This window comes from Bos taurus, chromosome 8 (genome assembly GCF_002263795.3).
Source record: "Bos taurus isolate L1 Dominette 01449 registration number 42190680 breed Hereford chromosome 8, ARS-UCD2.0, whole genome shotgun sequence".
Classification (NCBI taxonomy): domain Eukaryota; kingdom Metazoa; phylum Chordata; class Mammalia; order Artiodactyla; family Bovidae; genus Bos; species Bos taurus.
Window position 1 is genome coordinate 70,394,282 of NC_037335.1, and position 576,716 is coordinate 70,970,997.

General features: G+C 45.0%; 7 protein-coding genes, 2 long non-coding RNA genes and 2 other non-coding genes across 31 annotated transcripts; 5 read left to right on the forward strand and 6 right to left on the reverse strand.

The window, feature by feature from the left end:
• The first annotated feature begins 10,591 nt into the window (after nt 1–10,591).
• R3HCC1 (R3H domain and coiled-coil containing 1) lies at nt 10,592–18,781 on the forward strand. Of its 2 annotated transcripts, none has more exons than XM_002689780.6 (8): nt 10,592–10,729; nt 11,068–11,195; nt 11,611–11,748; nt 13,271–13,877; nt 14,719–14,891; nt 15,991–16,061; nt 17,411–17,506; nt 18,468–18,781. In XM_002689780.6, the coding sequence occupies exons 1-8, from the start codon at nt 10,607–10,609 to the stop codon at nt 18,602–18,604; spliced, it is 1,473 nt and encodes a 490-aa protein (XP_002689826.2). In that variant the 5' UTR covers nt 10,592–10,606; the 3' UTR covers nt 18,605–18,781. The 2 variants fall into 2 exon arrangements, with proteins under 2 accessions (XP_002689826.2, XP_015328082.1); XM_015472596.3 differs by having other exon boundaries at nt 11,638–11,748.
• Nucleotides 18,782–19,993: 1,212 nt separating this feature from the next.
• Nucleotides 19,994–133,139, reverse strand: LOXL2 (lysyl oxidase like 2). The gene is given in 14 exon segments (NM_001099053.1): nt 19,994–20,968; nt 21,739–21,850; nt 27,015–27,151; nt 28,290–28,405; nt 36,090–36,333; nt 43,553–43,718; nt 45,740–45,907; nt 53,737–53,888; nt 62,539–62,722; nt 67,752–67,974; nt 73,647–73,858; nt 91,700–91,875; nt 100,620–101,044; nt 132,867–133,139. Coding segments are annotated over 13 exon segments (2,325 nt in total). The 5' UTR covers nt 100,975–101,044; nt 132,867–133,139; the 3' UTR covers nt 19,994–20,888.
• Nucleotides 88,571–88,706, forward strand: LOC112447920 (small nucleolar RNA SNORA2/SNORA34 family). The gene has a single exon (XR_003036185.1). It is a non-coding gene; the product is annotated as a small nucleolar RNA SNORA2/SNORA34 family (small nucleolar RNA).
• A 20,845-nt stretch (nt 133,140–153,984) lies between the features above and the next one.
• On the reverse strand, nt 153,985–191,944 carry ENTPD4 (ectonucleoside triphosphate diphosphohydrolase 4). 4 transcript variants are annotated; one of them, NM_001434802.1, is made up of 13 exons: nt 191,752–191,944; nt 182,616–182,706; nt 181,235–181,432; nt 180,520–180,725; nt 174,347–174,497; nt 173,723–173,826; nt 167,455–167,514; nt 167,022–167,176; nt 165,249–165,415; nt 162,294–162,618; nt 160,334–160,419; nt 159,325–159,486; nt 153,985–158,188 (listed from the first exon to the last, which is right to left on the reverse strand). In NM_001434802.1, exons 2-13 carry the CDS (start codon nt 182,621–182,623, stop codon nt 157,960–157,962), a joined length of 1,851 nt encoding a protein of 616 aa, NP_001421731.1. In that variant the 5' UTR covers nt 182,624–182,706; nt 191,752–191,944; the 3' UTR covers nt 153,985–157,959.
• A 3,759-nt stretch (nt 191,945–195,703) lies between these two features.
• LOC107132707 (uncharacterized) lies at nt 195,704–277,260 on the reverse strand. Of its 14 annotated transcripts, none has more exons than XR_009495614.1 (13): nt 276,954–277,044; nt 253,306–253,490; nt 250,855–251,022; nt 238,403–238,611; nt 233,926–234,024; nt 232,905–232,967; nt 231,774–232,020; nt 230,035–230,264; nt 227,137–229,241; nt 222,603–222,667; nt 213,518–216,487; nt 209,533–212,281; nt 195,704–199,138 (listed from the first exon to the last, which is right to left on the reverse strand). It is a non-coding gene; the product is annotated as an uncharacterized lncRNA (long non-coding RNA). The 14 variants fall into 14 exon arrangements; XR_009495610.1 differs by adding an exon at nt 254,612–262,395 and having other exon boundaries at nt 195,706–199,138; nt 230,035–232,020; nt 276,954–277,041; XR_009495606.1 differs by lacking the exon at nt 276,954–277,044 and adding exons at nt 254,612–262,395; nt 272,913–276,115 and having other exon boundaries at nt 195,706–199,138; nt 230,035–232,020.
• On the forward strand, nt 276,203–317,254 carry LOC523756 (solute carrier family 25, member 37). Its single transcript, NM_001034549.1, is given in 2 exon segments — nt 276,203–276,544; nt 316,631–317,254. Coding segments are annotated over 2 exon segments (516 nt in total). The 5' UTR covers nt 276,203–276,334; the 3' UTR covers nt 316,937–317,254.
• Nucleotides 285,219–312,860, forward strand: LOC132345972 (uncharacterized). The gene is made up of 2 exons (XR_009495619.1): nt 285,219–287,384; nt 307,884–312,860. It is a non-coding gene; the product is annotated as an uncharacterized lncRNA (long non-coding RNA).
• Nucleotides 316,939–323,799, forward strand: SLC25A37 (solute carrier family 25 member 37). 3 transcript variants are annotated; one of them, XM_059888924.1, is made up of 3 exons: nt 316,939–318,292; nt 319,051–319,107; nt 320,960–323,799. In XM_059888924.1, exons 2-3 carry the CDS (start codon nt 319,065–319,067, stop codon nt 321,478–321,480), a joined length of 564 nt encoding a protein of 187 aa, XP_059744907.1. In that variant the 5' UTR covers nt 316,939–318,292; nt 319,051–319,064; the 3' UTR covers nt 321,481–323,799. The 3 variants fall into 3 exon arrangements, with proteins under 3 accessions (XP_059744907.1, XP_024851187.1, NP_001096025.1); XM_024995419.2 differs by having other exon boundaries at nt 316,939–317,338; NM_001102555.1 differs by lacking the exons at nt 316,939–318,292; nt 319,051–319,107 and having other exon boundaries at nt 320,732–323,799.
• A 67,630-nt stretch (nt 323,800–391,429) lies between these two features.
• On the reverse strand, nt 391,430–397,435 carry NKX3-1 (NK3 homeobox 1). Of its 2 annotated transcripts, none has more exons than XM_005210278.4 (2): nt 396,926–397,435; nt 391,430–394,338 (listed from the first exon to the last, which is right to left on the reverse strand). In XM_005210278.4, exons 1-2 carry the CDS (start codon nt 397,236–397,238, stop codon nt 393,932–393,934), a joined length of 720 nt encoding a protein of 239 aa, XP_005210335.1. In that variant the 5' UTR covers nt 397,239–397,435; the 3' UTR covers nt 391,430–393,931. The 2 variants fall into 2 exon arrangements, with proteins under 2 accessions (XP_005210335.1, NP_001178084.1); NM_001191155.1 differs by having other exon boundaries at nt 393,932–394,347; nt 396,923–397,238.
• Nucleotides 397,436–427,977: 30,542 nt separating this feature from the next.
• On the reverse strand, nt 427,978–434,117 carry NKX2-6 (NK2 homeobox 6). Its single transcript, XM_003586411.3, has 2 exons — nt 433,484–434,117; nt 427,978–429,938 (listed from the first exon to the last, which is right to left on the reverse strand). Exons 1-2 carry the CDS (start codon nt 433,758–433,760, stop codon nt 429,313–429,315), a joined length of 903 nt encoding a protein of 300 aa, XP_003586459.2. The 5' UTR covers nt 433,761–434,117; the 3' UTR covers nt 427,978–429,312.
• An 82,912-nt stretch (nt 434,118–517,029) lies between these two features.
• MIR2285AJ (microRNA mir-2285aj) lies at nt 517,030–517,110 on the reverse strand. Its single transcript, NR_162225.1, has one exon. It is a non-coding gene; the product is annotated as a microRNA mir-2285aj (primary transcript).
• Nucleotides 517,111–576,716: the final 59,606 nt, after the last annotated feature.

Below are 576,716 nucleotides of genomic sequence, written 5' to 3' on the forward strand. Positions count from 1 at the left end.
CAGAGTCCAGCCTAGCAGTGCAGAGCTCCCTATCTGGGTTCAAAGATGCACCACTCAGCCTTAGCTGCATCCCTGCAGTGGCCTGCCTGATGGTGGTTGTAGTGGTAGTGATGATGGTGGTGATGGAGAAAGGATGATGAGGAGAGTGAATGTAAAGGTGGAACCCTCTCAGGCTAGGCATGGTAGTCAGAACTTTAGAGGGAATCAACCTCAGAGACCAGAGTTCCAGGATGAGGCTTAGAAGGGGAGTCTCTTTTGTAAGATCACCCTGTTTGTGAGGGACAGAGAAGAAACCAGGAATCTAGTGCCATGATTCATATTCCTGTTGGGAGTCATTTGGACTAAAGGAAGCCCCAGCATCCCAAGGTCTATCCTGGTCAGTGGCACCCTGTCCACATAGGTAGGGGCTGCAGAACCAGTCTTGAAGCCTACTTGGTTAAGCCATCATTTTTTTTTTTTTTTTTTGCTTTGGCCACACTATGCAGCACACAGATCTTAGTTCCCTGATCACAGGCCAGGGATGGAACCCATGCCTCCTGCATTGGGAGCAGAGTCTTAATAACTGGACTGCCAGGGAAGTCCCAAGCTATTATTTTTAACTTGTTTGTTGGCACATAATTTAGTTGGCAGATTAACCAGCTCGTCTTCTGGGGGACTTGAGGATATGAGTCAATAGCAGGTAAATTTTGAGGTGGTGAGATAAGAGGACCATAGCACATGCAGATGCTAAGGCAGTAGGCTTGGAGTGGGTGCTGGTGGGCTTAGGGGAACTGAGAGGTGGGTGGAAGTCACATTTTGGAGACATGCTCTGCATAGGGAGTAACGCCTTAATGCCAAGTAGGGAGTAGGCTGAGGGCCCTCAGAGCCAGGCTCTGTGTGGACAGCAGGGGCCCCAGCTCAGCCAGGACCCAAGGTCACTAGGTTAACATTGTAACATCCTTCCTCTCCTTCATAGGGTGGAGGTTGAGCAAGCAGGATGGAGTAGCCTTTTCTGGTTTTTGGTCTACAGATTGTAACTGGGTGGTAGAGAGATGTCACCATCTAAGGCTGGCAGCTGGATCTGTGATTCTGTGGCCCTGGCCCCTGGTCTGTGGCTAGAGGAGATCGGGAGAAACTGTGATCTGGTTCTTTTAGAACTAGAGCACCCAGAATGCCTCACCTGTATGCGGGGAGCCCCATCTCCACCAGACCTATATCACGCTAGGTGTTTTACATGGGTTTTCTCATTATGGATTAATTCATCATTAATTAACTCAGTGAGGCCAGCACTCTTAGCCCCATTTCACAGATGAAGAAGCTAAGATGGCAATAATACTGCAGTGGGTTGCCATGCCCTCCCCAAGGGATCTTCCTGACCCAGGGATCTTCCTGATCAAACCTGTGTCTCCTGCATCTCCTGCATTGCAGGGGGATTCTTTACCACTGAGCCACCAGAGGAGCATTGGCCTAGTACAGAGTAAGCCAATTCAACATGTCTTAGCTCTCAGACTCATAAGGGCCTTGTTGCCCTTCAGACTGGTCCATCCAGGGACCCTCTGAGTTCATTGTGGAACCCTCCTCTCTTGCCAGTGGGTGACCATGTGGGACGTTCTAAGAGATGGGTAAAGCAGAGTTTGCATTTTGTTTTAGATAGTGTCTGTATCTGGATGAACCATCACATGCTTTTCTATACCTCTCTGAGTCTGTGCCCTCTGCAGTGTGCTACTGAGAGACATTAGATTAAAAATAAACATTAAGATCCTCATAGTCAAATACTGACTGATAAATAATGTAAAGACATTTTAAAGGATTAAGCAAATAAGAGTCAAATTTTCATTAGAAATTCTTCATTTCACCCAGTTCTCTTAGGAAAGAGCATCTATAGTCTATTGCAAATTCACTTCTAAGTGTTGGCTAGGCTAGATCATGTGATAGTCACTAAAAAAATATTATACATTTTTCCTGTTCTCTCTCTCTCTCTCTCTATATATATATATATATATATTTTTTTTTTTTTTTTGGCTGCACCACACAGTATATGGGCTCTTCGTTCCTGACCAGGGATCCAACCCATGTCCCCTACATTGGAAGCACTAAGTCTTAACCGCTGGAAATCAGGGAAGTCTCTTTTCCTGTCTTTTTTTTTTTTTTTTTCCTTTTTTTTATTCTTCATATCCTTGTTAGGGCAAAAGAGATGCAGTTTTTCTTTTGGTAACTTTTCAGTTCAGTTCAGTTGCTCAGTTGTGTCTGACTCTTTGCAACCCCATGGACTGCAGTATGCCAGGCTTCCTTGTCCATCACCAACTCCTGGAACTTGCTCAAACTCATGTCCATCGAGTCGGTGATGCCATCCAACCATCTCATCCTCCATCTCATCCTCTGTTGTTCCCTTCTCCTCCTACCTTCAGTCTTTCCCAGCATCAGGGTCTTTTCAGTGAGTCAGTTCATCTCATTAGGTGGCCAAAATATTGGTACCATTTACCTCTTGGAGAAGGAAATGGCAACCCAGTCCAGTATTCTTGCCTGGAGAATCCCATGGACAGAGGAGCCTGGTGGGCTACAGTGCACGGGGTCGAAAAGAGTCGGACTTGACTGAGCGACTTCACTTTCACTTTCACCTCTTGTTCTGGATTTGTATTTTATGTTGGCCCCTTCATGGATCACAGCCTTGTCATGGCAAACAGGCTTGTGTAACTCAGTGAAGCTAACAACAACTTTATGTTGGATAAAGTTTTTATATCATTCTTATTTTTTATTATTATGATTTGAAACCTGTAGATTATCTTTCTAGCCTTTCAATGGTTACCTTCAAATTTTTAGCATATAGATTTAACTATATATTTTTCTAACAAATTGTAAAATTCTTCCTTATCTCTCTTTTCACTTTCAAGAATTTAAAGATATTCTAGCTGTGCATTGAACATTATCCCCTGCCCATCATCTTATTGTTGGCTTTAGTTTGGCTTGAAAAAAATAAATGTTTTATTATGGAAAATGTCCGCCACACACAATAAGAAGAATAGTGTACACATTGCCAGTTTCAATAGTGATCAGCATTTTGCCAGTCTTGTCTCACTTATAATTCCTCACTTCTCCCCCACCCCAATGTATTTTAAAGCAAATCTGAGGCATCATACCATTTTATTCATGAATACTTTAGTATGAAGAAACATATTAATAAGCATAACTTCAGCAGCAATAAACACACTGGAAAAGAAAGAACAATCCTTCATATCGTCTAGTACCCAACATGTATTCCGATTTCTCTGACTTTATCAAACATGTCCAATAGTTATTTGCTTTATTTGAATCTGGATGTACAAAGGCCGATCTCTTGAATTTGGTTGGCATATCTTTTCTTACCTATAGTAGTTTTTCTCCTTCATGTTTTAGAGTTGGACACTATTCAGTGACTAAAAAAACAACGATTTATAATGTAATTTTCGTAATTTTCCTAAATATTTTTCTCTACATACATTTAGAACATATTGGAGCGTGCTTCAACTATCAAACATAATGTAGAAGATACAAGAGAAGAAAAGTCTATCCTGTTACTTACATGTTTGCTTACTGTTCTTTCTTCCTTCCTAGTGTTCCAAAATTCTTCCTTTCATTGTTACCTTTTTGTGCAGAGAACTTCTTTTAGCCATTCTTTCAGGCTAGGTCTCCTGGCAACAAATTCTCTTAATCTTCCTTCGTCTAAGAGTGTGTTGATATCTTCTTTATTCCTGAAGTATGTTTTCACTAGATATATGACTCTGGATTCATTGTTTTTTCTTTCAGCATTTGAAAAAATATCTTCGTTTTGTTTTCTGGTTTCTGGCAAGAAATCCACCGTCATTCAAATAATTTTCTCCCTTAGGTAAGGTAAGATTATTTTTCTGGCTGATTTTAAAAAGTCCTTTGTTTTAAGTTTTCAGATACTTAATAATGATGTGTCTTGGCTTAGATTTCTGTGGTTTTGTTCTGTTTTTTACTTTTTGAATCTGTTGGTTTATGTCTCTTTTCAAATCTGGGAAGTTTTCAGTTATCATTTCTCCAGGTACTTTTTCAGCTTTACCCTTTCTCCTATGTTTCTGGGACTCTGATGACACAAGTGTTCAATCTTCTTCCTATGGTTCCATATCCCTTGGTCTCTGTTCATTTTTGTGTTCAGTCTGTTTTCTCTCCTGTTGTTCAGGTTAGGTCTGTTGTCTTATCTTCTAGTTCACAGAGTCTTTCCTTTTCTTCTATTCTGCTACTGAGCTTTTGCTTTTGGTTACTGTAGCTTTCAATTCTAAACTTTCCTTTTGGTTCTTCTTTATATCTTCTGTGTCTTTGCTGACACTATTTTTTTTTTCCATTTTTTTCCCAAATGTGTTCATAGTTGCTTGTTGAAGTATTTCTATCATGGTTGCTCCAAAATCTCAGATAGTTTAACATTTCTGACATCTCAATGCAAATTTGAGTCTATTGACTGCCTTTTTTTCGTTGAGTTTGAGATCTTCTTAATTCTTGGTACCACAGATTATTTTTTAATTGAATCCTGGGCATCGTGGGCATTACGAGATTCTGAATTTTTTTTTAATATCTCTTAAATAATTAATCTTTGGCTATGCTACATCTTTGTTGCTGCACCTGGGCCGTATCTAGTGGCATTGAGTAGGGGCTACTACTCCTCACTGCGATTGTGTGGGCTTCTTATTGCAGTGGCTTCTCCTGTTGCAGAGCATGGGCTCTAGGTGCGAGCACCTCAGTAGTTGTGGCGTACGGGCTCAGTGGTTATGGCACATGGGCTTAGTTGCCCTGCCACATGTAGGATGTTCCCTGACCGGGGGTTAAACCCGTTTCCCCTGCCTTGGCAGACAGATTCTTAACCACTGAACCATCAGGGAAGTCCCCTGGATCTTTTTAACTTCTGTTTTACCTTTCTTTGCCAGCACTCCAGAATGGGGATGAGGGGCATTGCATTGTTACTGCCAGGTGAGGGTTAAGGTCCAGGTCTCCCATTTAGCCTCCTTTGATACTAAGATGTATGGTCCTCATCACTGCTGGGTGAAGGTGGGAGTCTGACTTCCCACAAGGCCTCCATGGATGCTTTCTTGGCTGGAATGGGTGGATGTGCTGCTGTTTCCCACGTGGCCTCCGCTGACACCATGGGGAGTGCGGTTTCCTCTTGATCTCCTGGTGGCAGTGAAAGTCCTACTGCTCACTAGGTGTCCTCCGATAGTACTCCAGTGGGGAGGGTGCCTTTTTACTGCTGGGTGGGCGTGGAAGTCATGTTCTCTGGTGGTCTCTACTGACACTGCAGGCAGGGCCCAGGGCTCCTTACTGCCTGAAGGGCATGAAAGTCCCAGCTCCCTACTTGACCTTCTTTCACATCATCTTGGTGGGAAGGTTGTGACACTTCATTACAACCTGGTCAGGGTGACAATCTGGGCTCCAACATGGCCTTAGCTGGTCTGAGTGGGAGTTGTGTTTGGCTTAGGTTGAGAAATTATTATCTCAGAGTGCTCTGCCTGGCTTGCCTGCACATTTGGCTAGAGAGAAAACATCCCCTTTCGTTAGGGTGAGTTTTGTTGTTGTTTTCGTGGGTCTGTTTTGTTCTGTGTCCATTGGTACTTCCGGGTTGCTGGCTTCTTCAAGCTCCAAGTCTAAAAATTTGAGACATAAAGAAAACCCAGATCTTTGTTGTTCCTTGGAACCAGAGACCCATAGCTGGTCTTCTTTCTTTCCTCCACCTTTTACGTTTGTTTTGTATATAATGTCTAGGGATTTTAATTGTATTTAGTGCAAGGAATTGGCAAAGTGTGTTTACTCCATTTTCCTGGAAGTCCTAATTTTCTTCTTACATACATCAAATGGATATTCCATCAGGCTATGTATGAAGCCAAACATTCGTATGTATGCTGTATCTAAACAACTCTTGTTGATCTTCAAATGTTGTGACTCCATTTCTCTCTAATATTATAATACTGCTTACTAACTTAGTCAAATGCTCTTATATCTGCCCACTTAAAATTTTAAGTTTCACCACCTAATGTATTAGGTTCTCTAATACACATGTTAAAACTATGTAAACAATACAAAGACTTTCAATAGCAAACATTAACTGGATATTCTTAAACTTCATCTTAAACATGGAGAGAACAGTTGGTTAGCTCATGCAAGCTGAGGTTAATACTGTCTCAGTTTGCTTAGAGTGAGGAGATGGGAAATTGGGACGTAGATTCCAGTGCTGCAGGTGACCCCAGTGGCAAGGGAAGGGGCGCTGGATTATAATTTAGGGTCACTATGGTAGTAGGGAACTCTAGATTCATCCCTTCAGATGGGGCTGCTTGCAACCCCATGTCACCTGCATCAATCCTTTCATCATCATTCAATCATACCTCTTGTTTCAGGTAAAGCTCTACAGTACACACCTAACATGCTTCTCTGGTTGATTGGATTCATCTAGTTTATTTAATGCCTGACTTCTGTGTCTGGTTATTGACCACAGTATCAACTCTAATGACATTCTTGCCGGGAGCCACCATGGGAGATCCCACCCATGACAAAGGTCATGCGGAGAGGACCTGACAGGCAAAGGCAGAACAGGACTCAGAGGGATTCCCTGGATATGCTCAAGCATCTACCCCGAAACTAAAATCTGTCTGTCTACTGTTTATTATATTATGCCTTTCACCAACTCTTCTGATATTTATAGGGGCCTATCCCCAACCACCTTTCTCTGAAGAAAATCAACTTAGGGCTCTAGTTACTAAGTCTCCTGGGCTTGAAAGGAGCATTTTTACTTTAACCCCTCTGTTACTATTTTAGCTTACTTGGCAGGTTTATCCACACTCTTGCAACTAACGCACATGATTGTTCACAACACCCCAAGCATAACCTTCGAGCAATAAAAAAGCTTTATTAGAATAATACTGCATTGTTGAGCCAATGTTTGCTGCCGAATTTCCTTGTCCTTTCCCAATGTGCGCCTGGGAGTGCATTAGCAAAAATAGTTGATATGCAAGAAAAACAAGCAATAGCCTTGGCATTAGCAACATAAAACCCTTGAGTTAGTAAGTTCTTTCTTTATTGTAACCCACTGCGCCTTTGCTCCATAAGAATGTAGCTCTGTTTCCTGAGGGGGACTGCAGACTGGAAAGATAGAGGGAAAGCAGGTTTTCTGGGTGACCAACCTTTATCAAGAAAGAGTTACAAAATGTTAGCAGGCCACAGGGCCAGAAGATGATGTGCACAACATAAGACCCATGTTTATGAAAAGCTATGCAGAACATGTCCTGGTTTTGATAAAGGTGAAACTGATGTAATGCTGAGCTGACTTTGTGTGACTCTGTATCTTTCACCTCTGGAAATGTGTAACTTAGGGTATAAAAGCTCCTTTTGAAAATAAAGCGACAGACCCGGCTGCATCAGAGCTTGGTCTCCCCGTGTCATTGTTTTTTTCCTTTTCTCTCCTTTTCTCTTTCTGTTCTTCTTTCAGGATGACTACTTGAAGCACAGGGGCTTTATTGGCTTTCTGTGTAAACCAAGGAAGATTTTGATAGGATAGATCTTCCCTTTTATTTATCCCTAATCGCCGATGCCATTCTCTTGAGGGAATCCCTGGATCCAACTGGGGCTGGACCCCGGTACATTCTAAAGATGGAAAATCTTAACCAGGTGATGTTCCGGAACATGGATGTGACAGGCTAGATCTGGATTAGAGCAAGTTCCAACTCTGCCTGTGGTAGCTGGTTCCTTGGCTAAACCTCAGGTTGAAAGTGAAAATGTTAGTTGCTTAGTCATGTCTGACTCTGTGACTCCATGTACCGTAGCCCACCAAGGTCCTCTCTCCATGAAATTTTCCAGGCAAGAATACTGGAGTGAGTTGCCATTCCCTTCTCCAGGGTATCTTCCTGACCCAGGGATTGAACCCAGGTCTCCTGCATTGCAGGTGGATTCTTTACCATCTGAGCCACCAGGTTATTCCTCTGAATAATCTCCAACTGAATGGGCCACTGTCAAGATTCAGTTTATGCCATTTTAATGGCAAACTTTGTGTAAATAGTAGTTATCTTCTTTTTCACAAGGTTTTGTGTCACATATTTTCAGCCTTGTTGACTCCATTTTTTGTTTCCTCTGTGATGAACATGATTGCCTCTTTCATATCTTTCTATGCCTCTGACAGTTCACACTCCTGACATTCTGTTGGTTTTTCCATCATGACATGAAAATCAGACTTTCTTTGATTTCCTTGAGAACGTGCAGTAGTTACTAACTGAAATGTCTTCTCTTTTTTTTCCAAGAGAACTTTCCACGTACTGTTATCCTCTTTTTTCTATGATGCTTTTTTAACTTTTTATTTTTGCTGTAGAAAATTTGCATACCCTGCTGCTTTTTGTTCTGTTTGTCTCTGACTGGGGACCATTCAGTGCTCATCTGGTATTTGTCCCCCAATCCTGTAGGTAGATGCACTTTGATTCCCTTCCCCATTTATTTTGGCATCTTTTGGTAACCTCCACTTGCAAGTGGAGGCCTTTGTGCTAATTCTTTTTTTTTTCTTTTCAGCTTCCAACTTATCTGAAGAGTGTGTAGTGGAAACTGCATTCACGGGCAGCTTCCTCTGAGAGCCTTGTTTGAGTCTCTCTGAATGTGTTGAAATCCTCTGTCACGGACCAGCTCTAAAGAGGTAGGGGTATAGCCTGTATCTTGGGGTTTTGGTTGGTTCCTTCACTGTGGGGGAGAGATGGCCACTTTATTGAGAAGGTTAGTCCTTTTTTTTATTTTTGGCTGTGTTGGGTTTTTGTTGCTGCGTGGGTTTTTCTGTAGTTGCGGAGAATGGTGCTTCTCTCTAGTTATAGCATCAAGACAAAAGCAAGCGCAAAGAGAACTCAAGGAGGTGAGTCATGGGCTTCTCATTCAGGAGCACGGGCTCTGGAGCACAGGCTCAGTAGCTGTGGTGCATGGGCATGGTTGCTCCATGGTATGTGGGATCTTCCAGGGTCAGGGATAGAACCCATGTCTCTGGCATTAGCAGGTGGATTCTTTACCACTGAGCCAACAGCGAACACTGAGCCTTTGCTTTCTAAGTTAGCAAGCATGTGTGCAAAGTGGGCATGCCTCCCAGCCTCACACTTCCCATCACGGAAGCCTGGTCGGATAAATGGGACCGTTGTGTGGCCCCTCAGTGTTCTCTCAGGCAGGTCTGATTCCACTTCAGTTAAGCCAGTGTGGAGTGTGGGTGGGGCTGGTGGAGTCAGAGTCCAAATGGGTGTCCCTGTTCTTCCTGCTGCATTTTTGCCCTCCACCCCCCAGGGAGTGGATGTCCCTCCAGGCCTGAGACTGGGGCAGGGGCAGGCCTTCAGAATCTCCTCTTAACAACCAGGCCCCCAAAGGATACTCATGACTCACCTCCTTGAGTTCTCTTTGCACTTGGTGTTGTATTTATTTTATATCCTTTTTATTCTTTAAAAAATTTTTTTATTTATTTTTCGTTACACTGGGTCTTCATTGCTGTGCACAGGTTTTTCTCTAGTTGTGTCAAGTGGGGCTACTGTTCGTTGCGGTCTGAGGGCAGTGGCTTGTCTTCCTGCCAAGCACAGGTTCTAGGGCACAGGTTTCAGAGTTGTGGCCCACTGGCTTAATTGCCCCAAGACATGTGAATCTTCCTGGACCAGAGATCAAAACTGTATCCCCTGCATTGGCAGGCAAATTCTTAACCCCTGGACAACCAGGGAAGTCCCGATTCTTTTTAGTCTTGAAAAACTATCTGGAAAGATAGTTTTTGTAAATATAATAATATCCCGATAGTTTTTGTAAATGTAATATATGAAAAGATATAATCCCACCATCTTTTAAAAGAAATATTCTGGGAAAAACTGCAAGAGAGCAAAATGCACCTTTGTTTTTCTTCATTGTCCTGTTCCCAGCTTCTCCCAGCCTGCCTTTTAAGGGTCAGCCTCCTTGTGACCTTTCTTGTATCCTACTGCAGGGCCCACTCAGACTGTCCCACCCCTGTACTAAAACCTGGGTTTTTAATAACTCAGGGCCCTGCTTGTTTCAGGATGATCAAAGGCTTACATTTCAGCACCTCCCAGGGAAGAGGAGGATTTCAGCCCTGGTCTCCTTGATTATAATAAGCCCATCTCATGGCTGTCTGATGACAAGAATTTCAAGCCCTATTTAAGGCGAGTGCTGGAGTTATTTTAGATGTAGCAAGTTCTGCAAATCACCATTCTAGTGGCTACCACGCCCTGTTATCCACAGGCTAGTACACCTTGTCAGTGACGCTGTGCTGTGAGTTGGACCTCTTTGCAGCTTCCATCGATAAGGGCCAAAGGGCGATGAGATTCTTGGTGTCCAGAAACTTCCTATGTATCCCTCTCTTATGTCCCTAGGGAGGGGATCAATGAACTGTAAAACCTGGTATCCCCATGACCTAGCATGTAGGAGCTACTCCAAACGATTTCCCGAATTTAATTGATCCGAGGAGACAGTGTAGGGTTTCCCAGGTGACTCAGTGGTAAAGAGTCCGCCTGCCAATGCAGGAGACTCAGAACACACGGGTTCGATCCCTGGGTGGGGAACATCCCTTCTCAAGTGACCTGTGGTCTCAGGGGCAAAATGAGTCAATAAAGAACACGCCTCTGCCGTTGGGGTGATGCCTCCCCCGGGCCGCGCGGTGGCGCTGCAGCTCCGCGAGGCCAGGGTGGTTCTGGGGCTCAGAGGCGCGCAGGCTTCTGGGGACCCTAGAGCTGCGGCGGCAACGCGCCGGGCGGCCGCGGTGAGTGCGGCGGGCGGACCTCGGGGCAGGTCGCTCCGATCGCTCGCGGTCAGCCTCGTGCTCCTCCGGGGCCTCTAGCTCGCGGGCCGGGAAGAATCGATCGCGCCCGCGGATCGGGCCCGAGGCAGCAGGGCGCGGACCTGGGGACGGCGAGAGCGACCGCATCGGGGGCCGGGTGACCCCTCCCTGCCCCACCACGGCCCTGCCGGGGACCCTGGGCACGACCCTTACCCTCCTCGGAGCCCGGCCCTTCTCTGATCGGAGGAGAGACCGTGTCCTCGGTCGTGGAAGGGGCCGGGTTCTGTGCTCTGATCGCGGCGGTGTCGCTTGCCCCGCAGGCTCTCCCACCTGTCACCCTGGCCCTTCTCTGCTTGGACGGCGTCTTCCTCTCCACAGCCGAGAATGACTTCGTGCAGCGCATCCAGGAGGAACTGGACCGCTTCCTGCTGCAGAAGGAGCTGTCAAAGTAAGCCGGAGTGAGGATGGCGCTCGCTCTGCCGCTGGGAAGAGCAGTGTTCGCCCCTAGCCTCCTTGCCCCTTTTTGTCCAATGGTGCATCTAAAGTAACTGGGCTCGCAACTGGCTCTAATCTTGGCCTTTAGGTCTAATAATCTGCTGTCAGGCCTCTCCCCGCTGCATCTTTCCTGGGTAACACCAAGCATCGCCCGAGATGGAAGAGCCCACCCCTGGAAGGAGGATGGGGCAAAGTAGTTCCCCGTCATACCCTCTATGGGCAGGTCCATTGCAGTCAGCCTGGGACCCCAGGGGGCAGAGCGAGCCTAGGTTCAAGCCACCGTTAAACCAGGAATGGACTCCGTGGGGGTCAGACCTGGGGGCTGCTCCTGGAGCTCCTGCTCTGCTCTCCTTCCCATCCCTCCCCAGGGTCCTCCTCTTTCCCCCACTCTCCAGTCGGCTCCGGTACCTGATCCACAGGACAGCAGAGAATTTTGACCTTTTGAGCAGCTTCTCTGTTGGAGAGGGCTGGAGGAGGAGGACGGTCATCTGTCACCTGGACATCAGGTATGTATCCTGCCGCCTGGGAGGCCCCTCGTTGGTTCTCCCCCGGGGGTGGTCTGGTGAGCTGGTCAGCTTCTGGGAGGGAATCAGGGCTGGGTGACCCCCTTTCTCCCCAGCCTCTGTTGCTTAGAGTCAGTGCTGCCTTCTGCTCAGTAGGGGAGTAGAGGTGCATTGTTGATGAAGTTCCTTTAGCAAAGTCAGCTTATGCACGTTGGGCCAAAAGAGAGAGGGCTGTTTAAACAGTGGGGATGTCCACCCAGCATTGCTCTCAGGGAGCTTGGGCCCTGCAGAGGCCATGGAACGTGAGAGCTCATCTAGCACTTCGCTCACCTGTCTCCATGTACATCTTGAAGGATTTTATCATAATGCCTATAATCCTAGCTTTCAAAGTTACATACTTTTCTCTTTTTTTGATCTGTTTTAAACTTTTTATTTTGTGTTGGGGTACAGCCAATTAACAATATTGTGATAGTTTCAGGTGAACAGCAAAGGGACTCAACCACACATAGACATGTATCCATTCTCCCCTAAACTCCCCTCCCATCTAGGCTAACACATAACATTGAGCAGAGTGCCGCATGCTATACAGTAGGTCCTTGTTGGTTATCCATTTAAAATATAGCAGTGTGCACATGTCCATTCCAAGCTTCCTAACTATCCCTTCCGCTCATCCCACTGTGTGTGTGTGTGTATGTGTGCTAAGTCCCTTCAGTCACGTCGGACTCTTTGTGACCCCATCTGATTATCAGCCATTCAAAAGAATGAAACAAGCCCTTTGCAGCAACACAGCTGGACTTAGAGATTGTCATCCATGTTACTGCAAATGGCATTGTTTCAGTGTTTTGAATGGCTGATAATGGGATGGGGTCGCAACGAGTGGGACGTGATCTGTCTGCAGTACAGGAGAATTGGGTTCGATCCTTGAGTCGGGAGGATCCCCTGGAGCAGGAAACGGCAACCCACTCCAGTAGTCTTGCCTGGAAAATCCCATGGACAGAGGAGCCTGGTGGGCCACAGTCCATGGGGTTGCAAAGAGTCAGTCACAGCTGAGCTACTAACACACACACATACAGACTGTCCTACAGAGTGAAGTAAGTCAGACAGAGAAGGAGAAATATCATATGATATCCCTTATATGTGGAATCTAAAAAGAAATGATACAAATGAACTTACTTACAAAACAGACTCACAGACTTAAAGTTACATACTTTTCTAATAACATAGTTTCTGAATGCTAGTTACTCACCGCACCCTGTAGCAAGTGGACTCAGCTGTCTCATAGTCGGTTTATAACACTAGAGGAAGAGTTGACCTCGATTTATAACACTAGAGGAAGAGTTGACCCTTTGTGCTTGTTCAGGGCATCCCCTCTGATGGCTCATTAAGTTATTTTCCAGGGTCACTGTGGCTTTGGTTTTTGCCTGAGACTGGCTCAAGAGCCTCAGGCCTGAATGGCAGATAACTCCAATAAACCATTCTCCTGGGGCTCAAGCACCCCTCTGATCAGTGCCTGCTCCTACTCCAGGTTACCCAGTTCAGACGGATTCTCTGGCCCCTGCCGCCCTCCTGCCTCCCACCCTAGCAAGTACCGAGGTCCTCGGAAGCCCACCGCAAGCCAGGGAGCGGCTGCTGGTCCCCCAGGGGTGAGGGCCGGCCGGTGGCATCGTGGACGCAAGCCGGACCAGGCCTTGTATGTGCCCCGGGTGCTGCGCCGGCAGGAAGAAGGAGTGCTGCCCGCTCCTGCAGAGCTCCAGGGAGATGCTCCAGCTGGCGGGCTCTCAGAAGAACCAGGAGATACTGGTGCTGGGAACCCCATTGCCGATCAGGAACTTCTCGTGTCGGTGACTCAGGCCACAGAGGACCAAAAAGGCCCTGGTCAAGGCTGTGAGAAAGAGTTGCTGCCAGACCCTTTGGCTGCTGAACCCTCAGAGTCTGAGAGCCACGCAGGGACCGGAGACAGGTCGGAGTCAGCCGCACAGCCGGAGCCCGGGCTGCAGCTGGACTTGGAGGAGGGAGATGAGACTGAGCTGGAGAGAAGCCTGGCAGCAGAGGAGGAAGTGGAAGAGGAAGAGGTGGAAGAGGAGGGACCAGGCAGCTGCCCCGAGGACGATTTCAGTGAACTGCTGCAGGAGGTGATGAGGCTCTTAAGCCCGGAAAAGGGAGGGTGGAAGTGAGGTGGGTGTAGTCAAGGGTGGATGGGGCAGAGGGTCAAGATATATGGGGGTGCGGGTGTTGAGTGATAGCAGTCCCTTAGAAGACCAGTACTCAGAGGGGAGGAGGCTCAGGATCTGGGGTCAGGGGTGTGGATTGGATCCCACCTCAACCAGGTTATTTGGCTTTTCTAAGTTTCAGTTTCTTCCTCTGAAAAAATAGCAGGTGCTAATACACACTTCCCAAGGGAACACCGTGCTTCAGAATGCACTACAGACACTGGTCATGAAAATTACTCTTCTGCCTGAAGCTTTGTCTTACAAATCTCTTGTCCTGGGAACCCTGTGTCTGCCCCTGAGCCTGGCTGCGGTGTCAGTTGGGAGGGCAGGCAGCCTGTATCGCTATTTTACAGATGAAGGACACCAGAAAGCCTTGCTCATCATCACTTCGTTAATGAGAAAAGGAAAGATCCTGGGCCTGCCTAGCTCCACCTCTTATTGACTGCAATTTGGGGCAGAATTACTTAATTCTTTGGCTTAGTTTACCCATCTGTAAAGTGGGCCTACAGACTAGAGTTTTGGGGATTCTGTGAAACACAAAGTGTGTTAGTGTCAGTCACCCAGCGGGGACTCCCTTAAAACATGTTCCTCCATCTCGTGGCCCAGTCTGCCATACTGCTATCTTTCCCAGACTCCTGTCTGGGTTCCTCACCTCTGTGTCAATGCAGAAGCCTGTGGGATTCTCAGCGTGGGGTTTTGAGAGCACTCCCTCGGAGTCTGGTGTATCCAAGCTCCCCTCACTAAAGGGTCTGATCTCTCGCAGATAACGAACAACCTGACCCAGAAGGAGATTCAGGTAGAGAAGATCCACGTGGACACATCATCCTTTGTAGATGAGCTGCCTGGAGAGAAGGATTTTGCGCACGTGGTGGAGATCTATGACTTTGAGCCGGTGCTCAAGACTGAGGACCTGCTGGCTACCTTCTCTGAGTTCCAGTGAGTGCTGGAGAGGCTTTGGGGTGGGGATGGAGGGTGGGGAGAGTGCTTTCTTTCTGGAGAGGAGCTAGGACAGGGCTTTGTGTTGGGGACGCTTGCCTGCTCCTCCTTCAGTGTCCAGAAAGAAAGGCAGAAAGTAGGTGTGGTTGCTCTGGGTGCCATGCTCCCGGGCAGTTCAGCTTGCTGGCTGTGACTGTGCGGAGGAGGATGACAGCTGAGTTTGTGGACAGCTTTTGGAGGCTCAAAACCTGGTCCTGCTGGCCCAGGCAGTGGACCTCCAGCCTGGCCCCCAGCATGCTCACATGCCAGCCATGACCCTGTGGGCCCACTGCCTCCCCCTGCTTCACGGCCAGCCGCCCAGTTGGAGAGTCAGCAGATGGAGGGCTACCTCCATAGAGGAGCTCTTTCCGGGATGAACGGGGCTTGAGTAGCTCTGGGGCAGAGTCTGCTGGAGAGGGGAGAAAAAGTGAAAAAAAGACTTCTCCCGTCTCCCCAGATTCCTTTGATCCAAATCCAGTCTTTTCTCCTTTCTTTTTTTTTCTCCATACTTGTTTTCTTTTCTCCAGTCCCCCTTCTAGGGCTGGGCCAGACCGGGGCCATTGGAGGCTTCCTCATCCACAGAGGAGCCCCAGGCCCCAAGACTGCTTTGGTCTCCCACAGGCCCCAGACTCAGGAGTGCTTTCCCAAGTGGCAGGAAGAAAGTCAGGACAGTTTCATTGACATGCTTGTAGTATCAAGTCCTGTCCTCACCATGAAGCCCTTTGTCTCCAGCCTCAAGCCCTACGCCCTTGGCCTGGGGGGACCACGTCTGTGAGGGGCCCTCTTCACCCTTGGCCTTGTGCTCTACAAGCTTGCAGTCCTGACTTCCTCAGTTCTAGGAGTCAGGGGCCCACCAGATCTCAGAGGTGGGGCATGTCTTTCTGAAGTTGTCGTATGGTCTTCAGGGCAAGTCTGCCCCCGATGGTCATCTCCTTCCTAGAGGAGATGAACTTGTCTTGGGCTTGGTGTATTTGAGGACTGGAGCGGGGAGGGTCTTCCTGCAGCAGGAGGGGTTTTCCGCATTCACTCTCCTCGTCACTCTGTCTCGTCCCTGGCACAGAGAGAAGGGGTTCAAGATCCAGTGGGTGGACGACACGCATGCACTCGGCGTCTTCCCCTGCCCAGCTTCAGGTAAGGCAGTGCGTGGTGGCCTGGCTCCTCCTCTTACTGCTGTTGGGAAGGGAGGGAGCCTCGTTTCCTGGGGTGAGGATCCCCCAGGTCAGGGTGCAGGCTGCCCTAAGCTGATGGACTGGCAGGGAAGTTCCCAGCCACCTAATCGGAAAGTCCAAGGGGGCGGAGTGGGCACTGGGCCAGGAAGCTCACACCTCTTCATCCTTGCGTCTTGAGTTCAGAGGTTTCAGATTCGGGTGGCCTCCACATCCTAAATGAAAGCATGTGAAGGTGCCATTTTTACAGATCAAAAACATTCAAATACTGGTGGGCCTTTCCTGGTAGTCGAGTGGTTAAGACTCCAGGCTTTAATGCACAGGGCATGGGTTCAATCCCTGGTCAGAGAAATAAGATCCCACATGCCATGCGGCACAGCCAGAAAAAAAAAAAAAAGCATTCAAGTACTGGCAGGTTCTTATGGTTTGAGCAGATGTGTTCTCATTCCATTTAGATTAGAGCCTCAGGAGATAGGTGAGATGACTCCATTTTACAGATGGAGAGACTGAGTTCCCCGATGTCAGTGTCCGATCAAGGTTATGAAGCCTCTAGTCAGTCGTCAAGGCCGGGGAGGCCAGCTAGTCTCCTGGCTGTCATTCCGGTGCTGCTCCTCCCTCTCAGCATTTTCCTGCACTGCCCCTGACACACCGCTGCACAGTTGGTGTATATTTATAAAGAGTCAGTCCCCGGCCCCCCTTGACTGGGCTTCGCACAACCACGGGCTCTGAACACAGAGTGGGGAGTGACCATGGCTGGTGTGGGCCCAGTCTTCAGGAGAGCCTAAACTTTTAGGGATGGGGGACAGTGTCTGGGCAGCAAGAGGCCTGGGGCCAGGTGGGGGCTTCAGCCCCAGAGAGGGAGCCACTGAAAGGTGGGGGCTGGGGGAGGCCCTCCTGGTCCATGGAAGGGATTAGCATTGGGCTTGGCATGTCCACGGCTGCCTTCTGGGCTCTGTCAAGCTGGCCAGGAGCCAGGGGCAGGCCTCGGGCTTTGGAAGGCTGGGGCCTGCCTCTCCTGATGTCAGAACCACAGGCTCACCATGTGGCTCCCGCCCCCCGCCCCACCCCCCAGGGCAGGAGGGTAGAAGTTGGGGCATGGGCCCTCCATCTGAGAGCATGGCAGCCCTGTGCAGGCCTGCGAGCTCCAGGGGAGAGCGAGCTGATGGGGCAGTCCTGTCCCTGAGGTTTGGATGGGTGGTTTGGATGGGTGTCAGAAGCGGCTGCCTGGGCTTTGGGGTGACATGTGTGTTCCTGGGTCCTGAGGAGGCCTCAGCAGGAAACGCGGATGGCTCCAGACCTGCTTTCTTTCCTTAGCTGCCGAGGCCCTGACCAGGGATTTCTCCACACTGAAGATCCGGCCCCTGACGCAGGGAGCCAGGCAGTCCAAGCTGAAGGCCCTGCAGAGGCCAAGTAAGGGAGGCGGTGGTCTGGGTGGGAGGGCGGCTCGAGTGTGGATCTACCCTCTGATTTACTTCCCTCTAAAGTTCTCTGCTTTCTGGCCCCTGGGCTGCAGTGACCCATGGGGTGGTCCTCGCCCACCCCAGGGGTCCTTTCAGGAGAGCTGTCTGCCAGCTGCCCTGTCCCAGGCTTGCCCTCCATTGACACCTCTTGGGAGTCTGGTTTGGGATGCAGAGGCAAAGATGTGTCCAGCCGGGGAAGCCATGCTTTGCTGTAAGGTATACAGAGCTTGGCCTTGGGTGTGACCCTGACACTGGCACTCCCTTAAATCGGCCTTGAGCAGGTCACTGGATGTATGTGAGTCGGTCCCTTTCTCTGAGATAAGCGTTGGAGTGAATGAGAGAGCCTGGCGGACGTGCCCCCGCAGTGGTGAGAGGCACACAGAAGGTACCACGTAAATGATGGCTCCTCCCCTTTACTGTCCTCCTTCCAGGGAGCACAAGGGGGCTTTTAGGGGCCGGTTTCCCATGGCTGCAGAGCAGTGGCTGGCTGGCAGAACTGGCCTAGAGAAGCCTGCTGAGGCCATCCACATTCTTGTGGATTACATGGTCTTTGTCCCAGACTTCTTAGGGACGATAAACATCCTGGCTGTTGATCCAAGAGCTCCAGATGTCCCTTCCTGGTCTGCTTGCCCTCTCAAAGGGCCCCTGCAAGGCAGGGAGGTGGACAGGATTAACGCCACCCCTGCCCCCGACAGAAGGAGAAACAGGGAGGGCGGGGAAAGATGGCAGGGTAAGTCAGGACCCCACGTGGGGCCAGGAGCCCTCGGTGGCCCCTCTCACCAGCATCAGGCCACAGAGGGTGCAGCCAGGCCTCAGGGGTGGGCTCTAACTGCCTCCGACGCTGCTGTGTCACCCAAGGAGAGGCCACAGCCTTGAATTCAAGTCCCCATCCCATGGGGCTTTCCTTTCAGAGCTTCTGCATCTCGCGAAGGAGAGACCACAGACAAATACAGCCGTGGCCCGGAGGCTGGTGGCCCGGGCCCTGGGGCTCCAACACAGAAAGAAGGAGCGGCCTGCAATGGAGCCTCCTGCCGTTCTGAGGCCCTGAGAGGCCCAGCCCGCCTGGATCGAGCTCCCCAACCCAGCTCGGGCCCCAACACCACAAGCCTTTACACACACCGGAGCAACCCTGAGCCATCCTTGGAGCATCGCTATGAGGCGTGGTGGGCTTTAGTTTGGTCTAGTTTCTGAAGCTGAGTAAAAAATAAAAATTGAAGAATTGTAACATGATTGTTTCAAAATGTAATGGTCCGCAGTGGAACACTAGGGGGCGCTGTTTGCCTCCCATTGGAGACCTAGGGCTGCTGATGAAGAAGCTGGTTGCTTTAGGTGACTGACCTCAAACCAGCTGGGCCTCCAAGGCATTTTTGAACAGAGCCTGCTGTTTGTGGGTGTAGGTTGCACCTGTTGTGTGACGTATGCCCAGTCTCCCCCAGAGCAACTCTGGGCTATTGGCCATGCTGAGACACCCCCTGCCTCTGCTGTGTACTGCCGTATTACCAGTGGTGTGGGTTACAGGGGTCCCTGCATAAATAAACACGAACTCGCCTCGAGGTGAAATCTGAAATGCCCTCTGAGTTCCCTCCCCTTGCAGGAATGGGTGGGAGGGCAGCTTTGTGGGGACAGGGTCCCAGTACACTGGTCTTTCTGGTTTGAGTGGAGCTGGTGACGATCCTGGCCCTCTGAGGTCATCATGGACCCCATGGCCCAGGTTTGCTGGGCCACAGCCCACTGTGACACAGAGGGAGCCCCGGGCCTGGCTGGATTGGGGTTCACTCTCACTGTGCCCTGGGGACTTGGGGTCAACCCTCACTACACCTCGGGGAAGAGCGTGGGGCCCTGATCTCCTTCATCGTCCCTCCCCCAGAGACCAGCCCAGGCGCTGCCCTTTGGGGAAATTTCCTGAGGCTGAAGGCTGGATGTCCTATCTGATCCTCACGCAACCATGGTGCCCCTAACACATTTCCCTAAAAGACAAGAGCGGAAGAAAGCCTGAGGCCCGTGTTTCTGTGGATTCTCCTGATCTCCTTAGAGTGCTGCTCTCGCCAGCAGCTGCTCCTCCTCTGTGGTGTGAACTGAAGGAGGCCCCTGTGATGGTTCAGTGGTAAAGAACTTGCCTGCAGTGCAGGAGACGCAGGTTTGATCCCTGGGTCAGGAAGATCTCCTGGAAAAGGAAATGGCAACCCACTCCAGTATTCTTGCCTGGGAAATCCCATGGACAGAGGAGCCTGGTGGGCTACAGTCCATGGCATCGTGAAAGAGTCACACACAACTTAGCGACTAAACACCAACCTGTAGCCAATGCCAGACAGGAGGTGTCTGGAACCCACGTCCCTACAAGAGAGAACCTGTAAGGGTGTGCAGCTCTCTGGCTGTGACTGGGGAAAGGAGCCCTGTGGCTTAGGGGCTGCACGCAGAGGCCCAAATGAAACACACCTGCAGGTCATAAATCTTTTATTCGTAGTTTCAAGTATGTGTAAGTGTCCGTGATGACACATGGCGATCGGTGAGCGTCCTCCTCACCCAGAACCCTGGTTCTAGCACCGTTGAATCAATTACCCACAGAATTAGAAGGACAGACAGAGGCGTCACTTACACAGGTGGGCTGCTTTTTCTTTTGAGCTGTACGTTCAAAGGCCCAGATACCCGATATGAAATGCCACTAAATTACTTTGTGTTTCAAAGTCTGTGAAAATAGAATATAATTATAGTATCTTGAAAAATAGGAGGACACAGGGGTGTAGGTGTCTGGGGGCAAGAGAAGCACCATCTCTGAGCTCACTGGATCAGAAGACAGGTGGCAGCATTACTTATATGTGTGAATAGAATAAACAGAGTAGAGGCAGGTCATTTAATTGGAAGAGAAGTCTAGATATTCAAGTTGGCTGGAAACAACCTAAGAGGAGGAGAAGTGGGATCCAGCCTGGCCTCCTTGGGCTGCTAACCCACGTTGCCAACATGTAACTTGAGAAGAAAATGGCCCCATGTTATCTGTGGTGAGCCGGGCAGGTGATGAGGCTTGGAGTGGACCACGCCTTGGACGGGACAAGCAGCTGACCACCTGTGTGCCCGTGGTCCCAGCCAGGATGGCTCTTAGTTGGCGCTGGTCCCCACCGCCCCGTGGACGAGCCCCAGCCCCGGAGGCTGTCCCAGGCTGCAGGTGTCAGGAACATGCCTTCCTCGCCTTCCTCCTGAGCTTGGCCGAGGGCTGCAGGGGGTCGAGATGGGCAGGGCCGGGCTGGATGAGGGGGAGCAGGGTGATATCCGGTCAGACTGCAGTTCTTGGGGGAGATGCCCGTGGCCTGAAGGCAGGAGATGACCATGTTGCCACTTTACCGCTTGGAGACCTGGTTATTTATGAGTCCACTGAAGTGCTCAAACTTTTTTTCCGTCTCTTCACTGAAGGAACCACCTGGGGAAACGGGCATCAGAGAGACAATGTTGGGCAAACCAGATGCACAGGTCTCCCCCCGCAGAGCTGGAGCCACCCCATCCTCCCCAGGCGGCCTGCAGGGCCACCTGTGTGTGATGCCAGCAGGGCAGTGACAGGTGCTGGCCATCTGTAGGGCCAGGCTCACGTCAGCTGCCCTGGCAGAGTCGGCTGAAGGAGTGACTTAATCTAATGCCGTTAGTTTTCGCCTCCACCGAGAGCAAGGCCATCACCTTGCCAGTGGAGGAGAAAGCCCAGCCTCCCCTTTCGGAATCCAGGTTGTATAATGCAGGGAAATGCTTCTTCACTGGTGGCCAGAAGCCACGGGGGCGGCTAGAGCTCGACAGGAAAATGACACACAGAGCCCACAAATTGCCGACGCCCACATTTTTGCTGTCTCACGCATAATGAGGTGGTGGCCTCAGCTTCGCCAGCCCTTAAATAGCTTTGGGGTCTGTGCTGGGCCGGCCCATTTCTGTCCCATTCTCTTGCCTCAGCCAAAGCTGGCCGTGAAAACTCCGTCTTCATCCAGGCCTATGTGTTCACCATATCCTTCCCGTGTGTGGAAACGTGAGACTGGCCCCCCTCCCCAAGGTCTTTACCCAACTTAGGAAGGCGCTCTGTTTCCTGGAGAAAGTGGGGCAGCTCCCGCCTGTCTCCTGGAGGTGGGTTGAGGAGTGGGAGGACCTGGCTGGCCTGAGGAGGGGCAGCCCTGGGGGCACAGTGCTCCCCAGCAGGCCCCGAGGCCTTACCTATGTGACAATTGTACATCCAGATGCGGTGGCCATCATACCGGGTCCTGCACTTCATGATGTTGTTGGTGTAGTCAGACTCCGCCACCTCGTAGTTGGGATTGATGACAACCTGGGGGAGAGTCAGTTCAGAGGGGATCCTGCCTCGGCTACCCTTCATCATAGGCCCGGCTGCGATGCTGAGACCAGGCCTGCCTCCAGAGCCGGGCTGAGCTCACGAGACAGAGCAAAGCATGGCCGGTGTTGTGTTCTCAGAGCAGAGGGGAGGGTGTAGGACTGGTCAGAGGTGAGGCCAGGGAGGCAGAGGGGAGACCTGGAGGAGACCTCCATGCACCTCACACACACACCCACATACTCCTATCAAGAGTGAGCCTTCAGAGGTGGGCAAGGGATAGTTACTGAGTTTGGGATGGACATGTATACACTTAAAATGGATAACCAACAAGGACCTATTGTACAGCACAGGGAACTCTGCTCAATGGTATGTGGCAGCCTGGCTGGGAGGGCGGTTTGCGGGTGAATGGATACATGTATATGTTTGGTTGTGTCCCTTCGCTGTTCAGCTGAAACTATCACAACACTGTTTGCTAATTGGCTATACTCCAGTACAAGGAGGGCAGGACAACCCACTCTAGTATTCTTGCCTGGAGAATCCCCGTGGTCACAGGAGCCTAGCGGGCTACAGTCCGTGGGGTCGCAAAGAGTCAGACACGACTGAGCAACTAACCACAGCACATACCCCAGTACAGAATAAAAAGCTTTTTTTTTTTTTTTAAAAAGACTGTTAATCACTCAGTCATGTCCGACTCTTTGTGACCCCATGGATTGAAGCCCACCAGGTTCCTCTGTCCATGGGATTCTCCAGGCAAAAATACTGGAGTAGGGAGCCATTTCCTTTCCAAGGGGATTTTCCCAACCCGGGCATGCCTTCAAAAAGGGGTTACCCTCTCCTGGTGCCAGAGAGGTTTGAGGTTAGTAGAGAAGCAGGAGCTGAGGCCCGGGGTGGCCATGAAACAGCTGCTAAAAGAGCCAGAAGGGAGCCAGGGAGTGGGACTTGCTGGGAGGGCATGGGGACCAGGACTGGATGCTGTGGGGAGTCAGAGGGGGGCTGCCCTGGGTGCTGCAGATGACACTGCTCCTGGCAGCACGGCATTAGACACAGCCCTTCTGTTCTCTGGGTCCGGGTTTGCTCTAGGGGGTCCCCAGGCCCTTTCTACTCACCAGGGCAGGTTTCCCCCTTGTACCCCCTGCCTCTGCATCATCCCAGGTAAGAGGGTGGCACCCAGAGGAGCAGGAGCAGGAGGGACCACTCTTTTGAGGGGGCTTCTGGGATTGGTCAGTCCTAAAGGAGATCAATCAGTCAGTCCTAAAGGAGATCAGTCAGTCAGTCCTAAAGGAGATCAAACCAGTCAGTCCTAAAGGAGATCAACCCTGAATATTCATTGGAAGGACTGATGCTGAAGTTGAAGCTCCAATACTTTGGCCACCTGACTCAAAGGGCTGACTCATTAGAAAAGATCTTGAAGGTAGGAGGAGAAGGGGATGACAGAGGATGAGATGGTTGGATGGCATCACCAAATCAATGGACATGAACTTGGGCAAACTCCAGGAGATAGTGAGGCACTGGGAGGCCTGGCATGCTACAGTTCATTGGGTCGCAAAGGGTTGGACACAACTTAGCAACTGAACAACAAAAACACCTGGGAGCAGACAGAAAAGGGATATTTAGTGGTGAGGAGCCCAGAGGAGGAACTGAAGGAATGGGAAAGTGAGGAGACAGAAGCTGGGCCTGGGGCTGTGGGCGAAAGTGCAGAGGACAGAGATGAGGCTTTCCCCGAGGGTCCTGCCACATCTGAAGGGCTGAGACCCCAAGGAGGCAAGGGGGACAGGGCCACCCATGGTCAGTATGATGGGGGAGGGACAGCCTGCTCGTTAAGGTGCATTCTATAGGCTTGGGGCCTTCAGGACCTCTTCCTCCAGGACTGAGAGTCAGACCATAAAGAGGATAGAAGGCTGAGAATTGATGCCTTTGAACTGTGGTACTGGAGAAGACTCTTGAGAGTCCCTTGGACAGCAAGGGGATAAAACCAGTCAGTCCTAAAGGAAATCAACCCTGAATATTCATTCGAAGGACTGATGCTGAAGCTGAAGCTCCAATACCTTGGCCACCAGATGCAAAGAACCAACTCACTGGAAAAGCCCCTGATGCTGGGAAAGATTGAGGACAGGAGAAAGGGATGACAGAGGATGAGATGGTTGGATGGCATCACCAACTCAATGGACATTAGTTTGAGCAAACTCTGGGAGATAGTGAAGGACAGGGAAGCCTGGTGTGCTGCAGTCCATGGGGTCAGAGAGTCGGACATGACTTAGTGACTAAACAGTAACAAGAGTCACCCTTTAGCAAGCTGGCTGGGCCTGCCAGAGCTACTACGGGAAACAGGTCAGTGGGGGCTCCAGCCCTGAGTCCTAGCCCGTGCAGACCATTCTGGGGGCTCTAGGTTATGCCCCATGGTGACCGTCTCTCTAGGTAAGGCTGGAAAATGTCCTGCTCTGGGGTGGCCTTACTTTGATGTTTTCTGCCTGACAACCTTAGTTGTGCCATGTACCAGCCCATGCATGGCTCATAGCCCAGGACAGACAAACCCCCTGCACCAAGACCCAGGCAGCCTTTGCTCACAGATAGTCACGCCCAGCATGGGTCCCTGCAGGGTGACCGGGAGGGCAGTGGGGACTATTAGGGCCCATTTGACCCACTCGGGTGCAAGGGTGAGAGCTGAAATGAATGGTTTCCACAATCCCATCAGACTCATATGTAGGGTCCTCAGTCTCTTGGGGATCTGTGGGCAGTGGCTTTAGTTCCTTAGACGAGACCTGCTGTGGTTTACAACAGCCAACATGTGGAAGCAACCTAAGAGTCCATCAACAGATGAAGGGGTAAAGATATGATGTGTATATATGTATACACACAATGGAATGCTCAGCCAGAAAAAAAAATGAAATTTTGCCATTTGCAATAACACAGATGGACTTGAGGGTATTATGCTTAGTGGAATAAGTCAGAGAAAGAAAAATACTGCATATTATCACGTATATATGCAATCTAAAAAACACAACAAACTAGTGAATGTAACAAAAAAAACGAGAGTTTGAGTGAATTCCGGGAGATGGTGATGAACAGGGAGGCCTGGCGTGCTGTGATCCATAGGGTCGCAAAGAGTCGGACACGACTGAGCGACCGAACTGAACTGAACTGAACAAAAAAGAAGCAGACTCACAGATATAGAGCGTAAGCTAGTGGTCACCAGTGGGGAGAGGCAAGACAGGCGTACAAACTTCTGTGTATGAAATAAACTGTGAGGATATACTACTGCAAGCACAGAGAATTAAGCCAATGTTTTCTAATAACTATCAATGGGGTACAATCTAGAAAACTTTTGAATTGCTATGTTGGACACCTGAAACTAATACTGTAAATCAATTATACCTCAATTTTTAAAAAACTTAAGAAAAACACACAAACAAAATAAAGTGACAGTGGCAGCTTTGTGTTGAAAAACAAAAAAGATCTGCTGTGGGTCCAGGCAATGGTGGGAATTAGGGATCTACTAACCCTGGAACCTTGCCTCTGAGCCTCTGTGCACTGGCCTCTTGGGCTGGAACGCCACCCGCTCTGCAACCCAGCTTTCCCCTGTTCCTGCAGCGTTGCCAGGGCCTGCACGTGGGTCCACATGGGAATGGAGAGGGCCAGTACTCCCAGGCCAGGACTCTTTCGAGTCTAAAGCTCCACGTCCATCCCAAGGGAAGATGACCTGGCCTTGCTGGCTGTGAAGTGCGGGTAATGATAATGCCCATCCCTGGGGATTACATGAGACCATGGGCCCACAGGGTATGGCCAGGGTCTGGCCTACCACTGATCTTCAGTGTACAAGTACGTGCGTGCTCAGTCATGTCTGTCTCTTTGTGACCTCCTGGACTGTACCCCTCCAGGCTTCCCTGTCCATGGGATTCTCCAAACAAGAATATTGGAGTGGGTTGCCATTTCCTACTCCAGGGGATCTTCCCAACCCAGGGATTGAACCCACATCTCTTGCATCTCTTGCATTGGCAGGCAGATTCTTTACCACTGGGCCATCTGGGAAGGTTTTAATGAGTCACAGTTATTAAACAGACATTATCAAAATACATGACGCTACACGTTCCCCTTGCAAAGGGATAGCAGACCTCAAACATAAACTGAAGTATGTGTACAGAGACATGGATATCCGATTCTTTAAATAAAGAGCACTCTGCTCTTTGCTTGGGCCTCTCCAAGTCTGCGGTTCTGGGCTTGTGGGTGGAAAAGTGCTTGGCTGTCTGATTACCAGTCTCTGAAACTGACCAGGGAAACCTTCAGAGCCCCTCTGTGGTCACTTCCCTGCAGGTGTTGGTTCCTCCCAGGATTTTCTATAAGGTGGGGACCGTGGCCAGGCCCTGGGCTGGCTGAATGCCCTCCTAGGAAAGCTTTCAAGACAAAATGACACATTTCTGGTCACCCAAGGATCTAGCTTGAAAGCAAGATGGGTGGGGATGTGGGAAAAATAAGGTGAAGTCTCCGCAGGCAGGAGTGCGCCTGTGTGCCTGAAGGGGAGACGCTGGGGATACAGTGACCCTGGGTTCCCCCACCAGTCTGGGCCCTGGCTGGGGCCTGCAGCTATTTGCAGGAAGGTGGGAGGCCAATGCGTCTTAGTTCCTGTCTCAGGGTGGCCCTTCCCCTGGACAGAGTACGTAGAAGCCCTGGGAAGTCGCTGCACAAACAGTCACTGGACAGGCTGTCTCTAGTACCTAACAATCTACCATTATAGGTTTATTTCTTTGCATTGAACATTGCCCCCTCTGCAGATCCTCTTCTATGAGGCAAACATTTCTGGGAGAGGCAAGTCACAGACATTTGTGAGTGAATGGCTCTTTACGGGATTGCTTTTAGCCCTGACAGCACAGGCCAAGATAGCCTGAGGGAGGGCCCTGGGAGAAGCCAGGGTGGAGGTGCAAGTACAGCTCCAGAGACACAAGAAGTGTAGGCCGCCTTAGAGTCTGCACAGATTCCTGGCCTGAGGACCAAATCTGGCCTGCAGATGCCCTTTGATTTGCAAATACCAGGTGCAGGACTCTGTGCCCTTTTAGACAGCCCGGCCTCCATGCCTGGGCACCATCAGCAGGAGGCTGCCTACCCATTTGCTCAGGCAGAGACCCCTCCTCCCATCATTGGGGGGCCTGGAGCCCCTTACGCGCCTCACCTGGAACAGGTAGTCTCCAGGAGGCACGTCGGTGATGTCGACCCACTGGCAGTCGATGTCATGACGGTACATGTCCCAGCAGCCCATGGTGATGCCCTGCTCACCAAAGTTGGCGCACTCGTAACTCTTCTGGATGTCTGCATGTGGAGACAGAGGGAAGCCCAGTCACCAGGCACCCACGGTCCCTCCACCGTGCTCCCCACGAAGGCCCCCAAGCAGCCTGCTAAGCAGAGGCGCATCTCCAGACCCCACCTTCAGCATCTCTCCCTTCTCCAGGCCCACAGCCTTGGCTGCCTCTGGACTCGGCAGCCCATCCCTGCTCTGCTCTGCTTTTGGTAGAATCCCCCCGTCAATTCCCTATCCACATCCCACTGCATCCTCCTCCATGAAGCCCTCCTGGGCCACTCTGGCCCACCCTGGCCTTTCTGAGGAATATCAGCCTGGGAATGAAGCATGCGCTATTCTGGGTAAGTTATGGTGTTTATTGTTGAGCCTGAGGTGGGGTCATCTGGTCTCCCCGAGGGCATCCGTTCTTGGATGTGGTCTTGGTCTGACCCATCTCTCTGACCCGTCCTGGGTCAGCCCCTTGTGTGGCACAGAGTGGGTGCTCAAAACCCATCTGCTGGGTGATTTCATGACATGCCAGGGGCCACATCAACCACTGACATTTAGCACCCATTTACTGAGAGCCTGCCGAGTCTGGGCGCTACTCTTAAGTCCCAGCTGCCCTGAGAAGAGTCATTTGTCTCCTCTTGAGAGAGCTCGGTCAGGCCAGGATGGCAGGGGCGCCCACAGTGGTCACCATGCAGGTATGGAAGTGACTGGGGGTGTGGGTGGGGTGCTGCCTCTGCCTGGGGCAGTCAAGAGAGTCTGGGAACCTCAAAGTGGGGCTTTGAGCTTGAACTGGAAGGTAAGAACCTGTGGGGCTTGTGTATCTGTGTTGGACACAGAGAGAAAGTGTGGCAGCCAGAGCGGGAGGGGACTGCGTGTCAGGTTCAAGGGTTTGAGCCTCACAGGGGAGACCCACCAGTGGACGCACTGGATCCACCAGTGCCTGTCAGCATGACTCTGGGGACCCAGGTGCCTTTATAGCCAGGCCTTGCCCACCCTATCCCTCCAGCCCCAGATGGTAGTCATGAGGTCTCCAGTGAGGAGTCAGCAGGGGCCAGGGTGACACAGAGTCCCGAGCCAGGCCTGGGATCCTGGCCGAATGAGCACACGCGGGAGCATCTGAGTCCCTCAGAATCTCCCTGGCCCGCCCTGTCCCCCGAATACCTCCTTCACATTCTGTGTCCTCCAAGCAGAAGCTAGCTTTGTGGCCCTCTGCCACCTTGGTGCCATTGAGGTTCAGCAGGTCGTAGTGGGTGAACACCTCCATGCTGTGGTAGTGCCTGGGGGCGAGAGGGAGGTCTGGATGTCAGTTTCTGGAAGGATTGCCACCTGCAAGCGATGGCCCAGCTGGCCATTCCCCTCCGGGGACATCTCGAGCAGAGCAGTGTGGTCCAAAGTGGTGGTGGAGGGAGAAAAGTGTGCAGTGGACAGGGCATTATGAGATGGGGGATGGGACAGAAGTGGAATCGTGGTGCTTCCATGGGCTCCGGAGGGGTCAACCCACTACCTTCCTGAGCCTCAGTTTTTTCATCTGCTAAATGGGAATAATCATGTAATGGATGGGGTGCAATGGGAATTAATCAGATAAACTGATGAACAGGGGGCTCAGCATCAATAAGCTCAATAAATTAGGATATATTTAGTAAAAGGATGTAGCACCCTCCAGAGACCTAAAGTGGCTGTCACAGCTCATTCATACCTGGGCACTTTCTGCAGATGAATGCAAGTCACTCTTCGATGTCTTTCAGTTCAGTTCAGTTCAGTAGTGTCCGACTCTTTGCGACCCCATGAATCGAAGCACGCCAGGTCTCCCTGTCCATCACCAACTCCCGGAGTTCACTCAAACTCACGTCCATTGAGTCGGTGATACCATCCAGCCATCTCATCCTCTGTCATCCCCTTCTCCTCCTGCCCCCAATCCCTCCCAGCATCAGAGTCTTTCCCAACGAGTCAGCTCTACGAATGAGGTGGCCAAAGTACTGGAGTTTCAGCTTTAGCATCATTCCTTCCAAAGAACACCCAGGGCTGATCTCCTTCAGAATGGACTGGTTGGATCTCCTTGCAGCCCAAGGGACTCTTGGGAGTCTTCTCCAACACCACAGTTCAAAAGCATCAATTCTTCAGCACTCAGCTTTCTTCACAGTCCAACTCTCACATCCATACATGACCACTGGAAAAACCATAGCCTTGACTAGACGAACTTTGTTGGCAAAGTAATGTCTCTGCTTTTGAATATGCTATCTAGGTTGGTCATAACTTTTCTTCCAAGGAGTAAGCATCTTTTAATTTCGTGGCTGCAATCACCATCTGCAGTGATTTTGGAGCCCCCCAAAATAAAGTCTGACACTGTTTCCACTGTTTCTTTAGAAAACGTTTAAAGTGGGAGTATGGTCGGGAGGGAGACAGAATGAAGAGGGGAAGAAAGGGTGGGAAGAGCAGGCGCTGATGAACAGGGAACACATGTGTCCCAAACTAGGTGATGGAGGCAGAAACTTGTGCTCCTGGCATCAAGAAAATTTTTTTTAAAAAGAGGGGGAAAAAGGGGCTTTGAGACCCCGTGGGAGGGAGAGGGTGACCAGCACATCCTCTAAAAGGGAGCAGAGAAGGAAGAGAGATAGTGCACCCCCGTGGCTCTTGCCCCGGATGAACATTTACCTAAGAGGGTCCCATCTCATCCCTCGGGAAGAATTGAGAACAGATGCAGGTTCTTGGAAAGGCCTGTGTTTGGTGCAGAGTAACATGGGAAACATGGCTTCCGAGAGGCCTTCCTGAGGGGCTTGGTGCCAGGCCCATCCTAAGCTGCTACACGTCTTATCACAAGTGGCTGCAAGTATTCGCACTCGCTCGTCTGTCATTCCAGCAACATTTGGAAAATGGGAGAAGGCACCAGGTGCCAAGGTTTGGGGAACAGAATCATGAGTTTTGTTTCCCTGTGACCTGAGTTCCCTCCGCAGGAAAGAGGGAATGATAGCATGACCCCCGTCAGGGGTTCTGTAAAGATGAACTAGGAGACGGACTTCCCTGGTTGAGTCCAGAGGCTAAGACTCCACCTTCCAATGCAGGGGGTGTAGGTTCAGTCCCTGGTCAGAAAGCTAAGATCCCACAGGCCTCGTGGCCAAAAAACCAAAACATAAAACAGAAGCAATATGGTAACAAATTCAATAAAGACTTTAAAAAAATAAATAAAAGTAAACTATTAACAGGAAAGAAAACATGGATTAGAAGTCACAGAAATGCCTAACACGGGGCTTGAGACAGAGGAACACTCAGTACCTGTCCACCCTCTCCTTACCACTGCTACTCCCCTGAGTGATGGAGTCCTGCTTTATTACTATCAACACCGCTACCATTGCTACGACTGTGTGTATTAGTCACTCAGTCGTGTCTGACTCTTTGCGACCCTATGGACTGTAGCCTGCCAGGCCTCTGTCCATGGGATTCTCCAGGCCAGAATACCGGAGAGGGTTGCCATTCCCTTCTCCAGGGGACCCATTGCTATGATTATTTCCTGGCCGACAGCAGCTTCCTCGCCGCCCCCCACCACCCCACCCCCAGCCTTAGGTGTTTGCCCTCAGGCTGTCTCGGCTGGATGGGAACAGAAGAGGACAGAGAGAAGAGGAAAATTAAAAGGACAACTTTTCAGAGAGGAAATGAGAGGCCCTTTCCCCTTCTTCCTGCATTGGGCTGGTGCTATAAATAACGTCAGAAGTTCCTAACTTGGGCTTTTCCCAGGTCACTTGGGTTCCTGGGTAAAAGGATGCTGAGCCAGGGACCCATGGGGAACAGTTACAAGGATGCATTCTGTGGCAGTTGAAGGAATGACTTTGAAAGAGTCTATTTTGGCTTCTTGAAGGAGCAAGATGGGACACAAGGTCTGACTCACTGCCTAAAACATGTCTACCTCTTTCAGAGAGGGGTTTATGTTGCTATGTTTACTGGCTGGAAAGACTGAAGAGGAATAGGTTTATGTTCCACTGTCTAAACAAAATGCAGACGGAGCCCACAGACAGACTCTTGTAAGGCTGACCTTCTCCTGCTGCCCATGCTTCCTGCAGACTTGATTTAAGAGTCTTCCCCGACTCTTCGTTTTTTCCCCTGTGGACACAGGGAGGGAAGCAGCTGGCTGGAGACTCATGATGCTAGCTAGCTATGGTCCGGGAGCCTCTGTGTTTTACTGCTGGGGCGTGTGTGGACATCACCTCCCGGGCCACCTCTTCTCCCAGCGGGCTGGTTGGAAAGCCCAGGGGCACCCACCCTTCACCACCCACACTCACACCCCAGGAGATTCAGATCGAGGCTGCTGGGAAGGAGGGAGGAAGCATCTGGTGATCCAGGGACATTTTCTCATTTCAGGCTGAGCGTCCTAATCTTCAGAGGTCTAAGAGGTATCCTGATCTATGGGATAAAGACAGGGAAACACCGGTTTGCAGAGATTCAGGAAGTCTAGGCAGGACAGAACACCGGACACTAGCTCACTGGAGGCCGTCGGAGGTCGTTGCAACTTGGCGGAGAGGAAGGGTGATCTTCCACCGTGAGACTAGAGAGCGAGGTACACTAAGGCACGGCACCAGCCGAGGTACAGGGCTCTGGGTGAACACGCGGATGACAGACAAAGACAGTCCAGAACAAGAAGTGAGGTTTGGGTATGTTCTTTGTTACCCTAGGTCATCTCGGGCCCGGATAAGACTTTCCGTCTGAGCATCAGCGCATGTTACAGAGATGCTTCACTCTTCTTCCTTTCTTATACCAGCCATGTGTCCCCCGGTGCCTCCAGGTTGGCCAGTCCTGACTGGCATTCAGGTGTGGATCAGAAGATGCTCCCATTCCCATTTCAGAGAACGTAGGGGTGTGTTCCAACCTCAGGAGGTGCTGCCACAAAAGGGCAGGAGCCCTGCTGCTCGCTCGGCCTTGCCCTTCCCCACCTGCTAGGCAGTCCTCGGGTGGAACAAAGCCCTCCCGGATGGGATGAAGGCCTCAATTTGGCTCACTGAGGCCGCACGGAATCTGCAGGGCTTTGACCCAAAACATGGGCTGCTCTGCACATGGTGGCGGGGGTGGGGGGGGTGATGAACGAAAGTCCCGCCTTTTGTAGCCAGGCCACCCGTGTGGGGGGGGTGATGAACGAAGTCCCGCCTTTTGTAGCCGGGCCACCCGTGTGGGGGGGTGATGAACGAAGTCCCGCCTTTTGTAGCTGGGCCACCCGTGATCAGAGGGTCTGGCACCTGTGTTGGATATCCGTCTCCCTGCATCTCCAGCTCCCAGTTCCCCTCCAGGGCTTTCCTGAGGTAGGGGGCAAGGCAGGATGCTGCACCCTGGGACACAGCGGGGGCTGAGAACCAGGAGCGGCAAGGCTGCTCTGTGACATCATGTGCCAGGTGAGCAGTGTGGCCCACTAGCTGGGGCACAAGAAGCAGGAAGGGGACCCCCATCAGGATCATCAGTCAAGAGCCATGGTGATGAGAGAGAATGGCTCAGAGCATTTCCCTTTAGGCTGGCTCGTGAGGAGGCTCTGAGAGGGCTCAGTCTCTGAGCGTCGCCTTGTGTGTGCCTGCTCAGTTGCTAAGTTGTGTCCAACTCTTTGTGACCCTATGAACTGTAGCCTGCTAGGCTTCTCTGTCCATGGGATGTCCAGGCAAGAACACTGGAGTGGATTGCCATTTCCTTCTCCAGGGGATCTTCCTGACCCAGGGATCAAGCCCACGTTTCCTGCATTTCCTGCACTGGCAAGCGGGTTCTTTACGGCTTTGCCACCTGGAAGCCCCTGTGGTGTTTCATCTTAGCACTTTCAAAGACTATATCTCTGTTCCTCATCATAGCATCAGCTAAATTGGGAGTGACCATTTTACAGACTCAGGCTAACTTGAGCCAGAGTTCTCAACTTTGACTTCACAGATGGGCTTTAGCATCTGTAAATCTGCTGAAACAGGGTGTAAAATCCAGAAATAATTTTTTTGAGTGGAGGATGGGTCAGTTCTCATCATGCTCCCAAAGGGACCCAACAGAGAGATTCAGGGCCAGGAGTCCTGTTGAAGGTCCTCCCACAGGTCCTGGAGAAGCTCCCCTGGAGCTCTGGAGGCCAGGCGTGGGGAGTTTCTTACACTCCCTGGGGTCTTGTGGTCAGAGGTTCTCAGCCACAGTCCAGGAGGGCAAGGCTGAAGGGACATATGCTTAGCCAGTGTGATCTTTCCCACCCATTCCTTCCAAACCGTTGATTACAACATCTGTAAACAAAGAAAGGAAATAGACCACAGGAAAAGCAGGGTTTGGGGCGGGGAGGTCAGGGTGGCTTGGAGCTCCGGCTCAGAAGAAACACTTCCATGAGGTCACCATGTGTATTCTCAGAGAAGAAACCATTTCTTGGAGAGCAAGCCTATGTCACAGGGAGAGCCCTACCGTGTGATGTCTGGGTGGAGCACCATATATGGGGCAGAGACTCAATTACCTTCTACTTATAGATCCAAAGGGCAGCGCTTCCGCCATGTATTCTCAGAAGGAAATCAGGCACCCATACGTCAGGGCTTTAATTTTACTCTCTGACTCCCTCCCTGCAGAAGACCTCCATGCTTCTATATAAAGACCCAAACTTCTTTGGCTAATTAGGACTTTCAGGACATACCAAGAGTAATTGCAGTTGACCTTTGAACAACGCAGAGGTTAGGGGCACTGACCTCCGAGCAGTTGAAACTCCAAGAACTGTTATCTCAGCCTCAGAAACAAAGGAGCTCAGAAATGACTCACCCGAGGGCAGGAAACTGAAACTGCCTGGATAGAATCCGGACACAAGCAGCCCTAATTCTTTTGATTCCATGTATTGTGATCTCTAATCGAACACAAACTTTTCCCCACACTGAGTTAATTTAAAAGCTATAAAATGAAAATATGTAGAGGTACTACGTTAATTGGAAAAGAAAAATTCATGTATAAAGGGACCCACGCATTTCAAATCTGTGTTGTTCAAGGGTCAACTACATAAAGGAATATTAGCACCCCCAAGTTCTATCACAGTCCTTTCTTTTTTTTTTTGATACAGACCATTTTTGACCAGATTATTAAATCTATTACAATAATGCTTCTGTCTTATGTTTTGGTTTTCTGGCCATGAGGCATGTAGGGTCTTAGCTCCCTGACCAGGAGCTAAGAACCTGCAACCCCCTGCATTGGAAGGTGAAGTCTTCACCACTGGGCCACCAGGGAAGTTCAAATTGTCCTTTCTTTTGAAATGGAGTGAACAACTCTATCCCTAAACAGTTTCAAATGTGACTAGGCCATAAATTATGACATGAAAAAGCAGCCCAACAGATTTGTGATGAAGACTAGGGGAAAGACAGGAAAGGGTTAGTTGCTCAGTCATGTCTGACTCTTTGCGACCCCATGGACTGTAACCCACCAGGCTCCTCTGGGCATGGGACTCTCCAGACAAGAATACTGGAGTAGGTTGCCATTCCCGTCTCCAGGCGATCTTCCCGACCCAGGAATGGAACCCAGGTCTCCTGCATCACAGGCTGATTTTTTTACTGTCTGAGCCACCAGAGGAGCCCTTCTGAAGACTGGGGGAGGTACCAGGAAGGGCACATACTGGGAGTCAGGCAGGCCCCAGTTAGGACCCCCATTCCCCAACTTCATCCTGGACAAGTCATGTGAATGCAGAGCCACAGCTTCCTGATTCAGAATAAGGAGGGTACCCTGCCTGGTACCTTTTTCTACCAACTCTAGTTCTTGTGTCCCTAACAGTGATCATCACACTTCAGAGCTGGAAGGACCTAGAGGTCAGCCAGACTGGGGCCTCTCAGACTGATGGCACACAATCCCTTGGGGACCTGTTAACATGCAGATTCTTACGCAATCTTACGTCAATCTCCCAAGGGCCCTGGATTTGACACTGACTGCAGATGCTGCCAGCCCTCGTGGGGACCTGATGCAAAACTCTTGTAGGGATGGGAATTTAAGCACAGCGACCCTGCATTCCCGCTGGGTCAAAGTCTGTGGTCCCTTGGGGAAGGGGTGGGAAGGTGGCTGCCATGTTGAATGGCAGGGGCCTCCCTCTGTTCGTTTTCAAAACTGCTCACTCTGTTCCCTCTACCCACCCAGCTCAGGTCAGAGCAGCAAAATGAGAGCCAGCAGCAACAGACAGAGGGTTCTGGATTAGGGTGGGAATCAAGCAAAGGAACAAAAGGAAGGAGGTTGGGGAGCACAGGGAGATGAATGGCAAGGCTTCTGTTGGCTCCAGCTTGGGCTGGCTCTGGGGCTGTGCTCTGCTCTCATCCAGGAATTTATATAGCACTGGGAACAAGCCACAGACTGAGGGTGGGAAGGGACAGTGGAGGTCCCAGCTGACATGGCCCAGATGGCCTGACATCATGCAGCTGGTTAGAGGCATGGCTGGGTTGAGAGACCAGGTCTCATGACTCCTGGGCCTAGAACTTGTGTCTCCACACTCACCATCTTCCTAGAGACGTTCAACATGTAGAACATACTGGTCTTTAAAATAACCCACATGCCACAAGTAGAGAGACTGCATGCCGCAACTAGAGAAGCCTGGGCACCACAACGCAGACCCAGTACAGCCAAAAATAAAGATAAAGTAGACTAGACTAGAATAAAATATATTTCTACATGAACTCAGCATCCAACACCTGCAGCACCCCAAGCTCCCTGCAGAGCACGAATGTGCTGAGAACACACCTGACACCATTGACTGAGGTCAATGGAGGGGCACTGGGTTCTCAATGAAGTTTGTTTCTGAGGTGTCAGGGGCAAGAAAGAGAGCAGGCTTGGAGAGGGTGAGGTGGGCCAGGCCTCTGGGAGGGGAGAACGCTGTCTGCAAATGTAAAGGAGCCCTCCAGCTAGGGGGAGCCCTGCCCCCAGGACCATGTGGCCGCTCAGCTGTGTCTAAGTGGCCCTGTGAGTCTGCGTCCCATCTGGGTCCCGTGGGTTGGCAGGCTGGGGCAGGGAGGGATGGCTCACCTGTGGCAGTCATGCCAGATCCAGGCATGGCGCCCGTTCTTGGGTCGGAAGTCGGACTGGCCATTGTTGTGGATCTGGGAGGAGAAGCGTAGGAGCCGCCGGTAGCCCGTGGTGGGGTTGGTCTGGGCGGCCGAGGCCGAGAGGCAGTTCTCCTCCATGGCGCACTGCAGCATGAACATGGGCCGGTCCTCTAGGTAGGTGCTTTGCTGCACGATCTCTGCGTTGAGGACCAGGTCAGGGGCGGCTGGGAGCAGGGCAGACACAGGCTTCAGACAGGCCAGAGACCCCACGCCCCTTCCCACCTAGGTTTCCTCTGATTCCCGAGCAGTGACTGGCCTGCATGCCTGCCGAGCATCTGGAACTGGCTCTTGTGGTCTCCCCTATCGGGGTCAGGGATTACTACCCCCAACTCCTTCTCCCTTCTCTGAGAGCCCTGCTGGACACCTCTGCAGATCTCACTGTGTGCATGCATGCTTAGTGGTTCAGTGGTGTGTGACTCTTTGTCATGTTTGCAAAATATTGTCAGTAGTTCAATCTGGGTAATGGGTCCATAAGGTTTCATTATATTAATATTATTCTATCTCCTTTAGAATAATCCTGGAGTAACAGGCAAATTTGGCCTTGGAGTACAGAATGAAGCAGGGCAAAGGCTAATAGAGTTCTGCCAAGGGAATGCACTGGTCATAGCAAACACCCTCTTCCAACAACATAAGAGAAGATTCTACGCATGGACAACACCAGATGGTCAACACCAAAATCAGACTGATTATATTCTTTGCAGCCAAAGATGGAGAAGTCCTATACAGTCAGCAAAAACAAGACCAGGAGCTGACTGTGGCTCAGATCATGAACTGCTTATTGCCAAATTCAGGCTTAAATTGAAGAAAGTAGGGAAAACCACTAGACCATTCAGGTATGACCTAAATCAAATCCCTAATGATTATACAGTGGAAGTGAGAAATAGATTTAAGGGACTAGATCTGATAGACCGAGTGCCTGATGAACTATGGCTGGAGGTTTGTGACATTGTAGAGGAGACAGGGAAGAAGACCATCCCCAGGAAAAAGAAATGCAAAAAAAGCAAAATGGCTGTCTGAGGAGGCCTTACAAATAGCTGTGAAAAAAGGGAAGCAAAAAGCAAAGGAGAAAAGGAAAGATATACCCATTTCAATGCAGAGTTCCAAAGAATAGCAAGGAGAGATAAGAAAGCCTTCTTCAGTGATCAATGTGAAGAAATACAATGGGAAAGACTAGAGATCTCTTCAAGAAAATTAGAGATAGCAAGGGAACATTTCATGCAAAGATGGGCTCAATAAAGGACAGAAATGGTATGGACCTAACAGAAGCAGAAGGTATTAAGAAGAGGTTGCAAGAATACACAGAAAAACTATACAAAAGACATCTTCACGACCCAGATAATCATGATGGTGTGATCATTCACCTAGAGCCAGACATCCTGGAATGTGAAGTCAAGTGGGCCTTAGAAAGCATCACTACGAACAAGCTAGTGGAGGTGATGGAATTCCAGTTGAGCTATTTTAAATCCTGAAAGATGATGTTGTAAAAGTGCTGCACTCAATATGCCAGCAAATTTTGAAAACTCAGCAGTGGCCAAAGGACTGGAAAGGTCAGTTTTCATTCCAAGAAAGGCAATGCCAAAGAATGCTCAAACTACCGCACAACTGCACTCATCTCACACGCTAGTAAAGTAATGCTCAAAATTCTCCAAGCCAAGCTTCAACAATACATGAACCATGAACTTCCAAATGTTCAAGCTGGTTTTAGAAAAGGTAGAGGAACCAGAGATCAAATTGTCAACATACACTGGATCATCAAAAAAGCAAGAGAGTTCCAGAAAAACATCTATTTCTGCTTTATTGACTATGCTAAAGCCTTTGACTGTGTGGATCACAATAAACTGTGGAAAATTCTGAAAGAGATGGGAATACCAGACCACCTGACCTGCCTCTTGAGAAATCTGTGTGCAGGTCAGGAAGCAACAGTCAGAACTGGACAGGGAACAACAGACTGGTTCCAAATAGGAAAAGGAGTACATCAAGGCTGTATATTGTCACCTTGCTTATTTAACTTATATGCAGAGTACATCATGAGAAATGCTAGGCTGGAAGAAGCACAAGCTGGAATCAAGATTGATGGGAGAAATATCAATAACCTCAGATATGCAGATGACACCACCCTTATGGCAGAAAGGAAACAAGAACTAAAGAGCCTCTTGATGAAAGTGAAACAGGAGAGTGAAAAAGTTGGGTTAAAGCTCAACATTCAGAAAACAAAGATCATGGCATCTGGTCCCATCACTTCATGGCAAATAGAAGAAAAACAGTGGAAACAGTGTCAGACTTTATTTTTTGTGTGTTCCAAAATCACTGCAGATGGTGATTGCAGCCATGAAATAAAAAGGTGCTTACTTCTTGGAAGAAAAGTTATGACCAACCTAGACAGCATATTAAAAAGCAGAGACATTACTTTGCCAACAAAGGTCCATCTAGTCAAGGCTATGGTTATTCCAGTAGTCATGTATGGATGTGAGAGTTGAACTATAAAGAAAGCTGAGCACCAAAGAATTGATACTTTTGAACTGAGGTGTTGGAAAAGACTCTTGAGAGTCCCTTGGACTGCAAGGAGATTCAACCAGTCCATCCTAAAGGAAATCAGTCCTGGATGTTCATTGGAAGGACTGATGTTGAAGCTGAAACTCCAATAGTTTGGCCACCTGATGCAAAGAGCTGACTCATTTGAAAATACCCTGATGCTGGGAAAGATTGAAGGCAAGAGAAGAAGGGGACGAGAGAGGATGAGATGGTTGTATGGCATCACCAACTCAATGGATATGAATTTGAGTAATCTCTGGGAGTTGGTGATGGACAGGGAGGCCTGGCATGCTGCAGTCCATGGGGTAGCAAAGAGTCAGACACGACTGAGAGACTGCACTGAGCTGAACTGAATCTCCTTTAGAGTGGCTTGAGATTTTCCATAATAAAAAGCAGACAATAACAATGAATCAGGGCTTCTCTGGTAGCTCAGATGGTAAAGAATCTGCCTGTAATGCAGGAGACCTGGGTTCAATCCCTGGCTTGTGAAGATCCCCTGGAGAAGGGAATGGCAACCCACTGCATTATTTTTGCCTGCAGAATGCCATGGGCAGAAGAGCCTGGTGGGCTACGGTCCATGAGATCGAAAGGAGTCGGACACAACAGTGACTAAGACTTCTAACTTCTAACAGTGAAATCATGCTACCCATAGAGAGAACACTCTTAATACTTTGGTCTGATTCTTCTGGGAATTACAAATTCCCACCATGTGTAATACTGTGTGAAGATTTGTACTACATACAATACTACTTGTATTAGTCTGTTAATGCTGCCTCTCTCAAAACATATCTTGACATATTCACTTGTTCATAGATATCCATTACAATATTTAATTGATAACCCTAACCTACACTTTATTTATTTTTAAATTAATTAATTAATATTACTTATTAACTTTTGACCGCAGTATATCTTTGTTGCTGTGTGGGACTTTATCTAGTTGCGGAGAGCGGGGTCTGTTCTCTAGTTGCGGTTCTCAGGCTGCTCTCAGTTGCAGAGAATGGGCTCTAGGCGAGAGGGCTTAGTTGTCTGGTGGCATGTGGGATCTTTCTGGAGCAGGGACTGAACCCATGTCCCCTGCATTGGCAAGTGGATTCTTAACCACTGGACCACAGTTAAAGATAAAGCAGTGATAAACATCCTGTAGTAAATCTCCGTGTGTAACTTTAATCGTTTCTTCAGAATATATTTCTGTAACTTGCTGGGGGCAGGTTGCATGCTTTCAAGGCTCTGATATATATCCGGTTCTACCAGTTTCCCCTTGCACTGTTGCTCCACATGAGAGTTTTAACCCAGTTACCTCTTTTAAAACAAGCTTGACCTATTCAATTAGCACAATGTACATAGCAGGTGTTAAAAAAAAATAATCACCAGTGGTTACAATCTATGTTTACTAAACAGTTATAGTAGAAGGATTAACTTCTTCGCCAAAGGATTAACTGTGTCTCTGTTTAAAAGTGAGATTCTACTGAACATTTCTAGTGTACCTCAATTCACAGGAATGTAGTATATGAATCATTTATGACAAGACCCAGGGACTTCCTGGGTGGTCCAGTGGCTAAGACCTTGCCTTCCGACGAAGGGGATGTGGGTTCGATCCTTGGTTGAGGAACAAAGACCCAAAGACCCCACATGCCTCGTAGCCAAAAACAAAAACAAAAGAAACATAAAAGCAATATTGTAACAAAATTAATAAAGGCTTTAAAAAAATGATCCACATCAAAAAAAAAATCTCAAAACAAGCAAACAAACCTTCAAACCTAAGACCCATCCATCTTTTATTTTCTGATGCTTGCAAATTTCTGAGGTGAGTGTCTTCTATGAGCTTTGCTTCCCTCATGTTCATCACTGCCTGGAGCAATTCTGCCCAGTCTGGGTCCCCTCCCTGGCTGTGCATGGAGCCCAGTAGGTTTTCAGGATGCACGACTGCTGGTGCTGAGTGTTGAGTGCACAGTTTAATGAGGGTGTTGTGGCCTCTTTTCATGATCTGTACACTAGTCAGTACTTAATGGACAATCCCTTTGTCTCCCTCTGCACTGGTCACTGGGGTCTCCATCAGGCTCTCTTCTTTCCGGGAGGAGGCCAGCCCTACCTCCGTCTCAGGAGTCTCAAGGTAACGTGGCCTGACTTAGCTGGTAGCCCATTCTCAACACCTGCCATGGAATGAGATCTTGACCTTCCTAATACCCAAAGCATCCCCAACTCTGTGCGACCCTATGGCCTGTAACCCACCAGGCTTCTCTGTCCATGGGATTTTCCAGGTGAGAATACTAGAGTGGGTTGCCATGCCCTCCTCCAGAGTATCTTCCCAACGCAGGGATCAAACCTGGGTCTCCTGCATTCCAGGCAGATTCTTTACCGTCTGAGCCACTAGGCAAGCAAAAGGTTGCTAGAAGAATATATTTTCTCTTTATGAATAAAATATGAAGCCAGATCAGTGTTCCTGGCCCCAGTGGCTCTTCCTCCCCCTGCAGACTCTGACTGATGCCTTCAGCCTAGGCAGAGGGGTTCTTTGAGCAATAGCCCCATGAAGGTCATTTTTGGTCTGCCGTGAGCATGTGAGGGCCCTGTTGATCTCATAATTCTTGGTCCTCATAATGAAAAACTCCCCTTTGATCTCAGTATCTAGGAGTGGACTTCTCTTGACTCAGGGTTTGTTTCTACCTCATGCATGGTGGTGGTGGTGGTTTAGTTGCTAAGTCGTGTCTGACTCTTGTGATCCTGTGGGCTGTATCCTGTCAGGCTCCTCTGTCCATGGGATTCTCCAGGCAAGAATACTGGAGTGGGTTGCCATTTCCTTCTCCAGGGGATCTTCCCGACCCAGGAATTGAACCTGGGTCTCCTGCATTGCAGGCAGATGATTTACCAACTGAGTTATGAGGGAAGCCCAGGCATACTGTTAATTATATTAAAGACCACATTTCTCTCTTTCCTTTGGCTGGTAGGAAGCTTGCTGTATAATGACAACAATAAATGTATACGACTCTATGACAGTAAATGTATGTGCTGTGCTAGCCTAAGTTGTGTGCAGTTGTGTCCAATTCTGTGTGACCCCACGGACTGCAGCCCGCCAGGCTCCTCTGTCTGTGGGATTCTCCCAGCAAGAATATTGGAGTGAATTGCCGTGCCCTCGTCCATGGGATCTTCCCAGCCCAGGGATCGAACACACGTCTTTTACATGTCCTGCACTGAAAGTCAGGTTTTTTTTTTTTTTAATCACTAGCACCACCAGGGAAGCCCAGTAAATGTATAGGTCTCTATAATATACAAACTTTTATTAATCTCTGTCAGTTCCAGTTTGAGCCACTCTCATTTGCCAATACCTACTTTTTAAAAATTATATATATATATATATATAAAATTTTAAATATTTACTTATTTGGCTGTACCAGGTCTTAGTTGCAGCATGCAGAATCTTCAGTTGCAGCATGTAGGATCTAGTTTCCTGACCAGGGATCAAACGCAGGATACTAGCATTGGGAGCATGCAGACTTAGTCACTGGACCATCAGAGAAGTCTCCCTACTTTTTTCTAAATCTGCTTTTATCTTATACTACCTTGAATTTTACTTAGGTTTATATTATCTTAGTTTCTTTTTTGATAAATGGTATATTAAAAATATAAATAAATTATTAAGCTGAGAAAAGACTCCCGATGATGGGGAGATCACATCTCTCTGCCTGGGGGTCTGGTAAGGGTGGTACTCTCACTCTTTCCTCTCAGAAAGGATGCAACAATATATAATGTCTCCCCAGAGAAGCTCACGCTGGGGTTGAGAGTCCTGCTTTACAAGGGTTACGAAATGCTGAAGGGGTCTAAAAGGGGGAGAAGTCGCTGAGTTCAAGTTTAATCTCCCTAGTTCTCCGTGATGGTAAACGACAGCGCATCAGTGTTTTTTAAGCGGTTGCACGTGTCATTGTCACATTTAATTTCCAGGCTCTAGGAAAAACAACGAAGACTGTGGATCATAGGGGTGAACTAACTTTGCCAAGATCAGCTAATAAACGGCAGGCAATGCCTGGTCTGGAGTCCTTTGGCCAGGCTCAGGGCCTCTCCCACCTCCCAGATCCACAAGGAAATCCTTTGATAAGGCAAGGAGGGTGGGATCCAGAGAAGAACACACCCACAGGGCTGTCAGCCAGTCCTTTCAGCTTGGCAGGGAACCTGCTGAGATGGCCATTCTGAATTCTGGCCAAGGTGGGGATAGAGGTGGGGGTGGGGGCTCCCTTCCATATTGTCAAGCTCTCTAGGATTCCCAGGGAGTCACTAGGAGGTTAAATCACCCTGTGTGTGTGTGTGTGACAACAAAAAATGATCTATGTCCTTTTGTTTTTTTGACCATTCCACACAGCATGTGGGATCTTAGTTTTCGGACCAGGAATTGAACCTATATCCCCTGCATTGGAAGCGCAGAGTCTTAACCATCGGATCCCCAGGGAAGTCCCAGGAAATGATCTGGGTGGCAGGGCAGAAGGAAGGAAGCGGACCCACCAAGCAGTGTGTGTTTCACTGCTAAGCCAGAAGCCAGCTCCCCGGAGACCAAGTCACTTAATTCTCCTAAGGCCACTTAAATAATCCACAGTGACCCTGCCTTTGAACCCAAGGCTTCCAGACTCCAAACTCCTCCTTCCAGCCTTCTCCACTGTTATTAGGCAAGATTCCAGGGTTGCCTATGGGGGTAGTTCCTCTTGCCCCTGACTCTTCTCACTTAACAAGAATCCATCCCTACTTTCCATTTTGCTGGGCTCATAGCAGAGACCCCAGGCAGAGCCTTGCAGGGAATAACCAGTGAGGCTCTGTGCCCCTCCTGAAGCCTGGCAGGACAGCTGTCTAGACCCCAGGAACTCTCACTTTCTGAGCAGGCGACTCCAGCCCCGTACCGCACGCCTCCCTCAGGGCAGGCCACGTCCTCCCCGTCGTGTCGGCAGTGCGCCAGGGACAGCTCCGTTCCCGAGCACTTCACACCACTCATGACCACCTTGTTGGCGTTGATGTTTCCATGCCAGTACCAGGTCTCCTGTGTGAACCAACAACAACAAATAGCCAGCACATCACCTTAAATTGTCACTTTCCCACATTCTATCAAATTTCAGTCTCACCAAAACACCCAAGGCTTTCTGATCCCATTTTTCATATGGAGACAGCCAAGACACAGTCACTTACCCAAGTCATGCAGTTTGTTGGTGGCAGCGCAAATGAGGCCCGCCCCCTGCACTTGGATTCTGCCCCTCTCCCCTTTTGGAAAGCACACCTAAGAGTGTGCTCAATGCTATGTATCAGGAACAGCAGCCATACTGCCTGCTCCCTCTTCCTGAGCCCTGGGCAGACATTACTAATCTATCACAGCACTCTCCTCTAAGCCTGACTGTGCTCTCAGAATCCTTCTCACCACCGTGCTCCAGGGAGACACCACCAACTGATCAGGATTGGCAGGAGAGAAGAAATCTAGTCACATTTGTCAATAGTTCCATCTTCATACATCTCATTGGTTCTGATTTTCTAGAGAACCTATGCACTCCTCATCCTCTAGAGAGAAAACTGGGGCCTCGGGAAGGGATAAGGCCTGCAATCAGCGTACTGAGGTCAAGAGTAGGCCCATCTCACAGCCTCCGCTGTGAGAATCAGGTGTCTTAGGAAGGCGCTGACGGGGAACAAAAATAGCCGGACGGCCACTCTGTTGCAATGAGCACTGTTCTTCTACACTCCATGGAGAACCAGCGAGTGCCTTGGCTGGTCAAAAGCAGGATCAGCAGAAACATGATGTGGCAGTGCGAAACCAGGCTTCCAGACGGCCCCGGGTACCAGAGGCCTGCCCCTTCCTTCTGGGTGGTTTGTGGAGTTGCCACAGGGCTGCCTGGCTGAGTTCTCCCATGTCGCTACTAAGAAACCCCTTCCTCAAGCAGCCACCCAGGGCACAGGGGCTGAAGTCAGGTTAGCAAAGTGAGATGGGGGTGCTCCGGACATTTTCCTGTTCTGGGAGAAGCTTAAGAAAGGTGTTTATAGAGCCTGGATATTGAGGACCTGGACTATTTGTTCCATGTTCACAGAGAGGCTGGGAAAGGTGGCAAGTCATTATGTAGCCAGCTGGTGGGGGTCCAATTGGGAAGTGACCTCCAGCCTCCCGGCTCCCACTCCTCTTGCCCCTGGCCTCTTTCTGACAATGTTCCATCCCAGGATGGGGTCCAGAGGGCAATGATTTTTTAATCCAAACCACTGCTTGTCTTTCTTCTGTTCCTTTCTGATGGGGGGTGGAGCCTAGCTGCCCTTGGCTGAGTCACTTCTGAGCTGGCGGCAGGAGTGTGCAGCGGCTGTGAAAGGGTCCTGAAGCAAGGCTTGGGGAACTGCCAGCCAACCAAGGAGAGGATGCATGGATGTGGACACAGCGAGGATGCATGGATGTGGACACAGCGAGGAAGCATGTTGTGGGAAAAGGGGCCAGCAAGGGAGTGAGCTAAGACAGGGGTCTCCACCCCCCTGGTACTGGTCTGAGACCTGTTATGAACCCGGCCACTCAGCAGGAGGTGAGTAATGGGTGAGTAAGTGAAGCTTCATCTGCCTCTCCCCATTGCTCTCTATCGCTCACATTACTGCCTGAAGCATCCATCCTGCCCCTACCCCGTCTGTGGAAAAGCTGTCCACAAAACCAGTCTCTGATGCCAGCAAGGCTGGGGACCACTGAGCTAAGGCGTCTGGGGTGTTGGGTTGGGTGGTCTCCACATGCCACCCCCCCATAGGACTGAGTGGCTTCCCCCTGCAAAAGTCAGCTCGGGACACCACAGAATGAGCCCCTGGCATGGTCAAGCCCGGTGCACAGAGCTGAGACCCGAAACCAGAGTCCAGAGAGTGCATGACCCATGCAAGGACTTGGGCCTGCAGGGGACAGAGCAGTGGAGGACAGGATGAGGTTTTTCCTCCAAGTCCATGGCTCTCTACCTCCTGGGAGTCACAGAAGACAGGGGCTGACGAGAGATGGGCAGGATAGGACTGGATGCAGGGTTCAAGGCCCTCGGCGGTGGGGTGGGGGTGGGGGCTTCTCACCTGGAAGGCATTGCTGGCAAACCCCAAGCCTAGCTGCCGGCAGACGACCATGGCCTCCACAATGCCCCAGTTCTCGCCGCATACCATGCCCCATACGAGGGACCCGTTCCTCTCCACCAGCACCTCCACTCGGCCCTCGTAGGGGTTTCGGCCCCCGTTCAGGCGCAGCTGTGGAGGGAAAGGAAGGCATGATCACTGGGAGGGGAAGGCAGGTTGATGCCCCACTATGGTACTGCCTTCAGTCTCAATTTCCCCAAGGCAGGGGGTCCTGCCTGCGACACAGAAGGCTGGCATTACTGAGAACCTGCTGTGTGCTGGGCATCGTGCCCAGCATGGTCTTCTGCATTAGGTGCCCCTCCCCTGCCCTACTGCAGCCATCCTAGGACCCTAGATGCCAATACAGCCGGGGAGACCCACTGACCCCACTATAGACCTACTGATCTCACTGTAGAATCTGCCTCCACTTCCCATGAGCCCACCAGGGGGGTGGGTCTCAAATCAGATACTTGGAAAGAGGCAATAAGGAGCCTTAAAATGGTAGAATCCCCCGATTCTTTCTGGGACCATTTTCTCCTCCCCACACCCTCTCCTGTACCCCAGTTCCAGCTCCTGATTGCATCTCCTCCCACAACACCCCCTGCTGTCCTTTCCAGAAGAACTCTTACTTGACAGTCCCACCTGGCACCTCGGAGACCCCAAATCTAACTGGTCCTCTTTTTCTCTCTACACCTAAACCTGTGCTCTACCTCCCCCTCATTCTCTGTTTCAATGAAAGGCACTACCACCTGCCCCAGGGGCAGCAAACCGCGTAGGGTGAATGCAGGGACCACAGTATGTAAATAGCGGGGCTCAGCTGTGTGCCCAGAAACCATATTTACAAATACAGGCAGAGGGATGGATTTGCACTGCAACAGATAGTTTGCTGATCCTGAATCTATTCTGTTAGACAAGCCAGAAATCTAGGAGCGAGCGTCAGCATCGCCCTCTTTCTTATCCCTGACATCAGGAGCTCCCAACCAACCCCCTCCACTCCTGCCTGTTAGGAACTGGACTGCACAGCAGGAGATGAGCAGGGGGACAGCAAGCGAAGCTTCACATCTATATTTGCTCCCCATCACTCTCCCATCACCCCCAGATGGACAGTCTGGTTGCAGGAAAACAAGTTTAGGGCTCCCACTGATTCTGCAATATGGTGAGGTGTATAATTACTTCATTATATATCACAAGGTAATAATAATGAAATAAAGTGCACAATAGAGGTAATGCTTGAATCATCCAGAAACTATCCCCCTCCCAACCCATCCTGGTTGGTGGAAAAAACTGTCTTCCATAAAACTGGTCCCTGGTGTCAAAAAGGTAGGGGACTGATGCCCTACATCCCATCAGAATCTTCCTCCATGGATTTTATCTCCCAAGTCCCTCCCACTTACGCTCCTCCCTCCAGCTCCATCCTTATCCCTCTTCCCAGGCACCTTCACCTCTCGCCTGAAACAGCCCTCCTCACCTCCCTCCCACTGCCTCTCCTCTTGCCATCACTGACCTATTCTCCATGCAGAACCCAGAGTCACTTTTACCTCCAGGCACACAGTCTTCTTTCCGTTTCCATGGCGACCTAACTCTCCTGACCAAGTTACACAGTAAGTCTCATTTCACACTGAAGTCTATTACATACAGAGGCCCCTTTGCTTTTGGCTGGTCCCACTCATCTTTCCAATTCTATACCCAGTGGCACTTCTCTCCAACGGGGGTCAGTGCCCACTTACACAGTCTCTCTCTATATCTCCTTCTTAGCATTCTTGACAATTATAATTAAGCTAATTTATAATTTTACAATTTAATGGCTGTCTCTCTGATGATATATAAGAGCCAAAGAGCAGAGCTGTATTGGTCCGGTTTACTGGAGGGTCAATAACTAAGACGGCACCTCTCAGATGTTAAGTTCATGACACAATTCCTTTTGGAATGGATGAATATAACACCAGGCTTACAGAATGAAAGCATGGACCAACACATGAGTCCAAGCCCATAAAGGGAAGCAGGATAAGGTATTTGGATTAAGGACTGGAATTTGGGGGAAGGGCTCTGAAAATGCAGTCCTTAATCCAAGTACCTTACCCTGCTTCCCTTTATGGTTCTAACAATTCATCCCTTTGAGATAAGACCTAATACTCCAGGAATCTTCAGCTGTTTGTTTGCCAGTCCTTAGCAACAGCACAACCCTTAAGTCATAGGTCTTAATTCTTATTGACTTGGGGGCTGGGAGGGTCACGAGGTCAGCCAGCAAACAGACAGGCCGAGGGCAGTCCTGACCTTAGATCTATCTACCAGGGCTGAGCCGATGCATAAGTGGCATATATGGTTCCTGTAAAGTGCTCAAACAGGGCCTGGCACTCAGTGAGTGCTGAGGAATCTCAGATATCATCACAGCAATGATCATCATTAGGGTGGGAGTCCCAGCAGGAAGCAACCTTTCCTCAGAGGACCTAGAAGAGGTCAGAGCAGGTAGGAAGAGGGCTGGCCCTCGGAAGACTGACATTTGACTTCCTGAGTGCCTCTGGGCTGGAGGAAACCCCAGTCCAGGTGCTGGACACTGGCTATGGATTGCACATCACCTGTGACTAACATATCTTTGTTGTTGTTTAGTCACTCTTGTGACCCAATGGACTGTAGCCCACCAGGCTCCTTTGTCCATGGGGTTTTCCAGGCAAGAAAAGCAGAGTGGGTTGCCGTTTCTTTCTCCAAGTGATCTTCCCAACTCAGGGACTGAACCCACATCTTCTGCATTGGCAGGTGGATTCTTTATCACTGAGCCACCAGGGAAGCTGGATCTATATAAAAACAAATAAGCAGGCAGAGCCATGGAGAAAGTCCTAGAAAGGCCTGAGCCTCAATGGGAGGCAAACCAGCCAGCTCCAACATCCACAGGAAGGCCAGCAACCCTTGGGGAGGGTGTACCTTCAATCCATCGGGATGTCTCCAAGTAACTTCAAGCCATCCCCTCTGTTCATTTGAGATCTAATGAACGCCTGTATTTCATCCTTTATGTGCTTACTGAACTCTGCCGGTAATGTTGGCACCTCCTCAGAAATGAAGTGAATTGTGTGTAATTCCCCAGATCCATTCATTCATCCAGTATTTATTTGGCTTTTATTATGTGACAGGAGCAGGCTTCCCAGGTGGCTCAGCGGTAAAGTATCCGCCTGCAATGCAGGAGACTCAGGAGATGTGGGTTTGATCCATGGGTTGGGAAGATCCCCTGGAGGAGAGAATGGCAACCCACTCCAGTATTCTTGCCTGGAGAATCCTATTGACAGAGGAGCCTGGCAGGTTACAGCTATGAGGTCGCAAAGGACAGGACTGAACTGACTTAGCAGGCATGCATGAGACAGGAGGAGTGCTGGAAAATTCACAGGCAAACTTTCAGAGCGCTTACCTTGTCCCCCGCCCTATGTAAGCCCTTTATGGACATTCGGTCCTCACAGCATCCCTAGGAGGCAGTGGTACCATGTCATCCCCATTCACAGATGAGGGGAGTCTCAGATGGAGTAAGCATCTCTTCATTACCATAATAAACCACCTCCAAACCATCCACCTAAGCCTGCTTCTTCAAGGGTGCTTTTGTCCCAAAGCAGGAATCGCTGAGTCAGAACGGAGGACCAAATTTGTGCCTTACAGTCAGGATAGAGAACTCCTCCTGCTGGGAGGTTGGGGTCCTGAACCTTGGGCCCCATGTTTTGAGGCCTTTATAGTAAGTCCCCTACATAGGAAGTAAATCCCCTTCAAGTTGCAGATTTTCAAGGATGCGAATGTGCCGTTCCTGCCAGCTGCTGTACTGTACTACTGTACTTTTCAAGGTACTGTACTACAAGAGTAAAAATGTTTTCTTTGTTTTTTATGTATTATTTGTGTGAAAAGTATCATAAACCAATTACACTACAGTACTAATAAATAGCCAATTGCGCTAGCCTGGGTAGCCAGGCTAACTTTGTTGGACTTACAAACAAACTGAACTTACAAACCCACTCTGGGAATAGAACTGGTTCATGTGTAGGGGACTTACTGTATTGTCCATTGGAGTCAGACTGGGTCCTGAGGCTTAGGATACTAAAGCTTTAATCACTAAAGTATTAGTCATTCAGTTGTGTCCGACTCTTTGTGACCTCATGAACTAATGCCTGCCAGGCTCCTCTGTCCGTGGAATTCTCCAGGCAAGAATACTGGAGTGGGTTGCCATTCCCTTCTCCATGAATCACTAAAGCTCGTGATTTTGTGCCTTGTGAAAACCATCTCCAGTTGCCTCCAAGCACCTATAGCTTTGGCAAGGAGTGGTGTGCCAACCCCTCACACACACCCCCTCCCCACCCACCTGGTCTCCTGTGTCTCCAGCCTCCTGGACTGATTATGGCCTGGAGGACACTGTCCAGGACAAACGACAGCAGGGACTGTGATGGCGACCGCAGGACTGATCTCTAGGCCACAGGCTGAGCCCTCTAATGGCTTGCATCCTGATTTAGGGAGTCTGGAGCCTTCCCTCTCTTTGGGAAGTCCAGATGCTCTTCCCTTCCCCTCCTCGTGGTTTCCGAGTTCCAGCACCAAGGCTGGTGGAGCCGCAGGTGTGCACAGAGGTACACCCTAGGGCACCAGAAGCCGTGGGCAGGGACCCCTCCTGGGGGCTAGGTTAGCACTGAAGTTCAGAATGTCCTGATGGCTTAGGTGGTAAAGAATCCACCTGCAATGCAGGAAACCTGGGTTCGATCCCTGGGTTGGGAAGATCCCCTGGAGCACTCCAGTATTCTGGCCTAGAGACTTCCATGGACAGTCCATGGGGTCATAAAGAGTCGGACAGGACTGAGAAACTTTCACTTCACTCAAAATGCCAGTGGGCAGTGCTGATGGATAATTGGGTTTATTATTATTTTTTATTTCGCTAGGGACTGTGCCCTGCCTTTTTGATTGCACTGGCAGCTAGCTCCCTCTGTGGCCCCTCTCCTAGGCACTTCTCCCCCCTAAAAAAAGACTTCATTTTGTTACCCTAAAGTTTGCAAAAATTAGGACTGGGGAGCCTGAAGAATTCCGAGTCCAAACTTTTTCCCGCTACCAGGGGGCAGTGAGGCTCCCAAGTTTGAGTCTCAAAATGAAGACTTGAGTCTTATATGAGAGTCACCTATATTGAGTCTCAATATGAAGGTTCCTGTCTCTAGGGCTCTCTTTGGGAGGATTCCTGTCCTTTGTCCCCCACTGTCTGTGCAGCCCAGGTTGCTTGGCCAGGTGTTCCTGTCCTAGGTTCTAGAGCCAACAGAAGTCTTAGAGGCTCTGGCCCAAGAACGTGTCTGCACACTGACTCTGGGGCAAGGAAAACATAAGGCCTTCAATGGGAACTGGGGCCTCTCCTTGAGACACTTCCTAAAGCTCCAAGCTGTGGCCATTCCGCCAAGGCTGAGCAGGCCTGGAGCAACCTCTGTAACAGGCAGCAGAGTTTCATTGCCCCTGGAAGAATCCAGGCACCTCAAGATGTATTGGGGGCCTTTTCTCGTTTCCTAGAGGAGACTGGGGGTTGCAAGAGAGGCTGGCCATGAAGTTCAAACTCAGCCCAATACATAGCTCTCCATTCCCAGGGCTCCCCTCCTGGGCACCCCATTCCAGAAGTGATCTGGCTCGAAGTTCCAGTATCCATGGAACCCCAAGAGATCATGGGGTCAGCCAGGAGCCTCTGACCCACACCCTCTCCACCTCATTACCCCTCAAGGATGCCAGGGGAGGTCCATCCTTCTCCAAATTTCTTAAAACAATCCAAGGCATTTCTTTTTTCCTATTCCTTTGGTTCTTCGTGGCAGTAGTATGCAGTTTGAAAAAAGGGAGTGACATGCAGGATACTGAATTTTTCCGAGCATGAATAGAGAAAACAAAACACCTACCTCCAGCCCAAAATACAGCGAGGCCGCCCTGTATTTTGATAAGGTTGCAGTTCACCAGTCCCTCATCTGTTTTTGGAGGTGGCAGGTAGGAAGCGAGGTAACAGGACCCAGATGTTAACAGGCAAGCAAGCACTGGCACTCTCCAACTCACATTCCACACGTGGGCATGGTCCTGCCATCCAGACAGGGCCAGGCCCACAGTTCAGAAGGGAACTGGAGGTCAGCAAGGCTGCCAGGGGACCCTGTGTGGACGAGCTCGCCTGGTAAACCCACCTGCCACCCCCAGAGCCTTCCCACCTTGGCATGTCTCCCCAGCAATGAAAGAAACACAGCTTGGCTGTGGCTGAATGGATGAAACCTCCCAGGTTCATGTCTGTGAGTTTTATTTATTAGTCATTCAATAAAAAGTCAATTTCTTAAAGAACTGGGGGTTGGAAGGGAAGCTAGGAATCACCTCTCTCACCTCCTTATTTTCCAAGGAGGAAACCGAAACCTGAAAGAGATTAATTAAGGAATCAGCCAGTGAATGATAGTAATGAACTGACTTGTGCACGCATGCTTAGTTGCTCAGTTGTGTCCAACTCTTTGTGACCCCATGGACTGCAGCCCACCAGGCTCCTCTGTCCACGGGATTCTCCAGGCAAGAATACTGGAGTGGGTTGCCATTTCTTCCTCCAGGGAATCTTCTTACCCAGGGATCGAATCTATGTTTCCTGCATTGGCAGGTGGATTCTTTACCACTGCAGATCTTTTACCACCAGAGAAGAAAGCCCTTCCAGGGGATAGAAATGGCCAGATTCACGCATAAAGCTTCCCACACCCCACACTTAAGCACAAGGCTCACTTTCTAGAGTCCGAAGGGCCCCTGAAAGGATGAGAGTGTTTTGTGCTAGGAGTGTGGTGCCCCCACTGGCATGCCTGGGCACACAGCCTGCCTCAGCTCCACCCACCATAAAGCCCTTGTGGAAAACCTCATTTTCTTTGGCCTAGGCCTTTCATTTGGGTTGAAAACCCCATTCCACCCAAGTCTAATCTGTCTGAAGTGAATGGTACCCCAGCGCACGGGGACTCTTGGCACGTCAGCTTTTGGAGCTCTATTATAACTTTCTTGGAATGCTGCTCAGCAATTAGAGATGGCAAGCCTTTCCCACAGCTGTGGGGCTTGGCCCACGCCCCTGCTCACTTACAAGCAAATGCTTGGCTCAAAGGAGAGGTGTCGAGTTCACATTTTTAGCCCCATGGGGCAATAAGTTGTTGTGGCTAACCAATTCAGTAGTGCCTTTGACATGATGATGCCAAGGTCAAGAAGCAGTGTCAGAGCCTGGCTGGAGAGCCATCCTGTACCCCAACATGTCTGCATTTGCTCATTTTAAAAAATAAGCCCTCAAGAAGCTCTTCCAATGTGCCAGCCTGGTGACCAAATTCATGGTTTAGCACAAAGCATTAGATAGGATTTACCAGGCCTTTTTGGAGGATGGGCTAGACCTCCCAGCAAAATCTTGTTGGTTATCCCTGTAGGGATAAGTCGGAAAGTCACCCACATGAGGGTACATGATGCAGGTTTTTAGAGACCCCGTCTCAGGAAGGGAGGGGTGTGTATCAGACATAATGCTATTAAGGTTTCCTTTCCTTTCCCTCTGGAAACCAAAGTACAGTGTTCGGCCCCAAATACTGGCTACATCGTGCTTACATCTGTGTGCTTTACAGACCAACTGTGGTTCCTCTGGGTCTTTGGAAAGGGCCGTTGCCAAGGGGACCACAGGTGTTGCAGTCCTTGAATCCTTCGCAGTAAGCAATGAGTTGCAATCACACTGTATGTCCAGCCCCAGAGTACGGCGGGGCACACAGAGGATCCCCAACATCTGAGGACAGTGGAGCTTATCCATGTGTCTTTTCATCTGGCACCTTCACCAAAGCCAGGTGACAGCCACTGAAGGTGACAGCATTAGAGCCCAACAACTTTCTGAACTCATCATCAAAGTACCTGTTGGCAAGCTTCAGCCTGAGACCATCTGGTCTACCCTTTCTATGGATTCAATGACCAAAACATAACAGTCCCCTCTGGGCATCCAGGCTCCTCACCTTTTTCTGGAAGCCCATGGCGGGGATGTTACATCTCACAGCAGCATCTTCCTCATGATTGCAGCCCTGAGACTCAGCATTGAACTTGCAGTCTATGATGGACTTCTCATTCCCCGTGCACTCGATTTCATTGAGGTGAATGGGTCCTATCCCTGGGAATAGAAAATGAACATGCACTATGAAAGCTTCCACAAGAAAGTTTCTGCAAGGGGAAAGGAAGTCCCAGACAGTAAGAACATGCCTCTCCCATCCTCAGAATGTTCCCAACTGCCTCCCACAATAGCTCAATGACTCAGGCCTCTTCTACCTGGAGAGAATGTTGTCTTGGGAGTCACTTCTCCCACAAGAACACAGGTTGTTACTAATTGATGTGGCCTTGACCAACTCACTCAGCCTCTTTGAATACTGGTTTTCTCACTGAAATAGAGGAGCTAGTCTAGAGGGCATTTAAGTTCCCTTCTCAACTTGTACACCCTGTGTATTGACGAATCCTAAAGGGGCAACTCTCACAGAGTAGTCGGACTCCCAGCAGGAAAGAGATGGCATTCTCAGATTGGATGATCTGAGTTACAGAAAGGAATTTTAAAAATAAAAATAAGAACAAAGCATGAGAAAATCACAAAATCGCAATGGATAGTCCATTGTGTGGACTAATACCACCCCCAGGCCCGCAAGAAAGAAAAGTGTCTGTCGCTCAGTCATATCTGACTCTGCAACCCCATGGACTGTAGCCCACCAGGTTCCTCTGTCCATGGAGCTCTCCAGGCAAGAATACTGGAGTGAGTAGCTGCTCCCTTCTCCAGGGATCTTCCCAAATCAGGGCTCGAACCCAGGTCTCCCGTATTGCAGGCAGATTCTTTACCATCTGAGCCACCAGGGATGAGGGCAGGATGTTAATATCTGGTCCAGGAGAACAAAAGAGCCTTGTGGGGAGGTCACCTGTTAAGAGCTATTACCCTCAGTGAAGGGACACAGTGGCCCTCAGAGAGAATAAAGACCCAGCTCCTCCCCATCTCCAATCTCCCCCAGTGTTCCCTGCGGGCCACATCCAAACCTGCCTTCCAGGGCCCTGAACCACGTGGACAAGGAGGAGCGTGGAGCCGCAGGGGCAGACAGAAGACATCCCACAGGGACCCCTAATGCACATGTGGGAAGCTTTCCCTACAGGCACCGGGATGGCAAGGGGGAATTCCCCACTGCTGGGGAGAGGGAATCCCTAGTTTGTCAGTATTCAACTCAACTCACTGCACAAAACCACCTCTCCTCTGTCTAGCCCATAAAGATGGATCCAAGTCTAGTTCTTTCTGGGAGCTCTGGGCTGCTTCGACTCCCACCTTGGGCCTTGCCCTGCTCCGTGATCTCCTCTCTATCTTGATCTTCACCATCATCCTCTGGTTTGGGTCCATCCCTCAGCACTCATCTGATCCCATAAAATCTCCCATCTTTATGATGACCCTCCCCTGACTCCACACCTCCTTCTGGCTTGTCACTTTCCTCCCCTTCAGAGTGAACTTGAAAGAGTCATCTGCTTTTGTTCTTTCTGCTTTCAGCAGGAGGACCTTTCCTAATCTGCTTCTCCACAGCATCTCCCTAACTCAGGAAGCAGCACCTCCATCCTCCTGGTTCTTGCCAGAACCCAGAGGCATCACCTCCTCCTCTTTTATCCACAGACAAGCAACCCATCATCATGTCCTATTCACTCCCCCCAAATCTCAGTGCTTTTCATTTCTGCCACTCATCTAACTCTGTCACCTCTCATTTGGACAAATGACATAGCTTCTAGTCTCCCTCCTGCTTGTTTATTCCAAAATATTCCCCACGCACAACCCAAGAGATTTTTTAATGCATGTTTAATCATGTCACTCCCCTGTCTTAATCCCTGTAATAGTATCTCACTGCAGTTCAGGGTACCATTAGTTCCCAAATGGTCCAAACAGGGACCAGCCTCCACAAAGCGTCCCAGCTATGCTTGCTCCTCCCCAGCTTGACCACATGTCTCTCCTTTGGCTATTCCTTCTGCCTAGACCCTCTTCCTCCTTCTCCTCAGCAGTGAACTCCTGCTCAACCTTCAGGGCTCAGGTCTGATGTCACTTCAATGGCACAACCTTTCTAAGCCTCATCTAAGCTGGGTCCCCTCAGGTCACCTCCACTGAGCACTCCACTTCATGCTGTATTCTGGTGGCTCTCTATTCAATGTCTGCCTGAATCTCCACTGGGCTGCAGGTCCCACAAGGCAGGCATTACATCTATGTTTCTTGGGGATTACCAACCAGAAACTAGCAAATAGGAGGTGCTGCAAACAGTATCTGAATGGACACCCTTGACTTAAGTAAGTGCCTGTTGATTGTCAGCCTCTGTACCAGTGTTGGGGACTCACAGAGGAATACAGCAGTCCCTGTCATGACAAGCTCACAGTATGTGCCTGGGGGATGTAGACACTTAGACAGACTTGTAACATAATGTGGTACATGATAAAGATGGAGGTAACTCTCTGCACTTTGGAGCCCCAAGGAGGGACCCTTGGCTCTGGATTTCTGGAGACACCTGGGATCTAGACTCTGAGGCCAGAAATTAACTTCTAGGAGCAACCCACTGTAATGGGTAAGAGCCAAGTTTCCATTTCCTTGGAAATTCATAAATGAAGAAGCTTCCAATTCCTTGGAATTTTATAAAATTTATAAAAACACATCAATCAGAACTTTCCTGATGTTTCAGTGGTTAAGAGTCTGTTCTTCCACTGCAGGAGGCATGGGTTCAATCTCTCATTGGGGAACTAAGATTCCACATGGCACATAGTGCAGCTCCCCCCTCACCCCCCAAAAAAAACCCCAACAAACACATCAGTCACTATGGCTAGAAACACCCAAGGACTTAGAGCAGAAACGCTGTGCAAAATACAGATTCCAAACAGAGACACTGAAGCAAGCAGGGCCATGGCTCATGAATTAAGATGGGCTCAGAAACAGGCAGCAACCTAGGACTTGGATGTGCAGTTAGAGCAGAGGCCTGTTAGATGATTATAAGGATGATGATGATGGCGGTGGTAATGATAATGGTGGTGATGGTGATGAAAATGGAGGCGATAGTGGTGATGATGATGGTACTGGTGGTGACAGTGATAATGGTAGTGGTGATGGTGGTGATGGTGGTGGTGATGAGGATGGTGGTGGTGATGATGGTGGTGATGGTGATGAGGATGGTAGTGGTAATGGTGGTGATGATAATGATGGTGGTGGTGATGATGGTGGTGATGGTGATGAGGATGGTGATGGTGATGATGATGGTGGTGACGGTGGTGATGGTGATGAGGATGATAATGGTGGTGATGATAATGATGGTGGTGGTGATGGCAGTGGTGATGGTGGTGGTGATGAGGATGGTGGTGGTAGTGGTGATGGTGATGATGGTGGTGATGGTGATGAGGATGGTAGTGGTAATGGTGGTGATGATAATGATGGTGGTGGTGATGATGGTGGTGATGGTGATGAGGATGGTGATGATAATGGTGGTGATGGTGATGAAAATGGAGGCGATAGTGGTGATGATGATGGTACTGGTGGTGACAGTGATGATGGTAGTGGTGATGGTGGTGGTGATGGTGGTGGTGATGAGGATGGTGGTGGTAATGGTGGTGATGACAATGATGGTGGTGGTGGTGGTGGTGGTGATGATGATGGTGGTGATGCGAATGGTGGCAGTGGTGGTAATCATGATGGTGATGGTGGTGGTGATGGTGGTGGTGATGAGGATGGTGGTGGTGGTAGTGATGGTGATGATGGTGGTAGATGGTACTAATATTTACTGAGCACTCACTATGTTTTAGATTCTGTCCTAAACACATTATTTATATTAACTCATTTCATCACCCCAACAACTCAATAGACTGGACCCCACTGGGGACCAAGGATAAGTAACAGTCCAACAGAGGAACCAGGACTCAAACCAGACAGTCTGACTCACAGCATGATTTTGCTGAGTTTCTGAAGTTCTTTCAGGAGAGTCAGGGGAGGAAATCCTTTGCTGGAAAGAGTGGCAGATTGCTCTGGAGAGGGCTGAGCCATTGAAGTGTCTATGTTCTCCATCATCTAGGGGTGCTCCCTCTGCCTCCTCCCTCCTAGAACACCTCCTGCTTTCTGCCCATCTAAGTAGAGGTCTGCCTTCAGGGAGCACTGTGAGTCCTTTCTCCTTTGTGGCTCAGCTTGAACAGCCTCATCTGCAGCATTTACTTTTTACATCTTTATTTCTTGCTTACAAAGCAGTAAGTTGCAGCTTCAGCCTTAGAGTAGATTCAGCCTGCGTCTCCTTGGGAAGTGACGGGACCTTTTTGAACTCCACTTTCCCCATCTGTAAAAGGCAATAACAATGTCTCTCTTGCAGGACTGGGCTTTTGAAGATTGAATGAGACCAATTGTGTCAAGTTACCAGGGACTCAATGAATGATAAGAATTACTGGGTTGCTCAAAAAGTTCATTTGAGTTTTTCCTGATATTATCAGGATAATTTCTTATATATCATCACCTATTTGTTAGTGTAAAATACCTTTGGTGCTATTTCTTATTTCGTCCACTTGAGCTAACTTCCTAGAGAGCAGAAACACTTACTAGAAATATCTGCGGAAGAAATGAATTCTCTGTTCCAGGCTCCAGCCAAAACAGTACTCAACAAATGTGTATGGATTGCTAAATTCTGAGACTGGACAGGAGAGAAGAGATTAACGCAAGAGCCTTAACACTTTAGACTCCAACTAACAACTGCTTGGAGCTTCCCAAGTGGCTCAGTGGTAAAGAATCCGCCTGCAATGCAGGAGACCCAGGTTCGATCCCTGGATCAGGAAGATCCCCTGGAGAAGGAAATGAAACCCACTCTAGTATTCTTGCCTGGGAAATCCCACGGACAGAGGAGCCTGGTGGGCTACAGTCCATGGGGTTGCAAAGAGTTGGACATGGCTTAGAGATTAAAAAACTGCTTAGTCTCCTTCTGGCCTAACCGATGTAAGGCCAGAAGGCTGTCTCTAGACATCTGGTGACGAGGCCTGGGAGGGCAGTACCCACTTTCCTGAAGCCTGCACATTCATGGCACACCAGGACAGAATAGAGATATGGAAGAGCCAGTATTTCTTACATTCTTCCCTATACCACCCAGTTTTGCTGTGAGTTGAGCAGGGTATGAGGTGTTACTGAAGAATACCAGCCTGGATGTCCAGCTGAGGTCGCCCAGCAGTGTCTGTGAGTTCCTAGCTCCTTTTGTTGATCTGGGTTTGATCCGCTGCATCGTGAACCCCAGCTTTGCCCTCATCCTGGGTTCTGGACTGTCCATCCTCTCATTATGCCTCCCCCACCTCCACCTTGGCCTAGCTTTTCCCTAACCTGAACCCTGTGACCACAGGCCTGGGGCAGGAGAAGGATGTGAGACAGAAGCCACGGCCAACCTCTCAGAACAATGTTATGGACTTTGGACCCACAATCAACTGCAGGTTGTCATTAGTTTTTGAAGATCACAGTAGAATAGACTAGGACAATGCAATCTGTTTTTCATGTTAGCACTGTTTCTGGAGACTTCTGTTTAGGCTTTACATGTGTGGCACATGCTGTCAGTATTTCTGATCAGAGATTTCAGGCCTGCTGAATTTCAGTCCTTTCAGAGTCTAAAAGGGACTGATCTCGAGCTGCTCCATCCAGCGCAGTGGCTGCTGCCTCACTGAGTCCCTGGAATGTGGCCAGTCCAGACTGAGATGGGCTGCAAGTGCAAAACACATCCTGCATTTCTGAGAGTCAGTACCCCACCTTTGAACTATCTCATCAAGAGCATTTATGTTGATCAAATGTTGAAATCATAATACTTTGGAAATATATATATTATTAAAGAAAATAGATTACTTAAAAGAATTTCACCTGTTCCTTTTTATTTGTTCTTTACATGGCTACTAGAAAATAACATTACATATGTGGCTTCAAAGAGTTGGACATGACCAAGCGACTAAAACTTGGCGTTTTATGTCTATTGGATAGCGTGGGTCTGGAGTGTTAGAATTTTCTTTTGGCTGCACCGCTTGGCATGCAGGATATTAGGTCCCCAGCTAGGGATTGAACCTGGGCCCCCTGCAGTGAAAACACAAAGTCTTAACCACTGGACCACTAGGGATGTCTGGGAGAGTTGGAAATTCTTGACCAAGTGGGTTGTTTAGCTGATCCTGCTTGTGCAACTGGAACTCATTCATTCATTTTTGATAAAATGAATATCCCCAGAGCACTATAGGGCTTCCCAGGCTGCACTGGTTGTAAAGAACCTGCCTGCCAAAGCGGGAGACAGAAGAGACGTGGGTTTGATTCCTGGGTGGGGAAGGTCCCCTGGAGGAGGGCATGGCAACCCACTCTAGTATTTTTACCTGGAGAATCTCATGGACAGAGGAGCCTGGTGGGCTACAGTCCATAGGGTCGCAAAGAGTTGGACACGACTGAAGCAACTTAGCACACACATACACAGCACACACAGAGTGCTATAAGCTGGGAATGGTGGGGAGGCGGGTGTGTAAACAGCGGGAATCCAGATGTGTTCAGGGGATCTCAGAAAACAAAGCACAGTGCCTGACTCTGACCTAACATCCATGCTGATGAGAATAGGAGGCTGGAGCCAGACAGAACGTAAGACACCATGAACCCAATGAAGAATCTGAGGCCCAGAAGGTTGCTCAAGGTCACCAAGCATGTAGGTGGCAGGGCCGGGACCAGGACTCAGATTGCCTAACCTGAGCCCTTGCCCTTTCACCACCATCGCTGTAGGTGTGGTCATTTGGTCCACAAGCCACAGCCTGAGCTGAGGACAGACCCTGTCTGCTCCTCTGTGACTTGACATCGAATGTGGACTTTTCCCTTCCTGTCTACCAGAGGTGATCTGTCCAGCGTGGCAGCAGGTGATAAATCATCCAATGGTTCTTTCAAGGACAGCACTGAAAATGCCAGCTGTCTCTTTCTCCAAGAGTTCCGTGGGCCCTTGGAAACGCTTGGCTGCTCTGGGCAGTGAAGTAATTAGGTCAAACAGCACACACCCATGAAAAGCGGAATGTTTATGTCATCCAGTGCTTGTCCACTCCTTGGAGTGAGTGGTCTCTGTCCTGGGGGCCTTGCCAGACCACAACAATGCACTAGCCAATGAGTACAATGGACTCTGGGGCTATTTGAGACCCAAGGGAACCACAAGGAGCTCACCACAACAGGGGAGGAGGAGGAGTGTCATGTGGGGTCACTACCAGCTGGCACTCAAAGTTCAAGTCCATCCAAGACCCTCAAACTTCAGTGGAAATACCCGGGAAGCTTGCGGGGGTTGGAGAACGGAGATAAGAGATGCTCTGAAGGTAAGCAGGATGAGACAAGGTGGGGACAAGGGAGAAACCTACACCCGAGAGTTAGAAGATGTAGGTTTCCATGCTTCTCTGCCACTAACCATGGGTGTGGCCTCAGACTTGCTCTCTGGAGCCTCAGATTTCTCATCTCTTGGACCAAATGACCTCTGAGCTCTTCTGCAGCAATACCATCTATGATTCTAAGATTCTCTCGGATCTACTGGCTATTATTTCCTTCAGGCTGTGATCAATGACCTAACCACATTCCTTTCTGCAGGGCGACGGCCCTATGTCTGACAGTGTGGAAACATCCTCTCCCCACAGGACAGGACAGCCCACCCTCGCCAGCAGCTCACTCTCCTTCCTCCCCACCCTCTCCAAACCACAGCAATCCCCCGGCTGCAGCAGCCTCCCTGGGGGTCAGTGGCGAGAAGATTCCAGATAACTGGTCTCCTCTGCTCAACACAGTTCTATGGGGGGAAGGCTGGACGCTCTCTGGGCTGCAGACTCTGGAGCGAAGATTCCATTCTCTGCAGGACAGGGGCTGACACGGAGCAATGGCCTTCACAGGGCTCGGGAGAGGAAGTTTCCTACTGTGCTGTCATGTCACGTTTACAACATTCCTCTCAACAGGGTGACAGGCTTGAAAGCCTCCTATACTTTTGCTCCTTGCTCAGAAGAAAGATTTGTTTGGGACACTTAACAAAAGCCAGGCCCCTTTTTTTCTTAGCAGCTCAAGACACTGGGAGAAGTGCAAACTGTTCCCAACCTCTGGTGGCAGGGAGAGAATGTTCATAGCGCTAACCTAAGCGGGGAAAGTAAGATTTGGAATTCTGTGCCTGGGGTGGTCCACAGCCTCATGAATTCCCAGTTCTTCTCCTGGAGAAAGAGCCTGGAAATTCCAGCTTTCTCAGTGGGGCCGTGGGGAGCACTGGGTTAGGAGCTAGGAAACCTCTGTTAGAATATCCAATGGTTGCTAATATGTTGTCTTATCTTGGTTGTTTACTTCCTTCTCGGGGCCTCAGCTTCCAAATCCATAAAATGGGGACAATGTTCTCTAACGCCCTTCCAGCTTGAACTACCTGGAGAGAGGTGTAGGACTGTCTAACAGAGCTGGGTGCTGGATATGTGGGTGTGCACTCTGTCATGTCTGACTCTTTGCGACCCCATGGACTGTAGCCCACCAGGCTCCTCTGTGCATGGAATTCTCCAGGCAAGAATACTGGAGTGGATTTCCATTTCCTATACCAGGGGATCTTCTCAACCCAGGGATAGAACCCGCTTCTCTTATGTCTCCTGCATTGGCAGGCGGGTTCTTTACCACTAGCACCACGTGGGAAGCAGGTGCTGGAGGGAAGAGGCAAAGCCAGAAGGGACTGTAAAGGACAAAGCCAGCCCAGGCTGGGCTCCCACGTGATGCCTTCTGTGAAGAGAGGCCAAGGAACACTCTTCCCACGCCTTACCTTGCCCCAGCCGGGAGCCCGTGATGGCCTCTTTGGCACTCCCGAAGCCCAGCTCTCTGCAGACCACGCTGGCAGACACCAGGTCCCACTTGTCGTCGCAGACGGTACCCCATTCTCCATTCTTGAGCACCTCCACGCGGCCCTCCCCGACGTTGGCACCACCTCTCAATCGCACCAGTGGTTGCTGAAGAGACACACCGTTTGCTGAGCACAGCCTACTCCCCTCTCTTCACGATGCCCCCTGGCTCCCCACTCCAAACCCAGGCACCAGACTGGGAGCTGACAGTGCTCCATCTGTGTGAGCGTCTGTGGAGGGGATGGAAAGCGCGCATGCTCACTCTTCAGCTCTGCTGCATGCTCCCTTTGCAATCTTTGTCCTGGACCACCGGGCAGCCCCTCAGGGACTCTCATCAACTCCTCATCCCACTCCATACCTGTTCTAGGGCATAACCACTAGTACTTCCCTCCACTCCCTCACTCCAGAACCTGAAGCTTCAGCACTATCAAAAGACGCTCCTACCCACAAAGTCTGCAGATTCCAAACGGATCCTAATTCTATCAGATGTGTAACAGAGTGCTTGTCCAGCCCTAGGGGAGATTCTGGGGCACTAAGGTGATCACACTGCAAGAATCCTGCCCTGCAGACCCATGAGAGGCAGGAGAAAGAAGACAGAGGGTGAGAGGGTGGGGCCTGACCAAGGCAGCACCAAGGCAGCCAAGACTTGGAGTTCTGCCCAGACAAGGGGATGGGGAGCCTCCCACTGGTTAAGACCAACATCTGTCCTGCAGCTGGACTTCTGCCTGGTCACTACTCCTGCTTCTGCCACCCCTGACTCTACTCCAAGCCCAGACCTGGACAGCCCTTCAGGAGATACAGCCCCACCAGACATTCAGAGAGAGTAGGTGGTTATAGTTTGTTGTTGTTCAGTCACTAAATCATCTCCCACTATTTTGTGACCCCATGGACTGCAGCATGCCGGTTTCCTCTGTCCATGGGATTTCCCAGCAAAAATACTGGAGTGGGTTGCCATTTCCTTCTCCAGGGGATCTTCCCAAATCAGGGATTGAACCCCCATCTCCTGTGTCTCCTGTATTAGCAGGTGGATTCTTTACCACCATGCCACCTGGGAAGCCCAGTTATAGTTTAATTGCCCCTAATTGCTCACCATCGGCCTTGAAGCCTTAATAGTCTTATGGGATTTATTTATAATTGCACAGGAGTAAGACCCACTCTTCCCAAGCATCTTAATCCCACTGGATCATACCTTACAAGATAGGAGATGGGTCATTTGACTCCCATCTGCCCACATAGCCTGCTTTGCATCAGTTTCTGTGTGTGTGTGTGTGTGTGTGTGTGTGCATGCACGCATGTTGGGGTGGGCAACTCAGAAGGCTGTGAGGCTCTGAACTATTGATTCTATTTGATTCAATACAGAGGGAGTATGAGGTAACTGTGCAGTGCTTCTGCGTGTGGGGATCAGACCAGAGTCATTGTTCTACTTTGGCCTCTGCAGTTCACAGCCCTGGACTCCATCCCACTCACTGATGGAGGCATCCCACTTCCATCCCACCCCTGAATGAGGCAGGCCTGGTTGGTGGTGGTGTCTTTCAAACATTAACATACACCAGTCACCTTGAGCTTCCCTCATGGCTCAGTCGGTAAAGAATCTACTTGCAATGCTGGAGACTGCAATGCATGAGATGCGATTCAATCCTTGGGTTGGGAAGATCCCCTAGAGAAGGGAATGGTAACCCCCTCCAGTATTCTTGCTTGGAGAATCCCATGGACAGAGGAGCCTTGTGGGCTACAGTCTACAGGGTTGAAAGTGTCAGACATGACTTAGCAACTAAAACCACCACCATCTCTAAGAAAACCACCACTGGTCACCTTGAAAGCCAAGACATAGAACAAGAGCTTCTGTCTCCATCTTCCAGTCAAGGTCTGCACCCCAATTTACTGACCTTGGGTAATGACCCTGGCACTAGAGGGAGAAGAAAAGAGGGACAGGGAAGGGCTGCAAAACCCCTCACTGGCTTCAGGAACCTTTATTCTAGCTTTAGCAGAACACGACAAATACAACTGCTGGATTCAGCCAGATGGCTGTAGAATCATGACCTTTCCCTTCCCCCACTTCCCTTCCCAAGCTGCCTAGCCAGATTCCAGGGTCCCCTTCCCATGGAGCGGACCATCCGTGACTCAAGCTTGTGGGAGGCAGAGTTCCAAGTAACCTCACCCCATCTAGCAGTGGCCAGGCAGAGTCAGCTGGCCCTGGAGGAAAAGAAAGAAGGGAAAATGTGATGTAAGCCTCGCTTGATCTTTTTTTTTTTTAATTGGTTTGGTATAACTTGATTCCTCCGCTTTCAACCACACAGTAAGAGGAATTCCAAAACAGTAGGACCTGGTGTTCTGGATGACACATGAGGCAAGCTCAGAGGCTCAGCCTGAGGCTGTGGAAAGGATGTGGCCATCAAATCATGTGGCTGGGGGAGCAGCGAGGGCCGTGGGGGCTGGCACTGTCCAGGTGTGCCTGTGTGGCCTGCCTGCACACGTGAGATGTGTGGTCAGGTCCGTGCAGTTTGGACGCCCCTGTGGGGCAGGGCTGAGGGTGGGGGAGGGCTGGCTGCTGGCCAGAAGTGTCTGGAAGACACCCCAAAGAGTTCCCACACCCTCTGGTCGATGCCTGGACTTGCTGCATTCACCTCATGCCTTTTATTTAAGGCTTATTCTTTTGTCCAAATACACCACCCCAGCCTTTCCAAATATAGCACCCAAAGCTGTTTATCTGGTTTCTGCATCAGTTTCCTGTTTCTACTGGATAAGTAGATAAGAGATCACTCCCCATCCACGAGCAGGTTGATAGATGTTGATGGAGAGGAGAGATTGGAGAGGGAGATGGGGTGGGGGGCTTCCCAGGTGGCACTAGTGGTAAAGAACCTGCCTGCCAATGCAGGAGACACAAGAGCTGTGGGTTGGATCCTCGGGTCAGGAAGATCCCCTGGAGGAGGGTATGGCAACCCACTCTAGTATTCCTGCCTGGAGAATCCCATGAACAGAGGAGCCTGGCAGGCTATAGTCCATAGGGTGGTACAGAGTCAGACACGACTAAAGTGACTTAGCACAAATGCACGCATGGGGGGAAAAATGGGGGAGGGGACAGCAGATGCAGAGTGGGGCTGCCTCAGCTTGGGGAGGGGCTGTTACTATCCTCCCTGCAATACCAAGTCCCAAGTTTCGTCCAGCACAGGGCGTCATTCCTTAGTAAATGATCAGCTCTCTTTCCCACACTATCTCGCTACTGTTCCCACCCACTGGCCTGGATTAGCAGTTTCCAGAACATGCATGTCACAGAGAACCTTTAGGGATATGTGCGAAAAGGAGAATGGGAAAAAGATGAGCCAACTAGTGATTTCTGAGGGAAGAGAGAATAGTGCACTTGCTCTTCTTCAGAGGAGCTTCCCGGGTAGCTCAAATGGTAGTAAAGAATCCCCCTGCAATGCGGGAGACCTGGGTTTGATCCCTGGGTTGGGAAGATCCCTGGGTTGGCATGGCAACCCACTCCAGTATTCTTGCCTGAAGAATTCCCACAGACAGAGGAGCCTGGTGGGCTACAGTCCATGGGATCACAAAGAGTCAGACAATACTGAGTGACTAACATTTTCACTTTCTTTCACTTTTCTTCTTCAGAGGAGTCATCAAGCCTGCCTTGGCTGGGACAGCTCAGCGGTCCTAAGGCATCAGTCAGCTGAGATGGGGATGATAATTCAGATGTGCATCCACATCTCTTTAATACAATTCTCCCCACATGCAGGTACTGACTCACAAACATACAGTGTGATAACAGGCACAGATAACATAGATGTGCTGATGACATGTTTCCATTTACAGGAAGTCCCCTATGTACGAACCTTCAAGTTGTGAACTGTCAAAGGTGCGAACTTGTGTTTGTACGTCCAATTACGTATAGTTCAAGTGCCCAGCATCCATTGTCACATGGCTGCATCCTCTGCAAGTGTTGCGCTTTTCTGTACTTTCCTATACAGTACTATATACAAAACAGTAGTAGCTGTTTAGTCACTCAGTCATGTCTGACTCTTTGCAACCCCATAGACTGTAGTCCACCAGGCTCCTCTGTCCATGGCATTTCCCAGGCAAGAATATTGGAGTAGGTTGCCATTTCCTTCTCCAGGGGATCTTCGTGACCCAGGGATCGAACCCTTGTCTCCTGCAATGGCAAGTGGATTCTTTATCACTGAGCCACCAGGGAAGCCCATAGAATATAGCAGTACCATATTTTTATTTCAAGCCTAGCATGTCCGGAAGCAAATGTAAAAGCAGCAATACATAACTGATTGTGTTAGTTGGGTACCTAGGCTAATTTTGCTGGACTTATGTACAAACTGGATTTCTAACTTACTCTTGGAACAAAAGTCATCCATATGTAGGGACTTACTGTACTAACTCTGAGAAAGCTTTTAAAATTTGTTATTCTTTCTGATGCAGAATAAGTAAAACCTGTTTGAAAACCATTGTAGTTGACTTCTTGTGCTTTTGAGAGATGGATCACATTTCCAACGGCTCTGAAAGTGTTAGTCCCTCAGTCGTGTTTGACTCTTTGTGACCCCATGGACTGTAACCCGCCAGGCTCCTCTGTCCATGGAATTCTCCAGGCAAGAATACTGGAGTGCGTAGCTATTCCCTTCTCCAGGGGATCTTCCAGACCTAGGGCTCTAACTCATGTCTCCTGCATTGCAGGCAAATTGTTTTCCCATCTGAGCCACCGGGGAAGCCTGCCAAGGGCTCTAGGATGCTTGATTTCTCAGGGAATCGCCCAGGAACCCCTAGTTCTCACCCCGATCCTTCGTGCTGGTCCACAGACAGCACACAGAACCTGTGACGGTCAGTAGTGAGGCATAGCCCTCTCGCGGGTGTTTGTCTGCCACAGGGGGGGCACTAATCTCAGAGTTGAGCAGCAGTGCCAGAAGGACAGTAAGGGTGCTAATGTTTGGGGGCAGGCTCCCAGCTGCTTGTCACACCCCAGCAGCAGCATCTATCAGTGAGGCTGGCCCTGACAAGTATCCTGCATCTTCCTGCCCTCTAGAAAAGTGGTCCGAGTTGCTGCCAGTTCTCTTCGCAGGGGGAGAGGGGGTTCCCTGTCTGATCTTTTAACGACCAGCCCACCCTCCAGGTACCAAATCTGCCACCCCATCCTCACCTCTGGCTTATAGGCTTTCCGGAATCTTGACGGTCCATCAGGACTGAAGACCTGGCCGGGCACACAGCTCACCACAGCCGGAAGCCCATTCTCACAGGTGACGTTCTTGACGGGGTCCAGCGACACCTGAGGGCCCAACTTGCAGCTGGAGATGTGGGCCTCCGTGCCTGTGCAGTCCATGGAGTATGGCCAGTACCGCTGCTTCTTGCGGGCGGCAAACATCCTGCGGAAGACGACACAGGGCAGGTGACCAAGACATCACGGTGCCCACCCCTCCCTTCTTTCACAGCTGGGCAACTGACCCCTGCCCGGGGCTGGTCACTAAGGTAGTGGAACCAGATAGACGTGGTCCCTGCTCCTGCAGTTCAGTCTTGCTCCAGACAGGGCTCTGCAGGGCATGTCTGCCAGCACTCACTGGTCATGCTGGGCAATGGGGAGCCAGACTTGGAAGGGCAGTCATGGCTTCCTGCTTCCAGGGAGCTCACATTCTAGCAGACAAGGGTCTAACTCAGTGTGTGTGCATGCTAAGTCGCTTCAGTCATGTCTGACTCTTTGTGACCCTATGGACCATGGCCCACCAGGCTTGTCTGTCCATAGGATTCTCCAGGAAAGAACTCTGTAGTGAGTTGCCATGCCCTCCTCCAGGGGATCTTCCCAACCCAGGGACTGAACCCAAGTCTCTTACATCTCCTGCGTTGGCAGGCAGGTTCTCTACCAACAGTGCCACCTGGGAAGCCCCTAACTCAGGGTAGTGACATATGATACTAATGCCTATACATGCAAAGTGTAAAAAGGGATCTTGGAGAGACAAATACAATGTGATATCCCTCAGCCAAAAAAGAATGAAATAATGCCATTTGCAGCAACATGATGGACCTCGAGATGATTATACTAAGTGAAGTAAGTCAGACAGGAAAAAACAAATATCATAGGACAGCACTTATGTGTGGAGTTTAAAACAAATATTACAAAATATATACAAAACAGAAACAGACTCAACAGACATAGGAAACAAACTTGTGGCTGCCAAAGTGGTGAAGCGGGGAAGCTACCCTTCCCTCTCTCTTGTCCTGGGTCTTTGAAGTCTGTGTACTCATCGGTGATTGGCAGAATCCAGTGAGACGCACTGCTGCCGAACTGCCCAGAGGAGGGGCTGCCAAGGGCAGGTTGGCCCCAGATGAACAGAAGCGGAGTCCTGTCCCTATTGGTCTAGCAGGCCTGGAAGTTTCTGCTTTGCCTCAGAGTGAATGGGATGTGAACAGAGAGGAAGGGTAAACCCGACAGACGCCACTGATATCTCTCCTTACCAAAAACTGCGACTGGTAGTAATGCTATTCTGTGCGTGCAATGACACAGAATTCTTGAAAGAAAAAGGACTGTCTTGGAAAGCTCAGGGTTTGTGCTCAACATAGCTACAGCCAGAGCACAGAACTACACAGGAGGACTGTTAATAATCCCAAGACCCAGGGCTTCCCTGGCGGCACAGTCGATGGGAGTCCACCTGCCAGTGCAGGGGACACAAGTTCGATCCCTGGTCCGGGAGGATTCTACATGTTACGGAGCACCTAAGCCCACACACCATAACTACTGAGCCTGTGCTCTAGAGCCTGGGAGCTGCAACTACAGCCCACACACCCTACAGCCTGTACTTTACAACAAGAGAAGCCACTGCAATAAGAAACTTTCACACCACAACAAAGAGTAGCCCCCACTCGCCACAACTAGAGAAAGCCTGTGCAAAGCAATGAAGACTCAGTGTAGCCAAAATAAATAAATAAATAAGAAGTAAAAAAGAATTCCAAGAGCCATTGGCCCTCTCCACTCCCTGGAAGCCCCCTGCACTTGGAAACACAGCCTCCAGTTTGATTCCCATGACACTCACACATGGGACAGAACACACTTGAGGTGGCGGGTAGGATGTTATAGCTTGTTACGACACTCCCACAGTCAGGTGAGCAAACACTCCCAGGGGATGTCAGGCGCACAGGGAGTGGTCAGGTCTCACTGGATCGGAACATCTAGCTCCCAGTTTTCAGTGACCACCAGACTCTGCCAGGAACAGATGTACTGAGCTCTCAACACAGAGTGAGGCTCCCTCAGCAGACAGAGCTGCTCTTCCTTCCCCAGAGAGCCCCTCTGTCCTCTGACGTCAGATCACAGGAATGCAATCCTCCACAGGCCTCCACCAGGGCAGCCCACCCCGCCCCCATGAGTCACTCTCACAGGCTACCCCTCCCCCACCCCGGGACCCAGACATGGGGATGCAGATAGGAGGCAGTGGGGAGGATGTATGGGCTTCCTACGGGGCTCTAGTGGTAAAGAACCTGCCTGCCAATGCAGGAGACATTAGAGACGTGGGTTCTGTCCCTGGGTTGGGAAGATCCCCTGGAGAAGAGCATGGCAACCCACTCCAGTATTCTTGCCTGGAGAATCCCATGGACAGAGGAGCCTGGTGGGCTGCAGTTCATAAGGTTGCAAGGAGTCAGACATGATTCAAGTGGCTTAGCGTGCACATGTACACATGGACAAGCCACTCTAGGCCTGATGGTGGGTGACTGGAGTTACAGGACAGCCACCGGACAAGTGGGAAGCACGCTTGAGAAAGAGGTATCTAGGCTGATGGCTGGGTAACACTGAGCTGAACTGATTCAACTGAAAATGAGAAGTCCTCCTTGCTCTCCTCCAGCCAAGGAGCAAACCAGACTTGGTAGGGATTCTGCCAGCTCTGTGAGACTGTCTACTTCAATTATGCATTCTGGAACTAGGGAAATAACCACAGTGTGGGTTCCAGGACCCACTGAGACCACTGTGATATGGACCTGAGCCAAAACTCCACTGATCAACTGATGTCCATACTGACTGTGGGCCACAAGGATGTTTGGGTCCCTGGAATCAGGGTCCTTTCAGAGCCTGTGTCCAGTGGTTCCTGAAAGTTCTGATCATTTCCTTTTCTCCAGTGTACAATGCAATGACCTTGGTAAAAGATCATAGGTCCCTTTGGGTAAACGACTAAGAGTGTACACTTCTGGCAGTGTGCCACTGTGTGCCACAGTCCTTCTTCAAGGAGACCTGGCCTCCTCTTCATTCAAGGACTTATAGGTCTGTAAACTTTCTCAAGTCTGGACATTGAGGGGCTGGACCTGTTTTTATGATTCAGATCAGATTTTTGTTGTCTTAACCTAGAGCTTTTCTGCTTTTACAGATTGAATAAGAATCAGAGAAGCTTCCTATTTCACTTTTGGGAACACTATGAGACAGCCAGCTAGATCAACTGGTCAACCCCACAAGTCTGCAAGGGCCAGTCTATTCTGATTGCTGCTTTGACTTTGCTGGCCACTCAGTAGCCACGCCCATCTTGCCTTTGGCCTTGGGTGCTGTCACCTGGTCCCTGCCACCTGGGATCTAATTACCCCCACTGCATTTAGGTTTCCTGACCTGCAGTGACTGCAGCCCCCACCCCGAGGTCTGGCTTACAGAGAAGGGCCCTCAGGGAGCACTTAAGAACGAACCAGGGAGGGGGGGATTCCTTGGAGGTCCAGTGGTTAAGAATCCTCCTTGCAATGCAGGGGACATGGTTCAATCCCTGGTCAGGGAACCTAAGACTCCACAAGCGGTGGAGCAACTGAGCCTTCAAGTACTGGAGAGCGTGTGCCACAACTAGAGAGCTTGTGCACCGTAATGAAAGATCTCGTGTGCCATAGCCAAGACCAATGCAGACAAATAAATAAATAACTATTAAGATAAATAAATAAAAGAACCAGAGAGGGAGTCAGGGCTCCCCTTACAAACTTATTCCTCTCTGTCATGGTGAAACATCTGCCTTTTGGACCCTCCCAGGATCTTAGACAAATCCATGGCAACATTCTAGTCTCCCCAAGCATCTGAACCCCTTTCTCTACATGAAACCAAGGGGATCCAGCATTTCTAATTTGGTCTCGTGGGCCTCCTTTTGGTCCCTGTTTCAGCCAACTCACCAAAGCTTTAGAGTCCTAACTCCCAGTATGCAACATGAGATGCAATCTCTGTTCAGTAATCTTGTATCAATAAATCAATACCAATAATGGGATCTTGCTTTAAGAAAAAGAAAAGGACTACACAATATTTCTGGTCTGGGAGATGGGGCCCTGTGGCTTCAGTTTGATCGATTTCCAGGTACATGTACCACTTCCCAGTCCGTGAGAGGATCATCTGGAGCCCAGCTGCCAAAACGGACCTGAGGTCAGAGATCCCGATCCCCCTTCAAAAGCCAGAAGATGACTCTGGTCCACCCGCAGTTGAGGAGGAGGTTTTCAGAAGCCCTCTGAACAAGCCACCCATGTGTTGCCTGGCCTCGGGCACCCCATCCTGCTGTGGAGCAGGACTGATGGCAGCCTTCCCACTCCCAGGACTAGTCGAAGACCTGTGCCAGGCTGGGGACTCTGGTGGGGCCAGCAGGTAGGAAGCCTGTCAGGGGAAGGGATCTACTTTTCTTGGCTTCAATTGGAAGGAAAGGCTGAGAAGGTGTCTCCAGGGAAGGAGCCAGCCAGCTGACGGGAATTCTGTAAACTATTTAGAGAATGGGACCACCCTGCCTGCTCCCATCCCACCCTGTGCAAACAGGAAGATCTGGGCCATGTCTGGGGTGGCTGGAGGCAGGAACCACCACCAGGCAGCTCAGCTGCCAGCACTCACCCTTATGGTGGACCAGAGGCTTTGACCAAAGGAACCAGGCTGAGCCCAGGAAGGAAAGAAGCCTGCACTGACCCCAGGGATCGGGAGGAAGAGTTGGAGCAGGGACCCCTGTTTCCTGGCTGGAAGCCACCTCTCTCCTTGGCTTGAAAGGGAAGAGGCAGTAAGTCTGCACTCTTGAGGAGGATGGACCCTGCTGCTGGAGACCCGGGTTTGGATCCTGAATCTGCCACTTCCTAGTTTTATCACCTCTCTCTGACTTCATTCCTTTAGCTGTAACATAAACCCCTTCCTAGAATTGTGAAGCTTAAGTGGCTAAGAGGGCTTCCTTGGTGGCTCAGATTGTAAAGAATCCACCTGCAATGCAGAAGACCCAGGTTCAATCCCTGAGTCAAGAAGATCCCCTAGAGAAAGGAACAGCTACCCACTCCAGTACTGTTGCCATTGGGTCACAAAGAGTCAGACACAACTGAGCGACTAACACTTAAGAGACTAGGAACAGAGCCACCTGGCATGTAGTCAGTGCTCAGTAAAGCAGATTATTATCCTTATTAGAAGAGATAAGAAGACCCCATGACCAGTCAATAGACCAGCCTGTCAGGGACGGAAAACCCTTCACCGGACACCCCTCCGGGCAAATTACTCTGAGTCTCCTTGTCATCTACCCTTTCCCTGCCTGGGGAGATATTAACTTTGGAAACCATAACAGCATCGCAAGATTTACTCAGGATGAGTGTAACTGAATCCACTAGATCTGTTTCTCATTTTCCTAACAGTTGCAGATTTCTCATAATAATCACTTCAAGGGGGCAGAGGACAGAGGTGGCCCCGTCCGCTGCATTCTATGTCTGCATCTCCATTGCTGCACCACAGATAGGGTTCATCAGCACTACTCTATTTCTAGATTGCATATATATGGGTGAATATTCAATACGAGGTCAATGCAGGCTTCTCTGGTGGCTCAGTGGTAAAGAATCTGCTTGCCAGGCGGGAGACACAGGTTTGATCCCTGGGTCAGGAAGATCCTCTGGAGGAGGGCATGGCAACCCACTCCAGTATTCTTGCCTGGAGAATTCCATGGACAGAGAAGCCTGGCGAGCTACAGCCTGTAGGGTCGCAAAGAGTCTACTGAGCACGCACACATGCATACCAAGCTACTGCAGAGCTGACTTAGGACAAGGTGGGGCCAGAGTCCCGCCACTCAGAGTCCCTGCCCAGACTCCTTACTTGTACACTTTGGTGTTGTAGGTCTTCTCCCCAGGGAAGCCGAACATGCCGCAGACCACACGGGAGTTCTTAGCCGTCCAGTGCTTGTCACAGATCTGCTTCCACGTCTTGCCCTCCTTTACCTCCACGTAGCCCTCTGTCACCGGGGTACGCTTGCGGAAGGCGGAGAGGATGGCTCGGATCCGGATGTCCTCTACTTGGATGTTCATGTTCTGGGAGGGGAGGGGGTGGAAAGAGATGGGTGACCTTCCTGGTCTGGCCCTGGGGAGGTGATGGCAGACTGGGCTTATCCTGAGAGTCTGCCCGCCTCTCCCCTCGGGCTCTTGGGGGGCTGTGAGTGCTCCCCAAGAGCACACAGCACATGCAGTGGGGCTGCAGGAACCAGAAAAGAAGGAGCAGGGTGGCCCAGCCAATCAGAGACTTAGGGGACCCCAGCGCTCCTCCTCTGTCCTATCAAAAACACCAGAGGGCAGCAGCCTCCTCATGCAGGGGTCTCAAAGAGCAGAGGAGAGAATCATGTTCCTTGAATGCTGTATTCTAGAGGCAAAATCATTCAGACGCTTGTATTTTACTCCAAAGCATCTGCGTGCAGGCCTGGGAGTGAGTGTGTGCCTTCCCAGCAATCTGCCTGTAAAACTGAAATTTTGGGCAGATGAGCCCCAGATACCCTGAGCTGGTGGGGCCACGTTGCATACTGCCATGTGTACTCCCCTCGTGTCAGCAGTCTTTAGGGTGAAAAGCCAGAAGAGAAAGGGGAGGGTTTGGAGAGAAGGGGGAGGGAAGGAGGTGCGTGCCTGGACCCAGGCCAGCCAAGTAGGAGGGGCAAGCCTGGGGCCCAGGAGGTAGGGATGCACACAGTCATGCAACTATGCCAAGGAAAGGAAAGGAAAGATTCTGAATATCCTGAGGCCCTTGTCTTGAAAGCCCCTGTTCACCACTCTCCTCTCCCCATTTCTGTGGCAGTGAGCGAAAAGGCAGGAGCCTGCTAGGAGGATGTGGAGAAGGCTGGGGGTTGAAGGTGGGCTCCTCTCCCATCGCCTGACACTGGGCTGCTCTGTCCCTGTCCCTAGCCCATACCTGAGCCCTCAGGGATTTGGTCAGACAGGGGCCCTCAAGAGGCCAAGCTGGATGGAGGAACAAAGGCCTACCTGGAATTTTCCAGGATGCTATCTTTTATGTTTTTCCAAGGTTCTCACAAATCTGCCCCAAACACTAAGGACGCTCCAGAATCTCTCACTTCCAGCCCGTCTTCTTTCTGCCCCTGCCCAATGGGGCCACCACCAGCTCTCACAAGGCTTGCCAACTGAGTCCCTGCCTCCCTGCTCTCCTCCATCCATCTGGCACAGGGCCAGCCCCCAGAAGACTCCTTCTAAAACCACAACTAACCTTGTCCCTTGGCTGACCACACTTATACCTCAGCCCCAAATCTATAGTCAGCTAGGATGATGCTGGGAAAGATTGAAGGTGGAGAAGAAGGGGACAATAGAGGATGAGATGGTTGGATGGTTATCATTGACTCAATGAACATGAGTTTGAACAAGATCCAGGAGACAGTGAAGGACAGGGAAGCCTGGCATGCTGCAGCCTATGGGGTCGAAAAAAGTCAGGCACGACTGAGCGACTGAACAACAACAACAATAATAGGACAATAACAAGTACCACTACTTTCTGGGCATTTTCTCACTTAATCCTGAAACAGTAGAGGTCTTTATAGATAGTGTCATCTCCATTTTCCAGATAAGAATACTGGGTGACTCCAGTGATCTCCCAGGACCACAGAGAGGCAGAGAGCACCTGAGATTTGCTGTGTGATGCTCTGAACCATGCCAGTTGGGACTGGGCAGGGGCACTGGCAGAGAGGAGCCCAACGACCTGGGTGCCCACACCCCCGTCCAGCCAGGATGCAAATGAACTGGGAGTTTGAACAGAACCATTATTTGGGTGCCTAGGGATTCAGGTCTCCTTGCCACTGGCTTCAGGGTCCAAAGCCAGGCCCCATTTCCCCAGTCCAGCGAGATGGTGGAAAGTATGTTGGCTGGGGTGGTGGTGGGGAGGGTGGCATCTAGCCCTGGTTCCTTTCCATGCAGAGCGGAAGGAAAGCCGCCAGTGGCAGGATTATGTTTGCCAGCCTGGATCCTTGGATCCATTACAGCTCCCTGTCAGGCCACAGGGCTCGCACCACCAAGACACATGGACAGAAGTGAGCAAGAACAGGCTGGAGGTCTAGACCGGCTCATGCGCCAGCCCCCTCCTCCGACTTACCACGTCGGGAGGCCAGGCTGGAATTCCAGAGTGTAAGGAATGTGTGATGCCCAGAAGGAAAGTTACCCACTGTGGTACTGGCCCTGAGAGCTGCACGGGGCAGGCAGGCTGGGCAGACTTGATCAAATTCACAGATCCTCCCCCTCCTCCCCTCCCCAGCCTCCCCCCACCACCCCCCCGCCCCTTTCCCCCATCTCGGCCCATGGAGCATCAGCTCAGCTAAGATACAGAGTGTGAACCCAGAGGGAGGAAGGCCAGGGTAGGGGATCTCAACAGACCCTTGTCTTAAGGCAGGGCAGTGTCCCCTCAGCAGAATAATGACTGGTGGGCAAGCTAGATAGGGTCCCAGATGCAGGAAATGAAGCTCAGAGGAGAGAAAGTGCTAGAACTGACGTCACTGTTCTTGTGTTCCCACTGACTCACTGCATGTGTGTGTGTGGGCACTAGTGTGTATGTCTGGAGTCACGAATACGTCTCTCTGGGTGTGTGTCTCTGCACGTGTTTGTGCGCCCACGTATGCGTCTCTCGGGGAGCTCGCTGTTCCTGTCTGTCCGTGTGCAGGCAGATGTGCACATGTCTGTGGGTTGCATGGAGTGTGTGTCTGTGCGTGCGGTAGAGGAAGATGCAGAGGGTTTCCTTGCAAAGCCCTGGGAGAGCAGTCAGGCAAGTTCCTTCTCCTCTTCTCTTTCCACAGAACTAATTCCCTCCCACCATCTTGGGCTCAAATCCACCTCAGTCAGTCATTCATTCATCCCATAAAATACAGTCTCTCCCTCCAAGGACCCTGCCAGCCTCCTCCCTATTGCCCAACCCCGGGGCCCTGGTTCTTCTCCAAATCATAACGATTACGTGGGCCCTCATTCATCAAATGCCAGCCAATTCATTACGCGTCAGGCTCTGCACTCAGAACTTTGTGTCCATCCCCTGCCTCAGTTCCCATAACAACCAGTGAGAGGCTAATGGTACACCCTGACTACAGGCGAAAAGCGAGGAAACTTGGCGAGGTTCGGCATCTTCTCCAAGTTCACACAGCCAGTAAGTAGATAAACAAGGGTGAAAACCGAGTTTTGACTCCAAGTCCGTGCCCCAGGCTCACCACAATGGGCCTCTGGGTCTTCACCCTTCTGACTTCATCCCATCCCTTGCCGGCTACTGAGAGGACACAGCTGGGCCTGGGACTCAGCCTTCTGAGGCATCCTTTGGGGGTCCGCCCAATAAAAGCCCACATTTGAAGTCCACCCTGCGCCCCGCCCAGAGAAGCTATGAGTCAGGCCGGAGCGTACGTGAGATGCGAGGGCTGCCTCCCAGCTGCCCTTGGACTCAGGCCACGGGGCAGCAGGGAAACCCTCAGCGGCATGCAGTCAGGGCTCGCTGCTGGCTAACGAGCTCACGGGGGCTGTTCAGAGAGTTCTGTGTAGGAAAACACACGTACACACACAACGGCCCTCCTGATCTCACAGCCTTGGAATCCTTTCCATAACCGCAAGCAGTAGAATTTTTTCCCCCCAGAAGTTCAACTTCAAAAGAGCAGTGAAGATTTGAAACACTAAAACCTATACACATTTTTCTTTTCTAACAGAAGTCTCTTTAGACTTGCATGTTTCACATTTAGCCCAAGAGCCCAGAGGCCGTCTATATACCTGGCCCCTTTTAAAACTTGAAAGTCTGAAGGCTAGCCCTCAGGCCAGAGACAGGAGTTCACCAAACTCTCCAAAAGGCTTCCCTCCAAGGAATTCACAGAACTTTCTGGACTTGTCCTACTCAAAACTCAGCACATCTCCAGGGAGGGTCTGAGCCCTGGGAGTGACTATCACTGGCTTCCAAAGGGGAAAATCAGGGTGCCCTGAGGCCATAACCTGCCCTGCTGTACCTAGTCGGGTGGTGGAAAGAAGGGCTGGTGAATGATCACCAGGGCTGGTCTCCCAGTCTTGTGCTTGAATGACATTTCACATTTGCAGCATCTGTGAATGACTTGCAGATTCCACAGTGTGACAGTCTGGGGCTATTGCCAAGGAGGAAAAATCACCAGTTTTGAAAGTCTAGGTGGGGATTGCATCAGGGAAAGATTCAGGGGGAGGCAAGGCAAGCAACCCTCTAAGGACGCACCTCACTGCTGAAAGTCGGCACTCAGCTCATCGCCTCCTGTGGAGGGCATGTTTCCAAGAGCCAGATCTTAGTCCAATTCTTCCCCTCCCTCCCTCTAGAAGTTGTCATTTAATTATGCAATTAATTACTTAATGTATCAGACCAAGCCTTCCCACCTGAGAAGTCATCCATGGAGTGGTGTCAGGTGGGAGGATGGAGAGGTAGTGGTCCACCATCATCCCACCAGGACAGACGACTGGTTCATTCTGCATGACTGCTGCTCACTTAGTAAGCCCCTTTCTTCTACAGCTAACAGGCGTCTTGCTCTTAAAGGCCTTTATTTATTCAGCTATTTTCTAAATTATTTATTTAATTTTTGGCTGTGCTGGTTTTCACTGCTGCATGGGCGTTTCTCTAGTTGCCATGAGTGGAGCTACTCTGTAGTTAGGGTGTCCGGGCTTCTCACTGCAGTGGCTTCTCTTGTTAAGGAGCTTGGACTCTAGAGAGTGGGGCTTCAGTAATTGCAGCAGGTGGGCTCAGTAGTTGTGGCTCCTGGGCTCTAGAGCACAGGCTCAATACTTGTGGTGAATGGGCTTAGTTGCTCTGCGGCATGTGGGATCTTCCCAGACCGGGGATCAAACCTGTGTCTCCTGCACTGGCAGGCAGATCTTTACCACTGAGCCACCAGGGAAGCCCTATTCAGCTATTGTTAAAAAATGGGCTTCCAGATAGAGATCCATTTTCCCAGGTGCCACCTTGGCAACTTCATCAGCACCTCACACCAAACGCACCCAGGATGCCCTTGGTCTTCCCTCTTTTCACTGAGTGAGGCAACGCCCTCCCAGTTTGCAGCCTGCAAGCCTCTTGCTCCCTCTCTCTTCCTTGCTCTTGTGGCTCGTTCTGCCCCAGCCATGCTTTTCCTACCCTTCCATCTCCTTCCCATTTCTATTGTCCAGGCAGGTGTGCAGTGAGAATTGTGGAAGTAAGAGAGCATCACAATTCTGTTTCTTTGGGGCAGATGAATGACTGAGCCAGTCCTCGTCAAACGTGGCTGGCATATCCATCCAGCTGAGCACTGTGCACTCATGTGTTTGGCTCAAAATCTTCCTGTGGCTCCCCGAGGTCTTATACTCCAGGTCAAGAGCCTTCCTGATCAGACCCACCTCATCCCCTCCCTGTCCTTTCTCCAGCCTTGAGCATCCCTTGTTGCCAGGCCAGCATCCCTCTTTTAATGCCAGCATCAAGCTGCTTCCTGCAATCCTTTTTTGCTTTCTCTCTACCAATGAGCATCCTCCTGACCCTTAGAAATAATCTCACTCATTCAATCATTTGAAGAACACCAGCTGAAGGATACCAGTCCCAGGAACTGTGTGAGGTTGACATTAGTCAACCAGATCAGCAAGTCTCTTGCTGTTACTCATGGCAGAGGGGGAAAGATAGTATCCTCTCTTCCATGAAGCCCCTCCTCCCTCACATACCTCATCCACACAGATCTGACTTCTTTCTTCTCTAGCATTTGCTTTCTGAGTCCCTCAGTTTATCTTTGGCTTATATTGACAATCTTGTAGTATTGATCTTTCCACAAGTTTTGCCACCTCATCAGACTGTGAGTCGCTCAAGGACAGACCTGTTTTTCATTCATTCCTGTATTCCCCATGGCAACTAGCACCAGACACAGCACATAGTGGGTCCTCACATATTTTTGTAATAAACTAATAATAATAATCATTTAAAAAAATCCAACTACAGGAATTCAGCTTAACTAAAAATGCTGAGTTCTCAAGCCAAAAGTGTAATAAAGACTTTCTTTATTTTTTGCTTAATGCAAAACAAACATCGAGGCCTGCATCTCTTCACAGCATAAGCACTTCTTGTGTGACTTACTGATGGACAAGGAGATAGCTGCACTTTTATCCATGCGATCTCTTGCCATCCGAGCTATTTAACACCCTCCCCTCTTCCCCCTAGAAATCTGAGGCTAGTAAATAGTTATTGAATGGAATTAAAAGCTGATCTGACCATCAGCACGTGTTCAGTTTATCCAAATGGGTAACATCTGTAAACAGCATGAAACATGTTGTACTGGAAGAGGCTGGCTACACTGTAATTATCCCCTTTTGATGATCAAATCTGAAATTCACAGCCTAGGAAGTTCCTGGGAACATTCTCAAGCCAGTGATTCCAATTGCGCCAGATGGATGAAAGGGAAGAGGGAAGGCAGTGTGGTGATTTCTGTTGCTCAGCTCTGTGTGATGGAGACCTGCCTGGGTGGAGGGGGTCAGGATGGGAGTGGCACCAGAGCTGAGGTCATGCCGAACCACCAGAGGAGAAAGCTGGCCGTCTGGGCCCTTCTCCTATAAATCAAGAGCTTTGCAACACTGCTGGAGAATCAAATGCTCTGTTTCATTTTCCAACCTGAAAGCAGTGGAGCAGGTAACAGAGGCTGCTTCCTTGGAGACCAGGCAAGGGCTGCTGACCGCAGGAAGCTGGCACGACACCTATGCCTGCAATTGGTCCCTCTAAGCCGCGGGAGTGCTGAGGCCACAGATCAAGTAAGTCTGTGGACCTGGCCAAACCGCCTAGCACGCTCCCAGGGTGGGTACCTGATGCCTCTTATCCTAGCAACCATCACCATGGTGGCAAAGGAATGACTTCACTGTGTGTATGTGTTAGTTGCTCAGTTGTGTCTGACTCTTTGTGACCCCATGGACTGCAGCCCACCAGGCTCCTCTGTCCATGGGATTCTCCAGGCAAGAATACTGGAGTGGGTAGCTATTCCTTCTCCAGGGGATCTTCCTAACCCAGGGATGGAAGCCTGGTCTTCTGCATTGCAGGTGGATTCTTTACCATTTGAGCCACCAGGGAAGCCCCTTTCTCCACTACTGGACAGCAAACTTCAGGATGGTGAGACTGTCCTTGAATATCAGTAGTGATTGCCAGTACCCAGCATAGAATCTGGTGCTCAATTAAAATGTACTGAATGAATGAATGAGCAGACAGCCTCCAGCTGCCTTAGCAACAGCCGCATGGAGATGGGGCGGGGGCAGTCATTGTCACTGAACCCTCTGGCGGGCTAACTCTAATGGGCCACCTGGTCCCCTTGTCACCAGCCTTTACCCTAGTCATATCAGAAGCCCCACCCTACAGAAAAGACCTTCCCAACCAGGGCAGAGAGAGGCTTTCTCCAGCCCAGCTCAAGCCTCTACTTCTTCCATAGAGAATCCCGCCCACAAATCTCTTCCCACAAACCTCTCCCTTTTGAAACAGCTGCACAATTTACCATCCCATCCACACTGTTCAAAGCTGGAGTACAGGACTTCCCTGGTGGTCCAGTGGTTAAGACTCTAGGGACACCAGTTCAATTCCTGGTCCAGGAAGACCTCACATGCCATGGGGCCACTAAGCCCCTGTGCCACGAGTGCTGAACCTGAGCTCGAGGGCCTCAATTAGTGAAGCCCAAGCCCCTAGAGCCTGTGCTCTTCACCAAGAGAAACCACCGCAATGAGAAGCCTATGCACCACAACGAGAGAACAGGCCCCTTCTTGCCGCAACTAGAAAAAGCCTGCTCAGAGCAACAAAGACTCAGAGTTGCCAAAAATTAATTAATTTTTTAAAAATTTACAGTTGGAGTACATATTACCATTCATTTATTTCATCTAAAACAAATTATAAGGCTACTTAGTCACCGATTTCATCTAATGAGTAAGTAAAACATTACCTATTTCTTTCAACTTACAAACAATTATAATGGTGTTTATGATTTTCAAAGGGTTTTGGGTACAGCACAGTGGCCAGGAGTCAGAGTTTCCAAATCTGCCAGAATGTGCCCAGTTTCGAAGAGTCTGTTCTGTTAGCTGCATAAATGCCCTTTTAGTTCTTGGATGTGGTGAAAAATAGGTCACCCTCGAACTCCTTCTCTTGTGCCCCTTGTGGTGGCTGGTGAGCCCAGACCATGTCAGGCTCTCGATAAACAGAATCATGGAATGTTAGCACCAGACAGGGTATATATAATACCTCTTCTTGCCCAAGCTCCCTGTAGGCAGGGAGAGAAAACCCAGGAGAGTGGCATGTGATGGTCCAGCTTGACAGTTGGGCAGATGCGGTGGGCTCCCACCGTGGCCCTCTCCGCACTTACTGAAGGGTCCAACACAAACTGCCCACTTGCTACCATTCCTTCTGCCGTAGAGGGAAGCCGGCCAATTACACAGCAGCCGTCTGGGGAAGTAGGGCTATATTTAGCTCGGAGGGACCACCGCCTTCTAAACTGCACAGAGATGAAAACAGACCCCCATTTCTTTCCTAAACCACCCGATACAATCTGCTGCGCCTCCTCTCTCATGGGGAGTAGGGGGTTAAATTCCTGTCTGGGAAGTGTTTGGACCTTTCTAGAGTTATTTATGGGCTTCCCTAGTGGCTCTGATGGTAAAGAATCTGCCTGCAGTGCAGGAAACCTGGGTTCGATCCCTGGGTTGAGAAGATCCCTTGGAGTAAGAAGTAGCAACCCACTCCAGTATTCCTGCCTGGAGAATCCCATGGACAGAGGAGCCTGGCAGGCTGCAGGCCATGGGGTCACACAGAGTCGAACACTGTAGTGACTGTAGTGACTTAGCACACAGAGTTAATTACCCCTTTCCTGGCTTCAGGCTTCCACCCTCAAGAGCCCCCAGATGCTGGGAAGATAAGGCTGCTGCTGAGGGGAAAGCCCTGAAGCATTTGGCAGTTAACTGTGACTAATAAAAACCTGGACTCCTGGAATTTAAAAAATGCACAACAGCCTCCATCCCTGTGGTTAAGAGCAGAAGAAAGAGGTTTTTCAGGTCTCCAGGTCCCTCCAGTAGGAGGTGAGAATGTGGAGGGGAGGGGTACCGGATGCCCCCACTGTTGGAAGTGAATATTATCCTCCCAGCTCCATCTTCCTCCTGGCCCCTCCAGTCCTCCTGGGCTGCCTGCTGTCACAAAGGAGAAATTGGGGCTCTAAGGCCACTCAGAGGATGTGTGTGTTAGTCGCTAAGTTGTGTCCGGCTCTGCAACCCCGTGAACTGTAGCCCACCAGGCACTGGAGAAGGAAATGGCAACCCACTTCAGTGTTCTTGCCTGGAGAATCCCACGGACAGGGGAGCCTGGTGGGCTGTCGTCTATGGGGTCGCACAGAGTTGGACATGACTGAAGTGACTTAGCAGTAGCAGGCTTCTCTGTCCATGGAATTTTCCAGGCAAGAATACTGGAATAAGTAGCCATTCCCTTCTTCCAGGGGATCTTCCTGACCCAGGAATCGAACCCAGATCTCTAGCATTGGAGGTAGATTCTTTACCGTCTGAGCCACCAGGAAAGCCCATAGGCCACCCTTAAATCTCACAGCTGGAGGCTTTCTAATCAGTTCTGGGAACCTACCTGCTTTGGCAAAAGAGCCTTTCAAAAATGGTAGAGGGCTCCCCTGATGGTCCAGGGGTTGGGAATTTGTCTGCCAGTGCAGGAGACACGGGTTTGATCCCTGGTGTGGGACGATCCCACATGTCACAGGGCAACCAAACTCACGCACCGTAACTACTGAAGCCCGTGCACCCTAGAGCTTGTGCTCTGCAACAGAAGCCGCCACAATGGGAAGCCCCCTGTACCACAACTAGAGAAAGCCCACAGAAAGCAACGAAGACCCAGAGCAGCCAAAAATAAAAATAAGTTTAAAAAAATGAGTAGAGAAGAAAGTGAGGTGGGGAGGCCGAAGAAAAGGAAAAGACCCGTTACGTTCCCTGACCTAACAGCACCCGGCCCCAGCCACGAGCCTCTCTATGAGCACATGACTTAGCAATGTGCAGACGGGCCAGAGCAGGGATGGCTGCTCACAAGGGCATCTGGATTTGTAATCTCCCCTTATCTAATGCTTTTTCCAACTTGTCCACAGCCACAGACAGGAAACAAAGCCTCTCAATTTAAGAGCCTCTGAACTCCTGGGAGGTTTGCTTGGAGCTCTGTTTTATAGGTTTAGAAAAGATCTATGCACTTTAAACCAACAGTATTGAACATTTATTATTTGCTCCTGCTTTCCTCTTTTGAAGAAGGGTTTGAGAATTGGCCCGAGACTCATTTTTCTCCCCCCTGTATAAAATGCTGTTTTACAGTGAGGTGTCCAGGGACCCAAGAAGGGTCAGTCCCTCTGCACATACAGTTGCAAGTCTCAGGCTCCAAAGGGGCCAGAACTCAGGGGTCCTGCCTCCCACTCTAGGGTCTAAAACTTTAGACCATAGCAAAGGGGAGGATGGAGATCCTGATCGGTTAATTTTCTGGAAGAAATGAACCCAGGCTGGTGAATCAGCAGTAAGGCAAATCTCTTATAACATTTTACAGTCTGCATGCACTTTTCCAGAAATCATCTGGTTTTCCCCCCTACAGATTGTTTAAACCCCCTTGTAAATGATGAGTGCATGCCGTGCCATTCTGAAGGAGAAACCACTGCCACTCCAGATTACAGACTGTCATAGCTGGAAGGGATCGAAATCAACCAACTCATCTTAAAGAAGGGAGTGGACTTGCTCTGTGCTCTGGCCAAACTCTCCCTGGGAGGGGTCATCCTTCTGAGGAAGAAGCACTTTTTCCCTCCTCTAGAAGGGAATTTATGAAGTGTCGGGGGCCCCTGAGGATGCCCCAGGCAGATGTAGGACTCCACGGAAGCACAGTTAGCTCATAGAGTGAAATTCCATCCTCCAGGCCCCAGGGCATAGTGACTCACGCCTCTGGCATCCCAGAGTGGGATGAACTTGGTCTAGACGGATGCCGTTTTCTTCCACTCGCTGCTTGGGGAAATTTCAATGTGCTCTGGAGAAGGCACAAGCCTGTGAGGGTCATCTCTAATGGTCTGTGATCTGTCTTCAACCTCCAGGTGTCTACGAGGGTGGATATGCTAGAACCTGGTCACACCCATTCAAAATAAGGGTGAGAAGAGATGGGAGTGTCTCTGTGATCTTCAATAGACTGATCATTTGTGCCTGGGGTCACAAGACACAGAGAAGTCATTAACTTGACTCTCTACTCTTGGCCACTTTTGAATTTATGAGCCCCACCTGGGGGACATCGAGGGGAGGTGGGGCTTTAATTTTCACTGTGATGTAGAACAGTGAGGGTGGAAAGTGTCTGCTTTCAAGGCCAAAGTCATGATGTGCCAGAGATGGAGAGAGAACATGAGAACACACAGTAGCAGACATCCCTTCTCTGCATGTGTCTGTGTGAGTGTGTGTGTGTAACAGGCATGACCCCAATTCACACAATGGTCGTGTGTGTGTGTGTGCTCAGTTGAGTCCAACTCTTTGCAACCCTATGGACTATAGCCCCCAGGCCCCTCTGTCCATTGGATTTCCCAGGCAAGAATACTGGAGTAGGTTGCCATTTCCTCCTCCAGGAGATCTTCCTGACCCAGGGATCGAACCCGCATCTCCCAGCTTTCCTGCACTGCAAGCAGGTTCTTTACCACTGAGCTGTGGGGGTAGTTTGACACACAGTGGTGATCACTGCCAGTAGTCAGCTAGTGTGCGCCCCCTGTGCGGGCTGGCTGGGTGCACTTTCAGAGATGCAGATAAACATGGGGTCTTAGAATTTGGTAATCATCTCATCCCGTGTCCTTCCCATGTAGGGATTTGGCTGCCATATTCCTTGCAGGAGCTCATCCAGTTCCTGCTTAAACTACTCTGGGGACAAGGAGCTCACCACTCACAGGGCAGCCTGTCTCCTGTGCTTCAGAGTCCTCGGGTGGTGTTGAAATGTGTAGCTCCATCACTCAGCCTTAAAGAGTTTTCATATTCAGCTGAAATCTACACCCCAACCCCTCCCCATTCATCTTAGTTTTGGGAGTTAAGCCAAAGTACAAACGCTCTTCTCCATGGTAGCACTTCAATATTTGAAGAGGACCGATATCTCTTCCATCTTATCTGTTTTCTTGACACAATGTCTTCATTTCCTCATGTGATGTGGTTTCCAGACCTGTGTCCACCTGGCTGGTCCTTACTCTGGATGACCTAGTTAAGAGATGGCCCTGGAAATTCACTCCCTTCTTGGTCCAAAAAGGGAAGAGTTTAGGAAAAATGTCCCCTTCCCCTCAACCAAGTGTATCAGTTTACACACACTTTTCTAGCAGCCATACCATTGGCTTATACTGAGCTTTTAGGCAACCAATCACTTTCAGGGATCTTTTAAATACAATCAACACTTTCAGTCTCTTTTCCTGGCTTTTGCTCTGTAGCTGTTTTTTCCATTTTTTCATCATGAACCTTGACATAGAACCTTATATTCATCCCGAACACATTCCAAGACTTCCCTGATGGTTCAGCATCTAAGACCCCATGCTCTCAATCCACCCTGCTTATTTAACTTATGTGCAGAGTACATCATGTAAAATGTCTGACTGGATGACTCACAAGCTGGAATCAAGATTGCTGGGAGAAATTTGAACAACCGCAGATAAACAGATGATACCACTCTAATAGCAGAAAGCAAATAGGAACTAAAGAGTCTCTTGATGAGGGTGATAGAGGAGAGTGAAAAGCTGGCTTAAAACTCAACATTCAAAAAGCTAAGATTATGGCATCTGGTCCCATCACTTCATGGCAAATAGGAGGGTAAAAAGTGGAAACAGTGACAAAGTTCATTTTCTTAGGCTGCAAAATCACTGCAGATGGTGATTGCAGCCATGAAATTAAAAGACACTTGCGCCTTGGAAGAAAAGCTATGACAAACCTAGACAGTGTATTAAAAAGCAGAGATATCACTTTGCTGACAAAGGTTCATCTAGTCAAAGCTATGATTTTTCCAGTAGTCATGTATGGATGTGAGAGTTGGACCATAAAGAAGGCTGAGTGCCAAAGAACTGATGCTTTCGAATTGTGGCATTGGAGAATACTCTTGAGAGTCCCTTGGTCAGCAAGGAGATCAAGCCAGTCAATCCTAAAGGAAATCAATCCTGAATATTCATTAGAAGGACTGATGCTGAAGCTGAAGCTCCAATACTTTGGCCACGTGACGTGAAGAGCCGACTCAGTGGAAAAGACCTTGATGCCAGGAAAGATTGAAGGCAAAAGGAGAAGAGGGCAGCAGAGGATGAGATGGTTAGACAGCATCACCGACTCAATAGACATGAACTTAGTTAGGCAAGCTCCGGGAGACAGTGAAGGTCAGGGAGGCCTGACATGCTGTAGTCCATAGGATCACAAACAGTCAGAAACAACTTAGCAACTGAACAACAACAACAGAACTTCCCTGGTCCACACACATCTAACAGGGTACATTTCTCTAGCCAAGAGGAATGATTCCATGACTTCAGCTACTGACACAGCTATTATATGAGGTATTTCGGAGAAACTTGTCACATCCCACAAATATCCCTTGTAGGTAGTCTGGGTGGCTCCCTACCCATCAGGCCAACCCTGCCCATAAGCATAAGCTTAGCCACGAAGTCCTGGATAGAAAAATCTTCTGGCAGCTGTCCGAGGTTCTGGTCAGACACCCTGAAATCTAGGCCCATTAATGATCTACTTTAAGCAGATACCAAAGGGAAGAGGTTACAGGGGACTGCTCATCAACTGAAAATTTTCACAGTATTCCTGGCTAGACAGGAAAGCTCCTAGTCTGGTCCCTGGTAACCAATCTGATTCGTATGACAGCAAGAGGGAGGTCTTCTAGGAAAATGCCAAGTTTAGAGGCTGTGGAAGTCATCTAGCCCTTGAAACCAGACTCCTCCCAGCTAAGCCTCTCTGGGTTACTGTAAACTCACTTAGGATTACCTGGAAGATCATTCCAGGTTACTTGTCCTGGAATGATGTTCCAACTTTCCCCAAGGCATGCATCTTGTCTTCTAGGGTTATAAGGGCTTGAGAACAAGGGTCACGTTTACTTGCCCCAATGGTATCCCAGACCATGATGTGTACACAGCAGACCCCCAACCAATAAACGTCCAGAATAGAGATAGGTGCTAAGATTTCCTATCATGGACTCTCAGCCCTTTCACAACAAGAAAGTTCTCTCTAAAATATTTTTCCCCTGGTCATTTCTCTGCCTTTTCCAGACAACGAAGGTTTTAATTTCTCTGTGACCCATCTTATTTCCCTTCTATTTTAAAAAATATTTATTTATTTGGCTGAGTCTATCTTTGATCTTCATCGCAGCATGCAGGATCCTTAGTTGTGGCACGTGAACTCTCAGTTGTGACATATGGGATGTAGTTCCCTGACCAAGGATTGAACCCGGGCCTCCTGCATTGGGAGCATAATTAGCCACTGGACCACCAGGGAAATCCTTTATTTCCCCTTTAAAGGCTAAGCATTAGAAGTGGACCCTACAGGCAATTTCATAAACACTTTTCTGTTGAACTGCCCTTCACAGAGTTCTTTTTCAGAACTTTTTTGATTCTTCCCTAGTGGCAGATGGGTCTTCTCATTTTTCCAGTCCAAAACCCACTGGCATTTTGGCCTATCCACTTTTGATTCATGCTAGCAGTGACTTTCTCATGCCTGGAAGTCAAGATCTTCACTTGACAATCCAAGTGGATTATCCCAAGGATGTAGGATGAACAAAAGCCCATTAAAGATGTCACACATTTGACCTTGAATCAAGGTTAGCAGTTTGCTGAAGTGATTGTTTCAAGCAGAAGCCTGAAGAAATCTCTATCTATGATCTGTTGGCCACTTCAGAACTTTCGTAATGGAATGGTCAACTCATTAGAAAGAAACATTTCAGTCACTGATGATAGATATGGGCTAATACTTATTTGTAGTTGATTAATATTGGGATTCCAAAATTCAGAGATCCCTGATTTAACTTGATCATTAGAATAATAATATTGCTAAATCCAATTACTACCAAAAAACCAAAAAATGCTGTGGACTCCCCCCCAAAAAATGTCACACATAAATTCATAGTCCTATTAGGCAAGGCAATACTATGAAGGAATGATTTGCTTCTGTGCATTTCTCATTGCTATTTAGCTTGATATTTTATCCTAGGATCTTCTTCACCTGCCTTCCCAGGTGGCTCAGTGGTGAAGAATCTGCCTGCCAAGTAGGAGACAGTTTCAATCCCCTGGAGAAGGAAATGGCAACTCACTCCAGTATCCATGCCTGGGAAATCCCACAGACAGAGGAGCTTCGTGGTCTACAGTCTATGGGGTCACAAAAGAGTCAGACACAACTCAGTGACTAAACAACAGTGACGAATTCATTAAGTGGATAATGTTGGTTTTCATTCCTGAGAAGAAAATTCTAGGTACCTAGCATCGTTTTTTTTTTGGATACAATGGTAAACTAGACGGAACCCCTGCCTTTGGGAGCTTCCAATCTCATTGGAAAGATGAGATGCATTATATGAGGGGGTGGCTAATTACTTCATATGAAGTTATATAAAGAGTATGAAAAGTATGAAACTGGATTGGATAAGCCCACCTTCCAAATTATAACCTTCATGATAGAGCAAGATTATCAGGAACCAAAACACTAGATACACAACATCAACTCTGTAACCATCTCTTCTGGTTATCCCAAATAAAACAGCAGCATTTGAAGACTGTCAACCAGAAGTGGTCTCAAAGCTGCCGGCTGAGAGAAGGCTGGAAATCCTTTTCCACACTGTCATGCAGGTTTGGACCAGTTCCCAGCATCTCAGTGCGCTCTCAGAGCATATGAGAAAGAGTAGGGCAGAGTGAGTCATGGGAGGAAAATGTAAAGACCACAGTCTGGGGAGAACTTCCTCTGAAGCCCAAATAGGGCAATTTCAAGAATCAACTCTCTTCTGCATTAGTCTGAGGCCGGCTGGAAACTACAGCACAGAAAAGGCTCCTTGTCCTGGATTCATGGACGATCCCGTAGTGCCTTGGGGGTAACATCCAGCACATTCCTTGAGGAAGGAGTCTTGGCTGCCTCTTCCTCCTGCCCTAAGCCCCACATAGTGGAGAGCATTAAATGCTTGTTCATTCTATTCTTTGGCTGGAGCACTTGTAAAAAAGATAAATCTGAAATTTAGCCATAAATTTAGAAGAAGGGTCACAAGCCCTTTTGCCATTCCCAAATGTTGACTTGGGCTGGCAGCATCAGAATCCTCTGAGAGAGTTAAAAAAAATTAGCTGTTCTTTTAGTGGGAGACCCTCACTCAGGAGGTCTGATGCATTTTAAAAGTGATTCTGATCCCCTGCTAGTTAGGGGACAACTGTCCTGTGACAGCCAGCCTCCAATATGACCCCCAGTGACCACTACTTTCTGGAGTCATATCTTTGGGTAATCTCCACCCACAAGGCGTACTGTTGATGTGAATGACCAATAAAATACAGCAGAAATGATGGACCATCACTTCTGAGAGGACGTTAGGAAAGACGTGGCTTCCATGTTTTGTTCCCTCTCTCTCTTTCTCTTTTGAGTCATTCACTCTAAAGAAAGACAACCACCATATCTTAAGGATGTTCAAGGAGCCTATAGGGCGATTGTATGGAGAGGACCAGAGGGCTCCAGCTGACAGCCAGAAGGAAGCTAAGGCCTGCCAACAACCACAGTAGTCAACTTGGGAGAAGAGTCCCCAGTCCTAGTTGACAACGTGACTGCAAGTTCACGAGATGTTCTGAGAAAAATCAACTGGCTGACCACTCCTGGCTTCCTGATCCTTAGAAACTACTTGAGACAATCCAAGTTTGTTGTCTGAAGCTGCAAAATATAAGGGGCAGGGAGGTAATTTGTTACACTGCAGTTGCTAGCTGATACATTTTCCTAGCCCAAAGGGCAAGCTCCTGAACATAGCTGAGTCTTCTCATGGCCTCCTTTCTACCCTCATTTCACACTATTTCCAGATTCAGGATCTACAGTCTTGAGTGGTATTGACCTGCTTATGCCCAGTTAACAGAGAACTCTATACCTCTGTGTCTTTGTCTAAGCTGTTCTCTGCTTCTGATGGCATCCCCTTCTTCAGAAATGCTTCCTCAACTGCCCTGGCACCAAATGATGAGTTTAGGTCCCACCCCTCCAAGTGACCACACACACTTCTTAGAATCATAGGTGAAAAGTGAGTTAAATGGAAGAAGGGAAACATTCACATGAAAGAGTCATCAAGGGCACATGAACTTATCAGAAAGAGAAACACCATATGATATCACCTATATGTGAAATGTAAAATATGACGCAAAGATGAATCTATCTCTGAAACAGAGAAACAGACTCACAGATTTGTGGTTGCCAAGGGAGGCAAGGGTGGGGGAGGGATGGAATGGGAGGCTGGGATTAGCAAATGCAAACTGTTACACTTGGGATGGATAAACAAAAGGCCACGCTGTGTAACAGGGAGCCCAGCTTGGCACTCTGTGATGACCTAGAGAGTGGAATGGGGGGAGGGGAGGGAATCTCAGAGGGAAGGAATATATGTACTTAATTGTAACTGATTCACATTGTTGTACGGCAGAAATCAACACAAAATTGTGAAGCAATTTAAATTAAATTGCTTTTAATTTAATTTTAAAAATAAATAAAAATTTTAAAAAGATTCTATTACATAGACAGGGAATTATATTCAACATCCTGTGACAAACTATAATGGAAAAGAGTATGAAAAAGAATATATATATGTGTGTGTGTTGTGTGTATATATATATATATATATATATAAAATAATCACTTTGCCATACAGCAGAAACTAACACAACACAGTAAGTCAACTATGCTTCAGTTGAAGAAAAAATAAAGCACATGACTTGCCTCTATGCTGTTGATCAGCGAATTGTCAAACTTGAAGCCAGGAATTCTTTTCTCACTGCACACCACACCCACATCTTCCGTGTGCTTGCAGTCGGTCACACCCCAGCCATTGGAGGAGCAGGCTGCAAGGGTCGCCTCGCTGCCGGTGCAGTAGACATTGTCCAACCAGATGGGCCCTGAAGGAAGCAGAGAAGAGAGAAGCCAAGATCCACATCAGAGTAGGTCTGAGTCTTTGGGCTCAGTCTTTGGGCGCATTTGGACACCGATTATGTACACAAAAACAGGAATTTTCCCTAATTTTGGCAGCTGTGTGGGGTCATCAATTGGTTTTCAGTGTGTTGAAATACTTCATACAGTTCAAGACCCTCCTGGATTCCCCTGGCAGAGGGATGTGATATAGGGATGTGGTGGATTGAAAATGATCGGAGTAGAAATCAGATTTAAACCCGAAGTAACATGGTATAATGGAAAGAACAGGGACTTTGGACCCTAAGCTGTTTGATACTAATTCTGGCTCAGCCACTCAGCTCTATAACCCTGGTCAAAGCTTCCTTTTCTCATTGGTAAAGTGGGGATAATAATGACATTTAAATGGCAGGACCATGTGCAGATTAGAGATAGTACATGACACATGCCTCGTTTATTGTTAGTCCAGAGTTACTAAAAAAATGGTAATGATGAATTTCCCTGGTGGTCCAGTAGTTGAGAATCTGTCTGCCAATGAAGGGACACTTGTTCAATTCCTGGTCTGGGAAGATCCCACAGGCCATGGGGCAACTAAGCCCATGCACCACAACTACTGAGCTGGCAAACCACAGCTAGAGAGTAGCCCCTACTCTCCACAACTAGAGAAAGCCCATGGGCACCAAGGAAGGCCCAGAGCAGCCAAAAATAAATATTTTTTAAAACGGTGATGATGATGATGATGATGATGATGAGGGTGATGGTATTAGTTATGCTCACAGAAGGCAACTCACAATGTGAGGTCATCTCCCTGAACCCCAAATCCTGGTGCTTTCAGGTCTCTTCCTACTTCCTGATGTTTCCCATCCACTCATTCAGAGATGGTCCAGCAAGACTAACCCACAGAGCCTCCCCTTCATGCTTCAGAAGTCAGGTGAAGGCAGGGCTGGTTTGTAGCCAGGCAATCTGTCTGGGAGTCCCTGGTGGGTCTCTGCTCACCTCCTGTGCATATTTACCTGACTTATAGCAAGTAGGGAATTCCAAGTGCAAAATGCTAGAGGGTTAACCACAATGAGACACAATCTCACACCCACTAGGATGGCTACTACCAAAACAAAAACTAAAACAGAAAATAACAAGTGTTGGCAAGGATGTGGAGAAATTGGAACCCTTGTGAACTGTTGGCAGAAATGTAACATTGCAACAGAGGAGCTCACGTTCTTTACATGTTGGTGCAGAAAGAATTCAGTGAGAGGCAAAACGATAGGTAAGAGATAGATTTAAAAATATAGGATGCTGGAACTTCTTTGGTGATCCAGTGGTTAAGACTCCACCTCCCACTGCAGGGGGCACAGGTTTGATCCCTGGGTTGGGGACTAAGATCCAGCATGCTGGACTGTGTGCCTGCCCCCTTCAAAAAAAAAAAAAAAAAACCAAAAAGCTAATATCAAATGCTTGTGAGAGATACAAGCAGGCAGGCAAGGGAGCAATGCCCCAAGAGCTGGATAGGCTACATTTTTATAGTCAAAGGAAAAATGGGGAGGGGAGAAGACCACATTCTTCCTCATTCTTGAGTAGATGTCAGGCTTCTATCATCAGCTCCTCTTCCACATCAAGTGGGGGAGATTTTTGTCTCGTTGTGGCCCAACCGGCCCAATCTGTCATGGTACTATGTTAATTAGCTAAAAGCTAGTAGCATAAGCTAAAATATGGTAAGCCATGTCAGGTTTCAGTATAATGAGGGTCTTCTACTTCAGAATGTCTTCTTTCTCCTGTATTTTTGTTTTCAGTGTGCACAGAGGAGCATGACCTAGGGATCATTAACTTATTGACCCCAATGGCAGGATGCAGGTGTTATTTTTCTGCCATTGTTTTATTGTCTTGAGGGCTGGCTCACGCTTCTATTGCACGGTTTTGTTGCTAAGCAAATCTGCTTTCTTGAGTGATCATTCACTTACAGGGGTCTTCCAAAGTTCCCTCTCTATCTATGAGCTCTTAGTGAGATTTTTAAACTATTTGATTATCTTACTTTATCCCTATCAGAATGATGCAGCCCCTATAAGAACACAGGGTGGTTCCTCGAATTAAAAATAGAATTACCATGTATCTAGCAATTCCCACTTCTGGGAATATATATATTCAAAAGAATTGATAGCAAGGTGGCAAAGAGATATCTGCACACCCATGTACATCACAGCACTTTTCACAATAGCCCAAATGTAGAAGCAACCTAAGCATCCGCTGACAAAGTGTAGTCTACACGTACACGGGAATATTACTCGGCCTTCAAAAGGAAAGGCATTCTGTCACTCGCGACAACATGGGTGAACCTTGAAGTCCTTATATTAGGTGAAATAAATCAGTCGGGAAAAGGCAAATACTGTATGATTCCATATATATAAGGTACTGAGAGTAGTCAAAATCACAGAGACAGAGTGTAGAATGGAGTTTACCACGGGCTGGGTTAGGGGAGTTGAGGAGTGGTTATTTAATGGGTATAGAGTTTTAATTCTGCAAGATGAAAAGTGGGTCCACAACACTGTGAATGTACTTAACAGTACTGCACTGTACCCTGAAAAATGGTTAAGATGGCACATTTTATATTATATGTACTTTACCACCATTAAAATTTAAAAAAAATTTTAAGTGCTAGAGTGGTTTCAAGTAGTGATTTTTATAAGCATCACTACACAAAGAAAGAAAACAGAGTCAAAACTCTCCTTTTTCTCATGACTCCAGAAGGACTCTACAGTAGAGTGGAGTCAGAAAACCTAGGTTCAAATTCTCTCTGCATCAGGACTTCCCTGGTAGTTCAAAGGTTGACTCTGCACTTCCAGTGAAGAGGGCATGGGTTCCATTCCTGGTCAGGATATAAACACCCCACATGCCATGTGGTACAGCCACAAAAACAAAACAAAAAACAAATTCTCTCTGCCTCTGGCATGGTTACCATGTGACTAGGTCAACTACTTCACCAAGCCCATTCCTCAAGTGAAAACAATGATACTAACAAACAGGTCGCCATGGAGATTCAATTAGATTATGAATGTGCCTAGTATGTGTTCACCTTCCCTTTCTCCTTCCTCCTCCCAGTAAGTCAGAAAACAAGGAATTCTGCTGCTTCCTCGCTGCAATGAAAAAGCAGATAAAAACACTCCCATTGTAAAGATGAGAAAACCAAAGAAAATCTGAGGTTCTTCAAGGTCAGCGGGAACCTCGGGTCAGCCTCTGGACTTCGAGGCCCCAGATGAAATGCGTCTGCTATGACAGATGGCAGCTCAGGGCTCAAATGAGAGAACCTCAGATGCATTGAAGGGAAACAAAAGGCTTATTGAAAACATCTGGGCTTAGGTTTTCCAACTGGTTTCTCAATTTGGCTTCGTTTCCAAGCCATCAAGCTCCACTGAAACACATGCTCCCTAATCGATTGCTGTTTCAACAACAAACCAATGTTTGTCTTGCTAAGTACTAGCAACAGAAAAGACCCTCCACGTTTGAAGCGGGGCCTCTTCTATGGAACAGTCTTCAGAAAAGCTGCTGAATGGACAGAGACAGTGAAAAGAAACAGAGCCCTTATTCCATCTGCAGACAGAGAAACCACCCTGACTAAGGGGATGGGAAATAGGACAACATTTAGCTAAAAGTACCAGCAGGAGCTGCAAAACAGATGCCCCAGGGCGTGTTTTATTTTTTGATAAGGAGCATTTGAAATTAGCACCCTGTTGGCTCAGAATGTAAAGAATCTGCCTGCAATGCAGGAGACCCAGGTTAGATTCCTGGGTCCAGAAGATCTCCTGGAGAAGAAAATGGCAACCCACTCCAGTATTCTTGCCTGGAGAATCCCATGGACAGACGAGCCTGGCGGACTACAGTCCATGGGGTTACAAAGAGTCAACGCAACTGAGTGACTTTCACTTTCATTTGAAATTAGCACCCTGGAGCATTAATGCTAACTATTACCCCAAAGAGCTGCTTTCTTAAGAAGCTTCAACTCATCCCCAGTAAGTCTACCTTCTACACAATCCCACCAGTTACCTTCTTAGATAGTGGGAATGTTCATTTCTATGTGCCCCAAGATGACATCACCATGCCAGGTAAACTAATTTGGCCTAATTTCATGACCTTTTTTTCCCCGCTGTGTGCTCAATGCCTAACAACTAAATTGTTCTGATTCCGAAGCAACCAACTTCCAGTTTGCTGCTGGAATGCACGGTGGTTTGGGAACAGTTCACTACATGCCATCTGAGAGCTGCTAGGAAAGTGCCATAGGGACACAGATGGGGGCCAAACTAAAATGCCAGTCAGGGACTTCCCTGGTGCTCCAGGGGTTAGGAATCTGCCCGCAATGCAGGGGATGTGGGTTCAATCCCTGATAGGAGAACTAAGGTCTCACACACTACAGGGCAACTGAGCCCATGGGTCACAACTGATGAGCCCACATACCAAAACTAGAGAGTCTGTGTGCCGCAACAAAAGACCTCTCATGATCCAACGAAGATTCTGTGTGTTGCAACTAAGACCCGATGCAGTCTAATTAATTAATTAATTATTTTTTTAAAATGCCAGATAATCAGAAGCAAAACTTCATTTTACTCCTTCCACTCATTTACCCTAAGAAGATGCTTCTCCTGATGAAAGGAGAAGAGATGTACCAACAAGTTAACAGATCATTTGGAGAGAAAAGATTATAAATATAATTCTATTTGAAATCCAGCATTCCCCTGGCTGTCGGGGCAATGGAGATACTTCAAGCTAGGAGCTTCGGGGCCCCACTGCAGTCATCTGCTGGCTTCATCACTCTGATCTGAAGAATGACGCAGTGAGGGGGGGATTACATTAAACCTCAGATCTGAAGACTCCCAAAGGAGAGCAAACATCTGAGGTTCGGGAGGCTGCGATTCCATCCAGAGAGTAAGAAATGGGGCAGCTGTCCCCTCAAGAACTCTCTAAAGGCCCATGAGGTCTCTAAGCTCAGAGATGCTTTGGGAGAAAAGATCTATTGACAGGCTGGGCTGGAAACCTGGAATATCCCTGGTGCTCTCCCTGGCTTCATTACTACAGCCTGAACTTGAGAAGTTCACCTACAGTGTTTCTGATTCATCCAAAGAGCTGTCTAAACGCCATCAGAGCACATCCCAGGGCACGGGTCACTATGCCAAGTACTGCTTGCCAACTATTTTCTGTTTCGTTTTGGCCACACTGCACAGCATGTGGGATCTTAGTTCCCCAACTAGAGATCAGATCTGTACCCCCTGCATTGGAAGCACAAAGTCCCAACCACTGGACTGCCATGGAAGTCCCTTGCCAACTGTTTTTAATATTTTTCAAAATCAAACTGAATCAGCATTGGTGGTATAGTGGTGAGCAAAGCTGACTTCCAAATCAAACTGAATCACGATTAATGAATATTGACTGAATGTTCACCATGCACCCAGTGTTAAAAATCCTAAACTGATGCTGATGAGATTCAAATATATTTTACATCTAAAGAGTCTCTTGGGATAAACCAACTACCACTTTACATAGACAGGATAATGCTTAAAGTCCTAGAGACAGGACAGTTAAAAATTTTTTTAGCGTCTCTTTCTCCCTTCCTCTCTTTGATACCTATTCTTTCCTAAATCTTGATGGTCTCAATATCCCCAGAGAGGACCCTTCAGTACTCTTAGTTTGTCACCTCCTCTCTCCAATGACTCTCCTCATCCTACATCATCTAGTATCCCATGGTCATAGCTTAGACTTTGAATTACAAACTATCTCACCCCTTCCCCAATCTCCATTTCAACGCCTCTAGTGTGTATCTGCGTCCATGAGCCCACCTTTCTAGCACACTCCTACTACTGCAATCTCAGCTCACAATCTGTTGATCTTACCAACTTTCCCCAGTCCTTCAGTGGCTTCCTGGAGTACCTTGTTACCTACCCAACTTGGACTCCATGGACCTTGATTTTAATCATTCCCTTGAAAATTCCCTCTACTCCTGTGAACTTTTCTCCATTCATCATCCTTGGATGGCAAAGTCTGAGCCATGCTAACTCACTTCTCTAGCTACCCCGTACCTGCTCCTGAGCAGGTGAGTGGGGGATGGGGGGAAAATCATGCCCATCTTACCTGATGACAGGTAAATTTTAAGTTTAGGTAGAGAGAAAATAAAGATGTCACTAGAAAAACCCCAAAGTCATTGAAAAATATATGTTATAAAATAATCAGGCTTAGAGAGCCTGGAATAGAAAACATAAATCTGATGTTACCTCTAGATCACTCAGCAAGCAGAAAAAAAAGAGAGATGTGAAAGGCTAGAGAAGTTATCCAGGAGTTTTTGTAAAGAAGACAGGAAATGGGTTTTAAAAGCCTAGCACAACAGTCCATCGGGTTGAAAAAGAGTCAGACATGACTTAGCAACTAAACAGCAACAACAAAAAGATGCGAATACATCTTTGCTGCTTTTACTTGAATCACGGTAAGGAATGCAGAGTCAGCTTCAGAGAACAGTTTACACTAACTGCAGTCTCTTGATCCAGTTATCCCAAAAGGACATATTTAATGACACAGAAGTGAGACATGTATGAGATGAGATTTCCTCTCTCCTAGAATTTCTAGAATAATTGAAAGCCAGGGTTAGGAGGGACTAGAACAGTGATCAATTTCAGGGACTCCCAAACCTGGCTACATGTACAAGCACATTCAAAAGTTACAGAGTCCAAGGCTCCATCTAGACCTTAACCCAGAATACGAGGGGTTAGCTCCCTGGAAGATTCTAATGCCATTAGCGTGGCTGGTGGCTCAGAAGATAAAGAATCTTCCTGCAAAGCAGGAGACCCAGGTTCGATCCCTGGGTCTGGAAGATCCCCTGGAGTAGGAAATGGCAACCCATTCCAGTATTCTTGCCTGGAGAATTCCATGGACAGAGGAGCCTGGTGGGCCACGGTCCACAGGGTCACAAAGAGTCGGATACGAGTGATCAACTTTCACTTTTAATCAATTTATCCAACAAGAGTTTGGGGACCTCTGCTTGAGTCCAGCAGCCACGCTAACACCTGGGCAGCCGCTCAGCCAAGTGGACAAGGTGCTTTTGCTTTACTAACCTCCAGCTAGGAGGGGTCCTCTAGCTGGAGTTTTTATTTATTTTTTGGCTGCACCATGTAGCATGCAGGATATTAGTTCCCTGACCAGAGATGGAACCCATGCCCCCTGCATTGGGAGCATGAAGTCCTAACCACTGCATCACCAGGGAAGTCCCTGGAGATGTGATTTTATCTTTAATATTTATTTATTTACTTGGTTGCATTGGGTCTTAGTTGAGGCACTCAGAATCTTCATTGCACTGTGTGAGATCTTTCATTGCGATGTGTGGGCTCAGTAGGTATAGGGCATCGGCTTAGTTGCTTGGTGGCGTGTAGGATCTTAGTTCCCCAACCAGGGATCGAACCTGCATCCCTTGCATTGTATGGTGGATTCTTAACCACTGGACCACTAGGGAAATCCCAAGATTTTATTTTTAAATAATGCCCTTGGTCCTTATCTACTTCCCCACTTACAACCACAGACTATGACAGTTTCAAATGTTCTTAGAGAGCCTAACTTCCTAGTTATCCAAGAGGATAAGCATCTTCCTGTAAAGCATACAGTTAATTAGGTCAGTACAGGACAGAGCCCCAGGTTCTGGGCTCCACCACCTGCCCTCCCTCAAAATGATCTCCCCCCAATTTTTTTCAGTGTATTGACTGAGCTTATCATGAGTGGAAAGAAGAAGCCAATCAAAGTGAAAAAGACACTTCCCTGGTGGTCCAGCGGCTAAGTAAGACTTCTGGCTCTCAGTGCAGGGGGACTGAGTTCAATCACTGGTCAGGGAACTAGACCCCACAAGCTACAACTAAGAGTTCGAATGCCACCATCTAAAGATCCTGCATGCCGCAACCAAGACTGGCACAGGCAAATAAATAAATATTAAGAAAAAAACCCCCACAAAATGGAAAACAGAAAGCAACTCTGTTCTTATCCTGGCCAAGCCCAGCATGCTAATACTAAAAGCCTGAACTCTACCCCTTCAGGAGAATGGTAGAGTCAGGGATGCTAGCCTATGGGCAGCCCTTGTGACAAAGAGCAACAGGCTCTTATGAAGGAATGGTTAGGAGAAAGGCACCGTGTCCCCCTGGCTGATGCAACCCCAGGCAGTGCACAAGGCTTGAGAGATGACCATAGACGGACCTTGGTCACTACCTAGGGTCACTTCCTGGTGTAGTTGGCTCAGGACCAGGCTGCCAGATTTTGTGTCCTTAAACCAGGAAAGTAAAAGTGAAAGTCACTCAGTCGTGTCCCTCTGTTTGCCACCCCATGGACTATGGTCCATCAGGCTCCTCTGTCCATGGAATTTCCCAGGTGAGAATACCAGAGTGGGTTGCCATTTCCTTCTCCAGGGGACCTTCCCGATCCAGGAATGGAATCTGGGTCTCCTGCCTGTCAGGCAGATTCTTCACCATCTGAGCCACCAGGGAAGCCCCAAACCAGGAAAGTCGTGGGCAAAGCAGGACTGGGAGGAGGGTCACTGTCTCCCTCCCGCACACCCCTGCATTCCCGCCTTCCAGCATAGACACACAGGCTGCCCAGATGGAGTATTATCAGGGATTCCTACTTGACAGTAACTGCAGCTTCGTTTAGGAGGCTACCCCCCTGGAAGCCTATTGCCGCTCTCTCCAGGGGACCCCAGAACTCAGTTCCCAAGCGCAGAGCGATTTACCTTCCCCTTTGCCGTAGGAGGAACTGGCAGTCCAGGACTTGGCCTCCACGTAGCCCAGCTCCCGGCAGACGACGTGTGCGGCGTGGATGGTGAAGTCATCATCGCACACGGTGCCCCACTGGCCGTCGTAGTACACCTCCACCCGGCCCTCGCTGTGCTTCCGCTTCTGGCCCGCCAGGCGCAGCTGGATCTTGGCCACGTCGGAGGGCACCTCAGGCCGGTGGTACTCGGGGGCAGGCTCCTGGAAGTACTCGGGGTAGTGGCGCCAGCTTTCGTACTGCGCCAGGCTTAGTGTGGGCAGGAGGGCGAGCAGGGCCAGACAGCGGCAGAGGCAGGAGCTGCCGCGCCGCTCCATCCCTGTCCTCGGGCTGGGGGACCGAACGCGGGCGGGCACTTGGCGCTCAGGACCAAAGCGCAGGAGTTTCCTGGAAGAGGGGAGAGTTTCGGGTTACAGATGTCTAGGAAACGGCCAGTGATTTCATACTCCTTCGCTTAGGATTGAAAGCTCATTCTAGATTCCAACTTCTTCTCTCCTCCCATTGCGCTTCAACCTAGACAGGTCTAGGAAGTCCTACCTCTTTGCTCTCTACCCTACCAGATGTCTGAAATGCTTTTTATCAGCGCAGCTTCTGGCAGGAAACAGAGCACACTCAGACTTCATTTGAGTTGAGTTTTTAAAAAGACTGTTTACAGGAATGGATAAAAAAAGAGGTGATATATATATATATATCATATATATATATGTGGAATATTACTCAGCCATAAAAAAGAATGAAATAATGCCATTTGTGGCAATGGATGGAGCTAGAGATTATCGTATTGAGTGAAGTAAATCTGACAGAGAAAGACAAATATTATATGATATCACTTATATGTAGAATCTAAAAAAAATGGTACAAATAAACCTATTTACAAAACAGAAATACAGTCACAGATGTAGAAAACAAATGAATGGTTACCAAGGGGGAAGGGAGAGCAGGAATAAATTAGGAGATTGGGATTGACATATACACATACATACATATAAAACAGATAACTAATAAGGACTTACTGTATAGCACAGGGAACTCTATTCAGTACTCTGTAATGATCTGTATGGGAATAGAATCTAAAAAAGTGGGCGTACGTTTATGTATAACTGAGTCACTTTGCTGTACCCCTGAAACTAACACAACATTGTAAATCAATGATACTCCAATAAAAATTGACAAAAGAGAAAAAAAGACCCTAGACAGAGATGTGGACAGAGTTCAAAGAACAAAGGACCATGTAATAACCAGGCTGGCCAGAGGGGGCAGCTGTTATCATTGCCAGTCTTGGGGGTGGTGGAAAGAGTAGCTGAACCCAGAAGGCGGCTGTTGGAGCTGTGGCTTCAGTGAAGGGTCTCAGAACCACATCACAGCAACAGGGGTAAGGGGAACAAGTTCTTGACTTCACTGTCCTCGGGCTTCTAACCTCCTTCTGATGTTCCCCAGTGGGCAAACCCAAGCTGCTGAAGACAAGCCTGTCTCTTGGCGAGTCTCTGCAGATCTGCCTCCTGGGCACAGGGAGGGTGAAGGTGGGGAAGCAGGCTGAAGGGAGGCAGAGGGTCTTCAGCCCTCTTCCCCCTTCTCACCTCTGTGCATCTTGTTCTCCGGGGCCCAGCTCAGAGCCCGCCTTCTTGGGGGCAGCACTCCTACTGACACAGCCCCCCAGGATCTTCCTTCCAAAGGGGCTTGTTACCTAGACCTTCTCCTCACCCCTGTCCCCAAATACCTTCATATGCCCAAAGAGCCTACAGACTGCTTAAGGGCAAGACTTGTATCTCCTCCTTCTTTGGCTCCTCCAGAGTAAACATAATAGGTTCATGGACGTGTCTATGGAATGAAAAGGTGATTTGCTCCCAGGAACTGAGTGGCTGGAAAAATGAAGACGTGAGAGTGTCTGTGAAGAGGGCTCGGGGAGACTCCCAGGTAAGGCAGGCTTCCTCCCTCTGGACGTTAGCTGCCCTGAATGGAAATGGCCTCTTCCAGGTGCTGAGATAACACTACGAGACATCGAGTCTCCGTCTCTACTTGTTCACGGGGTGCTGTATCCTCTGCACATATCGGAACCCTCCTCTGGCTCCAGGCGTCCAGACACCCTGATGTGCTGCCCACACACCCCCCAGATCTCAACATGTTTTATATTCTGGATCTCATGGTGGCTGAGGTCACTGAGATAGGAGGCAAAACTCCGTAAACAGTTCTAACACAGGGCCTGTCCTTAGCTGAGCTGAAGTGTAGCCCCAGAGAGCAGTCCTGAGGCACCTCTCCTGCCCTTGGGGAAGCCAAGGAGGCCCAGGCAACAATTCCGTCCCTTTTTAAGTTTCCATCCCTGCGGGCTGCTAGGGACTGAGTGCAGCCTGCTCTGTACACAGAGGGCAGACATAAAGGTCTTTGTGGTGAACAGGAGCAAGAAAGTTTGAGTGGCCTGTCATCAGGCGGCAAGGGAGGATAGGACAGCAGAGTTGAGGGGAGCACGGACTCTGGAGCCAAGCAGTTTGGGCTTTAATCATCATTCTGATGCCAACTAGCTGTGTGACATGGGGCAAAACACTTAACCTCTCTGTGCTTATCAATGTTCCTTATCTATAAAATGGGAATAATAATTGTATCTAGCTCCTAAAATTGTTATGAGGATTGACTGAATGGCACATAATATGCCTTAGAGGAGCATGTGCCAAATAAATATTTTTAATTTTTGTATTTTTAAGATTGTGGTCACCATACCCAGGTGGAGCCTACTTCTAATTCCAAAATGAGGTCCTAGAGCAGAAAATAAAGACTTAGCTCATGTACCTTGATCCTTCCATAATTCAGAGAGATAGGAAGACAGTTTTAAAGGACCACAGGTACTTTCTTTCATGGAAGAGGAAGTAGAGTTGGAAGATAGGGCTCCCAAAGGAAACCAGGACCAGCAGGTAAAAGCTACAGGGGAGCATCATACATTATTAGTTGAATAGGTTGTGTGCATGCTCAGTTGTGTCCGACTCTGCGACCCCATGGACTGTAGCTTGCCAGGTTCCTCCATCATGGAATTTCCCAGACAAGAATATTGGAACAGGTTGCCATTTCCTCCTCCAAGAAACCGTCTTGGCCCAGGGATCGAATCTGCATCTCTTGTCTCCTGCATTGCAGGTAGATTCTTTACCACGGCACCACTTGGAAAGCCATTAACCAGGTTAGGGCCAATCGTATTTCTCAGTTCATAGCACATCACCATCAAGGGAAGACCAGATAACTTCCCAAGAGTAGCCCAGGGCGGATGATCTAACTTGGAGAGAGGTAGTTCCATGTTTGTTGGGATGGCCTGGTCCTGTCATGGGTGCTAGGGTGGAGATGCCAGGGCTTGGCAGACAGTCAGGACCAAGGACTTAGGAAGGCCCTCTGGTTCACTGGAGGTCCAGCGTCCTCATCCTGTGACTCACAGACAAGGCCAGAAAGTTGTGGGGTTCCTGTAATGGCCACTTGCAGATCACAGGCTGACAGGCTAGTATGTGGCTCTGAAAGGACGCCTCATCCCATCCACACTTCATTCCCGTCCCAGCATACTGCCGTCCACGAGCTCATCTATGCCTCACTAGAACCTTGAGGCGCTGGGTGAAAGGATGGGGACTCTTATTCTGCAAGGGAGAAAATCGGGAACTAGAGAGAGAGGACTTTTCTTATTAGACTTCACCAGAGTTGCTCAGTTCGTGCAGGCAAAGCTAGAAGTTATCAACCCCAAGTACCAAAACATCAAAAATCCACGAACACATATAAAAACTGTCCAAATTCTGCCTGGGACACAGATGCCTTTCAGTCAGTCAGTCAGTTCAGTCACTCAGTCGTGTCCGACTCTTTGCGACCCCATGAATTGCAGCACGCCAGGCCTCCCTGTCCATCACCAGCTCCCAGAATTTACCCAAACTCATGTCCATTGAGTCTGTGATGCCATCCAATCATCTCATCCTCTGTCGTCCCCTTCTCCTCCTGCCCTCAATCTTTCCAGCATCAGGGTCTTTGCAAATGAGTCAGCTCTTTGCATCAGGTGGCCAAAGTATTGGAGTTTCAGCTTCAACATCAGTTCTTCCAATGAACACCCAGGACTGATCTCCTTTAGGATGGACTGGTTGTATCTCCTTGCAGTCCCAAGGGACTCTCAAGAGTCTTCTCCAACACCACAGTTCAAAAGCATTAATTCTTCTGCACTCAGCTTTCTTTATAGTCCAATTCTCACATCCATACATGACTACTGGAAAAACCATAGCCTTGACTAGATGGACCTTTATTGGCAGAGTAATGTCTCTGCTTTTTAATATGCTGTCTATGTTGGTCATAACTTTCCTTCCAAGGAGTAACTGTCTTTTAATTTCATGGCTGAAATCACCATCTGCAGTGATTTTGGACCCCAAAAAAATGAAGTCAGCCACTGTTTCCACTGTTTCCCCATCTATTTGCCATGAAGTGATGGGACCGTATGCCATGATCATACCAACATTCCTGACTTCAGTATTCCAATGATGCTGCTCTCCTCGCCCTTACTCCAGCCCTTCACATGTCACCCATCTGATCATACCAGCCTAGACTGGCTTAAGTTTTTCCACCTCAATCAATGTGCTCCATCCACTCCCACCCTTCCCTCTAAAAAGTGTATGTTACAATCCTTCCTGTTCTTCAACATCCTTCCCAGATGTTCCTAATCAGAATCAGTGTCTTCTCTGATTCCCTTTAAAATAGCATCCTGCTTGTGCTTTACCACATTGTCATGTCAGACTCTACTGGCCGCTCGAGTCCCAGGGGCAGAAGACATCTCTTGTCATTTCTACACAGTACCCTGTGTTTCTGGCTACAGCAAACTAGTTTGTAACAGATAAAGTTTCCTGCCAAGGACAACTGGAAAAGGTAGATAAAATGCAAAAACCATGTATTTGAAGTCACTGAAGAGCTATCGAGGCAGCAAGGACTCAAGAAGCCAAGAATCCAAGAGATGAAAAGCACAGCGAGGTGAACCTTGCACTTGTGTCTGCTTTTCCCCTTAAGCCACTTGCCAATTACAAGGCAGTGGCCAGCAGGCTGGGAAGTTAAGTAAAACTTCAGGCATCCTCCCAGGACTAAGGGCACAGACACTGGGGTTCAGAGCCTGCCAAGGAGGAATAGTCCTGTTTAACAGCGCCAGACTTTCAGATAGGGCTTCTTAAAGAGCTAAACTCTAGAAGTTAGGACAGGGTTATATTCTCCATGTTAGAAAGATCTAACATCCGTATAATTGGAATTTCAAGAGGGGACAAAGAACGTCTGGAAGAAATATTTGAGAAGATAATTGTCAAGAATTATACAAAGCTGATGAAAGCTATCAAAGCCCAGGAAGTATAGTTTACAAAGAAAACCATCCTGGGGCACATCAAAATCAGATCATGGAAAACCCAAGACAAAGAGAAAAGCTTACAAGCAGCTGGAGTATAAAAGTGTTACCTTCAAAGGAGCAACAATAAGATTAACAGCTGGACTCTCACCAGTAAACAAGAAAACAAAGAAGATAATCACATGATGTTTTCAGAGGGTTGAAAAAAAATAAGTCAACCTAGAATCCTGTACTGCTTGGAGAGGATAAAGGTTTTCACAGAAGTGGCAAGACTGTGTCTTCAGAGAATCCACGAGATGGAAATACTAAAGGGAGTTCTTCGGAGCACAGGACCAAGCATCCTAGATGTAGAATGAAGGAAATGGAAGGAGAGGCTATGTAGGTAAATCTGAATGAAGATCAACTGTGTAAAATAATAATGTCTCATGGGGTTTAAAATGTATGTATCATTGGGAATTCCCTGGTGGTCCAGGGAATTTCTCTGCACTTCCATTGCAGGGAGCACTGGTTCGATCCCTGGTCAGCGAGCTAAGATACTCCATACTGAGTTTTAAGCCAGCTTTTTCATTCTTTTCTTTCACCCTCATCAAGAGGTTCTTTAGTTTCTCTTAGCTTTCTGCCATTAGAGTGGTATCATCTGCCTGAGGTTGTACATACAATTAAATGTTTAAATGCATGTCTCTCAACATTCTGCTGTATTAATTCACTTAACGGAGTGAACACCATTATTATCAAGGCACAGAGAGTTTTGGCAAGTTGCCTCAGTTTGCACTGTTGGTTAAGTGGCAAGGCAGGCTCTGAACAAGGGCCAGCAGGCTGACCTGTGTCCTTCGCCTTCATCTCTGTGCTCCGTGGCCCCAGCCCAGCACTTGTCCCATCCCCTGAGCTTCCCCCCACATGAGAGCTACAGAGGCCTGCAGCTCGTCTATTCATATCTCAAAAAGAAATGGAAAAAATTTGCGGTCTGCAATTTTTTTAAAGAAATTGTAATCCTTGGATTTGCCTATCTATAAACTGGTCCACCCATATTCATGGAGTCTCCAATCTGTGGGAAGGCCAGGGTTCAACTCCTAAATCTTTCTTTGATAAGTGCTCCTGAATTTGTTGCTTCTTTTTTGGGGCCTTCTCCTACTCCTTACTCTGAGGGATTGTGAAAGATTAGACCCAGATGTTTCTCTTTTCTTTTAAAAATAGCTTTAATTTTTTTTCTTTTTTTACTTCCTTATTGCGAAAGTTATACAAGCTGGTAATAAAAATCTGGAGAAGGCAAACAAGTAAAAAGTGGAAAAGAATTTGCAGTAATACCCCACTGGAGAGAACGATTGTCAACACGGTTGTGTCCATCCCTTCCAGCCTTTTTTCTGTGCATCTGTGTGCTGTGCGTGCTCAGTTGCTGAGTTGTGGCCGACTCTGCAGCCCCATGGACTATAGCCCCCAGGCTGCTCTGTCCATGGGATTTCCCAGACAAGAATACTGGAGTGGGTTGCCATTTCCTTCTCCATCTGCAGATATATATTTCCTCTTAAAACTTCGAAGAATTTTCTACATACTGCTTTGTAAACTGCTTTTCCCGTTTACCAATCTACTGCAAACATTATGCCTCACTGACTTTTACAAGATTTACAATGCCTTTTACATTCAGTATTATGGATGTGCCATAAGATTGAATAATCTTCCCAGTAAATATTTTACTGCTATTCACATCACTGAAATCAATATCCTTGTAGCTAAAACTTCCCACAATCTTGGGATAAATCCCTAAAAGCAAAATTGCTAGGTTAAAGTGCTAGTAAAAAGGGAACTCTTCTGCAAAACAATATTAAGTGCCTCCAGAAAGACTGCTAGGGTACACTCAACCTGCAGTATGTAGGCTTCCCCACAATCTCAAAATTCTAGCCATGACCATGCTTTCAAAACCTTCTTCGTTTGATAAAGAGGGAGGAAAAAGGTATTCTGTTTTAACCAGCATTTCTTTTACTAGTGAGCCTGACCTTTTTTTCTTCAGGTTTTATTGACCACCTGTATTTCTTTTTTTTTCCTGGAAATTATCTCTACATGTCTTCTTAAAATTCCCTTTTCTGTTGTATGTCTTTCCCTTACTGCTTTGCAAAATTCATTTTTCACGTTGGTATCCATCCAACCCACAGGAGGAAAAAACTGCCAAAGTCCAAAGAAGAGCTTGGGAGGATGGAGAGCAAAATGCCGCAAGGCTACCACCACAGCCCTCCCTCTGCTCTGTGGTGGGCTCCATTCTGCCACCCCCTGCAGATGCTCCCATGTGCCATTTTCCATTCTGCATTTGAACTGGGGTTCAGCCCCTTCTTGGGGGAGTCCCCAGCTACCAGGGGCGAGGGTGGCCTGTAAGGGAATCTGTTCAGGGTGGTCCCCCTGCTTGTGGTCCCGGCTACAGTGTGAGTCCAGTGACAAGGTTGTTGGCAGGCTGACGACCCAGTTTAGAACCAGGCCCCACTGGGTGTCCCCAGGTGCGGGGATGAGAACCGGAGTCTCAGAGCAGACAAGTGGCCTGGGCCAGTAGCTCTTCGTTCTCCAGCCTCCTCGCTCTGCGCCCTGGGTCCCCTCCCCTCCTAGCACCCAGGGCCCCTGGGGCCAGGGAGTCCTCAAGTCCAAGAGGTGACAGCACGTGGTCCAGGGTGACCGGCACACGTGAGTCCATGGGGGCGTTTCGGGTGACCAGGGTCCCAAGCGGGGACCGCAGGCTGACTCTGTGGCCTTAGCTTCCGGCCCCGCTGCAGCAGTGCTGGGGGCTCCACAGCCTCTGCTGGCGAATCAGGACTGGTCAGTTGCGGTTGGCCGGGCTGTACCAGGAGCCCTGGGGGCGGACGTCCCCCCACTGCTCAAATCGCTCACGCGGAGGCAGCCCTGTTGGTGATGGGTGGGGGGCTCACTGGCCCCGGGACTTACCATGGTGCCTGGCACCTGTTGCTGCTGCTAAGTCATGTCAGTCATATCCAACTCTGTGCGACCCCATAGGTGGCAGCCCACCAGGCTCCTCCATCCCTGGGATTCTCCAGGCAGGAATACTGGAGTGGGTTGTCATTTCCTTCTCCAGTGCTTGAAAGTGAAAAGTGAAAGTGAAATCGCTCAGTCGTGCCCAACTCTTCACTACCCCATGGACTGTAGCCCACCAGGCTCCTCTGCCCATGGGATTCTCCAGGCAAGAGTACTGGAGTGGGTTGCCATTGCCTTCTCCAGCACCTGTTGGGTGCTTATTAAAAATCGATTGGACAATAACAGCATAGGATAGCTCAAAGCAGACCCATTCTCATGATGCTTTTAAAATAAGCTCTAATTCTTGATCATAGGTTAAAGGCCTATTGAAAGCGAAGTGCAGACATTCTTTGTGGTCCAGTGGTTAAGGATCCACCTTCCGATTCAGGGGAGGAGAGTGGGTTCCATCCCTGATCTGGGAACTAAGATCCCACTAAGTTGCCCTGGAGGCAACTAAGATCACCCACCTCTACTGCTGAGCCCCTGACCCACAACTAGACAGAAGGCTGGGTACCCCAGCAAAGATCCCCTGAACTGCCACTAAAACCCAACAGCAGCTGAATAAATAAATATTTTTTAAAAAAGTGAAGTAGATGGAGGGGGTTCTTGACGTTCTCATCTTCCATTGTATGGGTCCTCTTACCTCTCGGCTACCCTTCCTCCTGGCATTTGCTGGCACCATTGGTTCCCAGGGAAGAGAATGTTGGGCCTCTTGGAATCAGAACATAAGGATCTGAATCCTGACTTTACCACTTCCAGGCTCTACAGATTTGGGGGTACTTTTGGAGCCTTGATTTCCTCTTGTGATCATGGAAACAGCCTTCCTTTCAGGTGTGTGTGATGATTAAATGAGATAACATGTGGAAATCCCTAGCACAGAGCATAGCTTCATTTACATGCAGTTTCTTCCTGCCTGCCACCTCTGAACCCCTGAGCCTTGTACTCAGTAGGCACTCAAATATTAATTAAATGAATAAATATAAATTTCTATTTAATCATCATGCCTTATCAAAACTGCCTTTTCCTTCTGATCTAACTGCATAGGTAAGCAAATTGATAAATCCATTCCTTATGAATTTATTGACTTAAGACATTTACCACATTAAGGAATGAATTAGTGATTTTTCTATGAATAGGGAACTTTTATGTTTTAATAAGGAACTCCTAGTCTCTTTCTGTTTTTTTGTTTGTTTGTTTTTGTTTGTTTTTGATTTTTGGCCCCACTACGTGGCATGTGGATTTTAGTTCCCTGACCAGGGACTGAACCCACACTCACCACATTGGAAGCACAAGTCTTAACCACTGGACTGCTGGGGAAGTCCCTGTGAATGTTAATAGCTAAATTTTTCATATTGTGCAATGTTGGAAATAAGGGCAATAGGGTTTTTCATGAGTAGGTGGACCTTCCCCATGCCCTTCAAATCTGCTGACGTGGGTGCCTCTGAAATGCACTTTGTGTGGGAAAGGGGGCAGACAGACACTGGGGTAATTTATGGGAAGTGAAGATCCCCTGGGCTCATAACATCTTACCCCAGCATATAGTCAAGGCTTGTGTCTAGTTGAGAGTCATGCGTTACAAAGTTGGATAGAAGAGGCAGAGTGAGGCATGATCTCACCCCAACCCAACACAGATGATTTTCAGGGAAATGAACCATCTTGAGACACACACTGGTCTGGCCCCAAAAGGATGAGCCCATAAACCTGTGCTGGACACTGAGGCCCTAAGGGCCCATGAATGCAGGAGGCAATGAGCACTGCTGCTGCTGCTCAGAGGGGAGAACGACAGGCTGACCCTCAGGGAGCAGGGATTCCTCAAGTCCCACTTCCTCTGAGAAGCCTGATCTGGTGACTTCTGCTCTCTCTGCTCCCCTCCAACAATGCCCACAGCTGTGCTCAGAGGCTATGGGGTCTGGGCGTCTCCTCCTCCTGCAAGAGTACCAGGCAGCCCCAGCTCGCTCCACTGTCCCCTGAGGCCATTTCCAAACAGACACTGGCCACAGCAGGACAGAAGGGAGGCTTTCAGGGCAATTCAGGAGGCTCCATCTTTGTGCAGGACAGTATCTGAGATGGTGTTGAGAAGCAAATGTGCTTGACCTTTGGAGGGGGGTCTGGTCCTTTTGGACATTTGCAGACCTTTGGACTAATGGAAGTCACTTCCCCTCTTCACACCTGTTCTATCGGTCCTCAGTCAGAAGATTTGATTTCACTAAAGAAATCAAAAAGCTGCATGGAGATGTATCTGATACCACAGTTCAGAGAGCTTTTAGACAATAGAAAGGTCTATTCTCAGCTTCACCTATGAACACCTCCAAGGTCATCAACAGCCCAAGAGTCTACGCCAGTGAGGTTGCATCACCATCCATCACAGAAACTCTAGGAATAGCCTCTACCCTGAACACAAGCCAACTGGGTCAGCAAAACATTTCTGTAGCTGATTCACACGTACCAAACAAGGCTCAGGTTTCACCAACCCTCTCCAGGTATGCAGAGGAAAATTTCACAAGAGGAAGATCCACTTTGCAGAGTCTTCTGTTAAAACCTCATCTGAGTGAACTCCAGGCACTACTGCAGCAGACGGACTTAATTCTTCACACAGTTTGGCTCAGGAGAAGGTCATCATCAGGGGGTCAGGGCAAGATGCCCGGGATTCCCTGGTGGTACAGTGGATAAGAATCCACCTGCCAATGCAGGGTACACGGTCCTGGAAAATTTCACATGCCGCAGGGCAACTAAGCCCCAGCACCACAACTACTGAGCCAGCGCTCCAGAACCCACGAGCCATAACTACTGAGCCTGTGCTCCATAACAAGAGAAGCCACCTCAATGAGAAGCCTGCGTACCACAAGGAAGAGTAGCCCCCACTCACTGCTATTAGACACAGCCTTCGCAAAGCAACGAAGACACAGAACAACCAAAAATAAAAATAAATTAAAAATTTTTTAAAAGGCAAGGTGCCCAAGGACCTCAGTATTTGACTAACATGAATAAGAGCCAGCCAGAAATCGACTGTGACCGTGCCTTATCAGAAAGTAGTAAGTTATCTCTCCCTGGGCTGTTGGCTAAGCAGGTGAGGACATTCTTCCATTCAATTCAATCCATTTAAGGACACAAGTTCACATAGTTGATACTTAAAGCATTGCAGACAAGAAGTCCTGTAGCCCCCAGGGGGTGTCTGGGAGAGATGGGGAAAGAATTCCTTGACAGACCCAGGACTTTAAATCCCAGACATTCCTGATAAACATCAGCCAGAATCAGCTCACCTTCCGCAAGAGCCTAGAGCACCCCCTGCATGCAGCCACGCCTTCAGGCAGCCTGCACATTCATCCTCTGTGGAGAATGGGCTGCGCATAACACCACCTCCTATCGCCACTAAGCACACAGCCCAGTGGTGTAGAGCCACACAGGGCTGGGTTCAGATCCCTCTTCTATCACACGTTAGCTCTGAGACCTCAGGCACCCTCAGATTTCCTAAGTCTCAGAATTTCATCTATAAAATGGAAATAATATGCATGTGTGTGATCAGTCACTCAGTCGTGTCCAGTTCTATGCAACCCCATGGACTGTAGCCTACCAAGCTCTTCTGTCCATGGGATTCTCCAGGGAAGAATACTGGAGTGGGTTGCCATTTCCTACTGCAGGGGATCTTCTTGAACTAGGAATGGAACCCGCATCTCTTACATCACCTGTATTGGCAGGTGGATTATTTACCACTATGCCTCCTGGGAAGCCACAGAAACATATGTACTTAAAAGCAACTTTTTGAAGCAAAAAACAAGCAACATCTTCATTTCAGGACTCTCACAAAAGACAAAGATTATGTTTCTTAAGTTCCTGACCCATGGTAGGCGGTCCCCCAAAATCAGGTAAAATATTTTGGTTCAAACAGATGTTGCCTGATAGATTTTTTTTTTTAGCCATTTCTTTTCTTTTTTTTTTTTACATTTATTTGGCTGCATCAGGTCTTCGTTGCATCACCAGGAATCTTTGTTGTGATGCACAGACTCTCTAGTTATGGCGCACAGGCTCCAGAGTGTGTGGGTTTAGTTGCTTCAAGGCAAGTGGGAGCTTAGTTTTCCAAACAGGGATTGAACCTGGATCCCAGGTCCCCTGCATCGCAAGGTGGATTCTTAGCCACTGGACCACGAGGGAAGATCCCTTCCTGCTAGAGTTGACTCAAGTTGTTCAAGTGCTAACTACCGTTTTAGTTGATGCTAAATGCTTTTCCCTGGTCAGTAAAGAATTAATCTGCAATGAAAGAGGCTGCCTGCAATGTGGGAGACCACTTGCAATGTCGGAGACCTGGGTTTGATCCCTGGGTTGGGAAGATCCCCTAAAGAAGGAAATGGCAAGCTACTCCAGTATTCTTGCCTGGGAAATCCCATGGACAGAGGAGCCCGGCCAGCTAGTTCACGGGGTCATAAAAAGTCGGACACGACTTGGGGACTAAACCACCACCACCAAACTGTATAATGTAGGTGGTTGTATTTAATTTTGTGCTTCAGATTTCCCCAAGTGTTATTAATATTTAGGAACCCTCAAGGATGAGCTTACATAGTTTCTCCTGGATTCAGCTCTTGCAAGAAAATACTTGAAAACTAGAGACAGACATTTTTCCAAAGAATACACAATATTAGAGAAAAGCTTAGGTACCAAAACAAAAGGTGTGTTCACATGTGCTGTGTAAACTATGTAGGTGCTAAATTGTGCCAAATTCCATGGGAATGGTGGGCTCCATGGAGTCTTCAATGCCTACAAATAAGACTGTCAAACAGGCCTGAAGTCAACCAATGCTTCCTGGTCTTGCTGGGAATTGGGGCTCAGGATGTGGTCAGAAGGAGAGAAAAAAGTTTTAAGCCTGGATCTTGCTAAGATTTCTCAGTTCATTGTGAACAGCGCTCCTTCAATTGATTCACATCATTTGTTGGAGCTCCAAAACATATATCACCCCTGGAACTTTCCAGTACATTCTAGAAATGCTTATGTTTATATTTTATTGAAGCTTAGTGAATTTACAATGTTGTGTTAACTTCTGCTGTACAGAAAAGTGACTCAGTTATATATACATTCTTTTAAATGTTCTTTCCCATTATGGTTTATCCCAGATATTGAACATAGTTCCCTGTGCTATACAGTAGGACTTTCTTGTTTATCCATTCTATATGTAATAGTTTGTATCAGCTGACCTCAAACTCCCACTTCATCACTCCTCCATATCCCCCTCCTTTGGTAACCGAAAGTCTAGAAACCCTGATTTCTATGATTCCAGGCATGGCACTGTACTGATAATGGATGACTATCTGAAAGTCCTATACTTAATTTGGACCCAAAGGGGCTTCAAGAGGAAAAGGAGATGTAAAATTGGAATTTCCAGGGTCCTTTTCTTAGGCTGTTCTTTTGATAGCTGAATTTTTCCACTTAGGAAGGAACATCAAAGGCATACTCAAAAAAAAAAAAAAAAAAACCTCTGAGTCTCAAGATTTCCTAGCTGCTGCTACTGCTAAGTCGCTTCAGTAGTGTCCGACTCTGTGCGACCCCAGAGATGGCAGCCCACCAGGCTCCCCCGTCCCTGGGATTCTCTAGGCAAGAACACTGGAGTGGTTTGCCATTTCCTTCTTGGGACTACTCAAATATTTGTTTCTCTTCCCCTAAAAGCAATCCCGTCTGAATGACATCATCATCTACCTGAGAAAAGGCATTCTATATTGTAGAACTTGCTGCAGCAACAGTATTTTCTGAAAAGTTGAGTTGCTTTGGACTTCCCCAATGCAGTCTTAAATAATACAACAGACCTCAGCCTCTTACCACTGATACCCGAGTGTCAAAAGATACCCAATATAACCAACTATTTCCTAGTCTATAACAAAGACATGTGGGCCTTCCCTGGTGTACAGCAGTAAAGAATCCACCTGCCAATGAAGGAGATGTGAGTTTGATCCCTGGGTTAGCAAGATTCCATGGAGTAGGAAATGACAACCTACTCCAGTATTCTTGACTAGAGAGTCCCATGGACAGAGGAGCCTGGTGGACTACAGTCCATGGGGTCACAGATTTAGTGACTAAACAACAAAACAAAGATATGCATAGATAAGGAGGGGAAACACACTATAAAAATTCTACACTATTTGTGGGATTTCCCTGACTGTCCAGTGGTTAAGACTCCGAGGTTCCCCTGCACGGGGCGTGGGTTCCATCCCTGGTCAGGGAACTAAGATCCCACACTCTGCACAGTGTGGCCAAACAAGAAAACATCATTATACACTATTTGTGGATAGTGCATTTAGCTAAACAAGGACTGTTCTTAACAAACTGATCTTCTTAACTCCTTCTACATACCAACATGACCATCTGGGGCCAGAACCTTCTACAACAGGCCTCCCTTGGGCTCCAGCTTTGCGTGATTGGCCTCACCTTCTCTGAGAGCCATGGTAGGTAAATGACTCCTTGCTTCCAGCACTTGCTCTGCATCTTGTGTTCTGGGGCTCCCAGTAATGGGCCCACTGTCCCCATTGGGAAGCACTGCATCAGCAAGCATGGGGCTCCCCAGTCGGGAGCAGTGGCCCTTGATGCAAAGGCCACTTGCTTAGTGTCTCTGAACAACAGAGCAAGGAGCTCAGCTGGTTTTTTTCACCCAGACATAATTCTCTGCTTGATGTCTCTGCCAGACGTCGGCACTCAGATCTGGGGTCAGAGGTGGGGTGAGGGCTGTCTCCTCCATCAGACCCTCCCCCTGACACCCGCCAGGGGATTCCTGCTCTAGCAGCAGAAGTGATGAATGGTCCTCTTTCATGAGGACCAGAGCGCACCGGAGAGGCTACCCCAGCTGTGGTCTCTGGCTGCTCCTGGCCCCACACGGAACACATTCCTCTATGGAGGAGGGCTGTCTTGGGTGGACAGAGAGCGATCAGAGAATGAGGGAAGCGGGCGGGAACAAGGGGGTCCTTTTGAACCACCTCAGACAAGAATGCAGACTCTGACACCAGGCTTGGCCAGGGCTGGTCCATCTGGCCCCTGGCCAAAGAGTCCACCTCCGTCCTGTCTATTTCTGGCCACAGGGTGGGAATGTTCAGGGCCCAGTGAAATGGCCAGAAGGTAGGCATCCAGAGCTGAATTTCTGTCTGCTTTCAGAAAGAGGCCTTTGTCCGGCATAATTTGTTGTGACCGATCGGGGTGCCCCACAGTCCATCTCCGGCCCTGGGTGGAATCTCATTCTGACCAGGCTGTTTCCTGGGGGGGATGAAGGTACAATTTCAAACACTTCAAAATGAACCACTGGAGACTGTCAGATGGAATCAGAAAAGGAAAGCCAAATATATAGTGTCTGTAAGAGACACATCTTTTAATTAATTTATTTATTTTGGGCTGTGCTGGGTCTTCATGGCTAGCTTTCTTTAGTTGCAACAAGTGGGCTTTTCCTTGCAGTGGCTTCTCCTGTTGCAGAGCACAGGCTCTAGAGTACTGGTTCAGTAGTTCTGGCATACAGGCTTAGTTGCCCTGAGGTATGTGGGATCTTCCTGGACCAGGGATCGAACCCATGTCCCCTGCACTGGCAGGCGGATTCTTAACCACTGGACTACCAGGGAAGCCCTAAGAGACACATCTTATTTCCATAGATTGTAGCCCATAAAGAAGGGGCAGTTGCTGTTGTTCAGCCGCTCAGTTGTGTCTGACTCTTTGCGACCCCATGGACTGCTGCATGCCAGACTTCCCTGTCTTTTACCATCTCCTGGAGTTTGCTCAAACTTGTCCATTGAGTTGGTGGTGCCATTCAAACACTCATCCTCTGTCATCCCCTTCTCCTCCTGCCTTCAATCTGTCCAATCATCAGGGTCTTTTCTAATGAGTTGGTTCTTCCCATCAGGTGGCCAAAGTATCAGGTCTTCAGCTTCAGCATCAGTCCTTCTAATGAATATTCAGGACTGATTTCCTTTAATATTGACTGGTTTGGTCTCCTTGCAGTCCAAGGGACTCTCAAGAGTCTTCTCCAACACCACAGTTCAAAAGCATCAATTCTTTGGCACTCAGCCTTCTCTACGGTCCAACTCTCATATCCATACATGGCTACTGGAAAAAACCATAACTTTGACTAGATGGACCTTTGTTGGCAAAGTAATGTCTCTGCTTTTCAATATGCTGTCTAGGTCTGTCATAGCTTTACTTAGAAGGAGCAAGCATCTTTTAATTTCATGGCTGCAGTCACCATCTGCAGTGGTTTTTGAGCCCAAGAAAATAAAGTCTGTCACTGTTTCCATTGTTTCCCTCCCCCTACCAAGGGCAGAGGAGATCCAAAATCAGTGCTGCTGCTTGAAGGCAGAGGAAGCGGGGTGAGGTGGGGATGATCATCAAGTTCAAGTTGGCCACCCCCCATCAGCCCCTAAAAAAATGGAGATATGATTTGACTGCTGCTGCTGCTGCTACATCACTTCAGTCATGTCCGACCCTGTGCAACCCCATAGACGGCAGCCCACCAGGCTCCTCCATCCCCAGGATTCTTCAGGCAAGAATACTGGAGTGGGTTGCCATTTCCTCTTCCAATGCATGCAAGCATGCTAAGTCGTTTCAGTCATGTCTGACTCTGTGCGACCCTATGCACAGCGGCCCACCAGTCTCCTCTGTCCACAGGATTCTCTAGGCAAGAATACTGGAGTGGGTTGCCATTTGACTACAGGATAATTTTTTTTTTCCATGTGTGCTCAGTCATGTCCGACTATTTGTGACCCCATGGACTGTAGCCCGCCAGGCTCACCTGTCCATCGGATTCTCCAGGCAAGAATACTGGAGTGGGTTGCCATTTCCTTCTCCAGGGGATCTTCCCAACCCAGGGATCGAACCCACATTTCTGGTGTTTCCTGCATCGGCAGGTGGCTTCTTTACCACTAGCACCACCTGGGAAGCCCACTGTATAACATACAGTGATGCAAAAAGCACGGCGCTGGCACCTGAGAGTAATCCCAGATTCACATCTGGCTTCTGCGAATACAGAAGGGTCTCAGGGTTTTAGTGGGTTCCATAAGAAGTGTCAAGTGCCCAGGACAGTCAGTGACTGGCTCAGAGCCAGTGCTAAATGAGTGGTCACTATTACAGTTACAAAATCAGCAACAACCTGGAAAAATTCTAGGAGGTCTGTCACTTCACCCATCGACCACTCTTTCTTCTATTTCTGTTTTTGGTCATACCATGAGGCTTGGGCTTGCAGGCTGTTAGTTCCCCAACCAGGGATTGAACCCAGACCAGGGAATTCCCACCCTCTGAACACTCTTAACACAGCACTTGGATAACAGGTTTTAACCATCTCCCCACCTCCCCCCGACTTCCAACACAGACACACTCTCAGACATCCTTTCTCAGAGCTAACAGTCAAGTAGCCAAAGTGGTCTGAATTTCCGTGCCACTTTGAAGGAGGTATTAAGATCCATAAAAGGTAGGGAAGAGAGGAGAACAGATGTCAGGCCAGGATAGGGTGCAAATTTGGCAAGTAATCCAATCACTGCAAATAAGTCTTTTTTCCAGGGGAGGAAGTGTAGTGGGGGATGGGGCGACTGCATGCAAATCTCTGGAGAACTGGTCTGGGCAGACACTATGGTAGAGAGGGGCTCGGACAGCTGGGAGTAAGAGGAGCCCACTGGGGTGGACGCGTAGGTGAGTAGGGGGAGTCCTGGCATGGAGGGAGTGTACACACCAGCTTTTCTTTAAATCCTTTTTTTTTTTTTTGGCCACACCGAACAGCTTGTGGGATTTTAGTTCCCCAACCAAGGATGGAACTCAGGCCCCCAGCAGAGGAAGCACAGAGTTGTAACCACTGGACCACCAGGAAAGAAGTCCTCAGACTAGTTTTTCTAAGAGATGGACTCTCAAAATGGCTAAGGACGGACTTCTCTGGTGGTCCGGTGGTTAAGAATCTACCTGCTAATGCAGGGGATTTGAGTTCGATCCCTGCTCCGGGAAGATTCCACATGCTGCAGAGCAAGTAAGGCCATGAGCCACAACTGCTGAACCCTAGCGCCCTAGAGCTGTGCTCTGCAACAAGAGAAGCCACCGCAAGGGGAAGCCCGCACACCAAAACTAGAGCAGCCCCCACTTGCCACAACTAGAGAAGGCCCTCACACAGCAACGAAGACTCAGTGCAGTCAAAAACAAATAATTTTTTAAAAACAGCCAAGGAGCTCAGGTTTTAAGTGACATACTCCTCAAGCCCTCTCTATTTAGCCCATGCCTCGGGGGGCTTCCCAGATGGTGCTAGTGGTAAGGAACCCGCCTGACAATGCAGGAGACATAAGAGATGCAGGTTTGCTCCCTGGGTCGGGAAGATGTCCTGGAGGAGGACATGTCCACCCACTCCAGTATTCTTGCCTGGAGAAGCCCATGTACAGAGGAGCCTGGCGGGCTACAGTCCATGGGGTCGCACAGAGTCAGATACAAGTGAAGCTAAGGAGCTTCACACGCATGCCTCACACACGCATGCTTCAGGGAGTGACAGTCACAGCAGGGCTCAGCTGTGGCTTTAGACACCTTCTGTGTCTCCAGAAGCTTCCAGGTCAAGCTTCCTTCCAAGCAATGCAACCTGATCCAACAGTCACTTCATCACGCCTGAGTCCCTTAGATGAGAAGTAGACCCCAGGGCCCAGGGAAGGAAGGAACAGCTGGTATAGAGGCCAGGGCCACACAGAAATGTCTGGTGGCCTGTCTAGAAATGTCTGGTGGCTCAGCGGAGGGCGCAGGAGTGCTGTCCTCAAGTTTGTTAAGAGCCCATGATCTGGGATCCTCCTGTCCATAGAAACCCTGGCTCCCTTCCAGAAGTCCAGAGAGTAATAGCAGCAGGTACCAACTGCCACCTCACCAAAACCAGCCAGGCTCAGCTCACAGCGCCAGCTGGCACTGTGTCAAGAAACTGACATCCACAGTGTATTTACACAGAGAGCCACAAGTTCTTACTCTTACTGAGGAAGGCTGACTTTCTCAGCTACTTTTAGAACTGATCAATTTCTAATGTCGGTGCATCAAAAGACACTATCAAGGGGACTTTCCTGGTGGTCCAGTTAAGAATTTACCTGCCAGTCCCTGGTCTGGGAACTGAGATCCCATAGGCTGTGGGGCAACTAAGCCCCTGTGCCACAACTACTGAAGCCCATGCACCCTGTGCTCTGCAACAAGAGAAGCCGCTGCAATGAGAAGCCTGTGCGCTACAACTAGAGTAGCCACACTCGACGCAACTAGAAGAAACCTACACGCAGCACAGAGGAGTCTGTATGCCACAACAAAGACCCAGTGCAGCCATAAATAAATCAATGAATATTTTTTTAAAAAGACACTATCGTGATGCTTCATGAGCCAGAGCAGCAGCAATGGGGGTAGAAAAAAGGGTGTGTGTGTGTGCTGAGTCACATCTCTTTGCAACCCTATGGACCATAGCCCTCTAGTCTCCTCTGTCCGCGGGATTCTCCAGACAAGAATACTGTATTGGTTTGCTGTGCCCTCCTCCAGGGGATCTTCCCAAGCCAGGGATCAAACCCGCATCTTTTATGTCCCCTGCATTGGCAGGCAGGTTCTTTACCACTAGTGACACCGGGGAAGGCCAGAAAAAAGGGTGTACTAATCGATTATTTATTGTACTGTTTACATATCTGTTTCCCTCCTAATACTGTGAACCCCTTGGAGGGTAGATACATCCCCAGGTCCTCTGTGTCCAGCATAGAATAAATACTGAGTAAATGTGATGTGAATTGAGAAAAAGAAATATCAACAAACTGAAAAGACAATCCACAAATAGGACAAAATATTTGTAAACCATATATCTGAGAAAGATCTAGTATCCAGGATATATAAAAACTCCTAAAATTCAATAACAAAAAGACAAGCTATCTGATTTAAAAATGGACCCAGGACTTGACTAGGCATTTCCCTGAAGAGACATACAAATAACTGAAAAGCACATGGAAAGATGCTCAATATCATTAGTCATTAGGGAAATGCAAACGAAAACCACAGTGAAGTACCACTTCACACCCACTAGGATGGCTATAAATTTTTTTAAGTGGAGAAAAGTAGGTGTTGGTGAAGAGGTGGAGAAACCGGCAGCCTCATTGCTGTACAGATATAAAATGGTGCAGCCACTATGGAAAATAGATCGATAATTCCTCAGAAAGTTTAACCAAGTATTACCATATGACCCAGCAATTCCACTCCTACTTATATACCCAAGAGGATTGAAAACAGATGTTAACACAGACATTTGCACACAAATATTTAAAACAGTGCTGTTCATTATCACCAAAAGGTAGAAACAACCCAAATGTCCATCAACAGTGAATGAATAAATAAAATAGGGGTGTATCCTCACAGTGGAATATTATTATTGGGTCAGAAAAAGGAATAAAATGTGGATACATGCCATTACATGAATGAAACTTCAAAACATTGTATGAACTAAAAGAAGCTAGACAATACCATATATTATGTGGCATGGCATGTGAAGTCGCTCAGTCATGTCCGACTCTTTGTGACCGCACGGACTGCAGCCCACCAGGCTCCTCTGTCCATGGGATTCTCCAGGCAAGAATGAATCCTTTATATGAAATATCCAGAATTGGTAATAGAGAGACAGAAAATAGATTAGTGGCTATTCAGGGGTGAGTGTAAGGGGATGGGAGGAAGAGGAGATGGCTAAGATATACAGTTTTCTCTTTGTGATGGTTGCATGTATCTGTGAATATGCCAAACTCCACTGACTTGAACACTTTAAATGGGTGAACTTTATAGCATGTGAATTGCATCTCAATTAAACTTTTTAAAAAAAGAATCTACTTAACTGACATTTCAGTTTGCTGCCAAGTCACTTCAGTCGTGTCCGACTCTGTGCGACCCCATAGACGGCAGCCCACCAGGCTTCCCTGTCCCTGGGATTCTCCAGGCAAGAACACTGGAGTGGGTTGCCATTTCCTTCTCCAATGCATGAAAGTGAAAAGTGAAAGTGAAGTCGCTCAGTCGTGTCCGACTCTAGCGACCCCATGGACTGCAGCCCACCAGGCTCCTCCGTCCATGGGATTTTCCAGGCAGGAGTACTGGAATGGGTTGCCACTGACATTTCAGTTTAGTAATATCTATTTACTAATTATCTGTTACCTGGCAGGCATTGTATTAGACACTGAGATTCAAAGATGAATCTTGATGTGGGTTCTGCTTTCAAGGAGTTCACAGTATATTTAGAGAAGCAAGCACAGAAATAGAACTGAAAAGACACTGATTACAGTTGGAGATGAGGAACGGGCAAAGATTTCGACAGTTGACATCCAGGCAGGTTTTGAAGGGAAGACGGAGTTTGACAGGTTGATGGTGGGGAAGGGAGATCATTCCAGGCAGGTGTGAAATAACACAGGAGGTACTGAGAGCCGTGTGGGGTTCAGAATTGCAAGATGAAAAGTGGAAGGGTTGGGATAGCGGGTAGGGTAAGGGGGTGTAGAAGAGGTGAGCTTGGAGAAGCAAGCAGAGGACCATGAGGAAACTTGAATTTCATACCAACAAGTTGAGTTTTCCTTTTGGGGATCAGAAGCCAACAAAATGTAAGCAGGAGGGTGAGGGAGGGTAGATCTGTGATTAAAAGCAGAGTCAGCAAACAACAGCGTGTGGGCCAAATCTGTGACGTTTTTGGAAATAAAAGTCTTGGAACACAGCCATGCTCTCATTTCTTGTTGTTTATGGCTGCTTTCCCATGAAAACAGCCAAGTTGACCAGTTGCGACAAAGATCGAATGGCCCTGTTAAGTCTGAAGTATTTGGTATCTGACTCTTAGAGAAAAAGTTTACCCACCTCTGCTCTAGAAAGATCACTGTGCCTCCTACATAAAGAATGACTTGCCATGGGTTAAGAGCAAGGTAAAGGAGGCCAGTTGGGAAACTAGCAACTCTCCAGGCAAAGAATAAGCTAGGGGCTTCCCAGGTAGAGCTAGTGGTAAAGAGCCACCCCTTCCAATGCAGGAGACCTAAGAGATAAGGGTTCGATCCCTGGATGGGGAAAGTCCCCTAGAGGAGAGCATGGCAACCCACTCCAACATTCTTGCCAAGAGAATCCCATGGACAGAGGAGCCTGGCAGGCTACGGTCCATAGGGTCGCAGAGTCAGACACAACTGAAGTGACTTAGTATGCACGCACAGGGTACCATCATGATGCAACATTATGATGATGGGGTAACAGATTATATAGGGGATTGATAGTAGGGTGGGGAGGTGGGTGTAGCTTTGAGAGCCTGGAGAACATCAATTTGAGAATATTAACAGTGCCACTGGAAAGGATTAGAGACCTCATGGGGTTTACTAATGTCCAAATTTTTGTTTTTTCTTTTTAAATCATTAAAATGGTCCCTAAACCTCAAGGTTAGCAGAGTGCTCTCAGACAGTGCGTCGGAATTCAAGGCAGCTCAAAAGTTTGCCTTTTTTAATTACTCTTACAATTTGGTTACGGGCATGCTAGAGCAATTCCAGATCACCTGACAGGTAATCTTACCCTCTTTGTGAGATGCAACAAGCCCAAACCCCACACATTCTCTGGCTCTGCTCTGAGACTGCTGTTGGCACCAGGTGGGCACCAGGGAGTCAGCTGCCAGGCTTCAGAATATCATTCTTGACTGATGACTTATTTTTAAATGCACATGTCAAATATCATGTCTTACTCATATTTGTCTCTTACAGAGACTGGCAGAGTCTCTGGCAACTGGGCTGGCACTCATAAATCATTTGATTTATGATGATCCAGGGGATCATCCCGACCCAGGAATTGAAACTGGGTCTGCCACATTGCTGGAGAAGGAACTGGCAACCCACTCCAGTATTCTTGCCTGGAGAATCCCATGGACAGAGGAGCCTGGTGGGCTACAGTCCCATGGGGTCGCCAAGAGTCGGACTGAGCGGCTAACCACAGCACACTGCCACATTGCCGGCAGATTCTTAACTGTGTGAGCCACCAGAGAAGCCCCAAAAGAATACTGGAGTGTGTTGCCATTCCCTTCTTTAAGGGATCTTCCCACCCCAGGGATCGAACCCAGGTCTCTTGCATTATAGGCAGACTCTTTACTGTCTGAGCCACCAGAGAAGCCCCAGGAGTTTTCCAGGTGAATGCAAACCCGCTTGGCCCAGGGAGAGCCTGGAAGAATGATGTTTACTGGTGATGATCTAATACAGCTGTAACTGCAAAACCAAAATATGTTGTATCATCTTCTGCTGACATTTAAAGGAAGGAAGTTGCTTAAATCTCACAACTAATCTTGCTGCCTCTCAGATTATAAACTGTGTTTTCAAACATCTCTTCTTAACAGTCTCATGGTGGACAAAATGAGGTGCAGTGGAAGCAGCCACACACAGACACGAAATGTATTGATTTCTCCTACTTTATCTTTAAATCCATACACTCTGGGTAATGTCCTATTCTTCATCTAGGTGGTCATTACAAGGATATGTTCATCTTGTAAAATTCATCCAGGACAGGTATTTGTACACCTACATTCATAGCAGCATGTATGTATTAGCATGCATGCACATATCGCTTCAGTTGGGTCCAACTTTTGGCGTCTCCATGGACTGTAGCCTACCAGGCTTCTCTGTCCATAGGATTCTTCAGGCAAGAATACTGGAGTGGGTTGCCATGCCTTCCTCCAGGGGATCTTCCTGACCCAGGGATCGAACCCACATCTCTTACATCTCCTCCATTGGCAGGCGGGTTCTTTACCACTAGCACACCTGGGAAACCCCTATAGCAGCATATTCCCAATAACCAAAAGTGGAAGCCACCCAAGTGGACAAGTGAACGGATAAACCCAATGTAGCATATACACACAATGGAATTTCATTCAGTCTTAACAAGGAAGGAAATTCAGGCACATGTTACAACACAGACAAAAGTTGAAGACAATATGTTAAGTAAGGGGTCCACCATCCCAACCCCCTCACCCCTGCTCTCCCGGCCACAGAGCAGGAGATGGGTAGTGGAGGAGCAAGCAAAGCTTCATCTGTATTTACAGTCACTCCCCATTGCTCACTTTACCACTTGAGCTCCGCCTCCTGTCAGATCAGCGGCGCCATTAGATTCTCATAGAAGCCTGCATCCTACTGTGAACTGAGCATGCGAGGGATCTAGGCTAAATGCTCCTTATGAGAATCTAATGTCTGAGGATCTGAGGCGGAGCTGAAGTGGTGACACAAACGCTGCTGGGGAGTGGTTGCCACCATCTCCCATCACGCCCAGATAGGACCAGCCGGTTGCAGGAAAACTAGCTCAGGGCTCCCATTGACTCCACATTATGATGAGTTGTATAAGTATTTCATTATGTATCACAAGGTAATAATAATGAAATAAGTTGCCCAGTAGATGTAATGTGCTTAGTGTAATGTGCTTGAGTCATCCCCAAAGCATCCCTCCCCTCCACTGGACCATGGAAAAAATGCTCTTCTATGAAACTGGTTCCTTGTGCCAAAAACGTTGGGGACCACAGGTGTGTTAAGTGAAATAAGAAAGTCACAAAAAAGACAGCTAGTGTATGATTCCATTTATATGAGGTATTTAGAGTAATTAATTAATTAATCCAATGGACATGAGTTTGCACAAACTCCAAGAGACAGTGAAGGACAGAGGAGCCTGGCATGCTGCAGTCCATGAAGTCGCAAAGAGTTGGACACGACTTAGCAAACAACAACAAAGAGTAATTAAAATCATAGAGACAGAAAGTACGATGGTGCTTGCCAGGGTGATGAGAGATGGGGGAGTCGGTATTTAATGCATACAGACTTTCATTTTTGGAAGATGAAAAAAATTCTGGAACAGATGGTGGTGATGGTTGTACAACAATGTGAATGTATGCAATACCACTGAACGGTACACTTAAAAATGGTTACAATGGTGAGTTTTATGTTATGTATATTTTACCAGAATAAAAATGAAAACGAATGCTCATCCATTTGTATACTTAGGCTTGGTGCCACTTCACTTACATTCGCTATTCTTCTAGAAGAGGTACTTTTAAAAGGTACTTTACTCAAATTTATATTCGTGTTTGTTTCAGAAGAGCTTTATATTTAGAGAAACATCTTTCTCACTAGGTCATGAGTCATGCAAGCATCTGGAAAGCTGTGCTATGTTTATCCTAGGACATGCATGTCTGGGGACAGGGCTGGGGATGGGGGAAGTTCATGGATCCAAGTTCAAGAAGACAGTATAAAGAAACTGTCTGAGCAAAAGTGAGCTGTTTGCAAGTCATCAACAGAAGTTACCTTCTCATAAAGCTGCTACTGCTACTAAGTCGCTTCAGTCGTGTCTGACTCTGTGCGACCCCGTAGACGGCAGCCCACCAGGCTCCCCCATCCCTGGGATTCTCCAGGCAAGAACACTGGAGTGGGTTGCCATTTCCTTCTCCAATGGAGGAAAGTGAAAGTGAAGTTGCTCAGTCATGTCTGACTTTTAGCGACCCCATGGACTGCAGCCTACCAGGCTCCTCTGTACATGGGATTCTCCAGGCAAGAGTACTGGAGTGGGGTGCCATTGCCCTCTCCGTCTCATAAAGCACAAGGTTTATAGGAAAGCAGCAGTATTTTCTCAGAAGATGCTCTCAGCATTGTGTTGGCAATGCATCAAGGAAGACATCTGGGAACCACTGACGCGGGACAGCCCCAGGCCAGCTGCGTCTGCTTGTCTGATAGATTTCAACAGGAAAAAACTAAACAGAAAATGTATCATCACTCGTGTATTATATTATAACGTAATGGTGGTTTAGTTGCTAAGTCATGTCCGACTCTTTTCCACTCCATGGACTTCAGGAGTTCTACTCCAGAGCCCACCAGGTTCCTCTGTCCATGGCATTTCCCAGGCAAGAATACTTGAGTGGGTTGCCATTTCCTTCATCAGAGGATTTTCCCAACCTGGGGATCAAACCCAGGTCTCCTGCATTGCCGGCGTATTCTTTATTGACTGAGTCACCAGGGAAGCCATTATAATATAATATTAAAGGTATTTCAAGTGAACGGATCAAAAAGCCTTGGGCAAGGAGAACTTATTAACTGTGATCCTAATTACATCCTCACCTCTGCTGAGTTCATTCTCATTCTATACCCTTATTTGCTATACACACTTATCTGGGTATATTGTTTTTGTCAAGAAAAGCGATAAAGAGTTTTTAATACTCTGGACAGACTTTTTTTTGTTAAACAGACTTCATTCATATTATTTTTCTCACATAAATCTATGTGGTGACTACAGCTGGAGTCTGGGTCCTCTGCAAGGAACCTCTGGTATGTTAATGTATTAATATACAAAGTGCCAAGTTGCTTTAGTCATGTCCAACTCTTTGCAACCCTATGGACTCTAGCCCACCAGGCTCCTCTGTCCATGGGATACTCCAGGTCAGAATCCTGGAATGCATTGCCATTACCTTCTCCAGGGGATCTTCCTAACCCAGGGATGGAATCTGTGTCTCTTAGATCTCCAGCATTGACAAGCAGGCGCTTTATCACTAGCACCACTTGGGAAACTCTCATGTATAATAGAGGGGTATTCACAGGTGTGTTTCCTGCCTTACTTCACTCTACGTCACAGGTTCTAGGTGCATTCAGCTCACTAGGACTAACAGACTTTTTATGGGTAAAAAGTTCCTTTTTAAAGGAAATTTTCATTCCTTTTTATGAGTATGTAATATTCCATTGTGTATATGTACCACTTCTTCTTTATCCATTCATCTCAGACAGACATCGTATCCAAACTGTCACCATCATGCTTTATCACCCTGGAACAAGAACCTGTTCTGAAAGGCTGGCTCTGATGCCTAAAGATGTCTCTGATACAGGTGGCAGGGGAAGACTGGCCAGCATGCCTGGCCGGATGGTGCTCCCTGCCCATCACACGCATCTCCTGCAAAAGGACAGCTGAAGTGACTAGGATGAGGAGATCTGAAGACTCACTTCAACCGAGAGAGGGCAGAGACTTAGAAGATAAGTAGCACATTGCTGCGGATCTGTGACTCTGGGTATCCGCTTGGCTCTCCCTTTGCTGGCTCATGACTGTTAGTCCTGCTGGCTCCCTGGGTCTGGAGCAGGCAGGCTGCAGCTACTTCATCCAAGGCCCCCGGACCCCCGGGGTCCAGATGGGTCTGGGTGACACTCCTAGGCAGACTGATCATAATGCCCTTCTCCAGAGGGAGATGAACGATAGTCATTGCAAGCTGTCCTTCTAAACTCAAGCAGCCCCAGGAGAGGAAACCTGTACCTCCTAAAGCTCCCAAAACTGTTAAAGGAAGAAAGCTACAGCAACTGCTGACAAGGAATCACCTAGAAATTTTACTGTCCCTACAGAGACAGTCTGTTAGCTGACAGGGAAGAGAAATCATAGCTGCCAGAAGACAGCATGGTTAAAAGGTAATGCTCTGTCCCTTTGGAGTTCCTATGTTGAATAACGGGACTGGAGCAACCAGTTTCTCAGTCCCTAATGGGCTGTTTTGTGGAAGGTCTATTCATTCGATGTCTATTTCATGGCAAAGAATATGACAGCAGAAAATCTAGGCATCAAGAAATAAGAGATTCCATTTTCCCACACAGCCAGTCAAGGAGGGAGAATTACAACTCATGAATCTCATTAATAAGATGTAAACATGACTTTGTTGTTACCCCTTTCCAAAGCAAATAAACACAAGTAGTGAAAATGCTAAAAGCAGAAAGTTCTGGTGTCCTCTAGCCTCATCAGACAATGGCAGAATAAACAAAGTTGTCCATAAATGAAGGACTTCAGAGGGGAGCCTCTTTGTTGCCATGGAATTTAGCCATCTCCAGCTAAAGATGCCAGCAGCCAAAATACTTGGGCAATGATCAGTGAGAGGTAATTGTTCTCAATGAAATTTCTTCGTGGGCTGTTTATCTCTTCCAGGAATTGCGGCTCCAGTCATTTCACTCATCCTACTTTCAGAACTAGGAGCCTGAGAAGGGGAAGGATGATGGCTCTTAATTCAGAGGGGGCCACCCTGAGTTCTCCAGAGGTGAGTTGCTTTCCCATAAGCTGGAAAATAAGCCCAGGCTTCCTGATCTTGCCATTGATTTATCTCCAGCACCAAATGGCCAATTACTAAATATTTACACTGGGATTTCTGATACCAGGTGAATAGGAAGTGATAAGCCCAGGATGAAGCAAGAGCCAGAATAAATGAGTCAGAGAACAGCTGATATTCCATGAGGAGCACAGAGAAACAGAACCACCGCTGCCCAGGAAGGAGGACGCTGGGTCAGGTTTTGGCTCTGCCAGTTACCAACTGTGCCATCGGGACAGTTTATCTGTTGACAACCTCACTCAACTGTAAAATGAATTCAACAAAACCCACCTCGCTCTTTAGTGGGAAGTTGTGTGAATCAAATAACACAGGGGGTAGAAAAGTGGTTTGAAAGGGATAATATACACTTTGAACATAAATCATAGAAATCAACAGAACATAGATTAACTTTAAAAAGACATTTGGGTGGAAATTTGTGGAAAAATTGAACATGGACTGGGTATTAGATGATACCAAAGAATTATTCTTACTTATCTTGGTTATTTAATATTTTTAGAGGTCACACTGAAATACATAGGGATGAAAGGATTTTATGTCTGAGATTTGCTTTAAAATACTTCCACTATGGACTTCCCTGGTGGTCCAGTGGCTAAGACTCCATGCTCCCAAAGTAGGGGGCCTGGGTTCAGTCCCTGGTCAGGGAATTAGATCCTACATGCCTCAATTATGCGTTCCGGAGTGCCTGTTAAGTTGCTTCAGTCATGTCTATTTGTGACCCCATGGACTGTAGCCCGCCAGGCTCCTCTGTCCATGGGATTCTCCAGGCAAGAATACTGGAGTGGATTGCTATGACCTCCACAAGGGAACTGACCCATGTGTTTTACATCGCCTGCACTGGCAGGCAGGTTCTTTACCACTAGGGCCACTTGAGAAACCCCAATTAAGAGCTTCTACGTTGCAACTAAGACCTGGCGCAGCCAAATAAATAAAAATAAATGCTTAAAAAATACTTCTGTGAAATAGAAATTGGAAAGGGATAGACAAGTAAGTATGGCAAAATGTGGATAACTGTCGAAGCTGAGTGAGAAGTATATGGGGGCCTTTTCCCTATTATTGTCTATATTTGAATTTTTCAGAATAAAAACATGATTTTTAAATAAACAGTGTAGAATGTTCTAGGATACTAGACAGCTTCACTAATGGTCACCTCCCAAAGCACAGAAAATCTGTCTCATGTACAAGGCCGTTGTACACTGGTCACACAGCTGTCAGAGAGCAAACCTTAGGAAAAGGCCAGAAGAGGCCAGGTGAAGAGGCCAGCAGTAAAGAGGACATATGAAAACATCTCTGCAGAATTTCCCATCTGCCATGCACCAAAACGTCAGCTGACTGTAATGTCAAGGGGATGCTTCCTCTTCAGACCTACGTTTCCTATTCAACTCTGCCACTTAACGACTAAACGGCCTTGGACCAAATCACTTTTTTAATACAAAAATCAGAGACAGAAAAATGCTGGTGCGCATGTGCACACGTGCACCATGGGATTCACCAGGCAAGAGTACTGGAGTGGGCTGCCATGCCCTCCTCCAGGGGATCTTCCCAGCCGAGGGATCAAACTCACTTCTCCTGCCACTCCTGCACTGCAGGAAAACTCTTTACCGCTGAGCCACTGGGGAAGCCCAGTTTACTGTGGATTTGATGGCTAGTCCAGAGATGGATTCTAGGCACCAGAAAAGGGAACAGAACAAAAGACAGAGGGAAAGGAACAACTTAGCTAAGGAAGAGTCCAGGGAGTCCATAGTTCCTCTGGAAACTGACCAGGAAAGTGAGCATTTCGTCTCCGTCCCTGACCATTAAGTACATAAGGCACCATAAATAACTAAGGTATTCCACCAAGGGTGACAAATGGTCTTTTAGGGTCCGGGACAGACTGGCTAGCCGGGAGGTATGTGAGGCGCCTGGAGTGGGGGTTTTGGATTCAAGTCTCCACACCCACTAACCCAGTGTGTAGCCTTGAGCTTCAGCACTTTTCTCTTGCACAGAAAAGAATCCACTGGACCGATATGAAGATCTCCGCAGTTCCAAGATTTCAGTGGACCAAATTAACCTGGGGCGTGTTTCTGACTCTCATTCTTTTTTTTATTTTTTAAAATATAAATTTATTTATTCTACTTGGAGGCTAATTACTTTATAATATTGTATTGGTTTTGCCATACATCAACATGAATCCGCCTGTGGGGAACATGTGTTCCCCATCCTGAATCCCCCTCCCACTTCCTTCCCTCTGGGTCACCCCAGTGCATCAGCCCCAAGCATCCTGTATTATGCATCAAACCTGGCGATTCAATGCATTCGAATTCATATATGATTCGTTTTATATATGATATTATATCTGTTTCAATGCCATTCTCCCAAATCATTCCACCCTCTCCCTCTCCCACAGAGTCCAAAAGACTGTTCTATACATCTGTGTCTCTTTTGCTGTCTCGTATACAGGGTTATCGTTACCCTCTTTATAAATTCCATATATATGTATTGGTGTTTTTCTTTCTGGCTTACTTCACTCTGTATAATAGGCTCCAGTTTCATCCACCTCATTAGAACTGATTCAAATGTATTCTTTTTAATGGCTGAGAATACTCCATTGTGTATATGTATCACAGCTTTCTTATCCATTCATCTGTTGATGGACATCTAGGTTGCTTCTATGTCCTGGCTATTATAAACAGTGCTGCAATGAACATTGGGGTACACGTGTCTCTTTCAGTTCTGGTCTGACTCTCATTCTTATCTCTCTTCTCATCGGGACTTGAGGCTTCCTAGCCTGGAGAAGTTCAGTCCCCTCTCTGTTGGTGTTCCGCCGCCTCTCCTCACCCCACTCCAGCTGTGTTTCGGTGGTCTTTCCTGGGGCGGGTGAGAGATAGCTAGGAGGAAGGAATTCCTCCGTTTTTTCCAATCATTTCTATCCCAGCGCTGATTTACAGCGACTGCTCTTGGAGGCAGCTACTCCTGAGCGCTCCAGATGAGGGGTTGGAGGGTCGGGTCGGGAGAGGGCGGGGGCGGGGGTGGGGGAGTAGAGGGAAGGAAGGTGTTCAAAGCGCCTGCGTAAAAGTTGCGGGCATAAAACCAGAATTAGCCCCAAGGCGATCCTGTGTGTACCATCCATGGATTCGTCTGTGCTGGCGCTTTTCTGCTCCAGAGCCTCCATGTGATAACGGCGGGAGGGGTTTCCCGGTAGCCAGACACGCCAGGAATGGCTACCTGGGGCGCGGAGAGGACCTCTCTGCCCAAAGGACTCAGCGCGCACTCCAGCGCTCAGGCTAGCCTTTCTGGCAGGCTGAAGAGAAAACCAATTCCAGCTCTCAGGCTGCGCCCTAGCCCCCGACCTTCGCACACCCCCATCCCAACCCAGTGTGCTCCACATACCCAAAGCCACAGCTCAGGAGACGCCCCAGTGCGCCCCCAGTCCCCCACGCGCTCCACATCCTCAAAAGCCAGAATTCCAGGCACCAGCGCAGCCCTCAGTGTCCGTGGCCCTACGCTGCGCCCTCCTAGGCACCTAGCCCGCACCGGGTCTCGACCGGCTCTGTCCTGCCTGGTTGCAGGCGCCCCTGGCGAGCTACCGACCTAGCGGCCAGCTAGGGCTAACCGGGTTCAGGCGAGGTGGGACTGGGTGGGTCCCGTTAGCCTGCAAGTCTTCACATCTCCGAGCAACAAGCTTTCTCTCTGTGTGCCCCCCTCGTAGGTCCCGGGAGCCCCACGCACTGCTGAGAGGCGGCCCGTGGGGAGCGGATCCTGAAGACCCCACCCAGACCTCCGCTTTCCCGCGAACCGCCCTGGGGAGGAGGAGGCTCAGGCAGCGCGCTTACTTGGCAGAAGTGGTGCGCACTGCTTGGCTGGGCCAGGCTCTCCACTGGTGGCTCCTCTCTGCGCCCGTCGCCGCGGAGCCCCTTTCCCGAGCAGATGGGGGCGAGCCGGCGACTTCTCCGGTGGTTGAAGAAAGCGAACTCCCAAGTTTAGGAAGCCGTGGGCTGGGGTGGCTCCTGAACCCTTTTCCCGGTACTTTTAACCAGCGTCGGACGGCAAATCCCTCCCCGGACCCACCCCCTTCCCTGAAGGCGGCCACCGCAGCAGGCCCGGCCTCCAGCCCCTTTTGTTGTAATTCGAGAGCGACCGCTCCCGGGGCCAGAGGGGCTGTGCGGTGGAGGCTGCGCGCCAACGGGGCAGCCCTTCCTAGACTATTCTCGCCCAGGTTTCCGGAGCCTGAGAAACTAGGGAGCGGGCTTTTCCTCTGGGAGATTCCTCTACACTCCCCTCTCCCGCCCCCGCCCCCGCCCCCACGCAGAACTCCTGGAATTTAACCCTTCGGTGTCTTTATCCATCTCCAGTAGAGTCCGCGCCAATTCCCTCCGCGACTGCAGAGAGCCTAGCGCTGCCTGGTACCTAATAGATGCTCAATGAAAACTGGTGATTGAAAGAGTTCAGAAACATTCATCTGCCTCTCCTGGGGTTTTCCTGATGGGCAAAGCAGTTTCTGGAGGTGACTATGCACAGCCCCCTTTCTTCAGGCAGATCGTCTCTCTCCTCTGAGAATCCCTTCTTCTTTTGTAAATTAAAGGCTTTGGATTCAGTTATCTTTAAGGTCCTTCCCTACAGTGCAGGGCCGGGTTTAGCATTGCGATCAGGAGCCTGAACCCGACGCAGCTAAGGATGTCTATGGCGCAGGACATTCCTTGCCTCGCTCGGAGGCTCACACTGAAGACAAAGGGAGGGCGTCCTGTGGGCTGGGGGAGCCCTGAGGAGATTCCCCGGGACTTCCTATGCAAGAGCCAGGTTTGGCCGGGGCAGGAGATAGTCGATGGAAAACAAGGCACCCAGTCTGTGGGCCTTTGGCAGTGGGCAGAAACCCAAAAAAGGGATTTACATTAAAGATGGGGCTCCTCTTCTTGGTTCTTCCTCTGTTCCCTCTTCCCACTCCTCTGCCTCCCCAGTAAACTCGAAGCTTCATCTGGGATAGGTGGGGACTCCCAATCTCAGCCTCCAGCTCAGACTTGTCTCCTTATCCCTGGGTTTGTAAGCCCGTTGTTCTCTAGGACATTCCATCTGCCACAGCTAACCTGTTGTTTGGTCGCTCAGTCCTGTCCAACTCTTTGCGACCCCATGGACTGCAGCACACCAGGCTTCCCTGTCCTTCACCATCTCCTGGAGTTTGCTCAAACTCGTGTTCATTGAGTCGGTGATGTCATGCAAGCACCTCATCCTCTGTTGCCCTCTTCTCCTCTTGCCCTCAATCTTTCCCACCATCAGAGTCTTTTCCAATGAGTCAGTTCTTTGCATCAGGTGGCCAAAGTATTGGAGCTTCAGCTTTAGTATCAGTCCCATGAACATTCAGGGTTGATTTCCTTTAGGATTGACTGGTTTGATCTCCCTGCTGCCCAAGAGATTCTCAAGAATCTTCTCCAGCACCACAATTCAAAAGCATCAATTCTTCAGCTCTCAGCCTTCTTTATGGTCCAACTACCACATCCGTACATGAAAAACCACACACTGGAAAAACCGTAGCTTTGACTATATGTACGTAGCAAGCCCCAAACTTGGCACCCTGACTCACAGCCCACCCCAAGCCCTGTGAGCTCTTCTCACAGTCCTCCTCCTCACCCTGAACAATGAAGCGATCCTCAGGTCTGGTGAATGGTACAGGAAAGGGCCAGGAGGGAGGTGGGTGTATTTCTAAAAAGGCAGCATGAGGGATCCCTGGGATATTGGAAATGTTCAGAGTCCTGACTGTGGTGGTGAATACCAGAAGCTACACAGGTGATAAAATTGTGTAGAACTTACTATACACACACACACACTACATACCACATACACACAGTATGAGTAAGTGAGGAAATCTGAATATCAATGGATTCCATCAACATCTGGTTGTAATATTATTGTATAGTTTTGCAAAATGTCACCATTGGGGAAAACTGAGCAAAGTGAGTGAGGGCTTTCTCTGTATTGCTTCTTACAACTGCATGTGAATCTACAATTATCTCAAGAAAAATTTCAACTGAAACAAAAAAGCCCACAGTAACTCCAGGGCCCCCAGGTTGCAGCCTGAACCCCTTGATACAGCTGAAAGGGGCCTCTCAAGGGCATTTTCAGCCTGCCTATCTCCCAACCATGCTCTCTCCTCCCCATCAAAGGCCTTACTAGCTGTTCTGCATCCCTATTTCATGCCCCAGGGCCTTTGCACATGCCATTTCCTTGCCTATCTGCCCAGCACCACCTTGTTCTTTGAGATCTCACTCAACTATCACAATCCACACCCTACACAGTGCCTGCACACAGCAGATGCTCAATAATTGCCAGCAGGAAGAGAGCTCTCTCTTCTCCCCTCACCTTTTTCTCTGATTTCCCCCTCTTCTAACCCTACTCTTCCTGTTAAAGAATTCACCAATAAGGTATAAAATGAAACACATTTATAAACACTGTTTTGTCTGGTTGTGAAAATAATGAAAACTCCTAGTGGAACATTCAGAAAATATAAGAAAGTATAATGAAAAAAACATTCATCCTGATGTCCTATCACTTGTAGACAAACATTTAACATTTTGGACTATTTCCTTCATGATACCTCTAAAATCAAATTATTAATAGAGTTTTTGTATCTAGATTTTTTTTTTAAACTATATTATTTGGGGCACATTTTCCATGTCCTTTTAAACAGCTTTAGACTATTCTAGGCTCTAAAATGACCATGGTCCATAGTGTCATTTCTTAGTCTTAGACATCAAGGTGCTTACAACTGTTACCAATGTAAATCACACCAAGACAATCGTGAGCAGCTATTACGTGGTTCCTGATAATTGTTATGAATGAGACAGCTGACGCTCAGAGAGGCTAGGTGATTTCCTCAGAGTCACAGACAGAGGTGATAAGCGATCAGGTTGGGATCTCTAAAGGGTACCTGATCCCTCTTGCAAGTTCTAAGTGGCTCTACCCTGGAGGCTTCAGGGCATCCTCTTGGGCTTCATTCACCATCCCCCATTCTCAAGAGAAAATGAGTGTCAGCAGCTTGCACAGAGTAGTTCACTGATGCACTTCTGTTGAACTGAACCAAGGACTTGGGATGCCGCTTCAGGAAAACCGTACACCCTTGTTCTAGGTGAAACAATATGATGGCCATGTTTCTAGGATGGTCGACAATATGATGGCTGTATGTCTCTAAGGCCGTATCTGTCACCCTCCTGTCCCAGGCTCTGTGCTGCCCCAGAGGCACACCCACACAATGGATTCTGAGCGCATTTCTGCCATCAGAGGACCTGGGTTCGAAACCTGGCTCAGCTACTTACTGTCCTAGACAGGTGACTCCTTCGCTTCACTTGTCTCGTCTGTAGGAAACAAGCTCATTCAAAAACCTCCCAGAGGAATAATGGGCTGGATCCACGGAGGATGCAGCATGGTCCCTGCCCTGTGAGACGGCTCCACAAGTTGCTCTTTGACATGAGCTCCCCGCCAGGCTGCAAGACTGCAAAGAGTAGAGGGCACTGAACTGCGCAGACTCGTGGGCCCCACACAGGGCTTCCAAGGAGAAGGCAGCGCCCTCCTGCCCCGCCCCACCCCCAGGGGCCACAAGAGTCACATTCCCACAGGGCGAGTTCAAGGGCGTGGACTGCACTCTCTTTTTCCTGGCTCTTGAGTTCTGTTGCCAAAATCACCTTCCTAACGGTCTGGGCATGTCCCATCCTGGCAGCACAGCCTGAGACTCAGTGAATTCCGTCCGGTGTGCTAGCCTCTGCGGGGAGGCTGGCAGGACTCACCGTGACACACAGAAAGAGTAAAGTGGTGGGGTCAGGCTACCGGGAAAACCAAAGCTGAGTTAGGAGGAGAGAAGGTGAGAGAAGCATGGATGCTCTTTCAACCCAGCTCAGGGGAGAAGGGGCCGTGGTCTGGGAAGACCCTAACCTCCAAGGGAGCACAGGCAGAATTTCAGAGCAATCGGTGTAAAGTGGAAAATCCGCATTCCTCTGGGCTCCACAGCACTTGCATCATTCCTTCACTATGCATCACTTCCTATTTATGTTAACAGTTATCTGTACATTCCATTTATCTCTCTTGTGGGACTCCTATGAGCTCCTTACGCACAGAAACCGTGGGTCCATGTGCTGTTAAACTCTGTGGTCAGCGGCACATGTCTCTGATCAGTATTTGTTGAAGTGAAGCAGATTGAACCGAAACCACTGGAAAGCCTGTAAGGGATGATTAAAATAGAAATACTTTTAGTGGATGTTATCCGTGATCACTCATACTAGTAAGAATGGAGAAACCAGTAGATTAAATCTATGGATTTGAAACGGCTCCAACTTGCCTGTTAAGTCAAAAGGGAACCAACAACCACTCAGGCAAACATTGGTCCAGCCAGTTGCGAAAGTGATTTGAAGTGTGGGTGAAGGGGCCAGGGTATGGGTCTGGAGGGGATTATGGTTACAGGAGGCGGGTTGGTCAAATATTTCATATATTCCAGTGGTCCTATGTTGGCCAGATATCTATTAGGCCTTGAAACTGGCTTTCTCAGATTCATTATTGCAACCACTTTTATTTTTTAAAATTAAGGTATGGTTGATTTACAATATTTTATAAGTATCATGTGTATAGCATAGTGATTTACAATTTTTAGATTATACTCCACATACAGTTATTATGCTGTGCTTAGTCGCTCAGTTGTGTCCGACTCTTTGTGACTCAATGGACTGTAGCCCACATGGTTCCTCTGTCCATGGGGATTCTCCTGGCAAGAATACCGGAGTGGGTTGCTATGCCTTTCTCCAAGGAATCTTCCCAACCCAGTGATTGAACCCAGGTCTCCCACATTGCAGGTGGATTCTTTAGAATGAATATATGCATATGTATATAACATCTTTTTTATCTGTTCACCTGTTGATGGGCACTTAGGTGGCTTTCATATCTTGGCTATTGTAAATAGTGCTGCTATAAACATTAGGGTATATGGGAATCTTTTTTTTTGGCCACGCTTCATGGCTTTGGGATCTTTGTTCCTCAGCCAGGGATCAAACCTGTGCCCCTGCAATGGAAGCACAGGAGTCGTAACCCCTGGACCGCCAGGGAATTCCATACATATACTGGACTGGCCAAAAAGATCGTTCAGGTTTTTGTAACACCTTACGGGAAAATCCAAACGAACATTTTGGTCAACACAATATCTTCTCAAATTAGTGTTTTTGTTTTCTTTCGATACTCAGGAATGGAATTGCTGGGTCATATGGTAGTTCTATTTTTAGTTTTTGACAGAAACTTCATAGTGTTTTCTGAACACAGTGGCTGAACCAATTTATATTCTCATCAACAGTGTACAGGGGCTCCCTTTTCTCCACATCCTCGCCCCAACATTTGTTACTTGTGTTCTCTTTGATGATAGCCGTTCTGACATTCTCATTGTGCTTTTGATTTGCATTTTCCTAGTGAATAGGGGTGTTGAGCATCTTTTCATGTGCCTGTTGGCCATCTGTATGCATGTCTTCTTTGGGAGAATATCTCTTCAAATCTTCTGACCATTTTTTAATTGGGTTGTTTCTCTTTTTTTGATGTTGAGTTGTATGAGCTTTATATACATTTTGGATATCAATTCCTTATCAGTCTTATTATTTGAAAATATTTTCTCCCATTCAATAGGCTGTCTTTCAGTTTTGTCAATGGTTTCTTTTGCTGTGCAAAAGTTTTTAAGCTTAATCGGATCCCATTTGTTTATTTTTTGGCCTTTTCCCTTTGTTTTAGGAGACAGATCCAAAAAAAGATTGCGCTGATTTATGTCAAAGAGTGTTCCACCTATGTTTTCTTCTATGGGTTTAATGGTTTCCAGTCTTCCATTCAGATCTTTTTAAAAAGAGACATTTATTTTATTTAGTTGGCTGTGCAAGGTCTTAGGTGTAGCATGTGGGATCTAGTTCCCTGACCAGGGATCAAACCCAGGCCCCCTGCATTGACAGCCAGGGGTCTTAGCCACTGGACCACCAGGGAAGTCCTACATTCAGGTCTTTAATCCATTTTGAGTTTACTTTTGTATATGGTGTGAGAAAATATTCCAATTTCATTCTTTTACATGGAGTTGTCCAATTTTCCCAGCATCATTTATTGAAAAAACTGTATTTTATCTGTTGTATATTCTAGCTTCCTTTGTCATAGGTTCAGATCAGATCAGTCACTCAGTCGTGTCTGACTCTTTGCGACCCCGTGAATCGCAGCACGCCAGGCCTCCCTGTCCATCACCAACTCCCGGAGTTCACTCAGACTCATGTCCATCGAGTCAGTGATGCCATCCAGCCATCTCATCCTCTGTCGTCCCCTTCTCCTCTTGCCCTCAATCCCTCCCAGCATCAGAGTCTTTTCCAATGAGTCAACTCTTTGCATGAGGTGGCCAAAGTACTGGAATTTCAGCTTTAGCATCATTCCTTCCAAAGAAATCCCAGGGCTGATCTCCTTTAGAATGGTGACCATAAATGGGTGGAATTATTTCTGGGCTCTCTATTCTGTTCCATTGGTCTATGATATATCACAACTACTTTTAATGAATGTGTACACTACAGGCAAGATGTTAGGGAACAACTTCTGCTTTCTCCTAGGAGGCAGTGCCCCCTAGTGGTCTATGTCTTGCACAGCACTGAGCTCTTGGGCTCTGCTGCTAAGTCTGCTAAGTCACTTCAGTCGTGTCCGACTCTGCGCGACCCCATAGATGGCAGCCCACCAGGCTCCCCTGTCCCTGGGATTCTCCAGGCAAGAACACTGGAGTGGGTTGCCATTTCCTTCTCCTTGGGCTCTGCAGCACCTAATAAACCAAGGGGTTTTAGAGAACATCTGGGCCAATCATCTGATTTCTGACATGGAACTAGAAACCCATAGAGCTGTTGATGGGATCACTGTCTCTTGGCAGGTTAGCAGCAACTCTGAAAACGGATCCAGATTGAGGTCTTCAAAACCCTGGAGAGTCACAAATCTGCTCAGATAGCACAATTGTCACAAGTGGTTAGGGTGCCTCTGCCTTTTCCCCAGGCAGAGGATTCCCCAGGCAGAATATTCACATATTCCAGTGGTCCTGTGTTGGCTGAATATCTATCAGGCCCTTCTATCTGGCTTTCTTAGATCCAGACATCTGCAGTATTCTATCCATATACTGGTTTTATATTTTAAAAATATAATTTCATTCATACAGTCTATTTTCTAGGATGACTATTCATTCTCTGTCCCCCACTATGGGTTAATCACTCCCCACCCTCCTTCTGGAAACTGCTGATCCTCTTACTGTCTCCGTGGTTTTGCCTTCTTCAGTGTGTCATGTTGAAACACAGCAGGACACTACGGCACTTCCCCCCAACCCGTGTCCTCTGCCTGCCTTTTGTCTGTGGAAAACTTTAGTCAAAGGATAAGTGTAATCAGAGAAATGAGAAAATGCAGAAACAAAAGAAAACAGTCAAAGGAGACCAAATAATAATAATAATGTAGTCATTAAACATAGTCAAGGACCTTTAGTTCCTTCTCAAGGGCCATAAATAATATTTTGAACCATTGCCTGTGAGCTGTCTTATAGATACTGAAACCCCCACCAGGTGGAAGAAGTTAACTATATGATGACTAGACTGTAGCCATGACATAAGCTGCCACAATTCTAAGAACTGACCTCAAGGAAATGAAAAGAAACTGACCCTGGAACTGAAGATTAACTGAACCTAAAACAATCAAGATGACACTTGTCAGACCACCACATGACCAATTTCAAGATGACTGTCAGAGCTGACTCTGCTGTTTCTGCAGATAGCTCCCTCTCTCAGCCTGTAAAAATTCTTACCCCCCTGCTTGTCGGTGGCGGGCAGTCAGCTTTTGAACAGACATCTGCCCTTCCTCCCCAGCTGCCAGCATCTGAAGCAAAGCAAATTTCCACCAAACCTGCCTATTCACTGGCTTTTGAGCACCAAACAGCCCAACCCTACACCTTTCAGTAACAATACAGTTGGAATCAGATAGTATGTAACTTCTTAAGATCGGCTTCTTTCATGTAGTAATATGCATTGAATGTTTCTCCATGTCTTTTCATGACTTGACAGCTCATTCCTTTTTATTGCTGAATAATATTCCATTGTCTGGATGTATCACAGTTTATTTACCCATTCACCTATTGAAGGACATCTTGCCTGCTTCCAAGTTTTGACAGTTCTGCATAAAGCTGCCATAAACATGTGTGTGCAGGTTTTTGTGTGGACATAAGTCTTCAACTCATTTGGATAAATATCAAGGAGCACAAGTACTAAATCACGTGGTAATAGTAAGTTTAGTTTAAATGGCTTATACTTTGGATGGAATATTATGCTGCCTTCAAAAGAATTCTCACATATGCTACAGCTTAGATTAATCTTAAGGACATTATGTCACAAAAAGACAAATCTATATGATTCTACTTTTATGAGATACTTAGGGGGTTAAAATCATAAAGGAATGTAGAATGATGGTTGACAGGGGCTAGGGGGAGGGGAATCAGAAAGTCATTAATAAAGGGTATAGAGTTTCAGTTTTATAAGATGAAGGAGGTGGAGTTATGAGATGGTATAAGGGGGTTATGAAGATGGATGATGGTGATGGTTGGACAACATTGTCAATGTATTTAGTATCACTGGACTGTACATCCAGAAGATCCCCTGGAGGAGGGCATGGGAACTCACTCCAGTATTGTTGGCTGGAGAATTCCATGGACGGAGGATTCTGGAGGGCTACAGGCCATGGGGTCGCAAAGAGTCAGACACAACCGAAGCAACTTAGCACACACACACGTGCACGTCACAGTTTAAGACAGTACATTTTGTATGATGTGTATTTTACCACAGTAAAAACAATTGGAGAGAAAAGTCACATAAAACAGAGTAATTGTGGGGGGAAATGAATACATTTAGTTTTATAAGAAACTGCCAAACTGTCTTCCCAGGTGGCAGTACTACTTCACACCCCGTCAGGCAATGATGGGTGAGAGCTCCTGTTGCTTCAGTCGCACCGGTATTTGGTGGGGTCAGTGTTCCAGATTTTGGCCATTTTAATGGTACACAGTAGTGTCTCATTGTCATTTTAATTTTTATTTCTCTAGAGTGACTTATGATGTGGAGCATCTTTTCATATGGTTATTTGCCATCTGCCCATCTTTTTTGGGTTGTCCTTTGAGTCCTCTTTTCAAGTATTTCCTTCACTTTTTAATTGGGTTGTTTGTTTTCGTATTATTGAGTTTTGAGGGTTTTGTGTATTCTGGAAACAATCCTTTGTCAGATATTTATTTTGAAAAGATTTTTCTCCCAGTCTACAGCTTGTCTTTTTATTTTCTGAACAGTTTGCATAAAGCAACTAGAGTTCTATCATACCTTCTTGTCTCCGTGTGTGTGTGTGTGTGTGTATGTAAAATGGCCAGGATTTGGAAGAGGGATAGGTACAAGGAATAAATAAAATTTGATGCAGTTCTTATACTAGGCTTATAGTGTGCCTTAGGGCTTATATTGTGATTTGGGAGAGAAAACCACATAGACATTAAATAACCAGACAAAGCAGTGTGAGATTCAGGTCAAAATGCCTGGCACCAGGCAATGAGCAGAGATCAGAGGGACTGGAGAGTCCTGGGGAATGGGGGGAGCACATGGAGTCCTGGTGTGGGGTGGGAGGGTAATGAATGATGGGGGAAAGAGGGAGAGAGGAGGGTAAGGATAGACAGGGAGGGAAGAAGTGGGAGGGTGGTCCAGTCTGGGCCAGGTGGCGGTGCTGAGAGAAAGACACAGACCTGGAAAACCAGCTTAATACTTGTTCAAGGAGTTGCCCTAGGACATCTGGGAACAGGTAGGGTGGGGCTGGACACAGAGTGGACCCTGGAAATTTGGCAAAGCCATAGAGCATGGGATAGTAGGTTCCAAAGAACAACTTTGCCCACGTTATAATTTTGCTGTTCCCCTCACTCCCCACATGGCCCCTCCACCAGAAAGTCTCCCACTGAGAGAAGGTGGAGACTTTCACCCTGCACAGTCATTTAGAGGGAAAAAAAGTTAAAAAAAAAATCAGTCTAAATCTCATTCCCAGACACCTGGCTTCTGCCAGCTCTGACCACCTTGTCTCGAAGATGCAGCTAGAGCAGGGAGAGAGTGCGCCAGACAAAAATGGGAGTTTTTCTGCCTAGCGATGGGCTGGCATCTGGCAGGGCCCCGCTCTGGCCACAGCCCAGCAAAGCCCTGCGGGTTCCCGGTGCTCTGTAGCGCCTGCCCAGATTGCTCAGGGTTGGCTGAGGACACAGCCTGACTCTGGTCCATCCCAACTGCTGGCATTTATGAGGTTCCTACGTGCCCAGAGCCAGTTCAGCACTCTGGGGGAGACAGAGGAAGCAAGAATCCAGCTGTCACCAGCCTCCCACTCCCAAGAAGAAGACCCCAAGAGCTCACAAAGGCAGTTGGCTTAAATATCTGGGAGGGTGGGAGTTTCCAAGGAAGCCATGGTTCCGCAAAAAGGCCCAAACCCCAAGGGCAGGAACGCTGCTGTGGACTGAATTGCATCCCACTAAATTCGTATGCTGAAGTCCTAATCTTGGTGTTTGGAGATGGGCACCCAGAGCATTGGCCAGTTAACTCAGTCCCCTCTCTTGATTGATTCCAGTAACTTCTACATTGGAAACCATTCAAATATGTCCCATTCCAAGGACAGAAGCCCAACCATTCTTAAATGATTCAACTGCCACAGGGCTAAGGCCTCAGCCCCATCTGCGGCCAACCCACCTCCCTCCACCCACATCCACCCTTTTGAGAGAGGAGGGCAGAGGGAAATTGCACATCCTTTTCTCTGGTCATTCTGCAGAATGTGGAAGGAGGTAGGCATGGGAGCTCTAAGACTTCCTTCTCTCTCTCTCTTTTTTTTTTTTTTTTTTTTAAGATTTTTGATGTGGACCATTTAAAAGTCTTTATTGAATTTGTTACAATGTTGCTTCTGTTCTATGTTTTGGTTTTGTGGTCACGAGGTGCAGGTGGGTGGGATCTTAGCTCCCTGACCAGGTATTGAACCCACACCCTCTGCATTGGAAGGCAAAGTCTTAACCACTAGGCCACCAAGGAGGCTCCTAAAACCCCCTCCTTCTGAAACTCACCAAGCCCTTTGGGGCCAGGTGGACTACCTGCTGTTGGGGGATGGAGTTCCCACTGGAGATTCAGGCTGTCATGTGATATCTGGTAGTGCGTGTTCTTATGTGTTGATTGGTGACATGTGTCTTAAAATTTAGAAGGACCATTTTGCACAGAATCTGCACTTTGTTGGTCTTAGGTTTCTGACCCTTTTACCATTTACAAGGGCTTCCCTGGTAGCTCAGATGGTAAATCCACCTGCAATGCAGGAGACCTTGATTTGATTCCTGGGTCAGGAAGATCCCCTGGAGAAGGGATAGGCTATCCAATCCAGTATTCTTGGGCTTCCCTTGTGGCTCAGTCAGCAAAGAATCCTCCTGCAATGCGGGAGACCTGGGTCTGTTCCCTGGGTAGAGAAGATCCCCTGGAGAAGGGAATGGCTACCCAATCCAGTATTCTTGCCTGGAGAACTCCATGGGCAGAGGAACCTGGCAGGCTACAGTCCATGGGGTCACAAAGAGTTGGACATGACTGAGCAATATTCACTCACTCACTATTTAAAATTGACATTTAATTTTCCAAATCACTCTTGCTGCCTGATCACTTGTTATTAGTTCTGCTTTGTTTAAAAAAATTTGTAATGTGTATTTATCCTGTGAGTAGGTCTGGGGAGCGGGGCTTCCCAGGTGGTAAAGAACCTGCTTGCAAATGCAGGCAACATAAGAGACACCAGTTTGATCCCTGGATTGGGAAGTTTCCCTGGAAGAGGGCATGGCAATCCACTCCAGTATTCTTGCCTGGAGAATCCCATGGATAGAGGAGCCTGGTGTACTATAGTCCATGGGGTCGAAAAGAGTAGGACACGAGTGAAGGAAATTAGCGTGCACGCACCCAGGCCTGGGGTCGGGTGGGAACGGGGCACAGGGGCCTGTTTTCGCTGTGGTGACATGGGACTTGCAGGTCCCTTTATACTTCAGTGTTGGAACGGGACAACAATAAACAAACAACAAAAAGACTTTGTTCCAGTGCCATCTTCCCTGGGAGGACTTTCTTGACTGTAATATTTTCCATCCCCCCCTCCACTTCTCTGGCATTTCCTATTCACCTTCTCCACTATGCTACTTCTCCATTTAGCCTTTAAGCCTTGGAGCATACAGTGTACATTATTCATTTGTTTTCTTCTCTGCTGGAATGCAAGTGCCACAGCGGCAGGGCTTGCTTTCTTATTTTCCTTATTTTTTCCACTGCTATTTCAAGTACCTTTGTTTAATAAATACTTGTGGGATGAGTGGCTGGGTTTCTCGGAGGCCAGAAAGTCCTGAGGGGCAGGCACAAAGCTGGCCTTGCTGCCTGCATGGCTTCCCTACCCAGCCTCTCACTCACCGTCATCTCCTGACTTCTCTCCTTTCGGAAAATCAGAAGTTCATACCTCTCTCAGTGTTTGCATTTTTACAGACATGTTCACTGGTTCCCTGCAGTCAGGACAAAGCAAGTTCTGCCGGTTTGGTTGAGGAGCAGAGAGAGTACTGATGCTTTTCGGTGATTAGCTGCATTGTGTTAACTGCAGATTTTTTTTTCAGAGTGTGTGTGTGCATGTGTGTTGGGGGTTGTTTAATAAAGAATTTGTCTGGGGACTTTTCTGGGGGTCTAGACTCTCAAGAGTCTTCTCTAACACCACAGTTCAAAAGCATTAATTCTTCGTCGCTCAGCCTTCTTCACAGTCCAACTCTCACATCCATACATAACCACAGGAAAAACCATAGCCTTGACTAGACGAAACTTTGTTGGCAAAGTCATGTCTCTGCTTTTGAATATGCTATCTAGGTTGGTCATAACTTTCCTTCCAAGGAGTAAGCATCTTTTAATTTCATGGCTGCAGTCATCATCTGCAGTGATTCTGGAGCCCCAAAAATAAAGTCTGACACTGTTTCTACTGTTTCCCCATCTATTTGCCATGAAGTGATGGGACCGGATGCCATGATCTTAGTTTTCTGAATGTTGACCTTTAAGCCAACTTTTTCACTCTCCTCTTTCACTTTCATCAAGAGGCTTTTTAGTTCCTCTTCACTTTCTGCCATAAGAGTTGGACTGTGAAGAAGGCTGAGCACCAAAGAATTGATGCTTTTGAACTGTGGTGTTGGAGAAGACTCTTGAGAGTCCCTTGGACTGCAAGGAGATCCAACCAGTCCATTCTAAAGGAGATCAGCCCTGGGATTTCTTTGGAGGGAATGATGCTGAAGCTGAAACTCCAGTACTTTGGCCACCTCATGGAAAGAGTTGACTCATTGGAAAAGACTCTGATGCCGGGAGGGATTGGTGGCAGGAGGAGAAGGGGACGACAGAGGATGAGATGGCTGGATGGCATCACTGACTCAATGGATGTGAGTCTGAGTGAACTCCAGGAGTTGGTGATGGACAGGGAGGCCTGGCGTGCTGCGATTCATGGGGTCGCAAAGAGTCGGACATGACTGAGTGACTGAACTGAACTGAACTGAACAGAGTCATCAATGTTCTTTTAATTGCAAGTGGAAATTGCAGACTCACCAGTTTGAGCTCTCTTAAATGCAAAAAGAATGTTCCCTGGACCAGTGTGAAGCTTCCCTCCACACTCTCAGTGCAGGGGCCTGAGTTCGATTCCTGGTCAGGGAACTAAGATCCCACATGCCTCAACTAAGCAGGCGCACTACAACCAGTGTGCCTGCAGGCTGTGCAGCTCGCGTACTGCAACTGGAGAAGCATGCAGTCCACAGTGAAGATCCAGTGCAGCCAACATAAATTAAAAAAAACAAAACCAAAAAAACTACTCACTTAAAAAAAAAGAATTTGTCTGGTTTTCATCCCTCGGCCTGGACAGAAAGCTCCTAAACCCTTGGCATTTCCCCAGTGATAGCGGTGTCTTTGTTATTCATGGTGGGTCCCCAGAACCATGCCTGAGTTTATGCTGAGGTGACTCATGGTGGCCCCTGGATAGTTTCAGGATGGGGGCTTGCCACGTCAGAAAGACCAATTATGTGATTGAAGGGTTGGGATTTTAGGCTATGTTACATCAATCTGACTTCCCAACCTCTGGAGAAAAGGCCTAGAGATTGAATCGTTATGTAGCCAAGGACTCAGTCAATCATGCTTATATAATGCTGCTGCTGCTGCTAAGTTACTTCAGTCGTGTCCGACTCTGTGCGACCCCATAGATGGCAGCCCACCAGGCGCCCCTGTCCCTGGGATTCTCCAGGCAAGAACACTGGACTGGGTTGCCATTTCCTTCTCCAATGCATGAAAGTGAAAAGTAAAAGTGAAGTCGCTCAGTCGTCTCCGACTCTTCGCGACCCCATGGACTGCAGCCTACCAGGCTCCTCCGTCCATGGGATTTTCCAAGCAAGAGTACTGGAGTGGGGTGCCATTGCCTTCTCCAGCTTGTATAATGAAACCCCAATAAAAACTCTGGCCAGCAAGGCTTCGTGCCTGGAGGGTGATGGGTCCTGAAGACACGAAAACTGCTCACTTTGGACCCTCCCAGACTTTCCTTGTCTCATATGTTTCTTCATTGGGCTTGTCCTGATTTGTATCCTTTATAATGAAACTGCAACTGTAACTAAGGAGTTCTGTGAGTCATTCTAGAGAACCCTCGAACCTGAGGGTATCATAAGAACCCTCAAATTTGTACCCAGTTGGTCAGAAATGTAGAGGCCTGGGGACCCTGGAACCTGCAGCTAGTGTCTGAAGTGAGGGTAGTCTTGTGAGGGGGACTGTGCCCTCAGCCTGTGAAGTGTGGCCTAACAATGGGGAGGTGACCTCAGAATTGCATGGCAAGGGGAACCTCCTGTGGTCATCAGTGCGGTCTTTTAATTGCAAGTGCAAATTGCAGGCTTACGAACTTGAGCTTTCTTAGGCGCAAAAGGAAGCATACTGGCTCATTAAACAGGGGAAGCAGGGGCAGGGGGGAGATTCAAGAATAGACTGATTGGAAACCTGGATGGATCCAGGGACTCGGCTACTCAAGCAGGGAGGGTCCCCACTAAGGCTTTTCTCTAGTGGAGAGCCTGGCCCTACTGACTCCTTTGGACCCCTGGGCTCCCAACACTGAGAGAATACATTTCTGTTGATTTAAGCCACCCAAATGTGTGGTAATTTGCTATGGCAGCTATAGGAGAGATCGTGGAAAGCTGGAAAGAGCACCATGCTGGTGGTCAGTAGTGTCTGACTCTTTGCGACCCCTATGGATTATAGCCCATCAGGCTCCCCTGTCCATGGGATTCTCCAGGCAAGAAGACTTGGAATGGTTTGCCATTTACTTCTCCAGGGGAATCTTCCTGGCCCAGGGATTGAACCTGAGTCTCCTCTGTCTCTTGATAGGCAGATTCTTTACTGCTGAGCCGTCGGGAAACCCAACGGCAGCCACAGGAAACTACCTGCTATTCCAATGGGTTGATCTAAATTGAATTTTTCCCTACCTGCCACTGTTAGGTACCCATGTGTGAGAGTGAGGAGTGAGTCTGTCCTTTTCCAGGACAGACCTCAGCTCTATAGGCCTCAGGACACCAATGAGCAAGCAGTGGAAACACCCAGAGGAAGGGCCAGGGAGACACAGGGAGCCAGTTACCCACGGAGCCAGTTGGTGGCATTATCACACCTCTGAAATGAAGTCGCTCAGTCGTGTCCGACTCTTTTTGCGATCCCATGCACTGTAGCCTACCAGGCTCCTCAGTCTATGGAATTTTCTAGGCAAGAGTACTGGAGTAGGTTGCCATTTCCTTCTCCAGGGGATCTTCCCAACCCAGGGATCAATCACACCTCTGGTTTCCCACTAATGGTGGACTTAGATCTCTCTAACTTTGTACGACTCACGGGACATTTCTGGACTTACAGTGATAAAATGTACTTTTAGTTTGTGATTCCGCTGCAAAGGATACACTGCTTCTGAAGAAGGGCAGGCTGTTCAGGTCCTCAGAGAAAGAAAAAGACAAGGGTTAGAGCAGCCACTAGGTGGCGAAATCTCTTTCTGCAGCTGGACAGCAGGTGGACTGCAACCCCTGCTATGGGGTTCTCAGAGGATGCTACCCAGATAGGCAGGCTGAGGCTGCACCTAGAAACTTACATCCAAGAAAATGGTGACTCTGATGCTTGATTGGTGATTATTACATGCAGAGAGGGACTGCCCTGGTGGCTCAAATGGTAAAGATCTGCCTGTAATACAGGAGACCCAAGTTTGATCCCTGGGTGGGGGAAGATCCCTTGGAGAAGGAAATAGGAATCCATTCCAGTATTCTTGCCTGGAGAAATCCAAGGACAGAGGAGCCTGGTGGGCTATAATCCATAGGGTTTCAAAGAGTCAGACATGACTGAGTGACTAACATTTCCACTTTCACACATGCAGAAAGGGGGTGATAAGAAAGAACTCTAGAGTGACATGCAGGTTTCTGGTCTGAGTTAGCAGAAACTGCTCAGAGGAAAAAGGTATGGGGGAGGAGGTATGTTCTGTGGGACATCTAAGTAACAGTTGGCAGGAAGCAGAAATAAGGGTAATTCTCAAGTGGAAGTAAATTAAAGGATGGTATGTAGGGGTGGGATGATCTTCTCTAATATTACACCCAGCAGAGTGCAGTGTCTAGAGGAGGGGCTGGCAAATACTGTCCATGGGTGGAATTGGCCTGCCATCCACCTTCTGTAAAGATAAAAAGCTCATTTACATGTTGTCTATGACTCATTTCACACTACAAAAGCACAGTGAAGTAAGTTTTGGATAGAATTTATATGGGCTGTGAACCGAAAATATTTCCTATCTGGCCCTTTGGAGAACAATTCTGCTGACATCTGGTCTAGTTTCTCCTTTCTTGTTAGTCATTCAGCTCCCCTTTCTGTGGGTCATTCATAGCCTATTTTTCTTTTTTCCTTTTTTGGCCATGCCACGTAGCTTGGGAGATCTTAGTTCCCTGACCAGGGATTGAACCCAGGGCCACAGCAGTGAAAGCACAGAGTCCTAACCACTACACCACCAGGAAACTCTTCCCATAGCCCAATTTTCTTTGGGCTTTCCTTTTTCTCGCTGATTTCCAAAAAAACCTTTTATAATATATATTAATCCCTTTCCAGGTTTAGTCATTGCAAATACCCTCTGGGTTTGCCACCTGTTAGTTTTGACTGTGATGGCTGTTGAACAGAAATTCTTATCTTTGATAGAGCTAAGTCCATCCTTACCCTCCCCTTGCATTTGGTGCTTGGGGGTGGGGTTTAAAAGATGATTAACTTTAGAACAATTTTAAAAGGAAAAAAAAAAATCTGAAGCTATGCTTAGAATATGATCACATACAGAAATTTTCTCCAAGCTGCAATTTGTAAAACACCCATCTTAATTTACCTCTACTTATCAATACCTAATTTAGGGATTCTTTTTCCTTTTTTTCCAAGACTACATGGTAAAGAAGGAAGGAAACCACTTGAATTTATTTCTAAGTTTTTCTACATAAAGCTTTAAAATGTGGTTTTTCCAGTGGTCATGTATGGATGTGAGAGTTGGACTGTGGAGAGGGCTGAGCACTGAAGAATTGATGTTTTTGAGCGGTGGTATTGGAGAAGACTCTTGAGAGTCTTTTGGACTGCAGAGAGATCAAACCAGTCAATCCTGGGGGAAATCAATCATGAATATTCATTGGAAGGACTGATGTTGAAGCTGAAGCTCCAATACTTTGGCCACCTGATGTGAAGAGCTGATTCATTAGAATAAAACCCTGATGCTGGGAAAGATCAAACACAGGAGAAGGGGATGACAGAGGATAGTTGGATGACATCACTGACTCAATGGACATGAGTTTGAGTAAGACCCAGGAATTGGTGATAGACAGGGAGTCGTGGTGTGATGTAGTCCATGAAGTTGCAAATAGTTGGACACTTACCGAGCAACTGAGCTGAACCAAACAACTTAAACAACAGTCCTTCCAATGAATATTCGGTGTTGATTTCCTTTGGGATTGACTGGTTTGGTATTCTTGCCGTCTAGGGGACTCTCAGGTGTCTTCTCCAGCACCACGGTTCAGGGGCATCGATTCTTCAATGCTCAGCCTTCTTTATGGACCAACTCTCACATCAGTACATGACTACTGGCAAAACCACAGCTTTGACTATATGGAGTTTGTTAGCAAAGTGATATCTCTGCTTTTTAAAACGCTGTCTAGCTTTGTCACCTACGTGAAAGGTGTCTAACACACCTTTAGTTAGTACTGAACATGAAACTAACAAAAGGAAATGCATCCAGCATCTGTGCAGAAAGTAAGCCAAAGAAGAAAAATTTTCAAAACTAAAAGCCACCCACACTCAATTAGGGATGGTATGGGGAGGAAGGTGGGAGGGGTGTTCAGGATGGGGAACACGTGTACACCCGTGGTGGATTCATGTTGATGTATGGCAAAACCAATACAATATTGTAAAGTAATTAGCCTCCACTTAAAATAAATAAATTTATATTAAAAAATAAAATGTAAAACTGTACATGGCTTTAAATTTGAATAAGACTCTGTCATCCAGAAAGAAGACTGAATAAAAGATGTATAAACTATTTATATTGCAAATCCTAGGAACCTAAAGAGTTACTACTGCCTTGACAAAGAAACCAGATTTTTTTTCTTATACTACAAATATTTATGAAACAGTAGGTGCTGTGTGGGGTTTTCTTTGTTGGATTAGACATAAACAGAAATACAGAAAGTAAACACAAGACCCCCTCATGATCCACATTCAAGGGGACTTAGAGATGGAGCAGATAGACTGATAGACAGCAAGGCCACAGAAGGCTAAAGAGGATAGTGTCATTTGAACATTATGGACAATGGCCAGGAGCTTCCAAAAAATTCTGTTTTGCTGCCATGACCTAAATAACAAACTTTACAAGGCTGGGTAGAGCCCATTAAATGTGTGTCTGTCTTTTTGAATCTAAAATCTAGGTAATGAATTAAGCTTGTGCCAGGTGGAGATGGACTCTCAGGAGAAAGTGCTATGTCTGGTCCCTGCAGTTTAAGTCACGTGTTATCACAGGCACGAGGAGGATTAATGCTTCCAAAGTTGCCTCCTTCAGACTCTGATTATCATGAAAAGGGTGGAAGATGGTATCAAAATTATCCATTATAAACCCAGGAGGACAGTGAGCAAAGCCAGTCTGGGACTTTCTAGAAATAATACAGTGAAAGAGTTCGTCCCACACTGGGAATTAAGGGGGTGCTCAGTCTTCCAGTGAACCTGGCCATAGACCAACTTTTCCCTCTTCTCCTTTTCTCAAATATAATCCTTTTTCTCTTCCTTGAGTTTCTGTGTTTAAATACGAAGTCCATCTTCTGTACCCATCACCACCACTGTTCAGTGAGGGGGTTTCAGTAGTTTTCCTCAGGGTGCAAGTCTTAAGGCTGAGCCTTCTTGTCTGGCGCTCGGACACACAATGGGGCTGTTGACAGAAATGTTTAAGTGGCCGTGAAGTCTGGAGCCCGGATGCAATCCACCTGCCAGACAGGATCAAAGGTGATGGGCGCAGATAGAAGTCCAAGAAGTTCGACCTCCAGCCAGGTTCTCGTCAGCCTTAATGGATGCACTAACAGAGAGCAGGAGGGAGAGTTGAGCATGCTGAGGACAAAGGGAAACGTGACAGCTCAATCAACTCTCCTTTTGTCAACAGGCAGCAGATCACAGGCTGGGGCCAGCAGGCTCCCAGACAGGACGGGGCTGGAGAGGACCCTTGGGGTGTAGGATTTCCTCTGGGTGGGAGGCTCAGCTCCAGGCAAAGCCCCAATCTATACACACTGGGCTTTGGGAGAAAGGGCGCTCCTAAGCTCCTGTGTCTTTGATGACTTTCGGTTAGAAGATACTCTGTCTCAGACAGAGATGACATTCCCGGCTCCCAGGACAGTGAGAGCACCACAAACCCCTCTGTGCAATCCATTAGCATTTTGGGATCTCAGGGTAAAAAAAAAAAGATCCACTTTTGCATTCCAAACTCAATGGGGGATCAGAAACAGATGAAAAACCAAAACCCAAAACTGTTGCCTTGCAGGTCTGTTAACAAGGGCAGTCTGCTGGAAACAGGCACTTATTTCTCTTCCAAGAAGTGGAATAAAATGTAGACATCTCTAGAAGGCTTTGATATAATTTATTTACCCTCAGGCACAGAGGCCTGTGTTCACTGCGTTGCCTCAAGAATTATTTAAGCAGGTTTTAACGTTACCATTCCTTCCTGTGCTCACTGGCTGGTTCCTTGCCCTGCACTCACTGCCCTCCAACATTCCCACTTGGTTCTGCCTCCCCCGAACCTGCCCTGCTTTTATTTTTGTTGTTCTTAACAGCCGGTCCCCTTCCTTTCCATCTGTCTCTTAACATCTATTTTCAGGTTATGGCTCAGGTCCTTCCTCCTGCAGCCCTATTTAGATATTCTCAAACAGCTGAAAAATAGGGGTAGCTTCTAATAGTTGCTGGCAACATTAATAACGGGATTCATGCTTCTCTGGAAAAAAAGCCAATGGTTTTAAACTTAGATCTAATTGTAAAATGGTGCAATATAAGGTCAGCAATTATTTTACTACTTATAAGACAAAAATGCATAACATTTGATCATTTCTTTTCCTTTTATGTATATACATAGTTAATGTGTTTCCGTCGCTCAGTCCTGACTCTTTGCGACTCCATGGACTGTAGCCCACCATGCTCCTCTGTCCATGGGATTATCCAGGCAAGAATACCAGAGTGGGTTGCCTTTCCCTTCTCCAGGGGATCTTCCTAACCCAGGGATTGAACCCAGGTCTCCTGCATTGCAGGCAGATTCTTTACCGTCTGACCCACCAGAGATATAGTTAATGGGTCCTTTAAAATGACAATCTTATATAAACAGTAGTCTTTCAATGGCCTTTATTGTTGATGAATAGCTTAGTATTACACCGTGGTGAATGTTTCTACTCATTATATATTTGGGTTTCCAGCTGAAGGACACCGGGACCCCTCCCTCCACCACGCCTGTCAAATACAGCAAACGCATGGAGTGTGTAGTCAGACTCAGACAATTTATTTTACTGAATTGAGATTCAAGTTCAACTAAGCATTCTAACAGGTAACAAGATTCAAACATCAGAGGAAAATCTCTTTACAAATCACAAGCAAGCAAGCTCACACAGAACCTATGGGCCATCAGATGAACTTCCATTTTATTCTCAGCACCCATCCCTCTGGAGTGTCGCAGGGTGAGGCTGCCAAACACAGAAAATGATACAACAGCACAACTGCCCGAGGGCAATTATTCTTTGAATGGAAAACACCATTTAAATCAAAAACATTTAGAGATGCTCCCTTAGTTTGTATAATTCCTAACCTCGAAATAAAATCTCAGTAACAGAACACAGAATTCTCCTTGGTTGGTCACCTCATTCACTACGGAAGAGGACAATCAATAAAAACGTAAAAAAACATAACCCTGAAAGAGAAATAAATAACTAAATAATTTACTTGTAGGTAGTTCTGCTGCACTCATTGCACGTAACCACACAATATTCTAAAGCTGATTTTTTTTTAAAAAAAGCTTGGAAAACGCAGTTGCCTGTTTGAGTTTCTTGCTAAGTGGTGCATGCTTCTTAGATGGAGAAGTATCCTATGTTAAATCTGAGTTTCAGATTTAAACACCAGGTACTCTAGAGCTTTCCCACCTGCGTGCACAGGTATGATGACAGGAGAGCAAGGGGTCTCCCCAGCTTCCAGCTGGGGAGCTGCAAAAAGCCAGTGGTTTAGGGCGAGAATGTGCAAAAACCACTGGGACCAATCAGTCTGTTTGTACTTTTACTGTGATGTCATTGCAGGGACTGTAAAATATTCAAGAACATTCTCTGGAGGTTTAAAAAGGAGCAGCACAGGTAGGATGATGAACAGAAGCGTTTACTTGAGCAATCTTTCCACCCAACAGAAAGCTAACACAGAACACTGCTCTTTTCGAGGCTTTCAGCAAGTTCCCTCCCACCCATCTGATTTCTCCTGCTTTCTGTCACTAAAAGTGTTCACACTTTACTGCCTTCTTAGCCAGCCCTTAATTGACATTATTTCTTTGCTTCCAGAATTAGGCCCCTCCTGTGCCTGCTGATGTCACAACAGGGCAGAGTGAGCGCCCACCCCCCAACAGCATGTTTTAAATTTGGGTTGGGGGAGGGGGGAATATGTTATCTGGTTTATTAGAAAACCAATCTTGAAAAGTACCTAGAGAAAAAGATGAGTGAGATTCTGGCACATCCACAACTATTTTCAGATTGCAGTTGGTCATGTCTCTGGCCCTTCTTTCTGTGCTCACGCTGGTCGCAGGGACCTCTCTAAATAGAGAGAAGGCACTGGATATCCGTTCTTGAATGGACCCTCTGTGGAGGCTCAGCAGCGTCCTCTCTAAAGGGACACTGAGTAAGTGTCTGAGGCTCTATAGGTCACATGTAGTCTCTGGTGTCTATCGGTTACTTTTCCTTTAATGACCTCAAAAAAACTGAAAACACATTCTCAGCTCAAGAGTCTCCCAGATTTTCCCTGTGGGTGATGGCTTGCCAAGCCTCTGCTGGGATTTCTTTGATGGGGTACACAGCTCCGAACTATGCAAAGTACAAGACCACTGTGCCTTGGGACCCTAATCTGGGGACTCCTTTTGGAGACTGAGATAGGTCCTGGCAGACGGATGTCAAGCATGGATCTTCCATGCTGGTCTCTGCTGCACTCCCCAAACATACAGAGCTGGACCACATTAGCACCCTTTATCTAAAAAGTGGCTGTTTACCGTAGGAGGTCTTAATTTACGCCCACTTAAACCAACCTGTGCTAGCTTATCCTTGTCGTGATCTGAAAGGCAAAATCACATATTCCAGGTACTGGGAAATTTTCATCCTGCAGGTTAGGGCCTTACTACTCCACATGGCTGGTGGTAGAAAAGCTAACGTGTAAACTTACTTTTTGTTCATCACTAATGCCACCTACAGTCCGCAGGGCAACCCCTCTAAGAAGCCAAGGAGAAGCATGCCAGCTCTCTACCCCTGGGGTACTCACGACACAGCTCACGGTGTGGCTGTGCCTTGAAAAAGAACAGTGTTTACCAGGAACCAAGGAATTAAACAGGTGGAGATCAGCATTTCAGAGGCTGGATTTTTTCGAGAAATACCTGTCTCCATCCTCTCTTAAGTCTCTCTACACATGAGATGCTATGACACCATCTAGCTCCTCCAACCTTCTTGATATCTGAGAGGCAAACTTTCTACCAACAATTTTTCCATTGTTAGAATGTTCACTTCGAAGAGCAGGATCAGAGGATTTGCATTTCTTTCATAAATCTGTAATCTCTTTTTTTTTTTTTTTTAAATCTGTAATCTCTTAAGTTATCAACATATAGTATGTCAGGTTTTTAAGTAATTACTAGACAAGATGAATATCCAATTTTTTTTCTAAATTAAATAAGGGCTTAAGAACCTGAATTCTTTCTCTCATCAGTGTTTCTTTTAAAAAGCAGCTGATGACTCTCAAAATATAAATCTGTTACCAACTAGATGGATTTACCTGTTGTGGAATTAAGAAATAGTCTAGGGGCGTGCATGCATGTGTACACACACACACACACACACACACCCCATCATCTAAAAAACTATGTATGAGAATGTCCAAAGTTTCTGAACTAAATAAATAGGTAAAAAACCACCCATCTCACAGACTTTTTAGATTTTTGTTTGATGTCAAACTTGTTTTCCTCAAAATGTGAGTTGATTCTTCTTTCTCTTAGTCCTGTGGCTTTACAGTGGCCCTGCCAGGACTACCTCAACCACAACAATCAAGCCAAGTCTCTGAAATACGAGGGCAGGAGGGATACCAACTTGTAGGTGGAAGAAACCAGAGCACAATTAAATAACCACAAATGAATGAGAAATACAGACATGCCAGTTGGCAGACACCAGCTCCAGTTCTAACAACATTAAAACCAGTGAAACTATGAATTTTCCAACTCAGTCAAAAACATAGTGTTCTAAGGGTGCTGAAAGATGGGATGAAGGAAGTAATTGCCTGTGGTTGGTATCGAGGACTGATTTTTTTCTAAATGAAATGAAATGCAACAGTAGACTCTGAAGCATGTGCTTTTAAAAGTGACAGCACTGTACTCTCTCACTCTCTCCCATTGGTGTTGGGCGCGCGCACACGCACACACACACATACACATACATACACACACACACACACACACACACACACACACAGCACTCTGGTCATTTTCACATTTTTTCAGGTCTCTTCCTATCAATTTTAAAAACTGCTACCTCTTGGTGCCTATACCTACCTACTGTGGATATAAATGGTTCTGGTTTTTTAAACCTGCCAAGAAAATAAACAGTAAGAGCCCTGAACAATAAATAAAACTAAGCATCTCCCTCTTTAGGTGAGAGCTTTCAAGACAGAAACAGGGATGATCAGTCCAGTGAGAACGTGTTCTGGTTCTGTGAAAGCGTCACCCCTCAGTTCCAACTCCCCTGACAGAGGACAGCCTGCTGTTTTCCTCCAGTATCAAAGTGCATCTGTTTAAAATCGAATATGCCTTAGAGAACAACCCAAAATCTTTGTAATTTTTGTCAGACAGTCTATGCAGCAAAAATGAAGTGATGCTCCCTTTTCCTGACTCCTCCATTCAAAGCTGTACACAGAACAGCTGGACGCAATACTTCTAGGAGAGTGGAGTTTACTAACAGTGGGGTTTGGTTTTGTTTCAAGGAACAAAAAGGAAAAGGAAAAGCAAAACTACGTGAGAATGAAGAGGAGAAACCCTGAGGCAAAAATGGCTTTTCCTGTAGAGTCTTCTGGGGGCTCGGAGTCCGGTTCATAAGGTACCAGCTATCTTCTGGGACGGAAGGCCTTCCTCCAGCCAGACTGCGGCAGCTGAGCCGCTGCGCGGGGCCCGCCGGTGGATGCGCCGCAGCCGCAGCAGGTAGAGGAGGATAGCGAGCAGGACCACCAGGAAGCAGCCGGAGAACAGGTAGTGGTTGTACACAAAGGAGAAGCCCCGCCAGTGCGCATGGCTGGCCCGGAAGGTCTCCTGCTGGATGTCTCTGCCCCGGGGAACAAGAATAAACAGGACGGCTAACTAGGCAGGCAGCAGATGCAAGGTGACGGTGCCCAGGGACCGGGCAGGGGGGACCTGGTTTAGGACCAGACAGAAACTGTCACCTCTGTCTCCCAGACCCGGTTCCCTCACCTCTAAAATAAAGGATAATGCGGCCCAGCAGAGGGTGGTTCTGAGTATGAAAATGGTAACACATGAAAGTGTATTTTACCAACACTCTGGTTTGGGTAACAAAAATCAGAGAAAGTTAGAACTGTGTTTCACTAATACACAGAAGCCATGTGGAATCAAAGCACATGTTTGTGATCAGTAACACCTACTTCTCAGTTTCTGCTGTTAACCCAGCTAAATATGCTGCTGGGCAAGGCTTAATTAAATGAAGGGAAAAACAAAACCAAAAGCAGCTAATACATTTATTTGTGAACCAGGGTTCTGATGTGGGGGTCAACTGACAGCCAGGTCTGAATGTGAAAGGGGAAGAAGACATGTCTTTATTTTATGACTCTGGCTGCAATGCAGTATTTCCACTGAATGTGAATGCAGACAAAGACCACTACAGTGTCAGCAGGACATGTGAGTTCCTAGTACAACTCACAGATCTTTTCCATCACACTGGGGTGTTCTGCAGATGCCTCAAAATACTATCAACAGGTATCACTACACTGAAATTCCAGAAAATATGAATTCTGCTGCCAGGTCTTGCTATCTAAGGTTTTAATAAGGAAGAACATACACTACAAATCACAAGTTTGTCTTCTGTAATGTTTGATAAATATATTGCAATATAACAGTTTCCTCTATAGACTTTTGCATTTATATTATGCACTAAAAGCAAGATTTCAGGAAGTGGTCCAAGGCCATAAGGGTTAAGGACCCTAGAATGGACCCCTCTGTGTCGGGGCTAGGGAACAGAGAGCTGATGACAATGGGAGGGGAGGATGCACCAGTGTGGAAGACCAAGTCAGAAGCCCTCCCTCCCCACCCCTCCAACCCCGCCATGCTCCCAATCTGCCCTCAGCCAGCATTAACAACGCCCCAAAGCCCACACCCACGCTACCACGATCCCTTAGACGCAGAGAAGCACCTTCGGCTGGATTTCTGTTACCAGATGCCCAGCCTTACCTCAAGGGTAAGAAGCGGGTCCTGTAGAGGATTGCTCCGAGAGTCCACTGCACCTCCTTGTCATAAACCTGCAAGGCTGTCTTTAAATTTCTGTAGTTGACAGGAAACGAGAAGCCCCTGTGGAACACCTCAAACATCCAGGCAGATTTGAAGCACTGATACCTACAAATGGCACAGACATGAAGGGGACTGAGTCACTGGTCCAAACACACCCCTGTGGTTGATCTTGCCCTCTGTGATGGACTTCACGAGGCTGGTCCTGAGGGCCAAATCAGCATCTCCAGCTGATTCGCTTGGTTTATACTCCTTGTCCCACATCTTTCACCTGTCAAATTGATTCGCCCATGAAACCTGATCTCTATGTAATTTAATACGTGGTGCCCATGAGAGATTTTTCCCCTTCGGCTTTCCATCATTTAACTCCTTTCTGAATAAATACTGAGCAAGAGTCACCTTCTTTGAACTTCAGTTTCTTTTTTATATAATGAGAACATGGGAGGGTCCTTTTTGGCTCTGATAGTCTATGATTTTAAATATTTATCAGAGGCTTGCTTTTTGCAAAGTGCTGGGCTAAGCAAGTAATACAATATCATCATAAATAATAACATAGCCAATGTGGTTAAGCAAAGGATTTTTAAAAAGCAACAAATGTCATAAAACAAAACAGAATATGATAAATGTGCCAGAGTCATAATGAGGGCTCTGGAGACTCGGAGAGAGGGACAGAGCCTGGCTGAGTGGACAGAGGAAAAAAGCTCTGACCTCTGACCTCTGACCTCTGGGCAGCGCATCAATGGCAAAAGATGCACAGGAGAATCCCAGGTGGAAGGAAGACCAAAACGGAGTCCAAGACTGCAAGACATGTTTGGGCAAGTCTTTGCCATCCATCTGAAAGGACCCTGGGCAGATGTGGAAGAGCAGGGACCGATGAGGACGCAAAGGTAGACTGGGGCCAAGACTGGACACACAGTTTCTTCAACGTACCCTGGGCTCTCTGTCCATGACTTACTTGAGCCTGTGGAGGTCGGCGTGAGAGGCATACAGTCCTCGGTCAAAGCGTTCCCGCAGGATCGACCACTTCGTGGCACAATAATCCTGAAAGAAATTTCACCCCAAGTATATCCCTAGTAAAAGTTTATTAAACTTTTTTCATTTAAAAAAAGTATTGACCAAATTCATATTCATAATGAACATATCCTTCCAATTAGGAAACACAAGCTTAATGTATGTCCATATCCCACAAGGACATGACACACACACTCCGTGAATGCTTCACTGATGAGAGAGACAATGCTTGTTTTTCATCTTAAATTTTGGTCAAGATCATTGTTACAGAGAGTTTCACTGCCCACAAGCAACCTCTTCCAAACTGCTGAGTTTCTCCCCCCGTGACTGCATGTGACTGGCACAGATTTTGGAAAAGTGAAGTTGTACCTCAGATGATTCAGACTTAACACCTAGGTCCATGGCTACATGGTATTCTGGGAACTCAGTGTGTGTGTTCAGTTGCTCAGTCATGTCCGACTCTTTGCGAACCCAGGGACTACAGGCTCCTCTGTCCATGCATTCTCTAGGCAAGACTAGTGGAGTGGGTAATCATTTCCTACTCCAGAGGATCTCCCTGCCCCAGGGGTCAAACCTGGGTCTCCTGAGTCTCTTGCATGAGCAGGCGGATTCTTTACCATGTGAGACACTAGGAAAGCCCCTGGGCACACCAGGATGATTACAAGAGATGGGAAAGAGATGCCACCTTTTCCTGATGTCACTTGTACAGAGGTATATATTAAGAGCTAAGACTTACTGAACACTGCGTCAGCACCTTTTCTGAATGTAATGCTTAAAACAGCTCCTTGACATGGCTGCTATTCTAAACTCTGTTTAAAGGGTAAAGAAACTGAGGCTCAGAGAAGCAGTGAAACTCAAGACAGGGGACACAGAAAATATGGTGCTCAGCCTGGGGTGAGAGGGTTAGGACGCCTGTCAGGCAGAGGAAACACCACGGCTGAAGACAAGATGGAAGGGAGCGCTGACAGGAGGGAAACAAATCTCTGATACGATTAGAGCATAAAGTGCTGGGTGGGGAGACGCACGCGGGGGCGGGGGCAGCAGACACACTAAGGTATTTGAAATTCATCCTAGAAGCAAGAGGAAACGCTGAAGACTCTGAAAAGGAGACCAGGTGGCAGACTTGGGTTTCAGACAGAACACTGGGGAGCAGTGCGGAGAATGAATAATGGGAGGGAGACCAGAGCAGGAGCACCAGAGGGAGGCTCCTGCAATGGTGCAAGTGACAGAGTCCAGGACTGGGACAGTGAGGGTGGGACAGAAAGCAGGGAGAGCAGAGGCTGAAAAGTTATTTCTGACGTATAATAATATGCTTAATGATTGCTGTAACAGGGTGTACGGGAAGGGATGGATGAGTGACAGGGGGAGGGGAGGGGGACTAGATGGCTTGTGATGCCATGATCAAGGCAACACAGCAGAACAGAATGGGGAGACAGGAGGGGTTGTTTGGAGTTGTGAGAGCTAGCAGGCACTGGGCAGGAGTCACATGTGGAGCCTCTTTCTGGGAGGCAGCAGCAAACCATGAATTCAGATGAGACCAGCCAAGAACCTACAGGTCAGAGGACCAAGGGAGGCGACTGCCCAGGCTTGGAGCCTAGGGGGCTTTCAGGAAGGCAGGGAGAACAAGAGAAGAGGGGTGCTGGCAGCAAAGGGCAGGAAGCTGTGAGGAGCTGTGGGACCAGAATTACACTATTACGTGTGGGAGCCATGATGGCAGTGCAGTCCATGGAGTGGGGCAGAAATTGGCTCACAGGGGGTGTTTTGGCTTCTGCTGTGACTGTCCCCCTCACCTAACCAAGGCCCAGCCAGGGCTGCTAAGGCGCTGCACACAGCCTTCTGCCACCTCCCATGTCCTGCTCCAGTCTGGGGCTGTCACTGCCTACACCAGCTCCCTGGACAGTTACCTTGGCGGCTCTAGTAAATGCTGTGGCGTCGTAGTCTCCGCCCATCCGTAACACATCTTCCGTGCAGTAGTAGAACTCGGAGAAGCCGTAGAACTCGCTGTTCTGGAAGTGAATTGGAGGCTGGTAGACCCCATTGAGGGAGGTTTGCGTCTCGTTTGTTTTGTTCATGAAAGGCTGGATGGTCTCCCGGCACAGGTCAAAGTCCCCCGTCCCCCGCAGGTACAGCGTCTGTCCGTTTTGCTGGATTTCATCTTTGATGTCCAGGGGTAGGCAGGGGTCCAGGTACGGAGTGTCAGGAGTTAGTCCGGTCTGTTTCCCCAGGAGTCTACAGGACCAAGAGAAACTTCATCATGAGACTGACAGAAAACTGTGAAGAAGAAGGTGGCTGCAAGTCAGTGTTTCCCAAACTCTGTCCCGTGGAACACAAAAGGGTTTCAGGAAAAATCAAGCTAGAAAAACACAGACTTGAGCCCCTCCAGGAGATTCATAGCACACACCTGAGTACAGCAGACACCTAAATGGGGGCCAGTGAAACTAGCACCTGGTCAGATCACTGATGCTTTCCGTGCCCTGTGACACAGCCTGATGTCCTCCGCCGCTGAGGGTACAGTTAGTAAGCTCTTCCGTGTCTCTTGTTCACTGCAGTCCAACGCCCACTCACTGTGTTATTCCCAGCCCCATTTTGGCCGCAAATGCCTGTGATTTTAATTATATATAGATGAAATGTGACTGTAAAAAGAAGGTACTGGTCTTATGAAAGCTGGGTCAGATGCCTTAGAAAAATACGATAAAGGCAAAATGCTAGAAAACTGGTGTCAAATTAGGTATTAGCAAGATTTTTTTTTTTAAGTTTGGAAAAATTAGTAAAAATCTAGACAGAAAGTAGTATCAAACTGCTTCACAGATGTCTTTAAGGCTTTGGTATTCTTGAAAGAAAGCCAAAATGGTATCAAATGAGTGGGTGCAGTGCCTGCCAGAGAAATGACAGATGCAGCCTAAGAAAAGCTTTTAGTCCAGAGCAAAAGATTGGCAACTGAATACACAAGTTAGAACAAAATGCTTGAGGTTGATTCTATTTTTACAACTCTCTGCTCTAACTGAATTTTTTAAGTTAACCAACTATTGATCCCAACTGCAGCAGATAACAATTTTACTGTACTGTGGGCTCTGAGAAGTCCTGTAGAAATCTTCACATTGTTCACTGAAATGCTCTACACTTGCTACCTCCCAATGAAATGTCCAGATCTGTCATCCTACTGTGTGTCTTCACCGCTAAAGAAAAGCTCAAGTTATGTTAGTGTTTGACACCAGGAAATCCCATGGGCCTAAAAGGTATTGAACTATTAGGAGGGCACCTGAATTTGACATTCAGTCACTGAAATTAAGTCAAGTTTCTACCTGACACTCAACTGACATAAGATCAGGGCAACTCAAAATGGATGTGCATGTAATAAATTAAAGTCTTTGCCATTAATTTAAAATATTTGAATAATTTAAAAAGTCTATCATCATTACTAATGGCAAAGATAAATATGCATTTGAAGGCTCAATTCAGGACATATGTAAAAAGTGATGACTAATATTTATAATGATTATATAAATCTAGGATGAGCTAAATGTATGTTTCATGCTACAGGTTTTTCTTGCTCTATGTCTAAATTAAGAAGTACCACTCCACGGCCCACTATACAACCTTCTTGACATTAAAACCAATTAGTAAAAATTAGGGCTGCAGAAGAAGGTATTTCTCCAAAGTTCTAAATTAAATGTCCTTATAAAATATTTCTATTTTAAGAATATCATTAAAAATAATTTTAGCAAAGTATGCTATAATATGCCATTTTTAAAAAGAAACTGGGACTACTTACTATCTCTTACCTAACATTATTCAACCAACATGTAGAGCAGAAAAAGAAAAAGTTTTTACTGCTTTTCCTATTCACACATGTAAGTTTCTGGAAAATGAGGCGCTAAATGGCTCTGATTTGGACTTTCTTAAAGTTTAGGCCGCCACAGGTTTATTAAGATTAAATTGTAGTCAATATTTTATAATAACTATAAATGGAGTATAAACTTCAAAAACTGTGAATCACTATGGTGTACATCTGAAACTTATATAATATTGTACATCAACTACACCTCAACAACAACAAGGTCAAATTGGTCAAAGAAATACACTATCATTTAGCTCTATAAATCAGGATTTTTCCCCTCAAAATTGTTATATCAAAACAAAACAAAGCATAGTAATTAATAACTCTTTACATAACCCCAGATTTCAGAGTTTTTCTAATTCATCCAAACAGCTTTTCTGTTCTAATGGACTAATTTTAAATAAATATTTGGTACATACTTAAACACATAAAATAAATTAAATTGATAAGGTGTTTTTGATATTTTCTATACCAGAAATATTCATAAACTCATTTTAAAAAGTGTTACTGCTAAAGATGCTTAAAATGACAAACTTTGACTTCTGGATCATTTCTTTCTTATGAATAACTTTCTTCCTACAGTCGTATTTACCACATAACCGCCCAGGCTGGTTTCCACGACATTAGGCCATCTCATAACTCAACGCCACCAATGCATCCTGTGGGCCACCAGGAAATCCGAGTGGCCCAGGTACTGAGTTTCCCCAGGACTTGACAATCTGGAATAGCACCACCCAGGGCTTAAAAGTATTTAATATCCTGAGAGCAAGACCTCTAATCCAGCAGTGAAGCCCTGGGTCTGAGAGTGAGAGCCTCCTTCAGAGCCTGGTAGGCTGGGGCTGAAGGCAGGACCCTGCACCCTTGAATTTCTTCCCCAGCTCAGCAGGCTGGGCAGGCGGTAAACAGCTAGCAGTGCTGACGTTCTTCTGCTGACTGAGGGCTCCTGCTTCGCCTGGGTATGTCTTCTATGAGGACAGACCTAGATTTCCAAGTCGTGGCTGAGCAGTGGAAGGTGCTTTACCTGTTCTTCTGAACTGTGCTGGCAAATATTCTGTCTTCATACCTCTGTCGAGCGGCATTGCCACCAAACCCAAGGAACGTGGCCACATAGACACGGTACACATGCTCCGTTTGGTGAATGTCACACCCCAAGTTAAATTCAGCCAACAGGTTCTTAGCTACTTCTTCCTGCAGACGTAAGGGCCACAAACTTAAGTATTTTAAGCAAAAATAATTACTTCCTTCTAAAAAGAGGGATCCTGAAAGAGTCTCATCTAAAAGGAGCAAACATTTTGCTCCTGCATTTCCCAAGGATCCTTCTAAGCATCTTTCCTACTTCAACATGACAACCCTGACAAAAAATTTCAGGTGGGCTGCACATCTGTGATACCAAAATGACTTTTTAAAAAGAATGTTAACAATGTGATCTAGTAAATCTACTCAGGAAATCCCACACTATGAAAATAGTCTTCAACATTGAAGTCTCTATACACAACCACGTCCTTTGCAATTCTGTGACAGAAAATACTGGATGCCATTGAAATACACAATTCCAGGGAGGGGTTAGTTATTATGGTAGCAGTTTATGGAGGAACATGCTTATGCACTGTTCAATAAAGGACAAAGCTCTGGACAAACAGTAAGATTATAACAACCATATTTTTAAAAACTATGAGGAGGTAGAAAAAGAATGAAAATAAATACACCAAAACACTATCTTTTTTTTTTTTTTGGATGATGCATCCATGGGAAATTTTTATTCCTGATTTTTCAGTATTTTTTCCCAAATTTGCTTTTCTGAGTTTCTTGCTTTGAGGGGAAAACGTGACTTTTTACCAAGAGTGTAATAGTTTCTAGAGGCATGCCTGGATGGGAAGTAGGAAACACAAATTGCAATACTTGAATTTACAGAGCATTCTTCTAAGGCGCTTAATAAACATGTCAAAAACACATCAATGTTTACTGAGTTGACATGGTGTCTGGCAGGGCGTTAAATATACTATATGTGCCACCTCAATCAGTTTTGTAATAATTCTCTGTCAGAGACACTTGCGTTTACATTTACAGCTGAAGAGACCTGCTCAAAAAAGTGAAGTGACTTGCATAAGGTCCCACAATTAGAGAGGACAGGGTGACAATGTACCCAAGCTTGTCCAGCTCCACTCTTTTCTAACCACTCTCTCTGCTCGTATTAATCTACAACTGAACGGAAGAGCGAAAGACACAGAGCAATTTGGGAACCCATCTGGACCGCCTCTGCTCTACACAAGGCCGCCCAGCCTCCTGGGAAACTAGAGGTAGAGGCAGGGGAGCAGATGAACGACAGAGTGGATCACAAGGTGAGAAACCCGGACCAGTGGATACAAACCTCAGTCTTTACCAGAAAAGTGGAGAGCTGTCTGACCACACATCCTTGCCCCCCCACATAAAAGTAATTTTTCCCAATTACAACTTAAGAAATCTGACACTATTATATTAAGTTTTACGATACCTGCTGAGAAAAAAAGTGACTGGAAACAGAAATAAAAACTCAAGTGTGTGGCTGACATACACACCAAAGGAAAATCTACGTAAGTTCAGAAAACAAACCAGCTGACTTCAATGAACAAACACAAACGGCTTAGTGGAGGTTTGCCTTGGTTTCCTCCCGTCTCCTGTCGCCTGGGTTGAGAAGGCGGGACCCTCAGCAAGCACAGTAAAGATGTGTTCAGACTCAGAAAACAAAACAAAAATGGATGGAGACATGTTAAATGAAAACCAAACCAAAAGGAAGGAAATTTGTACAGATAATAACCTGCTGTGAGGAGGCAAAGCTTACAGTTTTGGGTACTTCGTATGCTATCTGGGTTGACACGCCTCCCATGTCTAGAATACCAGCTGTTCTTTTACGAAGAATGGCTTCGCTGCTTTCACTACCAGGGATGTTAACTTCCACTACTGCCTCATCATCTGGAAAGAACAAGAAACATCCATTGGAACGGAACAAATGCAGGGAAGCACAATTTTGCAAACAGTCATCCTGCTTTCATGGTGGGCTCCAGGGTATCTAGGAGACCCAACCCGCTCCTCCCCACTAAGATCAAGTTCACTCAGTGACAGCAGTGCCTCCCACGCTGCTCCCCCACACCCAGCTGTGTCACAAGACTCAGCTCCTTTTCTACGCTTTGCATGAAATAGAAAAAGACAGAGGTTCAGTTAGACACATTCACTGGGAACACAGTACTTACCATCTTCGATATGCTCAAATCGTCCAAGGACAAAATTAATGCCAATCCAAGCATAGACACCTAAAGACATTGTTAAGAAGAGTAAAGTTTAAAAACAGTTTATGTAATTCTGATCAGTGCGATCTGTGCAGACATTTATTTTATCCCGACAAGCTGTGAAAACATTATCTGAAGAAATACACTTTTACTGGTGTTTTTTATCTTTTTCCAGTGGTTTTCCAAGAACTCTCAACTTTTAATTTTGTAGTTTCATACCATTTGCATGTGTTGAAAATATAATTCCCTAGGACCTAGTGTTCCTTTGAAATTTGGAGATTGTTTTGAAATACTGGAGTTTTCACTTTGAGGCTAAATCTATCGAGTGCAAGGTTTTAAAAACAAGTGAACTCTGATTCTTCCACTTCTTTATCCCACGCTCTCACTCAGTTCCCAAGTCTGATTCTCTTTTTATAACATTTTCTACATCCGATCCTCACCTGTTTTCATTATTGCCTTTATTTAATCTGGTATAGCAGTCTAACTGACCTTCTTGTTCCTACTTTCCCATTCCAACCCACGCTATTCTCTACTGGACTGATCCATAAAACAAAGCCCAAACTCCAGAGTCCAACAATTCAAGACCTGTCCAACTTTTCAAAACTGAATAAATTTGACGTGTAACACTGTGTAAATTTAAGTGATACAGTGTGTTACTTTGATACATTTATACCTGATTGCCCTTGTAGCAATATTATCATCACATCATTACAGTACAGTATTATTGTCTCTATTCACTACACCATGCATTAACTCTCTATGGCTTATTCATCTAGTGTTACAAGTTTCTACCCTTAAACATCATTAATCTTATCTCCTACCCCCATCCCCTGGTAACCAACATTTTACTCTGGTTTCTGACTTTTTCAGATTCTACAAATAAATGGTATCACATAGTATTTGTCTTTCTCTGACTTACCTCGCTTAGTATAATGTGCAAAGTCAACCATGTCAAAAATAAAAGGATATCCTTCCTCCTTTCTCTTGGTTACATAAGATTTCACCTTTTCTATGTACCACATCTTTAATTCGTTGATGAACACCTGAGTTGTTGCTGTATCTTGGCTATTGTGAATAACACTTCAATAAACATGGGAGTACATGTATCTTGTCAGAATTCTATTTTCATTTCCTTTGGGCATATACCCAGAAATATAAATGCTGTCATATGGTACCCCTAATTTCATTGAAAGTGAAGTCGCTCAGTCATGTGCAACTCTTTGCGACCCCATGGACTGTAGCCCACCAGGCTCCTCCATCCATGGACTCTTCTAGGCAAGAGTACTGGAGTGGGTTGCCATTTCCTTCTCCAGGGGATCTACCCGACTCAGATAGTAAAGCATCTGCCCGCAATGCGGGAGACCTGGGTTTGATCCCTGGGTCAGGAAGATCTACCCGACTCAGACGGTAAAGCGTCTGCCCGCAATGTGGGAGACCTGGATTCAATCCCTGGGTTTGGAAGATCCTCTGGAGAAAGAAATGGCAACCCACTCCAGTATTCTTGCCTAGAAAACTCCATGGATGGAGGGACCTGGTGGGCTATAGTCCATGGGGTCGCAAAGAGTCGGACACGACTGAGCAACTTCACTTTCACTTTACTTTCAATGAAATTAGGGGTACCATATGACACAGCATTTATATTTCTGAGAACTTACTTTATTGAGGAACTTCCATATTATTTTCCATAGTGGTGGACCAATTTATATTTCCATCACTAGTGTATAAGGATTCCCTTTTCATCCACTTCTCATCAGAACCTGCTATCTCTTGTTTTCTTGAGGGTAGCCATTCTAGCAGGTATGAGGTGATAGGTTACTGTGGTTTTATGTTTTCCTGATGATTAGTGATACTGAGCATCTTTTCATGTGCCTGCTAGCCATTCTGACACCCTCTTTTGAAAACGTCTATTTAGTTCTTCTGCCCATTTTTAAATCAGATTTTGTTGTTATTAAAGTCATATGAGTTCTTTACATATATTTTGGATATTAACCACTTATATGAAAGATGATTTGCAAAAAGTTCCTCCTATTCTGTAGGCTATCTTTTCATTTTGTTAATTATTTCTTTTTCTGTGCAGAAGCTTTTGAGTTTGATATAGCCCATTCGTTGATTTTTGCTTTTGGTGTCTTATCCAAAAAAATCATTGCCATGATGAACTTCTTTCTTTCTTACAGGAGCTGTACAGCTTCAAGCCTTATGTTTAGGTATTTGATCCATGACATAGGGGTCCAATTTCATTGCTCTGCATGTGTTTCTCCAGGTTTTTGAGCATCATCAATTGAAGAGACAATTTTTTATCCATTAAGTTTTCTTGGCTCTCTTTTCAAGTATTACCTGACAGGATTTAATAACAGGCCCTCTATCCTGTTCCACTGGTTGCTGTGTTTATTTCTGCACCAGTACCACACTATTTTGATTACTATGGCTTTGGAGTAGAGTTTGAAACTCAGACACCTGATTGGCTTTGTTCTTTTTTCTCAGGATTACTTTGGCTATCTGGGGTCCTTTGCAGTGCCACCCACAATTTAGGATTGTTCTATCTCTGTAGATAATGTCTCTGGTATTTTCATGGGAATTGCATTCAATCTGTAGATGACTTACCAACTCTACAGAACATCTTTCCATATGGTTATGGCTTTGATTGTTTTCAGTAAAGTCTAGGCAGTTTTCATTGTACAGATCTTTCACTTCCTTGGTTAAATTTATTCCTAAGTATTTCACATTTTTCATGCTTCTGTGGGTGGGACTGTTTTCTTTTTTAGATGCTTCATCATTAGCATAAACAATGCTAATGCTCATTTTGCATCCTCTTTATTGAAATAGTTGACAAATACAACCACTAATATTTTTGACTGAGTCTTTGGAATTCTTTGTATATGAATACATCATCAGCAAACAGCATTAAATTTACTTCTTCCTTTATGGATGCTTTTCTTAGCCTTACCTAACTGCTCTAGCTGGGACTTTCAATATTATATTGAATAGGAGTAAGAAGAGTTGGGCATCCTTGTCTTATTCTTGATCTTTGAGGAAATGCTTTCATTTTATATAAAAAAATGTTATACAATGTTATTATAACATTATAATGTTATAATAACATTATAACAGCTATAATGTTAGCTGTGAGTCTGTCCTATATGGCCTTTATTATGCTGAGGTCTGTTCCTTCTATACCCAATTTATTAAGGGCCTTTTTTTTTTTTAATCATGAAAGGATATACTTTGTCAAATGCTTTTTCTGCATCTATTGAGATGAAATGATTTTCATCTTTCATTTTACTGATGTACTACATTTATTGATCTGCATATTTTCAATCATACTTGTATCCCAGGGATAAATCCTACTTGGTCATAGTGTATAATCCTTCTAAGGGGTTCTTTTTAAAAAAAAATAATTTTATTTATTTATTTATTTTTGGCTGTGCTGGATCTTCACTGCTGCACAGACTTTTCTTTAGTTGCAGTGAGTCAGGACTACTCTCTAGTTGAGGTTCGTGGGTTTCTCATTGTCGTGGCTTCTCCTGTTGGAGACCACAGGCTCTAGGGTGTGTGGGCTCTGGTAGGTGCAGCTTCCAGGCTCTAGTGCACAGGCTCAATAGTTGTGGTACACAGACATGTGGGATCTCATGACACGTGGGATCTTCCTGGAGAAGGGATGGAACCCGTGTCTCCTGCATTGGCAGGTTGATTCTTTACCACTGAGCCACCAGGAAAGCCCTACGGTGTTCCTGAATATATCTGGAAAAGCCTTTCCTTCTCCTTCATATCTGAAGGATAATTTTACTGGATAGAGTATTTTTGTCTGGCAAACTTTTCTTTCAATACTTTGAATATGTCATTCCACTCCTTGGCCTCTGTAGAGTTTTCCCAGAAAAATCTGGTGACAGCCTAAAGTAGGTTTCTTTGTAGATTACTGTCTTGTTTCCCTGGCTGCCTTTAAAACTTTTTTCATCACTCTTTTGACAGTTTTAATGTGTCTTGAAGGTCTTTTGTGTTGAATAACAAAGTGTTTCCATTAGCTCTGTGGACTGTATATCCAGCTTCTTCCTCAGGTTTTGGAAATTCTTAGCTATTATTTCTCTGAATGCTCTCTGCTCCCTTCTCTCCCTTTCTCTTCTTCTAGGATATCCATGAGTCTTATGGTGGCTTTCCTAATGAAGTCTGATAGTTAAGGGGTTCTTCACTTTTAAAAAAATCTTAGTTCTCTCTCCTCTTCCACCTGAAACATTTCTATATTCTTACCCATGAGTTCATTTACTCTCTGTTCCATCTGATGTGCTTGACTTCCAATGCTTTCTAATGCATTCATCTCATTGACTGAGTTCTTCAGCTCCACAATTTGTTTGGTTCTTTTTCAGAATTTCAACCTCTTTGGTAAATTATTTTGTTAATTTTATTCCTGAGATCATTGTATGGTCTTTCTGAGTTTTCTTGTAGCTCACTGAATTTCTTCCTAACAGCTATTTTGAATTCTTTATCAGTCAGATTGCAATACTCCACGTCTCTAAATTTAGTTGCTTGAAAACTGTTTTTTTTTTTTCTTCTTGTGATATCACATTACTTGATTTTCACAGTTTGATGAAAAGTGTCTGTCACAGCATTTGAATAGTGAATGACTTTCTTATTTAAGTTAAGCTTTGTTTACGTTCATTCTAACAATTCAACACATTGGTAATTCGAAGCCTTTCTTTGTTTTCTACAAGGTGGCGCTACAGCACAGCTTTTGGTTTCTCTTACCTTAGCGGCCTCATCACTAAGGCTGGGAGAATGAACATAAAAAAAGCCAGTGGAGAGGGAAAAAAAAATGGATGGTGACACAGCTGGGGAGATGTATGCTTCACACCTGGAGCTTTGGGCGTGTTAAAGAGAACAGGATCCTTGAGTGGGGGAGGACATCCCCAAAGGTCCGTGGGCTGTCTTCTTGCAAGAATCCCACAGCAGACAGCAAGAAACTTGTCTCTTCAGTTCTTTCTGCCTTCTTCTCCTTTCTCTGCTCACAGTAGCTGTGGTCTCTCCAGCTGTAGTACTCTCAGTCAGGTGAATTCACCATCCCAGCTCATCACCTTCACCCTCCACCACCTCTGCCAGAGAGGTCGTGCTGGCTCAGGGCCACTCCTGCTGCTGCTGCCTCTGCCTGGCTCTGCAGACTCCTCTGGGTTCCAATCCACCCACTTTCTTGGGCACAGATGAACTGATCTCTTGGGTGTCCTGGTGTGCTATGCATAGGCACTTTTTCCCAGTTATGGATGTCCGATTAGTTGCAAATCAAAGGGGAAAGAGAAAAGGAACCACGCATGCCATCATGATGCTGATATCACCAAGACCCATCTAACCTATGACATTACCATGACCTTTCAAAAGGGCCATCATTCCATCAGATTAAAGTATTTTTATCCCTCTGTCCAGGGTGCAGCTTTACTGACCTGCATTGACTTAAATCATTTTTTCTGCCTAGAATGAGCTTCCTATCCCTCTCGCAGAGCCCTAGCCTTACCAGGCTTTGGCATGCTGTGTTTATAATTATCCCTTGATGCCCAGTTCAAATGTCACTTTCTCCATGATGCTTCTAGCTAGGAAAAAAAAAAGTCCCCTTCCTTTCAATTCCCATGATAGTATTTCCTTACTTCTGTATGGCATATAAAACTGCCTATATAAGCAGCTGTTTACCTTGCTTGTCCATAAACAGTTCAATGGCAGTATGTGAATTTCACCTAATTTTTGGCAAAATGATAGATGATTTTGAAATAAATGCTTTTTGGTCTCCATCTCTAACAAGCTATTCCCCAAATAATTACACTGACTTGCCATTTCATTCTCAAGTAGAATTATTTCTTTGAAAACAGAAGATTTTCTCAGTGTATCAAAGTGAAGAATAATTTCCCTTGTCTAGCAAGTAAATCAGTAGAAGGTTCCAACAGCTCAATAATTATCATAACTTCAGAAAGCTGTATAACTTAGGCAAGGAACACAAACCTTTTCTAGCAAAATAAATCCAAAATATGTTTCCTAAATGTGAAGACAAACTTAATTATTTTTTAATGGCTTAACATTTAGATTATAAAGACTAGTCATGTTAAAAACTAATATTACCATCTAAAAATTATATTTGAAGGCTATGGTTTCCCAAATTTTAAGATGTTAAGAATAATTTAATAAAGTATATAAAGTGGAAGACTGGGAGGACTTATAGGAATAGCTTCCCAAATTTCAACCTGAAGACTAATATACTAACCTTCTTGTTTTCCTGAAATTACTTCTGCATGAGAGTCAGAAAACAGGAAGTCAAAGTGCACAGGGATGTCAGTCAGAAGGTCTTCCAGAATGGCTTTCTGCTGACTGTAACACAATCCCAAAATTTACATGTCAATATATTAAATCCTAAAATTTTTCTGTTTTAAAAAAAAAAAACAAAAACAAAAAACCCAAACCCTATAGCTCTGGTATATCCTGTGTGAAAAAAGTAAAATTTAAAACCAAAACAATTCACTGAAAAGACTGTTTAAGAAGGAATTTTCAGAAGTTGTATAAATTACATGATTCCTAGATGTAGAATTACAACTGCAAACAATCCTTAAACTAAGAAAGTAAAAAATCAGGTTTTTTTTTTAATGACAACTTTACAGTTTACTCTTCACAGTCATATAAAAATACATTAAAAGGTATTTTGTGAGTTCTGACTATAGGTCTGGTACTGTTCCAGATTTGAACAGAGAATTTTTAATGTCTTCCTTTTGATGATGATGATGATGGAAGAAGAAGACGAGGCGGCGGGAGAGGAGGGGTGAAAAGGGAGAAAACCCACCACAGCCAACACCACCACTGGCCTGGCAGGCCCTGCCCTCGTGGGGAGGATCACCTTTCGGGGAGGATTCTCATTCCAGCCGTGCAGAGAATGTAGAGAGGGGTCTCTTTGTGTTTTGCCCGTGGAACATGCTCTGCAGCAAAGTTCAAGAGTGGAGAAATGTAATCACTGACTTTCTCTGGAGAAGTCGCAAACTCTGAAATGCCTACAGAAAAAGGAGAAGTCCTTTAAATTAATATCCAACATATATTGGGTTGGCTGTAAATGACGGGGATACTCCAAGTTCGGCCCCATGCTCTCTTCTCAGTCATCAAACACAGATCTAACGGAGCAATTGCTGTGTGTCCGATACTTGGGATCAACTGCATGTCAGCTTGTCTCTGCCCTTAACAAACATATCCACACTGGCCTCATCTGTCTCAGATCTCCGAATCTTTTTTTAATTGTTCATACCATTCCTTTATTATGCTTTTAATGTTCATGAAAACAGTGATGACCACTTTCATTTTAATAGATCTCCAATCTTAATTGCAGCCATCCAGACCTCTTCCCTGACCTCTGATCATACTGACTTTATACTGATCATACTGAAAGTTACTGATCATACCCATAACTTTCCATGGGACACAGCCATGTCCTTGACCTCACAGCAACATATGCAAATTCAAACTCAACTTCCACTGCAATCCTGCTCTTGCTGCCTGCTACTCACCTTAGCAGCCCCAGCAGAGGGCCCTCATCCCCAACAGATGTTCTGGGTCTCACTGATCACCTATCCTTGGTTCTGCTCACATTATTTCACTTCTCACCATCTCTTCTGGATACCACCAGCCTCGGCCAGCCTGCTGCAGCACAGCCTAATCTCTAGTCCTGGCCATCCCCAACCACTCTCTATGCAGAAGGTGTCTTCTGCTTTGAGATCCTCTGGTGGCTCTATGCCCTCTGAATAAAGCTCAGCTCTAGAACAGCATAAAACTCGCTGCACACTCCCCCATCCCATCTCCTGCCACACTCCTTCCATTTGGCTCCAACTACACCACATGGCATTTCTGTAATGCTTTGTATTCTAGCCTGAGGGCCCCTGTACGTCCACCAGGAAGAACCTTCTCTTTGACTACCCACCTCCTTTCTCCCTCTTCACCTGGCTGACTCCAGCTCACCCACTGAGCTATATCCTCCCTGGAAGTCCTCCCTAACAGAACCCTCCCTGAAGGTGAGCTCTCATTATATTCCATGCTCACCCTCCCCTCTCAGTGTATATTCATTCCACCTCACTGAAACTCCCTATTTACTTGTCTGTCACATTTCAACTGGAAGTGTCTCGAGGGCAGAAACTATGTTTTGTTCAGTTAGTCTCAGCACCTGACACAGTCCCTGGTAAATAGGAGGTGCTCAGCAAATATTTGCTGAATGAGTACATAAGTGTTCCAGCTGTCATTTAGCCCATAATATTAAAGCTGAGGGGGATTTTAGAAATCCAAAATTTATTTCACAAATTAGGAAACCGTGGACTCAAATTAAGTGATCTGTCAAAGCAAAGAGCAGCAAACAAACTGAAAGCCAGATGTTTTTGGACTCCATATACAAGATCATTTCAATGGACACCAAGCCCAAAATTATTCAGTACAGTCCCTCAGTCGTGTGAGCAACTTTTAGCGACCTCATGGACTGTAGCACACCAGGCTTCCATGTCCATCACCAACTCCTGGAGCTTGCTCAAACTCAGGTCCATCAAGTTGGCGATGCCATCTAACCATCTCATCCTCTGTCATTCCCTTCTCCTCCTGCCTTCAATCTTTCCCAGCATCAGGGTCTTTTCCAATCAGTTAGTTCTTCCCATCAGGTGGCCAAAGTATTGGAGTTTCAGCTTCAACATCAGTTCTTCCAATGAACACCCAGGACTGATCTCCTTTAGGATGGACTGGTTGGATCTCCTTGAAGTCCAAGGGACTCTCAAGAGTCTTTTCCAACACCACAGTTCAAAAGCATCAATTCTTCAGCACTCAGCTTTCTTTATGGTCCAACTCTCACATCCATACATGACTACTGGAAAAAACCACAGCTTTGATTACACAGATCTTTGTTGGCAAAGTAATGTCTCTGCTTTTTAATATGCTGTCTAGGTTGGTCATAGCTTTTCTTCCAAGGAGCAAGTGTCTTTTAATTTCAGGGCTGCAGTCACCATCTGCAATGATTTTGGAGCCCCAAAAAATAAAGTCTGACACTGTTTCCATTGTTTCCCCATCTATTTCCCATGAAGTGATGGGACCAGAGGCCATTGTTTATTTTCTGAATGTTGAGCTTTGAGCCAACTTTTTCACTCTCCTCTTTCACTTTCATCAAGAGGCTCTTTAGTTCTTCTTCGCTTTCTGCCATAAGGGTGGTGTCATCTGCATATCTGAGGTTATTCATATTTCTCCTGGCAATCTTGATTCCAGCTTGTGCTTCATTCAGCCCAACGTTTCTCATGATGTACTCTGCATATAAGTTAAACAAGCAGGGTGACAATATACAGTCTTGACAGACTCCCTTCCTGATTTAGAACCAGTCTATTGTCCCATGTCCGGTTCTAACTGTTGCTTCTTGACCTGCATACAGATTTCTCAGGAGTCAGGTCAGGTGGTCTGGTATTCCCATCTCTTTCACAATTTTCCACAGTTTATTGTGATCCACACAGTCAAAGGCTTTGGATAGTCAATAAAGCAAATGTAGGTGTTTTTCTGGAACACTCTTGCTTTTTTGATGGTCCAGCAGATGTTGGCAATTCGATCTCTGGTTCCTCTGGCTTTTCTAAATCCACTTTGAACATGTGGATGGTTCACGTACTGTTGAAGCCTGGCTTGGAGAATTTTGAGCATTACTTTGCTAGCATGTGAGATGAGTGCAATTGTGCGGTAGTTTGAGCATTCTTTGGCATTGCCTTTCTTTGGGATTGGAATCTTTTCCAGTCTTGTGGCCACTGCTGAGTATTCCAAATTTTCTGGCATATTGAGTGCAGCACTTTCACAGCATCATCTTTTAGGATCTGAAATAGCTCAACTGGAATTCCATCACTTCCACTAGCTTTGTTCATAGTGATGCTTCTTAAGGCCCATTTGACTTTGCATTCCAGGATGTCTGGCTTTAGGTGAGCAATCACACAATTGTAGTTATCTGGGTCACGAAGACCTTTTTTGTATAGTTCTTCTGTGTATTCTTGCCACCTCTTCTTAATATCTTCTGCTTCTGTTAGGTCCATACCATTTCTGTCCTTTATTGTGCTCATCTTTGCATGAAATGTTCCCTTGGTATCTCTAATTTTCTTGACGAGATCTCTAGTCTTTCCCATTCTATTGTTTTCCTCTATTTCTTTACACTGATCTCTGAGGGAGGCTTTCTTATCTCACCTTGCTATTCTTTGGAACTCTGCATTCAAATGGGTGTATCTTTTCTCCTTTGCTTTTAGCTTCTCTTCTTTTCTCAGCTATTTGTAAAGCAGAGGAATAGGACTGGGAGACCACTTTCCCCGCACAAATTTATCAAAAGATCATTTGAATGCTGAGCAACTTCCACAAAACAACTTCTGAATACTGTCGGAGGACACCAGGCACCCAGAAATGCAGCCCATTCTCTTTGAAAGGAGGTAGGACAAAATATAAAAGACAAGACAAAAGAGAGACAAAAGAGTTAGGGATGGAGGCCTGTCCTGGGGAGGGAGTCATGAAGGAGAAGAAGTTTCCAAACAGTAGGAAACTCTCTCACAGGTAGGTCTGCGGGGAGTTCTGGAATCTCAGAAAGCAGCATAACCAGGAGGAAAATAACCCCAGAATACACGCCTAACCACAACTGCAGAAAGGAGAACTTTCCTGTGAAAGGCTCTAACCTAACAACCTAATAGGCAGCCTGGCCTGCTCACAGAACAAAGGAGAGAGAATACCAAAGGAGAGCTAGCAGACTGCCTACCAGCCCTTCCCAGCCCAGAGGCAGAGAGGCAGGCTTGGGACAGTCAGAGCTGGAAGGCAAGGGGCTGCTACAATCTCAGCCCCAGGGATGGCATCTTCCATCAAACTGTGAGCAGGCTCCTTGCTGCTAACCATGTCTTCCCAAGATCCTGGATGGTTGACATTCACCAGGAGGGTCGTAGCCTGAGATTAGCTCTCCAGAGGAGACATACAGCACACCTGAGCTGGTACTCTCATGGGACACTCGGGGAAACTGAGCAGCCGGGATTGGGGAGGTGATTAAGATGCATGGCCCACCTGGGACAGTGTGCTTGCTAAGAACCTGGTTGCCTGAGATGGGCACAAAACACACACCCAACCCACAGAGACTGAGCCAGAACTGTGTCTGAGTGTCTCCTTTGGAGGTATGGGTCAGCAGTGGCCAGCCGCAGGGGCTACGGGTATGGCAAACCTGGTACAGCATAAGCCCTCTTGGAGGAGGTCACCATTAACCCCACCAGAACCACCAGAACACACAGGACTGGGGAAACACAAATAAACTTGGAAGCCACAAATAAAACCTTGTATGCACAAGGACCCAGGAGAAAGGAGCAATGACCCCACAGAAAACTGACCCAGACATGCCCACGAGTATCCAGGAGTCTCCGGTGGAGGTGTGGGTCGGCGGTGGCCTGCTTCAGGGTGGGAGGCACTGCTTGCAGCAGTGAGTGAACGGAACCTTTTGAAGGAGGCTGCCATTATCTTCATTACCTCCACCATAGTTTGGCCTCAGGTCAAGCAACAGGGAGGGAACACAGTCCTTCCCATCAACAGAAAATTGGATTAAACATTTACTGAACACAGCCCCGCCCATCAGAACAAGACCCATTTTCCCTCTCAGTCAGTCTCTCCCATCAGGAAGCTTCCATAATCCTCTTATCCATTAGAGGGCAGACAGAATGAAAATCACAATCAGAGAAAACTAACCAAACTGATCACATGGACCACAGCCTTGTCTAGCTCAATGAAACTATGAGCCATGCCATGTAGGGCCACCCAAAATGGACAGGTCACGGTGGAGAGTTCTGACAAAACATGGTCCACTGGAGAAGGAAATGGTTAACCACTTCAGTATTCTTGCCTTGAGAACCCCATGAACAGTATGAAAAAGCAAAAAGGTATGACACTTAAAGATGAACTCCCCAGGTTGGTAGGTGCCCAATATGCTACTGAAGAAGAGTGGAGAAATAACTCCAGAAAGAAGAGATGGAGCCAAAGCAAAAACACCACCCAGTTGTGGATGTGACAGGTGATGGAAAGAGCAATATTGCATAGGAACCTGGAATGTTAGGCCCATGAATCAAGGCAAACTGGAAGTGGTCAAACAGGAGAAGGCACGAGTGAACATAGACATTTTAGGCATCAGTGAACTAAAATGGATTGGAATGGGTGAATTTAACTCAGATGACCATTATATCTACTACTGTGGGCAGGAATCCCTTAGAAGAAATGGAGTAGCTATCATAGTCAACAAAAGAGTCCAAAATGCAGTACTTGGATGCAATCTCAAAAACGACAGAATGATCTCTGTTTGTTCCCAAGGCAAACCATTCAATATCACGGTAATCCAAGTCTATGCCCTGACCAGTAAAGCTGAATAAGCTAAACAGTTCTTTGAAGACCTCCAAGACTTTCTAGAACTAACACTCAAAAAAAGATGTCCTCTTCATTAGAGGGGACTGGAATGCGAAAGTAGGAAGTCAAGAGCTACCTGGAGTAAAGGCAAATTTGGCCTTGGAGTACAAAATGAAGCAGGGCAAAGGCTAACAGAGTTTTGCCAAGAGAACACACTGGTCGTAGCAAACACCTTCTTTCTTTTTTTTTTTTTTGCAAACACCTTCTTTCAACAACACAAGAGAAGACTCTACACATGGACATTACAAGATGGTCAATACCAAAATCAGATTGATTATATTCTTCGCAGCCAAAGATGAAGAAGCTCTATACAGTTAGCAAAAACAAGACTGGGAGCTGACTGTGGCTCAGATCATGAACTCCTTATTGCCAGATTCAGACTTACATTGAAGAAAGTAGGGAAAACCACTAGACCATTCAGGTATGACCTAAATCAAATCCCTTACCATTATACAGTGGAAGTGACAAATAGATTCAAGGGATTAGATCTGATAGACAAAGTGCCTGAAGAACTATGGACGGAGGTTCATGACACTGTACAGGAGGTAGTGATCAAGACCATCCCCAAGAAAAAGAACCTGGTTACCAAGCAGATATTTATTGTTTACATACCGGGTTTTATTTTCATGACCACAGGCTTTCGGTTTTTATCCCTCATTTGCCGGATATCCAGCAGATCGTGAGGATTGCCATTGTGCCGTGGCCAGCAATAGACAAATATCCGAGACCCGCTGCTCCCACAGTCCACCACGATGCCATAGTTCACATTGGGGTTATTGGTGTCTGTAGCTTCAATGTCAGTAACTCGTGCCAAGTACCTTGTTTAGAGAAACAGACATACTTTTACTGAGACAGAGACTATCCATAATGCAATACACAAACACCAAGTCAGTGATCTCTAAGCTATGTGGCACTGCCACCAGAACATTTTTACAACTGTCAAATAATCAAAAAAATCAAAAGAAAACAAAAAGTGACCACGGTAAAAGTAACCTAAACCAGATACACACTCATCATTGTTTTAAATAAGTTCAAACAAGCTCTGAAAAGCAAAACTCTATTTTCCAACTGTCAACAGTAACTAAAAAATCAGCTTTAAATGATATTACAGGAGAAGCTTATGCTCAAATCCTCTTATGATGTGGATTTGGTGGTTAATAATTAAACAGTTTCAAACAGTTTAGTTTTTCATGCTATGCTGTATTGGGTACAAAATCCGTTTCCTCCAGCCACATGCTCCTTAAATTCCAACCTAATCCCCAAAGTCTTGAAGTCACAGGATGAAGGTATGGCATACCATCTAGAAAACACATTTTTTTTCTCCTACCTTTGAAACTTCTTGTCTTTGGAGAGCCGTCCATACTTATTTCGGATTATGACAACAGAAAAGTATAAAAGTGAGACAGCAGCAGCCAGAAGGCTGATGACGATAATTTGGCGTAAGTTGGTATTCAGAATTCGGGGACACCCCACTGGAGAGATGCTGAAATGCCAGGAAGCAGGAAAAAGACAGGAGATGCCAATCCTGAAATGCCAAAAGACAGGTTTAGCTAAAACAATTTGCTCCACAGAGGCCTCCCCTCACCTCCACTGATCCAAATACAAGACCTTCAGCAGGAGCTGCCCCTATGTTCCTGCTGGAAGGCCTTATGTAGACCAGCCTCTTCCACATTGCTATTGTGCTATGTAAAATAGCCAAAATTAGAAAATCAGATGAATGAGAATTAAGCCCTGATGATTATGACTTATCTGTATTCCCTCCCTTTCTGGGGAGTATTAGGTAGTTTTTATTTTTACCCTGTCTCATTCCAAAAACAGAATTAGAGATAGTTTATATGAATTAAGTTCAATAAAGTAAATAAGTAAATGTATAATAAAGCCAGGTTTAAGGATGATGAATTTAGAGTACAAAAAAGCATGTAATAAGGAAAGCCTGCAAAGGTGGTTGAGCATGCTAGCAACCAAAACTTTGCCCGTTACAGTGGAAACGTAAGCGGTCCAGGCAGAAGCAGATTCTCTAACACTGAATTCCAAGGCCAATCTCTTCCTGGTGACTGCATGAGAAGATGGGAAATAAAACAGTATCTTTAACAATGTCCCTGCAATGGTCAACAAATACGTTTTGTGTACTCTGTATTTTTAGAAATATTCCTGAGACATTCTCCAAATAAACTTTCTTCTCAGTTTATGTCAGGAATAGGCTTTAAATTTTTTTTTTTTTTGCTGCCTTTGGGATAAATTCTTTTGTTTTACAGTTAATCGACACTCTTTCCTTTAAAGAGTGTTTCATGGACTAAAATACCTCAAAGAAGGGGGAGGTAGCCTGCTAACCCGGTGGAATTTTCTATTTGTAGTTTCTGGTTACCATACGGGCTCCTGGGCCACTCCATGGAGTTTATCACCCCTTCCCATATCTCTGAGGCTTACAGACCTCTCTCCTGTGCTTAATTCAACTCCTCCCAGATCCCAGCATGTGTGCCCTTTATGCTAACTTACACTAACCCCTGTCGAACCCACCTGGCATGACCACTTTCCTTCTGTGACAGGTACCCCACTGGAGCCCTGGAAGAACAATGTTGTTCAACAGAAGCGTAACACAACTGAACACATTTCACTTGAGATTTAGATTTTTCTCCCCATGGAGACGTGTTTCTGTGGCACTGAAATCTCGGGTTTTACAGTGCCAGTGATTTGGCACCATCACTCACCTCCCCATGCTGATGGGTCAGAGGTCAGGCAAGGCTCTGGGAATCAGTTGTCACACACCATCACCGCAGTCCTCCTGGCATTAGAGCCCTCCTATTCTAGAAAGTGGGAAAAATCACAAAAATGGCACACTCCAAGTAAACGTCTACTTTACTTATCAAAGGGGTGCTTAACTTATTGTTTTGTTTTTTAAATTATAAAAGAATGATAACACTTTACAGGAGACTTGGAAAACACAGAACAAAGTTACATACAGTTCCACTATATATTACAACTAGTAAAAAATAAATTGTAGATAAATGAAAAGTAGATAAATTAAGATTTTCAGTTGGAGTTTCAATATCAAACTCCCCAAAATTAATAAAATGAATATATAGAAAAGTAGAAGGAAACAGGAGACCTGAAAATCACCATGGACCAACTCAACATAATTAAGATCCATATAGTTTTTGCACAACAGTAGGATACAAATTCTGTTCAAGTTCTCAAAAGGGTGTTTAAATCTAAGCATACGTAAACTGGTCCATGATCCCAGCATTGGAGCTCTTAGCAGGGTTTATTTCAAGCAACACACTTATAAGTTAATTTCATGCTGTCAGAGATACAGGCCTAAATCAATAGAGCTAATAACAGTCTGGCACTAGTTAATGCTTTCTACCCAGAAGCAAGTCAGTGACCCCAAAATACAGGTCACCAAACAGTCTAAACTACCTAATGGTGCTGCATGTTAAGGGAGATGAGGGGTGGGAGTAGGAGGTGGGCAGAATGACTAACTGAAGGGGAATGTGAACTATCCATGCATCTGGTTAATCTAGTAGATCCCTCCTTCATGCACAAAGTCCCAGGTAAGGCACCACGCTCCTAGTGAGTTTTGTCACCTTCACAGTGGCTGCCACTCCTCCACCCAAGACCTCATGTCACAGACAGACACAGGTCTGAGCAAAGGTTTCTTTCTGACTTACTGGATCCAAACGACAAGAGACAGTGGGTCTCTTTCTTGGTCTTGTGGCCCTGCTTCACTGCTCCCAGGCTCTCAGGACAGCTATCTCCCCTAGTCTGCTTGTTAGCTCTTGATCAATTCCTTCTCAGGACTCTCCACGTCTCGGTGCCTCTGCACATCCCATTTGTTCTGTTCCCCGTAGGTTTTCTGTCTTGGCTCCAATCTCTCCTAGCCCTAATATCCATTACTGGTCATCTTCACTTATTGCCTCAATGATCTGATAGCTGACAACTAACTTTCTCCACCCCAAGCTTCTTCTCTAAGTCACAGATACATATCTTCCAGCACCTACTGATAACCCCATTTGAACATCATGCGACCTGTGAGAAACACTTCTGAAACTGAACCCTTCCACTGTGGCCCCATTCTGCTCTTCCCATGCTCCTCCTTGCTATCTCAATCCCCTAAACACTCAAAGCAGAAAACTAAGGAGCTGGGCCTGACCCCTCCCTCTCCTTCATCCTCCAGAGCCAATTTCTTACGAAGTCCTTCCATTTCTTTCTTTTTTTTTGGAGGCAAGGAATACGACTTTATTTGGAAAGCCGGCTGACCAAGAAGATGGTCAGAGTCTTCGAGTCCTTCCATTTCTTTAACCTCAGTTTCTCTAAAGTCTGTTCCTTTTCCTGTTACTTTTGCCTGAGGTCTCTTTCTTATCTCTTATTTTTACCTGGCCTATTTGGACAGCAGCCTAACTAGTCTGTCTCTCACCTGCAGTCTCAACCCAGCAGCTACCCAATCCCTTACTAATAGCTTCAGGCAGATTCTTCATCCTAAACTGACAGCCACCGTCCCTGCTCAGGTCCAGGAGCCTGGTAATCTTGTGCTGGAAATCCTCCAATGGCTCCCCTCCCATGTAAATAAAGGCCAAAGGCTGTACCCTGACTCCTGGTCCGATGGGACCCCCACCTGCCACTGCTCTGATCCTCTCCCTTTCTCACTCCACCCCAGCCACACTGGCGTCCTCACTGTCTTTATCCATGCCAGGTGCTGTCTGGTCTTAGGGTCTCTGAATGTGTTGCTCCTTCTGCTTATAAATAATCCATACGGCTTATTTTTTTTTTTACTCCCTTCAGACTCCTGTTCAAATGCTTTACAAATACTCATCTATTCCTCCTATCTATCAATCACCAAGGTAGGTATTATTTGCATAGTATTTTATAGATGAACAGAGAGGCTAAGCAGTGTGCCTGAGGTCACACTGCTAATAAAAGTGATTATAAATAAAAGAGCTGAGATTCAAGCACGTGAATCCATATATCTATCCACACAGTCTTCTAACAAACTGGGTGTGGGTGTGTTTGCATTTCTCTTGCCCATGTGTCTCCTCTTCCAGAATGCAAGCCCCACAAGGAGCCAGATTTAGGTCTGCTTGGCTGGTGGCTGCATTCCCAGCATGGCAACCCCTAGGAAAGAGCCCGGCAAGAAGTCAAGCTGCAGAGTTCTCGGATTCAAAAAGGTTACGAACTTACACATAATCTTTCCAAAACAAGCAGGAATTATAATAACCTCCCAACTTTTCTCTCTCACTCAGGGAAATGTCCTGTCTTTAGGATGGTAAAGGAGGTCCCACTTGATCTAGCCTTACAGCAGCCACTGCCATGTGTGGGTGAAATAATTAAATTAAAAATTCAATTTCTCCAGGCTCCAGATATAGAAAACAATCTAAGTAGTTACCAGTGGGGAGGGAAAAGGAGGGAGAGGCAAGAGAAGGGTAGGGAATTCAAAGGTACAAACTACTATGTATAAGACAGACAAGCTACAAGGACGTATTGTCCAGCACAGGGAATATAGCCAGTATTTTACAGTTACTATAAATGGAACATAATCTTTAAGAATTGTGAATCATTGTGTTGCACACCTGAAACTTACATAATATTGCACATCAACTCTATTTCAATTTAAGAATTATATTCTGGGTAAATACTAACTGATGTATGTAACAATCTTTCTGTGTATAGATGCTTTTTTTAATGAATGAAATAAAATGTATTTAAAAGGGAGGGAAACAGTTCAGTCTGTCAGCTGCACGAGCCACATGTCAAGTGCTGCAGAGCCAGACGCAGCCTCCGCATCAGAAGGCTTGTTCTGGCCCCTGTCTATCTTTCTAGTCTTATCCCCTGACTGACAGACCAGCCAGACTAGCCTGACCAGTACCCTGTACTCTAGCCGTACTAAACAAGAGCTGAGGGCCACTGGAATGCTCCCATCCCTCTACATTTGTAGAATGGCTCTCTGGCTCTGGTCCATCTGTTGGTGCTCCTATGTGCTCCTCATTCTGCGGGTTCAGCATGATCCCTCTGGGAGGACTTCCCTAGTCCTCATGTCCTTAAGAGTACTGGCTCTATACAGTAGTCGGCTACAATGCTACGCTTATGCTTCACTTTCTCATTACATGGTAAGCCCCTCAATGGCAGGAACAGCCTCTTATCCCTCTGTTTCCTCAGTGACCAGTGCCTGTCACACAAGTGATGAGCAACTACTGCTTGTTTCATGGGTCGCTGGGACCACAAGACATAAAGATGAATCAGATGTGGACCCAGCCCTTGAAGAATTTACAATGAAGTAGAGGGAACAAAACATACACACAAAGATGTTATAAAATAAAAAGGATTAATAATGCCTACCTGGGGGCATTATTACCCCCCTACAGGGTAAAATCACTGTAATTAGTTTGGGTTTTGATATGGTGTCCATATTGTACTATGTACCCTAAACTTAGGACAAACAGTATTTGTGATTTAAGAGTTCACACAAAAAGAGAAAAAATGCCAATGTAAATATGTTTTATGTATTTTTATATCTACTTTTAGTATTTGAATAAGATGAGATTACTACAGCATACCTTTCATTAGAATACCAATGGCTCAAAGATTTAAATATCAAATAATCCACAAAAATGTAAAATGAAAATGTAGTATTTATCCAATTCCAGAACAGGTAAGACTTTTCTTCAAGTGACATCAATGTCTCAAACTATAAATAAAAGACATCTACTTATGAGTTTAAGACTTCTGAGAATTAAAAACAAGCCTTTCTCAAACACACAAAACTTGGGGAAATTACATGCAACGTACATGACACATAGTAAATATACCTTACATACAAAAAATTTCTTATAAATAAAAAAGAAAAACACTGGAACAGAAAAATGACCAAGGACAATTGGAGATGAACAGAATAAGAAATCTGAATGACGTCAGACAGAATCTAACTTCACTGGTATTTCGAGAAATATAAATAAAAACAAAGTTTTATCACTATCAGTTGGCAAAGATTTAAGTCTGATGATACTGTGCTAACCAGTGGGAGGCGAAAAGGTTGTGAGCACCCCTGGAGAGAATCTAAATATGTACTCACCTTCTGGGGGCGAACAGGTAACACATGTGAAAATTTTAAACATGCTTACCCTCTGTTCTACCCATCATAGCAATTTGTCTTCAGGAAATAATAAGATAAATTCACTAAAACACATATAAAGATGTTCATCATAGTATTATTTAGAATAGCAAAACACTGTTCAGTTCAGTTCGGTCGCTCAGTCGTGTCCAACTCTTTGCGACCCCATGAATCGCAGCACGCCAGGCCTCCCTGTCCATCACCAACTCCCGGAGTTCACCCAGACTCACGTCCATTGAGTCACTGATGCCATTCAGCCATCTCATCCTCTGTCGTCCCCTTCTCCTCCTGCCCCCAATCCCTCCCAGCATCAGAGTCTTTTCCAATGAGTCAACTCTTTGCATGAGGTGGCCAAAGTACTGGAGTTTCAGCTTCAGCATCATTCCCTCCAAAGAAATCCCAGGGCTGATGTCCTTCAGAATGGACTGGTTGGATCTCCTCGCAGTCCAAGGGACTCTCAAGAGTCTTCTCCAACACCACAGTTCAAAGCATCAATTCTTCGGCACTCAGCCTTCTTCACAGTCCAACTCTCACATCCATACATGACCACAGGAAAAACCATAGCCTTGACCAGACGGACCTTTGTTGGCAAAGTCATGTCTCTGCTTTTGAATATGCTATCTAGGTTGGTCATAACTTTCCTTCCAAGGAGTAAGCGTCTTTTAATTTCATGGCTGCAGTCACCATCTGCAGTGATTTTGGAGCCCCAAAAAATGAAGTCTGACACTGTTTCCACTGTTTCCCCATCTATTTCCCATGAAGTGATAGTGCCAAAAGTGCCTTTCGGGGGTGGGCTACATTAAACACGGCGCATGTATGCAATGGACTACGATGTGACTATTAAACGTGCTGACACACAGAGGGAAAGAGAAAAGAGAGGACATTTCAAAAGAGAAATGCACTGTAAGGATGCACCACAGCAAACATAGGAAATGTTATTTAATCTGGTGTTTGTCTTAGGACTTTTTTTTTTTTCAAATATGTGATGACCATGAGGATAAAAAGACATTTTTGTAAGTTACAAAATTTGTGTTTAAAGACAGAAAATAGGACAGCTTATAAATTGCTGAAATAATTATGTTTATTTAGGACAATATTTATTTAGTATTACCCAGGAGACAACAATATGGTAATGTGATCTTCAAATGTAAACTGCAGTTGTATTTGCAGCTAAGAATCTTGGCACCACAGTTTAGAAAGGCAAACTCAGCAATCTTACATAAAATTGTCATGATTTTAAAAGGCTTAAGCTGTGTGAGACCTATCACCAAAGAGATGCATTAACTTGCACGATTTCAGCTGAGGGGCCCCGCTCAGCTGAACATTTCTTAACAGAATGAGGTACACTAGGTCCTGAGTCAAACTCGTTCTCAATCAGTCTCTCTCTGACAGTCCTACACGAAACAGTGAAAACAATGCCAGTCAACTGCAAAGTGAAATGGCTCCCATGGTGAAAAATGCAGGATGCAGTGATACAGATATTAGCAAATACTGAAATCACAGGCAAACAAAATTGCAGACAAATGAGACTCCAGAAGAGCTAGACCTCTGAGTAAGATGCTGACACAAGAGTGCTGCAAAACAGAACGATATGAGTAGCAAAGGATTACAAAAGGGCTTGGAAAAATCAAAAGATCATCAACAGGCAGAATTCTGCAAGGAATGACTGTGTCGGTGGGAGTGAGAGGCTGAAGTGAAGGATGCGGCGTGGCACTCAGTTGTGGGGAAAATACATCAAGACAACTTGATTTGTTCATTAAGTAGAATGTATGGTAACAAGTGTTGGCAAGAATGTAGAAAAAAGAGGAACTGTGAGCATTGTTGGCGGAATGTAAATTGGTGCAGCCACTAAGGAAAACAGTATGGAGGTTCCTCAAAAAATACTGGAACTACCACATCATCCAGCAATCCCATTTCTGGGTATATTTCCATAGAGAACAAAAATACTAATTTGAAGAGATATATGCACACCTATGTTCATAGCTGGATTATCAGCAATAGCCATGATATGGAAGCAAAGTGCCCAACAGATGGATAAAACACATATGGTGTATGTACATACAGTGAAATATTACTCGGCCACAAAAAAGAATGACATCTTGTCATTTGTGACAACATGGATGGACATGGAGGGCATTCAACTTATACGTGAAATCTAAAACACAAATGAACAAACATAACAAAATACAGAGACAAACATACAGAGAGCAAACTGGTGGTTGCCAGAGGGGTAGGGAAGGGCAGGACGAGAGAAACAGGTGAGGAAGATTAAGAGGTAAAAATTCCAGTTACGAAATAAATGAGTCACAGGGATGAAATTTACATATGCAATTCAGCCAATAATATTGTTAACAAATTTGTATGGTGACAGAAGGTAACTCGCCTTCTGTTTTTTATACATTTTTTGTAATGTACAGGGTTATCAAATGTACATACGCAGGATTCCCTATGCTGTGCACCTGGAACCAACACAGTGTCATAGGGCAATTACACTCCAATATTTTTAAATAAGGGAGGGGGGAAGAATGTACATAGTTGCATTTATGATCTACATTTTATTCTTATTTATTTTACATTTTTTATTTTATTTTTCAATAGCAAGTCCTAACCAAACCTCTTCCTTACCTCTCACCATTCACTTGCAAACTTCTGGTCCCCATTTTAAATGATCTCTTTTCTGGTCACACTTTTCCCTCCCTGCATCACCTCTGTAGCTTCCTGGATCTGCAACTCTGACTTCCTTCAAGTTTCAGTGCCACATCTGGGGCTTTCCCTATTATCACAAACTAGTTTAGTCTAAGTTTGGGCTCACAAACCTCTGACACAAACTAATACCCCTTTCCAAATTCCCCAGGTCTAAGAGGAGTATCACCATGAATTGGGGTTACCTGGTTCTCAACTTTGATTCCCAACTATCCGTATGTTGTAAGTTTATGTCGGTCATCAGGTCCTGCCAATTAGTCCACACATCTAAAATGACCACAGCAGACACCGCTAGCTCAAGACAGATCTCTATGTGGAACACCTTTCTTTGGAAACACTTCTTTGTAAAACACTACCTTCACAGTATGACCAGCAAGACTCTTCCAGAGCTTACGGGTAAACAACTTCCCTGTGTGGCATCCCTGAGACCTTTCATCCATCAAACAGTCTCATCTTTTAAAAAAAAAATTTTTTTTATATTGGAGTATAGCTGATGAACAATGTTGTGTTAGTTTCAGGTGTAAAACAAAATAATTCATTTATACATATACATTATCTTTTTTTTTTTTTTCAAATTCTTTTCCCAGTTAGGGTGGTATAGAATATTGAGCAGAGTTCCTTCATCTTATTTCACCAACCTGTTCTCTTCTTGCTCCAGATAACATCTCTCTACTCTAGTGATGCGGGTTGCTCCTCTCCCACACAAGCTGTTCTCACTCTTCCCTTGGCCCTTAACTTCAGTCACTTCCTACTAACTCATATGTCCTGCTCACAATATTACAATTTTCTCAAAGCACAGGTCAATATTTTTCTTTGCCAAGATTTGATTTGTAATACTTCTGTTTTCCCACACTCAATCTTCTCTGTATTTGTGTGTAGTCTATTTTGAATAAACACGCTGAATAAAAATGTAAAGAATATAAATACCTAAATCAACTTTTGTTTCTTCTTCCTATATATACAAGGGTTATACAGGCTATATACACAAGGGTTGGAAGAATGTAAACCATAGATTCAAAATGCAATAAATACAAGTGATAAATCAATATTAAGGTGAACAATAAAATCAACAAACTACTTAGACAAATTAATGCTCCATTTTGTAATTCTCCTAATGTGTCAAACAGAATGAACAGACCTGATACCAAGACATGATAACATTAAATGTAAGATAACACAAAGAATATGATTCTCTCCGGCCTCTCCAAGCCTAGAAAATTATTTTCATTACACAAAACAGAACACACTAAAGACTTCAATATGACATTAAACTAGGGATTTAAGTTTCTCATTTAGAGTTCTTTAATAACCTAGTGTATCTTCTAGCATGGAAGTTCCTAATTGTAAGGCATCTCTTTACTTTCCTACTAATGCCAAATGTTCTTAGAAAATGCTTCACACTGGTGTTCCTCTAACTGGGGTCTGAGGAGCCCTGCGGGTTCTGAGACAAACTCCAGAGAATGAGGGAACACCTTTTAAAGGTGTTCACGCATTACTCAAGTTTGACAAACAGGTTTTACCATCACTTTATCGCCCAATTAGCTCTATTTTTCTCAATGGAGCTACTTAGATTTAGATATTAGAGAAATCTAAAGCATGAATCGTGGTAAAAGCAGAGCAAGGCGAAAACGATGCTGACTTGTAAATGTCATGACCAGGTGGCAGGTAAGATCCGCAGGGTCCTGAGTGCAGCATCCTTCTCCCTAGCCAGGTCCCTCCCCAGTGCTGGCCAACCCGCGCCCACTACGTGTCGGAGAGGAAATCAACGCGGTCACTGGAGCGGGCGCAACTGCACGACAGCCAGCTTTCTCCCGCCAGGGGCTGGGGGGAAAGCACCTGCAGCCCAGGGTCACGGGCGCTGACGGCGGGCGCCCGGAGACTGCCGAGCGGCCCGGGCGGTGGGGAGCCACTGGCGCGGGGAAGGCCCCCGGGGCAGAGCGGCAAGTCCGCGGCCTCGCCGCCCCGTCTGGCCCGGCTCCAACGGTCCCCACTTCGGCCGCCCACCCTCCCCCTCATCCGCGCCAGAAAGGCCGCCTCACCTGCTCGGCTACGTCCGACTCGGCGGCCAGGGCTCCCGGGAGTGGGGACTCGCGGGTGGAGCGCATCACGGCCACCGCGGCGAGGCGGTGCCGGCAAAGCCGACACGACTCCCGGGTGGTGATAGCTTCCCGGGAGCTCCGCTCCTTTCCGGTAGCGGGCCCGCCACTCCTCCGCCACCCGAGTCACGTCACTGGGAGCGCCGGGAGCGCGCACGCCGAGGGGCGGGGCTTACGCCTGGGGGCGGGGCCTGTACGCGGTGACTGGCATCCACGGAACCAAGCGGAGTCTGCTGAGAGCACAGAATGTCAAAAGTGAAAGTGGCAACACGAAAAGTAACCCGTACGGTGGCTTGGATACCGCAGATCGTAGCCCTTCGGTTTTCAGCAAGTATCAATGTGCTAATGACACATTCATCTTTCCTTTGTGCTCTTTATTATTATGGACAACAGCACTTGAAAACTTAACTGGGCACTTCTGCTCATCTGTTGACATTTTATTTTACAATTTTGCCAGTAACTATCTCTGTTTTACAGGCGGAGAAACGAAGCACAAACTCATTCAGTGGCTCTCTTAATCAAGGTCCACGTAATTAGTAAGAACCAAGATTTCACTGTTGCCAGAAGTTTCATATACCAGAGCGTATTCTAGGTTAAACAGAGCGCCCTCAACACACGAAATGGTTTTGAGAAGAAATAGTGAAGTAAATGAACAACACTAATTCCTGACATTGACCCCAAGACCTGGTACTTAGGTCAAGGACACACTATTTAGCTTTCTAGCTTGAGCCCCAACCCCCACTCCTTCCCCCAAAAAACCCAGTGCCTTGAAGTCACAGAGCTGGAGACAACCTTGAGAATCGCGGCTTTTTATCCTTTTGTCCTCTTACAAAAAAAAAAAAAAAAAAAGTGGTTTCCCTGCTGCCCAGACAGGAAGCCACCAGGCAGCCTAGCCACTTTGTTATTATTGTTATTGTTCAGTCGCTCAGTCGCATCCGACTTTTTGTGACCCCATGGATTGCAGCACTCCAGGCTTCCCTATTCTTCACCATCTCCTGCGGCTGCTGCTGCTGCTAAGTCCCTTCAGTCGTGTCCGACTCTGTGCCACCCCATAGACGGCAGCCCACCAGGCTCCCCCGTCCCTGGGATTCTCCAGGCAAGAACACTGGAGTGGGTTGCCATTTCCTTCACCAATGCATGAAAGTGAAAAGTGAAACTAAAGTCGCTCAGTCGAGTCCGACTCTTCTTGAAACTTGCTCAAACTCAAGCCCATTGAGTCGGTGATGTCATCCAATCACCTCATCCTCTGTCAGCCCCTTCTGCCTTCAATCTTTCCCAGCATCAGGGCCTTTTCTAATGAGTCAGCTCTTTGCATCAGGTGGCCAAAGTATTGGAGTTTCAGCCACTTTCATATATTTTTTTAAAATGAGAGTCCTAGAAACGTCTACTCATTAATTGTGTCAAGTAAAAGAAGCTTAGACAAAACTAATAGCTATATATTTTAAGCAGAATCCTTGGTCCAGCACCTGCTTAGGTTAAATCTTGTGGTAACATTTCATCCATGGATTCAGATACTGTTCATGGAAGAAGGCTAGCAGTGACCAAGGAGGCTTGTGCTTTAGAAGTAATACTATCTTTCAGTTGTTACTCCATACTAGAATCATAAAGCCACAGAAAGTTCCAACAAAGGGGCCATAGTTACAGTCTAGACGAAACCTCCTCCTTTTTCTGTTAAGGAACCTGGAACCCCAAGAGATTAAATGTCCTGCCCAAATGCCCTGAGGCAGGGGGGGAAACAAAACCAGTTGTTCTGACTCCTACTTCAGTGCCCTTTTATGGCAGTCAGTTGTTATTTTAAAAAATGACTAGTTTGGACAGATTACACATTAGAAACCTCTGTGACTTCTACCCAAGATTTGTTTTGAGAAGCTGAGGTAGCTGGTCACGAACATGCTGTGATTTTAGGGCCAGGCCCCCTCGAAATTATGTACCTTTCAAAGTCCTTACAATTTGAGATACTGGTTCTTATTACAGTAGACTCTGAAGAAGGCCTCTACTAAAAGCCAGAATAGTATCATCACATCGTCAGTACTTACTGATGGGGCTTCCCTGGTGGTTCAGTGGTTGGACTTCCAATGCAGTGGATTCAGGTTTGATCCTTGGTCAGGAAACTGAGATCCCATGTGCTGGGGGACAACTAAGACCTCATGCCACAATTAGAGAGCAGCCCATGTGCTCCAGCAAAGATTCTACAGGCTGCAACTAAAACCCAACACAGCCAAATAAGTAAATAAAATAAAATAAAAATTTTAAAAATATTTCTTGATAATTCATAAACAACAATACTCTGATAAGAGCTAGGAAGGGAAAGTATAAAGGATGAAAACATAGAACATGGTACACTAGTTTCCTAGAACTATCATAACAAGTTACCTCAATTTGGGTGGCTTAAAATGATAGAAGTGTATTCTTGCACAGTTTTGGAGGCTCACAGTCTGAAGTCAAGGTGTTGGCAGGGCCATGCTGTCTGTGAAGAGAATAGGAGATGATCCGTCCTTGCGCTTTCTTAGCTTCTGGTTGTTGCTGACAGTCTTCAGCATTTCTTGGTTTGTAGAAGCATCACTCCAATCTCTGTCTTTGTTGTCACATGAAGTTCCCCCGTGTGTCTCTCCAAATTCCTCTCTTCTTAAAAGGACAGCAATCATATTGGGTTTAGCCCCTCTCTCCCCTCCCCTGCCCCAACCAATCCAATATAGTCTCTTCGTTTGTTTTCTTCTTAAGTCTTTATTGGGTTTGTTACCACATTGCTTCTACCTTTTGGCTTTTTGGCCACAAAGCAATGTGGGATCTTAGCTCCCTGACCAGAAGTGGAACCCGCACTCCCTTCATTGGAAGGCAAAGTCTGGACCGCTGGACCACCAGGGAAGTCCCTATACTCTGTTCTCAACATGATTATATCTGCAAAGATCCAATTTCCAAATAAGGTCATGTTCATAAGTTCTGGGTTGACATGAACTTTTGGGGGACACTATTCAACCCAGTATATGAGAGAACCAGCCCTGTTTTGGTCATCTGGGATGGCTTCTTTGAGGAAATGATGTTTGAGTTCACAGCCTCAAGATGAGTAGGAATTAATGATAAGAGGGATGAAGTCTGGGCCTCTGTGAAGTAGTAGCTTCAGGCAATGGATACAGCAAAGAAGTTTTGAAGGAGGGAGAAACACAACTGTCAGGTGAGCCATGGACTTATTCTTGCTTATTAATAGGAGAAACAAAAAACTAAGTTAATAGGAGGCAAATCTTACTGAGTACTTTATGCCTGCCACAGTTCTCAGGGCATTAGAAAACGTTTCAGAGACTTTCCCAGTGGTCCAGTGGTTAAGAATCCACGTTGCAATGCAGAGGGCTTGGGTTCCACCCTTGGTAGGGGAACTAAGATCTCACATGCTGTGAGGCACAGCCAAAAAAAGATTTAAGGGAAAAAAAAATGAATGACTTAAAAAAAAAAAAAAAACTTCAAATAGAGTGGAAATGAAATACAATATATCAAAATTCATGCAATGTAGCTAAAGCAGTACTCATGAGATATTTGTAGCTTTAAATGCTTATTTTAGTAAAGGGAAAAAGTTTGAAATCAATTATCTAAGTTTCATCTTAAGAATTTAGGATAAGAAAAGAAAATTAAAACCAACGCAAGTAGAAGAAAGGAAGAAGTTTTTTAAAATAGGTTAAAATTAGCAAAGCCACAATTTGGTTCTTTAGAAATATTGATAAACTCCTAGTGAGACTGATCAGGAAAAAAAGAAAGAAAACACAAATAATCAAAATGGAGACTAGAAGAACATCCTTACAGATCCTACAAAAATTTTTTTTAATAATAAGAAAACATTACAAACAACTTCATACTGAAAATTTCAATACTTTAGATGGAATGGGAAAACTTAGAAAAACACAATTTATCAAAATTGACATGAGAAAAAAATCATATGAATAGCCCTATATCTTTTATGGTTCCTAGATGGTTTCACTAGTAAATTTTATCAACTATTTTAGAAAGAAATCATACCAGTCTTATATAAACTTTTTAAAAAAATATAAAAGAGGGAATACTTCTTAATTCACAATATAAGGTCAGAATAACCCACACTCCAAGAGATTAAAAAAGAACAAAAGTTACATGCACATCAACATCCTTTTTTCTAACAAAATATTGGCAATTCAAACCCAGCAATATTTTTAAGAAGTAAGATAGCTTAACCAAATGAGATTTTTTCTCCCAGAAATGCAAGGCTGGTTTAATATTTTTAAATGATCTGTGTATTGACTACATAAACACAATAGAAGAGACAATTCATATGAGTCACATGATCTCAATCAATGTAGAATAAAACCTTTGACAGAGTTTCACACTTATTCATATTTTAAAACAAAAAGCTTTAATCAACTATGAAGGGAATGATCTTCCCTTCATATCCCTCAATTTGATACCCTATCTACAAAAGAACCACAGATAACATGGTCACAAAATCTAAGTTCGTCATCACGTTTGTATTTTGAAAGTATGAAGTGAAAGTATGAAAAGAGATGTGATGTCCGGATTACAGAAGCCATCTTGCAACCATGAGGCAACATTTGTGCAGCTAAGAAGTCAAAACTACACATGAGGAACTAGAAAGAGAGGTTTGCCTAGGTCCATCACAGCATCACTAAATCACTAAACTAATACCAGCCACTGGATGTATCTCTGACTCCTTGTTATGAGAGGACAATAAAGTCTTTTTTGTTTACATTACTTCTGGCTAGATACTTCATTACTTGCCATTAGCTCTTTAAAAATATTTGTTGACTGGTTGATTAAAAACTAGAAGGGACCACAAGAAATCATATTCCTTAACCATCTTTGGTCAGTTTAGGTTTCATGTACATTCTATAGATCAGACAGCTAAGATCTCAGAGGCAATGTGTCATATTCAAGTTCCTAAAACTGGAAAGGAGACAGGATGATTGAATATGAAGAGTACTGAACTGGGACATAGAAACCTGGATCCCAGTCCCTGCTATCCTACTAAATGAACACACAAACTTAGAAAAATTTAGTTTACTTCCTTGGTCTTCACCATCCATATGTAGCTAAACAAAGTGAGTGGAGAGATGGCTAGGTTGACCTCTAAGATCTGAGAGCCATGGTTTCTAAGAGGCAGAAGAGAAGACCAGAAACAAAGTCTTCCCCTCCTCTTTCCCTTTTCTCCCTCCTCCACCTAAAGGAGGAGGTGTTGATTACATGCACATCAATATCCTTGTTTCTAACAAGATATTGGCAATTCAAACCCAGTGATATTTTTAAAAAGTAAGATAGCTTAACCAAATGAGATTTTTTTTCCCCTTTTCCCTCCACCTTTAGATTTCTTATGAAATCTAAGGTAAGATAGAAGAACTTTTTCCTTTTTAAATTGAACTCCAGGGACTTCCCTGGCAGCCCTGTGGTTAAGACTCTGGGCCGCCAATGCAGGGAGCAGAGTTCAATTCCTGATCTAGGAACTAAGATTCCACATTCTGGCCAAAAAAAAAATTAAATTAAAACAAATTGCACTCCAGAGTTTTTTTTTTTTTTTTTTTAAACTGTGCTTGTAGGAATCTTGCTGAATGGATTAGGGCCAGTGAAAGCAGAGGCAGGAGGCAGATTGGCCCCCCAGGGTAAAGCAACTGGAGATTCATTCTCTGTTGACTGAAACTCCAAGAATAGCAGGGCAATTAAGGAACGTGACTGGGCCCTGCTCAGACAACATATTTCTTGTTCCAGAAGTCAGGAGACCTCCCCAACCACACATGTGCAGAAAGGCTCCTTGGAGGCCAAAGGGGAGTCATGTCAAGGAATGTTCTGCTCAGATGCCTTTTCAGTAAAATTCAACTTGGCTAAGAGATGGATGAGCACACATAGGAGGACCCTGAGATATACCAAATTTGGACTGTGAACCAGACAATCATGATGACTGGCCAAAGGAAACCTAGAGGAAACACCCCATAAAAGTAATTCAAACCACCACAAAGCTTTGACTCAGGGACTCCCCCTCTGAGTCCGCCAGTGTGTACTTGCTTCACTACTTTGTCTTTGTGGAAATCCTTTTCTGTAAAACCAAAGGTTCCAGCTCTTGTCACTGACCACTGGTCTAGTGGCTAGGATCTAGTGCTTTCACCGCTGCGACCCAGCCACAATCTCTGGCTGGGAACCCAAATCCTGCTCTAAGCCATTGCAGGCTGGAGATCAAAAACCATCAGTATTTAGAACCCAAACAGGATTTCCTTTTAGTTATCTTTCTGGAGAAAAACTACAACATGGCCATAGCTTGGCATTTTATTGGCTTTGCTCTCCAAATGTTTTAACTCATCATTCCAGGGAGCCTGGGTTTCCCCAGTGGCTCAGCAGTAAAGAATCTGCCTGCAATGCAGGAGACACAGCTTCGGCCCCTGGGTGGGAGAGATCCCCTGGAGGAGGGCATGGAAACCCACTCCAGTATTCTTGCCTGGAGAACCCCATGGACAGAGCAGCCTGGCAGCCTACGGGCCATACAGTCACAAGAAGTTGGATATAACTGAAGCGACTAATACAAGTGCCAGGGAGCCTAAATTGGCAAACTGGCCCTCTTGGTAGTCTGTGGCTGTGAGGAGGAAGTTAACTGTGAGGCACTGGATATCATAGAAACAAAAGAATCAAATGGCCCTTGAAAACAATGAGTTCTATTGTTACCAAAAGCTGGGGTCTGGCTGCTCAGTGCTCAAAAGCCAGTGAACATGCCAGATTGGTGGAAAGAAAAGTTTGCTTTATTTCAGATGCTAGCAACTGCGGGGGAGGTCAGACATCTGTCCAAAGGCCAGACACCCCTCCCCGACACACACACACCAACAAACAGGGGATAAGAAATTTTATAGACAGAGAGAGGGGGCTACATGCAGAAACGGCACAGTCAGCTCTGACAGTCATCTTGAAATTGGTCATGTGGTGGTCTGACAAGCGTCATCTTGATTGTTTTAGGTACAGTTAATCTTCAGCTGACTCACTGGAAAAGACCCTGATGCTGGGAAAGATTGAGGGCAGGAGGAGAAGGGGACGACAGAGGATGAGATGGTTGAATGGCATCATCGACTCAATGGACATGGGTTTGGGTGGACTCCGAGTTGGCGATGGACAGGGAGGCCTGGCGTGCTGCGGTTCGTGGAGTCACAAAGAGTCGAACACGATGAGCAGCTGAACTGAACTGAACTGAATCTTCAGTTCCTGGGTTGCTTTGTTTCCATTTCCTTGAGGCCAGTTCTTGGAATTATGGCAGCTTACGTCATGGCTACAGTCTGGTCATCATGAAGTTAACTTCTTCCACCTGGTAGGATTTCAGTATCTATAAGACAGGTCATAGGATATGACTCAGAATATTATCTATGGCCCTTGAAAAGGAACTAAAGGTCCTTGCTTATGCTTAATGAGTATACTATTACTATTTGGTCTCCTTTGACTGCTTTCCTTTGTTTCTGCATTTTATCCTTTCTCTGATTAAACTTACTCTTTGAGTAAAGTTTTCCACAGACAAAAGGCAGGCAGAGGACACTGGGGCAAGTACTGTAGTGTCCTTCTCTGTTTCACTATTGCCCTCCCCTGGTCTTATTTGCCTTCCATGCACTCATGCACAGACTTGTTTTTGAGCAACTTGTCTAATAACCCTATATATTTATACAGCATTTGTCTTCAAGAAGATCATAGAGCTTTATAGACATGACCTCATTTATGAGCCCAGCATTCCTCAGGCGGGGAATGGGCCAGGAGAAGTCTTCTTTTATAGTGCTTTGTTATGGAGAGAAAGCACTTGAGATTCAGAAAGAGAAAGGGATCTGGTCAAAGTGGCATAAAAATTCAGGGTTTCTTTCAACCTTTTCTCATCACAGCATATGGACCTTTAAACAAACACACAAAGTATAGAGCAAATGTGATTGCTTTTGCTGCCTACAATCCATCCTTCTCTTTTTTGGTAACAGTACCTCGAATTTCCGAAGGAGAATGCCTATCTCTCGGGGCTTTCCAGGTGGTGCTAGTGGTAAAGAACCCGCCTGCCAAGGCAGGAGATATAAGAAATATGGGTTCGATCCCTAGGTTGGGAAGATCCCCTGGAGGAGGGCATGGCAACACATTCTAGTATTCTTGCCTGGAAAATCTCGTGGACAGAAGAATCTTGTGGGCTAGAGTCCCTAGGATCACAAAGGATCAGACACGACTGAACATGCCAGCCTATCTCTCATTCTGTCCAGTTGGGTCAGGACCGTGGCCTTGTTAAGCAGAGTAATTTCATCCCCTGGCCATTATGACTGGCACGTGAATCAAGCTGTCCTGATTAGATATAAGCTACATTCTTTTTTTTTAAATTTATTTATTTATGTGGCTGTGCCAGGTCTTAGCTGCAGCATGCAGAATCTTCCATCTTCATTGCGGCATGTGGGATCTTTCCTTGTGGCGTGCAAACTCCTAGTTGTGGCATGTGGGATCCAGTTCCCCGCCCAGGGTTCTAACCCAGGTCCCCTGTATTGGGAAGGCAGAGTCTTAGCCATTGGACAACCAGAAGTCCCAAAGCTACATTCTTCAATATCAGATTCATCTGCAAAAAAGATGGTATTTTGATTTTTGTGTAGATTTTGTTTCATTTCTCAAACCATTCAGACTTAGGCAGGAAGCAGCAGGTTATTTATTGAATTCCTTCACGCCAGCTACCATATTATTCTCCTTCTCAGCATCCTTTGTTAGTTCCTCTTCCCCTCTAGGTCAGAGTTGAAATTCCTAGCAAATCAACTCTGGGAATCAGTAGGCTGATCGGATTTTTATCGACAGATTGACATCATACCCATCTCCTTAGCATGACACCCCAAGGCCATGATTAAATCCCTTCCAGCTTTTTAAACCTCTTGTCCTCACACTGCTTCATATATTCCCTGTGTTCTAACATGCTTATCTACTTGCCTTCTCCTAGATTATTTCTTATTTTCATGTCTCTGTGTCTTTACACACATTTCAATGGTTGGACTACTTCCCTCTTTCTTGACTGCCTGGAAAAAACCTTCCTATTCATCCTTCAATTTGCACCTTGCAATTGTGTGTGGTCGTTTGGTTGCTAACCTCCCCTGGTAAGAAAGTCTCTCTCCTTTACCGCTCAGCACCATCATTTGGTATAACCACTGTTGGTTTTTGCTGCCATCTTATTCCTCTGTGTATTCCTGCACTTTGTGTTCAGTCGTGTTCGACTCTTTGCCACCCCATGGACTGTAACCTGCCAGGCTCCTCTGTCTATGGGATTTTCCAGGCAAGAATACTGGCGTGAGTTGCCATTTCCTTCTCTAGGGAATCTTCCTCAACCAGGGATCGAACCTGCCTCCTGTGTGTCTCCTGCACTGTAGGTGGATTCCTTACCTGCTGAGCCATTGGGGAAGCCCTCTGTGTATTCCTGCTGCTGCTGCTAAGTCGCTTCAGTCATGTCCAACTCTGTGCGACCCCATAGACAGCAGCCCACCAGGCTTCCCCATCCCTGGGATTCTCTAGGCGAGAACACTGGAGTGGGTTGCCATTGCCTTCTCCAATGCATGAAAGTGAAAAGTGAAAAAAAGTGAAGTCGCTCAGTCATGTCTGACTCTTCGCTACCCCAAGGACTGCAGCCTACCAGGCTTCTCCACCCATGGGAGTTTCCAGGCAAGAGTACTGGAGTGGGTTGCCATTGCCTTCTCTCTGTGTATTCCTAGCCTGGAGCAAACATGAATTCAATTAAAAAAACACATGCTATCTGCCCATACCTATTCCTCCTATCCCAGCAGAACTGAAAATGTTGTAGCTACCTTGCCTTCCACAGAAAGAGATATTGGGTTGGCCTAAATTTTCATTTGAGTTTTTCCATACCATCTTACAGAAAAACTCATGTGAAATTTTGGGCCAACCCTGTATATTTCACCCCTCTTCTACTGTGACAGACTTCTGCCCTATCTCCAAATCCATCCCTGTTTGAAATCCATGGTCTGCTTTTTTAGCATAGCTTCTCAGTAACGTCTACTAGAACTGAATTGAAGAGTTCATCTTATTCAAGTCAAGCTGAGTTTCATCTGCCAGAATCTCTGGAATTCATATTCTGCTATCCAATTCTCTTCTTATCCGTCTTAGTTTTTTTTTTTTTAACTTTCATTTCCAACACCTCCCTAAGGAGTGTTTTTTTAAAATTTCATTTTATTTATTTATTTTTTGAGTGCTTGCCACATGACTTGTGGGATCTAGCTTTGCGACCAGGGGTCAAACTCTGGCCCCCTGCAGTGGAAGTGTGGAGTCCTAACCACTGCACCACCATGGAATGCCCTGCCTTCTTAGCTTTGAATAATACTTACTTGCATAGACATATCTTATGCCTCTTATCCTCTCCTGTTAGATTGTAATTTCTTTGAAGACAGAGACCGTGTCTTCTACATCATACCCTCCGGAGTACTTAGTATGGGGTGAGGCACATAGGAGGTGCCCAAAACATGTTTTCTAAGTGATTAATGAGTGAATGAATGACATGACCTTGCTTCTTGAGCAAAGAGAAACACTGATGAAGATTAACAGATTTTGGCAAGAGAGGTCTCTTCCCTGTTTACCACCCTTCCAGTTCCCTGAAGAGAAGGGACAGACAAGGGAGAGAAAGCAGTGGGTGATCCAGAGATGAGCTGTCTCTGTCTTTGCAAGATGCTGACTCCACTTGCCTTGTGAGCCTAACGGGAAATTTGGGAGTGTTTCTGGACTTGGATGGTGAATTTTCGCTCATGTGATGCAGGTTGAACCCTATTTTTACATTTTCTTTTCATTTCAGTTGGAATCGGACATAAGGAGTCAAATGTGTGTTTTCAGCCCAACATCCTTTCCTGGGATGCCTTTTCTGACCCCTGTTTGTTAGGCTGGCAAGAAAGTTCATTAGGATTTTCCATCACATCTTAAAGAAAAACCAAAATGAACTTTTTGGCCAACCCAGTGCAGTGGTAGGCTGTCCCCCTTGGGCCTCACACCCTCTACGTGTATCCTCTGCTTTCTTTTTTCTCTGTTGAACATTCATCATCTGACATACTACAGATTTTCTTATTTTGTTAGTTTACTCTTCATCTCCTTATGTCAGTCAGGAGGCAGAAAGCATTTAGGTTATTGAAACAGGAAAAATGTAACATAAAGAGCTGTTGACTAGTAGAAGGTGGTTAATTACTGCTGCTGCTGCTGCTGCTGCTGCTAAGTCGCTTCAGTCATGTCCGACTCTGTGCGACCCCAGAGACGGCAGCCCACCAGGCTCCCCCGACCCTAGGATTCTCCAGGCAAGAACACTGGAGTGTATTGCCATTTCCTTCTGCAATGCACGAAAGTGAAAAGTGAAAAGTGAAGTCACTCAGTTGTGTCCGACTCTTCACGACCCCATGGACTGCAGCCCACCAGGCTCCTCTGTCCACAGGATTTTCCAGGCAAAGTACTGGAGTGGGGTGCCATTGCCTTCTCCGGTTAATTACTAAACGAGGTAAAAGATGAGGTTTCACGAAGGGGTGCAGAAGAAACAGATGAGAAAAGCAGCTAGCACCTCTGGCCAGGGCGGGGAGTAGACAGGAAGAAACTGAGGACCTAGGGGGACAGCACCCAGCCCACTTTCTGTTCTTATCCCCAGGCTGTGGTTCAAGTCTCTTTCAGGAGTGTGTGACTACCCCAGACTGGCTACTGTGTATTATACACAGTGCGCGCGTGCTAAGTTACTTCAGTCATGTTCGACTCTTCGCAACCCTATTGACTGTAGTCTGCCAGTTTCCTCCGTCCATGGGATTCTCCAGGCAAAAATACTGGAGTAGGGTGCTGTGCTCTCCTGCAGGGGATCTTCCCGACCCAGGGATCGAACCCACACCTCTTCTGTTTCATGCCCTTGGCAGGCGGGACTCTACCACTAGCGCTGCCTGGGAAGCCCTCACATAATACACAGACTCAGTGCAAAACAAAAATGCAAGGCTTCTTGTTCCACAGTTATTAAGCATTTCAAGACAGTGGCAGCAGAACGTTGCATCAGTCAATGCAGGGCTTGTCTGAATGTTAGGTCCCATGGCTGACAATGTAATTGTGTAGCTCTTTGGTGACTGCAGACTTGAGTAGCCTGCTGGCGGCAAAGAAATTTGGCAGAGGGGGCAGGCTGGCTGGGATCTGTGGAAGCTGCTGTTAAGGATGTGGACCGGCCTGGGCCCCTCTGCTGTGCAGAAACAGGTGCTGGAGTGGGGACTGTGATGGTTTTTTAAATTTATTTTTGATTGCACTAGGTTTTCTTTGCTGTACATCAGCTTTCTCTACTTGGGGGTGCGCAGGCGTCTCCTGATTGTGCAGGCTTCTCTTGATAAGGAGCACAGCTTCTAGGCACTCAGACTCAGTAGCTGTGGCACATGAGCTTAGTTGCTCAGTGGCAAGTGGAATCTTCCCAGACCAGAGACTGAACCCGTGTCTCCTGCATTGGCAGGCAGATTCTCATCCACTGTGCCACCGGGGAAGTCTGGGAGAGTGTGGTTTAAGGAAAGAGCCAGGCCTTTACAGTTTACCAACCTTCAGGATTCTAGAAACTGTAGCTTCATACCCTTTGCCATTTTGTTGTCGCAAAGATATATTTCCAAGTTAGAACGCATTCTATTCACTTATATGTGATCTGGATTTACAATCTTGAACAGGTCTAAACAATGCCCATAGTCTTACCCCCAGTCTTACAGATGTTTGCAGCAGTTCTGAAGGGGAGTGAAGAAAAGATCCAGCCCAACAGAAAAGGTGACACAAGATAGGGTCACAGATGCGCAAAGAAAAGTTAATGTGAGGAGGGGCAGCAAAGACTTTTTTTTTATTGTGGCAAAATAAACACAATATAAAATTTACCAACTTGACCATTTTATTTGTTCTATTTTTACAGTCTATGGGGTCAGACATGACTTAGTGATGGAAAACATTATATTTTAAAAATACTTGTTTCTTTATTTGGCTGCACCAGGTCTTATTTGCAGCATACAGGATACTTTAGTTGCAGCATGTGGGGTCTAGTTCCTTGACCAGGGATCAAACCCTGATCCCCTGCACTGGGAGCATGGAGTCTTAGCCACTGGACCACCAGAGAAGTCCTTCAACTTCACCATTTTAAGTGTATAGTTCAATAGTATCAAATATCTTCCTATTGTTGTGTAATCAATCTCCAGAATTTTCCTTCTGAAAAAGCTCAAAACTGAAACTCAATCCATTAAACAATTCTCATTTCCCTTCTCCCCAGCTTCTGGCAACCACTCTTGTATTTCCTGTCTCTATGAATGTGGCCACTAAACCTCCGGTAAGTGGAATCATACAGTATTTTATCTTTTGTGACCAGCTTATTTCACTTAGCATAATGTCCTCAAGTTTCATCCATATTGTAGTGTGTGTCAGAATTTCCTTCCTTTTTAAGGCTGAACAGTATTCCATTGTTTGCACATACCACATTTTATTTATGCATTCATCTGGTGATGGATAGATACTTGGGTTGCTTCCACAGTTTAGCTACTGCAATGGATAGCAGTGTACAAATATCTCTTTGAAACTCTGCTTTCAGTTCTTTTGGGTATATACTCAGAAGCTGGATTGTTGGATTGTACAGTAGTTCTATTTTTAATTGATTTGAGGAGCCATCACACTGGTTTTTGTAAGGTTGGCACCATTTTACATTCCCATCAACAGTGCACAAAGGTTCATTGTCTCCAAATCTTCATCAACACTTGTGATTTTTTAAAAAAATAGCCATCTTGATGGATATGAAGGGGAATCTCACAGTGGTTTTGAAAACTCCTTTTGAAATAGGAGGGAAAGAGGGCAGGGTGAGTGAAAAGGAAGAGATATTTTGAAGTAAACTGCCTCTTGAGAAACCTGTATGCAGGTCGGGAAGCAACAGTTAGAACTGGACATGGAACAAGAGACTGGTTCCAAATAGGAAAAAGAGTACGTCAAGGCTGTGTATTGTCACCTTGTTTATTTAGTTTATATGCAGAGTAGATCATGAGAAACGCTGGTCTGGAGGAAGAACAAGCTGGAATCAAGACTGCCGGGAGAAATATCAATAACCTCAGATATGCAGATGACACCACCCTTATGGCAGAAAGTGAAGAGGAACTAAAAAGCCTCTTGATGAAAGTGAAAGAGGAGAGTGAAAAAGTTGGCTTAAAGCTCAACATTCAGAAAACTAAGATCATGGCATCCGGTCCCATCACTTCATGGCAAATAGATGGGGAAACAGTGGAAACAGTGGCTGACTTTATTTTTGGGGGGCTCCAAAATCACTGCAGATGGTGACTGCAGCCATGAAATTAAAAGACGCTTGCTCCTTGGAGGAAAAGTTCTAACCAACCTAGACAGCATATTAAAAAGCAGAGACATTACTTTGCCAACAAAGGTCCATCTAGTCAAGGCTATGGTTTTTCCATTGGTCGTGTATGGATGTGAGAGTTGGACTATAAAGATAGCTGAGCGCTGAAGAATTGATGCTTTTGAACTGTGGTGTTGGAGAAGACTTTTGAGAGTCCCTTGGACTGCAAGGAGATCCAACCAATCCATCCTAAAGGAGATCAGTCCTGGGTGTTCATTGGAAGGACTGATGTTGAAGCTGAAACTCCAATACTTTGGCCACCTGATGCGAAGAGCTGACTCATTTGCAAAGACCCTGATGCTGGGAAGGATTGAGGGCAGGAGGAGAAGGGGACGACAGAGGATGAGATGGTTGGATGGCATCACCAACTCAATGGACATGGGTTTGGGTGAAATCTGGGAGATGGTGATGGACAGGGAGGCCTGGCATGCTGTGGTTCATGGGGTTGCAAATAGTCGGACATGACTGAGTGACTGAATTGAACCGAACTGAGAGGGACACTGAGGTAACTTATAGCTGATCTCCATTCTTAACCACTGGACCCACCAGGGAAGTCCCGGTAATTCTTTTTAAAGCAACTTCTAAAGTAAATAGAGAAAGAGATGAGATCTCTATAAATGCCTTTCCCAACCACACCCTACCCTACGCATACATGTTGGACAATCAATATTCATTGCTCCTGAGTCTCTCCTTCACTTTTGTCATGCGCTTTGTAGTTGTTTGGGTGTTGTAATTTTCTTCATATTAATACCATCACAAAAGTGTCTTCAGATAGGAAGCTAGTGGTCAGGGACTGTGCCTTCTTAGGACTCAGCTCACTGAGACTAGAGCCCAGCACCGCTCCCATGGCTGCAGCCTTTAGGAGGCACTTTAGAAACTAACAAGCCCTGACTTTCCTTGGATGGTGTTGGGGTAAAGAACCCCTGTGCCAATGCAAGAGACATAAGAGATGCAGGTCCAATCCCTAGGTTGACAAGATCCCCAGGAGGAGGGCATGGCAACCCATTCCAGTGTTCTTGCGTGGAGAATCCCATGGACAGAGGCTACAGCCTGGCAGGCTACAGTCCATAGCATCGCACAGAGTTGGACACAACTGAAGTGACTTAGCACACACACACAACTTTCCTTGTTCACACAGGGAAACCAAGGCAGATCCAGGGGAGGTGGCTTATCTGACACGGACAGCAGCATAAAAACCACAAGTGATGAATACAGCATCTGCTTGCCCAGTTAACCTGTCAGTGTCCTGGAGACAGAGAGTGACAGGTGTTGCCAACCCTCAGGATACAGCCCAGTGCAGTAAAACTCCCAGATACACAGGGGTCAGGCAGGCTCAGTGGTGGCCCCCTGGAACCAACCTCACTGGAAAGGACTTGTGTGTACAGCTGGATTCCTGCTGGGGAAGACCATGGCCCTATGATCTGCCAGGCTGTTGCTTGTTATTTTTCTAAACAACATATTCTGACCCTGCTTCCCCAGTCAGGAGCCTGCTGCAATTCCTACCCTGCATCAAGACTTTGGTCCAGAGGTTTATGCTTCTTCCTGCTCTATCCCTTAATATAATGATTATACCTGAACAGATAATTTAAGGAGGTTAAGGAGAATATTTATCATGCCTTGCCATTGCTTTGCTTCCCTCATAGCTCAGTAGGTAAAGAATCCGCCTGCAATGCAGGAGACCCCAGTTCGATTCCTGGGTTGGGAAGATCCTCTGGAGAAGGGATAGGCTACCCACCCCAGTATTCTTGGGCTTCCCTTGTAGCTCAGCTGGTAAAGAATCACCCTGCAATGCAGGAGACCTGGGTTTGATCCCTGGGTTGGGAAGATCCCCTCTGGAGAAGGGAAAGGCTACCCATTCCAGTAATCTGGCCTGGAGAATTCCATGGACTGTATAGTCATGGGGTCACAGAGTCAGACACAACTGAATGACTTTCACTTCACTTCACTTCACCCTTGCTTTATTTTGGGTATATCTCCTTCCATTCGTACAGACCATTTTACATTTTTGTCATCATGGCACACCTCAGTACATAAGAGCAGTATTATCTACTTTGTGCCATGTGCGTGCATGCTTAGTCGCATCCTACTCTTTGCGACCCCAAGGGCTGTAGCCCGCCAGATTCTTCTGTCCGTGGAATTCTCTCCAAGCAAGAATACTGGAGTGGGCAGCCATTTCCTCCTCCAGAGGCTCTTCCTGACCTGGGATCAAACCCACTTTCCTTTCGTCTCCTGCATCAGCAGGCCAATTCTTTACCAGTGTGCTACCTGGGAAGCCCATAGCTACTTTGGTTCCCCTTAATGACTTGGTTCTTGGTACAATCCCTGGCATATAGCATGTGGTCAATAAAGGATCATTGAATGAACACCGTTCTATCATATGCTTCTTTCATTTCACACGATAAGACTATCTCCCTATTTGTCATAGCAAGAGTAATTGTAATTTTTAATGGTTTGCCTAATGGCATGGGATAATTTTGTTTGACTCTGTCATTTTTACTGTTCTAATTTTTTTGTAAAAAATTTCATGTACATTTTATTTAGCTTCTTGGGAATTAGCTTCAAGTAAAAGATTCCAATAGAATGATTGTATTAAAGAGGTTTGGACAACTTCATGATTCAGTGAGTATTTCTTTTTAAAAATATTTATTTACTTTTGGCAGCACTGGGGCTTTGTTGCTGGCCATGGGCTTTCTCTAGTTGCAGGGCACCAGCTTCTCATTGTGGTGGCTTCTCTTGTCGATCAGGGGCTCTAGAATGCACAGACTCAGTATATGTGGCTCACAGGCTTAGCTGCCCCGAGGCATGTGGAATCTTCTCAGACCAGGGATGGAACCCATGTCCCCTGCATTGACTAGAGGATTCTTAACCATTGGACCACCAGGGAAGTCCCAGTCAATATTCTTAAGGAGACAATGCTTCCTGGTAGAGACAATCCATTTCTGCTTTCTGTATGGTATATATTCATATTTCTATTTCTAGAGTGTGTCCTAGTCAATGATGAGGGGCACAGAAACCATCCCCAAGAGCGCCTTAATTCAGAACTCCTTGACGAGTCTAACAACATTCATCAGAAGCTCACTTTGTGTGATAGAGTTGATCTTATGGTTTCCAAGTAATAAAATAGTCTATTGACAGAAATGGCACCTTTTCCCTAGGTCCTGAAACAAAACTCCAAAAAAAATACAGTTCTGATCAGAGCAATGTCTTTACAGGCAACATCAAAGGAAGGCAGTCCTTGCTTTGATGCTGAATGAGACTTTGAGATCTCAAAACCTAAAAAAGTTTGCATGAGTTTTATTGCTCCTCTAACAAGTCCCCACAAAGTTAGTGGCTTAAAACCATGCAAATTATCTTACAGTTGTGCAGAAGTCTGACATGGTCCTCGCTGGGCTAAACTCCACAGGCTGCATTCTTGTCTGCAGGCTCTAGGGAAAATTCTTTTCCTTGCCTTTCTCAGCATCTAGAAAGTGAAAGTGTTCAACAGAAAAGTCACGTCTGTCTCTTTGGGACCCCATGGACCGTAGCCTGCCAGGCTCCTCTGTCTGTGGGATTTCCCAGACAAGAATACTGCAGTGGGTTGCCATTTCCTTCTCCAGAGGATATTCCTGACCCAGGGATTCAACTTGGGTTTCCTGCATTGCAGACAGTTTCTTTACTGTCAGAGCCACCAGGGAAGCCAGGCAGCTTCTACAGGCTGCCCACATTCCTTGGTTTGGGTATGGACCCCTTTCTCCATGTTCAAAGCCAGTAATGTCACATTTCTCCCAGACCCTTGTCCTGTTGTCATCTCTCTCTCTCTCTCTCTGATCATAGCCTGGAAAGGTTCTCTGTTTTTAAAGAAGTAATGTGTTTAGATAGGGCCCACCTGGATAATCCAAGACACTCTCACCATCTCAATGTCCTTAACCTTAATCACCTCTGTAAAGTCTCTTTGGTTCGGAAAGGTAATATATTCACAGGTTTTGGGGATAAAAGATGTGGGTATTTTTGGAGGGAGGGATTATTGTGCCAACCACAAGATCTAACCTGGACATATATTTTAAAATTAAAACTATATACAGGACTTTCCCGGTGGTTCAGTGGTTAAAGACTTCACCTTACAATGCAGGGGATGTGAGTTTGATCCCTGATCAAGGAGCTAAGATCCCACATGCTCCTGGGCCAAAAAACCAGAACATAAACAACAGAAACAATATTGTAACAAATTCAATAAATACGTTAAAACAGTCCACATCAAAAAACAATCTTAAAAGAACAATGTGCATTGACAGAACATGTAACATTATTCATTCACGTATATAAGGAATGACTAAACAGGGTGAATCAAGTACAAAAGTCAGCATGAGCTTGGAGAACTCTTCATCAGCCAGTGATACTCAGAGAAAATATTCTGGGATGCCTCTCCATCACCTCTGACACCAAGGTTAAGCCTGCATCTCTGGACCATTGAAACTGCCAGTCTGGAGTTGTCCACATCCAGGCTCTGCACAACAGCCTACACTGTTGGAAGGGGGACTGGGTACCAGGCAAGGAGAAGGGGCAGAGGGGCAGAGGGAGGCTCTGAAGGGAGCCTGGTGACCTGAGTGTCTGCTGCTGCTGCTAAGTCGCTTCAGTCGTGTCCGACTCTGTGCGACCCCATAGACGGAAGCCCACCAGGCTCCCCCGTCCCTGGGATTCTCCAGGCAAGAACACTGGAGTGGGTTGCCATTTCCTTCTCCGATGCATGAAAGTGAAAAGTGAAAGGGAAGTCACTCAGTCGTGCTGAGGATGCCCCTGTTCCCAGGGCTCTGTTAATGGGGGTTCCTTTTCAAGAACGGCATTTTCTTCCTCAGTTCAGTTCAGTTTCTCAGTCATGTCCACTCTTTTTGACCCCATGGACTGCAGCACACAAGCTTCCCTGTCCATCACCAGCTCCCGGAGCTTGCTCAAACTCAGGTCCATCAAGTCAGTGATGCCATCCAACCATCTCATCCTCTGTCATCCCCTTCTCCTCCTGACTTCAATCTTTCCCAGCATCAGGGTCTTTTTCAAGGAGTCAGTTCTTCACATCAGGTGGCCAAATATTGGAGTTTCAGCTTCAGCATCAGTCCTTCCAATGAATATTCAGGACTGATTTCCTTTAGGATTGACTGGTTGGATCTCCTTGCAGTCCACAGGACTCTCAAGAGTCTTCTCCAACGCTAGAGTTCAAAAGCATCAATTGTTCGGCACTCACCTTTCTTTATAGTCCAACTCTCACATCCATATATGACTACTGGAATAACCACAGCATTGACTAGACAGACCTTTGTTGGCAAAGTAATGTCTCTGCTTTTTAATATGCTGCCTAGTTTGGTCATAGCTTTTCTTCCAAGGAGCAAGTGTCTTTTAATTTCATGGCTGCATTCACCATCTTCAGTGATTTTGGAGCCCCTCAAAAATAAAGTCTGTCACCATATCCATTGTTTCCCCATCTATTTGCCATGAGGTGATGGGACCAGATGCCATGATCTTAGTTTTCTGAATGTTGAGTTTTAAGCCAACTTTTTCTTCCTTGGTGATCCTCATTCTTTTGCCTCCCCAAGCTGCTGCATTCTCCCCACCTGGATCTTGTGTTTAGGAAGACTTCCCATGGAGAGGCTCTCTGATTAGTGGCCCTGCCAATAAGTGGTGGTGGTGGTGGTATGTGTGTAGCTGAAGAACTAGATTAACTGAGGTGTGTTGTTTTTTTCCCCCCTCTCTGTGTGACTAACATGAATGGAAATACAAGGGAGGGAAGCAAATTCAAAGTACTTTCCAGAAAGCCTGAAAGTGAAGGTGTGAGTTGAGAGAGGCCACTGAGTTCTGGAACACGCTTCTGATGGCAAATGAACAGCAGATGAATTTCTCTGGGGGCGCTGGGATGCGCTCTGGACCCACCTGTTACAGGGAACTCTGACTGAGGTCTTTAAGGATCACGAAGGCATTTTGACCCCAGATCCTTCTTTTTTGAGCCCTACAGCGAGGCTTCCGACTCACCACTAGATGGCGGGCAAGCCGTGGCTCTCCGCAAGCTGGGCCAGAACCCGATTGATCCTAGGTTCCTCTGAGGTGCTGAGCGGCTCACGGTAGCTCATGGAGTTCCACCTGGTAAGACACAAACGCTTCTGTCCGTGGATTACTGAATTCCATCTTAATATCCCCCCAGGACTAACCTAAGCAGTTTTTGCTCTATTCTTTGGCCCCAGTCACAGGTTTGAAAAAAATGATCCTTTCATTCCCTGGGCTCCAGAAAGGAAAAAAAAATAATGTGTCCTTCTCATTGAAAACAAATTTGCTTAGTAATCATATTTTGTTTGTTTAAGGACAACATGGAGCCAGAGGGACTTGGGTTTGAGCTTTGGCTCTCATTCTCTGGGCAATCTTTTCTGGGCTCCAGTTTTTTGTTTGTTTTCCAACTAAAAGGAAATGAACCATCCCTGCCTGATGGGGTTGTCCAAGCATCGAGTGTTACAAGGATGGAGCATGTCAAGCACAGTGCCCAGCACTGAGTAGGCATTTTCCATCCCACTTCTTTTCAGGGAGCAGGGGCCCTATTCTCCTCCCCTTCATTGTTCTTGTTGTTTAGTTGCTAAGTCGTGTCTGACTCTTTTGTGACTCCATGGACTGTGACCCACTCCAATGTTCTTGCCTGGAGAATCCCAGGGACAGGAGAGCCTGGTGGGCTACCGTCTATGGGGTCGCACAGGGTCGGACACGACTGAAGCGACTTAGCAGCAGCAGCAGCAGCAGGACTGTGACCCGCCAGGCTCCTCTGTCCATGAGATTTCCCAGGCCAGAATACTGGAGTTGGTTGCCATTTCCTCTCCAGGGGATCTTCCCAGTCCAGGGATCAAACCTGTGTCTCCTGCATTGGCAGGTGGATTCTTTACTGCAGAGCCACCTGGAAAGCCCCTTCGCCATACTCCCTAGCTATATCAGGGCCTGGGGTGTGGATGGCAGGCATTGTGAACAAGTGGACAAGCTAGTTCATGAAAAGGACTTGCCTTGATTTTAATCCAATAGCCCTATAACTGAAATACAAGGCTTTTGTGCAGGATTCAGAAGATTACATCATAGCATTCCTGCCTGCAAATGCTAACTCTCTGATGAAAGGAGACCAAATTAACCAAAGCACATTTAAGATGAACACAGAAGCTAATAAATGAAAAATGATTCAGAATGTATGATACAGACTGGTTATAAATAAGTTTATAGCTCCTCCAATAGGACTCAGTTTCTCAAATTCGGCTGTTCACGATGTCAGTTTACATTTTCCCTGCTTGTCAATAGGAGGCTGTGTGTCAGAGCCTGAACATTTTGATGGGGAGGAAGAGGACTTACTTTGCAGTAGGGACATGATATCTAGAGAGCCGACCCAGCTGAGAATCCAGTGGGTGTCATGACAGCAGCAAGGGGATGGGATGGAAGTTCCTGGAGACGGATAAAAGGAGTCAGAAAAGGGAAGTGAGAGAGTGTCAAAAGCAACAGTTAGCCATTGTACTAATTGGCTGATGATTTCTTCCGAGTATGAATCAAGTCACAGAGTTTAAATCTGGAAGCTACCTTAAAAGTGTCTGGCTTGATTTCCAAAATGATGTTTGTTTTTCAGTGGCTAAATCTTTGCGACCTCATGGACCGTAGCATGCCAAACTCCTCTGACCTCCACTGTGTCCCAGAGTGAGTGTTGGGGTTTCCCTGGTGGCTCAGATGGTAAAGAATCTGCTTGCAATGTGGGAGACCAGGGTTCAATCCCTGGGTTGGGAAGATCACTTGGAGAAGGGAATGGCCACCCATTCTAGTATTCTTGCCTGGAGAATCCCATGGACAGAGGAGCCTGGGGGGCTACAGTCCATGGGTTCGTGTCCCACCCTGTGACTTCATGAACTATAGTACACCAGGCTGCTCTGTCCTTAACTATCTCCCAGAATTAACTCAGATTCAATAGGAGCCTTTATATGATATCTCTGACTCAGTTCAGTTCAGTTCAGTTCAGTCACTTGGTCCTGTCCAACTCTGTGAGACCCCATGGCTGCAGCATGCCAGGCCTTCCTGTCCATCACCAACTCCCGGAGTTGAACACCAAACTCATGTTCATTGAGTCAGTGATGCCATCCAACCATCTCATCCTCTGTCATCCCCTTCTCCTCCTGCCCTCGATCTTTCCCAACATCAGGGCCTTTTCAAATGAGTCAATTCTTCGCATCAGGTGGCCAAAGTATTGGAGTTTCAGCTTCAACATCAGTCCTTCCAATGAACATCCAGGACTGATCTTCTTTAGGACGGACTGGTTGGATCTCCTTGCAGTCCAAGGGACTCTCAAGAGTCTTTTCCAACACCACAGTTCAAAAGCATCAATTCTTCAGTGCTCAGCTTTCTTTATAGTCCAACTCTCACATCCATACGTGACCACTGGAAAAACTATAGCTTTGACTAGCCAGACCTTTGTTGGCAAAGTAATGTCTCTGCTTTGTAATATGCTGTTTAGATTGGTCATAACTTTTCTTCCAAGGATTAAGTGTCTTTTAATTTCAAGGCTGCATTCACTATCTGCAGTGATTTTGGAGCTCCCCCACCCAAAATAAAGTCTGTCACTGTATCCATTGTTTACCCATCTATTTGCCATGAAGTGATGGGACCGGATGCCATGATGTTAGTTTTCTGAATGTTGAGCTTTAAGCCAACTTTTTCACTCTCTGCCATAAGGGTGGTGTCATCTGCATATCTGAGGTTATTGATATTTCTCCTGGCAATCTTGATTCCAGCTTGTGCTTCTTCCAGCCCAGTGTTTCTCATGATGTACTCTGCATATAAGTTAAATAAGCAGGGTGACAATGTACAGCCTTGACGCACTCCTTTTCCTATTTGGAACAGGTCTGTTGTTCCATGTCCAGTTCTAACTGTTGCTTCCTGACCCGCATACAGATTTCTCAAGAGGTAGGTCAGGTGGTCTGGTATTCCCATCTCTTTCAGAATTTTCCACAGTTCATTGTGATCCACACAGTCAAAGGCTTTGGCATAGTCAGTAAAGCAGAAATAGATGTTTTTCTGGAACTCTCTTGCTTTTTCCATGATCCAGTGGATGCTGGCAATTTGATCTCTGGTTCCTCTGCCTTTTCTAAAACCAGCTTGAACATCAGGAAGTTCACGGTTCACATATTGCTGAAGCCTGGCTTGGAGAATTTTGAGCATTACTTTACTAGCATGTGAGATGAGTGCAATTGTGCAGTAGTTTGAGCATTCTTTGGCATTGCCTTTCTTTGGGATTGGAATGAAAACTGACATTTTCCAGTCCTGTGGCCACTGCTGAGTTTTCCAAATTTGCTGGCATATTGAGTGCAGCACTTTCACAGCATCATCTTTCAGGATTTGAATTAGCTCAACTGGAATTTCATCACCTCCACTAGCTTTGTTTGTAGTGATGCTTCCTAAGGCCCACTTGACTTCACATTCCAGGATGTCTGGCTCTAGTGAGTGATCACACCATCATGATTATCTGGGTTGTGAAGATCTTTTTTATACAGTTCTTCTGTGTATTCTTGCCACCTCTTCTTTATATCTTCTGCTTCTGTTAGGTCCATATCATTTCTGTCTTTAATGAGCCCATCTTTGCATGAAATGTTCCATTGGTATCTCTAATTTTCTTGAAGCAATCTCTATGCTTTCCATTCTATTGTTTCCCTCCATTTCTTTGCATTGATCACTGAAGAAGGCTTTCTTATCTCTCCTTGCTATTCTTTGGAACTCTGCATTGAAATGTGTATATCTTTCCTTTTCTCCTTTGCTTTTGGCTTCTCTTCTTTTCACAGCTATTTGTAAGGCCTCCTCAGACAGCCAGTTTGCTTTTTTGCATTTATTTTTCTTGGGGATGATCTTGATTCCTGTCTCCTATACAATGTCATGAACCTCCATCCATAGTTCATTAGGCACTCTGTCTATCAGATCTAGTCCCTTAAATCTATTTCTCACTTCCACTGTATAATCGTTAGGGATTTGATTTAGGTCATACCTGAATGGTCTAGTGGTTTCCCCTACTTTCTTCAATTTAAGTCTGAATTTGGCAATAAGGAGTTCATGATCTGAGCCGCAGTCTGCTCCCGGTCTTGTTTTTGCTGACTGTGCAGAGCTTCTCCATCTTTGGCTGCAAAGAATATAATCAGTCCAATTTCTGTGTTGAGCATCTGGTGTTATCCATGTGTAGAGTCTTCTCTTGTGTTCTTGTGTGAGTGGCTGAGAGGAGATACCCCATGTCCAAGGTCAGAGAACCTCAGTAAGATGGTAGGCGCTGAGAGATGGCATTAGAGGGCAGACAGGCTGAAACCACAACCACAGAAAACTATCTCTGACTAGAAGCATTCAAATCACTACTTAAACAGTTCTAGGCACAGGGAACTCGCGGCCTTGGAAGCAAGCCGCTTCTTCATTAGACAGTTCTGCTTGTAATTATTAGCTCAAAACCTCCCTCCAGCTCTCACATACAGCTGCTGATTTTCCTCTGGAGCCACATAGATTACCTTGCCTCCTCTTTCAGAGGTAAGTTCTGCAACTTGCCAAGAGCCGCTGTCAATCCCATGGCCCTTAACTTTTTCTCCCCACTGCTTTCAGACATTTGCAAATGACCCTCTACATCTCCTAGACCACAAACTCCCTGAAGTTGAAGGGGCCGGCCACTGCAGGGAGGCCATTTTGTGCCTTGGTCTCCCCTGCTATGCCTTGACACAGCACTAGGTGGCGCCATGCCCAAGTTCCCATTCTAGTGCTCCAGGCTAACATGAAGATTGCCCACTTCCCCTAAGAAGTTATCAGTGCCAACCCCATCATGCCTCATATCCTTGTTTTCCTCAGGGGTCACAAGAAGTCCAAATCCCAGCCTCTGCAGTGATTCAGCATCAACCTGACCCTAGCTGCATGCTGCTATGTAGGTACCCATGTAGACAGCCTGGGGAGTTCCCTGGTGGCTCAGTGGTAAAATTTGCCTGCCAGTGCAGGAGACACGGGTTCCATCACTGGGTCAGAAAGATCCCCTGGAGGAGGAAATGGCAACCCACTCCAGTATTGTGGCCTGGGTAATCCCATGGACAGAGGAGCCTGGTGGAATACAGTCTGTGGGGTCACAGAGTCAGACACGACTGAGCAACTAAACAACATGTGAACAGTCCATGTTTTGCCATCCAGTACCCTGTCCTTCTCCTCTTGATGACAGCATCGCAGTCTTCCTCTGAAGAACCATTCCATTACTCACCAACATGAGGTTCTGGTGGGTTCTGTCTACCAGGGGTGGGCAGTGGACCCAGGACCATGGCCACTTAGAGACGTCCCCATGTTAACCATCATGTATGGCTCAGGTTGGGATTTCACTGGTGTGGAAGGGAAGAAGCAGGTGGTGAGGACCACATCCACCTGGAGATGTTGGGCAGCCATCTGCTCACTGGTTGGGGAGAGGCTGCTTGAGAATACAGCTAACATAAAGGATAGAGAAGCTGAGAGACTGAAGGGATGCACCAGACTCACAGAAGACCGAGAACTTAATCAATAAAGGTTGTGTGTGTGTGTTCCGTTGCTCGGTTGTGTCCGACTCTTTTCGACCCCATGGACCACCAGCCTCCTCTGTCTATGGGATTCCCCAGGCAAGAATACTGGAGTGAGTTGCCATTTCCTTCTCTAGGGGATCATCCCGATCCAGGGATTGAACCACGTCTCCTGCATTGCAAGTGGATTCTTTACTGCCAAGCTAACAGGAATAAAGGTTGAGTATGGTATAATTGCTTCACTGCCTGGCTATTCACTCATATCTCTTTCTCTCCTTTTCTTTTTTTTCCTTCTTCTCTATCCACCCCCTCATCTGTCTCTCCCCCTCTCTTGCTCACCCCACCCTCTTCAAGTCTCCCTATTCCCTGAGACATAACTATATTGAAATTAGGCCAGTCAGTAACCCTACAATGGCCTTTAAGCATTCAAGGGAAAAGAATTGCATGTTTCTTTAAATTAAGAGCTAGAAATGATTAAGCTTAGTGAGGAAGATATAGTGAAAGCCAAGATAGGATGAAAACCAGACCTCTTGGCCAAACACTTAAGCAAGCTGTGAATGCAAAGGAAAGGTTCTTGAAGGAAATTAAAACTGTTATTCCACTGAATATATGAATGATGAGAGAGCAAAATAGTCTTACTGCTGATATGGAGAGAGTTTCAGTAGTCTGGAGATGATCAAACTAGCCACAACATTCCCTTAACCAGGGTCTAATGCCAGCAAATTTGGAAAACTCAGATGTGGCCACAGGACTGGAAAAGGTCAGTTTTCATTCCAATCCCAAAGAAAGGCAATGCCAAAGAATGCTCAAACTACTGCACAATTGCACTCATCTCACATGCTAGTAAAGTAATGCTCAAAATTCTCCAAGCCAGGCTTCAGCAATATGTGAACCGTGAACTTCCTGATGTTCAAGCTGGTTTTAGAAAAGGCAGAGGAACCAGAGATCAAATTGCCAGCATCCACTGGATCATGGAAAAAGCAAGAGAGTTCCAGAAAAACATCTATTTCTGCTTTACTGACTATGCCAAAGCCTTTGACTGTGTGGATCACAATGAACTGTGGAAAATTCTGAAAGAGATGGGAATACCAGACCACCTGACCTACCTCTTGAGAAATCTGTATGCGGGTCAGGAAGCAACAGTTAGAACTGGACATGGAACAACAGACCTGTTCCAAATAGGAAAAGGAGTGCGTCAAGGCTGTATATTGTCACCCTGCTTATTTAACTTATATGCAGAGTACATCATGAGAAACACTGGGCTGGAAGAAGCACAAGCTGGAATCAAGATTGCCAGGAGAAATATCAATAACCTCAGATATGCAGATGACACCACCCTTATGGCAGAAAGTGAAGAGGAACTAAAAAGCCTCTTGATGAAAGTGAAAGTGGAGAGTGAAAAAGTTGGCTTAAAGCTCAACATTCAGAAAATGAAGATCATGGCATCCCATTACTTCATGGGAAATAGATGGGGAAACAGTGGAAACAGTGTCAGACTTTATTTTTTGGGCTCCCAAATCACTGCAGATGGTGACTGCAGCCATCAAATTAAAAGACGCTTGCTCCTTGGAAGAAAAGTTATGACCAACATAGATAGCATATTCAAAAGCAGAGACATGACTTTGCCAACAAAGGTCCGTCTGGTCAAGGCTATGGTTTTTCCTGTGGTCATGTATGGATGGGAGAGTTGGACTGTGAAGAAGGCTGAGCGCCAAAGAATTGATGCTTTTGAACTGTGGTGTTGGAGAAGACTCTTGAGAGTCCCTTGGACTGCAAGGAGATCCAACCAGTCCATTCTGAAGGACATCAGCCCTGGAATTTCTTTGGAAGGAATGATGCTAAAGCTGAAACTCCAGTACTTTGGCCACCTCATGCGAAGAGTTGACTCATTGGAAAAGACTCCAATGCTGGGAAGGATTGGGGGCAGGAGGAGAAGGGGACGACAGAGGGTGAGATGGCTGGATGGCATCACTGACTCGATGGACGTGAGTCTGGGTGAACTCTGGGAGTTGGTGATGGACAGGAATGCCTGGCGTGCTGGGATTCATGGGGTCGCAAAGAGTTGGACACGACTGAGCGACTGAACTGAACTGAACTGAATCCACAGCATGAGTTGCAGCAAACTCTGGGAGATGGTGAAGGACAGGGAAGCCTGAAGAGCTGCAGTCCATGGGGTCATGGAGAGTCAGATATGACTTAGTGACTGAGCAACAACAGCAGTCCAGAGCAGGGCCCCAGTTCTCTTCGGTTCTATAAAGGTTGAGAGGTAAGGAGGCTGCAAAAGAAAAGCTCGAAGGTAGCAGAGGTTGGCTTTTAAGGTTTAAGAAAAGAAGCAGTTTTTATAGCACAAAAGTATAAGGTGACGCAGCTAGGACTGGTGTAGAAGCTACAGCGAGTTATCCAGAAGATCTAGCTAAGATGACTAATGAAGGTGGCTCCACTAAACAACAGATTATCCTTGTAGACAAAACAGGCCCATATGGGAAGAAGAAGTCATCTGGGATTTTCAAGGCTAGAGAAGAGAAGTCAGTGCCTGGTTCCTAAGCTTCAAAGGACAAGCTGCTGCTGCTGCTAAGTCGCTTCAGTCGTGTCCGACTCTGTGAGACCCCATAGACAGCAGCCCACCATGCTTCCCCGTCCCTGGGATTCTCCAGGCAAGAACACTAGAGTGGGTTGCCATTTCCTTCTCCAATGCGTGAAAGTGAAAAGTGAAAGTGAAGTCGCTCAGTCGTGTCCGACTCTAGCGACCCCATGGACTGCACCCTACCAGGCTCCTCCGTCCATGGGATTTTCCAGGCAAAAGTACTGGAGTGGGGTGCCAAAGGACAAGCTAACTCTCTTGTTAGGGGCTCATTGGAAAAGTCATTAGCTGGTGACATTAAGTTGAAGCCAGTGCTCATTGACCATTCCAAAAAAGTGCTAAATTGACTCCACTTGTGCTCTATAAATGGAACAACAAAGCCAGGATGACAGCACATCTGTTTACAACATGGTTTACCAAAAACTTTAAGCCCACTGTTGAGACCTACCGCTCAGGAAAATGTTACTGTTTATTGTCAATGCACTTGGTCACTCAAGAGCTGTGATGGAGGTGGACAATGAGATTAGTGTTGCTTTTATCCTGCTAATACAGCATTCATTCTGTAGCCCAAGAATCAAGGGTTCATTTTGACTTTCAAGTCTTATTATTTAAGAAATAGATGTTGAAAAGCTATCACTGCTGTAGAGAGTGATTCCTCTGATGGATCTGGGCAAAGGCAATTGAAAACCTTCTAGAGAGGATTTCCCATTCTAGATGCCATTCAGGACATTATGGGGACTTCCCTTGCTGTCCAGTGGTTCAGACTAGAGTGATTCCTCTAATGGATCTGGGCAAAGGGAATTGAAAACCTTCTAGAGAGGATTTCCCATTCTAGATGCCATTCAGAACATTAGGGGGACTTCCCTTGCTGTCCAATGGTTCAGACTTCACCTTCAAAAATGCAGGGCATGTGGGTTCAATCCCTGGTTGGGAGGCTGAGATCCCACATGCTTGGTGACCAAAAACCAAAACATAAGGCAAAGCAATATTATAACAAATTCAATGAAGACTTTTAAAATGGTCCACACAAGAAAGAAAGAAAAGAAATTATGATTCATGAGACAAGGGCAAAATATCAACATTAACAGGAGTTTGGAATAAGCTGATTCCAAACCTCATGGATGACTTTGAGGGGCTCAAGACTTCAGTAGCAAAGTAACTGCCAAGGTGGTGGAAATAGCAGGAGAATGAGAAATGAAGCCTCAAGATGGGACTAAATTGCTGCAATCTCATGATAAAACTTTAATGGACAATGAGTTGCTTATCGATGTGTGAAGAAAGTAGTTTCTCGAGACGGAATCTACCCCTGGGGAAGATGCCATGACTTTTGAAATGTAACAAAGGATTGAGAACATTACATAAGCTTAGTTGATAAAGCAGCAGCCGGGTTTGAGATGGTTGACTCCAACTTTGAAAGAATTGTGGGAAAATGCTATCAAACAGCATTGCATGCTACAGAAAAATCATTTGTGAAAGGAAGAATCAGTCAATGTGGCACACTTCATGTGGTCTTATTCTTAAAGAAATAGTTACAATTACCCCCACCCCGTCCCCCAGCAACCACCACCCTGATCGGTCAACAGCTGTTAACAACAGGGCCTCTACCAGCAAAATGACAACTCAGATGGTCAGTATTTTCTAGCAATAAAGTATTTTAAATTAGGGTTTCCCAGTGGTAAAGAATCTGCCTCCAATTCAGGAGATTCAGGAGACACAGATTCATTCCCTGGGTCGGGAAGATCCCCTTGAGAAGGCCATGGCAACCCACTCCAGTATTGTTGCCTGGAGAATTCCATGGACAGAGGAGCCTGGCAGTCTACAGTCCATGAGGTTGCAAAGAGTTGGACACGACTGAAGCAACTGAGCACACACACACACATTTTAAGAGTGTGTACTCTGCTTTCTTTGACAATAATATTATTGCACACTTAATAGACTACAGTATAGTGTATGCTGCTGCTGCTGCTAAGTCACTTCAGTCGTGTCCGACTCTATGTGACCCCATAGACGGCAACCCACCAGGCTCCCCTGTCCCTGGGATTCTCTAGGCAAGAACAATGGAGTGGGTTGCCATTTCCTTCTCCAATGCATGAAAGTGAAAAGTGAAAGTGAAGTTGCTCAGTCCTGTCTGACTCTTAGCGACCCCATGGACTGCAGCCCACCAGGCTCCTCCGTCCATGGGATTTTCCAGGCAAGAGTGCTGGAGTGGAGTGCCATTGCCTTCTCCAGTATAGTGTATAGATACTGTATACTACACAGTTTGTATATTGTAAAAACACAACTTTTATACCTGGAAACCAAAAAAGTTTATGTCACTTACTTTATTGCAATATTCAGTTTATTGCAGTGGTCTGAAATTGAACCGGCAATATCTCTGAGGTCTGCCTGTATATGAGCAAATAAATTCTCTTAATTAATTAATCTTCATTAATTAAATTAATCTGGTTTGAGTTGGATCTCTGACATTTGCAACTGAAAAGTTGTAATATAATTACAACTAACCTGACTCACCCATCCCCTCTGGGGATACATTTCATTGTGCCCTCTTAGAACACATGTTGAGTGCTCCGCACGGTCCCCTGTATTCTCACCTCTTCCCTGAATGCCTCTTCCACCTCCTTTCATTGGGTGAAACGTGGCTCTCCCTCCTGTCCCTGGTCCCCACTCCCCATCCCCCGCAATGCTCTCAGAAGACAGTCCATTCCACAGCCCCTCATCTTCAAGTACCTCAGGGCATGAACTGAACAGGAGCTCTCCTTGCTTTCTGTCACCATTTTGAAACCTCTTCTCTTTTTTTTCTACTTGAAACTTTCCAGTTCTTTCAAGCTCAGTCTCCACCAGTCCTAACTGCTGTACCTGACAGCTTGCTCGTCACCGCCACACACTCATAGGGACTTCAGCTCCAGCCTCGCTCATAGACTTTCTCTTTGGTCCCCTCCTGGCCATTTTCAGTGACCTCAATTTCCACATGCATGATTCTTCCAACTCTCTGGTCTCCATCCCCTCAGCCACCTTAGACCTCCCAATCATCAGTAATCAGAACACATCCCAGAACTCAGATTCATAACCCACTATCATCTGTTATCCTTACAGCTAGCATACTCTAGTACCTCTAATGCAATAATTTTTTGAGCTTCTCACTGCCAATTCATGGTCCTCATATTCTGGATTCTATGGTCCATTATGATAGTAACTCCCCTGAAAATACACTAAATCTTTTGTCTCTCTTGTTTTCTACTATCCTTACTATGCTGTATTTTCATATGGGTTTTTATATTATTTTTATCATTATAAAATTATATTGTTTAAATGATTTTTATTAATATAATATTAATTATATAATAATTACATTATAATAGTATTCATTATTATTAATAATATTTTATAATATTTCTTTTATTTTATATGTGTTTTTGCATTATTTACACTGGAAACTATGTTTCCCAGAATCCCTTTGAACAGTTCAGGGTTAGAGCTGATCAAAAGCAAAGCTGTATAAGAATTGGGAGGCAAAATGAAAGAGCAGTTGTAACACCCTGAAGGCAGTTGTCGGTTAGAGGCAGACACAAGAGTGCCAGAGGTTTGCTCTGGGTCTCTTTTTCCCAACTGCTGGCTCTGATGTCCAACAGTGATGCCAGGACACGCGGGACACATTGGTGTGAACTCCAAAGCTGTAGCCACAGAGAACCAACAATTGTGTATGGACTTCTATCTCAGCCCCCTTTGTAATCTGACTACAGCAGCTGGATGTGGCTAGCTTACAGAAAGCCTGCCAATGTCTACATGTCACCAGAGCTGGTTAGTGGCTTTTCTCTCATCCTTCAGCTCCGAATTTGGACATTTCTTCCCCAGCTCCTCCTACGGTTGTGTAAGGTCTAATTACTGTAATGAGCTCCTATTCCACAGTGTTTACTTAGCTCAGTCCCAATGACCCACTTTCTCTGAGCTCACCCCAGAGGTGCTGAATATTGCTGGAGAAAACACACAGTCCTACTGACTGGTTTCACTTGAATTCATGACCACATAGTAGTCACCTGCCTTTTGTCTGTCCAGCATCCTCTCCCTCTTCTTTGTGTAATCACATCACAGATTTCCTGACAAAGTAGCTGTCCCTCACTGAACAGTCTTGATGAGACTTTTAATTAAATCATTGTTCTTGGCTTCCATTTGGCCAATCAGATGCTCTCCCCTTGGGATTTCAATGTGGGGAGAATGGACCTTATTTATCCCAATGGTTGCCTTCTACAAGTGCCATCTATGTGTTCTTGCTCTTGAGATTCCCCAGTGCTAAGCTAGTCCCTGGTGCTCTAGCCCTTCTTTTTCTAGGACCACATGAACTCTCTCATTCTTCCAACAGATTTTTTACTTAGTAAGAGCTGACATCTGAGGCACAGACCTCAGATGGGCACCCCACTCTGCCCAACAATCCTGCTAACTTTCCCCAGTCAACATATATTCTCATATTCCAAGGAATTTATTCCATATCATTTGATCTCTTCTCACACCTGTGTTCTGTTCTGCTCAACTTCAGTCTCATACTTCACTAGGGAAAGGGAAGCATTTGGCATCTTCCTATCACCAAATCTACAGACCTATTGGGAGCTAAACTCATATTTTCTGGTTTCTTTCCAGTTACAGTGCTGTCCTTATAAGTATTCTAAATCTCTCTGCTCAAATCAAAGGCCAAGTCCTCCACCTATGCTCTGAACCCATCTCCACTTACCATCTCACAGATTATATGCCTGAGTTTATCAATCTTCCCTCGCTTCCCCTTCCTCTATTGGATCTTTTCCATCAGCATACAATTGTGTCTTCCCATCTTTTAAAATATAGTTGATCCTTGAACAACATGGGGGCTGTGGGTGTGGACCATCTTTGCATTCAAAAATCCAAGTATAATTTACAATCAGTGCTTGATATCCACATTTCCTTCGTATCTGTGTTTCTACGTTCTTGGATTCAGCCAACTGAGGGTTGTGTAGTACTGTAATATTTACTATTGAAAAGTATCCCATGTAATTGGATCCACACAGGTCAAACCCATGTTGTTCAAGGGTCAACTGTACATCCTTCCTTGACTCTATGCATATCATTCCATTCTCTGCTCCCTGTTCATGGCCAAACTTTGGGAGAAAGTGATTTTTGCTTTATCATGTCTCATTCTCTCTGAAAGCTTCTCCTAACTGGGTTCCCATTTTGAGCACGCCAGTGAAAGCTGTTCTTGTGTTCTGGTCACAAACGACGTCCATCTTGCCGAATTCTGCAGTTGCTTCTCTGTTCTCATCTTTCTTTTCCTCCCAGCTGCACTCAACACAATCAGTCTTTCCCTCATTTCCTAAGTTTTCTCTGTTTCTGTGATATGCCACGCCCTTTTTTTTGGGGGGGGGGTACACTGTGTGGCATGTGGGGCCTTAGATCCCTGACCAGGGATCAAACTTTTGCCCACTGCATTGGGAGCACAGTAGTCGCCAAAGAACTACCAGGGAAGTACCTTCAGACTCTTGATTTTCCTCCATCTCATAGATTGCTCTAGAGATTATATGCAACACTCCACATTCCCCCTATATTTCAGTGTTTGTCATACTGTAATTATCTTGCTAATTTTTTTCATAAGCTATCTTATTTTCAGTCTTTCTCTATATTCACACCAGAATATAAAGCCCTTTGGAACAGGAATTTAATTCTTATTGTCTGTACTCTTCAATTGGCACATAGTAGGAACTAAATGTTTTTTGAAAGAAATCATGTCATGTATCCCAGACCTTTTATCATCCAGGTCACCTTTCTCTCTGTGCCCTCAAGCTGGTCACTAGCCCTCTAAAAATGTGGCCCAATTTGGAGGCCCACATGAGCACAATTACTTTTTTTTTTTTTTTTTAAGATTCTTTAAAAATGTGGACCATTTTTAAAGTCTTTATTGAATTTATTACAATGTTGTTTCTGTTTCATGCTTTGGTTTTTTGGCCACAAGGCATGTGGCCTTGGGACGAGGGATCAAAGCAGCATCCACTGCATTGAAAAGCAAAGTCTTAACCACTGGACCACCAGGCAAGTCCTAAGCATAATTGCTTTGGACCCTGACAAAGATTTACCCCTTGACCTAATTCTAGTCTGGTTCCTGTGAACCCTCTTCTCAACCAGGCCCTGACTTTTGGACTTCCGTGTTCATCTCTGCTTAGTCCAGGCTTAGCAAGAATTCTGCTGTGTCAGTTTAGTGAAAATCACACTTCCTTGATTTCTGAGCAAATTCTTTATCCCCTACACTCAGTATCTTACCACCCTGGCCTGCCTTTGGCAAAAATCCTGTCGAGTTGGTTTAGGCAGAGTCCCCCTTACCCTTTAAGTTTCTTCTTAGTAATTTTCCATCAGATGACCCCGTTCCTTGGCTGTAAATCTCCACTGGCCCTTGTTGTATTTGGAGTTGAGCCCAATCTTGCTCCCCTACTATAAAGCCCCATTGTAGTATTCCCCTTGAATAAAGTCTGCCTTATCATCTTTTCTTGTTTGTTTTTAATTAATTTTTATTGGAGTATAGTTGCTTTATAATGTTGTATCAGTTTCTGCTGTACAGCAAAATGAATCAGCTGTATACATACTTTGTTGTTGCTTATTTCCTGTCATGTCTGACTCTTTGCAATGCTATGGACTGTGGCCCATGTGTCTTATGCACACCTAGTTTTTAAATAACACAAAAAATAAGAATGTTTTCAGAAAGAAAACAATCCAGTTGTATCACATGTGGAAGCAGCATCAAGGCTTTTAGATTTTTATATCTTCGTTCTTATCTCTGACACCTACTAGGTCTATGAACTTGCACTAGACACTGAAATTCTCTTGAGCGTACTGTATCTCACCTGTAAAATGCGGATGTGGGTGATTCTGGATCCAGTTACAGGGTGCTGGAGGAGTGAACCCCTTGAGGTACAGTAGATCTGTCCAGTTCATGGTTCTCTGACTCGCACTGGGATGGGGTCTTCCTCATGAAAGTAGAGGCCTTTTGGCATCTGCTCTAGTGTCATTTACAATAATGAAGCACTGGGGGTGGGGGGGGGCGGAATCCCAATGACCACCAATAAGATATAAACTACCATACAGACACAGTGGGCCATTGTGAAAAATGGGCCACTGTGCAGTAACTAAAAATCATGTTTTAGAAGGATTTTTATTTTAATTATTTATTTTCATTTTTAAATCTTTGGGCTGCACTGTGTGGCATGTGGAATCCTAGTTCCCTGACCAGGGATTGAACCCACACCCCCTGCATTGGAAGCATGGAGTCTTAACACTGAACCACCAGGAAAGTCCCCTAGAAGCATTTTTAAAGATGTAAAGAAATAAGTGAAAGTAAATGAAAAATATGATTTATGTATACAAAATTATCCCAGAATAATGTGGAGGGAAGTATATGGAAATGTCAAAAGAGGTGATTTGGGATGTTAAGATTATTATTTTTCCCATTGATTTTACTTAGCTCTACGTTTTAACGTTTTTATATGTGTATACATTATATATTCTGGAAGAATAAAACCAGAAAACATTTTGATAGGCCTAATTATGTATAAAAATTCATAACCATTTATGCATTTTAACTATACTAATTCCATTTTGGGGATTCAGTCTAAGGAAATAATTTAAATTACAGAATATACTGTATTCAAACATGTTAATATGATTTTTTTCATAATAGTGTAAAATTGGAAACAGCCTAATAATGTAGGAATGATTAGCTACATTAGATGAGAATTCATCATCTATCAGAAATCAAAGGCAGACTTTTTTTCCCACAGCACTTTTAAAAAATTGGAGTATAGTTGATTTACCATGTGGTATTAACTTTCAGATGTCCAGTAAAGTGATTCAGATATATATATATATTTTTTCAGATTATTTTCCCTTATAGGTTATTACAAAATATTGAGTATAGTTCTCTTGCTATAGAGTAGGTCTTTGTTGAATATCTATTTTATATATAGTACTGTCTGTGTTAATCCCAAACTAACTGCTAATTTCATAATGGCCCCAAATTAAACAACTTTCAATGGATAAGTTAAATACATGTGGTCAAAGGCAGACTTTTAAATTGTGTATATAAAGTCTACCATCACAAAAGATTATGAAGTAATATTCAGTGAGAAAGTAGAATAAAATTATATTGTTATTACAACTAGATAATTTTTTACAAAGCAAAAAAATAAAGCACTAAAAATCTAGAATATAGGAAGGAGATGATCATTTTGTGTGGTGAGACTATAACTGTAAATGTTATCTTGACTTTGATATGCTTTCCAAATAAAAGCATGTATTATGTGTGCAAATATTTTAAAAATTAAAAAAACCAACTATTTTAAAACAAAAAGTATCTGCTCTAGGGGAGGGAGACTGACAACTGAGCATATCTCTTTCTGGGTGGCTCCCAGAGTTGGGTGGAGACAAAAGTAATAATCGGCTGTCCTTATTCCAAGAGCCCGAGGCCCCATCCCCAGAGCAGGGGCTCCCTGGCCCCAGCCTCTCACTGCCAGATGGTACACACTCTCTTCCAGCCACACACAGCCTGGGCCATGAAGGTCCAGCCCAGGATGTGGGTCTCTCCAGCGACTGCCTGAAATCCTCAGAGATGGGGCGGCGGCAGGGGGCGGGGGGGCCTTCCATCACTCATTCCCCAGCCTGCTCCAACCAGAAAAATCCCCCTTCCATCACTGTCACCCTCTCCTGCTCTTCCTCTTTCCTCTAGGGCGCTTTCCGGAACCACGCTGATGCTAATGGACGGTGTATCTTACCGAGTTCCTTCGACACAACAGTCACATCACGTAGAACATTTTAGTGAATCCACAGCGAGGTCTGTACCCACCTTGAGAGATGTGGACAGTTACCCTCATTTTGGGCTTCCCTGGTGGCTCAGTAGCAAAGAATCTGCCTGCCAAGCAGGAGACGCGATTTCGATCTCTGTCAGGAAGATCCCCTGGAGAAGGAAAAGGCAACCCACTCCAGTATTCTTGCCTGGGAAGTCCCATGCACAGAGGCGCCTGGCGGGCTACAGTCCATGGGGTCACAAAGAGTCGAACACAACTTAGCGTCTAAACAACAACAACAAATCCTCTCTCCATTTGGTTGTTAATACTACTCCCAGTCCATGCGCTTAACCAACATCTCCTTGCAGACTGAACACCCAGCCGGTGCTCTCAGCTATACTGTCTCTCCTCCTGCAAGGGCTACCCCACTATTTTCACTGGCGGTGGCTTTCTTTTCTTATGTCCTTCTCCAGTCATCCTTCCTCCTCCAACTTCCTGAGATCAGAGGCAGCAATTTCAGTAGCCTGTGTGTGTGTATATGTGTGTGTGTGTATCGTAGTTTCTTTCCTATTACAGCCCCCACAATGGCACTTACATGATGAAACTGAAGCTTCATAATAAAAGTTCATAAAGCTCCAGTGAACAACTTTAAACTTAAAAACACTCACAACCTAAAAGTTGAGAGTTATGTTTATTCAGTAGGAATTTTTATGACTTAAGCCCAGGAGACAGCATCTCAAGTAACCCTGAGAGAACTGCTCAAGGAAATGAGTTGGAGCGGGGAAGGCGAGGGGGAGCCAAGTTATATAGAAGTTTCACAACAAAGGGCAGGTAATCTGAACATCAAAAGATTATTGCTAGTTAAAGAAAACCAGATAACCCGCGTTAAGGAATTGAGTGCTTTTCTATGTATGGGAAGATGCAAGAGTCTGGGTTCATTGAAATCATTCTTTTGAAATGTACCTTAGTTATCTGGGGCCAGAATCCCGAGTTTCCTTGGGGCTCGCTGTGGCTGCAGTCTGATGATTGCTAGATGGCAGGTATTCTTTCCTTTCTGAGTCCCCTCTGGGCTCACCAGCTCACCATCCGTGGTGGCTGCAACTGCTGATGACTGTGACATACTTCATGTACTGATTTGGCAGGTATTATTCCATTTCTCCACTTCCCTGGTGGCTCCACGATAAAGAATCTGCCTGCCGTTGCAGGAGACACAGGTTCAATCCTTGGGTCAGGAAGATCCCCTGAAGGTGGAAATGGCAACCCACTCCAGTATTCTTGCCTGGAGAATCCCACGGATAGAGGATCCTGGCAGACTACAGTCCACTGGGTCACAGAGAGTCAATATAGCTTAGCGACGCATTTGTGCTAAGTCTCTTCAGTTACTTTGTGACCCCATGGACTGTAGCCTGCCAGGTTTCTCTGTCCATGGGATTCTCCAGGCTAGAATACTGGAGTGGGTTGCCATTTCCTTCTCCAGGGGATCTTCCTGACCCAGGGATCAAACCTGCATCTCTTACATCTCTTGCATCGGCAGGCAGGTTCTTTACCACCAGCATCACCTGGGAAGCCCCTGGCTTAGCAATAAACCACAACAACTGAGTGTGACTAAACAACAACAATCAAGTGTATCAGGCTTATTAAATCTTATTAACTCTTCCAACCACGTGGAGTAAGAATTATCATCTGCATTTCATAGTTGAAAAAACAGAGGTTTAGAAAAATCAAGAAACTTGTCCACCATCACCTAGCTGGTGAGCGGCTCCCCAAAGCCCCCACCACACTTGCCTCCATGGGCCAGCTTCACAGTCTGGCTCACTCTTGACAACTTTTCTCCAACCAGTCTGGTGTTCCATCCATCAGTCCTCCCAAATCAGCCAGTGTCTACAAACCCTACTCTGGACCTGGGTCCCTGAAGGGACTAAAAAAGCAGGCAAAACATAGCCCCTGCCATGGAGTTACTGAGGAGACAGGACAAAGACACACAGAAACTGGACTTCCCTGTGGTCCAGTGGCTAGGACTTCACGCTCCCAGTCCAGGGGTCTGGCAACTAGATCCCACGTGCCCCAACTAAGACCCAGTGAAACCAATAAATAAATATTTTTTTAAAAGAAGAAAATGAGAAAAGACACACAGAAACTTAACACACAACCCCTGGGTGACCCCTGCCAAGCCACTTCCCTTCTCTGAGCCTCAATCTCCTTATCTGCACAATGAGGGAGTCGCACTGGAAGGCTGCAAGTACACAATCTTCCCCATCTATGATCACCTGAGTGTAACCCAGTTAATTACAAGGTGGGGATGCTGAGGCCCAGGGATTAGGGCCATCCCAGAAAAGAGTGGAGCAAAGCCAGAAAATAAAACCACAAGATTTGACCCTTGGAGAAACTGGCTTTGTTGCTAAGAATAGGACAAACACTCAAGAATGAGCCCAGTAGGGGCCCAGCGAGGGGAGAAGGGTTGCATTTACTGCTCTGTCCTTTTGTATCTGACAAAGCCGGAGAGAGTGTCTCCCCAGTGTGGATTTCCCCTTAGTGTTTGGGCATTCGAGGAAAAGTAAGCTGGTTGCTTCCAATCCTTTCATTTCCAGGGGACCTCAAGGTACCCTGAGAGCAGAAAGGCTACAAAATGAGTCACTTCTAAGCCTTTCTCTTAGGAACAAGAAAGAGTGCTTGAGTGTGGAGGAGGGAAGGGAGTGAAGCACCTCCAGGTTAGGAGATGAGGAGCTGAAGCAATTTGGAGGCTGCCTTTCCTTCAGGGCATCGGGGTAGGAATACACGCAGTCCCACAGTGGCTGCTCTCTGGGCCATCCTACTCCAGGTGTCGGAATGTCATCCGAACTTTCCACTGCCGATCCAGCCCCGTCTTCAGTACCAAACCAGGATACTCAGACTGTAATTACGGCTCCACCATCCGAGGTTTATCTTTGCTCCATCTCTTTAAGAAGGTGCCTATAAATCACAGTGTAGGTAAGGTTAGATCAGGATTGTGGTAGGCTGAATAATAGCTCCCTAAAGGGATCCACTGGCTTCCCAGGGGATGCCTGTCAACACAGAGGATGTGGGTTCGATCCCTGGGTCGGGAAAATCCCCTGGAGAAGAAAATGGCTATCTACTCCAGTACTCCTGCCTGGAGAATCCCATGGACAGAGGAGCCTGACCGGCTACAGTCCATGGGGTCGCAAAGAGTCGGACACTAAACAATTTAAAATATATCTTTTTAGATATAATTCACAGTAATTCATTGTAAGCAGAAAGCATGATTGCTTCTCTTTGCTGGTTCTTGGATATCTGGATTAAAAATTCATTTTAAAGGAACCTCCCTGGCAGTCCGGTGGTTTAAGATTCCGTGCTTCCAATGCAAACAATGCAAGTTCCATCCTAGTCAGGAAGCTAAGATCCCACATGCAGTGTGGTGCAGCCAAATGAGTATAAAAATATTTTTTTAATAAAAATTATTTTAGGTTAGTGGTGAAAGGCAAAACTATAATGAACCAGACTTGGCAAGGCCTAATTTTATATTGGCGATACGAAACTCTTGCTTTTGTATTTGAAAATTAGTTTTAAAATCTCTATATCAGACGTGTACTGACTGAGACTGCCCTTCCTTCAGTGCATCTAGGAAGGAAGTATACTTCAGTATACCCACTCCAGTATTCTTGCCTGGAAAATTCCATGGACAGAGGAGCCTGCTGGGTTACAGTCCATGGAGTTGCAAAGAATCAGACATGACTGAGCAACTGAGTATGAATGCATGTGTACTTTAGTATACAGGACACAAAGACTAATATATATACTAGGAAAGGAGAAAAAATTAGCAAGTTAATTCCTCTTACCTGTGTGTTTACTTCCATCCAAGTGAAGAATCATTTGTTCCATTCTGTCCAAAATGGCGGCATCTACATAGAAATAAGTATCTTTTTTAGGCACTAACTTATCAACTTCATATGCATCATATAAACAGCTCATAATTCTAGGTCTTCTAACAAGGCAAATACACTAACCATTAGCTTTGGAACCAGATGTGTAAATAAAAACAAAACACATGGTTTGCTTATCATTCTTCCCTGAGAAGGAGGTAGCATGTGGATTTCAGTTTTGCCGTATGTCTTGGATATGTTTGTGCTTTACATGTAATTATTATTCACAAACATGATGTTTATCACACATGATGGGAATTATCATTGACTCTACAAATCACTATCTGGAATAATGACTGTTTGGATTGTAATTCTGCTGATGAGCAAAGGTTTGAACAGTAGCATACAAAAATCCAACCAGCTCAGGCTAAGGTGCAAGTTCTGCTCTAGAAGGGAAGAAACTTTGTATCCTATTATAAGATAATCACTAAAAGAATGTTGCCTATAAACTTAAGTCATACACAAAGACTGCAGTAACCCTTCCTCCCAGGTAATGAGCATTAAGCTAAAATACTTTTGTTTAGCTCACAGGAAACATCCTGACCAGGCCCATCTGTGAATAGCTATAGGAAGGCAGAAATTAACACATTTCTACCAAAGTCTGGCTGGAGCAAGGTCTTTACTTCTTAGCCTTTTAGTATAAAAGAAGTCTGAATTCTAACAGAGAAGAGTGTTTTTTGGGACACTAGTCCATCTTCTCCAACTGCTGGCTTTCTGAATAAAGTCACTAACTATTCCTTGCCCTAACAACTCATATCTTGATTTATTGTCCTATCTTATGATGAGCAGTAGGAGCCTGGACTCAGTGGTAACAGTGTTGTCATTAGGTATTAACCCACTTGCTTTCCAAAGCAGCTAGTAAATGTTTACTAGAGCTCCTTGTATGAGTCAAATGACAGAGCATGGACAATCATTAGATACTGAGAATGGTCTTTACCATTATTCCCTCGTGACTGTACTGTTGGCTTTGTGGAGGTACCAAGATGGGGCTCAAAGAAGTATCATCTGTTCTACCCTAAAGAACGATAATAAAAACCTAAATATGAAACAGAAAATAAATCGTTAACCAGTTCTGTTAATGAGCTAGTTAAAATCATTAACTAATTCTGACACAGAATTGGAAGAGACATCAGTGAAGGCATGAACTGGACGTCCAAAGAGAAAAGATTAACATATATATACTGCTGCTGCTGCTAAGTCGCTTCAGTCGTGTCCGACTCTGTGCGACCCCATAGACGGCAGCCCACCAGGCTTCCCCGTCCCTGGGATTCTCCAGGCAAGAACACTGGAGTGGGTTGCCATTTCCTTCTCCAATGCATGAAAGTGAAAAGTGAAAAGGAAGTAGCTCAGTCGTGTCCAACTCTTAGCCATCCCATGGACTGCAGCTTACCAAGCTCCTCCGTCCATGGGATTTTCTAGGCAAGAGTACTGGAGTGGGGTGCCATTGCCTTCTCCGCATGTATACACTACTATGTCTAAAACAGTAGGGAAGCCTGGCATGCTGCAGTTCATGGGGTCACAGAGTCGAACGACTGAGCAGCTGAACTGAACTGATGTCTAAAATAGATAACAATGGGAACCTACTGTATAGCACAGGGCACTCTACTCAGAGCTCTGTGGTGACCTGAATGGGAAGGAAACCCCAAAGAGGGGATGTATGTACACGTGTAGCTGATTCATTTTGCTGTACAGTAGAAACTAACACAACATTGGAGAGCAACTATACTCCAATAGAAATTAATATAAGAAAAAGAGAAAGAAATACGATGCCTCCTAAGAGAATAAACGCAACAAATGAGAGGTGGGCTTGTTGGGTGTATCTGAGGCTGCGGTTGGATCTGGTGGCCACAAGCAGCTTGCGTGCTGTTGAAGTAAGTTGGTGGTGTTGCTATTCAGAGTCTACATCATGTCTGCTTTGCGACCCCCATGGATTGCAGCACACCAGGCTTCCCTGTCCTTCTCTATCTCCCAGAGTTTGCCCAAGTTCATGTCCACTGAATCATCTCTGTGCTATCCTCAGGGTAGAACACGTATAAACAGTGCCGGATACTATTTTTAAAGGCCCAGCTGCTGTTGCCTGTAGGTGGACACTGATAACCTAGAGTGCCCAGGCATGGTTCTGAGTGTCGTCCTGTAGTTCCTTCTTTCCAAGGCAGAGGATCACCCCCACAGCATGTTCTTTTTCCAGGCTGGCACTCACATGCAAGGGGTGCATTTTAGGATTTGGTCCTGAATGTGGGTTCTTTGGGATTCATGGTAATTTAGGATGAGTGTCCTTAAAGACTGTTTCACATAGTATGGTTCAGAACTTGTTGTCTGAGCTGTCCTGGGTCAGTTTCAGCCCATGAAGTGAGTTTTTCCTGGGCTGGGTCCTCTCTGGACTGGGGAGCCCGGGACCACATCTCACTCTTTTGTTATATCCCCCTCCCTATCTTGCCCAGTGACAGGCCTGGAAGGATACACCCTAAACCTGAACCAAATTACAAAGTTAAATGGATGTCAGTGGAAGGATTTCATGGGATTTGATTTTTTATTTATTTATGGCTGCACTGGGTCTTCATCGCTGCCCCTGAGCTTTCTCTAGTTGTGGTGAGTAGGGACTAGTCTCTAGCTGTGGTGCATGGGCTTCTTATTGCGGTGGCTTCTCTTGTTGCAGAGCACTGGCTCTATGCACCTGGGCTTCAGAATTGTGGTGCATGGACTTAGTTGCTCTGTGGCATGTGGGATCTTCCTGGACCAGGGATCAAACTCGCGTCCTCTGCTTTGGCAGGCAGATTCTTAACACCTGAACCACCAGGGAAGCCACTGGTGGAATTTTAATAGCAACCTGTGAACTTGAGAAGCTAGGGAGTAAGGGAGAATGAGTCTTCCTACCATTCACATTGTCAGAGTTTCTCTCCTTCCGTAGGCTTGCCTTGAAATCACTGCTAGACACATTTCTTGTCTAAAGATAGGTAAGTAACTATCCTCAAACAGACTGGGGATGTCTCTAAAACTTCCAGGACCATATCTGAAGTTTTAATGGCAATGAGCCACTGATTACTTTTTGCCTCCATTCCACCTGGGGAAAAATCCCTCAAGTTCACTTTACTCTGAGGCCAATGGACAGATATGTGAAGGGCCTCCAGGCCATGTGGGCTGCTGGACATGGAGAAGGACATGGACAACGGAGTGTCTCAGAGCCAAATACATGGAAGACAGTCCAGGCTGGATTTGTCCTCACACACAGCACAAGACAAAGCAGAGACTGTCCACCCAGCCACAGCCTCCCTGTGTGGGGATCGCTGAGCTGGGGGCTATTTCCTCCACTGCAGACCTGGAAGCGGTGAGTGTGACAGCCATAGCAAGCTGCTCTGACATTCAAGTCTGAACAGGCATAGGTGGGAAGACCAAACCACCTGCCCCTTCCGGAGGGTATTAGGGCAGATGTGTAGCTGTAATGTCCCTTCCAGAAGCAAGAACACCTTCTTAACCCTTTGGTGGCATTTGCCTCTTGTAGATGGGCACTGGGGCTTCTCTGGTGGCTGAGTGGGTAAAGAATCTGCCTGCCAATGCAGAAGATGCATGGGTTTGATCCCTGGGTAAGGGAGATGCCCTGGAGAAGGGCATGACAACCCACTCCAGTATTCTTGCCTGGGAAATCCCATGGACAGAGGAGCCTGGCGGACTACCGTTCATGGGGTCACAAAAGAGTCGGGCACGACTGAGCGACTAAACAACAACAACAGATAGGGCACTGCCCTGGGAGGGGCACATGCCTTGGATCATATAGTGGGAGCCAGTGGGGGACCCCTGGCCTGTGGCTCTAACTCCCAACTTTGCCCAGAGGGCCACCCTGCCCTAACCCCACTGGCTGTCACCATCAGATCTAACTTCTCTTCTAGAAAGTACTATTCTCCCATTCTTCCTTTTTTTTTTTTCTGTCCTTGTGGCGATTTGTTTTTGTTTGTTCCTTGTTCATTTTGTTCCACACTGGTTGGGGAAGTAGACTGGGGAGGCCCAGAATCTCTGGGCTATGGGTGGGTTGCTATCTCTGGTGCACAAGTCTCTCTGCAGGGCTCGCCCCTCCCTCGCAGCTGGCAGCTGCAGCAGGGAGATGCCTGCAGTCTGGAATCTGCAGTGGTCCAGCTGAGGGCTGGCTCCCTGCCCCTGCAGATGGTCAGGATGACGCCTTGGCTGTGTCAAGCATCTTCTATGTCACCCCCACACATGTGGGGCCCCGCAGACCGTTTCTTCTCTCCTCCTGAGGTTTCTTTTTGCTGCTCTTTGGTTGAGAATGAAAGGCTTGGAGATTGCACCCTGTTATCATGTGACAGTCATTTACAGCCTCAAGCTCTAAGTCAGGGGTCAGGAATGAACCCAAAAGGAGGCATCACTGGGGAGGACTGACCACGCTGCTCTAGCTTGGGCCAGGCAGGCAGAGGTGTATGTGGAGCCCAAGAGCCTTCCCCTTGGTCTTCTGTGCCTCAGTTTCCCCATTTGAACCAATGTCCTCAAGTAACAGAGGATGAGATGGTTGGATGGCATCACCAACTCAATGGACATGAGTTTGAGCAAACTCCAGGAGATAGTGAAGGGCAGGGAAGCCTGGCATGCTGCAGTCCTTGGAATCACAAAGAGTCCATGGGGTCACATGATTGAGTGACTGAACAACAACCTCAAACAACTTATTGCTCTCAGAGCAGAATACTTGGAAAAACCTAAAAATATAAAGAAAAAAATCACCCACAATTCTCCCATTAATATCTTTCTGTTTTCATCTATTTTGCATAACTGAAACACCCTGCCTATACAATTATGTATCCTGCTTTTAAACGATGTGTATGTGTGTTAGTCACTCAGTCATGTCTGACTCTTTGTGACTCCATGGACTGTAGCCCGCCAGGCTCCTCTGTCCATGGGATTTCCCAGGCAAGAATACTGGAATGGGTTGCCATTTCCTTCTCTGGAGGATCTTCCTGATCCAGGGATTCAACCTATGTTCCTGCATAGCAGGCAGATTCTTCACCACTGAGCCACTCGGGAAGCCCGTGTTTAAACAATAATCTTTCCATAATGAACAAATCATTCATGTTCATTGCACAACATTCAGAAAATTGAAACACAAAGAATTAAAATGACTTTTTGTTGCTCCTTTGAGAAATAACAAGCATTAATATTTTCATGTTGTCTAAGTCTTTTTTAAAAAAAACTTTTTTTAACTTTATTTTTCAACGTTTTTAGCCACACCATACCTGTGCTAATCCAAGCACCCAATTCTTCCCCCCCGCCCCCCACCCTCCTTGGCAACCACAAGGCTGTTCTCTCTGCCTGGGAGTCTGTGTCTGTTTCATAGAGAAGTTCATGTGTGTCATAGCTTAGATTTCACATGTAAGTGACACCACATGCTATTTGTCTTTCTCTCTCTGACCTACTTAACTTAGGATGATGATCTCTAGGTCCATCCATGTTGCTGCAAATGGCACGAGTAGCATTCCATTGCATATGTGCACCACGTCTTCTTTATCCATTCATCTGTCAATGGACATTGAAGTTGTTTCCACGTCTTGGCTTTTGTGAATAGTGCTGCTAGGAACATAAGGGTGCGAGGATCTTTTCAAATTATGGTTTTGTCCAGACATGCCTAGGAGTGAGATTGTTGGATTATATGGCAACTCCATTTTTAGCTTTTTGAGAAAACTCCATACTGTTTTCCATAGTGGCCATACCAGTTTACATTCCCACCCACAATGCAGGAGGGTTCCCTTTTCTCCACATACTCTCCAGTATTTGCTCTTTGTAGACTTTTTAATGATGGCCATGCTGACTGGTATGAGGTAGCATCTCACTGTAGTTTTGATTTGCATTTCCCTAATAATTAGAGATGTTGAGCATCTTTTCATGCGCCTATTGGCCATCTATATGTCTTCTTTGGAGAAATGTCTATTTAGATATTCTGCCCATTTTTCAATTGGGTTGTTTTTTTTCTTTGTTGTATTGTATGTGCTTAATTATGGCAACCCACTCCAGTACTCTTGCCTGGAAAATCCCATGGATGGAGGAGCCTAGTGGGCTGCAGTCCATGGGGTCTCAAAGAGTCAGATATGACTGAGCAACTTCACTTTCACTTTTCACTTTCATGCATTGGAGAAGGCAATGGCAACCCACTCCAGTGTTCTTGCCTGGAGAATCCAAGGGATGGGGGAGCCTGGTGGGCTGCTGTCTATGGGGTCGCACAGAGTCAGACACGACTGAAGCGACTTAGCAGCAGTAGCAGCAGCATGGGCTTAATTGGGCTTTCCTGGTGGCTCATCAGTAAAAGAATCCACCTGCAATGCAGGAGCTACAGGAGATATGGTTTTGATCCCTGGGTCGGGAAGATCCCTTGGAGAAGGAAAAGGCAACCCACTCCAGTATTCTTGCCTGGTGAATCCCATGGACAGAGGAGCCTGGCAGGCTACAGTCCATAGGGTCACAAAAAGTTGGACACAACTCAAGCAACTTAGCAAGTATGCATATGCATGGGCTTAATTAGCTTGGCTTTTAGATGAGGAAGTTGAGGCACAGAGAAGTTAAGTGCTTTGCCTAAGATCACAGAGATAAGAAGTGGTAGAGCTGATATTCTAAGCCAGTTGGTTTCCAAGTCTCTGCATATAATCCTCTCTCTCTTTTTTTAAAGATTTTTTTGATGTGGATCATTTTTAAATTCTTTATTGAATTTATTACAATATTGCTTCTGTTTTAGGCTGTTGTCTTTTGGCTATAAGGCATGTGGGATTTTAGCTCCCCAATTGCACTCATCTCACACGCTAGTAAAGTAATGCTCAAAATTCTCCAAGCCAGGCTTCAGCAATATGTGAACCATGAACTTCCTGATATTCAAACTGGTTTTAGAAAAGGCAGAGGAACCAGAGATCAAATTGCCAACATCCGCTGGATCATGGAAAAAGCAAGAGAGTTCCAGAAAAACATCTATTTCTGCTTTATTGACTATGCCAAAGCCTTTGACTGTGTGGATCACAATGAACTGTGGAAAATTCTGAAAGAGATGGGAATATCAGACCACCTGATCTGCCTCTTGAGAAATTTGTATGCAGGTCAAGAAGCAACAGTTAGAAATGGACATGGAACAACAGACTGGTTCCAAATAGGAAAAGGAGTATGTCAAGGCTGTATATTGTCACCCTGCTTATTTAACTTATATGCAGAGTACATCATGAGAAACGCTGGACTGGAAGAAGCACAAGCTGGAACCAAGATTGCCGGGAGAAATATCAATAACCTCAGATATGCAGACGACACCACCCTTATGGCAGAAAGTGAAGAGGAACTAAAAAGCCTCTTGATGAAAGTGAAAGTGGAGAGTGAAAAAGTTGGCTTAAAGCTCAACATTCAGAAAACGAAGATCATGGCATCCGGTCCCATCACTTCATGGGAAATAGATGGGGAAACAGTGGAAACAGTGTCAGACTTTATTTTTTGGGGCTCCAAAATCACTACAGATGGTGACTGCAGCCATGAAATTAAAAGACGCTTACTCCTTGGAAGGAAAGTTATGACCAACCTAGATAGTATATTCAAAAGCAGAGAGATTACTTTGCCAACAAAGGTCCGTCTAGTCAAGGCTATGGTTTTTCCTGTGGTCATGTATGGATGTGAGAGTTGGACTGTGAAGAAGGCTGAGTGCCGAAGAATTGATGCTTTTGAACTGTGGTGTTGGAGAAGACTCTTGAGAGTCCCTTGGACTGCAAGGAGATCCAACCAGTCCATTCTGAAGGAGATCAGCCCTGGGATTTCTTTGGAAGGAATGATGCTAAAGCTGAAACTCCAGTACTTTGGCCACCTCATGTGAAGAGTTGACTCATTGGAAAAGACTCCGATGCTGGGAGGGATTGGGGGCAGGAGGAGAAGGGGATGACAGAGGATGAGATGGCTGGATGGCATCACTGACTCGATGGACGTGAGTCTGGGTGAACTCTGGGAGTTGGTGATGGACAGGGAGGCCTGGTGTGCTGCGATTCATGGGGTCGCAAAGAGTCAGACACGATTGAGCGACTGAACTGAACTGAACTGAACTGAATCAGGGATCAAGCCTGCACCCCCTGCATTGAAAGGTGAAGTGCTAACCACTGGACCACCAGGAAAATCCCTATAACTCTCTCTTACGAAGCCAGTCCAGCTGAGTGCAGGCAACTGGGAGACTGAGCGTAGTGGTAGGGTAAGTATGAACCATAATTTTAGTGCATTCATAGAGTCCCATGTCATGGGTAATAGGCCCCTGGCCCATGTATATTTTTGAGGGAGCTCATTAGCCTTCAGAGTCTGCACAGATGTTATCTGGGACTTGCCTGGTGGTCCAGTGATTAAGACTCCCCACTTTCAATGCAGGTGTTGTGGGTTCAATCCCTGGTGGTGAAACTAAGATCCCATAAGCCACCCAGTGCCACCAAGAAATTTAAAAAATAAAAACAACAAAAAACAAGATGTTACCTTTTAGAGGGACACTCTATATTTAGGAATAAAATGATGTGATGTGTTTTCTTCCAGATAATCCTGGTTGGGAGCAGGGTGGGGTTACACAATGAACACATGGGGTGTAAGTGATATAAAATCAGCTGTGAGTTGAATTTGTTGAAGTTGAGTTGGTAGATCTATGAGGGCTCTTTCTTCTCTTGAATTTGCTGACAATTTGCCATGCTAAAATATTTTTAAAAAATCTCAAATCAGGGACTTGCCTGATGGTCCAGTGTTTAAGACTTCTTGCCTTTCAATGCAGGGGGTGCAGGTTCAATCACTGGTTGGGGAGCTAAGATTCTGTATGCTTAATGGTCAAAAAATCAAAACACTAAAAAATAGCAGTACTGTAACAAAGTGCTGCAGCCCACCGGCTGGAAAAGAATGGGACAGGACTTAGGGACTGAACAACAAGAACTGTAACAAACTCAATAAAAAAGAATTTAAAAATGGTCCACATCAAAAAACACTTTAAAAAAAGAATCTCAAGCCATTAGATAGCTCAAGAATGACCTTTGAAGGGACATTGTAACCCAGAGTATAAAGGTTCAGAGTAGAATATAAAGATCCAGTTCTTTGTTGGGTGTCTAACTTCTTAATTGAAAATAATATTATTTATTTATTTCTATTCTGACCTAAAAAGCTTCCCCAGTGTTGCTCAGTCTGCAGAAACATTCTCAAAGGGCACAGCTTCTCATTAAGAACCTGTCCACTGAGTGTTAGAGGTTTGTTTATTCATTCAAGAACCCTTCTTTTTGGAACTTCCCTGGTGGTCCAGTGGCTAAGACTCCGAGCTCCCATTGCAGGGGCCCAGGTTTGATTCCTGTTCGGGGAACTGGATCCCACATACCGCAACTAAGACCCAGCACTGCCAAATAAATAAATTTTTTAAAAATAAATATCTTTTTTAAAAAAAAGAACTGTTATTTTCCTCTTGAGCAGAGGGATGAGCTGTGAGGGAGATGGCTGAGTTTGGGAGAAAAGATACATGAAGGAAAAGTTAAGCACCCAAGGTAATTGTTTAGCAAATGTTGTTTCAAACCTTAGTGGAGGCTAAGGGATAAGGGAGGAGGGCATGGGTGTGTCCCCCAACCAAGGGCTTAGAGTTCCTGAAGGAAGGAGGACCCAGCCTGGAGCCTGGATTCCGGATGGCTCTCTTTTTCGTCACTCACATCCTTCTCATCTGACCGTCCTGGGGCTCAGGACCGTACACAAGATGGTACACTTTGCAAAGAGAGATCTACTTTCTAGCCAGCCAGACCAAAACAAGAAAGCACTGCTGAGACTTGTGGACACAGTGGGGTAAGGAGAGAGTAGGATGGAGTGAGAGAGTAACATCAAACATATATATAACCAAATGTAAAACAGATAGCCAGTGGGAATTTGCTGTATAGTACAGGGAACTCAACCCCCTGGTCTGTGACAACCTAGAGGGGTGGGAGGGAGACTCAAGAGGGAGGGGATATATGTATACTAACAGCTAGTTCACGTTGTTGTACAGCAGAGACCAAAACATTGTAACTCAATTATCCTACAATTAAATTTTTTAAAAATAAAGCATTCAACACCACCTCTTCTCCTTATATGGTGGCAAACATTCAGATAAAACTGGCAGCTGTGTGTTTTTTCAGTGACTTTACTTATGAAGAAGACTGGCAGTGTATGGCATGTATGTAACATATTCCAAACTGGATTTTACCCTAAAAGAGATTAGATTAATAGAAAGCAGAGGTGGGATGGGCTCAGCCCACAGACAATAAACTAGTGGAGTAAACGTCTGTGCGCTCTTGCTCAGGGAAGCTCCTAGGTCTCTTAGGACCACATGCTCATGTTCCGCCAATGGAAGTTCAGTGAGGTTGCACCGTCCCCTCCTCCCTCGGGCATCCGGGCTCCTCCCTGCCTGGAAAGCCAGTGTTTAGTTTCTGACGTCACTCACTATGCTGAATGCCTGGATTCAGGGCAACACAGAAAGTTGAGATCCTGAGCACTGTAATTACACCTCTTCCTGGATTTCAAGTAGGGCCGATTTGTGAATATGCCAGATTTTTCCGGGTCTGGAGGCAGCAGGCAAGGGCAGTCACACACGGCTAGTGAGGCTGCAGTTTCCTGCTCCGCCCCCACTGCAGTGGCTTGTGCGCCCCAGGGCCAGAGCTCAATGGCAGGGTCACTATAGCCTCCTTCCTGCCCACACCTGCGCAGTCGGCTTGGGGTGCTGATGGCACAGCTCCATGGGGGAGAGAAATGGAAAGGTGAGCCCAAGGTGGGCATCTCTGGAGTCAGGTTCTCTGTGGATTCATGAGAAGTGGCCGGGAGGGCCTGATTGAGGTTCTGCAGGACTCCAAGGGTACCAGACTCAGAATAATTGGGGTCCCGAGTAGTAATTTCCATTTTGTACAGAAAGGCACACACGTTGGCGTAGATAAGGCAGAGATTTAAGCTCTCCTTGCTTCCAGTCAGTCCTGAGAGGCAAGACTGAAAGGTGGCAAAAACTCAATTTTCAAAAGCTGACTTCCTGGGCAGAGACCTATGCCTGGAGTAAGGCACCCCCACAAGTGAGGCATCCAGGGGTTTCTTCATTGGTGGGCAAACACCGGCTTTCCATGGGCACTGAAGTTTTCATAGCTCCCCAAATTCCACAACATGGACTCTTCCAGCTTTTACATGGGAAGACCATTCCCCACCCCCCTTATTCTTGGCTTTAAAGACTTCTCCCAATTTCACTAAAGTCTGTTAAAAGTTCATTTTTGAGATGCAGATGTAGAGAACAAATGTAGGGATACCAAGGAGGAAGGGGTGCTGGTGAGATGAATTGGGAGGTTGGGATTGACATATATATACACTAATTTGCATAAAAATGGATAGCACAGGGAATTACTCAGTACTCTGTGGTGATCTAAATGGGAAGGAAATCCCAAAAAGAGGGGATGTATGTATATGTACAGCTGATTCACTTTGTTGTGCAGTAGAAACTAACACAGGCTTCCAGGTGGTGCAATGGTAAAGAATCTGCCTGCCAACGCAGGGGATGAAAGAGATGTGGGTTCGATCCTGGGGTCGGGAAGATCCCCTGGAGAAAGGAATGGCAACCCGCTCTGGTATTCTTGCCTGGGAAATCGCATGGACAGAGGAGTCTGGCCGCCTACAATCCATGGGGTCTAGATGAGTCGGACACAACTGAGCACATACACACACAGAAACCAACACAATATTGTAAGCAACTATACGCCAATAAAAATTAAAGAAAAAAGTTCATCTCACCTGTGAGATCTGTTCTCTTGCTTAGGTGAAAGGACCAGGGAAAGCCCTTATTTTTCCCTGATTAAGGCTGAACAACTGAAACTTGAGTCTTTTTATCTTAAACCTGAATGTAACCTGAGGTGTATCCATTTGAAAAAAATGCCAAGTAAGGAATGAAGTTCTCCCAACTTACTGCACTGGTCAGGTGCAATCTGGAGAATTCTGTTAACTTCTGCGTTTCACTTAAAAGAAATGCTGTCTATTTTATACTTCCAGAGGAGAGACCAGGATGTGGAGAGATCAAGAACTCTGTTCCAAAAGGACTGGTCAGCAATGACAAGTCCAGGGAAGATAAAACTGGAGGGGACAGGAGAGCCAAGTCCGAAGCACTGAAGGCCAAGGTTGGCTCAGAAAGGCAGAATCAGGGCAAAGGTTTGGAGAGAGGAATGCTGGAGGACAGATTTTTACTTTCTAACAGCAAGAACCTTCTAATAATTAGGCTTTTAAACATGAGATGAGCTTGATGAGTCAGGGCCTGGTCAGGCAGCAACCAAGCAGAGGCTGGACAGCCACTCCTAGGAGAAGTGCTGCAGGGGGATTCCTGCATTGGGCAGGAAATGAACACCAAGATTCTGTTCTTTTGTAACTCTCTGAAATGTCAGTCCTATACATCATAAGTTAGGGGACAGATAAAAAATTTCAGTGGCTTTTTAAAAACATAGAGAGTTTTTGTTTATAGAAATGAAAACGGAATGATGATCAAAAAATGAAAACCATAGATCATTTTTTCAGGCTCCTTGCAGCACTTTGATTTCCTGTGTCTTTGTGTTCTTCTTAATCTCAGACTCTGTTTTCTTTCTTTTACTTCTACCCATATATCCTTATACTCTCTTTATCTCTCCTTTTACACAGAAGGTTTTCATTTGTGCCATGGGTGGTAGGTCTTTGGAACATATTAGAGGAATTTAAGGTCTGGTTACTTGGAAATGGTTAGAGCAAAAAATCTTACCTAACCTGGTAACTGTTATACTTCTCTCTTCTCCAACCACATGTTTTGGTCAGGGCCGTGTTTTGGTTTCAGAAAAATCATTAATGCTGATAATATTACAAGTAAAGAAAAAAAAAAGGAGAATTGCCAGAATGATTCTGGAGGAATATGCACACAAGGACAACCAAACTAATCTTGACACAAAAAAAGAAAAAGAAATAATGAGAACTTTCCATAATACTAGAATTGCCTACACTGTAATTACAATAATTAACATAACGCTGGCAACAGAATACACATCAATTAAACAGAAAAGTCCAGAAAGAGACTCAGTAAGTATATAATTAAAGTTCCATTTAAAAACTGCTTAAGAAAAAGAGGTGACTTTCATGAAATGACTAACTCTTTGGAGAAAAAGAGAGTCCCCCAAAATTTCAAAGATAAACCAAGGAAACGGACGTGACTTAGCGGCTGAACAAAGTGTCAAAGCCACAATAAACCATATGGGCAAATGGCAAAACAAAAAGGAAAGTATTAACAGCATACATGAAAAAAACTTAATGTCATAACATATGAAAAGTTGTTACTAATCAATAAGAAAAAGAGGAATGTCTCAATGGAGGACAGAGTAAAGCACAAGAATAGTAAATCAACTCAGAAGAAACTCAAGTGTCCAATGAACATGAGGCAGTTGAATCTTGGACTGATGGCAAATTAAAGCTATGAGGTGCTATTTTTAAAAATCTATCCAATGGACAACATACTTTTGTTCAATGTAAATAGTTAGCATTGGCTTCAGACCAAGGAGCCTGGTGGGCTACAGTCCATGGGGTTGCAAAGAGTCGGACATGACTGAGCGACTTCACTTTCACTTTCACTCAGTTTCATACGGGCTTCTTATACTGAAGTGTGTGTGAATTGATGTCGATTTTTGATAGTATACTTGGCAACACATCTCAAAAGCCTTGAAAATAGTCAGCCTCTTTGACAAAGGAAGTTCACTTATGAGAATTTTTTTCTAAAGAATTCATTAGGGTTGTATGCTAGGGTTCAGTTATAGGAATGTTTGCATTGAGCAGAAACTAGAATCAATCTAAATATCTAACAATGGTGACTCAGTAGTGACCATTTAATCAATTTTGACATGTCCTGTGTAGCCATTAAAAATGTTATAGAAGACAATAAATGCTGGAGAGGGTGTGGAGAAAAGGGCACCCTCCTACACTGTTGGTGGAAATGCATATTGGCACAGCTACTTTGAGAAACAGTACAGAGGTTTTTCAAAAAACTAAAAATAAGATTGCCATATGATCCTGCAATCCCACTCCTGGGCATATATCTGTACAAAACCATAACTCAAAAAGATACATGCACCTGTATGTTCATAGCAGCACTGTACACAATAGCCAAGACACAAAAACTACCTAATTGTCCACAGGTGAATGTATAAAAAAGATGTGGTACATATATACAATGGATCGTCCTAACTCTGGGATCGAACCTGGGTCTCCTGCATTGCAGGTGGATTCTTTACTGTCTGAGCCACCAGGGAAGCCTCTATACAATAAAATACTATTCAGCTATTAAAAAGAATGAAATAATGCATTTGAGCAACGTAGAGGGACCTAGAGATCATATGATATCATTTATATGTGGAGTCTAAAATACAACACAAATGAACGTATCTATAAAACAAAACAGACCCACAGAGAGAACAAACTTGTGGTTGCCAAGGGGAGGAAGGTGTGTGGGGGTGATGGATTAGGAGTTTGGGATTAGCAATGCAAACTATTACATGTAGGATGGATAAACAACAAGGACCTACTGTATAGCACAAGGAACCATTAATATATTCAAAATCCTGTGATAAACCATGGAAAAGAATAAGCAAAAGAATGTATATATATGCATAACTGAGTCACTTTGCTCTACAGCAGAAGTGAATATAACATTGTTAGTCAATTATACTTCAATAAATTCTTTTTAAATGTCGAATATTTCATCACATGGAAAGGTGTTTAAGGTGTGTATTTCTGTTGCTGTTGTTACAATAACTCTTTTGTTCTAGTTAGTTTGTTCTTTCTTTAATGGCATACATTTTGAGTCAAAGAAGGAGATTGGGAGCTGGAGCAGAAATGTGGCTCCAGGGTGGCTTGGTGTCCCAAACCATTCTCCTGGACACAACCCGGGAGCACTCAGCCTCTGGTCTGAAGAACTCCTGGCCACGCTCTGCATTTTGTGTGCTCCGTGTTGGTGTCCATGGCATACCAGGGCTGGAAGAATGGACTGAGGGTGAAATATAGCAGCCCAGCCCTCCTGGTAACTTTTCCCTGTCACGTGGCTTCTATTCCACGTCCTCCAGGCCTGGAGCTGTGCGAGGTCCTGGACTGTTAATCAAGTTAAATCCAAGAACTGTCCCATCCTCCAGTTTACAGTAAACATGCCATCAGGCACGAGCGCCCAAGAGCTGGACAGCAATTCCAGGGCAGGCACTGGGGAGCCAGCATCTTCGGGGAGAGACATTCTCCGCTCGCTTCCCCTCCCCTCCTCATCCCTCTCCTCTTCTCCCCACCCTCCTCCTTTCTCTCTTCCCTCCAATCCCCTTCCTTATGCTCCTCTAGGGATAGGCCTGAGGCTAATACACTTGGGAGAGGAGAGCCTCTTTGAAAAAACAAGTACAAAATTACAAAATAAAATTCAAGTACAGGACCTTGAAAAGGTTCTGTGTAAGTGAGAGGCCGGAACATAAGCTTCATAGCTGTTGTTGTTGTTCAATCACCAAGTCGTGTCCAACTCTTTGCCACCCCGCGGACTGCAGCACACCAGGCCTCCCTGTCCCTTACCATACCCTGAGTTTGCAATACTGTTCTTTACAGCATCGGATTTTACTTCCGTCACCAGAGATATCCACAACTGGGTGTCATTTCCGCTTTGGTCCAGCCAATTCATTCTTTCTGGAGCTAATGGTAACTGTCCTCCACTCTTCCCCGGGAGCATGTTGGATACCTTCTGGCCTGGGGGGCTCATCATTTGGTGTCATATCTTTTTGCCTTTTTATACAGCTCATGGGGTTCTCACGGCAAGGATTCTGGAGTGGTTTGCCATTCCTTCTGCCAGTGGACCATGTTTTGTCAGAATTCTCCACTATGACCTGTCAGTCTTGGGTGGCCCTACACAGCATGGCTCATAGCTTCACTGAGTTACACAAGGCAGTGATTTCATGGTAAATCCACCTTTAACTCTGAATTTGGTTTTTATCACTCGCATGTATTTCCTTTTAGTTTATACTGCTGATGTATTCCTCCTGCTGCTGCTGCCTGAACTACATTGAATATTGTTTTTCATATTGTTGAGCTTTATATAAATGGTATTCTCCATGAAATTTTTATGCAGCTTGTTTTTCTTACTCAATGGTACATTTGGGAAGTTTATCCAAGTTGATATGAACAACTTCAGTTTCTTTTAATTGCTATATTCCATTGTGTGACTCTCAGATTGTACCTACTCTTTCCTGCTGCAGTTTTTCAGTAAAAGCAGCAGGATATGTACATATACATATATATAGATATAGATATATATGCAAGTTGTAAACAAACACACAGACTGCAGAGCAGGTAAATCAGTGTCGTTTTGTTGTAAGACTAGACTAGAATTAGGTAAAAAAAACATGATTTAAAAAAGAATTCAGAAACAATCCTAGGAAATTGGTATACAATATAGAAGCATTTCAATTCAATAGAGAAAAATGGACTATTTAATAAATGGTATTGAGAGAATTGGATATATATAGATAAAATAAATAAAAGCAAATCTCTACCTTACATGATACACAAAATTACAGTTTAGATGAATTAAAAACTTCAACCCTCAAAAATACAAATTATAAAATATTAGGCAAAAATGTATACCAAAATATTATTATGATCCCAGGGAGAGGGAACCTTAAATAAGTCATGGAAAGCAAAACTCACACAGTAAAAGGCCTAACAATTTAAATCAAATTAATGAATAAATGTTATCTAAAGTATAAAAAAAGAACCTGAAAAATAAAAGATACCCCAACATAGAAAACAAACATGATTATCAAAGGGGAAACTCAGGGGGAAGGATAAATTCAGAGTTTGGGATTAAAATATACACATTATTGTATATAAAATAGATAACCAACTGCTGCTGCTGCTAAGTCGCTTCAGTCGTGTCCAACTCTGTGCGACCCTAGAGACAGCAGCCCACTAGGCTCCCCCGTCCCTGGGATTCTCCAGGCAAGAACACTCGAGTGGGTTGCCATTTCCTTCTTCAATGCATGAAAGTGAAAAGTGAAAGTGAAGTCAGTCATGTCCGACTCTTCGAGACCCCATGGACTGCAGCCTACCAGGCTCCTCCATCAATGGGATTTTCCAGGCAAGAGTACTGCAGTGGGTTGCCACTGCCTTCTCCAAGATAACCAACAAGGACCTACTATATAACAGAGGGAACTATATTCAATATCTTGAGATAACCTATAATGGAAGAGAAAAAAAGAATATATATATGTATTTATTTATTGTGGTTGTTTGGTCACTGAGTCCTGTCTGACTTTTTTCAGACCCTAAGGATTATAGCTTGCCACTCTTCTCTGTCCATGGGATTTCCCAGGCAAGAATACTGGAGTAGGTTGTCATTTCCTATCCAGGGGGTCTTCCTGACCCAGGGGTGGAACCCATGCCTCCTGCATTAGCAGACAGGTTTTTTACCACTGAGCCACCAGGGAAGTGCATGTGTATGTGTGTGTGTGTATATACACACACACACACACACATATGTATAGCCAAATCACTTTGCTGTATATTTGAAACTAACACAACATTGTAAATCAACTATATTTCAAAAAAAACTAAAAAAACAAAACAAAACCAGACATCCCAAACAACATGAAAGGCAAGCTGAAGACTAGGAGAAATTTTGCAACTTATGTAACAAAGAATGGGTATAACAGATATAACAGATATATGTAGGAAAACAAACAAACAAATAAACACCCTTTAGAAAAATAAGCAAAGGATATGAATAGGCAATTCATAAGAGAGGAAAAACATGTAAGAAGATGCTCGAACACAGTTTTCATCAGGCATCTCCTAATGAAAACATTGGAGAGATACCATTGTATACCTAATATACTGAGCATTTTGAAATGTCTGGTAGGTGAAGCATTATTGAGACTGCTGAGAAGTGGGAACTTCTAGATTCTGTTTTCACACTTCAAGATGGTGGAGCCACTTGAGAGGCAATGTGGGCATAGCCTTGGATCCACAATTTCCTCTTGTAGGAATCTGGAGTCTTGAGACACAGAAAAGACACATAGGACATTTATTTCAATGTTGTTGGAAGTAGTGAAAAATTGTTAACAATCCTAAATATCCACTAGGGCTTCTCTGGTAGTTCAGATGGTAAAGAATCTGCCTGCAATATAGGAGAGCCAGGCTCGATCCTGGGGTCAGGAAGATCCCCTGGTGAAGGGAATGGCTACCCATTCCAGAAATATTGCCTGGAAAATTCCAATGACAGAGGAGCCTGGCAGGTTGCAGTCCATGGGATCGCAAAGAAACAGATACAATTGAGCGATTAACACTTTCAAGTATCCACTAAAAAGAGAGAGGATAATAAATAAAATACGGTATAGTAATACAATGGAATACTACTCAGCAGTTAAAAGAAATTCACCTGGTCAATATAGCAACACAATTAGATTCCAAAAATACTGCTAAACTATAAAATCACACCTATAGTATAATGCCTCTTACATAAACACAGCACACAAATACATCAATATACAATGATCAGGTTCTGGAGGGCCTCCCAAGTGGAGCTAGTAGTAAAGAACTTGCATGCCAATGCAGGAAACATAGGAGACCTGGGTTTGATCCCTGGGTTGGGAAGATCCCCTGGAAGAGGTCATGGCAGCCCACAGGTGTATTCTTGCCTGGAGGATCCCATTGACAGAAGAGCCTGGTGGGCTATAGTCCATGGGGTTAAAAAAGAGTTGGACAGGACCTAGTGACTAAACAACAACAATACATATTCTTTTTCCTAAAATTTTCACAGTATTTTCTCATCACATTTGCAATAGGAAACCAGTTATTTGTCAAGGATTGTTGCAAGTTCAAAAATTCTTAAAAGATTAGCTTTAGGTTACCTTTAAATACACCCTCCTTTCTTCCCCCACCAGCTTAAATACATAGCATGTGTTTGGGAAGACTGGCATGTTTTATTGCAATATTAGGCATATTCCCCAAACTGTGGAAGTAGAGAAAAAGGTTCTGGGAATTATTTAGTTTAGTTTAGGGGGATCAGGGGAAATAGCTCTTATTTTTAACTCACCGATGTTCCATTAACCAGGACACTCCAGAGACTTAAGATTTACTGACAATCAATGTTTAACCACGGTTAAATTTAGCTACTTTCTGGGGATGAAACTTCTCAGATAGCTTAGAGATTTTCATCTCTTTTACATTTTTACACTGTAATGATCTGGAGTAGAAAAATGTATAGAATGTTTCAGGTACTTCTCTGCCTTCTTCAACAGAAAAGAGTATCGAGTTTCAGCTTTTCCAACTTTGCTATTTCTAAAGGTTGCCATATTGCAACACTGTCAGGATCTGTCTTATAGCAACACTGTCTTTCCTGCTAAGGCTTTGGAAGTCAATTTCTTGGAATTGTTTGTAAAATAATCAGTGTATGGGGCTCACACGAAGAGGATTGCCTCAGATAAAATAACACACAAACTTCATGGCATCTATTCTGGCTTTTTCACAATCCCCCTTTTCCCCTCCTCTTCTTTCTGGTTTTCAGGGACGTTCTGAAAGTGCTGGCTGCAAGCATGGAAGGTGATACAGGTAGAGAAGAAAGAACAGGATTATTTCTTGTAAAACAGTGATCTCTATCAAGATCAAAGCTTTAGCTGTTGGCACAGGGCTCTTGCCACAGAACTGAGCTACCAATAGATGAAATGCATGCATGTGCTAAGTTGCTTCAGTTGTGTCCGACTCTTTGCAACCATATAGACTGTAGCCCGCCAGGCTGGAGTGGGTTGTCATGCCCTCCTCCAGGGGATCTTCCCAACCCAGGGATCGAATAATTCTAAATGAAGACAAAAACCATAACCTTATAGCAATTGTACAGCATCTGCTAGAAAATTTTGTGATCTTATACAAGAATTTCCCAAGATACAGCAGGTGATGATTAATGAAGCCTTTGTAAGTAACAGCCTTATACATACATACAAGTGTTGTGCTCAGTTGTGTCCAACTCTTTGTGACCCCATGGACTGTAACCCACCATGCTCCTTTGTCCATGGGATTTTCCAGGCAACAATACTGGAGTGGGTTGCCATTTCCTTCTTTAGGGGCTCCTCCCAACCCAGGGATTGAACCTGCATCTCCTGAGTCTCCTGCGTTGCAGGCAGATTCTTTACTCACTGAGCCACCTGGGAATAGTCTTGTACATCTGAGTAAGGTGGGGGTCCAAGAGGGTCCATACAGAGCTGGATCTATAATCTCAGGCCTACTCTTTGTAAAACCAGAAAAGGGAAGGGAACAGAGGGTATGAAATGGAGCCACGAACCTCAAGAATCACAGATAAGGTCTTTTCTTTTCTTATGCACAGGTCATGTTCATTTTTCCTCCTATTGCAATAATCAGGCAGCAACACAGAGAAGTGATGATTCACAACTACATTCCAAGGCTCTGAGTCAGGAAGTTAGGGCTCATTTGATGTTATCAGTTAGCTGGCAGTGGTAGTGACCAAATCTAATAAAAACACAAAGGACAGAGGTTTCAAATTTCTTTCAGAAGGATTATGCTCACTCTAAAGAGTACAGGACCTGTGCAAATTGCTCCTGCCATATGTTCATGTGAGATAAACTCACAGAATACTGTAGCAGAGAGATAGCCTGTTCAGGTATCTCATACATAGATACGATGTTCATCGGTAGCAGACGCAGAGCAGATGGTGGCTCTGAGTGAGTTGAGGTTGTTGCTCTGAAAATTCGAAGAGGATGGAGATGAAAGCATAGGAGTTAGGGATAGACAGGCTGTCTCTCCCATCTCCCTTTGCCTCAGTCCTTTTTTCAGTAAACAAGGAAGCTCATCCTTTCCCAGCCTTAGAAAAGGCAAAAATAAATGATGCCTGTGGAAGTGCTTAGAGTTACTTGGAAACAAAAGTGACTGTGTTAGAATGAAGTATCATATTGTCTCTCCTTGGGCTTCCCTTGGTGGTTCAGTAGTAAAGAATCTGCCTGCAGTACAGGAGACACGTTTTTGATCCCTGGCTCAGGAAGATCCCCTGAGAAGGGAATGGCAACTCACTCCAGTATTCTTGCCTGGGAAATCCCATGGACAGAAGAGCCTGGCAGGCTAAAGGCCATGGGGTCACAAAGAGTCAGACACAACTGAGCAACTAAACAACAATTGTCTCTCCCAAGAGACCTAATCCTTGTAAGGGAACAGGAGAAAAACTTCTTTGGTTTATCAACTGTTGCCCTTTAGGGTAAGCTCAGTCTGAAGGTTGGTTCCCATTCTAGGAGATTCAGAACAACCACAGCCTTGGGATATTGTGAATATGCCTGAACTCCTAGAATACGTGTCCTGGAAAGGGTCTGAAGATCACTTCCCTCATTGTATAGACACAGAAATGAAGTCCCAGAGAGGTGAATGGACTTCTCTGAGGTCACACGGCTTTTCTCAAATACATAGCTTCAGTTGATGAGCCCAGGGCCCTTTTCACAGACTTTCTCAAATGAGGTCCTCTGAGATTGCAGGTCAGAATCACCTGACATGTATCTGGGGGCACCAGGGAGGTATTGGTGAAGAGAGTTGATTATATAAATGCACATTCCCTGATCTGAATCACAAGCTTTGGGAACAAGTACCTGAGAATCTGTATTTTAGGATGAAACAATTCTTTTTTTTTTTTTGGCTGCACTGAGTCTTCATTGCTTCACGTGGGCCTTCTCTAGCTGTGGCAAGCAGTGGCTACTCTCTGGCTGCAGTGCACAGGCTTCTCTTTGCTTCTCTTGTTGTGGAGCATGGACTCTAGGCGCATGGGCTTCACTAGTTGTGGTACATGGGTTTAGTTGCTCCATGGCACGTGGGATCTTCTTGGACCAGGGATCGAACCTGTGTCCCCTGCACTGGCAAGTGGATTCTTAAGGATGTCAAGGATGGGAAGTCAAGGATGAGGGAAAGATGAGGGAAGTCAAGGGTGAGGCGATTCGTACACAGCTCTGCTTTATTTCAACAATACCTTGAAGTGTTGCTTCTAAATTGCCTACTTAAAATGGCCACCCTTAAGGAATCATCTCCTAGAGAATATGAAAAGAACATGTGCTATTAGTTGCCACCAGACAATGCCATGTCCTCAATTAGCTACATCGTATGACCGTCAGTCTCCTGTAGGGCACCATCATCTTATTGAATATTCTGAACAATCAAAGCACATTTGGAAAACAAACACAGCTCATGTGGTCCCTTTAAGAGACTCTCTTTGCCTGGGTTTGGGGATGGGTGTGCTCTTCTTTGCAGGTCACTCCCAGCTTATCTTACTGTCCCCGCCACCTCTCTGAGACATCTGGTTTCATACAAGTGTCTCTGGCCTGAAAGTAGATAGATTCTGATACAGGGCTGAACCCACCCTTCCCTTAATCAACGCAGAGTGACTTGTCAGGTCCATGGGAGATAAATAAAGCTGAGATCGTCCCTGTAGAAGCCTCCTGGGAGGTTAAATAGGGTATGTAAACAAGTGATGGGGTTGCCAGCAGCTTCCACGTAATGCCCACGAAGGGCTCTTTGCACAAGGACCTCAGCTGGGCTGGGCATGTCCAAGCAGAGTTCATCTGAAAGGGATGAAAACCTCTGAACCCAGCTGGATCCCTGGTTACTCCATAATGGCTCAAGGTTAGGGAGGATCTGTCTCTTGTGTGCTCACGCACTGGATTTCTCCCTTCCTGCCTCCCAACAGGTCCTTAACGGGCTTCAGAGTGCCCAGCTGGAGTCAGAGTGCCCAGGCAGCAACAGCAAAGATGGAGCCAGATTTCAAGAGAGGCCCCGTCATAGAGAACCACTCATTAAAAGACAACCTTCATGTCAGCAAAACCCCAGGGTGTAACAAAAGAGAACTGTAGAACTTCCCTTTGATCTGCACCTATTTTTTTTAAAAAGGTAATTTTTAGGTTTGCGGAGAGGTCAGAAAGGGCCGTTATTTGAATTTCTCTGAAATCTGCTCTAGAAAACAAAACCAGAGGCTCCAAGGAAGCAGGGGCCTGGTGTTCCCCAAAACACATCTCAGTGTCTAGCAGCTAAGACAGTGCTCAAAAATGTGTCAGATAATAAGCCACTATCTGGGGGTGGGACTTCCCTGGTGGCTCAGTGGTAGAGAATCCACCAGCCAATGCAAGAGACACGGGTTCTATCCCTAGGTTGGGAAGATCCCCTGGAGAAGGAAATGGCTACCCACTCTAGTATTCTTGCCTGGAGAATCGCATGGACAGAGGAGCCTGGCAGACTACAGCCCATGGGGTCACAAAAGAGTCAGATACAGCTGAGCGATTGAACAACAACATTCTGAGGGTGACCACTGGAGGCACCGCCACTTCCTGCTAAATGGCATTCATTGACACACGGTGACTGGACACACAGCCCAGGGTACGAGCTGCAGACTTCTAGACTCAGCAGCCCTGCTTTTGCTGGTGCCTCGAGAGTATTTTGATGATCAGGGGCTGATTTGTATTTATCGAACTCCCAAGAATGATATGTGGGACTGGAATGCCAAGTTACGCAGGAATCACAGTGAGAAATAAATATGCTGGGGCCTCACGTGTCCTCTTTCTGTGAGCTAACCCTCCTAGAAACCAAAGGGTGACCAGATGGTGACCTAGTGAGCAGACAACCAGAACCAGGGAGACCAAATGAATCAGATTTCTCAGGGCAACAAGATAAGTAACAGGATTTTACACAACTGCCCAGCCAAAGGCAGGCTTCCCTGGTGGCTCAGAGGTAAAGTATCCACCTGCCAATGCAGGAGACACGGGTTCGATCCCTGAGTTGGGAAGATCCCCTGGAGAAGGAAATGGTAACCCACTCCAGTATTCTTGCCTGGGAAAACCTATGGATAGAGGAGCCAGGCAGGCTATAGTCCATGGGGATCGCAAAAGAGTCGGGCACAACTTAGCAACTAAACAACAACAATAAAACCAGCTATAGGCACCAAAATACAGTCCTGCCATCAACGCTTACGACTCCGATGTGTCCTGGTTTCTGAGCGGCTGTCACAGGAGGGGACATTGAGGCTTTGCAGAGGGTGCCTCTTCCTACCTCTCTGCACAGACAGGTGCTGCTGAGGTTTCCATCTCTGACTCTCCTTTCACTTCCAGATTTCAAGACCATTTCTGAACAGCCCATTGTATCATTCCCCCAGTTTTATTGAAATGTAATTGACACACAGTTCTGTGTGAGTGTTAAGCTGTATGCTTAATGACTTGAAGTATGTATGTTGCAAAATGTTACCACAGTAAGTTTAGTTAACATCCATCACCTCACACAATTACAAAATACTTTTTATTCCTGATGAGAACATTAAGGATGTATATCTCTTACTAACTTTCATATATACCATACAGTGGTGTTAACTGTAGTCATCACGTGGTACATTAATCCCCAGGACTCATTTATCTTGTAACTGGAAGTTTGTACCTTTTGAGTCCATCCAATTCCCCTCTCCCCTCTACCTCCCAGAAACACAAATCTGTTCTCTTTTTCTGAGTTAGGTTTTATTAGAGTCTACATCTAAATGAGATCATATGATATTTGTCTTTTTCTGTCTATTTACTTACAGGTGGTGCTAGTGGTAAAGAACTCACCTGCCTATGCAGATGTAAGAGACCCGGGTTCAATCCCCTGGAGAAGGGAATGGCAACCCATTCCAGTATTCTTGCCTGGAGAATCCCTTTGACAGAGGAGCCTGGTGGGCTATAGTCCACTGGGTCACAAAGAGTTAAGTTTGCAAAATGTCGGACACAACTGAGTGACTTAGCACCCACATGTGCAATGCATTTACTTAGCAGAATGCCTTCAAGGTCCATTCTTTTTTTTTTTTCCCCTTTAATTGGAAAATTGTTACTTAGTCAGTTTTTGGGAACCTGGGCATCCTCCCCTCTCTTTCAGGTGACAGCCCACCTCTGATGTGAGCAGACTTTGGACTTATAACCTCCAGAAGGAAGCTAAAGTTCCCTCCTTGCCAAAGTGGTGAAGGGTATCATTCTGTAGCCACCCCATCCCCCCCCCACCAAGTATTGGCGTGTGTGCTCAGTCATGTCTGACTCTTTACAGCTCCATGAATTGTCGCCTACTAGACTCCTCTGTCCAAGGAATTTTGCAGGCAAGAATGCTGGAGTGGGTTGCCATTTCCTTCTCCAGGGGATCTTCCCCACCCAGGAAAATAATCTGAGTCTCTTGCATTAGCAGGCGGATTCTTTACTACTGTGCCACCTAGGAAGCCCCCAAGAACTAACTGATAACAGTTATAAATCATATTTCTATATAGAAGATCAATTTAAGGATTTTTTTTGTTTGTTTCACCTTTTTCTCTCTCTACCCTCTCAGTGCCATGGGTATATTACGAAGAGCTTTAGATGAATGTTGGTCAAAACCTCTAAAGTCAACTAAGGAGGCCACTGCTACTGAGAAATTCACTAGCATGGACTGTCCGATCTGCCTGCGGAGTCTCTGGTTTCTTTTGGGAACAGAAATCTTCAATCTGTGAGATCCAGCACATGGCAACAGAGAAACAACCACTCAGAAGTCACAGGGAACAGAAAAGCATAGAATCAGAAGGAAGTGATGATCAGAGAGCACCCAGAACTGTGGTCAGCGCTTTCAGGCACTTGATGTTTGTTGACTGACCGTCTGAAGGACTGAATGAATACTTGAATAACCCAACCTCCTCATTACACAGAGGAGGAAACTGAAGCCACAGGGGATGTTGATTTGCTGAGTCACGTAGCATAGCAATGGCACCTGGGACTGGCTTGTAGGGGACCTGAGTCTCACCTCTGTGCTCGTGTTATCACAGTGATGGCAACCGGAAAAATTAAGGAGAGCTGGGGTGGAGTGAAGGAAATAAGGAATCATAAAAGGGTAAAATGACTTAAAATACAGGCATACCTTGCTTTATTGCACTTGGCTTTATCAGGCTTCACAGATATTGAGTTTTTTTTTTTTTTTTGATGAATTGAAGGTTTGTGGCCACCCTGCAAAGTCAGATGATGGTCTGCAGTTTTGACATAATGTTATGTGTGTGTGCTCATCATGTCCAACTCTGCAACCATAGATTGTAGCTTGTCAGGCTCCTCTGACCACGGAATCCTGCAGGTGAGAATACTGAAGTGGGTTGCCATTTCCTACTCCAGGGGATCTTCCTGACCCAGGGATCACCTTCATAGTTAATAGACTACAGTATAGTATGAACATAACTTTTAAAAATTAAAAAAAAATTATATTGGAGTATAGTTGATTTACAGTGTTATATTAGTTTCAGGTGTAGAGCAAAGCAAATCAGTTAGGAATATACATGTATCCAGTTTTTAAGATTCTCTTCCCAAGCAGGCTATTACAGGGTGTTGAGTTGACTTCCTGGAATGTGCCTGGTCTAAACTGAGATATGCTGTGAGTATGAAATACATACCGATTTCAAGGACAATATGAAAAAAGGGTAAAGTGAGCTTGTGGCACAGTGTTAAAGAATCTCCCTGCCAATGCAGAAGATGCAGGAGACATGGGTTCTATCCCTGGGTCGGGAAGATCCCCTGGAGTAGGAAACAGCAACCCACTCCAGCATTTTTGCCTGGAAAATCTCATGGACAGAGGAGCCTGGTGGGCTACAACAGACATGACTGAGCAACTGAGCATGCATGCTTGAAAAAACAATGTAAAATATCTCATCATAAATATATTGAATAAATTGGAATAAACAACATATATTATTAACATTCATTTCTCCATTTTTACTATTTTTAATGTGGCAACCAGAAAATTTAAAATTACATTCATGGCACTGTATTTCTATTCGGCAGTGCTGGTTGACTCTGCTTCAAAGCATTTAAAGACCATCTCAAATACAGAATGCAATGCTTATAAAATTAAAATGGGCATTGAGTGTATGGAAGTGGTTGTATTCTCCAGCCATTATTTTTAATCACCTTTTAAGTAAAGAAACATAGAGGTGGTGACATGGGAAATTGTGATGGCAATAACAAGGTAGCCTGCTTATTAATCAGAGAAATTGACTCTGAAAGACAGTAATGATACAGTCAGTGTTGGTTCAGGCTTTATGCCTCTCATAGGACATCTTGACCTTCGTAACATCCTCAGAAGCTGTTGGGGGCATTTGACGCCCCCAGGGAGGAGGCATAAAGAGTGGGGCGGCAGCATGGAGTTACTGGAAGACCTGGCTAGCTCAGTGTAGCCTCATATAAGTCACCAAGCCTCTAGGTTTCATCCTTGGTGCAGTCTTTGTGCTATACCACAGTGCTATCTCTGGAGTCCCATCCTCAGCCTTAGAACCCGGAAGGGCTTGAGCACAAGACCGGAGATCTCTATGCCTCCATTTCTTGTTTATAAGATGGAGACGAGGACAGTGCTTTCTTACAGACTGATAGAGACTCAACAAGATAGTTCATGCCTAGTAAATGCCTCCAAAATGTTAAAAACAAATAAAAACTTACAAACTGAAAAGGATCTTAAGGGCAACTCAGTCCAACTCCCACCCAAACTCACGAGTGCCCATGTATTTCCCCTCATATCTGGTCTCCCTTTGTTCACTGCCAATGGTGGGAATCCTATTATCTCATAGCGCAGACCTTGTTTGTTTGTCTTTAAATTTTATTTTATTGTGATTAAGTACCATAATGTTACCATTTTAATCATTTTAAAGTGTACAGTTCTGTGGCATTAAGTACATTTCCTTGTTCTTATATGAACTTCCCACCATTCAGCTCCAAAACTTTTTCATTATCTAAAATGGAAACTGTACCTGTTAAACAATAACTCCTCATTCTCTTGTCCCCCTAGACTCTGGTATCCATTGTTGTTTCTGTCTCTATGAATTTGACTACTTTAGGTATCTCAAGTAGTTGGAACCCCATAGAATTTGTTCTTTTGTGTCTGGCTTATTTCACTTAGTGTAATGTCTTTAAGAGTCATCTACGCTGTAGCATGTGTCAGAGTTTCTTTCCTTTTTAAAGTTGGATAGTACTCCATGGTATGTGCATACCACTTTTTGTTTATCCATTCATCTGTCGATGGACACTCAAGATTTTTTTTAGACTGTTTTGATGTGGATCATTTTATTGAAGGCTTTATTGAATTTGTTACAGTATTGCTTTTGTTTTATGTTTTAGTTTTTTGGCCGTGAAGCATGTGGGATCTTAAGTCCCTGACCAGGGATTGAACCTGCACCCCCCTGTATTGGAAGGCAGAGTCTTAATCACCGGACTGCCATGGAAGTCCTGACCCTCAGGTTTTGAATGTCTCTAACTATCAGTTCTGCCACCAAGTAAGCTCAGTTGTGCCTTCCTGTGACTTAAACCCATCTACCCAGGTCTGCCCTTGAGCGAGAGCATCAGACTGGGTCCCTGCCCACAAAAATCCCTGGATGTGAACCACCACCTCCTCAAAGACTGAGCAGTGTTTCCTAATTTCCACACCTTCTGCCATTGTGGTTTAAGTCTTCGGATCCACTTAAGTTCTTTGGACTGCAAGGAGATCAAACCAGTCAGTCCTAAAGGAAATCAACCCTGAAGGACTGCCAATGGAAGGATTGTTGCTGAAGTTGAAGCTTCAATACTTTAGCCACCTGATGCAAAGAGCATTGGAAAAGACCCTGATGCTGAGAAAGATTGAAGGCAAAAGGAGAAGGGAGCAACAGAGGATGAGATGGTTAGATAGCATCACCAACTCAATGGACATGAATTTGAGCAAACTCTGGGAGATGGTACGGACAGAGAATCCTGGCATGCTGCAGTCCAAGTGGTCACAGAGAGTCAGACATGGCTTAGTTACTGAACAACAGCACTGATATAGAGGGGCTTCCCCGGTGGCACAGTGGTAAAGAATCTGCCTGCCAATGAAGGAGATGCAAGAGACATGGTTTTGATCCCTGAGTCAGGAAGATCCCCTGAGTAGGAAATGGCAAGTCACTCCAGTATTCTTGCGTGGGAAATCTCATGGATAGAGGAGCCTGGAGGGCTACAGTCCATAGGGTCACAGAGAGTCGGACATGACTTAGTGACTGAGCATGCATACACGAAACTTCCTGATCTCGTGTTCAAAAGGAATCACCCTAAACACATACATGTAGGAAGCTTCTTGTATTCAGAGGAATGACCATAAACTGAACTGACTTATATTCTACTCCAGGATTAACTTCCCTTTCCTTGACCCTTTACTCACACAGCTGAAGAATGCGTTGCCTTTTCCTGGCAGCCTTATTTCACCAATTCATTTATTGAACAAGTTTTATTGGTTGGCTCGTAAAGGTGAGGCAATTCAGTTAGTAGTTTAGAGCTTGAACTCGGAGGCTGGATTTCCTAGGTCAGAATCCGAGATTCATCCTTTACAATGAGTCATTGGACTTCAACTTCTCAGGGCCTTGCTTCCTTATCTATAAAATAATAATAGTAACAGAACCGGCCTCACTGAGTGGTTGTGAGGATTATGTGAATTAGTGCTCAAACATGAGAAGTGTGCCTGGCACTCAATAAATGTGCTATTTCTCTGCACAGGGCGCTGTGCCGGGTGCTGGGGGTAAGCAGTCAGCCAGACAGACCAGCTCTGGACTCTTTGTGGTTCCCAGTCTAACAAAATGGTCAGACAAGCTAACCATTACACGACAACCAGAATTTATTCATGGTTTGTTAAAGATATGTTTTTAAGTAGAAAAACACCTACTACACGACAAGAGTATGAAGTCTTATGAAAAGATTGCAGGGTGAGGTGGGGGCACAGCAGGGGGGCACCTAACTCACCCCCACTTATTCACTTACTCACTAAGAATAAATTCTTATTTGTGCAGCCTCTATGAAGACCTTATGGAGATTCCTCAGAAAACTAAAAACAGTGTTGCCATATGATTCAGCAATCCCATATATTCTGGGCATATATTCTGAGAAAACCATAATTTGAAAAGATATATGCACCCCAATGTTCATTGCAGTACTATTTACAATAGCCAGGATGTGGAAGCAACCTAAATGTCCATCAACAGATGAATGGATAAAGAAGATGTGAGATATACATATATATACACACACACACAATACACATATTGTGTATATATATACACATACAATACACATATTGTATATATATACACATACAATACACATATTATATATATACAATGTACATATTATATATATACTACACATATTGTATATATATATATACAAAATGGAATATTAGTTAGCTAAAAAGAAAATGAAGTAATGCCATTTGCAGCAACATGGATGGATCTACAGAAAATCATACTAAGTGAAGTAAGTCAGAAAGAGAAAGACAAATATCATAGGATATCACTTATATATGTAATCTAAAATACAACACCAATGAGCTTACCTACTAAACAAAAAACAGAACAGACTGTGGTTGCCAAGAGGGAGGGGTTGTGGGGGAAGAATGGATTGGGAGTTTGGAGTTAGCAGCACAAGCTGTTATATATATGTACAGCTGAATTACTTGGTTGTATACCAGAAACTAACACAACATTGTAAGTCAACTATCAATAAAATAAATATTTTTTAAAAAGCAAAAACTATACTTATTGAGTTCCTACTAATATTAAGTATGATTGCTGATTCTGGGAAGTATCTATGAACAAAACAGAAATCTTTCTCCTGGGAAGCTTACATTCTACTGATAGGAGACAGACAACAACATAATAAATGCAACCATAAATAATAATAATTAGTCTGCACACAAATAAATACTAAATACAACTCTACTGTCTGTTGGAGGCACAGCAGGATGATTCTTGATAAATTTTACATCCTACATGAGTGACAATTAGGACTTTGGGATGACTCCAGAGCTTTCAGCTTGAGAACTAGAAGCAAAGCTGTGAGGTCAGGATGCTTCCCTGAGGAAATGGCATCTGACTGGGGACTGGAAGGACAGATAGCCACCATCCAAGTGAAGAGAGGCAGGAAAAAATCCAGGGAGCTGTAGCTTGTCCTCAGCAGACAGGCAACTCCAGTATCGCATAAAGTCATATCAGTCCAGGACTCCGTCCTGCCTTGCATGTCCACAAGGCTCAGGATTTAAGGGTACAATTTTATGTTTTTAGAGATTTAAAACACAACCTTGACTTTCAGCCTTCCAAGGAGCTACTCCTCCTAGTATTGTGTCTTCTAAGGGGTTGATAAGTTTGCATTCCATGATTTTTTCCAGTAGTTGATAAAAAAAAAAATAGTTGAACCAAACTTGGTCAAGGACAGCGTAATATGTCACACCTCCTTTCTTGCTTATATTAGCTCTATTAATCAACCTCCTTGGGTAGTACAGCTTACAAATCAATCCAACCATAAGATAACGTTACATGGCCAGCATTTCTCCATCTAACTCTATAATAACAGCCCTAAGGGTCAAATGAAATAAGATACGAGAAAGTGCTTAAAAGTTCGCCACAACTGCTAAGTGGTTCAATGAATTAACTATCTATCTAACTATCATTGGCCGGGTGGTGGTGGGGGGCGGGGCGAGGGGGGAGGTTGGGGGGAAGAAAGAAAGGGAGAGGAGGGAAGGAGGGAGAAAGGAAGGATAGAAGGAAAGAAGGAAGGGAGAATGAAAGGAAGGAATAAAGAAAACTCTCCAGAGTTCAACAAGCTGCCATTGCTTAGCATGACTTGGACACCAAACATCTGGGAATGGAGAGACACGGAGATTAATTGAGCACACTGCTGTCACAGCCCAGGTGATTAAACGACAGAGCAGCCTCTCTGTATTTCCCTCTGGATAAACGTGCAACATTGTAAAAAACCTCACACCTGAGTAAGTGCACAGCCTTTTAAAAGAAACATGCTTTACTCATGCCAAACTGATGCACTTTGAGAGAAGGCTATAGCTCTTTGAAGTGACTTTTGTGAACTTGACGCAAATGGTAAGAATCTGAATTGGTCCTTTTTATGATCTTATGGCGGAGAAGGCAATGGCACTCCACACCAGTACTCTTGCCTGGAAAATCCCTTGGACGGAAGAGCCTGGTAGGCTGCAGTCCATGGGGTCGATCAGAGTCGGACATGACTGAGAGACTTCACTTTCACTTTTCACTTTCATGCATTGGAGGAGGAAATGGCAACCCACTCCAGTGTTCTTGCCTGGAGAATCCCAGGGACGGGGGAGCCTGGTGGGCTGCCGTTTATGGGGTCGCACAGAGTCGGACACGACTGAAGCGACTTAGCAGCAGCAGCAGCAGCATGATCTTATGGGGGCTTCCCTGATGGCTCAGTGGTAAAGAATCTGCAATGCAGGGGACGCAGGAGGCGTGGGTTCAATCCCTGGGTCAGGAAAATCCCCAGTAGGAGGAAATGGCAACCCACTCCAGTATTCTTGCCTGGGAAATCTCATGGACAGAGCAGCCTGGCGGGCTATAGTCCATAGAGTTACAAAGAGTTGGACACAAATTGAGCGACTGAGCGAGCAAGCAATTATCATATGAAAAAGAAGTCTATTAAATCAGGGGTCTCCAATGCCTGATGATCTGAGGTGGAGCTGATGTAATCATCATAGAAATAAAGTGCACAACAAATGTAATGTGCTTGAATCATCCCCAAACTACCCTCAAACCTGCCCCAAGCCCGTGGAAAAGCTGTCTTCCATGAAACCGGTCCCTGGTGCCAAAAATGTTGGGCACTGCTGTTAAATACAGCAAGTCGTGTTCATGCCCTCATTAAATATGCTTGCATGTATCAAAAACATTTTGATAAAAATGTTATAGACTAGCATTTTTGAAAAAAAAGAAAAAGAAAAAACTCTTAAAAAACAAAATTAACTGCTGGTTAAGAGACAGAAAATCCTTAATAAACATTAGCATGCTATGAAAAATGTCCATGGCCACAGTAAGAGCTGACAAACACTTGTCAAACACAAATGGGGAAATTACATTTCTGAATATATATATTGTTGCTGTTGTTTAGTCTGTAAATTGTGTCTGACTCTTTTTTTTCCAGGCAAGAATTCTGGAGTGAGTAGCCATTTCCTCCTCCAGAGAATCTTCCCAACCCAGGGATCGAATCTTCATCTCCTGCACTGCAGGCAGGTTCTTAATCACTGAGCCATCAGAGAAGCCCCCAAATATATTTATACATATACACACACACAGACACACACACAGACACACACACAGACACACACACACACATACGTATAAAGTGTTCTTTATATTTCTTTTTTAATCCTACAACATAGGAATTAATGTGTCCATTTTACAATTGAGAAACTAGACCCAGAGATGCTAAGTAATTTTTCCACGGACACACAGCTAGGTAGTAAGTGATAAGTCAGGACTTTTGAATTCAAAGTGCACCTTTTCTGCTATGCTCTGTTTCCTCCTCGATTGATTAAACACAAGCCAGTTGCTGCCCTGTTTTGTGCGGGAATCTGTGCTAGGTTCTGGGTCTATAAAGGAGCATAAACCAGAGACTCTGCTTTCCAGGACCTAGGATCCAGATGAGGGACTAAGATGTGTACTGAAACAAACTACAGTACAAGGAAGTAAGTGATAAATGTCCTGAAGGTGAGGTAGCACACAGTCCTAGAGAAGTTCAGTGAAGAAAGCTGTGAGGGCTTCAGGGTCAGGGGGGCTTCCTGGAAGAGGTGATTGTTATTAATTCATTTGCATTTATTCAGTCAGAGCCTACTTTGTGCCAGGCATGGTGTTAGGCACCGAGGACAGAGCTGTGAAGATGTGATATCCAGTGTCTATTTCCTTGAAACTTACAGTGTGTGTGTGAAATAGAAAGAGAGAGCAAGAAACAGAATAATCAAATAAGATAATTTAAGAAAGTAATCAGTGCTATACATTTAAAAAAAATGATCATGAGGCTTCTGGGTGGTCCAGTGGTTAAAGAATCTACCTGCCAGTGGGGGAACACTGATTCTATCCCGGTCTGGGAAGATCACACATGCTGCTAGACCACTAAGCCCAGGTGCCACAACGGCTGAGACTGTGCTCTAGAGCCCACGCACTGCAATGAAGGGTAGCCCCCACTCACCGGAACCAGAGAAACCCTGAGCAAAAGCAAAGACGACCCAGGGCAGCCAAAACAAAAGCAAATAAAAAGAATCAAGATTTTAAAAATGAGACTGTGGGACAGGTTTACATTGTTCTGAGGAAATGACCTTAAGGTTGAAACTGAAAGACCAGAATCTGTCCATGGGAAGAACAGGCCCTGGAGGTTCCAGATATGGGAATATCACCTCCTAAAGAGCTCCTCTGCTATGCTCAGCCATCTGGAAATATGACAACTATGCTTCCTGGAGGATCATGAACACCAAATCCTTTACCTTTCCCAAAAATTTTTTAAAAATTATTTATTTTATTTTTGGCTGTGCTGGGTCTTTGTTGCTGTGTGGGCTTTTCTCCAGTTGCAGAGAGCAGGAACTACTCTCCAGTTGTGGTGCCCGGGCTTCTCAACGCGGTGGCTTCTCTTATTACAGAGCTCGGGCTCTAGAGCGCCAGGTTCAGTAGTTGCAGGGCGTGGGCTCAGAAGCTGTGGACCCCGGGCTCTAGAGCATAGTAGTGTCGCACAGGCTTTGTGGCTCCGTGTGTGATCGTTCTGGACCAGGGATCGAGCCTGTGTTTCCTGCATTGGCATGCAGATTCTTTACCACTGAACCACCATGGAAGCCCAACAAATTCTTAATGATGGTAGGGCTCGGTTTCAAACTGCCCTGTGGAATCTGGCAAATATGGCCGTGTGCTAATGTGCTGTGTCATGTCAACATGACTAGAGAGGAGCATTGATGACTATTGATTTTTACCAAACAGGCATCTCAGATAAGACTAATGACGGCAATAAAGGAGTCTTATCAGCTTCCAGGGTTATTTCAAAAGCAGGTGAATGAAAAAGTACTGAATCGAACACCTGGGTTTTTACCCCAATTCTGCCACTATGCACTCCTGTGTCCGTGGACAAGTTATTTTACCTGTTAGATTTCTTTGGTCACTTGTGGGTTGGGTTTATGTTGTTGTTTAGTCACTAAGTTCTGTCCGACTCTTTTGCAACCCCATGAACTGTAGCCTGCCAGGCTGCTCTGACCACGGGCTTATAGGCTTTGCCATATTCCAAGTCTCTTCTACTTCTCAAGCTTTGCAAATCCACACTCCCAAGAAAAGTGTAGCACCTTCCTTTAGCATTTGTGACATGTGCTTTGGAAGAAAAGCAAATGTCCCCTTTTTCTCTCTTCTCCACCAACTTTCTGTGTTCAGAGCCTTGGGATCTATGGTACAGCATGGTTTAACTTCTTGGAGATCACAGATGCATGCACAATTTTAATGTTATTTTATAGGAATATGGACTTCCTTTGAAGGAAACGCTTATTCCTGCAATAAATCTTGATTGTTCACTCAATTTACATCCTCAAGGAACTTAAGACCATATAACTGTAAGAATAAAAGGAAGGTTGGGACAGCCATGAAGGAGGCATGAAAGAGTGGTGGGGTTCAGCTCACTTCTGAGGGTCAGAGAAGGCTTCCTGGAAGGGGAAGCATCTGAATTGAGAAATGAGCACCTTTGACAGGTAGAGACCTGAAGAGCCCTCCCTTTGGAGGGTGTAGGACCATGGGTTTAGGGAGGATGTTCAGGGATGGGTACTTCCTAAAGTATTCCTGCCTGGGGAATTCCATGGACAGAGGAGACTGGCAGGCTACACTACATGGGTCCCAAACAATTGGACACGACTGAGTGACAAACACTTTCACTTTTCAGGGATGGAAAAGCAAGGTCTGGCTAGAAGTACGGTGACCATATCCTAGTTTCTCCAAAGCTACCTTTTTCTGTCCTAGTGGAATGCTCACAGATGCCCCTTGTCACTCAAAAAGTATCCCAGTTTGGATGATAAATTACATAGTCACCATAGCTGTAAGTGACATTCTCTCAGAGGCCTGATCTTCCCCTGGTTGAAAGGATCCAAAAGGAGAAGAGTCAGGAATGACTGAACTTGCAGATCTGTCACTTGGTAAAACAGAAGTAAAATGTACAGGAAAAAGTAGCATTAGAAGGAGTTACCAAGTAGGAGGAAAGATTATGAATTCAGTTTTAGATCTGAAAGATTCAGCTGGAGGGCAATCAGAACCTCTTTGGGTCCAGCTCCTCCTTTCGCAGATCAAAGGACTGGGGGCAAAGAATCTGAGTCAGGACTGGAACCCAGGTATCTCCCACCTCGGTCTGTAGCTTTAGTCTTTCTACCTCCCTGTCCTGAGCTCAGTAGTGCCCCTCCAACATGCATGTCTGCTGAGAACCTGTGGTCTTATTTAGAAATACCTCTGCAAATACAATCAAGTTAAGATGAAGTCATCCTGGTGTAGCACGGGCCCCTAATCCACTATGGCTGCTGTTCTAACAAGAAGAGGGAAATGGGGACTTCCCCGGTGTCCAGTGGTTAAGAATCCGCCTTCCTATGCAGGGGATGCAAGCTCTATCCCTGGTTGGGGAACTAAGATCCCACATGCTACAGAGGAACTAAGATCCCACATGCTACAGAGCAACTAAGCCCATGTGCCACAAGTACTGAGCCTGCACGCCGTAACTAGAGAATCTCTGTCCTGCAATGAAACGTTTTGCATGATGCAACAAAGATCCCCTGCGCCGCAACTAAGATCTGATGCAGCCAAATAAATACATTAAATAAATAAATATAGAAAAAAAGAAGAAGGAAATGTGCGTGTAGACATGGAGACAAATAGGGACGTGACAACGGAGGAAGAGACTGGAATAACACATCTAAGGCCATGGAATGTCGAGGATTGCCAGGGAGCCACAGGAAGCTAGGAACAGGTCAGGAAGGATACTTCCTTAGACTCTTTGGAAGGAGGGTGGCCCTGCCGATGCCTTGACCTTGGACTTTTAGCCTCCGGAGCTGTGAGACAGTATGATGCTGCTGTTTCAAGCTGCCCATTTAGGGTGTTTTGTGATGATAGCCCTAGGACCCTGCTCCATTGTCTGAGCTTCAGGTGGAGCTAGGTGTCTTAAAATTCAACATTCAAAAAACTAAGATCATGGAATCCAGTCCCATCACTTCATGGCAAATAGATGGGGGGAACAATGGAAACGATGACAGACTTTATTTTCTTGGGCCTCAAAATCACTACAGATGGTGACTGCAGCCATGAAATTAAAAGACGCTTGCTCCTTGACTATAACTAACCTAGACAGCATATTAAAAAGCAGAGACCTTACTTTACCGACAAAGGTCCATATAGTCAAAGCTATGGTTTTCCCAGTAGTCATGTATGGATGTGAGAGTTGGACCATAGAGAAAGCTGAGCACTAAAGAATTGATGCTTTTGAACTGTGATGCTGGAGACGACTCTTGAGGGTCCCTTGGACTGCAAGGAGATCAAACCAGTCAATCCTAAAGGAAATCAGTCCTGAATATTAATTGAAAGGACTGAAGCTGAAGCTCCAATACTTTGGTCACCTGATGTGAAGAACTGACTCATTGGAAAAGACCCATCACCGAATCAAAGGACATGAGTTTCAGCAAGCTCCAGGAGTTGGTGATGGACAGGGAAGCCTGGCATACTGCAGTCCATGGGGTTGCAAAGAGTTGGACACTACTGAGAAACTGAACTGACTGAGGTATCTGGGAAGCACAAGAAAATATGGGACTGGAGTGCAGAGAAATGGTCAGAATTGAAAGCCCAGCCAGGGTTGGGAATAGGAAAATGGAAACTGAAGCGAGGACCAAAGGGAAGATAAGGGGCGCTGAGGACATCCTATGGGGAAGGAGAGGCGGCGAAGGAGGCAGAGAGCATTGTTAGAAGGGCAGGAAGAGAGTGGAAATAAGGGAGGAATTCCAGGGGAGGCTGGGTTGAGAGGTTTGTGCTGGAAGAGATGGGCTGATCTGGAAGTGTGGTCATGGGTGACCTTTTCAAGAGCTTCTTTAGAAAGGTGCAGGAGATAAAAACCACAGGAAGTCTTCAGGAGTCTAGTGAAGGAAGGGTAGCTGAGGCAATCATTCTTTTGGGGACTTCAGGATAGAGGAGTAAAATAGGGCAATAGTTTAAGGTGTGGAGCCAGAAAGAGGGATTTTGTTAGGCTACAAAGGACTCAGTATATTTGTGGGAAAAGGCTGAGGAGAGGGAAAGATTACAGGTGCAACCTCTTTTGGTGGGTGGCCATGCAGGGCCCAAGATCACCATGCAAACACACCGTTCTGGCACACCCTACCCAACACTGAGCCAATACTTTGCTTCCACTGGGGCCTCAGGGCTCTTCTCCCCCCTGCTCCCCCTTCCACCCTTGGGCCTTGAGACATCCACTAGGTGATGAGCTCTTGAGTGACAGTGGAAATGACCACAGTGCAGAGACCATGATGTGAGGAGGGGGCAACTGGCATCGTTGAGCCTCATCCATGAAAGTGCAGGGGGCAGCTGCCAGGGAGAATGGCACAGGAATCCACAAGACGGGGAGTCTGTGGATCCCACCATGTATCACAGCAAGGGGTTCCAGCCTTATCACAAGGGGCTTAAGCAGCAGGGTCTGCGACAAACTGGCAGGCTCCTGGGAGATTGCTATTGTTCATTCACTCAAGTCATGTCCAACCTGTGACCCCATGGACTGCAGCATACCAGGCTTCTCTCTCCTTCACTGTCCAGTGGAGCTGGGCAACACTTAATTCCCTGATTAAACCTCTAGCTCTGACCCTTTCTTGTCACCATCCTTTATAAAAGGAAGACCAGTAAACAGAGGCAACTCTCTGTCTTCTGTGCCTGGAGGCTTGCCCTCACCCCTTTCTTATTTGGTGGGAGGGCTCCATTTCTTCTTCGGTCTCAAGAGGAGACACATCCCTAAGGATGAATTGCAGATATAGCTTTTAGGACAGTCCTTGCTTCCTCAGCAAAGACAGTGCTGTCCTTGGGAAAGCAAAGGCTTCTGGGATTACAGGGCCAGATGTATAAATGAGTGAGGGATCCTGCATGTCTAGTGGCCCTCTCAGCCCTCCCAACATAAACCCTTGACTTTAATGAAAATGTGGAGGAGTGCACATTGCAAAACAAAAAAAAAGCAAAATGCACAGCCACACCAGGTACCCAGCACACTATGCTCTAGGAGACATCACACCATGCAGTTCCTCCATGCACCCCTCCCCCGCCACCCACCCCTGGTAGAGGAATTCTAGAGCCCCAGGGGAAGACACTGCATTGACTAAATTCTGGGCAGAGTGTTAATATATACGTGCATTGCATGAGTGGGTAGGCAGATGTCAGGACTTGAGTAATTATTGTGAGAAAAGCAAGATTTTGGAGAAAGCCTGAATGTCTTCCCTGTGTAGCATTAACTCCTTTCTGTCTTCCTTCTTCCAAACACTCTCAAATTATATATAATTCATTGTAGGCTTTTATTGTATTTTTTTGTTTCTGTATTTCTTTCACTGTGTGTCAATTCTAAAGGAAATCAACACTGAATATTCACTGGAAGGACTGATGGTGAAGTTGAAGCTCTAATATTTTGGCCACCTGATGTGAAGAGCCAAATCACTGGAAAAGACCCTGATGCTGGGAAAGATTGAGGGCAGGAGGAGAAGATGAGATGGTTGGATGGCATCACCGACTCAATGGACAGGAGTCTGAGCAAACTCTGGGAGAGTGAAGGACATGGAAGCCTGGTGTGCTGCAGTCCATGGGGCCACAAAGAGTCAGCCATGATTTAGCCACTGAATAACAACGTGTTAATCACTAATGTTCATCGTCAGCAGGTGTGGAAGCAAGCCAACCAAAAGGGCCAGAGTCACACAACTGGTCAGAGGTGGAACCCAAGCTTGAACATGTCTGTGATTCCAACTCAAGTGCTATTCCCCCTACATTCTCTGTGGCTTCCTGCTTCTAAGTGGACTCCCAGTTGGGTGAAGGCAGCTGGGAACCAAAGACATCTTCAGAACTTCAACGTTCAGGAACCTTACCTAAGATTCAGCTGGAACCAGCAAGTCATCCAAGTCTCCTGGTTCACCCCGCAGGGCAGGATCACAGCTCTGTCCCTGCATCCCTGTGATGTTCCCTTCTTGTTGGCAGTGGAGCCAGAGCATTGGGTCACAGTGTCTGGGGGATGTCACCCCCCTCCCAGCAGGCCTTCCACAGAGGTTGAGCACCAGGGCTGGCCACTGTATTCTGACATCCAGAGATACCTCCCTCATTATGATGCCCATTTGTTACTGTACAGAATATTGCTGAATGGGAAACCTAGGCGGGGTCTCCAGAGATGACTCTCAGACTCACAACTCGTAACTGGCTTCCTAAGGGAAGCCCCACCGGATCCTCCAAGGTGTAGGAGGCCACCTATGGAAGCTATGGTGCTGCCACCTTCCCTGTTGCCACTCCCATTGCCACAACTGCCTTTCAACATCCATGAACTTGGGGTCCAGACACTGTGATGCTATTGTAATAGGCAAGCCACTGCCCACCCCAACTGCTCCTGATCCAAGGGTCTAGGATTTTGCTAGGCAGCATACAACAGCAAAACAGCAGGATGGTGGTCTCTATTTGCCTTCCACCTCCCAGAACTCTCTAGTTCAGCTGTCAGAATTTAAGTCATATCTAGAAAATCCCATGGACGGAGGAGCCTGGTGGGCTGCAGTCCATGGGGTCGCTAGGAGTCGGACAAGACTGAGCGACTTCACTTTTCACTTTTCACTTGCATGCATTGGAGAAGGAAATGGCAACCCACTGCAGTGTTCTTGCCTGGAGAATCCCAGGGACGGGGGAGCCAGGGGACTGCCATCTCTGGGGTCGCACAGAGTCGGACACGACTGAAGCGACTTAGCAGCAGCAGCAGCAGACTCCAACTGCAAGAAATGTGGTTTAAATTTTCTGGCCACTACAGTACAAGAAGAAGTTTAAGGTATTGAGGGCCAAACCACTATAACTACCACATTTGGTGAGAAAAAATACTGAATATTCATAATAAATATTTTGAAGATTTTCTAAATGCTTCAGCTTAACATTTAATGAAATTTTTAAAAAATTGTATGTCTGTGAAGATTATGAGGATGTTCACAAATGCCAAGAGTGCGTTTAAGCATCTACGGGCTGACTTTTCTCCACCAATATCACCACTGCAGAGTTCAGGGGTTTTCTCATCCATCGAGAGAGTAGATCCTACAAAGAATGATCCACTTTCATTCTTTATATGTTTTTCAATTACAGAAACAATACAAGCATTGTTTGTCTGAAAAATATAGTAAACATAACTGTAATCCTACATCACTATCACCATAACCACTTCACTCTTCTTATGTGCATATTTACATCTTGGTGAATGTAGTGTTCATAGAACTCTGCTTTGTTTTCTTACCTACATCATAATTATTTCCCATGTTGTTGCATAACCACAATTAATGGCCTCATAATATTTCACTAACACAAGTATCGTAATTGCTCAGCTATTCCTCTCTAGTTGAACCCTTAGCTTGTTTCCAATTATTTATTACTATGAACAATGCTTTGAAGAGCATCCTGTATTTTCAGAGTGTTGGTCACTGAAGTGAGATGATGAGTTAATACTTACTGGTTAAAGGGTATCTATTTTTAAATGAGTATCAACAGGTTTTAACCAGTGTTTCTTGAAAATCACCTTTAGCAAAAGCAGGGAAATTTGTCTCCAGGAATGACTAAATGCAGAGCTTGTTTTTACCTATCCCATCTTTAGCACTTCTCTTGGGAGCAACTATTGGCAGCTACTGAAAATTCAGAAACAGTCCCCTAGGTCTTGAAGCCTCTATTGACATTATTCACATCACTGAATCTCAAATCCCGGGGAGCTGTCTGGGTGACTGTGACTCGAATCTTGGGACCAGGGTGAGGCCAAGGAGGAGATACAGCATCTTCAGGGTCTCCCCCACCCTTTCATATCTCAAGGAACAGCTTTCCTGACTTCTAGTCAGGATAAGATGCAGTAAAAGTTGATCAGCTCAAGCCAAATCTCAAGCCCAGAACATGCACATTTAGACACACATTTCAGGGAGCCTTAGATAAACAGACAGGTTACTCCCCTAATTTTTGATTCCTCCCTCTTCCTCCCAGATGGAGAAGACATTATTATTTAGGTTACAATAAAGTAACCTGGGTTACACTTTATTTAAGAAGATATTTAATAGCTTGGGATGAGTTTATGAACTAGAAGACCCGAGTCTTTAAAGAACTATACATGTGCACTCAGTTGCTCAGCTGTGTCTAACTCTTTGTGACCCCATGGACTGTAGCCCCTCAGGCTCCTCTGTCTATGGGATTTACCAGGCAAGAATACTGGAGTGAGTTGCCATTTCCTCCTCCAGGGGATCTTCTTGACCCAGGGATGGAACTCGGGTCTCCTTGCTTGGCAGGTGGACTCTTTACTACTGTACCACCGGGGAAGCCCAGGCAGATGCAACGCTGCAAGATTTTACTCTCTTCGTCACTTTTCTCTCTATTGTGAGGCCAGGCGTTTAAAGCCTTTCCTGCCCGAGGAAAACGTGCTGAAGGTGCCCATTCAGAAGGGCTTCATCCTGGTGACCATTTATCGTCTTCACCAGTCCAGGGCTGTGTGGCTTTAGCCCCTTTGTGAGAATAAGGAGGAATAAACTTTGCTCTACGAATCACGTGTTTTCTTTTGAGAAAGAAAAACTTTAGTATTCGCGCCAACGAAGCAGCCTGGCGCAGGATCTCGAGATTTCACTTTGTTCCCTCCACGGTACATGCTCTTGTGCTGCAGAAAAGGAGGTGCACCCCTCGTATCGCGCAGTGGGTCCTCAATTCTGGAACTCCATCCACCCCCACGTGCGCCCCCACTCCTCCTCCAGCCACAATAATTGCTCTATAAATGACATTCGCAGTAACTTAGCTGCTCCAGGCCCGAGGAATGCCAAAGCTTGCTGAGCAATACTGTTGGCAACAAAATCCCGGGGTCTGTGGGTAGACTGGCCGCTGTTCCGGATCCCCCTCCAGCCGCAAGCACTTCCCCCTCTGCGGTCCGGGTGACCCTTCCCAGCAGCTGCCCCCCTGGCCTGCTCCAAGCCAGGCAGCACCACCCCACCAGGAGGTAAGACGACTTCCCGGGACACCCCACGTCCTCCTCTCGCCCCCGTCCGGTAGCTTGGAAATTTGCACTGGACAGTTACGTCACACAGGGAGGCGGGTCCCCACTATCCTGCACACCAATGGCGCGGCCGCAGCCCGTCTCTTCATTTTCAGTGATTGGTGTCTCGGGCCCCTCTGCTCCACCCCAGCCCGCCATGGCGTCAGGCCCCGCAGCACCCGGGAGGTGGTTCCCACTTTAAAGAAGTGAAGTTTTTCGCCCCCTCCCCCGCCCCGCCCGCCTCCTGCAGCCTCCCGCGCCGCGCGGAGCCGGCGAATGGAGCTACGCCGCGGCGGCGTAGGGAGCCAGGCTAGGGCGCGCAGGATGGATGGGGACAGCCGAGATGGCGGCGGCGGCTGCAAGGACGCCGGGTCGGAGGACTATGAGAACCTGCCGACCAGCGCCTCCTTATCCACCCACATGACAGCCGGAGCGATGGCCGGGATCCTGGAGCACTCGGTCATGTACCCGGTAGACTCAGTGAAGGTGAGGCGCCAGGAGACTTTAGAGAACGGGCGAGCGCACGCGTGTGCTTATGCATCCCGCGCGGGAGCCGCCTGGAAGCAGCCCTCCGCAACCGCGCTCTCCTTAGCGCCGCGGCGCCCCCCGGATCTCCTGGGTCCCACCGGGAGCTGGCGCGCGCAGCCGGGGCGCCTGGGAGTGCGCCGCGTAGCTCCTTCCGCTGTGCGCTTGGGCCCCCGGGGGCAACCCCCCCCCCTCCCGCGCCCACGAGGGTGCCCCAGCCGGCGCCCCGCTTCGCCGCTCCCGCCGAGTTCCAGGCCCAGGCTGCTGGCGGCGCTGCCGCCGGCGAGGAGAAGGCGAGAGCACCGCTGGCCTCGGCGGTGGCGGCGGGGCTCCAGACGGAGCCGGCCGGTATGGCTTTGAGCAGTCTTACCACGTCTGGCCACGCGATCGGAGGGTTTGCGGTCCCGGCTGGTCGCGGCTCCCACTGGCGCGCTCGGTGTCCGAGCCGCGGCGAGTGGCGTCAGCTGGCCGCTGCCGGGTGATCGGGGCTCCCGCACACGTGCGCCGTCCCCGAGGGGCTCGCCGCCGGGAGCGCTAACCATACTCGCGCCGAGAAACGTGGCCCCGACCCGGCTGGCCCGGCCGCCCGCCCTTTGGCAGCCGAGCAGCTGAGAGGCAGTGAGATTTACAGTGACATTTGCCTTCTCATTTTGTTGTAGGGAGGCGGGCAGGCAGGGAGAGCGCGTGCTACGTAGCCTTTCTTATGGGTTGTGTAATAGCCGTTCAGTTTGCCCCGCGCTTCCCGGGTAGTTTTAAATGCATTGCTGTCAGGAGGTAGCTTTAACCAGGCGGATTTTTGCCTGAGCTGCACTAAGTCAGCTTGTTCAGGATACAGAATGGCCAGAGGATAGATAGAGTGCTACGGGGAAGTAATACTATTATTGATACATTGCAGTTCTGTAGGCAGAACTCATCTAATTCGTACAGTAGCCGTGGGAATTAACATGAAGAAACTGAGGCACAGAGCGGTGAACGGGATTAGCCTGCCAGGGCTCATGCACCACGGGTATCCGCCGACTCCAGCCCCGGTATGCTTCGGAGATTTGGGGACTTCTCTAGGTGGTGAGTTCCCCAACTAGCGTCTGTATCTTGTTTCTGATGCTGGCCCCACATGAGCGGTGGGAAGGCCAGAATGTCTAATGCAGAGGGTTTTCCTTGCTCTGAGCAGTTCTTAGAGCTGGCAGTCAGTGGCTGAACAGACACCAATCCAGAGAGAAGGCCATGGGCATTCACATTAAGGTGAGCCCCAAGTCTTATGTTGTGCTGCTGGGTCTTAGTCATCACCCCTCTGCTCTCCGGCATGCCAGAGGGAGATTAAAGAAACCGTCCTTGCCTGCCAGGGTTATGGAGGCCACAAGGAGATTTTTTCTCTTAGGTTTTCAAAGTCACTCCAAGAAAGACCGTGGACGGACACCAGGTGGCATTTGTATAGGAAATAATCCTTCACATGTAATAAAAAGTCCCCATATTTGAAGTTGTTGTCTCAAGTGCCTTGGACAGAGTGTGGGAAGGTTAGGAGCTGGGAGATGTCATTTGAGCAGGCATGAGCCGTCAAAGAACTAGACCACTTCTGAGGCTCTTGACCTCTGCTGTGAGTTTGGTTCAAGGCATCATTGGAGCTTGTTTTTAGGGTTAGTTATGCCTTTTGAGCTCCCTATGACACTCTTGGGTGCGTGCTAAGTCGCTCAGTCGTGTCTGACTGTTTTGCGACACTATGGACTGTAACCCATCAGGCTCCTTTGTCTATGGGTTCTCTAGGCAAGAGTGCTAGAGTGGGCTTCTACTCCCTTTTCCAGGGCATCTTCCTGACCCCAGGAATCTAGATCTCTTGGATCTCCTCCATGGCAGGTGGATTCTTTACTGCTGAGCCACTGGGGAAGCCCCTTACAAGGGGTTAGTTGCATGTGTTTGAATTGTGTGATCTGTGTTTAGTTTCTTCCCTGCCCCTCCTTCTGCTCTCTAGGTGTTGGTATGTTTTGATCCACTTGTCACTATGTACTTAGTATTGCTTTCTGTAGCAGTTTTCACTTGTGGACGGGTTAATGTCATGTGTGTGGTCCTGGGCTGTCATTTTGTGGAACTTGACTGTAAAATGAAGGTTTGGGGAACCTTCCCTGGTGGTCCAGTGGTTAACTGCGCTTCTGACATAGGGGGCACGAGTTCGATCCCTGGTCTGCGAACTAAGATCCCACGTGCTGTGTGGTGCAGCCAAAAAATAAAATAAAATTTTAAAAATAATAAATAAAATACAGGTTTGGGTTAGCTAACCAGGAACAATTTCTAGATTCTCGGATTATAATCCTGGCTCTGAATAAAGACCCTTGGGGGTTCTGGTTTTGAGCATCCCGGTTTGGCTTTAAAGTACCTCTTGGTGGTTTTTTTTTTTTTCTTTTTTTTTTTGCTACAGTTTCTTTGGATTACTCTTTTCATTTTGCAGTGGGGCTAAAAAGCACAGAGAGAGTTAAGTGGCATGAGCCCCGCTGTGTGACCCCAGCAAGGCTGCAATGGAGGTGTGCTGAAACCAACACAAGTGTCGATGTCCAACATGAGATGTCAGGGGCCAAGGAAATGCTCCACTTGGGGAGACCTTCACTGTGTTCTTCTTAAATAACAGGGATGGTGGAGACTGTGAGTAACTGAGTCAGGAGCCCTGGGTTGGGGTTCAAGCCCAGCCCCTAACTTGCTTCATTCTTTAGGCACTGTTCTGTCACTAGGAAAATGGGGGCTATGGACCAGTTAATATTTCCTATTTTTCACCTGTCCTCCTTTCTACGAACACAGAATACTCATTGTCCTCTTTTTATGTTACTTGCAATTTGAAATAATTAATTACACTTGAAGCCCAATCAATGTAAATTGTATCTTGAGAGAAAAAAAAGGTTTTGTTTTGTTTTTGTATTTTATAAGGCACACATTTTTAACCTTGATCTTGTAAAGTTCAGTGAGCGTGTTGGATGGGCCTGTGTTTTCCAGTTTTTCTCTCCTTTTTGGTGTGTGGACCATGGTGCTCAGGACTGGTCACTTTGATTTCTGAGCCCAGCAAGCTGCTGTGTTGTGTCTTAAGTGTGGAAAGTCAGCCTGGCTAATGCTTCACATTGTAATATTGCATATACTTTTCTGTGAAATCCCCTCCACCCAATGTCACCTTAATGACTTGCATTTTTCAAAGGGTGGTGACCATTAGTGGGAGAAACATTCTTAAAAAGCCAGGTTGGTGAGAGTACAAAATATTAAATAGAAGCATGTGTGGCATGCGGTAAGAAGTACTGTTGCTCTGTGACAGTCTGGGTTGTGTGTATGTGTGTTCCCTGAGTGGCTGTGCAAAATGTACCTCTGGCTAGGCCAAAAAGTCTGAGAAAACACTGAACCTCATCATCACTAACACCTCTCAAGTTCCAGCAGTCAACAGCCTGTGATTCTTAAGTGGGGATTTAGAAGACTTTTGGCAACTTTCCTCCTCCTTTCTGTGTCTTCCTCTCTCCCTTGGCCCCACGGTAGTGGCATATGACTGCTTACTCATCTGTAAAGGGACAGGCTGCCAGGACCTCGCAGTGGTCCCAAGGGAGGGAGCGAGGGGACCCTGTAGGGCTGTCACCCAGAGGTCGCCATGACTTGTTGCATTCCAGCTGGGGCTTTGCAGCAGCTCTGCCATACGCCTCTCTCCCCCTGGTGCTCCAGAGGGGCCAGTGGTGTGGTCGCCTAGACCAGCACTTAGGGTGGACGTGAGAACCCCTGGTCCGGAGCGCTCAGGACTGTGGGGAGAATGCCAGGTGGGTGGAGGAGGAAATTCCAACCAGATTAGGCACACCGCTCTCCGACCATGCCCTGCGTCCTGCGGTGGCGAAAGCAAGGGCAGAAGGAAACAGGAAAGATTTGAAGCAAGAGAACTTCCGCTGACCCTTCTCTTGCTTTGCTTGTCAGGGAAACGCAGTCCCTTTAAGCTCTGCTGGGGGAAGCCCTCCTGCCCCGCTAGGGTGCAGCCGGATGGCAGGGCACTGACAGCCAGCCGAGCTGGTTGAGTCTAAGCCTTCTCTCTAGGAGCTGGTGGGTGCTGAGCCAGTTGGAAGCCTCGCTTGGCCTCGGGGGTTTCTGTCCCTGGCAGTGCTGAGCTCCGAGGAGCAGCAGCAGCGAGGCGGGCAGGTGCCAGGCAGCTCAGTGTTCCTCCACCTCTGGCTTTCCTCATCTTGGTCTCCGCAGTGCCAAGCAGACTGCTAGGGTCCTCAGTATGGAACGGGGTGACGAAGGCAGCTGCCAGCGTCCCTCCCTCCCACCCTCTCCAGTGCTTTCAAAACCACATACAGCCCAGGAGATGCCACTCTGCTTCGAAAGAGTGTGAAATCCCAAGTTGCTCTCGTTTTTTGCGACAAAAGTTCAGTGATTTTTCAGTCTCCTTCCGATCCTGCCCTTCCTTTCTTCGCCATCCTCCTTCAGTGGGAAGGAGCACTTTTCTATAAGGTGGATCTGGGAGTGGCATGGAGTCCAGCGAGGAATTCTTTTTGAACTTCTGTACTGTTGTTTGTTTCATGAATGCCCAGGCCACGTGCTGATGCCCAGGCCTGGGGTCTCTTGGAGGAGTGGGGGCAGGGATCTGGTCCCAGAGACAGCGCTCGGCCCCCACGTGGCCCCTTTCCTGCCTGCCGCTGGCCCCCTCTGTCCGGAAATGGGGGAGGGCAAGGCCAGGGCAGAGGGCTTGGAGGGTAGCCCCTGAGATTACAGCGGGCAGCCAAGGAGACCTCAGATCTTCAATAGGGGAAGGCACTGGGGCTAACTTGGAGGGGGAGTTCAATTACATTTTTCAAATCACGCCTTGGGGTGCACAAGGGGTAGGGGGCGTGCCCTTGAGGTAGAGGGCTTGTCACATAAGGCAGAGGGTGTCGCTCTGTGGAGTGGGCATCCTATGCCTTTCTTGGTTGCCCCTGGGCACGTTTTAGCCACTGTGGCCCTTTCATTGATTAGGGCCTTTGTCCCCTCGATCTTTGGGGTGGTGACCAGTCTCCAAACTCGAGTCCTGCTTTCCTTTGTTTACAGGCTTGGGGTCTGGACCCCTCTGGCATTCCCTGACGCCCTGGATGAACTGGTTTGCTTGTGTTCAAGGAAACCTTTGGCGGTCTCTCTTGAACCCCCGAACTTTCTGGCTTTTTTCCTGTGTCCCATGGGTCCCCAAGGTTTCCTGCCCAGAGAGTTTTCTTTTTGTTTTTAAATCTTCCTTGTGAGTTCTGCTTGGCCCAAAGCCTGCCCTCCTCTCCCAGTCAACACCTTGGAATGTTCACTGTCGCCATTTTTCATAGGAAGCTTCCTCCAATCACTTTAACTGCAAGTGAAAGTGAAAGTGAAATCGCTCAGCTGTGTCTGACTCTTTGCAACCCCATGGACTGTAGCCTGCCAGGTTCAACTGTCCATGGGATTTTCCAGGCAAGAATACTGGAGTGAGTTGCCATTTCCTTCTCCAGGAGATCTTCCTGACCCAGGGATTGAACCCAGGTCTCCTGCATTGTAGGCAGACGCTTTACCGTCTGAGCCACCAGGGAAGTCTCAGATGTGCCCTCAGACTCCTTCTGAGCCTGAATTCTCACCGGCAGAGAACTGGCTTGGGGTAGTTCAGATCCCAGGCTTTTGACTTACCGGTTGGGTGGGACACTTAGCTTTTCGGAGTTCTGGTAGTTTCCTTATCTATGAAATGCAGAAGCTAATTTCCTTCCTGCTTTCTCTTTCCTGAACCAACTTTCCCTGGCTTCCTTCTTTATTTTTCCCCTGGACCCTGTGAAAGTTCCTTGTAATTGACTCCTTTACATCTTCACTGAATGTTCCTTCCTCCTCCCTGTGCCGATAGACACCCAGCGCTTCTCCTGAGGCCTCTCCCTAATGCCTCTCAGGTAGAGATGATGCCCATTAGTTTAAATCAGGCACCTTGGGGCTGCGACCCTCCCACTGTTACTTGCTCACCCTATCAAGCTCTTCTTTCCCTTTGAGGCTCCTGCCCTCCACTTCCACCAGCATCTGTCCCTCTTCTCCCCTTGCTCACCCTATCAAGCTCTCCTTTCCCTTTGAGGCTCCTGCCATCCACTTCCACCAGCATCTGTCCCTCTTCTCCCTGTGTTACCACTCACCTTCTTCTCCACTGGGATGGCAGGGTGGGTAGAGGGAGGGACTCTTGATCCAGACTGTGGTCCTGCTTCCCACTTGGGTGTGACCTGGGGCAAATGTCTTCACCTCTCTGCCTGGTTTCTCCATTTATAAAAGAAGGAAAAAATGGTACTGATGTCCTGGGTATCTGTGAGGGTTAAGTCCTTACAGCGGTTATCATTACCTCCTGTGTAGGACTGTCCTCTGGGTGGGACCTTTCAGCTTCAGTACCATCATCATCAATGACAATGTGATCCAGCCACTTTCCTTCATCCTCTGGATGTTGACATTGGCTCACAGACTGTTCGTCCATCCTGAATTCTATTATCATCCTGAGAGTGTTCCATTTTGGTCACCACTTGACTAACATCCAAATGCCTACATTCTTTTTTTCTTTTGCCTACTGCACAGTCTGTGGAACTTCCCCAACCAGGGATCAAACCCATGCCCCCTGCATTGGAAGCACAGACCACCAGGGAAGTCCCAAATCCCTCTATTCTTTACGCCACTCAGGTTCATGGCTGTTACTTCTAAGGGCCTTGTCCTGGCCCTGAACCTTTCTGCCCCTGAAATCGTGCATTCAGACGTTTCAGAGTCTGGCCACAGCTTTCTCATGGTCACACTGTGTGAAGACTGTCGCCTCTTCTCTGTCTCATCTCATCGCATCCCTGGCTTCCTCATCCAGCCTGGCCCCCACAGCCCATCACTGCAGCCACTCTCCAGCCCATAGTTTCTTTGCCTTTGGATCTTCCTACACCTGCCTGCCCACATCTGATCCCCGACAACCCACTGCCCACAGGGAAGCCCAGCCCTTCAGGAGAAACCCTCACATTGTGTCCACTGCTGCCCTGTGTGCCAGGCGTTTGGGGCCCCAGCCTGGCCTTCCCTGTGCTCTGGTCAGTCGGCTTCCATCCTGCTCAGCAGCTGCTTCAGACCACCTTGCCTCTCAGACTCCCACCCTTCCACTTTTTTCAGCCTCAGTGTGGCATCTTGCTCTCTGTTCCTAGAGGAACCCGGACTCCATCAAATTCTTCCTCTAACTGTCCTTCCCACTAGCCTGCCAACCCCTGCCCCTTCTCCTATTGTAAAGTAAGAGGGTCCTTCCTTCTTCTAAGGAGAATCAGTGGGTGTAGCAACCAGTGATGTACACCTGGGTTTGAATCCTGGCTCTTCACCTGGGCCATCTTACTTGACCTCTCTAAGCTCAGTTTCCTTATCTACAGATTGGGAATATGAATCCCAAGACCCAGATTCTTTTTTACTGAAAAAGTGGGCATGACGTATGTAAAGCTTTTGCTGCAGTGTCTGGTGCCTAAGTTCTCAATAAAGGTCATGGTCATAGTTATTTTGGTCATCTGTCTCTTGAGTAACCCAGTTCCAGTATCTTGGCCTCTACCTCACCCCCACCTCCAGCCATTGGTTCCTTCTTAAGAGCATTTCTGAATCCATACTTGTCTCATCTTAAATAACAAACCAACCCCAGGCAGCTCACCTTGACCCCATGTGCCCCAAGAGTTTTTTCTCCTTAAAATAACATGTGTTGGGAAAGGATGGTTGACACTCAGTTTCTACCTCCTCCCCTTGTCACCTCCCCCTACCCCCAGACCTCTGGCATTTTGCATCTGTTTAGTCACTGTCTCCTGCAGTTTGTTTAGATTCATGTCTACTGAGTTGGTGATGCTCTCTAACCATCTCATCCTCTGCTGCCCTCTTCTCCTTTTGCCATCAATCTTTCTCAACATCAGGGTCTTTTCCAGTGAGTCGGCTCTTCGTGTTAGGTGGCTAAAGGATTGGAGCTTCAGCTTCAGCATCAGTCCTTTCTGGTGAATATTCAGGGTTGATTTCCTTTGCACCCACCGCTCTGCTGAAACCCCACTAGGCTACCAGCGATTTCCTGGCTAATATATTCAGCTACCCTTTTCCCGGTCCCTCTTGATGACAGGCAGCCTCCTGGTCTTCTTTTTGTCTCTCGGGACACATCTCTTTTTCTCCCTGGGTGCTGATAACTCACGGTTTGCACATCTGTGTCTCTGGTCGGGTCTGTCTGGGAGCTGGGTATCCTGTTGCCTTGGAGACATGTCCAGTTGGCTGCCTCAGTGTCCATCATGGACATCCTGCCCTCTCCTCTAGTCTTCCCTTTGGCCTGGGCCCCCTTCCTCAGAAGGCTGGGGATGGTCTTCAACATTTCCCCCATTTCTGCCCCTCTTCCCCTCTCCCCATATGCTTCCAAGACCTGTCCACTCCTGCATCTGTGATACTCCTTAAATCTGTTTTCTTCTCCCTCCTGCTGGTTCAGGGGACTCTGCCTCTGTCTCCTTTACATTGCAGGCTTCCCTGATCACAGAGTCACAATTGGATAAACCTGCCCTTTCTCTCCCCTCCTTTTTCGCTCTCACTTCCCTACTGCCCAGACCTGCTTTTCTCCACAGCATGTGTTACCCTGTAACCCACCATACCATTAACTTATATGTATTATTTACATAGTTTAGTGTTTTTTTCATAATTGTAATATGATCTCCATTGTTCACAGTCTGTCTTCCCTCATTCGAATGTCAGCTCTCAAAGGGCAGGAATTTTTGACTCCTTTGTTCTCTTGAGTGTTCCCTTTGCCAGAAATAGTTCTGGGCACATAGTAGGTGCTCAGTTAAGTATTTGTTGAATGAATGCCCACAAATCCTTCTTAGCTGATCTGCTCATCCCCAGTTTTCTCTCCTTAAACAGGGAAGAGTAATAATACTCATCCTACATACCTTTCAGATCTACTTAAGTCTTAGAAGAAAATGCAACCAGGTTTGCAGTGATCACAGTTTATAAAGCTTAAAGCTCTCTGCAGGTGCCAGGCTATGGTATTTATTATCAAATGAGGATCATGTTAAAGGGGCGGAGTTAGCTGATTGGAACTGAAAATCCAGCCTGTTCTCCATGGTGCAGCAGAGCCTGAGAGGGGCCTGAGGGGGTCGAGCAGCAGCCCCATTGTCTCAGTTCACTTCCAGTAGTGTCTCCACCTGACACCACATGGCTGTCCCCACTGCCTTCAGAATAAACCTGGACTACCTTGAGTGGCATGCTGAGGCCCAGACCCTCTTCCCCTCGGACTTATTCTCCAGAGACACATAAAGGTTTTCTGTGACTCTTGGTTGAATGAATCAGTTGTTTTAAAGAGATGTGAGGTGGGGGTGGGGGAAGTGCTTTAAAACCTGCTATTAAACAAGTGCTGGTTTTTATTTTGTTTTGCTTAGCGTTGTTTGGGATCCCTACTGTCCTTGGCCAGACAGAGACTCAGCCCCTTTGTCTGTCCGTTTTCTATGGTGGAACCCACAAGCCCCCGTTGAGGCTGTTTATTCATCTGGCCACCCACTTCATTCGTTGCACACTGACTGAGGGCCCTCCTTACCCAGGCAACCAAAATAAGTCCTGGCTCCTATTTCCAGAGCCTGCTCCCTGTAATTAGACCCTGAGCTTAGGTGATGAGACCAGCTTGCTTTGGGGAGAAGAATGACCCATCTTGATATTGACTTTCATATGGGTGCGAGGGCCGGGGTGGGTGAACTCAGAAGGGCTCAGGCTGCCATCTTGAAATTCTGGGGCCGGCAGGGCAGTGTCACTGGGGCTCTTTGCTGGGCCCTCTTGAGTTGGCTTCTTCCCCTCTGGGAAACAGTGGCCTTCAGTTGTACTGTGCCCCACCCCCCACCACACACACACATCCTCTTCCTCACCCCTGCAGTTGTTAGTCATTTTGGAAGCTGAAATTGGCTCCCAGAAGGTAACTTTGAGAACCACCACCCCCCACCCCGCCCAATAATCCCAGCCTGCCGGGAAGGGCCGTAGTCTGGTCACTAAGAAGTGTTTTGGTTTCACATTCGTGCTTTCTCTCTGAAGAGAAAACAAAACATGTTGAAATAGAGCGAAATCCCAGCAGCAGCTTGGTTGAAGCAAAAGTTGCTTAACAGGTTTAGGAAATGTCTGGCCACCGTGGGTCAGGTGGAGGGACTGCCACTTCGTGTCCCTGAGAGGACGTCCTCCGGGGCCACCAGCTTCCGGATCCATCACACACAAAATCCTGTGAGCGACTGAGAAAGGCGCTGTCCCCTGAGGTCTGGTGGCAGAGGCCCCTGATGGATCTCTCAGTGTGGCCTCGGCCTTTGTTCCCTGGAGATGCTGCTGTGGGCAGGCGTTGGGGAGGGGGGACGTGTGTGTCATACTTGTGCTGGTGTTGGGACCCCTGGAAAGCTGTGGAGGGTGGGGGTGGAGGGGTCAGGCCCCATGAATTTAAGTCCCCATCCTGCCACTCATCTGCTTGGAAACCTGGATGAGTTATTTCTCTGGCTTGGTGTCTCTGTGTCTCATAGACTATTATTAGCCGCCTGGACTGACATCATCTGTTTACCTACTGGACAGGGCTGTTGAGTAGCTCAGGTGGGATCACGTTTGCAGGTGGCTTGTCTCAGTCGTGCCCACCTCTGTGTGACCCCATGGACTCTAGCCCACTAGCCTTCTCTGTCCGCAGATTGTTCCTGGCAAGAATTTTGGAGTGAATAGCCATTTCCTTCTCCAGGGGATCTTCCTGACTCAGGGATCAAACCTGCGTCTCCTGCATTGCATTGCATTGCATTATCCTCTGAGACACCAGGAAAGCCCAAACCTTGACAGGCCCCACTAATGACAGATCGTATCAGAGGTAATATGCTGAAATAAGGGCCTTTCAGGTTAACAGCATGGGCCCTGAGTCCAGACTGCCTGGCTGGTGCCTGGACAAATTGCTGAAACCTTTTTGTGCCTTATTTTTCTCATCTGTGAAATGGGAATAAAACACTACACACCTCATAGTGTGTTGCTATGAGAATGAATTATGCTACAACTAGAATGTTAAGAATAGTGTCAGTGGTAAGTGGTAAGCTCTCACTTTATATTAGCTCCTATTATCATTTCTGAAAGTGTTATTACTTTTTTTAGACTGATTTTTTTTAATTCATTTTTTATTTGCATTGGATCTTAATTGAAACACACGGGATCTTCGTTGCATCAGGCAGGATCTTTCGTTGCCGTGCACGGGCTCTCTAGTTGTGGCAGATGGGTTCAGTAGTTGTGGGACACATGGGCTTAGTTGCTCCACATGTGGAATCCTAATTCCCTGACCAGGGATCATACCCACGTCCCCTGCATTGCAAGGTGAATTCTTAACCACTGGACCACCCCAGAAAGTATTATTGCTTGAATGCTTGGTTATGCTTGTATGTTGCTGTTGTAACTCTATCTTGCATTATTTTCGTGTTGTTTTAACCTATATTCTGTCACTTGATCCTCTTAGCTCTCCTTTGAAGATAGGAAAAAGCACCCACAGTCTCTCATTTCATAAATGAGAAAACTAAGCTTCAGGACAATAACATGGCCTGGAACTTGTGCCTCTTTCTGCTGTACCAGCACTGAAGGTACTGGTACAGACCTTTATACCATTGACAAAGTATAAAGCTCTCTGCAGCTGCCAGGCCATGGTATTTATTACCAAACTGGGATCCTGTTAAAGGCAAGTTGAGGAAAGGAATCAGGTAGGAGCAAGCATGTGAAGTGCTGAGATGTAGACTCATGTTAATGATGGCAGAGCCCTTGAGCTGGGTTCTGAGAGGAGATTTTGGGGTTCCAGCTGCATTTTTGGGAGGGAGAAACTGGAGCTGAGGAAGCTCTGGCAAAAAGTCATAGTTTGGCATGGAACTTGGAGCTCTAACATATAGGTAGGAGTTCCTTGGTCACCTATTCCAATATGTAGGGCAAGGGGATGATCACAAATGGTTATTACCATAGGATATTTTTGGTTCTCTCTGGCTTCTTTCTCTGGAGCAAACTGCAGCTGCTATGGCACATTCTCATTTTAGCGGTGAGTCAAAGTTGGACTCAGTATAGTAACTTGATTTTGGATTAGCTTAAGGATTCCTTTCCAAAAGACAGCCTAAAAATGACCTATGGAAAGAGTACTACATCATAGCTCCTTGGTCTGCTAGGGTTGCAGTATTCTCATCTCAAATAGGGAAGAGTAACAATGCCCGCTGCACCTCCCTTTCAGTTCTACTTAATACATGTGGTAAGAAAATACAGCCTGTTTTGCAGTCAACAGACCTTTATACCATTTACAAAGTATAAAGCTCTCTGCAGGTGCCAGGCCGTGGTATTTATTATCAAACTGGGATCCTGTTAAAGGGGTAGGTTTAGCTAGTTGGAATGGAAAATACAGGCTCTGGTTCCGGCCACTGTAGGATTCGCTGCAGCTGCATGGCCTTGGGCACTTAGCCTCTCTTCTTACCTTCTGTGTCTCCCATCTGTTGAATAAAGACCAGGGTGGCCGTCTGCCGCCACCTCTTTCGCTGGGTAATCAGGAAGAGCCAATTATACTCTGGGGCATGCTCAGAAATACATTTAAAATTGATGATGTCGGACCAGCGATGAGAGGCCTGCATACAACTACTGTGATTAAGGCCAGTGATTAAGGATTCCTCCAGAGAGTGGGGCCCCTCCCTTTCATCTCCATGGGGTTGTCACCTTAGAGGCTCCATTTCATTTTGCAGGTGAGTCTGTCCCCTTGAGTGGCTGGCGGGTGAGGTTGGGGACTGAGAAAGGTGGCCGATCATCCTGAAGCGTGACTCTATCTGCTGATGCCCTTACCTGCCTTGGTCCCTTGCTGCTCTGTGTGCTACGGTTACTCATGGCCACTGATCATTGAAAGGAAGAAGGGGAGGCGGTAGGGCACAGATGCCTTTGTCCTGGGGTCCCTGGTCCTCCTTTCCTCACACTGCCCACAGGGAGGGGGTTTTGCTGGCATGTTGCCTCGCTCTGGGCCTGGCAGATGGTGTGGAAGGTGGATGTGAGGGTGGGTGCTGGCAGCTGCAGGAAGCTTGCCAGCCAACTTGCTAGGAATGGAAACATGCAGGGCCCTGCCTCTGACTTGCAGTGGGGTGCTCTGCTCCCCTGGAATAGAGGCTGTATCCCATGGGTGTCCCAGGGCTGTCTCCAGCCTGAATTAGAGAAACAAGTGATTGCCTGATAATCAGATCTCAGAAGCCACACTGAAGAAATAGGGGCAAACCTTTCCAAGGGAAAGAAGATGCTGTTGTGTGTGTACATGAGTGCAAAAGTCTAAGGACGAACCCAAGGCGTGTCATGGACTGTAGAACCAGCTCTCTTTCCTTAGTCACTGTTTCCACCGCTTGTTTGCTAAGTGTTGGCTTGCATAAGCCTGATTCATGGAATTTCTCTACTGAGAAGGAGTTAAAAGCCATGTGTAAAAGTGCAGCATCATCCCCTAGTCTTCATTTTAATGAGAAAATTAATTCAGAACTGGGAACATGTGGGTGTGACTACATGTGCCAAGCACTGGAAGCCTGGAGGCTTCTTGCCTGTGAGGTCCATCCTCACAGAAGTCCCCTGTCTGCCAGGAGGACAGAGGTATCATTGCATCATTCCTGGAGGGGGGTGATGAGTCTCTTCTCACAGAAACCAAACCTTGTCAAGAGCGGTCAGGAAAAGGGCCCTGGAAGAAATAATATATCAACAGCTGTATCTAGACTGAAGGAGATATAGATGGTAGGACAGAACTGGACGATTCCCTCTCCCCTGGGATGTCACAGCCTGTCCCCAAGGTGCCTGGCCATCCCCAGGACACCTGTACCCTCCCCTGTCACTCTGCTTTTGGGTTTCTGCTCCGAACCTTCTGCCCACAGAATTAGCCGAGAAAGTTTTTGTGTTTGGTGGGGGTGGTCACACCAGGGCCTGCCCCCATTCTGAAATTCCTTCTTCTTCCCTCCCCCCACGTTCTGAATTTTAATTCACTGTTCGACCACCAAGTGACTGCTTGGCAGCATCCAGGGAGGCCCAGCCTCCCCCTGGTGGGAACTTTCCCTGCAGAGCTGAGGACCAGAGGAGTCAATAACACAGAGGAAGGGAGGAAAGCTGTCATGTCACAGGCATTTCTGCTCATAATCGGCTCCTAACTGATGGGTGACATGAGTGGCCAATGCCAGCTGGAGCAGCAGCCAGGCAAGTAGCTAAAAATTAAATACAGTCACATGATTTGGTGAGGTTTAGGGTTTGCCTGAGTAACCTTTTCAGGCCCAGATCACAGTTTAGATCACGAGAGAAATGTGGCAAAGACAGAGGTTAATCTTGAGCCCCACATGGGGACCTGTGATGGATACTCAGATTCCTGCCTCATTCCTCGTCACTTCTTTTTAATGACATTTAAAATTTTTCTATTCATTTATTTTTGGCTTTGCTGAGTCTTCACTGCTGCATGGGCTTTTCTCTGGTCGCGGCAAGTGGGGGCTGCTCTCTAATTGCAGTACTTGGGCTTCTCATTGCAATGGCTTCTCTTGTTGTTGAGCACAGGCCTTAGGCTCACAGGCTTCAGTAGTTGTGGCACACGGGCTCAGTATTTGTGGCTCCTGGGCGCTAGAGCACAGGCTCCGTAGTTATAGCGCAGTGGCTTAGTTGTTTCACTGCATGTGGAATCCTCTAAGACCAGGGATTGAACCTGCGTCTCCTGCATTGGCAGGCAGATTCTTTACTGCTGATCCACTAGGGTCGCCCCCTCCCTGTCACTTTTTAAAGGCAGCTGAATAGTTGGAAATTTTTTTTTCCTGCCCTCTCTTTTCTTTGAGTCCTTCTGTCTGTGGTGGATCCTTCTCTAAATGCAGAGAGTTCAGTTCCTGGGGCTTGTCCATACACCTCCAGTGATTCTGATAAGGCTGGAAGCTGCTGGCTCTTGAGGATTTTCCTTCTGGTGCCCGTATCAGTCCAGGTTAAGAGAGAAAAGCTGCTGGATCTCCCAGCTTCTAAAAACTGAGTCCTGTTTCTCCACAAGACCAGTCCTGTGACATGGGCAAGAACTGACCGACCCCAAGGCCAGCCTTCTCTTTCTTTGTCTGTGGATTTCCCTGGCATCTGACGTCTTTGTTACTAAACCTGCTGGGTGTTTTGAAGGAGGACGTCGGTGGGCCTTTTTCAGTGTCGCTTAACAATGCCGAGCTGTTCCCCAGGAGAAACAGTTGGGGTACAAGCAAAAGTTGGATCTGCTGGACATTAAACCATAGAAGATGCCCTGCTGGAATAGGGGTTGTCAGTGAAAGGGTTAATAACCTAAAATGAGCAAGAGAGACTAGAGAACTCTCTTTTAGTGTAAGTGTGTTTAAAAACTGTTTTCCCTAGAATCTTGGCTTCTCAGACAATCACTGAATTAATGAGTATATTTATGCCAGGAAGTGTGAAGCGTTAAATAAATTTATTTCGAAAATGACTGAAGATTTATAATGAGTCCTCAGAGCAGCAAGAATATCGGCTTCACTCAGTCAGACAGAGCAAGACAAATATCATATGATGTCACTTGTGGAATCTAAAAAAAATGTTACAGATGAACTTATTTACAAAACAGAAACAGACTCAATGACAAAGAAAGCAAATTTACAGTTACCAAAGGGGAAGGGGGATGGGGAAGGCATAAATTAGGAGTTTGGGATTAACAGATACACACTACTATATATAAAACAGATAAACAACAGGAACCTACTGCATTGCACAGGAAACTATATTCAATACCTTATAATAACCTATAATGGAAAAGAATCTGAAAAGGTATTTTATATATGTATATGAATTATATATGAATCACTTTGCTATACACCTGAAATTAAATAGCATTGTAAATCAGCTATAATTCAATTTTAAAAAATACCTAAAGCAAGATGAAAAATACATTGATTAAAAAAGAAAGAAGGTCAGCTTTAGCAATTTTTCTTCGTAAAAACAACAGAATAAGAATAAGGAATACATTGACAAGTTAGAGTGACTCCTAGTTCCTTCTTTGCCTCCAAGAAAGTCTTTTGAGGTTCAGAAGGAAGTAGAGAAGGAGTTGACACTGCAGTTTGTCACCGTGGGGTCTGTTATCCTTGGAGTTATCGCTGTTCCCTCCACTGGCATCTGTGACTGATGCTTCCCCTGACCTGGTGTAAAAATTCTCACTTTAACCTTCCCTTGAATGTTTCTTCCAGGGTCTTTTGAGTTTTATGATAATCTAATCATAAGAAAATTTCTGAAATTCCCTTTCAGAACCTAAAAAAAACGAAAGTTAACTACAGAGCTGGGCTTTTACTAGAAGTGGCTTTTAAATTGAAAACAGATTTCTGATCCTCTCTGAGCAGCCAGAGTTGAAGGGACAGGAAGAACCTTTGCCAACCCAGAGCTTGAGTATGGAGGGCAGGGAATGAAAGGAAAAACACAGCAAAATGGGTCCTTTCTCTGGAGACACACACAGAACATTTAATTTGCATTTTAGGGTGAGTTATAATTAGCTTGTGATAACCAGAAGCCCACCAGCCGAGTGACTCTTAGAAAGCATTTCAGTTGTCTGAGTCTCAGTTTGTTCATCTGTAAAATGGCAAAATGGAACTAAAACTATATGGTTTCTTAGGAAGCTTCTAGTTCTAAAAGTTCTGCTCTTTGTTTGCATGGGCTGTATAACTTTGGGCCCTGTCCTTTGATTTGGAATGTAAAGTATAGACTTAACAAGCACTTCAGCTTGAAGGAGGAAGCTAGGAAGACGACCTCCCCCACCCCGACACACACACCCTGGAATTAAAAGAACTAGATGCCCAAATACTTTTGGGGGACCTTGTTTCCTAGAGTATCTGCCAAGAAATGGTAGTCTATTTAATTTACTTGAAACTTTTTAACTGCAATACTAGAAGACTGTGAACTGTTCATTCAGACAATTCTAGAAATGCTGAATGGCCACAGTCCCACCCTGGAATCAAGGGGAGCCATGTAGCCGATGCTTCTGGAAGGCTCTGTTTATAGCTCTCTGACTCCTTCCTGCCTGGGCCATTTTATGAGCTCACAACCAGGAAGCTGAGTCATCGAGGGGTCAGCCGGCACGGCCACGGTCACCCAGCTTTGCCAGCAGCAAGGATGGGTGAGCCCAGACAGCTGGGGCATTTTGGGTGAACTTTGGTGGGAATGTCAGGATGAAGGGGCCACTCCTTACCTTGGAAGGCTTGCTGCCGCCACTCCCATCACGGTGACGGGAACACCATCACTCCCTGTGGCTTGTGTTCAGGTCAGAACCAAAGAGACTGAAACATTGCATAGAGGGTCAGCTGCCTGTCTTCTTTTCAGGGCTCAGCACAGGCTGCGCTGTGCTCCTGGTACCCAGCGGGCTGCAGGGTCATCACCTTCCTCGGGGCCTCTGTTCACATCCCACCTGCCGCTACCTACATCCCGAGGTGGCCCCCTTCTTCTCCTATGCTTCTTTCTGCATGACTCCCCCAGGCTTCTGGTCACTGCTTCAAAGTTGCTTCTGGGACCCTCGAATCTAAACTCGGTCCCTGCCTTTGTTGTCACAGCATTTTTACCTTGTCCTTTACTTCAGGATGGTTTGTTGTTGTTCAGTTGCTCAGTTGTGTCTGACTCTTTGCAACCCCATGGACTGCAGCACTCTAGGCTTCCCTGTCCTTCCCTATCTCCTGGAGTTTGCTCAAACTCATGTCCATTGAGTCAATGATGTCATCCAACCATTTCATCCTCTGTCACCCCCTTAGTTTGTAACTTTTTATTTGTATGATTTTGGGTTTGCTCTTTCCCTCCCCTCCTGGACTATAACCTCCTTGAAGGCAGGGACTCTCTGCCTACCCCAAGCATCCCCAGCTCCCCTAGCAGCACACTGTTTGTTGTTGGGAGAATCTGTTGGTAGACTGACCCTGTTTTACCAACACAAGACTCCTGTGGTCTGGTCCCTCACTTTCATCCCCAGCACCCATTCATCTCTCCTCCCTTCTGGAAACACTTCTTGTCATTCGACTTTGGTTTAAATCATACACTTGAGCTCTGTTTCCAGGATGAGGGTTTTCATTGATAGGAAATCTCATCCAGGATCAAACGTTCTTGCCATTCTCTTCGGCATCCAGGGAAACAAAAATAGCTCCCCTCGAACTTAGAAAATCATTTGTCTGTGTAGAAAGTAGTACCTGCAAGTGGATTTTGGAGACTGAAAGGTGAGTGTCCAGAATGTTACCTTTGGCATCTTTCCTCTGAGACCTTTAGCACATCAAGCCTGGTGGTTCTGGTCTTTTGTCCTCTTTCTCTGTTATCGTCTGGTAGGAAGGGTGTGTGAAGAAACCAGAGAACATCCCCTCCAGCTGTGACCTGGCCCTGCCTGCACGTAAATCATTCAGCCTTACGGAGCTGATTTGACAGCAGTGTTTGTGGGAAATCTGGCTTCAGTAACGTCTGGAAAATTTCCCTGCGGCCCGTCCTTAGCCCTCTGGTGTTCCCCTCAACTCTGGAGCTTGGCTCTCACGGGGCTCATATCCTGGGCTCTTATCCTGCGTGTTAGGCCCCAGAAAACATGAAATGTCTCGCTCCACGGGACATAGATGCTCAGCAAGCAGATGGCCGTTTGGGGAGGAGAGTGCATCCGGGCCTTAAAATGCCCGCTTTGTGAATGAAATACAGTGTACCTCAGAGCCCTCCTCCATTGATTATTATTATTGTTTGTTTATTTTTGGCTGTGCTGGGCCTTGGTTGATGTGCAGGCTTTTCTCTAGTTGCGGTGAGCAGGGGCTACTCTCATTGCGGTGGCTTCTCTTGTTGCGGAGCACAGGCTCAATAGTTGTTGTCCACAGGCTTAGTTGCCCCGTGGCATGTGGGATCCTCCGGGACCAGGGATTGAACCCGTGTCTCCTGCACTGGCAGACAGATTCTTTACCACTGAGCCACCAGGGAAGCCCCTCAGTTCTTGAGTGTCTGTTGCAGTAAAGCACAGTGCTGGGGCACAGAGATCACAGCATCTGAGGCTGCCTCTCCCTTTGTGTTTCTCTCAGACTTTAATAGGAGGCAGGCATGCAGATGCATCACCTGATATAATTAGTAGTAGAGGAATGAGCGAGAGAAGGCTGGCGACAGGGTAGCCTTGAAAAGGCTTTTTTTTCCCTGTGGGTAATAGGCTAATCGTGAGGCTTCCTTTGGAAGGTGTGGTCTCTGTGGAAGGGTGTGGAAGCCGGTCTTGCAGAAGCTGGCAGGACCACTCTTGACTGGGGAACCGTGCATGGGGCTTGTGAGGTACCCAGCTCTCTGAGTCCGTCCAGGGTGGATCCGGGAGAGCTGTCACCCACAGCCCTGAGGGGGCCACCTCTGCTCCCTGGCTCTGAAGGCAGGGCAGGAACCACCTGCGTGGTCATCCAGTCTCTCAGATACAAACGAGTGGCTGTTTTTTTGGCAGCTACTGCCACACCTGAACAGGTGGGATAGTGCTTCCTGGCATGATGGCCTTGGGCTGGGACAGGCCTGTGTGTACTGGACAGGGAAGCGCTGCATCATCCAGGCTGGGGGGTCAGCCTGTGGAAAAGGGTGAGCATCCCAGCTCTGCATCTTAAGCCTTTCTATTGTGTGTGTGTGTTTAGTTGCTCAGTTGTGTCTGACTCTTTGCAACCCCATGGAGTGGAGCCCACCAGGCTCCTCTGTCCATGGGATTCTCCAGGCAAGAATACTGGAGTGGATTACCATGCCCTCCTCCAGGGGATCTTCCCAACCCAGAGATGGGAACCCATGTCTCTTGCATCTCCTCCATTGGCAGGCAGATTTTTTCCCACAGTGCCACCTGGGAAGCCCCAAAGCCTTTCTATCTTCCATCAAAGCTTCTGCCTTCGTTCCATCTTGGGTGGAATTTCCAGGTACTTCCTCAAGGCTGGGATTGTTACTGTGTCCATGGGGATTACATGGTGCATTTGAGACCCCTGACCACCTTCACCAAACAGATAAACAAACCCCAAACTGCTCTCCCAGGTGTTCAAGGAAACCTCAGGGAACTATTGGATTGTGGCCAGACTTCAGACTGTGATTTCAGAAACGCATGTGGAGTGAGCTATTGATTAGATTGTTAGCGTTTAAAAATTGTGGTTATTAGAAAAATTATTTTAAATTTAAAAATGTCTTAAAATTTAAAAAGTTGTGGTTAAAATACACATAAAACTTGCCATCTTAGCCTTTTTTCAGTGTGCATTTCACTACTGTGGTATATCGACATTACTGTACAACCATCATCCCCATCCTCCTCCAGAACTTTTCTCATCTTTGCAAACCGAAACTGTCCCCATTAAACAGCATCGCCTCATTGTCCCCAGCCCCCTGGCAACCACCATTCTCCTTTCTGTCACTTTGCATTTGACTATTCCGGATACCGCATCTAAGTGCAATCATACAGTGTTTGTCTTTTTGTGACCAGTTTATTTCACTTAGCAGCATGTCTTTGAGGGTCATCTGTGTTGTAGCACTTGTCGGAATTTCTTTCCTTTTTGAGGCTGAATAGTATACCATTGCCGGAGAAGGCAATGGCACCCCACTCTAGCGTTCTTGCCTGGAGAATCCCAGGGACAGGGGAGCCTGGTGGGCTGCCGTCTCTGGGGTCGCACAGAGTTGGACAGGACTGAAGCGACTTAGCAGCAGCAGCAGCAGCAGTGTACCATTGCATGGATAATATCACCTTTTGTTTATTCATTCATCCATGGATGGGCACTTGGGTTGCTTCCACTTTTTGGCTATTGTGAAGAATACCGCTGTGAACTTGGGTGTGTATATATATATATATATGTCTTTGGGACTCAGCTTTCAGTTCTTCTGGATCTATACCCAGAGGTGGGATGACTGGATCATGTGGTAGTTTCTATTTTTAATTCTTTAAGGAACTTCCATACTGTTTTCCATAGAGGCTGCACCTTTTTACACTCCCACTGACAATGCACATGGGTTCTAATCTCTGCTGGAATTCTTTTTTTTTTTTTAATACAGCGTTTTAAATTTTTATTTGTCTATTTTTTTATTTTTGGCTGCTCTGGGTCTTCAGTGCGTTGTGTGAGCTTTCTCTAGTAGTGGCAAGGGGAGCTCCTATTTGTTTTGGGGCACAGGCTCCTCATTGCGGTGGCTTCTCTTACTGCAGAGCATAGGGTGTTTGGGCTCAGTAGCTGTGTGCGTGTGCTTAGTTGCTTTGAGGCATGTGGAATCTTCCTGGACCAAGGATGGAACCTGTGTCTCCTCCATTGGCAGGTGGATTCTCCACTGTGTCACCAGGGAAGTCCAATACAAGGGTTTTTAAGCCGCGGTTCTATAGTATAGATGTACAGTATCTAACGTAGCGTACATTTACTGGTGGCTCAGTGGTAAAGAACCTGCCTGCCAATGCAGGAGATGTAAAAGATGCAGGTTCAGTCCCTGGGTCAGAAAGATCCCCTGGAGAAGAAAATGGTAACCCACTCCAGTATTCTTGCCTGGAAAACCCCACGGACAGAGGAGCTTGGTGGGCTACAGTCCATGGGGTTGCAAAGAATTGGAAATGACTTAGCAACTGAGCACACAAGCACACATCAAATTAAACACTTCCCCTCTCAAGCATTTGTTTTCCAAAGGACTCTTTAGTGGCTTTATAGATTTAGAATGTTAGACGTCAAAAAGAGACTTAGAGATCATCTAAGACTTAGAGACTCTAAGACTTAAAATCTCTAAGACTTAGAGATCATCTAAGATCAGACTAAGTCTTAGTCTTAGAGATCATCTACGGACTCTATTCACTGGATGTGTGTGCGTGCTAAGTCAACTTTAGTTGTGTCCAGCTCTGTGCGACGCTAAGGACTGTAGCCCACCAGGCTTCTCTGTCCATGGGATTCTCCAGGCAAGAATACTGGCGGGGGGTTGCCATACCTTCCTCCAGGGAATCTTCCTGACCCAGGGATTGAACTCATGTCTCTTCTGTCTCCTGTAATTGACAGGTGGGTTCTTTACCACTAGCACCACCGGGGAAGCCCATTCATTGGACAACTATTTGCAATTGTAATGGATGGGTGACTAGACAGAGGAAATCTCCCACATCTCGGGTTTACCTTCTGGTGGGAATTCCTGTGGATACCCAGCCAGGAGTTCCTTAGGGACTTGTTGGCAAAGCTGGATGGAAATTGAGGTTTTCTGACTCAGCACAGGACTCTCTCCTTTCTCTGGAATATCTGTGCCCGGTAGTACCATGTGGGTTTATTTATGCCCAAAATCTGAGGGGCCTGAGAGCCTGCCCCACCTATGGGCAGAGCACAGTGGAGGGAGCAGACACCCTGTGCCCAGTCCTGTAGCTCACTGTGGCCCCGGCTGCCTGTTTCTCTGCAGTTCAGAGGGTTGTGGGTGCTTGAGTGCTGGGGAGGACCTTTACCCTGTGGTGACCCTGCAGGAATGGGTGCCAGTCAGCAGTGTCAGGGAACCTTGGCACTTAAGGGCCTTACCCTTGCCGGGGCCCTGGACTTCAGCACCAGTTAAAGGTCTGAACTGTCCTGGGCTCTTAGTGAACTTTCTGCAGCTCTTTTGTCTTGGGCCCTCTGCACTAGCATAAATTGACACTAGCTTTTCCCTCCCTCCTCTTTGACTCTCCAAGTTTCCTTCCTTATATAATCAGGATTAATGTAAGCAGCAGGTTCCATTCATTTAGAATTGGGGAGCAAAGGAAGGTGAATGTGGAAACGGAGTGGGGGGGAGGGACAGAGACCCTTAGAGGCTATTATGTACAAATCCCCTCACTTTCCTGGGCTTCAGATTCTCTTCTGTTAAGATAGGCAGCAAGAATGTAAGGGCTGCCGGTCACTCCCAACAATGGCTCAGGTCATCTCATCCAAATAGGCAGTGATTTGTGAGGTGTTGCTTCCAACCAGGGTGGATTATGGGGGCACCCTTCTCTAGGAGGTGGTCATCTTTTAAAGGAATTTAAGTTAAAATGACGTCTTCCTAGGAATTTCTATATATCTCCTCCCCACCCCCACCAAATTGGGAATTCCCTGTTGGCTCAGGAAATCTGCCTGCAATGCAGGATACCTGGGTTCAATCCCTGGTTGGGAAGATTCCTTGGAGAAGGGAATGGCTACCCCCTCCAATATTCTTGCCTGGAGAATTCCATGGACAGAGGAGCCTGGCAGGCTACAGTCTATGGTGCAAAGAGTCAGACACAACTGAGCGACTAACACCCCCATCAAAAAGAACCAAAAATGTAAAGCCCCAGCAGCTGGATGCCAGACCCCAGGCAAAGGGCTTTTCATTCATTGTATTTTTTAATCTTCACAGAGACTAGAAGGTGGCTGCTGCGATGAGTGCCATTTCCAGAGAAGGAAACAGGCTGGGAGGGATTGAGTAACTTGCCAAAGGTGCAAAGGTGGGAGGAGGAAGCTGCCGGGCTGGGATGTAGGTCACGTGGGGCTCCAGAGCCTGTTCCGTTGGTCTTTGAGGGTCTGGACTCCATTGGAAACCACAGGGCCACCTCCCCTTTGGCCAGCCTCTTTCTGTCGGAGGGGGTTAGAGTGGGGATTCCATTGCTATTGCTTTATTTCTTTTTAAAAAATATTTATTTATTTATTTTTGGCTGTGCTGGGTCTTCATGGCTACTTGCAGGCTTTCTCTAGTTGCAGTGAGTGGGGGCTACTTTCCGGTTTCGGTGCGCAGGCTTCTCTTGTTGCAGAGTATGGGCTCTAGAGCACAAGCTCAGTAGTAGTGTTGCACAGGCTTAGCTGTTCCATGGCATATGGATTCTTCCCAGAAGGGGGATCAACCTGTGTCCCCTGCGTTGGCAGGCAGATTTCTTGCCACTGGACCACCAGGAAAGCCCCAAGCCCTTTATTTTTATCTGTTTTACCACACTGTGTGGCATGCGGGATCTTAGTTCTGGACCAGGGATCAAACCTGTGCCCCCTGCAGTGGAAGTTCAGAGTCCTAACCACTGGACTTCTAGGAAAGTGTCCTGTCCCTTTATTGTGAGGTTGTAGGAACTGTGGCCTGGAGTCCTCAGTGCTCTGTGGCTGGTAGCTTATTTCTGGGACCCTGGGCTCTGTTTAATTTCTAGCCTATCTGATTCTGTAGTCTTAATGATTCAGTTCAAGCCTGTAATGAACATCCTTTGTGCCAAACAGCCATTTATGAGCAAGCGGGGAAAAATACCCACATCTCCTATCTAGGCAAGATTAAGCTAGTTTGGGTGGTGGTTCTTAATGATATTTCAAAGACATTTGTATTAACACAGGTGATTCCATACTTGCTGGAGCCCTTTTACAAAAACTTTTAGTAATGGTCACATTTACCAAGCATCTCCTCTACTGTGCTACGTGCTTTTTTGTTGTTCAGTTGCTAAGTCGTGTCCGACTCTTTACAGCCCCAAGGACTACAGCATGCCAGGCTTCCCTGTCCTTCACTTCTCCAGGAGTTTGCTCAAACTTACATCCATTGAGTTGATGATGCCATCCAACCATCTCATCCTCTGTTGCTCCCTTCTCCTCCTGCCCTCAATCTTTCCCAGCATCAGGGTCTTTTCCAAAGAGTCAGCTCTTTGCATCAGGTGGCCAAGTATTGGAGCTTCAGCATCAGTCCTTTCAATGAATACTCAGGGTGGATTTCCTGCTAAGGGATGGTAACCCACTTCTTGCCTGGAGAATCCCAGGGATGGGGGAGCCTAGTGGGCTGCCGTCTATGGGGTCACACAGAGTCGGACACGACTGAAGTGACTTAGCAGCAGCAGCAGCAAGGGACTCTCAAGAGTTTTTTTCTACATCACAATTCGAAAGCATCAATTCTTTGGTGCTCAGCCTTCTTTATGGTTCAACTCTCACATCCGTACATGACTCTTGGAAAAACCACAGCTTTGACTAGACGGACCTTTGTCAGCAAAGTGATGCCCACAAAGTAATGTACTTATTATATTTTCTCATTTGGGCTTCCCAGGTGGAGCTAGTGGTAAAGAATTCGCCTTTGCAGGAGACACAAGAGACACGTGTTTGTTATTCATTCCCAGAAGCATATGAAGTAGAGATTTTATCCCATTAGGCCACTGAATGGCAAAGAATTTTAGTAACTTCGCCAAAGGTGTGCCGTTCAAAAATAGTGCAGTGGTTGAGGATGGGGCCATTACTGTGTCCCCAGATCCTAAGACCGGAGTCTGGCATGTTGTCAGGGCTCAGTATGTGATGGGTGACCGAATGGATGAACTTCAGACCCCAGGCACTATCTGATTGGATGAAATTTCTTTGAGATTCCCCGATTGGGATTTTTATAGCAAAATAATAGTTGAAGGAGGGTCAGGTGGGCAGGATCTGGGAGTTGGAGAGCTGTCCTGTCCTGGGGCAGTGGTGACCACCTCTTGTAGCTTAGGCAAGTCACACAACTTTTCCCGCATCAGCCAGGCAGCGTTGTGTGAGCTGGAACTCTGAAATCAAGTGGAAGCCCAGAGGAAATCCGCTCCCCACCCCTGTCATGCAGAACAGGTGATGGCTGAGCTTTGGGGGCTGAAGTAGGGAGTGGGACTGTCTGGACTCTGCTTCTTCCACACACAGTCAATGTGCTGGTGCTCTGAGTGTGGGGGAGGGGCGTGATCATGTGCTCCCAGGTCACTTCCATGGGGACACTTGTATTAAACTTCTTCTTCAGTGTGCAGTGGTGGCTTAGCAAATTTGCCCAGATGCCAGGAAGACAGAACACTTGGGAGAACGAGGTGTTTTTCCAGCTCTGCCTCTGATGTCTTGTCCTCACTTGTGGGTGGGATGTTTTTAAGCCAATGATATAGACAAGCCACTGAGTCCAGGGAGGCTTCTGGGAGGCCAAGTGAGTGAAATTCTTCCTTGCAAGCAGCCTGGTCACTGGAGCATTTTGTCTCGCGTGTTTTTGAATCTTGACTGAGTGCTGAACGTTCATTGTCAGTCAGGATGTCTTTCCAGCCCACAGCCTGAATGGACAGGTGATTCAGGGTCTTTTCCAGGAGAAAGGTGAGTTCATGTTGAACTAGCTGCTAGTACCCAGTTCTGTGTGAGCCTAGTGGTGAGGCTGATGGCCAGAGTTGGAGAACAATGATGCTGTGTGACCTCCAAGGGACTAGGTTCTGACAGCCCGTAAGTACCGCCTGGATAGAGACCTCCACCCCTCAACCCTCTGCCCCTGGCCCTTCCTGGACTTCAGCATCAAGGATTTAGGTGTCTTTGAGGCATCAAGGCTACTCGATCTTTAAAAGGTTGTGTACTTGAGCTGGTGTACATGTGACTTAGCACAGTTGTAGAAGTGGGGTGGCATCCCTGGTGGCTTAGACGGTAAAGAATCTACATGCTGTGTGGGAGACCTAGGTTCGATCCCTGGGTTGGGAAGATCCCCTGGAGGAGGGCATAGCAACCCACTCCAGTATTCTTGTCTGGAGAATCCCCATGGACAGAGGAGCCTGGTAGGCTACAGTCCTTGGGGTCACAAAGAGTCAGACACTACCGAGCAACTAAGCACAGCACAGCACAGAAGCAGGGCACATCAGAGATGAGGGAGAAGTTGCAAGTCCTGAGTGACCTTTCCAGTCCACATTTTCACGAGGTGGGGGTCGTGTAGCCTGGTGGTTAAGGGCATGGTACGGAGCCAGTCTATCTGACTTCCAGCCCTTTCTGTACTCTGTGACCTTGGGGCCAGTCGCTTATCCTACTGTGCCTCAGTTTCTTTGTCTGTAAAGTGGGTAGAGTTAGCTGGTGATGTGACTGCTTAATTATTATAATTATTTATGTGTAGAGGCATTGGCGGAGAAGACAATGGCACCCCGCTCCAGTACTCTTGCCTAGAAAATCCCATGAACAGAGGAGCCTGGTGGGCTGCGGTGCAGTCCATGGGGTCGCTAAGAGTCGGACACGACTGAGCGACTTCACTTTCACTTTCATGCATTGGAGAAGCAAATGGCAACCCACTCCAGTGTTCTTGCCTGGAGAATCCCAGGGACTGGGGAGCCTGGTGGGCTGCCCTGTATGGGGTCGCACAGAGTCGGACACGACTGAAGCGACTTAGCAGCAGCAGCAGAGGCATTGGGGCTCAGAGAAGTAAGGCCGTTTGCCTAAGGCCACACAGCCCTTCAGGGCTTCCCTGGTGGCTCAGTGGTAAAGAATCCACCTGCCAATGCAGGAGACATGAGTTCGATCCTTGGGTAGGGAAGATCCTCTGCAGAAGGAAATGGCAACCCACTGTAGTATTCTTGCCTGGAAAATCCCAGAAACAAAGGAGCCTGGCGGGCTACAGTCCATGAGGTCCCAAAGAGTCGGAAACGACTGGGCAACTAAACAGCAACAGCACAGTCCTTCCTGCTGCATATGGGGCTTGAACACAGGAACCCAGCCCTGGCTTGTCTTACTAGAGCCAGGCGAGGTGGGTCGCAGTGACCAGTGGTCCAGCCTTTCCCTGTACCTAGTGCCCCCTGCAACCCCCTCTCTGTTTCCCAGTGAGATCTCCAGTCCCACCCATGAAATTCCAACCCTGTTACCTGTAATCTTGGGAATTTGGCTGCCTCTAGAGCAGAGGTAATTTAATCCTTTGGGCGGGGCACCAACTAGGTGCTCCCAGCATGTGGGTACACTGGATCTGAGCCAGGTACAGATTATTCCATCCCTCCCTTCTGCTATAGAATTTTCTTGAGAAAGGGAAGAAGAAGCAGGTTTGGCTCCCAAGATAAAGGTATGTGGGAATGGCATCCTTGGAGCCACAGGCGGGCGAGGTTGTGCTGTGAGCTGCTGCCGGGGAGGGAGACCTCCATGGCTGTGCTGTTACAGTGGCCTTGCAGCCTGTAACGGGACGCGGGACCCGGTGGAGAGGGCTTCTGTTGCCTGGTGCCTTCTCCCAGATGTGGCTTCTGTGCGACTCTTGTGTCAAGTGAGGGACGTAACCATGGAAAACACTTGACTGGAAAGTAAATTCCAAACACCTTAGCAAGCTCTTCAGGCAGGGCCTCCCCTAGTCCAGCCCCGACCTGCCTTTTCTCCCAGTCAGCAAATGTGTTGTTGTTGTTGTTTAGCTGCTAACTCTTGTCTTACTCTTTTTCGACTCCATGGACTGCAGCCCACCAGGTTCCTCTGTCCATGGAGCTCTCCAGGCAAGAATACTGGAGTGGGCTGCCATTTCCTTCTCCAGGGGATCTTCTTGGACCACGGATGGAACCCGAGTCTTCTGCATTGGCAGGTGGATTCTTTACTGCTGAGTCACCCAGAAAGCCCCAGCAAACGTGTATTCATCCATCATCTAGGGTTCAGCCACTCTCCTGAGTTCAGGATCCTTCTCCATCCACATCTTACTGCTGCATCCCCTGATGCATGCCCTCTGGCCAGGCCCGCCTCCATTTCCCAGACCCACTAGCCCATTCACAGCTCCCTCAGTTAGAATATTCTCTTTCTCTGCTCTGTTTACATTTTGTTCTTTTCAGTCAAAGTGACACCTACAGCTAAGTCAAAAAATCAAATAGTGTGAAAGAGATTACAATGACAGCTCCATTTCTTGCCAGTGTGAATACCATCCTTTTTTCCAGGTGTAGCTCAACTAACCCCTCTTCGGCCACCCTTTCTGGGTCGAAGGTGCTCTGGGGTTTGTGGCCTGTTACCAAGAGAAGTAGTGTTTGGTGCTGTGGCTTTTTCACTGGCAGGCCAAGGAGGAACTTGGTTTGGGTTGTCTTGGTGGAATTTGTGTATTTCTACCAAATACATCAGGGAAGCTCTTCAGTTAGTCCTGTTTTGTTTTGTTTTATTTGAAGTATAGTTGACTTACAACATTGTGTTAGTTTACTATGCAATTTACAATGTTGTGTTAGTTTCAGGTGTACAGCAATATATATATATTTTCAGATTTGTTTCCATTATAGGTTATTATAAGATATTATTCCCTGTGTTATATAGTAGGTCTTTGTTGTTTATCTACTTTATATATAGTAGTGTGTATCTGTTAATCCCAAACTCCTGATTTATCCCTCTCCTCCACTTTCCCCTTTGGGAACCATAATTTGTTTTCTATGTCTGTGAGTCTGTTTCTGTTTTATAAGTCAATTCATCCGTATTATTTTTTAGGTTCCACATGTTAGTGGTATCATCGCTTAATCCTTTTGTCTCTATAAATACCAGCACCTCTTAAATACACTTCTAGTGGGCCTGAAACTTGCAGGATTGTGTTCTGACGATGTGTGTGAATGACAGATGACCGGGGTCCTTTGCAGTCCAGGCCCTGAGCTGTAGAGGCAGCAGATAATCAGGAGCATATGAGGCTGGTTGGTCTGATGAAAAGAGCGAGTGTGCCCTTGGTGAACATTGGGCCCCATGGGAAATAAGTGAAAAGGCAGCTTGGGCCTGAGGGTTTCCTCCCTTGTGTGTGAACCCACCCTTCCCCCACATTGGGGCCGCCTGAAACTCTGGGAGGTCTGGGCCTTCCCATAGGCGAGGCATGGACAGTGATGCCTGATTTAGCCGGAAACATGTTCCCACCCCCTCTCACCTCATTTTCTGTTCACCTTTTCTCCCTGGTTTTCCAGTGAGCTGACCCTTTGGCTGCTCCCATGTTGTTGTTGTTCAGTTGTTAAGTTGTGTCCTACTCTTTGTGACCCCATGGACTGCAACTTGCCAGGCTCCTCCGTCCTTCACTATCTCCCGGAGTTTGCTCAAACTCATGTCCATTGAGTCGGTGATGCCATCCAACCATCTCATCATCCAACCATCTCTTTGCCGCACCTTTCTCCTTTATTCCCAGCATCAGGGACTTTTCCTGATGAGTTGGCTCTTTGCATCAGGTGGCCAAGGTATTGGAGCTTCAGCTTCAGTGTCAGTCCTTCTCTGAATAATGAATATTCAGGGTTGATTTCCTTTAGGATTGACTTGTTTAATCTCCTTGCTGTCCACGGGACTCTCATGAGTCTTCTTCAGCATCACAATTTCAAAGCATCAGTTCTTCTTTGCTCAGATTTCCTTATGGTCCAACTCTCACATTTGAACATGAATACTAGAAAATCCATAGCTTTGACTGTCTGGACTTTCGTCAGCAAAATGATGTCTCCCATGTAGGGGTTCTCAACAGAGGCTTTCAGAATGCAAATGCCTGGACCTCCCCACATACCAACCCCCACATGCTTCTGATATATATTCTCCCAACAGCCCCCTGTTTTTTGCAGGGTGTGGGAAGCAAGGAAGGGCTGCTTTAGAGGAGTCATTTTTCTCTTTCTGGTTCCTAAGTTTTCCTTTTGTTTAAAAAATAACATAAACAAAGTATATTCTCCTACGTATCCACTTTTGCCAACTTGAGAGACATAAAAAGACACCATTTGGAATTTTGAACTTGGAAATATAACCCGGGTTCAATCCCTCAGTTGGAAAGATTCTGCTAGGAGGGCATGGCAACCCTTTCCAGTGTTCTTCCCTGGAGAATCCCATGGACAGAGGAGCCTGGCGGACTTCAGTCCATAGGGTCCCAAAGAGTGGGACACGACTGAAGCGACTTAGCACACAGGCACGCACCTCAGATCATCAGGCATTAAGCCCTGGAGTTTGGGAACCCTGGTCTTACAGGATTTTCTATGTTGCTCCGATCCTGGTTCATGTGTGGGGAGTGATGCTGGCGATATCCTCAACGCCTGAGTTTTTATGATTTCTGCACATGTTTTCAAAGGGCCAGGGCGTGACTGTAGGAAGTATCACCAGGATTCCATCCCCTGTAATGAATATAATAAGGCCACAGGTTCCGTCCGAGTCAGGACGCTGCTGTTTTGAACTCAAGTGCTGAAAGTTTTACTGTGCGTTAGTTCCCTTGATGTGGTTTGGGTTTCTTCATCTGCTGTACATGTCTCCTAAGGATTCTGGAAGGCGAGATAGGGCTTTCCAAGCCCTCGATGAGGTCTGTGGCTTTGCTCCGGAAGACAATCCTTTCCCCACAAAAAAGAAAAGCTAAAAAAAATGTAGAAAGTGCCCCAAAGAAGCCTTTCCCTCCTGGCCTGCGTGGGAACCGGCTCTTGGCTGCAGTCTGTGGCCCAGGCAGCTGTGCAAGGGGGCTGGGGCGTCCACAGCAGATAGATCCCACACACGGTGCCGTGGATGGACCGTGGGTAAAAATGGGCTGCAGGGGGAGGCCTTGCACCATGGGTGGGTGGCTGAAGGGCTTAGAAAACAGGGAGAGGGCTGGGGGCGGGTCCCGAAGTCCAGCTTTGTGGTTTGTTGATGATGTCAATGCTACTTGGAAACATTTGGCAGATGGGAGGGAATTAAACTCACCAACTTGATTTCTAATGCTGAAACAGCCACTGGGCGGCAGATGCTAACATTGTTTGGCATTTTCCTAGCACTTCCTGGGTGCTTAAACCTTCTATCCTTTTTCCCGGAAGGCATCTGGAGCAGAGATTCCTGAGTGACCTTCTGGAGTGCAGCCCTCGTTCCTTTATGGGAGCAGTGCCCTCTCATCATGTTTGTTCGTTCACACCATGAACTCGGAGCCCTGTGCACACCCCTCCCTGCCTGCCTCCCTATCACGCCTGCCTCCGAGGAGGAGCATGGCAACTGCATTTGAACGGATGGATGGATAGGATTTCCCAATATCTTTTTCTGGTCCCGGAAGTGCCGCATGTTAGGGGAAGTTTTCTTATTACTTGGTTTTTATTTTTGAGGGATTCAGAAAGAAAGGTTGGGAATCCCCAGCTGTGTCCAGGTTAGGTGGACAACAATGGCTCAGAGATGCCGTGGGAGCTGGGGCCAGGCTGGGCTGTCTTTTGTGGGATATGCTGGGAGGTCCGAGGGCTCCCTCCCGGGCCCAACGTGTCCTCTTCTTTTCTGGGGGACACAGACCTGTGACTCTTGGGCAAGTCCCTCTCCCATTCTAGGCCACAGTCTCCCAGCAGAAAAAGTAGGTGCTGAGCCAGCTCTGCTTTCAACCCAGCACTTGAAGCCCATGTTATACGATCCTTGGAGCTCACCTGGGACAGAAGACACATTTTCCACTCCCTCCCTGCCCTCTCTATAAGCCAACAGGCCTGCAAGGAGGGTTTCTCCTGTTCTGTCTTTTTGAGGGAGAATTTGAGGAAGGGGCTTGTCCCCTCCATTGCAGTCTTGCTGGCCATGATGGAGCCCGTTCAATAAATACAGTATTTATATCACTGATGTGAGTCTTCCTGTAGAATTGATGTTCTAGTCCTTGGGACTGTGGGGGATGGGGGCAGTGGGTGGGGCCAGGCGGGGAGGGGTACTTGCTTAGATCAGATGCACTGAATGGCAAAACCAGTCTCCTAATCTTGGGTGCATGCTGAGTCACATCCAACTCTTTGGGACCCTATGGGCTGTAGCCCACCAGGCTCCTCTGTCCTTGGGATTCTCCAGGTAAGAATACTGAAGGGGGTTGCTATGCTCTTCTCCAAGGGATCTTCCCAACCCAGGGATTGAACCTGTGTCTCCTGCATCTCCTGCACTGCAGGTGGATTCTTTTGAATCTGCCCTTTTGAGAGCAAAAGCAGTATGCAGATTGACATGGAGTAAAGCTCCCTCCCAAACAGCACAGGGCTCTTCCTGCTCATTTGTCCCCCATCCCCCTTCTCAGGTCTGGTCTTCCAAGCTGTTCCCTGCTGCCTATTCTCTGCAGGGGCTCCCCAGGGGATCCTGCTAACCCCTTGAGTGATCTCTGCACTTCCTGCTTCCAGGGTGTGTGCCCTTGGCCACAGCTGTGTTTTCTCAAGCGTATTCTGCAAGGTGTAACCCCTCATTCAGAGAGAAGAGGCTTCCATGGCCAAAGACAGATGTTGAAGTGCCTTGAAACAAAGCTCCACAGTCGACTTTCCTGCAAAACTTTCCAGAGTCCTGGACGCACTAATGTACATTATGAATTTCCAAGAGAGGAGAATTAAAATGCAATGAATGGGTGTTTATGATATGGAAATAAGGGAGCTGGACAGCTAGGCAGGAATTGAAACCCCAGGATGGGAATGGCAGTTGGTGAAATTCTGTTTCTGGTTTTTTTTTTTTTTTTAATTCTAATTTCTGCCCCCTCTCTCTGCCTCTTCATTCATTCATTTTATTTTTCCTTCTAGTCACCCTTACACCCTGCCTTTTTAAAAGATTGTGGTAAAATATACATAACATCAACTGTACCATCTTACCCATTTTAAGTGTCCTATACAGTGGCGTTAAGTGCGTTTATATTGTTGTGCTCCCATCACCACTATTCATCCACAGAACTCTATATCTTGCAAAACCCCAAATCCTACCTTTTACACAATAACTCCCCACATCCGCTCCCCTACCTCAGCTCCTGACAGATCATGATTCTGCTGTCTGTCTGTATGAATTAGAGGTCTCTAGGACCTCAATCACCTCAGATATGCAGATGACACCACACTTATGGCAGAAAGTGAAGAGGAACTAAAAAGCCTCTTGATGAAAGTGAAAGAGGAGAGTGAAAAAGTTGGCTTAAAGCTCAACATTCAGAAAACTAAGATCATGGCATCTGGTCCCATCACTTCATGGCAGATAGATGGGGAAACAGTGTCAGACTTTATTTTTTGGGGGCTCCAAAATCACTGCAGATGGTGACTGCAGCCGTGAAATTAAAAGACGCTTACTCCTTGGAAGGAAAGTTATGACCAACCTAGACATCATATTAAAAAGCAGAGACATTACTTTACCAACAAAGGTCCGTCTAGTCAAGGCTATGGTTTTTCCAGTGGTCATGTATGGATGTGAGAGTTGGACTGTGAAGAAAGCTGAGCACCGAAGAATTGATGCTTTTGAACTGTGGTGTTGGAGAAGACTCTTGAGAGTCCCTTGGACTGGAAGGAGATCCAACCAGTCCATTCTGAAGGAGATCAGTCCTTGGGTGTTCATTGGAAGGACTGATGCTGAGGCCGAAACTCCAATACTTTGGCCACCTCATATGAAGAGTTGACTCATTGGAAAAGACCCTGATGCTGGGAGGGATTGGGGGCAGGAAGAGAAGGGGATGACATGGGATGAGATGGCCTAGATGGCATCACCGACTCGATGGACATGGGTTTGGGTGAACTCCGGGAGTTGGTGATGGACAGGGAGGCCTGGCGTGCTGCGATTCATGGGGTTGCAAAGAGTCAGACACGACTGAGCGACTGAACTGAACTGAACTGAGGACCTCATATAAGTGGAATCATACACTGTTTGTCTTTCTGTGACTGGTTTATTTCTCTTAGCATCGTGTCCTCAGAGTTCACCCGTGTTGTAGCATGTGTCAGGTTTTCCAGGTGATGCCAGTGGTAAAAACTCTGCCTGCCAATGCAGGAGACACTAGAGACATAGGTTTGATCCCTGGATTGGGAAGATGCCCTGGAGGAGGGCATGGCAACCCACTCCAACATTCTTGCCTGGAGAATCCCAAGGACAGAGGAGCCTGGCGGGCTATAGTCCATGGGGTTGCAGAGAGTCGGATGGACACGACAGATTGAGCACGGTAGCACATGTCACAATTTCCTCCTTTTTTAAGATGAATAAAATTCCACTGTGTGGGTGGAATTCTGTTTATCCATTCTTTTTATCACATTCTGTTTATCCATTCATCCATTGATGGACACTTGGGTGGTTCCCTCTCACTCCTAACTTTTTCTCCTTCTCTGGCCGACAGGTAGATAAAAAATGCCGTGCTCTCATTTGTACATTTTATAGGCAGAGTCACAGAAAAAGAAAAAAAAAAAAGGCTACATTGATTATCTCCTCTCTGGCTTCAGTCCTTGCTGCCTCACTTTGCTCTGCCCACCTTGAGCTTCTCTCAGTCTGTCTTCTGAGACTGCTTTCCTGATCTTGTATAAATGGTCATTCTTCCCTTATCTGGTACTTTGCCCATCTATTTCCTCACTGTCTCCTGGTGCCTGACACCGAGTGGGTGCCCCCTGCAGGCAGATTGGAGAAGTGACGGTGCTTCAGAACTTAAGAGGCACTGGATTCAAGCCTGGCTGTGGGGGTTGACATGGGCTGAGAGGGGGCTTCCCTGGGTCCTCAGTGCTCATGGGCCACTTGCTTCTGTTCTGGGTATAGCTTATTGAATGTGGCCTCTCCTTGAGTAGTCCAACACCTGAGGACAGAGAAGTCCAATGAGTGTGCAGACACCCAGCTGGCCTTTTATAGGAGGATGGTTGAACCCACCTGCCAATGCAGGAGATGCTATTTTGATCCATGGTCAGAAAGATTCCCTGGAGAAGGAAATGGCAACCTACTCCAGTATTCTTGCCTGGGAAATCACATGGACAGAGCCTGGTGGACTATAGTCCACGGGGTTCCAAAGAGTCAGACATGACTAAGTGACTAAACACACAGACACACACACACACGTGTGTGTGTGTGTGTCTGTGTGTGTATGAAACCTGAGTCACCTTGTTGGACACCTGAAACTAACCTCACATTGTAAATCAACTACACTTCAATTAAAAAGTTTTGAGTCAATTCATGTTGGGGTGATGCCCAGATATTTCTAGACATTTCCCAGGTGATTTTGATAATTAGCCCCTGTTCTGATCCTCCCCTTCATTTCCCAGTTGAAGACTCTGGGGACCAGAGAGACAGATGCCACAGCCAAGGCCACTGCCTTGGACCAGGATGCCTTCTCTTGGCTCCTCACTGCGGTGCTCTGTGTTCTCTCACACGGCCACACCCTTGCTTGCCAGGGTCTGCTGGGACTGAGAAAGGCCATCCTCCGTACGCTAGCCTTGCCACCCAGGCTAGAAATCGTGAGGGAGGAGGCTTGGGCCGCTGCTGCAGACCTTCGCCAAGGTGGGTCGCTCCTCCGGGAGTGGGCATGGCAGGAGCCACTTCTTATTGACAGGCTCCAGCTAAGTCCCCAGGGACAGCCTGCTTCTGCTCCCTTGTGGTTCAGAGGCTCACACTCTGGGCTTGAGAAATGCAGCCAAAGAGGATTTTTCATTAATGAGGAAAGCTCTACATATAAAGGGTGATGGAAGGGACAGGTAATTCCGGGAAAGTGTGCTTGTATTTAGGGGCTGTAAGAGACATAGAACTGCTTTACCCTCCTTGGTATCTGAAGTTGCTGGTGTGTTTGTTTGCTTATCTGTACATTTAACAAATATTTATTGCCCCCCCTACCCCCACAGGTGGTGCTAGTGGTAAAGAACCAACCTGCTAATGCAGGTGATAGGGGTTTGATCCCTAGTTTGGGCAGATCCCCTGGAGAAGGAAACGGCAACCCACTCCAATATTCTTACCTGAAGAATCCCACGGACAGAGCAGCCTGGTAGGCTACAGTCCATGGGGTCACAGAGAGTCAGACACAACTTAGTGACTAAACTATATATTAGTTTATATAGTGACAACAACTATATATATATATATATATATATATATATATAAAAAACTGAAATGACTTAGCACGCATGCACCCCGTGATTAGACACTATAATAGGCGTTAGAGTGTGCTGTGACTCAGACACAACCCCGCCTCCATGGAACTTTCTGGAACTCAGTGGAATGTTCTGGAAGTCTGTGTTCAAGAACCGTATTACTTAGCCTCTTGAATGAATCCCTTATTGTCATTAACCAGAAGGATAGGAATAGACATTTAATTTTCTCAGCCATTCTCTAGAAAGAGGAAGCTGAGGCTTAGAGAGGTTAACTGTCTTGTCCAGGGTCACACCATAAGTGATAAGATCAGTTCTGTCTGATAGCAGGGCTTGCCTTCTGGGCCACCTGGTTGTACCACCTCCTGCCTCAGGCTCCTGGTTTTTATCAGAGCAGTGATCAGAAAAGGCCATGGGAAGTAGGAAGCTTCATTTGCTGTAAAACTTGAGAAATTTCAAATATCCTTTAGAACTGAATGCTAGAGAATCTGCCGTCCCTGAAGCACCGTATCTTCCTCTTCCAAGGACGGCACTTTGCATCTCACGTACATTATTGGCTCCCGCCTGCAGTGCACTTTAGAGCAAAGCCTGGGTTTTAAGTCAGCTACCGCCCTGGTTGGCACACTCTCCCACTTCTTTGTTTATAGTGTGTCCGCCATTATTGCATACATGTGTGTGTAAGCTCAGTCGTGTCTGACTCTTTGCAACCCCATGGACTGTAGCCCATCAGGCTCCTCTGTCCATGACATTTCTCAGGCAAGAGTACTGGAGTGGGTTGCTATTTCCGTCTCCAGGGGATCTTTGCAACTCAGGGATTGAACTTGGGTCTCCTGCATTGGCAGGCAGATTCTTTACCAACTGCACCACCTGGGAAGCCTTTTGAAATGCGTTGGAATAAAAACTCAGTTAAAAAGATACAGAGACGCTGACCCCCTCCAGTCTACCCTGGGGAATGTGGGGCCCAAGTTCTGGTGGCTTCTTCTGATTAGTTCAGGGGCATTTTCACTAGTCTGTGGTAGAAAAAAAGGAGAGGGAACTAGTATTTATTAAAACTAAATTCAACTTAAAGACCAATTTGGTAATCAGAAGTAGTCTTGATTTTTTTTTTTTTTTTTGAAGCATTAAAATTGTCTTGGGACTTTCCTAGCAGTCCAGTGGTTACAACTTTGCACTTACACTGGAGGGGGCAAGGGTTCAATCCCTGGTCAGGGAACTAAGATCCCTCAGGCCATGCAGCATAGCCAGAATAAAAAGAGTTCTCTCTTTTAGGAAATGATTATAAAACAGGGCAGTGGTGCCTGTAGCTTCTATTGCTATTATGTTTATGTCCTTTCTTGGCAAAATGAAAATTTGCCTGTGGTGTGCCCATTTTCTTTGTGGTTTTACTAGCTGGCAAAGTCCTGTCTGAAAATGACCACCAGTTTGGTTTTCACATTGTTCCTCTGAGCCCCGGGGTTCCTGGGGTGGGGTGGCGGGGGTTGGATTTCGGCTTGGGGAGTGAGAGGAGGGCGCAAAGCATTTTGTCTAATTTACAGTCAGAGGCTCTTCTGTTTTATAGATTAGTTTCTGTATGATTTTGTCTGGAGGTTGAAGGGTATTCCTACCAAAGTTTGGAGATGCTCTAGTCTAGACTGTGCATGTGTTTGGGGGAGAGGAGCAGGGGAGAGAATGCTGCTTTTGCAGGACTGAGCCGGTGATCTTTGTCCATAAATATTTCTTACCTGCTGTACTGGTCAGGGCTCTTCAGAGAAACAGAGCCAATGGGTTATATGTGTGTGTGTGTGTGTGTGTGTGCATGCATGTGTGTGTGAGAGAGAGTTGGTTCACATGATTGTGGAGACTGGCAAGTACAAAATCAGTGGAACAGGCCAGCTGGGGACTCAGGGATGTGTTGATGTTATAACCAAAGATTAGAAGCAAAATTCTTTCTTCCTGGGGGACATCAGGGTTTGGTCATTTTACCCTCTTCAGGCCTTCACCTGATTGAGCGAGGCCCACCCATGCAGTGGCAGGTAATCTGCTTTATTCAGAGTCTGCTACTGCTAAGTCACGTCAGTCGTGTCTGACTCTGTGCGACCCCATAGACGGCAGTCCACCAGGCTTCCCTGTCCCTGGGATTCTCCAGACAGGAACACTGGAGTGGGTTGCCATTTCCTTCTCCAGTGCATGAAAGTGAGAAGTGAAAGTGAAGTTGCTCAGTCGTGTCTGACTCTTAGCCATCCCATGGACTGCAGCCTACCAGGCTCCTCCGTCCATGGGATTCTCCAGGCAGGAACACTGGAGTGGGTCACCAGTGCCTTCTCCGTATTCAGAGTCTACTGACTTCAAATGTTAATCTCATCTATAAAGTGATACTAATCTCATCTATTAAGGTGATGTTAATCTCATCTATAAAATGTTGCTTCACAGCAGCATGTTTGACTGTAGTTGGAGCCAGCCTGAGTACTATGACCTTGTCAGGTTGTTGACATATAAGATTAACCATCACACCTACTCAAGTGCCTGGGGGGTATGATGGGGATGACAGAAATGGGGAAGGCTGGTCTCTGCCTCCAGGAGGCAAGACTATACTTAGGAAAAAATTAACACATTATTGACCAGTGTGATGTGAGAGAGAGTTGGTTCACATGATTGTGGAGACTGGCAAGTACAAAATCAGTGGGACAGGCCAGCTGGGGACTCAGGGAGGAGTTGATGTTAAAACATGTATTAACTCCACAGGCATTAGTTTTTGCAAAAATCCCCCGGTCTTTAATGTGTTAAGAACATGACCATATATTTCAGTGCTAACTTGTAGTGATGAAATGTAAAAAGTATTTAGAGGAGATGAGGGGGCGAGGGATGGAGGATTCCATGGAGATTTATGGTAGAGGCTGAGCAGGAACTTTAACAGCACAGAGGACTCAGATAAGTGAGGACACAGAAGTCTTGAGAACCAAGTGGGAACCCTTGGATAATAATAATACTTCTATTTGACTAGGTCTCTGAGTTTATCGCCACCTTCCCTGGTGGCTCAGATGGTAAAGCATCTGCCCACAATGCAGGGGACCAGGGTTCAATCCCTGAATCTCTCCAGGAAGATCCCCTGGAGAAGGAAATGACTACCCACTCCAGTATTCTTATCTGGGAAATCCCATGGACAGAGGAGCCTGGTGGGCTACAGTCCATGGAGTTGCAAAGAGTTGGACATGACCAAGTGACTAACAGCGCTGAATTTCTTAAGAGTTTTCAGACCCATTGTTTCATTTGATGCTTGCAGCAACCTTGATTTTTTTCGTTGAGGCTCCCAAGGCCCAGAGAGGTTAAGGGATTCATCAGAAGTCACACAGCTTGCCTGGAGGAGGGCGTGGCAACCCACTCTAGTATTCTTGCCTGGAGAATCCTGTGGACAGAGGAGCCTGGTGGGCTATAGTCCATGAGGTCACAAAGAGTTGGACACAACTGAAGTAACTTGGCATGCACGCACTCACACAGCTTGCCAGTGTCTGGGCACATCTTTCTACTCTAAATCCTGCCCCTCATCGTTTATTCGCTTTGTTGGGTATAATGAAATCCATGTGAGTGTGTGTATGTGGGTGTGTGTGAGTGCATGTGTATGTGTGTGTAGGGATAGAAGATTACTCCAGGAAGGAGAAGAATAAAAGTTATCTTCACTCAGAAACCCTGTGAAACTATAAAAAAACGACTTATTTTTCTCTCCCTTTCTCCCTAGATCTTCCTTTCCCTGTTGACCAGCTTCATTAATCCCTCTCTCTCCTTTTGTCGCCCTCCCCCAGACACGAATGCAGAGTCTGAATCCAGATCCCAAAGCCCATTACACAAGTGTCTACGGAGCCCTCAAGAAAATCATACGGACTGAAGGCTTCTGGAGACCCTTGCGAGGCCTCAACGTGATGATGATGGGCGCGGGGCCAGCCCACGCCATGTACTTTGCCTGCTACGAAAACATGAAAAGGACTTTAAATGCCGTTTTCCACCACCAGGGGAACAGCCACCTAGCCAACGGTATTTGCAAGCGTTTGTCTGGAGTTAGAAAGGTCTCTCCTTCAACAGACCCTTCCCCAGGGTTCTCCTCCCTGTGACCCAGCTGCCTGACGCCTCATCTCCGCCACGCTTGCTTACGAACCAAGGACTTATGTGTGTGCACACACACTCAGACATACGCGCACACACCCACACAGACACACACACACGCACGCGCGCTTTTTTTTTTCTTTCCCCTCCTTCGCTTTCTGAAGCCTGGGGAGAATCAGTGACAGAGGTGTTTCATTGTTGAGTGGGTTTTGCCTTTTTGCTTTTTTTTTTTTAACATTCAAAAGCAATTAATGATCAGATCTAGGGGAAAAAAAAACACCCTGAATAGGAACAAAACTTTTGAATGCTGGATTCCCAAAAAAAAAGTTATGTGGACAGCTTCTTTGAGACTATTTAAAAACTGACCCAACAGGTCTCTACAGCATCAAGATCTAACTAAGCTTTACAAGGTCAAGAAGTTTTATGGCTGACGAAGGATTTGCTCCTGCGCAAAGGACCTTTCCCTCCTAAACTTCGAGGGATCTGGGAATTTCACCCCCAGTCTCTTCCGTTTGTTGCATCTCTCTGCAAGCAAGGGCTGAAATAGTTTTCTTTTGTTCTGAGGGAGCCAGGCGGGCGGTGGGGTGGAAGGGGGAGTGAGTTGGCCACAGGCAACTGTTACGTAGGCTTGGCTTACTGGGTTCGGCTCCTGTGGGTTTGGTTCTGGTTGGTTTCTGTTTAGGTCTGGAGTGCAACTCTGGCTGGTGGCACCAGGAGTCTTTAACAAATTTATTTTTCAGCAGCGGAGAGGTAGATGTAACTGGCAGAGCAACTTTTTTTTAGTACCTTCTCCAAAACATCCTTCCCATCAGCAAACGTTGGTAAAAATGACTCCATCTGGCTGGTTGGCAGACATTTATTTTGCTTTTTAAAAATTGGCCCCTACTTCCCCATTTGTCCAAACGGTCCCCAAGATCTCCAGTCTTGGTATCTCCAAGTTCATGGTCTCAGGGCCCCGCTTTTGCTAAAACTGCCTCTTTAGCTCCTTGGCGCCTGGACCCCTTGGAGGCGAGTTTATGTTTATGTCAAGGTCTGCCTAGCGCAGTTACCACTTCACTGTGGTGTGCTCTGGTTGCATTCTGATCTTTCTGCAGATGATCCTACGTGTGTGTGGAGGAGGGAGGGGGTTACATAAGCATTTCTGAAGCTTTAGCCTGTGTCCTTCATTTCTCCCACTTTCCAGCGGTTGTCTTGATTATTGGGCAGTGTGACCTACAGAGAGAGGAAACCCAGAGTCAAAAGCAAAATTCCAGGCCGGAATCTGGCTTTTGAAGCCAGGCCAGAGGAGACCTGGGCTTGGTTGTCCCTGAGACATGAGACATGGCCGTCCCTGAGACATGTCATCGCTTTGCAAACTAACCCGGGTAATCTGCCATCGGCAGGTCTTCTGAGCCTTTTCCCCTTGGCCATTTGCTTAAAAAAAAACAAAAAAACACAAACTTGGATTTCACTAAGTAATTTTCTTAAAACTGTCTCTTTTTTCCCCCTCCTGTGTGTATGTTATTGTTGTTTAATTGGTAAATCATGTCCCACTCTGGGGCCCTATGGACTGTAGCTTACCAGTCTCCTCTTTCCATGGGATTCTCCAGGCAAGAATACTGGAGTGGGTTGCTATTTCCTCCTCTAGGGGATATTCCCAACCCAGGGATCGAACTGGCGTCTCCTGCATTGCAGGTGGATTCTTTACCACTGAGCCACCTGGGAAGCCCCTCTGCTTGTATACATGATATCTCCTTCGATTGCCCCAATTTAAGGGCAGAGTGAGTTAATCTATAGACAAAGGCCAGGGATGAGAAAGAATTAAAATTTCAGCGGTAGAAAAAGCCACCAAAGTGTGGTTTCCGTTAACATCCCATGTTGGCAGGTCTAGCCTTTTCCTAGGGAAAATGAGGGTTTCTGCCGAATTGAAATGTGTGTAACGGTGTCTGTTACCTTCCCCATTTTTATCCAGGATTTTCCATGATTGCTTTAGGATTTCAGGAGTTGGTGCTCACCAGGGTGGACGGGTAATGAGTTTTGCTTCTTGGAAAGCCAGGTCCAGGGTTCTGTCTGACTTTACGTTCCAGGAACTTCCTGAGAAGCCCCGGTCCCAGAGGGTAATTTTCTGGAGTTTGTTTTACAGGGATAGCTGGGAGCATGGCCACCCTGCTTCACGACGCAGTCATGAATCCAGCAGAAGGTAATGTTTCATGGTCCCAGGGAGAGGCAGCAGGGCCTGTGCAGAGGGGCAGGAGCAGAAGTGGGGGGCGGGGCAGCAAGTTGGGCAAGGGGACTCCTGGCCCCAGTCGGAAGATGCAGGAGAATTCTTGACAATGTTCTCAAAGGCCTTGAGAAGGGATGTGAGCATTTAAGCTCTGGGATTCCTGTTCACTTAAACAGAGCTTCTCAGGGTGGGATCCATGGACCAGTAGCATCTGTGCCTCCTGGGAGCATGTTAAAATGCTGATTCACAGATCCCACTCCAGACCTACTAAGTCAGTAGACCTGCTTAACAGGTTCTCCTGGTGGTTTTTTTATATGCTGTTGTACTACTCTGAAACCTGTGTGTGCTCACACGTGCACACACACAAACACACACCCTCCTGGTCCTTGTTCACTGTTACCAAGCGTAGACAGATTTAGAAGAAACTTGTCAGAGGTCATCCATTAGGGGTTATGTTCAATTTCCTTTGTTAAAAGACATTTGAAATTATTACGGAAAATTTCCAACAGGCAGATGTAGGGAGAAGAGTATGGTGAGCCCCTCCCCCCGCCATGCATGCATCATTCTACTTCATAAATTAACATTTGGCCACTTTATTGTAGATGTCTCTTCTCACTTTACCTTTTTTTTTCCCCTTCGAATTTTGCGAGCATTATAAAACAATTCTTAGCTGTGCAGATGAGTTCTGTTGGCTTTTTCTATAGCCTCATATCCTTAGTGAGCTCGGGTCTGAGTAGGAAGGGGTTTTTGGACCTGGTGCCGAGCATAGTTTCAGCTGGGTTAGTCTCTCTGTAAGATGTTGGCCTCTCTCCTGCTTCCTTTCCTCACCTGAAAACAGTCCCTTGCCAGAAGGGAGAATCAGAGGTTAAAAAGTGCAACATCTTAAGTATTGTAAGTTTGGTTTTGTCTTTTAAGGTTACAGTTTATCTGCTCTCAGCTGCCTCCCATGCCCCATCAGACAGGAAATGTGTTCTGACCTTCCAGGATGTAAGGGGTCAGATGGGGAGGCAGGCTGCTGCTTCCTTGGGTTTAAGGTGATTCAGAGTCAATGACCAGTTAGTTAGCCCATGTCAACTGGGCAAGAGTTTTATTTCAACTCTTTTTTCAGGGGATTAAAAAAAAAAAAATGAAGTTCAACTCTCTCCTTTTCTCCTTGACATTATATCTTTATTCCTTTAGAATTAAAGCACACTGTATGTGTTTATCTTGCAGTGCTTGGAGACAATTAAAATTCTAAGCCTAAGGGACCACAGTATTTGTCCTTTGAACCACCAGTTACTTTTTATTAACAAAGCCTGAGTCCTCATTGGAGTTTGTCATCGAACTTGGGCTAACATCATTCGAGTGTCTCTTTCAAGAGCACTGAGACCCGGAAGCTAAAAACGCTGTCAGCGGGGTGGAGACCACTGAGAATAAAAGACAGGCCACGTGTCCAGTAGACATAGTGGGACAGAGGAGGGCAAAGGAGCCAGGAAGCAGGATTGCAATCCCCGGCGTGTGAGATGCCCAAGGCAGCCAGGACCTGGGGGATCAGCTCGGGGAATCTGAAGTGGCTGCCTGGTGTGGGGGCCACCTGAACCGAGTCAGGCAGGAGAAACATCAAGAAAGAGCCACATCCTGGCTCCTGGCACTGGGTCCCGGAGGCATGTGTTGAAACCGGGATGGCCGGGAGCTGGCCCCCTGGCAGTTTCTCGGGCTGGGGCTGGGTGTGTGTGCTAGCTGTCCATGCCCATGTCTAAACTTGCTTGTTTCTCTTTATGGCTTGGCTTCCCATCTCACTCCGACCCGGGGTGGGGCCAAACCCAACCCCCCTGCGGCCCGACCACAGTCGTGAAGCAACGCATGCAGATGTACAACTCGCCGCACCGGTCGGCCCTCAGCTGCATCCGGACAGTGTGGGGGACGGAGGGCTTAGGGGCCTTCTATCGGAGTTACACCACGCAGCTGACCATGAACATTCCCTTCCAGTCCATCCACTTCATCACCTACGAGTTCCTGCAGGAGCAGATCAACCCCTACCGGGGCTACAACCCTCAGTCCCACATCATCTCAGGCGGGCTGGCCGGGGCCCTGGCCGCCGCCGCCACCACCCCCCTGGACGTCTGTAAGACCCTCCTCAACACTCAGGAGAACATGGCCCTCAGCCTGGCCAACATCAGCGGCCGGCTGTCGGGCATGGCCAATGCCTTCCGGACGGTGTACCAGCTCAACGGCCTGCCCGGGTACTTCAAAGGTGTGCAGGCCCGGGTCATCTACCAGATGCCATCCACCGCTATCTCCTGGTCTGTCTATGAGTTCTTCAAGTACTTCCTCACCAAACACAAGCTGGAGAATCGAACTCCCTACTAAAGGAACGGGCTGTGGGAAGCGACGCCGGCGTCTTTGATTGTGCAAAGGCTTTCTTCCTGCCTGCACCCACTCCCCTGCCCTCACACCAAGATTGTTGGGGCACAGGGTTGGCAGGAGGGGCCTTCCGCGTGCCCTGATCCCTTCTTAGAAGGAGGAGAGGACAGGACAGCTGCTTACCCGATGGCCATCCGCTGGGACATACCAGGTGATAGCAGATGAGGGCAAGACCGGCAGGGGAGCGAGAAATTGCTATTTCTCTTCCTCCCCCACCCCGAGAGCGATGTAGCTTTTCCTTCAGTGTAGCATCTCCTCCCCTAGAATCATCCATAGATCACACAGGAGGGAAGAACGTGTGCAGTGACTGAAAACATTAAACAGGAAACAAGAAGTTATGTATATAAAAGTCCCAGTACACAGTATAAAATAGATGGATAATGTTTATCCTTTATTTTTCTATGTAGAAGTTTTTGAATTTGAGTGTGTGCCTGTGTGTGTGTACAAGCAAGTGTTACAGCTGAGAATATAAAGCTGTTTAAAAAAAATAGAGGGGCTGAGTTTTTCCATTAGGTTAAGTCACAGGGTACCAAAGTAGTACATTGCTCCATGTGACCTAAAATTGTGTTGAGCTCCCCATGAAAGTTCCACTTGAATGTAAAATAATAAGTATAAGGTTTATATTTTGAATTTCTCTTTTCATAGGGGAAAAAGGTACGTTGAAAAAAAATAATACTTTTAGCTACTTTTTTTTTTTAATCCTTATTCAATCAGTCACCGTCATGTGCCTTTTCCCTTTGTCTTTTGCTGGAAATTCCAGGACCAAAGATCTGACCCTGGGGCTTTTCCTCTAGCTGTGAGCTCATCCCCCGCCACACACACACATACTGGGCGGCAAGCATGGCTCATGCTGGAGCACGGTGGCCCCCAGTGGAATTAGGGTGGCCGGTCTTACTAAAACCATTTCCTTCCCTTTGGGTGACGTGAATGTACGCCTCACAGAGCTAGCACTTAGAAGCCCTTGAAATGCCAGTGCTTGTTGGGCAGGCAAATGGAATCAATCCTACCTTGATCCTTGGACTTCATTCTCCATCCACATTTTAACCCAGGCACTTCAGGTATTCTTGTCTGTGTGTGTGTTGGACTCAGTCCTGATCTGTGTTTCCCTGTTCAGTTTTAGGGATTTTAAGAAACACAGGCAGTGTATCTACGACATTTATCTGTTTCCCCTGCCCATCACGAATGTCTCCCTTAAAAAGCCTCTCGCTGCCCAGGTTCTCCTAGCAGCTGCTGAAAGGACCTGGACCCTCGTGCACAGTCAGGATGCCTCTTGAACCGTCTTGAACCTCGTGTGGTACATGCCACCTGGGGACATGCCGCCTTGTTTTCTGAAATGGCACATCTGAGCCAGATTATCCCTGGGAGCAAATGCAAGCCTGTTTCCTTCAGCTATGCCTTCCCAGGCCTCTCTTCAAGACCTAGTGGCTTCGCAGTTTTCTTTTAAAATGAGTAGGAAGCAAGTGTGTGTTTTCATTCTGACTCGGCCTGGTCCTGACCTTGACCTTGGCAGGGTCCATGTTGTGCATTGTCACCAGGCTCAGACCCGGGTTCCTTGGGGTGTGCTCTCATTCTCAGGAAGAACTCAGATGGTCCTGGGACATCAGCATCTTGAGACCTTGCACACTGTGCCTCCCAGGATAGTTTGCAGGTTATGGACAGCAGAGACCCACATCAGACAGCTCCTACACGTGCCCGATGAACAGGGTCTTCTCCTGGGCTGGGAGGTTTGACTGCTGACCTGTCCCCTCTCAGAGGTAGCCCCCACCCCCATCTCTCCAGTGGAAGTCTGTTGCAACAAGCTTCCGTCCCACTCAGGGATGCAAAATGCCCACGGAGATCAAGCTGCTGGGGGAAGTGTTTACGTCTCTCTAAACATACCCCTAAACATACTCTCTGTTAGTGTTAACGTTAGGCAAATGGAAGAAAGACCAGGTCGAATTCTGAAATAATTATTCAGCCTCCCCTCCTTGTCCACTTCATACACCACCATGCTGCAGAATGTTCCTTATTTCTTAAGGATGAGTGTGCCTGTTGAATACAAATGTACTGCTGCTGCTTAACTTGCGAGATGCATGGCGTATGTTACCGTGCTGGGCCAGTGTCGTTTCTTAAATGCCCATCGTAAATACCATGGTTTCTGCCTCTCAAGTCATCACCAACTCTTGGAAGAAGGGGAGAAATGTGTGATTCTGTGTGGGGATGTTTCTGATGTGCTGCTACAGTTGTGACACTGGAGCTATGGAAAATAAAGCCTTGATCTTTGAAGTGTCGTGGGTTCTGTGGTAGGGATGTGGACATGAGAGGGAAGTGGATGGAGAAAAGGAACCTAACTCATGGGATTTGTGCCTCCTGCAGTCTCATGCATTAAGGACCAGGCTCTATGGCTTAGATGGAAAGTACCCTTCAGCCCACTTATCAAAACTGAAGCAGGTGGCCGCCTTGGCCAGCCCAGGGATGGTCAAGTGAGAGGCCCAGGGAATGGCTGGGAGCATCCTTGGGTTTTGCTCAGCTCTGCTGGCAGCTCTTCTATCTTTGTGGGACCACGAGGTTGAGAGGCTGATGGTACCTGCGATGCCCAACCCTCTTGCCTGCTACATTCATGCCTATCTTCTCTGGCTCTCTCTCTTCCTTCTTCCCTTTGGGCGTGTACTAAGTCATTTCAGTCGTGTCTGACTCTTTGCGACCCTATGTACTGTAGCCCACCAGGTTCCTCTGTCCATGGGATTCTCCAGGCAATAATGCTGGAGTGGATTGCCATGCCCTTCTCTAGGGGATCTTCCCAACCCAGGGATTGATCCTGCGTCTCTTTCGTCTCCTGCATTGCAGGCAGATTCTTTACCAACTGTGCTACCCCTGGGGCTTCTTCTGATTCCTTTCTAAGTCCCACCTCCACCAGGTTCAGCTGCTTTCCCTCTGAGTGCCATCCTAATGTTCATGACAATATTCCAATAGCCATCTAAGGCAATAATTGGACAAGTACTCAAAAATGCCTATCCCAGGCTTGTTCATGAAAGTCAAATCTGGAAGCACACTGGATATCAATGAAGAAGTTAAATGACTGGGGACTTCCCTGATGGTTCCCTGATGGTTAAGACTTCGTTCGCCTTCCAATGTCGGGAGTGCATGCTTGGTCCCTGGTTGGTGAGCTAAGATCCCACATGTCTCATGGCCAAAAAACCAAAAGGTTAAGCAAAAGCAATCTTGTAACAAATTCAATAAACTTTTATAAAGGGAGTTAAATGATTTATAGAGCGCCTGAGCTCTCCAGATATTGTAGTGGGAAGGAAGGAATTTTCGCCAGGGACCCCAGATCAGATACATTGTTTAAAAACTTGGACTTTCCAATACATTAATAAAATTTGAGAATACTTCCAAGCTTAGTGATTTCTCTAGTGAAAGTGTTAGTTGCTCAATCATGTCCAAGTCTTTGCGACCACATGAACCTTAGAGCCCACTGTCCATGGAATTCTCCAGGCAAGAATACCAGAGTGAGTTGCCATTCCCTTCTCCAGGATCTTCCCGATCCAAAGATCAAACCCAGGTCTCCTGCACTGCAGACAGATTCATTACTCTCTGAGGCACCAGGGAAGCCCAGTCATTTCTCGAGCCTTACCTCCTAAAAGTAACATTTTGGGGACATGTGAGCCCCCTTTTGTGAAGGAGTGGATATGTGATGACTCATCCACGGTTTAGAATTCCATGGTTATCTGTTGACATGGCTTCTTTAAAAGGCTCTTTACTCGTGGTTTTATTTACTGGTGGCAGCCATAATCTTTCACTTTCCATAGCGTGTGGGCCATCCGAGAAGAACTACTAGAGGATATAGGACACAAGTGCCACCTTAGGAAGGACAGTCCAGCCCATGACTGCGGTCCTCTGAAACTCCTATGTGAGAAGAAAAATTATAAATTCGAGATCATAGTGGAGATTTTGGGGTCTCCATCTCAAGGCAGTTGAAGCTTGGGCCTTGCCTTAAAGTTCTTGTGAATTTCTGTTGTCAAGGACTCACTGCTGAAAGCTCGTACTGCAAAGCAGAACGCCCATGAAGCTCAGGGCGATGGATTGTGAACGCTCAGTTCTTTGTCATTGTCACCCTGACCCTTGGTGGCTGTCTTTAAGAGAAGTGCTCACTCAGTCATGTCCGACTCTTTGTGACACCATGGGCTGTAGCCCACCAGGCTCCTCTGTCCATGGGATTTCCCCAGGCAAAAATACTGGAGTGGGTTGCCATTTCCTTCTCCAGGGGATCTTCCTGACCCAAGGATTGAACCTGAGTCTCCTGCATTGCAGGCAGATTCTTTACCACAGAGTCACCTGGGAAACCCCCATACTACACTTGATCTTAGCCAAAAGGGTTTGGGAGCCTTTGTTCTCATCATTTGTGTGTGTGTGTGTGTGTGTGTGTGTGTGTGTGTGTGAGAGAGAGAGAGAGAGAGAGAGAAGATTCTGGCTTCTGCTGAATGTTGAGAATATTCTTTTGAAGGATGCTTCTAGCATTGGTTGACAGGTGACAGATGTATATCTCAACATTCAAGTTTTGAACTTCATGCAATCAGGTGAGTGAAATAGGACAACAAATCCTCTCCCTTTGCCTGATTGAATCTGTATAAAGTTTGGAATAAAATAATGTATACATTTTAATAAAAGTAATTATGGATACCCATATGCCATTTTTTCCTGTAGGGCTGGACTTCACAAGGTTTTAATGGATGTTGCTTTATAGTAACTACTTTCAATAACGAGAGTCCATGACAACTGAAATTACCTGGAATTCAAAGCAATGTCCAAACTTCAACTGCCTTGGGTCTAGGACTAAAAGAACATCACCAGTCTGGAGGCTGTTGACACTCAAGTGGTAGCAGCTTCTTTTGGTTCTTCCTGATTTTCTAGCATCTCCAGTGGTCTTATCCATGGTTTAATGTAGGTAGCTAGGAAAAACCTAAACAGCAAAATAAAACCAGAGACATCATTTTGCTGTCAAAGGGCCATCTAGTTAAAGCTGTGGTTTTTCCAGTAGTCATGTACGGATGTGACAGTTGGACCATAAAGTAGGCTAAGCAAAGAAGAATTGATGCTTTCGAACTGTGGTGCTAGAGAAGACTCGAGAGTCCCTTGAACTGCAAGATCAAACCAGTCAATCCTAAAGGAAATCAGCCCTATCTTCATTGGAAGGACTGATGTTGAAGCTGAAGCTGTAAAACTTTGGCCACCCAGATGCTAAGAGCTGACTCACTGGAAAACACCCTGATGCTAGGAAAGATTGAGGGTGGGACGAAAAGGGGACGACAGAGATGGTTGGATGGCATCACCAACTCATGGACGTGAATTTGAACAAACTTCACGAGATAGTCAAGGACAGGAAAGCCTGGTGTGCTGCAGTCCATAGGGTTGCAAAGAGTCAGACACAACTGAGTGACTGAACACAACAAAAAATAAGGAAAGTGTATAGTCAGACTGGTGCCTTAGCTGCTAAAGAATCCACCTGCCAATGTAGGAGACGCAAGAGATGGAGGTCTGATCCACGAGTCAGGCAGATACCCTGGAGAAGGAAATGGCAACCCGTTCCAGTTTTCTTGCCTGGAAAATCCCTTGGACAGAGGAGCCTGGAGGGCTGCAGTCTATGGGGTCACAAAGAGTCAGACATAGCTGAGCACACATGCATGCACACACAGTCTTTAGGCAGGGGCCAGGGGCTCAGGGCCAATTATATGACTCCTCATGTTTTCCCTCAAGCATTTGATAGTAAATTACACACAAAGAGGATCATGATTAATGGTCCTGAGATGACAATCGTACTGGGAACAACAGCCAGGAACAAAGAATGTTCTTGATGGAAATACGGGGCCAAACTCTGAACCTGTTATTCATTGTGGTAGAAAAAGTCCCTTCACACAGCTTGGAACATGGGGTTCTAAGCCTCATGGTGTTCCAGTGAGTGAGGGTTGCCAAAAGCACTCATTCACGGAAGTTCTTGGATGCTTACTCTCACGCTTCACTTGATCCAGCTTCCTATTTTGAAGAGATTATTTTTGCTGATTTGACCTAGGCCAAAAATCTTAGTTTATTGATGCTATCTTGTAGTTCCACCTTGACCTCTGTAATTCTTTCATCTTTATGATCAGCAAGTTTCTGAAAGCCAAATTTGAAAAGCATGTAATTACCTCATACTGAATACTAATACAATAATAATTTTTATTGCTGGTAGAATGAGGTAATTTATTTGCTCTGGTTCATTTTAACCATTGAATCATAGCAGATGAGTGCAGTTCAAAGACCTGGACACTGTCCTGTGTGTGTGTTAGTCACTCAGTCATGTCCATCTCTTTGCAACCCAATGGACTGTAGCCGAACAGGCTCCTCTGTCCATGGGATTCTCCAGTCAAGAATACTGGAGTGGGTTGCCATTTCCGTCTCCAGGGGATCTTCCCAATCCAGGAATCGAACCTGGGTCTCCTACATTGGAGGCAGTTTCTTTACTGTCTGAGCCATCCTGATGGATACTAACTAGCTGGGTAATCTTGAGTGACCTTGGACATATCATTTAATCTCTGGTCTAGTTTTCTCACCTGCAACATGAAAGGGTTGGGTCAGATGACCTGTAATAGTTCCTCCAGCTTCGATAGCCTGTGTTCTTCTAATCCAGGCTCTATTCAGTGTTTAAGTCTGTAATTAAAGTATGATGACATGTTTTTTATGTGAGATGACAAGGAGAATCTTCGCAGGCCTTTTAGCCTACCTGCCAGAATGAATCATTCATTATTATTTTGCTTTACAGAGACTCACATCTCACTTCCTAAACTACTCTACAAATGAAATAAAAAATCAGGAACTCAGTACAGGCAAATGATGGATGTAAATGTATTTCACATCTTTGTTTTTACTGTATCTTTATTTTTTTTTTATGACAGGTATTTTACATTTAATTTCTTAGTTCCATGAGGCTTTATGTTTTTACTGTATCTTTAATGGCTGCATCTCTATGCAGTGGTAATTGGATGATTTGCCTGTGTCATTCTAAATTCTGAGTGAGGGCTGTTGTCTGTGTTGAACTCCAGGTCAGGTGCCTGAAAGAAAATAGGTCATCTTGAGAACCTGCAGCTTCGGGAACGTGATACCAGCAAACCCTTGTTTTCACGTTGTACATCACTACAGGAAGAAGTCAGTGAGGTCTTCCTGTGGCATTTTTTAATTGTAGAGTCTATTATGTCTAAACTTTTGAAAATTACATACTTTAATTTTTAGAACAATTTTTGGCTCACAGTAGAATCGAGGTACAGAGAATTCTCATACCTGCTGACCCTCTACATATGCCAGTCCCCCCCAAGATCAACATCCCTACCGGAGTTGTACGTTTGTTACAACTGATGAACTTACATTGACACATGGGGCTCACTCTTTTTATTGGATCATAATTGCTCTACCACGTTGTGTTAGTTTCTGCTGTACAAGGAAGTGAATCAGTTATTTGTATACAGATATCCCCTCCGCCACCCCCATCCCACCCCTCTAGGTGATCACAGAGCACAGAGCACTCCCATTGCTGCACAGCAGCTTCCCACTAGCGATCTATTTTATACCTGGTAGCATATATATGTCAATGCTACTCTCCCAGTTTGTTCCACCCTCCCCTTCTTCCCCTGTGTCCACATGTTCATTCTCTATGTCTGCCTCTCTGTTCCTGCCCTGCAAATAAATTCATCTGTACCATTATTCCAGATTCCACATATATGCATTAATATATGATATCTGTTTTTCTCTTTCTGACTTCATTCTGTATGACAGACTCTAGATCCATCCACCTCTCTACTAATGACCCAATTTCATTCCTTTTTATGACTGAGTAATATTCCACTGTAGAAACCCTCTTGCACTGTTGGTGAGGATGTGAATTGGTACAGTCACTATGGAGAACAGTATGGAGGTTCCTTTGAAAAACTAAAAATAGGGTTCCTTCCTGGTGGTGTGTACATTTTATGGGTTTGAAGAAACGTGCAATGACGTATGTCCACTATTACAGTTTCACTGCCCTAAAAATCCTGTGTGCTCTTCTGTTCATCCCTACTTCCCTCTAACCCCTGCAACCATTGATCAATTTGCTCCTCCATAGTTAATGACTTTTCCAGAATGTCATAGTATACAGTATATCATCTTTTCAGAGTGGCTTCTTTCAATGTATTTTAATTTTCCTCTATGTCTTTTCATGGCTTGATAGCTCATTTATTTTTAGCATGGAACAATATTCCATTGTCTGATTGTGCCAGTTTCTTAAAATTTATGTTTAATTGGAGGATAATTGCTTTACAATGTTGTGTTGGTTTCTGCCCTTTAGCAACATGAATCAGCCCTAAGTATCAGCCATAAGCCCCCCACCCCATCCCACTCCTCTAGGTTTTCACCAGGTTGAGCTCCCTACATTATACAGCAACTTCCCACTAGCTATCTGTTCTATATATGGTGATATATACGTTTCAATGTTACTCTCCAATTTGTCCTGCATTCTCCTTCCTCTGCTGTGTTCACAAGTCTATTCCAGTTTTTTTTTTTTTTTTTAATTCATTCACCTACTGAATGACAACTTGGTTGCTTCCAAGTTTTGGCAATTATGAATAAAGCTGTTAAACACAGGAAGCCCAGTCTGGCGCTCTGTGATAACCTCAAAGGGTGGGATGGGGGCAGGAGAGGGAGGCATAAGAGATAAGCAATATATGTATACCTGCGGCTCATTCGCGTTGTTGTATGGCAGAAACCAACACAATATTGTAAAAATCATAGAACAAACCAAAAAAAAAAATTGAATAAAGCTGTTATAAACATCTGTGGGCTGGTTTTTTTTTTTTTGAGGACATAGTTTTCAACTCCTTTGGGTTGAAAGAAATGTGATTATCAAATTATATGGTAAGATTATTTTAGTTTTGTAAAAAACTGCCAAGCTCTCTTTCAAAGGGGCTACCATTTTGCATTCCCATCACAAGCAAAAATCAGCATTAATTGTGTTTTGCAAACCCCTATTGAGTTTGGAATGCCTTAGGGCAGGAGTTCCCAGCCTCTGGAATCTAATGCCTGATGATCTGAGATGGAACTGATGTAATAAAAATAGAAATAAAGTGCACAATAAATGTAATGCACTTGAATCATCTCAAAACCTTTCCCCAACCCCAGTCCACAGAAGTTTCCATGAAACTGGTCCCTGGTGCCAAAAGGTTGGGGACCACTGCCTTAGGGGTTAATCAACACTGGATTTAGGGTGAAATGGCAACCAGTCCTGTAAATTAGAGTGGAGGAAGAGGGTGTTCAAGAAGCTTGTAAATGTCATGTGTGAATTAAGGATTATATCTGTAAGAGTAGAGTATTCGCTCAGTCGTGTCCGACTCTTTGTGACCCCATGAACTGCAGCCCACCAGGCTCCTCTATCCATGGGATTCTCCAGGCAAGAATATTGGAGGGGGTTGCCATTTCCTTCTCCAGGGGATCTTCCCAACCCAGGGATCGAAGCCGGGTCTCCCACTTTGTAGACAGACGCTTTACTGTCTGAGCCACCAGGGAAGTCTTATATCTGTAAGGATGTCATCAAAATCAGTTCAGTAGCTCAGTCGTTTCCGACTCTTTGTGACCCCATGGACTGCAGCACACCAGGCCTCCCTGTCCATCACCAACTCCCAGAGTTTACCCAAACTCATGTCCATTGAATTGGTGATGCCATCCAACTATTTCATCCTCTCTCGTCCCCTTCTCCTCCTGCCTTCAATCTTTCCCAGCATCAGGGTCTTTTCAAATGAGTCAGTTCTTTGCATCAGGTGGCCAGAGTACGGGAATTTCAGCTTCAACATCAGTCCTTCCAATGAATATTCAGGACTGATCTCCTTTAGGATGGACTGGTTGGATCTGCTTGCAGTCCAAGGGAGTCTTCTTCAACACCACAGTTCAAAAGCATCAGTTATTTGGTGCTCAGCTTTCTTTATAGGCCAACTCTCACATCCATACATGACTACTGGAAAAACCATAGCTTTGATTAGATGGACCTTTGTTGACAAAGTAATGTCTCTGCTTTTTAACATGCTGTCTAGGTTAATCATAACTTTTCTTCCAAGGAGCAAACATCTTTTAATTTCATGGCTGCAGGCACCATCTGCAGTGATTTTGGAGCTCCAAAAAAGAAAGTCTCTCCCTGTTTCCACTGTTTCCCCATCTATTTGCCATGAAGTGATGGGACCAGATGCCATGATCTTAGTTTTCTGAATGTTGAGCTTTAAGCCAACTTTTTCACTCTCCACTTTCACTTTCATCAAGAAGCTCTTTAGTTCTTCTTCACTTTCTGCCATAAGGGTGGTGTCATCTGCATATCTGAGGTTGTTGATATTTCTCCTGGCAATCTGGATTCCAGCTTGTGCTTCTTCCAGCCCAGCGTTTCTCATGATGTACTCTGCACATAAATTAAATAAGCAGGGTGACAATATACAGCCTTGACGTACTCCTTTTCCTATTTGGAACCAGTCTGTTCCATGTGCAGTTCTAACTGTTGCTTCCTGACCTGCATACAGATTTCTCAAGAGGCAGGTCAGATAATCTGGTATTCCAATCTCCGTAAGAATTTCCCAGAGTTTATTTTGGTCCACACAGTCAAAGGCTTTGGCATAGTCAATAAAGAAGAAGTAGATGTTTTTCTGGAACTCTCTTGCTTTTTCGATGATCCAACGGATTTTGGCAATTTGATCTCTGGTTCTTCTGCCTTTTCTAAATCCAGCTTGAAGATCTGGAAGTTCACGGTTCACACAAGGATGTCACAAATTAGAGCAAAAAAGTGTTTGAGAATCAATGTGGGAACACACTGTCTCCACGTGGATAGACCATGTAACTTACAGATGTTAATTCTATAGTGCTAGTATTTGATTCTCAGAACAATCTTTTTTTTTTTTTTGCTGAATTTCTATTTCTGACCACAAGGTGGCATCTGATTTTCATTAATACACAAGACACATCTCATCTCTCACTCTTCAAACTGGAAAGCCACATTTGTCTCAGCTTCTGGACCCTAGGTACCAGAATTTTTTCAAATGGCAGCATTTCCAAAGGATATTGCATTCCTGTGGGTTTCTATAGGAGTCGAACTAAATCTTTTGTATCTGTAAGTCAGATCTGTATCAAGGCATGCTTATGAATATTTCATTTATTGATCACTGTGTTGAAGATACTTCATAGCCTGGGAACGTTTCCCATATGTTTCTTTACCTTACGCCCAATGTTGGAGACATGAATTATTTTGATATGTGCTTATTATATGCCACATGCTATTGTGTTTGGGAATGAGAGAGTACAGAGAAGTCTTTACTCAGAGATCTAACTTGCAAGATGGGTCTATTCCAGGTACATGTATGAAACAACCCCGAAGGAAAAACTCTCAAGGCAAATTGTCTAAGTTGAAGTCCATTATGATGAGTACGGTCTCTAGATCTGTGAGGTAAGTGATGAAGTGTGATAGTTTTGCCCTTGTGTTACCTGCACCTTTCACAGTACCTGCAGGAGTCATGACTCAGCTGAAAACTGTGGACTTTGGGGCCACAAGTGTATGCCTGCTAAGTTGCTCAGTCATGTCTGACTCTTTGCAATCCCATGGGCACTCCTCTGTCCATGGAGATTCTCCAGGCAAGAATACAGGAATGGGTTGCCATGCCCTCCTCCAGGGGATCTTCCCAACCCAGGGATGGAACACATCTCTTAAGTTTCTTGCACTGGGAAGTGGGTTCTTTACCACTAGCGCCACCTGGCAGTCCTAGATTCCAAAGCCAGCTTGCTATTGGTGGGCCCTTGGACAAGTCGCTATGACTGTGCTCTGTGTTTTCTCTCTGTTACGTTAGGAGAGGATGATAATCAAAAGCTTAAAAAGACTGTTGTAAAGATTGAGTGAATAATATAAATGAAACCAACTGCCGGTGGGTGTTAGGGCCCTGAGTTTCTCCTCTGTTTAACCGTGTACAAACGTCTTGAGCTGTGTGTACTAAGGATTTGGCTCAGAGGTATCACTCCTGTGTTCCCTTGTGCAAGGCCATTGTATCTGTTAAGCACTGTAGATTTAGCACCTTAGGAGTGCCGGCTTTACAGAGAACATTGGGACTGTTTGGAAAACAAAAAGAAATGTATTGATTTCCGAAAATGAAACCAAAGAATCAGCATCAATGGACATTTCATTAAATATATATAAAATATTCTATCAACTTAAATGCTCCAAGCTCTTATGTCACCATGTAGAAATTATATTTAACATGGATGTGAGTAAATTAAAACTTTTTTGAGTTGATGTGAAACGAAGACTTAGGGACGCAGGCATAAAAAGTTCTAAAAAAGTTTCTACTCCTATGGCTGGTGTAGTCATGAGATCCTTAAGGATGAACCTGGCTTGGCAAGACAGATGAGACAGAGCTGGTCTGGGGGCATTTATCAGCCCTCCTGTTACTGTCCCTCAATGTCTAGATCAGATAGCATAGGGTGAGCCTGACAGAGGATGAAGAATGGATTGGAAAAGGGGTTCGGTGGATTCTTTCTCATTAGTGGATACTTCTTGACTTCTCAGTAATAAGGCAATTAACAATTTATATTTGACTTATGCTTTATTTTGAAAACCTAGCAGTATCCATCGATCCTTTCCATTTGCACTGAGAGCCCCAGAAAAAGAAATTCTCTTGGTATATGTTGGCAATATGAGAGGACATTCATGCTATAGTCTGTTTCTTCTTATTTACTAAATGCATGCTTTATTGAAGAATATCCAGGCTTCCCTCGTGGCTCAGTGGTAAGGAATCCACCTGCCAGTGCTGGAGACATGGGTTTGATCCCTGGTCCAGGAGGATCCCACCTGCCATGGGGCAGCTAAGCCCATGCGCCACAACTACTGAGCCCATGCTCTACAGCCCATGCTCTGCAAAAAGAGGAGTTGCAGCAATGAGAAGTCCACACACTGCAACTAAAGAGTAACCCATGCTTGTTGCAACTAGAGGAAAGCCCTTGAAGCAGCAAAGACCCAGCATAGACAGAAATAGATTAATTAATTTTAAAAAGGAATGTCTTCCCCTTGGGTTGAGTTGTGCACTACTTTCTCCTTCTGTAAAGGTGGGGCGTGCTGGATGGAACTGAGAGATAAGCAGAAGCATCTGTGTGTCATAGGAAGAAGAGGAAATGCTTCATCAGGAGCCCAACAGAGTGACTACTAGGCTGCTCACCAGACAAAAACCCCACTATATGCCAATAAGGATTTATTTGCCAGAGAAATTGGCGCACGTGTGTGTGTGTGTGTGTGTGGCAGGAGGGGTGGCTTAGCTTCTTTGCAAAAGAAGACCTCAATGTGTAGAAGCCACACTGGTTTGCTTTATAGAGAGAGGATGTTTATACACTTAGACATCTATTATGCTCTGCCGTTGATAACAGTGAGATTTGTATCCATTGTTTTTCCAGGAAGCTATTGAGCAAAGCAAGGAACACGATCCTAGGAGGCGCTAAGGCACAGCTATCTGTGATTTTTTGAAAGACTACTGAACCTGAAACACAGCTCAGGAAAGTGAGGCCCGAGGAAACGTGACCAGGATGTGCAAACTGAAGAGCAGGGCACCTGAGCTGACTGGAGAAGGAGCAGCCACAGCACGCTGAGCAGAGTTTACTTGGTTTGTTGAACAGGTGTCATGTCTGTCATACATCACTAAGCGCCAGGTTGATACAAAGGCGACTTCCTCCTCCTTGTGATGCTGTTGTTTGCCCTTGACATCAGGACTGGCAGGGTGAGAGAAGAGAGATGGCCATAATTCAGCTGAATGGGGCTCAGGACCCAGTGATCTTTAGCTAAGAGCACAGACTAAGAAAGAGCAAGTCCTGGTGCAACCAGGTACCTGAGCCCTGCCTCCCAGTGTCCCCCATACTAAGTCAGAGGATGTGGGTGTCTCCAGGGGCTGGTCCCAGGGACTTGAAGTGCCTAAGAGTGCTCTCACTTTTTCTTCCCGTTGTATTGGAAAGGCTGTGAGAATAACTTACCTAGCCTGCCCTTGGATAGAACTGTAGGAGGGAAAAAGACTATTCTGGAGGATCATCAGAGTTGCAGAGCCACCTCACTTTAAGTGATGGTGATGATGGAGTTCAATCTGGTTTACATAGGTAACATCGAGTATCAGATGCACCTAGTTTATTTCACAAAAGGATGTACACTAAGATTCTTTTTAAAAGCAAGCTGCTTTGGTAAATTGTTAAATATTGAAATATGCAAGAGTCCCATTTGTACTCAGCTTTTAGAAATATGGATGTTGACTTAAGAAAGGGATATGAGAAAGTGAAGAAATTAACAGACTGATGAATTTTTAAAATTATTTATAAATTTAAATTTACATTGAGAATAATTAACTTGTTTGGTGTTCGGTTTTGAGTTTTGAGAAATGCATAGAGTCATGTCACCATCACGATCAAGGTACAGAATAATTCTATCACTCCCACGAACCTTCTTGTGCTTCCCTTTCATAGTCAATTTTTTCCACCAACCCTAAACCTTGACAAACTGCTCCACCACTATAGTTTTGAGTTTTGCAGAAGGTCATATAAATTGTAGAACGTTGTCTGTTATATGGATGCATCTCAGCTTGTTTATCCATTCACCAACTGAAGGACATTTGAATTGTTTCTAGTTCGGTGATTATGAATAGAACCGCTCTAAACATATGCATATAAGTTTTTGTATAAACATAAATTTTTCTTTCTCTAAGGTAAATATTTAGGAATGGGATTGTTGAGTTATATGGTAAGTGTATGTTTATAAGAAAAATAGCTTTCTTTCTGCCAAATACTTTCTAAAATGGCTATATTGTTTGCATTCTTACCACTGGAATAGTGGTAAGAATGTGGCACTAATCAATATAAAATAATTTTTGTTCTTACTGATCACACATATTTTCAAGAATTGAAGACAAGAAAAATAGGTTTTTATTCCAAGTTTTAGAATTTCTGTTGTTCTTCATCTTTCCTCATTCCTGAAGTTCTAGGTTTTCCTTTGGTATCATTTCCTTTCAGCCTCAAGACCTTCTTTTAGCATTTCTTTTAGAACAGATTCTCTGGCAATGAATTCCTACTTTTTCTTAATCTGAAAATGTCTGCTTTGCCTTGTGGAGTATAGTTAGTGGTTTTAAAGTATGGGTTGACGTCTCTTTCAGCATGTTACAGGTGGCTGTTCCGTTGTCTCCTAGCCTCTATGGATCTTGATGAGAAATCTTCAGTCCTTTGACTGATGTCTCATACATGTAATGTGTCATTTTTGTCTGACTGTGTTCAAGATTATTTTCTTCCTATATGTTTTCCATCAATTTAGTTATGATGTTTTGGTTTTTACTGAGTTTGTCTTGCTTGGGATTCACTGATATTCCTGACTGTGTAAATCTCTATCTTTCACAAAATTTGGAAAGTTTTTACTCTTATTTCATCAAATATCATTTCTGTACCAATAGCTCTCTTCTCATTTTGGGACTTAAAGACATCAGGGTTAAACGTCCAACATCGTATCACAAGTCCCTAAAGCTCAGTTTATTGTTTGTTTTAAAACTTGTTTTTCCTCTCTTCTTCAGATTGGAAAAGCCACTATTGATCTACCCTCACATTCACTTTTTCTCTTTTCATCTTCATTCTACTACTGAACTCAGGCAGTGAATTCTTAATTTCGGATATAGTTTTTAGTTCTACATGTTCAACCTTTGCTTTTTAAGTTTTCTCTTCTTTGATGAGAATGTCTATCTTTATATTGTCAAAAGTATATACCTATATCTCATGGTGTATGTTTATAATACTGCTTTAAAGTCTTGTCTGATCATTCCAACATCTAGGTGTTGACAGGGTTGGCATCTGATAATTGTGTCTTGAGAAGTGGCCACCTTTTCCTAGTTGTTGGCATGTGGGTAATTTTAGATTGTATCCTGAACACATTGAATAGTATGTAGTGAAAATCCAGGTCCTATGAAAATCCTCTGGAGAATGTTTATTCTTTTTATTCTTTTGTTTTTTACAGATTTTTTTGATGTGGACCATTTTTAAAGTCTTTACTGAATTTGTTATAATATTGCTTCTGTTCTTAAGTTCTGGTTTTTGGCCCCAAGGCATGTGGGATTTTAGCTCCCCAACCAGGAATCGAACCCACACCCTCTGCATTAGAAGGCAAAGTCTTAAACACAGGATCTCCAGGGAAGTCCCAATATTCTTTTTAAACATTATTTGTTTATTTCGAATGCACTGGGTCTTTGTGGCTCGGCGTGGGCTTTCTCTAGTTGCAGTGCATAAGCTTCTCACTGTGGTGGCTTCTCTTGCTGCAGAGCACAGGCTGTAAGGTACATAGGTTTCAGTGGTTGCAGCACAGGAGCTTAGTAGTTGTGGTGCCTGGGCTTAGCTTTTCCTTGGCATGTAGAATCTTCCCCAACCAGGGATCGAACCCATTACCCCTGCATTGGCAGGTGAATTCTTAACCATTGGACCATTGGGAAAGTGCCCAATATTCTTTCTAAAGGAGACAAAACTATCACTATTAAAAAACATCATGTAAACATAATGGTTTAGCTATTAATCCAAGAAAAGCAGCTAACAAGCCAACAGAATAAAGAATGAATGAAGTAAAATATGACGTTGTTCCCAAAGCACTGAAACTTAAAAGCCAGATCAATGTAACAGTATAGAGAGCCCACAAATAAACCCAGCATGAAAAAAGTTTCATATATAATAAAGGAAAAAATCACATACCAGGAGATACAGGAAGAATCGCAAGGCTACTTGGAAATTTTCATTTAAAAAGGAAAAAATTAAATTATATCCCTACCTCACACTGTGCATGGTATACCAAAAATATTCAAATGATTAAATAATTCAGTGTAAAAGATGAAAGCAAAAAATAACCTTTAAAATCAAGGATTATTTTCTGCAAAAATTGAAAATATAAAGCAAAAGATGAAGAGTTGACTACATGAAAAATTTTAATATATGTATTAAAAACATACAAGATTGTTAGGGGTAAATGGGAACTCTGTGTTACCTTTGCAACTTTTATGTAAACCTAAAACAATTCCAAAATAAGTCACAAAAAAAGTCACACACATACACACACTCAGACACACAGTATCTATCATAATTATGAATCTATATATCCTTTTCCACTTTGGGGAATTTATTTTCCAAATATACTTTCACGTGTACAATGTGACCATTGTCACAAACCCCTGGTTCAGTTCTTGTCATGTTATTTGCAATAGCAAAATATTGTATACAATCTACGTAGCAATTACTAGGAACGGGATTTCCCTGGTGTCTTGTGGTTAATACTCTGAGCTCCAATGCAACAGGCTTGGATTTGATCCCTGGCTGGGGAGCTATGATCCTACATGCCATGTATCACAGTCAAAAAGAAAGGAACTACTTTAAAAAAGATGCAATGAAATGCCACCCATCTATTTACATAATAAGAAAGCTTCTGATACGGAAGAGTGTCAAAGAAAACAATTTTTTAAGTTAAAAAACACACAGAAATAAAAAAATAAATGAAGAAAAACCCCCAAGAAGGCAAAGTTTTATGTTAGTTGAGGTGTGAAAGACGAGGTGAGAAAACCTATTGATATTGCTTATCTGTTCAAAGAGAAACTCTAGAAGGAGAACCTGCCATTAGAGCCATGTTCTGTCTGTCTTTAATGCTGGGTGTTGTTTTGGAGTATTTTTCTGGGTAGAGGGTTGCTTCTAGATGCACTGGAGCTTATATTTCAATTTAATTAATTAAAATGGATACTGCATCCACATGGTACAGACATTAAAGACATAACTTTTCAGGGTGAATACTAATAACGTGATGGTACTAGGATATTGACAGCAACTGGACGATGAAGGACAGGAGTGGGAAAGTGAGATTTTATGGAAATAACTGAAGTAAAAAGCAACGGCTCTAACTGCAGATTCTCAAACATTTGGCATGGGCACATATGGAAGAAATGTTATTTTTAAGTCCTGGGACTTTCCCTTAGTCCACAGAATCTCTGATCACATCAATGCCCATTTGCTCCACCTTCCTGAAGGTTCTACTTTCACTTCTGCATCAGGCTAGTTGTTTCAGATGCCATCAGAAGCAGAAACTCCAGAAGTAATGAAATTTTTCTCCAAGGCTTGCTGATGAGTGGTCCCACCATGAGCCAGCCGTCTGCTTCTCCTAAGAAGACACTTAAGACGTGAGCAGTCATCTGGGATTCCCAGCTGTCCAGATATGAATTGTGGTCCTTGTAAACTCAGTATCCATTCACGTACACACACCTGTGCTTCCCAAGAACCATTATCTGGTGTTGAGTGTGTGTGTTGTTGATGTTCAGCCGCTAAGTCATGTCTAACTCTTTGCGACCCCATGGACTTATAGCCCTCCAGGCTCCTCTGTCCATGGAGTTCTCCAGGCAAGACTACTAGAGTAGGTTACCATTTCCTTCTCCAGGGGATCTGCCCAACCCAGGGATCGAACCCATGTCTCCTGCACGGGCAGGTGGATTCTTTACTAATGAGCCACCATGAAGACCTACAACACCTTCTAGGCTGTGTGTGTATGGTAGAATTATCATATTTGCACCAAAGCAGTATTTCTTTGACTGAATCTTCTCAAAACTGGATAATCCAACCCCTCATATTTTCTTGGGTCCTTTGGAGTTTCTGAGTTGCATACGGGCTCAGGAATATTTATCTGGATTTGCCCATCTTGTCTTTGTTTTTATTGTCCCTGAGAATTCTGTCTCCAAGAATTCTGTCTCCAGAGTCCTGTGGTACCACTGGGTCTCTGGATCACAGGGAGCTAGCAGTGGCTTTGGATTCTCGTGACTTTGTTACCCTTCCATTCTGTGCTCCAACAGGTGAAGGCGAAGTGTGGAATCTGCCTTCTGCCTTTACAACCTTTAACTGAGGGCACTGGAAAGCTCTGTGCTCCATGTGAGCAACTGGGACTCTGAGCAACCCCAGGCTTCCAGCATCAACATCTAGAGACTGGTCAAGAGAATAATCCTAATGCATACCTTGCTGTATTTAAAACTGCCCACCCCAGGACTTCCTTGGTAGTCCAGTGGTTAGGAGTTCGCCTTCCAACGCAGGGAATGTGGGTTCGATCCCTGGTAGGGGAACTAAGATCCCACATGTTGCAGGGCAAGTAAGCCCACCCGCCGCAACTACAGAGAAGGTCACGCACTGCAATGAAGAGCCTAATGCCACAACTAAGACCCAACACAATGAATTAATTAATTAAAAAACCACCCATCCCCCATTATTAGCCATTTCTCCCAAACAGTGCTATGATCCTCATTTCAATACACCCAGCCTGATGATTTCTGTTTTTAATCCATCTGCCTGCCAGGTGAGTCAAAGGGAAGCCTTTATTTTGTATTTTTTCATTTTTATTGGAGGCTAGTTGATTTACAATGCTGTATTAGTTGCAGGTGTACAGCAAAATGAATCGATTATACATACATACATATCCACTCTTTTTAGATTCTTTTCCATATAGGCCATTACAGAGTATTGAGTAGAGTTCCCTGTGCTATACAATAGGTCCTTATTAGTTATCCAGAAGTGATAATATATAGTTGTGTGCATATGTCTGTCCCAATCTCCTAGTTTATCCCTCCGCTCCCTTACCCCCTGATAACCATAGGTTTGTTTTCCACATCTGTGACTCCGTTTTGTAGATAAGTTCATTTGTATCAGTTTTTAAGATTCCGCATATAACAAATATTGAATAATATTTGTCTTTCTCTCTGACTGACTTCACAGATGTATGACAATCTCTAGGTCCACCCATGTTGCAAATAGCATTATTTTGTTCTCTTTATGGCTGAGTAATATTCCATTGTATATAGGTACCGCATCTTCTTTATCCATTCCTCTAGAAGCTTGAAAACTCTTGCTCCTGAGGGCTGGGAGCCAGGCTCAGGGGTCATTGAGCTGCTTCCCATGAGTATCTCAACATCACCGGATTTGCAGTGAAAGCCTTCCCTCTGTGTCTCCGTAACACACACACACACACACACACACACGCACACACACACCTGCAGCAGTTGTACACTTACAGAACTTGCAAAAATGCGAATAGCTTCTAATAGTGTTTAGATACATTAATGGGTGCCATCACCATTAATGGGTGCCATCACTAACGCTTGTAATGTTTTTCTTGTTTTTTCCTCCTTATTGCTTATCTCTAGATTCAGGGCTGAACCCAGAAGTGGGGCTGCCCAGAGCAGGCCTGTTAATTGATATCCTGTTACATTATTGTTCTCTAAATGTTGCTTTTAACATTTACATTTATGGACAGGCTGATGGCTGCCTGGGGGAAAACCAGAGAAAAGAAATGCCAGGGGGTGCCCCAGCCTCTTTTAACATCTTTAACAACAGCAATTCTGCTCTCTTCAAAAACCTAAGCTCATCTGGCCCCACCTTCTCAGAAGGAAGTTAAGTGGTTATGTCTTGTTGTTTGGGGGCTTCCCAGGAGGCTCAAGTGGTAAGAACCTGCCTGCCAATGCAAGAAATGTAAGATGCTGGTTCAATCCCTAGGTGGGGAAGATTCCCTGGAGGAGGGCATGGCAACCCACTCCAGTATTTTTGCCTGGAGAATCCCATGGACAGAGGAGCCTGACAGGCTACAGTCCATGGGGCTGCAAAGAGTTGGACATGACTGAAGTGACTTAGCATGCATGCAGACGAAAGTAGCCTCAGATTGACCCTGAGTCTACTCAGTTTTATAGGTGCACCCTTGGGTAAATCTGTGTGCAGGCTGCTCAGCCTCCTCTCTGCAGATGCTCAGCTCTTGAGGAGCAGCTGCAGCCACAGCCCTATGTTCACATTTGAAAAACCTGCCATGTGTTCTCAGGAAATCCACCTGTCAAACATGGGACGGACTTGGAATTAACTAATATTTTCTGCAGTGGAATCTCCTGGTATTATTTGTAATCACTGTAATCATCTTAAAAATGTCTCTACTCTCTGCCTTTTCAAATCATACTAATCCTTTGAGCCACTACTAAAACCCACTTTAAATAAATATATTGAGCATCTGCTATGTGTTAAGTACTGGCTGGACCCCGGGGAAAGGCAGCTCTTTTATAGAGCTGACACCCCTGACCTCAGGCATACAGATGGGGGGAGGGCCATAAATGAATACATAAGTAATTAGAATTCAGGGTTTTAGAATATAAGAATTATATATACAGGATGACCTAATCTGGACATTTTTTTCTTTTTTCTGGCAGCACCGCAGGGCATAGGGATCTTAGTTCCTCCATCAGGGATCAAACCTGCACCTCTTGCAGGGGAAGTGCTAAGTCTTAACCTCTGGACCACCAGGGAAGTCCCAGTCTGGACATCTTTGAGAGCAAAAGGGGGAATCAATTAATATATAAGCAGGAACACCAGGTATAAACTGGGACTGTGGGACTTCCCTGGCAGTCAAGTGGCAAGTACTCCCTGCTCCCAATACAGGGAGCTCGGGTTTGGCCCCTGCTCAGGGAACTAAGATCCCACATGCTGAAGGGTACAGCCATGAATAAATAAATTAGGACCGTCTCCAGCAAACTGGAATATAGGATCATCCTATTAGTTAATAAAATGTTACAAGAACTTGAAAAACAGAGTACAAACTCAGATTGAGAAGATGGTAGGAAGGCTAACTAGAGAATGCAACTTTTGAAATGAAATTTATTTTTTTAATATTTATTTGACTGAACTGGATCTTAGTTGTGGCATGTGGGATCTAGTTCCCTGACCAGGGATCACACCTGGGCCCCCTGCACTGAGAGCCTGGAGTCTTAGCCACTGGACCACAGAGGAAGTTCCTGAAGTGGAATTTAAATAAATATGCTCATGGTTGTCAGATGGAGCCCTCTCAGGAGAGAGAACCCTGCAGGGACATACGTGGTGAATTCCAGGAATACATATAATGAATATTTCAGTGAGATCTGAATGCAGGGTGTAAGGTAGTGACAGATGAATCAGGAAGATTAGGTCAGGTTCTGATGGTGTGATGTCTTAATGTTTTCCTAAGATTTTTGTTCAGTTGCTCAGTCGTGTCCAACTCTTTGCAGCCCCGTGGACTACAGCACGCCAGGTTTCCCTGTCTTTCACCATCCCCCAGAGTTTGCTCAAACTCAGGTCCATTGAATCAGTGATGCCATCCAACCATTTCATCCTTGAGATGTTTGGGCTTTAAAGTGCTGGTGACAAGGAACCACCAAAGATTGTTGAGCATAAGAAGGAGCAGATAAATAAGGTAGAAGACAAATTAGTGATGTCAAAGGCTGGAGTTAGAGAAGCCAGTTAGAATATAGATCAATGGTCTAATGAGTGTAAGGCCCATGAGAGTGAAAAGAGAATGGAATTTTGACCTAGACTAGAAGTCTCGGTTCAGTTGAATATGAAAGAAAGTAGGAGAGGTCTCTGGACCAGCTGCCTGCTTCAGTTCAGTTCAGTTCAGTTCAGTCGCTTAGTCGTGTCTGACTCTTTGCGACCCCATGAATCGCAGCACGCCAGGCCTCCCTGTCCATCACCAACTCCCGGAGTTCACTCAGACTCACGTCCATCGAGTCAGTGATGCCATCCAGCCATCTCATCCTCTGTCGTCCCCTCTCCTCTTGCCCCCAATCCCTCCCAGCATCAGAGTCTGCTTAGTGCTGCCATTACTTGAATCAGTGAACTCTGGAGGAGCTTGTTGAACCTGATGGAGGGATGAGCTGGTGAATTGTGCTTGGTGCTTCTGTTCAGAGACTGAAGGTGAAAAACAGCCCAGTTGTCTCCATGGAGTGTCCATGGGGGCCCTGTTGGGAGCTGCCAATGGGTGGCATGCTAAAAGATTGCAGTACAGCCCAGTCCAGGATCTTGAAGTGGTTCCAGGGACCAGAGGCACGAGCCTGAATAGGACAGGATTCTCGGGAGAACAGACCTCATTGCTGGGAACTGCTGCCAGCTCTTGGGCACTGCAGCTAAGGACAGCTGCACACAGGAGAATGGAAGAACTACTGTAATGGGCCACAGTTGACAGGGCTCCCTGAAAAATAGCCAACAGGGACTGTGAGGGACACATTATCCATCCACCCCATCTCGGCTTTCTCTGTCACTAGAGGACATCCTTGTTAAGGGTAGAAATAGTTGGATTATTCACATGATCCACAAGGACGAAGCAGTACATGTGGTGGTACTGTGGGCCCCTGAGCCAGACCCCATAGCATAAAGATGCCCCCACTCTCCCTAGCTAGTCCCGACATGGACTGAAAGTATTGTTGTTCAGTTGCTAAGTCGAGTCTGACTTGGCGACGCCATGGACTGCAGCACACCAGTCTCCCCTGTCTTTCACTGTCTACCAGAGTTTGCTCAAATTCATGTCCATTGAGTCAATGATGCCATCCAACCATCTCATTCTCTGTTGTCCCCTTCTCCTGCTTCCTTCAATCTTTCCCAGCATCAGGGTCTTTTCCAGTGAGCTGGTTCTTCGCATCAGGTGGCCAAAGTATCAGCACTTCAGCTTTAGCATCAGTCTTTACAATGAATATTCAGTGTTGATTTCCTTTAGGACTGACTGGTTTGATCTTCTTGCAGTCCAATGGACTCTCAAAAATCTTCTCCAGCACCACAATTTGAAGGCATCAATTCTTTAGCACTCAGCCTTCTTTGTGTTTCAACTCTCACATTCATACATGACTACTGGAAAAACCATAGCTTTGACTATATGGAGTTTTGTTGGCAAATTGACATCTCTGCTTCTTATTATGTTGTCTAAGTTTGTCATAGCTTTCCTTCCAAAGAGCAAGTGTCTTTTCATTTCATGGCTATAGTCACCACCCACAGTGATTTGGATCCCAAGAAAATATACCTTCTTGCTATGTCCTCACGTGGCAGGTAGAGAGAGAAAAAAAGAGAGAGAGGGCCTCAGAGAACTGGTCTCTCTGCTTCTTCTTTTAAGAACATTTAGATAAGGTCGTGAGGGGGCCCCACCCTCATGACCTCATCTAAATCTAATTACCTCCCAAAGCCCATCATATTGGAGGTTGTGTGAGTGATAGCCGCTCAGTTGTGTCCAACTCTTTGCGACCCCATGGACTGTAGCCTGCCAGGCTCCTCTGTTCATGGAATTCTCCAGGCAAGAATACTTGAGTGGGTTACCATCTCTTTAGGGCTTCAGTATATGGATTTTTGGAGGACAAAAACATTCAGTCCATAGCACCTTGGAACTTCTTTCAGCCTTATATCATCACTTGCTGGAGGGAGAGAGGCAGCAGGGGTGATGATACTGGGAGCATTATGGTTTCTGCGAAGAACTTCTCTTTTAAAAAAAACTCTCAACCAAACCATCACAATTAATCCCTGTCTTAAGTGTGTCTCTTAATTGCACCAAAACACACTTTAAAATGGGCAGGTCTTATCCCTGGAATGTACTCTTCGGATTAGGATCAATTTTAGACATATCATTTCTTTAGCTAAAGTGAAGGGAAAACAAATTTTATTTGATCTTCCTTAAGATCTTTCCTCTCTTACTTCTCCTGCCATCAAATTCTTACCTCAACTGAAAGGCCATGTTAAGTGCAAGGCAAATTCTTTATCTCTTTGCATAGAGATTAGCAATCTCTGGGTGATGGAAGTCTCAAGTGACTGACTGCTGCCAGTGTGAGATGTGTGACCTTATGAAAATGCTATGCTTTCTGGGTTTCAGTCCTTCATCTCTACAATCATAGGTTATCCTTGTTATTGAAAATCATGGGTATAAAATCTACTTGAAATTGGGAACAAATGTCCAAATTAAAGAGTGACAGGGACTGTATATTGAAGAACCAAACTAAAAATCTTAAAAATAAGTTTACTTTGTATATAAAATATATTTTTAAAATTTAAACTGTTTTATTGTTAGAATGAACCAAGAATGACGTAAATGGTCATTCCCTTTGGAAGTACGTGGTTTTTCTGGCAAAACTGTCTGTTGGCATAATACAATAGCCTTCACTTCTTGATTGAGTTTAATCCCACGATTACAAAGAGGTTAATTTTGGGGAAAATATTCAAGAATTTCATTAATTTGTTCAAGGGCTTCTCTTAATTCAAAGTTACTCAGGTCATTCTTTTTGGAAATTATTTTTATGTCACCCTCTTTATGATTTTCTCTTCTTGCGTTAACCATTGTATTGCCAGCAGCTCTTCATTTATCAACTGTTTTGCATGTGATTGAGCAGTTCAACACCAATTTGATTCAGTAAGATTTTTTATTTTACTTTTCAACCAGTTAGCATTGTGGTTGGTATTTATAATGATCAGGGAAAGAGTAGACAACAGAGATGTTGACCCAAAGAGTAAAACTAAACACCAGCACTGAGGGAGGAGGGATGTTTGAGATGGCACCCATTTTTAAGTGGAAAATCATTTAGTGAACATTTTCTGATTAAAGCCACTTTTGCTTCCTTATATAGCTTGTAGCTTAGTTCCCTGGATGATTCATGTTGGGATAATAAGGATCCACTATAGGTTTTAGAGGGGCTTCCCAAGTGGCTCTAGTGATAAAGAACCCATCTGCCAATGCAGGAGACATAAAAGATATGGGTTCAATTCCTGGGTCAGGAAGACCCCCTGGAGAAGGGGAAGACAACCCACTCCAGTATTCTTGCCTGCAGAATCCAATGGACAGAGGAGTCTGGCAGACTACAGCCCATACGGTCATAAAGAGTCCGAAACCACTGGGGCGATTTAGCACACACACACATAGGTTTTAAAATTTGAAACCCATTATGGTCATTCCTCGTACATTTGACATGGTTAAGACAAAGTGGGAGTTGTATGAATAACACATCTTGCTTGCTTTTTTAGCCAAAAAAAGTACGAAATAATAACTATCATGTGATATTTCTTATATGCGGAATCTAAAAAAGGGTACAAATGAACTTATCTATAAAACAGAAATAGAGTCACAGACATAGAAAACAAGCATGGCTACCAGGTAATAAGGAGAGGAGGGATAAATTGGGAGACTGGGATTAACAGATACATGCTACTATATGTAAAACAGATAACCAATAAGGACCTATTACATAGCACAGGTAGCTCTGCTTAATACTCTATAAAAACCTATATGGAGAAAGAATCTAAACGAAGAGCGGATATGTTTATATGTATAACTGATTCACTTTGTTGTACAGCAGAAACTAAGATTGTAAATCAATTGTACTCCAACAAAAATTTTTAAAAATACATATTTAACATTTTTCTAAGACCTAACTAGGAGCAGTCTGCACCTACATGAATGTAAACTCCCTGGGACATTTTCCCATCTTGATAAATCCAGAAGTAAGAATTCAAGTTCTTGACACAGGCAACATGCCCAGCAAATGCTAGCTGACTACACTAAGGTGGAAGCATGAGAAGGATTCTTTCACTAAATAGTTATGTTATCGTGATCATCTTTTATTTTCCCAAAATCTCAACTGCAAAATGAAGAAAAGGGACTGAAAAACCTCCAAAACTCATATACAGTTCTAAGATTTTTTTGATGCAGACCAATTTTTTTTTTTTATTGAGCTGAGTTTTCATTGCTGCACGTGGGCTTTTTCTAGTTGTGGTGAGCGGGGGCTACTCTTCACTGTGGAGCACAGGCTCTAGGCACACAGGCTTCAGTAATGCAGCACTTGGGCTCAGTAGTTGTGGTGCACGGGCTCAGTTGCTCCAAGGCATGTGGAATCTTTCAAGACAAGGCATGTAACTCATATCCCCTGCCTTGGCAGGCATATTCTTATCCACTGAACCACCAGGGAAGTCCTGATGTGGACCATTTTAAAGTCTGTTGAACTTGTTACAACATTGCTTCTGTTTTATATTTTAGATTTTTAGCCAGGAGGCATGCGGGATCTTAGCTCCCCAACCAGGGATCAAACCCGCACCCCCTGCCTTGAGAAGACGTAACCACTCTACTGCCAGGGAAGTCCCAAGATTCTTTCGCTTAGAGTGAAAAGCAGCCCCCGTACCACTTCACAAAAAGAAAAAGCCACCTGGCATCAAGGTGGCAGCGCTTTTCACTGAGTGGGGAGATTTGATACATACCCTGCACAAATAAAGTGCACATTTTAAGAACTTCCCAACACAAAAATGCACAACTGCTGGCTCTTCTCAGGCTGTCGTTTGTTCTTGGAGAACGGCAAGGACTTAACGTCCTGAAGACTGGTGTGTGTTTTAGTATCTGCCCAAAGTTCAGATCTAACCTAAAGTTTGCTTTGGCCATGCCTCTATAGAGGTGTCAAGCCATTTCTAAGCAGGGGATAAATGGGAAGAAAGCTTTGTAAAACCTCTAGTAACCCAGCTTGTTTGAAGGTTTGGTTGCATCACAGTTGATGGGCTAACAATCCTTGTCTTCCACCTGGATCGCTGGATGTTATTGACATGGGGAACATTTCCTCAATGCTTGTCGTTTAACCAACAGGTTGCTGGAATAGGGAGTTTTGCTTTTTAGACATTTTTGCATACTTTGATTATAGTATCTTGAAGCGAGTTTGGAGGGAAAGATTCTATAAGCTCTATTTTCTCTCCTTGTAAAATGCTCCATTTGGCACTTGTTACACATGGTTTCTGGGCTTCCCAAGTGGAGCAGTAGTAAAGACTCTGCTTGTCAATGCAGGAAACGAAGGAGACGAGGTTTCAATCCCTGGGTTGGGAAGATCCCCTGGAGAAGGGCATGACAATCCTCTCCAGTATTCTTGCCTGGAAAATCCCACGGACAGAGGCACCTGGTGGGCTACAGTCCATGGGGTCACAAAGTGTGTATCTGTTAGTTGCTCAGTCTTGTCCGACTCTGCAACCCCATGGACTGTAGCCCACCAGATTCCTTTGTCCATGGGATTTCCAAGGCAAGAATACTGGAGTGTGTTGCCATTTCCTTCTCCAGGGGATCTTCCCAAACCAAGGATTGAACCTGAACCTGAGTCTCTTATGTCTCCTGCATTGGCAGGCTCTTCTTTACCACTAACACCACCTGGGAAGCCCTTATTGAAGTATAACTGATTTACAATGTTGTGTTATTTCTACTGTGTAGCAAAGGGATTCAGTTATACATATACAGATCCCTAAAATCAACAATAATTTAAGTGCCTCTTAACATGCACAAAACATTAACATCTTTCATTTGACACATCAGTTGAGCACCAGCTATGTGTCTGAATCTGGTTTGGGTTCTTTACCTAAACTACACTCGTGTGAAAGTGGTGCCATCAATCTTACAATACAGATAAAAGTGATTGCCTGAGAGGCAAACAAGTATATGACTTGGCCTTCTCCTTAGGAAGCTTCAGTTTAGTTGAGAACACAACATTTGCACATATGAAACAATGGCTAAATAAAAAATATTATAGTAAACATCAGCTTTCCAGAACTGTCAAAAGTTAACTCATCCTGGTAAAATAATCTAGTTTTCTGGGTATCTGAGAGATGTCCCTTAAAACATAAGATAGTAGCATTAAAGGCAGTTAGTAATCATACTTAGTTCCAAGACAACAGTTCTTTTAAGACCTACTGGAGTATGTGTATAAGACAGTTTCTATGTTGGGATCATTTGTTATTTTATTGTACCTATGTTTTATGGTTTTTCTCTCTCCCCCCTTGTAATTGGTTTGTCAATGTACCTTTTAATTTACTGATGACAAACTAGCAAAGGTTTGAGAGCAGACTGACTGATTTTATTAGGTCTGGTTGTAAAACATGCAACAAGTTAACCCTATGATTTCTTCCTTCAGGAAAGAAGGAAGCCGAAGATATGTAAGCCTATGGATTTCGTCCTTCAGGAAAATTCCCCAATCTTTGAATGGACTACTCAGAGACCCTCTCCTCCTTGTTTCAAAACTCCTTATCTGATCCTTGCTTTTATTCTGGAAAACTGAGAAATCAAGAAAACTGAGGTGCTAGATAAATGAGGTACATTTCATTTACTATTCTGAACATGATTGAGCATTAACATGTGACGGACATGGTTATTGAAGTTATGAATAGGTAGCAGATGAACAATCTCAAGCAATGTAGGGAGAGAAAAGCAGTAATTGTGTAGATATCTTTCCTCTGGAAAGTAAGGAATCATATTTATTAGAAGCATCTTAGGCATTATCCTCATTTTTTGAAGGATATATTGAAGCCAAGAGAAGTTAAGCGACTTGTTCACTTCTGCAAGCTCACACAGAACCAGTTGTAAAATCTGGTCATTTGATCTTAGGTCCAGGTTTGGATTAGTTTTCGTCACAATAAATGACCACTTGTTTCTGAGTTGAACCAAAGAAAGTATATCTGAGGGCCCAGCCTCAGACATTTACTTACGTGACAGAAGGAAAGGAAGGGGAGAGCCCATGACCGCAACCACAAACCCCCCACCCCACCCCCTACACACTCCTCTAAACCCACTAAGGAGCCTGGAAGTTTGAGCTCCACCTTCTTTTAGAGACTCTCCAGGAAAATCATTGACCGACTCACATCTCTGGCAGTGGCAGGCCTGGACCTGTGGACCAGCCTTCCAGAGCTGACACCGTACTAAGGAATCACTAGGCTAAAGAAAGAAGGGAAAGAGGAGCCTTAGAGAAACAGAGGGATTATGGAAGTTGCTTTAGAAAACAATTTTTAAAACTGCTTTATTAGGGTATAATATATATTAGATGAAATTCCTCTATTTTAAGTATAGAGTTTGATAAATTTTGACAAATATCACATAACCACTTCCAGTATCAAGTAATGTAATATTTCTATTACATCCCAAAGTTTCCTCATGCTCCTTTGCAGCCCATTCCCTTTTTCCATCCCAGGTCCAAACAGTCACTGACCTTCTTGCCACTGTAGCTTTGCCTTTTCTAGAATTCCATAAGAATGGAACCGTGCAGGTCAGAGTCTTAGGTCTGACTTCTTTCATTAATGTGTTAATATGATGAAATATATGACTTGATTTTCAAATACTAAATGAACATTGAATTCCTGGGATGAACTACAGTTGGTCATTGTATATTTTTATCATTAAATTGATGGATTAAACTTGTTAATGCTTTGTAAAGGATTTTGTATCTATGCTCATGAGGGATATGAGTATACAGTTTCCTTCTAAAGTAATGCCTTGTAATGTTCTTGTCTGGTTTTGATAACAAGGTAATGCTAGCCTCATGCATTTTGAATTAGGAAGTATTTTCTCCTCCTCTATTTTCCGGACGAATTTGTGTAGAATTGATATATGCATTACTGTGTGTAAAAGAAATAACTAATGAAAAGAGTGTAGCACAGGAAACTCTACTCAGTGCTCTGTGGTGACGTAAATGTGAAGGAAGTCCAAGGAAGAGTGGATACATGTATGCGTTTATGTATAGCTGATTCACTTTGCTGTACAGCAGAAACTAACACAACTATTGTACAGCAAATATAGTCCAATAAAAATACTAAGTAACTAAAAAAAGACAATTATTGTTATATTAGGATGGTAGTGTTTTAAGGACTGGGTTCTCTGAGTGGGTCTTCACTTTATGGTTTCGGATATTTTGTCAACACAGAATAAATAAGAGTGTCTTGTGTGTGCTGTGCTAAGTCTCTTCAGTCGTGTTCAACTCTTTACGACCCCATGGACTGTCATCCACCAGGCTCCTCTGTCCATGGGATTCTCCAGGAAAAAATACTGGAGTGGGTTGCTATGCCCTCCTCCAGGAGATCTTCCTGACTCAGGGATCGAACCCCCATCTCTTACGTCTCCTGCATTGGCAGGCAGGTTCTTTATCACTAGGGCCACCTGGGAAGCCCAAGAGGATCCTATAAAAAGCCAAAACAAAGAGATTTTCAATATTTTCACTACCAACGACCCATTTTACTTTTTATACCTTCTACAAAGCAAGGTTTAAGAGATGTCTTATGCATCAATTATTTTTAGTTAATACAAGTTAATCTGAGACATGCCACAGCCAGTTAGAGTTTCTTGTTAGAATAAACTATCTGGTTGGATTTCGTATAATTTCACTAAAAGAAAAAGTCATACTAAGCACTTATCAAGAACTGATTGTGTGCGAGGCATTGTTCTAAGTGCCTTCCTTGCATCAGATCAGGTAAGCTTCACAGCCATCATGTGAAATACACACTGTGGTCATCAGTACCTTGCTGATGAGGAAATGAGTGGATAGGACAAGGCTCCACAGCTAGTGAGTTGTGCTGCACTGAATTTAAGGCAGTCTGACTCCAGATTCTGAACTCTGAAACCTTTATAATGCAGAGTTGACACTTGAATTGGATCATGTGGTTACCTGAGTGTAAATAAATGAGTGATCATCCTTAGGCTTTCTGAAATAATGAAAATAGCACACAGACATCCATTACTGCTTTGGGATCACCTAAGCAGAAGTCTCTGCTTTAAAATTTAGATACCAATTAGCATCCTGAGCTTTGCTTTGGATGACTGAGTGCATACTCCACAGCATCTTTAAGGAACCCAAAGAACGCTAAGAGACAACCCTGATGTAACTGGTAATAAACAGAAACGGGGGCAACCTTCCCCAGTGTTCTTGTAACCTAACCAGAATTTTGTTTGAAAATGACTGGGCTTATTTTCTAGATTCCACATGTATGTGTTAATATACGATATTTGTTTTTCTGACTTCTCTCTGTTTGACACTCTCTAGTTCCATCCACATCTCTACAAATGACCTAATTTTGTTCCTTTGTATGGCTGAGTAATATTCCATTGTATATATGTATCACATCTTCTTTATTCATTCCTCTGTTGATGGTCTTATTTGCAAAACAGAAGCAGAGACATAGGCATAGAGAATAAATATACGGATACCAAGAGGAAAGGGGAGGTGGGAGGAATTAGAAGATTGGGATGAACACATATACACTATTGACACTTTGTATAAAATAGATAACTAATGAGAACCTACTGTATAGCACAGGGAATTCTACTTAATGCACTGTGGTGACCTGAATGAAAAAGAAATCCCAAAGGGAAGGGATATATGCATGTGTGCGTGCTAAATTGCTTCAGTTGTGTCTGACTCTGCGACCATGTAGACTGTAGCCCACCAGGCTCCTCTGTCCATGGGGATTCTCCAGGCAAGAATGCTGGAATGGGTTGTCAGTCTCACCCCCGGGAATCTTCCTGACTCAGCGATCAAAGCTGCATCTCTTATGTTTTCTGCATTGGCAGATGGGGTTCTTTACCACTAGTGCCACCTGGGAAGCCCAGATATATGTCTACGTATGGCCAATCCGTTTTGCTGTACAGTAGAATCTCATACAACACTGTAAAGCAACTATACTCCAATAAAAATTATTTTTAAAAAAGAACTGGGCTTGTTTAAAAGAGAAAACACCTCACCCAATGGTCTATTAACCTGCAAATATGTATTTAGGGACATTTGAAGTTGTTCTATTTACCTAATCATTACTAATGGCTACTTTGGATCTATGACAGCTCAACGTGTAAATATGGCTCTTAGACATTTCTCAAGGTATGATACTGGCCCAGTTGACCAGAACAGCTTCTTAAGAGAACAGGATTTCCTTGAAGCAAAATCTGAATATCAAACACAGCTCAGGAGGCTTTAGGAGTTTCTTAGTGGGTCATTTTGAACTGCTTCTCCTCGAGCTAAATGCCAAAATTTACCAGGAAATTTGGGTCCCACTAAGATCTGAACATTGACAAACCTAAAAGTCAAACACTGATTTTTAGAAAATGAAAACAGGGTCAGCACAATTCTTCATGGGCAATAAATAGATAATAAGCAAAGAGACATAATTCAAAAAGAGTCTGTGCGGCCAAACCAAATAGACTAGGTAGGGAAGTTATGATAGTTCTGATTACTAAATAGTACACTAGAAATTGCTGATATTGTTCAGAGGGAACGCAGATGTTATTCCAATATATTATAGTGTATTGAGAAATGATTAGCTTGTCTGGTGATGCTCACCGCTGACGCATTTCTGGGGATCCTAACATCTTCCAAAGAATCGCCTGCCCTTCTCTGCTGTGCCAATGAGGCATAGTTTCCATGGCCCTGCTCAGATCCCGTGCTAGTTGGACCAGATTCAACAAAGTGGAGATTCCCAGGTGGTGCAGTGGTAAAGAATCCGCCTGCCAATGCAGGAAATGCAAGAGATGCAGGTTCAATCTCTGGGTCAGGAAGATCCCCTGGAGTAGGAAATGGCAACCTACTTCAGTATTCTTGCCTGGGAAATCCCATGGACAGAGGAGCCTGGCAGACTACAGTCAATGGGGTTTCAAAGAGTTGGACACGACAGAGTATGCATGTGCGCAAAGTGCCACAAACTGGGGACCTTAAAAAAACAGAATTTTTTTTCTGTTACGTTCCGGAGGCCAGAAGTATGAAATCAACGAGCAGGGCTGTGCTCCTTCTGAAATCTGCAGGGGAGGAGGTTTCCCTGACTCTTCCAGCTCCTGGTGCTGCCAACAGTCCTTGGGCATCCTTGGATTCAGATGCATCACTCCAGTCTCTGCCTCTGTCATCTCATGGCCTTCTCTCCTCATGGGGGTGTGTGTGTGTGTGTGTATGGGTGTGTGTGTGTGTGATTACATGGCCTTCCCTGTCTGAATCTCCCTCTGCCCTTCTTTTGAGGACACCAGTCATGTTACATTAAGGACTCACCCTAATCCAGTATGTCCTTAATGAATTACATCCTCAAAACCCCTGTTTCCACCTGTGCCTGTACCTCTCATCTGTTCCTCACCATATATTCTCTCCTATTATTGGCTGGTACTATTCTCTGTATGTCTTGCCTCCCTAATTTTACTGTAAACTCTTTGACTGGTAAATAATTTTTACTCAAACTCCACAAAGCACTGGAAATAGTGACATGTTATCAGTGGCCCCTTCTAATCTTAGAGCAACTTTATACTTTTCAAAATTCTTTCCTATACATCATCAAACATGATTCTGTCAATATCCCTGTGGATAGCTGGCATTATCCTAGTTTTATGTCCACGGGAATTAAGATGCACAGAGCGGTGGTGAGACATGTGGCTTGGGCTCAGCCAAGGCAACTTTTGTTGAAAAATGTCTCTTCCCTCCCCCTCATTCCCTATAAATTGATTTTTAATGAGTCAAGAGTCTCTTTGGGGGCTAAAAAAAAAGCCCTCTCCTTGGATGTTGCAAAGCACCCGAGCCCATGTTCCACAGCTATTGAGCCTGTGCTCTAGAGGCAGGAAGCTGCAACTCCTGAGTCCATGTGCCACAACCCCAGAAGCCCAAGTGCCCAAGAGCCTGTGGTCTACAAGAAGGGAAGTCACCACAATGAGAAGCTCATGCACCGCAGCTAGAGAGTAGCCGTGGCTTGCCACACTTAGAGAAAAGTCCTTGCAGCAACAAAGACCCAGCACAGGCAAAAATGAAATAAATAAAATTATATATATAATTCTCCATACTCTGAAGGCAAAGTGAGGAAGAAAGTGAGATATGTATAAACCCAAGGTCTCCCTGTTCCACTGGCACAGCATTTGGAAGAAAGTTGCAAAGCCACCCAACCCTCCTTCTGTTTTCTTGAGCACCTCCCACCCTTTTCCTCCAGCATAACAATGGAAAACCTCAACTTTCTTAGACTTCTAACCCACCCCCTACCCTCTCAGTCTAAGAAGTAGCTGCTCCTCCTCTTTTTTTTTCTTAATAATAAGTATCCAAATAGGAAAAGGAATACATCAAGGCTGTATATTGTCACCCTGCTTATTTAGCTTATGTGCAGAGTAGATCATGAGAAACACTGGGCTAGAGGAAGCACAAGCTGGAATCAAGATTGCTGGAAGAAATATCAATAACTTCAGATATGCAGATGACACCATCCTTATGGCAGAAAGTGAAGAAGAACCAAAGAGCCTCTTGATGAAAGTGAAAGAGGAGAGTGAAAAAGTTGGCTTAAAGCTCAACATACAGAAAATTAAGATCATGGCATCTGGTCCCATCACTTCATGGCAAATAGATGGGGAAACAGGAGAAACAGTGGCTGACTTTATTTTTCTGGGCTCCAAAATCACTGCAGATGATGATTGCAGCTATGAAATTAAAAGACGCTTACTCCTTGGAAGGAAAGTTATGACCAACCTAGATAGCGTATTCAAAAGCAGAGACATTACTTTGCCAACAAAGGTCCATCTAGTCAAGGCTATGGTTTTTCCAGTGGTCATGTATGGATGTGGGAATTGGACTGTGAAGAAAGCTGAGCACCAAAGAATTGATGCTTTTGAACTGTGGTGTTGGAGAAGACTCGAGAGTCCCTTGGACTGCAAGGAGATCCAACCCAGTCCATCCTAAAGGAGATCAGTCCTGGGTGTACATTGGAAGGACTGATGTTGAAGCTGAAACTCCAATATTTTGGCCACCTGATGTGAAGAGCTGACTCATTGGAAAAGACCGTGATGCTGGGAAAGATTGAGGGCAGGAGGAAAAGGGAATGACAGGGGATGAGATGGCTGGATGGCATCACCAACTCGTTGGACATGGGTTTGGGTAAACTCCAGGGGTTGGTGATGGACAGGGAGGCCTGGCATGCTGTGGTTCATGGGGTCGCAAAGAGTCGGACACGACTGAGCGACTGAACTGAGTAAGTATCTGATGGGAACTCCTTCAGCATCCTCCACCTACCTTGCAAATGGCTAGAGGTGGGCAGGGTAGAAGAAAGGAGGTGGGTGTGAGCAGGAACAGGAGTCAGTGGCCTCCTGACTGTGCACAAGTACTAGATACAGGTCCCCAGTCTCCAGACGCAGGGGTGCACAGGATGGAGGCCGTCCTGCTCTGAGCCGGAGGAGGGCAGACAGAGGAGCCCTGGCTCAGGAAGAGGCTCTCCTACTGCGAAAGCCTGCTGTGGCCACCTGCTGCCATTGTCTTTCTCTCTTTCCTGGGACTCACAAAGGAGAGCTTGAAAAATTATAATCAGCTTAGAGAAGACAAAAGGGGCCCTTCTCTGGTGGCTCAGATGGTAAAGAATCTGCCTGTAACGCGGGAGACCCGGATTCGATACCTGGGTTGGGAAGATCCCCTGGAGAAGGGAATGGCAACCCACTCCAGTATTCTTGCCTGGGAAATCTCATGGACAAAGGAGCCTGGTGGGCTACAGTCCATGGGGTTGCAAAGAGTCAGAGATAACTGAGTGCCTAACACTTTCTTTTCACTTTCTGGTGGGTTGAGGAGAAGTGGAGGGAGGAAGAGGAGAGACAGAGACAGAAAAAAAAAAGGAAAGAGATAATGAGAAAATTCTAAGTAGAAAAACTTAACAGATTTTTCCGAGTGGTAAGCTCAAATGTGAGATGCTCTATTGCTTCAAATGGATGCATAGTAACTAGGCTTTTTGGCTCTGAATTCTCACTTTATTCTTTTGCCTCATGACCTTCTATTCTCATAGCTGGGCATCATCAGGCAGTTAGCAGTAAGAAAGGTGATTTAAAAGAGAGAGAGAAGTTATATCAACAATGGAACAATTAAAGTTGAAAGGCTCTCCAAGTTTAGAAGGACAATCTGTTTGCACAGGTGAAGAGTGCAAAGAAAATTGGGGGAGCAGGCTAAGTGGGTGGCTGAGGCCCTTAAAGGGAGCTTAAAACTCTAAATAAAAAGGTAAGTAGAAGAGTAAGATTTCAGGCAGTGAGATTCTGTCTGCCCTGCATGCCCACTCTCTGCGCATGCCTGTGCTCTGGGACATCCACAGGTAAACACATATGCACTCAAAGCTTCTCCAGCATTCCTAGACCTAGGGTCTAGCTGGAGTCTAAGGAATGGAGCTCTGAGTAGGATCAAGCAGGGACAACTTTACTGCTGGGGGTCACATAAAATCCCAGGATCCTCATTCAGAAGTGAACACAAAATCTTTAAAAATGTGCCACAAGTCTTGAGGTCCATCATCTAGAAGCCTTAAAACTCTAAAATTAATGAGGGATTCAGGCCATGGGTCCTTGTGCTGTGCTACTATGATAAAATAGATCAGAGATAATAAACAGTTATGAGTCTGGGACTTCCCTGGCTGTCTAGTGATTAAGACTTTACCTTCCAATTCAGGAGGTGCAGGTTCAATCCCTGGTTGGGAGTGAAGATCCCATATTTCTTGGGGCCAAAAGACCAAAACATAAAAAACAGAAGCAATATTGTAAAAAATCAGACAATGACTTTTATAATGATCCACATCAAATCATCTTGAAGAAGTAAAAGGTTATTAGCCTGGAAAAGCCAGTAAAGGGCTGGAATCTAGGGAACTGAAGTGCCACCCATACCTGTTCCCTGAGTAAAGTGTTATCCTGTACATCTCCTTCTCCTGTAAGTGTTTCTATGCTTTCAGACTCCAATGTACATACAGATTACTTGGGATATTGATAACAGAAAGATTCTGATTGAGTAGTTCTAGGGCAGACCTGAGATCTTGCTTTCATAGAAAGCTCCTGGACAGCCAGTAGTCTATACAATACCTTTGCATGAATTAGAAAGATGTACCCTTTTCTGAGCAGCCTGCAAGGGCTTTTGCAAAAAGAATCCTTCTCCCATGTGAACTGGCTAGTGATAAGTAGGTTGGATTTCAGCCCCTGCACTCTTTTGAACAGTACCTTTGAACAGTGCACAATCTGCCCAACTGTACAGGGCCATCCTAAAACCTCATATGCAGCTGTCTCCTAGACTACCGCTAAGACAGCCCTGCTCATGGTCCATCAGGGATAGTCTGCTACTCTCTCTCCTTAATGGCACTACTCAGCAAGTTCATCAAGTCATACTTTCCAGCTCTTATTCTTGCATAGGACTACCTATTTTCCTTTGGAGACTGCCAGAATGACACGTGGGAATGAACTGATTCATTCTCCTACTTAAGGAGAGTTTGGCCCTTTAAGGGTTCCTCACTCTCCAGTGCTCGCTTACTCAGCCTAGAGCCCTAAGCAGGGGTCATATCGTTGTTCCCCATTCACTGCTTCTGCTGGAGTCCTTGCATTTGAAGTTTTATACCTGATGGCATGTATTAATCCAGGATCTAAACAATCAAACTCCTGTGCCTATTTTCGTATGTGATTATTATCTAGTTTGCTCAAGTCTTTTGTTTCTCATCAACTATAACTCTTTCTTTATAGGAGATTGGACATAAAAGCAGAGAGCCAAGGACCTGAAATTTCACTAAGCTGTCTGTTTACCTTGGATGGCCGGATCCAGCGTGGTGCCGGACTCGGAAAATTGTCCTAGTCACGCCTCTGCCCACGTTGCCTTGTCCTGTCCTATTATTGGGGAAAAGTCAAAAATATTTGTCTACCAGTGTGGCCAAATTCTTTTCTTTATAGGCTCTTAAGGTCAGGTGAGGAGAACCAAGGAACCAGTTAGGAGGGGTGCCCTAGCAAAAATAATCTCAGTTGCCCTGGGCTTTATTCAAAGCGTTTGGTGCTGGCTATTCACATATCTGGCTTCCCTGAAGGCTTAGTGGCAAAGAATCTGCCTGCAATGCAAGAGATGTAGGAGACACAGGTTTGATTCCTGGGTAGGGAAGACCCCCTGGAGATGGAAATGGCAACCCACTCTAGTATTCTTGCCTGGAGAATCCCATAGACAGAGGAGCCTAGAGGGCTACAGACTACAGGGTTGCAAAGAGCTGGACACGACTGAAGCGACTGAGCATGCACACACACATTCACATATCTCCGGAAAAAGAAACTTTTGGCCAAGGACAGAAAATTCTAGTTTCTCTAAGTAGCAGATAAAAGGAGCAACAAAGTAGGACCTCCAGGCTAGCAATTTGAAGGTTTCTATTCTATTCTTCAAATTGCTAGCCTTTGGTTAAATCTATGTGTATGTGTTAGTCTTCCCCGATAGCTCAGTTGGTAAAGAATCCGCCTGCAATGTAGGAGACCCCGGTTCGATTCCTGGGTCAGGAAGATCTGCTGGAGAAAGGATAGGCTCCCCAATCCAATATTCTGGCCAGGAGAATTCCATGGACTGTGTAGTCCGTGGGGTAGTAAAGAGTCGGACACGAGTGAGCGACTTTCACTGGCACATGTTAGTCGCTCAGTTGTGTCTGACTCTTTGCAACCCCATGGACTGTAGCCCACCAGGCTCCTCTATCCATTGGATCCTCCAGACAAGAATACTGAAAAGGGTTGCCACTGAATACTCCAGGGGATCTTCAGTGAAGCAACAGAACTACATAATGTGGATGATTACTTCTAGTTTTTAAATTGTAAGAATCTATGAAGTTTGGTGGCTTTTGCTTTTTTTTTTTTCCAGTTAAAGTAAATTTATGAACTTAGAAAAAAAGTATTGCATATTAAAAGACAGTGGAATGAATTTATAATATGTAGAGGTGCAGCTTTCCTAGGGCCCTGTCTGCCAGGTGGCCTCATCCCTTTACCAAAGCTTCGCTCTGTTGGAGTGCCTCTCCATCTAGCTCCCTCAGCTTCCTGTACTTGGTCCCTCCATGTCCTTTTTAGACTTCTGTTTGGGGAGAGCCACCCCAAGCTACTTCTACTCCTTTACTAAACTTCAAAATTACCCATTCTGAGAGTTCCGCAGGCTTCCTGCCGGGATCATGACTTATATAGACCCCATTTGTTAAAAAGAGTCATTGAGAGCTGCCAACTTCTGCGGTGGTGGAGGTTTAGTCGCTAAGTCATGTCTGACTCTTTGCGACCCCATGTCCTCCCTTCCCCCTTCTCCCCTCCTACAAGTAGGTGTGTGCTTAGTTGCTAAGTCGTGTCCAACTCTTTTGTAGCCCCATGGACTGCAGCTCCCCAGGCTCCTCTGTCCATGGGATTTCCCAGGCAAGAATACTGGAGTGGGTTGCCATTTCCTTCTCCAGGGTTTCTTCTAGACCCAGGGATCAAACCCTTGTCTCCTGCACTGGCAGGTGGATTCTTTACCATTGAGCCACCTGGGAAGCCCCTTTGACGCAAACCCCCAACATAATCTGTAGTCATTATTTATTCCTCACGCCCATCCCGACTGCCATCCAGTATCTCCCTGATCACCATGCTCTGCTATTTTCCCTCTTTGTCACTTTAATTCAGCCACAGAAGCCTCCTAGTTTTTCCACAGACTGCTAGACATTTTCCTGCTTAAAGCCTCATTTGGTTCTTTCTCTTATCTGGATCACTCTTCTCCAAGATGGTTTCTTGGCAAAACTGCCCATCCAAACCCAACGTTCTCATTTATCTTGCTCAACAGTCTCTCTCTCTCTCTCTCTTTTTTTTTCATAGCGACAACTATCTTTGAATATGCCATATGGTTTACTTATATATAGTGCTTATTGTTCATTTGTACCATCGCCATTGCCCTGCCCAAGGCTAGTAGACTTTGTTTATTCACTGATGTATCCTAAACATCTAGAACATGTCTGAGACATCTTAGTGACTCAATACATATTTGTTAATTGAATGAACCTTTATTTTTAAAATTCCTGTAATTGAGCAAAAAGTAGATGCAATTGAAATATGTATAATATCATATATGAAACGAGTTGCCAGTCCATGTTCGATGCACAATACTGGATGCTTGGGGCTGGTGCACTGGGATGACCCAGAGGGATGGTATGGGGAGGGAGCAGGGAAGAGGGTTCAGGATGGGGAACACATGTATACCTGTGACAGATTCATTTTGATATATGGCAAAACGAATACAATATTATAAAGTTAAATAAAATAAAATTTAAAAAAAGAAAAAAAGTAGATGCAAAATAACATATAAATATAAATAGGTATCATGAATACATGTGTATCCACTACTCAGCTCAATTTAAAAAATGACATAACCTTTACCTTTGAAATCTTTCTGTGCACCTCCCTGCATCGTTTCCTGTCTTCTCACCACTCAGAGGGGAATCCTGCCATTTTTTACCTTATCATTCCTTTGCTTGTCATCATAGTTTCACCAAATATGTTAGCATCTGTAAACAACATTTTGTTCAGATTTATGTTTATTTGATGTATATATATTATATATACTTATCATTGATGGCTCAGATGGTAAAGAATCTGACTGCAATGCAGGAGACCCAGGTTTGATTCCTGGGTCAGGAAGATCCCCTGGAGAAGGAAATGGCAACCCATTCCAGTATTCTTGCCTGGAGAATTCCATGGACAGAGGAGCCTGGCGGGCTACGGTCCAAGGGGTAGAAAAGAGTCAGACATGTCTGAGTGACTAACACTTTCACTTTTTTATTCATACTATTACAAAATGCCATAGGCATTCTTTTTTTTTTTTTTACTTGTTTCATTAACGTTGATTTCTCTATTTTTTAAAATTATGGTAAAAACACTGACATGAAACCTAGTCTCTTAATAGATTTTAAATGTGCAATATAATATGATTAACCACAAGCAAATGTTGCACAGCAGATCTCTAGAACTCATCCATCTTGTATAGCTGAACTTTACTTGCCTTTCTTGGTTAACATTATGTTCTTAAAGTTCAACTTTGTTTTGGCATATAACTGTAATTCACGCGCTTCTCTGCTACAAAGTACTTCACTATAAGACAATGCCATAATGTTTCAATAATAATACTGTGGATGAAGACTTGTGCCCTTTCCACTGGTTTTTTCTTTTTTGCTATTGCAGAAATGCTACTCTGTCATCCTTTCATCTGTGTCCCCAGAGCTTGTGTGCAAGAGTCTCTCTAGCATAACAGACCTAGGAGTAAAATTGCTGAGTCATATGGTTTGTACATCTTTAGCATTACTGAGGATGTCTAATTGTTTTTCAAAATAACTACCGATTTGCTCAACTCCCAGTGTTCTGGTTGCTCACATCTTTGTAGAAACTTGATGTTGAAAGAATTTAAAATTTTTGCTAGTCTAATAGGTGAGAAATCTCTTATCACAGTTTAAATTTTCATTTCTCACTGATTATTTTCCCATGTTTATTGACTACTTGGCTCTTCTCTTCTATGACATGTCTGTTTGAATCTTTTGCCCATTTTTTGGATGATTTATGTTTTCCATAGTATGTATAAATTCTTTAAATATTCTTTATATATATATGTACTATATATAATATCTTTTCTCAATTTGTGGTTTAAATGATATCCTTTAATTAATTTAAGCTCTTAATTTTACTGTAGTCTTTTATAGTTTATAGCTTTGTTTCTTGATTAAGAAATCCTTTTGTATCCCTACATCATAAATATACTCTCTTACATAGGCCTCTGAAAGTGTTATAGTTTGTCCTTCGCATTGAAGTCTTGAACCTACATGCAATTGATTTTTGTGAATTGAGTGAGATAGAGGTCGAATTTCAGTTTTTCTATATGGTATCTAATTTCCCCAGCAGACTCATTGGAAAAGACCCTGATGCTGGGAAAGATTGAGGGCAGGAGGAGAAGGGGGCGACAGAGGGGGAGATAGTTGGATGGCATCACGGACTCAGTGGACATGAATCTAAGCAAACTCCTGCAAATAGTGAAGGACAGGGAAGCTTGACATGCTGCAGTCCGTGGGGTCACAAAAAGCTGGACACGACTGAGTGACTGAAAAAGAGAATGGAGCCCAAAGCTAAGTTTGCCCCTTCACTATTTTGATTCTGGGTCATAATAGGTGTGCAAAGACTAATTCTTTTTTTCAATTGAAGTTTAGTTGATTCACAATGTTTTCATTGAATAGAGAAGTGATTCAGTTATATACACACACGCACATATTCATATTCTTTTTCAAATTCTTTTACATTATTGGTTATTACAGGATTTTGAATATAGTTTCCTGTGTATATAGTACATCCTTGTTGTTTATCTATTTTATTATAATGGTGTACATCTGTTAACCCCTTTTCCCCTTGGGCTTTCCAGGTGGCACTAGTGTTAAAAGAATCTACCTGCCAATGCAAGAGACACAGGAGACAAAAGTTCTATCCTTGGGTCGGGAAGATCCCCTGGAGTAGGAGAAGGCAACTCGCTCCAATGTTCTTGCCTGGGAAATTCCATGGTCAGAGGAGCCCGGCGGGCTACAGTCCACGGGGCCGCAGAGTCGGATGTGACTGAGCACACAGCTTTTCCCTTGGGTAACCCTAAGTTTGTTTTCTATGTGCATAGACTAATTTCTTGATTGTTAATGAAGATTTTATTGCCCTCTTTTTCATTCACGTGAAATGAGCAGGACCCTGCATGGTGAGGGAACTGAACTCTGAACTCTGATGATCTAGGTCTTCTGGGCCAGAGCACTTCCCACTTTCTGAGGCTGACTGTCTTTAATCTGATACGCATGCCAGAGCGCGCCTCAAGTGATGGCAGAACCAGAGACATAAAGGTCTGAGCTGATTTTGACCCCAAGGAGACAACAACCAAAATGTTCTCTGGGAGCAGCTGCTGTAGTGAGCTAGTTCATTTAGAGATTCATGCATGGCTGACCTGAATACCTGTACTCTAGTGTGTTAGAAGAAAGTAAAAGGATGGCGGTGGTTTATGCATATCAGTGCTTCCACTGGCAAAAGCCTGCTGGGTAGCTTGACTTAAATTTACCAGAGGAAGGTAGGACTTTCTCTGATGATCAGCCTCTCTGGTAGGGCTTCCTGGGTCCCCTCCTCATTTTCTCTTATTGGAAATGCAGCTCTGGGAAGGAGGTGTCTCTAAGGAAATAATCAGAGCTGTTGTTATGCAGCTTATAGGTTCCAACTCATGGTTTTAACCAATAGCGTACTATTCCTAGTAATTTCTCTGTTTGGGCTTGTCTTCATTCTTGTTAAAGTCTTCCTTTCCCATGTTCCTTTGAAAAAGGGTTTATATGTACCGTGGCTTATGCTTTCAATGTCCCAGGTCTGCTGGGCAAATAAGACACTCTATCTCAATGCGTCCACTTGGAGAAAGATTTTATTAGGTAAATACAGTATTAACTCACCTTTTCATCAGAATGCATACAAAGATGTTTGGCCTTTTGTCGTTTTTCCTTCCTTGCCAAAGGAAATGATCCACTTACCTCCCTGAATTGTTCTTCGTGTGGGTTCATAGGAGGCAGATGTCCTTAGGGGGAGGAGATGTGTCATCTACTCAGAAGAAACTTTCAGGGTTGAGGCTTCTGGTTTTAATCTTGTTGGCTGGAGCAGGCAGCATTTCTTTGGCTGTAAAACTGGGTACATTTAGAGACATAAACCCGGGGAAGAATTGAATCAGTGCCCTCGTGCTTGATACACAGAGTTTGCTTCTGAAGTGAGATAGTCACCGTAAGAAAGAAAGAAAGAAGAAAGAAAGAAAGAAAGAAAGAAAGAAAGAAAGAAAGAAAAATCTCAGATTCCAGTGTAGGTAATGAACGGGCAACCACATGAATATATCAAAGAGGCAGTTATTGCTCAGTCTTTTCTCAGTCTTTACCAGAGACTAAGGCTGTGTGTTTTGATTATTTTTCCCCTTTAAACTTCTCTGGAAGTTCATTTAACATGATTTCCCTTAAATAAGAATATCATGGAAGTAAAGAATCAGATAGCAACATGACACAATTTTCTTCTGACTTTTGAAGCCTCTTGGGGCAGGCTCGGGCCCTGGCGACTCAGGTCAAGGTGAAAGGGGGAAAGAGGAAAGAAAGCAAGTTCTGGCTCTTGCTGCTTGTGCATGGAGACAGCAGAGCAGATGGGGAAAGACAGAGTCCCTTCTGAAGGTATGAGCTGACCCAGAAGACCTGTATGAAGTCTTGTGGCTTGTTATGTTTCCGAAGTGCTCTCAGAGCCAAGAGAACAGTAGTTTGAAAGAAAAGGAGAGTGGTTAGGAACTGTGCGCCCAAGAGGGACCACGTTAACTTCAGTGGTCCTTCTTCCCACCCAGGGAACACACACACCTTTTGCCTTGGGTAACCACGAGTTTGTATTCTATGTGCAGTTGGCTGCCCCATCTGGTGGGCTTTGCAGTAGGCAGTGGGGGGGATGTTTTGTTAATGGAATTCAGCCTAAAGCCTGACCACTGTTTCTCCCAAGGGTAAAAGAACTCTCAAGAACACCCATAAGTTCCAACAGGCAAGCCCTCAGCACATTCAGTTTGTTTACCTTGGTTGCTCTTCTCACTAAATGTTGCACCATTGTTATTTTTTCAAAAGGGCAACCGTGAATAATCCTTGCCTCCTTGAACCAAGCCAAGGGATGGTATTATTGAGAGCAGGTGATTGTTTAGACAGGAATCAGCAGAGTTCTCTCTGGAATGGACTGGACAGTAAATATTTTGGGCCTTCTGAGCCATATGGTGTCTTGCAACTCATCAAATAATTCAATTTGAAGTGAGAAAGCAGTCAATGTGGCTTTGTTCCAGTAAAACCTTAATATTTGAACTTCACATACATTTTATATGTACTTATACTGTGTTCTTCTTTTGATATTTTTCAGCTATCTAAAACCGGTTAAACCATTCTTAGCCTAAAGATCATGCACATGGCAGGCTGGATTTGCCTCCATGGTCCATGTAGGTTGTGGACTCCTGGTCTAAAGTAATGAAAATCAATATTTTGGAGTAAAAAAAGTGCTTTATTTATTTTTTAAATTTACTCAGTTGAATTTTATTAATTACTTATTTTTGACTGTGCTGGATTTTCATTGCTCTATATGGTCTTTCTCTAGTTGTGGTGAACGGGTGCTACTCTTCATTGCAGTGAGCAGGCTTTTCATTGCAGTGGCTTCTCTTGTGGAGCAAGAGCTCTAGGCATGCAGGCTTCAGTAATTGTGGCTTGCAGGCTTATTGAGCAGAGGCTCAATAGTTAAGATATATGGGCTGAATTAATCTTTGACACGTGGAATCTTTCTGGACCAGGGATCAAACTTGTGTCCCCTACATTGGCAGGTGGATTCCTATGCACTTACCAGCTGTTCAAATGGTCAACTGTATTGAATTATACTTTGCATACAATAAGAAGTACCCATTAAAAATTTTAGTAGACTAATTTTTAGAGCAGTTTTAAATTCACAGCCAAATTGCGTGTGAAGTACAGAGTTCTTATATACCCCTTGTCCACACTCATGCATAGCCTCTTCCACTGTGAACATCCCCCACCAGAGTGTGCATGTTACAATCAATGAACCTCCATTGACATATCACTGTTACTCAATGTCCATACTTTATGTTAGGATCAACTCTTGGTGAGGGTTTCTCTGGTGGCTCAGAAACTAAAGCGTCTGCCTGTAATGTGGGAGGCCTGGGTTTGATCCTTGGGTCGGGAAGATCCCCTGGAGAAGGAAATGGCAACCCACTCCAGTACTCTTGCCTGGGAAATCCCATGGACAGAGGAGCCTGGTAGGCTACAGTCCATAGGGTTTCAAAGAGCTGAACATGACTGAGCGACTTCTCTTTTTTTTTCTTGGTGATGGACATTCTATTGGTTTGGGCAAATGTATAATGACATGTAACTACCATTATGGCAGCATACAGAGTAGCTTCATTGCCCTAAAAATCTTCTGGCTCCACTTATTCATCCATCCTCCCCATTAAAAGTACCAATTTAAAATTTACAGTTCAATGATGCATCTTCACTCAGTCATATCCAATTCTTTGTGACCCCATGAACTGTAGCCCACCAGGTTCCTCTGTTTGTAGAATTCTCCAGGCAAGAATACTAGAGTGGGTAGCCATTTCTTTCTCCAGGGGATATTCCCAAGCCAGGGATTGAACCTGGTTCTCCTGCAGTTCAGTAAGTATTGACAATTAATCCAATCATGTAACCAGACTGCTACAATATAGACCTTTCTAAAGCCTCATGAAGTTCCCTTGTGCTCCTTCTTAGCCACTCTACCATCACCTCTGCTGCTGCTGCTGCTAAGTCGCTTCAGTCGTGTCCAACTCTGTGCGACCCCATAGACAGCGGCCCACTAGGCTCCCCCGTCCCTGGGATTCTCCAGGCAAGAACACTGGAGTGGGTTGCCATTTCCTTCTCCAATGCATGAAAGGGAAAAGTGAAAGTGAAGTCGCTCAGTCGTGTCCGACTCTTCGAGACCCCATGGTCTGCAGCCGACCAGGCTCCTCCGTCCATGGGATTTTCCAGCCAAGAGTGCTGGAATGGGGTGCCATTGCCTTCTCCATCACCTCTAGCCTTAGACAAGAAATGGTCTGATTTTTGTCATTTAATAGTTTAGACTTACCTTTTCTAGAAGTTGATATGTAGCGTGTACTCTTTTGCGTCTGATTTATTTCGCTTGGTGTGATGTTTTTGAGATTCATCCATGTTGTTACATGAAGCAACTGTAATTCTTTCCTTTCTAAGGCTGAATACTCTCCATTGTGTGGCTGTACCACATTTATTTATCCATTTTTCTATTAATGGACTTCTGGGTTTTTTCCTTTATTTCCTATTATGAATAAAGCTGCTATGAACTTTGATATACAAGTCTATGGGTTAAACATATATTTTCATGTATTTTGTCTAGATACCTAAGAGTGGAATTGCTGCATCATATGATGTGTATATTATTTGACTTTATAAGAAACCACCAAATTTTCCACAGTAATTGTACCATTTTACATTCTCGCCAAGGGAATTCTTATTATTCCACATCCTCACCAACACTAGTGGGGTTGCAGAGGTTACAATTTGCATTTATCTGATGACAACAAGTAATGTTGAGCATCTTTTTATGAGTTTGTTGGCCATTTGCTTAACATCTTTGTGAACTGTCCGTTCACATTTTTGCCTTTTTAAATTGAGTTGCCTTCTTATATAAGTTGTGAAGTCTATATATTTTAGGTATGTGTCCTTTGTGAGATATATGTATTGCAAATATCATCTCTCAGTGTGTAGCTTGTCTTTTAATTTCTTGATAAAGTCTTTTGATCAGCAGATGTTTAAAATTTGATAAGGTTATATTTATCAATTATTTTATGACTTTAAGGAAAAAATTCCCTTTCAATATTTAAAAATTCCGTGGATGGATCCTCATATGATGGGTATATTTTAAGATCTATAAATTGAGGAAATACATAAAACAAAGGCTACTCAAGTTTGTTTCTTTTTTAACAGCTTTACTGAGATATAATGCACACACTATCAGATCAGTTGCTCAGTCGTGTCCGACTCTTTGTGACCCCATGAATCGCAGCACGCCAGGCCTCCCTGTCCGTCACCAACTCCCAGAGTTCACCCAGACTCACGTCCATCGAGTCAGTGATGCCATCCAGCCATCTCATCCTCTGTCGTCCCCTTCTCCTCTTGCCCCCAATCCCTCCCAGCATCAGAGTCTTTTCCAGTGAGTCAACTCTTTGCATGAGGTGGCCAAAGTACTGGAGTTTCAGCTTTAGCATCATTCCTTCCAAAGTAATCCCAGGGCTGATCTCCTTTAGAGTGGACTGGTTGGATCTCCTTGCAGTCCAAGGGACTCTCAAGAGTCTCCTCCAATACCACAGTTTAAAAGCATCAATTCTTCGGCACTCAGCCTTCTTCACAGTCCAACTCTCACATCCATACATGACCACAGGAAAAACCATAGCCTTGACTAGATGGACCTTTGTTAGCAAAGTAATGTCTCTGCTTTTGAATATGCTATCTAGGTTGGTCATAACTTTCCTTCTAAGGAGTAAGCGTCTTCTAATTTCATGGCTGCAGTCACCATCTGCAGTGATTTTGGAGCCCAGAAAAATAAAGTCTGACACTGTTTCCACTGTTTCCCCATCTATTTCCCATGAAGTGGTGGGACCGGATGCCATGATCTTCGTTTTCTGAATGTTGAGCTTTAAGCCAACTTTTTCACTCTCCTCTTTCACTTTCATCAAGAGGCTCTTTAGTTCCTCCTCACTTTCTGCCATAAGGGTGGTGTCATCTGCATATCTGAGGTTATTGATATTTCTCCCGGCAATCTTGATTCCAGCTTGTGTTTCTTCCAGTCCAGCGTTTCTCATGACGTATTCTGCATATAAGTTAAATAAACTGGGTGACAATATACAGCCTTGACGAACTCCTTTTCCTATTTGGAACCAGTCTGTTGTTCCATGTCCAGTTCTAACTGTTGCTTCCTGACCTGTATACAAATTTCTCAAGAGGCAGATCAGGTGGTCTGGTATTCCCATCTCTTTCAGAATTTTCCACAGTTTATTGTGATCCACACAGTCAAAGGCTTTGGCATAGTCAATAAAGCAGAAATAGATGTTTTTCTGGAACTCTCTTGCTTTTTCCATGATCCAGCGGATGTTGGCAATTTGATCTCTGGTTCCTCTGCCTTTTCTAAAACCAGCTGGGACATCAGGAAGTTCACGGTTCAAGTATTGCTGAAGCCTGGCTTGGAGAATTTTGAGCATTACTTTACTAGTGTGTGAGATGAGTGCAATTGTGTGGTAGTTTGAGCATTCTTTGGCATTGCCTTTCTTTGGGATTGGAATGAAAACTGACCTTTTGCAGTCCTGTGGCCACTGCTGAGTTTTCCAAATTTGCCAGCATATTGAGTGCAGTTCCACACACTATATGATTTGCCAATTTAAAGTACAAAATTTAGGGACTTTCCTGGTGGTCCAGTGGTTAAGACTTCACCTTCCAATGCAGAGTGTGTGGGTTCCAGGCCTGGTCGGGGAGCTAAGATCCCACAAACCTACTGGTCAAAAAAACAAAACATAAAAAAAAGAGGCAATATGGTAACAAATTCAATAAAGACTTTAAAAATGGTCCACATAAAAAAAACTTAAAAAAAAAAAATTCAGTGTCTTTTTATTATACTCACAGATAACATGTAACTGTAACCACAGTCAATTTTAGAACACTTTCATCACCTCAAAAAGAAATCCCATACCCTTTAGTCATCACTCTTTCATCTCCCCATTGTTTTCCCCAGGCCTGGGCAACCACTAACCTACTTTTTGTCTCTATAGGTTTCTCTGTTCTCAATATTTCATGTGAGTAGAATAATATAATAGATAGTTTGTGATTGGTTTCCTTCAATTAACATAATGTCTTTAATATTCATCCATGTTACAGAATATATCAGTACTTCCTTTCCTTTTTATGGTTGTATAATGATGGCACATTGATGGACATGTCACACTTTGTTTTTAGTTTCATCAGCTGATGGACATTTGGGTTGTTTCCATGTTTTGGCTATTATTAACAATACTTCTGGAAACATTTGTGAATAAGTTTTTGTTTGGACATTTGCTTTCATTTCTCTTGGGTATACAACTAGGAATAGAATTGTTGGATCATATAGTAATGTTGTGTTTAATCATTTGAGGAACTGTCAGATTGCTATAGAAAGTGTCTGCGCCATTTTAGTTTCCCACCAGCAGAGAGTGAGGGTTCTGGTTTTTCCACATTTTTGTCAACATTTATTATTATCTGAGGGCCTCCCAGGCAGTTCAGTGGTAAAGACTCCACCTGCAAATGCAGGAGATGCAGGAGATGCAGGTTGACCCCTGGGATGGGAAGATTCCCTGGAGGAGGAAATGGCAATCCACTTCAGTATTCTTGCCTGGGAAATCCCATGGGCAGAGGAGCCTGGGGGGTTATAGTCCATGGCAGCACAAAGAGTCGGACAAGACTGAGCAACTAACTGACATACACAGAGTGGATATGAAGAGATTACATTGTAGTTTCGATTTATATTCTCCTGATGACTAAGGAGGTCGTTTATTGTCTGGTTTTATACCTTCCATTGACAAGTCTATTTGTTAATAGATCTTTTGCCTACTTAAAAAATTAGGGTTTCGTCTTTTTATTACTGAATCATAAGAATTCCTTAATCGTCTGGATAAAAGTCTTTTATATATGATTTTCACATATTTCCTCCTATTATGTGAATTGCATTTTCACCTTCTTGATGTTGTCCTGTGAAGCACAAAAGCTTTTATTTTTGACGAGGCCCAATATATCTACTTTTTTCTTTGTTGCTTGTGTTTTTTGTGTGTCATATCTAAGAACTCCATGCTAAATTCAAGATCATGAAGAGTTCTCCTTATGTTTTCTTTTAAGAATGTTATAGCTTTAGTTCTTACATTATATTTTTGCTCCATTTTGTATTAATTATGTTTATGAATAAGGGTCTGATTTCATTCTTTTGCATGGGGCTATTCAGTTGTCCAGCACCAATTGTTGAAAAGACTGTTCTTTGCTCATTGAATGGTCTTGGTACTCTTGTCAAAAATCAGTGGAGCAGAGATGTATAGATTGATTTCTGGACTCTCAATTCCGTTCTATTGGTTTATGTGTCTATTTTCATGCCAGTAGCATATTGTCTTGATTACATTGCTTTGTAGTGAGTTTTGAAATTGAGAAGTGTGAGTCTTCCTACTTTGTTCTCTCTTTCAAGACTGTTTTGGCTCTTGATTGTCTCTTGCAATTCCATATGAATTTTGGAATCAGCCTGCCATTTTCTACAAAGAGTCAGATAGGATTCTTATAGGGATTGCATTAAATCTGTAGATTAATTTGGGAAGCATTGCCATCCTAACAATGTTAAATCTTCTGTTTCTCTATTTATTTAAATTTCCTTTAATTTCTTTCAACAATGTCTTAAAGTTTTCAGAGTATAAATTTGCCCTTCCTTTGTTAAATTTATTCCTTAGTCTTTTAATTCTTTTTGATGTTATGGTAATGGAATTGTCTCTGAAATTTTGTTTTTTGGATTGTTCATTGTAAGCATATAGAAATACAATTGATTTTTATATATTGATTTTGTTTCCTGCAACATTGATGAATTTATTAGTTTTAATACTTTTTAGTGTATCCCTTAGACTTTTCTATATATAAGATAATATTATTCACAATAGAGATAGTTATATTAATATTTCTTTCCAAACTGGACAACTTTTATTTCTTTTTTTCACCTTGATGTCCTGTGTGGGACCCCCAGTGCAATGTTGAATAGAAGTAGTAAGAACAGATATCTTTGTCTTATTCTTGATCTTAATGGAAAAGCATTCACTCTTTCACCATAAGTGTGGTCTTAGCTCTGTGTTTTTTACTCATGCCTCTTATCAGGTTGAGGAAGTTCCCTTCTATTCCTAGTTGTTCAGTGTTTTTATCGTGAAACGGTGTTGATTTTTTAAAAATGCCTTTTCTGCATTTATTAAGATGTTCATGTGATTTTTTGTTTTTCACTCAAATTTTTAATAAATTTGTATTATTAATAACAATGACATCTACATGATCAAGAAAAATTATTTCTTCAGTGTACAGACTGATTGGTTCACAATGTAGCCTGACAAGCTCCTCAGTCCATGGAATTCTCCAGGTAAAAATACTGGCGTGAATTGCCATTCCCTGCTCTGGGGGATCTTCCCCACCCAGGGATCAAGCCCAAGTCTCTTGTATTGCAGGCAAATTCTTTACCTTCTGAGCCAGCAGGGAAGCCCATTAATAGCAATGGCATCCACGCAGTCAGGAAACATTATTTCTTCAGTGTACAGACTGGTTGGTTCACAACAGTGGATTCTTGGTTGTTTTGAAATGCTGCTGTAAATCTCAAATCCTGTAACCACAAATTCAGAAGAAGTGAAGTGAAGTCGCTCAGTTGTGTCCGACTCTGCGATCCCATGGACTGTAGTCTACCAGGCTTCTCTGTCCGTGGGATTTTCCAGGCAAGAGAACTGGAATGAGTTGCCATTTCCTTCTCCAGGGGATCTTCCTGACCCAGGGATCGAACCCAGGTCTCCTGCATTGCAGGCAGACACTTTACCCTCTGAGCCGAAACAAATTCAGAACCACTTCTCAAATAACCAGATGGATTCCTAATAATGGGGAGTGCTCAGTGCTTTACTTTGTGCTGCTTGTCAGTTTACATGGTGTTGCAGAGTCCTATAGTTAGAAGAGACTTAATTGCTTAAGCTGTATTCTGTCCAGTGCAGGAATCTCCTGTGCAGTATCCCTAACACATGGTCATCAGCTTGGAATACACTTAGTTAAGAAAGCAGATATTTTGGAAAAGGAGCAAAGGGCATTCTGTTATAAAGCTTTGGTATCATTTTCACAAAGGCACAGGTTGGGTTTTCTGTATATAGTTACTTGATATACTCAGAGTCAGAAACTCAGAATTTCATGCTTGGCCTCAACCTTGATTTGCTGTGTAACTCTAGTCAAGTCTCAGCTCCACTAAGCCTCAGTTTCTTTCTCTGTTAAGTAGTAATAATAATGATAATAATGATGATAATAGCATCTCATTAAGTATATGCGTGCTCAGTTGCTTCAGTTGTGTCCGACTCTTTGCAAGCCCATGGATCATAGTCCACCAGGCTCCTCTGTCCATGGGATTCTCCAGGGAAGAATACTGGAGTGGGTTGCCATTTCCTCCTCCAGGGGATCTTCCTGATCCAGGGATCAAACCTTCATCTGTTATACCTCCTGCATTGCCAGGCAGGTTCTTTACCACTAGCGCCATGTGGGAAGTGACTTTTTCATAGAAACTGGGAGGCTTAAAACAGTAATTTATATGAAGATAAATAATATAAAATGATCTTCTAAATTCTAATTATTAGTATCAGGCTACCTTGGGATTAATGTCTTTAAAAGCTAGACACTCAGTATTCACATCAATTCCTTAAAATTTCAGAAGAGCAGAGCCCAAGCATTTGTTTTCTGTTGGTGTAGATGAAAAGTTCCATAGGTACTTGGGTTGGAGTTGAAACCTAAGTCAGGAGAAAGGGCGTTGGCTGAAGAACTTAATGATAAGGGAGTAGTATGGAGCCGGATGGAACACCCCAGACTCCACTCCAGGACAGAGCTCTTCTATGAAACTCCTATGGGGCCTCCTCCCCTCCTAGTATGTGGCAATATTACCACAAAGAAACCATCCCCACAAAGCCCTCACAGTGCTAACATTGCTTTGGCTGCTGCATTTCAAGTCTGGAAGGAAGATTATAAATAACATTCTGATACTAACAGAGAGTTGTTTGGAAGACCAGTTTTGTAGATTGTTACCTTATATTCAGTAGTTGATTTCTCCTTGTACTGACCTTACCAAGAAGAAGCTGACAAAGAGTGGAGGAGTCAACCCGTTCCTCCTAGAGCACGTAGCTTTGTTTTCCTGGTTCTTCTGCATCTGAGGACTTCATGTTGGCATTTGCTCTGAAGGGAAAGTAAGAGCTCTCAGAATATTTGTATTTCCCCAAGCAAACCATAAACCTCCAAATTTGTTTCTCACGTCTCCCTTTCCTCTCTCTCTCTATATAAATCTCAAATCTAAGTACCCATGGTGGTTGTTATTCAGTCGCTCAGTCATGTCTGACTCTTTGCGACCGCATGGACTGCAGCACACCAGGCCTCCCTGTCCTTTGCCATCTCCTGGAGTTTGCTCAAATTCATGCCCATTAAATCGGCGATGTCATTCAACCATCTCATCTTCTACTGTCTTTTCCTTTTGACCATGGGCTCCTATTCAATTTAGACCTTGGGCATGTAGCGCCATGAAAATATTTGAGCTAAAATCTCCCAGACAGGATCAGCATCACTTGGTTTCCCCCTTCAGGTGCTGTGTTCTGAACGCAAGAGCAGAGGAAATCATTTGTGAACTATGCAGAGAGCCGGCGCTTCTTTCCCAGTGCCCAGGGGAGGTTCCCTGTCCTGGGAAATTACTTTTTAGGGGGAGAAGAGGGCAGCAGAGAGCCCTTCTGCTTGACCATCTGCGGCAGGAGCTGGTTTGAAAATAGCAAAACAGTAGCAGTTGCTGGATTGATCCTGTCAGCTGGAACCCTTGCTCCCCTGAAGAGCTGAGGTTAGCAGTTGTGTTTGTTACTCTGTTACTGTTCTGTCAAGCTGGAGAACAGTCCAGCATTAAAAGGACCTGGGTGCGTGGGAGCTTAGAGCTCTTAACAGGCGCTGCACTTTTTCAAAGGAGGCACAAGTGTGTTGAAAGTGGAGCACAGCCCTGCCAAGGTCCTTCGCCAGGGATGACAGATTGCATTGTCTGTTCTTTGCTACTTTGCTCTGATGGGGTAGTGGGCATCTCTGAGTCCGTGGGAGGTGCTGGGGCCTTGTAAATGTAACATTTCCTGGGAGCCCATGGCTCCCACCTTCTTTTGCTGTTTTGTCTTAGTTTAAGGACCAAACCAGAGCTGATTGCTTGGTTTTCTTTCCCAAACACTCAGAGTCCAGTAAGAACCCTTCAAAGAGTGTATATAGCTGAAGTACTTCCAGAATCTCCTGGGTCTGCCTGGCTGGCACAGCTGGTTGGAAGCACAGTAACAAGGGCAAAGTGCGGGTCCTTTCCCTTGTGCTCCACTTAGCTTTGTGCTGTTTCATGGCCATGGGCTACACCTGCTACCTCAAACCTGGTAAAATGTCATGGATGAATGAATGCAGATTAAATGTCTAACACAGCACCCAAACAGTAGAAGATATTTAATCTATGTTTGCTCAATGAATGAAAGCAAATCCATTAGAGAATCTTAGAATGACAACAATAAAATTAATTTTAGGGTTTCCCTGGTGGCTCAGTGGTAAAGAATCTCCCTGCCAATGGTGAAGACATGGGTTTGATCCCTGATCTGGGAAGACCCCACATGCTGTGGAGCAACCAAGCCCAGGTGCCACAACTACTGAACCTGAGTTCCCAGCTCTAGAGCCTGGGAACCACGACTACTGAAGGCTGAGTGCCTAGAGTCCATGCTCTGCAACGAGAGAAGCCACTGCAATGAGAAGCCCACGGACCACAGCAAAAAGCAGCCTCCATCCAGTCTACTCGAGAAAAGCCCACACAATGAAAGAAGGACCCAGCACTGCCAAAACATAAATTATAAAAATAAATAAAGCAATCATTCTTAGAAAAATAAAATCTTATTGCAAACCCAGGGTCACATAGCTTTTCTCCTATGTTTCTTTGGAAGTTGTTAGTATCGCATTTTATATTTAGGTCTATAATCAGTTTTGAGTTAATTTTTTGTGAAAAGTGTAAGTCTGTGCCTAGATGCTCTTTTGTTTTGCATATGGATGTCTAACTGTTACAGTATCATTATTGAAAAGACTATCCTTTCTGCACTGAATTTCCTTTGATGCTTCTTTGTCAAAGATTAGTTGGTTATATTTGTGAGGGTCTATTTCTTGGCTTCCCTGGTGGTTCAGCGGTAAAGAATCCACCTGCAATGCAGAAGCAAGAGTCTCAGGTTCCTTCTGTGTATTGAGAGGATCCCCTGGAGAAGGAAGTGGCAACCCACTCCAATATTCTTGCCTGGGAAATCTCATGGACAGTGGAGCCTGGCAGGCTGTAGTCCACGGGGTCAAAAGAGCTGGACATGACTTAAGGACTAAATCATCACCACCAGTAAGTCTTGAGGTCAAGTAGAGTCAATCCTTCAACTTTGTTCTTGATCAGTATCGTGTCGGCTCTTCTGGGTATTTTGCCTTCCTGTTGTGTTTCAAACCTCTTTGACTCTTTGCGTCCTAGCTCAGAGCCTTAAATAATCACAAGTTCTAAGTTAATTGTTAACTGTTTGTCTACCCCAGGGTACAGCTAAAGCCATTTTAATATTGCTTGAAAAGATTCTTTTTTTTTTAAGTTGTCTTAAATTTTCCTTCTGAGACATTCTCAACACTATAAATTTTGTATGTAATGCAAATGGATTATTATTAGTACTAGGCACCAGAATTATTCTTGGAGAAAAATGTGCGTTGTTTGGGAAAATATAGAAGGCATGAGACAAAACAACAGAAGTGGTGACAATGTGCTGAGATTGAAACAGGGAGAGCACTCTCTCTGTTCTCAGGGAGATGGTCCAGAAAGAGGGAAAGAAAGAGAAAGGAAAAAGGAATTCGTTTAAAGGAGGTCCACATTCGATGAAGCAAGCAGTAGAAATTCCTCAATTTAAGATTAGGGACTTTCAGTGTTAAGTTGGGCTTCCCTGTAGCTCAGCTGGTAAAGAACCCACCTGGAGACCCTGATTCGATCCCTGGGTAGGGAAGATCTGCTGAAGAAGGGACAGGCTACCCACTCTAGTATTCTTGAGCTTTCCTGGTGGCTCAGCTGGTAAAAAATCCACCTGCAATGCAGGGGACCTGGGTTTGATCCCTGGTTTAGGAAGATCCCCGGGAGAAGGGAACAGTTACCCACTCCAGTATACTGGCCTGGAGAATTCTATGGACTGTATAGTCCATGGGGTAATTTGAAAATCTTCACGTTGCTATGGTGTAACACCTATTTTTGTCTCTCATCACCTCATTTTTAGTGAAGCTGACCACACTTATGAATACTTTGAGTGAAAAGCTCTATTTTGTTTTAGGAATTCAAGTTTTGCTTCTGCAGTGAAGAACAGAGATAGCAAATGTGGAAATTGAAAATAAGATGAATCCACCTAGAAATTGGTAACCATCTTACTGAATGTCAGGATTTTGATTGGGCAGGAATGGAAGTTTAAGCTAAGCCTATGCAGCTCTCAAGGGGCCAGGAGACCCCAGCTAAGCTAGCATCGGCATTATACATATTACAATAAAGGCTCCTTTATAATTCTCAAACTACTCTAATAGTATTTTTTCTTTGACTCCATCAACAATCATGTAAAGGGAATCTTTTCTTTAGATTGTATAAATTTAACTCAACCTACATTAAACTGGACATTGTGACAAATTACTGAGAATCTGCTTGTATGACATCCTATGAAAGTTAAAAGTGAAAGTGTTAGTGGCTCAGTCGTGTCCGACTCTTTGAACTATAGGCCCAGTCTGCCACACTCCTCTGTCCCTGGAATTCTCTGGGCAAGAATACTGGAGTGGGTTGCCATTCCCTTCTCCAGGGGATCTTCCTGACCCAGGGATCAAACCCAGGTCTCCTGCATTGCAGGCAGATTCCTCACCATTTGAGCCACCAGGGAAGTCCATGACAAGTCATATGCAAGCTTTATTTTTATGTTTTAATGCATTCAAACATATGGCAGTAGGAAAGGCCTAAGAGCTTCAAAAATGGAAGAGAAGTCATTAAATATAGACTGACAGAGCTGGAAGAAAAGTTAGGGACTGTCTTACAGATGAAGAAGTTAAGGTAAAGGGAATGAATAGTTTTCCCACAGTCACACAACTTTTGAGCAGTAGGTTTACTGGATCAATGTGAAGAGAAAGTCTTTTTTTCTCTGCTACAGGAATTTCTACAGTGGACCACCTCCCTATAGTACTTAAAGATCCTAACTTGGCCTTGGAAGAGAACTTGACCAAGTCAAGAATGTTTATGTCTTTAGATCCTTGCCTCTGTTTCATAAAATAATACTGGAGGATGGGGAGGGAGGGAAGGCTCAAGAGAGAAGGGATATATATAATTACGGCTGATTAGCATTGATGTATAACAGAGATCACCACAACACTGTAAAACAATTATCCATCAATAAAAAAATACATAAATAAAATAATACTGGAGAAAAAAAATGATGCACATGATCATAAAACACTGAACTTTGGTTTTTTCAGAAGTACCCCCCTCTCTGAGTCCAGATTTTGGAGGACATTGGTGAATGAGGTGCTGGCAGACAGTGAAGTAGTTAGGTAGGCTTTTTCCCACTTACTATGTCTCCCAGGACTGAAGATAGTCAACTGAAAACCAATCAATATATGTTTCACTTTTGTTTTCTGTATAAATAGTTGTCTTATCTGAAATGACCTTTTCCAAGAGCTAATAGCCATAAATTTTTGCAGCTGGATATGTTTAGAAATGCCTCTTGGCTATTTTTGTTGATTTATTTTCTTCGTCTGTATTTGTACAGTCCAGCTTTGGGCATGGAAGCAAGCAGCCCTGGGCACTAGACCTTTACCTCAAATGATGTAAACTCAGGGAACACAGTCTCTCTCCTGTGGGAAAGACCCCATTTGGAATCCCACAGAGTTATAGCTCAGACCAGGAGAAATTACTACCTGTTGGAGAATCGTATTCAGTTCCCTTCGTGGTAACTTTGGTCTGCTTCTCCCCATGCCTGTTTTGAAATCTTATCTACCTATCTACATATCATCTGTCTTTCAATCTCTCTATCTGTAACTCCAATGTCCAATAATACAGTGGTTATACATTGAAGTGAAAGTCACTCAGTCGTGTCTGACTCCATGGACTCCATGGACCCCATGGACTGTAGCCTGCCAGGCTTCTCTGTCCATGGGATTCTCCAGGCAAGAATACTGGAGTGGGTAGCTGTTCCCTTCTCCTGGGGATCTTCTCAACCCAAGGATCAAACCCAGGTCTCCTGCATTGCAGGTGGATTCTTTACCTTCTGAGCCACTGCCTTCCAGTGCAGGGGACACATGTTTGATCCCCGATCTGGAAAGATCCCACATGTTATGGGACAACTAAGCCCATGTGCTCCCTAACAAGAGAAACCACTGCAATGAGAAGCCTGTGCGCTGCAGCTAGAGAAAGCCTGAGCAGCAATGAAGACCCAGCACAGCCAAAAATAAAGTAAATAAATTTTAAAAATTATTTTTAAAAAGGGCCACAAAAATGAAAAGGCAGATAGTATTTGCTGTGTCACTTCATGAAAAAGCATATGTAAGATAAGTTAAGTGACCATTGCATATAATTATAGTATGCAAATTTTATTTATACATTTGGGTAAAATTTGGACAATTTTTTCAAAAAGAAGAAAATGAGCTGACAAATCTCTTTTTTTAAGTCTTTATTGAATTTTTTATAATATTTTTTCTGTTTTATATTTTAGTTTTTTGGGGCATGTGGGATTTTAATTTCCCAACCAGGGTTTGAACTCACATCCCTGAACTGGAAGGCAAAGTCTTAACCACCAGACCACCAGGGAAGTCCCTGAGCTAACAATTCTTGATGACCTAATATATGCTGAGTTATCTCACTTAATGCTTAGAATAACCCTGTAAAAAGGCATTATTGCCTCCATTTAAAGATGAAGAATCTGAGTTCCAACAAGGTCAAATAACTTGCCAAAGGTGAGATAGCTAATATAAAGGTACAACCAGTGTTCCAGGTCAGTCCTAAAGCTAAAATCCATGTTGTTCTTACTATGCCATGCTGCACTGAGAGAAACCCAATCAATTATTGATTTAGGTAAAGAGCTTAGAATTATGATATTTTTTGGTTAAAAATTAAAATAAAAATAAATACAAAGATATTTTTGCTCTCTGTATTCGCTGAGTAACTGATTTCTGAGTGAGGGAAGGAAACAAGAATGGTACCATGGAGGGAAATCGTCATCCGTCTTTTTACTGGTACCCCTTTCTGGACATCCATTTCCCAGGCAGCAATATACAGGCTCTGAGGTCTAAAGTCAAAAGGCTTCTATGAAAAGAATGCAATCATTTAAGCCCTAAACATAAGACAGAGCAATAAAGCAATCAGTATGGTCAGGACTAAACTTAGATGCAATTTAGAAATAGAATTTTTTTTTCTTTCTAAACCTTCAGCATTCTTTCCCCTCTCTTTTATAGGGATCCATTTTCAGTACCACAAGCTGTCTCTATTGAAATTAATAAATTTATTCCAGACTTCTGAGTGGTTCCCTGAAGATAATTTGGTTTTAGAAGCTGCTATAGATCCCACTAACACAGGCTTCCCAGGTAACACTAGTGATAAAGAACCCACCTGCCAATGCAGGAGACATGAGATATGTGGGCTTTGATCCCTGGGTTGGGAAGATCCCCTGGAGGAGGGCATGCAACCCACTCCAGTATTCTTGCCTGGAGAATCCCCATGGACAGAGGAACCTGGAAGGCTATGGTCCTTAGGGTCACAAAGAGTCAGGCACGACTGAATCAACTTAGCATGCACGCACATAGATCTCACCAGCTACCCTAATGAGTGAGGGGCATGAATCGTAAGTTTTGAATAATAGGGTGACTCTAGGAAGAGTGAAGAAGATTCTAGAGCTACCTTTTGGGTTCTTTAAGTTTGGCTTGGTATTAAATTTGAATTATTAAACAAGTCAGTATATTTAAAAAAATAAACATTAATATCAGGGGATAAATGATTGAAGTTTAATTCACTTCTTTTCCTAAGATTATTTACATTTTAGCTGGAGATGGAACTCTTAGGGTTCAAGAATGAATCTCTAAGGGTGGGATTTCAGATATTAATCAGCAGGTATCAATTGATCAACAGGCCTCCATTGCTCCTGAAATTACAAACTTGGTTTCCCTTATGAATCAGACATGGGACCTGGAAAGCTGAATTGATTCAGTTCACCACCATAAGGGTTAATTGATCCATTTGACAAAGGAGCAGCTGAAACTCGGAGGAGCTGTGGAAATTTCCCTGCATCTCACAGTTTGTAGGTGATAAACGGGTTAGAACCCAATACCTCTTCCTATGGGGCTTCCCAGATGGCACTAGTGGTAAAGAATCTACCAACCAATGCAGGAGACTTAAGAGACATGAATTAAATCCCTGATTGGGAAAATCCCCTGGAGAAGGGCATGGCAACCCACTCCAGTATTCTTGCCTGGAGAATCCCATGGACAGAGGAGCCTGGAAGACTATACAGTCCATGGGGTCGCAAAGAGTTAGACATGACTGGATCAACTTAGCACGCACGCACACCTCTCCTTAGAATTATAGAACCAGAGGGCTGGCAAAGATTTAAAGTTGCAACATGCATGTCTATCCTCCTTAAGACTTCCTCACCAAATAGCTGTCACCTCCCCGTGACAGGGAACCTCCATCAGCCCAATGATTTTTCAGACATTGCTGTTCTGAGTACTATGTCACCTTGATGACTCCACTAGGAGGACACAGGAAAAGTCTAAAATGTCTCTTCTCTTCTCTGACCCCTCTGTTTCAAATCCTTGCCTTATTCCAGTTGTACTTCTCTGAACTTGCTACAGTTTACCTCCAAATATGGGGCTCAGAACCAAACCTAGAGCTGCAGGTGAGGTCTGGACTCATTCATTCAGACCTTCGTTCAACAGACATCTGTTTGATCAGTGCTAAACTTCATTCAGCTCAGCACAGAGTAAAGAAAGATGCTTCACCCCATTATTCAGGGCAGGATATGGTTTTGGTTGCTATCCAAGATCAAATTCATTCTGGTTTTAAGGGTTTATGGTCGGCTAGCTCTCCTAGGTTCTTTCCCATGGCCTCCTGTTGCAGCGTGTGCCTCAGTCTCTACCACTCTGTTCCTCTGTGTGGGAAACTTCCCCTATTTGTATGAAGACCCAGTCTGCAACTCTGGGGCGTGTGCCTACACAGGCTTTTATAAAACCCATTTGGATTGTAGTGAAAACACCTTTCCTCAGATCCCAGTCCAGCTTTTTTTCCTTCCTGATGCCAAAGTTGACATATCCCCCAATCTATCTCTGTAATAAAATCTAACTGCCAGGATCGGGAGCCATCTCTGCACTCGGGGGTTGATCAGGAGCCATGCTCACATGTACACACAGATGCTTCTGCAGGCTGTGGAAAACTACCCATCCAGTCCGTTTCCCATGGCTTCCCACTCTGTTATCCCTCCTTCCCTGCCATTGCTTGTCACATGCACTTGAACTGATTGTGAGCAAAAATAGGCAATAGCCCAGTAAGAGGGCTCATGATTTAAGTCCAGGTCCAAATAGCATTTCTGGAGCCAGGATTCTGGAAACAGGAGGCTGCAGATCTTTGCCATCTGTACTATCCTACCTTGCTTGTGTATTTCCTCACTCACACCATCCCTCCTCGCCCTGCTCTTTTCCCTTTCTCTATTGAAAGAGCTCCTTTCAGTGGAATCTCTTGATGCTATTTCCACATTTATGGAGGGTATTGTCTACCCATTAATCAGATAAACAAGATTTAAATTCCAGAGAAATAAATCATTTGACCCTATGAACTGCTTTTAATGGTCATCCCCTTCCCCTTCCTACCTGTTGCAAGAGGAATAACAAGCTTCTCCTATCTTTATGACAGGAGGTAGTTCTGCAGCTTAGAAGGAGGTTCTTACCCAGTGACACACACTTGGAGATAGGGGTGCTGGATCCTTCATACTTCGTTTCAAAGAGATGGCTACCAGGTTCTTGACAAAGACATTCTTGAGTCATAATATTGACAAAAGGCTTGTCTAGTCTTCAAAAGGATTTATATACATTTCAAAGAAATGTTGTTTACATCTTTAGCATCATCGACTCAATGGACATGAGTTTGAGCAAACTCTTAGAGCTGGTGAAGGACAGGGGAGCCTGGCATGCTGCAGCCCATGGGGTCGCAAAGAGTCGAACACAACTTAGCAGCTACCCAGCAATGCCAAAGACCCTGGGACTGTTGTCCTAAGCTTCCATCATCAATTCACTCTTTCAGTTTGTACATTTCGTGAAGGGAAAGAGCTTCTCAAGAGAAAAGCCTGCACCCTCCAGAAGCACCTCCCTTCTTCAGTTCAGAAGCTTCTCACTCTTGTATCTTTGTTTTGTCGGTTCTTGTCACAGGAAGGAGACGTGGACCTTCTAACTGAGTCTCTGCTAAAGCTAAATCAGCATCTCCTCGTGTGCAGGTGCTGTGGCAAGCCTCCCAGTACCCGTTCCTCACCTCACTGTGCAAGGCATGGGACCCGCACGTGTTCACCTCTGATGAGTCAGATCTTCCTTGAAGGGCAGGGAGGTTGTCAAGAATCTCAGTATCAACAAGCTCTCAGCATGGATTGAGGGGGAGATTCCAAACTTTTTAGTGAGAGAGAGATATTTCTTCCCCATCCTCCAAGTTCGTGCTGTGAATATTCCCCGCATTCTTTTCCATAAAAGAGCTCAGCAGAGCCAAATCATTTTTATCAATTTTGTTTTCAGTTGTCATTTAGATCAAGTTTAAGCTTTTCTAGTTTTGAGTTGGAGTTCTGACGCCAAGTCTTTGCAACTAACAAAGACCTACCATATAGCTCAGGGGACTCTCTGCTCAATACTATGTAACAACCTAAATTGGAAAAGATTTCGCAAAAGCATAGATATAGGGATGGGCTTCCCAGGTGGCTCAGTGGTAAAGAATCCACCTGCCAATGCAGGAGATGCAATTTGATCCCTAAGTTGGGAAGATCCCCTGGAGAAGGGAAATGGCAACCTACTCCAGTATTCTTGTCTGGGAAATCCCTTGGACAGGGGAGCCTGGGGGGTCTACAGTCCATGGGGTCACAAACAGTCAAACAAAACTGAGCAAATGAACAAACAAGAATGTGTATATGTGTAACTGATTCACTTTGCTGTACACCTGAAACGAACACAACGTGTTCATCAACTGCTGTGCTTAGTCACTCAGTCGTCACTTAGTTGTGTCACTTAGTTGTGTCTGACTCTTTGTGACCCCACGGACTGTAGTCCGCCAGGCTCCTCTATCCATGTGGATTCTCCAAGCTGGATTACTGAGGAGGGTTGTCATGCCCTCCTCCAGGGAATCTTCCCAACCCAGGGGTTGAACCCAGGCCTCCCACACTGCAGGCAGATTCTTTACCGTCTGAACCACCAGGGAAGCCCAAGAATGCTGGAGTGGGTAACCTATCCCTTCTCCAGGGGAACTTCCCAACCCAGGAATCGAACTGGGGTCTCCTGAATTGCAGGTGAATTCTTTACCAGCTGAGCTACCAGAGAAGCCCACTAATCAACTGTAATCCAATATAAAAAGTTTTTTTTTAATTGTGCTGTCACAAGGCATAGTGCCTTCCTCACCCTGTGAATCTTAGCCACCTTATCCATCTCTGCACACACCCTTTTATAAAAAGTTTAATGTTACTGATTTGGCAGGAAGAGGTGTAAAAATTATGTCACTGTTAAGACAGGACTTAGTCCTGAAAAATGTGTTGTCACGGAAGCATGACAGTGACTGACAGATGTTAAATGACACCCACTGTTCCCAGTGGTGCACAAACTAGGTATTTCCAGGTAAAAACTGCTCCACAGGAGTGGGGGGAAGAGTAGTCTTTCCTGTCTTCCAGGGTAGTCCGAGTGTGTTGTCAGTCTCTTCCGAGTTGGAGAGGGGGTAATAAATGCTTCTGGATTACCAGGGTAGCCAAATATCCAGAAAATTTGAGTCCTTTCAGGATTTTCTAAAATTAATTTTGGCTGCACTGTGTCTTGGTTGCTGTGTGGATTTTCTCTGGTTGCGGCGAGCTGAGGTTACTCTCTAGTGGCAGTGTGTAGACTCCTCATTGCAGTGGCTTCTCTCGCTGTGGAGCACAGGCTCCAGGGCACGTGGGCTTCAATAGCTGTGGCACCTGGTCTCAGTAGTTGCGGCTCATGGGTTCTAGAGCTCGGGATCAGTAGTTGTGGTGCATGGGTTTTGATGTTCTGCAGCATGTGGGATCTTCCCAGCGAGGGCTTGAACCCATGTCCCCTGCATTGGCAGGCAAATTCTTAACCACTGGACCCCTAGAGAAGTCCTGGATCCTTTCAATTTTGAGTAAGGGATTAAATAGAATGATCTGGGTTTTCCTGGATTACTGTTAAGTCCCGTATATATGAATCTTCAAGTTGTAAACTTTCAAAGATGTGAACACATGTTAGCATGTCCAATCACCTAAGTTAGTTCGAGTGTCTGGTGTACACTGTCACGTGTAGACAAGTGACTGTGCTTTTGTGTACTTCGTACTTACAATACTTTATATAGTCATAGAGTGTCTTTATTTCAAGCCCAGGATATCTGGAAGCAAGTGTAAAAGCGGTGGTGACATATCTGTATTACTGTAGTTTTCAAGGTGTAGACTGTATGATGAACTATGTTTTCTTAATTTTTTGTGTATGTTTTTATGCATTATTTGTTTGAAAAACATTATAAAAACCTATTACAGTACTGTACTATAGAGCCCATTGTGTTCATTGGGTACCTAAGCTAACTTTGTTGGACTTAAATAAACTGGACTCACAAACTTGCTCTCAGAATGGAACTCATTCATATGTAGGGGACTTAACTCTCTCGAGGGTTTTTTTCTTTCTTTTTGGCTGCACTGTGGGGCACATGGAACTTGCCCAGTAGAGGATCGAACATGTGCCCCCTGCAGTGAAAGCTCAGAGTCTTAACCACTGAATTACCAGGGAAGTCCCCAGAGAGCCTTGTGAAGCTGTCAGAAGGTTTAAGAGGAGGAGGCTTGAGAAGAGTGTAAGAAAAACTGAACATCTGTTCTCTGTAAAAACAATAAGCAAACAAAACAAACAAAACCAATCAAGCCGCACTCCTAACTCCTCCCTTCCTGGCTGGCTTCTCCGGGCAGCTCTCTCTTGTCCTGGCACCCGTGAGACTGAAAAGTGCTGCAATGAACATTGGAGTACATACGTCTTTTTCAATTATGATTTCCTCAGGGCACATGCCCAGTACTGGAGTGGTTGTGTCATAGCGTCATTTTAGCCCTAGGTTTTTAAGGAATCTCCACACTGTTCTCTATAGTGACTGTGCCAATTTGCATTCCCACCGACAGTGCAAGAGGGCTCCCTTTTCTCCACACCCTCTCCAGCATTTATTGTTTACCAACATGGATTTTTAGGCTTAAAACAATCCATGACTATCCTTTAAATGTTCCAAGGAGAAAATGGAACTTTCCTCTGGCTGTCACCCCTTCCTCTCTGCCCCAACACCTCCGTGTCAAGGACTGTGCCCATCACTGAACTGGCTGGAAACAGGTGAAGATGGTCCAGTTAGACAGGGCTGCACAGGGCTCCCAACCCAGATCTGTATGCTAGATCTCTCCTAAACCCCGCATCAGGCCCCAAGTAAGCTCAGGAAGTAAGTCCAGGCTGTGTCTGGAGCCTTTGTACAGGTCAGAGAAGGACACACGACGGGAGACCAGGGTTTTGCTTTCCCTTGCTGACTTTTGACAAGCTAGACTGTCTGGGAAAGTTTGCACGAAGGCCAAGTCTATGGCTAAACTCGGAGCTCCTCACGTTCCAGGACTATCATTCCTGACCCTTTTCTTGGACAGTAAATAACTCTTGGCTTTGACAAACCAGGCCTGGTGACACATTGGTGATGGCTGTGGGTGGGGCAGAGTCTGGGTGTCTCCAAGCAGAGCCTGGGGCTCTGAGCCTAGTCTCACCCTCTCGACTCCTATTTCCTCATTGCAAAATGGTGGTAACTGTGGCCCTGAGAGTGATCAAGGCCGCGGTCAGATGTCTCACAGTGAATCCTGTGGTGCTCCAGGCTCCAATACAGGGGAGTCACAGCCCCACAGCTGCCGGGAATATCAATGGTGATGACCCACAGCGTATCCCTCAGGGGCCAGCACCTCACCCAGAAAGGCACTGGATCACCCAAGGTTACTGCCACTTTCAGGAGGTGGCTGATGCTGGGATACGAGTGCCCATCCTTTTCTTCACCTGGGACATGTGGGCTTTGGGGCTTCTTAAAGTATCAGGTGAGGACTCAGTCATAACCTGCCTTAGGGGTCAGCTTCTCCGAGTCCTCAACCATGTCATACTCACTTCCTCACAGGCAGGAGAATTTCCTGCGCTCGCCTCAACGGAACTACTGCCTGCAGCTCTCCCACCCAGGGCACTCAAACTGTGACTTTCTCTTCATGGCCACCATTCCCTCAGAGGTCAGCTTTAAGACGCGAGGTATTACTTACACATGTAAAGCTGACAGCCAGCGCGAAGCTGCTATATAGCACAGGGAGCTCAGCTTGGTGCTCTGTGACAACCTAGACGGGTGGGAGGGAGGTTCCAGAGGGAGGGGTTATATGTATATATGTAGCTGATTCCTGTTGCAGAGAAGAAACCAACACAACATTGTAAAGCAATTATTCTCCAATTAAGAAAATTTAAAAGGTACTTAAAAAAAGACATAAGGTATTAACATCATGCCAGAAAAATGACTTGCTTTGTAGTTAGAAGGAAAAAATTTTTCAGATGTATATCTTTGATATTTATTTCCCTTTCTGGAAGCTATAGGGCTTCCCAGGTGGCTGAGTGGTAATCTGCCTTCCAATGCAGGAGATGCAAGAGATGTGGGTTCGACCCCTGGGTTGGGAAGATCCCCTGGAGGAGGGCATGGCAACCCACTCCAGCATTCTTGCCTGGAGAATCCCATGGACAGAGGAGCCTGGTGGGCTATAGTCCATGGGATCGAAAAGAGTTGGACACGACTGAAGGACTGAGCACCCACGCACTGGAGGCTATGGCTTTCCTACGGAGGCCTGGGGAGGACCAGTGGGACTTCCAGTGACAAAGTTCCAGTGACTCTAAAAATCTGTACATAAAATAACTTGAGAGACAGATTGAAAAGAAATTCCAAATTCCACAGACTCGCTAAGGTGAGACGCTGGAAGACGGGGGTGAGGTTAGCAGAGTTTTGAAGGTAAATTAGGAAAGTGACAAGGAGGTGGGGAACTTTCGAGGGGAGAGATTTTTCTCTAATTTCCTGGATTACTTTTAATGGTTAAAAAATTATCCTCATCTGTTCATTTACTGCAAGAGTTCTTGTAATTTGAGAGCCTTTCAGGAGAGGGGAGGATGGCTGTGGATTTATACAGAGAGTTAAATCTCATGACATGAACACGCAACGGGAGGCCCCACCTGTGTGTACAATGTACTTAAAGGATTAGAGCAAACTTTGGAATTATGATATGTTTTACCTGGAGCAGGCACCTTACTCTTTAAGCTGTTATTTCCTTGAAGGAGGTGGGAGGAAAGAAAACCATCAATTCTCTCAGGTACTCAGGTGCATAAGACTCTCTGCTTGTGGGACTTAATGAAGATTTAAGTGCAGGTGGATAAAAGATGCATTATTGATATATTTAATTTTAAACCTATTTTCAATACTTGTGATTCCAGTTCCAAGGTGTTGCTTGCCTGTGCCCTGAATGAAAATGACATTTTCAGGGAGATACAGAGACCAAGGGGCCAGGGAAGCAGTCATAGTCTAAGGGGCTAGTGAGTGTACAAAGGGGAATTTTTTATTTTTTCTGTCTTGGGTTAAAACTGTGTGTGTTCTTTCTTATGTAAAATTTAAAACTTTTTCTTTAAACTGGAATATAGTTGCTTTAAAATGCTGTGTTAGGGACTTCCCTGGTGGCTTGGTGGTAAAGAATCCCCTTTAGGAGACACTGGTTCGATCCCTGATGTGGGAAGATCCCACAGGCTGCGGAGCACTAAGCCCATGCACCACAACTACTGAACCCGTGTTCTCTATAGCCTGGGAGCCACAACTACTGAGCCCATGTGCTGCAACTACTGAAGCCTGCTTGCCTGAGAGCCCGTGCTCTGCAACAAGAGAAACCGTAACTAGAAAGTAGCCCTTACTTGCTGCAACTAGAGAAAAGCCTGAGGACCAAAGAAGACCCAGCACAGCCCCCACCCCCAAAAAATGCTGTGTTAGTTTCAGGTGTACAGCAAAGTGAACCAGATATACGTATACATACATCCCCTCCTTTTGGGATTTCCACAGAGCACTGAGTAGAGTGCCCTGTGCTATACAGTAGGTTCTCACTAGTTAACTACTTTATCCATTTGTTGTTATTGTTCACTTAGTCTTCTCCAACTCTTTGCGACCCCATGGACTGCAGCATGCCAGGCTTCCCTGTCCTTTACTATTTCCCCAAGTGTGCTCAAACTCATGTCCATTGAATCGGTGAGGCCAATCAGATACATACGAGCATATATACGCCAATGAATTTCAAAAGAAGGTTGCTTCTTTGGAAGTGGTTCCCATGTTCCCTTCAGGGTCTTCAAGAAATAAAAGTAAATACTCAACATTCTCAATTTTTCCAAATGTATCCCTGGGCTGAAGGAGGTGATTATTAAAATGACACAGACATTTCTTTCCCCTCCAGGTGATTAACCAGTAACAGAGTGGTGGTGGTGTTGCTGTTTAGTTGCTAAGCTGTGTCCAACTCTTTTGCAACCCCATGGACCATAGCCCCCCAGGCTCCTCTGTCCATGGGATTTCCCAGGCAAGAATACTGGAGTGGGTTGCCATTTCCTCCTGCAGAGGATCCTCCCAACCCAGGGATCAAATCCACATCTCCTGCATTGGCAGGTGGATTCTTTACCAGTGAGCCATCAGGAAAGCCTGTAACGGAGGGTAGAACATTTATAAAAGAATGATCATCCTCTGCTATTCACTAAGCTACTAATTTCCATTATTTACTCTCCATAGATTAGTCAGGCAGGCAGGTGGGAGAACATGGTAACAAGAAAAACTCAGTAGCATGCAGTCTTTAGGAAGCAGAAAATCACACACAGATATGTCTAAAAATGACACCGTACTTTATTATTTTAAAAACACTCAGGTGTTACAAAAAATACATAGAAAAATAAAGTTTGCGGTATTTGGCTAAACTTCGATTCACAGATTTGTGTATTAAGATTGGAGCAGAGTCCATTATACACATGGAGAACCTAAACCGATTTATTAAATAGGATAGACACAGGTCTGGGTCCGGGGTGCACCCCCCAGTGTACCCATCAGGAATGGATATATTAGCTCTTCAAATGTTGTTCTACCAGTTTGGCTATGGCTGAGTGACTATGGGGGAAAAACAAGATGGATTCACCAAAACAAATCATTCTAAACAAAGACTTTTTTTTTTCCTTTTTGCAATACAATGTATATTACAGTAAAATGTTTAACACTTGCAGGTTTGGGGGCTGAAATAATTCAATGCAGAGGGAGGCAGAGAAAGGGTCCTGACCAGAGAGTGAGCACTGAACGCTTAAGACATGTAAGTAGGAGAAAGCCCTGCCTCTGTGCCTCCATTTCTGTGCAGGCAACACATGGCACTGGACAGTATTTCAATGTGGAGCTCAAACAACAGAAAATGAGGTGAAATGAGCCAACCTTCTATCAACTTTGGCAGTTTTGCCACAAACAGTAAATTGGACTTTTTTAAAAGGAGGAAATTGAAAGGTTTTTCACTGAACAGAATTAAGTAGCAGGATCAAGAGATTTCCAGGGCTTGGGATACCTCATTAGTAACTGGCTTTTTTTTTTTTCATGCTGATGTCTCCCCTCTCCCAGGTCACCTGAGATAACAGAATAAAAACAGAAGCATGGCCAGAGTTTTCCTGTGCCCTCTTCTCATTCTCTCTGAGATCACCAGGTAACTCACTTGGGGGGAACCTCCACTTTTTTGATAAGCATTAAACACAGTTCCTGAAACATCTGGACAGTTTCATTGGCTTGGTGATGGAAGCCACTATGATGTGTTCTGAAAATGGTTTCCTTTTTTTCTTAGCCTCTTCCAGCAAAGTGCCAGTCAGCCCCATCAGCCTGCTCATGGGTGGGGCTTCCTAAAGTCCATGCCCCCTTCCTTCACACCCCGCCCCTCATCCCTGGATTCCCACCAGACAGCTCCATGGCACCTGACCCTTCAACCTGCTGTGTTCTTCCTTACGGTGTGAAAGCTCACTACCTTTTACCTCCTTTGCCTGCAGGGATCCCAGAGGGTTTTGACTTTGAACTGTAACAACAGAGCCACCAGAAAGTCCTATAAAAGCAGCAGTGACCTTCTGAAACTGTCATGTCTTTAAATAGATTTGGTATTTAATGCTGTATATTTTTAAAGAAAAGACATAAGAATTGTTAGGGTTTTTTTTAACATGCATGTCTTTTAGCCAATTCAGAATCTGCTCCCCCACTACTTTTCTTTTTTTAAACCCAGGAAGAGATAAAGCTTTGGTGGGGGGTGGGGGAGACAAGATCTCAAGGCTATATAAGCAAGGTGTATGTTAGGTGCAGTCATAAAAGTCTGGACTGAAAAGAAGTGCTTCAGTGGGTGACTGCCATGGAAAAGGAACAAAAAATAAGAGGAGGAGGAAGGAAGGAACTTAAAAGAATTATGTGATCTGTCACACTGTAGTATGAACTACAGCCCCAAAACTCCAGGAACCTTCTTATTCTAAATTCTCAGGCCCAGAGCAAAAGGTCCAGAAGAGGATTTTTTTTTTTTCTTCACCTTTTGCTAAGGACTCTTCCTTAGATCACTGTCTTGGATATGCAGAGATTCTCCTGGCCTGGGCTCACCTCCCGCAATAGAGTTTGGTTTATACAGCTTGTCTTAAGGCCACAGTGAGTGCTTCTTGTTCTACACGGGCCACTCTGTAAATACTTAAGTTGGCATATTATTTTAAAAGGAATAATCAGAAGCTTCTATTTTCGTCTCCTCCTTCCCATCTCCATATCCTGTGCCAACTTGTGCTGGGCACGAAAGGTTTCTCTGTGAGGTCCTCTGTTTCTGTCTGTCCCAGAGACAAAGAGAAACCTTGGTTGTAGTCCAAGGCCAATGAGAGGCTTTTGACCTTCAGTTTATTTCAGTAGGTGACATCCTGAGCCGCCCTCCCCCTCCCCCTTCAGGTGACCTCTTTCCGAGTGGATGCTCAGTTACACAAGAGGATGGAGTTGGAGGAACAGAATCCTCAGAAGTGATGTGGACAGATCCTGAAAAGTCACCCAAGTGCCAGAAAGAACACTTGGCTCTATCCCTCCCTACTTCAAGCAGGGGTCTAAAAGCAAAAACAATCCCCCCTTCTATGTTGGGGGAACAATTTGGATATGAAACCATTCCCTGTCCCAGATCCTTCATTGGCCCACCAGTGAAGAATCTGGGATTTCCACACAAACCTCCATGTGTTCTGGTCTGTCTGTCTCTCACTGCCCAGCCCTTCCTGACCCCGGGGCCCTTCCATCTTCCAGAGGGGCCACCTAGAGAAGACAGTTCTTGATCTACTGTGGATGTCAGAGCTGGTGTTACCAGAAAGCTGGACTCCAGCCACCCAGGCAGTAAACGTAGGGGTAGTAAGGGTAGGTATTGTGCACAGAGATGAGGGAGCCCTGTGAGAAGCCCTCCTCTTTGAGAGCTGGCAAGGAAGAGTGCTTCTCCAGGTTGCCCAGGTCCGAGGTGAGCTGCTTCCGCTTGGTCTTATAGCGTCTGTTCTGGAACCATATTTTCACTTGGGTCTCCGTGAGCTTGAGGTTCTTGGCCAGGTGAGCCCTTTCGGGGGCAGACAGATACTTCTGATGGCTGAACTTCCTCTCCAACTCAATGACCTGAGTGTGAGAGAAGGCAGCCCGGGAGCGCTTCTGAGGCTGCTTGGTGGCTGGGGGTAGGCTCTGTAAGGCGCTGGGAGGGTTTTCACAGTCCAGCAGATAAGTTTCTAAGTGCCCATTTGGAAAGGAGAGGGGAGAAGCAGGGAGGGGAAAGAAAACGTTACATGGTAGCAGCAAAGAGAACAGAATTCTATCTACCCTCATCTCTTCTGAGTGAACAAACAGCCCACTGTCAGTTTGGATACATTGCACTAAGGAACTCCTTAGTTCTTATGACCAACCTAGACAGCATATTCGGAGAAGGCAATGGCACCCCACTCCAGTACTCTTGCCTGGAAAATCCCATGCATGGAGGAGCCTGGTAGGCTGCAGTCCAGGGGTCGCTACAAGTCGGACAAGACTGAGCGACTTCACCTTCACTTTTCACTTTCATGCACTGGAGAAGGAAATGGCAACCCACTCCAGTGTTCTTGCCTGGAGAATCCCAGGGACCAGGGAGCCTGGTGGGCTGCCGTCTATGGGGTCACAGAGAGTCGGACACAACTGAAGTGACTTAGCATAGCATAGACAGCATATTAAAAAGCAGGGACATTACTTTGTCAACACAGATTGTCTAGTCAAGGCTATGGTTTTTCCAGTGGTCATGTATGGATGTGAGAGTTGGACTGTGAAGAAAGCTGAGTGCCGAAGAATTGATGCTTTTGAACTGTGGTGTTGGAGAAAACTCTTGAGAGTCCCTTGGACTGCAAGGAGACCCAACCAGTCCATCCTAAAGGAAATCAATCCTGGGTGTTCATTGGAAGGACTTATGTTGAAGCTGAAACTCCAGTATTTTGGCCACCTGATGTGAAGAGCTGACTCACTGGAAAAGACCCTGATGTTGGGAAAGATTGAAGGCAGGAGAAGGGGATGACAGAGGATGAGATGGTTGGATGGATGGCATCACCGACTCAATGGACATGAGTTTGGGTAAACTCCGGGAGTTGGTGATGGACAGGGAGGCCTGGCATGCTGCAGTTCACGGTGTCGCAAAGAGTCAGACACAACTGAGCAACTGAACTGAACTGAAGAGTTCTAACTCCTAAGAACTGCTTAGGAGTAAGGAACTCCCTGAGTGGGGCTGCTGGCCAGTCATGTAGATTACGTGTTAATTTCTTAATAGTCATCAGGTCTGCAAAGTAGGAGAGGCTAGTGCTAGAACTTTCTGCCCTATTGCCCTGTAGAGTTAAATAGGGATTCTGTATCTGTCTGGAGGAATGGGAGATGGGAGGCAAGAAAGACTGAGAAATAAGATATCAGTAAAGTGGGGCCCCCAAGGCATCCAGAGGGTCATCCAGAGTTAACATTTGGGTGACATGAGAGGGCTAGTGTGGTAGGAGAGTTCATTCTCTGGGTTTAATCCCCTTTTGCTCCCCTTGTGGTTCACCTGGTTAAAGAATCCGCCTGCAATGTGGGAGACCTGGATTCAATCCCTGGGTTGGGAAGATCCCCTGGAGAAGGGAAAGGCTATCCACTCAAGTATTCTGGCCTGGAGAATTCCATGGACTGTATAGTCCATGGGGTCACAAAGAGTTGGACACAACTGATTGACTTTCACTTCACTTTCCCTCAATAAACTGTTTCTTTCTCTCTCGCTCTGCAGTCATGTCTGAACTCTTTGCAACCCCACAGACTGTAGTCAGGCTCCTCTGTCCAATGGGATTTTCAGTGAGCCCCTGCCATACCTCATAGGAAAGGTGCCTATTGTATGGTGAGGGTGGATACCTAGACTTATCGTGGTGATTACCTTGTAGTGTATACAAAGATCAAATTATTATGTTGTACATCTGAAACTCATAACATATTATGTTCCAATTTTACCTCAGTTAAAAAACTGATAGAAAAAAAAAAAGTCTACTCTAAATGTTCCCATGAAGTTATATATATAGCTCCTGGAGACCAGAGGGGCTCCTTGACTTGCTAGTCTGTTTTGTTTTTTTTTTGGCGGGGGTAGGGGGCTTAGTTGGACCATTTTTTAAGTCTTCATTGGAATTGTTACAATATTGTTTCTGTTTTCTGTTTTGGTTTTTTGACTGTGATCTTAGCCCCTCTACCAGGGATGGAACCTGTACCCCCTGCGTTGGAAGGTGAACTCTTAACTGGACCCCCAGGGAAGTCCCCAAGACTTATTGTGTTTTATTGCCCATGGGACTGGGAAGCAAAGGGCATCTTTGCTGATCAAACCCTGACTTATTAATATTAATATATTATTTATCAATAACTCGTTATATGTTAGTTATTGTGATTGCCAAGAGGTAACTGCGGCTGGCGAGGATTAAGGGTTGAGAGGTGGCTGGGATTGGTTTCGGGTTTTCATCTGGGACTGGAGCGTGGTGGGCGCTGTGTGCGTGCTCGCCTTTGAGCTCTGGGCACCAAGAACCCGCTGCGCAGGGCACCTTGAGGGGTGAATCAAGTCCATGTCTAAATCCTGAGCAGCCCTGATGCCGGGGCTCAGGGTTAAGCTCCGAGGCTTGCCCGTGGCGGAGGCCGTGAAGTCCCTTCGCCTGTCGCCGCGGGGCCCCGCAACCCTGCCGCCGGAGCTCCAGGAGGTCCTCCTAGCACCCGCCCTCACGCGGTTGCAGCCTGCGGGCCTGCCCATTCTTCCTGGGGGACCCAGCCCGGCCCGGCCAGGTCTCTCCAGCCTCGCCGGCTTACCTGGCTCGGTCTCCACCGGCTTCTCGGCCTCCTCGCTACCGGCGCGGGGCTGGTCGCTCTGCTGGTCCTCCGGCGCCCGGGCGCAGCCTCTTCTTCCCTCGGGCTCCGGCTTTGGGTCTCGCCTCGGGTACTGCTGACGCGAAGGCTGCGGCTGTGGGCTGCCCGCGTGACCTCCGCGCCGGTCAGCGCCGTCCCGAAGGATGTCCTGGATGAGGAAGGAGGTGAGCGGCTTGGTCTGGGTGGGCGGCACAGCCGGGGGGCTGCAGCCCGCGGCCCCCGCGTTCCCCAACTGTGGCTCGGGAGTCCGGAGCATCCCGGCGTCTTGGCCCCGGCGCCCGCCCTCAGGCCCCAGAAGCAGCGCCCAAGCTGCGCCCGCCGCTCCCGCACCACTTTCACTTTCCGCGGCCCCGCGCACTTATAGCCCTTGGGGCGCGCCGGGCCGCCTTCCCATTGGCCGCGCGCCCGAACCGCGCAGCTGATTGGCCGCCCGGCGCTCCAGGTGAACGAAAAGGGAAGTCCCTCGCACGGTCTCGGTCCAGCCTTTACCATAAAGGATTTCTTTCACAAGTTCCTTCTTCAGGATCCTGGCTCGTTTTACCAGGCTGGGAGAGAAAAGCAAAGCGGATCTCCTTTGCTCCAACACACAATATGTTTAGCTGCTTCTGGGGAATCATGATGCAGAAGAGAAATACTCTATTTAGCTCTTGGTGCTGCTGCTGCTAAGTTGCTTCAGTCGTGTCCGACTCTGTGCGACCCCATAGACGGCAGCCCACCAGGCTCCCCCGTCCCTGGGATTCTCCAGGCAAGAACACTGGAGTGGGTTGCCATTTCCTTAGCTCTTAGAGATTGTTAAAGTGCCTTTACCTGCGTGCATAGTCGTGCAGTCGTGTCCGACCCTTTGTGAACCCATGGACTGCAGCCACCCCCCAGGCTCCTCTGTCCACAGGGATTCTCCAGGGAAGAATGCTGGAGTGGGTTGCCATGCCCTCTTCCAGGGAATCTTCCCAACCCAGGGATGCAGCCCAGGTCTCCCGCATTGCAGGCGGAATCTTTACCATCTGAGCCACCAGGGAAGCCCAAGAATACTGGAGTGAGTAGCCTATCCCTTCTGCAGGGAATCTTCTCCACCTAGGAATCGAACCAGAGTCTCTTGCATTGCAGGAGGATTCTTCAGCTGAGCTACCAGGGAAGTCCAAAGTGCCTTTACTCGCAAAGAAGTAGGTGGGGCAGTTTCCTTCATCCCACCTTACAGCTGAGAATTGTGGGTGCCCGTCGACAAGGAGACATCTACTAAATCTAAGACTGTCAAAGAGACGTGACAGCTAAGTGCAGGACCTGACCCTGGCTGGATTCTCTCTTGCACTTTATTGGGACAGTCAATGAAAGTGGTAATAAGACCAATGGCTTAAAGTGTTGAATCAGTGCTACATTTACTGAAGTTACGAACAGTACTGTGATTGTATAAAAGAATATTCTTGGGAAATAATCACTAATGTATGTAGGGGCAAAGACCCATAATGTATGTAACTTACCATCAATTGGTTCGGAACCAATGATATAGATAAATTCTATATGATAAAGTGAATGGCTTAAAATATTAATTGGTGAATCCAAGAAAGGGTATATTGATGTTCTTTTGAACTATTTTAATATAAGCAACTTTTCTGTGGGTCCTAGTCTAAGACACCTTTCATTCAACTGAAAACTTTTCAAGACGATCATATGTTTGTGTGTCTGGGAAGGAGGGAAAGGAAGCAGGTTATCGTGGATAAAGCAATTGCTAAAGAGATCCACACTGTACAATGGGAAGGTCTTTGGCAAAGATAGTTTTCTTCTCTCATTTTTTCATTTAAAAAAATTGTTATGTTTTCTTTCAAAATAGTTATAAATTCCCAGGAAGCTTCAAAATCAGCACTCCTAACTTCCTCCAATGGTGACATATTATATGACTGTAGTATAATATTAAAAAACAGGAAACTGACATTGATACACACCACTAACTAGCCTACAAACCTTATTTTATTTTTACCACTTAAAAAGCCTGCATTCGTGTGTGTCTGTGTGTGTGTGTAGCTCTATGCAATTTTATCACATGGATAGATTCTTGTAAAGCCACAATTAAGATACAGATTGTATTTTTCCAAAAAACACCACCACACACACACAGAAAACCACCCTGATTTAGAATTTTACCAACATTATTACTGGTACATCCCCTTTTACATTAAATATTCACTTTGTCTTTTTCTGTCATATTCAAAATTCTATTTTGACTTTATTATCTGCATTTCAACTTTGTAAATGGTGTTTGTCTTTAATTACATGATGAAAGTAAAAAACAAAAAAGGATATGGAATTGTCCCATCACCACAAAAGTACTCCCTGTGCTATCTCTTTATTTTTGTGTACCCAAACCCCTTCTGTCCATCAGGCACCTCTGGTAACACTAATCTATTCTGTATAATTTACTACCAGGAGAATATTCTGTAAGTGGAATCAAGCATCATACAGCATGTGACCTTGTGGAATTGGGGATTTTTTTTGCTGAGGATGATGTCTCTAAGGCCACTCAGACTGTTGCATGTATTAATAGTGAATGCTTTTTTAAATTGCTGAATAGTATTCTACTATATGGATCTGCCAGTTTGTTAATCGTCCACTCACTGAAAGACAAATGATTTGTGTCCAGGGTTTTTTTTTTTTTTGTTTTGCTCTGTTTTGCTATTTTGAATGAAAGTGTTGTAGACATTCATGTACAGATTTTTGTATAAACATGATTTTTCATTTCTCTCAGATAAATGTTCAGGGATGCATTGCTGGGCCATATGGTAATTATATGTTTAGTTTCGTAAAAACTGCCAAACTGTCTTCCAGAGTGGTTGTACCATTTTTAGGTTTCCACCAGTAATGTATGAGAGTTCCACTTTCTCCACATTTCATCAGCAGCATTTGGTGTTATTGTTATTTCTTATTTTAGCCATTCTAATAAAAAAGAAAGCTGAGCACTGAAGAATTAATGCTTTTGAACTGTGGTGTTGGAGAAGATTCTTAAGAGTCCCTTGGACTGCAAGGAGATCAAAACAGTCAATGCTAAAGGAAATCAGTACTGACTGTTCAGCATGAAAATCTGATGCTGAAGCTGAAACTCCAATACTTTAGCCACTTGATGCTAAGAACTAACTCAGAAAAGAGTCTGATGCTGGGAAAGATTGAAGGCAGGAGGAGAAGGGTATGACAGAGGATGAGGTGGTTGGATGGCATCACTGATTCAATGGACATGAGTTTGAGTAATCTCTGGGGTTGGTGATGGACAGAGAGGCCTGGCGTGCTGCAGTCCATGGGTTCACAGGGTTGGACATGACTGAGCGACTAAACTGAACTGAATAAGTGTGTAGTAATAGCCCATTGGGATTTTAATTTTTAATTTGTATTTCCCAAATGGCTAGTGATGTTGAAAATCTTTTCATGTACTGTGCCTTGCATATCTCCTCTTTGGTGAAATATCCATTCAACTCTTTACACATGTTGTAATTAAATTTGGGGGGAGTTGTTGTTGAGTTTTGATTTTTTTTTAACATATTCTATATATGTCTTTGTTGAATGCTGCTGCTGCTGCTAAGTCACTTCAGTCGTGTCTGACTCTGTGCGACCCCATAGATGGCAGCCCACCAGGCTCCCCCGTCCCTGGGATTCTCCAGGCAAGAACACTGGAGTGGGTTGCCATTTCCTTCTCCAATGCATGAAAGTGAAAAGTGAAAGTGAAGTCGCTCAGTCTTGTCGGACTCTTAGCGACCCCACAGACTGCAGCCTTCCAGGCTCCTCCGTCCATGGGATTTTCCAGGCAAGAGTACTGGAGTGGGGTGCCATTGCCTTCTCCGCTTTGTTGAATATGTGATTGCAATTATTTTTTCCTAGTCTGTAACATGTCTTTCCATCTTTTTAACAGGATATTTCATAGAACAAAACTTCTTTATTTTGATGAATTTTTATTTTACAAATTTTGTTATTGTAAGTCTAAGAACAAAGCCTAAGAACCCTTTGCTTATTCCTAAGTCTAAAGATGCACTCCTGTGTTACCGTCTAAAAGTTTTAGGTTTTACTTTTAAACTCATGATCCATTTGACTTACTCTTTGCATATGATATGATATTTAAGTTGAGTGGCCTCTTCTCATTTCTAAAATTTAGAGCGGGGTGGCATTTCAGATCAGTGTGGGGAAATGTAAATTATTTAATATCCAGTACTGCCACTTGGCTTCCCTGGTGGCTCAGAGGGTAAAGCATCTGCCTGCAATGCAGGAGACCCTGTTTGATCCCTGGGTCAGGAAGATCTGCTGGAGAAGGAAATGGCAACCCACTCCGGTACTCTTGCCTGGAAAATCCCATGGATGGAGAAGCCTGATAGGCTACAGTCCATGGGGTCCCAAAGAGTCGGACATGACTGAGCAACTTCACTTTCACTTTCACTGCCACTTGGAAAAAATAAAGTTCTATCCTTATAACAAAATAAACCCCAGATGACTCAAAGATTTAAAACATAAACAGGCACAGGAAAAAAAAATAGTTTAACCACATTCATCATTTTGGAAATACAAATCAAAACCATGTTTAGATACCTTCTTTCCACCTACCAGATCAATAGAGATTAGAAAGACGGATGGTGTCTAGTGTTTGTGGGTGTATGAGGAAGAGTTGCTCCCATACTGTTGGAGAGTAAGTCAGTTTTGTATATTTGGATGCCAGCTTGGCAAAACCTGTCAGAATTAAAACTGGGTGTATCCTTTGACACAGGTATTCCATGCTTTGAGATTTACCCTGTGCTATGCTGTGCTTAGTCACTCAGTCATGTCCAACTCTTTGCAACCCCAGGGACTGTAGCCCACCAGGCTCCTCTGTCCATGGGGATTCACCAGGCAAGAATACTGGAGTGGGTTGCCATGCTCTCCTCCAGGGGATCTTCCCAACACAGAGATGGAACCCAGGTCTCCTGTACTGCAGGCGATTCTTTACCATCTGAGCCACCAGGAAAGCCCAAGATTTACCCTAAAAATCTACAAATAGACAACATACAGACTTGGGAATGTGTCTTTAATTTGGTCGGAGTGAGATTCAACTTGAAAAAAAGTTATAAAATGAACTCATTGTGTAAAAAAAAAAAGTAGTCACCAGTTATCTATAGGATATTTTACATTTGAGCATTTTAACATACAGAAAATTCTGGAAGAGTATAAATATCTCAATAGAGCAGTTTCAGTTTCCTCTGGTCAGTGAGTTGGAGATAGCAGATTGGAAGAAGAGGAGCAGAACAGAGTGCATTTCCTTGTACTGATTATAATTTTTAAAATTAAAAACTGAGAGCCAGAATTGAGCTTGGGCTCCTTTCTTCCATCACCTCTTCCTCAGATATCAGGTGTGCCTTCAGGATGGGGACACAGCCCCAGCACTTTCCTTTACATCGCTTCACATGTGTTCCTTTGGTGCTTAGTATTTCAGATGTTTTCCTTGTTTGTATAGTGATTGCAGCCATGAGATTAAAAGACGCTTACTCCTTGGAAGGGAAAGTTATGACCAACCAGGATAGCATATTCAAAAGCAGAGACATTACTTTGCCAACAAAGGTCTGTCTAGTCAAGGCTATGGTTTTTCCACTGGTCATGTATGGATGTGAGAGTTGGACTGTGAGGAAAGCTGAGCACTGAAGAATTGATGCTTTTGAACTGTGGTGTTGGAGAAGACTCTTGAGAGTCCCTTGGACTGCAAGGAGATCCAACCAGTCCATTCTGAAGGAGATTAGTCCTGGGTGTTCATTGGAAGGACTAGTGCTGAAGCTGAAACTCCAGTACTTTGGCCACCTCATGCGAAGAGCTGACTCATTGGAAAAGACCCTGATGCTGGGAGGGATTGGGGGCAGGAGGAGAAGGGGACGACAGAGGATGAGATGGCTGGATGGCATCACTGACTCAATGGACGTGAGTCTGGGTGAACTCCGGGAGTTGGTGATGGACAGGGAGGCCTGGCGTGCTGCGATTCATGGGGTCGCAGAGAGTCGGACATGACTGAGTGACTGAACTGAACTGAACTGAACTGATAGTGATGAGTATCCCTACCTGTCATGAGGGAGACTGGGGTTCGATTCCCCAAGAAGGAGCCAGGAACTTCCCTGGTGGTGCAGTGGTAAAGAATCTACCTGCCAATGCAGGAGACATGGGTTCAGTCCCTGGGTCAGGAAGATCCCCTGGGGAAGGAAATGGCTATCCACTCGAATATTCTTGCCTGCGAAATCCCCTCCTTGCTATGTCAGTGCAGCTTAAACTGAGTGAAAATGACAGGCATAGGAAGGCACAAGGGGCTATGGCAGGCTTCTTTCGATGGAATAGAGTTCTGGAGAAGATGAAGCACCCAATTCCAAGATGCCTTGATTGCAACACCTGCAAATGGCAACGGCGAGTTAGGTTGCAGATAGAATTCAGGTTGCTAACCATCTGACCTTGAGATGGGAAGATTATTCCGGATTATCTGTGATTCTGTGATCACAGGGCTTTTATAAGAATGAAGGAGGCAAGAGAGTCAGAGTCAAAGGAGGAGAGGTGACACTGAAGTAAGGTTAGAGTGATGGGAAGTGAGAAAAACCCAACTGGCCTTTGCTGGCTTTGAAACGGAAGGCAGGGTGTGTGTGAGCTAAGCAATGTGGGCAGCCTCTAGGAGCTGAAAAAAGCCAGAAGTTTGTTTCCCCACCTTCATGTCCTCCCTATAGTAAAACCAAAGATTTTCTAGCACATGTGGGAAAAGAATTGTTTGGAAGCAGCTTCTGGTAATTCGGTGTGTCTTAGAACCAAGCCCTCTGGGAGGTGAGAGACAGAGTTGCTTTTTTTGAAAAGAGGACAGTGGCTAGTAAAGTAGCTCTGGATGTGTGACCTGGGGCAAGTTACTTAGCCTTTCTGAGCATGCCTCAGTTTCCTCATGCAAAATGGGCATGAAAACAATTGTCTTCCTTGGTGGCTCAAACAGAAAAGAGTCTGCCTTCAGTGCAGGAGACCTAGGTTTGATCCCTGGATTGAAAAGATCCCCTGGAGGAAGAAATGCAGCTCTCTCCATTATTCTTGCCAGGGAAATCCCATGGACAGAGGAGCCTGGCTCAAAGAGTTGGACATGACTGATAGATAAACACTTTCCCAAGGATTATTGAAAGGAAAGGTGAGGCCTTTCACAATAAAGAACCTCAGCAGCTGGCATGTAGAGAATGCCCAGAAATGGGTCGTTTCTATTAGTAGGGTTAGGTTCTAGACCCACCTGCACAGTAAACCTTATTCACTTATTTATTTATTTGGCAATATCAATCAGGTCTTAGTTGCAGCACGTGGGCTCTTCCTTGTGTAATGTAGGATTTTTCCTTGTGGGTCCATGTAGGCTCCAGAGTGCATGGGCTCAGTGGTTACGTGCACAGGCTTAGTTGCTCTGCAGCATATGGGCTCTCAGTTCCCTGACCAGGGACCAGACCTGCATCTTCTGCATCTCAAGGGCAGATTCTTAACCACTGGATCACCAGGAAGGTCCCCACAGTAAATCAAATTTGCTTTTTCCAGGCGCACTGCACACTCCCCAAACAAATAGGAGCTCTGAATCTAGATGTGTCTGTGTTAGTCCATCAGTCTCGATCAGTTAGTCGGTCACTCTTCGTGACCCCATGGACTGCAGCCTGCCAGGCTCCCCCACCCGTGGAATTCTCCAGGAAAGAATACTAGAGTGGGTGGCCATTTCCTTCTCCAGGGGATCTTTCAGACCCAGGAATCAAATCTGGGTCTCCTGCATTGCAGGCAGATTCTTTACTGCCTGAGCCACCAGGGAAGCCCCTAGTAAAACTGGGGAGGAGAGTATGATGAATAAACAAACATTCTTGAGGTGTCTATATCATAATAACCCAGTATTCCCGGTCCCCCCTTGTCTGGGAATAAGACTCCACATTCCCAATGCAGGGGGCCAGGGTTCGATCCCTGGATGGGGAACTAGACCCCACATGCCACAGCTAAGTCCAGGTGCAGCCAAATAAACTTTTTTTTAAAAATAAGTAAATGAAATTGTTTAAAACAAACTGATCCAATCAAATGGAACAAAACTTGAGAAATTTTGTTTAAAAAAACTATGGCTGATTCATGCTGATGTATGGCAGACACCAACACAACATTGTAAAACAATTATCCGTCAATTAAAAAACAAAACAAGAAAAGACCAAAACAAAACCCAATATCCCAACTCTTTGTCTCGGTTTTTCAAGGCCTCCCATGCACAGGCCTCAGCCTCCATGCCTTCTTTCCCCCTTTCCTTCCTCGCCAGCATGGTCCCCTGCCGTGACTGCCTCTTCTGTCATGGTTCCCACTGGCATCCTGCCCGGTCCTATCTCCAGGCCTCTGAGCCTGCTGTGTGTGCATTTACAGTCTCTTGTTCATCTTCACCAGTTCTGTTTCTACCCAGAGACTTTGGAGACTTCTCCAGACTCCAACGCTGACTCTGCTGCTCATTGGAGCATTTGATCCTCTACGGCCTTGGAGGATTTCATCATTTTCTGCTTCTCCATTGTATGGTTGGCCTTCTTGAAGGTCAGGGCTGTGTGTCAGCTCTCCTTGTCCTGCTCCCTGCAAGGAGAGGGAAGAGAATTCACACGTTTTGAGTGCCCGTGCTGAACTGGCTCACTATGGACATTTCATTTGCACTGCAACCCACTGGGGATCATTTTTGACTGATAAGTAGACAGAAGCTGAGAGAATGAAGATAACACACTCAGGTTCTCACAGCTAACCCAGGTTGCTCAGGCTCCAAAGCCAGTGTCTTCCTCATAAGCCATACACTGGGCACAAAGCAGAGCTTCCCAGGTGGCGCTAGTGGAAAAGAATTTGCCTGCTATTGCCAGAGACATAAGAAATGCGGGTTCAATCCCTGGGTCAGGAAGATCCACTGGAAGAGGAAATATTACCCCATTCCAGTATTCTTGCTGAGAGAATCCCATGGATAGAGGAGCTTGGAGGGCTACAGGCCATGGGGTTGCAAAGAGTTGGACATGACTTAGCAAGAGGCATATAGCACAATCCATAGACATCTATGTGCAGGTTGCGGTGGTGTCTTCCATGGCTTCTTACAGAGTCCCTGGCTTTGTCTGCCCTGTTTCCTTGCTTCTCTCTCTCTTCTCCCATGGGAGCATGATAGCACTACCAAAACGAGGGACAAGAGGATGAATTTAAACCACTCTCCACAGAGTGGACTTCCCTGGTGGCTCAGATGGTAAAGTGTCTGCCTACAATGCGGAAGACCAGGGTTCAATCCCTGGATTGGGAAGATCTCCTGGAGAAGGAAATGGCAGCCCACTCCAGTATTCTTGCCTGGAAAATCCCATGGACAGAGGAGCCTGATTGGCTACAGTCCATGGGGTTGCAAAGAGTTGGATACGACTGAGCGACTTGACTTTCTTTTCTTTCCACATAGTTAGCTTGGATCAGAGGCACTGCCCCCCAGCGGTTCAAAGGCATTTCCTACCCCATGGATATCACTCCAGTAGTACATTTTTTCCCTATGGCATTTAGGTTAAAATGATTTTCCTGGGGATGTCGCTGGTGATCCAGTGGTTAAGAGTCCTTCTACCAATGCTGGAGACACAGGTTCAATCCCTGGTCTGGGAAGATCCCACATACCACAGAGAGACTAAGCCTGTGGGACACAACTACTGAGCTTGCATGCCTAGAGCTGGTGATCTGCAACAAGAGGAGCCACCCAAATGAGAAAACTGTGCATCGCAATTAAGAGGAGCCCCCTGCTCACCGCAACTAGAGAAGGCCAGTGCACAGCAACAAAGACCCAGCGCGGCCAAATAAACTAAAGAGAGAGATGACTCTTATGTGTAAATATGAAGATGCTCTGTGAGTCTGATGACAGTTTAAGCTACCCTCAGTTACCCAATGGCATGATTTAATCAGACATTATTTTCTACTTGTTGGTTGGCAGAGTGCATAAATGCAGGATATGAAGGATGTAGCATGAGAACAGAGGGCAAGGGGGCCAGTCTGTGGCCCAGGAAAACTAGCCTTGGAGGTGGTGTGGGGTGTGGATAGTACCCCCAAGAGGCTGGACCTGTGCTTCTCGGACTTTCAGGATGTAGAGAGATTATACAGGTATCTTGTTCAAAGGCAGACTCTGCTTTAGGTCTGGGTGGACCCTGAGAGTTCTGATTTCTAACAGCTCTAACGCTTCCGGTCCAAGAACCTGCCTCCTGCCCACCACCACCAGTAGTGAGGGCCTGAGGGCTCCGGGAGCAGTACGGGGAGTGGAGGACACTGAGCAGAGGGCATGGAGGCTGCTGTAGCCCTGCATAATCGACTCCACTTCTTTTGCAGGAACTGCTGACCTTACACGTGCCTGTGCCCGATCTCTCTGCTTTGAAGCCCATTCATGTTTCAGATGCCACACTTGCCAAAATACCTCTCTCTCCCTCCATCCCAAGACCCTTTGAAAATGTCTGTAGGTACTTCCTAATGGTCCAATGGTTAAGAATCTGCCTTCCAAAGCAGGGGACGTGGGTTTGATCCCTGGCCAGGGAACTAAGATCCCACATGCCATAGGGCAACTAAGACTCGACAAAGCCAGCCAAATTTAGGGGAAAAAGAAAAGATCTGTTCCTCCAACTCTGTACCTATTTCTGCCAGTTTTCTCTGCAGACTTCTCTGTATGGCAAAAGGGCTTTGGGTCTGAGGGAAAGTTCGGTAACAGAGAATGACTCAGTTTTGCTCTGCTTCCATGAGTGCTGATCAACCAAGAAAAGCCATTAGGGAGGATTTATTGGGCAATAGGAACCTAAGAGTATTTTGTTAACGGTGCCCCTGGTCACCTGCTCCCTGCGCCCTCCATGGCTGCTTGCTTCTGGGGAGCCCAAGGCTGAGGAGGGGGGTCTGCAGAAGTTTCCATGGGCTCTAACTGGGTGGCCGTCATCCCTCTGCACTTAGTCTGCTCGACAGCTTAACAAAGGCCCCCACAGGGACATGTGCTGGGGGCTGTTTGTCTAGGGAAGGAGGCTGTGACCTTCTCACAGCGCTCCGGCTGCCACAAGCAATTTGAGACAGACTCTCTCCCACTCCCAGCTCTCAGCAGCCCCTTCCCCATAAAACTGGGCAGGCCATCATAGATGGTGCATCAGAATGATGGTATCCAATGGGGGATGCAGTGGTAAAGAATCCACCTGCCAATGCAGGAGATGAGTTGGGTTTGATCCCTGGGTCAGGAAGATTCCCTGGAGAAGGAAATGACAACTCGCTCCAGCATTCTTGCCTGGAGAATCCCATGGACAGTGAAGCCTGGTGGGCTACAGTCCATGGGGTTGTAAAAGAGTCAGACTCGACTTCATACACATGTATGCACACATCATCTGAGAAGGGGCAGAACCAATTTCTGAGGATGCGGTGGGTGCACATCCCTCTAGAGTGAGGGGCTGGAGGCTAAGACTGTGCTTGGCTCTCCAGAGGGTTCTACTGATTCCCTTGACTGCACAGGGACTGAGGACATGAGAGACTATCCCACAACAAAAACTCCCATCTTCCAGAACTACCAAATGGGGTGTCTCTGACAGACATTTTTCTGACAGTCATTCAGGACAATACAGCCAGAGACCCACTGATCAAGAAAAAAGTCACTCAGCCAGTGGTTCATATTTGGCCTGAGACAAGTCTTGCCCAATACAAGCAAGGACGGTCATGCTGTTTTCACAGTTCACAAGGGAAATGACCACCCAGGCATAGAGGGAAGGATGGGGAAGTACTTCTAGACCACCCTGCAGTGCCCTGATGCTGGAAATGCTTTAGGCATCCGCAAAGGCTTTCATCCCATTAATATATTTACCCAAGTTTCCATTTCCTCTGAAGGGGCTTAGGGAGGGGAAAGAGAGGAGATAGAAAATGAGCTGGAAGGTATGGAGGCAGGACGTGCTAGAGAGGGAAATGTTCAGGACCAGGAGGCATCTGGCATTCCTATCTATTTATTTTTGATTGGAGGATAATTGCTTTACAATGTTGTGTTAGCTTCTGCTGTACAACAATGTGAATCAGCCGTAAGTACACATGTGTCCCCTCCCTCTTAATCCTCCCTTCCACGCCCCCATCCCACCCCTCTAGGTCATCGCAGAGCACTGAGCTGAGCTCCCTGTGCCATACAGAAGCTCACCACTAGCTATTTTACACGGGGTAATGTATATATGTCAATGCTGCATTCCTATTTAAAATGCACAGAACTGGGTGTTGAGAGACCCAGGGAGTCATTTTAGAAGTGTGGAAACTGAGGTTCGGAGAATCAAAATAACTCATGCAAAATCACATGTTAGTGACCAAGTCAGGAAACTTTAATCCATGTGTCTCAATCTTAGGTCAGTTTTATTTCTATCTCTTAAAACATGTAATTTCTATTATAAGATGTTTTAAGGGATCAAAACATGCAGAGATAATTGCGATCATGTAACTTATGGCAGATTTTTATTTTTATTTTTTGAGAAATAAAATGTTACAGGCACAGCCAAAGTGTCCTTGCCAGGATTTTATTTCTATGACATACCAATGGATGGTAAGACCTTTAAAAAAAAGAAAAACTGTTCATGGCTCCTGTTGGCAGTGTCAGCAGGTAGCTGATTGATAAGTAGAAAAACTGATGGGTCAATTCAAGCATGACATTGCTTCTCCCTGGAGGCTCTGGACAGAATCCACCTGGGTAGAAGAGGCAGGGGGCGGGCTGGGGTGGGGGAGTGGGGTAGCAGGAGAAGTCCAGGCTAACCAGGTGGTCTAAGAGATGAGGCTGGGGGTGGAGGCTGCTGACCTCTTGTTGCTGAGCTTGGCTCAAGGCCCCTCAGAAACTAACCCTTGTGGGCATAGTGGGCCCAGTGCATCCCTGATGGCTCTCTCCCTCAAACACAGATAGAAGCCACTGGTGCCATCTGTGTTCTGAGCAGGAGAAAAAGTGTGGAGAGAGTGGCTGGGGATGGGGAAGAAGGCTGGGTAAGATGCTTATCTTGATAAACAGACTTACCCACCTCCTCCAATGAGGGCTCAGCACTGAATGGGGAAACCGGCCCATCCAATGTCTAGCCGTGTTAGGACCACCCAGCATTTCATGCGGATGGCATGAAAGATCTTTCTAAACCAGCAAGATTCAATGATACAGAAATCATTGACCTGGCACTAAAACAATAGGAGCTAAAAGTTACCTGACATTTAAAATGTAGTGTTCCAAGTATTGTGCATGCATGCCAAGTGGCTTCAGTCGTGTCTGACCCTTTGCCACCCTATGGATTGTAGCCCGCCAGGCTCCTCTGTCCATGGAATCCTCCAGGCAAGAATACTGCAGTGGGTTGCCATGCCCTCCACCAGGGGATGTTTCCAGCTCAGGGACTGAACCCTCATCTCTTATGTCTCCTGCATGGAGCGGGTTCTCTACCACTAGTACCACCTGGGAAGCCCTCCAAGTACTATATTTTTCTTATATTAACTTGGTCCTCACAACAGTCCTCTGAATAGACACTATTTTATTCAAAATATTTATTTATTTATTCCTGGATGCATTGGGTCTTAGTCACAGCACTCTGGATCTTTCATTGTGGCTTGGAGTTCTCTAGTTGTGATGCACAGGCTCAAGTCCTCTAAGGCACCTTGGATCTTAGTTCCCAGACCAAGAGTCAAACCCGTGTCCTCTGCATTGGACGGCAGATTCTTAACCAGTGGACTACCAGGAAGTCCCTGAATAGATACTCTTCTACCTCCACTTTACAGAGGAGAAAACAAGGCACAGATAGGTTGACTAACTTGTCTGCAGTCACTCAGCTAATAGGTGCCCAAACAAGAAGCATACCAAGCAGACTGGCCCTGGATCCTGGCAGCAAGATCATTTTCAGATGAAGTTTTACTTGGATGCCAAATATATGACAGATAAAGGCAAACCTGGAGCCGCTGAACAGAGGCAAGGGGCCGGTGACTCCTCCCCTCCAAACACACTCAGATCCATCTGTCTGTCCCAGTGCTGTCCTGGGAACCCTCGTGGTGTTTCAGAAGCTACTTGGAAAACCACTCGACGAGGGGCCTATGCAACTGACTCTCAAAGACTGGCAGCTTCAGGATGGAAGGCTTCATGGAGGAGGTGGGCCTTTTAAGGAGCAGGCACATCAAGAAGAGTGGAGTAAGTAGAGCACAGGAGGAAGGGCCTGCCTGGGAAGGGTAGCAACCTCGACCACCACACAGAGTTTATACTCGCAGGCCATGGGAGGGCCGTGGAGAGTTTGGAGCAGAGAGAAGTGACACTGTCAAATTCGTGTTTTAGTGGATTTCTGTGGGTGTGGGGGACAGAGCAAGTCCTGGCCTATGTGTTCCCTTACCACCACTTGTACAAAATCAATGCTAAGACAGTCAGCAGACAACACTGAAGACCCGGAGGCTGGTGTGGATCCCTCAGGGTGTGTCCGGCTACCCTGGGGACAGTGGGTGTGTGTACACACTGTAGCCAGTAAGTTATGGCTTAAGCTGGTAAGATATGCTGGTGTTCATGCATATCACCCTTGGACAATTTTGATCCTCTGGGGGGGAGCCATGATCTTCTGATCCACTCATGGTTCCTCTACATCACTGCCCTATTGCTACTGCCTGCAGCCTAGGAGCAAGCTTTTAGCAGCATCACAGCCTGGCCCACCCTTGGAGCCGTGGGCCTGCTCTGTAGTCAGGGTAGTTTTATATCAGGAGGATTTTACAGTATTAGGTAGGAGCATATGAAGGGCCCAAGAGTTGTATTGCCTCATTTCTTCACCTCTCAGATAAGAGATGCTGCTATTAAAGGGCTGTGATTAATGGGATTCCATGAGCGGATGGCAGGTTACAAGACCCATGGATGGGGAAGATGCTGAAAAGAGACAAAATCCACTTCTCCCAGAGCCATGGAGGAATATAAAGGTGGCATTAGTGGCAGGTCTTTGGCCACGAGGACGTTTTCACTGTCCCCTGTTTTCTATTTGTTGCTTCACGGATGATATTGTGAACCCCAGAGACAGACTGAAAGGATGCAAAGTCATTCACATCATTCTGAGAGACTGGATCATTCACTTTGGATTTATGGAAAGTCTCTTAGGCAGCAAGAAAATCAAACCAGTCAATCCTAAAGGAAATCAACCCTGAATATTCATCGGAAGGACTGATGCTAAAACTGAAGCTCCAATACTTTGGCCACTTGATATGAAAAGCCCACTCACTGGAAAATGCTGGGAAAGATTGAGGTTAGGAGGAGAAGGGAGCGACAGAGGATGAGATGGTTGGATGGTATCATTGATTCAATAGACATGAATTTGAGCAAACTCTGGGAGATGGTGAAGGACAGGGAAGCCTGGTGTGCTGCGGTCCATGTGGTCACGATGAATCGGATACGACTCAGGGACTGAGAAACAACAGACACGTGGAAGCACCTCCTTACACAGAGGCTGAGGCCCAGGGCGGGGGTTAACCCAACCCAACCCACCCAGCAAAATATACTGCACTGCCATTCATCCCCTTCCCCTGTAAGATCTGCTCTCACAAGGAACCATCAAAATGATGGTTATAGGCAAGTGAATTTCCCTGGGGCAGGATAACCCTCAAGAAGAATGGATTCTGCAGCTGAGGCAGACCTCCCAATGCCCTCTCATATTTGTTATCTTGCCTGGTACTCACTATGTCCTGTGATGAAAAGGATCTGGCTTGGTCTTTCAGCCTGGAGTTGGAAGGAAAATGCCATTTTGTCTCTGACTATGCAGCTGTGAGGATGTGATTCTGAGCTGCCAGGGACTGTGTACTTGGCCATAATTTCAGCCGGCCCAAGATAATGAAATTGACCAGGTAGAGAGAAACGGAAATGAGAAGTGGCTGGGAAAGACTGGATGAACTCCAATCCCTGCTTTTAGCCAGTTTCACCGTAAGCCTTCCTGCCACTCAGCTCTGGGGGTCAAGAAATTGCCTGGAATTTTTTTTGCTAAGGCTGGTGTAAGTTTGGTTCTTATCACTTACAACTCAGAGAGTCACAGATCACCACCGGTTTAACTAACTCCATTTCATCCAAGATGAAGTTGAAGCTGGAAGAGATCAAGTAACCAAGTAATTTTGCCTTCCCTGGCTGAGTGGGTCAGTGGCAAAGCCAAGACAGATCCAGTAGATTTAATGACATGAATGCTCAAAGCAGTCATTAACTGAAGGAGTCAGGAAACTGCTGTGAGTCAAGAACAGTTCAGGGTATATATGTATCTGTTCTCCCCCCAAACCACTCTCCCATTCAGGCTGGCATGTAGCATTGAGCAGAGTTCCCTGTGCTACACAGTAGGACTTTGTTGGATGTGTATGAATGGCTGAGTCCCTTTGCTGCTCACTACCACAACATTGTTAATGAGCTATACCCCAATACAAAATGTTTTTGGTGTTTAAAAACAAAAAAACAGTTCAATGTGAAAAGAGCCAATCAGATTAGTTTCCTCCCAGGGTGTTTGGAGCCTGAGGAGAAAAGTGAAAAAGAAGACAAGGTTGCAGGCTAATCTAGTGATATTTACTTTATCAGCCCTTCAGAGCTAGTATTCCACACCCAGACAGTTATATTTTATTATAGATACCCAAGTTCGCCCAGCAGTTGTAAATAGAATCAGTGGGTTTATATTCAGACTCAAATTATAAACTCTATGACCTTGGGTAATTCCCTCACTTTCCCTGGTTTCCTTTGTGTGAGAATAGTACTTCCGCATATGACTAATAAATGAGGCCGTTTATATGGAGGATATCTGAGCCCTGGAAAGCACCCCACAGATCTTGTAGCCACAAGTATCATAATGCTATCATAATGTTATGCATCTTTGTCACACTGAAACCACGGCCAACAGCTGGTATCTACGGAGCCCTTAATCCTTGATTCACTGTCTCCTTCTGTCCACTCCCAACTGTCAACATCCAAACCGGAAGACAAAGGGGTTGACCTGAAAAAGAAATCTGAAACACTGCGTTGGAAGCAAAGGCTTTTGGGTGGAGGCCCAAGGAATTTGGGGAATTCCCTTCCCCCTAGCCACCGCATAGTGGGGGAAATTGGAGGCAAGAGTGTCCCCTAGTGGGCAGTTTAAGTGCTGCAGTCATAGGCAGAGGGTTACTTCATTGGTGCTATTGTGTGCTGTGCTTAGTCGCTCAGTTCAGTTCAGTTCAGTCCCTCAGTCGAGTCCGACTCTTTGCGACCCCATGAACAGCAGCATGACAGGGTTCCCTGTCCATCACCAATTCCTAGAGCTTACTCAAACTCACGTCCATCGAGTCAGTGACGCCATCCTATCATCTCATCTTCTGTCATCCCTTTCTCCTTCCACCTTCAATCTTTCCCAGCATCAGGGTCTTTTCCAATGAGTCAGTTCTTCACATCAGGTGGCCAAAGTATTAGAGTTTTAGCTTCAACATCAGTCCTTCCAATGAATATTCAGGTCTGATTTCCTTTAGGATGAACTGATTGGATCTCCTTGCAGTCCAAGGGGCTCTCAAACTGTGGTCTTCTTCAACACCACAGTTTAAAAGCTTCAATCCTTTGGTGCTCAGCTTTCTTTATAGTCCAACTCTTACATCCATATGTGACTACTGGAAAAACCATAGCTTTGACTAGACGGACCTTTGTTGGCAAAGTAATGTCTCTGCTTTTTAATATGCTGTCTAGGTTGGTCATAGCTTTTCTTTCAAAGAGCAAGCGTCTTTTTTTTCATGGCTGCAGTTACCATCTGCAGTGATTTTGGAGCCCAAGAAAATAAAATCTCTCACTGTTTCCATTGTTTCTCCATCTCACTCAGTTGTGTCCAACTCTTTGCGACTCCATGGACTATAGCCCGGCAGGCTCCGCTGTCCATGGGGATTCTTCAGGCAAGAATACTGGAGTGAATTGCCATGCCCTCTTGCAAGGGATCTTCCCAACACAGGGATCGAACCCAGGTCTCCCGCATTGCAGGCAGGTTCTTTACTGTCTGAGCCACCAAGGAAGCATATTTATGCTGTTACCTCCCACACAAATGTTCTTGGATTTTTGTTGTTGTCCAGTCACTATGTTGTATCCAACTGTTTGTGACTGCATGGATTGCAGTGCGCCAGGGTTCCCTGTCCTTCACTTGGGTTACATGTAATATTTTATGTAATATGTCTACAAGATTGATTCTAAATGCAGATGTCCCTGGCAGACAGCAGGGCCCCATGGGAATATCTGTGATCTCTTACATCCCAAACATCTGAATGGGCTTCTCAGGCCAGACCTTTTCCCGCTTAGCACTCTCTCTGAGACTGGGATGCAATATCAGGATCAGAAAGAAGCACAGTTACTCAATGTCACACAGCAGCCCGGGTGGGAGAGGAATTTGAGGGAGAATGGACACATGTATATGTATGGCTGAGCCTCTTCTTTTTTCACCTGAAACCATCACAACATTGTTAATCGGCTCTACTCCAAAACAAAGTAAAAAGTTTAAGATTAAAAAAAAAAAAGAATCACAGTCAGAAAGCATGTGTTGGATGCTCAATCACTAGCAAACATAGCTATATGTTTAGCTAGTTGAATAACAGTAAACAATCTGTAATATGTATGAAGTGGTCTAGTGGCTTTCCCCACTTTCTTCAATTTAAGTCTGAATTTGGCAATAAGGAGTTCATGATCTAAGCCACAATTAGCTCCCAGTCTTGTTTTTGCTGACTGTATAGAGCCTCTCCATCTTTGGCTGCAAAGAATATAATCAATCTGATTTCAGTGTTGGCCATCTGGTGATGTCCATGTGTAGAGTCTTCCCTTGTGTTGTTGGAAGAGGGTGTTTGCTATGACCAGTGCGTTCTCTTGGCAAAACTCTAATAGCCTTTGTCCTGCTTCCTTCTGTACTCCAAGGCCAAATTTGCCTGTTACTCCAGGTGTTTCTTGACTTCCTACTTTTGCATTCCAGTCCCCTATAATGAAAAGGACATATTTTGGGGGTGTTAGTTCTAGAAGGTCTTGTAAGTCTTCATAGAACCATTCAACCTCAGCTTCTTCAGTGTTACTGGTTGGGGCATAGACTTGGATTACCGTGATATTGAATGGTTTGCCTTGGGAACGAACAGAGATCATTCTGTCATTTTTGAGATTGCATTTCAGACTCTTTGGTTAACTATGATGGCTACTCCATTTCTTCTAAGGGATTCCTGCCCACAGTAGTAGATATAATGGTCATCTGAGTTAAATTCACCCATTCCAGTCCATTTTAGTTCGCTGATTCCTAGAATGTCGATGTTCACTCTTGCCATCTCCTGTTTGACCCTTTCCAATTTGCCTTGATTCACAGACCTAACATTCCAGGTTCCTATGCAATATTGCTCTTTACAGCATCGAACCTTGCTTCCATCACCAGTCCCATCCACAACTGGGTGTTGTTTTTGCTTTGGTTCCATCCCTTCATTCTTTCTGGAGTTATTTCTCTACTGATCTCCAGTAGCATATTGGGCACCTACCAACCTGGGGAGTTCATCTTTCAGTACCCTATCTTTTTGCCTTTTCATACTGTTCATGGGGTTCTCAAGGCAAGGATACTGAAGTGGTTTGCCATTCCCTTCTCCAGTGGACCACATTCTGTCAGACCTCTCCACCATGACCCGTCAGTCTTGGGTGGCCCCACAAGGCATGGCTTAGTTTCACTGAGTTAGACAAGCCTGTAAAAATTGACTTAAAATTCAGTCTTAAATTGAAGAAAGTGGGGAAAGCCACTAGACCATTCAGGTATGACCTAAATCAAATCCTTTATGATTATGCAGTGGAAGTTAGAAATAGATTTAAGGGGCTAGATCTGATAGACAGAGTACCTGATGAACTATGGATGGAGGTTCATGACTTGTACAGGAGACAGGAATCAAGACCATCCCCAAAAAAAAGAAATGGAAAAAAGCAAAATGGCTGTCTGAGGAGACCTTACAAATAGCTGTGAGAAGAGAAGCGAAAAGCAAAGGAGAAAAGGAAAGATATACCCATTTGAATGCAGAGTTCCAAAGAATAGCAAGGAGAGAGGGGAAACCCTTCCTCAGCGATCAATGCAAAGAAATAGAGGAAAACAGTAGAATGGGAAAGACTAGCAATCTCTTCAAGAAAATTAGAGATACCAAGGGAACATTTCATGCAAAGATGGGCTCAATAAAGGACAAAAATCATATGGACCTAACAGAAGCAGAAGATATTAAGAAGAGGTGGCAAGAATACACAGAAGAACTATATGAAAAAGATCTTCACGACCCAGATAATCATGATGGTGTGATCACTCACCTAGAGCCAGACATCCTGGAATGTGAAGTGGGCCTTAGGAAGCATCACTATGAACAAAGCTAGTGGAGGTGATGGAATTCCAGTTGAGCTAATTCAAATCCTGAAAGATGATGCTGTGTAAGTGCTGCACTCAGTATGTTACCAAATTTGGAAAACTCTTCAGTGGCCACAGGACTGGAAAAGGTCAGTTTTCATTCCAATCCCAAAGAAAGGCAATTACAAAGAATGTTCAAACTACCACACAATTGTACTCATCTCACATGCTAATTAAGTAATGCTTAAAATTCTCCAAACCAGGCTTCAGCAATACATGAACTGTGAACTTCCAGATGTTCAAGCTGGTTTTAGAAAAGGCAGAGGAACCAGAGATCAAATTGCCAACATCCACTGGATCATCAAAAAGGCAAGAGAGTCCAGAAAAACATCTATTTCTGCTTTATTGACTATGCCAAAGCCTTTGACTGTGTGGCATGACAATAAACTGTGGACAATTCTGAAAGAGATGGGAATACCAGACTGCCTGACCCGCCTCTTGAGAAATCTGTATGCAGGTCAGGAAGCAACAGTTAGAACTGGACATGGAACAACAGACTGGTTCCAAATAGGGAAAGGAATGCTTCAAGGCTGTATATTGTCACCCTGCTTATTTAACTTATATGCAGAGTACATCATGAGAAACGCTGGGCTGTAAGAAGCACAAGCTGGAATCAAGATTGCCGGGAGAAATATCAATAACCTCAGATATGCAGATGACATCATCCTTATGGCAGAGAATGAAGAAGAACTAAAGAGCCTCTTGATGAAAGTGAAAGAGGAGAGTGAAAAAGTTGGCTTAAAGCTCAGCATTCAGAAAACAAAGATCATGGTATCTGGTCCCATCACTTCATGGCAAATAGATGGGGAAACAGTGGAAACAGTGGCTGACTTTATTTTTCTGGGCTCCAAAATCACTGCAGATGGTGATTGCAGCCATGAAATTAAAAAATGCTTACTCCTTGGGAGGAAAGTTATGACCAACCTAGACAGCATATTAAAAAGCAAAGACATTGCTTTGTCAACAAAGGTCCGTCTAGTCAAGGCTATGGTTTTTCCAGTAGTCATGTATGGATGTGAGAGTTAGACTATAAAGAAAGCTGAGCACCAAAGAATTGATGCTTTTGAACTGTGGTGTTGGAGAAAACTCTTGAGTGTCCCTTGGACTGCATGGAGATCCAACCAGTCCATTTTAAAGGAGATCAGTCCTGGGTGTTCATTGGAAGGACTGATGTTGAAGCTGAAACTCCAATACTTTGGCCACCTGATGCAAAGAGCTGACTCGTTTGTAAAGACTAAGATGCTGGGAAAGATTGAGGGCAGGAGGAGAAGGGGATGACAAAGGATGAGGTGGTTGGATGGCATCACCGACTCAACGGACATGAGTTTGGGTAAACTCCGGGAGTTGGTGATGGACAGGGAGGCCTGGTGTGCGGTGGTTTATGGGGTTGCAAAGAGACGGACACCACTGAGCGACTGAACTGAACTGAACTGAATATGTGTGAAATAGCAACAGAATATAATGGAAAGTAAATGAACTCTGGAGGCTCAACTTCTACCTCTATCTTCAGTGGTGGTGGTTTGGATAAGTTTCTTAAACCCACTCAGGAAAATGGAGCAGGTTTGGCAGGAGAAAGGTAGAGAGAGGTGGGTTTGTTTTTCGGTTGAGCTGTCTGGGAAACATTCAAATGGAGGTGTCCAGGGAGTACTGGGTAATTTGGATCTGGAATTCAGGATGGAGGTGGGAGCTGCAGCTGTAGGTGTGGGATTTGGGAGAAATGGTAGGTAACCTTCAGACAAGCCAAGCACCATGACTATAGACACGTCCAGCCTTCAGTGTCATCTCACAGAGTCCTTGGCCCTCATGCATGTTAGCACCCATAGCCCTCTCTACATCTGTCTACACAGATTTCCCATGTTTTTCCTCCAGCCTTCCAAATGTGGGGCTTGTCTCAAGTTCTGTCTCTTTGAGGGTACCTTCTTTTGCCTCGATTTATTTCTCCTCTAAACATTTATTGCATTAGTATCAGCCAATCTTCTAATTACCTCCTTGTGTCTTCTATCAGTTAAGATATGCATTCAGCTGCTATAACAAAGGTCAAAATAACAGTGGCTTACATGAGACAAATGTTTATTTTTCTCTCATATAATAGATGGGGTGTAAGCAGATCCAAGCTGATACGGTGGTTTCCTAGTGCTGGGGACCCAGGCCTCTTCCATCTTGTTGCTCTGTCATACTCTAAGATAGCTTCTACTGCTCCCACCATTTCATCTGTATTCCAGCCAGGAGGTGGAAGAAAAAGGAAGTGGAGGGAAGGTCTCTTCCATTTAAGGCTATGTCTTTAAATGTTACACACATCACTTCTGCTTATACCTCTTTTGTTGTTGTTGCTTACTTACTCAGTCATGTCCAGTTCTTTGCAACATCATGGACCATAGCCCAACAGGCTCCTCTGTCCTCGGGATTTCCCAGGCAAGAACACTGGAGTGGATTGTCATTTCCTACTCAGGGCATCTTCCTGACCCAGGGACTGAAAGTTTGTCTCCAGCAAGTCTCCTGTGTTGCAGGTGGATTCTTTACTGCTGAGCCACTAAGCCCTATATCCCTTTAACCAGAACTTAGCTGCTTGGCAACCCCTAGCTACAAAGGACTCTGGGAAATATCATCTTTAGCTAAAAGGTTTTGTGCTTAACTAAAACTCTGGGGTTCTATTACTAAAGAACAAAGGAGGAAACAGATATTGGATGGTATCTAGAAGCCTCTACAGCATGTTCAGTGAATTGAATGATTTATATGTTCATAATGTACCTTTTCTAGTTTTTCCTGTAGCATATTTGGCTGAATAGGTAATTGTCTTACCCATAGTTTTATGATCTTGAAGATAAGGACTCTGTTTTCTGCATCCTTGAATTCCTCTGATTTTGTATATATTTTGAAAATGATACTGGTTGTACGTCCCCCCACAATGTTCGACCTAATTTTCCTTGTTAGTGTTAGTTGCTCAGTTGTGTCTGACTCTTTGCGACCCCATGGACTATAGCCCACCAGGCTCCTCTGTCCTTGGGATTCTCCAGGCAAGAATACTGGAGTGCGTAGCCATTCCCTTCTCCAGGGGATCTTCCCTACCCAGTGATCGAACTTGCATCTCCCACATTGCTGGCAGATTCTTTACTATCTGAGCCACCAGGGAAGCCCCTAATCTTCCTTAATATTTATTAATTAAAATTAAGTTGACCTACAGGAGAGTGGCTAGGATTAAACAGAGGGATTCTTTTTCACCATGGCCATATCCCCTGGCTGACAGAAATTCTTAGGGTCCCTGATGTCAGAGATTAGATGATTCCTGCCAGGAGTCAGATTTCTATCCACGTATAGGGGGTCTTTCTTCCAGAATGTACTGACTCCCAAGGAGCCAGGTCAGAGCCCAACTCTTTAATGCAGACTTTGTGGGGCCATGCAAGGAAGCCAGACAGCAACCATTCACTCATTTGTTCAATCAACAAACAGTATTGAGCCCCTTCTCCATGACAGGCACAGGGTGTATCAGAAGCACACGAGGGTCTGAGGCAGACATGAGGCTGATTGTTTAGATGGGACAACAGACAGAGGGTAAATGCATTATGATAGGGAGGTCCAAGATGCTCTAGGAGCGGGTCCTGGGAGACCTGAGCTACAGAGAATGTCCAGGGTAGGTGCCAGAGGGCCCAGCGAGGGACAGGAAACAGAGGCCACCAAGAGAAAGGCTCTCAAATCATCCTACCGTCTCCTTCTCCCACTGAGTCCAAAAGTCTGTTCTTTATGTCTCTGTCTCCTTTGCTGTCCTGCACATGTATGCCTATGGCTAATTCATATTTGATGTATGGCAAAAACCATCACAGTATTGTAAAGTAATTATCCTCTGATTAAAGTAAATGAAAAAAAAAAAAGAAAAAAAGAAAGGCTCACCTTTGGCCCACTGAAGTCCTAATTTCAGATCCAATTTCCTGGGCCCTAGGGTTTCAGGCAATTAAGCTGGGCCTGTGACAGGAGGAAGCAAAAGCTACTGATGTCTGCATGGGAAGGAAGCAGGTCTGACTGAGACCAGCTTATGAGGACGGCCCCAGAGGGACTAACTCAGAAAGCGCTCTGAGGTCTGTAGCCGAACTGCGGGTATATCAGCTTTTCCTCCAGTGGAATCTGGACTGTGTCACTAAGACCACATCCTTCTATCAGGATGACTGGGATGGGGGGTTGGGGAGGGCTTGCCAGAGTCTAAACAGAGAAAAAGGAAGGCAGAGGGACTTCCCACGGAGCTTTCTCTCCCCAGGTGGGGGGAGGTGGGAATGAGGAGAAACAGCTCAGTCTAAATTCTCTCTGTTCTCAGGAGCTGGCCACTGAAAACATGAATCAGCCTCTCTGGGGGCACAGAGTCAGAGGAAAATGCAGACAAATGTGGGCAAGGGTGTGCCACAGTCAGAGCACTCAAATATTCTGTCTGCTGACAAGTGCCTGAAAAGGCAGTTATATCTGTCCATCCATCTCCCACCTCCCTGGCATCTTGTGTTTTTTTGCGTACTCAGTCACATCAGTTTTGCCTGATTCTTTGCAACCCCATGGACTGTAGCCCACCAGGTTCCTCTGTTTCCAGAGGGATTTGGAAGCAGGGGATTTGGAAAATGGGATTTCCTAGGCAAGAATACTGGAGTGGGTTGCTATTTTCTCCTCCAGGGGATCTTCCCGACCTAGGAATTGAACCTGCTTCTCTTATCTCTCCTGCCTCAGCAGGTAGGGTCTTTACCACTAGCACGACCTGGAAAGCCAGCGTTCTGTCTGCTCACAAGCGCCAAAAAGGCAGTTATGTCTCTCCATGCACATCCCACCTCTCTTACTTCATATTTGTCCCCTCTGGATGCTTTACAAAACATCCCTTTTAAGCTTTTTTTCCCCCAGGAAATAAAGAAAACAGTGTCACCTAACAGTCACCTGATTTGTGTGAGGACATGAACTGCTTATTGAGTATTCAGTGGAAGTAACCCAGGATAGGGGGAGGAGTCTGGGGTCTAGTCACAGTTCTGTCCCTAACTTAAAGGGTGGCTGTCATCTCTCTGACCCTCGGACTCTTTCTCTGCAAATGGGAACAGTAAAATGCTCTGCCTTTTGGATGGAGGTGGTGCGTACACAAGGAACTCATACAGAAGGTAAAAGGTTGTTGTTATATAGGTAGAAGGGCTCCCCAGGTGGCACAGTGGTAAAGAATCTACCTGACAGTGGAGGAGACTCAAGAGATGCCACTTCAATCCCTGGGTGGGGAAGATCCCCTGGAGAAAGAAATGGCAACTTGCTCCAGTGTTCTTGCCTGGAAAATACCATGAACAGAAGGGACTGGTGGGCTGCTGCCCATGGGGCTGCAAAGAGCCAGACATGACTGAGCAACTGAACACACACACACACACACACACACACACACACACAGAAATCTGTATGCAGATGGATCCTTGCTTTGTAAAGCATAACAGTTCTTAGAAGCCATGACCAATTCCAGCTAGAGAATACAGCAGCCATACCTGTGAGTAAAGACTTCCAGCAGTATCCTGTGTTTATAGCAACCAGCTGGTTGCATTTTCAGTAAATAGTATATTGAGGCACATACATTCAATGGGGATATAATGCAGCAATGAGAATGAGCACACTTAAATTCTACCCACCTCACAGATGAATCTCACAAATATCAAGTTGAAAAAAAGAAGCAAGTCACTAAAGAACACATGCTAACTAAAAACAGAACTACTATATGACCCAGTAATTCCATTACTGAGCACGTACCCTGAGAAAACCATAATTCAAAAAGACACATGCACCCCCAATGTTTCATTGCAACACTATTTACGATAGCCATGACGTGAAAGCAATCTGAATGTCCTTCAACAGAGGAATGGATAAAGATGTGGTACATATATACAACGGAATGTCACTAGGCTATAAAAAAGAATGGATGGACCTAGAGTCTGTCACACAGAGTGAAGTAAGTCAGAAAGAGAAAATAAATATATATCAACGCATATAGGTGAAATCTAGAAAAATGGTACGTGTGTGCCAAGTCTCTTCAGTCACGTCCAACTCTGTGCAACCCTATGGACCATAGCCCGCCAGACTCCTCTGTCCATGGGATTCTCAGGCAAGAATACCAGAGTGGATTGCAACGCCCTTCTCCAGGGGATCTTCCCGACCCTCTGTCTCTTTCGTCTCCTGCATTGGCAGGTGAGTTCTTTACCACTAGCGCCACCTGGGAAGTCTAGGTATCTCTTAGAAAAATGGTACAGATGAACCTATTTGCAGGGCAGAAACAGAGATGCAGACGTGGAGAATGGATGTGTGAATGGGAGGGTGGAGGGGGGGCAGGATGAATTGAATTGAGATTGATGTATATACACTGCCATGTGCAAAATAGCTAGCTAGTGGGACTCTGCAGTATAGTGCAGGGAGCTCAGCTCCATTCTCTGTGATGATCTAGAGGTGTGGGATGGAGGTCCTAGAGGGATGGGATGTATATATACATAGAGCTGATTCACTTCCTTATATAGTGAATACAAAGAATACAAAATACATAAGCCAATATATTTTATAGTGAATATAAAAGCCAACACAACATTGTAAATCAACTATGCCCCAGTCAAACAAAATAATACATGTACTACGAGTCTATTTATGCAACATCTATAACCAGGCAAAATTAAACCATATTGTTGGGGGATGTTTCCATATGAGTAAATCCATAAAGAGAAGCCTATGAATTATTATCACGGAAGTCAGAATAGCTGGTATCTCCTTTGGGGAAGGAAGGAGGGAAGAGGTCTGAATTCTTGGAGGGCTTTGGCGAGAAAGGCTTCTGGGAGTTGGCACCCCTACTTCTTGACTTGGGAAGGTGTACATTTGTGTTTGTTTTGCAGTAATTACGTTGTGTGTGTGTCTTATATGTAGTCTTCTGCATATATGATCTAACCTACAATTAAAAAAACATAAAAAACATTTGAATCAATAAAGAACCACTACTAATTAGAATAATAACCTCAGAGATCTACCTCCTTGATTTTATAAAGAGGCTGAAGCCCATAGAGGATACAAAGCTTGCTCAAGTTCACCTAGCGTGTCTGCAGAAGACACGCCTAGTCACACTGCAGAAGAATGAAGTCCAACAACTCCTAACTCGGGTCCTCCATCATCTTCCATCTCTCCAAAGAGGCCTCTTTCTGGATGGTGGGATTTGGGAGCACAGCTATTATGCCTGGGAATTAGTTCCCTTGTTTTGTGAAAAAGGAAAAGGGCAAGTTAGTGGACTAATGTGGTGATGACCTAGTATAAACTGATGAGTACAAACACTTTTTTAAAGGATTAACATATTTGTTTATTAATTTAAAACTGTTAAACACAGTACATGTTAATATAATTATATTATCCCAAACAAACAAAAAAAACAGTTAAGAAGAGTGGCATTGTTTCACATTTTTGAAAATTTCTTCAACATTTGGTTTAATAGAAGATGGCTAGATTTTCATATCTGTGTACTCGGTCTGTGGCAATACATTGTTTTAATAAGTATGTGAAAAAAAATCCGTGCTCACATAGAATATGTGGCTGTAAGAAGAAGCAGTATTTTAATAACATTTTCAAACAAGTATGGATATTCTTTTTTTACATTAAGATTTTTTATTGGAGTATAGCTGCCTTACAAAGTTGTGTTAGTTTCTGCTATACAGCAAAGCTATATATCTATATATATATATCCTCTCTTTTTTGGATTTCCTTCCCATTTATGTCATAGAACACTGAGTGGAGCTCCCTGTGCTATACAGTAGGTTCTATTTTATATGTAGTATCAATAGTGTATATATATCAATCCCAGTCTCCCAATTCATTCCACCCTCTTCCCCCTTGCTGTCCATACATTTGTTCTCTATGTCTGGGCCTCTATTTCTGCTTTCCAGATAGGATCATCTATACCACTTTTCTAGATTCCATATATATATGTTAATATACAATATTTGTTTTCCTCTTTCTGACATAATTCACTCTGTGTGACAGAGATAGGTCCATCCACATCTCTACAAATGACTCAATTTCATTCCTTTTTATGGCTGAGTAATTATAAACACTTTCAAATTGAATCTTTAAAGCTTTAAATATGCTCCTCCATGTTTTTGGAGGAGGAAATGGCAACCCAGTCCAGTACTCTTGCCTGAAAATCCCATGGATGGAGGAGCCTGGTAGGCTGCAGTCCATGGGATTGCAAAGAGTTGGACAAGACTGAGCGCCTTCACTTTACTTCACTTCTCCATGATTTATCTTCATAATGACAAAATTATGGGGAAAATAATACCAGAAATCTCTGGCCACCCTGAGGTCTACTGTTTGACTCATGTTCCATCGGATTTGCAGATAGTATCAAATGAAGCTGGCTTCAAGGGCCAGGGTAGGGGGTGGGGGGAGGAAGGACAGGGAGCCAGGAAGTCTGCAATTTTATTGACTTATCCACCTGGCCTAGGTGAGACCCTAGCCCTGGGACGGTCAGGAAAGGAACCTCTGCTATCTCTCTGAGAGCTTTTTTGTTTTGTTTAGAGGTCAATTACTTCCCATTTGGGAAACTTGTGAACATTAAGAGGTGGCTGGAGTGACGGGACTGAACGATGCAGATAAGAGACTGATTGCTTACAGAGCGGCTCCCTGGTGAAAGCCCTGCCTTGGATAAGCGGCTCTCGGTAAGACACACAAAAAGGGGCAGCTTTCAGTGTGAAGGAGAGATTACAGGACGGAAGATGGGCAGATGATGGGGGTGGGCTTGATGAGCTGAGAGAGGGATGTGTTTTAAAGTGATCCTGACAGGATCACTTAAAGTAGGGAGATGGGAACAGAGAGTTTTCCTTTGCTCTCCTTTCCTTTTGGAAAGAAATCTTAGTGTCCTGTGAATCTCAAATTTCCAAGCTCTTATCTAAGGGAAAAAATCACACGGGTTGCAAATGGACGAGGTTTTGTTATGGGTTTTGCTTGTTTGCTGGGGCCAGTGAATATGCTTGCTACAGCAATCCAGACAGCAAAACGGAAAATGTCCCAGGTCAATGGAGTATCTTGGGTGTCTGTGAAAACAAGACCCACTCCTGCCTCCCGCTCTCCCTTAGCCAACTGAATGCAGTTTACAAAGTCGCAGAAGCTGCCCTTGAACTGCATCTCCCACTACTAGAAAATATGGGTCAAGCTTTGGTATGTGCCGGGTTACTTTCTTCATCCCTAAGTCCTAGACCTTCGTCAGTAAGCAGTGTCTTTCCCCCAATCACCAGGCGAATCCACCTCCTCTAAACACCTTCTCTAGGCATCCCAGCTCACATGGGATTTTCATTCTCTCTAGAGAGCTTACTGTCTGTCTGCCCTTGACATGTAGCATATCCCACCTCGTATTTTTAGATGCCCTGCTCATGTTAGTCTCTGGCATGCAGTTAGATAATAAATTCCTTAAGGGCAGCAGCCAAATCTTATTTTCTCTTGTGTTCCATGTTCAGCGATGAGTGAGATACTAATGATTGAACTAAGCTCCCGTCCTCTTCACTTGCAGACTTGACCACAGCCATCGCTCTCCCTCTGGGTGTTTCCATGTGGCACAAAGCCTGGAGGGCGCTGGGAGGCAAGGTCTATTCAGAACAACACTGCTGTACACTGGAAACTAATACAACATTGTATTGGGTTGGCCAAAAATTCCCATACAATCTTACAAACTTTTTGGCCAACCTAATAAATCAACTATATATCCAGAAAAGAAAGAAACGAAAAGAACAACACCTGTCTGGTAACCACTTGTTGGGTTGCAAGAGAGTGGAGGGTGAAGAGAATAGTATTTAGTAATTTTCTACTCTGTACCGAGTACTTTGCTAGATCCATACAAGGATGACTTATATTTCTAGGTAAGAACTTTACCCAAAGAAGAACAAAAGAGTCTTAAAAATTAACATATAGTAGTCTAGAATCTGATCTCAGGGAAATTTAATACAATTTGTTGAACAACTGAAGGCCAGAGAGATGGTTGTTCAGTGGCAGTACAGAATTTAACTCAACTGTCATAAATCTAAGGCCAGTGTCCAAGAGTAACTTTTCCTCTTGTAAGGAATAACTCCTGCCCCCAAAGTGAAAGAAGAATGACAACACTCTGACAGATTTCTCATAATGGTGATTTTAATTGTAGTCACTCTCTCTTCTAGTCTTAGCTTAATTGACCAAGGAGTATTTATTGAGAGTTCCCAATGTAAAATATACAGACTGTACTTTTTAATCCCAGGCATATAAGACTGACTATAATTGAAAGACCCCACAGGGTGGTTTCTAAACACACTTTTATTAACAGATTTTTATGGAGAAATAAAAGAGAAAAGGGATGGAAGCAAAAAGAAGAGAATGTAAGGAAATTCTAGTAAAGAGAAATATGAGTAAATTACACTTGTTCTTAACTTACACATAAACTTTAAGAGATACAAGCTGTCAATAGTCAGGCATAGTTTACATAGTACCAAGCAGTCTGTGTTTTCCACATTGGTAAAACACACACAGACACACACACACACACACACAACTAGGGCAAATTCAGAAATGAGAAAATGCAGGGCTGGTACAATTTAAATATTAGAATTTATTAAATAATAGAAGTTAACTTTTGATACGGAGAAGGCAATGGCACCCCACTCCAGTACTCTTGCCTGGAGAATCCCAGGGACGGGGGAGCCTGATGGGCTGCCGTCTATGGGGTCACACAGAGTCGGACACGACTGAAGCGACTTAGCAGCAGCAGCAGCAGCAGCAACTTTTGATAAGTTAGTGGTCCAGGGGATGAAAATGCATACTTTTTCATTGTCTTAGAAAAAAAAATATATCCAAGAAAAAAAGAAATGAGTCTGATTTTCCTACTAATACCTACCAAAGACAACTTATTTGATACCCATGTCCCCATTAATAAAATGAGTTTGTTTTCAGTCTTCAGTGAGCGTGGTTTCAAACATATTTGTGCCTGGGGGAGTTATAATTTCCCCTAAAGTTCAGGTTTCTTGCCCATTATGTTAGGACAACTGGAAGCTCCTTACCTGATGGAAAGTTTAGAAGCCTGCTACCTTCTGAAAGAAAATCTGTAGGAGCAGGCTGGGAAGGGGGTGGAGAGAGGTAACCCCTCCAAGAGCTGAAAGCGAGTTTTGTCTCTCTAGGGAATTCGCTGTGTACTGAAGATTAGAATTTCTGGGTTTCATTTTTACTTTATTCTAAGCTCTTTAGCGGATATCGAGAAGTGGATAAATTCTAATGGCATATACACAAGACAAACACACAGACACATATATTTAGGCTGAGCTGAAAACAGGAGATAAGATGCACCTACAGTGAGGGAAGAACTAGAGAGTGGTGGATACCTTCTAGAGAACAACTGTGGCTCCAGAAAAAAGGCGCTCGCCTAGATTAACACTGAGTCCCAGGGAGTGTAGCCCTGGAAGGGGGTGCTCAGCGCAGACTAACCCCCACAGGAGCATGTGTTTCGCACAAGTCTTCTTCGCTCCTCGGTCCTCCTCTTCCAGGCTCTTCATCCCTCTCCCTGGCTCATTTTCTCCTTCTTTCCCGCCTGTTGCCTTTAATTGAGGGGTCGAGACCCTCTACAACATCCCCATCATCTCGCCATCCTCCGGGGCTGCCGCACACAAATAAAAGAGCCTCGCAGGCCCTGGGGTTGAGGCCTGAAAAGTCTCCTGCCTCAGTACTAATCTGACCCCCGAAACTGTCAGCCACCCTCGGCTTTTCTCCTTCCCGGGTGTCGCTGGGTGGGCGGCTGGCGGAGGCCAGGGTTTGCGTCTTTTGGGAGGAGCTCGCCCCCAGGGCCTTCAGCTGGATGGCTGCTCCAGGGGCAATTCGCAGTCCCAGGCACCGCTCGGGAGAGAAGTGCCATCGGGTCGCCTGCTTCCTCCTCCGCGGCGGTCCCTCATCCCGGCCGCGACCGGACAGCGGGGAGGCAGGACTGAGCCTCTGGTCAGGGTGGCATATCCGAGATAAGACGCCTCACCAGGCCCTGACACCCTGCAGTGTGGCGGGCAGAGGGCTCTGAGGGCTGGCGCTCGGCCCACCTGTGCCGAAGCCCGAACTGGCCTGGGGGACTGGGGGTGCGGGGCCCGGGGGTGCGCCCGCGTAGCCGCCGCCGTAGCCGGCACAGTAGGGAGCGCCCGCGTAGTGGCCGTAGCAGGAATAGGGCGCCGCTGCCGCCCCGTAGGGGCCGGGGAAAGCGGGAGGGCCAGGTCCCAGGCAGGGCTTGCCATCGCGCACCAGCACGGGCACCGCCACCCGGCGCGGCGCTAGGGGGTGGCCCGCCAGTTGCAGGGACTTGTCCTGGCGCTGTCTCTTGCACTTGTAACGTCGGTTCTGGAACCAGATCTTGACCTGCGTCGACGTGAGCTGCAGCGCGCTGGCCAGATGCTCGCGTTCCGGGGCCGACAGGTACCGTTGCTGCTTGAAACGCCGCTCCAGCGCCAGCACCTGCGCCTGCGAGAAGAGCACGCGCGGCTTCCGCCGGGGCCGTGCTATGGGATGCTCCGCGCCGTCCCCGCGCGCGCCGCCGCCGCTGTCCCCTGCGCAGCGCTCAGGCACCCGGGTCCCGCCGCCGGGGAACGAGGCTCCGCTGAGGACGGACTCTAAAAGTACAGGAAGGAACACCGTCAGCGCCAGCCTAAGGCTCACCGGAGCGATTTTTCCAAGGGACGCCCCTCCTCCTTGGTAGCCTTCACCTTGCGCGCCAGTCTCTTCCTTCTGCTTACCCCCTCACCCCGTCCCAGGTCGCTCTAAATGTTCCTTTCCCCCAAGTTGTCTCTTTTGTACCCGTGATGATGATTGGTGCTAGTGGTTTAGTCCCTAAGTCATGTCTGACTCTTGCGATCCCATGGACTGTAGCCCATCAGGCTCCTCTGTCCATGGGATTTCTCCTGGCAAGAATACTGGAGTGGATTGCCATTTCCTTCTCCAGGGGATCTTCTGGATCCAGGGGTTGAATTCAGGTCGCCTGCATTGCAGGCGGCTTCTTTACCGACTGAGACACCAGGGAAGCATAATGCAAGTTGTGACTCTCTGTGTTTCTCAGTGTACAGCCGATTCCCCAAGGTTAGACTCTTGATCAAGACTCTAAGCTTCATTTTCTTCTTAGAATGTCTGTATCCGAGCTGTTCACTTTGACTGCAATTCTCAAGTGTGGGTAAGTTTGGGGAAACATTTACTGCCAGTCTATTAGATAGAGATTAACCTTAGATTGCTCATAGTGAAGAGAGAGAGAGAGCCTGGTTATCTATTTGTGGCCCCTGCTTCTAATGCAAGTGCTGGGGGCTCCAGTGCTACCCACCTATACTGACATCCTTGCTTCTTTTGTCATCAGGGACCCACCCCATGTTTCTCGAACATGATGCTTTGTAATCCAAATTAACAAAACAAAATAATTTTTGGCTCCTGATTTTTGGCTCACAAACTAAGGTTCTCTTTGCAAGTATATAAATTTGAGATCCACATTTGGCTCTTTTTTTAAAAAGTGGGCTCTTTGCTCTTTGGGACCTCCCTGGCAAGCAGGTAGCATTGGCTCCTCCCTGACTTCCTGTTTGGAAGAGGCAGAGCTCCTTGAATATCACCCCAGGGCAGCTGTGCCCAGCCCGGCAAAATGCAAGCTTCCTTTCCTTTTATTGTACATCTCTCCTATTTTGGCAAAGCTCTGTTTTTACCTAAGGATAAGAAGGGAGGCTTCCCAGGTGGATCAGGGGTAAGAAAAAAAAAAAAAAAATCTGCTTGCATTGCTTGGCAGTGCAAAAAATGTAAGAGACTCGGTTTCTATCCCTGGGTCAGGAAGATTCTCCTGGAGAAGGAAATGGCAACCCACTCCAGTATTCTTGCCTGGAGAATCCCACAGACAGAGGCGCCTGGCAGCTGACAGTCCATAGGGTCGAAAAGAGTCAGAGACAACTGAGTGACAGAGCAAGAACAAGCAGGGAGGCAGTGCTAAGTTTTCATGAAATTCATGAGAGGAGAAAACCGGAATGGGGAGTGCATGTGTGTGCGTGGTGAGGTAGAGCAGGATGCTCCTAATTAGAGCCAGTGCTGTCGGAACCGGCTCAAATCCACAGCCAGCTGGCACAGTCTCCTGCAGGACTGAACTGTTTGGCATTTCAGATTGAGGAAACAAGACCTTCCCTCAGCGAAGCTTGTGTTCAGACAAACTGAGGACATTTCTCCCCACAAAGAGGAAAAATATTGACAAGGGTTTGTTTTCTTAGCAAATCAAAATGTAACTACTGGCCTTCAGTGACTCTGCGGAGCCAGCAAGACTCCATTTGGGAGTTGCTGACCACTCAGGCCAAGGGGCTTCAGGCCACCTCAATCCCTCCTGGTCACAGTTTGGAGTCCCTGTCACCCTCTGTCCCTGAAAGCAAGGTGGGGATGGAGGAGGAGCACAGAGTCCCCCAGGAGTGTCTCTTCCACGTGTGATCAGTGGCTGCCATGGCCCCTGGGCTTAGATCCTGAAGCTGGACCAGGCCCCTTCTCATTGTCACTGCCCCAGGTGCGGCAGCAGAGGAGGAGTGCACTACAGTGTCTTCAGCTTCAAGGTGATAGCAAGAGTCAGAGGACTGTGACGCTTCTTCAGCAAAGCCAAAATGAAAGGTCAGTTGGCTGAGCAGCACTGGGGGAGTTGAGGGCTTAGAGTCTGCTGCAGAATACTCACAGGTTTCTTTAAGAACACAACAAAATATACATTTCTCTAGGCTCCTGGCTGTTGTTGTATTGTTGTTCAGTCATGTTGTGTCTGACTCTTTTCGACCCCATGGACTGCAGCACTCCAGGCTTCTCTGTCCTTCAGTATCTCTCAGAGTTTGCTCAAACTTCACTGAACACATGATGCCATCCAACCATCTCATCATCTGTCATCCCTTTCTCCTCCTGCCCTCAATCTTTCCCAGCATCAGGATGTTTTCCAATGAGTTGACTCTTCACATTAGGTGGCCAGAGTGGAGTTGGAGTTTCAGCTTCAGCATCAATCCTTCCAATGAATATCCAGGGTTGATTTCCTTTAGGACTGACTGGTTTGATCTCCTTGCAGTTCAAGGGACTCTCGAGTCTTCTAACTCCAAACTATCATCTTTATTTTCTTCATGTGGTTAGTTTGAGGTTAAAATAGAGTGGCTGTGGCATAGCCTGGGTGAGGAGACCTGACCTGTGAGGATCATCCTGAAGCCCCCAGACCTGCATGAAGGCTGGGAACTGAGACGCAGAGTTTGGCAAGAGGAAGAGTGGCTTTTTCATCCCTCAAACTGTTGGGTCTCCCCTGCCAAAGCTGCCCGGATGGCAGGAGCCAACCCATCACAAGCCCTGTCCACCTCTTCCCTCCCTGCAGCTAGACGCAGATCCCTGGGTCTGTCTGCCAATGCACAGGTTGTGCCTTTGGAGACCGGACGCTGAGACTCTGCTGGAATCGTCTGTCTCCCTGAGCAGCTAAAGCTCGAGCTGCCCTTACTGAGCTGCAGTCAGAGGAACTACTAGGCTGGCCACTCAGCAAGCCCCAGGAAAAGACTGGGCTGGGACTGATCCCAGAGCCGAACAGAGTTTCCTCTCCCAAAGTGCCCCGCTGCTTTGATGGCTACACTTTTGGCAGATGGTCTAGGGTAGAGAGAGACTAGGAGATGGCAGGAAAAGCTGGTGGTGATGAAGCACAGCTAAGATACTGCAGAGGGTTTTGCTGTAAGAAAGAAGCTCTGCTCTGTGATGACCTAGAGGGGTAGGATGGGAGGGAGGTTCAGAGAGAGGGGATATATGTATACTTATGACAGATTAACTCTTGTTGTATGGCAGAAATCAACACAACATTGTAAAGTAATAATCCTCCAATTAAAAATAAATTTAAAAAAAGGAAGAGAAACTGGAATTTCTGGGAACTGCCTCAGTGAGTAGGGGGGAATATGTTTCTGGGAATCATGTAGGACAGGCTGTGGAAATCGTGAGCCCCCAAGATTCAGGACCTTATTTACATTAAGATGTCTGGAGGGGACAGTAGAGGGGGCTGAGAGCCCAGTCCTTCTGACTCTTCGAGTGAAGAAAAATGGGGCCGGGAAGACCAGGAGATGAGTGTCCCCCACAAACGCCAATTGGTAATGATCTAACCCCACTCCTTGTTCTCCCTGTAAGATCCAAAACCCCAGCTCGTACTCACCTGGCTCACCCACCGGTTTAGCGTCCATCTCTGTGACTAACTCACAGGGACCCCTGGAAGTCTCCGACCCTTCCTGCCTTCTGTCTTCGCTGTCTGCGCTTCGGATGCTGGGGACCTCGGACCCTCGCTGTTCTGGGACCGGTCGCAGGAACTGAAAGTTTTCCGGGCTCCTCGGTGTCCTCTGGAGTTGCAAGGCATCCGGGCCGAGATGCTCACGCTCCAGGCTCAGGATGTCATTGACCGAAAAGGGAGTGCAGGTGGCGGGGTTCAGTAACATCCCAAAGGCGGAGGGGGCGGGGCTGGGGCGTCCCTGGTCCCCACAGAGCGGAGCGCCCAGAGCTTTCCGTTTTGTCGCTGCAGACCCCGCAGACCCAAGATTTGCGACAGACGCCCAGCGTCCCGGATTGCGCCTTCCCTCTGGACCATCCTTGCCAGACGATTGACCCGGAGAACTGAGTGACAAAACCGCAGAACCCCATTGGTTCTTGCAGAATCCACGTGTTAACTTAGCATCGTCCCCGCCCGCCAACCGCCCACCCGCTGCAGTCCTTTCTTCTCTGCTCTCCTAATTTCTCACCAACCTCCAGCCACTTTCCGGAAGGTTTGGGTTTTCAAAAGCAAGGAAAAGGGGAGAGAGTGCGCGCCGCTCGCATGTAATGTGAATACATTACAAACCAGAGCTTCCGAACTCAACCGTGGGTCCCTCCGGACTCTCCTAGAAAGTGTGCGGAGATGCGGGTGGAACCCTTGCTCTGCAACCCGAGTCGGTCCCTCGCGATCTGGCTGGAAAACTCTAGAGCGAGACCTCTGGGCACGCGCAGAATTGGAGCTGAACGTGGGAGTCTTGGTGCGCGCACCGTCGGGGCCAAACGGCTGGGAGCTCCTTCCAGGGAGCAGAAGCTGGACCCCGGAGGAGTGAGTCTTGACCCTCCACGGCCAAGACTGATGTGGAACTGTCTCATTTATAGCCGAGTCGGGTGCGGGAAAGCGAGATCTGCCACTTCCCAGGAGGGACCTCTCAGCCCTGGAGCTAAGAAAGGCTATGCCGAAGGAGACTCTGGCCTCTTAGCAGGCTCGCGAGTGGGTGGAGAGGAGGAAAGGAATAGCTCTCGCCCCGGTGTAGGTGCCAGACAGGGGCTCACTTTACCTTTCACGACTCTAAGTTCCTTCTTTTCCTCCCCTAATTTATCCTTCCCAAAGTTGTCTTGAGTGTGTGAGCATGCGTGTAGGAACACGGCGCCCCATGAAAGGGTGCTATATTTTGACTAGCACCAAATCTTCAGAAAAGATCCTTGGACACAGCCAGCGCCGAATAAAGGGAGCCTGTGTGTACAGTGAAGGAAATGGCAACGAACTCCAGTATTCCTGCCTTGGTAATCCTACGGACAGAGGAGCCTAGTGGGCTACAGTCCATGGGGTCGCAAAGAGTCGGACACGTCTGAGCGGCTAAGCAGGCACGTTGGTGTGTACAGTCGTTAGGAACAGGCAGGTGGAGTCCCCAGACCCGGACTCACTCTGGAACGTATCAGCGTAGGCTTTGGGCAAAGTATTTACTCTTCCAATCTCAGGCGTAACGAAAAAAAAAAAAAAAAAAAAGGAGATAAAAAAATAAGCCCATAATAGGATGACTGTGGCAACCCACTCCAGTATTCTTGCCTTGAGAATCCCAGGGACAGAGGAGCCTAATGCGCTGCCGTCTATGGGGTCGCACAGAGTCGGACACGACTGAAGCGACGTAGCAGCAGCAGCAGCAGCAGCAGCAGGATGACTGTGAGAATTAAATGAGATTATGTGTGTGTATGAAACTGTAAGGATTATGACTACTTATACTACATGGTTCAGTCAAACATAATTCGAGGTCAACGGTCAGAGCAGAGAATCTAAGAAATTTAAAAAATTTTTTAAATTTTAAATCCAAATGAGACCTCATTAGAGTTCTTTTTGGAAATTCAGATAAAATGTTTCTCTGTGGGAGAGGGAGAGGGTGGGATGATTTGGGAGAATGGCATTGAAATATGTATAATATCATATATGGAACGAGTCGCCAGTCCAGGTTCGATGCATGATACTGGATGCTTGGGGCTGGTGCACTGGGAAGACCCAGAGGGATGGTATGGGGAGGGAGGAGGGAGGAGGGTTCAGGATGGGGAACACATGTATACCTGGGGCAGATTCACTTTGATATATGGCAAAACCAATACAATATTGCAAAGTTAAATAAAAAAAAAAAGAAGTGAAAAAAAAAGAATTTCAGTACATTGAAAAAAAAAAGTTTCTTAAATAAATCGTCTTTGGAGAGCTGGATATTGTAAGAACTGACTGGGCATGATTATTTCCTGAAACCTGGATAAACTGTGTACATCTCCCCAGTCTAGTGGGCACAAAATTTCTTGCAAAAATTAATGTAAATTTGATGGTTCTGCCAAGAAATGATTTCTATATACTGTATCATTTGATCTTTACATCAAAGACATACCCAAGTGTTTTCAGTCTCTCTTTTCTTTCATTACTGAGGAATTGAAATCAGAGAAGCTAAGCAACTCAGGAGGTGACCCAGCTCCTCAATGGCAGGGCAAACCGGGACTCCTGTTTTGCCAAAACAAAATCCTCCCACCTCCCTGAGACATGGCTTTGCCCTCAGAGATGTCAAAATCTTTCAATGACCCATAAATGTATTTAAATGTTTTTATTTCATGATTATAATAGTCATGCACACTTTGGAAAAACTAAGGAAAAGTTGAAAAGAGCATAAGCTCCATATAGAGATGATATTTTAGCTCTCTTAAGTATGTATTTCTGCATGTATGAGCTCATAAGGTAGATGCAAGCTTCTATTTTTTAAATTTACTTTATACTCATGTCTAGCTTCAATAGAGTTTTTACAGTTATATTTTTAAATGGCAATGCGATAGTCCATGTTATGGCTGGCCACCTGATTCAAAGATCCGACTCATGTGGGGCAGTTCATGGGGTCGCAAAAAACGGGACACTCCTTAGCCACTGAACAACAGTGAATGAACCGTAATAAAGTTTATAATTTTAGATTATAGCGATTTATTTTCCTGTCGCTGCGAATAGTTCTTCAAAGAACATCCTTATCAACATTTTGGATTATTTCTAGGGATAAATATTAGAATAAACAATGAATCAAGTAATACAGTGCTCCTAAAATACATTCCACGACTTCCTAGAAAAGCAGTATTAAGATACCCTCCTTTCAGAGGTACAAGCGATAGGTAGGTGAATATTTATAACAACCACCGGGGCACCCAAAACGTGGCGAATTTCTTTATAGAACTTTTCCATTCAGAGCACGTGGTGTGGGCGCTCCTCCTACTTCGCTCCCACATCTGGCTCAGTCCTCGCCTTCCAATCTCGGCTGGGAGTGGATCCTGTTTAAAAACTTTAAGCCGCAAACCTGCCAGCGCGTTATTCTAGCGTGGAATTCTCTTGGTGAACTACCGCGCTCAAGGAAGTCATAGAAGAAAGAACATCTTGAGAGAAATTGGCATCAGCAGCCGTGAGTTAAAATCCTGCTCTCAGATCCCCAGTTTGCTGCAGGGATCAATCGAGATCTGGGACATGGGAAGGATTCCCAGCCCCTCCCAAGCGGTGCAAACACGAATCTTCGTTACCGAAAGGGCTCAGGCTGCCCCAGGCAAATCCGAAGTGCGCTGGGCCACCACGGCCGCGAGATCAGCGGGCGCAGAACCTGCACCTCAGTGCCCGGGGCTTGGCTCCCAGAGTCACCTCCGCGGCTTCGGATCACCGGTTCCCAGGACATCGAGGCAAACCGGCCGAGCCTCCCGGACCCCTACCCTTTCCTCCGGATTCAGCGCCAGGGCGCACAGAGCCGCGCACAGGAGAGTGCAACAGATGCGCCGATGTCGTCCCTTCCAGGTCAATCTGTTGCCGCCACGTTAGGAGCAGCCGGCGGCCGGAGGAGAGCTCGAGCACCGGCGGTCTGCTGGAGCGCGGGAGTCCGGGAGGGGAGCAGCGTGACCAGGCCCGGCGTGGACAGAAAAGCCTGGAGTCCCGGCTCTTACGCGCAGCCTGGTACTCAGCGCAGCCTGGACTAGGAGGTGCAGTGTGTGTGTGTGTGTGTGTGTGTGCGTGTGTGTATGTGTGTGTGTGCGTCCCTTGGGCCCGAGTGGAGCAGCCACCATCTCTGTACTTAAGATAGAGCGGACTGTGCTGGGCGGCGGGGAGTGGTGGTGACCCGAGCGCATCTGCCTTCCTCCACTCGACGAACACAATAAAACGCTCAAACAATACTAGGTCCTCAGGCGTGTTTTGAGCGCTTACCTTGCTCCAGTTACGCCCAAGCTCTGAACACATTGAGGAAATGAGTGGTCTTCGCCGTTTAATTTTATTCCATTCTGGCAAGGGAGCATGTCTGCATGCTCAGTTATGTACGACTCTTTGTGACCTCAAGGACTGTAGCCTGCCTGGCTCCTCTGTCCATGGGATTTCCCAGGCAAGGCTACTGGAGCAGGTTGTCATTCCCTCCTCCAGGGGATCTTCCCGACATAGGAATCGATCCTGCGTTTCCTGCACTGGCAGGCGGATTCTTTACCACTGAGCCACCTACGAAGTCCCCTTCAAGGGAGACAAACTCCTGCATCATTCCCACGAAGTGTGATACCTGGCACAGTCATATGGAATTCATACACAATATTTATTGAAACTTTTCCCATTGGTGGTCAACAAAAGTTCTTTTGTCCCCCTATTTCAGACTTTCCCAAAATGAGGATATTCCATCTTTAAAATTTGATATACAACAGGCGACTTTCCAGCCTGGCCCTGAGGTCCATGGGCTTCCAGGAAATCAACTGTCTCTGAGGTCTTTGATGGGAGTCCCCGTGGGACTGGACTGGGTCCCTGGGTCTGTGGTCACAGACCAGTCACCAGCATAGTAACTCTCCAATCAACATTTGTTCCATAAAGGAACTTACTTGTTTTCCTGGGAATAGTCCCTTGGATACCCTGAGGGCTGACTCAGTGGTGTCTCTGGACTGCAGGAAGTGGGGAGACTGACTGCCCTCCCCCTCAGTGGCCCTTTCTGCTTTGCCATGTTTTTTGTGGGGTTCTTTAGCCCACAGTCTCATAAATTTTATTTAAATATTTTATATTCTAAATTAATCCTAGAAAATATAAACTCAACAGAAAAGAGTTTAGACTTTGCTGCAAATTGAGGTTTTCTTGGGGGGGGTGGGTGTTGTGGTGGTACCAATGACTTTATTTATCTGAGGTTTTGTTGATGTATAATGTTACGTAAGTTTCAAGTCTACAACACAGTGATTTTTAAATTTTTAAAAGTTATACTCTATTTATAGTTATTATAGAATATTGGCCATTTAGAAATATTATCCTGGTGGCTCAGACAGTAAAGAACCCGTCTGCAATGCAGGAGACCTGAGTTCGGTCCCTGGGTTGGGAAAATCCCATGCAGAAGGGAATAGCAGCCCACTCTAGTATTCTTGCCTAGCGAATCCCATGGACAGAGGAGCCTGGTCGATTACAGTCCATGGGGTTGCAAAGAATCGGACACGACTGAATGACTTAGCACAGCACAAAAATATTATAATAGCTTATTTTTGAATATGTGAAATGTTAACGTAATTCTTAAAAAATTTTTTATGTGGACCATTTTTGAAGTCTTTATTGAATGTGTTACAATATTGCTTCTGTTTTTTGCCCCCAAGGCATGTGGGATCTTACCTTCTGACCAGGAATTGAACCCACATTCCCTGCATTGGAAGGTGAATTCTTAACTACTGAACAGGCAGGGGAGTCTCGAAACATTAACGTAATTCTACAAGTTAAAATTGTGCAAAAAGAAGTGGCCACACCCCTTTATCCTTTCTATTTCCATTCTCTATCTATCCTGGTTCCTGTATACTCCCAATCTCGTTGGTTCTCTGGTCCCCCCTGTTTTGTGCAAATGAGCAGCTACATTTATATATTTTCTATTTCTCCTTCTTCCTGAGCTGACTAGGTAGCATAATATGGGGACTCTTTCTTGTTCCAAAGCAATGACATTTACTAAGATTTTTGTGTTAGTCAAATCAATCAGTGCTCCTAACTGGTACTTGTAGATGGCTCTGCTTCATAACACAGGATGTCACAGCTGCAACAACGGTATCTATGATGTCTATGCATTTTCTACCTACCTCTCCCTTGCTCCCCTGGAGAAGGAAATGGCAACACACTCCAGTATTCTTGCCTGGAGAACTCCATGGACAGAGGAGCCTGGTGTGCTACAGTCCCTGGGGTCGCAAAGAGTTGGACACGACTTAGTGACTAACACACTCCTTTGCTCAAAATAAGCTATTCCATGTCTACAGTATACTCAGAACACTGAGCATCTCCCACGGTTCGTAATTGCAAAGGTCTTTGTAGCCTCATTCTCACAGAATGCCTAATTGTAGTTTTAAAGTAAATCCTTTCAAAACAACTCAATGGGTTTTCTCTTTTTTTTCCTTCTTTTTAGCCTAATTGTCTCTGTTTTATAGATAAATAACACAGATGGTCCAAAATCAAACAGCTACCAGAAGAAAATTAGAATTCAGGTTTTCTCACTACAAATGCTGGTTTCCTTTCTGCCATATTCCAGTGTTACAAGACATCAGCCTTCACCTCTGCTGCCCACTTTAATTTCCTCAAGAGAAGAAAGGAAGATTTGAAAAAGAAAAACTGAGAACAATTTGACAAAAAGAATTGGACTCTTTTATGTACAGTTTTTTATTTTAAATTCATATTTACATCTCAACTTATGGATTCTCAAAATAATTCTGTGAGTTGTATAAAGCAGTTATTATTTCTAGTTTGCAAAGGAAGAAACCAAGACAGAGTACACTTCAAAACCTGTTTTGAATCACCTATGTCTCCTCATTTTCAGGATGGTGCTCTTTTGTGTATAGCACAAAGACTAATATAGTTGCTTAGTTATCATCTTTTCTTAGGTTTCTTCTTAGTTCTTTGCTCAGTACCCTTAGCACACTTGTTTCTAAGAAAAATGCACTACATATTTTTAAATTTCACTGAAACTACTACTCCAATATTTCCCAAATTATTCCAATCAATTCAGTAGAATTTTTTGAGTGCCCATTACATATGGGGAAGGTAAGCACATAATCTATCATTTAAAGCAGGACTTTTAAAAAGGAAGGATTCATTAGACTGTTCCAGGGACCTGACCCAGGGATCAAACCCGGGTCCCCCACATTGCAGGTGGATTCTTTTACTGCTGAGCCATCGGGGAAGCCCATATAGTACTTTGCAAATACTCAGGACACAGAGATAAATAGTACCTACTCCAAAATCCTCCAGGAGTATCCAGTCCAGTAAGAAATAAGACAGGTGAACTTTTACTGTAAATGTCACCAGCATATCTTTATTTCGTAGACTGGCATTAATGTGTCTAATTTCACCTAACTGATGAAGGAAACGTTTTTATTTATAATGATATTTTCATCATCAACATCTGTGATGTGGCTCTGATTACCGTATTTAACAGAGTGGTTAATACTGGTGCATGCTTTATTATACTGCACAAAGCAGGCATACCTACAGTCACATGCCTAAGGCCCACTCACTGGCACAGACTCTCCCTAGACTAAGGGCTGCTCCCAGTACCCATTCCAACTAATAGATACTCTCTCACAAGCTGCTTTTTTTCATTTAACAATATATTGGTTCAAAAAGACCTACCTTATTCTTTTTTCACAGTTGCCTAGTACTTCATTGTGTGAATGTACAGCGTTTATCCAACTACTCTCCATTGACTGAGTATTAATTAGGTTTTCCCAGCATTTTGCAAGTACAAACAATGTTGCACTGAGTGATATTGTTGCTGTGTGGTTTTGTACCATTGGAGATGTATCTTCAGAGCATATTCCTAGAAGTGGGATTGTGGGTCAGAAGCAAATGAATATATAATATAAGTTCAATTGCCAAGCTCCTGTCTGGAATGGTTGTAAGGCTTGCTTTCCACCAGCAATGTATGAAAGTGCCTGTCTCCCCTGTAGTATCCTGGTCCAAAGACTGTGTTATACCTTTTAATTTTCACCAATCTGATGAGTGAGAAGTGGTATCTTGGTATTGTTCTAATGTGCATTTCTCTAATTATGAGTGAAATGGATCCTCTTTTTATGGGATATATATGTATGTGTGTATGTATGTACATGTATAAAAATACACAAGTATATAAACAAATACACATTTGTTTGTTGTTTATTTGACCCCTCAGGGGGCACGTGGGATCCTAGTTCCTTGACCTGGTGTGGAACCTGCACTCCCCAACTCCCAACTGGAAGGGTAAAATCTTAACCACAGGCCCACCAGCGAAGTCCCAATATACATACATTTAAGTTATATCTTCCATTTTCCATCCAATTTTAAGAGTTTCTATACATGTTAATGTTGGGCCACCTGTGCTATATGTTACAAATATTCTCTCCTGTTTGTCAGTTATCTTTAACTTCTATAGTCCTTTTGGTCAGGTATTTTAAAATGTAGTTATGTGTATTAATCTTTTCTTTTTAAAAATATTTGTTTATTTGGCTGTTCTTGGGTCTTACTTGGTTGCAGCTTGGGGGACCTTCCACCTTCCTTGTGACATTGGAGATCTTAGTTCCCTGACCAAGGATTGAACCTGGGGTCCCCTGCATTGGGAGCAGGAAGTCCTAGACGCTGGACCACCAGAGAAGTCCCAGTCTTTTCTTTTATTGTCTCTAGATTTGAGTCGCTGTGAGAAAAGCTTCTCCTACACCCAGGTTAATCACCCCTGCTTTCTTCTAGTATTTGTATAATTCCAGATGTTTATTTTTAAATGTACTTGGGGTGCATTCCAGTGTATGGTGTGGGTTGAGGACCTAATATTATTTTTTTCCAATCAACTGTTTTGGGACCATTTAAAGATTCGTCTGCAGTGACTTTCAAAGGCACTCTCTGTGAACCTCTGAAAAATGTGTGCAAAAATCGCAGGGTTAGGAGAGGAATATGAGTGGAGTGAAAAGTGGAATGGAGGAAGAGATTTATCAATTGTTTAAAAAACAAGTAGCTTTTCAACTTCTCTTCGTCATCTCTCCACAATCCCCTTTTGGTGTCGGACACAGATATAGTCTTGCTGCCAGACCTCTGGGGCTGGACGCCCCCCTCAACCCCCCAAGCCCGGCGACCCGGTGTGGAGCGTGGGGACCCTGAGCCTCCTCCCGCCCGCCTGCCTCAACTCGGGAGCAAAAATGACTGTTCCCTAGAGCCGGGGAGGGGGGTGAGGGCGGGGATGGGGACACGCCGGGGCTACTCTACGGGGCCATCCCGGTCCCAGGAGGCTTAGGTGAGGATTCGGGAGCCACAGGCAGGGGCCGGGCCTCGGTGATACTCTGAGCCTCTTATCTGGGGCCGGGCTTCCAGCTCCATTTCAATTAACATTCCAGCGCCTGGCCGCCTCGCAGCCAGATAGCGCCGACCACCACCCCGCGGGAGTGAGTCCCCACCCCTGAAAAAATAAACTCGGCCCCAGCGGCTCTGTATGTGTGTGTCTGAAGGGGGTAAGCGGTTGCAGAGATTCAGGTCAAATAAACAGCTCTGCCCAGAGCGAGCCGTGCGGAAGCTGCGTGGTTGCGCCGCAGGATGGCGAGTCTCGGTTGCGGTCCCGGTGGGCTCCCGGTGCCATGAAGCCCGGTAGCCGAAAAGCCGCAGATGTGCCGCGGAGTTGCGCCGGCTGCTGCGCGGTCCCTCCACACTGCCTGACTGCAGGTGCTCTTTAGTAACCTGGCAGTCACCTGTCTTGCTGAGCCTTACCCATACCCCCCAAAGCCTGTGAAGTGATCAAGTGCATCGCCTCGTCCCCAGGGCCCTAGAGAGAGGGGCTTCACACAGACAGCCTGACCTTCGGGGTCAGACAGATCCTTTCCAGGCAGTTTTTAGTATCTGGTGACTTGCTCAGCTTGGGCATCCATGATCTCATTGATGTCCCTTTGAGATAAGTACCTCAGATCTCAGCATCTCATTCCCAGGGATGGGGTGTTGAGGGGTAGAGTTCCAGTAACTTGTTTATAGCCATTGGCTTTCTGAGGGGGCAATGACAGGCTAGCACACAGAACTTTGGAGTCTGGTTCCAAGTTGCATCTTCCTTATGAGGTCAGGCACTGGCAAACTGCTATAAATGATATTCTACTATTATTATTGTTATTCCCCACGAATGTAAAAGGTTTCAACATCTCAGGGTGCACTGGTGGAATTCAGAGCTGCCTGTTAACTGAGTGTGTGTGTGGAATATCCAAAGTAACAAACATTCTAAATGGAATATTTCTACAAAAAAATTCACTGTAACAAAACATCAGAAACTTCTTTATTCCTTTAACAATTTCACATTGTTCAATTATTTTTTTCAGAACTCACCATCCAGGGGCCTTCGATTGCCCTCTAGAGCCAGCCTGGGCTTCCAAACTTGCTCTTTTAATTAAAAAAAGTATAATACAAATAAATGCCTTGGGTCTTGTGTGTTTGATTTTAAAAGGCAATTTAAGCACGTCCTTTATGAAAACTAGAAATCTGCTAAGGTGTGTTGGGTGAAGATTAGACTAAAAGACAGTAATTGTGAAGTAAAGTGTTAGTCACTGAGTTGGGTCTGACTCTTTGCAACCCCAAGGACTATAGCCCACCAGACTTCTCTCTCCATGGGGTTCTCCAGGCAAGAATACTGGAGTGGGTTGCATTTCCTTCCTCATGGGATCTTCCTGGCCCAGGGATCGAACCTGCATCTCCTGCATTGCAGGCAGATTCTTTACTGTCTGACCTACCTGGGAAGCCCACTTTGCATATAAGGACTTTAATTTGTAATGTAGTCCTGGATTTCCGTGCTTGTTAATCCTGGATGGATGCTAAAGAAAATGGAAACTCTTCTGAGATCTCTCTCCCAGAAACTTATGGATATTTCCCTCAGAATCCAGGGAAAGGCATGTGGGCCCCTGAGCTGGGGGAGGGTCCATGGCTGAGGGAGCTGCAGGAGCAGATCCATTACCCTCTCCCCAGTGGGCACTCTCCCCATGTAAGTGGTAGCTGAGGGACAGCCTCCTGGATAAAGACGGAGCACACAGGCACAGACGGCATGTTGATATTTGGTGCCCCCAAGATAAATTATACTGATAACCAAGTCCGTTTTCCCTTTCCATGTCTTCCCCAGACAGTCTGACGCTGAGTTAGATGCATTAGAGAGCAGGATGGCTCATTTAAAAGCCAACCTAGGGAAGGTCTGGTGTTCTGAAAAGGTCCACTTTACACAGAAGAATATGCCTAGAAGGCTCTCACTCCCCCAGAGCCCTTTGACCAGCTCTGTTTGGCAAGGCTCCTTCTGGCCTCTGCTGTTGTTGGATTCCCTCCAGGGCCTGGATGCTGTAGGCCAGCAGTCCCCAACCTTTTTGGACCCAGGGACGGGTTTCGTGGAAGACAATTTTTCCAGGGACCAGAGTGGGTGGGATGGTTTCGGGATGATTCAAGTGCACTGCATTTACTGTGTACTTTATTTCTTTTATGATTATTTCAGCTCCATTGCAGATGATCAGGCATTAGATTCTGGAGACTGGGGATCCCTGCAAACTGCCTTGTGTGCTTGGAACAGGGTTGGAGTGGCTCTGTAGCCACAGAGTCCTGGGCTTGTCTAGGGTACAGTGGAGGATGGGTGGGAAACAGAGAAGCAGGTGATACATTCTTCCTTCTCAAGCCCTAGTAATTTGGAGAGACTGGAGAACAGGAAGTTATATTTTAAAAGGATACAAAATCTTTGACTCTGATCCATCAGACAGACTGTTATATATCCAAACCTGCAGTGTTTTACTTCCTATTTCCTTTTGACCTCTCTGGGAATGTCTGAAAACAGAGACAGGAAGGGAGGTAGTAAAACTATGCTTGTTATAAGACATAGGCTAGACATTTGTCCAACCACATCAACGCAGAGAATGAAACTGCCAGTCCAAGGAATGATTGTTATATGCTAATTCCAAAGAGGGTCCTTCCGTCAAAAGCTAATATTTGGCCACTAATTTACAAAACTCTAGGCGTTATTTTTCAATTCATGGCAAATAGATGGGGAAACAATGGAAACAGTGACAGACTCTATTTTTGGGGGCTCCAAAATCACTGCAGAGTGTGACAGCAGCCATGAAATTAAAAGATGCTTGCTTCTTGGAAGAAAAGCTATGACCCAAGTAGAGAGCATATTAAAAAGCAGAGACATTACTTTGCTAGCAAAGGTCCATCTAGTCAAAGCTATGGTTTTTCCAGTAGTCATATATGGATGTGAGAGTTGGACTATAAAGAAAGCTGAGCGCCGAAGAATTGATGCTTTTGACTCTGGTGCAGGAGAAGACTCTCGAGAATTCCTTGGACAGTTAGGAGATCTAACCAGCCCATCCTAAAGGAAATCAGTCCTGAATATTCATTGGAAGGACTGATGCTGAAGATGAAACCCCAATACTTTGGCCACCTGATGTGAAGTACTGACTCATTTGAAAAGACTCTGATGCTGGGAAAGATTGAAGGTGGGAGGAGAAGGGGATGACAGAGGATGAGATGGATGGATGGCATCACCGACTCAATGACATGAGTTTGAGTAATTTCTGGGGGTTGGTGATGGACAGGAAGGCCTGGTATGCTGCAGTCCATGGGGTCAAAAAAAGTCGGACATGACTGAGCGACTGATCTGAACTGAACTGAGGCATTATTTTTATCAACAGCCTCCTTCTCCAAGGGATCTTCCCAACCCAGGGATCGAAGCCACATCTCTTACATCTCCTAAATTGGCAGGATGGTTCTTTACCACTAGTGCCACCTGGGAAGCCCTTTCTATGTTATTATTATTTATCTATTTTTTAAATATTCAAGAAAGCCATAATCCTGGATAAGATCACCGAAAGCATGAGTATAAACGAAGAAGAAAAGAAAGGCCAAAACCAAATTCTCATGCAGACCAAAAGCTAAGAGTTTCAGAAATTCCTTGGTGATCCAGTACCTAGGACATGGCTTTTTCGTGGCTGTGGTCTGGGTTCAATCCCCAGTCTTGGAACTAAGATCCCAGGAACTAAGTTTCAGAACAGGAAACATTCACAAACCAACTGATCTGAATGCTGCAAAAAGAGTCAATGTCATTTTAAGAAATGTGCTCGATTGTTCTATATTAAAATAAAAAAGAGACTTTACCATAAAATATATTTTGAGAACTTACTTGGGTTGGATACTGGATAAAAAAGAAGCCACCAAAGACATTTTGGAGGCTTCTTTGGTGGTCCAGTGGTTTAGAATCTGCCTGTCAATGCAGGGGACACAGGTTCAATTCCTGGCCTGGAAGATCCTGCATTTCTCAGAGCAATTAAGCCCCTGTGCCACAACTAACAGGCCCATGCGCCTTAGAACCCGTGATCCACAACAGGAGAAACCACCACAATGGGAAACCTGCACATCACAACCAAGAGGAATCCCCACTCTCAGTAACTAAAGAAAGCTTGCATGCAGCAACAAAGACCCAGCACAGCAAAAAAAGGAATGAATGAATTTAAAAAAAAGATATTTTAGGGACAAAAGAAGGAATTTGAATTTGTTTTTTAAAGGTCTTTTCCCCAGTTTTACTGAGAAGTTATAAATTTAGGGTATACAGCATAATGATTTGACTTACATATATTGTGAAATGATTACCATAGTAAGCTAACATCTATCATCTCAAATAGATATCCCTCAAAGGAAAGAAAAAAAATGTTTTTTGCCTTGTGATAAGAATGCTTACAATGGACTCACAACTTTCAAATACAGCATACAGCAGTGTTTACTGCTGGCATAATTATTGCCAGTGTGTACATCACATCCCTACTACCTACATAGCTTATAACTGGAAGTCCTGGTGGCTCAGACAGTAAAGCATCTGCCTGCAATGTGGAAGACTGGGTTCAATCACTGAGTCGGAAAGATCCTCTGGAGGAGGGCATGGCAACCCACTCCAGTATTCTAGTCTGGAGAATCCTATGGACAGAGGAGCCTGACAGGCTACAGTCCATGGGGCCGCAAAAAGTCAGACATGACTGAGCAACTAAGCACGCACAGCACACCTTTTGACTGCCCTCATCCAATCCCCACCTTGACCTCTGGTAACAACAAATCTCATCTTTTTCTATGAGTTTGTTTTGTTTTTGTTTTTGTTTTAGATCCCACATATAGGTAAGATCTCAGTATTTGTTTCTGACTTATTTCATTTAATGTAATACCCTTTATGTCCATCCATATTGTCTCGAATGGTAGGATTTCCATTTGTTCATGGCCAAGTAATATTCCATTGTATATACATACCACATCTTTATCCATTCATCTGTCTATGGACATTTAGGTTACTTCCTTTTCTTAACTATTGTGAATAATGCTGCTATGGACACAGGGGTGCAGATCTCTCTTCAGCATGGTGTTTTTGTTTCCTTCAGATACATTCTCAGAAGTAGAATTTCTAGATCATATGGTAGTTCCCTTTTGTAATTTTTGGAAGATCTTCCATTTTGTTTTCCATAGTGGCTGCACCAATGTACATTCCTACCACCAGTGCGCAGGGGTCCCTCTTCTCTACCCCCTCACCAGCATTTGTTATCTCTTTTTCATGATGGCTGTTCTAACAGGTGTGACGTGGTATCTCATTGTGTGATTTTTTTCTTTTCCATTGTGGTTCATTTTAGGAAATAAAATACAGTTCCCTGTACTATGCAACAGGACCTTATTGTTTATCCATTCTATGTATAAAAGTTTGAATCTGCTAGTCCCGAACTTCCAGTCCTTGCATCCCTCTTCCTCTGCTTAACCACAACTCTGTTCTCTATGACCGTGAGTCTGTTTCTGCTTCATAGATAAGTTCATTTGTGTCCTATTTTAGATTCCACATGTAAGTGGTATTATATAGTGTTTGTCTTCCTCAGATATTTGAATCTGAATGGGTATTAGATGATAGAATGAATATTAATTTTCCTGGGTGTGATTATAGTAGAATGGTTTTGTTTGAAGTGTGTGGGATGAAGAGTCATGATACATGAATTTTCAAATGGTTTAGTAAAATATGTATGGAGAGAGAACAAATATGGCAAAATGGTAATAGCTGGTGAATAGAAGGATTTGGTTGTTCTTGCCTGGAGAGTCCCAGGGACGGGGGAGCCTGGTGGGCTGCCGTCTATGTGGTTCGCACAGAGTCGGACACGACTGAAGTGACTTAGCAAAAAAGAAGGATTTGGGGTTATTTATTGCACTAATCTTTCAAATTTTCTGTAAGTTTGAAAATTTTCAAAATAAAAAAGTTAAAGAATAAAAGATTGGAAGAAGACGAGGAACCAGAAAGAAGCAGAAAAGTCAGAGGGTGAGAACTGGAAACCAAGTGAAGAAAGCAGGTAAGGAGCTGCCGCTGCTGCTGCTAAGTCACCCCAGTCGTGTCCGACTCTGTGTGACCCTAGAGACAGCAGCCCACCAGGCTCCCCCGTCCCTGGGATTCTCCAGGCAAGAACACTGGAGTGGGCTGCCATTTCCCTCTCCAATGCATGAAAGTGGAAAGTTAAAGTGAAGTCGCTCAGTTGTGTCTGACTCCTAGCGACCCCATGGACTGCGGCCCACCAGGCTCCTCCATCCTAGGCAAGAGTACTGGAGTGGGTTGCCATTGCATTCTCCGAGATAAGGAGAAGGGAACACAAATGATGTTAAGTATTCTTGGGAGGTCAAGTAGGATGATGGAAATGATAGATGGATGTAAAAACATTATCAGTGGTGACCTTGGCAGGGCCGTTAGGTAGAGTGAAGGGATGACAACCAGCTTGCTGGCTCAGCCCAAAGAATGGGCCTGCTGACTCTGAAACTGGGTTTTCAGAAGCCAGGACTGTGTGTGTGTGTGTGTGTGTGTGTGTGTGTGTGTGTGTGTGTGTGTGTGTGTGTTTACAGTTCTGGGAACAGAAGTGGTGAGTGAACTGGGCAGCTGCACTCAGGGTAGGAGGGGTTCCTGGAGAGGGCCAGGGATGGGGAGGGGTCCCTAAGCTCCTATTTAAAAAAAAAATTTTTACTGGAGCATAGTTGATTTACAATGTTGTTAATTCCTGTTGTACAGCAAAGTTATTAGGTTATACATACATATACATTCTTTTTAAAATATTCTTTCCATTATGGTTTATCATAGGATATATATATATACATTACAACCGTGTTAGTTTCTGCTGCACAACAATGTAAAACAGCTGTGCTGTGCTCACTCACTCAAACGTGTGAGACTTGTTGTGTCCCTTTGGACTGCAGCCCGCCAGGCTGCTCTGTTCATGAGATTTCCCAGGCAAGAATTGCCATAGAGTTTACCTGAAAGCTCTTTTTTCTTCTTTTCTGTTAGAGATCACACAAGATTAAAGTCCCACCAGGCTTCCCTGGTGGTCTAGTGGTAAAGAATCCACCTGCTAATGCAGGAGATTCAAGAGACATGGATTCAATCCCTGGGTCGGGAAGATCCCCTGGAGTAGGAAATGGCAGCCCACTCCAGTATTCTTGTCTGGAAAATCCCTTGGAGAGAGAATCTTGGTGGGCTACAGTCCATGAGGTTGCAGAGTCAGACATAACTGATCGACTAAACAATAACAAAGTTCCAGAGGGCCCAGGTAGACCACTTACATCTCAAAGGCAGAAGAGAAATATCAGTTCCTCCTAGGGGGCTAGTTTCACCAATAACAAAAGGTTCATTTTGATACAAGAGCAGAGCTGTTAAAGGCCATTGTTCTCCAGATCTCTCAGCAGCCCGTTTTGACTCGCCCCTCCCAGAAACTTTTGGGTCCCACTGGCAACTTTCTATTTCCCGACTTTTGGCGCTCACAGGAGTTTCCTAGGTCTCCTGCCTGCTCCATCAGTTGTTGGGCTGCACCTCACAGGGCCTACAGGGGTTAGCTTGCACAGCATAAGGAATGAAGAAAGAGCCAGGAGTTAGCAACAGAGACATTGTAACCAGGAAGGGTTAATGTTGAATTCTTGCTGGATCTGCTTTTGTGACTTTAACCCTCATCTGGCCACTTTCGTAAGCACACATAATGGCCTGCCTCAGGGAGATAACCTGAGCCGTCCTCTCAGGAAGAACTGTAAGGAAATGAAACCAACACATTCTCCTGCCTCAGGGAGAAGTAGATGTTTTTCTGGAACTCTTGCTTTTTCCATGATCCAACGGATGTTGCAATTTGACCTCTGGTTCCTCTGCCTTTTCTAAATACAGCTTGAGCATTTGGAAGTTCATGGTTCACACACTGCTGAAGCCTGGCTTGGAGAATTTTGAGCATTACCTTGCTAGCACATGAGAAGAGTGCAGTTGCGTAGTAGTTTGAGCGTTCTTTGGCATTGCCTTCTTTGGGATTGGAATGAAAACTGATCTTTCCCAGTTCTGTGGCTACTGCTGAGTTTTCCAGATTTGCTGGCATATTGAGTGCAGCACTTTCACAGCATTATCCTTTTAAGGTTTCAAATAGCTCAACTGGAATTCCATCACCTTCACTAGCTTTGTTTGTAGTGATGCTTCCTAAGGCCCACTTGACTTCACATTCCAGCAGGTCTGGCTCTAGGTGAGTGATCACACCATTGTGATTATCTGGGTCATGAAGATCTTTTTTGTATAGTTCTTCTGTGTATTCTTGCCACCTCTTCTTAATATCTTCTGCTTCTGTTAGGTCCATACCATTTCTGTCCTTTATTGTACCCATCTTTGCATGAAATATTCCCTTGATAGCTCCAATTTTCTTGAAGAGATCACTAGTTTTTCCCATTCTATTGTTTTCCTCTATTTCTTTTCATTGATCACTGAGGAAGGCTCATCTCTCCTTGCTATTCTTTGGAACTCTGCATTCAAATGGGTATATCTTTCCTTTTCTCCTTTGCCTTTAGCTTCTCTTCTTTTCTCAGCTATTTGTAAGGCCTTCTCAGACAACCATTTTGCCTTTCTGCATTTCTTTTTCTTGGGGATGGTCTTGATCACTGCCTCCTGTACGATGTCATGAACCTCCATCCATTGTTCTTCAGGCACTCTGTCTATCAGATCTAATTCCTTGAATCTATTTGTCACTTTCCAGAAAAACAACTACTTCTGCTTTAATGATTAAGCCAAAGCCTTTGATTGTGTAGATCACAACAAACTGTGGAAAATTCTTCAAGAGATGGAAATACCAGACCACCTGATCTGCCTCCTGAGAAATCTATGTGCAGGTCAGGAAGCAACAGTTAGAACTGGACATGGGACAACAGACTGGTTCCAAATCAGGAAAGGAGTACATCAAGGCTGTACATTGTCACTCTGTTTATTTAACTTATATGCAGAGTACATCATGTAAAATGCTGGGCTGGAGGAAGCACAAACTGGAATCAAGATTTTGGGGAGAAATATCAATCACCTCAGATACGCAGATGACACTATTCTTATGGCAGAGAGTGAAGAAGAACTAAAGAGCCTCTTGATGAAAGTGAAAGAGGAGAGTGAAAAAGTTGGCTTAAAGCTCAACATTCAGAAAACTAAGATCATGGTATCTGGTCCCATCACTTCATGGCAAATAGATGGGGAAACAGTGGAAACAGTGACTTTATTTTTGGGGGCTCCAAAATCACTGCAGATTGTGATTGCAGCCATGAAGTTAAGAGACACTTGCTCCTTGGAAGAAAAGTTATGACTAACTTAGACAGCATATTAAAAAGCAGAGACATTACTTTGCCAACAAAGGTCCATCTAGTCAAGGCTATGGTTTCTCCAGTGGTCATGTATGGATGTGAGATTTGGACTGTAAAGAAAGCTGAGTGCCGAAGAATTGATGCTTTTGAACTGTGGTGTTGGAGAAGACTCTTCAGAGTCCCTTGGTCTGCAAGGAGATCTAACGAGTCAATCCTAAAGGAAATCAGTCCTGAGCATTCTTTGGAAGGACTGATGCTGAAGCTGAAGTTACAGTACTTTGGCCACCTGATGCAAAGAACTGACTCCTTGGAAAAGACCCTGATGCTGGGGAAGATTGAAGGCAGGAGCAGAAGGGGAGGACAGAAGATGAGATGATTGGATGGCATCATTGACTCAGTGGACATGAGCTGAACAGGCTCTGGGAGTTGGTAATGGACAGGGAAGCCTGGTGTGCTGCAGTCCATGGGTCTCAAAGAGTAGGACACGACTGAGTGACTGAACTGACCTGAACTGCCTCAGGCTTGCCATCCTAGGGGACATTTGCAAGCACTGAATAGTCTTTTTGCTTTGTTTTGTCCCCTCCCCTCCCATCTGTTATTCATAAAAGAACCTGGCAACCAGGACCTGGGAAGATGGCTATTTAGAGACACTATCTTGCCATCTTCTTGGTCAGCCAGCTCCCGAATAAAATCCCTTCCAAGTCTCTTGAGAGTCCCTTGAACTGCAAGGAGATCAACCAAGTCAGTCTTAAAGGAAATCAACCATGAATATCCATTGGAAGGACTGATGTTGAAGCTGAAACTCTAATACTTTTGCCACTTAATGCGAAGAGTTGACTCACTGGAAAAGACTCTGATGCTGGGAAAGATTGAGGGCAGGAGGAGAAGGGGATGACAGAGGATGAGATGGCATCATGACTCAATGGTCATGAGTTTGCACAAACTCCAGGAGATAGTGAAGGACAGGGAAGCCTGGTGTGCTGCAGTCCGTGGGATCACAAAGAGTCAGACACGACTGAGCGATTGAGCAACAACAAAAGTCCCAACACCTGGTCTTGGATTCATTGACTTCTTGGGCAGCCAGCAGAAGTAGCTTGGACTTGGTAGCAACATCAGTGGTTTACTGGAAGGAGGCACATACACCTGTGAAGCAAGGTCCCGGAGCGAGAGCCCACTGTGTGTGGCAGAGGAGGGCAGCACGTGGTGGCAGTCTTCGCTCCCAGTGGGTGAGGGGCTTGGCCCTGATGTTTTATACATGTTTTGGTTTTGTGTGTTTACTACATTTTATACCCCGTCTCCAATTAAAAAATGATAGAGAACATGTGAAGCAGGTTTGAAGGGACCCTCGATATTTTCTGGTGAAAGGACAGGGGAGTGGAAGGATAAAGTTTTGCTGTCGTCAGCTACGCACAAGTGAACTACTGGGAACTTCCTGGTGGTCCAGTGGTTAAGACTCTGCTCTTCCACTGCAGGGGCATGGGTTCCATCCCTGGTGGGGAAGTCCTTCATGACCCACGGCATGACCAAGACAAAAGTGAGTTACTCTAACACATTGTGGACATCACAATATTCCTTAGCAGTGATTCATTGAAGTCTCACCTTAAGTCTAGTACAGAAGAATAATTCCTATTTTTATTATAGTGAACATATCAAGTCTTAGCCGGACAGTATCTCATTTTTGGGGGAAGAGCCCACTGATCAAGAAAGTTAACCATCTCTCTTTCATAGACTGATTTAGTCTCTATCCGAAATCAGGTGCATTGTGAGGTAAGGAAGTCATCTTAAGGCTGCCCAAGTTCTGGCCTCTGACCCAGGGGGACCCTAAAGTGGAGACTCTCCAAGCCACTCCTCTTCTGTAGGGAAATCGAAAGGGAGTGCCTTGGGGAAGGGAGGGCTAAGTAGCGGGCATGTTACTGGGAAGGAACCCACCTGCAGGGAAATAATTCTGTAGCAAAATTAGAGAGGCATTCGGACTCAGAGAAGGTAGAAGGTGGGTTTGCTGGCAAGGCAGCCCTTGTTGGTTGATTGGTGTTTAAAATGGAAAGAGATATGCAGTGCTTGTCCCAGCGAAGAAAAAAATTGTATACGATTTACATGCAGTTTGCGTTTTCACATTTACATGCTTCATTTATTATGATTTTAATAAAATAGCCATACCTTTAAGTATATATTTTGAAATATACATTGACACATGCACAAAAATCGTCTCTTGGATCGTTTGAGTTGGAAACGCCAGGTCACAGCTGCTTGAGCTCGGACTGGAAAAACCTAAGCTCTTTGCTATTTCCAGTTCAAGAGGCAGACTCCAGAGGCTGAGCTCTTAACAACCACATCTTACAGTCCTCCAGAATGACAAGTCCACTGACAGGGCCAGGTCGTTTCTCCCTCTCTCCTCTGGACTTTGAGAGCTCTGCTAGACTCTCTCATAGCTTTCCTCCCAAGATCTGGTGGCGCTCACCTGACTCCCAGGCCCAGGCTGGCACTACATAGCTTCTTCCAACTCTGGGGAAAATGGTGGTGGTTTAGTCGCTAAGTTGTGTCCAACTCTTGTGACCCTATGGACTGTAGCCCACAGGTTCCTCTGTTCATGGGATTCTCCAGTCAAGAATATTGCAGTGAGTTGGCATTTCCTTCTCCAGAGAATCTTCCCCACTTGAGGATCAAACCCTGGTCTCCTGCATTGCAGGCAGATTCTCTACCGACTGAGCCACCAGAGAAGCCCACGGGGAAAATAGGAACCTCAGCCTCAGCTAAGCAGAAGCCTGAGCAGAAATCCCTTTTGCCAGGTCCTCGTCAGAGACTGGAGCTGCCCGGGATCCCCTTTTCCCACCCCGTCCCCAGCCTAGATCGTGACCCGGTAGATTTTCTCGAAACGGAAGGAGACACGGAAACATCTGAGTGGCCCAGGTTAGACCTGCGGAGGGGCGGGTGTCCACAGCGCGGTGGCGAAGCTCTTGCGACATCGCGAACAAGGACCCAGTCAGGAGTGATGCTGGAAACAAGTAAAGGGATGGCTTAATCGCCTCCATAGCGTTTCTTCGAAGTATGCGACCGTGGAGCCTGTTTTGATTTTTGAATTCACTTACTTGGGGACTCACTGTCCCCTGCGAGGCTGCTGGAGTGGTGGGCTGGGGGGAGCGGGGTGGGGTGGGGCTCCCCGCGGCGAGTACCCCTCCTCCCGCTCCCGCTGCTCTTCCTCCGCGCTGTGACCGGCCAGAGTTGGGGTGGGGGTGGGGGTGAGGGCGTGACGGGAATTGTTTTCCCGAGACTCGGGGCCGTCATTGTCGTTCCAAAGGCCTCCTGGGGTGGCCCCTTCACCGGCCGTAACCAGACACCTCGAACTGCTGACTGCGCAAGGCCGCCGGCGCCAGGGGGCTACAGGGGCGCGGCGCTGGCATCCCAGACTCGGCTTCTTGGGTGTCACCTCTCCCAGTGGAGACGAAAGCCATAATACCTGACTCAAGAAGGGGAGAAGCTGGCATTCACTGCACGCCCTCGAGGGGCACTTCGGCCGTTTTACCAAGCTCTCTAGTTCCCTACCCTGCTTCCTTGTCCTGCTTGGATTGGATTTTCCTTGGTAATGTTATTCACTTAATAGTTTGTTAATTACACCCACTTTCAGAAAAGGTAAATATCTGTTTTAACCTGGCTTTAGATCATGCTTGCGTTTGTGCTGAGTCAACTCAGTCGTGTCTGACTCTTGGAGACCCTATGGCCCAGATAACCATGATGGTGTGATCACTCACCTAGAGCCAGACATCCTGGAATTCGAAGTCAAGTGGGCCTTAGAAAGGATCACCACAATCAAAGCTAGTGGAGGTGATGGAATTCCAGTTGAGCTATTTGAAACCTTAAAAGGATGATGCTGTGAAAGTGCTGCACTCAATATGCCAGCAAATTTGGAAAACTCAGCAGTGGCCACAGGACTGGAAAAGGTCAGTTTTCATTCCAAAGAAAGGCAATGCCAAAGAATGTTCAAACTACTGCACAATTGCCCTCTTCTCATGTGGTAGCAAAGTAATGCTCAAAATTCTCCAAGCCAGGCTTCAACAGTATGTGAACCGTGAACTTCCAGATGTTCAAGCTGGATTTAGAAAAGGTAGATGAACCAGAGATCAAATTTCCAACATCTGTTGGATCATTGAAAAAGCAAGAGAGTTCTAGAAAAACACCTACTTCTGCTTTATTTATTAAGCCAAAGCCTTCGACTGTGTGAATCACAACAAGCTGTGGGAAATTCTTCAAGAGATGTGAATACCATACCTGACCTGCCTTCTGAGAAATCTATATGCAGGTCAAGAAGCAACAGTTAGAACTGGACATGGGATAACAGACTGGTTCCAAATTGGGAAAGGAGTATGTAAGGCTGTATATTGTTACCCTGCTTATTTAACTTATATGCAGAGTACATCATGTGAAATGCTGGGCTGGATGAAGCACAAGCTGGAATCAAGATTGCTGGGAGACATATCAATAACCACAGATACGCAGATGACACCACCCTTACAGCAGAAAGCCAAGAAGAACTAAAGAGCCTCTTGATGAAAGTGACAGAGAAAAGTGAAAAAGTTGGCTTAAAGCTCAACATTCAGAAAACTAAGATCATGGCATCTGGTCCCATCACTTCATGGCAAATAGATGGGGAAACAGTGGAAACAGTGAAAGACTTTATTTTGGGGGGCTCCAAAATCACTGCAGATGGTGATTGCAGCCATGAAGTTAAGAGACACTTGCTCCTTGGAAGAAAAGTTATGACTAACTTAGACAGCATATTAAAAAGCAGAGACATTACTTTGCCAACAGTCTGTGTAGTCAAGGCTATGGTTTTTCCAGCGGTCATGTATGGATGTGAGAGTTGGACCATAAAGAAAACTGAGTGCTGAAGAATTGATGCTTTTGAACTGTGGTGTTGGAGAAGACTCTTGAGACTCCCTTGGACTTCAAGGAGATCCAACCAGTCCATCCTAAAGGAAATGAGTCCTGAATATTCATTGGAAGGACTGATGCTGAAGCAGAAATGCCAGTACTCTGGGCACCTGATGGGAAGAACTGACTCATTAGAAAAGACCCTGATGCTGGGAAAGATTGAAGGCAGGAGGAGAAGGGGATGACAGAGGATGAGATGGTTGGATGGCATCACCGATGCAATGGACCTGAGTTTGAGTAGGCTCCAGGAGTTGGTGATGGACAGGGAAGCCTAACGTGCAGTAGTCCACGGGGTCGCAAAGAATCAGACACAACTGAATGAGTGAACTAAACTGATCTGATGAGCCACATGATGAAGGGTAGAGTCTTGAAGATTAAGCCGTAGTTTGGCTAACCTCATCTTCTGCAAGTCTCCCCAGGTGGCTCAGTGGTAAAGAATCTGCAAGCCAATGCAAGAGCTGCAGGAGATGTGGGTTTGATCCCTGGGTCGGTAAGATTGCCTGCAGGAGCAAATGGCAACCTACTCCAGTATTCTTGCCTGGGAAATCCCTTGGACAGAGGAGCTTGGTGGGCTATAGTCTGTGGCATCGTAGAGTTAGACACAATTGAGCACAAGCACAATAACAATCTATTGCAAGAATTTGGCTGAGCCACACAATTTGAATTTCTTTTTCCTCACCTGAAAAATGGGCATAGTAACCTGTATCATTGGGTTGAGAATCGTTGAGGGAAAAACCTCCACATGAATGTACTTTTTTAAAGAGGTAAGATACTGACCACATATAAAGAATTGATATTTTATTCTTCAGAATGTCAATGGCAAGCGTGCTCAGTTGTGTCTTTCTCTTTGTGACCCCATAGATTGTACCCGGCCTGGCTCCTCTGTCCATGGGATTTTCCATGCAAGAATACTGGAGTGGGTAGCCATTTCCTTCTCCAGGTAATCTTCCCCACTCAGGGAATGAACCCATATCTCCTTTGGATCCTGCACTGGCAGGCAAATTCTTTACTGCTGACGCCACCTGGGAAGCCTCTTTATTCTCACAGATTTGCACTAATTTCCCAAACAAGGTAGATTGATATGGTTAAACACACAAATAAAAAGGATATTAAGTAGATGTGCATACACAGAACCGTTTTATTCTAAAGCAAAAGCTATATACTCTTCTCTCTGAAGAGATTTAAGAATCATGGTTCATTTTTATAAATCATCAAGATTCTTAAGAAATAGCATAGAAAGAAAAAAAATAACAGTTTGGAAGGGCAATGCTAGCTGTATCTCACAGCAACCTTGTGAAAGTGAGTTGCTCAGTTGTGTCTGACTCTTTGCAACCCCATCGACTATACAGTTCATGGAATTCTCCAGGCCAGAATACTGGAGTGGGTAGCCTTTTTCTTCTCCAGGGGATCTTCCCAACCCAGAAATTGAACCCAGTTCTCTCACATTGCAGGCAGAAGGGAAGCCCCACAGCAACCTTAGGGGAACATATACACTGGGGATGCCCTCTCTCGATCTGGACTTGGGGAGTCATTCTCAATCAGACTGATTGTACTTGGTGCTTTCTGAGCAACTCTGTTGGCTCATTTTTGGAAGTGACAGCCCTTCTTTTATTCGGTGGGTTTTCCCCTGTAGTAACATATAGTTCAGAACAAAAGACAAGCTTTATCTGAGCATTAGGTTGCAATGTTGTATACCAAGGTAGTTGGCAAGAACTTGAAAACTAATACTAGTTTGTAATAACGTATGACAAAAAAGAATCTGAAAAAAAAAGTATTAATGAATCATTGTATTGTACACCTGAAACTAACACAACATTGTAAATCAACTATCCTTCAATTAGAAAAAGAATGAAGGTTCATCAATCAATTAAAAAAACAGAATTGGAAGAGGAGGCCTGAATTCTAGTCTTAACTTAGCTATTAACTGTAGATGTTAATTGGTGCTTATTACAGATCTCTTTTCCTGAAAATGGACTTGTTTGTTTATTAATGGTTTTTTTCATTTCTCTTAAGCAAGGGTTACCAAATACTGATCCTTTGGAGGTGGCGTGTTTGACCTATACTTCTTAAAAAAACCCAACTACTTAATTAATTTTTAGCTGCCCTGGGTCTTCATTGCTACACATGGGCTTTCTCCAGTTGTGGCAAGTGGGACTACTCTCTAGTTGCAGTGCACAGGCTTCTTACTGCAGTAGCTTCTCTTACTGTGGACTATGGGCTCTAGGGTGCTCAGGCTTCAGCAGTTATGACACGCAGACCCTAGAGTAAGGGCAGTAGTTGTGGGGCATGGGTTTAGTTGCCCTGTGGCATGTGGAATCTGCCTGGACCAAGGATCGTGTCCCCTGCATTGGCAGGTGAATTCTTAACCACTGGACCACCCAGGAAGTCCTGACCCACACTTTTTTTTGATAATTTTAGATCTATTAAAAAGAGAACTTTTATGTTCAGAAAAAAATTGAACAGAAAACATAGAGTTCCTGTATGAACTCCCCCAGTTCCCAACAGTATACTCTATTATTAACATCTTGCATCAGTGTAATTTTGATCTTATAATTTATGAACCAATGTTGATACATTATTTTAAACTAAAGTCTGTAGTTTACATTAGGTTTCACTCTTTGTGTTGAATACGCTATAGGCTTTGACAAATATATAATAACATGTACCCTTACGGTGTCACACAGAATAGTTTCACTGCCCTGAAACTGCCCCGTGCGTTTACCTATTCACCCTTCCTTTTCCCCGAGTCCCTGGGAACCACTCCTCTGTTTACTGTCTCTGTAGCTGTTGCCTCCATGGAATGTCATATAGCTGGAATCACACAGGAGGTAGCCTTTTCATATTAGCTTCTTTCACAGTGATATGCATTTAAGTTTCTTTCATGTCTTTTTGTGACTTGATGGCTCATTTCTCTTTATTGCTGAATATTATGTTATTGTATGGATGCACCATGGTGTACTTATCCATTCACCTGTTGAAGTTCATTTTGGTTGTTTCTAGTTTTTGGCAATTCAGCAGTTCCACTTTGGGTATTTATCTGAAGAAAACAAAAACATTAACTTGAAAAGATATGCATATCTCCAGGTTCACTGTAGCATTATTTATAATTGCTAAGATATGGGAGCAACCTAAGTGTTCACTGATGGATGAATGGATAAAGATATATATATACATATATATATATATAATATTCATCAATATATTATGTATATATTATTCATCCACCAAAAAAAAGAAGTCTTGCCATTTTCAATAACATAGATGGGCCTTGAAAGCTTTTTACTAAGTAAAGTAAGTCAGACAGAGAAAGATAAATACAGTATACTCTCTCCTATATGTGGAATCTTAAAACAAATGAAAAATCCTCCAAATCCCAAAGCTCATATATACAGAGAATGGATCAATGGTTGATACGCAGAGGGTGAGAGTTGGGAGAAGTGGGTAAACTTTTCCTTTTTCTTTTTTTGCTTTAAATATATTGTTTCAATTAAAAAAAAACACACAGAAGAAAAAGAAAAATAAAAAGTCATTTCTTGGTCCACACTGTATTTTAAAATGTTTGAATTTGAACCAATATTTTAAAAAATGGAAACATTAAAAAACAACTCTGACACTGGACAAATATAAATTAAGTTGAAAGATATTTTATAAAATAACAGGTTTGTTCTGGTTACTGTGGTTGTATAACAAATAACCCCAACACTTATTGGTGTAAAATAGTCCTTTATTATACTCATGGCTTCCATGGGCCAGGAATTCAGAAAGAGCACACAAGGGGTGGTTTGTCTCTACTCCGTGATGTCTGGGTCTCAGCTAGAAGACTCCACGCTCAGGGCTGCAAATATCTGAAGGCTCATTCATTTTCCTATTTGGCGGTTGATGCTGGCTGTCGGCTGGGACTTTGGCTGGAGCAGTTGGCAGAAACACTTGTATGTGGTCTTTCCACATGGCTTGCTTGGCTTCCCCATAGAGTGGTGGCTGGGTTCCTAGGGAAAGGAGAGAGAGAGAGAGAGAAAGGAGAGAATCAGACAAATGCCTTATTTTCTTTTTCTGATCTCGCCTCAAAATAGTATTATTTCAATCACACTCTACTGGTCAGAACAGAAACAATCCCACTCAGGCTCAAGTGGAGGGGAAACAGACTCCATTTCTTCTCATCTTTTTTTTTTTTTCCTTTCTGACTGTGCTGGGTCTTCGTTGCAGCATGTGGCTTCTCTAGCTGTGGCAGGCGGACTTTAGTTGCCCCACAGCATGTGGGATCTTAGCTCCCCAAGCAGGGATCAAACCTGCAATCCCTGCATTGGAAGGTAGATTCTTAACCACTGGACCACCAGGGAAGTTCCAAGACTCCACTTCTTAATGGAGAGTAGTAAGAAGGTTCTGGAAGAACATGTGGGACTAGAAATATTGTGATCATTTTTGGAAAATGCATTGCACTGCAGACCCAGAATCTTTAAAATTGTCAAGGTCATGAGAACCACAAGACTGAATACCTGTTCTAGGGTAAAGGAGGCTAAAAAGACGTGGAAATTGAATACAAAACATAAACTAGGGTTTTCTTTTGTTGTAAAGAAAAAGAATTATTGGAAAGTTAATAAAATCCAAATAAGATACCAATGCTAATTTTCTGGTTTTGACGATTTCAGCACAGTTATACCAAAGAATGTATGTAGGAAATATACAGTCAAGATATTTAGGTAGAGGGGGTATCATGTCTTCAGCTTCTCGGTTTATAAAGATTTTTCATCTATCTATCTACTTATCTGTCTGTTTACACACTCACACACACACACACACACACACACAAATCTTTGGGGAAACTTGGTGAAGACTGGTGAAGGGTACATGGGAATTTTTGTGCTCTTTCTTGCAACTTTCTGTAACTTAAAATTATGTCACATTAAAACTTTTGAAAGGCGAGACAAGAAACCCCAAATCTCAATTTTTTTTCACATTTTTTAAAAATTGAAAGAACTGCCAACATTCGAATTGCATTTCTCCACGATAAAAATGGAGTTGAAGAATGGCAAATTGACTTTATATGTCTACTAAAATTATTTTTATTAATTTGAAAGTTTGAGCAATACATTCATATGGCTCAAAAATTTAAAAAAATATATGTGATGGTATACAGTGAAAAAGTTTGCTCCCATTCTCCACCTCTCATCTACCTGCTCCCATCACTTTGCTCAATATGGCTACTTTCTTGATTTCTTGGGGGAACTCTTCCTAAGTTCCTCTATGTGAGCATAAGCAACTCTGACTGTATGGTCTGATTCAGCCCCCTTTACCTAAAAGGAAGTATTTCCTATGCAAATCTATACCCTTTAGCAGGGCATTCATTCCCAAGTTTGCCCCACCCATCCCCTGCCTTTAGTTCATGCCCTACTTGCTTCACTCCTTACATCAGGGATCCCCAACCCCTGGGCCACAGACTGTGCCAGGCTGCACAGCAGGAAGTGAGTGGCAGGTGAACAAAAGAGTAAGGCTTCATCTGTATTTACAGCCACTCCCCACTGCTTGCATTACTTCTTGAGCCCCACCTCCTGTTAGATCAACGGTGGCATTCTCATAGGAGCGTGAATTCTACTGTGAACTGAGTATGCAAGAGATCTAGGTTGTGCTGTCCTTATGAGAATCATCCAGAAACCATCCCCGCCCCTTGTCCATGGAAAAATTGTCTCCCATGAAACTTGTCCCTGGTGCCAAAAAGGTTGGGCACTGTTGCCTTATACAATCTCAGACTTCATATAAGCAGACTTCAGCTTTTACAAGCTATATCTTGAAAAGCTTGTTGTAAAGGTTATTTGGGAAAATGTATGTCAAAGTAAATTTCTACCAGTGTACACAAGATAGATCACATCCATATGTACTTGTTCTTTGAATGGATCATTGAGATAACATATTTGAAAAGCAAAATCTGATAAATGCTAGCAGCAGGGCATTGGTGACCCTTGATAGGTGGTAATGAGAAGCATTTTTCTCAAACTATAGTGATGTTACTTTTCCTTGACGCCTCTCCATGGGTCCCTATCTTTTAGAACCAGCTAACCTCTGATTTGGAGAAGGAAATGGCAACCCACTCCAGTGTTCTTGCCTGGAGAATCCCAGGGACAGGGGAGCCTGGTGGGCTGCCGTCTATGGGGTCGCACAGAGTCGGACACGACTGAAGTGACTTAGCAGCAGCAACCTCTGATCTGAGCTTCCCTGGTGGTTCAGTGGTAAAGAATCTGCCTGCAATGCAGGGGACGCCGGTTTGATCCCTGGGTTGGGAAGATCCTCTGGAGAAGCAAATGGCAAGCCACTCCAGAATTTTTGCCTGGAAAATCCCAGGGACAGAGGAGCCTGGCAGGCTACAGTCCATAGAATTGAAAAGGGTCAGACAAGATAGCGACTGAGCACGCAAGCAGCAAAGTTTCTGTGTGTCAAGTCAGTGTACAGAGAACTCCCAATTACATTTCTATTTACCAGCAACAAAGAGAAATTAAGTAAAAATAAACAATGGATAATGGGATCAAGGAATGAAGAATCCAGGAATAAATCTTTTAAAAATGGGAAGGACGACCTCTACTGGTAAAAACTATAAATGGCAATAAGTGTTAGAAAAGACCAGAGCTTTTGGTGGAGTGTAAACTCTGCCTCTGTCTATGCAGGACCTGGATTTCCTCCCACTTTTGAACTTGCTCAGGCTGCTGGTTCTTCTCTCTTTCCATGGGGAAAAGGGTACCCATTGGCTGCCTCAGACCCAATTATCACGGACCCACCTAGGGCAGGAAGTTCTGTACTGGTTGTCCAGAGTGTCAACCCAGGGTCATACCCCAAAGTTTTCCTTAGGGTGTTCATGTAAGTCAGTGAAGATCTTGCTTAATAAGAATGTCTTGGTCTAGACGGCTAACAGGTACCAGGCCGAGCTGGCTGAGAGCTCTGTGGGAAGTCCATCAAATCGACTTTAAGGGTCAGAACATCTGCTATCTCCAAGACAAGAGAACCCAAGTCTAAGTAAGGACTATGGGAACTGTCCCCTATATTGTTTCAAAATTCCAGAATCCTTACATTCCCATAAAGCATCATTGTTTGCAACTCCACACCTTTTCAATATCTAGTATTTCATCTTAAAGGGCCTCAAGATTTTATATTTTAAAAATGAAGGGGTGTCACGGAGTTCCAATGTTTCTGGAAAGACTGTGAGCTGGCCTGTAGATGAGGTGCTTTAAGTCCACAGAGTCCACAGATAGTCCACTGAGAACAAACTGCATGAATACAAACTTCATGTTTAGGCTTGCCTAGAAAGAAGCTGAACATCTGGTCACAACTTCCATTATCTCAGAAAAATACCCATTTGACCAAGCACCAGGGCTTCCTTGGCAGCTCAGGTGGTAAAGAATCCACTGCCAATGCTGGAGACCCTGGTTCGATCCCTGGGTCAGGAAGATCCCCTGGAGAAGGAAATGGCAATCTGTTCCAGTACTTTTGCCTGGAGAATCCCATGGACAGAGGAGCCTGATAGGCTGCAGTCCATGGGGTCACAAGTCAGACATGACTAAGAGAATAACTCTTCACTTTCACTTCACTTACCAAGCACCAAGATGGACTCTAAAATACAAGCATTCTTAAAAAAAGATTTGTTAATGTGGGCCATTTTAACATCTTTAATGAATTTGCTATAATATTGATTCTGTTGTTTTTATGTTCTGGTTTTTTCACCATGAGGCATGTGGGATCTTATCAACCTGACCAGGGAACGAACCTGCACCGTCAGCCTTGGAAGGCAAAGTCTTAACCACTGAACTGCCAGGAAAGTCCAAAGACTTGAAATTTTTTCATAATTATTTTAAAGGAGAAATCAGTGGACTTGCTAAAAAAAATCTAACTCACATAGTGAAGCTTATCAGTTCAGTTCAGTTGTTTAGTTGTATCTGACTCTTTGCAACCCTATGAACTGCAGCACGCCAGGCCTCCCTGTCATCACCAACTCCCGGAGCTGGCTCAAACTCATGTCCATTGAGTCGGTGATGCCACCCAACCATCTCATCCTCTGTCATCCCCTTCTCCTCCCACCTTCAATCTTTCTCAGCATCTGGGTCTTTTCCAATGAGTCAGTTCTTCACATCAGGTGGCCAAAGTATTGGGAGTTTCAGCTTCAGCATCAGTCCTTCCCATGAATATTCAGGACTGATTTCCTTTAGGATGAACTGGTTGGATTTCCTTGCAGTCCAAGGGACTCTCAAGAGTGTTCTCCAACACCACAGTTCAAAAGCATCAATTCTTCAACACTTAGCTTTCTTTACAGTCCAACTCTCACATCCATACATGACTACTAGAAAAACCATAGCCTTGACTAGATGGACCTTTGTTGGCAAAGTAATGTCTCTGCTTTTTAATATGCTGTTTAGGTTGGTCATAGCTTTTCTTCCAAGCAGCAAGAATCTTTTAATTTCATGGCTGCAGTTACCACCTGCAGTGATTTGGGAGCCCCCCAAAATAAAGTCTGTCACTGTTTCCATTGTTTTCCCATCTATTTGCCTTGAAGTGATGGGACCAGATGCCATGATCTTAGTTTTCTGAATGTTGAGCTTTAAGCCAACTTTTTCACTCTCTTCTTTTACTCTCATCAAGAGGCTCTTTAGTTCTTCTTTGCTTTCTGCCATAAGAGTGGTGTCATCTGCATATCTGAGGCTACTGATATTTCTTCTGGCAATCTTGATTCCAGCTTGTGCTTCATCCAGCCCAGCATTTCACATAATGTACTCTGCATATAAGTTAAATAAGCAGGGTAACAATATACAGCCTTGACGTACTCCTTTCCCAATTTGGAACCAGTCTGTTGTCCTATGTCCAGTTCTAACTGTTGCTTCTTGACCTGCATACAGATTTCTCAGGAGGCAGGTCAGATATGGTATTCCCCTCTCTTGAAGAGTTTTCCACAGCTTGTTGTGATTCACACAGTCGAAGGCTTTGGTATAGTCAATAAAGCAGAAGTAGATGTTTTTCCGGAACTCTCTTGCTTTTTTGATGATCCAACAGATGTTGGCAGTTTGATCTCTGGTTCCTCTGCCTTTTCTAAATCCAGCTTGAACATTTGGAAGTTCATGGTTCGGTTCACATACTGTTGAAGCCTGGCTTGGAGAATTTTGAGCATTACTTTGCTACTACTTTGTGAGATGAGTGCAATTGTGCGGTAGTTTGAGCGTTCTTTGGCATTGCCTTCTTTGGGATTGGAATGAAAACTGATCTTTTCCAGTCCTGTGGCTACTGCTGAGTTTTCCAGATTTGCTGGCATATTGAGTGCAGCGCTTTCACAGCATCATTTTTTAAGGTTTGAAATAGCTCAACTGGAATTCCATCACCTCCACTAGCTTTGTTTGTGGTGATGCTTCCTAAGGCCCACTTGACTTCGCATTCCAGGATGTCTGGCTGTAGGTGAATGATCACACCATTATGGTTATCTGGGTCATGAAGATCTTTTTTGTATAGTTCTGTGTATTCTTGCCACCTCTTCTTAATATCTTCTGCTTCTGTTAGGTCCATACCATTTCTGTCCTCTATTGTGCCCATCTTTGCATGAAATGTTCTCTTGATATCTCCAATTTTCTTGAAGAGATTCTATTCCCATTCTATTGTTTTCCTCTATTTCTTTGCATTGATCACCAAGGAAGGCTTTCTTATCTCTCCTTGCTATTTTTTGGAACTCTGTATTCAAATGGGTGTATCTTTCCTTTTCTCCTTTGCCTTTAGCTTCTCTTCTTTTCTCAGTTACTTATAAGTCCTCCTCAGATGACCATTTTGCCTTTCTGCATTTCTTTTTCTTAGGGATAGTCTTGATCACTGCCTCCTGTACAATGTCACGAACCTCCATTCATAATTCTTCAGGCACTCCATCTATCTTTATTGCCAAATTCAGACTTAAATTGAAGAAAGTAGGGAAAACCACTAGACCATTCAGGTATGACCTAAATCAAATCCCTTACAGTGAAAGTGACAAATAGATTCAAGGGATTAGATCTGATAGAGTGCCTGAAGAATTATGGATGGAGGTTCATGAAACTTATGGTGGTGGGTAATAGTCATAGTGCGCTTCCCAGGTGGCTCAATGGTAAAGAATTCACCTGCAATGTGGGTGACACAGGTTCGACCCCTGGGTTGGGAAGATCCCACATGACTTGAGGCCAAAACATAAAAAAAACCTGAAGCAATGTTATAACACATTCAATAAAGACTTACAGAAAAACGGTCCACATTAAAAAAAAATGCTTAAAATATCATCAGTCTAGTCAGTAGGGACCCTGGCTACCCCTGCAAGGTCTTTGGTTGTCTGGGAAAGATCGAATTTCCTTGAGATTCAGTCAGTCAAACCATACTGGTTTTTCCCTTCAGCCTAGTTTGAGCTTAATTTAGGCAGGTCAGGCAGCATAATTGTCGCTGAGACCCAGACTTCAGTAACCCTTCATCAGGGAGGGCAGTAATGCCAATGAGTTGAATCACCTTGGTCTCGCCCCAGACAAGCTGGTTTCCTGCCCCAGAGTGACCAGTTTATCCCCTGTTTCCAACTGCTGCTTCAGCTTTTGAGTTTTGAGTTTAATTTCATATTATTTTTTGTTATAGTTGCATGTGTAACTAGAAGACCAGATAGTCTTCCCAGGTGGCTCAGTGGTAAGGAATCCGCCTGCCAAAGCAGGAGAAGTGGGTTTGATCCCTGGGTCTGGAAGATGCCCTGGAGGAGGAAATGGCAGCCCACTTCAGTATCCTTGCCTGGAAAATCCCATAGACAGAGGAGCCTGGCAGGCTACAGCCCATGGGGATTGCAGAGAGTCGGACACGACTGAGAACACATATGCACAGATAGTCTTATCTTTTAAAACTTTACACACGGATGGACCTAGAGGTGGTCACACTGAATGAAGTACGTTAGACAGAGAAACACAGATATTATATGATAGCACTTATACGTGGAATCTAAGATAAGGCTACAAATGAACTTATCTACAAAATGGAGTCACACATATAGAAAACAAACTTATGGTTACCAGGGGTTAAGGGAGGGATAAATTGGGAGATTGCAAGTGACATATATATATATATACACTACTATATATAACTATATATAAAATAGATAACTAATAAGGACCTACTGTGAAGTACAGGGAACTCTACTCAATATTCTGTACTGACCTACATGAGAAAAGAACCTGAAAAGAGTGGATATTATATGTGCATGTATAATGATTCACTTTGCTATATACCTGAAACCAGCACAACATTGTAATTATATTCCAAATAAAATTTTAAAAATATGTAAGAGAAATAGCTACAACTAACTTTCTATAGCAGATGATGATAAAAGTGACTAAGCTATTATCTAAATTTTTTCTCACGTTTTGTGTCTTCCTCTTTGTATACTATATTTTTATTTTTTCTTTTTAAAAATATTTATCTGACTTCACCAGGTATTAGTTGTGGCACGTGAGATCTTTAGTTGCAGTATATAGGACTGATTTCCCTGACCTGAGATCAAACCCCTGTCCCCCTGCATTAGGAATCTTAGTCCCTGGACCACCAGGGAAGTCCTGTATGCTATATTTTATTCTTTTGTAATGAAATGACAAGGCAGAGAGGGAATTTGGATGAAATCTTTGTCTTAGAGTTTTTAAAAAAATATACTTATTTATTTGTCTGCACCGGGTCTTAACTGTGGCACGTGGAATCTTCTATCTTTATTGCAGCGTGGGGGGAATCTTTTAGTTATGGCAGGTGGGATCTATTAATAGTTCCCTGACCAGGGATCAAACTGGGCCCCTGCACTGGGAACTCGGAGTCTTAGCCACTGGACCGCCAGAGAAGTCGCTGTCTTAGAATTTTTAACAGAAGTAATTCCCAGCACCACTGTGGGGGAAAGGGTCTCTGTGTTAGTTTCCTGATTTTCTATGTAAGGAGTGTAAGTAACAGACAATATTTATAATTTCAAAGTATCATTGGTAACACAGAAAAAGAGCAACACCGTACATTTTCAATGGTGAAATAGATGTGTAGTGTTTTACAGACAATATTCTTTTGTATTTGTGGAATAGTTTAGTGACCACGAGAAAATTTCTGTCTCAAAAACACTCAATAACTGGGAAAACAAACCCATTTTATAACAAAAAAATCATTTTAAATAAAAAAATGGCTTCTGGTCATTTGGTATAACTTTTTATGCTTAGCCTTCTTGGAATATATTTTTAAACTATTCAGCACTTGATAAAAAAGAAACCCAAGAAAGGTATGAAAAGTAAAGAAAAATTTGACTTAACAATTTTACTTCTGTACGCTACAGAAGGAATACCATAATTATGTACAAATTTATCCTCCAGTGTGGTGATTAGAATGGTATTTGTAGCTGAAATACAGAAAAATCTTAGATATTCATTAAAAGATATTTTGGTGATCATACAATGGGATAGAACATAGTCACTTAAAACTTACTGGATTTGGAAGAAAGATGTGTGTGATATTTTTTAACTGAAAGTATGAGTTGTAGACGAAAAAAAATAACAAGATTTCACATTTGGGAAAGTGTGTGTGTGTGTGTGAATTCACAATGGATTTTTGGGGCTTAAATATAGGAAGTAAAAAGTATACAGATGGAATGTTAACAGTTGCTAACTTTGAGACTGGATGCATGGAGTGTCCTTTATACAAATCAAAAGACAAATGATGGGATTATAGGCAATTTTTGGTGCCTTTTGAATTATATGTATATATAAAAAATCCTAAAACAATGTAAGATGAAAGCTTGAAGGCCAAAAGGGGATGCATGGGGAAACTTTGAGCCAACACTGCCCTCTGCTGGGGAAGTTGTATCATGCACCGGCTTGGTTTACTCCAGGACCAAGAATCCGAGGGTCAGATTCTTCTGCGAGAGCACGGGAAGGCCGCTGGGAGATTACCCACTTGATTGACCTTCAGACCTGGGCTCATGCCAGAGTTTCTAGGGCTGCACCCACGGAGAATCGAGTGGAACAATTTACTACTGGAGCCAGGTATCTGCTTTCATGAAGAAGCCCCGTGCTTGGTGCTGATAATGGGATGTAGGGTCTTATCTCTGCCCTTCCGAGTAGCTTTGCAAACTGAACTGGTCGATGAAGTTAGCTGTACTGGTTTATATTTGTTGTTGTTCAGTTGTGTCCGACTCTGTGTGACCCCGCGGACTGCAGCGCGCCAGGCCTCCCTGTCCTCTACCATCGCCTGGTTTACATAGGAGGCTTCTGTGGAGCTGGGACTAGAAGCCAGACCCTTTGATTCCTAGCCCAGAAAGTTCTTTGAAATCCCACTCCCCCAGTCCTCCCTTGACATTTGACAGTGATGAGGTCCGATTTATTTTTGTGCCTTGAAACCACGTTTTACCAGCAGTGGCCTTGCCTGTACCCTGTGGTCTTTCCTCTTAGTGCCACCTGGGCCTTACCCGGACTTTGTCCTCTGGCTCATCTCTTTGTTTCAGTCACAGGTGGGTCCTGGGAATCCTACACCAATAAGTTAGGAATTGAGCCCCTTTTACCTTATTTTCATGGGGAGCCTCCCGAACATAGACCCCAGAATTGGAAGGCTTGGCTGGAATCAGGGTCCACTATTTAACAGCGATGAGGCCTTGGGCTGGAGAGAGCAAATATTTACGCATCAGTTTCCCCATCTTTAAAGTGGCAGCAAATAATATTACTGTTCCTCTTAGGTCCCTGGAGAAGGAATTGGCAACCCACTCCAGTATTCTTGCCTGGAAAATCCCATGGACAGAGGAAGCTGGTAGGCTACAGTCCCTGGGGTTGCAAAGAGTTGGACACGATGGAGAGACTGAACATGTGTGAACCCTCTTAGGGTGGTTAAAGGATTAGGTGTGCTAATGTATGTACAGCATCTAACCACAGTGCCTGGCACTTGATATATTTGCTCTTCTTTTTCTAATGCAATATGGCAGCTCTTGGGATCTTGCTGAAGAAAGGTGGCAATGGCATAAATGGCCCCCTTTCATTTCATAGAAACTACCAAATGTCCATTTAATTCTGAAGAAAGCTCCCTGCAGAGAGGGGAAAATGTATAGAAATAAAGGCACTAAAAACTTTAGAAAATAAAAATTATTTCCTATTTTCAAAGTTCAAAATTTTTTCTAAAAATTTAAAACTCTTCCTGTTTTCCAGCATCTTCACATGAGAAATTAGACACCCCACAAATGAACATTTTTTTTGAGAAAACTACTTTATGCATAATGTATTTCTAAGCTAACAAAATGACTTTAGATCCTTACTAAAAATTAAAGTATCGAAAGTGTTCAAATACTTGAGAAAGAAAAACCAAGCTGGAGGCAGCATACTCCCTGATTTCAAACAATATTATAAGACCTTTGTCATCAAAACAGACATATAGATCAATGGAACACTATTGAGAACCTAGAAATAAACCCATGCATATATAGTCAGTTAACTTACAACAAAGGAGCCAAGAATACACAATGGCGGAAGGACAGTCTCTTCAATAAATGGTATTAGGAAAACTCCATTCTCGCCACATGCAAAGAACAAAACAGGAACCATTATTTTACACCACACACAAAAGTTAACTCAGAATGGATTAAAGATTTGGATATAAGATCTGAAACCATAAAACTCTTGGAAGAAAACATAGACAGTAAGCTACGTGACATCAGTCTTGGCAATGAATTTTTTTTTTTTTTTAGATCTGACTCCAAAAACAAAGGCAACAAAAGCAAAAATAGACAAGTGGGAGACTTCCCTGGCAGTCCAGTGGCTACGACTCCCAATGCAGGGGCCCCAGGTTCAATCCCTGGTCAGGGAACTAGAGACCACATGCAGCAACTAAGACCTGGGGCAGTCAAATGAATAAATAAAAATAAATATTAAAAAAATAGACAAGGAAGACTATATCATACTAAAAAGCTTCTGCACAGCTAAGGGAACCTTCATAAAATGAAAAGGCAACCTACTCAATGGAAGAAGGTATTTGTACATCATATATCTGATATGAGTTAAGATCCAAAATATATAAAGAACTCATACAACTCAATAGTCAAACAAGCAAAAGCAAAGTGATCAAAAAATGGAAAGAAGATCTGACCTTAAGCTAATGAGAAGCATTCCTGATGGATAGTCTTATTTTTCAGAGACCTTCTTTTCAGGGAGTTATTTGGTATTCTCCCATGTGAGTATGTCACGTTAATTTATTTTGCAAATAAAAAAGTGTTCAGATACTTGCCCAAACTGCTTCTCTTCCTGATTTCATCATTACTGGATATTTTTGTATCTATAAGAAGGGTATTTTTAGAAACACAGGTTTGGGAGTGGAGTTTATTCTGCTAGAGAAGCAGGAATGAGGTGTTGGATATGGGACACACAGTGTTTAGGGGAATCCAGAGTGAGGGGGTGAGGCATCTGGGACGTACAGGGGGCCTGAGGACTCAGAGCACAAAGCGGGCTGGGAATGCAAGAGGTAAGAGCGAGCAGAGAGCAGGTGTATCAGGGCCAGGCAGGGGCTCTGTATATAAGTGGTTTCTCAACTCTGTTGCATGCTGGAACCACTGCAGTGGCTGAAAAATGTCCCCAGAGGTAGTAGGCCCTAATCCTTGGAAATTTGTGAATGTTACCTTATTGGAAAAAAAGGCCTTTGCAGATATAATTAAATTAAGGATTTAAAAAAAATGATTTATTTTTGACGGTGTGTGGGGTTTTTGTTGCTGTTTGGGGGCTTCCTCTAGTTGCAATGAGCAGCGGTACTCTTTGTAGCAGTGTGTGGGCTGCGCATTGCAGTGGCTTCTCTTATTGCATGCTTCTCTTATTGAGGAGCATGAGCTCTAGGCACACGGGCTCTGTAGTTGGGGGCACACGGGGAATGCTGGATTCAATTGCTTCAGTGTGAAACTGATCATTACCCAGACTTGAAATCTCCATTGATTAAGACTTGGAAACATGGATCTTCATTTTTTTTTGCTTTCCTAGAATTGTAGATTCTCACAGCTCAGAGATCATAGGCACACCTCAGAGGCACGGTTGTCCCATTTCTCCCTCTCCCCCATTCCCCAAGCAGGAACCCCTTGCATATTGCCTTTCCTTTTCTTTCAGTGTGTTAAGGACACTTAACATGAAATCTCCCCTCTTAACAAACTTTATTTTATTTTATTTTTTTAAACTTTAAATTTTATATTGAAGTATAGCTGATTAACAATGTTGTGATAGCTTCAGATGCACAGCAAAGGGACTCAGCATACATACACATGTATGCATTCCCCCCCAGACTCCCCTCCCATCCAGGCTGCCACATAACATTGAGCAGAGTTCCCTGTGCTGTACAGTAGGTCCTTGTTAGTTATCCATTCCATCCCAAACTCCTTATCTATCCCTTCCCCCCATCCTTCCCTCTTTGTAACCACTGGTTTTTGTCTAAGTCTGTGAGTCTCTTTTGTAAATAAGTTCATTTATGTAATTTCTTTTCAGATGCAGCATAAAAAAGATGTCTTGCAATATTTCTCCTTCTCTAATCTGATTTACTTCACTCAGTGTGACAACCTCATGTTGCTGCAAATGGCATTATTTCATTCTTTTTACCGGCTAATACACATTAAAAAAAAAAAAAACTTTTTCTTTTATACTGGAGTTTAGCTGATTAACAACGGTGTGATAGTTTCAGGTGAACAGTGAAGGGACTCAGCCATACATATGTATGTATCCATTCACCCACAAACTCCCCTCCCATCCAGGCTGCCACATAACATGGAGCAGAGTTCCTTGTGCTAGACAGTAGGTCCTTGTTGGTTATCCGTTTTAAATATAGCAGTGGTTGATGGCTAATAAACTTTTTTAAGTGAACAGTCCAATCTGATACGATGTTGTACAGCAGATGTCTAGAACTTATCCACCTTGCATACCTGAGATTTCATCTCATCTAATGACATTTCTTCATCCCCCTCTTCCTAGTCTCTGGCAACCACCATTCGACTCTCAGATTCTAGGAGTTTGATTATTTTAGATACCTCAGATACATGGAATTATGCAGGATTTGTCTTATTGATCCCTTGGAGAAGGAAATGGCAACTGACTCCAGGATTCTTGCCTGGAGAATCCCATGGACAGAGGAGCCTGGCAGGCTATACAGTCCGTGGGGTTACAGAGAGTCGGATATGATTGAGCATGCACTCATGCTGCTGTCTTAGAGGCAATTTTTTGGACTCTGGTGTTGCTCCAACTTGTCACCTAGATATCTCAATGGGGCACAGTACTTCAAGTGTAGCTGCCTAGCAGGGGTCACCAAGGTTCACGCACATCTTAGATCAGGCTTCTGCTGATGTGGCCACCAAGCAAAGAACACGCCTAGCTCTGTATTTGCAGGAAGAGTAGTCTTACCCTCTAGGTCCCCTAGATGGTGCTGCTTGTCAAGTGTGAGTGTTTCTTTTCTTTTTTTTTTTTCCCTTTTTCTTCTGAAGCTGCTGACATCTCCCTGTGACCCCCAGGCTGATGTCAGTGTCCTTCATCTTAGTGGAAAGTTACTGGTGTCCGACTTGGTGAGTGATGTCAGAGATGCTTTCAATGGGAAATAATCTGTACCTCTGGGTATTTGAAAATGCTTTAGGGTAGGAGCGTGTTGTCTGACTTGTTTATGCGTATGGCATGAGGCTTTCATTCTTGGTTGCATGACTATGTTCAGATACACCCTGTGCAAGGAAGGGGGGTTGATATTTACGGTGACCTGTGTGGGGAGGGAGAGCAGGAGGAGAGAGATGTCAGAGTGAAGGTAGAGTCCATACCTTTTCCTTAGCCCTTTCTTTCCCTGATCCAACTTTTCTTGAGATAGGAAAAATGTCTGTGTCTCCATCCTTCCTGAAGTGCCACTGGGTCACATCCATTTCTTCCCATGATCAGGAATCTTCCTATCAAGTATACATTCATTCACACCTATAACTGGCTGAAATTACCCTGATCTGGGAATCAGAATTTTCATATCAGAGATAAAATGATACTTTAGGAATGTAAGGAAACGTAAAAAATAATTTAAAGAAATAATTTTTGGCTGTGCTGGGTCTTTCTTGTTGCTCGGGCTTTTCTCTACTTGTGGCAAGTGGGCTACTCTCTAGTTGCGGTGCCCGGGCTTCTCATTGTGGTGGCTTCTCTTGTTGCAGAACATGGGCTTCAGGGCAAGTGGGCTTCAGTAATTGAGACACGTGGGCTCGGTACTTGGGGCTCCCAGGTTCCAGAGCACAGGCTCGATAGTTGTGGTGCATGGGCTTAGTTGCTCCACAGCATGTGGGATTTTCCAGGATCAGGGATTGAACCCATGTCTTCTGCATTAGCAGGTGGATTCTTTACCACTGAGCCATCAGGGAAACTTGAGGATGATGGGGAGGGTTGAACATTTCAATGGGGGAAGACCATGGACATCAAGAGGCATGGGTGAAAATCTGGGGAGGTGCCAGACAGCAGAAGGAAGGACTAAGATGGAATTGGAGGGAATGAAGACACTTTGCCAGGTGATATTGAGAACTGCTGGCCTCTTATAAGAATGGGACTCTCCTGATGCAACATGGATGCCCTGGGAGCAATGTTGTAGCAGAGGAGATGCTCACTATACTTTGCTAGGGTTCTTGATACACGTCTGTGTGTACTGTAACCAACTTACAGGTTCTCTTTGTTCCCAGTAATTGCTTTATGTTGAGAAAGTCACTACGGAATAAACTCAAAGTTTTTGGAGAAGAAAAGTTTGGTTGCTCATTGGTGAAAACAGGTGGGCTTCAGCTCTTGGTGTAGTTTGTTGGGTGCGATTGGCAACATCTTATGGCTTTGTTCTGTCATTTTAGGCCATAGGTGGTCATCTGCTGGAGCAGCAGGTCACTGTGAGAATGTTGGGGCCAGATCAGGCTCAGGCTTCCAGTTACCTTGAGCTTTAGAGGAGTGAAATGTGAAACAAAGGGAGAGATGATCAGAGAAGCAATAGCAGTCACCCAAGTAATAAGTTCACTTGGATTGGTCATTTCCAGTTTTCTCCTTGTAGTTAATTTCCACGCATGCTAAGTCACTTCAGTCGTGTCTGACTCTTTGTGACCCTAAGGACCATAGCCCGCCAGGCACCTCTGTCCGTGGGATTCTCCAGGCATTACAGTCTAAAGTAAGACTTCTCTCCTGACTGCCTTCGTTTTCCTTTATTTGACTCTGCAAATTTGAATCCAGTTTCGGTATTTTATAGCCCGCTGATTTGGACGTGCAAACAGTATGTTGAGGAAAGAAGGGTAGGGAAACTGAAGAGGGAGAAAAGGCTGCCTAGGGAACAGAGTCTCTTGCCATCAGCGGTGTGTGTCTTGACCCTTGGGATGCAGGCTTACAAGCTGATGCAGGCATCTCCCACTCCTCTGTGATGTGGTTGTGCTTCCTGACTCAGGTGATGAGACACACAGTTCTTACAACTTATCTGATTTCTTAAATAGACCCAAGGTTCTAATATGTCTTACTTGCACACACCATCAACTCCTTCTAAGATGCTGGCTGATAAAGGCTTAAAATATCACCTCACCTAGGGATTTTGGACTTTAATTAAGAACTCTTGAAGGAAATCCAAACTCCTTAGCTTTGTATTCAGTGTCTTGTGTTCTGTCCTCAGTCTTATATTCCTAGACATATCTCCCCTTTGAATGACTTTCAAGCCATCATGTCATTAAACAATGAGCTCTTCCAAGGCAGGTGTATGATTTACTCTTTGGTTCTTGTGGCATATGGAAATGGCAACCCACCCCAGTATTCTTGCTTGGGAAAATCCCATGGACAGAGGAGCCTGGCGGGTTACAGCCCACGGGGTCCCAAAGAGTTGGACATGGCTGAGTGACTGACCACATTTACGGTAGACACCTAATGAATCATGCTTCCCTGAATTCAAACGCTGTGAACTCCCCTCCCTCACTAAGTCAGGGCTGACCTTATGACTTGCTTATACAAATAAAACCTCGTGGAAGGGATGTTGTGAAAGTTCTGGGTCTAGGCTGCAGGAAGCCTTGCAGTTTTTGCTCGCTTGCTGTCTTGAGTGCTGTATGAGAAAGCCTGGGTTGGCTTCCTTCTGGATGTAAGTTCCTGGTAAGAGGGAACCCCTGGAGTATGAAGACCTTGTGGAGAGGGAGAGGGCCACCTAGGTGCTAGCCAGTTGCAGTCATCTTGGTGGAGATGCCAGACTATATCTGAGGCCATTCTGGATTTTCCAGTCTTGGTGGAACCATGAGATGATCGTAAACGGGAGATAAGCCATGTTCCTGAGCCTTGTGTAGACTGTAGACTTTCGAATAACTAAATGGTGGTTGTTGTCCTAAGCCACTAAGTTCTGGGATATTTGTTACACAGCCATAGATAGCTGATACAGTATTATAAGTCATCTTTGTATCTGCATGCCAGAGTTTCATCAGTTGACTCAAGATTTCTTAGGCATGTTTCATACTTTCTCATGCCCCCATGACTATGTTCCTCCAGCTTGAAAAATCAACTTGGGAAAATTCATTTTTTCCTTTTATCTATCAAAACACAACTGATCCCACCTTCTCTGACATCCCTAGGACTGATCCTCCTCCTGTTAAACTCCTTTGATGCCTCCTGCTATTTGGCATATCCTGTCTTTGTCTATATATCTTCCTCACTAGTTAAATTTTAAACTTTTTAAGGTCAGGTTCTATTGTTTTAAACATCTTTATTGAGATATGGTCTTCTCTGGTGGCTTAGATGGTAAAGAATCTGACTGAGATATAATTCATGGACCAATGAATTCACTTATTTGAAGCATACAATTCAAAGAGTTCTAGTATATTTGCAGAGTTGTGCAACTATTACCACAATCCCAGTTTAGGATAATTTTATCACTCCAGAAAGAAATTCCATACCCACTCCACCTAACCTCTAGCTTAAGACAACCACTAATCTACTTTTTAACACAAATTTTTATTGAAATATAGTTGATTTACAACATTGTGTTCACTAATCCTGGACTTCCCAGGTGGCTTGGTGGGGAAGAATCCAAGTGCTAATGCAGGAGATGCTGGGTTCCGTCCCTGGGTTAAAAAGATCCCTTGTAGGAGGAAATAGCAACCCACTCCAGTATTCTTGCTTGGGAAATCCCATAGACAGAGGAGCCTGGTGGGTCCATGGGGTTGCAAAGAGTCAGACGTGACTGAGTGACTAAGTAAAGCACAGCAGCACAGAAATCTAACCATTTCTTATTGACTAATTTAGAGAAACTTCTAAATCTTTTTAAGACCTTCAAGAATGATAACACCTTAGATAAAAGGGAAAAATCCAATTTCAGGTTTACTGACAGGAGCAGAGAGGAACTTTTGCTGAGGAAGGTTTCCATAGCACTTTGTGCATCGCCCCCTGTTCTGTTACTTTGTCTTCAAAGGTGAGTGTACTGGAGCAAGGACGTGGTGGGATTCTGAGTCAAAGCTTGCCTCTGCTGGTTGCTACTTCTGAGGCCTAGCACTAGTTACCCACCTTCTCTGAGCTTCAGTTTCCTCAGTGATAATTCTTCATAAAGAGATGACACAGAGGGTAGAGTTCCCTGTGCTACAGGGTAGGTTCTTTTTAGTTATCTATTTTATATAGTTATATCTTGTTGTTGTTGATTAGTCACTCAGTCATGCCCGACTCTTCACAACCCCATGGACTATAACTTGCCAGGCTCCTCTGTCTGTGGGATTTCCCAAGCAAGAATACTTCAGTGAGTTGTCATTTCCTTCTCCAATGGATCTTCCCAGCCCAGGGATTGAACTCCTGTCTCCTGCATTGGCAGGTGGATTCTTTATCACTGAGCCATCAGGGAAGCCTATTTTATTTATAGTAGTGCACATATACCAATTCCAATCTCTCAATTTATCCCTGCCCCCTTATCCTTTGGTAGCCCCAACAAAAATTAAAACAAAGGAAAAAATAAATGACACACAGGGGATACTCCTCACTATCATTTCAGTTGCTCAGTCATGTCCGACTCTTTGTGACCCCATGAACCACAGCACTCCAGGCCTCCCTGTCCATCATCAACTCCTGGAGTCCACCCAAACCCATGTCCATTGAGTCAGTGATCCCATCCAACCATCTTATCCTCCATCATCCCCTTCTCCTCCTGCCCTCAATCTTTCCCAGCATCAGGGTCTTTTCCAATGAGTCAGCTCTTCGCATCAGGTGGCCAAAGTATTGGAGTTTCAGCTTCAACATCAGTCCTTCTAACGAACACCTAGGACTGATCTCCTTTAGGATGGACTGGTTGGATCTCCTTGCAGTCCAAGGGACTCTCAAGAGTCTTCTCCAACACCACAGTTCAAAAGCGTCAATTCTTTGGTGCTCAGCTTTCTTTATAGTCCAACTCTCACATCCATACATGACTACTGGAAAAACCATAGCCTTGACTAGATGGACCTTTGTTGGCAAAGTAATGCCTCTGCTTTTTAATATGCCATCTAGGTTGGTCATAACTTTCCTCCCAAGAAATAAGCATCTTTTACTTTCATGGCTGCAGTCACCACCTGCAGTGATTTTGGAGCCCAGAAAAACAAAGTCAGCCACTGTTTCCACTGTTTCCCCATCTATTTGCCATGAAGTGATGGGACTGGATGCCATGATCTTCGTTTTCTGAATGTTGAGCTTTAAGCCAACTTTTTCACTCTCCTCTTTCACGTTCATCAAGAGGCTCTTTAGTTCCTCTTCACTTTCTGCCATAAGGGTGGTGTCATCTGCATATCTGAGGTTATTGATATTTCTCCTGACAATCTTGATTCCAGCTTGTGCTTCTTCCAGCCCAGCGTTTCTCATGATGTACTCTGCATAGAAGTTGAATAAGCAGGGTGACAATATACAGCCTTAACGCAATCCTTTTCCTATTTGGAACCAGTCTGTTGTTCCATGTCCAGTTCTAACTGTTGCTTCCTGACCTGCATACAGGTTTCTCAAGAGGCAGGTCAGGCGGTCTGGTATTCCCATCTCTTTCAGAATTTTCCACAGTTTATTGTGATCCACACAGTCAAAGGCTTTGGCATAGTCAATAAAGCAGAAATAGATGTTTTTCTGGAAGTCTCTTGCTTTTTCGATGATCCAGCAGATGTTGGCAATTTGATCTCTGGTTCCTCTGCCTTTTCTAAAACCAGCTTGAACATCTGGAAGTTCATGGTTCACGTATTGCTGAAGCCTGGCTTGGAGAATTTTGAGCATCACTTTGCTAGCATGTGAAATGAGCACAATTGTGCGGTAGTTTGAGCATTCTTTGGCATTGCCTTTCTTTGGGATTGGAATGAAAACTGACTTTTCCAGTCCTGTGGCCACTGCTGAGTTTTCCAACTTTGCTGGCATATTGAGTGCAGCACTTTCACAGCATCATCTTTCAGGATTTGAAATAGCTCAACTGGAATTCCATCACCTCCACTAGCTTTGTTCATAGTGATGCTTCCTAAGGCCCATTTGACTTCACATTCCAGGATGTCTGGCTCTAGGTGAGTGATCACACCATTGTGATTATCTGGGTCATGAAGATCTTTTTTGTACAGTTCTTCTGTGTATTCTTGCCACCTCTTCTTAATATCTTCTGCTTTTGTTAGGTCCCTACCATTTCTGTCCTTCATTGAACCCATCTTTGCATGAAATGTTCCCTTGGTATCTCTAATTTTCTTGAAGAGATCTCTAGTCTTTCCCATTCCACTGTTTTCCTCTATTTCTTTGCACTGATTGCTGAGGAAGGCTTTCTTATCTCTCCTTGCTATTCTGTGGAACTCTGCATTCAGATGGGTATATCTTTCCTTTTCTCCTTTGCTTTTCGCTTCCCTTCTTTTCACAGCTACTTGTAAGGCCTCCTCAGACAGCCATTTTGCTTTTTTGCATTTCTTTTTCTTGGGGATGGTCTTGATTCCTGTCTCCTGTACAATGTCACGAACCTCCATCCATGGGTCATCAGGCACTCTGTCTATCAGAGTCCTCACTATACCTACACAGTTATTTCTCTTCTCCTAGTGCTTGCCCTTGGGAGCTGGGGGATAAGACTGGACAAGCAGAGCTGCTCTGTAGAGTCAGAGCATCCTTTTCTTTTGGCTGTGCTGTGTTTTCACTGCTGCTTGGACTTCAGTTGCAGCGAGTAGGGTCTACTCTGTAGTTGTGGTGCTTCTCATTGCGCTGGGTTCTCTTGTTGCAGAGCACCAGCTCTAGGCTTGCAGGCTCAGTAGTTGTGGCTCTGGGCACATGAACTTAGATGCTCTGCAGCATGTGGGATCTTCTCAGGTCAGAGATTTGAATAGAGAAATCTCCTGCATTGGCAAGTGGACTTTTTAACACTGAGCCACCAGTGGAGTCCAAGTTAGGGCATTCTTGGGACAGAGTTCTTCACTGTCACCTCAGAGGTAAGGTAGGATGGACCCTGGCAGACACTGCGAGGTGGGGTTGCTCTCTAGCTTGGTCTCATGGGGCAGAACTGGCACATCCACTGTGCTCAGGACTTTAGTTGTCATGCTCTGGGCAAGGAGGACTGAGAAGGGTCCTCAGTTTCCCCCTGGTGCTGTTGTCTCAATAGACCTAGCTTCAACGCCTAGTGCTCTCCTCTTCAAACCCACCAGATGCCCTTGTGAAGCTCTGAATGTTCTGCTGCACATAACTGGGTCTCTCCATTTTTGCTCTGCGCCAGGCTGCTGGCTGCTCTGTGCAGTCCTCCCACCCCTCCCAGGGATGGAGTCTGGCACGGAGGCTGGGGAGGAGTTGGGAGCTTCAGATCATGGTTCCTTCCACTGACTGTTAAGAGAATTCCCATCTCCAGCATGCTAGCTTGTGTAGGATGGAGGGTCCCTACCTGTCAATCTAGCTCTGTCCTTACTCAGAAGGGATCAACATGAGCTGCGTTAGTTTTCTTCCCGGACAAAGCGTGAGGGTGAAACAGAGGAAGCTGTGATAGGTGTGTCCTAAGAAGTAGGGGCTGGGTGTGTGAGGATGTGAGCAGAGAAACGCAAGAGACTCACTCTCGAATCCTTTTGATTGTCTGCTCCCTCATTCCCTTCTGCACTCTTGTACCCCTACACTCACAAAAACAGGAAGTGATGTCATCACACATGTGCATTCCTCCCCCTTTGTGTGATGCCTCCCTCTGGGTCACCACTTCCTGTCTCTGAGTCATCAGAAAGGTGATTCCCCTATGATGCTCTATATCCTCAGGGACAATGTTCACCAGCATCTACCCAGCTTCCTCTTCTATCTTTTCTTTAAAAAAAAAAAAAAAAGAGCTCACCCCACCGCCTCTAAAAAAAATCCCCAAAAACTAAACACAGTACAGCTGTTGGTCTGAGCTGCTGCAAGCTCACAAAATGCACGGTGGATTACAGCCCTCAGCCCCTGTTTGGAAGGATGGCTGAGTGCCTGAATTTAATTGGATAATTACAAGCGAAGATGATTGTGAAGCGCTACTCTTTCTGCAAGATGATCTGTCCTAGATCTTGCCAACTAAGGGAGGGGAGGGAGGTATTTGACTGCTCCCCCACCCCCAGATATAAATCACTCTGCCAGAATAAGCTACCCCAGGAGGCGCAAGATGGCACAGGAAGGATTTGCTAGAGTCGACTGAAGCAGCTGTCTTCGGGGAGCCAGTTCTGTAGACAGCTCTACTGCCTTCCCCTCCCTTCTCCTTTTCTCTTCTCCTCCTCCTCCCTTTTCAGTCCTTTGTCCCCTCTCCTTCCCTTCCTTCTTTTTTTTTTTTTTTTAAGGACCATTTAAAAATTCTTTATTGAATTTGTTACACTATTATTTCTGTTTTTTTTTTTTTTTTCTGGCTATGAGGCATGTAAGATTTTAGCTCCCTGGCCACGAATCAGACCCACACCCCCTGCGTTGGATGGTGAAGCCTTAACCACTGGACCACCAGGGAAGGTCCTCTTCCCTTCATTCTTTCTTCCTTTCCTCTTTCCTTTCTTTGTTTCCTTCTTTTTTCCCCTCCTTCCTTCCTCTTTCCCTTTTTTCCTTTCTTCCTTTTCTTCTCTCTCTCCTCCTCTCCTTCTCTCATTTATATCTTCCTTCATTCCCTCTTTCTTCCTTAAATCTTGCACCCCACTTCCACTTGCTTCCTGTCTATTTTTTGCTTTCTCTCTGATTTTCACAAGAGGAAAGTGACTAGTAGGATCAGGGATATAAACCTAGTGCTTAGGGATCAGAAACTCATTTCCTAACCACTTATTGAGTACCCTAGGTGCTAAGTGCTTTGTTGGGTGCCCACCTCAGAGAGGTGTACAGTAAGTACCCACCTGGCCTTCAACAATCTGTGGAAATGTTTTGTCTACCCATTCATCTGTGGTTGGATGCTGGGGTTGATAAATGATGTTTTAAATGAAACATATGCAAGATTAAGAGTCTGGGAGGGTCAGGCAGATTTCAAAACTAGAGAAGTGAGGGACTTCCCTGATGGTCCAGTGGCTAAGACTCCAAGTGTCCTATGCAGAGCACCCAGGTTTGATCCCTGCTCAGGGAACAAGGTCCTACATGCCATAACCAAGACCCAGTATAGCCAAATAAATAAATATTAAAAAAAAAAAAAAACCACCCAAAAAACTAGAGAGGTGAAAGGAAGCAGGAATTACAAGTGCATTTTTGGTGGATTTGCCTGGGTTAGGGAAAGGGCAAACATTTTGAACAGGAATGGTGGCAAGAAAGTCAGCAGTGGGGTTGGAAAGATGTAAGTAAATGCAGGCTTAGTAAGGGTGCAGGCTCCCCAAGAGAGTTCCTACCAATTACCCCCGAATCTCTTGGCACAAGTTGGGAAGGAGACACGGGCCTGGTGCAGGTGGAGGAGCTGGGGTGAGAAGTGGCGAGAATGAAACCACCCCTCCAAGCTTTGCAAGGGGAACAAGAGACCCTCAGATTGGAGACCTATCTGCAACCCACCTTGATTTTCTTCCCCTGCTCCCCAGGGGGCTCTCACTCTGTTCATAGCCTCTTCTTTGTTTTCCTTGCTCTCCCAGCTGTTAAATTATGATTGGACTAGAATTGAGGGACTTTAAAATCAGTGCCGTGGACATTTTGCAACAGAAGGATCTAACAAACTTCTCCAGCTGAGCCAGTCTCTCAGATTGAAGCCCGGCCTCCCCTAAGAGAGTGGCTCTGGCCTCTGATTTCGGGAAGGGCCAGTGGGGGCCGGTGGACCGAAGCCTGGGCTTGGAGAAAGAGGACAGTCCAGGTTCCTGTGCAATGTGGCCACGTTCGGGCTGGAGAACAACTCTGAGCCCTGATGCCTTCATCCGCCGGACGAGATGAGCTTAGACTCATATGAACCCGCATCACTGCGCCCGCATCACAAAGACAGTGATGCGGACGCAGTGATGGGTCACGAGAGTGGCTTCCCCGAGTGTGTGGACTGTCAGCTGCTCTACAGGGCTCCTCTCCTTCCTGCCCAGTCACAACCTTGCCTCCTGCACTGGAGTTGCCCCTTGTCCACTTAATCCTAATCCTTTTCTAATCCTGTCTTGGTGAGAAGATATCAAATGTCGGCCGCCTAGGCTGCCGGCGCCCCTCCCATCCGGGTGAGTCTTCTGGGCTCCGCGGGCCGATACCATTTCATGTATTATTTGGGCTCAGTCACTGGGGTTATTTTGGAAGCATGGCTTTGTGAGGCTTCTGGGAGCCGGTTTGAGAATTACGCAACGGCTTTAGTCTGGTGCACTGAAGCCGCTGCTTCCTGGAGCCAAGGGCCCGCAGCCGGAGACGATGTGCTGGGAAAGGAGGTGAAATTGACCTTCTGAGGTTCCCAAGGGACAGAGGGCGTGGTGTCTGTCTTCTCCCCTGAGGCTCCTACGTGATGGACCTTGGTTGTGAGCCAACTGATGAGGAGAGGGGTGTGCAGGAGACACAGAGGTGGGTCCTCTTAGCCCTGATTCCCCGCAGCTGGGCGACAGGCTGGTCCCTGGGACTAGGAGAGAAAAGGATGACGAGCAGAAGCAGGAGAGAGCCCGGGAGCAAACAGAATGGAAAGGAAGCAGAATGAGGGGACGGAGAGGGCGGATGGAGAGAGAACGCTGCCAAATGTACCGGAAATGGTTTATTTGCTGCAGACACCCCTGCCTCCCAAAGCCACAAGCTTTTCCTCCTAGAAGTCACTCTGTCCCTCTCTCCTCAAGTGCTCTTTTGGGGGGCAGAATCTGCTTTACTATAGGATATGGAAGTGGAAGTTCTTAGGGTGACATTTCCCAAGCTAAGGAGCTGGAGGAGGGGTGGGGTGATAAGAAAAGGTGCTCCCGAGCTAATGGGGTGGCTCAGCCTAGGCTCCTGTTTCATCCACCAAGGCAGATGTTGGCTGCCCTCCAATCCTTCCCTGACTGGCTGCTGGCCTGTCTATAGGAGTACGCTTGCATACTCAGTATCTCAGTCACATCTGACCCTTTGGGACTCTGTGGACTGTAGCCCACCACGTTCCTCTGTCCATGGGATTTCCCAGGCACAAATACTGGAGTGATTTGCCATTTCCTTCTCCAGGAGATCTTCCAATCCAGGAATTGAACCCATATCTCCTGCATCGTCAGGTGGATGCTTTATCACCGAGCCACCTGGGAAACCCTATATAGGAGTACATCCTCCATCGATTGATTGTCCAACATGTGCCAGAAACTTCCAACACCTCACCTTTCTTAAGATTATTCTCATCTATTGAGGTAGGTATTATCACTTCCATTTTACAGATGAGTGATCTGAGGTTCTGAGAGGTTAAGCAGTGTGCCTTGGGTCACACAGTGTTAAGAGGCAAAGCCAGTTTTTCAGCTCCACTTCTGCCTGGCTCCAAAGCCATTCTTTATGGTGCTTGATGCAATTCAAGTGTTCTTTGATTTTGTCTCCAAAATGTGTCCTGATTCTGTCTAACTCCCTTCATATACCTGAATACATCCAGGCTGGGCCAGCATCATCTTTTAACTGGCAATCTGCAATAGCTTCTTAACTGATTACCCTGTTTCTGCTTTTGTCTCTCTCCAGTGTGCTCTCCAGAGGGCTCTAGAGAAATAATCTTAAAAGGTAAATTGGTTTAGGACACAACCTCCCCATAAAACTCAAGTGCTTCCTGGTGCACTTGAGCTCAAATCTGGAACCCAAGATTTGAGCTGGCTCAGCGGTCTCTGAGAGTCTGAAACTCATGACACAGTTTATTAGTAACACGGTCTTCTTGACTTAGCATGATCCAGCCACACTGGACATTCAGTTCTTTTCTATTGCAGAACCTTAGCACATGCTAAGGTTGAGGATTGAGGATGTTCCCTCCAATCTGCATCTGGCTAATTCTTATTCATTAGTTTGGGTTGTAGCTGAAAGGTCTTTTCCTTCTAGAGAGGAGACCTTTCCTGACGCCCTCAACTGAAAGAAATCAAATTTGTGCTTGGAGCTTCTCCATCAGCAAAGAGGGAAACGGGATGAGTTACAAAGGTCTCATTGTCAGAAGGGAGAGAACATGCTAGCTCTTTATGGGTGAGAATTTCCTTTGGCACTGAATCCCTTCCCTCGGATTCATAAACTAATGTAAATGGCAGATTGTCCTCAACATAAATCATATGATGGAGAGAGGCCTGGATGGACCTCTCTGTGTGGGAGGACTTGCCCAGGGAGGCTTCACAGAGGAGACAGGTAAGACCTCTCCCTTGTGGATGGAAAGATCTGGATTAGCTGGAAGGGAAAAGAGCCTGGCTATGGCTTGATGAAGCAAGAGAATGAAAACACTGAAAGACTAGTGTGTAGCAGACACCTGGTATGAATACATCTTAGCTTGGGTTTTTCTAGTCCTCAAAGATTACTTAGTAATGCAGGCCTCTGCTGTGGTATCCAGTGTGGTTTTTAGGTTAATCCACAAAGGAGCTAATCCCTGCCCACCTCCTGTGTCCACTTCCTTTTTATCCACCCAAATGTTTCACCAACTCTGTCCAGCAGGGCCAGGACTAGGGTGTGGCAAGGGAGGTGCTGAGGGCACTTAGTGGGTGAGCCAAGCTTAAGGATCTGCTTGCATGGTTCACCCTGGGACACTAACTCCCGTGGGCCTGACCTCAGCCAATCAGGCCACTGAAAAAAAAAAAAAAGCAACAGAAACCTCGATTCAAGTGTGTGGGGAGGAAGTAGAGAGGGCCACTAGAAAAAGGCCAGGAGTTGGACACATGCATTCAAAAGTGCTTTCCAAAAACATCTGACTTAGTTTCTTTACATTGTCAGGAAGGCTTTTAAATCCCAGCTGCCTCTTATTAATCCTGTTTGGGCTGATCCCCTTCCCGCCAACCTTGCTTTCGGGCTGTGCCAGCATAAACGGCCTGGTGGAAGTGGAGAGCACACCGAGTGACGTCAGTGGCTGGGTCTGGGCTTCAGATCTCAGCTCAAGCAGCTGAGAACACAGCACCTTGGTCCCCTTCCAGGGAGGCTAGAAAAGGCTCTACCCATTGCCCTCAAAGGCCTGTAAGGCTTGGGGGGGACCAGAGGGTGGATCGAGAGCCTGCAGGGTGCCTACACTGGGTGACTTAAGAGGTGGCCTGTTGACTCCAGGGTCATAAGTTGTTCTTAGCATGAGGTAGGGAACGGAGCATGGGTCTGGGGGGTCACAGAGCCCTGAGTCTGAATGTAGACAATTTTCTAATTGTATGACCTTGGGCAAGTTAACCAATATCTCTGAACAGTGTTTCCTCAATGGCATGATGTGAATAATGACACCAGTACCCACATAAGGGCTTCCCAGGTGGCTCAGTAGATAAAAGAATCTGCCTCCAATGCAGGAGACACAAGAGATGTGTGTTTGATCCTTGGGTCTGGAAGATCCCCCAGAGAAGGGATGGCAACCCACTCCAGTATTCTTGTCTGGAGAAATCCATGGACAAAGGAGCCTGGTGGGTTACAGTCCGTGGGGTTGCAAAGAGTTGAACACGACTGAAGTGACTGAGCACAGCACACTCACCTAAGAGGGTTGTTGTTGGGATTAAAATGTTTCTTTATGTAAAGGGCTCAGCACAGAGAAGGTCTGGTGCATAATAGAGGCTCAATAAATGCTACCTCCCTCTTTCCCTCTCCTCTCCCTGCTCCTGTTCATCTTTCGTCTCTCCCTCCTTCCTTTCCTTCTTCTCTTCCTTCCTTTCTTCCTCCACCCCTCCCTTCTCCCCTCCTGCCCATTTTCCCTCTTTCCCTTTCCCCCTTCCCCTTTTTCTTCTCTGTCTGAGAAAGCTGACACCTAACAGTCTGTGGGAATGAGGTGGGCCAAAATGAACAAGGAACACACACCCTGGAAGCCTTAGGAATCAGAAGCATTGGAATTTCAGTACCTCTGAAAGCAGAGAGACTAGGAAGGGGAAAAAAAGTAGGAGGGTCAGTGGAAAGTCTGCCCAAAGAACACTTTGGGGGACTCCCCTCGTGGTCCAGCGGTTAAGAATCCAACTTGCAATGCAGAGGATGCGGGTTTGATCCCTGGTCAAAGAACTAAGATCCCACATGTGCGTGCATGTGTGCTAAGTTGCTTCAGTCATGTTCAACTCTTTGCAACCCTATGGACTGTAGCTTGCCAGGCTCCTCTGTCCATGGGATTCTCCAGGCAAGAATACTGGAGTGGGTTGCCGTGCCCTCCCCCAGGGGATCTTCCTGACCCAGGGATCTTCCTGACCCAGGGATCTGAACCAGCATCTCTTACATCTCCTGCATTGGCAGGCGGATTCTTTACCACTTGCTCCACCTGGGAAGCCATAAGATCCCAGATGCCTCAGGGCAACTAAGCCCATGCACTGACCACTGAAATTGCATGCCAGAGAGTCTGTGTGCAGCAAAAAAGACCTGGTGCAGACAAAAATAAATAAATAAGTATTTTTGTTTTAAAAAAGAATACTTGGATACTCATATTCTCTCTTCAAGTATCCAGGCAAGTGCCTCTCTCCCTGCTTCTCACCAGCAATGCTCCCATCAAGCTTGTAGACTTAGTCTCGCATTCATATAATGTGCTAAAAACGCAAGGGAAGATTTGCAGCCTGAACACTGAGATTCCCTTATCCCCTTCTGCTGCTGTATTCACTCAATGCAGGTGGCCAGGTGAGGAGAGTGGAGGCTGTATTCTGGGAAAACTGTCCTGTTTCAGACAGACTGAACAGAACAGATGGATCCTCCCTGAAGCTCTGGTGAAGCTCACCAGGCAATTAGTCCTGCCCACGCGTGAGAAACCTCTAATAAATGCTTCATTTCTCACCATTAGGTATGAAAAGAAGCCAAGAATCACCAGAATTTGAGGCAAGTCCAGAAGGTCAAACATTTGATGATTAGGGGCTCAAGAGGGAGAGAAAAAAAAAAAAAAGAAAGAAAATCGAGGGGTTAATTATCAAAGAAATGAGAACAAAATTTTCAAAGCATCTAAAGTCTTGGATTTCCAGTCCAAAAAGACTCAGTGCGTGTTTAGCATAATAGGATGAAAGAAAGGTCTCATGCAGAGCACATAATTTCGAAATATAAGGACCCTGCCAGAGAGGAACAAAGCAGATTATATACAGAATGGTGAAAAATTCTCAACCGTTTGATGATGATACAGCAGTGCCTTCCAGTGCCTCCATTGTTCTGAGGGAATCATGATTTCCCGCCTATAATCCTAGTTCTAACAAAATGACCAGTCAAGACTCAAAGGCAGATCTCAAAAAAATGTGCCTTCCTGAACCCTGTTTTGAGAAAGCAGCTGTGGGAAGTGCTCTACCAAGTGAGGATGTAAACCAAAAAAATAGGAAGACTTGGAATCTAGGAATCACAGACAATAAAACCGATGAAAGTAAAGGAAATTTAAAAGCTGACTGTAAAGGGAAGCTCAAGACAATAGTGGAGAACAGCCTAGAGCAATCCTTCCGTATGAAACTGATGATGGGAGGTTGCATGAGGGAAATGTAATAAGTGGTAGATTTCTTTGTGTGTTTCACTGTATTGAGAGTTTTACTATTCTTTTGGAAAATGTGGGCTGAATTAGAGATAGATACTAGAAAGGTAGATTGGAAAAAGAAGCATTTATGCAAAATAAAATATGTACAAGGGAAAACATTATCATAGTACATGGACTGTAGCCTGCCAGGCTCCTCTGTCCATGGGATTTTCCAGGCAAAAATCGTGGAGTGGGTTGCCATTTCCTACTCCAGGGGATCTTCCCAACCCAGGAGTTGAACCCTCAACTCTTACTTCTCCTGCATTGGCAGGTAGATTCTTTACCACTGCACCCCCTGGGAAGCCCAAATATATAGATATGTTAGTATAACTGTTGAATAATAATTTCACCCCTAAGCATGATATAACTATATGAGGAGGATAGAGGGAGGGAAAAGGGATGTTATATGTCTGGTGGGAGATGGTGAGGGGTTGGAGAGAGAAATGAATGCTTACGGACTGTCATAGGAAGAGAAAAGATAATGTCAAAATATATAACAAGTTAAAATAGAATGTAAATGGACTATTTAGAAAAGTGAGGATTATAGAAACATTGTGAAGACATAGCGCTGTTTGACTTCAAAAGCTATGCTTGTATATAACTTTAAGATTTCAAAATGGGAAGTGAGGAGTGTTTATTGCACAGTTGGGCTGTGAAGACCATCAGTTAGAAGAGGGCTCTTGAGTCATAGTGACTTTTTTTTTTTAAGGAAGGAAAAGCTCAGGTGCATTTATAACCTAAAATCTGAGGGGAATGAGATAGAAGATCCTGAAAAAAGCAGAGAATTAATGTTGCAGGATAGGATCTAAAGCAGAGAAAGGTGGAGGAATTCACCTCAGAAGGAAGGTCTAGAGAAGGAAGGGTCGGTATAGACACGGACTCATTTGGGATGCTGCAAGAGCTCTCACACCTATTTTTTTTTTGTGAAATAAGAGGCAAAACACATAGCTAGAGTGAAGATACTATTACGGAGAGAGTTTAAGGACAGTGTTGGACACATTACTATAGTGACTAGGGACAGAGAGCTGATCTGGGCAGGTAACAGGGTATCTGAGCAAACTCGAGAGTTCATCTGAGAATTGAAACTATGCCTTTGGAATGGCAAACCTTCCCAGCTGTGAATTTTTTCTAGTCACCTCTGCAGTCCTGGGGAACATGCATTTTGAAATACTGGAGATTTTCTAGATGAGGAGAGCAGCAGGACAGGACCGAGGAGCTGCAGGCGAGGGAGAGAAGTGATTGATAACCTGTTGTGTAGGGTCTGGTTTGGAGAGTCTGGTCTAGAGGAAGGAGGAGATGAAGCAGAGAACAGACTGGGGGAAAAGACTGCAAGGGCTTGGAGCACTCTGTGAAAATGGAGAGTAAAGTTGGAGGAAAGAGAGCAGGGGAACTCAAGGGAAGGTGTTGTCATGGATGTGGACCCCCAGAGTCTAAGAGGCTAAGATTTTGGCAGGGAGGCAGTTCCAGCATGCACTGTTGACTTAAAGATGATGAAGCCGGGGTGCTGGATGGGTGGTCTGAGGGCAGTGCTAAGGTGAGGAGAAACTAGTGAGCCAGTTGTCACTGGGATGAGTGGAGGTAGATTTACGGGAAAGTCAGACACGATTGCTACGAGGCCAGGCATAGACTGGTAGAGCCAGATAGCGAGATGGTCAAAGAGAAGAACTTTCAAAAATGAAAATGACAAGTTGAGAGTGTATCCTGCCTCTAGAATATGGGACTTGGGAATGTGCACACTCCACATCCTAGAGGGTTGTAAGGGAAGTGATATCCTTGGGGAAGGGTCAACGTCAGCTATGGCAGGTTGGTGGTGGGAGCACCTTTCAAAAGTGTGCCTGGGGTTTCTAGACTTTGAAAATATTGGGAGGGAGGTTATCAGAGAGCAGATGAGTCAGCTGAGAGGCAGAGGGGGATGTGTCGTAAATGAGGTCAAGGAGATGAGAGGCATGGAACTAACTGATTTTAAGGGTTTGATTTAAAAACTCTGATGCAGAAACATTTTGCTTTATTGGAAGAGAAATAGACCTACAGATGAGGTGGGGAGAAGGGCAAAGTCTAATGTCCTTAGTGGCACCCAACATGGAAAACAAGCAAACAAATGAAATAAATGCTACTCATGCCAGAGAAGAAGGGGGTTCCTGCGCTGTTGAGTTGGCTGGAATCCTACTTGTTATTTCAGTTTAATTTTTAAAAAAAGGATAATACAAAGCTAGCAACTTCTGATTAGCATGATTAAGGTCAGATTATTCAATGACAAGGGTAGGTCTAAGAATCTTGTTTTTCTCCAGGACTAAAATCAGGTTAGGAATCTTAGGATGGTATTTTCCTTGAGGTGGGGTTCTAGTAAAATGAATTTTGTTATCTCCTGGAACTGCCCACATGGGGCTTCCTAAACTTACTCTTTGATTCCCACCATTTCGTATTTTCTGGGCTTCCCAGGTGGTGCTAGTGGGAAAGAACCTGCCTGCCAATGCAGGAGACATAAGAGATGGGGGTTCAAGCCTTGGGTTGGTAAGATCCCCTGGAGGAGCCCATGGCAACCCAGTAGTATTCTTGCTTGAAGAATCCCATGGACAGAGGATCTGGCAGCCTATAGCCCATAGGGTCGAGAAGAGTCAGATGGGACTGAAGTGACTTAGCATGCACAAGTGCATTTAGTATTTTCTAGGGTTTCTCCCCGGAGAAGGCAATGGCACCCCACTCCAGTACTCTTGCCTGGAAGATCCCATGGATGGAGGAGCCTGGTAGGCTGCAGTCCATGGGGTCGCTAAGAGTCGGACACGACTGAGCGACTTCACTTTCACTTTTATGCATTGGAGAAGGAAATGGCAACCCACTCCAGTGTTCTTGCCTGGAGAATCCCAGGGACGGGGGAGCCTGGTGGGCTGCCGTCTATGGGGTCACACAGAGTCGGACACTACTGAAGTGACTTAGCATAGCATAGCATAGCATAGGGTTTCTCCCAGCTTTCGTTGACAGAATTCCACCCTCCTCCATGCCATTCCCTGCCTCTTGGGACTGCTTTAAGTTAATCACAGACCTGGGGGGATTAATATCACCACAAATTCATGAAAACTTGCTTCTTACTTCAACAAGAAAAACTTAGGCCAAAAGGATGATTTTTAAAATATTGTTTTAAAATTAATTTTTATTGGAGTATAGTTGATTTACAATGTCATATTAGTTTCTGCTGTACAGCAAAGTGAATCAGATACACATTTCCATAGATCCACTATTTTTTATATTCTTTTCCCATATAGGTCATTACAGAGTATTGTGTCAAGTTCTCTCTGCTATACAGTAGGTCCTTATTAGCCATCTATTTTATATATAATAGTGTTGTTGTTATTGTTCAGTTGCTCAGTCATGTCTGAGTCTTTGCAGTTGAGTGGACTGCAGCACGCCAGGCTTCCTGTCCTTCACTGTCTCCCGAAGTTTGCTCAAACTCATGTCCATTAAGCCTATGATGCTGTCCAACCATCTCCTGTTGCCACCTTCTCCTGTCCTCAGTCTTTCCCAGTGTAGTGTGTATATGTTAGTCCCAATCTCCCAATTTATTCCTCTCCCCTCCTTTCCCCTTTGGTAACCATAAGGTTGTTTTCTACATCTGTAACTCTATTTCTGCTTTGTAAATAAGTTCATTTGTATCTTTTTTTTTAGATTCCACAAATAAGTGATATCATATGATACTTGTCTTTGTCTGACTTATTTCACTCAGTATGACAATCTCTAGGTCCATCTATGTTGGTGCAAATGGCATTATTTCAGAAGAGCTACCATATGATCAGTATCTTTAAACTTTCTTAAAACCTTTTATAATTTATCTGAAGCTTTACTTTTCTTGCTGTTTTCTTTTCCTTTTTTTTCTTGCTGTTTTCTGCTGGTTCAAAGCTTACTTGTGCTTCACATTCAGATCAAGGGCTTTATGAATGTTTTAGGTCCAACCTCCTTTCTAATCAGGTGCGCGCGGTTATAGCTCGCCAGGCTCCTCTGTCCATTGTATTCTCCAAACAAGAATACTGGAGTGGGTTGCCATTTCCTCCTCCAGGGGATCTTCCTGACTCAGGGATTGAACCTGGGTCTCCTGCATTGCAGGCAGATTTTTTATCATCTGAACCACCAGGGAAAGTCTATTGCATCAGGTACTACTGCGTTAATCAACCCCTCTATCTCCTCCCTGTCTTGGCTAATATCCTCAGTCTTTCTTAACAGTTCCTTCCTCTAAGTCTATGAACATAGTCAATTCTTCCCCATTCTAACAACACTAAGGTTTCCCAAACCCCCCTTTGGCCTCCGACCCACTTAGTCACTTTTCTCTTTCAGTCTGCTATTGAGTGGCACTTCTGGAAACCAGTGTCTCCTGAGTGGCTCTATACAGGGGGTATTTATTATTATTATTATTTGTTCTGGTTTTTCTCTAGCTTCCTTCTGAATCTGGCACTATGGATGACTCTCATTTTCTTAAAGTGTTATCTTTCAGCTTCCAGAACTTATAGTCTCCTGATTTTTCTGTTACTTTTTCAATTATTATTATTTTTTGAAATTAATTTTTATTGGAGTATAGTTGCTTTACAAGATTGTGTTAGTTTCTGCTGTACCACAACATGAATCAGCTATATGTATACATATATCCCCCTTTTCTAGAGCCTCCCTCCCACAGCCTCCCCCCACCCCCGCCCCCAGCCATCCTAGCCCTTTAGGTCATCACAGAGCACTGAGCTGAGCTCGCTGTGCTATACAGCAGCTTCCCACTAGCTATCTATTTTACACATGGTAAAATATATGCAAAATAGTGTATATGCTTTTGAACTGCGGTGTTGGTGAAGAGTCTTGAGAGTCCCTTGGACTGCAAGGAGACCCAACCAGTCCATTCTAAAGGAGATCAGTCCTGGGTGTTCTTTGGAAGGAATGATGCTAAAGCTGAAACTCCAGTACTTTTGCAACCCATGTGAAGAGTTGACTCATTGGAAAAGACTCTGATGATGGGAGGTATTGGGGGCAGGAGGAAAAGGGGACGACAGAGGATGAGATGGCTGGATGGTATCACCGACTTGATGGATGTGAGTTTGAGTGAACTCCGGGAGTTGGTGATGGACAGGGAGGCCTGGCGTGCTGCAATTCATGGGGTTGCAAAGAGTCGGACACAACTGAGCGACTGAACTGAACTGAACTGAACTGAGCTGAGTGTACATAAGTCAATGCTACTCTCTTAATTCATCCCACCCTCTCCTTCCTTTCCCACCACTTTCTAATTATTAATGTCTCCCTTAGGAGCTCCTCTTTGGTGCCACTTTCCAGGGTCTGGGTTCACCCTTGGGGCCCATCCTTGGCTCACTGCCCTTCTTCCTGGAAGAAATCATCCATACTTAAGACTTCAGTTACCACCTGTATGTAGGTAACATCCACGTCTCCCCAGGGAATACTGGATATGTATATTCCGTTGCATCTCTACTTGAGGTCTCATGAAGTGAAGGGAAAGTGAAAGTTGTTCAGTCGTGTCTGACTCTGCAACTCCATGGACTATATAGTCCATGGAATTCTCTAGGGCAGAATACTGGAGTCTGTAGCCTTTGCCTTCTCCAGGGGAATCTTCCCGATCCAGGAATCGAACCGGGATCTCCTGCATTGCAGGCGTGTTCTTTACCAACTGAGCTATCAGGACCATGGACACCTCAATTCAGCATCTTCAATACTTGACTCATCATTTCAAACCAGCTCTATTCCTAGGGACTTGCTCCTTCTCACATGAATTTAATCGATCACCAAGTCCTGGCACTTGTTCTTTCCAATTAATTTTTGGATTTGGTCTCTCACCTCCATTAGTATTATGAACACCCTAATCTGTACTTTTGTTAATGATCAACTTAATATTGTAAGTTTCCTGTCTTATCTCTTCTTGCCTGGAGAATCTCATGGATGGACGAGCCTGGTGGGTTACAGTCCATGGGGTTGCAAAGAGTCAGACACAACTGAGCGACTTCACTTCAGGGCTTCCTTGGTAGCTCAGATGGTAAAGTGTCTGCCTACAATGCAGGAGACCCGGGTTCGATCCCTGGGTCGGGAAGATCCCCTGGAGAAGGAAATGGCAACCCACTCCAGTATTCTTGCCTGGAGAATCTCATGGATGGAGGAGCCTGGTGGGCTACAGTACATGGGGTTGCAAAGAGTCGGACACTACTGAGCAACTTCACATCACTTGTCTTATCTCTGCCTCTAATCTTGTCTCTGTTAAATCCATACTAAGCTCATCTGCCACTGTGATCTGTTTAAAATGCTGCTCTGGCCATGTCACTCCAGGTTTAAAACCTCTCAATGACTCCACATTGTCAATGGGATAAAGTTCACACTTCTTAACATGGCATGTGGGACCCTGCACCAACTAGCCTCTCCAGATCTTTCTGCCTCCTCTGGCCTTCCTTTCTGCCTGCCTGCCTCACGTTTGTTTCCTAACAATACTGGCTAGCTCAGCAGTCTCAGCCCATGCCCCGCTCCTGCTTGCATCACGGTTTTGTCTAGATGGTCCCCTTGGTGAAGATGATCTCTTTCCTCCTCCTGCCCCTTCTTGTATTTGTCGTGTAAGATCCAGTTCATATGAAACTTGCTCCAGGAAGGCTTCCTTGAGCCTTCAAACTGCTACTGCTCCGAGTCCTCCAATGTCTGTATGTATCTCAGCATGTGGATAATAAAAAGAACAAGGGCTTTAGAGGAATACTGACTTGGATATAAATAACTCCACTGAGATAAAAGAATGGACTCTGTATGATTTCAGTACCTTTAGACCAAGGCATTTTTGCACCTTGTTTAATGTCCTTGGATATATTCCAGGGTCTCCTAGTTTATAGTCTGTGGGAACTAGAATAGAATTTTTATTCTAGTGTCGTGTGAAAATTGTATAAATCTTAATTATGTTGAATTGGTTCATGGTGCTTTTCCAGTATCTTTTACTTTTCTATATATTCATTCTGTTAATTTTTTGGAGTTTGATATTGAAAGTCCAACTAAAAATCTTAATTTATCTACTTAAAAAATAATTATAATATATAGTGGAGCTCCATGTAATTTTTTTCTGTATTTTTCAAGTCTCCTATAAATGTGTCATCATACTTTAATTATTTTTTTTAAAGTAATTCTTGTTTAATTTATTATTTATTTGTCTGCACTGAGTCTTAGTTGCAGCACGCAGGGTCTTTTAGTCGTGGCACATGAGATCTAGTTTCCTGACCAGTGATTGAACCTGGATCCCCTCCATTGGGAGCCCTGAGTCTTAGCCACTGGACCACCATGGAAGTCCCATACTTTCATAATTTAAAAACTAAAATGCAAAAAGAAGAAAAAGAAAAAAAAAATAGCACCATTGATACCTTGGGAAAGGTACTTCTGATTTTGGGCCTCAGTCAGTTTTGTCTTCGGTTGATTAAGGATATGGGAAGGATTATCTTTTTTAGTTTTGTAATTAATTATTTATTTTTTAATTAAAATTTTTTATTTATTTAAAAAATATTTGTTTATTTGGCCACATCAAGTCTTAGTTGCAGCATGTGAGATCTTCATTGCATCGTGCAGGATATTTTTGTGGTGCACAGGCTCTCTGGTCATACTGCAAAGACTCAGCTGCTCTGAAGCATGTGGGATCCTAGTTCCCCCACTGGAGATGGAACCCAAATCCCCTGCAGATTCTTAATCACTGGACCACCACGGAAGTCCCTGGGAAGGATTATCTTAAATAATGTATATGTGTGTAGTGCCAGACATTAGTAGGCATTAGTAGGCACTCAAATGGTAATTAGAAGGCCATGGCAACCCACTCCAGTATTTTTGCCTGGAGAATTCCATGGACTGAGGAGCCTGGTGGGCTGCCCATAGGGTTGCACAGAGTTGGACACGACTGAAGTGAATGAGCACACACACATTATTTTATTTGCATCTTCATCATTGTATCTATTATTTTTTATATAACTCAAATGTAGGAAGGATCCTTTTTTCATCACTTTTTTTTTTAAACTTGGATTAATTGATGAAAGATTTCCTGGGAAGTTAGTCTTACCGCCTCTTGGACACAGGGCTCTTATTGGCACCTGTTTCGAATCAGTGGTGACTCTGCTCTCTGGAAAGGTGGCGCTTGTGGGGTGGGTGAGAAATAGATGCTCCCCTACCCTGAGCTGTGGCTGTGCAGCTTTTTTTTTTGGAGGGGGAGCAATTCCTATGACTTACTAGAGGTTGTCTAATTTTCTTCAGGCCGTACACTGTATCACAGTGGAAGAGTAAGAAGTTTTTATTGAGGGGTTGTGTAGCTACCAGAAGAACATGACAGGGCACATTGAATGGAGAAAATCATTTAATAATTTGCTTGTTCCTTTGTATATCCCAGGGAAGTTTCTTAAAAGTGGAGGCCTTTGAAAGGAGAATGTCCAATATGTCCACCCCCATAGTTTCTCCTCCTTTGCATCTTAATGTCTCCTAAACTGGGGCTTCCATTCCCTTTCACAGTTACACCCCTCCCCACAAGGAGTGTAGCCCCCCTATTCTTGAGGTTTACAAATCTGAATGTTTCTTGCTTCACCTGAATGCTAATGATGTTTTCTCAGTTTTTCATTGCTGCCTCTGGTTGGAGTGGAAATGGACTCAGATTTTTAAAATAAGGATGGAAGTGGGTGATCAAGTTTTAGTATGGTCTCCGCATCAGTTTAAACTAAAACCAAGGTCACCTTGCTGAGGCAGGCAGCACAATTGAGTCTTATTTGAGCAAAGTCTATTCCTTCTCTTGTCTCATGTGAAAGAGTAACACCTACCATTAATGTAAGTAGTATTCTACCATGCCATCTACAAATGCCCTTAAGTCCTGGCTAGTTGGCAACAGATTTTATTAGATTTTTCTTAGTTTCAAAATACTCTCAGTGGAATGGGGATGGGGGTGTTCCACTTTCTTTTGACATGTCATTTGATAATGATCTGTTAAGGCATTTATATGGCAGAGTACATTGTGGCTTCTTGAGAGTAGAGGCCACATTTTATTCAGCCTGGGCTTCCCTGGTGGCTCAGAGGGTAAAGCATCTGCCTGCAATGCAGGAGACCTGGGTTTGATCCCTGGGTCAGGAAGATTTGCTGGAGAAGGAAATGGCAACCCACTCCAGTACTCTTGTCTGGAAAATCCCATGGATGGAGAAGCCTGATAGGCTACAGTCCATGGTATCGCAGAGAGTCGGACATGACTGAGCAACTTCACTTTCACTTTATTCAACCTAGGACTCTCAGTCTTGCTCACAATGCTGGCTTTATAGAAGTCTTTTGATTCATGCATATGTGAATGAATCCCAAAGTTTAATGAGAATATTCCAGCCTTTTCTGTCTTTTGTCAGTGGTGGAATTCAAGTGTGGAGCATAGTGGGTCTTCTTCTAGCTCAGATCTCTTCTTCTTGGGAGGTTCAGTATCAAGAAGCAAGAGAGCTTTGAAATTCCACCTCAGGCCTGTGGAACATTCCAAAGGATGGTTGGCTAATTGAAGTTCACTAATTTGTTCAGCAGGTATTTACTGAGGTCTCACTATGTGCTTGGCAATGAGTTAGGTGCTGCGACTACAGGAGGTGAATTAGAGATAGTCCTCCTAGAATTTGCAACTTTGCTCTAAATTTTTGATCTTTATGCAGTTTGTCGGAATAAGTTTCAATGAAAGGAAAAACATGGTATTATTTAGAAGAATTCTTTCTTGCTCCAGCCTGATACTACTCAAAATGGACTTTAGAGTTGTACAATTGATCACTTTAACCACTTTTATATACAACTAAGTAAGCATATAACATTCAGAAAACCAAGATCATGGCATCTGGTCCCATCACTTCATGGGAAATAGATGGGGAAACAGTGGAAACAGTGTCAGACTTTATTTTTTGGGGCTCCAAAATCACGGCAGATGGTGATTGCAGCCATGAAATTAAAAGACGCTTACTCCTTGGAAGGAAAGTTATGACCAACCTAGATAGCATATTCAAAAGCAGAGACATTACTTTGCCAACAGAGGTCCGTCTAGTCAAGGCTATGGTTTTTCCAGGGGTCATGTATGGATGTGAGAGTTGGACTGTGAAGAAAGCTGAGTGCGAAAGAATTGATGCTTTTGAACCATGGTGTTGGAGAAGACTCTTGAGAGTCCCTTGGACTGCAAAGAGATCCAACCAGTCCATCCTAAAGGAGATCAGTCCTGGGTGTTCTTTAGAAGGAATGATGCTAAAGCTGAAACTCCAGTATGTTGGCCACCTCATGGGAAGAGCTGACTCATTGGAAAGGACTCTGATGCTGGGAGGGATTGGGGGCAAGAGGAGAAGGGGACGACAGAGGATGAGATGGCTGGATGGCATCACCGACTCAATGGACGTGAGTTTGAGTGAACTCTGGGAGTTGGTGATGGACAGGGAGGCCTGGTGTGCTGCGATTCATGGGGTCGCAGAGTCGGACACAACTGAGCGACTGAACTGAACTGAACTGAACTGAAGCATATAATATTTAGGTGTTTAACACTTTTTAAGTTTTTCTTTTTTTTTTTTTTTTGATGTGGACCATCTTTTTTGAAGTCTTTATTAGCTTTGTCACAATATTCTTCTGTTTTATGTTTTGTTTTTTTGACCATGAGGCATGTGGGATCTTAGCTCCCCGATCCAGTTTTGAACCTGAGTTCCCTGCCTTGGAAGGCAAAATCTTAATAACTGGACTGCCAGGGAAGTCCCAAGTGTTTAACCCTCTTGAAGAGGAATTGAGAGCAGGCTTTGATTTGGGAGGAGGGGAGGCAATGAAGATTCCTTGGCTACTCTGTTTGGAGAAAGGGAGTGCTACTAATGGTGAGAGGGAGAGAATGAAGGATCTGGGGGTTGGGGCTCCAGTGACTGACCTTGAGGGGCAGGACAGTGGAGCGTAGAGTTGACCATCATTGGGACTTCACTCAGCCACTCATGCCTGGGTTGATCTCTGGCAACATCTCCAGCATTCTGATAGTCCAACTTTTAAAATCTGTAATATGAAGATGATAATGCTCAACTTTTTTAAAGTTATTTTCCATTTCTTTTTTCACCTCCACAGTTTGCCTTGATCTGTGTGAATTGTGAGTAAAGGTATATTCTTTGTTAAAATGCAAATAGTCATGGATTAAGGTATAAAAAACTATTATTGACCATAGGTATACTGGTAGGAACTGGGGTTTATTATCATTACTATTTTTATTGGCGTTTAGTTGCTTTACAATGTTGTGTTAGTTTCTGCTGTGCAACAAAGTGAATCAGCTATACCTGTACATATATCCCCACTTTGTCACCACAGAGCATTGAGTAGCGTTCCCTGTACTATGGAGTAGGTTCTCATTAGTGATCTATTTCATACATAGCAGTGTACATACATCAATTAGAACTGCAGTTTATTAACTAAAAGCTGTCACCTTGAAAAATAGAACCAAACTCCAGGAAAGACATTCCTTGCTAGACATGCTTATTGAGAAGAGTGGGTAAGGTTTTCACATACCTGAGCTTGTTCTGCAGTGAAAAGGACACAAGGAGGGCAGGAGACTTTGCACACAAGAGTAAGGTCCTAGAATATGGGATGGCAAAATGAAGCTTGCTCTCATGCATTTTTCACAGTAGACTCAGAACCTTTTCTATATGTCTTATTTCTTTGTATATATCTTTAATCGATCCCTGATCTGGGAAGATGCCACATGCCATGGAGCATCTAAGCCTGTGCACCGCAACTACTGAGCCTGTGCTCTAGAGCCTGGGAGCTCCAACTACTGAAGCCTGTGCACCCTAGGAGCCATACTCTGCAACAAGAGAAGCCACCGCAATGAGAAGCCCATGGGCTGCAACTAGAGAGTAGCCATGCTGCAACTAGAGGCTTGCAGCAACAGGGAAAAAGCCTGCAGAGCAATGAGACCCAGCACAGCCAAAAATAAGTAAAAAGATGTATGTCATACATATGTTTTTTATAGCTTATCTCTATTATCGATTATCTATCTTGTTTTTATCCTTTACATTATTTGAGATTTTCATAGGACAGAAGTTGCTTTTATGGGAATGTGTACTTCCCCAGTGGCTTAGTGGTAAAGAATCCTCCTGCAATGCAGCACACCTGGGTTCAGTCTCTGGGTTGGGAAGATCCCCTGAAGGAGGGCATGGTAACCCACTCCAGTATTCTTGCCTGGGAAATCCCATAGACAGAGGAGCCTGGCAGGCTATATAGTCCTTGGGGTCACAAAGAGTTGGACATGACTGAAATGACTGAGTATGCACTCATGCACTTCATTCAAAGACAGTATTTTGCTCTGTACATCGAGATAGAGGAGAAGGACAGAGGAGGACAGAGGAGGGGAAGGGGAGGGAAGGGATAGGGGAAGGAGAAGCAAAGCAAAAGATATATTTGATGGTCAATGTAAGATTGAAAGCAATATACTTTATCCTGATTTGATGACAACTTGAATATTCCAGTCAACTTGAATGTTCCATTCATGGGTGTCACATTTTAGAAAGGACATTAGTAAATGTGACAGTCACTAAAGATGTGAGAAGACATTTAAGAAATTGCTAAAGGAAACAAGGATGTTTAAGTTGGAGAAAAAATCTCAGAATCCAAATGAAAGCTGTTTTCAAACATCTGAGGCATAGTCTTTGGGAGAAGAAGCAAGGGTTTGTCTTCTGTGTTTCAGGGAACTCAGGGTAAAGAAGAGCCCTGGGTCCTGAAGGTCTGGCCTTAGGGATGCGCCTGTCTGTGGGGACAACGTGAGTGTCTGTGTGCTCAGTCGTGTCCGACTCTTTGCAACCCATGGACTGTAGCCTGCCAGGCTTCTCTGTCCATGGGATTTCTCAGGCAAGAATACTGAAGTGAGTTGCCATATCCTCCTCCAGGGATTTTTCTGATCCAGGGATTGAACCGGCATCTGTGAGGAGTTAGGTGAAATGACTTTCAGGCTCTCTTCTGAGTCTAAATAGTTAACAGCCAATTGCTTTGAGTGCAATGAAACTTAGACCAGTTTATTAGTAATACTACTTAAAAATCTTGTTAACAAGTACTATTTGTGTATTATAAATATTTCAAAAATGAAGAAAAATATAAGGGTCATGATAACAATCACTAATATTTTGACATACTGATTTTTCAATTTCCTCCACATTTTGAGCCAAACTGAGAACAGAGGAAATCTCTGATTGGTTCCCCTATCTTCTCTTTTGATTCCTGTCTGTCATTCCTTCCTTTTCTTTCATTTGCTTCATTCTTTCTCCAACCAGCCCCATCTTAAAACCTGCTCTAGAGAAGGGATCACATTTGTTTTAAAATAGATCTTGTGAGATTTTGTCAGCTGTCATTTCTACAAAAAAAATCTGCGTTCTAATTCTTATCCTTTTATTCTCATTTGAGGGCATTGCTCAAGCACCAGTAGCAGGTAGATGAGGGTTGTTATTGTGAGGCACACAAGAATCCTTCCCTGTACCCCTGAATTTATAATAATCATCATTCATGGATGCCATGTTCCGTACCTCCTAGCTCTAGCCTTTACAAGTAAGCTGTCATTTCTGTCATTCAAGGATCTTGCTTACAAATAACATGGTATATTCTAGAAACTCTAAGCAGAAAGGAATGTTTTAAAGGGTGTTACATACCTCACAAAAATCCCTGGGAGGGCCAGATAACCGGATTGGATGCTATACAACTAAGAACAGCACATCCAGAGACTATGAGCTAGGGACTGCGCCTGGAGCTATTCTAACAAAAACACCACTGCTAAAAAACAAAAGAAAACAAGGCCCCACTGCTGCCACCACCCTGCCCCTGGACGTATTTGGTCCTGGATCAGTTCAGAAGCTCCGCCATAGCTGTCTCCAAGCCAGACACCACCACCACCACCCTTGCCCCCAAATTCACCTGCCTGCACTCAGCCTCTGCACACGCGACTCCTCCTACATTCAAGTTTGTGTGGATTTGAGTGGTCAGGGGCCTGTAACTGTGCTGCGAGGCAGTCTGGGGAAATGTACTATTTCCGCTTCTGCTTTGGGAATGTGTATCAGTTAGGGTTTTCCAGAGAAGCAGAGTCAACAGGGTATATTAGGTTGGCCAAAAAGTTTGTTCACGTTTTTTGGTACCATCTTATGGAAACATCCAAATGAGCTTTTTGGCCAGTCCATTGTATCTATATATTTTTCTAGCTAAATCTCTCTTGCTACACACACACACACACACACACACACACACACACACACACATATATATATATATATACAGGGAGTGACAGAGTTTGAGAGGTTCTTTTTGTCCTGTGCTGGGTCTTCGTTGCAGCACATGGGCTTTTCTCTAGTTGTGGTGTGCAGGGGCTTCTCTAGCTACGGACAGGCTCTAGATCGCACAGGCTCAGTAGTTATGGCACAAAGTCTCTCTAGTTTTAGCACACAGGCTTAGTTACCCCTCGGCATGTGGGATCTTAGTTCCCCAACAAAGGATTGACCCTGCATCCCCTGCAATGGAGGGGGCTTCCCGGGCGGCACTAGTGGTAAAAAACCTGCCTGTCAGTGCAGGAGATGCAAGAGATGCGGTTCTATCCCTGGGTCAGAAAGATTCCTGGAGAAGAAAATGACAACCCCCCTCCAGTATTCTCACCTGGAGAATTCCATGTACAGAGGAGCCTGGTGGGTTACAGTCCAAGAGTTGGACACAACTGAACACACACACACACACACATCCCCATATTGGAAGGTGAATTCTCAACTACTGGACTTCCAGGGAAGTCCCAAGAGTTTTTTATTATGAGGAATTAACTCACACAATTCCAGAGGCTTCGGACTTTTTCAATCCATTGTCTGCAGTCTGGAGACCCAGGAGAACCAGTGGTTTAGTTCAGTTCAAGGCCAAAGGCCTGAGAACTAGAGGAATTGAGGGTGTGAGCTCTAGACAAAGTCCAGAGGCGTGAGAACTGGTTTGGTGGGGGTCGCTGATGGTACAAGTCCCAGTCTCGGGGGAGAAGACTGATGTCCCAGCTCAGGCAGGAAGGTAGAACCAGCGAATTTTCCCTTCTAACTATTTGTTTATGTAGGTCCTCAATGGATTGGATAAAGCCCAGTCATGTTGGAGGGGCCATCTGCTTCACTCAGTCCACTGATTCAAGGGCTAGTCTCTTCTGGAAACACCCTCACAGTCATCCCAGTTCAGTTCAGTTCAGTCACTCAGTCATGTCCGACTCTTTGCAACCCCATGGACTGCAGTACACCAGGCCTTCCTGTTCATCACCAACTCCTGGAGCCTACTCAGACTCATGTCCATTGAGTCAGTGATTCCATCCAACCATCTCATCCTCTGTCGTCCCCTTCTCCTCCTGCCCTCAATCCTTCCCAGCATCAGGGTCTTTTCCAGTGAGTCAGTTCTTTGAATCAGGTGGCTCAAGTGTTGGAGTTTTAGCTTCAGCATTAGTCCTTCCAATGCTTATTCAAGACTGATTTCCTTTAGGATAGACTGGTTGGATCTCCTTGCAGTCTCTCAAGAGTCTTTTCCAACACCACAGTTCAAAAGCATCAATTCTTCAGCACTCAGCTTTCTTTATAGTGCAACTCTCACATCCATACATGACTACTGGGAAAACCATAGCCTTGACTAGATGGACCTTTGCTGGCAAAGTAATGTCTCTGCTTTTGAATATGTTGTCTAGGTTGGTCATAACTTTTCTTCCAAAGAGCAAGTGTCTTTTAATTTCATGGCTGCAGTCACCATCTGCAGTGATTTTGGAGCCCAAAGAATAAAGTCTGTCACTGTTCCCATTGTTTCCTCATCTATTTCCCATGAAGTGATGGGACCAGATACCATGATCTTCATTTTCTGAATGTTGAGCTTTAAGCCAACTTTTTCACTCTCCTTTTTCACTTTCATCAAGAGGCTCTTTAGTTCTTCTTCACTTTCTGCCATAAGGGTGGTGTCATCTGTGTATCTGAGGTTATTGGTATTTCTCCCGGCAATCTTGATTCCAGCCTGTGCGTCATCCATCCAAGTGTTTCTCATGATGTACTCTGCATATAAGTTAAATAAGCAGGGTGACAATACACACCCTTGGTGTACTCTTTTCCCTATTTGGAACCAGTCTGTTGTTCCATGTCCAGTTCTAACTGTTGCTTCCTGGTCTGCATACAGGAAGAGGCACATCAGGTGGTCTGGTATTCCCATCTCTTTCAGAATTTCCCTCAGTTTATTGTGATCCACACAGTCAAAGTCTTTGGTATAGTAGATAAAGCAGAAGTAGATGTGTTTATGGAGCTCTCTTGCTTTTTCGATGATCCAACAGATCTTGGCAGTTTGATCTCTGGTTCCTCTGCCTTTTCTAAATCCAGCTTGAACCTCTGGAAGTTCACGGGTCACATACTGTTGAAGCCTGGCTTGGAGAATTTTGAGCATTACTTTACTAGCATGTACAACTTTACTACAGTCATCCCAATAAATAATATTAACTGGGTATATAGGCATCCATGGCTTAGTCAAGTTGATGCATACAATTAAGCATCAGAAAAGGTGAGACCCATAATGCTGGTAGCAGTAGAATGTAGGGAGGTTATTCTCTGGTTTATAGAGGTCATGCTTGTGAATTTTAGGATCAAGTCCCAGGGTATGAAACCAGAAGTTAACCCTGAGGTCAGAGCTTTGCTCGTGCCTCTGCACCTCCTGCGTATCCCTGGACTTGTGGGAGGGTGGCTTCTCCTGTTGTAGTGCTAACTGCGCCTCGGTGCTAGTGGTAGAGAACCTGTCTGCCGATGCAGAAGGTATAAAAGAGGTGGGTTCAATCCCCTGGAGAAGGAAATGGCAACCCATTCCAGTATTCTTGTCTGGACAACCCCATGGACAGAGGAGCCCGGTGGGCCACAGTCCATGGGATCACAAAGAATCAGACATGTCTGAAGTAAATGAGCATGCACACACTCACATTACCCCATAACATGGAGCTCCAAGTAGCTGGTTTAGGCTGGATAATGCCATATTTTTCAACTGAACTTTGTCCCTGTCTTATATTTGTTGTGATGCCTTCAGAAGAAACTTAGATAATCTTTTATTGAAAATGATTTTTATTGGACACTGTAAAGGCAAACGAATTGGGTATTAGATTTGACACAATGTGTATACCACCATGTGTGAAATAGATAGCTAGTGGGAAGCTGCTGTATAGCTTAGGGAGCTCAGTTCAGTGCTCTGTGACGACCTAGAAGAGTGGGTGGTGGGGCAGGAGGGAGGTCCAAGAGGAAGGGTATATATGTATATATACAGATGATTCACTTCGTTATACAGTAGAAACTAACACAGCACTGAAAAGCAATTATACTTAAAAAAAGAAAAGAAACAAAAGGCAAATGGGTAATTTTATAGCTCTCTAATTACATGAGTTTTTCTTTCATGATAAAACCATCTTTTCCCCCAGAGCCCTCAAATATGTTTTTTAATGCCCCTCTTCATTCAAGAAGTGATTTCTTTAAAAAATAAATGATTTTTGGCTGATTATTAAAATACAAGTTTCAACTCAGCGTTTATTTGAGATGGAATTCGAATGCTACCTGCAGAATTTTACAGTGAAGAATTCCAGTGTTTCTCTGGTGGATATTTAGCCAAGAAAGGAACAAATATCTCATTTTTCCTTCACAGTTAATTTAAATAGCAAAAGTGTCTTGTTTTCCCATTGCTCTCTGAACATATCTCCTTAGACTTATTTAAGGCTTGGTGGCAAAATTAAAAAAAATTATTTATTTAAAAATTTCAGATTTAAGAGATATAATTGACAAATGTAATTGTATTATATTTTCTTTTTTCTTGGTGGGAACATTTCATTCTACTCTCTTAGCAAATTTGAATTATACATGCTATGTTTAACTATGTATAACAATTTATAACCACGTTTTATGTTGTGTTAGTCTCTCAGTCGTGTCTGACTCTTTGTGGTCCTATGGACTTGTAGCCCACCAGTCTCCTCTGTCCATGGAATTCTCCAGGCAAGAATACTGGGGTGGGTTGCCGTTTCCTCCTCCAGGGGATCTTCCTAACCCAGGGATCCAACCTGGGTCTCCTGCACTGCAGGCAGATTCTTTACCATCTGAGCCACCAGGATTTTATAATTAGATGGGCTTATTCATCTTATTATGGATTTCCCTGATGGCTCAGTGGTAAAAAAAATCTGCCTCCCAATGCAGGAGATGCAGGAGACGTGGGTTTAATCCCTGGAAGATCTCCAGAGTTGGAAGATCCCCTGGAGAAGGAAATGGCAACCCATTCCAGTATTCATACCTGCAGAATCCCATGGATACAGGAGCTTGGCAGGCTACACTCTATGAGGTCACAAAGAGTCAGACACAACTCAGAGACTAAACGACTACAACAACGACAACAGCAATTCATGTTATTGCTGAAAGTTTGTACCCTTTATTAACCTTTTCCTGTTTTCCCTATTCCCCATGCACTTTTATATTCTGTTTCTGTGAGCTTGACTTTTCTTTCTTTTAGCATTCCACCAAGTGGTATTTGTCTTTTTTTTTTTTACTTTGCATAATGTCCTCAAGATACATCTATGTCATTGCAAAAGGCAGGATTTCCTTCTTTCTCATGGCTGAATAATATTCCATTGTATATATATTCCATGTCTTCTTTACCTGTTCAGCCACTGATGGACGCTCAGGTTATTTCCATACCTTGGTCATTTTGAATAATGCTGTAGTCAACATGGGCATGCAGACATCTCCTCCATATCCGGTGTCCATTTTCTTTGGATACATATCCAGAAGTGGGATTGCAGGACCATATGGCAGTCCTAGTTTTAATTTTTTGAGAGATCTTTATAGTGTTTTCCATATCATCTGAACCAACTTGTACCTCCACCAACAGTGCTCAGAAGTTCCATTTTCTCTACATCTTCACCAATACTTATTATTTCTTGTCTTTTTGATAACAGCTATTCTGATAGGTATGGGGTGATATCCCATTGTGGTTTTGCTTTGCATTTCCCTGATGATTAATGATGTTGAGCACCTTTTCATATACCTGTTGATCATCTGTGTGTCTTCTTTGGAAAAATGTTCAGATCTTCTGTTAATTTTCTAACTGTATTTTTTTTTGTTTTTGCTATCAAATTGTATGAAGAATCACTTTTCAATATGCAGAGTGAGGCCAAAATTGACACCTCATTTAATCATAATCACGGACACAGATTGACCCCTGCCTGTGTCCAAGTTAGTTTACAAGTTAGTTCCTGCTTATCTTAAGGCACAAACTGTCCATGTTTATGTTTCTGGGCTCCATCAAGGCTTTCCCCTATTTCCTCTCTTCGCCCCTCTCTCTCTTCCCATCTGTCAAAAAACCTCAAAGCAAGAAAAAAAAATTGAAAATCCTATAGATACAGAAAGCATGCCCCTCCCCCCATAATAGAAGAAACCGCTACTTACAAATATTCATGTTCTTTCTATGTGATTTTTACACTGAAGAGTCTGGTGCTAGGGACTTTGAAAGTTTGTATAAAAGATGAAAAGAATGAGGTGGAAACAGGGAGTATTCCCTTCCCTACCCCCGTATATCATTTTGGGTGAGTCCACACTCCCCTGGAATGATATGGGAGGGTTGATGAGCTGCTAGAAAATTATACTGGCCTGGACTGACTGCTTCCTGCAGCATTGGCTGGGAGTTGGAACATCAGTCCTTTGAGGAGGGTTGCAATGGGGGCAAGAGCAGGGAGAATGTCGGGTGGCTAGGAGTTGTCAGGACATTTGCAGGCGCCCTGGCCAGCATGCTATGTTAGATTTAATAACAGCAATGCAGAGTTCCGGAGTCCACTGTCCCTGAGAGAGGTCAGGCCAGTGGAAGGTGAAGTGTAAGAAGACTGTTTCCTCAGAATTTTCTGGTGTAACTCTGGGCAAGCTTTCACTCGAGGTCAGTTTCTCTAGGATTATTTTGCTCTCCAAAGAATGCCCAAAGGTTGATTGATGAATGGCCAGAAGACCTAGGTGAGTCCTTTTGAAATCGGCTCCTTCTTCAGGTTGGTATTTTGTCTGAGTGTCCATTCTCCCCTGTGTGGCTGCCGTGGAGCAGAAAGAACAGCAGATGAGGGACTGTGAAACCTGCCATTCTTGCTAGTTATGTGACCCTAAGCAAATTTGCCCATCCATAAAAGGACAGACTTAGATCAGAAACTGGCATTTAGCATGAGCTCTGAGATGCTTAGGGATTCAAGAGATCTTTCCAATATTTAAAAAATGACTCCTGGGAATCATACTTTACCTGTGATATGGCCACAAAGCTAAAAAAAGGATCGAGAGTTTTTGCTTTTGGCTGCATTAGCTTACATCCATGCAGCAGTGGTGTTGAATGCTGCCCAGAGGCTGTGATGGATTGTCAAAGACTGCATTTTCTTTTTTTTTTGTTTGTTTTTTGAACTTTTTATTTTGTATTGGAGTATAGCCGATTAGCAGTATGTCAGGTGAACAGCAAAGGGACTCAGCCATCCATTTGCGTGTATCCATTCTCCCCCAAACTCCCCTCCTATCCAGGCTGCCACATAACATCGAGCAGAGTCCCATATGCTATACAGTAGGTCCTTGTTGGGTATCCATTTTAAATATAGCAGTGTGTACATAAGGACATCATTTCTGAAACGCACCTGGAGGGTCCAACCAAAGTCTTCTGTTAGATTATCCCACTATCTGAATTAAACTACTGTGACTAGAACTGTGACTTTACTGATAATGGTGCCTTTGGTGCTGAATCTCTGAGATGCAGCTCTGAATGTTCTGTAAAGTTCTCTGTAGGAGAGAAGACAATGAGGCTTCAAGGAGAATGTTCTTCAGTAATACTGACCATGCAGGGTGTCTAATTATGAGGTAGGTAATCTTGCTTTCTGCAGCACAGTCTTTCCATCCTGTTTGCTGCCTTCACCAAGAAAGCCTCCTTGCTGAAACAGTGAAAGTGTTAGTCACTCAGTCATCTCTGACTCTTTGTGACCCCATGGACTATGGCCCACCAGGCTCCTCTGTCCATGGGATTCTCCAGGCAAGAATACTGGAGCAGGATGCCATTTCCTTCTCCAGGGGATCTTCCCGACCCACAGACCAAACCTGGGTCTCCTGCATTGCAGGCAGAATCTTTACTGTCTGAGCCACTGGGGAAGCCCTTGCTCAAGTAGGGTTGTCATAAATTGACATGTTCCAAAAGTACCTCCTTCTTTCTCCCCTCACTCCATCCTATGGATAGTTACCCTTTTATCTGCCAAGTAATAATGGACTCCTTAAATTATTTGTCTGAATGTACTCTGTGTAAACTAGCTAAAGGGACCTATATATCTGGAGGACCAACGATTCATAAATCTTCCCTGGGGTCAGCTTGTCTGCATCCATAACTCAAGTGCTCAATAAAAAAGTGTTGACATAAATGATGTGAGTACCTTTCATGCTGTCAATCAAAGCTAATTAATTCTGCTTGAATCATTGGGAACATTTGATATCTAAAGGGGGCCAGTATGCCAGACTTGTTTCTTAGATCTACTGTGCATGGAGAATCTGGATCAATAGTACGAAAGAGACTAAAAAAAGAAATACTTAGGATATCTGAGCAAAAGAAATTGCTTGCCAGCCCACTCAGGCACCTTGGAAACTTGCTTTTACTTTGGTACTCCTGGATGTCATTTTCAATCTTGAAAGAAGTATGGTGTTTTTCATCATGTGAACAAAAAACACAAGGAAAGAAAGAAGGGGCTTGTATTTAAACTGATCTTGTATTTAAACGTTATGTTGTTGTTCAGTTGTTAAGACGTGTCCGACTCTGTGACCCTATGGACTGCAGCATGCCAGGCCTCCTGTCCTTCAATATCTCCTGGAGCTTGCTCAAACTCCTGTCCATTGAATTGATGATGCCATCCAACCATCTCATCCTCTGTTGTCCCTTTCTCCTCTTGCCTTCAATCTTTCTCAACATCAGTCTTTTCCAGTGAGTCGGCTCTTTGCATTAGGTGGCCAAAGTATTGGAGCTTCAGCTTCAGCATCAGTCCTTTCAGTGAATATTCAGGGTTGACGTTCTTTAGGTTTGACTGGTTTGATTTCTTTGCTGTCCAAGAGACTCTCAAGAGTCTTCTCCAGCACCACAATTCAAAATCATCAATTTTTTGGTGCTCAGCCTTCTTTATGGTCCAACTCTCACAACTCTACATGACTACTGGAGAAACCATAGCTTTGACTATACAGGCGTTTTGTATTTAAACACTATGTTAGGGAGCAACTTTTTAAAAAGACATGGAACAGCAACTAATTTATGTTAAACACTATGTTCCAGGCACTGCGCTAAGCATTTTATATCCATTATTGCATGTAACCCTCCCAGTCTGTCAGTATGGCAGGTAATGTTACTTTTACAGATCAGAGGCTCAGGGTGGTTTACCATCTTGCCTGACGTTAGGTCTCTAGGTAGAAGTAGAGTCAGAACCTGAATCTAGGTCTCTGGCTCAAAGGCTTGTGTTTCTAACCAACAGTTGCTATTGTTCATTGTGCATGATTTGGCATTTTCTCACCAAAGCTCTTCTCTGATAGATTTTTGAATAATCTCTGTGCAAACTCTGCAGCTGCATCTGATTATCTTATCTTGGAAGCAAAAGCATTCACCTTTTAGAAAGGAATGGTAGAATTCAAAATTCGAGAGGGTAAAATGAGTTTGAGAGACTGCAGAGAATCTGAGGGAGAGAGCAGATTGATAATTATAAAAGGAATTGCCCATTGGTTAGAAGAAGAATGAGTGCTGGGGATGTGATGGACAGCATGGTGACTATAGTTAACAGTACTGTATAGTGTGTTTTAAAGTTGTCACGATGGTCGAGCTTAAGAGTTCTCATCACACACACACACACACACACACACACACAAATTAACTTTGTGTGTTGATGGCTATTAACTGAACTTATTGTGGGGATTATTTCATAATGTACACTTCTAGCAAGTCATTTTGCTACACCCCTAAAACTACTACAGTAGTATATGTCAGTTATATGTATGTATGTGTGTGCTCAATCATGTCTGACTCTTTGCAACCCTTTGGACTGTAGCCTGCCAGGCTCCTCTGTCCATGGGACTTTTCAGGCAGTGAAACTCAAGTGGGTTGCCTTTTCCTCCTCCAGGGGATCTTCCCTACTCAGGGATCAAACCTTTGTCTCCTGCATTGCAGGCCTGTTTTTTATCTGCTGAGCCATCTGGGAAAACCATGTCAATTATATTTCAATTAAAAAAATTTAAAAAAAAATTGCCATGGAGCTTTGAAGGTCCAATACTCTTCCTGAGTTAGAAAGGTAAGGGTACACTGTTCAGTAGTAGAATGCTTTCAACAAGTTACCTCTTTCTGACTAGCCACATGACCTTGTCACAACCTTTGTGATATCTCTGGTCATCGGCTCTTTGAACAGTCTGCTCCTAGAATAAGTAGCCAATCATTGTAGTTTTTCCCTTTCAAATGACCTCTGTCTTTCTCTTTCTCCCTCTTGTACATAGCACAGAAGAGGAGGAAGAGGATAGTAGTTAGAACAATGACAAGAAGCGTGCACTTTATGTCATTTTATTCTTTTGACATGTAGGTTTCTTGGTGACTTTGAAAAAGAACAATAAAACATTTCTGAATTCCTTTTCAGGGTAGGAATTGATGAGAATATTTTGGCCCTTATTTTTAACCAGTTAAATAGCTTTCACATTCCTTAGCAACCAAAAAGTTTTATAGTCATCTCAGTTAGGAAGCTTTTTGGAAGATATTTCCTTTTATGTGTGACACAGAGCAAAATTTTGAGCTGAATTTAAGTAAGAATGTTTTAAAATTGAGATTCAAACTAGCATCATGACATGTGGTTTGCATATAAACAAGTGATAAAATACTTTTAAAGCATTCCACTCTATTTTGTTAAAGCAGGTGGTCTGAAAGCATCTGTTTTCGTTTGAATTTTTTAAATCATAAATTAAAAAAAAACTCAATAAACCAAACTTGGAAGTACAAAAGCACATAAAGGGGAAGAAATCAAAGAACTTAAATTCCTTCCTCAGAGAGGCAATCACTATTAACATTTCCTTCCAATCTTTTTTCTATTCACATTTATGTTGTATCAGTCACACTAAGATTGGTTGCTCATGAGTTCCAAGTCACTCAGTTATGTCTGACTCTTTGCGACGTCCTGGACTGTAACTCACCAGGCTCCTCCGTCTATGGGATTTCCCAGGGAAGAATACTGCAGTGGCTTGCCATTTTCTCCTCCAGGGGATCTTGCCAATCCAGGGCTCGAACCCAAGTCTCCTCTGCCTCCTGCATCACAGGCAGATTCTTTGTCAAGGAGCCACCAGGGAAGCTCTTAGGATTTGTTATGATGTGATGATAAGCACCTCCAAATTTTGATGGACTATTGATACAGATACATTTGTTTCTAGCCCATGGCATGTGTCCATTGCAGCTAGTCCTCCCTCAGAACAATCAGGATCTGGAACATCTCTGATAACCATGGCAATGGAGACAAGAGTGCTGTGAGCGTCCACACCTGGGAGGTTGCATGCTTGGGCAGAAACTAGCGTACATGACTCCTGCCCACAAATTATGACAGGACCCGATCACGTGGCCTTACCAACCACAGGCCACCACCGTATCATGTAAGCTTTGCTCAACAATACGATGATGATGATGAGTTTTAAAATATTTGCTTGTTTATTTTTGGCTGTTCTGGGTCTTTGTTGCTACACACAGACTTTCTCTAGTCTTGGCGAGTGGGGGCTGCTCTCTAGTTGCAGTTCATGGGCTTCTCATTGTGGTGGTTTCTCTTGTGTGGTATGAGGGCTCTAGGGACACAGGCTTAGTTGTTCCACAGCATGTAGGATCTTCCTGGACCAGGGATCAAAGGTAGGTGTCCCCAAGGTGGATTTTTAACCACTGGACCACCAGGGAAGTCCCAATATGATTATTATTAAAGAATAGTTTTAAAGCTTAGTTCAAGTTGGGTGAAATTCACAAAATTATATTTCTTTTCAAATTAGTCTATAGTTCAGACTTTCAACCCAATCTCGTTGGATTGCTGAAAGTTCATTTTTTGGTCAAATCCATTACATTTTGTTGGAAAGTAATGTTTTCTTTCCCTCACTCCAGATGTTTCTTTCCATGTGCTGAGAGACCCGCCAGTTTAACACTTTGGCCCTCCAGTGTCTTAATTTGATTGGTGCGTTTAGAAGAAGAAATTGTGCAGCAGAGCCCAGGCCTTCTGTTCTCCTTCCTTGAACCGGGAGCTGGCCACATGAGATGTGGTCTGCGCTGCTCTCAGGCTGTTGGGGGCAGTCTGTCCTGGCCCAGCTGGGATGACCAGTGATCAGTCTGTCCAGCTGAGGATTTCCTGGAATCTGAGACTTTTGGTGCTAAAACCAGGAGTCTGTCTATGACTGATTGGTCAAATCCAGACAATTTTGGGATCCAGGACTAGGAAGCCCATTTATTTTATATGTAAGTCACATACTCTTTTATCATATTTATCAGTAATCAGGGTGATAATTTAGTGTCTCATCAAAGACACTTTATAATTAAATTTTTTTTGTCTTTAGTTTTTAAAAGAATATTTATTTATTTTTATTTTTTGGTTGAGGTGGATCTTAGTTGCAGCACAAGGGATGTTCACTGAAGTTCTCAAGCTTCTTTCTAGTTGTGGTACACAGGCTTAGTTGCCCCGAGGTATAGGGGATCTTAGTTCCCTGACCAGGGATCAAACCTGGGTCCCCTGCATTAACAATGTGGATTCTTAACCACTGGACCAGCAATGTGGATTCTTAACCACTGGACCACCAGGGAAGTCTCCAAAGACAGGTTTTGACTCATTTCTCAACTGGACCAGAACTCAGGCGAGTAAGGGAGATGCTGTTCACCAGACCTGTTCAACCTGAGCCCTGGTTGCACAGTCCCCACTTACTCTTACCATGGATTGATTTGGCAGCCTTCTCAAATAATGAACCCAGATCTGAAGTTGCACTTCTCCAAGATAAACATCCCCATGGGACTCATAAGTTTGATCTAGCTGAGGTCTAAGATCAGAGTTTATTTATCTGTTTGGCTTCTGTAGTGCAATTTCTCCAAAGCACAGTGATGTTTAGATAACCAGGCCTGTAGTGATTAAAGGAGGGTCAGATCAAAGTTGGGGGAGGACAGCTGGGTGAGAGGGGGTGTAAGTAAATGAGGGAGAGAGGGGGATGGGCATCCAGACTGCTCCATCACCCTAGGAGGGCCCAGGTTGTCAGGCGATTATTGTTAGACATTCGGAGACTATCGGTTTCAGCTTAGTCTGGTCAGTCATCCTTTTCATTGTCTTGGATGTGGTCAGACTTGCTGAGAATCAGCACAAACCTTTTCCAAAAGGAAGTCATGTGAACAACCTTTGGTCTCAGTTATCTTCAGAAGAGGCTTCTTTTTTTGAGGCTCTATGGAAAGAAAGAAAGAGAGAGAAAAAGAAAGAGTGAGAGAAATAAAGAGCGAGAGAAAGAGAGAGAGAGAAAGAGAGAGAGAAAGAAAGAAATTCAGCACCCGTCCCTCTGCTTTCGGTGGGCAGGTGGGAATGAAGTACTAAGTATTTTGTCAGGAAGAGAAAAGGCAGGTCTGTGTTTTTCTCCTCTAGGCTGATTCCAGAGTCAACAAACTTATTCTACTCTAAGCCAGGACCATCCATAGAGATGGTGGTTTCTGTAATCACTGGCTTTCTAAAAGTAAGCTTTTAGGATCTTCTAGCAGTTTGTGATGTTGGAATGGCTTTAGTAACATGGTGAATACATTCTCAGATGTAGAATGCATTTTCCAAAATGGGTCTTACAGAGGCCTATAGAAGCATTTCAGCCAGGTCCTCTGCAGAGTGATGAAATTAGAAGTTTGTTTCAGTGAACAAGCTGTGACTGTACCATTTGGAGGTTGTTAGCTTTATACCAACTTTCTGGGGTTCTAAGAGAAAGCTAAGGATTCATTCTTGTCCTTTTGATGTAACTGAGAAGAAATCAACATGCATGAAATGAGAGAAAAATACAAAGCTGTGTAATATTGTGTCAGCTGAAAAATTCCTTTAGATTTTTCCATAAGATGTTCTGGAAAAACCCAAACGAACTTTTCAGCCAACCCAATATTATTCAAACTGTAGATGCTGTGGGAACGCAAAGAAGAGAGCATCCAGGGAGCACGGGAGTGGCAGGACAAAACTTTTTGGAGAAGATGGACAGGAACTTCACCGTGAAGGATTTGGGAGGACACGGCAGACCCCAGAAGAATATGCGTGTGCATGCTAAGTTGCTTCAGTCATATCTGACTGCTTGTGACCCCATGGACTGTAGCCCCCAGGCTCCTCTGTCCATGGGGATTGTCCAGGCAAGAATACTGGAGTGGGTTGCCTCATGCTTCTCCAGGGGATCTTCCCAACTTAGGGATCGAACCCATGTCTTTTATGTCTCCTGTACTGGCAGGTGGGTTTTTTTTTTTTTTAACCACTCTAGCGACCTGGGAAGCCTGGAAGGACATGAGGAAGGCTCAGAGATGGGAACATGGGGCCTGTGTGGGAACTAGACTGCTAGTCTGGGACCTGCGGGGAACAGGCTGAGGAATGCCCTGAGCAGCAAACAGAGAAGCTAAAAACAAAACAAAACAAACAGGAAATCAGGGCTAGTTGAATGTTTCTGAATAGGGGAAGTGACATGTTTGAAGAAAAGCTTTTGTGGTTTTGTGGAAATGACTTCATGACCCAAGGTTTCATGACAGTACAAGAATTTAGCCACCACCTCACTAGGCTCTGAGAAAGGAGCTGTGATTTGGCTCTGAGCTGCTGCTGCTGCTTCTTAGGTTTCATCTTTCTAATTTATAAAATGATGATGGTGGTGGTGGTGGTGGTAGTGTGGTGATGATTTTTTGTTGCCCTTTCCATGTCCAGGCATCACCAGTCAGAGAGAAAATGGCCTTGTGTTGGAGCAGGTTCCTGAGTCCACCCTTAGGTCCAGGTGCTAACCTTTACTTGCTGGACCATGGGAAGTGTGGGTGTCTAGGGGAAGGTCAGAGAAGTGTTTTGATTTTTTTTCCCGTTGACTTTCTGTTTTTCAATAGCTAGTACAGCTATGCTAGAGAGGACTGAACGGATATTGGCTTCCCAAGAGATTTAGTTCTTGGTGATAAGTGTGACCTCATTTCACAGCTAAAAGTAGACAATCTAAAGGCTAAATGGTATGTTATTATTATTTTTTAAATTGTTTGGCTGTGCCAGGTCCTAGTTGTGCCACTTGAGGCACGCAGAACCTTTAGTTGCGGCAGGCAAACTCTTATTTGCAGCATGTGGGATCTAGTTCCTTGACCAGGGATTGAACCCAGGTCCCCTGTTTTGGGAGCTTGGAGTCTTAGCCACTGGACTAGCAGGGAAGTCCCTAAAAGTATGTTCTATATCATACAGCAACAGGAAATAAAAGAAACAGTTCTGTATTAGATTTATCCCTTTGCCCATAGCTCCATTTTTTTTATTCAAGTGTTGTTGATTTACTATCTTGTGTTAGTTTCAGATGCACAGCATAGTGATTCAGTATTTTTGGAGACTATATTCCATTGGAGGTTATGACAAGATGTTGAACATAGTTCCCTGTGTTGTACAGTAAATCCTTGTTGCTTATTTGCTGCATGTATAATAGTTTATATCTGTTTATCCCATACTCCTAATTTGTCCCACCCCCCTTAGTTATCCATAAGTTTGTTTTCTGTGTCTGTGAATCTGTTTCTGTTTTGTATATACGTTCATTTGTATTATTTTTTACACTTCACATATAAGTGATATCACATAGTATTTGTCTTTCTCTGCCTGACTTATTTCACAAGTATAATGTTCTCTAAGTCTATTCATATTGCTGCAAATGGCAACATTTCATTCTCTTTTATGACTGAGTAATATTCTGTTGTATATAAAAATATATATTAATATCACATCTTCTTAATCCAATTGCCTATTGATGAGTACTTGGTTTGCTTCTTGACTGTTGTAAATAATGCTGCTATGAACACTGGGTACATGTATCTTTTTGAGTTAGTGTTTTCATTTTTTCTGGATATATATATATATCCAGGAGTGGGATTGTTGAATTATATGATAACTAATTTTAGTTTTTTGAGGAACCTCCACACCATTCTCCCTGGTGACTGCACCAATTTATAGTCCTACCAACAGTGTAAGAGGGTTTCCTTTCTTCCACACACCCTTCTCCAACATTTATTATTTATAGACTTTTGGTAATAGCCATTCTGACAGGTGAGAGGTGATACCTCATTGTGGTTTTGATGTGCATTTTTCTAATAATTAGCAATACTGAGCACATTTTCATGTGCCTGTTGGCCATCTATATGTCTACTTTGGAAAAATATCTGCTCAGGTCTTCTGCCCATTTTTGGATTTGGTTGTTTGTTTTTTTGATATTGAGTGGTATGAGCCATTTATATATTTTGGATATTAACTCCTAGTTGGTCAGATCATTTGCAAATATTTTTTCCTAGTCCATAGTTGTCTTTTTGTTTTGCTGCTGGTTTCCTTTGCTGTACAAATGCTTTTCATCTTAGTTAGGTCTCATGTAAAAATGTTTGCTTTTATTTCTTTTGCCTCATAGCTTCTGCTTTTATCATGGTAAAAGATTTTCTGAATTTGAAATCTTTTTCAGAAAAAAAGGTTGAATGGAACAGGGGAGGGGAACAGAGCTGGATAAAAGAAAAGACTACTGTAGAGCAGTGGAGTAACTGAGTATTCTCAATCCACAACTAATTGCAAAGTGGAAAACTTCAGTCTGCCCGAAAGCCAGTCCCTTGGGAGATATTTGTGCTGGTGAAAAACTCTTTGACAGGTCTTGAATCTAATCCTTGAGTGGATAGATGAATGATGAGTGAGTGAGAAAAGCACCAGGAGCCTGGAGGGAGAGTGATGAGACTCAAAAGTTATAGCTGTAGTTCTACCGTGTGGACCCCAGGCAAAATGTGCCTTTTTGAAACTCATTTCCTTGCTTCTAAAATGAGGATAAGGAGAACCTCCCTGGTGGTCCAGTGGCTGGGACTCCCTGCTTCCAGTGCAGGAGGCGTGGGTTTGATGCCTGGTCGGAGAACCAAGATCCCACATGCTGCATGGTGTGGCCAAAGAAAGTAAAACCCCCCAAACAAAACTGCTTAAAATAAAATGGAGATAAGTATTCCTTTGCAGGAGGTTGTGAGATCTAATGAGAGGGTGCCTGTGTATGGGTCTTTATGAGTATTAAAACTTTGTGCAAAAGAAGCTTCTTGAGTCTTTCCACTCTGGCTTACTTTGTAACTTTCTGTGTGTTTTCCAGGTAACCAATTAGCTTTCAGTCAGTGGAGTTGCCTGCTTTTCCTCCAGTGGGTCTTTCCCCCGTGGCAGAGCAGTTGAAGTAGGTGTCTGCCAGCCCTGGGACTGTTTCCTAGTGGGCCTGTGTTGGGGAGGGGAGCTCAATGCCTGTGGGGGCTTTTTGGACAGTTATCAGCAGTCAAATCCTGGTACCTGATGTTCCCTGGGGCCTCAGTGGCATGGACACCTGAGAAAAGAGACTTGATGATGATAATCCTGTCACATCTGACCACTGACAAAGAGCCTGAGTTTCTCCTGGTTAAATGGTCCCCCAAACCTGGATGATCCAGGAGGTGAGCTGGAAATTAGCTGGACCTCCCCCCCACCAGCACTGAGTCATGAGCAGCCAGAACATCCTCCTGTCCCAGGGCTAGATGTGACCTGGGGTCAGGATTGTTCTTACTTCAGTTTCCTTTCCTCTCTTAATCATTTCCAGGCAGCCCTCTCCCTGACATGAGGAATATGGCCTCTGTTTATGGAACTTGTGGACAGGCTTAGATTTTGGGATCCTAGGCCACTCGTCATTAGGTTGATGACACCCAATCAAGGATCTACGTAAATGCCAAGCAAATTGCAGAGGAACTTGCATTTGCAACTAGAATGTTGCAGTTCACATTGTTGCTGTCACAGTACCTGTGAGCTCTTGTGGACATGGGGCAAGCCTGGCTGGCTACTCAGAACTTTGTGAACTGCATGTTCTGGTCTTAGAATGAGAACAACAATCTTTGTCCACCTCCGCCCAGGATTTGTCGTAAAGATCAAATGAGATACTGGATGGTGTGACGAAGCACTTTTAAAATGTCAAGAGTGATACAGAGCATGAGCTGAGTGCTCTGTGCTGTACAGCGAGTTCCCACTAGCCATATATTTTACATATGGTAGTATATTTATGGGGCTTCCCAGGTGGCTTGAGTGGTAAGGAACATGCCTGCCAATGCAGGAGATATAAGAGATGTGGGTTCAGTCCCTGGGTTGGGAAGATCCCCTGGAGAAGGAAATGGCTACCCACTCCAGTATTCTTGCTTGGAGAATCCCATAGACAGAGGAGCCTAGACCGCTATAGTCCACAGGGTTGCAAACAGTCAGACATGACTGAAGCAACTTAGCAGTGTACAAATGTCAATCTCAATCTTCCAATTCATTTCACCCGTCCCTTCCCGTCTGTGTCCACATGTCTGTTATCTACATCTGCATCTCTGTTCCTGCCCTGCAAATAGGTTCATCTGTACCATTTTTCGAGATTTCACGTACATTCAATAATATATGATATTTGTTTTTCTCTTTCTGACTTACATATCGCTGACTCACTTCGTTGCACAGCAGAAACGAACACAATATTGTAAAGTAATTATATTCCAATAGAAACATACTCAAACGCTTAGAAAAACATCTTATGGTTAACAAGGGAAAACCTGGGGGCCTGGGAAGAAGGCATAAATTAGGACATTGGGATGAACATCTATACACTAATAAATATAAAACATTATCAACAGGGGAGTACTATATGGCATAGGGAACACTACTCAGTACACTGTAAGAATTTACATGGGAAAATAATCCAATAAAGAATAAATACATGTATCTGTACAATTAAATAATGTTGCTATACACCTAAAACAAGCACAGCATTGTAAATCAACTATGCCAACAACAGCTTTGTGCTCATCATGTCTGACTCTTTGCGACCCTTTGGACTGTAGCCAGCCAGGCTCCTCTGTCCATGAAGTTTTCCAGGCAAGAATTCTAGAGTGGGTAGCCATCCCCTTCTCTAGGGATTCTTCCCCGTCCAGGGATTGAATCCATGTCTTCTGCTTCTCCTGCATTGACAGGCAGATTCTTTACCATCAAGCCACCTGGGAAGCCCCATAACTATACTCCAATATAAAATAAAAGTTTAATTAAAAAAAAAGAGTGGTATAATGTAAAGTCTTTTTGTTCCTGTACCATAAGAGGGATACTTGGGGAAAGAGAAGCACTGACCCCCCTCAGACTCTACTATTGTGAAATTTGGTGGGTATTGTCAGGTTCCTAGGGTATAGCTGGGTCACCATGGCTGTTCCCCAAACCTCTGGGAGCTATACTCAACTTGATGGCAAGCAGTTAGTTGGGGAGACACAGAAGGAAGTGGCTTAAGCAACTTGGCTTTTAAACACACCTGGAAGTTATTCCTGTTGCTGGGCCAGGGGTGGGATTCCTGCTGCTTTTTTCTTTTCCTTTCCGGGCTGGTCTTTGGGTATACAAATGTTTCTTTAGGGACTTGGAGGATGGAGTGGTAAGAACCAGCATGGAGGCAGCCCAGTATCTGAGTTATTTGTGTCCTAATCTAGAGAGAACTGATAGCTTTTAAGGAAGGGGAGCTGGTTTGTGTGTTACTGGCCACTCCACATACCTGCCCTTAATCCTGTTTCCAGAAAAGGGACAATTTCTCTGCTCCCAGAAAGTGCCAGAGAGGCACCATCCCCTGGGTTGGCTCAGGGGTGTGTCTCAAAATAATGTCTTGGCATTATTTTATGTGCTAGGTTGGGCCAAAATCTACCAAGTTGCCTTTCCTTCGTGTATTCAAAAGGATATGAAATCCATGTTTAAGGTTTATTAACACTCATTCATCGTGGACCATTTGGCAAGAGTTTTTATCCAAGAATGATTTCCTGCCTGGGGATGAGGCCCATCCAAGGCACTGGATTTTACCCCTTGTTCTGTTCATCTTGCTGGGTGACCTGAGCTAAACTATTTATTCTTTCTGTTACCCATAACTTCAGCCTTGAAAGAGGATGTCCTTTTAATTTTAAAAACAAAAATGAAACAAAACCCCAAACTCTCTAATCTTCCAAAACAGAAAAAAAAAATGTGCCTTTTGAAAAGAGGAAATTACTTTTTATTAGGTGTAAAAACCAACAAAAAAGCTCCCAACATCCCCAAAGTTCTGGGAGTTGCCATGAACCGCTGACCCCATTCCGTTAGGTTGGCAAACAGTCTCCCCCCAGCCCGCCATCCAAGCAAAACCTTGAGCTTGTGCCATGAAACAGCCTCGCCTCCCGTCACATCCAGAGATGTTTCTATATCCTCCCCAGGGTGCCGGCCTAGTCTTGTGTAAGGGACATTGTAGTCTTGTGTAAGGGACATTCATTGGCACATTGATAAAATATGCTGGAGTGGACTTGAGGGACAATCGTGTAATCACATCATTTGAGAAACGAGGAAACTGCAGTTCAAAAAGGGAATCATTTGCCAGTTCTGTGTGGGTTTGTTGGAAGATCTGAGGCTGGAACCTCATCCTTCAGAGCAGTATGGACTCTTCCCATGAAGTCCTAGAGACTTAAAGATATTCCCAGTGGCAGCCATAGCCATTGCTTACCTAGTATTAGGTGTGTTTCCCTATATCCCCCAGTAGTCTGCTTGGGGATTCGTGAATAGATCTGGCCAATGGGCTCTTGGCAGACCTCCACAAAATTTGACAAGAAGCAAACTTTTGTTGTGTTAAGCCACTGAGATTTCTGAGTCATCTTTGTTATTGTGGCATAACCTAACTTTTCCTGATCTACACACTTATCAACTTGGGAAAGTTGTCCCAGGAAAACTGACTCTTTGAAGGTGGTAGAAGGTCTCATCCAAAGGGTGATGTCTTTTGTCACCTGGGAGGTGGTAGAGTAGACCAGTTTTGAGACAAACATTGCTTTTACAGGCTTGGGAATCTGGCTGCTAGAGTGTGTCTCTAAGATCCATCACTTGTTAGCTGTTTGACTTTTGAGTCATTTACCTAATCGTTGTTCCTCGGTTCCTCCTCTGTAAAGTGGAAATATTAACAATGACTCTATCATTGACTTGTTGGGAAGGTTAGATGAGGTAGCATATGGAAAACCCTTATCATAGTGCCTACCGCAGAGTGAGCTTTCAATGTGTTAGGTCGTGTTATTTACTGAACATATGTACTCTGTAAAAATTGCTGTACTGGACTTTTCATGCTATAGGAGTGAATTGACTGTCTTCAAGGTACTTGTCATTGAACAGCAGCTAGATGCGTATCTACATAAGATAAATCTTAGTTGAGAAGCATGGAAAATATGGGTTCTCTGGGTCCCATTATTCTTTTTAAGAAGATATATTTAAATAGACTAATTGCTATTTTTAAAATAATTTAATTAATTAATTTATTTTTGGCTGTGCTGGGTGTTCACTGCTGCTGGGCTTTTCTCTAGTTGCAGCAAGTCGGGGGTTACTCTCTAGTTGCCGTTTGGGGCTTCTCTTCGTGGTGGCTTCTCTTGTGGAGCACGAGCTCTAGGGTGCACCGTTTTCAGTAGTTATGGCTCCCTGGCTCAGTGGTTGCAGTTCCCGGGCTCTAGAGCATGCACAGGCTCAAGAGTCGTGGTGCCTGTGCTTAGTTGCTCTGTGGCGTGTGGGATCTTCCAACATCAGGGATCCAACCTGTGTCTCCTGCATTGGCAGACAGTTTCTTCACCATCGAGTCGCCAGGGAAGCCCCGGGTCCCATTTTTGGAAGATCTGCACTAGGGGGTCCAAATAACAACCTCTTTCGGTGACACTGTCACTCAGTATCTGAGGTCTCCAGGATGGTGCTGGAGAATTCGTCACAGAGAAACCAATTCCATGTCAGTATTCACCAACCTTTGCTTTTACCAAAAGAGTGGTATTTGAACTTGGGGTATGTGACAGCCAATATGAGAAGAAGATTTCAAAATACCTAAGGGCTATGGTTGAAATTAATGAGTACTCTTCTCTGGGGGAAAAAAATTCTTACAAGGGAAAAATAATAAAACACTACATAAAACTTTGGTTCCAAATAAATGGATCACATACCCTGGCTCTACTAAATGCCTCCAGAAATATTTATTTATTAAAAAACATCAACTACTCTACTGCTGTGAGGCAGGGGTTGATCTGGGAGCCAGGGCAGGAATGCAAGGGTTAGGACCGCCAGTTCAGTGTACCTTGCGTGTTTTTTGGGACAGCCTGTGCTCTATTTTCTAGCATTTCCTCTGGCCAACACGCCCATCATAATGACTCTTAGGAATCCTTACTCTTGGTTTTAGTTATTTTCTAAGAATGAAAAGGAAGGAAAAAACAAAACAACATCAGAAATACCCTGGGTCTTAATTTCTAGAGTGGAGATTGTGACCTGCAGAAGATTTTCCTTTGTTTCTGTCATGTTCTATCACAAACTTGAAATCACTCCAAAAGGAGGAATGGGTTTTCAGTTCCTCTTGTATGTAGGGTAATTTTTTTTTTTTTAAATAGGAAAAGCCCAGTTGTGACTAATGACCCAAGTGGGGTTATTCCTCCCTACACTCCCCAGCAATATCCTCTGTCTTGTGAGCCAACTTGTCAGAAATAGTCACAACCTGGGCATTTTCATCAGATTAAAAACAATCTGTTTATGAGGTGGGCTTTGAATGTGTCTTCCTGCCTCAGTTTCTTTCTGAGAGGTTATTTTCTAACTACATATGAAAAATGGCTATCCTTTGGGGGAGGTTGTTAGAAGATATATCTGAAATGGGAAAAGTGTCATAAAAATGAGAAAATAGTGCTTTCCACATTCTAGAACATTTTCAATTTCACGGTGTCATTTGATTTTGATAGCATCTCTGTGAGTTGAGGGGAATAGACATTTTATTTATTAATTTTTTTGAAATAGACATTTTAATTCCGATCTTCTGGACAAAAAAAGTGAAGCAAGGAGTACCTCAGGAACTTAGGAAATCATTGCAAGTCAGGACCAAAACCTAATGCAGTGTTCCCAAGTGATAATAAGGAACACATAGCTCTTTCTAGACTCTCAGGAGACTTGTGCTTAGTTCCTGATCTGCCACTAAATGGGAGTGTGACTTTTAACAGATCGCTTAAAATTCTTGACCTGCCATTGTTTTCGTTTATGCAATGATAGGGTAGATGAATGCCTTGTAAAGTCCCAACACTCTGTGTTTCTTTCCACCCTATAAAGTGGTTTCGAGTGGGTGTACATGTGGGGATTGAAGGCATTACTGGGGAGTAACACATGGCAACTTCCAGAAGAATGGAAAATCCAGTTATCATGCCTGGAAGAGGCTGGGATCTGCATTTTCTATCTTTCCAAGATGCCTGGCCTCTGAGAGATGCCCATCATGCTAGGTGTGGACAAGATGGTGTTGACCAAAAGCAGAAAGAGGAGTAATGCTTTTGTATTTTACCCATTTCCAACAGATATACCAGAGCTGGAGAATGAAAGGTGCCATTAGAAGTAAGGATTGTTTATTTATTTGTTTTCATGTGTGTAGCATAGACATTTATTATAGAAATTGACAAATCAAGGGTTCTAATAACAACTGTGTAAATAGACCAAATTGTTTGTTTGAGCCTAATTCCCCCAAAGTTATACTTGGAGGAGAAAGGGATTAACAGGTACAAACTATAATGTATAAAGTAAGTTGCAAGGATATACTATACAACATGAGGAATTAACCAATAGTTTATAATGACTGTAAATGGAGTATAACCTTTAAAAATTTTGAAACACTATATTGTACACCTGTAGCATATAATATTGTACATCAACTATACTTTAATAAAAAAGTTGTACTTTTCAGAGGTAAGGTAAGGGTTTTGTTAAGCAATATGTACATGACTGTTTCTTCCATTTTAATGCAAATTAGTGACTATTTCAAAAGAGTGTATTGGCTTGGCTGGAAGACCAGAAAGGAACCTGCGTTTGGCAGGAGGAAATTCAGACTGCAAACAAGGGTTACTTCCATTGTGGGAACAGAATGGAAGCACTAAGGGACTTCATTTTCTTTCCCCCCTTAATAAATACTTATATTTGTCTTATTGGCAGATGTTTATCTTCCCCTGGATCTCCTTGAGCCTTTGGGAAATATTGAGATGATATAACAAAGGACATGTCCTCCAAAGATAAGTGCCTGCTTTTTAGTAAAGAACTGCTCTCAAGTAAAATGGTGGAATGAAAATAGCATGAAAGGGTCCAAAGAAAAATTTCTCTTTTGTTTTGATCGGCACTATGAAGTTGGTGCCAAAGGATGAGGCTCTTCTGTGTCCAGGGTGGGGCAGATGAGAGGCCACAGAGCAGAGTCAAGGCTAGCTGGGCGTTTGTCTTCATCTACCGTTTATGCCCTGATGTGGCTGTGTGAGCTTAGGTAAGTCATTCTTCTCACTAAGCCTCAGCATACTCAACTGTACAATGAAGGATCAGAGAAACGGTGTTCAATTTCCTACAAAGAAATCTTGAATCTCCATGCAGCTCATTGAAATTGCTTTTTTTTTTTTTAACCAGATACTCCTTTCTATCATTCCTCAATGATTCCCCTCCTGGGATAAGCTCATAACCTCTCAGAAAGGCTTCCCCAGGGGGGCTGGGTAATGCTGCCTGGACAGCTTTGAAAATGGGGTATATTCTCCTTTACCTTTGGCCTTTGAGTAGGTTCATTTTTTAAAAAGTTATATTTCAAAATAATGTTTTTCTTTCTTTTTTGTTTTTTATTTTTATTTTTTTGCTGTGCCCCAGGGCATGCGGGATTTTATTTCCCCAACCAGGGATGAAATTGTGCCGCCTGCAGTGAAAGCTTGGAGCCCTAACCAGTGAATCAGTGAGCCTTAGGGAATTCCCCATTGAGTAGGTTCTTGCTTGGAGCAGGGAGTGGCTGAAATCTCTGGTTGCAGATATCCAAGAGGGCTCAGAAGCATTTGAATGATCTCAGTCATTGGTTAACAAATTAAAACCAAAGAAAACTGACCCCCTGGTCCTCACCCTAGTTCCAGGGAATCCCTAGGGGTGGTGCTTGAAATCTATATATTTAAATAAGTTCTGCAGGTGGGGGCCAACTGCCATCTTAAATCATCTCTTGGGTTCTCTTCTGAGATACAAAATGTTTTTAACATAGCTCTTAATGTTGAGGTGAGGAGGGACTAGCCAAAAAGTTGACCACCACCCCATCTTGCCACCTTATCTCACACTTTAAGCTGATTTCTCAGAGCCCCTCACCACACCAGTACTGACTCACCTGGTCTCTGTGATCATGCCCCACATCAAATGTTATTTGCCCTCCTTTTGGACTTTTCAAGTTCAACCACTTTTTGTTGTTGTTTATATCAGCTCAAGTCCTCTTCCTGCAAAATACCATCTTTGTTCACCCAGCCCAAATTTAGTATCCTATTTTATACCCCCTCTGAAATCCATTCTCTGTTCCACTAACCAATATGGTAGCCACAAGCCATATGTGGTTGTGGCTGAGCACATAAGATGTGCTTTGGTACATTCACACACTGTCTTTCATTGTATATGCTTTGGTGAGCTCAGTCAGGCTAGTAAGCCTGCCTTCTGGAGCCAGAGCTCATAGAGGACAAGTGTCCAGGGCATATCTTTTTTCTGGCATCTTCCTTGGTGTTAAGCACAATACTATCACAAAGAGGAGCATCTGGTGGTCCTTTCTCCCGGGACCAGCTGACCCATCTACAGAACCAGAAGTCAAACTTGTAAGAAGGCTGTTGGTGGCTGAATGGAGACACGGATGACAGGTGGAGATAGCTATGGAGGTGAGACACTTGCCTTTATCGTGTCCAAAGACACATATGTTTAGTGCCTGAATGACAGCACAGGGCATGCCTCATTCTCTTCCTGGCAACTGCAACCCTTGCCCTTCTCCCATATAGGCACATGATGACCCTTTTCCCCTGCAAGGATGATGTTGATGTTTGTTGTAATTTGGCTTCCCATGACTTAAAAGAAGGTGAAGGTCGAGCCTTAATATTGTGATTTAGCACATGATTAAGTACGTTGGTTCTGATCTGCATTGTCTGGTATGGTAGCCGCTAGCAACAGATGGCTATTGAAATTTAGGTGTATTAAAATGAAGCAAAAATTTAAAATTTAGTCATCCAGGTGTACCAAGTACATCTCACATATGGTTTGTGGCTACTATTGGATAGTGGAACACATGACACTTCAAACATTGCAGAAATTTCTATTGGACAGTGCTGGTACAGACTGTCTGGGTTCAAACCTCTGCTCATATGCGATGTGATTTTGAATAAACTACTTAGTTGTTCAGTGTCTCAGTTCACTCATTTATAGGGTAGAGAAAATAATAGTACCAGCTTCACACAATTGTTAAGGTTCAAATAAGATAATCCATATAAATGGTGTGGCAGAAACATAACACTCAAGATTAGCTGTTAAACAACATGGCTTCTCGTGCTGGCTCTATTGTTTCTGAGACTTCTCTCCCCACTGCAAAGGATGATTTTGGTGCCAAACATTGGGAGCTTCTCGACACATACTCATTATATGTACGAAGTGTTAACTTCTGTGGGAACAAAGGGTTCCGTGGACAGAGAGTTAGGAGGTTACTTGGCACAGCTAGTCCTGTTGAGTCAAGACTGAGTTTTCTCTGCCTACGTGCAGTAACTTGGATCTGCCTTTGAACCAGAGGACATTTGATGCTTTCACCTTTTCTGAAAGGACAGAAATTTCCCTGATTGTGGGCGTTCAGCCAAGGGTGAGCACGTCTTGACCCTCTCTGGGTTCTTTCTCTCTCTTTTTCCCCCACGCTGAAAGCATATTCCCTCTGAAGAGGAAGTTTGTTTTCTGTGTCCTGGAAATGTCAGGCTCCCCAGAGGGCTAAAGGGTGGACCTGTCTCAGTGAAATGTCTCTTCCTCTGATGCAGTGGGTGACCCCCTGCTTTCTTGAATGACATCAGCCGAGCGGTAATCAAAGTACTCACGCCTGACTCACCATGGACTGTGGAGAATTGACTTCCAGCATAGCGGGGTGGGGGTGCGGTGGAGGAAATGGCCCTTGGCATGTGAATGACTTCTTGACTTTTGACTCAGACCTCAATTGTGCTCAGGCCTCGGCAGTCCCCTGCTTTCCCTGAGCATCTGTTTATTGCCTTGAAGCTTCTTGACTTAATTCTTTGCCTGGTTTACAGTAAGCCTACCCTGGGTTTCACAGGTCACTGCAGAAGAGCTGAGCAGTTTGCATCAGCAGGGAGCCAGAATGCTAGGACACTTGCAGAGTGTGCCTTGAGGCTGGTCTTCGCATTGTAAGTTCCCATCAATACACAGGAGCTAGAGTCCATCAGCTGATGCATTTTGGCATTTGGTCGTGACTTACGTGAGGGAGAGAAGGCAGTGTTTGAGACTTCAAGGGCTGATCTAGCATGAGGGAGCTAACCTTGACTTACTTTCAGAAGCCCAGAGATATCAGCTATTTCCCAGCCTCTGAGTCGTCTAATCTCCCTAGTAATTATAACTCATTGTTCCTCTGACTTCCTTTTCCATAGGACAGTGTCTGGGGTGGACTTGTCCTAGGGCAGGGCTTCCAGAAGCAGTCCTAGAGAGGGCTCAGACATGTGCTCTAAGATTTTCTCAGAGCTCCTTAAAGTCTGACTGATGAATTGTCTGAGAGCCAAACCGAGATGAGCAAAAGTGAAAATTCATTTACCGTTGGGCCTCTTTCTCTGCTGAAACCACGGAGTGCTCACCACCTCATCCATCATCGTAATGCAGCGCTCAAGATAATTTTCCTCTTGCTTTCTAGAGCATAGCGAGATAGGCCTTTTCACTCTTGGGTACACTTCCTTCTAAATATTGTTTTTTTAGGGACACTTTTAATATAATGTCAAAGTTCTAGCAAAGTTGCAGGAATATACACCTTTCCTTAATGATTCATTCCCTGTTGACAGTTTCCCCATTTTCTATTTTGCTCTATCATGTCTGCCTCTTTCCCCCTCTCTTTCCATCTTTATTTTTCTGTTTTTACCCCTGAACTTTTGAAAGTAAATTAGAAACATTGTGCCTTTTTCTTCTTAAATACCTGTCTGTATTTTCTTTAAAAAAAAGGATATTCTCTTACATAAGTATAGTGTAGTTACTAGAAAATGCATAAAGTTTTTAAAGACAACAAATGTTCTCCATACCTTTCTTAAAGAGTGTGTGCTTAGTTGCTGAGTCATGTCCTACTCTTTGCGACCCCATGGACTGTAGCCCGACAGGCTCTTCCTTCCATGGGATTCTCCAGGCAAGAATACTGGAGTAGGTGGCCATGCCCTTCGAATCCACGGATCGAACCCAGGTATCCCACATTGCAGGCAGATTCTTTACTGTCTGAGCCACCAGGGAAGCCCATACTTAAAGAGTGTATTACTGTAAACAAAACAAAACAAAACAAAGCTACCCACCTTCCCTGAATCTCCAGAAACACAGGTATTTAGGCCATTTTGTGTATTTGCTGTGATGTTGGAAGTTGTAAATGGTATAAGGAAAGATTAGAAATAGTCCCTGTCCTAACTGAGGAAATAAGATGGATGAAAAGTTAAAAAATAAGTGGAAGATTTAAAAAGAGCCTATTAATTGGTTAAATCCAATTATTTTTTCTTTGAGAAAAATAATTTAAAATACCCTTGAAATCACCATGAAAAAATGGTAAGTGCAACATTAAAATAATTATTTAACTTTATTTTTAGGCCATATAAATTCCTTAGCTAATAGCAAAATTGGAGAAGGATTTCGAGATAATTGACAGTAAAGTTTTAATTGAATTGAATTTTTTCATACTTCAATAAAATTAGGGTATTGAGCAAAAAATTATTGTTTTAGTAGACAAAGTCTTCAGTTGCAAAAGCAGAGGAAATCTGTACTAAAACTCATTTGTAATATTTAAGTATTAAAGAATTATAGAAAGTTTGACTACGTCCTCTTTATTTTTGCAACACTTCCTAGCTCTGTACCAGGCACATGCAAGATAATTGTAAGACTTTGTTTGATGAAAAGCAGTGGAGCAGGAGACATAGAACATGAATGCATATCCCAGGGGCAAGAGTCTTGGATTATTCATTTTTATCTCCAGAAGAAAAGATGCTGCCACAGGATTAGAATCCAGTGGAAATGTATATATTTTTTAGTTAAAATTTTCAACACATCTCCCTTGTTTAGTGAGACTGTGAAGAAAAGATGTCTGGGACAGGTTTTGTACTCACTGTTGCCAAGACTCATATGCTGACTGTCCTGACCCACCTGTAGGCCTGGGATAGGCAGTAGGAATGAATTATTATTATTTTTTGACTGCACCATGTGGGATCTTAGTTCCCTGACCAGGACTCGAACCCATGCCTCCTGCATTGGGAGTGTGGCATTTTAACCACTGGACTCCCATGGAAGTCCAGGAATGTGTTATATGAAGCTGAGATAGTTTCAACCTCATACACTGTAGCCCACCAGGCTCTTCTATCTGTGGGATTTTCCAGGTAAAAATACTGGAGTGGGTTGCCATTTCCTCCTCCAGGGGATCTTCCTGACACGCCACAACAAAGATCAAAGATCCCACATGCCACAGGCACAGTGAAAATAAGTAAATATCTAAAGAAATGTAGATGGAGGAAAATGTATAATTACACTGGGTAGTCTCACTTTAAAAACGTGACCTTGAATCTAAAGTGGACTTAACGCTGAGGAACAATCTTATTCTTCACTCCTGGTTATCTCATTCTCTCACTTTTCCAGAATTTCTTCACAATCTGTCACAGTCTCATCCCACACACTCCCTCCCATGCAACTTAATTTTTAATTGAATTTTATCAAAGTAAATCATGTACATAGTTTAAAAGTCAATAAATAACATTAGACATATAATGAAAACAACAGTTCTTTGCCAAATTTGTGTTCTTATCCTCATATTCTTGAGGTGATACTTTCTTTTTTGTCAGGGGGCGGGTTGCACTTTGAGGCATATGGAACTTCCCTGACCAGAGATAGAACCCATGCCCCCTGCAGTGGAAGTGCCAAGTCTTAACCACTGGACCACCAGTTTTTGTTTGTTTTGTTTCCTTCTCCCAGTGAAAGTCCATGATTATATTAGTACTTCTTGTTTTATCAATGACATATTGACTTTACACACACATTCTCACACAGACACACACATTTGTACATGCACACACATGTTTCTTCTCCCATCACTCCCTCTTTAATATTGTTTTCTTAAAAGTTTTGGTTAAATCATTCCCCAGTGGTTACACTATCATTGCTGTGTAACTAATATTCACAGCTGAGCTTCATCTATGCCAGGACACCATTTCTTCTTTTTGATAAAAATGAATTTTTCTCTGAATTATTGTCACTTTTTTATTCACCAAGTTTTATTTGTTCTAATCATTAATCTCTCCAACTTTCCTCTAAAACATGTCAGAGAAGCTTCTCTGACTATTCCAGGTTTTCTATTATTTTAATTTTTTCTTGACAGCCTCCTTCAGGGAACCTCCCTCCCCTGTTCCAGTCCAGCTGGTTTCTTTCCGGGCTCCTGCAGAATTGCCATCTGGGGCCACTCTTCATTACCATTTTGTGGGGTCCTTCATCTCTCTTATGTTAAAGCCCTGCTACTAAGACCCCACATTTTCCTTTCTAGCCTAAGTCTTTTCTGTGAGGTAGTGAATCATCCAGTAGTTTCCCAAGAAAGGTACCTGGGAAGACAATTTTGGGGGCATACTGAAAACAAGAAATATCTTTATTTTACCCACATACTTGATTGATAGTTTGGTTGAATTGCTGTTGTTGAATTTGTTAAGTTGTGTCCAACTCTTTGCAACACTTTGGACTGTAGCCTGCCACCCTTCTCTGTCAGTGGGATTTCCCAGGCAGGAATACTGGAGTGGGTTGCCATTTCCTTCTCCAGGGGATCTTCCTGACCCAGGTATTGAACCCAAGTCTCCTGCCTTAGCAAATGGATTCTTTACCACTGAGTCACCAGGGAAGCCCATTGGCTGGATACTTAATTCTAAATTAGAATCAATTTTCTCTCCCATTTTGATGGTACTGCTACACTGTTTTCTAGCTACTAGTGTTGCTAATAAGAATTTTAATGATGTTGATACATGTCTTGTAAATGAACCCATTATTACTCTCCACATAATTTTAGGTTCTCATTTCTGGTATTGATAAAAGTGACATGATGAACATTTTCAGTCCTGGAAATTATTATTATTACAGTTGTTGTTGTTGTTCAGTCACTCAGTCGTGTCTGACTCTTTTTGATTCTTTGTTATTATTGTTTAATTGCTGCTCTTTTCCTACTTTCTCTTTCTAGAACCCCTACTAGTTGGCCATTGTATGTCTGGATTGATCCTCTGTTTTCCTTATCTCATCAATTTTCTCTCTCTTTTTCTGTTTGTTCTACTTCTTGGGATTATTTCCCTACATTTTTGCTGAATTAAATTGTCTTTTCTTTTTTTTTTTGCTATTGTGCTTTTACTTCTCAAAAGTTCTTTCTTATATTTTGAATATTCTCCTTTTTACAGTATAATGTTCTTGTATCATGGACCTAGGATTTCTTATTTTGTGGATGGTACCAATCATAAAATACTCTCTCTTAGTCTTGAGTATGACATGCAGAGAAATAAAAACAAACTTGCTGAAGAATACATGAATGCCCTTGTCCCTGGGGCTTTGGTGTTCAGCACTGGGCATGAGGTGTAACTTAAACATTTGTTTTCATGACTAACTCCAGGGAAATATTTATTCATGTCTCCTGCCCAAAGTCTCAGGATTGAAGGGAATTGTCTTCAAATGCTGGGTGGTGTCACGCAGGATTTAGAGAAGATGGTTTAGGTGAATGAGGAGGATGTGAGTGATGGGAGCACTTACGTAAATGTAAAAACAGTTTGTCAAATCCTTTTCTCAGTTAGCATGAGTTCAATAGATTTTTGCCTGATAAAATATCATTTTCCAATAGCACCCAGTATTCATTTCTTGCTCGTCTTCAGGTTTGAATTGTGGTTTCAGAGTTATTCAAGGATTAGCATAATATTTGCCAACAGTTGTTCATAGCAGCTGAAGAACATTTTGCAATTTTAAACAAAAATACTCTGAAATTTGTGTATATGTGGGTCTAGACGTAACATTGTGAAATGCGATACCAATCATTCATTGGCAACTGGATGGATGTTGAATTGGAAATAGGTTTACTTTTATGAAATATGTCAGAGTTAGAGATAATCATACTTTCAAAAAATGAATAAAACCTAGTTTACATAAACCAGTTTGATTTAAACTTTGGTATTTTTAAACTATAATAATGCATTTTTTTGTCTTTAAATTGTATTTATTTTTTCTTTTGTCCTTTTAGTCTTTAAATTTTAATAGGCCATTTTGAATGCTTTAGAAGAAATAACTTTTGAAATGCATTATGAACACAAAAGGGCTTCCCTGGTGGCTCATACAATAAACAATCCACCTGCATTGTGGGAGACCGGGGTTTGATCCCTGAGTCGAACATCCCTGGGTTGAAAGGTGCTTCCCAGGTGGTGCTAGTGGTAAAGACGCCAGTGCAGGAGATGTAAGAGACATAGGTTCAATCCCTGAGTCAGGAAGATCCCATGAAGGAGGACATGGCAACCCACTCCAGTATTCTTGCCTGGAGAATCCCATGGACAGAGGAGCCTAGCAGGCTACAGTCATTGGGGTTGCAAAGAGTCAGATGTGACTGAAGCGACTTACTATGCATGCACACATGAGCACAATAGCTTTTGACATTTACTTTATACTTTTATTGAAAATATATTAGAATTTTAGTTTTTGGTATCATTACTGTCAAGAGAGTCTAAAACATGTAAAAATCTCAGTTGGAAGAACAGTGGTTTTACTGATATGAAGGCAAGGAAAATAAACTTGTGGAATAAATAAGTAATAATTATGAATCATGTATAATTTTTTTTTTTACTGTTAATGGCTAGCCCAACAATAGAATACCACACAAGGACAGTAATTCAATCATTGTTGCTATTTTTCTGATTTTCAGTCATTTAAAGTCCTAGCTTTATACAGAGAGTTTTTTTTTTTTGTTTTTGCTGCTGCTGTTGTTGTTATGAGGATATATTCATCAAGATAAGAGGAGAGAACATTTTATTTAACAATTTGTTAGCTTGCTTAAAATTTTAAAATATTTAAAGACATGATGCATGGGACTTTATCTGTACTTCAGCCCCAGCCTTTTCATTTGAAGAGACTTAGAAAGCAGGTATCACTTTAACAACAGAACTCTATAGTCAAAGCTATAGTTTTTCCAGTAGTCATGCACAGATGTGAGTTGGACCATTGAGAAGGCTGAGCACTGAAGAATTTATGCTTTTGAATTGTGGTGCTGGAGAAGACTCTTGAGAGTCCCTTGGACAGCAAGGAGATGAAATCTCCTTTAAGTCAATCTTAAGGGAGATAAACCCTGAATATTCACTGGAAGGACCGATGCTGAAGCTGAAGCTCCAATACTTGGGTCACCTGCTTCGAAGAACTGACATATTGGAAAAGACTCTGATGCTGGGGAAGATTGAAGGCAAAAGGAGAAGAAAGCAGCAGAGAATGAGATGGTTAGATAACATCACTGACTTAATGTACATGAGTTTGGGCAAACTCTGGGAGATAGTGAAGGACGGGGAAGCCTGGCGTGCTTCAGTTCATGGGGTCAGAGAGTCGGACATGACGTGGTGACTGAACAGCAACAGAGTTCTCATCTATTCTTGCCTGGAGAATCCCATGAACAGAGGAGCCTGGCGGGGTCCCAAGGAATTCGACCTAAAAGATGCGACTTGGCACGCACTCAGAGTTCTCATTATTGTTGGGTTTAGACCTAGAATTGAAGGCTATTGAGATTGTTACCTGGGCTCTTAGGTTCCCATCTTCCTTCCCCTATTATCTACTCCTCTCTTTTAAACTAGGATAGGAAGACAAAGACTATGAAAGTGTAAGATATTTTATGTTATTTTTTTTTTAAAGAAGAAGAGTCCTTCTTAGGACTATTTTTTAAAAACTGTTTTATTTATTTACTTATTTTATTTGGCCACAGTGTACAGCATCTGGAATCTTAGTTGCCTGACCAGGGATTGAACCCTCCATAACCACTGTCAGCCACTGGACCACCGGGGAAGTCCCTATAATTTATAACAATCTCTTGTTAAGGTATAGAATATACACAAGAGATTGCATATATATTCAGTTGCTTTTGGTGAGATGAAATGCTCTAGTATTTTGAGATGAGATCAATGAAAATGATTAGCTCTTTGGCAATAGAGGTTACGTAGAACTAATCTTTCTCTGAGTACTGTGCAAATCATGGAGTGTTTTTGGGAAAGACGAAATACTTGCAAGGCCTGGAGGATGCATAGGATTTCATCCACAGAATATTGGAGGTGAACAGACTGGTTCCAAATAGGAAAAGGAGTACATCAAGGCTGTATATTGTCACCCTGCTTATTTAACTTATATGCAGAGTACATCATGAGAAACGCTGGGCTGGAAGAAGCACAAGCTGAAATCAAGATTGCCGGGAGAAATATCAATAACCTCAGATATGCAGATGACACCACCCTTATGACAGAAAGTGAAGAGGAACTAAAAAGCCTCTTGATGCAAGTGAAAGAGGAGAGTGAAAAAGTTGGCTTAAAACTCAACACTCAGAAAACGAAGATTATGGCATCTGGTCCCATCACTTCATGGGAAATAGATGGGGAAACAAGGGAAACAGTGTCAGACTTTATTTTTCAGGGCTCCAAAATCACTACAAATGGTGACTGCAGCCATGAAATTAAAAGACGCTTACTCCTTGGAAGAAAAGTTATGACCAACCTAGATAGCATATTCAAAAGTAGAAACATTACTTTGCCAACAGAGGTCCGTCTAGTCAAGGCTATGGTTTTTCATGTGGTCATGTATGGATGTGAGAGTTGGACTGTGAAGAAAGCTGAGTGCCGAAGAATTGATGCTTTTGAACTGTGGTGTTGGAGAAGACTCTTGAGAGTCCCTTGGACTGCGAGGAGATCCAACTGGTCCATTCTGAAGGAGATCAGCCCTGGGATTTCTTTGGAAGGAATGATGCTAAAGCTGAAACTCCAGTACTTTGGCCACCTCATGAGAGGAGTTGACTCACTAGAAAAGACTCTGATGCTGGCAGGGATTGGGGGCAGGAGAAGGGGACGACAGAGGATGAGATGGCTGGATGGCATCACTGACCCGATGGATGTGAGTCTGAGTGAACTCCGGGAGTTGGTGATGGACAGGGAGGCCTGGCGTGCTGTGACTTATGGGGTCGCAAAGACTCGGACATGACTGAGTGACTGAACTGAACTGAACTGAGGCTGGGAATGCCATTGTGAACACGGTACAAGGGTGTGTGTACGTGTACCTGTGTGTTATGTGTGTGTGTATGAGTGTGATGGAGTGGGGGTGGGAGAAAGACTGAGAAAGATTTTAGCTTGGATGAACTGGATAGTGTGCTAGAGAAGAGTGGAGAATAAATAAGATGGAGTAAAAGAGGGCCCCAGCTGATGCAAGAGTTTGGGGAAAAAACATCATTATCAGGTTACGTTATGAGCATGTGAGTGGTGTCATTGGAAAATGGTGATTTATGGATCACTGTGAATTATTGTAACTACTTTCAATCAAGCAAAACAAAAGAGAATGATTAAGACAGTGTCTATTTGCATAAAATTTGGTTTTAACATCTGGAAATCTCCAGAGAAAGCAGGAAGGAAAGTTACCCACTTCACAACCAGGCTCATTTTCTAAAGACAATTTTAAGAGCCAATTTTTTTGAGTGTCTTAGCTTAACTATAAAGAAAGCAAAGAGAAGCAGGAAGGGTGAGGGCCAGGAAAATTTGAGATGATTTTTCCCGTGTTATATAATGACATACAAAAAAAGTAGATAAGGGCATAAGTCAATCAATTTCTCTGATTTGGGGCCAAGTTGAAACCTCCTGTATTCTATTTGTTCATTTTAAAGAGCTTAATGTTAACAAACTCAAATCCATCTTCTTTTATGCTCATAAGAAAGTGCAATAGCTATCAAAGAAAACCTCTTGATCAATTTTTGTTAAAATAAATACAGAAAGGAACTGAGGCAAATTAATCTCCAGCACTGCTTCCTAGCCCTTAGGAGGGTGTTGGGGAATGTTTAGGGGGAAGAGTTAGTTCACAGCTCTCTTGTTTTTACAAAGCAATAAATATTACCCTCCTAGTTTGGGAATTATCCTGTATGTGAATATCAGTGGAGTAACACAAGGCGTTCCAGGACTGACCTTAATATTAATTGGCTGTATGACTTTATAAAATTCATCTTTTGGGGACCCCATTTTCTTATCCAAAACAAGAAGGTGTGCCTTTGGAGAAAGAAATAGAAAGTCAGAGGGAAGTAGGAAAGTGTCATCAAAAGAAAGAGTCTGGGAGCTAGATGTGCTCATTGCTACTGAGGTGTTGCTGCTTCTAAGATGAACATATGTGGAATCTAGAAAAACAGCACAGGTGAACCTACTTCCTGGGCAGGAATTAGCGGTGCGGACAGAGAGCAGGTGTGTGGACGCAGTGGGGTCAGGGTTAGGGTGAGATGAACTGGGAGATTGGGACTGACATTCATGCACTACCACGGGCAAAGTAGATACTAGTGGAACTTGCTGTTTAGCACAGGGAGCTCCACTTAGTGCTCTGTGATGACCTAGAGGGGTGAGATGGGCGGGTGGGAAGGAGATTCAGCTATCAACATATACATGTAGCCGAACACTACATACATATACATATACATATACATATACATATACATATACATGATGCCAATTCAATTCTTTTACAGTGGAAACTAACAGCACTGTAAAGCAACTATACTCCAATGAAAAGATGTCAGCTGACAAAGCAAGAAAATATATGTGTGTATACTAACTTGTTACTCACATATCCATGACTATAAACATTTGTATCTATATTAAGCTAGGTAAATTCACACTGATTTTTCCAACTCTAATCTACTTCCAGGTGGATCATTCTAGTTTCCTCGCCTTGATCATCTGTAACTTCCCACTCCAACAGTGAGAACCTGGTTCCCACCGTCTGTCTCCATTAATTTAATTGTTCAGTTCTAGTCAATGGCACCCCACTCCAGTACTCTTGCCTGGAAAATCCCACGGATGGAGGAACCTGGAAGGCTGCAGTCCATGGGGTCGCTGAGGGTCGGACACGACAGAGAGACTTCACTTTCACTTTTCACTTTCATGCACTGGAGAAGGAAATGGCAACCCATTCCAGTGTTCTTGCCTGGAGAATCCCAGGGACAGGGGAGCCTGGTGGGCTGCCGTCTATGGGGTCGCACAGAGTCGGACACAACTGAAGCGACTTAGCCGCAGCAGCAGCATCATACATTTATAGTTGTATCGAAATGGTTAATCTGCACCCCATGAAACAAGTTTATCAACTCAGGTACAATGCTTATATACAGTTTCTTTTGCCTTTGATCTTAGAGGCTAAATCTTCAAAATCTATAGTGTCAGCATCTTTTACCCCATCCCCTTCAATGAAATTGTTTCATGTGTTTGTAATACAGTTATGTTGTTCTTCTATTCTGGTATCCCCAAAACTCCTAAATGATTTTTCAAGTTTACATCAATGTCCACCAGTATTTAAAGTTCTATGAGTTTTCACAAATGCATGGTGTCGTGTATTCACCATTAAAATATAGTACAGAATAATTTCACCATCCTAAAAAAATTCCCTGTGCTTCACCATTCAACTCTGTCTTCTTCCCTCTGTGCCCTGGAAAACACTGGTATATTTACCATCTCCATAGTGTTACCTTTTCCAGATTATCAAATAATTGGGTTTTAACACACTGGCTTATTATACTTAGCAGTATCTACTTGAGATTTCTCTATGTCTTTTTACAACTTGATTGTTTATTAAGTATTCCATTGTGTGGATATAGCAGGGTTTGTTTAACCTCTCATTTATTGAAGGAAACCTTGGTTGTTTGTTTACATTTTTTTTTGGCAATTATGAATAAAGTTGCTATCAACATTCACTTGCAGGTTTGTTGTGTGAATATTAAGTTTTCAAATCAGCTTGGCGAAGACCTAGGAGCCCGATGGCTGTAACTTATAGTAAAAAATTGCCAAACTGTCTTTCAAAGTGGCTCTATCATTTTGCATTCCCATAACAATAAATTCAATAAATATATTACTTTTTCATTGATTGAAGAGAATTAAAAATGGAAAACTTTGACTTTACTTGGAAGTTAGTTCTCATGAGGGAAAAAAGCCACTTCCACGGAGTGTGTTCAATGTTTTGTCACTATGATAGTGCTAAAAACACAAAGATGGTGCAGGCTTCAAACAACAGAGTGTCAATGCCAAACAGGAAGATGAAGAATGAATAAAACAGGATACCCAGCTGACTTTTAACAATATGGTTTGACCTGTGTGGGCCAATGGGTTCAATTATACTCAGACTTTTTTTGCTACATATATAGTTGGTTTGTGAAATCTGCAGCTGTTTAGGGCCAAGTATAGGAAATGAGCATCAGCAGATTTTGATATCTGTTGTGAGTCCTGGAACCAGTCTCCCTCAGATACCAAGGGAGGGACAGCATCAGTTTATATTTTCTAGAATTTTATATAAATGGAATTGAGGATTATATATTCCCTTTTTGTCTATCTCCTTTCACTCAGAATAGTTATTTTGAGATTTTCCATGTTGTGAGATCAATAGTTGACTCATTTTGATAGCTGCATAGTATTGCATTGCATGAGTATACCATACTTTTTATTAGGATTTCTCACTGCTTACCCTATCACCTGTCTGTTCTTGTGTAATGTCTACTTTATGCATTGAAACCCTTTGCTGTTGTTCAGTCATTCAGTCGTGTCTGATTCTTTGCAACTCCATGACTGCAGCATGCCAGGCTTCCCTGTCCTTCACCATCTGCTAGGCTTGCTCATACTCATGTCCTGTGAGTCAGTGATGCCATCCAACCGTCTCATCCTTTGTCATCCCCTTCTCTCGCCTTCAATCTTTGCCAGTATCAGGGTCTTTTCTAATGAGTTGGCTCTTTGCATCAGGTGGCCAAAGTATTGGAACTTAAGCTTCAGCATCAGTCCTTCCAATGAATATTCAGGATTGATTTCCTTTAGGATTGACAGGTTTGATTTCCTTGCAATCCAAGGGACTCTCAAGAGTCTTCTCCAACACCACAGTTCAAAAGCATAAATTCTTCGGCACTCAGCCAAAGTAATGTTTACTTTATCCTTTGAAACCCTTCAGTTCAGTTTGGTTTAGTTCAGTCGCTTAGTCGTCTCTGACTCTTTGCGACCCCATGAATTGCAGCACGCCAGGCCTCCCTGTCCATCACCAACTCCCGGAGTTCACCCAAACTTATGTGCATCGAGTCAGTGATGCCATCCAGCCATCTCATCCTCTGTCGTCCCCTTCTCCTCCTGCCCCCAATCCCTCCCAGCATCAGGGTCTTTTCCAATGAGTCAACTCTCTGCATGAGGTGGCCGAAGTACCAGAGTTTCAGCTTTAGCATCAGTCCTTCCAATGCACACTCAGGACTGATCTCCTTTAGGATGGACTGGTTGGACCTCCTTGCAGTCCAAGGGACTCTCAAGAGTCTTCTCCAACACCACAGTTCAAAAGCATCAGTTCTTTGGCGCTCAGCCTTCTTCACAGTCCAACTCTTACATCCATACATGACCACTGGAAGAACCATAGCCTTGACTAGATGGACCTTTGTTGGCAAAGTAATGTCTCTGCTTTTGAATATGCTATCTAGGTTGGTCATAACTTTCCTTCTAAGGAGTAAGCGTCTTTTAATTTCATGGCTGCAATCACCATCTGCAGTGATTTTAGAGCTCAAAAATATAAAGTCTGATACTGTTTCCACTGTTTCCCCATCTGTTTCCCATGAAGTGATGGGACCAGATGCCATGATCTTAGTTTTCTGAATGTTGAGCTGAAACCCTTAGCATATATTAATTATATTTGGTTTACTTTCCAAGTCTGATATTCTAATATCCCTATCATTCTGGTCCTAATTCTTTCTCTGTGTTTTCAAGTTGTGTGTTTTTTTTTTGTCTTGATATGGCTTTTTAATTTTTCTTGATAGTTGGACATGATGCTTCAGGACAATGGGACAAGTGTAAATAGGTCTTTGGTAATGTGGTGAGGTGTTGGGGGAGGGGAAGTGTCCTATAGTCCTATGATCAGGTCTCAGTCTTTTAATGAGCCTGTGCTTATGACTGTGAACTTCACAAGTGTTTCTCAGTATTTTTCTTACCCTTAGGCAGGAAGAGATGGCTTTAGTAGGTTGCAACTGGGTATTTCCCATCTCCTACCTGGAAAGCTATAGCTGACTGTGTTGGGTATTTCATTTCTCCCAGCTCAGTTAGGCTCTAATAATAAGCTAAAGAATCTACCTCCCAATGCAGGAGACATGGGATCTATCCTTGGGTCGGGAAGGTCCCCTGGAGAAGGAAATGGCAACTCATTCCAATATTCTTCCTTGGAAAATACCATGGGACAGAGGAACCTGGTGGGCTACAGTCCACGGCATCGCAAAGAGTTGGACACAACTGAGTGACTGAGCACACATGCACAATAACCCAGCAGGTTAGGTTCTGATAACTAATTTCTTCTGAGAACAGGCTTTATTAAGAAGAATGCTCTGGCATAGTTAAAAATATTTCTTTCTCCCCTCCCCTGCTGGAAGCTTGAGGAAATTTTTTCTGACACTCTGAGAAACCAGTAGAGCTTGGTATGGCCAGTCTTTTAGCGATTCTAGTGGGTGTTTAGTGGTATCTTACTGTGGTTTTAATTTGCATTTCCTTAATCACTAATTGCATTGGGCATGTTTTCATGTGATCATTTGTCTTCCGTATATCTTCTTTGGTGAAGTGTCTATTTAAATCCTTTGCCCGTTACTTTATTGGATGATTCTTTTATTATTGAGTTAGGAGAGTTTTAAGAATATGTATTTATATTCTAGGTGCAAGTCCTTTGAGGGATGTTGCTGTTCAGTTGCTAAGTCATTTCCAAATCTTTTGCAACCCCATGGACTGTAGCCGACAAGGCTCCTTTGTCCATGGAATTCTACAAGCAAGAATACTGGAGTGGGTTGCTATTTTCTTTTACAGGGGATCTCCCAACCTAGGGATCGAACCTGCGCCTCATGTTTCCTGTATTGGCAGGCAGGTTCTTTATCACTAGCGTCATGAGGGAAGCCTTTCCTAGAAATATTCCATGTTAAATTGTATGGGAAGCATTGTCAAATAAGTGATAAAACTTCCTAGGTATATTGTATGAGTAAATGTTTCTAATATAAGTGTTCTAGAAATTTTCTGGAATTCATAAAAATTTGGTATGTCCTGGTAAAACTAATCGTAATTGTAGTTATTATTTTAAAATGTTGTGTGTCACAGCAGTAATCAAGTTTTTTTGTCAGTTGCATTGTGATCAGGCCTTTTACCATGCCATTTAAGTCTTGTCATTCATAGTTAGTTACCATGTCACTCTGATGCCTTTACAAAAATGCTTCATTTTCAAGAAGTTTTATGGAAGCATATATTTTTTTTTTACAAGTACAGGGTTTTTTTTTTTTTTTTTATAAACTTTAGATCATACTGTTGACCTGGATAAGAAACTGAGGAATATTAATGGAAAACCTGATGGTTTCATAAAATTGTTAACAAAAAAGATTAGTTACATAGGAATGAGTGAGCTGGTAAATATAGTTATAATTTTAAGTTGTTTTTTGGTCTGAAATATTATTGTCTTTTAATCTATATTCTCCAGATAGAAGAAAATCTTTCCCCTTAATCTAATGGTGTCTATAGCAAATTGGTAAATTATATCTTTGCAAGCAGCATTGAAACATTGAAACATTTATCTTTTCTACTTGATCCCACCAGAAATCGAAAACTTAGGTTACCAGAAGTCTTATTAGATGAATAAGGAAGGTTACCACCTGACAGGTGTAGAAATCTCAAGATACACTGGGGAGCTCGAGAAGAGAGAAATTCACTCAAATTTCTGATATCGTGGGCAGAATCTGTGGTAAACCCTTGGCATGGCTTTCTGGGCCTGCCTTTAAGAAACATTTTAAAAGTTTACTCTGAGATTCCTTACAAAAATTTCCAGCAAAATCAATTTGAAAAAAGCCTGTATGATCAATTACACTTATGTAAGTAATCAGACCAGGTTTATTGAAACCAGACTGATTCTTCAAACAAATTAGTTATAATTTAACTATATTTGATAGAAATGAGGGCAATTTTAGAGATAAAAATTATATTTTGATGGATATTAAGTTCTATTATAATTAATTATCTTTGAGGTTTGATATTTACTGCCTGAAACTCACTTTCCAGATAGCTCCTTGTTGCTATGTTACATTATTGTAAATTTTAATTGAATTATTAAAAGAATGCTCCAAGCTTATTTCTGAAGCTTATCACAGCAATCTATCTTTGGATGAAGATCAGATACTTCACCACCTGCAACCAGGAGATTATGTATACTGAAAAGAACATAATTTAAAGAACTGCCTCCAGCCTAGGTGAAAAGACCTTTTATCAGATACTCTTAACTAGCTCATGAAAAGTAAAACTGAAAGGATTTGACTCTTAGATTCATATTTCCCACCTAGAAAAGGCCCCTACACTGGACTGGTTTACAGACAGGACTGCTGATTTCAAAGTTGCCTTAAAATGACACTCAAACTGAGGAGGGAACCACACCCACACGAGATCAAGAAGATGTCCTCAGAAGTAGACAGCTACACCAAGATGCTGTGTGATTATTTATAGTGTTTTCTTAATTTCTTGGACTTTTGCATATGCATCAGTTATTTTTTATATCATAAGTGCAATCTGATGCAGAGTTTTAAAAGTCATTCAGTTTGGATTTGTGGTTAACTACCTATATGCAGTCCACTTCTCAGTTACTTCAGTGGCTTTCTCCTCTCTCAGATTCTAACTGGATAGCCCTTAGGAAATTAATTCTAGAAGAAAGAAGTTATAGTTGCCTTTGGGCCACTATTAATAATACTACATGGGATCTCTCACTTGGCCAATCAGGCATTCCTACTCTAACCATGTCCATAAATTTGAATTTTCTCTTCAAGTTACTCAAGCTCAATCAGAATAATGAACTAACTTTTAGTGAAAGATTTCCTCAGTTATGGATTTATATGGATAATGCCAGGTCATGATGGTTTAAATTTAGGGCCTCCCCATTATGTTGGGAACAATTAAAACATATTAAGGATGATCAGCCTAATAACACTAGGAAATTGGGCTGAGTGACTTATGAACAATGCCAATATATCATTTCCTTTAAAGATAGAAATTGGTATGGAACGGACTAGGTCAGATGACCTAGAGATATATGGTGCTGCACCTAATGGAAGCTCTTACTTTACATTCTTACTTATGACCTTACTAATCCTACTTGGTATATTACTTGTATTCTGCCCATTCTACAAGGTTGTTCTTCCTTGCATTACCAAAATGTGTGACTGAGCCTATGACAAAATGAAGATTAGGTGACTTGAAATAATTGACCAAATATATAGTTCTACATGACTTCCTTGATGGTTAAGTTGGTAAAGAATCTGCCCACAATGCAGGAGACCGCGGTTTGATTCCTGGGTTGGGAAGATCTGCTGGAGAAGGGATAGGCTGCCCACACCATTATTCTTGGGTTTCCCTTATGGCTTAGCTGGTAAAGAATCCGCCTGCAATGTGGGAGACCTGGGTTCAATCCCTGGGTTGGGAAGATCCTACATGATATCAATGATAATAGTGTACCTCTAGATATGTGAAGAAGCAACAAGAGAGAATCTTTTCCTGGACCATCACAGACTAGTCAGACAGGTGGTCCAGAGACTTTTGGCTGTTAACAAGGCCTAGTCCAGTAATGACACATTGAATGGTTTATCAGTGAAATCCTGGTCTGACCTAGGAATGAGCATTTGTAGGACTATGGGACCAAATAGTCACGAAATGCCTCTCAAACCACGGTCAGTTTTATTATCATGATCACAGTCGTGTCTGACTTTTTGTGATCCTATGGACTGTAGCTCGCCAGGCTCCTCTGTCCATGGGATTCTCCAGGCAAGAATACTGGAGTGGGAGAAGTGGTTGCCATGGAGTGGACAGAAGTGGAGAAGGGTTGCCATGTCCTTCTCAAGGAGATCTTCTCCAACCAGGGATTGAACTTGCATCTCCCGTCTTGGCAGGTGGGTTCTTTACTACTAGTGCCACCTGGGAATCATAGTGCCCTATGATCATGAGGGGACACTGAAAACTAAAAACTGCCTCTCTAGTTCTACAAGAATTAAATCAATAGCCACTATTGTTGTTGACCTTTAACACATCCTGAAAGGATTTCAGGGCAGAAATCAGGAATGAAGCATAGTGTACTCTGGGAAAACTTATAGAACAAGCCTTCAGATAGTTAGATATTTTCAGAAGAAAAATTTATAGATCAAATTTCTTGCATTGTCTCATACTTGCAAAAGCACTGAAGACATTAATTAAGACATCTGTCCCTTGCAGCTAGTGGCAACTTTCTACTGAGATGTGTGCTTGGTTGATGTCCCCTTTCACCAAAATCACATATGTGCTGGCCTCCCCCTTATCTCTTCAGAGAAGTTTCTTAGAGTTATCTGAGAAACCTTTCCTGGGATATAGTCCTCAGTAAGTTCCCAAATACAACTGAAATTTATAGCTCTCACGTGTTTTTATTTCAGCCAACACTATCAAAGAACCAGCTTTTAGTGTTGCCAGTTTGGTGTAATGTTCTATTTCACGGTCTTTGACTTTGATCTTTATTAATTCTTTTGATTTCCCTGTTTTGCATTTAATTTGCTCTTCTGTTTCTAGTTCTTCATGTAGAAGCAAAGGCCATTGATTTGAGACTTTAAAAAACACATATATGTGTGTGTGTGTGCTTAGTAATAGGAATTTCCCTTTAAAAGTAATGTCATAGAAGATGATGAAGCAGGAAGCATTGGGAACCTTTGTCTCCACCTGGACAACAATAATACTGGCAGAAACTGTCTGAAATAAATCTTTTGAAATATAGAAGACACAAATAACCAAAATAAGAACTGAAACTAACATTACTACTGACCTGACAGAGATAAAAAGATTGTAAGAGTATGCTATGAATAACTATATGCCAGCAAATTAGATAGTCTAGAAGAAATGGGCAATTCCTTAAGACACACAAATTAACTAAGTTGACTCAAGAAGAAATAACAAATCTTATCATATATATAAAATGCTAAAAAGATTGAATCAGTATCCATAAACCTTCCAAGAAAGAAAAATCCTGTACTGGATGGCTTCACTACTGCATTCTAACAAACATTTAAAGGATTAATACCAATCTTTCTCTGACTCTTCCAAAAAAAATTGAGGAGGAGAGAACATTTCCCAACTCATTCTATGAGACTAGCATAACTCTGATTGCAAAGCCAGAAGACATCACAAGAAAAGAAAGTTACAGTTCCATATTCTTTATGAATATTGAGGTAAAAATCCTGAAAAAAATATTAGCAAATTGAATCCAAGAGCACATCAAAATGATTAAACACCATGAGCAAATGGAATTTATCCCTGGAATGCAAGTGTTAACTCAATATAATTAAGAAAACACAGTTAATAGAATAAAGCAAAAAGTCCACATGATTATCTCAACTGATGTAGAAAAAACATTTGGCAAAATGCAACATACCTTTAATGATAAAAGCTCTCAAGAAAGTAAGAATAGAAGAAAAATTTCTCAACACAATAAACAGTATTAAAAAAGTTTATTGAAGTATTTGCGTTTAAAAAAACAAATTTTGTGTTAGTTTCAGGTGTACAGCAAAGTGTACAGTTATACATATATTCGTTTCTTTTCAGGTTTTCCTCATATAGGTTATTACAGTATATTGAGTAGAGTTCCCTGTGCTCTACGGTATGTCTATAAACAGTATTTATGAGTAACCCAAATCTAACACAGATGAATGTGCTTGCTTTCCCTGTTGTTATTCAACATTGTACTGGAAATTCTTGCCAGGGTTTCTTATTGTTCATGTTAACTTTGATTATCTGATTGAGGTAGTATCTGTCAGGTTCTCCACTGGAAAGCGAAGGAACTCCTTTTAATAATGTGTGCTTTGAAAGAAAGTCATTATGTACAGTATACATTTTCAGAGTGGACAGTTACGTTCCATCCCATTGGGAGCAGAGTGTTTCCATCAATTATTTAGAATTCTTCTGTGATTTGTCTATTGTGTGTGTGTGTGTTGCTCAGTCCTGTCTGGCTGTTTGCGACCCCGTGGACTGTAGCTTGCCAGGCTCCTCTGTCCATGGAATTCTCCAGGCAAGAATATGGGAATGGGTTGCCATTTCCTTCTCCAGTGGGATCTTCCCAAACCAGGTCTCCTGCATTGCAGGCAGATTTTCTACCATCTGAGCCACCATTATCTCCCATTTATTGATTAATCAATTGATTGATTGCCATCCATGTGGCCCCATGGATATATTATACTTTGGATTATAACTCAGTGTTACTTTATTTTGTTGCTCAAAATAGCAGAAAAACAGTTTTGGTATTTTTTCCCAAAAACCAACCATTATTTTTTCAAATATTTTTTCTCCCTTTTCTTCCATTGAAGGAACAATATGCTTATTGAAAGTGAAAGTGAAGTCACTCAGTCATGTCTGACTCTTTTCGACCCCATGGACTGTAGCCTACCAGGCTCCTCCGTCCATGGGATTTTCCAGGCAAGAGTACTGGAGTGGGGTGCCATTTTCTTCTCCAAGGAATCTTCCTGACCCAAGGATTGAACCTGGGTCTCCTGCATTGCAGGCAGATCCTTTACTGTCTGAGCCACCAGGGAAGCCTAACATGCTTATTAGTCCAGTTAAATTTGTCCAGCTGTTACTCTTTCCCCCTTTTTTTCTACTCTCTGTGTTCCTTTTAGTATAGTTTTCATTGCTATGTCTTTAAGTTCTATAATCTTTTATTCTGCCATATCTAATCTCCCATTAATTACATACAACATATTTTATAATCTCTGACACTGTACCTTTAATCTCTAAGCATTACACTTATGTACTTCTTGTAGCTTCCATATCTCCACTTAACTTTTTGAATGTATGAAATACTATTACTACCTTCATGGGTCCTTGTCTACTCATTCTAACATCTGTGTTAGTTTTTGTTAATTGGTTTTTCTTCTCGTAAGGCATCACATTTTGGGTTCTTTGCATGCCTGGTGATTTTTTTATTGGATTTAAGACATTATGAATTTTACCTTGTTGAGTATTGGGCATCTTACAAATATTTTTATATATATATATATTCTTAACCTTTGTTCCAGGACACAGTTGAGGTACTTGAATATATTTTGATTCACTTGTGTCCTGCTTTTAGGATTTGCTAAGCGGCATAAAAACAAAGTTTGGTTTAAGGCTAATTATTTCACACTACTGAGGTAAGGTCCTTTTGAGTATTCTACCCAGAACCCTGTGAATTATGAGGTTTCTCAGTTGGCTGTTGGAAATTGGCAGTATTCCTGGCCTTAAGTGGGTCCTGGGCACATTTTCCCTCAATTTTTTAAGTTCTTTCCTTAGCCTCAGGTAGTCTTGTCACAAGGATCAGTATTCTGTTGAAGGCTTAGTGGGGACCCTCTGTAGATATCTGAGGTTCTTTCCTTGTGCAACTCTCTGTTTTTTGATATTCTGTCCTGTGAAGTATAACCAACTTAGATCAGTTTCCTAAATTCTAGGAGTCTTTTGGGCTCTGCTTAGGCTTTTCTCCCTCCATGTCATGACCTGGAAACTGAGGATAATATACTGGGGCAATGGTAGGGTTCACTTCATTTCCTTCCATCTTTCAGGATCATTGTCCTTTATTACATGATGTTCAGTTTCTTGAAAGGGTTTTTCTTTTTTTTTTCATGTTCTTTGTCTTTTTGTTTTGTTTGGTTTGAGTGTTTCGGACAGGATGTTAAATCTTTGTTACTTTATCTTTGATAGAACTTGAATATAATTTTCTTATTTGTTAAGTATTTGCACATAACAGAGAACTTAAAAAGACATGCTGCAAGCAAAAGAGAACATCTAAGCCTTCAGTTAGCCCTTAGGTCATCAGTTCATGATCTCTGAGGGAGAAGATCACATGGACAGGCCAAAATCTCATTATAAGAAAAATGAGAAACTTCCTTCACATGAAGCAAGTCAGTATGAGCTGGTTTAGCTGAGAATAAAAAGATATTCTATGTTTTCAAGAAGAATGGAATTGGTGGTTGATGTCTCCCTCTATATTGTAGGGTTGGCCAAGATTATTACGGCATTAAAAGTTGTTCTGTTTAGACGGAGACCGAAGGCAATGGCAACCTACTCTAGTACTCTTGGAAAATCCCATGGACGGAGAGCCTGGTAGGCTGCAGTCCATGGGGTCGCGAAGAGTCGGACATGACTGAAGTGACTTAGCAGCAGCAGCAGCAGAGGTTGTATGTGTATAAAATAGGGTTGCCAGGTTCAGCAAATAGAAATACAGAGCATGTCTATCTATGGAGAACAGTATGGAGATTCCTTAAAAAAACTAAAAACAGAGCTACCATATAACTGCAACCCCACTCCTGATGGGCATGTATCTGGAGAAAAACATGTTCCAAAAGAATACATGCGCCCCAGTGTTCATTCAGCATTGTTTAAAATAGCCAAGACATGGAAGCAATCTAAATGTCCATCAGTAGAGGGATGGATAAAGAAGATGTGGTATATACACAATGGAATATTACTCAACCATTTAAAAGAATGAAATAATGCCATTTGCAGCAACATGGTGGACCTATAGATTGTCATACTGAATGAAGTCAGACAGAAAGATAAATATCGTATGGTGTCTCTTATATATACAATCTAAAAAGAAATGATACAAAGGAACTTATTTACAAAACAAAACAGACTTGCAGACTTAGAAGAACAAAGTTATTGTTACCAGGAGGGAAGGGATAGTTAAGGAATTTAAGATGGACCTGACACACTGCTATATTTAAAGTTGATAAGCAACGAGGACCTATTGTATAGCAGGTAACTCTGTTCAGTATTGTGTTGCAGCCTGGATGAGAGGGAAGTTTGGAGGAGAAGGGATACATGTGAATGTATGGCTGAGTCAATTAGCTATGCACCTGAAACTGTCACAATATTGTTAATTGGCTATACTGCAATATAAAATACAAAGTTTAAAAAATAAAAAATGAAATTGAGAGTTCAGAAAATACAGAGCATGTTTAAATTTGAATTTAAAGTAACAAGAGATAGATCTTTACTAAGTATGTCCTATGTGTAATTTGGAACATAAACTAAAAAATTATTAAGTGTTTATCTTAAATTTAAATTTGACTGTATGCCCTGCATTTTTCCTGCCAACTCTAGATAAAACTACTCAGTGAAATTGGGAGAAGAACCCAAAATAAGTCAGGGTGAGCTGAGTTAGGAATCAAAAATCCTGCTGTGACTATAATCATAAATGGGTTGTCATTGGCTTAGGTCTTGGGATTAGTCTGGTTTTGAAAGAAAGAACTGAAAACTAAGTAGCCCACAAAGCTCTCTTAATAATACGATCCCTTACATTTATATAACACATATACTTTTCCAAAGTACTCTCACAGTGCATTCTCTCACTTTATCCTCCAAACCACCAGAAGTTCAACTCATACTATCCGTAGTTTGCAACCAGAAAACCCAAGGGCTAGAGAAAAGACACAATGGACATGAGTTTGAGCAAACTCCAGGAGACAGTGAAGGACAGGGAAGCCTGGTGTGGTGCAGTCCATGGGATCGCAGAGATTCATGACTGAACAACTGAGCAACAACAAGAGAACAGAGACTTTTCTGAAGTCCCCAAATGAGTTAGTATTAAATCAAGACCTATGATCTTTTTTTTTTATGCTTGTAAAGGAGTTGACAGTCTTAAAGTAGAGGTGCCAAGATTCAGACTGTGTGTGTGTGTGTGTGTGTGTGTGTGTGTGTGTATACATGGACAAATAGTTGTGACTGTGTGCCATTCCTAGCAAGGGAGGAAGAGGGTTAATCTGCTTAACAGGTTCCCTATTCTGTGCGTTTAAGCCAAGCAACTCTTCCCATTCCCCATTTCATAGCTGAAATTTAATCAAAATCAGTGCTGGCCATCAGAGCTCAGGTGAAGGCAGCTCTTTGGGTCATACTCATTTGTCTTTTGTTCTTGCTTCTCCTTCTGTTACTGCCTCTCTTTGCCTCTTAGCGTTTGGAGTTATCTCCCATATCTGGATCCACAGAGACAAATTTCAGGTTCTTGGGTTTCATTGCTTTCATCCTTAAGATACAATTTGACTTGCTCTCACCTACTGCAGCCATGGAATTAAAAGACACTCTTTGGAAGAAAAGCTATGACAAACCTAGACAGCATTTTCACAAAAGCAGAGACATCACTTTGCTGACAAAGTCCATATAGTCAAAGCTATGATTTTTCCAGTAGTCTTGTGTGGATGTGAGAGTTGGACCATAAAGAAGGCTGAGAGCCAAAGAATTGATGCTTTCAAATTGTGGTGCTGAAGAAAATTCTTGAGTCCCTTGGACTGCATGGAAATCAAACCAGTCAGTCCTAAAGGAAATCAACTCAATATTCATTGGAAAGACTGATGCTGAAGTTGAAGCTCCAATACTTTGGCCACCTGATATGAAGAGCTGACTAAAACACCCTGATGATAGGAAAGATTGAGGGCATAAGGAGGAGGAGGTGATAGAGGATAAGATGGTTGGATGGCATCACTGATTCAATGGACATGAGTTGGACCAGACTCCAAGAGTCTGGTAGGACTGAAGGACAGGGAAGTCTGGTGTGCAGCAATTCATGAGGTTGCCAAGAGTCGGACATGCCTTAGTGATTAAACAACAATACCCTCTATTACTTCCTGGACCTGCCATCTTGACTGAACTCCAGGTTTCTGAGATCCCAGCCTGCTGTTGACTTGATGAGTTGACATTTTAGCCAGGGTGGGGCTTTTGGAGGGAGAAGGTGGGTAGGAATCTTGAGTTGTGAGGTGGTGCTTTGGCAGTAGTCGATTAGCTAGAGATCTTCAGAAAACCCGTCTGTTGGTTGTTTCTGAGAAGTGTGCTGTGCTGTTCTATATTTACTTTTCATCCTAGAGTGCTATGACACAGTCCGTAGCTCTGGCAGGAACCCTCATGGTGACTGACTGTAAGTGTTGACTTAACCCACGAACATAGGGCCTCGAAAGATCATTTACCTCTTAAGCTGCCAGCAAATGTTTATTTAACACTTTAACTAATCTGTTTTCCATTTCTTTCTCTCTTGTTCTGCTTTTTGCTCTCTCCCCCACCCCTTTCTCCCTTTGCCTTCTACCCCCACCTTTCTCTTTCCAATCTAGAACTATCGGAATTGAAGTAAGGAACACATTGCAATACAGAAGACACAGATCCATCCAGTAATATGTTTTACTCTTTTCCAGTTCATATCACTTGTGCCAAAAACCTGTGACTAAGCCATACCTGAAACTATCCCTACTAACAAGGCGTTCTCATCAACTGCTTTGAGCTAAGGATGGAATAAACTGGCTTCTTGCATTGGAAATTTTCTACTGACCCTGATACTAAGAAAAAATACAGCAATTAGGGGTCATGAAGTGATCATTTGTATATTAGTCAAAGAAGCCCCCTTTGTCGACCTCCAAACCTAAAGATTTTAGGAGAAAATGATACAAGAGAGCCCCAACGTTGTGTCTTAATATCATGCGCTTTGTTTTTTTTTTAAATAATTTTATTTATTTCTGGCTATGCTGGATCTTCATTGCTGTGTGGACTTTTCTCTATGAGGTTGATGTTAGTGAATTCATCTTAGAGATGGGGAAACTGAAGATTAAAGAGTTTAAAATACCTTGTTCAAGTTCAAACAGCTAATGAATGGCAGAGCTGGGACTCGACGTGATTCTCAGGTGGCCTCAACCTGCAACAGGTTGGAGCGGGGCTTGGGTTCCCAGCCAGAGACTGAGGCTAGGTTGTGGCTGTGAAAGCACTCTATCCGAGGTACTAGACCCGTGGTCAGTGAAGGGTCCTGGCCTTCAGTTTTGCAGAAAAGAATTTCCACCAAGATGGAAAGTAGTAAGGTAAGTAAAGTATTTATTAGGAGGAAAAAAGTGCAGTACTTGTGGATAAATGCACAGGGAGATTCACAGGGGGAGTCCCTGAGTGGCACCCACATGGCAGTGTAAATTACTTATATGGGGCATTTCTCCTGGTTTTCCTTCGGCCAATCATTCTGATTTGCCTGGTTCACAGTCTGCATTTAGTATATCTCAGGATCCTTTCATGTGTGTGCACGCATCTCTTAGTCAAGATGGATGTTACTGAAAAGCTGTCTGGTAGAACATCCCTTGTCATAACTCTCCTTTGGCCTCCAAGGAACCTTTCTATACACGTGTGGTCAGGGAGGTCTCCTGACTTTGATAATGAGAAATATGGGGTCTGGGTGGGGCCCAGCCTCATTGCCTTAATTGTCCTGCTGTTCTCATCTCGGAGTTTCGGTCAATAGAGAATGAACTTCCAATTGCTGTAGTATGGTCATGCCCATCTGCCTCCTGCCTCAAACTGTTTTGATTGCAAAGCCTATCTGTGGTATTTCCCCTGCCCTAATACCATGGAGGCAGAATCCTGTCTGTTGTCTGGTTTGGGGTGACAGGAAGGGACTGGAAATGAAAGAGAAAAGTAAAAGCTTTAGATGTTGAGCAGTCAGTGGAATGAAGCAGCTACGAAAGAACTCAGCAAGGGCAAGGATAGAACTAGAAAGTAAGACAATCACAATGAGTGAAGCTGGAAAGCCTGATGCTTCTTATATTTTGAATTTGGGTCCCATGGTTGATGGAGAGTGGTCTGATGAGGGAGGCTGCAGATTGGGGTGGGTCTTCCCAGTCATGCTTTGACTCTCACTCCTGGATCTGTTCTGCTGATAATGACCACTTCACACCTGACTTGGCTCCAGACCCCAGGACAACTCGCCAGCCTTGGTCAGCACAGGGCTGACCACAGGGCTCACCCCAGCCTGTATAGCAGGACCAGGCAAAGTGGAATCGAAGACCGTAAGCCTATGAACAGAGGTGACAGCCTGGGATTTTAATTAGGCATTAGCAGGTTTGCAGAAAAGGCATCTTTTTCATTCAAGGAGTCCTTTTTACTGTTGTGAGCAACCTACCCTGGTTGGCAGCTGTCTAGTTTGCATAAGCTTGAGGCTGGCCTCAGATAAAATTGTGCAGGTGATGTTAGCCCCATGCATGCTCATATTTAGGTTTTCTGACTTCCTCTGCAGTTCCTTTCTCAGGAGAAGGATATGCCTCTTCCTTCTCCCTCTCCCCCCATCATGTACTTCCTGGCTGAGATGTGAAATGGAGTCCACAGATGGCTTGGAGGAGCCCCAGTGGTCTTGAACTTGGCTCTCGAAGCTGGAACGGGAGGATTCCGGCTCTGCCCTGAATGGCTAACAAATCTCAGCTCTGCTTGTAGGGCTCAGGGTTGCGTTGTTCTCTGCTTCTGGGCTTTAGGCAGTGTCTTGAGAACCATGTGGCTGCAAGAGAGGAAACAGGTGGACACCATGTGGGCTGGAGGAAGCGCAGGGTCACCAACTCCCTCTGAGGCCCTGGAGGCAATTGCTCCCTTTGGAGAATGGTGTGTTAAATCATCAAGATCACTGAAATGTCAGGCTGCAGAGAGGAAAGTTAGACCGGGGATAGCTAGGTTTGTGACGAGGAACCAATTTAACACCAGTCAGGGTCACTTTTCAGTTCTCAGTGATAAGTTAGATGTTGGAAGAAAAGCATTGTAATTGAACACTGTAATTGACACCAGGCAGATTACACTGCCCTCTCTGTCTTGGTAGTGCTTTTCTAGAGCCATGTTACTGGATAGCTGGAAAAGACCACCTGGTCTCTTGTCTGGTGCTGAAGGGGCTCTCTGTCAATGTTTATTGAATCTCACTGGATTTTATGGGCAGAGTCCTGAATGGCTCAGTGGTAAAGTATCCGCTTACAATGCAGGAGACACAGGAGATGTGAGTTCAATCCCTGGGTCAGGAAGATCCCCTGGAGAAGGATTGTATAGCGGAGGGCAGTCACCTGCCCGAGCTTGTGCTGTATATTAGTACTGGAGGAGTGGGTCCTAAGCAAGGATGTCTTCCCTATGAAGGAATGTTGAATTCTGCATCTGCCTGTAAATCTGAATCTGTCATAAATATGATTGCCAGAATGAGTCAAGTGGATCAGTCAATTCAGTTCAGTCTCTCAGCAGTGGACTGCAGCATGCCAGGCTTCCTTGTCCATCACCATCTCCTGGACTTTGCTCAAACTCAGGTCCACTGAGTTGGTGATGCCATCCAACCATCTCATCCTCTGTTGTCCCCTTCTCCTCCTGCCTTCAGTCTTACCCACCATCAGGGTCTTTCCCAATGAGTCAATTCTTCACATCAGGTGGCCAAAGTATTGGAGCTTCAGCTTTAGCATCAGTCCTTCCAATGAATATTCAGGACTGATTTCCTTTGGGATTGAGAGGTTTGATCTCCTTGCTGTCCAAGGGACTTTCAAGAGTCTTCTCCAGCACCACAGTTCACAAGCATCAATTCTTTGGTGCTCATCTTTCTTTATGGTCTAACTCTCGCATCCATACATGACCACTGGAAAAACCATAGCTTTGACTAGACGAACGTTTGTCGGCAAAGTAACGTCTCTGCTTTTTAGTATGCTGTCTAGGTTGTCATAGCTTTTCTTCCAAGGAGCAAACATCTGTAAATAAGAATTTCACACTTCACAAGTTATTTTCCTATGGATTTGTTATTTAGAGATAATCTATCTTATTTAAAACATCCTTCACAGTAATAAGCATGTGGATCTCTAAGCCCCTCTCCCTTAGCTTCTCTGCCAGGTTTTGGTTTTTGGTGTTTATTACTCTACACACATTGCATATTCTATGGGATCTACGTATTTATTGGGGAGGCAGGTAGTTTAATAGAAAGAGAAAAGGATGAGGAACTGAGCAGTCCTGGGCTTCAAATCTTGTCTTCACTACTGATTAAACAGATAACCTCTGGCTGGTTACTTAATTTCTCAGAATTTCTGTTTTCCTATCTGTGAAATGAGAGATAGGAAGGACAGTTTTCATGGGTTACTATGAGGATTAAACTGGATAATACATATAATACATGCTTAGCCTGGCATCTAGTGCCTAGCAAGTTCTCAGTTAAGGTTTTGTGTGAGTGTGTGTTTATGCTTAGTCTGTCTGACTCTTTGCAACCCTATGGACTGTAACCTGCAAATGGACAAGCTCCTCTGTCCATGGGATTTGTCAGGCAAGAATACTGGAGTGGGTTGCCATTTCCTTCTCCAGGAGATCTTCCCAACCCAGGGATCAAACCTGCGTCTCCTGCATTGGAAGGTGGGTTCTTTACTACTGAGCCACCTAGAAATCCAATAAATGTTATTGATATTTAAATCTTAATTTGAACAATACTCAGCATTAGTTTTCTTTCACTTGTAGGATATTCTGTTTTCAAAGTGAAACCTCCCTATCCATTCCCCTCCACCGCTTTTAAAATAAATAACCAAATAGCCATTGCTTTGTAAAGTTGAATGTTCATATTGGCTGACATATATGGAAATACACATCTGTATTTTAAATTAGATCACCTGGTGTTTATAGCCTCTCTAGGGTATACAGAGGACTTTTACATCAGTTTAGTATTTTTTTTTATAAGCTCATTAGTTTTCACAGCATTCTTATGAGACAGGGATTAGACATATTGTTCATGCATTAATGAAAGTACAGAGAGGTTTCGGCACTGGTCCAACATCACAGAAAAAACCCTGACAGCCAGAAATAGTGTGGCCATGTCCATGCTGGAAACTCAGCACCATCTTGCTCTCAGCTGACGGCATGCTCTGTGTTCACGGCTTTTCTCCTCTGCTTGTGTTGTGTGTATTGTAGGTCCTCTGTGGTACACATGGAGTATGAAGGAAGCATAGGCAGGCCCTACCAGACGTGGACCACTGACCATTCCCACCACCCCTCCCCCATGCCACTTCCAACTAGGTGAGAAGGAAGGGACCTCCTGGAGGAGCACTGCCGAAGGTAAATGGTATCTGTGAAATACCCAGCTTTCTTGGCTTCCACTTTCCATGCCCTTTTTGCCTTTCATGATGTCTTTTTTTTTTCTTTTTTTAACCCTTCTGGAGCCAAGTTCTTTTCTTCCTTTTACACTTGGTTTCTAAGAAAGGTGTTCTCTATTCCTTCCTCTTTGTTATAGCACCTTAAATCTCATTCGGAACAAAAGACATCAAGTTCTATTGCATAACCAAAGGCATTTCAGCATTGATATGATGTGGTACATATTCTGGGGCCAGTGTGCCATTCCCTGTGTTTCTAAAATCAAGTTATAAAGGTGGGGACCTTTCCACCTCTGGGTGAGGAGTGCTGATTGAAATCAGGCTGTCAGATTTAGGCTCCAGTTGCCTTGCTCAGCTGGACATAAGCTCCCACTGTGGCAGAAGAGATCTGGTCTTCTTAGGCAGCCTTGACATTAACTCTTGAATGACCACGTGACCACCTGCTCCCATGTTTGGTCTCCCTGATCATGCTGGCCATCTCAGACCCTGGGGTTGGCTCATGAACTCTTCCTCCTCAATGTTTTCTGCAAAGATTTCCTGTCTTTTGTTGCCATGCCTGCTAACTGAGGACCTGGGAACAATCCTAAATCTCTTTTGGCAGCTTTCACTATGTTTTGGTTTCCTTCTTCTAGATTCTTGGCAGCCTAGCCTTGCACCAGCTCTGATTTGGGGCTTAAACATTTCCCTTGGTGTTGACTGTTTAGATTTTTTTAATTTAAAAATTTTTATTTATTTATTGAATAATTTTTGGCTGTATTCAGTCTTCGTTCCTGTACAGGGGCTTTCTCTGGTTGCAGCCAGTGAGGGCTACTTTTCATTATGGTTCACTGGCTTCTCATGGCAGTGGCTTCTCTTATTGTGGATCACAGGCTCCAGGGCACATGGGCTCAGTTTGGGTGACACCCTGAGAAGTAGAGAGAGCTAGGGAGGGGGCCTCAAGCAGGAGGAGCAAGAGTGAAGCAGTGCAGCATGTGTTGTACAAGAAAGCATGGCTTGGTGTTGGACAGAACTGGGTTCAAAGTGTTAGTGGGTTCTGGTACTTATGGAATGTCTATGTGGGCTTTATGTATGGTTTCATTACAGTGATTTTATTGCAGAGTTTTAGGGCTTCCCAGGTGGTACAATAGTAAAGACTCTGTCTGCCAGTGCAGGAGACAAAGGAAACACGAGTTCAATCCCTGGGTTGGGAAGATCCCCTGGAGCAGGAAACGGAAACTCACTCCAGTATTCTTGCCTGGAAAATTCCATGGACAGAGGAGTCTGGAGGGTGACAGTCCATGGGGTTGTGAAGAGTTGGACATGACTGAGAACTCACACACATACACATGTTGCAGAGTTTGGGTCAAACAAGAGAGGTGCACATATACACACACACACAAAGAATCCACAGGATGGGACTTCCCTAGGGGTCCAGTGGTTAGTACTCTGCCCTACCAGTGCAAGGGGTACAAGTTTGATCCCTAGTGTGGGATCTAATATCTCACATGCTGCACAGCCAAAAATAAATTAAAATTAACAAACAAAAAAAATTAACAGGAAACTCTTTTCTCTTCCCTCAAACTACATACAAAATTGACGGTGTGGTTGTATATGCCTGTATACGTGTGCACATATTTGGTTTTGAAAGCCCTCTTTTTAATCATAAACATGGCAAAGTCTCCATAGAAGTTGTTTTTTAATATAAAAGAGGCAGCTTCTGAAAAATGTATGACTATTGCTCTGAGAGTGAGAAATTGTCAGAAAGTTTCTTGGGCAGATCCCTTGAATTCTCTGAACCTCGCTTTCTTATCTGTAACATGGGGATAACGTGACTTACTTATCAGTGTTGTTGGTACTGTTAATAAATGAAAGCGAAAGTGAGAGTTGCTCAGTCATGTCCGACTCTTTGTGACCCTGTGGACTGTAGCTTGCCTGGCTCCTCTGTCCATGGAATTCTCTAGGCAAGAATACTGGAGTAGGTTGCCATTTGCTTCTCCATGGGGTCTTCCTGACCCAGGGTTCAAATCTGGATCTGCTGCATTGCAGGCAGACTTTTCACCATCTGAGCCACTAGGAAACAGTATGTTTGAGAGCACCCAGTACAGCTTCTGCTGTAGGTTCTCAAAAGTGTGCATTTTTCTGTCATTCCATGCCTTTTATGTCATCATGCTGCCTGAAATGTGGGTTTACTTAGGTAGGTTGGAGAAAGCCAGAGAGAAAAGCTTCCATTTCTGCTCCAACCTCTTCCCTGGTCAATTGCACAAAGCTGAGCTCTGAGGATGCTTCCTCTACTTATATGTGCCTGTCCCCCCTGGGCTCAGGCTTGAGTGTCTCAAGTGCTAGAACTTGCACACCAGGCTAATGATGAGTTTTCTTGCCCCTGATAAAACAGCCTGGGGATGTAAAATAATGTCAGCCCCTTCCCCTCCAAGCACCCTGTGTCCCTCCTCTTTTTGCCTTGTGATGATGAATTCCAGTCACTGGTGGTCTTGTGCATTTAACATGAAGCATTGTTATGGAAACTCTTGATTTATACTGAGTATAAGGAGACCTTGTATATTGTCACCCTGCTTATTTAACTTATATGCAGAGTACAGCATGAGAAACACTGGACTGGAAGAAGCACAAGCTGGAATCAAGATTGCTGGGAGAAATATCAATAACCTCAGATATGCAGATGACACCACCCTTATGGCAGAAAGTGAAGAGGAACTCAAAAGCCTCTTGATGAAAGTGAAAGAGGAGAGTGAAAAAATTGGCTTCAAGCTCAACATTCAGAAAACGAAGATCATGGCATCTGGTCCCATCACTTCATGGGAAATAGATGGGGAAACAGTGAAAACAGTGTCAGACTTTATTTTTTTGGGCTCCAAAATCACTGCAGATGGTGACTGCAGCCATGAAATTAAAATACCCTTACTCTTTGGAAGAAAAGTTATGACCAACCTAGATAGCATAGTCTAAAGCAGAGACATTACTTTGCCAGCAAAGGTCTGTGTAGTCAAGGCTATGGTTTTTCCAGTGGTCATGTATGGATGTGAGAGTTGGACTGTGAAGAAAGATGAGTGCCGAAGAATTGATGCTTTTGAACTGTGGTGTTGGAGAAGACTCTTGAGAGTCCCTTGGACTGGAAGGAGATCCAACCAGTCCATTCTGAAGGAGATCAGCCCTGGGTGTTCTTTGGAAGGAATGATGCTAAAGCTGAAACTCCAGTACTTTGGCCACCTGATGCGAAGAGTTGACTCATTGGAAAAGAGTCTGATGCTGGGAGGGATTGGGGGCAGGAGGAGAAGGGGACGACAGAGGATGAGATGGCTGAATGGCATCACCGACTTGATGGACGTGAGTTTGACTGAACTTCGGGAGATGGTGATGGACAGGGAGGCCTGGCGTGCTGCGATTCATGGGGTCGCAAAGAGTCGGACACGACTGAGCGACTGATCTGATCTGATCTGATAAGGAGACCTGATGTTGGGTGTAGTTTGAGCTCTTAAGTAGTACTCATTCACTCTTGTTAATCAGATATGCTTGTGTGCTTATGAGGCTATATCTTGTTCTAGCTCAAGAACCATGGTTCCTGTCCAAAGATCTTTGTTTTAGGATTTCCATCTTAGGACTTGAACCTCTGCTAACAAGATGCAATCATTGTCCCTGGTCTTTGATTCCTATTTTCCCCCTTATGTTTGATGTAGATGCTTCATCAGGTGCCATCATTTTTCTTTAGTAACTCAAAGTGCTGTTGATCATTGTCCAGGTACCAATCCTGTGATCCTTTATATTGGATAGCCAGGATTCTTCAATTCTGTCTTTAGCTGAGTCCCTGGATCTAGGCCTTTTATAGGTCAAAATCTACCTAATCACTTGCCACAAATGCCTGGGGCTGGAAGTATCTCTAGACTCCAAACTCTAATTCTGACTCAGCAGAGACTTTGATATAGAAGGTTGGCTAGAGAACTGTGATGCTGGAGAAGACTCAAGAGTCTCTTGCACAGCAAGGAGATCAAACCAGTCAATCCTAAAGGAAATCAACCCTGAATATTCATTGGAAGGACTGATGCTGAAGGGGAAGCTCTGATACTTTGGCCATGTGATGTGAAGAGTCTATTCATTAGAAAAGACCCTGATACTGGGAAGGATTGAGGGCAAGAGGAGGAGGGAGCGACAGAGCATGGAGATAGTTGGATGGCATCACTGACTTCATGGACATGAGTTTGAGCAAACTTTGGGAGATAGTGAAGGACAGGGAAACCTGACATGCTGCAGTCCATGGGATCACAAACAGACACGACTGAGTGAGCAAGAAGGGGCTGGGCTGATGGAGAGCTAAGGGGAAGTGAAGCCGTTGCTGCTGCTGCTATTCAATCGCTTTAGTCGTGTCCTACTCTGTGCGACCCCATAGATGGCAGCTCACCAGGCTCCCGTGTCCCTGGGATTCTCCAGGCAGGAACACTGGAGTGGCTTGGCATTTCCTTCTCCAATGCATGAAAGTGAAAAGTGAAAGTGAAGTCGCTCAGTCGTGTCTGACTCTTTAGCGACCCCATGGATTGCAGCCTACCAGGCTCCTCCGTCCATGGGATTTTCCAGGCAAGAGTACTGGAGTGGGGTGCCATTGCCTTCTCCGAAGTGAAGCCTAGACCTGCTGAAAATTCCAGGTGCTTCTGATACAGATGGTTAGTTCATGGATCATTTATTCTGAGAAACACTGACTAACATTGAAGACATCTGATTTTCATATAAAGGGGAATGTTGTCATGTTGGCTAACAGAGCTTTAAACCACAGGTAAGAAGGACTTGTTTTAAATCAGAGATTCTTTGGGGGACTGAAAACAGTTTAATTTCCTAAGTAAGCTAAACTTTCTTCCCGTAAGTTTGTCTATCGTAAGCATATTTCTTCAGTGGAGACTCAGAGGTGAATTTCAGGCCATGCTTTGTAAAATAACTTTAAAATTTGAATTTGTTCAGGGCTGTGTTTATGAACTATGCCTGAGCTTACAAAGTATAAAGTGTATTCTCATTAGGTACCATTGTCCACTTTCCCCACCCCCTCCAATCCTTGCCCTTAATCTGCCCCAATCTCCTGCCAGCTCCCAGTAAACGTTAGTAATATCTTTCCAATAAGTGCTTCATGGGTGATCTTTCTCTAAGCCATATTTTTAGCAGAAGAGATGAAAGGAGACTGAAAAATTAAAATCAAGATAAGCAGTCTTTCTCTTGGAATGTTATTAAGAGGATATGGCCATTTAAAAGTACTTTTCCTTCTTCTTCTCCAAGTTTGACATCTGAAGTCATGGAAGATATTATCACACCTTGCTTATTAACATTAACAGAGTCACCTGTTTCGAAAGGTCCAGAACATTAACCTTAAATGAAAAGAAATGGAACAAAAGGGAAGATAAAGGGAGACTGGGTTTTGGCAGAGATTGATGCAGGCTCTCAGCCAGGCCCCTTCAGCTACTCTGTTAAATGACCCCATGAATTTATTTTGCAGGGAGATCATTTCCACTATCTGAGTGTACTGAGTCTGCTGTTGTTCAGACAAGATTCAGAAGTTCAGTTAAGTTATATAATGTGTTGATCTTCCAGGAGAACAAGGGAGGGGCATAGCAAGTTAGTGAAAGGAATAGATAGTAAAGATGATCAGGAGTGGCTGTTGGAGCCCAACAGGACTTGTGGAGAAGGTTCAGAGGATTCAAGAGAAGTTGGACTGAGGATTAGACACACTGAAGGCCACTGAGCCTGAGGCCAAGGGTGTGTGCTGGCAGAGCCCGGTTCTTGCAGGAAAGGCAAGGTGAAGCAGATCGGGGAAAGGTGGGTCTTACAGCAGTTGGCAGAAGGCTTAGGGCAAACACTGTCACTAATTTCATTTCTTTGCACTGAGTCCTGGGTTTATCAAATACTACTTCCTTAGTGGCTCAGACGGTAAAGAATCTGCCTGCAATGTGGGAGACCAAGGCTTGATCCCTGGGTTGGGAAGATCCCATGGAGAAGGAAATGGTGACCCATTCCAGTAGTTTTGCCTGGGAAATCCCATAGACAGAGGAGCCTGGTGGGTTATAGTCCATGGGGTTTCAAAGAGTTGGACATGACTGAACGACTAACACTCATTCACTACTGGGCTTATCATCTTATTTCTTGTTGTTACAGGTTGAATGTTCCTGAAGGATGGTTGGTGTGGGGGAGAAGATAGGATGGTGATAAACTTACAGCCCAGATTTTATAAGATATGCAGATTCCTAGTGTCCTTCCCTGACTTCATAACCCGCTTGTCAAACCATGTGTCCTGATGTGAGGGGTAGAAGACCCTCATGCTTTACTTCTCTGATAGAAACCCAGAGGGGCTTTGGGTTTCTGTAAAACTTCACTTCCAGGTCTGCTTTGTGGCCTCTGGAGTCTAATGAGACAAGTGGTTTTAGTTCACTAGAAGGTTAGAATAGCTTGTTCTTCTGTTGAATAATGAGGACTTAAAGAATGGGTTTGATGGAAAGTGCAACAGGTGTTTTTGCTCTGATTTCTGAGCACAGACGAGTTTTGTTTGCTGATAGCTCAGTTGGTAAAGAATCTACCTTCCATGCAGGAGACCCTGATTCTATTCCTGGGTTGGGAAGATACCCTGGAGAAGGGAAAGGCTACCCATTCCAGTATTCTGGCCTCCAGTATTCTTGGGCTTCCCTTGTGGCTCAGCTGGTAAAGAATCTGCCTGCAATGCAGGAGACCTGGGTTCGATCCCTGGTTTGGGAAGATCCCCTGGAGAAGAGAAGGGCTACCCACTCCAGTATTCTGGCCTGGAGAAGTCCATGAGGTCCCAAAGAGTCGGACATGACTGAGTGACTTTCACTTTCACTTTCTGAGCATAGAACTCCCCTAAGCAAGCTGCAAATAGTTCACCTCTGGTCACTGAACCAGAGGGTTAGGAGGGGACCAAGATCAAGTGTGAATCCGTTTTCCCATTTGGGAAAACAGTTTAAAGTATGTGCCATCCTGATGGCTTCATCATTGGATGAAAGGGACAGCAAATTTGTACCCCAGCAGGAAGTGTTTTTCATTCATTTAAAACATAAGGAAAACAACAACAACAACAACAACCTACTAACTGTTATCATTTTGTAGAGGTGAAAGGTGTTGTAAGTCCTGGACTGTGATGAATACAGAGCCTGGCACTTAGTAGGAGCTGGATGATGATGTTGTGTGATGTATGAATTGCCTTGACTTTGAATTGCATGATTCAGCAGTTTTCTTGGGAAAGACCTATCTCTTAAGTTAAAATTATTAGATGTATTTATGGGGAGCTAGTAATCACATGTGACAAGGGAGTTTCTATTTAAAAGAGGACTTCTGTATAAATATCTATGGTGAGATATTGTATAAATATGGTGAAATATCTATGGTGAGAATGTGGTATCAACATATTCAGTTCAGTTCAGTCGCTCAGTCGTGTCCAACTCTTTGCAATCCCATGAATCACAGCATGCCAGGCCTCCCTGTCCATCACCAACTCCCGGAGTTCACCCAGACTCATGTCCATCGAGTCAGTGATGCCATCCAGTCATCTCATCCTCTGTCCCCTTCTCCTCCTGCCCCCAATCCCTCCCAGCATCAGACTCTTTCCAATGAGTCAACTCTTCGCATGAGGTGGCCAAAGTACTGGAGTTTCAGCTTTGGCATCATTCCTTCCAAAGAAATCCCAGGGCTGATCTCCTTCAGAATGGACTGGTTGGATCTCCTTGCTGTCCAAGGGACTCTTAAGAGTCTTCTCCAACACCACAGTTCAAAAGCATCAATTCTTCGGCACTCAGCCTTCTTCACAGTCCAACTCTCACATCCATACATGACCACAGGAAAAACCATAGCCTTGACTAGACGAACCTTTGCTGGCAAAGTAATGTTTCTGCTTCAACATATTAGGCCTTTTAAATTTCACAGTAATAAGTGATTGTATAAGCCTAATTTTTTATTCTGGCTCCTGAAAAGTTATTCTTATCCTACATTAAAGATGTGTGTGCTCAGTCACTCAGTCATGTCTGACTCTTTATGAGCCCCCTGGACTGTAATCAGCCAGGCTCCTCTGTACATGGAATTTTCCAGGCAAGGATACCGGAGTGGGTTGCCATTTCCTTCTCCAGGGGATCTTCCCAGACCCAGGGATCAAACATGTGTCTCTTGTGTCTCCTTCATTGGCAGGCACATTTTTTGCCATTGTGCCCATTGAAAAAATACTGAAAATATAGAAAAACCTACAAAAGACAGAGTCAAAATGTCAGTACTCTAAGAAACAAAAATAATCACAGTTAATATCTTATTATGTAAACTTCTAGTCTTATATATGCATATTTATGGGTACACACACATCTGTACATATTTTTATAAAAATAAGATCATATTGTACATGAATTTTTCTAAGTTTTTTTCTCATATATTTTGAGTCTTTTCCTATGTCTATAAATATGCTTTGTATCCTTTTTAATGACACTATTGTTTCATCACAATTTCTTTAATCAGCTTATTATTGTATACATAAGTTATCTTTGTTTATTTGGTAACAGAAAAGATTTGTGATAAATATCTACATAGTAAAATGTTGTATGTGGATATTTTCTTATAGTACATTTCCATATGTGGAATTTCTAGTTTAAAGCTTTTGTAAAACTTTAAGATCCTGGACAGTGGTAGAATAGTCACCAAAAAGTCATTCTATCTTGCATTATTATCAGTGGTGTTTGAGAGTTTCACTTTCTTTGAACACTGATAAACATTTGGAATTATTATTTACAAAATCTTTATAGTTTAGATAGGTGCAGACATACATATCTTGAACCTGTTTCACCTGAAATGGCCAATTATATTTGTTCTTTTGGAATCTGCATTCATTTCCTTTACCACTTTTTCTCCCAGAGTGTTTATGCTTACAGATGCTAAGAGCAATTTGTGTCTCACATTTGTCTGGCTGTTGCCCCAGAGCAAAACCTCCTAGAAAAAGAATGACCACCTTTTAATTAATTTAACTCTGCCACGTTCTTATTCAGTTAAAGTCAAGAAACCTTTATGGAGTAGCTATAATGTGCCAAGCACTCTGCTTGACCATAATCACACAATTTTGAAAAATGACACTGACCTGGTTCTCAAACAACGTATAATCTAGAAAGGGAAGAAAAACAAGTCTATAGGCAATTTAAATTCTTCAGTAGAGAAACAGGGCTTCCCTGGTGGCACAGCAGTAAAGAATCTGCCTTCAGTGCTGGAGATGCAGGTTCAGTCCCTCGGTTGGGAAGATCCCCTAGAGAAGAAAATGGCAACCCACTCCAGTATTCTGGCCTGGAGAATCCCATGGACAGAGGAGCCTGGCAGGCTACAGTTAATGGGGTCACAAAGAGTCGGATACAACCGAGTAAATCAACAACAACAACAATAGAGAAATAAGCACTAGAAGCTTTGGAAGCAGTAGAAAATCATAGAAGGCTTTTTGGAGGAAGGGATAGTTTCACTGAGTCATAAAGGATGAATAGCAATTAGCCAGACACAGAAATGTATGTGTTTGTGTGTGTGTGTGAGAGAGAATAATGCTAACGAAGTATCGTTATATTGTTTACTACTTGCTTGCTCAGTTGCTTCAGTTGTGTCTAACTCTTTGAGACCCTATGGAGTATAGCCCACCAGGCTCTTCTGTCCATGGGATTCTCCAGGCAAGAATACTGGAGTAGGGTGCCATGCCTCCCTTCAAGGGATCTTCCTAACCCAGGGATCAAACCCATTTATCCTGCATTGTGTGCAGGTGTGTGTGTGTGTGTGTGTGTGTGTGTGTGTGTGAGAGAGAGAGAGAGAGAGAGAGAGAGAGAGAGGGAGAGAGAGAGACAGAGAGAGAGAGAGACAGAGAATAATACTAACAAAGTATTATTATATTGTTCATACCATACTGGATGGACATAAGTTTGAGCAAGCTCCGGGAGTTGGTGATGGACAGGGAGCCTGGCATGCTGCAGTCCATGGGGTCGCAAAGAGTCGGACATGGCTGAGCAACTGAACTGACCTGACTGATCATAGTACTAACAAAGGTCAAGGAGATCAAGGTAAATGTATGGAATTTCATATACAGTATACTTGGTTGGAGCTCACAGTGAGAGAAGAAGTAGAGGGGTTGAATTAGTTAGCAAGAGATGAGGTTGAAAAGCAAGACATGTCCAGGTTATACAGCATTTTACTCTGTGCGAAACAGCATGCAACTTTTTCTGATATTTTAGAGTTACCATTGACAATTTTCAAGCCATGGAGTCATGGAGTCAGGTTTACTCTCTGGAGAGAGTCTTCTGGCTCTAAAATAAGAAGTGGATTTGGGGGTAAAGGCAGGGCATTACTGGGGTCTCTGAGAGAATTTAGGAGGCTTAAATTAAGATGGTAGCAATGTGAACATGGTTAAGTGGACCAATTAGAGAGATAATTGGGGAGAAAAATCAGTGGTTAATATTTGCTGAGAAGAATGAGGATAGAGGAGTCAAAGATGGTGTCTATATTTTGGGTGACTGGAGATGCCGTTCAATGAGTTTGGGGACACAGAAGCGGCATAAGTCTCTTTGAGGATGAAGGTGTTTGGAGAGTGCAATTTTGGATCTGTTATCTTGTTGGTGGCTATCATACATCCAAGTAGAAGTATCTTTGGATATATGGATTTTAAGCTCAATAAAGTTTTCAAGGGAAATATAGAGTTTTGGAGTTATCAACACATAAACAGGAACTGAATATGGGAGTAGACGGAAGTTTCCAAAAAATAAAAGCATGTAAAAAGAGAAGACAAGTGGGGTCAGGACAGAAAGCTGAGGAATTCCAATATTTAAGGAATGAAAAGAAGAGATGGAGCACTCAGAGAAAGAAAAAGTGTCATGGAAGACATTTAAGGAGGATGGAACGTTTATCAGTGCCAAATGATGTTGATTAATCACATTAAACTTTTGGACTTAGCAGTAAGAGGTATTTTGACCTAGTTTAGAATCATTTCAATGAGAGTAGTAGATACCAGATTCCAAAGAGTTTAAGAGTAATTGGGATAGTTCCCTTTCCTCCACACTCTGTCCAGCATTTATTGTTTGTAGATTTTTTGATGATGGCCATTCTGACCTTGTGAGGTGATACTTCATTGTAGTCTTCATCTGTGTTTCTCTAATAATTAGTGATGTTGAACTTTTTTTCATGTGTCTTGGCCATCTGTATGTCTTTTTTGGAGTAATGTCTATTTAGGTCTTCTGGCCATTTTTTGGTTGGATTGTTTGTGTTTTGGTTTGGATGTGTGGATAGAGCTGGAGAGAGGGGGTAGGTGGGTGGGATGAATTGGGAAATTGGTGCTGATATATATACACTACTGTGTATAAAATAGAAGGCCAGTGGGAAGCTGCTGTATAGCGAAGGGAGCTCAGCTTGTTGCTCTGTGGTGACCTAAAGGAATGGGATTGGCCTGGGATGGAAGGGAGTTCCAAGAGGGAGGGGATACATGTATACATATAGCTGATTCATTTAGTCATACAGCAGAAGCTAACACAACATTATAAAGCAACTATACCCCAATTTGGAGAAGGAAATGGCAACCCACGCCAGTGTTCTTGCCTGGAAAATCCCAGGGACGGGGAGCCTGGTGGGCTGCCATCTCTGGGGTCACACAGAGTTGGACACAACAGAAGCGACTTAGCAGCAGCACACCCCAATTTTACAAAAGGGTAAATAGGAGATGAGAAAATGAGGAAAATAAATGAAGATATCTCTTTTTAAAAGATTGATTGTAAAGGGATGAGAGAGCTGACAGATGAGATGGCTCTGAGAGGAAGCAGAGAGGGGGAAGCTGCTGTTGTAAGAGAGAGGGACATTTGGAATGAAGGGATAATGGTTGGGATCTAGAACTCAAGAGAAGTCCTTTTTCTGAGACAGGAAGAGAGATTCTGCACCTTTTGTGATAGGAAAAGTAAATAAAGATAGGTATAGAAGGGTCAGGAGAAGAAGGGGGAGAGGTTGGATGGCAGCCACCCTCCTGACAGAGGACAAGATGGTTGGATGGCATCACTGACTCAACGGATATGAGTTTGAGCAAACTCTGGGAGATGGTGAGGGACAGGGAAGCCTGGCGTGCTGCCATTCATGGGATCGAAAAGAGTCGGACATGACTGAGTGACTGAATGATAACAACAACAATGGAAGAGTCTGGTGGTGGGAAATTGAGGGGTTTTCCACGTGATGGTCTCTCTTTTGTCTGTGCAGTAGGAGGTACTAGGTGTTAGAAGAGTTGTGGCTGGGTGGGAGGTTTGAATAGATTGGATGTTTTAATCATTGTTATGAAAGGGATGCTGAACAGGGATGGATAAGAAGATGCCCAGGCAGTGCTGAGGGTCCTGTTGAGCTTGAAACTGACAATTTTAAGTGACATCGTATCAGTGTACGGCTTTATAATTTTTTTTCTCTTTTGCTGAGAAGGCAGATTTCAAGGTTAGGATTTTTTCCAGTTGAGTGTGACAGAAGATTGATGAGGCAAGCTATTTGAGGGCAATGCAATTGCATGGTTGAAGTGAAATTAACCATGGGTTTAAGGCTGGGCAGAAAGAGGACCTTGATAGGAGGAGGGTTGAAAGAACAGGAGAATGTAGATGGATCAAGGTCCTGGAGTTTGGGGTAAAGTTAAAGAACTGGTATAGTACAAATAAATGAGTGGAGAGCTGTAAGGGTACTGTTGCAGTCAGAAGGGGAGATTTTGGAGTTAAGTTTTCAAAATTGTACCATATTCAAAACAGGGTAGTATTCAACATATTTTTAATTGGAGAATAAATGCTTTACAATATTGTGTTAATTTCTGTCATACAACAAAGTGAATTAGCTATATGTGTACATACATCCTGTCTTTCTTGAGCCTCCCTCCCACCCTACCCTATATCCCTCTCTTCTAGGTCATTGCAGCACAGAGCTGAGCTCCCTGTCATATACAGCAGCTTCCCACTAGCTATCTATTTTACACATGGTAGTATATATATGTCAATGGTATTCTCTCAATTTGTTCCACACTCTCCTTCCTGTACTGTGTCCACAAATCTGTTTTCTTTGTATGCATTTGTATTCCTGCCCCTAAGTAGGTTCATCTGTACCATTTTTCTAGATTCACTATATATATATATATATATATATATATATATATACACACACACACACACACATTAATATATATTTGTTTTTCTCTTTCTGACTTACTTTACTCTGTATGACAGACTCTAGGTTCATCCACATCACTACAAATGAACTAATTTTGTTCCTTCTTATGGCTGAGTAATATTCCATTGTGCATATGTACCATATCTTCTTTGCCATTCATCTGCTGATGGACATTTAGGTTAGGTTAGTGTTCTTACATGGACAATGACCAATCAGAGTAAACCATACAGTCATAGTGGTGTGTACTTTTGGGTTCCAGAGTGTGGGTATGGGATGGAGTTGAGGAAGGATGTTGAAGAGTGTGAGCTCTGGATGAAGAATTCCCATGAATATTGAATTTTTCCAGACTGACAAAGTGACTTGAGGATGGAAAGGAAAATCATGACTTTGTTACCAATATTATCGAAAAATGAAGCAGGCAATTCTTGTCAGTATTATGCCAAGGTAATTTTGGGCTGGATAACCATGATAAAGAGAGGAGGAAAGTGATAGAGTCAGGTGGGGCTGTTGTAACAGAATACCATACACTTAGAAACAACAGAGAAGAAAACAAAAGAAGGCTCTTGAGAGTCCCTTGGACAGCGAGGAGACAAAACATGACAGTCTTAAAGGAAATTAACCTTTTCTGAAAGGTTAATTAACTGGAGCTGAAACTCCAGTTAACTTTGGCCACCTGATGCAAAGAGCCAACTCTTTGAAAAATACCCTGATGAAAAAACAAAAAAAAAAAAAAAAGAAAGAAAAATACCCTGATGGTGGGAAAGATTGAAGGCAAGAGGAGAAGGGAATGACAGACGATGGTTGGATGGCATCAATGACTCAATGGACATGAGTTTGAGCAAACTCCAGGGGATGGTGAAGGACAGGGAGGCCTGGTGAGCTGCAGTCCATAGGGTCACAAAGTCGGACACAGCTTAGCAATTGAACAATGAACACAAACAACAGAAATTTACATCTCACAGTTTTGGAAGCTGGAAATCCAAGATCAAGGCATTGGAAGATCTGATATCTGGTGAGAGTTGCTTCATAGTTCATAGATAAGCATCTTCTCAGTATGTTCTCACTTGTTGGAGGGGGAAAGAAGCTCTTTGAGGTCTCTTTAAGGGTACTACACTAATTCCATTCATGAAGGCTCCACCCTCATGACCTAAGTGTCTCTCAAAGCACCTCCTAATACCATTACCTTAGGGGTTAGCATTTCAGTACATGAATTTTTTTTTTTTTTGCAAGGATGAGTGGGTGACATAAACGTTTAGGCCATGGCCGCCCAATCATCTGTTGGTCAGAAGTTTTAGAGGACAGTGACAGAGTTATTTCTTGAAGCAGTATTGGAATAAAGGGATATGGACCTCACTCTCTCACTTTGGGGATTTGGAAGAATAAGCAACCATTTGGGAAGAATGCAGGGAACAGTGTTCTTTGAGGAACCAGCTTTCAGTACGACGAGAAACAGGAAAGTGTGAAAGTGTTAGTCGCTCAGTCATGTCTGACTCTTTGCGACCCCACAGACCTTAGCCCACCAGGTTCCCCTGTCCATGGCATTCTCCAGGCAAGAATACTGTTATGGGTAGCCATTCCCTTCTCCAGGGGATCGTTCCAACCCAGGGATCAAACCCAAGTCTTTCATATTGCAGGCAGATTCTTTACTGTTTGAGTCACCAGGGAACCCCCAAGAAATTGGAGGGGATAAAAGAGAGGGTGAATATGCGTAGACTTTGTTTACCCTGGAACAGGCAGAGTTTGGAAGGAGGCGAGCCACGGAAGTGGACTGAGGAAAGAAAGACATAAAATAATATGATGCTATGAAGATAGAAGGATGCTAGATGTCAGAGAGGCTTAGATCTTGAGTACAGTCTTTGAATGACCAGGATATGAGGCACAAAGTGATTAGCAAGCTGCAAGATTTCCACATAATTAGTCGTAGCCGTCTCCTGATAGATGGAGACTGGGAGGATAGGAGCTCAGGTCACTGTGGAAAGAGTGAGTCCTGGCCTTGAATGACTGTGCTTCCAAGAAGTCCCAAGACAGGTGAACAGGCTGTCACTGGAATTGGTTCCAAGATTTTGACCAAATGTTGGAAACACTGACAGTCTCTTGTGGGAATTATACTGTATCTGGTTTTCCTACAGCAGAGTACACCTGCAGTGTGACTTAATTGTGCTAGAGTTGAGAATAGCATTCTGTCCTCAACTGGAAGCCACAAATCCCCAAGTGCAGAAGGGGGAGCAGAGATGCATTTAATTGGCAAGGAAGGATCTGAATTAGTGAGGACTCAGCTTAGCCTGCTGCATGCTGCCTCCAGGTACAGTATCAAATAGCATATAGGTCCTCAGATGGTACTTATTCAAGAATTTGGCTTCAATTAACTATTTGCAAAATGGAGTGGTGTGCATTGCTCTGCAGATTTTATAGTAGAGTGGTGGGGTGGGCTTAGTCAACATTGCACTCTAGTCCTCAAGTTCTTCCTTGGGGTAAAAAAAATCAAAGGACCAGGGGGGATACAGTTTATGGCAGAGCTTGAGGATAGAGAAGAATTAGTGAACCAAGTTCAGTTCAGTTCAGTCGCTCAGTCATGTCTGATTCTTTACGGCCCCATGGAAGCATGCCGGGCTTCCTTGTCCATCACCAACTCCCAGAGTTTACTCAAACTCATGTCCATTGAATCAGTGATGCCATCTAACCATCTCATCCTCTGTCGTCCCCTTCTTCTCCTGCCTTCAATCTTTCCCAGCATCAGGGTCTTTTCCAAGGAGTCAGTTCTTCGCATCAGGTGGCCAAAGTACTGGAGTTTCAGCTTTAGCATCAGTCCTTCCAATGACTATTTAGGACTGATTTCCTTTAGGATTGACTGGTTGGATCTCCTTGCAGTCCAAGGGACTCTCAAGAGTCTTCTCCAACACCACAGTCCAAAAGTATCAATTCTTCAGTGCTCAGCTTTCTTTATAGTCCAACTCTCACATCCATACATGACCACTGGAAAAACCATAGCTCAGATCTTTGCTGGAGAAGTAATGTCTCTGCTTTTTAATGTGCTGTCTAGGTTGGTCATAGCTTTTCTTCCAAGGAGTAAGTGTCTTTTAATTTCATGGCTGCAGTCACCATCTGCAGTGATTTTCAGATCAGATCAGATCAGTCGCTCAGTCATGTCCAACTCTTTGCGACCCCATGAATCACAGCACGCCAGGCCTCCCTGCAGTGATTTTGGAGCCCCCCAAAATAAAGTCTGTCACTGTTTCCCCATCTATTTGCTATGAAGTGATGGGACCAAATGCCATAATCTTAGTTTTCTGAATGTTGAGTTTTAAGCCAACTGTTTCACTCTCCTCTTTCACTTTCATCAAGAGGCTCTTTAGTTCTTTGCTTTCTGCCATAAGGGTGGTGTCATCTGCATATCTGATGTTAGTGATATTCCTCCTGGCAATCTTGATTCCAGCTTGTGCTTCATCCACCCTGGCATTTCACATGATGTACTCTGCATAGAAGTTAAATAAGTAGGGTGACAATATACTTACAGCCTTGAACTACTCCTTTCCCGATTTGGAACCAGTCTGTTGTTCCATGTCCAGTTCTAACTGTTGCTTCTTGACCTGCATACAGATTTCTCTGGTATTCCCATCTCTTTCAGAATTTTCCACAGTTTGTTGTGATCCACACAGTCAAACGCTTTGGCATAGTCAGTAAAGTAGAAGTAGATGTTTTTCTGGAACTCTCTTGCTTTTTCAAGAGATGCTCTTTCAACATCCAATAGATGTTGGCAATTTGATCTCTGGTTCCTCTGCCTTTTCTAAAGCCAGCAAAGGGTATTTTAAAAATAAGTACATGACAAAATAAGGATACAAGAAAACATAATGTAGCTTCACTAGCAGATGGTCTTATTCCTTCTGTGTTACAGCTCTCCAGTATGATGACTTCCATAGACTTAGTGAATATCTAAACATGCTTGCTGATGAATCTTTTGTTGCTAGGAGAAAGTAACAGCAAATGTATACTTATATCAAGATCAGTGCTGTAAAGAATACAGCTATGTGCTGTTGTTTCAAGCTGGCAGACTTAAGAATCCCCAACTGGCACCTGGAATTAGTTTTTCACCATGGCAACACACTCTCCACTCCCAGCGTACTCTGCTATTGCTGCTAAGGTCCCCCACATCCTAGTGGAGAAAGAGTCATGGATTAGTTGATGGTGGTCAAAAGACTTCCTTCCTTCCT

Excerpts from the sequence above, each read along its gene's own strand:
- R3HCC1 (XM_002689780.6), top strand. The coding sequence starts at position 10,607 with ATGCCTCCCCCGGGCCGCGCGGTGGCGCTGCAGCTCCGCGAGGCCAGG. Across the intron at positions 11,196-11,610 it reads CTGCAGAAGGAGCTGTCAAA|GGTCCTCCTCTTTCCCCCAC; the intron begins GTAAGCCGGAGT and ends ATCCCTCCCCAG. Across the intron at positions 13,878-14,718 it reads TCAGTGAACTGCTGCAGGAG|ATAACGAACAACCTGACCCA; the intron begins GTGATGAGGCTC and ends GATCTCTCGCAG.
- ENTPD4 (NM_001434802.1), bottom strand. Across the intron at positions 167,177-167,454 it reads ATTTGAGCATATCGAAGATG|ATGATGAGGCAGTAGTGGAA; the intron begins GTAAGTACTGTG and ends TGTTCTTTCCAG. Across the intron at positions 159,487-160,333 it reads GCCGACCTCCACAGGCTCAA|GTATCAGTGCTTCAAATCTG; the intron begins GTAAGTCATGGA and ends TGCCATTTGTAG.
- SLC25A37 (NM_001102555.1), top strand. The coding sequence starts at position 320,857 with ATGCCCATGTCTAAACTTGCTTGTTTCTCTTTATGGCTTGGCTTCCCA.
- NKX3-1 (NM_001191155.1), bottom strand. The coding sequence starts at position 397,238 with ATGCTCCGGACTCCCGAGCCACAGTTGGGGAACGCGGGGGCCGCGGGC. Across the intron at positions 394,348-396,922 it reads GGTGGAGACCGAGCCAGGTA|GGCACTTAGAAACTTATCTG; the intron begins AGCCGGCGAGGC and ends CCTTTCCAAATG.
- NKX2-6 (XM_003586411.3), bottom strand. The coding sequence starts at position 433,760 with ATGTTACTGAACCCCGCCACCTGCACTCCCTTTTCGGTCAATGACATC. Across the intron at positions 429,939-433,483 it reads TAAACCGGTGGGTGAGCCAG|AGTCCGTCCTCAGCGGAGCC; the intron begins GTGAGTACGAGC and ends CTGTACTTTTAG.